We start from the raw sequence: 576,716 nt of genomic DNA on the forward strand, positions 1-576,716 counted from the left end.
TAGAAGTGAGGTCATCATTCCCACCCCTGTGCCTATAGTGTTTGGGGGTGGAATTGCCCCCCAAATTACGCCCATGCTGTACAGTTAAAAGAAGGGGGCAGCTGGTGGGAAAATTGTGGTGCAGCCAGGACCCGCATGCCCCTAACCCTTCATTCCGACACCTATGATATAATCTCACATACAATCATCCTGATTGCTACTATAGCTACATCATTGTTCTCATTTGTTAATGATCTTATGATTAATTATAAGAGAAATGAATGCAGATGAGTGGAAATTGGATGGAGAGCTACAGGACTGTAGAATCTAGCAAAAGAGATGGTTACATATATGGTTAGAGACGAAAGCAAGGCTACATTAATATAAGAGAAGGGATATGAAGTCAATAAGTCAGAGTCAGCAGCAACAGAAATGTAGGTGCGCAAGATGCTAGAAGTGGTTTATATAAAGTGATATGTTTTCAGCTTGATTTTATGTTGTGTATCCATATTCCTCTGTGTTGCAGGCTCCATATGTTGAACAGAAACTTCCTCCCAGCAATGTGATGGAGCAGGTGGTGGACTATGCCCAGTTAAAGTGGCCTGTACTTTTCTCAAGATACTTTGAAGTGTCCAAGTTCTCAGGTAACCTTGATAAATTAGATAAGAAAAATGTCACCAGTGTAGAGTTTGCATTAATATTGATAATTTACGCTCAAAGTGAGTAGTAGTAGTACTATAAGAACATAAGAAATTTCAAACTAAGTCAGACCAATGGTCCACTGAGCTCAAGATCCTGTCAAATCTGGATTATGTAGAGGTGTAGGCCCTGATATTTGAAAAAAATGAGAGGTCAATATTCAACCAGTGGCGGTCAGCATTCTTTTAAAAGCTGATTGCCACTGACTACCAATCTCGGATACCCTAAAGATTCTTGGAGCCACCATTGATCGGCATCTAACACTTGAGAATCATGTGAAAAACACAACCAAAAAGATGTTTCACTCAATGTGGAAACTAAAAAGAATAAGACCATTTTTTCCAAGGATCGTCTTCCGCAATCTGGTACAATCATTGGTACTCAGTCATCTGGATTATTGTAACTCACTCTATGCCGGCTGTAAAGATCATATACTGAAAAAACTCCAAAGCCCAGAACACAGCGGCCAGACTAATATTCGGAAAACCAAAATATGAAAGTGCAAAGCCCCTATGAGAGAAACTGCACTGGCTCCCACTCAAAGAACGAATCACATTCAAAGTATGCACCCTCGTTCATAAAATTGTCCATGGAGATGCCCCAGCCTACATGTCAGACCTAACAGACCTGCCACCCAGGAATGCAAAAAAATCCTCTCGAACATTCCTTAATCTTCATTTCCCCAACTGCAAAGGTCTGAAATACAAATTAACACACGCCTCCACCTTCTCATACATGAGCACACAACTCTGGAACGCGCTACCACGCTATTTGAAGGCAACCTATGAACTGACTAACTTCCGTAAACTACTAAAGGCTCATCTCTTTGAAAAGATATACCACAAAGAATAAAATATGTAATATCTCCAAATACACATACAAACATTGTAACACGTCCATTATTTTACAATGTCTCTATTACACCAGTATATTCTATTCCTAATGTCTGATAATGTCTTCTGTAATACTACTATCTCATATTCCTATTGTCTGCCAATGTCTTCTGTAATGCCACTATCTTGTACTTCATGACCATGTAACCCAAAATCCTTCTGTAAAACCAAATGTATCTTTTGCTATTTCCATTATCCATGATATATTGTAAGCCACATTGAGCCTGCAAAGAGGTGGGAAAACGTGGGATACAAATACAATAAATAAACTGACTAAAGTACACATAGATGTTCAGTGCTGGGCCCTATCTGGGTCATCTGTTTCCAAGTTTATTCCAGTCTTGCTATCCCGCAAGTCAAATAAAATATGTCTGTGGCTTACAATTCTAAAAAGATGAAAGAGAAAAATAGTCAAAATGGAGAGAATAGAGGGGAAAAGAGTGTAGGGAGGGAGAAACAGAACTACAATTAATGATAAGAAAGATAGGGTATCAGCAGGAATAGGGTAAGGATGGATATGTCTGAGCTGGTTTGCAGGCTCATCACCTAGGCAATCTATGTAAGTATAAATACATCCTCAAAGAGGAATGTTTTAGGTCTGTTTTGAATTTTCCTAGCGAGGTCTATGATCTGAGGTAAAAGGACATAGTATTCCATAAAGTGGGACCAGCAACAGAAAAAATAGAGTCTCATGTAATGTGTAATATCAAGTCTAATATGACGGAAGGATGGCATAGCCAAAAGGTGTTGTTGGGATGAATGATTTGCTCAAGAAGGGGCATATAGAGTCAAAGATTATGCAGGTTTGTCCAATATTCAGTGCCATACCTGCATAGCTAAGTGGACAAAGTTAGGACTGCTATTTATGTGGTCCAACTTGCCCATATAGCTATGCGGGCATTGCACAGACTCTGCCCCCAGACTACCCCAGCACAAACCAGGGGTGCTTCAGCAGACAGAGGGGATATTCAGCATCACTGTCTGGTTAAGCACTGCTAAATATCTCTTCCTGATTCACTCAGGGTGATTTAACAAGACAGGAATAGTCTAGCAGAATTCCAGGAAAGGAAATTACCAGGTAAGAACTAATTTTGCTTTTATCTTAGCTAGCCCTTTAGTTTTGTTTCACTAGATCTGTAGGAGTCATTTCTGTTTTTCTTTTATTAAGAAGAGGCTTTTAGCAGACAGCAGGTGGTAGCTACATGATTCAGTACAATTTATCTGCTCCTTTCCTTCCTAAGTAACTGGTTTGTTCAACAGAGGCTTGATTATATATTTCAACAACTCCTGGTTCAGTTACTTGGACCTTATTTGCAGTAAGTTAAGTTACCCATGTGCAACAGTTTACTTTTGATTCTCTCCTCCCCACCCCACCCCTCCCAATATTATTCCCAAAGCAAAAAAGAAATATTAGCATAGGGAATTACTACTACTACTACTTGACATTTCTAAAGCGCTACTAGGGTTACGCAGTGCTCAGTGGCGTAGCTAGGTGGGGCGCAGGGGGAGCGGTCGCTCCCCTAAACAGATATTTTGAAAAATGGTGCCTACGCGCCAGATGGAAAATCTCCCGCACGAGTCATCTGTTCTCTTGTCTCTTCTCCTGCCCGCTCTCTCCCGTCCGTAGTCGTTTTTACTTCCCTGAAGCCTTTTCCTTCCTGCTGCACCGGCGATTCTCAGTCAGCTGTTTGCCAGCGTTGGGGCTTCTCAGACGCGTCCCACCTCTGCGGAAAACAGGACCTTGCTTAGAGTAGGCGGGGACGCGTCTGAGGAGAAGCCCCGAGGCTGGCAAACAGCTGACTGAGAATCGCTGGTGCAGCGGGAGGGAAAAGGCTTCAGGGAAGTAAAAATAACTATGCAGACAGGAGAGAGCTGGCTGAAGAGAGGGAGATAGGGGGTGGAGAAGTTAGAAAAAGCTTAATAGCAGTGGAAGTGAGCCATCTAGTCCACTGTAAACATGGAACCCAGTTTGGTTTGTTTACACTCCCCCGCTCAGCCTTCACTGCTGTTCACAAAGGTATGAGCAGCTGTGTATCCATGTTGTCGTTCTTTATTGTTGGTCCATGTCTGTAACAAGTCTAAAGTTGTTTTAGTTGGATAGGCAGTGCCTTAAAAGCACTAAAACAGCTTCAAAAATTATAGTAGCTGGTAGAAATTGCAATTATAAACTGTATAGTTTGATTTTTCTTCACTGTGCTTCTATGCAATACAGATATCCAGATTTCAGTGAGGATATTCTGTTTTCTGATGGGTTCATTATCTTAACTGTTGTTGTACTCTGCCATGGTAAGATAGAATATATTGAAATTAAATGGAGGTAGAATTAAACTTTCCTTTCATTGGGGCACATGAAATCACATTTTCATCTATTTTGTAGTTTACCTTTTAGGTACAGAAATGGATTATTCTGTTTTGTTTCAACCAAATTCATGTTTAATGCAGAGTATAAATGTAATAAATAGAGAGAAACTCTGAATGTTGACCACCTGATTCTCATAACATGATGTCTGTTTTAGTGTCCTTGACCAGGAGAAAAAAATCTCTGCACAAATATAACACGTGCTAGAGTGTCCCTATAACCAGCCCCTCCAAATGAAACACTGGGGAGCGCTGAAAGAGACAGGGAAAAAGGTTAACATGGGGAGAGAGAAGGATATAGTAAATGCTGGACAGGGATGGAGAAGGACACAGAGTCAATACTGGACAGGGAGAGGGGTAGGGGCATTGAAACACAAAGAGGCAGTGCTGGAGAAAGAAGAAATGGGGACACAGGGGCACTTCTGAAAAGGGAGGAGATAGGTGCTCTACTGAAAAGGAGGGGGATAGGGACACGGGGGCACTACTGGAAAGGGGGAAGGAGATAGGGACACAGGGCACTACTGGAAAGGGGAGGTAATAGGGACGAGAAGGCACTACTGGAAAGGGGGAGGAGGTAGGGTCACAGAGTAGAAAACAGTAGAAAAAGGTATTTTATTTTCAATTTGATATTAGGAATATGACAGTATTTGAAAATGCACATCTCCGATACCTTCAAATTAGCAACCCTGCAGGGGTCTGAGTGCATTTTCTTAATTCAGTATTCTACTATTTATAGAGTCTGGCTTCCTTGGGCAGAGAGGAGGGGGTTCTCAATTTCAATTTTTGTTGCTGGTGGTGGTTTCTTTTGTTTTGGGTTTTTTTTTTTGTTTGTTTTTGTGGCTCCCTATTCTGTATTAGATTGGAATATTGTCACAATTTGGGTTTCTGCCTGGTGCTTGTGACCAGGGCCGTGCCGATGCGGTAAGCGGGGTAAGCGCCGCAGGGGGGCACCCACCTCTGGAGGGCGCCGCCGCAGTGCTTACCCTCGCCCCGCGCCGCCACAGTGCTTACCCTCGCCCCGCGCCGCCGAGGACTTTAAATCTTTTACCTCGGTCGCAGCAGCGTCACAGCAGCGTCAGTGAAAGCACTGCCGACGTCTCCCTTCCCTTGCACTCATTGGTTCCCTCAGTGTCCCGCCTTCTTCTGACGTCAGAAGAAGGCGGACACTGAGGGAACCAAGAGCGCGAAGGGAAGGGAGACGTCGGCAGCGCTCTGCTTTCACTGACGCTGCTGCGACCGGAAGTAAAAGATTTAAAGGCCTTCTGTGCTATGTGCCATTTGTTTTTTATTGGACGTATTTCACAAGGGAGACCGTTTTGCGCCAGGTTGCATGGCTGTGTACCAAAATTATGTCTAGCACACGATAAATTGGCTTACGTTTTTGAAAAAGGTTAGACTAAGGATTTTTTTTTTCACGTAGAGGTGGGGTGGCAGCCTTAGCATTCTAAATGGTGTGTGTGATAGAGTGTCAATGACATTTGTCTGTGTATTATGATCTGGACGAGACAAGGTGCTGGGAGAATTCTGTGGATCTTTTTTTTAATTGGTGCATACAAATTTTAAATGATAAGAGGGCGCGGAGGGAAGAGCAGAGAGGAATGGATGGGAGGACAGAGAGACAGGCATGGATGGGAGGGCAGCAGGGCCCAGGGAGAGGACAAATTGATGGAGGAGGGAAGGGCAGAGAGGGACAAGGATGGACATGGGGGCCCAGAGAGAGGACAAATTGCTGGAAATGGAGGGGAGGGGAGAGAGGAGGATTGCTGGCTATGGATGGAGGAGGGAAGGGCAGAGAGGGACATGGATGGGAGGGCAGGGCCCAGGGACAGGACAAATTGCTGGAAATGGAGGGGAGGGGAGAGAGGAGGATTGCTGGCTATGGATGGAGGAGGGAAGGGCAGAGAGGGACAAGGATGGACATGGATGGGAGGACAGGGCCCAGGGAGAGGACAAATTGCTGGAAGGGGAGGGGAGAGAGGAGGATTGCTGGCTATGGATGGAGGAGGGAAGGGCAGAGAGAGACAAGGATGGACATGGGGTCCAGGGAGAGGACAAATTGCTGGAAATGGAGGGGAGGGGAGAGTGGAGGATTGCTGGCTATGGATGGAGGAGGGAAGGGCAGAGAGGGACAAGGATGGATGTGGATGGGAGGACAGGACCCAGGGAGAGAGAAGAAATTGCTGGAAATGGATATAGAGCAAGAAATGAAGAAGAAAGGAGGAAAGTAAAGAAATAAATGGAAAGGAAGCCCTAGCAGAATCCTTCACCTCAGGCACACATGCAGAACATGGACAGATCCTCATCAATACAACATAAGAGTAGTCATGCTGGGTCAAACCAATGGTCCATCTAGCCGAGTATCCTGTTTCTAACAGTGGCCAACCCAGGTCACAAGCAGGGCCGTGCCTAGGGTCTCTGGCGCCCCCCTGCAGACTATCAGTTGGCGCCCCCCCCCCCCCCCCCATGAAAATAATCGCTCACCACTTGCCACACTGAAAGGAATTGTCAGCAATATTCTTAGAAACAAATTGCTATACATTGCAAAATAAGATAGCAGATGTAAATTCTCAAAGTGGACATATTCCAAACGCTAAAATGAAAATAAAATGATTTTTTCTACCTTTGTTGGAGTTAAGAGGACAGATAGCAGCAGGCTCAGATACTGGGCCAGCATGATCGGAAAAAGAAAGTCACCAGACAACAAAGGTAGAAAAAATCATTTTATTTTCATTTTAGCGTTTGGAATATGTCCACTTTGAGAATTTACATCTGCTATCTTATTTTGCAATGTATAGCAATTTGTTTCTAAGAATATTGCTGACAATTCCTTTCAGTGTGGCAAGTGGTGAGCGATTATTTTCATGGGGGGGGGGGGTGCCAACTGATAGTCTGCAGGGGGGGCGCCAGAGACCCTAGGCACGGCCCTGCTTGTGACCTGGGTTGGCCACTGTTAGAAACAGGATACTCGGCTAGATGGACCATTGGTTTGACCCAGCATGACTACTCTTATGTTGTATTGATGAGGATCTGTCCATGTTCTGCATGTGTGCCTGAGGTGAAGGATTCTGCTAGCACGTAGCATCTGTGTAGGAATGTGTAACAGTGCAGCTTGTTCCAGTTTCCCAATAGTAGGTTAATTGGTGCTCTAGAGCCCAGTGTAATATATATAGCACTGTCTGTTCAAAGGTGGGTTAGGGCTGTTATGGTGTGGCAAGTTTTGTGTTCTAGAGCAGTGTTTCCCAAGTTGGTCCTGGAGTACCCCCTTGCCAGTAAGGATTTCAGGATATCCACAGTAAATATGCATGACATTGATTTGTATATATTGCCTCCATTACATGCAAATCTTTTTCATGCAGATTCATTGTGGATAACCTGAATGGCAAGGGGGTACTCCAGGACCAACAGGGAAACATTTCTCTAGGTCCCACTGTAATATTTATAGCACTGTCTTTTTGTAGGTGGATTAGGGCTGTTATGGTGTTTTCAGTATAGGTTTTGGGTGTCTTTTTGAAGGGGTTTGTGTTATTTCACAAAATGTCTAGCCCTATTTGAAAGCAGGCTCTGGGGCAAGGGCCCTTGTCACCTAAAATAAAAATGTTCAGGACTAGTGTTCTTCACATCCTGTAGAATCAACACACAAACGCCCGTCTGATTTAAACAAGGCGTCTAGCAGTGGAAGGAATGTGTGTACTATTCCTAAGGTGATGGTCACGATTTGAATATTTTTACTTTGTAGTTAAGAAGACAAGTTACCTGCTCTGGCCAGTCCAGGGATCTCTTCTGCGTCCTGCCTCTTGATGTAACTTGCTGTTTCCTTGTAGGCAGGACGCAACAGAGACAGCCTGTATTAATCAGTGCCCGCTACAGCCCCTGAGCAACAACACAGACACTGCTGTGTAACTGACACCAACCGGTACCTATTTTATGAAAGTCTGCTCCCCCTGAGATCAAAACCTGGCTACGCCTCTGGCAGCGCTGTACAATTTAACATAGAAGGACAGTCCCTGCTCAAAGGAGCTTACAATTAGTATATAAAATCATTGTTGGGCAGTGGGCATGCAAAGCACATGCAAATCGATGATTAAGAAATTGTTCCCAGTTTAAATCTAGCACAGTTTTTCACTTTTTCTGGTGCTGATGGCATAAAGATACAGTTAGGAGCAAAAGGGTCATCTGAGGTGGTGTGATCCTTCGCTTCAGATGACTTAAGAACCCTGCTGGGCCAAGTGAGCTCCTTCCCCTCCCCCCTAACCCCTAAAATCTAATTGGTGGTCTAATTGAACATACACACAAACACACACCTGGAGACTCTCTAACCTCTCTCCATGACCCACAATAAATAATCCCTAGTGATTCTAGTGGACTCCTTTCAATACCTGAACCCCAAAAAACTAATCCTTGGCGGACCTACTCGATATGCTCTTGGACAGCCTCTAACTCCCCCCCCCCCCCCCCCCCCCACCAACCCCACCACCACCTCCTCAACTTCCCTGTGATACTGTGAGTGAAGGTTGAGGGTGGGCCTTCACATAACACAGCCATTAAATAAGTACTTTATTAACTTAAATCTGAGGCCTGTTACTTCACAGGCCTAGGAACAAAAGGTAAAGTCTCTTATCTTCAGAGGGGAAAAGTCCTAGCATGGGGTCTAAGGCTAACAGGGCCCAAAACCCAGTCTATAGTCTGTGACTACCATGCCCCAAACACAGTTTAGTCTTCAAATAAAAAATTGGCTTACCTCAGCCAAGTCACAGCAGCTAGAAGTATTCAGTAACCTCATATGTTGGGGCTTTGGTTCTTCCTTCCCTGTGCCTCGTTATCTCCACTGGTTTCAGCTCCACCCCTCCCAACTCACTTCCTCCCTGGGCAGGGCTAAAGGACAATACCTGATGAATCATTCTTAAGGGTGAGGGGCAGTGTTCTATATGCACCTTCATACCCCCGAAAAATAATCCCTGCTGGTCCTAGTGGAGCCTTCCCAAACCTGGCTCCCCCTCCAAACTCTATCCACACCCACCTTCCTCCAAATATTAGAAGATTGGAGGAATGCCCACTCGCTCCTACCTCCAGGAGCACCAAAAATTATGATGCCTGAACTCTAGTGGTGCATCAAGAATTGCCGGATACCACGGGTCCACTGAGCCACCAGGTATATTTTGTGAGGTAGAGGCAAGGGACGTGGATCTTGGGTTCTGACAGGCTGTTTCTTTACTACTGTCTCCTTCCTGATAGTTCATGAGCTAGTCTCCACTCTCGCTCTGACATGAAAGGAAATGATATTTTAGTTTCAGTGACGCAAAGGTTTGCATATTACCACAGTGGTGTGTGCTATTCCTTCTGACAAGACACACTTTTTTAACGCTGAAGTAATTTACAAGCCGTTAATTTACTGCATCGGGAGTAAAAGGTTAGAACACTGTAGGCTGAACCTTGGTGCACTGAAGCCATAATAGAGCATACTTGTGCTTTCACGCTGTTCTAAATCTAGCTGACCAAATATTAGCCAAAAATGTTGCTGGTTAAGATCAGCTGAAAACTCTGGTAAAAGTAGGGGGCTTGTTTGCTCATCAGATCTTTGAAAATTGACTCCTTTCCATCTATCCTATTGTAACAGGACCCTCAGCTGAGTAAATCAGGAGACAAGAGGTAACTGGTTCCAGCAAGACAGCTTTATTGCTAGCAATGTACAGCACTGAGTTCCGTCTCAGAATACTGTATGTCAGAAACCAGCTGACACTTACATTTATACCTCCCCTCTGGGCCTGCGCATTAGGCCCCTTATACATCACAGTTGTCATGCGCAGTAAACGTTTGTAGTTCTTGTAGTTCTTACAGTACATACACACGTCATAACACTGAAATGATACTGGCAGGGAAAACGAAACTTATCTCCCCGTTCTAGCACACACACATAATCACACAATGCTTCTTTCACAGAGTTGATAAGGCTCAATGGAGCTTAAGGCTCAGAGATGCAGGGTGGGGGTGGCTACACTCCCAGATTATCTTTTATTCATGTAGCGACTATGTGCAGACTGATTTTGTGTGCAAGCCTTGGCTACTAAATGTTACAAGCGATTATCTACTGCCCTGCGTCCTGTCTCAAACAGTTATTCCAGCATCTTTGGTATATTGCAAGCAGAAGCTGACAGTTTGTAGTTAAGGCACAGTGCAAGAGAATATAAAAGTTCTATAAAAGCTTTGGTTTGAACTGTAGTATAAAGAAGCCAAAGTCCCTGATTAAATATGCACAGGGCTTGAGGTAGTCCCATCAGTCCTGATCCGGCACCGATGCAGGCCAGATCCAGCCGTCACTCCTACAATTCCCCCCTTTTGATACTTGAAATCCGCTGCGGTGGAAAGTATCAACTTCAAGAGTACTGAAAAAGAAGAGAGACAAGGAGAGTTAGCATGAGGAGGCAAGAAGAGGACCCTAGGCCCTTGCGCAGCTGTTGGTTGCTTCGCCAGGGTTGAGACGGAGGGTCCCTAGGGGAGCCCCCCCCCTTTGTAGCCGGACTTTTGCTGTGACAAGGGAGTTGGTCCTTAGGTCTCCTCGGAGGAAGAAATATCTGCCTCATCCAAGTCAGTTACCGAGATGGGGGAGTACATCTGTAGGGCCATGATATGAGCAGCAGCACGGCGGTCAGCAATGGTCTCCATGGTGGAGCGAAGACATCTGAAAATGAAAGGAAGAGATAAGGGAATTAGTAAACAAGACAAAAAGAAGAGGCCCACCATGACAAGGATGCCCTTTAGTCCTCCTAAACTGGGCAACCAAGTCGGTAAGGGAGGACGTCCAGTCCCAAGCGCTGTTCCAAGTTTGTACAGGGACATGGGCCAATTTGACCATACGGTCGGTGATCTCTTTGATGACCTGACTTTGATCGTCTATCTGCAGGCAGCAGTTTACTGAGGTTGAACTTCCTGCAACCCCCCCCCCCCCCCCCCTCTTGTGCCAGCAGGTAATCAAGAGCTAGGCGGTTCTGGTAAACCGCAGTAATCAGTTTAGTGTTTTGTTTAGCCAAGATGTTGAGTGCCATTGCAGAGTCATTCATGAGCATTTTGAGCACTGCTTGCAAACGAATGATATGGTTCAGCATATAGATGGGGGTATGGTATCCATATGTTCCATCTTCAGCCCAGGTGGCTGGCCCGTAGTAATGGACGATGCATTCCGGCGGCCATTCGGTGTCCTTCCAATCGCCTATCTGGACTTTGGTTCCTCGTGCAACCCGCTTCTTCCGACTCCGATACCCCTGTTCGACATAGAGAGGGATGCCTAACGTTTCACCCACCCGAAGGGGTAGGAGGAAGAAGCTGGGTCGTACTGTGCCCAGAAGGCAGGTACCAAACCAGCGGGCAGGGAGCTGTTCGTAGGCCCTGCGACCGCATATATAATAGTACCCTCCTGGGGCTATCCACCGAATGGAGGTATTACCCCCACGTGTCCAGGTATTGTTCAGAGTAGGTACAGTCCATAAGGGTGTCGGCATAGACTGGTTATCTGTGTGCCACCAGGTGGTTGAGCTGCCGTTGTATAGGATAACTCCCGTGCAGGCCGAGTCGCCAACCGGGACGGAGTATCGTTTACTGGGAGCCCGACTGGCACACAGAGTACCAATGATATTCGTTCTCAATGCCCACTCATATGGACGGGGTCGGTGAGGAAAGGTGATGTTGATGAAATTTAGGGCATCCCACATGTGCTGGGTAATCTCCTTAGCTTCCCACGGCCACTGCTCCCCCATATCCGTGCCGCCACAGACAAAACAGTTAGTAATCCCGAGGGAGAGGGCTATGTTCTCGGCTAGGTTCAGGAACATGTTCCGAGCTTCGGGTGAAACAGGAACTGGGTAGCCACGTGCTCAGCGCGGGCAATCTCATCATAAACTTCCTGGAATCCCACGATCATAGTCTGGTAATGCGTGGGAGGCTTAGCATCGAGGCTCTGGCATATGGTGATGTAAGTAAGCGGATCCATTCCGGCCCCATCGATGGCGAGGGCCCAGGTTTCTCTCCAGGGGACCCCATGTTCTCTGATAGGCCAGTCCAAGAGGACAGTGTTGCCGGGACCTCTGCGAAATTCACCCAGACCAGTACACCCGGGGTATCCGCCCCCTGTATAAGCGCACACGCTTTCCCATCCTGAGGTCCGGGTGTCCGCTGCACAGGGTAGCCAAGACCAAGGAGAACCATATCTTCCATCTAGAGTAAGGGGGCAAACATACTTGTGATCATTTGCATAGGCCTTGCGCCAAGCTTTCCTTCCACACTTGTGGGACAAGGGGTGTTTGTCCATAGCAACACAGACATCAAAGATAAGGGTGGCCACGGTTTGAGCACCTCCTGCAAGAACGAGGGTAGAGTTTACGTAATACAAGATGCCGTCTCCCTGGACTCCCATAGACATGACATACTGGGGCAACCCCACACTAAGGGTGACATTGTAATATCTTGGCTTGACCGGGCTGTGGCAGATAGTGAGGTTTTTCTGGAGGCACCGGTGAAGTTGCATAGGGCCATCCGGTGTGGTGATAACGCAGGAAGCGATGGGGTTACAGCCCTTCTCCGGGGGAAGGGACTGGTGGTTGAGCGTGGTGGTAAGGTTATATCCTTCAGCCGTTCGGTGACGCACCAGCCGCAGACACTCGTAACAATTCGAGCTAAGGGGAGTCATCTCCACCGGGACTGGGCAGGAGTTGAGAACGAGGAGCAGGCTGAGCATCATGGTTGGGAGACGAGGTATCCAAGTTGCTGCAGCAAGAAGAGGACGAGGCTGAGGATGACTGCTCCAATAAATAGTGAGCGTAGAACACAGAATGTCCAGGGGCTGAGCTGTTGGCTAGGCATGGAAGTAGTTCACCGCCTCTTCAGGGTTAGCCGTAGCGGAGCATCTGGGTGGCTATGGGCTGTCCACTTCCCGGGTGGGCTGTCGGTTTTTGCAGCCGGCTTCAGTCTGGTCCAGTGTATCCAAGCTGGACTGCCTGCAATTTTAACAGCAGTCGGGGTGGTTAAGAGGACAAGGAATGGCCCCTTCCACTTGGGCTTCATGCAATCAGACTCGTCCCATTCTTTCACCCACACTTCATCTCCCACCCGAAACTGGTGTGTAGGGCTAGTAAGGACTAAGGGGCCTACACTCTCAGTGTACTGTTGGATGTCCTGCACTACATCGCGTAAGGCCTTCAGCTGTTTTACTAGGGAACTCTCACCCTGTATCTGCAAGGAGTCGGGAAAGGAAGGCAGAGGTGTTGGCCTGGCATACATCATTTCATAAGGGGTGAGACCAGTAGCTTTGGGCGTGCACCTAAGATGCAGCAATGCTAGTGGGAGCAAGTCGGGCCATTTGGCTTTGGCTTCCTGGCATAGTTTAGCTAGCTGGTTCTTCAGGGATCGGTTGGCTCTCTCCACTGCCCCACTGCTCTGGGGTCTCCAGGCGCAATGCAGCTTCCAATTGAGGCCCAATCTAGTACTGAGTTGCTGGGTCACCTCACTGTCAAATGCAGGCCTGTTATCAGAGTTGATCTGTTTGGGGAGGCCGTATCTCGGCAGGATGTGGTGAATAAGTAAGGAAGTAACTTCTTTAGCCATCTCCGTCCTGGTGGGTATGGCTTCAATCCATCCGGTGTACGTACACACTGCCACAAGGATAGCTTTGTAGCCCCGGGCCGGGGGCATGTGCGTGAAGTCAACTTGACAGACTTGAAATGGGCTGGTGCCTCGGAGGATGTTACCGGGAGCAGGACCTGGTCCTGTCCGCGGGTTGTTCCGGGCACAAGTTGTGCACCTACTGGAAGCATTCTTGGTCCAGAGGGATAGTTTGTTGATGTAGTAGGTCTTCTCGAGCAGGCGTCCCAAGGCGTCTCTGCCCAGGTGGGTGCGGTTGTGGGCTTCCCTGACCACTGTCCAGGCCAGGGCTTCGGGTATCCATATTCGGCCATCCTGTAGTAACCACCACCCATTGCGCGATTCCAGGCCCTCCTGCCGGGCCCATTCGGTTTTTTGTGGGGCATAGATGGGGACCTCTGTGGGGAGATGGACAAAAAGCACGGGGTCAGAGGAATGAGGGAGTTGACTCGCCTTTTTGGCTGCATCATCCACCCGCTGATTTCCCCGGGCAATGGAGTCCGTCCGGCCTGTATGAGCCCTGCAGTGCATCACAGCTACCTTCTTTGGCTTCCATACAGCCTCGAGTAGTTGGCAGATCTCAGTGGCGTTTGCGAGTCCTTTTCCCTCAGCTGTTAAGAATCCTCTTTCTTTGTACAAGGCCCCGTGTACCTGGAGGGTGAGGAAAGCATATTTGGAATCAGTATAAATGTTCACAATTTTCCCTTCTGCCCATAGGAGGGCCCTGGTGAGGGCGATCAATTCGGCTTTCTGGGCTGATGTTCCGGGTGGCAAGGCCATTGCTTCGATCACATGATCCTCGGATACGATGGCATAGCCAGCTCTCCGAATTCTCTCGATCACTTGGCTACTTCCGTCGGTGAACAAAGTGATTCCCCCCTGCCAGGGCTGGTCTTTAAGGTCGGGTCTACTAGAATGTACAGTGGCCATTACCTCTTCACAGTCATGGAGTGGTGGTTCCGGAGCCGGGAGAAGGGTAGCAGGGTTTAGGTTGGTGGTGTCCTGGATTCGCACCTCCGGATTCTTGCATAGGAGGGCTTGGTACTTGACTAGTCGGGAGTTAGTCATCCATCGGGGCCCATGGCTCTCGAGCAGGCCACGGATGGAATGGGGCGTTGTCACGAGGAGCGTCTGGCCAAAGGTGAGTTTGTTGGCCTAGTGTATTAACAGACATGCAGCCGCAATGCTTCGGAGACACCCCGGCCACCCTCGTGCCATGTTGTCCATGCCCTTAGAAAGGTATGCTACGGGTCGTTGCCAGGTGCCAACTGTTTGGGTGAGGACCCCAAGTGCCAAACCCCTCTTCTCGTCGACAAACAAGTGGAACGGTTTAGTCACATCTGGCAATCCGAGCGCTGGCGGGGCCACGAGGGCCTCTTTGAGGTCCGCGAGAGCCTTCAGTTCGTGTTTCTCCCACTGGAGGGTTTGGCCCTCGAGCTCAGGTCCCTTCAGCTTGGTGTATAAGTCCTGTGTCAAAACAGCGAAATTAATGATCCAGATCCGGCAATATCCAGCTGCTCCTAGTAGCGCAAGCAAATCTTTCTTATTTGCAGGAATGGGTTGGTTGCGGATAGCTTGGGTACGGGGTGTACCGAGCCTTCGGGTTCCTTCTCGAAGGCAAAATCCCAGATACTCGTCTTCGATCTCACATATCTGGGCTTTCTTTCGGCTGGCTCGGTACCCTTGGGCTTCCAGGGTTTTCAAGAGGTAGAGGGTAGCTTCTGCACACTCCGTGTACGTTTCCCGGGCCACCAGCAGGTCGTCTACATACTGGACGACAGGCCCGTACTCGCACTGGTAGGACTTCAGGTCTTGGGCAAGTTGATCTCCGAAGAGAGTGGGTGAGTTCTTGAACCCCTGAGGGAGCCGGGTCCACGTAAATTGCTGCTTGCTCCCGGTTTGTAAGTCTTCCCACGTGAAGGCAAACAACTGTTGACTATCAGCAGCAAGAGGGATGGAAAAGAAGGCGTCCTTCAGATCAATGACACTGTACCACTTGGTTTGGGCTGGCACTTGGGCTAGAATGGAATACAGGTTGGGTACGAGGGCCACTATGTTGGCCACCTGGTTGTTGACCTTCCTCAGGTCCTGGACTGGTCTGTACTCTGATGTCCCTGGCTTCTTGACGGGCAACAATGGGGTGTTCCAGGCAGATCTGGCCGGTTTAAGGACCCCTTGTTGAAGGAGTTTCTGTAGGTGCGTTTGCATACTATGTCGGGCTGCATAGGGGATGTGGTACTGTCGTTGGTTGACGATCTGGGCATTTGGTTTGAGTTCGACCCAGATGGGGATGGCGTTAACCGCCAATCCTCCGGGGTTCAATTCTGCCCACACGCCGGGCACTCCGGCCATGAGGGTTCTCCTCTGCTGTGCGAAAGGGGTATCCTGGCAATAGCGGCAGTCGTCGGGGCCTGCGATCAGGGGGGCTTGTAGTCTCCATTCTTCTCGGACAGGGCAGACAAGTGTTACTGGTCGGCCTTCGAACTGGGCTTCTACTTCTCCCGTAGCCTTGAATTTTAAGGTGGCTTGGAGCTTACACAGTAGGTCCCGGCCAATCAGGGGGACTGGACACTCGGGGATATGTATGAACTGGTGGGACACCATCATTCCTCCGACTTGGACGTGTCGTTCCTTGAGGAGCGGGGCTGTGAGGGACTTTCCTGAGGCTCCCACAATCGGTATGGTTTCTTTCGTGGGAGGGGCTTTGGCAGTGGTGATAACAGATCGTTGGGCCCCGGTATCTAATAGGGCCCTCATTTGTTGTGACCCCACCCGGATTTCCACCAGAGGGTCAGTGGGGACTCTGCCCTCCCGGTCACTTCATGCGGAGTAGCCCTGTGCCGCATCGATGGCCATCTGCCACTCCTGTTCTTCGATGTGTCCCCGGCCTCGGCCTCGTTGCCCCTGTCTGGGGCCTCTTGGGCGGTCGTCATCCACCGCCTCTCGGTTCTGGTCTCGTGGCTTCTCCGGGCATTCCGCCCACCAATGCCCTTTTTGTCAGCAGTTGGCGCAGTGGTTCCGTCCTATAGGGGACCTCGTTCCCCTACCCCTTCTGCCCCTTCCCCTGCCGCGTGGCCTTGACCCCAAGCGCTCCTCCAGCACAGCAGCAAGTACATCCGCATTTTCACGCATCCGTCTACTTGCCTCTTTTCGGGCCTCAGATTTCTGTTCCTGGTCGCGGTATCCGAACACGCGATCAGCTATAGCCTTCAGTTGGCTTATGCTCATCCCCTCAAATCCTTCGGTCTTCTGAAGTTTTTTCCGGATGTCTGGCGCCGACTAACTAACGAAACTCATAACCACTGTGGGGACATTGGATCCTCGGGATTTATTGGGCTGTGTCTTCTAAATGCTTCCATAAGGCGTTCTAGGAAATCCCCTGGGCTCTCATGTTTCTGCTGGACAATGTTGTAGATCTTTCCCATATTAGTTATTTTCTGTTTTCCCTTTTGCAAGGCCGTTAGATAGGCCTGCTGATATTGGCGGTTGCGGTTCTGACCATCCTCAGTCCGGTAATCCCAATCGGGGCGTGCGTTGGGCACCTCCCTTCTTATGAGATCTTCTATCTGCGCTTCGTCTGGGTGGGCTCTTCTGACTGCTTCCTCCATATTCTGTTGTAGCAGGCAGCGTTCTTCAGTGGTCAGGATGTGGGCACTCAACTGTCTGAGATCACCCCAGGTTGGGTTGTAGCTGTATATTATGCCCTCCACCAGTTCTACAAGTTGCTCAGGCTTTTGTTCGTAGGAAGGTCCATGCACTTTCCAGTTATACAGGTCAGCACTGGAGAAAGGAACGTGGGTGTAGACTGTTGATTCAATGGGCTGGCCTTCCGGGGTCGGAGTGTACATCGTTGATTGTCGGATTGGAAACAGGTCGGCGACATCCGCTCGTTGGCTTGGAGGGAGGGTACTTACCGGCTTGACTGGGGAAATTGAGTTACCGGTTTTGTAACCCTCTGACTTTTCCTGGAAGTTCCGGGGGCTGCGGGTTCAGTTTCGGAAGTTCCTTCAGCGTCTGACCCTGGGGCGGAGGCTCCGGCGGTACTCTGGCCCTCGGCCAAATTCGCGAGGTTGGGGTATATGGGACTGTAGGGAGGTGGTGCCGGGTCCTCCTCGTAGGCCTCTGCTGTACTGAGTATAGGGGCCTTCTGACCCTTTCCAGTATTTAGGGAGCCCTGGGCCTTATCTCGGCTATCCTTCGAGGGTCTTGGGAGGGTACTAGTGGTGCTGGGCGTGGCTACACTGGTAGGGGTGTTTCCTACGGCCTTCGTGACGGCCAGTGTAACTGGGGATTTAAAAGTCTTGGCTGTGGCCTGGGCTTTCAACTTGGTCATGACCCTTTCTCTGGCCTAATACCATAAGGGCGGCTTTTTCTACCTTACGCTGGGCCCAGGCCGGAGGGTTCCGGACCACGTTAAGCCACCCCTCCACATATGGGATATCCTCGGGACAGCCTGGGTTTCCCTCAACTATAACAACATCCATAACTGCAGCCACTTTCTCCTATTCGAATGAGCCCTCCGGTGGCCAGTCGACAAACCTCCCTAAACCGGGCCACATAAATTGACATCGCTGTATCATCCGGCTCTACTGCATTGTTCCTGGTCGAACACTTCGCTAAAGTGTTCAGTCATTAAATCTAACGGAGTAGATCCACCCCCGCCCATCCTAACCTGAGTGCCAAAGGATAGCAGACAGACAGAGGGGGAAAGGGATGGTGGAGGAGTAAGGGGTCTCGCTCCACCGGACACAAAAGGGTCAACAGTCGGCCTGACCGGAATGCGGTCACCCGATCCAAAACTGCAGGCCCAGTCACTCAACTTTCACACGCCACAAGAAACCCTCCCGTTCGGTTCCTTCACAGAGCCTAGTGGGTTTCGGGACCTAGTCCGTACTAGACACTGGCTAAGAGGGAGATCAAGCCTCTCTTCGACCCTTTACCGGGTCGGTCACTACCCAGAGTATACTCGCCTGTCCGCCGTCTTCGGACGTGGCCTGCTGGCGTGCTCTCCTCCGGAGTTCTAGAAAGGTGTCTTGCTGGACCCACACAGCCCCGCCGCCAGCCAGCCGGCGTCTATCCGCCCTCCCTCGGAGGTGGACGCTGAACTCAGCGGTGGCCACTCACCACCCGCTCGGGGGGGAGCCGATCACCCGACCCACTGCGGCGGGGGAGGGGAAAGAATATAATCCATATCCCTCTATATACTCCTGGCTGGCTCGCCAGATGTAACAGGACCCTCAGCTGAGTAAATCAGGAGACAAGAGGTAACTGGTTCCAGCAAGACAGCTTTATTGCTAGCAATGTACAGCACTGAGTTCCGTCTCAGAATACTGTGTGTTAGAAACCAGCTGACACTTACATTTATACCTCCCCTCTGGGCCTGCGCATTAGGCCCCTTATACATCACAGTTGTCATGCGCAGTAAACGTTTGTAGTTCTTGTAGTTCTTACAGTACATACACACGTCATAACACTGAAATGATACTGGCAGGGAAAACGAAACTTATCTCCCCGTAGGGTTACCATTTTGTGTCCTCTGAAAAAGAGGACACATGTCACGCCCCCTACCCCGCCCCCGCCACGCTTCATGCCCCGCCCCTGCCCCGCCCCCTTCAGGTCCAAGTTCCGCCCCTATTCCCCGCCCCCCCGTCACATAGTCCCCTCCCCCCCATCACATACCCCCCCCCCTCACTTACTATCTAGCCCTGGTGGTCTAGTAGCGTCTTCTCTTCGGGGCAGGAAAGAGCCCCCTCTTTCCTGCCCGGAGCGCTGCCTGCCCTTGCCTGCTGCATCCTCCTCGGTATGGCTGGGGATTCAAAATGGCCACCGAGAGTTGAAGCGGCCTCGCGAGAGCTCAACTCTCGGCGGCCATTTTGAATCCCCAGCCAGACCGAGAAGGATGATAGACAGGGGAGGCAGCGCTCCGGGCAGGAAAGAGGGGGCTCTTTCCTGCCCCGAAGACGTCACTAGACCACCAGGGAACATGGTAAGGAAGGGGAGGGGACGGGAGACCAGGTCACCAGACCCACGGCACCGATCGCCCGCCCACACGCCCACCGCACGCACGCGCCTGCCCGCACCCGCGCCCACGTTTGTCCAGAAATCCGGACAAACGTGGGCGCGGGCAAAATCCGCCGGACGCCCCGGACATGCCCTCAAAAAGAGGACATGTCCGGGGAAATCCGGACGTATGGTAACCCTATCTCCCCATTCTAGCACACACACATAATCACACAATGCTTCTTTCACAGAGTTGATAAGGCTCAATGGAGCTTAAGGCTCAGAGATGCAGGGTGGGGGTGGCTACACTCCCAGATTATCTTTTATTCATGTAGCGACTACGTGCAGGCTGATTTTGTGTGCAAGCCTTGGCTACTAAATGTTACAAGCGATTATCTACTGCCCTGCATCCTGTCTCAAACAGTTATTCCAGCATCTTTGGTATATTGCAAGCAGAAGCTGACAGTTTGTAGTTAAGGCACAGTGCAAGAGAATATAAAAGTTCTATAAAAGCTCTGGTTTGAACTGTAGTATAAAGAAGCCAAAGTCCTTGATTAAATATGCACAGGTCTTGAGGTAGTCCCATCAGTCCTGATCCGGCACCGATGCAGGCCAGATCCAGCTGTCACTTCTACACTATGACTATTTGACTTGTTCCACTACTTTGGCTCATATTAGGGATACTAATTTTAATCACAGAGGTAAAGTTAAATATATGGGCTCTTGGGTACTGTAAATGTCAGAATTTGAGCATCATTAGCTTGTGTACTATTCTTCCAACAATATTACTTTTTCTGTTTTTAAAAATTGTATTAAAATAAACACCTAAACATATCCTAGAGATATGATTGTCAGCAATCGTGGTCTAGGGTTGGTCCCGGGGTCCAGTTCACAGAGGCAGTGGGTTCCCAAAGAATACACAATCCACACGGGTTTGGATATATATAGTATATTATGCTTGCATATATGTATAGGCTCACAGCACTTAGTACAGGTAACTGGTACAGGGCTATATCTGTGTGTGTTTAGGGAGAGAAAGAGAGGATAGGGTTGTTCAGAGGAAGAGAGAAGCCTTGGGGTTATGCTGCAAGAGGTATATATGTGTGCAGAGAGAAAGGGAGAGAGAAGCTGCCAGCCCCCAGAGCCCTGTGCTCGGGGGCTCAAGATGGTGGTGGACAGAGGGAAAGAAAGAGAGAGAAGTGCAAGCAGAGTTCTATGCTCTGCTGCACAGAGAAAGACAGAGAGAGACATAGTGCCCTGGACAGAGAGCAGTGCCCCCGAGCACCATGTGCTCTCCTTTATACCTCCAGAACAGAAAGAGATCAAAAAACTTATCTTCCTTCCCAGCCAAACTTCAGTGTACCTTCTCTGAAGTCAGGAAAGGTGACCAATTTCACAGGTTCTCGTTTTGAAGTTACTAGTCATGGAGCCTCTCTGTCTGGCCTCCTTTGTTCTCAAAGAGAGCTCTGCTCCCAGATGGAACAAAAGGTATGTTAATCAGGAGTAATTAAACACAGGGCTAGCAGGCAGCTCAACACCATTTGGTCCATTTTGCCATCCTCTGATTCCTGAGGGAGGGGGAGTTCTCAGAGGTCACAAGCTGGTTTAATATTAATCTAAGTATGTCAAGCTGGTTTCATATTAATATAAGTATGTCCAGCAATCCTGACCTCCAGCAATCCTGACAATGATTAGGATTCTCCATTTCAGGCCTCAAATGAATTTACGTTGAAATGTACCATACCTCAAATGAACCTTTCCTCTGTTTTTCAGGACCCACACTACCCAAGAACCAGTTCATTATGGCCATTAACTCAAAAGAGATCAGCTTCCTAGACAAGTCAGAGAAGAAATTTCTGGACCTCTCTTTCCCAGAGATCATTGGGATTCACACTTCAAGGTTGGTCTCATGAACACTGTTAATATGTGTTCTAGCTTGAGACCTATCCACTGGAATGGTGGTGGTGGGCCAAGCTACACAGCTCAAACCAGCTGAAAAGCACTAACTAGGCCTAATAACCAGCTGATGGCCTTATAGCAGAGAGCCTTCAAGAGCAGGACTGCTTGGTGAGTCTTAATGAAACCTGGTACAACTTTAAAATTGAGTGTAACACTTAAGATGTAGAAATTAATGACAAAAATGGTAAAAATCTTGGTTCTTAAAATGGAGTTTGTCTTTATAAAATGACTTCCAGTATCACAAGATATAAAAGATCTCTTTCTTAGTATTTCTTAATATTAGGAAAGAGGTTCTAAAAGTGTTGAAATTGGCACGATGAAGCAATCATTGAGAGGAGGGGCAGGTGGGCACCTGATCTGCGGTTAAGTATGATTCAGAGATGAAGCAAGATTAGAGAAAAAAGTCCCTCTCCATAGACTTGTATGGGGACCAAATACTATATAAGAAGTGGCCATCAGAGCTATCGTCGGAACGCTTTCCCCAACTAATCTTGAAGGAGTGAAGCTCTGGCCGGTTGAATCCAGAATCTGTCCGATGAATGTACCAAACTGAAGTCCAGATTTGGGTGAGAATAAAAAGACTATTTCTGTAACTAAACTGTTTCTGTCCTTATTTCAATCTATTTTCTCTCTCCCACCTGTTTCACCAAAATAACACCCACACAAGTAAGATTTCTCACTCAAATATATTTTATATATTTCATAGATTTCATGTGGGAACATAAATGGCCAAAGATTCATTTAGATCCAAATAGACAGAAAGCTGTGGTCATGGGAATTAGATTCGAACTGCGCCTTCTGTTACCCCTCCAGCGCCGACACCCCTGGAATGGGGTGTCACTGGAATTTAGGGAGGCAGTAATTAACAAGATCTTAGAAGAACAGACCCTCTGTACACCCCCGTGGGGAAGGGTCCTGCGGGGGTCTAGAGAGAGGTAGATAAAAACAGTGGTGAATCCCGTCCGCTGCTCTTCTTTTCCCTATTCCACGCTTTCCTGTTCTTTTACTCTGTGACTCTGTGTTTTGTCCATCCTTGGACGCAGAGGGGAGTTCCTGGGCGTCCAAGGTCTACTCGGGTTGCATCTCCTGCCGTTCTTTTCACCTTCTTTCTTTCCCCTTCTTTCCTTCACTCCCCATCCCACGTGTATCTGCCTACTTGGTCTCTGTTTCTAGCCGTTTGTGGGCTCTTTCATGTCTTTTATTATTCTGTTCGGTGTCTTCTCCTCTTCTTTTCTTTCTTCTACTCTGTCCCTTTTTGATTTGCGTGATGTGCGCAAGTGTGTGATTGTTGTATGATTGGTGCATAACTTCGAGACCAGGAGACTGCGATCTCGTGTTTGCTGTTTGTTTATATCACGTTCAATTCTTTGGATCGGTCTCATGCTAGCTTCTTGCTTAACGGTCCTTAGAGGTTGTGCGTTTTCTACTTCACACCCTATTCTCTGTCTTTAGCCCTCCTCTTTGTATTCCTGTTGTCTTCTCCTTTGTATGTATTCTGCTCTTTCTTTCTGGCTCTCTACTGATGTTCTGTCTTCTTCGGACGGGTTTCTGTCCCCATCCTTTTCACTGTTCTCCTTTACACTTACATTTTCTGTCTCTACCTGTGTCTTTGAGGTGTTATTTGAGCTCTCCTAGTTGTCCCTCCGTCATCCCCTGTTTCTTTCTTTCCTGTAAGGTTTCTTCGATGCCTCCTCTCTGTCCTTCTTTACTCTTTGTCCTCCCCTCCATGCACCTGTACCTGCCTCTTTTGTCCATTTGGTGTGGGCTTCGCTTTATTTCTGTTATGTCTCCCCCATATCTATCTGTCTGTAGATCTTGGGTTAAGTAAGATCCTGACAGGTTTTAGCTCTGTGTTATTCTGTTGAGCGTGGGCTAACTGCGATCCAGAATTTCCTCTCCGGTGTCTCATGTCCCTAATTAAAGCATTCTGCTTTCTCTCTCTATGATTTCACTCTTTCCTGTGGTTAGCTGTTCAAGCTGCTGCTACTTTCTCTTCTGTTATACTTGTCTATCGCTGTCAGTGAACCCTGCCCGTCCTCCCGTATATCCTGTGCCCTTATCTAGGGTATTGGCACTATCTGTCCCGGTATTTAGTTCTTTTTTTTCCTCTGCTCTCTCTCTCTCTCTCTTTCCCCTTACTCGGTTTACCTGCTTTGTGTGCTTATCTGTTTCATTCTTGGTGCTCTTCTGTGCAGCATTGCGCTCACAGATTGCACCATCTGTCCTCTGTCTGTTTCTGTAGAGACTGCTCGCTAGGAGGGTATCTTTATTTTCGTCCCCCTTTCTGTCTTACTTGCTTATCTTGTGGTCCTACTTTGGTCTGTTCTACTATTCACGGTAGCTCCCTGAAATCCTATATCTCTTCTTTAAAATCATTTTGGTTTGTGTGTTCTCAGAACTATTCTTCAAAACTGACAGCCACCTCCTTTCCTGCTTATACACTTCTGCTTTTCTCTTTTGTAAGTGCGCCACAGCCTCTACATCTCATATAAAGATGTTTAGGACGTGTCCCTTTATATAATTCTTCCTTCCTTGTATCTTTTTGTATGCAGTCTCACTCTTATCTGCTTTCTCACTGCTTTTGGGATTTATTTCTTTCTGAGTCCCATTTTTCTGAATCTTTAGCCTCTCAATTTATAAGTGCGTAGCTACTTTGCTTCCCTTTTCTCTGAAAGTGCCAGGCTCTTTGGGCGTTGCCCATTTCCTCCTTGTATTCTGTATTTGACTCCGTTAACTACTAGAGTGGCACCTTCCTTTTTCTTCTGGCTGAGTTCCCAGCTCTACCATCAACTCCTTAACATTTGTACCTCCCTTTGATATGTCTGATAATGCTGCGTTAATTTGTATGTTACAATACTCATTGTATCTGCCAGTAAGGTGACGATCTCTTCCCTGTCAGTTATTTCTCTGATTCCCGGTGAAAGGTCTGTTGCCCGTAGCATGGTATTTTATGTCTTAAAAGCTAGTTGTCCTTTCATGTACTGTAAATGCTTTATGCCTTTACTTCTGACTGACTGACACCATCTTCCGGTTTGTTAAGACTTTTTCTTTTCTTATCCACCCTCATACTATGGGCGTAGCCCGGGGTGTAACCACTGGTGTCACTCCACACTCTGGATATACCCCTATGCCCTCCTCCTCACATCTTTTAATTCTTGCATAATTTACCCTGTTCTCAACTGTATCTTTTCTACATTTCTATTGTGAAATAAATTTATTGGATAATCATTGGGACATTACTACAAAAAAATTCATTGTTAGCATCCTAATGTTCGGCCCTCAAAAGATTGTTACTATGACATTTAGAATTGATACTTTGCAATGTTATACTTTAACTGTAATTGTGTGATACAGATTTCGGATTGAGATAAGCATGTTGTCATTTGTCATTCCCGAGCTGCATATGTCTAGCCTTGAATGTGTAATTGAATTGATAATTTATAATGCAGTTTTTAGAGCCCTCCTTGAATATTTGATTTGTTTATCCTTTGCTCTTGTTACTGAGGTATTTTATTTTTAAACCTGACAGATAAGGGAACTTTGTTTATTGGATCGTTTGTGTTTGCCTTGATTGATATGTATTCATTTCCTGTGGTGTGCCTGCCGGTCGTATACATATATTATATTAGGCTTTACTTATAAACACTACTTCATAGGATACAAGTTAGATCTTAGACCAGAAGCAGAGGTTTAATTTTTTGTGCTGCGGACGCTTTATAACAAAATAGTGCATGGCATTGTCTCCAGTTCTATCATATGTTCAGCCTTATGCAAGTTTAACCTGGTTTTATGGTATATTTTCTCTGCATGCACTATGGTCTTCATATTTAATAGATACCTAATTCATAAAGGTACTTATCTTTTGATGATCCATTTATTGGTCTTTTGGGATCTCTGTACGTGCACTTCCCTACAAGCAACAGTGCTTAAAGGCTTTTAGTTTCACTTTGATGATTACAGCGCTGGATCGTTGCGTTCCTAATATAGACTTTGCTTCTGTAGTATAATACTAAAACGTCCCAGAATACTAATCTGCAACCTGTTTTATTTCCTTGTTTCTGTTCATTTACTTTATATTTTAACCCTTTGTTTTTTTCCTCAGTCTTACTTTCTCCGATACAGGAGATATACTAAGCTGTTGGCTCATTGGTTCGCAATGCTTGTCTATTAATTCTTATGTCCCACCCACTTCCCTTTTTAGTGCATGTCACTTTTCTTTCAGACTTTAATGCTTAAGTTGCAGTGCACATTTTTGTATTTTGACTTCTGGCTGAAGCTGCACAACTTTTTTTTTTTTAATTTTCTTCTCTTACTACGGGTCTAACTGCATGACGGAATTTATTTATACTGTTTGCCCCTGCATTGCAGGCTTTCTTACTGTTCGTTCTAATGCTTTTCAGTTTCCCTCTCGTGGTTTGTTGAGTGGAAAATATATTGTAAAATAAATGGTGAACGTGGAATGTTTCACATTTTTGTTCTGGCTAATGTGTTCCAGCTAATGACTCTTTCATGACCTTTCCCGATGAGCTTACATGTGTTTTGTTTTGCTTTAAAATCTTTATTTCCTTTTTATCCTCTTTTATTTTACCACCTCTGAAGTAGGTTTTAGGGGCTCTTCCCTGGGACATGCTATACTTTTATTATTTTCTTATGTACCAGTGTTATGCTACAATCATTGGCTTTGATACCGATGCCTGGGGCTTACACCCATCTGAGGGTCAGTGACCCTTCGATGGATGACGGTATCTCAATTACTAGAGTTTGAGCAGAATTTCCATTCCATTTTCGGAGTGGCCTGCTTCCACTATTTTGGATTATTGCCCACACAGGAGTTACCTAGTACAGCTGCGTGCTGAGGCAATAAAGAGACGTCTAACGCTTTAAGTTGCAATGGTGGACTAGATGACTAGGGCATTAAAAATTCTATGAAGGTTAGTCGTAGACGCTGAGGACTCCTAACCAGATTGGCTAAATTTTTAAAAGGTTAGTTGTAGACGCTGAGGACTCCTAACCAGGATCCATTGGGGGTTAGTTGTAGATGCTGAGGACTCCTAACCAGCGGAGACCCATTGGACCGTTGTCCTCCGACTATGGGAGACTTTCTTCCGCGTTTCCTGTACTCTTTTAGGGGTAGTAGCAACCCCCATTTTCGGGGTTCTATCATTTGAGTGCTGTAATGCTCGTGGCCAATAGAAGCTGCTGAACACTCTTGGCGGACTGTAGAAGCTGCTGTATACTCCAGTCCTTAGAAGCCTACCCTGGGGGACAATTATTTTGGATAGAGTAGAATATATACGTAATAGCTGACACTACCTCTTCTCGCACGAACCTCTTTAACACACCTTTCTGCTTTGTGACTTGCATTTCTTTGTTAATATAACCTGCGGCCAAAGCGTCCGGCTTTCCGCCAATTAGTAATTTGTTTTAGGTTCCGCCACTGGAACGCTCTTGAAGACGCGTGAGTATCAAGGTGTCTTGTCTACGCATGATGCATGTTTTTTTGTTTTGATAATTTTCTTTTGCACGTTTTTTTACAGATATCTTACAGGTACCCCTGTTGCAAATCCCAAAGCTTGGATCCAGCTTGAGATTTGACTTGGGTCACCTGAGGGCCTTGCCTTTAAATACAACTTTACATTGCACACATTTTCCTATGTGGATTGTTTTTCCCTTATTTCTGATTACACCATGTCTTCCTCCTAATCCCCTAGTCCCCTGGACAGAGTTCTCAACTTTTTCCCCGCACATAGAAAAGAACTTACCCGTTTATGTCAGAAATGGAGCTCCTCATGGTCTGCCAAAGACCAAGGACTGGAATGGCCATCAAGTGGGTCATTTGATCAGGGCAAGCTTCAAGCCTTGGTCTGCTACAATGAATCCCGTAAAACAGGAAAATCTAGGGATAAACATTTAGCTGCCATTAACAAGTTCATACTTATCTCGCGAAATGAGCATAATAAAGCTCTGGCTAACTCAGATTGTAACCAAGCCCCTTGTCAAGAGGCAGTGACACCTACTGCCCCACCACCTTATGATGCAGCAGCTCCTGCTAGCTCTGCCAAGATGCTACCATGTGCAGTGGGATATACCCCGATACCCCCAGGATATTGTGATAAACCTGATCCGGATTCCCAGTTACAGATTTCCCAGGGATCACAGACGGTGGCCTCTTCGCTGCCTACGGGATCCTTTGCTCCTATGAAATTTGACCCACCTACAACCGTGCACATCTCTGGCACTGTCGATATATCTCCTCTTTCATCTCAAAAAAATCTTACCCCTCTGTCCCAGGGGTCGGCACAAACTCAGCCGTCCATAACCCCATCAACAATACCAGTGGCCCCGACTATCGCTCAATCGCCCACTATTACAACTGCTCCAACGATGCAAGCAACTACCCAGACAGTTGTCCCACAGCCACCTCATGTCTATCGTACTATAGATGGCTGTGAGATTGAGATACCTTCTCCCGTTATCGAACATTATCCTTGTGCTATGAACCCGCCGGTTCCGGTCATCACCCGCCGTCCATCTAATAGTGGAGTAGATGCCACTGCCCAGTCAGCCACCAGCCCGGATTTGGGAACAGGTCAGATCTCACACATGACCACCCAAACGACCACCAACCCATATATATGGAATGCTACTCAGACATCTCCTCCGCCACCACGTTTGGACTCCTCTGTCCAAACTGGTCCCTTGCCCCCTGCCTCCTTACCTTGCCCTACGCTGTCCCAGTTAAGACAGATGGGCTTTGTCCCATACAGCCCTGCCACACAGGCACGCGCAATTTGTCAGGAACTACAGTATATGATCAGGGTTATGTTCAGTTACCCCCTGATCCGGCTGTTCCTTCCATGCCTGCCCTTGTGCCTGAATGCTCTACTCCCCCAGAATGGGATAGGTTGGGCGCACGTCCCAAGGTTAGATCCCCCCCATCAGAAGAGGAATTGGAAGCTCTACAACATCCCTTGTTACTTCCAACCAAATCTGGTAAGGAAGAAGTCCGACATGAGCCTCTCCCGATGCTCAACTTTTCCTCCCTTGTGTATTGTGAAGCGATCCCGTCCTTTGCAGAGGATTCACCTCGCCTTACTCTACCCAAGGCTCTCTCACTTGATACACCAGTTCCCTCAGGGCCACATCCTATGCCACAATACGGCCGTGCATTGGCCAGTATGGGAGATGACCTCGCTTTCGTTTCTGAAGGACTACGTTCCTTACGTAAGTCCCTTTCCACGCACCCGTGTCCTGATACCCCTGACACAGTCACATCCGCCGCAATAAAATCTGAAGTACCCCAACAACATGACTCTATTCCTCACAACACCAGACAACGTCAACCTAGGAGTTATCTTACTGCTGAGGGTACCAACCGGTGCCTTCCAGTCATTGGCAGGCCTCGTAGCCCTACGGTGCTCCTTGCCTCAAATACTAGCGCAGTGCATACCCTATCTAATCCACCTAGCACACCTGCCCAATACGTGGCATTACATGAGAATTCATGGCATTACGTTCAGCCATGGATTGATAATCTTGCAGGATGGTCAGAGGCTCTCCAGCCCCAGTCCGCCCTTTACCCACGTGAAGGATCCTTACGTTCTGACAAGCTCTTGTTAGTGCGGGATCTCATTTATGACCACCCTGACCCCCATTGGGATCAGGAGACAACATTATACTTAATCCAAGGCCTACAGGTTTGGAAAAAGTATGAGAATCAGTTTCCCCCAACTGCCGTTGTGGGGCCTATTACTCCTTCAGATGTTAAACTCTTACCCCTGCTGAATAGGATGTCAGGTGGTGTTCCTCATACAGAGTACACCCCACTTTCGGCTGTTGAACTAAATAGCCTTATACTACAGCTCCCAGATATTGCTATGGGTGGCAACCGATGGCTGAAGAAATTACAAGACATTACACTTGGTACCACCCTGTCAGTTGGTGACATGAAAGCGTTATTGGGCAGAACCCCACATGCTAGCGTCACCGACATATTCACTCAATCGGGCTATGCCAAATTTGTGACCGATACCCAGTATGATGGTAACCCTTTGACAGAGATTCAAACCAAAGTGTTTCAGGAGATCCGGACCATATATCCGGCCCTCAAAGATTTCTCTGTTATCACTTCCCAAAGGTGGGAAGTGGGCTCTGAGCCTATTGAGGCTTACTTACTCAGACTTCAAGATCTCTTTAAAGAAGAGACAGAGGAAAAACTTGACTCCGATAATGCTCTTCCAGTGTTCTATCATTTACTTAAGGGAACCTTACCTTTAGAGATCAGAAATAAATTGGAGAACACAGTGAGTCTCCAACTAGAAAAATGGCCAAAAATTCGTGAACACATCCTACATCATTGCAGAAGGCTTATTAAAAGCAAGCAAGATGAGGTTCAAAATCGTAAGACAATACGCACTAACCTGGACGTGTTGCAGACAGAAGATCTCAAAGAGAGGAGCCTCTAAGAGCTCCAACTCTGATCCCAATACCCCCGAGACCTCTCCCCCTGTTGTAGTCATGTATGCTGACCAACGCTACGACTATAACACCCGAAATCAGGGCCCATGGCCCTACCGCTCAGATCGCCGACCTGACTACCCTGAAGAACGAGGTCGCCGTTCTCAGCCACAGAGAGGCCCCCCCCCCCCCGAGTACCTCCTGACGCAAATAGACGGCCCAGAGACTACCGTTCTCGACCTAGTCCTGATCGCTATCCTGATGTCCAGTGTTATCGCTGCCACCAATATGGCCACTATGCTGCTCATTGTTCTCAACTACCACAGCATATGTCCCGAGCTCAAATTCGTCAAAGATCTCCTGAACGCCAGTCATTCCCTTTGTGGAATCCGGATCAACGCCGCCCACAGTGACTAGGCGTGGTCCATACTACAGCAGGTCTGGATGATCCTATGATCACCCTACTTATCTGTGACGTCCCTGTCCCCTTTTTAATTGACACGGGCGCTTCTCGCTCTGTGCTGGCCCACATTCCGTATAAACTGCAGAAACTTCTCAAAGTTTCTCCAGACAACATCACCACCACTGGTTTTGATGGTATCCCAACGGACACACCATTGCTTGAGCCTTTGACCATTAGGTATGCCGATCTCCAACTTTCAGCCCCCTTTTTGTATGCTCCACTATGCCCTGTCAATTTACTGGGAAGAGATTTGTTGACATTGTTTCACTTTGAAATTCATTTTGATCCTTCCCCTGATGAAAGTACTTCACTTATGATGGCTGTCACCTCTATGGTTAAGAACCAAATAGAGGTTGCACTGAATGACCTACCTGGTTTTCTTTGGGCCACACCTGAGAAACCTTATGGTGAAGTTACAGGCCCTCCCCATCGTATTCAGCTCCTACCTGGATGCAAAGGCCCTAAAATCGCCCAATACCCACTGAAGCCTGAAGTTATTGCTGGAGCTCAGGAACAAATTGATTCCTTATTACAGCAAGGTATTATTGAGAAGTGTAATTCCCCATACAATACTCCATTGTTTCCTGTTCCAAAGAAGGAACCTGGAACCTTCCGTATAGTGCAAGACTTACGAGCGCTAAATGACCTCACTTACGCCACATTTCCGAATGTGGAAAACCCGACTACCCTCCTCAATAGCATTTCCTTGCAGACATATCATTCTACCATTGATTTATCCAACGCCTTCTTCTCCATCATTCTCGTCCCTGTAAGCCGCCCGCTAACGGCTTTCCAATTCAATAACACAACCTATCAATGGACCCGTCTTCCTCAGGGGTTCACCGACAGTCCTACTATCTTTTCCCAAACTCTAGCAGGACACATACAAGGAATTTAAACATGACAGGTATGTTCTCCCACCACATACTTCTATCGTTCAGTATGTGGATGACATGCTCATCACGTGCCCTGATTTTGACACTTGTGTTCAAGTCACCTGTGACTTTCTTGCCTTTCTTGCTACGAAAGGATATAAAGTTAACAGGAAGAAATTAAAAGTTGCTCAGACACATGTTACCTTTCTTGGCCATCACATTGGCCCCCGTCAGAAGGGCTTAGGTCCCGATACTCTTCAACATGTTTCATCCTTGCGTATGCCCACTACTGTTTCCGATCTTAGAGGTGTCCTTGGCATGCTAAATTTTTGTCGCCTCTGGATACTCAATTATTCGGCTCGGACTCAGCCGTTTTACATGAAACTACAAGGCAAACAGAAAGTAAAACATGAACCCTTACATTTTACAACTCAGGAAACAACTGATCTTATGGCCCTGGTGAAGGATGTTATGCTTTCCTCACCATTGGCAACCATTGATGTTTCTCAGGATGTACACCTTTGGGTTGTGCATACTGAAGATACCTGGTCCTGCCTGATTACACAAGAACATGATGACCTTGCATGCGGTTACCTTTCAGGTACTTTTTCACCTGTTGAAAGAGCATTTGCTACTTGTGAGAAAGGCCTTGTTGCCGCCAGTACTGCTGTTACAAAATTATACAGCTACATTCCTCACCTTCCGGTGATTCTTCACACGTCCCATGATGTTAAATATCTATTGGACAAACAGATTAGTCACATGACTGTCTGCCGTTTACAAAAGTATCAAGTACTTTTGTTTAGTGTAGTGCACTCCATCCATCCATTATCTTTAACTGACCTTCAACGTCTGGATCCACTACTCACTGTGACAGAGACAGCACAAAATGCTATCTTTCCCCACGAGTGCACTACCCAATTGTCTGTACCCGAATCCCTCCATGTGCATTCTGAAATCTTGCAGAGTGGCGAGATCTGGTTTACAGATGGTTCCCAGCAAAATGGGGTGGCTGGTTTTGCTGCCCTTCGCTATACACCAGAAGAAGACATACTGGACCCTGTACAATTTAGACTACCAGAGGCATTCACAGCCCAAACTGCAGAACTTGCCGCGGTTTTATACTTTCTGCTCTTTAAAGCACTACACTCAGATTTGAGCATTGTCACCGACTCTGACTATGTTTTTGCTTCTCTGCACTCCCATGTTCGCAAATGGAACCAGAGGGGTATGATTTCCTCTACTGGGCAACCTTTAAGTCACTTACCTTTGTGGACTGCACTTTTTGATGCATTGGAGCAGCGCCATCAAAAAGGTCTCCGTACCAGTATCTCCTGGATTAAAGCGCATCAGGAGACGGTCTTTTCTTTCGCCATCAATGGCAACCATGCTGCTGATGAGCTGGCCCGTGAGGTCACTTCCACTCCCATCCGTGCTTCCGGATCCGCTGTCGATGCTACACTTCCCGTACTTGCGTCCTCAGCGCCTCTCTTTGACACGCCTCCTTCTACTCCATCGGATTCCACCCACTCTGATTCTTCTTCTTCAAGTACACCTCCCCTTTTTCATGCTCCTCCCGTAATTACCTCCCTCTTATCTCCTGTACCAGAACCTTCTGTTACGTCTCCTTCTCCTACCTCCTCTGAATCCCTCACTTCAGACTTCTCTACTACCCTTACCTCCTCACTTACACAAGCAGAGTTCACCTTATGGAAGCAAGCTGGATGTTTCCTTAATCCAAATGGTATTTGGACCCATCCCAATGGTCAATTATGTGTTTCACAGCATGTTTTGTCCCTTCTGCATGCTCTCCATTACCCTTTACATTTAAATGCTAATACACTGTACGATCAACTGTCTTCCAAATTATGGGCTCCCCAATTGATGCCCATGTGTCACACTGTAGTTCACAATTGTTATAAATGTTTCCTGTATACACCCAAACGGGGACCCATTATCCCTGCAGGTCATTTGCCCGTGGTCCAAGGACCCGGCCAGCATTGGTACATAGATTTCACAGATATGCAGACACCTGTTCGTGGTAAACGGTATCTGCTTGTCTGCGTGGACGCTTTCTCTAAGTGGGTGGAAGCTTTCCCTTGCTCTAGAGAAACTGCACAAATTATGGCACAATCACTTTGTAACGAAATTATCCCACGATTCGGAATCCTTGCCAAGATCACCACAGATAATGGTACACACTTTGTTAACGAACTCCTGCAAAACCTCCTTCCAGCACTTGGCATTACTCACAGAACTGTCTGTGTCTACAAACCCACCAGTAATGGCTTGGTTGAGCGATATAACGGATTGCTTAAAACCAAATTGCGTCAGCTTATGGCAAATGGGATTAAAAATTGGCTTGATGCCCTCCCATTGGCACTTTTGTCTCTTCGTGCCACTCCATCCGCTTCCCTTAAGCTGACGCCCTTTCAATTATGTACTGGTCGCCCTATGCGACTTCTACCTGGCAATCCAGACACTCTATTGCCCGATCAATACTCAGTATATTGGGATATCTTACAGACCATAGTAAGTTCTCTGTCCTCAATTCCGCAGGCTCTTTCGGACAGAAGAGGGGATTGTGATGCCAACAGATCCCCCCCTTTTAAAGTGGGCGATCTAGTGCACCGGCGTTATTATACGCACAAGACCTGGCGAGATCCCATCTATATTGGGCCCTTCAAGATAGAAGCACTGTCAGCTACAGCCGCTAAGCTCGAGGACCACACATCCTGGGTCCATCTGAAAGATATACGAGCCTATCCGAATATCGAATCAGGCTTTCTTGATGTTTCCAGCTCAGCAGCCCCTGGAGAAACCTGCCCCACCACAGACCCCATCTCCACCGCCACTGAGCCCAAGACCACCGACACCGCACCCAACGCTTTTTAATCACTTTGATCAACTAGACCAAAGACTTAATCACTTAATTCAACAAGACCAACCATCTCCTGAATCGCAGCTAATTGATCTCGCTGATATCACCATCCAAACGATCGCTGAGTCACCAGAGTCACCACCTGAGTTACCACCGCTACTCGAACCTGCCTTTGAGTGGCCATCCTCTCCTCCACCCTCCAGTGTTCCAGAATTCCCACTTCCCTACGTTGATCTCCTTATCCGTCTCATCCGAATCTGCAACTTAGCAGGAGATTTGGATTTGGGAGAACCAGAGTCTGCTGAGTTTTCTACACTGCAGAATTTGTACCGCAACATCACCGACCTGCTCGACATTTTACATTTGTATTTCCCGAATCAAGCCAGATAAATGCCACAGCAAGTCCAGCCACAGTCCACTCCAGAAGAGACCATTCCCTTACAGACTATTCCTTTACAGAAAGTTCCAATTCCATTACCACCTCCCCCAGCCTCTCCCATTGGTGTTGCCCTCCGCAGGGAACCAACTGCAGAGAACCTTGCTGCTCTAAACGACATCAAGGAACCTGACCCATTTAAAATTGACCTTTGCCCTGTTGATAAGTGTAACTCTGAGCAGTTCTCCGACACCATCACTCACTGGTCCAACGACTTTGACGACACCGATCTTGAAGACACTGCTCTTGAGGACACTGACGAAGGAAGCACCGTTGCAAGTGTTGCCTCAGCAGAAGTTGCGGTGGTACACCAGTACACCCTCTTCTTCTGCTTCCCATCTGTTCGATTGTTTGCAGTTGGACTCTTGTGTTTTATCATACTTTGCATAGGTTTGGTGTTGTTTTTCACTGCACTGTTTACCTATACTGCTGACAGAAACCTTGCTGAGCATAGGTTCACACTTGGTGCCTCTCCCTCTGGCAACTCAACCTCGCCCGTTGGAAACGCCACGGTCCTTGCAACTACTCCGGTACTTGCAACTACTCCTGTACTTGCAACTACCCCGGTACTTGCAACTACTCCTGCCGCCTCCACAACGCTCCAACAGAATACCACATTAACACGCCTATTTGGAAACACATCCCTCCACACAATCAAAAGGATCAGTTCCATTGCCACCAGTAATATCATCCCCTTGGCAGATACATCTGCCGCGACTGACTTTTCAACTGGCAATCTTACAGTGCCAATTGGAAATTCTGCGAATACTCCTGTCCTCACTGATTCTCCATTCTGCATCCTACAAGTGTTCCCAATCATAACAGTAGCTCGGATAATATTGTCCCCATTTCTACAACTATCTTTGAGGATAATATTACCTTGCCTGAATTGCGATCCACCCCTCCTCCTTATCCTCGGGTGCCTAATAGTGACGTTCCTCCTCCCACGAATACTACCTTAACCACTCCTGATATCAAAGTCTCAGCTACACGCCCTCCCAGATAGTATTGCCGGTTCATTATTTTCAGAAGGTTTCCCACTTAGTCCAAAACCCCTATTAATTGCTACAAGCCCCCATATGAGCCAGATTGATCCCCTGCATAGTTTGCCAGGATATTGGGATCCAGCGCCCGATGATTGTATTCTTTGGGATCCCAACTACAGATATCATTTGTTGTGTGAGCCCTTATTACACGCCCCAGGTCCTGGCCCTGCCAGAATTGTACAATATCTTGCCTCAATACTTCACAACGCAGTGACAGTAAAAGTTGCTCGAGGTACCTTCCCATTTATTAGACCTCAGACAGGTGAAGAAGTTATCTTTTGGATTGTCACTTATAAGCTCTATTGTACGGATTGGTTGTCTTGGCTTTTCGTTAGAAAAGTCGGGAACAGACTTCTTGAGAAGTATTGCATTTCACCAGACGGCAAAGGTTCATTTGCCGCAGTCCGTTTACACCCGTGACATATCAATATATGTCCCATAGAAGACTAAATAACCAGCATTCACCACCACAAACCGTCCCTTCCCTTGAATCCCCACCGCTGTCATCTTCCGATTTAGGAGATTCAGTAATCCCTGAACCCCCGAATTACCTTTTTGACCCTCGAGGGTTGAGATATCCCCATTGGGACCCTGCTCCAGAAGACGATCCCAGTTGGGATCCTCTCACTAGGTATCACACACTGTGTGAACCCTTACTTGACAGTTGGACGTTTGGCCCCAGTCGAATTGTTACTCATACCCTGGCATTGTTTGGAGGAAGTTTGGGGTTACAAGTAGAGCAGACTGAAGTGCTCCTAGTGAGACCAGAAACTGGTGAAGTAGTGGATTTTTGGTTAATCACATACACCGTACTTAATACCGATTGGATACCTTTTCTATTTATTAGAGAGGTTGGATTGGGACCTTTGGAAGTATTTAGCCTTTTTGAAGTAAGTAATCCCACCGAAAAAGGAGCTACTAGAATTTACCCCCCTTACATAAGTAATCCCTAATGATATATCAAGCCTTGGTATATTTTGGAATAGTGATTGTTGTAATTGCAGCTCTTGCTAAAACCCTAGGACTAATTCTATTACTTACCTTAATCATTAGCCGTCAATTGCCCTTTGTACAGTCCTGATACAGTGTTTAATCATGAAAACTACCAACATGATGTGCCTAGTCCTCCTGTTGTGCGTGTTCACCATGCCCAATGTACAAGGAATGCAGAGTTTAGAAAGTTTTCTGCAGAAAATAATACCCAACTACAAAATAACATTACCCACTACTACAGAGACGATTACCATAACCCTTGATGTGTGTGCCTACACTATGTGTGGTGAACATCCTGTGCAGCAATATCTGTCAGCTTCTGAGATATACCTGTGTCCCTTTTCCACATGCGGAAGTTGGGCACAAGTATGGTGGTACACAGGTACATGGGTTCCCTATTCAGGTAATGAAATTCCAGATCTCAAAAAGAGTATTTCTATTATGAAACTACAAGTGTCTAACGTTTGTCCAATGACCAAGTGTAATCAGGTGGCTATCACTTTCAGAGGAGTAACAGCTGTTACGTACAGAACCTATTCCTTAGGAATTGATACCACAGGTAGGGATCCTATTGGCAAATTTCAGATTATTCCCCCTCCCCAATCAGAACAGAACCCCTTGATGCCAACCAAGATCCCAGAAGTAACGATTCCCTATCAGATTGTATCAATTAATAATTCCAAAGATTTAATGGCCTTAGAAACAGGGTTTGGGGATACTAATCTGTGGCTCGAATGGGCCCATTATACTACCAAGAGTTTGAATGTTTCTAACTGTTATTTCTGTGCCCATGCAAGGGCAGAACCAACAGTAGTCCCCTTTCCTTTAGATCTTTACAATGATCCACATGGTTTTTGGTGTATATTAGAGCTATTACAGGTAAAAGAAGAAATTAATCAGTCTTGTCAACATCTTGACAAACATCACCCCTACTTACCCCTTCGGATGAGGGTACCACCTGCCTTCAGGATTCCAGATCCTGCTACCAGATATCATACATGTCTGGAATGATATGGAGTAAAAAATTCACGGTTTCTGGGAAATTTGACCAATTGCAATACTACCCTAGCGAAAGGAGCTCTGCGAGGTCTGAACCTCACAGACTTTTCACAGGCTAGAGCAGATGTATGGTGGTATTGTGGGACCCACACCATCTACCATACACTTCACAGAAGTTGGACAGGCAGATGTGCCTTAGTCAAATTGGTAATTCCAATCATTATAGCATCCTTGATTCCTCCTCATAGCGGCTCTTCCTCACGAGTGAAGAGACATGCGATGCCTGGATCCTTTGATGATCGGGTTTATATAGATGCAATTGGATTTCCAAGAGGGGTCCCTGATGAGTTCAAAGCCAGAAACCAGATTGCTGCAGGGTTTGAATCTGCCTTCTTTTGGTGGGCGACCATCAATAAGAACGTCGACTGGATTAACTATATATATTACAACCAGCAGAGATTTGTAAATTATACTAGAGATGCGATTCAAGGAATTGCAGCACAGTTAGACGCCACTAGCAGAATGACGTTAGAAAATCGATTAGTGCTTGACCAGATTCTGGCGGCAGATGGCGGGGTGTGCCACAAAATAGGTACACAGTGTTGCACCTTTATCCCCAACAATACTGCTCCAGATGGATCAATTACCAGAGCTTTGAAAGGCCTTACCTCACTGTCGAAGGAATTGGCTGAGAACTCTGGGGTTGATGCATCTTGGACTGGTTGGATGGATAAAGCCTTTGGTAAATGGAAGACATTTATCATTTCTGCAGCCACCACCATAATCATAGTGGTTGCAATTTTTGTACTAGTAGGATGCTGCATAATCCCTTGTGCTAGAGGCTTAGTAGAACACTTAATTGAAACTGCCATAACCAAGAAAACAACCACAGGGCAATATGTCCTGTACGAAAATCTCCTTCCCAACACCACAGGAGATAACACGTTGGACTATCTCCCTATGAGATGGACCAATCGCTATGCAAATGCTAGAGACAATGTAGAAATGTCTGCAACTGTATAATCAGGTAATAGCACACAGGGATGCAATATAATAACGTAAAGCTTTATAAAATAATGTGATCAATAATCAGTATGATTATGTAATCCATGCAAATGTATACCCAAGATATAATCAGTATATAACCAGAGAATTTATGATTATTAGCAATATATGTACAATATATGTACACACATATGTAAGAGTAAGATTAAACCTGCATATTAATAGGTTGAAAAATATTATTGTTGTAATTATAGTATGTTACTTACTCGCAGATAAGGGTAAGCCCCAAGAAGGATTGAAATAATCGAAATAGTGCCTAAGTTGTGACCAGAACTCAAGCTGATTCGACCACACCGGTTTTCGATTAGACTCTCTAATTCGATAGTTTTACAGGATACCTTCTGAAATAGATGGTACCATGGTACGCTAACCCTGGTGTCACCCTATGAGATAGGGTGAAGAGGGGAATGTTAATATGTGTTCTAGCTTGAGACCTATCCACTGGAATGGTGGTGGGCCAAGCTACACAGCTCAAACCAGCTGAAAAGCACTAACTAGGCCTAATAACCAGCTGATGGCCTTATAGCAGAGAGCCTGCAAGAGCAGGACTGCTTGGTGAGTCTTATTGAAACCTGGTACAACTTTAAAATTGAGTGTAACACTTAAGATGTAGAAATTAATGACAAAAATGGTAAAAATCTTGGTTCTTAAAATGGAGTTTGTCTTTATAAAATGACTTCCAGTATCACAAGATATAAAAGACACAGATCTCTTTCTTAGTATTTCTTAATATTAGGAAAGAGGTTCTAAAAGTGTTGAAATTGGCACGATGAAGCAATCATTGAGAGGAGGGGCAGGTGGGCACCTGATCTGCGGTTAAGTATGATTCAGAGATGAAGCAAGATTAGAGAAAAAAGTCCCTCTCCATAGACTTGTATGGGGACCAAATACTATATAAGAAGTGGCCATCAGAGCTATCGTCGGAACGCTTTCCCCAACTAATCTTGAAGGAGTGAAGCTCTGGCCGGTTGAATCCAGAATCTGTCCGATGAATGTACCAAACTGAAGTCCAGATTTGGGTGAGAATAAAAAGACTATTTCTGTAACTAAACTGTTTCTGTCCTTATTTCAATCTATTTTCTCTCTCCCACCTGTTTCACCAAAATAACACCCACACAAGTAAGATTTCTCACTCAAATATATTTTATATATTTCATAGATTTCATGTGGGAACATAAATGGCCAAAGATTCATTTAGATCCAAATAGACAGAAAGCTGTGGTCATGGGAATTAGATTCGAACTGCGCCTTCTGTTACCCCTCCAGCGCCGACACCCCTGGAATGGGGTGTCACTGGAATTTAGGGAGGCAGTAATTAACAAGATCTTAGAAGAACAGACCCTCTGTACACCCCCGTGGGGAAGGGTCCTGCGGGGGTCTAGAGAGAGGTAGATAAAAACAACACACACACCCTCATTCTATAATCTTAGTGCCTAAATGTAAGCCCTATTTGCTCGCATTTACATTCACTTGGGTAAGAGCACTGTGTGCGCTCTTTAGCATTCTAGAATGTGAGAGGCCATCAGACTAAGGAGGGACAATAGAGTCCCACTAGACCAACAGATATTTGTTTGGGGGAGGGGTTGTAAGGGGGGCTGGTTTGACAGGTCTGGGCTTTTTTTTTTTTTGACAGCCCGGACCCGTCAAACACCTTCTGTGGGAAGATTGTGCCTTGGGCACAATCCTCCCACAGAAGTCCCCCAATGATCAAAACTAATAGCGTGCATAAATTTGCATTCCATTAGTTTTGATCATTGGTGCTTTATTTCCCTGCGCTGTTCCAGCGCTACTTTTTCAGCGCTGTTCGGAATAGCATGGGGTTTATTATCATCGGCCCAAAAGGAATTCTGTATAGAAGGCATGGAGCCAAACCAGCCGACATGAGGGTCACAGAGCTGCTGCTCCAGCGACCCTGATTAGGATCCAGCCCTAAATAGAACCACACGACAGCCTAATCCTGCACATGAAGGTAGCCGCTGAACGGGAGATAACCCCAGGGCATACCGCGGGATAAAGGAAGGAGCGGTTTTAGAGTGAAGGCCCGATTGCAGCCTCAGCCCAACCCATGGCCGAGACCCTGACCCAGGCCCACCTTGGACAGGGAACCCATCGGTAGGCCAAAATCGGAGCCTCGAACCAGGGGGCCTAGATCTCCACTGCCCCACGAACGGAAGAGCTGTGACCCTAGGAGCGCCCCTCACGACCCACGCTGCGAGAATAACAGGGGCAAGCCGCAGTCGCAACCTGCGGCTTCGCGCAGCTACCCCAGCGGTGAAACCATCCCGCCAAGCCGGGTCGCGAAGCAGCGGCGAACTCAACCACACGGTCGTGTAGCGAACAAAGAAGGACCGCACATCTGCTATCAAGAAGCGTGCGGAGCTAGCCCAGCCTACAAATTTAAAGCAGCAGAAAAGAACCGTACAACTACAGGCGAGGAATTCGCCAAACCATCCGGACCAGATACGAAGTAGGGCTGAATCGGGCGAATGACCAGATCCTCCGTCAACCTCCGACAACGCAGTTCGCGTCGCCAAGCGACTCAACTGAGGAGATTCTGCCGCCGTGAAACATCATCCCTGTCCCCACGACTGCTCACCATTGCCCACTCGCCGAATACCTACCGGAGGCCTTCACGAGTCTGGCCAATCAATTGCTAATAACACCGATTGGGATATCGGGCCTGAGTTCTGTAACAGAGGAAGACCCACGGTGAGGGAAGGAAGCGGTGCGCAAGGCCTAACATACGGCGGCCTGACCACACAAGGAAGGAGCAGAAAAACGCCACTGCACACCACCAATCACCCCCGGACACACTGAGCGCACCCAAACAGCTTTTGCCTGCACAGGTTAACTCTTTGTTTGCTGTAATATTGTAGGAAAGAACTCTTGTGATAAATTGCAAGCATAGATGCTTTAATTGAATTGCTACTCTGTTTACTGAAATATTGTAGTAAGAAACTCTTAAGAATCTGGTCAGCATAATTATTTCAATTGCACTGCTATTCTTAATGCATCTCAAGATCTTTAATGCTTTGCTTTTAGCCGCCTGCATCTAAATGCTTCTAAATTGCCTGCATTATAAACGCTTTGCTACAGTTAAATGTTCACTTAAATTTTCTAATTGCCTTGCTACTTTAAACACATGCTAAAAGCCTTTAAATTGCTTTGCTTCTAAATGTCCTAAATGCCTACCCATAAACGTCTTACAAATGACTTGTTAGACATCCAATAATACCATAAGGAGGCACAATCTGTTACCTGCTATATACTTTAAACACATATAACTAATCTCAGAACAACAGCCAACATGAACACCAACAAACTGATTATGATAATCTACTTCCTCTCCCTAACATATTCCGCATGGACTATACCTAACACAAACACTATAATCTACCTACAACACACACACACACCCTATAGACAATTCATACATAACCTACCAGAACAAAAGAACAGCAATCAATTAAAAGGAAAAACAAACACACATGGAAACAACCAACAGAAAGGGAAGAAAGGACACAACAAAACTAGACATCAGGAAAACAGGCAACTAATAAAAATTAAGACATCAACGCTCCTAACCGAACCTTACCATTCAATCCAAATCGGATACGTAAACGCCAGATCAGTAGTGACCAAAACAGAGACTATAACAGACTGGATCACTGCAGATAACCTTGACTTCCTCTTCATCACTGAAACCTGGATCCACAACCTTCAAGATCCCATAATCTTAGAATTTTGCCCACCAGGATACAAAATTACACACTGGACTAGAAATGGAAAAAGAGGAGGAGGAATAGCCATAATATACAAATCTGAGTTCAACATCACAAACACAGCTGAATCCATACTGCCACAACTTGAAATCACTTCCATAAGAATCAGTCACCCAAAATTGCGGGAACACCTTAACGCAGTTATATTTTACAGACCACCAGACAACTGGCGAGACTGCCAAACGCACTTCATGGACTTTATCTCGAACACCTGTATCTCTTCATCTAACCTCATCATAATAGGAGATATTAACCTACACCTGGAAGATCTCACCACAACAAGTACCCAAGACTGTAGAGAGTCTTGGGATCTACAAGGACCAAATACGCAACCAACACACGAAAAAGGACACACATTAGACATCATAACACACAAATTTGACCACGACGCAAATGTTACACTAACATACACTAAATGTTCACCTATATTGTGGTCAGACCACTACAAAGCACATATCACCCTCCAATGGAGAACGAAAGACTTACCTAACAAACAAACAAATATGAAAAACCTACACCACAAGAGGAAAAATAGATCCAATTAAATTCTGGCAACAGATCTACAACGACGGATGGACAATAAAGACAGACACAATTCAATTCCTCTCAAATTGGGATAATAGATGTAAATTAACACTAGACAACATTGCCCCAATCCAAGCCAGAACCTCACAAAGAAAGAATTCAATACCTTGGTTCAACGAAGAACTGAAAAAACTCAAAACACAAGTTAGGAAACTAGAACGTGCGTGGAACAAAAAGAAAGATGATCCCACACATAACGATTGGAAGCAACTCCGAAGGAAATATAAATACACCATAAGACAAACCAAAAGACAATACTACAAAACTGAAATTGGACCAAATTACAAAGACACACACAAACTCTTCCAACTTGTGAATAAATTATTAGACACCACTCCAGTCACCAACAACAGCAAAGACACACCAGGAGCTGACGACTTGGCGAAGTACTTCAAGGAGAAAATCATACAACTACGACTTAAAATACCTGTTAGCCACATCAAATACACCACACTCCTAGACTGCCTGGACCCAGACCCTGGAATCTATCCAGCAGACAGGATCTGGACTGAATTCACAATACTACCGGAAGTTCTTATCTCACAAACGCTTAAAAGATACGCCAAATCTCACTGCAAACTAGATATATGCCCAAACAACCTCATGAAATCGGCCCCTCATCAATTTATAACGGACCTGTCAAACCACGTGAACTTTATGCTACAAAATGGACTCTTCCCAAGGGAAAAAGGTAACATTCTACTCACCCCTATACCCAAGGATGCAAAGAAAAATGCTAATGAACTAACGAACTATAGACCAGTAGCATCCATCCCCTTAATTACCAAAATAACAGAAGGTATAGTGACCAAACAACTCACAGACTATCTAAACAAGTTCTTAATATTACACAATTCTCAGTCAGGATTTCGCTCTAATCAGAGCACTGAAACCATACTAGTCACACTCATGACTAAACTCAAACAATTGATAGCAAACGGCAACAACATTCTACTGTTACAATTCAACATGTCAAGTGCATTTGACATGGTTGACCATGGAATTTTACTACACATCCTCGAATACTTCGGAATCGGAGGCAACGTTCTCAACTGGTTCAAAGGGTTCCTCACTACACGCTCATATCAAGTGACATCAAATTCGACTACATCATCTACATGGATACCTGACTGCGGAGTCCCACAGGGATCTCCCCTCTCACCGACCATATTCAACCTAATGATGACACCCTTGGCCAAATTACTATCGAATCAGAACCTAAACCCATATATATACGCTGATGATGTAACGATCTTCATCCCATTCAAACAAGATCTAAGGGAAATCTCCAATGAAATCAAGCAAAGCCTACATATTATGAATTCCTGGGCAGATGCATTTCAGCTGAAACTCAATGCAGAGAAAACCCAATGCCTGGTACTCACCTCGCAATACAACAAGAATAAATTTACCACCATCAATACACCTAAACTAAATCTACCAGTTTCGGACTCCCTAAAAATCATTGGAGTCACCATTGATCGACATCTAACACTTGAGAACCATGCAAATAACATAACTAAAAAGATGTTTCACTCAATGTGGAAACTATAAAGAGTCAGACCATTTTTTCCAAGAACTGTCTTCCGCAATCTGGTACAATCATTGGTACTCAGTCATCTGGACTATTGTAACTCACTCTACGCTGGCTGTAAAGAGCAAATACTTAAACTCCAGACAGCCCAGAATACGGCAGCCAGACTAATATTCGGCACACCAAAATACAAAAGCGCGAAACCCCTGCGGGAAAAACTACACTGGCTCCCACTAAAGGAATGCATCACATTCAAACTGTGCACCCTAGTCCATAAAATCATCCATGGTAACGCCCCAGCCTACATGTTAGACCTAATAGAATTACCACCCAGGAACGCAAAAAGATCCTCTCGCACATTCCTTAATCTTCATCCTCCCAAGTGTAAGGGTCTGAAATACAAATCAATGCATGCATCTACCTTTTCCTATACGAGCACGCAGCTCTGGAACTTGCTGCCACGTAACCTGAAAACGGTCTATGAATTGACCAATTTCCGCAAACTATTGAAAACCTATCTCTTCGACAAGATATATCACAAAGATCAACATGTGTAACTGTATAATCTTTAAAACTTCCAGAACTGTCTTATAATGTCTTTCTGCCTTACACCATCATGTATTTCACCACCATGCAACACAAAACCCTCTGTAAACCATATGTATATTCACTTCTATTTCCATTATCCATGATGAATTGTAAGCCACATTGAGCCTGCAAAGAAGTGGGATAATGTGGGATACAAATGCAATAAATAAATAAATTAGATGGCAACACCAGTAATTGGGAAGGAAAGCCAGTGCTGGGCAGACTTCTATGTTCTGTGCCCTGATCCTGGATGAACAGATTCAGCTTTAGTAGCTGGAGAATAAGTCCAGTGCTGGGCAGACTTCTATGGTCTGTGCCCTGAAAATGACAAGGACAAATCAAGATGAAATATATATAGCTGGTTCCCTGCTCTTTCTGCCCCGGAACAGGTTACTTCCTGTTCCGGGGCAGAGAAAGCAGGGAAGCAGCAGAGCCGAAGCAGCTTCCAGTGACGTGCACTGGGGGCGGATCGGCCCTCCCGCCTGCCCCCCGCTGCAAGGTAAGGGTGCGTTTCGGGGGGGGGGGGGTGCGCTGTGCCCTGCACCCGGGGGGGGGGTGCGAAGCGGCGACCCGCCCCGGGTGTCAGGCACCCTCGCTACGGCACTGCTATGAGTTTATTTTGTTGGGCAGTCTGGATGGCAGTCAGTTGGGCCTTCATGTGTGGACCCCCAGGGTGCTGATTATTTTTGGCCCTGACACCGCAGCAGGGGTGGACTGACCCTCGCCCCCTCAGTGTACCTTAAATTGTTTCTCTGTCCAGGTCTCTGTCAACAGCAGGATTTGCACAGGTTGCCTACCACTGAACCCGGAGCTTGGTCCCTGCTGCATCCTGCTCCCTTCTGACCTAACTTCCTGTTTCCACAAGGGCAGGACACAGCAGAGAGCATGCTCTGGCCTTAGCAGTAGATGGCCTGTATGAAATTGCTACTGCTGCTAGTGACCTGGACAGAAAAACAATTTAAGGTAGATGGAGGGGGAGGGTTCTGAAAGAGGGGGAGCACCGGACCCAGGACTGGAAGGGGAGGGAGAGATGGAAAGAGATATTGGAGCAGGAGGAGGAGGAGGGGAGGAGAGGGAGAAGTAGATATTGGACAATGGGAGAGAAGGAAGGAATGAAGCCAGATGGAGAGATGTAGGACCCAAGGGCAGAAGGGAGGGAGAGAGAGATACTGGACAGTGGAAAAGAGAGAGGGAAGAAATGAAAACATGGAAAAATTGAAGACATAGAAGAAATTAAGCTGGAGGAGGAGGGGAGAGAGAAAGAGATATTGGACAATGGTAAATAATGAAAGAAGAAAGCCAGATGGAGAGATGTTGGACCCAGGGGCAGAGGGAAAGGAGAAAGAGATGTCGGACAGTGGCTGGGTGGGAAGAAAGACAGAAGGAGGGATGTTGGATGAGGGAAGGGCAGAGAGAGAGAGAGAGAATGGGCAGTGGTTGGACAGGAGGGAGGTAGGGAGGGAAGAAAGGAGAAATGTTGGACCCAGGGGTGGAGGGGACATGAGGTGCATGCAGTAGTTTGCAGACTCCGGGATTCAGACAGCTGAAGTTTCTGGATCTCCACTCAAAATATTTGAGTAGTTCTGACTTATAGCATTGTATAAGTTACGTGTGTAAATTTAGGACTCACCCATGTACCTCCACCTGTGAATGCCCCTTTGCAGTTACAGTTTCAATTTGTGCAGAACTGTCATTTAAAAGATTCAAAGCAATACTCAAAACATGGCTCTTTCAGCAAGCATTTAATCTCACAAAAGGCGCTATCATTTTTCCACCCAGTTCCTGCAATATTCCCCTCTTCATCCTTTCTTCCCTCTGCTAATGCATGTAAGGCTGATTGATTGAGATCTTTGATCACTGACTGTCCTATCCATTTTTTTATTATTATTTATATTTTTATTTCAATGTAAACATTACAAGTTATATAAATTCACTTGCAATTGCAATACAGAGAACTCAGATATGAATAGATATATTATAAAGAAATCATATAACTCTTCCTTAGACCACATGTGATTAAGGGGTGTGAGAGAGAAAAAATTAAGGAGTTATATATAAGAAAACACTTATTTAGATATTGGCCTAGCCATTTTCTCCTCTCATTTTTTTTTCTTAATCTCTTCCTCTATTCCTGAATCCATCGGGTGTCTTTTTTAATTTCAAAGAGGCAATAAGTTGCTCAGGTTCCCAAAATACATACTTGTTTTATAAGTAAGTTACTATACATTTGCATGAATAAGCTAACAAGTATTTAGCTCCTATCAATCTCATTTCCTCTCTTAATGCTAGGAATTTTTTCCTTCTATTTTGGGTAGTTTTGTAACATCAGGATAAATCCACACTCTGTAACCACAAAAAGTTTTCATAGAGTTTTTGAAGTACATCTTTAAAACAGAGTTTAAGTCCTGCTCAAAAACGAATGAAACAATTAAGGTAGACCTTTGTGTTATGTCAGATAATGAATCTTCCAGTATAGCAGAAATATCTTGCAAACCTTCACATCCAGTCTGTTGAATTTTATTTCTGATAGCAAATTGACCTTCTAAGTTTTGATTAAATATTGGCAAATAAAAAGTTTTATTTAATGGAGGAATTGCTTCAGAAGGAAAATGTAGAACCTCAAGCAGATATTTCTTAAAGAGAACTGTAGAATTTATACAATTGCTATCAGACAATTTAAGATCCTTAAGTTCAGTCGTCGATTATAATTCTCTATTTGCTCCACTTTTCGACGTAACATAATCATATCAGCAACAGTAGTATTTGAAACAGTTTTTATATCTGTTACCTTTGTTTGTAGTTGCAGAAATTGTTGTTTTGTTTCTTGTTTAGTTTCTTCCAAAGATGTTACGAGATTGTCAAGTTTAGTTCCCAAGAGTACCGTCACTTGCGCTGAGGTGGAGACCACTGATGTTAAATGTTGTAAGGCACTCCAAATGGAATCCAGGGTTACCACCACAGGAGTGTTCTAATCTTCCATTTTCTTCCTCACTGTTTCTTCGGAGGAAGCCCTGCCAACAGAAGCGCTTTCTGCGCCGACCTGCGACACCCCTGCATTTCCTGCCTCACCCCGATTAGGTGCGGGACGTGGTGGGGGGTTGAGATCTGGAGGCGAGAGCGATGTTTCATATCCCTGAAGAATCGAGTCTACTTTCCTGATTTCTTCAGCGGAAATCGCTATTCCAGCTAGAGAGGCTTCTGTTGTGTAGCGGTCCAGTGTCTGCTGGACTGGGGACGAGGTCCTGTCCGATGGCAGACGACTTTCACCGTTCCCTTTCTTTTCATATGGGGCATGTTGAGGAATTCAAGAAAAAAGGTAACGCCAGCAACAAACACTGCTTGCTAGACAACTCGCATGGCCCGCCATCTTGAGTCACACACCCCTGTCCTATCCATTTTTATAGTTCTTTTCCGTTTTCTCTTGGTTTTTAGAATTGTACACTACTGTGATCTGCTAATTAGTTAATAGTGGTAAAACAAACCCATCTGACTTCTGACTTTTCTCCTGTTACTACAACCACTTCTAAATATAGGAATCTTAGAATTTAAGGCACCTAAATTTAGGTGTTCAATGATAGCACATTTTTAAATTTAAAAGTTGAGGCATATTTTAGAAACAATGTGCAGAGGGAAATTTAAATGTCCAAGTCAGGACGCATAGAATTCCCATATTCTACTACTTAACATTTCTAGAGCGCTACTAGGGTTACGCAGCGCTGTACAAATTAACAAAGAAGGATGGTCCCTGCTCAAAGGAGCTTACAATCTATTTGCACCTCCAACATTCCATGTCTGGCTGCCTGGGTTCGTAACATCTCCTGGCTGCCTGGGTTCATAACATCTCCTGACATCAGCCAGCCTCCAGCGTTCCATTCCCCCTCACTGTCCCGCCCTCGCGTCAAGACGAAATGACATCAGAGGGCGGAACAGTGAGAGGGAAGGGAACGCTGGAGGCGAGCTGACGTCAGGAGGGATGTTACAAACAGAACGGAAGCCAGTGCCAGCCAGCCAGAGAACGTTCAGGTACAAATCGAGGGGAGGAGAGAATCGCTGGGCATCGAGGGGAGGGAGGAAGGGAAGGGGAGGGCAGGGCAGAGGAGAATTGATGGGCATGGATGGGATGGGAGGACAGTAAAGGAGAAAATCGTGGGACACAGATGGGAGGGCAGGGAAGAGGAGAATCGCTGGACATGAAGGGGAAGGGAGAGAAGAATTGCTGGACATGGAGGGGGGGGCAGGGGAGAGAGAAATAAAAAGCTTACATGACAGCCTTCCTAGGGCCCGTTTCATTGTTGAGGAAATGGGCATGGTTCCACTAGTTACTATACAAGAGGCTCTGCCAAATGTAAAACTTCTTGTAAAATAGGATTAGGGCTGCATACCCAGAGGGAGCGGTGATTTTAGAAAGTCGGAAGTGGGGTTAGAACCTAAGAATACCATACTGGGTCGGATCAATGGTCCATGTAGCCCAGTATCCTGCTTCCAGCAGTGGCCAATCCAGGTCACAAGTACCTGGCAGAAACCCAATTAGTAGCAATATTCCATGCTACAAATCCCGAGACAAGCAGTTGCTTCTCCATGTCTGTCTCAATAGCAGACTATGGACTTTTCCTCCAGGAACTTGTCCAAACCTTTTTTAAACCTAGATACACTAACTGCTGTTACCAAATCCTCTGGCAGCGAGTTCCAGAGCTTAACTATTCTTTGAGTGAAAAAATATTTCCTCCTATTTGTTTTAAAAGTATTTCCATGTAATTTCATTGAGTGTCCCCTGGTCTTGTACTTTTTAAAAGAATGAAAAATCGATTCACTTTTACCCATTCTACACCACTCAGGATTTTATAGACTTCTATCATATCCCTCCTCAGCCGTCTCTTTTCCAAGCTGAAGAGCCCTAACGTCTTTAGCCTTTCCTCATATGGGAGGAGTTCCATTCCTTTTATCAATTTGGCCACTCTTCTTGGAAACTTTTCTAATTCTGCTACATCTTTTATGAGACAGAATTGAATTTAGTACTGAAGGTGAGGTCATATCATGGAACAATACAGAGGCGTTATAATTTTCTTGGTCTTATTCTGCATCCCTTTCCTAATAATTCATAGCATCCTGTTTGCATTTTTGGCCGCCGCCGCCACACACCAAGCAGGAGATTCAGCGTATTGTCTATAATAACACCTGTATCTTTTTGTTGAGGGCTGAATCCCACATTTAAAGTATCGCATACCATGTAAAATGAGTTTATCTTGTTGGGCAGACTGGATGGACCATATAGGTCTTTATCTGCCGTCATTTACTATGTTACTATGTTTTGTTAAGGTCGGTGCATTTTTTCTAGCAAAAAAGGTGCCAGTACTCAAATGCTAGGCCACTCTTCAGGGGTGGGGTGATCACTGAGGGACCCACCCCACAATAGCCAGGCCCCCTGCAACCAGTCACAGAATCTATGACAAGGCTGAGCTCTTTCATTAAAACTTGGGGTCTATGCGTCAATTTTAGCAGACAATGGAAAAGGTGCCGGTACTCAGTACCCCCAAGTACCCCCTCAAAAAAAGCCCTGGTTAAGGTGTACCCTAGTATCAGGTAACTATGATTTGGATTATTCTTCCCAATGTGCATGACTTTGCATTTGTCCACATTAAATTTCATCTGCCATTTGGATGCCCAGGTTTCCAGTTTCCTAAGATCTTCCTGCAAATTTTCAGAATCCGCATGTGTTTTGACAACTTTGAATAGTTTTGTGTCAGCTGCAAATTAAATAATCTCACTCATCTTACCGATTTCCAGATCATTTATAAATGTGTCAAATAACATCAGCCCCAGTACAGATTCCTACAGCAAGCCATTATTTACTCTCCTCTATTGAGAAAAATGGCCATTTAACCCTATCCTCTGTTTTCTGTCCAATAATCAATTCCTAATCCACAGAAGGACATTGCTTCCTATCCCATGACTTCTTAATTTTCTCAGGAGACTCTCATGAGGAACTTTGTCCAAAGATTTCTAAAAATCCAGATGTACTACATCAACCAACTCACCTTTATCCACATGTTTATTCAAGCATGCAAAGAAATGAAGCAAATTGGTGAGGCAAGATTTCCATTGGCTGAACCCATTAAACCATGTTTGTCTATGTGTTCCATAATTTTATTCTTTATAATCGTTTCCACTATTTTGCCTGGCACGGAAGTCAGGCTTATAAGTCTGTAATTTTCCAGATCACCCTTGCAACCCTTTTAAAAAATTGACGTTGTATTGGTCACCCTCCAGTTTTCAGGTACTACGGATGACTTTAAAGACAGGTTACAGATCACTAACAGCAGATCAGCAATTTCATGTTTGAATTCTTTCAGTACCCTGGGGTGTATACCATCCGGTCCAGGTGATTTATCACTCTTTAGCTTGTTGATTTGGCTCGGTATATCTTCCAAGTTCGCTGAGAGTTCTTTCAGTTAAGTGGAGGGGCATTTTCGATAGAACGTCTAAATCAGAATTTGAACGTTTTACATAAATGTCCAAATTCTAAACAGGAAAGAAGGCTATTTTTGGAAAAGATAGACGTCTATCTTTTGTGTTCAAAAATGCTATGGACGTCTTGTGATTTGGACGTTTTTGTTTTTGGTCCATTTTCGAACAAAAAAAGTCCAAATGCAAAATTTCCAAAACAGAGGAGAAGTGGATTGATGGTTAGTGCAGTGGTCTTTGATCCTGGCAACATGGGCTCAATTCCCACTGCTGCTCCTTGTGACTTTGGGCACGTCAAATACACAAGGGGCATTTTTGGATATGACATCTAAGTCTGAATTTGGACGTTTTTTGTACAATGTCCAAAATCAGAACAGGAAAGATCATTTTCTACAAAAAAAAGTCTATATTTTCCTTTTGAAAATGCTGTTTGGAAAAACATTTTGTGATTTGGATGTTTTATTTTTTGGTCCATTTTCAAACAAAAAACATCCAAATGCAAAATGTACAAAATACACAAGAAAATCCACAATAGAGTGAAACCATTCACATGTTCTAAGTGTGGTAAAAGCTTTGGTTGTGATGTAAATCTCAAAGTACATCAGAAAGTCCACACGGGAGAGTCTGGTAAAAGCTTTGGTCAGAAGGTAAACCTCACAATGCACCAGAGAATACACACAGGAGTGAAACCATTTACGTGTCCTGAGTGTGGTAAAACCTTTGGTTGGAAAGAAAGCCTCACATGGAATCAGAGAATCCACACAGGGATGAAACCATTTACATGCACTGAGGAGGTAAAAGCTTCAGTTGCATTGGGACAGGTAATTAGGGAATGTACACTCTTGCTATGAAGTATGGAAAAATAGCACTCTGATATTTAGATATATGTAATGAGACTTCCTTTTCATCTATATATCTGAATTCAAAGCCCAAATCTAATGATAAACAATAGACACAAGGCTCAAATGTTATAAAAATAAAATAGAAAGCTTGGCATCAGGTACAATAGTGGAAAAGTGACATCCCAGGAAAGCAATAGAGCATCCTTGGGGGCATTGCAGTGGACTTTATAAAATGCTCCCAGGTACACATCTGACCATTGCTCCCCTTACCTTGTCTGCTGAGCCCCCTAAAACCCACCCAAAACCCACTACCCCCAACTGTACACCACTACCACAGCCCTTACAGGTGAAGGGGGCACCTATATGTGCGTACAGTGGGTTTCTGGTGAATTTTAGAGGGCTCACAGTTTCCTCCACAAGTGTAACAGCAAGCAGTCTCAGAAACAGGCCCCTTGATAACAACATTGGAGTCTCTCTGAGTCTGATGCAGTGGTGTGCTGGAGCTGGCTCGCAAGAGCCGCTTGTTAAATTTTGACAGCTCTTGCGAGCCGGTTGTTGTACGGGGTGAGCCGGCTCCATTGCACGAGGTAAGCATGGCAGGAGGGCGCCATGCTTACCTCCCCTCCCGCTCCCATCCATTTGTAGCGATGTCCTTCACCCCCCCCCCCCCATCCTCCCCTGCCGCTCCCATCCGTCAGTTTCAAATACCTGCCTTGGAGCGACGCCTTATTTAAAGCCCTGCTGCCCGTCTCCAGCTGCCTTCCCTGCTTGCTTCTCAGGAGTTCGGTTCGCGCCCTTAGTCCCGCCTTCTGACGTCATTTCCTTTTCCCGCGGCGGGACTAAGGGCGCGAAGAACCGAACTCCTGAGAAGCAAGCAGGGAAGGCAGCTGGAGACGGGCAGCAGGCAGGCCTTAAATAATGCGGCACTTCGAGGCAGGTATTTGAAACTAAGGGATGGGAGCGACAGGGGAGGATGGGGGGGGCGAAGGACATCGCTACACATGGATGGGAGCGGGAGGGCAGGGGAGGGAGGAGAACTGCTGGGCATGGATGGGCAGAGGGGGGCAGGGGAGAGAATTGTTGGGTATGGATGGGTAGGGGAGAGACTTGCTGGGCATGGATGGGCAGAGGGGGGCAGGGGAGAGAATTGCTGAGCATGGAATGGCAGAGGGAGGCAGGGGAGAGAACTGCTGGGCATGGATGGGCAGAGGGGGGCAGAGGAGAGAACTGCTGGGCATGGATGGGCAGAGGAGAAAATTGCTGGGCATGGATGGGTAGAGGGGGGCAGGGGAGAGAATTGCTGGGCATGGATGGGCAGAGGGAAGCAGGGGAGAGAACTGCTGGGCATGGATGGGCAGAGGGGGGCAGGGGAGAGAATTGCTGGGCATGGATGGGCAGAGGAGAGAATTGCTGGGCATGGATGGGCAGAGGGGGCAGGGGAGAGAGGAGAGTTTCAGGACATGGATGGCGAGGAGAGCAAGAGAAATTCTGGACATGGATGGAGGGGAGGGAAGGGAGAGAGAAGAAATGCTGGACATGGAGGGAAGATAGAGGAAGGAGATTAGATGAGGGAAAAGGAAGTGAGGAGAGAAACTGCACATGGATGGAGAAAATAGGCAGAAGCTGGATCCACTGTACAGTCAAGTATGCGGAGGACCAGAAATGAAGAAGAAAGGAGGAAAGAAAAGAAATAAATGGAAAGGAAGCCCTGGAAACTGAGTCAAGGGAACAGATAGAGAGCAGCAGAATCAGATACTGGACCAGCATGATCAGAGAAACAAAGTCACCAGACAACAAAGGTAGAAAAAAAATAATTTTATTTTCATTATAGTGTTTGGAATATGTCCACTTTGAGAATCAGGTGCTGAACGTTAAAAGTTTATGTTTATTTACTTATTTATGGCATTTTATCCCATATTAAACATGAATTAGATTGGAACCTGGGATCATTTAATTTTTTTTCCTGGAGAGAGTAATGTGTTGGCCACCGCCCCCCCCCCCCCCCCGGGTATAGCCAGCTCTGCAAATTTTTTTTGAGGGGGGGCGCAGAGGTGGGTGGGGGGCACAGTGGTGGACAGGGGGGGGGGGGCGCCGAGGTGGACCGGGGAGAGAGCCTGTTGTTAAAAATTTACCAGCACACTACTGGTCTGATGTTTATCTTAATAGGGAAATTGAGCAAGAACTCTGCTTAGTTTCCTTCCTTAAGGAGGAAAACACTGTATGAATTCACAAGAGACACGGAGATAAGTGATTATTGTCAGTTAGAGCAGGAAATTATTGGGCTCATTTTCGAACGAGAAGGACGTCCATCTTTCAACATAAATCGGAAGATGGACATCCTTCTCCCAGAGACGTCCAAATTGGTATAATTGAAACCCGATTTTGGACGTCTCGAACTGCAGTCCATCGCAAGGACATCCAAATTTCAAGGGGGCATGTCGGAGGCATAGCGAAGGTGAAACTTGGGCGTGCCTAATACTTGGACGTCTTTGGCCCATAATCGAAAAAAAACAAGAATGTCCCTGATGAACACTTGGACATTTTCACCCGGACATGTTTTTCTTACGAATAAGGCACAAAAAGGTGCCTGAAATGATCAGATGACCACCGGAGAGAATCGGGGTTGACCTCCCGTTACTCCCCCAGTGGTCACTATCCCCCTCTGTTATGACTGGGGATGTGAGCCCTTGTGCCCCGACTTAACACAGCGAAGATGGAGGGACACCGCACTCGGTCAGGCAGCCAGACAACCCCTAGCTTCACCTGAGAAGTGACCGCCGTTTCCCGAGAGTTGAGCCCCCAGGTGCAGGCGGCCACCAGGACTTCCGGAACCAGCGGGGTTGCACGGCCACTGACCCGACAGGCAGGCGAGCAGACACAGTCCTGGAGCAAGGAGTCAGTGGTGCAGCGAAAACAGGAAACAGTCCAAGGTCTGGGCAGGCAGCAACACAGCGCATAGTCGAGGAGCAGTCCGAGGTCAGGTACACAGGAAAACACTGGAACGCTGTGGAACACAGAGGTAGACCACGACCTCTATGCAAATAGAAGCCGAAGCATGGAAGGACTGGAGGCAGGGCTTTAAATAGTTTAGGAATTAGGCTCAAACATGTGCAGCTGATCCAAGATGGCTGCCCACATCAGAGGAGATGCTCTATGCCCAAATATGGGCTTGCTTCTGAAACTGCCCAACTCCAAGATGGCTGCCACAACCTGAGACGCCCATTCCAAGATGGCTGCCCTAACCTGGAGATACCCACATTCAAGATGGCCGCCGCATCCTCGAATGCCCCATACCCTGCGCAAGCAGGCTGCACCTCTAGAGGAGTGTAGCAGAGCGTAACACCCTCCCACCCTCAAAAAACATCTTTAAAAATATGTCGTGCCAGCCTCTATGCCAGCCTCAGATGTCATACTCAGGTCCATGACAGTGCATGAAGGTCCCAGGAGTAGTTTTAGTGGGTACTGCAGTGCACTTCAGGCAGGCAGACCCAGGCCCATACTCCCCTACCTGTTACATTTGTGGAGGAAGCAGCAAGCTCTCCAAAACCCACCACAAACCCACTGTACCCATATGTAGGTGCCCCCTTCACCCATAAGGGCTATGGTAGTGGTGTACAGTTGTGGGTAGTGGGGTTTTTTTGGTGGGGGGGGGTTGGGGGGGTCAGCACTCAAGGTAAGGGAGCTATGTTCCTGGGAGCATTTTATGAAGTCCACTGCAGTGCCCCCTAGGGTGCCCAGTTGGTGTCCTGGCATGTCAGGGGGGCCAGTGGACTACAAATGCTGGCTCCTCCCATGTCCAAATGGCTTGCATTAGGACGTTTTTGATATGGACGTCTTTGGTTTAGAAAATCGCCGAAAGTCAGACATGTCCATGTCTAGGGACGTCTAAGTTTAAGGATTTGGACGTCTCTGATGGTATTTTCGAAACGAAAGATGGATGTCCATCTTTTTTCAAAAATACGGGTTTCCCCACCCCTGGATTTTGCCATTTTGCAAGGACGTCCAAATCGCAACTTTCGAAAATGCCCCTGTATGTCACCCTATATTCCCCTGTCAGAAAATAGTGCCTCCGACTCAGTTCCTCCTTTGATAGTGGACACAGAGAAAAGTTCTTGCTTAATAATAGAACCACTACAAGCTTCCTTATGTGAAACCAACAGTGTTGATTTGTCTCCAGTACAGGCTGGCAATATTTGAAGCTGACAGGGGGAATGTAGTGGTGAGAAAGAATGCCCAATTCATGATCCCCCTTCCTTTAAGGATGTAAGTCAGTCAGAGTCTGAGGCTTGTTTAGCCCTATACCTGTGCTCCTTATCAGAATGACTGCAAGATGCAAGGCTAAACCTTCAGGCTTTTATTCCCCTGGATAAACTAATGTGGACTAAAGATCACAGGAAGAGATACACCATTAGCAATCATAACTTTGTCATACAAGCTTATTTATTACAAATAGGAAAATAGACATCTAATTGCTGTTTTGCCAATTACAATTCATAAGTAGCAAATGCAAAAAGTCTTTCTTCCTATGTGAGGAACTACAAACCCGGAAGCAAAGCACTACTCAGTGCTAGCAAAGTTCCTATTTCTGAGGTAACAAACCATTCCTTTTATACATTTATCTAACTGTGTGTACGTGACCATTCTCACATCTGCTGTCTCTGCTGCTGCCCCCCTTATTTTAAAACAAGATCTGGCTTTACTTGTTCCTGCAAAACCAGTCTCATGACCTCCAACTACAAATCTTGCACATGATAGTCCTAAGGCTTGTGTCCTATCGTTATTCACTCCTCCCTGTTGCTGCGCTTACAAATGGAATGTTAGATTAGAACTTATGATGGATTGCTGTCTGAACTCGTGATGACCTTACCTTGCTGTTTTACAAAGTTGGGCAAACTCTGCTCCTCAGAGAGAAAGGCATGCATCTTAGGAGTTACACGTGGTCCACCATCTTATGGACTGCAGATTTATACATTTCCCTCTCGAATAATCCCATGCAGATGGGATTGTTCACTATGCAGAGCAAACAGGTCATGAGGAGATCAGAAACCCATTGCTGGACTCTTCAGCAAAGTGTGTGTGGGGGGGGGGGGGGCAGGAAATGGCATGGAACTAAACAGGAACCTCCACAAAGGGGAGGTCACCTGCCAATAACACAATTCAGTCCTGCACAGGGGCAACAGAAGATACATCAGAGAACCGAGAAAGCATAATATGTGTGGAATTAACAAGAAAACGCTTAAGGAAAGCTAAAATGCACACATATGTGCTTCTAAATCTAGCAATCGCTGAATAACCTTAGTTAAATTACCATGAAGAGCAGAATTGAAAGGTATAAAGGTACAACAAGTAGAATTAAACAAAACACAAACACCTCCTTGACTAGCTAGAAAGTAGTCCAAAGCAATGCAATGCTGTTGAGTCATTAATGCATTAAAAGGCAATGCTGCAGAAAGGGCATAAAGTCCATCAATAATTGGAGGTATAGTGATTTCATGAATCAGCGGACTAGTATCGGGGAATCCTATGGGAAATAACAGAACAGGGGACTAGGATGAAGATAAAACACAAAACAAATAAAACTGTAACATTTTAGTAACTCAAAATCAAAGCAATGAGATAATGCAATAATAGAAATAGAAAACTAGGAAAAGTCCACAATTTTTTTTTAATGTACACAGCTATAAAGCTGGCTATTCAGTGTCACTTAAAAAAAACTCTGTTGCAGTGATAGGCAGATAATCCAGGTGACAGATGAATCTGCAGTGGTCCTCGTTGGTTCTGGTATTGTGAATCAGCAGTTTGTACACAGTTGCAGTGGAGATCAGTGCTGGCATGGTTCGCACAGTAAGGGTTTCACATGGGAGACATCATGCTGCTTCTGGAAGGCTTCAACTAATAGTAAATAAGAGTTCTTTGAACCTACAACATGATTCAAAACAATAAATCAGTTAAACAGATCATGGCACTAAGGGCCTCATAGTTGTTTAGGCCTGTACTGTTCATCTCTTACACACCTAAAGAAAACTCAACTTGTAACAAATAGTACAGGTTATCCAGAAAGTTGAAGGTTGAGTAATGCTGTGCCACTACACATTTCAGATGAAGGGCTGAATCCCCTTCACTTTTCCTTCCTCCCGTGACAGTTGGGGGAAAAGGAACACTTTACTCTTTTATTACCAAAAAATGGAACGCCCTTTTTTTAATTCCTAACACAAAGGAAATACATTCAAAAAAATATATTGCATAACAAATATTAGGGCACCAAGTAAGCAGTTAAGTGCACTGTTTCTCCAGTTATATCAAACAAGTCTCATAAAGGACAGGAAAAAGGGATAAAAGATTAACATTCCATCTGTTTACAATTAGCATCTAAATTGTATATATGTTATTTAGAAGCATCCCTCTTGTTGCTGAAACAATGAAGAAAATAAGTAACTCTCCCTAAGTTAGGGGAAAATGCTATCAAATTCAATTAATATAAAACAATAAATTGAGGAAGCTTGTCACTCAGATAACAGTCCCAAATAGGAAATCGAGCAACCTATCTGCTAGATGGTGAGAAAGAGGACAAGTTAAACCAAGTGGGACAAACTAGGCAATAGCCTAGAAATACACTTTCCTTTTTTCTGGAGCAACACAAAACATTTTCATTTAAGGCACATAAAAGATCTGAGCATCATAATCTAAACATTCATCTACAGTATATACACTCTTCCTGGGGGACTATTTCTCTGGAATCTCAGTTACCTGGGGTATATAACACACAAACACACACACACACACACACACACACACACATATATATCTCATGATATATCTCATGATCTCATGATAGAGGTATATATTTATATACCTCTATCATGAGATCTAATAACTAAATACATTAAATACTTCACTAGGCAAATGTTTCCTTGCACTAATAACATTAGCAAAACAAAATTCTCCACTACTAAATAAATATAATTTGCAGATGAGAATCAGTTGCCTTCCAGTCTTATTTGTGCAAAAGTCCATCAGGACTTTGTGAAATCCTTTTGTGATGAACCGCACTGTCAAGTTACAGCTGATAATATGGTCCCTCAGGTTTATCAGGGAGGAATGCAACCATCTGGAAATAATAAAACTATATCACAAAGGTTAGAGTTCCATCAGAAATACAAGAGTTTAAAAGTGTGCAACATGTAGACATAGCAGGAAAATGCAGGCAGGAGCCTTTCAGTAAATCTCACAGTTAATGTGAAAGCTATCCTTCTATGAAATCTACTAAGTAGAATCAGAAAAGTTAATAACAAGCTTTGAACCCAATCTAATCAACTCTGAAAATTAAGCTGGAAAAAAAGAACAAATTCAAACAGGGCAGGCAAAGGTGCTTGGCTGGCCTTTACAAGATTAGCAATACAGTTTCATATACACCAGGCAAGAAATAGCACATAGACCTCTGCAATTTTTCTGAGCAAATTTGGAAACTGGAGATTGTATTGTATCTTAAATATAAATCATATCCTTCCTCTGCTGTCATGAATCGGGCCCTGAAACATGAAAGTAGCATAAAGGATTGGGGATGAAAGCAAAAAGCAGCTAATCTATCTCCAAAAATCAAGTTCCAATTTTGACACCTCCATTTGGGCTTGGATAACAATTGATAAAGGAGGCAAGGAGATGAAATTAGGAAGTATAGAGGAGACAGAAGATGATATGTTCCTAAAGCAGCTACCCTAAGCAAAGGAATTTCCCTAAGATACTGCAATATTGGCTTTAGAATGACCTTCGCAGTTAACAATAACAGTATGCATACATAATAAATGTAAAAGGGCAAATCCAACACAGGAGAATATTAAGATGTAAACTTCTCTCTACTGCCAAAAACACAATAAAACCCAAGGATATACAGAAATACAGCACAAATAATCGTATTATCGTAGAAGCTGACAAGATGGCCGACAGACAGGAGCCCTAATGCAGAGCTCCCAAGCCAAAAATGCTCCCGGGCCGGTCTGAACCTCCGAACCGTGATCCAGAGAACGATTTGCGCGTCCAATGGCAAGGAAACAACAGGGGTGAGCCGTAACTGCATTTCTCGGCTTCGGCTGGCCACCCCAGCATTAACACTGACACATGGACACAGCGCAAACCCGACAACTTGGCCAGCGGTGAGATCAACCAATGTACTGGTCTAACCCTCCGATCCGCGACCTGGAGAACGATCTCAGCATCTAATGACAGGAAACAACAGGGGTGAGCCGTAGCTGCATCTCTCGGCTTCGGGCGGCCACCCCAGCGGCAACATATTCACCTGGACATGGCACAAATCCAACCATGCGATCAGCGGTGAGCACGAACATGCTACTGGTCTGACCCGAGCCGTGACCCGAAGAACGATCTTAGCGTCCAACAAAAAAGGAAACAACAGGGGTGAGCCATAGCTGTATTTCTCGGCTTCGGGGGGCCATCCCAGCGGCAATACAGACACCTGGACACGGCGCAACCAGCAATGAGCCTGAGTACACGACTGGTAGAAAACGCACCAGCCGTATAACCAGAGGTGCCCGACTGTCCGGCGCAAACAGAGAACGAAGCGAAAATGATCGAAACTCTGCCCCAGGGGAGTTGATCCCCACATGCCACAGAACAATAGACCTCACCTGTAAACCGTAGGATAAGGAACCATAAGCATCTCAAACGACCCACAGGTGGGTCGGCACCAGGAAAGAACCACTGCTTGCCGAGTCTGCAGAAAAGCTTGCTCAACGACGGTTGAACTCAGGTAACGGCGCCCTCCGCTTCCCCTGCTACTACAGGCGAAAAGCGGTGGCCCTTCGCTTGCTGGAAGGCAAAGGGTGACAAACACCTAACCACCCACCGCAACCACGCAAAATAGTGAGGAAATAACTCCGTGCATTGAGAGGACAACGCAAACTCATCCCAAAGGGGATCTGGTAGCCGATTGAACCCGGGACCTATCATCACAACCACACACCCATCGATGCAACAGCGAACCGGATTTAACTTGAAAGACCGCTGCCATCCCTGGAATGGAGCAAAGTAACTCGCTGCAAACAGCCACGCACGCGGATTAGTCCATGAGCTGTCGGCACGACTGACCAGGCACTAGGGCTCGACCGTGGCCCAGCTCTGCTACGAGACCGAGGTGCTGCCTTAGGTGGATTCAACCCACATCCTCGGGAGAGAAGACCTCAACTTCTTTCAACGTCCCTCCCCCCCAAGACGGACTGCATCACACAAGGGCGCTCTACTAAACTCCCGACATTACAGTGTAATGGTATCAGTTTATTACTGAAATATGTAGCATATTTGCTGGATTATACAGGTATATATACACCAATATATTTGTGTATCTCTTAAAAATATATATTTGACACTGCAGCAGAGAAAATAGTCTCATTCCAAAAGCCCTCTTCCCTCCCCCTTTGGGGTCTCACCTTGCCTTTTCTCATTCCTTAAACAAAAGACTTAAGACTGCTTTAAAGTTTTAAATTGACTCTATTCCTCTGTCCTCCCACCTAACAAAAGATGGACTAAGGTGGACACAAAGAACTCAGGAGAAGCATAAACAGGACATTTGCTTGTCAAAGGTATACCTGCCCCTCCCATCAGCTTCCAGACATGTGCAGAAAGGAAGGACTTGTAATGTGTATCTGCCCCAGAGACTGAACAGGACATCAAAAGACATTTGCCAGCAAAATCCAGACTAAGTCTTGTGATGTCATACCAGGACTCAGGGGTCGTGTGCAGACATGAGACCAAGATACCACAATGCTTTGCAAATGCTCAGGGGTCGTGTGCAAAAAACCAGGAAGCCAGCAAAGATCCACATGGCATACCCTCCTGCAGCTGCAAGGTATAAAAGCAAAAGCTGTTTCCCCAAGATTCAGATTCTCTTCAACTGCAAGCAAGACTCAGATTCTCTTCAACTGCAAGCAACTCGGATCCATTCACTGCAGAAGCCCTGCTCCTGTCCTAACCATGTGCTCATCAATCAGCTGGACCACAGCATGCTTGTAACAAGGACTTGTAAGTTAACCTACCTGCTACTTTGTTCTATTTTAAGCACAGATTACCTGTAAGGATCTCTTAAAACCTACCTCTCGTGTACAATTGTATATTAAATCAATCTTTTTGAAGCTAAAAATATGGTCTCTTTGTGTTCTGAGTATATATATACTTAATATATTTAATTTATTGCAATTATCACCTTTGGTGATTGGTGGAGAAATCAATATAAATACAGCACCTGCTCTTAAATTATAAGCAGTGGCGAGTTGCTCTAGAGCTATTTTCCCCAAAATAAATCATTTCTTCCAACATATTAATTGGTGGAGAATGAACTGGTAACATATTAATTGGTGCAGAACGTGGGCAGGTATTCTGTGCTTATAGAATGAGATAGCACTGTTCTTAAATTATATTTTTGTATTTTGCTGCTTTATAGAGAACTGAGTATCAGGTTTCATTAATTAAATTTCTGATTGATAAATTGATAAGGTTTTCAGGGTACTACTTGAGATGTTGCGCGTAATGGACATTTGGTCCCTGCCAGCGTGCCAATACTTAAGTACTTACGCAATTATGTACCTTATGTACTGTATAACAAAAATTTTAGGCATGCTCTGGCATAAAATAAAAACTAATTTTGCGGATAATTCTGAGGAAGACATACACACAGAGAAACACACTATTCTAGGTGTACATAACCCCACTTTGCTTCAGCGATGTATAGAATCCTCGGGCCCCAATCCATGGACCCCTAGCGTAGTGGAGGACATTAGTAGCATCTCTGATATGGAGAGCAAATTCGAAAAATATTGTAATTTATATTCAATTAAGGAAGGGAGCAAGAGAATTTCTGCATGCACTTGGTTAATGTGGGCCATGTGTGAGAAAGCCTTAAAAGAGCATGCAAAATTGAACGATAAATTACTAGCTAAAGAGAAAGAATGCAAGCAGGTAGGCACAGAAAAGGATTTCTTGATCACAATGAATAGGTGCTTAAATTATCAATTGGACTCTTCTAGGCAGCAGATAGAACATCAGCAAGCTCAGGAAAATCAAATGAAAAACCAAATTTTAGCTTTAGAAATGCAAGCAAATCAGGTCCCAGGCCTAAAACAACTAACCAGAGAGCTAATACTGCAGACGTCCCCTATAGGTGAGAATAACACTGAAAAAATACAGGATTCTCATGTGCAGATATCAGCTATCTCAGGCCTTCCATGTGCCCCTCCAAATACAGCCACAGCCATGCCTGTTTCAGCCGTGTTAAAAGTATCTGAGGCTAGACAGCTACCGGGTGGACTCATCCAGACAATCAGTTCCCAGCCCCTCTCACAGACAGATATAGAAGTGATAGCCAGACAGATAGGCAACATAGACCCGGACAAGTTCCCCCATGCTTGTGTGGCATTATGGAAATTAGAACAGGAAGGGAGGATTGATACAGAGGAATTGATTAAAGTGATCCGTCTCTGTATCAAACCTGAATTTGCAGAACAGATGGAGGGAGCTATTTAATTGGCAAGACAAAGGGGTTTCTCTTTGCTAAATTTGGCAATCGCTGCGAGTGTGTCCTTTGGCATGAGAACGTTCAAGATCTTAAATACATATGTCCAGCAGGGCAAAAATGAGGGTATTGAAGATTATGTAAGGAGGGCAATTATTTTACTAATTATGACAGGGGAAGTGGAAGGAAGAGATTCCAGAAGGCAGATCCCAGGAGATCTACTAGATGTAAAAGTAGATGATGAGAGGTTGAGAGAAATTTGTCAGGGCATGCATCCTACTATTGCAAGAGCTCTCTGTTCTTGGGCCCCAGGTGAGCCTGCCTCTGCTAGGAATTTGTGCCTGAAAGCCAGAAATGTACTAAGGTATCAACCCTATGCCTCGTACCCAGTGGCAGCAGCTGGACCCGCTCTATACCCTGATTTAGCTCCATACCAAGAGCAGGCCACCCAGGCCCCCTCACAGCATCCAAGACCAGTTCTATAACCTGATTTAGCTCCATACCAAGAACAGGCCCCCCAGGCCCCCTCACAGCATCTAAATTCCCAGTGCATAGGAACACAGCCTGTCCTGTATTCTGATTTAAGTGAAAGTAAGCCCTCACAGCATCCAGCTCCCCAACCCAAGAATGCACCACCTGGGCTGCATTCTGATCTAAGCTCCCATAGAAGTATACCTCTAATAAAGAAATCAGCTCCTAAGTATGTAGATACTGAAACCCACAAGCAAGCATGTGACATTTTGAAATCTCATGGTGAGAATATTTCATATTGGGAGAACAAACCCACCAGTGTCCTTACGGCAAGAGCATTACATATAGCCACCCAGAACTTTAACAACAAGAGAAATTTGCCACCAGATAAGCAGAAACCTAAAACTGCAGATCCTACTGTGCCAGACACTGACATATTCTCAGGCCTCCCTGAAATGTATTTCAATGAAACATGAGGAGATGCGTCCAGCCTGGACTGGACTTCTCCACAGCATGACCCGCTCTGCAGATGGCAGTGGGATCCAGGTGGTTGATTTTTAGTATAGGTTGGACAGGAAAATAGAAAAAGCTTTTGCTATTAACCCTTTGTAACACTGTAAAGAATTTAAAATATAGCTTCTATTGTTCTTTTAATTAAAAATGTAGCTTCTATTATTCTTTTGAATGTATAAGATTTAATTATGTCTTTCTGCAATAAGTAAGATTTAAAACGTCTAAGCTTTAAAATTGTCTTTTTCTGATAAGTAAACTCCCACTGGAGCTGAAATCGAATACTGTGAAGTTTTAAAAAAGGTTTCTTTCTAATAGGTAACTCCCACTTGAGCTAAAACTAAATAATGTGCTTTAATGTGAATTAATAAGATATGCTTATTTTTGTAGAGGAAACTAAAGCCTAAGCTATATTCAGCTTGTATGCCGTGATCTAAGACCCTGAGAAGGAACTGTGAACCAAGAGAGGGAAACCCTACCAGAACCGGAGAGCCATGTGACCTGCTAAATTAATGTATAATGTGTTTTTCTGTCTTTTTCAGAGTTCGAGTGTAAATCTAAGATTAAATCTAAGATTTTATGGTGCTAGGAATTAATGCATACATGGCTATCTCGATGCCTGTTCTACTTATGAGATAGTGCGCCTTTCTAATTACTATTAATATTTGCTAATTTTTGCTTATTGTATGCATAAGAAATGATTCTAAAAGAATGAAACTGCTTTGGCAATCCAAGATGGATGCCGCGTACGTTGCTTCTGTCTTCTTGTGTTCTACTTGCAGGTTAAGCTCAATCCTGGATCTGGAATGGACGATCGGAGACCTAAAGGCCTAATAGAGTTCTTTGTTTGTTTGTCTTGTGGTCTCCATGTTACATGTTTGTTTTATGTTATGGGGTACCCAAGAAACTATAAGCAGACATTAATAGACCCTCCCTACTAACAGTCCCTCCATTAGTTCACATTGTCCAAGAAAGAAAGAAAAAAAAAAAAGAGACCATTTTCACTGGCAGGCGAGCTATAGAAAAGAAAACCATGTTCACTATTATTGAAGCATGGCTACAGACATATATTAAGTTCTACCAATTGCTATCTAAGGATATATATTCACAGGTGTATATTTGAAAATATGAGCAAAGGTTTCTCTTTACATGATCTATCAGGTACAATCAGTACAGGGAATGTTTCTGACCTTTTTTAGTGTACACAGCCAGTACGTACAAAATGCTCTCTCTGGAATGAAATATTGGCTGTGTGCAAAGAAAAATTAACAAATCTTTTCTAAATTCTTTACAACATTAAACACATGAGTATTGTCTATTAATTTGCTACATTAAACACTGCTAAAGCAGATAAATATGGTAACCTTTTACCACACTCAATACCCATAAAAGGTTTCTCTCTGAAGAATAAAAAGTTTCTCTCTGAAAGGTAGTTCATGGCACTATACCATGACTCTGTTTTTGTTTATTTGGTCAATGATTAAGTAAATATTATTGCATAGGATTGATAGAATAATTATTTTGTGTGTAATAGTAACCTAGGAAATTATTTTAATTGCCTACATATGTCTTTCTTGTTTCTAATGAAACAGTAGTATAATAGCTCCACATTTACACCCTTGCTTATGTATCACTGCTGTGAATACCTCAGTTAGCCTCTGAAATAGAGAATATAGGGAAACATTCACAGTGTTAGGAAACATTCATAGAATATTTTTCCTTGGAATGTCAAACGCTGAAAATATGACTGAATAGATTGTTCCACCCCATTGCGGTGGTAAATTGGTCAATTGCGCACTCTCATGCTATTGATTTGGCTAGCATACTGGGTAAGATATCCTGTGGCACAAACTTGGGAGCAGCCTATGCCCCTGAGCAGGTGACACAAAAAGAGGTGGTCTCTGGAAATAGAGCAAAATGACGCTTGTGTGGCTGAAGTCATATAAAGTGTACTTGCAATCCTATTTTAAACCAGAGCAAAGCCATACTCTGCCACCTGACTGAATGGAAGCCTAATGAAACTGACCACAGAAAACTTAACCCTAGCTACCTAAATGTAAGTCATGAGTAAACAAAAGTAATAATGATATTACAGATTTGCTAGATTTGGAGGCGCAGCTTTCGGTTCCTCTAAAATTCTATCATTTTAAACTCAAAGAGCTTTGCCCGGAGATATCATATGATCAGATTGCTGGGGCCTGGACTAGAGACTTGGGCTGTTCTATTACTGGAGTGATGGTACAGGCTAATTTGGCAATGGGGTATAAGACCTTTAGAGAGGTGACACTGCAGGAATCCCAATATAAATTTAACATGAGAATGTATATTTCGCCACATAGAGCGTTTAGAGCTGCCTTAAGACCTTTGGATGACTGCCCTAAGTGTGCGGGAACTGGGGCGCATTTGGGACATATGTTCTGGTTGTGCCCCCAGGTCCGTGTCTTCTGGACACAGCTTTGTGCATTCGTCTCGAGTATCTGGGGGTTGCAGTGGTGCCCCTTACCTACCCTTTTATTTGACAAATATAAGGTGAGAGGGAACCGAAGGAGGGGTATGTTACCGTTCCTACGCAGGGCGACTGCTATGGGAAAGAAAACGATTTTATTGAATTGGATTTCATCGGAACCCCCTTCCATGCCACGGTGGCGATCCCTTATGATCTCCCTAGGAGCTCTAGAACGTAGGGAAATAAATGACTTAGCATCCCCGAAAGGAGATCGACTATTACAATGTTGGTTATTGTTCTGGGATACCTTGACTCCCATGGCTCGCAGTAGAATTCTGAATGGGTAAGCTTGCAGGGTGGAGGGTGGGTGGGAGGTGGGAGGGGGGGAGGTTAGATAGGCACATTATGAAAGCAAAAATTATAAATGACCAGGTTGAACATGGATGTAATTAGATTATTGGAACACACTTGTAATGCAATGTTTTTTTTTCCACTTTATTGTCACCTGTACCTTTTGGTCATTAATAAAAATGATATAAAAAAAAAAAAAAAAAAAGTAATAATGATGAGTCTTTTTGCTTTATAACAGTCATATTCCAGCTAAGGACATATTCCAAGATTCATAGTGATGTGACATAGTAGATGACGGCAGGAAAAATACCTGCACGGTCCAGTCTGTTCAATGTCCATTATTAAAAGATTCACCTCTCCCAATACACATGCCCATGTAAACAGTTCAGTATCTTTGCTATTATTCTTTTGAATTATGCTACTGTACGAGGTTAGAGTTGTTTTTTTTAATTTTAGCTTTTATAGTTCATTTTATGGCTCCTCATTCCAATATATTAAAAATTTATTTTCACTCGGAGCCAAGAGAGGGAATGTAATGGTATCAGTTTATTACTGAAATATGTAGCATATTTGCTGGATTATATATATACACCAATATATTTGTGTATCATTTAAAAATATATATTTGACACTGCAGCAGAGAAAATAGTCTCATTCCAAAAGCCCTCTTCCCTCCCCCTTTGGGGCCTCACCTTGCCTTTTCTCATTCCTTAAACAAAAGACTTAAGACTGCTTTAAAGTTTTAAATTGACTCTATTCCTCTGTCCTCCCACCTAACAAAAGATGGACTAAGGTGGACACAAAGAACTCAGGAGAAGCGTAAACAGGACATTTGCTTGTCAAAGGTATACCTGCCCCTCCCATCAGCTTCCAGACATGTGCAGAAAGGAAGGACTTGTAATGTGTATCTGCCCCAGAGACTGAACAGGACATCAAAAGACATTTGCCAGCAAAATCCAGACTAAGTCTCGTGATGTCATACCAGGACTCAGGGGTCGTGTGCAGACATGAGACCAAGATACCACAATGCTTTGCAAATGCTCAGGGGTCGTGTGCAAAAAACCAGGAAGCCAGCAAAGATCCACATGGCATACCCTCCTGCAGCTGCAAGGTATAAAAGCAAAAGCTGTTTCCCCAAGATTCAGATTCTCTTCAACTGCAAGCAAGACTCAGATTCTCTTCAACTGCAAGCAACTCGGATCCATTCACTGCAGAAGCCCTGCTCCTGTCCTAACCATGTGCTCATCAATCAGCTGGACCACAGCAAGCTTGTAACAAGGACTTGTAAGTTAACCTACCTGCTACTTTGTTCTATTTTAAGCACAGATTACCTGTAAGGATCTCTTAAAACCTACCTCTCGTGTACAATTGTATATTAAATCAATCTTTTTGAAGCTAAAAATATGGTCTCTTTGTGTTCTGAGTATATATATACTTAATATATTTAATTTATTGCAATTATCACCTTTGGTGATTGGTGGAGAAATCAATATAAATACAGCACCTGCTCTTAAATTATAAGCAGTGGCGAGTTGCTCTAGAGCTATTTTCCCCAAAATAAATCATTTCTTCCAACATATTAATTGGTGGAGAATGAACTGGTAACAACAGGTTGGAGGTCGCACCCCTGACTGGTTGTATGTTTAATGACTTCTTGGAAAAAAAACTTTATAGTTCAGAATTTTAGTCAATTTATGCAGAATAAAATCACAGAATTACTGGAACACTGAACTGTTTAACGACCAAACCTACAAATGCTTCTTAAATGCTTTCTGTGTATCTCAAATGCCTTTTAAATGCTTCCTATGCTTCTTAAATGCTTTCTATGTATCTCATAGCATTATACTGCAGGATAAAATCACAGTATCACTGAAATTATTGAATTATTTGATGACTTTAAACCTACAAATGCTTCTTAAATGCTTTCCATGTATCTCATAGCACCATAATGAATTATTATGTGAATTGTGTAAACGGCTATAACTGACCTTAACCACTTCCTCTGCTCTATTCTGTAATACACTGAATTGCATTGCGGCCGGCAAGTATGCACATTGCACTACTCAATTGTCTGTAAATATTAATCAATCACCACTGTTCTGCACGGCTGATCACTTACTCACATACGCTCCTGCTGCACTACACAAACTATCACCAACATGAACACTAATAAACTACTCCTAATCTTTTATTGTCTTTCCCTAATCCACCACACACTGACAACCCCTCTCACAGACAATAATATACCCACATAACATAAACCATGCACACAACCCATAAACAACACAACTACCCAAAAGATTAAAAAATGGAATGGAAAACCTACCACCTATGGATACAACCAACAGAAAAGAAAGGAGGGACACAACAAACTCAAATACCAAGAGGATAGACAACTAATAAAAATCATCACAACTTCGAACCCAACTGAACCTCATCAACTAATACAAATGGGTTATATAAATGCCAAATCTGTAGTTAACAAAACTACGACACTAACCAATTGGATCACAACAGACAATCTCGATTTCCTACTTATTAGCGAAACATGGATCCATGACTTCAAAGATCCCATAATTTTAGAGATATGCCCACCAGGGTACAAAATTATCCACTGGACAAGGAATGGAAAAAGGCAGAGGCATAGCTATAATCTATAGATCCCAATTCACCGTCACAACAACAGCTGAGTCCATACTTCCCCAACATGAAATAGCTTCAGTTAGAATCAACCACCCAACCCTACGCGACCATCTGGACCTTATCCTGTTTTATAGACCACCAGGCAACTGGCAAGATTGCCAAACGCATTTTATGGATTTCATATCGAACACATGTGTTTCCACCCAAAACCTTCTCATAGCAGGTGACATCAACCTCCACCTTGAAGATTCTAACCTAACAAACGTATGTGATTGCAAAGACTTCCTCCAATTATGGGGGATTCACTGGCCAAATATGCAACCTACCCATGTTAAAGGACACACACTAGATATCATCACATACAAATTCTCACCAGAATTAAACCTCGCACTAATAGATACAAAATGGACAGCTGTACCATGGTCTGATCACTACAAAACAAACCTTTCCCTTCACTGGCAAACAAAAGACTCACAACATAAACAAGAACAACAAACCTACACCACGCGAGGCAAAATTGACCCGCTAACATTCTGGCAACAATTCTACAACTACGAAGGGACAGTACCAATAGACTCACCCCTATTTCTTCTTGAATGGGACAACAGATGCAAAATCATATTAGACAACATAGCACCACTTCAAACCAGAACCTCACACAGAAAAAACTCAATACCATGGTTTAATGAAGAACTGAAAGAACTAAAAACACAAGTCAGAAGATTAGAACGAGCATGGAATAAGAAAAAGGACGACTCTACACTCAACGACTGGAAACAACTACAAAGAAAATACAAATACGCCATTAGACAAACTAAAAGATCACATTACAAAACTATAATCGGACCAAACTACAAGGACACACATAAACTTTTCCAACTCGTAAATAAACTACTAAATACTACACCGGTTACTTCTAACAACATAGATACCCCATCAGCAACCAATCTTGCGAATTACTTCAAAGAGAAAATTACAAAGCTACGACTCACGATACCTATGAACACAACTGATTATGCAAACCTCCTTGAGTGCCTAGATCCAATACCCGGGGAATATCCAGCAGACCGATCATGGACAAACTTTGACACACTCTCGATTGACAACATCACCCAATTGCTGGGAAGATACACCAAGTCGCAATGCAAACTAGACACTTGCCCTATTAACCTTATAAGATCGGCCCCCCAACAACTCAAAACAGACCTCACGAGGCACCTGAACTACATGCTACAAAATGGCCTCTTCCCAAAGGATAAAGGAAGCATTCTACTCACACCTTTACCTAAAGACACAAAGAAAAGTACAAATGACCTAACCAACTACCAGGTACTTCTTAGCCAGGATCAGGTGACCCTCAGGGGGAGGAATGCTGGCTTCGGCCTAACCCCTGGTAAGCCTTTTCTTGGTTGAGAGGTGCCCAGCTCTCTCACCGGTTGCCTTCTCAGGTGCCGTGGAGGACTTGCAGCTCATCTGCATATCCTCGGAGCCTTCGCCAGAGTGACTCCCAGGTCCGTTCCGATCCACTCGGGGCCTCTGCTCAAGGTGCCGCGCGCCGAAAGCTTTCCTTCTAATAAGTTCTGGGAGAAGAGGATATTTCTCTGGTAAGTGAACAAATTTTGCTTGTGCTTTCGGAACTTGAAGATTGGGGTTTAAAGGAGGAACTGTAAGTTAGTGATAGGCTGATATCCTTAATACTTTAGCAAGTTTTAAATTACGGAAAAACTCAAAAAACACTAAGATGGAGTCAGCAGTCCAGCAGCGAGAGGGGTGCTATCCAGTCTTTTGCATTGAGTGTCACATGTATGATTATCTCCCAATTGGTGAGGTGTCATATGTGTGTGCCCGATGCAAAGAGCTCCTAGCTCTCAGAGAACGTGTCCGTTCTCTTGAGGCTAGAGTAGCAGACTTGATGGAGCTGAGGGAGACAGAGAGGTACATAGAGGAGACCTACAGGGATGTTGTAGAGAAGTCCCACCTCCAGTCAGGTAGCCCCTGTGCTACCTTGGAGGAGGGAGGTCTCCTAGAAGGAGAGCATCACCCTGGTGAAGTAGGAAGTACTCCTGTAGCCAGGACCTGCCCACCAGGGGATGTATTATCCTTTCGCACCGAGGATATATCTCCAAATGTTGCCCGGGAGGGAAAGGTTAGGACAGCTGTTGTACTTGGTGATTCGATCATTAGGCATATAGATAGCTGGGTGGCTGGTGGACGTGAGGATCGCCTGGTGACTTGCCTGCCTGGTGCGAAGGTGGCGGACCTCACGTGTCACCTAGATAGGATTCTAGATAGTGCTGGGGAGGAGTCCGCTGTCTTGGTACATGTGGGTACCAATGACATAGGAAAATGTGGGAGAGAGGTTCTGGAAGCAAAATTTAGGCTCTTAGGTAGAAAGCTGAAATCCAGATCCTCCAGGGTAGCATTTTCTGAAATGCTACCTGTGCCACGCGCAGGGCCCAAGAGACAGGCAGAGCTCCAGAGTCTCAATGCGTGGATGAGACGATGGTGCAGGGAGGAGGGCTTTAGATTTGTTAGGAACTGGGCAACATTCTGGGGAAGGGGGAGCCTATTCCGAAAGGATGGGCTCCATCTTAACCAGAGTGGGACCAGGCTGCTGGCATCGGCGTTTAAGAAGGAGATAGAGCAGCTTTTAAACTAGAAATGGGGGGAAGGCCGACAGTCGCTCAAAAGAGCATGGTTCGGGATAAGGTATCCTTCAAAGATATCACCATAACAGGGAAGATAGAGTATCCTGATAGTGAGGTTGCAAAAGAGATTGTAGTAGATCGGGTATCTTTAAATAACAATAAAAATCAGACAAAAGATTGCCAATTAATACTGTCAAGTACTAAGCATGATGTACTTAGGAACAACAAACATAGTTTGAAATGTCTATATGCGAATGCCAGGAGCCTAAGAAATAAGATGGGGGAGTTAGAATATATTGCACTAAATGAAAAATTAGATATAATAGGCATCTCTGAGACCTGGTGGAAGGAGGATAACCAGTGGGACACTGTCATACCGGGGTACAAATTATATCGTAGTGATAGGGTGAATCGGATTGGTGGAGGGGTAGCATTGTATATTAACGAGAGCCTTGAATCAAATAGATTGAAAATTCTGCAGGAAGCAAAACACTCCTTGGAATCACTGTGGATTGAAATTCCATGTGCAAAGGGGAAAAGGATAGTGATAGGAGTGTACTACCGTCCGCCTGGCCAAGACGAACAGACGGATGCGGAAATGTTAAAGGAAATCAGGGACGCAAACAAACTGGGCAACACAATAATAATGGGGGATTTCAATTACCCGCATATAGACTGGGGTAATGTAACATCTGTACACGCAAGGGACATAAAATTTCTTGATGAAATCAAGGACAGCTTCATGGAACAGCTAGTTCAGGAGCCGACAAGAGAAGGAAAAATACTAGACTTAGTCCTTAGTGGTGCTCATGATCTAGTGCAGGGGGTAACGATACGAGGGCCGCTTGATAACAGTGATCATAATATGATCGGTTTTGATATTGGCATTGAAGGAAGTGAAACTAGGAAATCAAGTACGCTAGCGTTTAACTATAGAAAGGGTGATTACGACAAAATGAGAAAAATGGTGAAAAAAAGACTGAAAGGAGCAGCTCGCAGAGTAAAAAACTTGCATCAGGCGTGGATGCTGTTTAAAAACACCATCCTGGAGGTTCAGGACAAATATATTCCACGTATTAGAAAAAAGGGAAAAAAGACTAAACGTCAGCCGGCGTGGCTAAACAGTAAGATAAAGGAAATCATTAGAGCCAAAAAACAATCCTTCAGAAAGTGGAGAAGAGAACCAACTGAAAGTAACAGGATAGATCATAAGGAATGCCAAGCCAAATGCAAAGCGGAGATAAGGAGGGCAAAAAAGGACTTTGAGAAGAAATTAGCGTTGGAAGCAAAAATACATAGTAAAAACTTTTTTAGATACATTAAAAGCAGGAAACCGGCCAAAGAGTCGGTTGGGCCGCTGGACGAAAATGGTGTTAAAGGGGCGATCAAGGAGGACAAAGCCGTAGCGGAGAAATTAAATGAATTCTTTGCTTCGGTCTTCACCGAGGAGGATTTGGGGGGGACACCGGTGCCGGAAAGAATATTTGAAGCGGGGGAGTCGGAGAAACTAAACAAATTCTCTGTAACCTTGGAGGATGTAATGGGTCAGTTCAGCAAGCTGAAGAGTAGTAAATCACCGGGACCTGATGGTATTCATCCCAGAGTATTAATAGAACTAAAAAATGAACTTGCGGAGCTACTGTTAGAAATATGCAATCTGTCCCTAAAATCGAGTGTAATACCGGAAGACTGGAGGGTAGCCAATGTTACTCCGATTTTTAAGAAAGGTTCCAGAGGAGATCCGGGAAATTATAGACCGGTGAGTCTGACGTCGGTGCCGGGCAAGATGGTGGAGGCTATTATTAAGAATAAAATTGCAGAGCATATACAAAAACATGGACTGATGAGACAAAGTCAGCACGGATTTAGTGAAGGGAAGTCTTGCCTCACCAATCTAATGCATTTTTTTGAGGGGGTAAGCAAACATGTGGACAATGGGGAGCCGGTTGATATTGTATATCTGGATTTTCAGAAGGCGTTTGACAAAGTGCCGCACGAAAGACTCCTGAAGAAATTGCAGAGTCATGGAATCGGAGGTAGGGTATTATTATGGATTAAGAACTGGTTGAAAGATAGGAAGCAGAGAGTAGGATTGCGTGGCCAGTATTCTCAGTGGAGGAGGGTAGTTAGTGGGGTCCCGCAGGGGTCTGTGCTGGGTCCGTTGCTTTTTAATGTATTTATAAATGACCTAGAGATGGGAATAACTAGTGAGGTAATTAAATTCGCCGATGACACAAAATTATTCAGGGTCGTCAAGTCGCAGGAGGAATGTGAACGATTACAGGAGGACCTTGCGAGACTGGGAGAATGGGCGTGCAAGTGGCAGATGAAGTTCAATGTTGACAAGTGCAAAGTGATGCATGTGGGTAAGAGGAACCCGAATTATAGCTACGTCTTGCAAGGTTCCGCGTTAGGAGTTACGGATCAAGAAAGGGATCTGGGTGTCGTCGTCGATGATACGCTGAAACCTTCTGCTCAGTGTGCTGCTGCGGCTAGGAAAGCGAATAGAATGTTGGGTGTTATTAAGAAGGGTATGGAGTCCAGGTGTGCGGATGTTATAATGCCGTTGTATCGCTCCATGGTGCGACCGCACCTGGAGTATTGTGTTCAGTACTGGTCTCCGTATCTCAAAAAAGATATAGTAGAATTGGAAAAGGTACAGCGAAGGGCGACGAAAATGATAGTGGGGATGGGACGACTTTCCTACGAAGAGAGGCTGAGAAGGCTAGGGCTTTTCAGCTTGGAGAAGAGACGGCTGAGGGGAGATATGATAGAAGTGTATAAAATAATGAGTGGAATGGATCGGGTGGATGTGAAGCGACTGTTCACGCTATCCAAAAATACTAGGACTAGAGGGCATGAGTTGAAGCTACAGTGTGGTAAATTTAAAACGAATCGGAGAAAATTTTTCTTCACCCAACGTGTAATTAGACTCTGGAATTCATTGCCGGAGAACGTGGTACGGGCGGTTAGCTTGACGGAGTTTAAAAAGGGGTTAGATAGATTCCTAAAGGACAAGTCCATAGACCGCTATTAAATGGACTGGAAAAATTCCTCATTTTTAGGTATAACTTGTCTGGAATGTTTTTACGTTTGGGGAGCGTGCCAGGTGCCCTTGACCTGGATTGGCCACTGTCGGTGACAGGATGCTGGGCTAGATGGACCTTTGGTCTTTCCCAGTATGGCACTACTTATGTACTTATGTACTTAACTATCGCCCAGTAGCATCTATCCCACTGATAACCAAACTTATGGAAGGTTTAGTGACAAAACAACTCACTAACTACCTAAATAAATACTCAATTCTTCACGAATCTCAATCAGGATTTCGGTCGAATCACAGCACTGAAACAGTACTAGTGACTGTAATGAATAAATTTAAACAAACAATTGCAACTGGCAATAACATACTTCTCCTACAATTTGACATGTCCAGTGCCTTCGACCTGGTCAACCATGGAATATTACTACACTAGCCGTTAAGCCCGTAACAGCGGGCTAGTTTTTTGTTTTCCTATGGCCTCCCCCTTTCCACCAACCCTGCTCTCTCCCCTGCCCTCCCCCCAGCGTCTGTTTCCCTCAGTTCCACCCCCTCCTTCCCTCCCTGCTCCCTCCTCCTCCGATTTCCACGCCCATGTCCAAGCCCTCTTCCCTATTGGGCTGTACTGCTGGTGGAGGCGGGGCTTGGACTTCTACACTCTCAGCGTTCTGACTCTACTGCGCATTTGCTGGTGAGTCGGTCACTTGCCGTTTATATGTTTGATATCCTAGAATACTTTGGAATTGGAGGTAACGTTCTTAACTGGTTTAAAGGATACCTGACCACAAGATCATACCAAGTAATAACGAACGCGGACATATCAGCCCCATGGACACCTGACTGTGGAGTCCCCCAAGGATCCCCCCTCTCACCAACCCCCTTCAACCTAATGATGACACCCTTAGCCAAGCTACTAGCCAATCAAAACCTCAACCCCTACATATATGCAGATGATGTCACGATCTATATCCCGTTCAAACATGATCTATAGGAAATCACCAATGAGATCAACCAAAGTTTCCAAATCATGCACTCCTGGGCGGATGCATTCCAGCTAAAACTTAATGCAGAAAAAACACAATGTCTTATAATCACCTCACAACATAATACAACTGAATTTACCACCATAACTACACCAAACTTTTCCCTTCCCGTCTCAAACAACCTGAAAATTCTTGGAGTTACCATCGACCGAAATCTCACACTCAAAACCCACGTGAAGAATACAACTAAGAAAATGTTCCATTCTATGTGGAACCTCAAAAGAGTAAAACCTTTCTTCCCAAGATCCATTTTTCGCAACCTGGTACAGTCAATGGTGCTAAGTCACTTGGACTACTGCAACGCACTCTACGCTGGCTGCAAAGAACAGACTATCAAGAAACTTCAAACAGCCCAGAATACTGCAGCCAGACTCATATTTGGAAAAACAAAATATGAAAGCGCAAAACCCCTAAGAGAGAAACTTCACTGGCTCCCATTTAAAGAACGCACCGTGTTCAAGATCTGCACGATTGTTCATAAAATCATTCATGGCGATGCCCCAACCTACATGCTAAACCTCGTGGACCTCCCTCCCAGAAATGCATAAAAATCAGCTCGCACATTCCTTAATTTACACTTCCCCAGCTGCAAAGGACTAAAATACAAACTAACACATGCGACCAGCTTTTCCTATATGAGCACGCAGCTGTGGAATGCACTACCAACTAACTTGAAAACAATTAATGAAATAACTAACTTTCGCAAATCTCTGAAAACCTACCTCTTCAACAAGGCTTACCACGAGAACCCATAGCCTAACTATATCACCTCACCACTCCACCCTCATTCAGAAAGTCATCTCTATTACTGTTTGCCTAGATCTTTTTGTCACCCTTGATCTTTTGTAACACCAATTGTGTCTGCTACCCTGGAATGGCTATGCCATAACAGGTCTTTGTAAGCCACATTGAGCCTGCAAATAGGTGGGAAAATGTGGGGTACAAGTGCAATAAATAAATAAATACACGACAATGTATAAGACAACAAAAGTGCCCCTTCAAAATGATATTCCCCATGCTGTACAAGAAAAAATATTAGTGTAATTTAAATATAAAATGCAATTAAATCACCAGTAATAGTCACAGCCTAATAGTCCCATGAGACTCGAGTAAGAAAAAATCATAACGGGGACAAGGGCACTGAACCAGAGGAAGTTCACTGCAGAACATAATTAATAGCCAAACAGAGTTGCACAATTCAAAGGGGGTAGCAAAATAGTGCTCTCAAACAGAAGTGAAGTTTCTGTCACTTAACTTAAGACAAGGCAATTTACAAAAGAATGTTGGTAAATAAACTTTCTGCTCAAAGGGCACCTCACTGTCCCTCACAAGCTGTAATTCATTTATGCCAACTGCATGCTTGTGAAAGGAGAACAAAGGAAAGAACTTATCTCTGCTCTCAATCCAAACAACCCCTGCTGGGAAGCAAGAAAAAGAATGTTCAAAAAGAAATGACTTTGCTATCCCTAGATCAACTGAAAAAAATAAATGTTTAGTACACAAAAAAGTTCTCTCTTATTCTCACTTATAAATGCTGTAACAATCACAATACTTACCAATTGACATAGACTGCCTGCAACTTAAAAAAATATATTCCTATTTACACTACTAAGTGAAGCCTCAAGAAACCTGGACAAATGGTCTCCCTCTCCCTTCAGTAAACCCTCCAGGATTCTTTCTCATTTTATTCCAAAGTTCAAACAGTAATTAATGCTGTGTTGAATATTTACCCCCTTACAATTATCCAAGGCTCTCAACAAGCCTAACAATGGGACAGTAAAGATCCCTCTTTGTACCAGGACAAGAAAGAGTTAGACTTTGGCAATTTATGACATTTGACATTGTACGATTTACTATCCTTAGCCAATAAAGGATGAACAGGATATACCCAACCTACAGGTATTAAATCTTTCTTATTTGCACTCATTATATTACAATCCTAAAATTTACAAAGGGTCCATAAGCAAACCAAATACAATAAGGAAAAAGGAAATCCTATATAATAAAACACACCTCTAAAGTTCTGAAGCTGAGAAAGTGAAGCCTTGAAGCATATGTGCTCTCTCTAAGGCTGTATCCATCTCCTGAATTGATGTCAACGCAGCACTGACAAACCACAGATGGGAGGGCGGGTGCACGGCGGCAATTGGCTCTACCATTCAGTGGGCGTGCACGCTGAGCTGTGCACGGCAGCGGAGAGCAGCAAGGAGAGTGCAGTGAAGTGAAACTGTCAGGAGCCATGAAATTATATGCCATAGAGCAGTGATGGCGAACCTATGGCACGCGTGCCAGAGATGGCATGCAGAGCCCTCTGTTAGCACGTGCGCCGTCGCTGGTCCGCGTGCCGTCGCTGGTCCGTCCGTTCTCCCTCCCACCGAGCACCAGGCCGCCTGCCCGCCCTCCCTCCCTCTGAGCACCAGGGCCCCCCCTCCTCCAAAATTTAAAAGGCATACCTGGTCGGGGTTAAGGCAGCGTCGGCAGCGGCAGCGAAAAGTGTGTTGTTTGCTCGGTGTGCCTTCGGCCTTCCCTTCTGTCTCTCAAGCTCTGGTCCAGCCCTCATTTCCTGTTTCCGCAAGGGTGGGACCAGAGCTTGAGAGACAGAAGGGAAGGCCGAAGGCACATCGAGCAAACAACACACTTCTCGCTGCCACTGCCAACGCTGCCTTAACCCCGACCAGGTACGCCTTTTACATTTCGGAGGAGGGGGGGCCTGGTGCTCGGAGGGGGGGGCCCTGGTGCTGGGTGGGAGGGAGGCAGGCCTGGTGCTGGGTGGCCTGATGCTGGGTGCTGGGTGGGAAGGAGGCCTGATGTTGGGTGGGAGGGAGGCATGCCTGATGCTAGGTGGGAGGGAGGCTTGGTGCTGGGTGGGTGGGAGGGAGGGAGGCTGGGTGCTGGGTGGGAGGCCTGATGCTGGGTGCTGGCTGGGAGGGAGGGAGGCCTGATGCTGGGTGTTTGGTGGGAGGGAGAGAGGCCTGATGCTGGGTGGGAGGGAGGGAGGGAGGCCTGATGCTGGGTGTTTGGTGGTAGGGAGGGAGGCCTGGTGCTTGGTGGGAGGCCTGCCTGGTGCTGGGAGGGCAGGGGGGAGAGGAGGGTGGCTGGACATGGGTGGCTGGAGGGGAGAGAAGGGTTGCTGGGTATGGATGGAGGGCAAGAAATGAAGAAGAAAGGAGGAAAGTAAAGAAATAAATGGAAAGGAAGCCCTGGAAATGGAGTTAAGAGAGCAGCAGAATCAGAGACTAGGACCAATATGGATAGAAAAACAAAATCACCAGACAACAAAGGTAGAAAAAATCATTTTATTTTCATTTTAGTGTTTGGAATATGTCCAATTTGAGAATTTACATCTGCTGTCTTATTTTGCACTGGGTATACTGGAGCTGTAACAGCTTACAGAAATGATTTATAATGAAAAAAAACATGTTATGTTTTTCTCCTATACTAGTATAATATTTTCAATGATGTCTGTTTATATGCACCATGGCTAGTGTAAGGGGTGTGGCTATCATAGAGGTGGGGTGGTGACCCCGCCCATAATGAGTACCGGCATCTGTTATTCAAGTTAAATTGCCCTGTTGGCACTTTGCGATAAATAATTAGATTTTGGGTTGCTGTTTGGGCACTCGGTCTCTGAAAGGTTCGCCATCACTGCCATAGAGGATATGCGAATTTAAAGGCAGAGAAACAAAAGTGGCAAGTGAGCAGTGCAAATGGAGACATTAAAATGTAAACGAGATTTTCGGGGGGGGGCAAGATGGCGTCGGGAGAGGATGTGCGCTCCTGAGCTCCCTACTCCAGCAAACGCCGACGAGTGAGATTCTTTTTGCCCCTAGAGAATATGGGCAAGAGGAAGGGGAAAATCGGGCGACCAGTCTCTTCCACCCCCGAGGGTCCTGCTTACCGCCAGCAGACGCTGGAAGATTGTGGAGTTCGGAGGCAGGAACAACAAACACCCGCGTTGGTTGGATCCGAGGTTTACTCGGATCACAGCGTTGAAGCGGCGTCATTGAGTCCACCCCTGCTGGCCATTCCACCGCAACCCGAAAGCAAACTGAGGATGGCAGAACTGCTGCAACAAACTATGCCTGAGGAGCTGAGCTTGATTGCAGCCGGAGGAGGGCCTGCTGATGCCTCAACCCCTGTAACATCGATGTTGGGAGGTGGAACGGTGAGTGATCCGATTCCTGCCACTAACATAGGGTTTGTTTCTTCGGGGGCTGGAGGACTGACAAAACCCGTTATAGTCACAATGGACAATCTGTGGGAGGCAATTCAGGGATTGAACTCCACCTTTTCCCAAGCTATAAAGACTTTTACCGAAGAAGTTTCTTCACTAAAACAAAGTCAGGATTCAATAACAGCAAGAGTACATGAAAATGAAGGAAAGATTGCACTATTAAGTGGAGAGATTAAGGATTTACAGAGTCAAACAGGAACAATTATTAGAGACAGGGATATTCTAGTGAAAAAACTAGAATATCTTGATAACCAAGCCAGAAAGAATAACTTAAGATTCTTAAACTTTCCTCAAATTCCAGTACTGTCTCCAACTGATATGGTGAAAAAATATCTTAGAGAAATCTTGCTAATTCCAACAGAAGCTATTCCTCCTATTACTCGAGCCCATAGTATACATGGAATTAAATCCCAAGGCTTGGAACTTCAACCTGGACTCAATATAGCTGATCTCCTGGAAAGTTCACTGGAAGTTGTTACTCATCGATCTACCTTATTAGTTTCATTCGCATTAGAATCCAATCACAATAACATTTTCAGACTATATTTTAAACATTTGAATGACACGTTCTTGGGTGAAAAGATACAGATTTTTCCGGATCTAAATAAAGACACGCAGAAAAGACGAAAAGAATTTATGATGTTAAAACCTAGAGTGCTCGCACTAGGAGGCACCTACGTTTTAAAGTATCCATGTAGATGTCTTATATCTATTAATAATGTTAATTACCTTTTCTTAGACCCAAAGAAAATGTCAGAGTTTATAATGTCAAAGGAAAAGGATGTTGTTCCAACCTGAATTCTAACACAGATAACGCTGTGTATACTGTAGCGGGTTGATTTTGTGTTCGCCTCTCTTTTTTTCGTCTTTTATTCTTCTTTTTCTTTTTTTCCCAGATCTTGCTCCCCAAGATTGTGGTCAAATATAAAAAATTTAATTTCCTTTAATCCCAATTGGGATTCCTTATTGATTATTTTCTAATTCTGAGCATTTATATGATATGAATGTAAAATTATATAATGGAATAAATAAAAAAAAATGTAAACGAGCAGCACAGGCAAAGTGGTGAAGTGGAAGAACGTGTAGGAGAGAAACGTGGACAAATAAAAGCTGAAGTCGGTGTGGATGTGAATGCGTAGAACAAAGTGATGTCTGAGAGGAACAGCTGAGAAATACGGCGTGTGAATGAAGAAACGGAAAAAGACGGGTGCGGTGTGAACACTGTGGCACTGTGAAAGAATGGAAGAAATATATATAAGAATACCTGAAAGGAGAATCATGTCCACAAAAATATCGCTGTGTCAGCAATGAGGAAACTAGATCTGAGTCAGGATATTTAAATGAAAAGAAGGGCGGCAAAAGAGGGGGCGGGGTGAATACATGATGTCAGTGACGTCGACGGGAGACTTGGGATAGTGCAGAAAATGATGAATGATTACCGTTTGCAGAACATAAACTAGGACTAATAAAATGTGAGAGAGAACATAAAATATAGGGAAGGAAATGATATGATTGTGAACTGTTAAGCAGAGAAATGACAGATGTGTATTGGAAAATGATGATATGAACTATATGAGATAGAACATAAAATATAGGGAAGGAAATGATAGATGTGTGTGGGAAAATGATGATATGAACTATTAGAAAAAAGGCTGAAGGGGGGCAGGGGAGAGAGGAGAATCGCTGGGTGGCTGGAGGGGGAGGCGAGAGGAGAATCGCTGGGTGGCTGGAGGGGGGCAGGGGACAGAGGAGAATCACTGGGTGGCTGGAGGGGGGCAGGGAAGAGAGGAGAATCGCTGGTTGGCTGGAGAAGGGGCAGGGGAGACAGGAGAATCACTGGGTGACTGGAAGGGGGGCAAGGGAGAGAGGAGAATCGCTGGGTGGCTGGAGGGGGGGGGGCAGGGGAGAGAGGAGAATCGCTGGGTGGCTGGAGGGGGGGCAGGGGAGGGGGAATCACACACACTCACTCTCACAGACACACTTGCACCCAGTCTCACTCTCTCTCTGTCACACATACACACTCGCACATTCACTCTTTCTCTCAAACAGTCACTCTCACACACACTCTCTCAAACATACACACTCCGAGGAAAACCTTGCTAGCGCCCATTTCATTTATGTCAGAAGCGGGCCTTTTTTACTAGTAAATAATAAAAAGAAAATATTTATATACAATCCTTACAGTCAGACGTCTGCAAAACTACTTGGAATAGTAGCTTTGTTCCCTTCAGCTGGCTTTCCTCAGTCAGAACCATGACTGGATATCCTTCGTCCGTCCAGCAGACAGGCTTCTGTCTGCTAAGGATGGGCTATCCTAATACCTCCATCTACTAAGGACAGGCTGTCCTCAGGGCCGGTCAAACCCTGTAAGTGGGGTAAGTGCTACAGGGGGGCGCCTGCCTTCAAGGACGGCGCTGCGCCGCCCTTGGTGCTTTAAATCTTTTAATTTACCTCCATCCCAGCAGCCGCATCATTTGAAAGCCCTGCCCCGTCTCTAGCCTTCCTTCCCTTCTTGAGTTCGTTCCGCAGTCCCGCCTTCTGACATCATTTCCTCGAGGGCGGGACTGCGGAACGAACTCACAAAGGGAGGGAAGGCTAGAGACGGGGCAGGGCTTTCAAATGATGCGGCTGCTGGAATGGAGGTAAATTAAAAGATTTAAAGCACCAAGGGCGGCAGGGGATGGGGGTGATTCGGACAAAGGAGAATCGCTGGACAGGGGCAGGGTGGGAGAAGAGAGAAAGGAGATGCTGGGGGGGAGAAGAGAGAAAGGAGATGCTGGGGGGGCGCGCGGGTGCCAACTCATCGTCTGCAGGGGGGCGCCAGAGACCCTAGGACCGACCCTGGCTGTCCTAATACCACTGTCTACTAAGAACAGGCTTACCTTCAGCCACTACAGGACTGACTTCCGCTGAAAATTCAGCGGGATAACCAGGTCTTTGTAGAGACCTATTCCCTCTAAACGTCAGGAGTCACCACTTGTTTAGCCCTATACCTGTGCTCTTTATCAGACAGGCTGCAAGATTCAAAGTAAAATCTTCAGGCTTTTATTTCCCTGGATAAACTAATTTGGTCTAAAGATCACAGGAGGAGATACACCATTAGCCAATTATAAATTTATCATAGAAGCTTATTTATTACAAATAGGAAAATAGACATCTAATTGCTGTTTTGCCAATTACAATTCATAAGTAGTAAATGCAAAAAGTCTTTCTTCCTGTGTGAGGAACTACAAACCCAGAAGCAAAGCGCTACTCAGTGCTAGCAAAGTTCCTATTTCTGAGGTAACAAACCATTCCTTTTATACATTTATCTAACTGTGTGTACGTGACCATTCTCAGGTCTGCTGTCTCTACTGTTGCCCCCCTTATCTTAAAACAAAATCTGGCTTTACTTGTTCCTGCAAAACCAGTCTCACAACCTCCAACCACAAATCTTGCACATGATAGTCCTAGGGCTTGTGTCCTATCCTTATTCGCTCCTCCCTGTTACTGTGCTTACAAGAGGAATATTAGATAAGAACTTATGATGGATTGCTGTCTGAACTTGTGATGACCTTACCTTGCTGTTTTACAGAGTTGGGCAAACTCTGTTCCACAGAGAGAAAGGCAGGCATCTTAGGAGATACACAGTGTTCCACCATCTTATGGACCACAGATTTATACAGGCTGTTTATGTGATTTCCAGATTGTCTCAGGTCCTACAGCCGACACATGGACTCCCACTGACCAGCAGACATCAGCTGTATAATCTACAGGGCCATGCTGCTAAATAACTGCCTGCCCACATACAGAACTAACTCAATTAAAATGAATTAACTCTTTCTTTTCTTTTTCACAGGATAAGCTTGTTACCCTAAGAAAAGAGCACAGCCTTAGAGATAGGTATGAACAGAGAGAACCTGACTAAAGAATATTTCTATACTAGAACAAGTAATCTGATGCATATGAATGCCCTCATAATTTCTTTATTCCTATTCTTTGTGTGTGTGTGGTGGGGGGGGGGGGGGGAGGTCACCCCCTTGGGTCTGCCAGGACCTAGTAGACATGTCACTGTGACAGCTCTAAAGAATGAACTAATGAGGTAGTGCCTTACCTTTCAGAAATGCGTCCATCTTGGTGAAGGCCTAAGTTTTCTTTTAGTGATAAGCATAACATACCCAATCACAGGCCAATCTATTGAGAGGCGTGTACTTATAAACCTATCCCATGAGGAAAATGTTCCATTACTTTATTGTGAGTAGGTTGCATTACATCAGTCACTGCTTAACACTTTGAAGCTCTAGTCATTATTCCTCCTGCTATGCATGTTTTGAAGGGACCTACTTCTTCTGAATCCAGTGATCTATGTTGCTCTTATCCTGTTCACTGTAACATAATTTGTCCTCTTCTTCTATGCTACCCATTGATACGGGACTTTCAGCACATTGTTTTTCAAGAACGCCTAGACTTTCAGTGGCAAGGAGAGTTCGGAATGAAACCATCCAGAAGAATTAATTGATCCTTGAATAAGAAGGAAAAGTAACATGTATTCTTAGGTTAAACTCTGCTATACCAGGATAAAGCAGGGTGTGTCTCTAGTGTCAGTGTCAGGTTCACAGTGTTTTGTTTCAGACTTTTTTTTTTTTTGTTACATTTGTACCCCGCGCTTTCCCACTCATGGCAGGCTCAATGCGGCTTACATGGGGCAATGGAGGGTTAAGTGACTTGCCCAGAGTCACAAGGAGCTGCCTGTGCCGGGAATCGAACTCAGTTCCTCAGTTCCCCAGGACCAAAGTCCACCACCCTAACCACAGTCATCTCATGGCTTGAAAGAGGCTTATTAATGATCTTTTCTCTTTGCAGAGCTGACTGCTTCTCTGCTGGGGGGGGATGAAAAAGTTGTAATTACTAATATACTCAGGGCCGGTCTTAGGCCGAGGCGACCGAGGTGGCCGCATAGGGCCCCGCACTTAAGGGGGCCCCGTGCGGCGCGCCTCAACTCTGCCTCCTCCGCTGACCGCTGCATCCCGCACCGGTGCCGCCCACTCCCCCATAGCCCTCGTTTGCTGCCCGTCACCCTGCCTTTAAATATTGTATTTTTCCTCGAGTTGCGGCGCCGGCATTTGAAAATCTTAGTTTCTTACCTGTAACGGTAGTTTTCCGTGGACAAAGGATCTTCTAGCCACACCTCTGAATATACGCCACGATGACGTGCGTGACCCGGCTATCCAATAGTAATGCTTAAAAAGTAAAAGCAATAAAGTTAGCACATTCCCGCCCAGATATGCAGTATAAATACCGTATGACAGCCCAGACCAGTCAGTTTAATAATATAGCTACGACAACCAGGGAGGGTAGGGAGGGATGGTGTGGCTAGAAGATCCTTTGTCCACGGAAAACTACTGTTACAGGTAAGAAACTAAGATTTTTCCATGGACAGGATCTTCTAGCCACACCTCTGAAGACTCCCAAGCATACACAGGTAACAATCATGTGATAGATCAAACATGACTAATCCAATAAACATGATGAAAGAAAATTTGTTACCTGTGGTAGGAGGAGGAGGACAGTTGTCGTTTACATTACCTCCTGAAGGATCGACAGTCCAAATAATTAATCTGTACGTGAAGCTGCATGGAAACAGTAATACTTTGAAAAGTATGCAGGGATGATCATGTAGCTGCACTAGAGATGTAAAAAAAAAAAAAAAAAGTTGAGGTCGCCATAGCACTCAACGTATGAGTTGTAACATGATGATGTGAAGTATGTTTATAACAAAATTTTATATATTGAGTAACAACTGAAGAAAGAGTATATTTAGAGATTAGATGTCGATTTTTTTTTTTTTTTTTTTTTTTTTTACATTGTAAGAAAGACATAACTGCGAAGGAATATGACCACCTGATGTACACTGTAAATAACTTGATAATGCGCTTGTTACAGTCCAATGTGTGCAATCTATTATGTTGAGTAGATTGATAAGGAGGTAGAAAAATTACTGGTAAAATAACCGATTAATTTCTGCAAAAAGAAGACTCTACTTTTGGTAGAAAACTCCAGAGAAGATCGTAGTATCAGATCATGATGTACAACTTGAGTATATGGGGTGAAAAATACAAGTGCATGTAGTTTCCTAAGTCTTCGAGGTGAAGTAATAGTAATAAGAAACTACGTTTTCCAAGGAAAAACATTGAAGGTAACCCAATGAAATGGTGCAAATGGAGGTTACATGAGGTTTTTTTTTTTTTTTTTTTAAACCAAAGAGAAATCCTATACTACTGGGGGTAAGTGAATTGGAGATTTACGATTCAGAAGATCTTTCAAAAATCCGTTTGCGATAGGATGTGTCATTACTCTGTAATCATCAATCAAACCAGAGAAAACAGAAAATATGTGCAATTTGGACCTTAACTAAAGAAGTAGCCAAACCTGAGATGGATAAAAAGAGGAAATATTCCAAAAATTGAAGAAATTAGGCAAAATTTTAGGTAAATCTCATGTGTTATACAGTCATAGCGAAATCTGTTCCAGCTAGACAGATAAACAAGTCTGATCGATTGTTTTAGAAGGCAAGAATACATTAATAACTGGTTGAGAAAAACAAAACCGAATAACCTATCTGGTTACTTGAAGATACCAATTGGAAAGATGGAGTTTATTGAGACTTGGATGAAGAAGTTGACCATTGATCTGCTAGATGAGATCTGATATTGCATGAAGAAAACCATGGAAGGAGGACAGCTAACTGCATTAGTCCAGGAAACTACGCTTGCCTCGGCCAATATGTTGTTATTAGAATTGGAGGAAAGACGTAAAAGAGAGAATTTGCCCAAGAAATAGTAATACTTCTGCGGCTATCATGTTCCTTTAATATCACCTTGAATAATATGAATGACAGTCGTATTACTGTGAGGACGCAAAGCGATGTACCAGAGTACAGTGCAAAGCTGAAAAAGGTCATGAAGAATTGTGATATCACTTGTGTAAAACAAGTATCCTGCTTAACACATCTGCAATGTGATTCTCCCACTCTGATAGATAAATCATTTGAATCACAGAAGGGAGTGATAGAATTAGGGTCTAAAGTCTGACAGCTGCTTGACACAGATGAAGACAGCTCATAAGCCCTTGCTTATTTATAGAAAATATTGCCACCTTATTGTCTATACTAACCTATATACTTGGGATGGAAGTAGATGTTGAAAAGTTTGAACAGCCACTCTGCGCTCTGAATACGAGGAGAGTATGGAATAGAAGCTGTCCTGAAGTGACCAGTGGCCTTGTGTTGACAAGGGTTCTAGATGTGTCTGTCCCCCAACCAACTTAGGATGCATCTGTAGTAAGAAACTTGGATGGAAAAAGGTGATTGGAACGGAACTCCTACAAAGAGATTTAGGTCATATGACGTAAGAGGATGTCGATACTGAATCCACTTTTCCTTAAAATACCACTGTAGAGGCCTTATGTGTAGTAGCACTAGCGGCAGAACAGCAAATGTTAAAGCCATATGTCCCAAAAGAATTTCGTGATGGTACTGAATGAAGATAATGAACTAATTGTATGAGGAAAATGAGCTCGCGGGAGTGGTGACTGTGGTATAGATTATGCAGAAACCAGATCCAGTCCCATGAAAGTCAACTTCTGTGTCAGAATCACCTGTGACTTTTTTTTTTTTTTTTTTTTTTTTTTTTTTAATTGATCAGTAAACCTAACCTTCAAAAAGAATAATGGTAGTCTGTAAAACTTGAAGATTTTGTTGTGGAGACTGGCTACCATCAACCAACTGTTTTGATATGAAAAACAGGAGGATTCCTTATCAATGTAACTGAACAATTTTAAAAAGCAAATGTAGAAACAAAGGAACCAAAAAGAGATCTCTCAGAACTTGTGTTTCCCAATCAAGGTCTGTATTTAAATCAATAAAATGACCTAATTGAGAACACCCTGAGCTCTGACGGTAAGCCAAAATGTATGTTTGTACTGGTAATTTTGTCCTTGACAGACAAACCGAAGGTATTGTCTTGAATAGGGATGAAATAGTAATATGTAAGTCATCATCCTGTAGATCTAGGGCTGAAAACCCTACTCCTTGACTTAATGCAGGAAGTATTACAAGTAAAAATGGCATTCAAATCTTTGTTTTGGGAGAAACTTGTTGAGTTGTGTTATATCCAAGATGTAGGGGTTGTGAAAATACTAGAGAATAACCATTTTGAAGAATATCCAGAATCCACATGTCTAATGTTATTGATCTCCAAACAATGAAAACGTGTTGAATTCTGCTCCCCACCAGACTCTGCCACTTGGAAAGGTGAAAAAGAAGGAGAAAGCTTTTGCTGCTGATGTGTCTGAACAGGCTTCTGAGAACGCTGTTCTCGATTTGGTCCAGTGTGAAAATATGTGGATAATGAAATTTAAATTGATAAGCAGGACATTGATAAATAAAAGATTTACGCTGTTGAAATCTGGTTCCAGAGGTAAAGAAAGGTCACTTCTTATAACTGGATTTAAAAAATTGGTGTTTATCCTGCTCCGAGGTATCAAGTGTTATACCCAATGCTGTTCATTATACCCAGACAGTAAGCTCTCTCTTGTCAATGTTCTGGTAGCACTATAATATAGTATTGGTTGTACCACCCTTCTTAAAAGCTATAATTAGCTGTTTAACACGATCTTAAATGATTACAGGGATTTGAACTCACACCCGCTGGATTAGAAGCCAAATAAGAAAGCACCAGAAGAAAGGAGCATCAGGCACCTTTCATAAACAATGAGCACCCAAAATTGAGGCTCTTAAGCATGATAACCATCTTGAAGGAATTAAAGAAACTACATTTCTGAAAGAAGTATCAAAGTGATCATATAAAGTAATGACCATTTGAAAAGAAAACCCCTACTAAATTGTCATAATCTGCTGAAAAATAGGCATATCCTGTAGAGACATTAATGGTTGTAATTGGGACAAATCCGCCCAATTAGTAGATAAATATACTATGTGATGAAGTATATAAACATAAATAGGGGCAGATAGCATAGGAGAGTGATAATTCTTTCTTGCTAATATATCCATAAACTGGAATTCCGTTATTCTTATACATCGTAGATTACACCACCAATGATGCGTGGGTAAGCTGACTCTATGAAGACTAAAGAGTTCAAGAACCTTATATTTAGTATGTATTGATCCTTAGGTAGATTGAATAGAATATTGTATATCAATCTATGATGGTCCTGAAGCACCTGAGGTATAAGGAGCTTGACCAAATTTAAACACTTAGTGACTTATGCTTTTATCCTTAGAAACCTCTTCTTGAGAAGTTAGAGAAAAATGCAATGCATGAACCCATCTATGTAAAAAACGTTTGCATAATATTCATCACTTAGAGAAAACTCTTCCCTGATTAGAGTCTGCCCTGTCTGAATAATATGAGTGGTAGGAAGAGCTGATACAGAGAGTTGTGAGCTCACAGACAAATTGATTGGAAGAGAAGAAGAATGAGATACCCACCACAGCATCTGCCCCTGAGGAGTGAGAGGACAAGAAGCTACGTAGATGAAATCAAATGCAGTGAGACAGCTTGTTCAGAGTGAAATATAGAACCCGAAGGTTCTGTAACCCTCTGTTGAGTCTGTATAATCCTGAAATTGAACTGTGACGAGACTTTCTGGACTTCGAGGTTTTTTTTTTTTTTTTTTTAAACCTCCGATACAGAAGCCTATTTACAATTGTTGTTAACTAGGCAACGATACCGACAACATCCATGCCCAGATGGACTGACCTGTCAAGATGGTCGGTTCTGACTGCCCTTCCAAGATGCTGAATTGGGCGCCCATGCCCGACGTCGACCTCATAGCCGACTTCGTGTGGACATCGACCTCTGGAGATGGCAGCGGTCACAAGCAAAAACATCCTAAAACGTTTGCTGTGTATACTGTGAAGAAAAGATGTAATCCCAGACACTGAGGAAAGAGGGAGAGCAGTAATTGAAGACACCTGATCCCCGGGCAGTAAGGCAAGGGGGAGAGCAGGATAATAGTATTCTCCATTAGAGTTAAAATCTTACATTTAGATGGATGGCGATGTTGAGGTAAGTACCCTACCTGACATCGATGTCGAGTTCACTTCCTGAATTCTATCGCGACGTCACTGTTCGAGATCGTCGATCCCGTGATGAACGTCGACGTCGATCCACAGACCTGCCCTTGGAGTCAGGCAAACCCTCTCGAAACGTTTGCTGTCTGATGGGCGAGAAATTGTCCTGATCCCCGGGCACAGAGGCAAGGGGGAGAGCAGGAATTGAAGTCACCTGATCCCCGGGCACAGAGGCAAGGGGGAGAGCATGAATTGAAGTCACCTGATCCCCGGGCACTAAGGCAAGGGGGAGAGCAGGGATAATATTATTCTCCATAGCAGCTGAATCATGCGATACCTGTAAAGACAGTACTGGTAAAGATTTGGTAAGAAAACTTACATATGAAGAGTACAAAGCTGTTAAACACTGTTTCTATAAGTAAATAATTTACTACATTGTGAGACAACACAATAATTCTGACTGACTGACTGAATAGAAAAAAACACCGGGTCGCTCTGTCAGCGCGGAAAAAATAAAACTGACTGGTCTGGGCTGTCATACGGTATTTATACTGCATATCTGGGCGGGAATGTGCTAACTTTATTGCTTTTACTTTTTAAGCATTACTATTGGATAGCCGGGTCACGCACGTCATCGTGGCGTATATTCAGAGGTGTGGCTAGAAGATCCTGTCCATGGAAAAGTAGCAGGCTCCAGCTTTCCCTTCCCTCGCATGGTTCCGCCCTGGCGGAAACAGGAAATACATCAGAAGAGGGTGGAACCATGCGAGGGAAGGGAAAGCTGGAGCCTGCTACTTTCAAATGCTGGCGCCGCCACTCGAGGAAAATGGATGATTGGGGTCTTCCTCAGCCTTACAAGTGACCAGCGCCTGTGGAGGGAAGATCGAGGGAGGTACCTTGCTGGCATCTAGTGATTGGTGGAGCTGCCCTCCCGCTTGTTGGTGTGCGGAAGGAGAATGGAGATCTTCGCTGCATTCCTGGTGCTTGCTTTCCATCAGACACCAAGGTAGAAGCCCCTGACATCAACGGGGCTTTCCGTAGCCATACAGGTGATTGGCGCCTTTGCAGCACTCGGCCGCAGGGTGTGGTCAAAAGGGCATGCCGAAAGGGGCTCCGGCTCACCCTGCTTCTTTGGAGCACCAAGGAGCCCCTAGGGGGTGTTTTATTTACTTTGTTGCTCGCTTTATTTCTGATAATGGGGAAGCATGAAAGAACTGTTAAACCAAAGTTTTCCACTTCCACAGCAAGTGGCCTGCTGGACAAACATCTGATCCTGGTGGGTCAAAGGACATCACTGGACCTAAGGTACTTTCCCTGGTAGATGTTTCGCTCAGCCCCCCTAATATGACTTCTCCTCTTCCTGTTTTATCTGTGTTAGCTGGGGATTCCCAGGAGGTTCCCCTGTCTCTTATGGGGTCCCAAGAGAAAATTGCTCCTATTCAAACTCTTACATCTGTGAAAATCCTGATTTGATTCAGGTAACCAACTTCCTTAGGAAATATTTTAGGGAGGTTCTTGGTCTTTCTAACTCTGATACCATTCAGTTGAATAACTATTATTATTTACCATCTAAGAAGAAGCTCTCAGTGAACCAGCGGGAGGTGGATCAATTAGTTTCTGAAGTGGATCTCACAGCATTTCTGGAAAATTCACAAGATATTATTATATTTAGATCCACCCTTCTGGTTACTTTCATTAATAAGAATGATAAATCACTTCTCTTGAAAAAATTTTCCCTGAAGATGTAAGCTTTTATGGTATAAAGGTTAATGTTTTTCTTGATGGTTCCAGGGCTACTCAGCTTCGGCATAAGGTTTTTATGGGCCTGAAGCCTAAAGCAGTGGCCCTAGGAGTAATTTTAAAGTTTCCATGTAAATATATCATCACTGATTAGGGGAAGAATTTTGTGTTTTGGGAAACTTTGCAATTGGAAGATTTTATTAAAGGTCATGAGAAATTATTGGTCTGGTTAGGAACCGTATGTGTATGATGCTAATGGATAAGCATACATCCCCTAATTTGATTTTTCTTGGTTAGAATTATGTATTTTGTAGTCTCCCTCCTTGACGTGGGCTTGAAGGCAATTGGTCTTGAAATGTATTCTTCATTGATGGGTTTCTGTAATTTATGTCTTTTTCTTTTTGTTTAGAATTCTAATTTTAAAAAGTACATGGACGTCAAATGTTTGTGCAAAAAAAGTGACTACAGTGATATATGAGGGGTGTAGAAATTCAAAGGAACAGTACACAACTGGGAAAAAGAGAAGGACTAGGGAACTTGATGATATTGGTGTGCAATTGGGCATATGAGAATTGTGATATTATGATCCCTTGTTTCATATTGTTGACAGTCTGCATTTTCCATGTGGGTGGTATATTGGTGTATTAGGTTCTGCCCAGTGTAATATTTATGGTACAGTAAGGTTCTGAGTGTGTTTTTGCACAAGGTTGTGCATAGTGTTTTGCAGTTGAGCGATTGTGGTTTGTATATGCTTGAGCAACCACTTTATTCTTTGTCATATGATACATATCTAATATCTAAATTTAATTAAAAGGTATTAATTGTGACTATTTTATTTTAACTTTTTTTTTTCTGTGTGTTGTCAGACAATTATGGATGTGAGCTCCACCCCTGGAACTACTAATTGTAGTGGACTTGAACTTAATAATTTCTGGGGAGGGGGGGGGGGGGTCATGTTAACATTGTGCTTATTATTTCAATCAATTTTTCTGTATAAGTTTAGCTTCATTTGTCTTTATTTGAAATTTCATAAATAAAAAATGTTCTAAAAATTGAATAATCTTATCAATGGGGTGGAGCTGGGGTGGGGGTGGGGCAGGGCTAGGGCGGGGCTAGGATGGGGCCCCACCAAATTGGTCTGCACAGGGCCCCGCACTTGCTAAGACCGGCCCTGAATATACTAAATCTCTTTAACGTTAAAGAGTGTCATAACTAAATACAAATCTATGGGTGCTCACATGACTAACCAAGTAACACTCAGTAATGACATTGTTAGAGTTATACCTGTAAGGACAGTATTATTGTTTTTCCCTCATTGGTTTCTTTAAGTTTAAACTGTCTAGCCAGTTGCAAAATAGAAAACAATTTTGAAGTAACATTTTGAAAACTTCTCTTTTAAAGGTAGTGCTTGTGCCAAGGATCTATGACGCAAACAAAAAGTCAACTGTGCCAGTTGGCACATTTTACAATTTTAAATTATTTTTACCATGTGTGTGATCACTGGTAGCAAAGAACAAACCATGGTTCAATACTTTTGCTTTTATCTATGGCCAAAGTTGTCTGTTGCCTTGTGTATTGGTTTTTGATTTCATGATTTTGCTATCAAATAAATCAGGTCATGACTTTTACTCTTATATCTTAAGGCCCAAAAGGCTATGACATGATATGCTTATCTTAAAACTATTGGGCATCTTTTTGAAATTCAAATTCCAATTCAATTTCAAAAATCATATCTATGCATTCTAAGTTTATTATCACCTAATGCAATTTGAAGTTTTGGAAGCAGATCTACTATCATAAATATGTATGTGCATACAAACCCTCCCAAGCAGAGGAGGGTATAAGGTACCAGTTTCTTGTCTACAATAATATCATATTCCTATAATCATTACAGGTTTAGCTTAGGTACACAAACTCATTGGCACCTGCCTTTCTTAGGTATTATACAGACTTTCTTTAGTTACACATATGTCATTATCTATGATGTTTTCATTTGGGGCTGGCTGGCTAGCTAGCTGGAAAGGAGAGGTGCTGGAGTTGGAGGGAAGGGAGAGAGGTGCTGGACCTGTGGACAGGGGGCTGGCTAGCTGGAAAGGAGAGGTGCTAGGCCTGTAGGAAGGGAGCTAGAGGGAAGGGAGAGAGGTGCTGGACCTATGGAAAGGGGGATGGCTAGCTGGAAAGACCCATGGGAGGAGGAGACTAGTTGGCTGGAAGGGAGAGAAGTGATGGACTCGTGGGAAGGGGAGGCTGACTGACTGGAATGGAGAGAAGTACTGGACTTGTGGGAGGGGAGAGGGAGGAGAGAAAGGAAAGAAATGCCAAAGCAAAGGAATAAAGGAACAGGGAGTCAATTACTAAACCCACAGCACAAGTAAGAAAAAGATGGAGGACAGGCAACTGGGGGGGGGGGGGGGGGGGGGGAGAGGGAAGAGAAGCTGAATGGGGTAGGAGAGTGACACGTTGGTTTGGGCATAGGCAGCAGAATAGGTGGGCCACAAGAGCCATGGCTCCACCAATATTTTGCCCAAACTATTGGCAATTAAGGAGTTTTGCTTGTTAGGCCTCTCCAACTGAAAATATTTTATGCTGCCTCTGGGTGTGGGGGAGGAAGAGAGGGGAGCTGGACAAAGGGAGGTATACAGAAACAGAGAGGAGATGATAGGCATGGGGAGAGCACAGTGTCAAGGAAAAAAAGGGGAGATGTTGCATAGACAGAGGGGCAATGCCAGACACAGGAGGATGGTCTAGGGAGAGATAGGTGAGATGCTAGACATGGGGGGGGGGGGGGGCATAAGGGCTGGATGAGGGAGGGGATAAGGACATGTGGAGATGCTGGACAGGGAAATATAGGGTCACAGGGAAGGAAGATGTGGAACATGGGAAATGATAGGGACACAGAGATGGAAGATGGATGGTGGACACAGAGAGAGAGAAGAAATGTCAAATGGACAGGAGACCCTAGCGAGAATGTTAAGAGGAGACAGAGGGAAACAGAAAGCAGAACCTGGGACCAATATGATTTTTAAAAAAATGACGAAACAAAAGGTAGAGAAAATAATTTTATTTTCTATTTTGTGATTAGACTATGTTAGATTTGAAATGTACATCCTACCACATCTGGTGTTAGACATGGCTGGGGCCCAGGGCAGAAATCTGGGAGCCCACTATCAGGCTGCACCTTCTTTAGGTTCTGGTAGGCTTGGGGTTCTCTCTGGCCATGGAGCCAAGGGCAGTTGCCCTAGTTGCCCTCCTCTAACACCATCCCTGGCATGTGCCATCTTACTTTTTTGCATGGTATAGGAGGACATGCATTTCTATTTCTCTGGTGTTATACTACATGAAAGGTCTGGCTTCTTGGGATTTTGGTTTAATTTGTTTATATTTGTGGTCACATATTCTGTATTTGACATCTGTGTTCTGTATGTGTGACCAAGGTATTCTGTTAGTATGAATTTTCTATGTAGCATTCTGTAGTAATCTGGCATTTTGGCTAGCTCAGTTTTCCCAATAGATGTATTGACATTTTAGGGCCTCACTGTAATATTTAGGGCCCTAAAATATCGTAGGTAGAATCCTTGTTTAGGAAGTTAGTGCTGGCATGATTGATTTGATCTAGGTTCTAAGTGACTTGTATTACTTTCCACTATGTCTGTTATTGTGATTACACTAGAGACAAATATTTATTTGTATTTGAGTTTTATGGGGAAATGTCCTAGCTCTGCTCTGTTGGGGGAAGGTCAGGGGGCTCTGTGGATATAATGCATTTGGCTTCAATACCATATAAGACAGAGCTTCCCAAACTGTGGGTCCAGAAGCCAAATGGGGTTACGACTTAAGTGGGCTCTCCATAGGTACATAATTATTCTGCACCTCAGGGGTGGGGGGGGGGGGGGGGAGGGAAGTCACACAAGTTATTTGGCCACTATTATGGGGTCATGGCCATAAAAGAATTGACAAGCTCTGATATAGGGGAAACATGTGTGTGTTGGGGGACCATGGCTCAATGAGGACTGAAGAGTGCAGTCTCTTGGACTTCCCCTATCATGTATGGCCTGAAATTGCTACCTTCATTGAAATTATTCGGAACGGGGTAAGGGTGGAGCATGGGGTGAAGCAGGGAATGGGTGCATCAGGTGATGGGTTTTTCTCTTTCAAAAAGTTTGCAACCTTAGTGCCCACCCATTCAACTTGTTGGCCCACCCAAAAAATGCCTTCTGGCTATGCCACTGTTGGAAAGAGTAAACAAGCATTTCACATCTACCCATTCCACTCCACTCAGTATTTTATAGACTTCTGTCATATCTCCTCTCAGCCATCTTTTCTCCAATCTGAAGAGCCCTAGCCACTTTAGCCTTTCCTCCTAGGTAAGTCGTCCCATCCCTTTTATCATTTACATTGTTCTCTGCTAAGCCTATATGCATGAATATAGTTTGTCATTCTTAGCTTTAAGTTTCATCAATGGATAAGAAATTGTTAATTACATTTATTGAGTAAATGCACACTATTGTTTATTTTTAGCTAGTATTTCAAGCCACTTAGCCATTTGTGAGCTGCCCCCTTGAAATAAGTGTGTGTGTGTGGGGGGGGGGGGGGGGGGGTGGACTGTAGGAGCAAAAGACTTACATAAAGCACTCTGGGCCCCTTTTACTAAGCGGCGGTAAGCCCAATGCTCGCTAAACAGGAAGTACTGCTGGGCTACCGCAGCAGCCCGCTGGTACTTCCTACCCCTAGCTCATCGTCATATCCGGCATTACAAAAATATACTTATTTTTGTAGCACTGGTTTGTACCCAGCGGTATTCGAGAAGTGCTGTGTTCTGCCTGATTACTGCTGGGTTAGCGCAGGAGCCCTTTCCACCACCTGAATGGGTGGCAGTAAGGGCTCCCCCCCCCCCCCCCCCCCGAAATGGCAGCGCGGCAAGTGCTTTACTTGCCGGGCAGCCATTTCCTGCAGGAAAGAGAGACTTCCCTTTTACCCACTGCGGTAAAAGGGGGTCTTGGCGCTCATTAAAAACACAGGCCGATGCCAGCGCATGCCCCCCTTTGCCGCAACTTTGTAAAAGGGGCTCTATATGTGTCACTAGATGGCATAGCTATATACCATAAAAGGTCTTGTCCAAAAAACAGTGAGCAAAAATTGTTCACCTATTATCTTTTATCTTTTTAAAGAGAAAGGACCTCAGAAACCACTGCTAATGACACTAGTACATAGTCTTTATTTCATAAATGATTTAGCTTGCTCTTATAAACTTAAGAAGTACAAGCTAAATCATTTATGAAATAAAAACTATGTACTAGTGTCATTAGCGGTAGTTTCTGAGTACATAAGTACATAAGTAATGCCACACTGGGAAAAGACCAAGGGTCCATCAAGCCCAGCATCCTGTCCACGACAGCGGCCAATCCAGGCCAAGGGCACCTGGCGAGCTTCCCAAACGTACAAACATTCTATACATGTTATTCCTGGAATTGTGGATTTTTCCCAAGTCCATTTAGAAGTGGTTTATGGACTTGTCCTTTAGGAAACCGTCCAAACCCCTTTTTAAACTCTGCTTAGCTAACCACCTTCATCACGTTCTCCGGCAACGAATTCCAGAGTTTAATTATGCGTTGGGTGAAGAAAAATTTTCTCCGATTTGTTTTAAATTTACTACACTGTAGTTTCATCGCATGCCCCCTAGTCCTAGTATTTTTGGAAAGCGTGAACAGACGCTTCACATCCACCTGTTCCACTCCACTCCACTCAATATTTTATATACCTCTATCATGTCTCCCCTCAGCCGTCTCTTCTCCAAGCTGAAAAGCCCTAGCCTCCTTAGTCTTTCTTCATAGGGAAGTTGTCCCATCCCTGCTATCATTTTAGTCGTCCTTCTCTGCACCTTTTCCAATTCTACTATATTTTTCTTGAGATGCGGCGACCAGAATTGAACACAATACTCAAGGTGCGGTCGCACCATGGAGCGATACAACGGCATTATAACATCCTCACACCTGTTTTCCATACCTTTCCTGAGGTCCTTTCCCTTTAAAAAGATAATAGGTGAACAATTTTGTATACTGTGTTTGGAACAAGACCTTTTTTTGTGTTTTGTTCTGTGGAAAATTTGGGTCTTGATATCTCAGTTTCGACTATAGTGTAGCTATATACCATCTCATTATGGCACCACATGCCAGAGCCAGGCTCATTCAAACATCCTGAAACATGTTGGTATAGTCTTCCATACAGAGTCTGACTCACTTCAACTTTCATGCAAAAAGCCTGTTGATTTTTAGGCCTCAGACTTGCATGCAGTCAGGAAGGATGCTGCCAGACATGGACAAGGTTGATGGTGGGCAAGAATGGGAATAACAACTGCACATTGTTTGTGAAACCAGGACTTTGTGGTCAGAATGACCCTGCCTTATCACACAAGTTGCACAGTGTTAGGTTCCTCACATAACAACATTGGGAATCAACAAAACTGTTGTTCCAGACTTTGAGACTCCTTTTCACCCAAGGAATGCACATTGTTTATTGGAACAATGACTTCATGGTCGAGGTACCCCTTCAGCGTGATGCAAATGGGACAGTTCTGTGTCTTTCCAACATCTGAGACAGGCAAATTTGTTATGATAAACATCGGTGATTGTGTATCAACAACAAGGCCAGAATGCATATCAATTAACCCAGCTGCAGCCTGGCAAGAAGTTAAAAACCACAGCTGTATGTTAAAATACAACTCAATAAAATGCACAAAATGTTCAAATTGTATGTAACAAGGTAAGAGGCTCATATCTGAGGCAAATGGCTGATTGCTTTACATCTGACCTGAAGTGTAGCCTCTGCTCTGCCCATCTGACTGATCTGCCTGAGGAACACTCTGCCACCAGCTGGATGTCTGTTTTCATCTACATCTAGGTTGTATAGTTGCCATGTAATTGCTGTGTAGTACTATTGGACTAGGATAACTGACTATACTAGAAGCCTCCCTTAGTGATTTATGTGCATTTGCTCTAAGCTATTTTATTTATTTATTTATTTGTGGCATTTATACTCCGCTCTTTCCCGCTCAATAGCAGGTTCAGTGCGGCTTATAGAGTGTGGTACATAGTATCATAGAGATAAGACAAAATATGGTACAAAGTTACAAAGAGATAATACAAAGTATCATGGAGATAACACATTTATAAAGAGTGGGACAGTAGTGTGCGATGTGGGGAAGGATTGGAGTGTGGGCATTGTCTGTGGTGTGGGTTAGGTCCGAGACTTTGTAGGGTCATCTGGGTAGGCTTGTTTGAATAGGTGAGTCTTCAGCAGCTTTTGGAAGGGTAGGTGTTCGCTGTTTTTTCGGATATGTCGAGGTAAGGCGTTCCAGAGTTGGCTGCCTATAACAGAGAAGTTGGATGCGTAGTAGGTTTTGTATTTGAGGCCTTTACAGTTGGGAAGATGGAGATTGAGATATGTTCGAGAAGAGTTGGACCGGTTCCTGGCTGGAAGATCGATCAGGTTGGACATGTAGCTTGGGGCCTCGCCATTGAGAATCCTGTGAATCATAGAGTGGGCTTTGAAGTTTATTTGTTCTTTGATAGAGAGCCAATGTAGCTTTTCTCGAAGTGGTGTTGCGCTTTCGAATCGTGATTTGCCAAAAATGAGTCTTGCTGCTGTGTTTTGGACAGTTTGGAGTTTTTTCATGATTTGGGCTTTGCAACCAATGAAGATGCTGTTGCAGTAGTCGGCATGGGAAAGTACTGTGGATTGTACTAGGTTGCAGAAAGTTTTCTGTGGGAGGAATGGTTTCACTCTTTTCAGTACCCACATCATGTTGAACATCTTCTTCGTCGTGGCTTTTGCATGAGTGTCTAAAGTTAAGTGTTTATCTAATGTTACTCCTAGAATTTTTAGGTTGTCAGATATTGGGATTGTAACGTCTGGAGTGTTCAGGGTAGTTGGAAGCAGAGTAGAGTGTTGTGATGAAAGGATTAGACATTGAGTTTTTTCTTTGTTCATTTTCATCTTGAAAGCGTTGGCCCAGGATGTTAGGATGTTAATTGCAGTGGTTATTTTATCCGAGATTTCTGTGAGGTTGGATTGGAAGGGGATGAATATTGTGACGTCGTCAGCGTAGATGAAGGGATTTAGGCCAGATTTAGATAGGGATTTGGCCAGAGGAATCATCATGAGATTGAAGAGGATCAGGGATAGGGGTGAGCCTTGGGGAACTCCACATTTTGATGGCCATGCAGGCGATATTGAAGATGTTGATTTGACCTGATAAGTTCTGGTGGTGATGAAACTTTTTATCCATTTAATGATGTTCCCGCCGATTCCTAACTTGTCCAGTAGTTTTGTGAGAATTTCATGGTCTACCATGTCGAATGCACTGGATAGGTCGAACTGCAGAAGAAGTATATTGTTGCCAATTGAAATTTCTTGTTTGAACTTGGAAACCAGGGTGAGTAATACTGTTTCTGTGCTGTGTGCGGGTCGAAACCCCGATTCTGATTCATGTAGTATGGAGAACTTTTGCATGAATTCGTTGAGTTGGGAGGTTACTCTATTTTCCATCAGTTTGGTTAGAAGAGGGATGGAGGCCACAGGTCGATAGTTGGTGATGTTATTCGCTGGTTTCTTAGGGTTTTTCGGTATTGGTGTGAGTAGAATGTTGCCATATTCGGCGGGGAAGGAGCCTTGTAGGAGTAGGAGGTTTAAGTGGGTGGTGAGTTCAGTAATGAATCGTTCTGGGGCCTTTTTCATAAGATAGTTGGGGCATGGGTCCAGATGGCAGTGAGACTTTGAGAGTTTGGATAGTGTTGAGGAGACTTCTTTAGTGTTGAGGGGGGTGAAATCTGTCCAGTAGCAATCAGCTGGGATCTCTTCAGTATCGGGGTCTAGTTCATCAAGGAAAGTGTCAAGATTGGTATCATCGTGGGGAATTGTGTTACACAGGTTTGTGATTTTATCGTTAAAGTATTTGGCCATCTGGTCGGCTGATGGCCAGTTTGAGGGTGAGGTTGTTACTGGATTCGTGTTAAGAAGATTCTTTATGATTTTGTATTGTTTTTTTATGTCTGTTCCAGTGGCTGTGATTTGTTTCGTGTAGTATGTTCTTTTGGCTCGTTTAATGTCATTCTTGTATTTCTTTTGTGTTTGTTTCCACACATTTAGGGTGATGTCGTCTTTCAGTTTGCTCCAAGTTTTTTCAAGTTTTCTGGTTTCCTTCTTCAGTGTTTTTAATTCTTCATTGAACCATGGAGAGGGTTTTTTCTTTGTGTGTAGTGTTTTGGAGTGTAGCGGAGCAATTTCGTCTAGAATGAGTTTGCATCTGTGGTCCCAATCTGCAAGGAATTGGTTTGAGTTTGGGTCAGTCGACCAGTTGTTGTCATAGATAAGTTGCCAGAAGGTATCCTTTTCTACTCGTCCTCTGGTTTTAATTGTTGTGGGTTGGCCTTTTTTTCACCATTGAACGGATAGGGTTGCTTTGTGGTGGTCGGACCAGGGAGATGCGGTCCAGTGGATATCTGATAGGAGGAAGTTTTGATCTGTAGAATGTTTGAGTGTTATGATGTCAAGTGAGTGGCCTTTTTTGTGGGTTGGTTCTGTTGGGGGAAGGTGGAATTCACAGAGTTGGAGGAAGTCTATACAATCCCGGGTGTGAGTAGAGGTGGAGTCTTCTAAATGGAGATTTAGGTCCCCTAGTAGTAGTATATTGGAATTGTTGACGCATGCGTTTGATACGAAGTCCATAAATGTGGTTTGGTTATGGTTCCAGTTACTGGGAGGCCTGTAGAACAGTATGCATGTTAAATGGTCGTATAGCATGGGGCTATATAGTTTTATAGAGGCTATTTCGAGTTGAGTTGAGATGGACTCTGATTTTCATGATAAGAACATCTCTGTCATACTCTTGCCTTTTCATTTTGTTCTTGTTAATATGTAAGTAAACAAGCAGTCTATTTTTATAATACCTTGGGGTACTGTGTCAGTATTTGTTAGTATATTTGAGTGTGAGGATTCAGATCTATAGATAAAGGGAACATAGCTGCTTTCCAAACAGTACACTATCTAATACCAAAGTGCTGCTGTTTCATATTTTTCTATAATTCGTACTGAGAGTCATGTTTCCCAATTACACCCCCCAAAAGTGTAATCTGTGTATACCCCACAGGTCCTATGGCATCCAGCCTACCAGTAATGGTTTGACTTTGGTTGATCATCTTCACAGTTCAAATTCCACTGTTTTACTTTTACACTTCGTAGTAGTCACATTCTCGTCATTGCTTTTGGGATTTTCTTCTTTTTCTTTTAAGGAAGATTGTGTCTCAATTCTTCTCCATTCACTATAAGATTCCCATTGACAATTCATTTCAGGAACTTTTTCAATTTTGAAAAATGTACTAATGTGTCCAGCTTCTTGGCCGACCTTGTTCATTTGTTACTTATTATTAGCTTCTTTCCCAAGTATTAATTCTTTGTTTTTTTTTATCAGTTGCAAGTTTTCCAGCAAATGGAATTAGGACTTAACCACCCACACTCAGGTAAGTACTTCCCCACCCTTAACATAGTCTCAAATAAGCGTTTCTTCCCCAGCAGATGCTTGTGATGTTGCATTTATCTACAGGGCCTTGCTTGGATGGAGAGCTTTGGTCTTTCTGGCTGGTCCACCTGCTACCTACATAAGAACATAAGAGTAACCATACTGGGTCAGACCAATGGTCCGTCTAGCCTAGCATCCTGTTTTCCAAACAGTGGACAAGCCAGGTCGCAAGTACCTACCAGAAACCCAAATCGTGGCAACACTCCATTCTACCAATCCTAGGGCAAGCAGTTGCTTCCCATGTCTGTCTCAACAGCAGACCTATGGACCTTTCCCCCAGGAATTTGTCCAAACCTTTTTTAAACCAGACACACTAACCGTTGTTACCACATCCTCCGGCAAAGAGTTCCAGAGCATAATTGTTCATTGAGTGAAAAAATATTTCCTCCTATTTGTTTTAAAAGTATTTTCATGTAACTTCCTCGAGTGTCCTCTAGTCTTTGTACTTTTGGAACAAGTAAAAAATCGATTTACTTCAACTCATTCTACATCACTCAGGATTTTGTAGACCTCAATCATATCTCCCTTCATCTGTCTCTTTTCCAAGCTGAAGAGCCATAATCTCTTTAGTCTTTTTTCATATAAGAGGAGTTCCATCCCCTTTAAGGCTTATTTTCGAAAGAGAAGGACGCCCATCTTTCGACACAAATCGGAAGATGGACGTCTTTCTCACAGGGTCGCCCAAATCGGTATAATGGAAAGCCGATTTTGGGCGTCCTCAACTGCTTTCCGTCGCGGGGACGACCAAAGTTCATGGGGCGTGTCAAAGGTGGGACTTGGGCATGCCTAACACATGGGCATCGTCGACCCATAATGGAAAAAAAAGGGCGTCCCTGACGAGCATTTGGATGACTTTCCCTGGCCCTGTTTTTCTTACGACCAAGCCACAAAAAGGTGCCTGAAATGACCAGATGACCACCGGAGGGAATTGGGGATGACCTCCCCTTACTCCCCCAGTGGTTACTAACCCCCTCCCACCCTCAAAAAACATCTTTAAAAATATTTTGTGCCAGCCTCAAATGTCATACTCAGGTCCATGACAGTAGTATGCAGGTCTCTGGAGCAGTTTTAGTAGGTGCAGTGCACTTCAGACAGGCGGACCCAGGATCATCCCCCCCCCCCCCCACCTGTTACATTTGTGGTGGTAAACGTGAACCCTCCAAAACCCACTGTACCCACATCTAGGTGTCCCCTTCACCCATAAGGGCTATGGTAGTGGTGTACAGTTGTGGTAGTGGGTTTTGGGGGCTCAGCACGCAAGGTAAGGAAGCTATATACCTGGGAGCAATTTTTGAAGTCTACTGCAGTACCCCCTAGGGTGCTCGGTTGCTGTCCTGGCATGTGAGGGGGACCAGTGCACTATGAATGCTGGCTCCTCCCATGACTAAAGGGCTTGGATTTGGTCATTTCTGAGATGGGTGTCCTTGGTTTCCATTATCGCCCAAAATCAGTCTAGGGACGACCATCTCTAAGGACGACCTAAATTTCAAGATTTGAGCATCCCCAACCGTATTATCGAAATGAAAGATGGACGTCCATCTTGTTTCCCCGCACCTCCGTCGGGATGTTTTGTGAGGATGTCCTCAGCAAAACTTGGGCGTCCCTTTCGATTATGCCCCTCATTATCATTTTGGTCACTCTTCTTTGAACCTTTTCTAATTCCACTATATCTTTTTTGCATAGGCGTAGTTTGACTGTTTCATTTGGGGGGGCAAAGGAAGGGGCGGGGCATATTAGCATATTCATTTGCATATATGTATATGCAAATTATGCTAATATGGAGGAAGGAAGGGAGCAAGAGCTGGCTTTTTTGGGAATAACCAGTGTTCGTTTGCCAATGGATAGCCACTGAATCGGAGAGGCAGCGGGTTTGGCGACAGGCAGTGGTGTGCTGGTAAATGTTTAACAACAGGCTCTCCCCCCGGTCCCCCTCTGCGCCCCCCCCCCCAAATTGCAGAGCTGGCTATAGCCGTGGAGAGAGCCTGGGGGGGGGGGGTATAAATAAGTAAATATAAACTTTTAATGTTGAGCACCTGATTCTCAAAGTGAACATATTCCAAACACTATAATGAAAATAAAATGGTTTTTTTCTACCTTTGTTGTCTGGTGACTGTTTTTCTGATCATGCTGGTCCAGTATCTGATTCTGCTGCTATCTGTCCTCTTAACTCCGTTTCCAGGGCTTCCTTTCCATTTATTTCTTTCCTCCTTTCTTCTTCATTTCTGGCCCTCAGCTTCTGCCTATTTTCTTCATCCATGTGCAGTTTTTCTCCCTTTTCCCTCATCTCATCTCCTTCCTCACTCTTTCCTCCCCTCCATCCATGTCCAGCATTTTTTTCTCTCCCCTGCCCTCCATCCACCCAGTCCAGCAGTGACCCTCCTCTCCCCTGTCCCCATACCCAGTGGCCCTCCTTTCCCCTGCCCTCCATCCACCCAGTCCAGCAGTGACTCTCCTCTCCCCTGTCCCCATGCCCAGTGGCCCTCCTTTCCCCTGCCCTCCATCCACCCAGTCCAGCAGTGACCCTCCTCTCCCTTGTCCCCATGCCCAGTGGCCCTCCTTTCCCCTGCCCTCCATCCACCCAGTGGCCCTCCTTTTCCCTGCCCTCCATCCACCCAGTCCAGCAGTGACCTTCCTCTCCCCTGTCCCCATGCCAAGTGGCCCTCCTTTCCCCTGCCCTCCATCCACCCAGTGGCCCTCCTTTTCCCTGCCCTCCATCCACCCAGTCCAGCAGTGACCTTCCTCTCCCCTGTCCCCATACCCAGTGGCCCTCCTTTCCCCTGCCCTCCATCCACCCAGTCCAGCAGTGACCCTCCTCTCCCCTGTCCCCATGCCCAGTGGCCCTCCTTTCCCCTGCCCTCCATCCACCCAGTGGCCCTCCTTTCCCCTGCCCTCCATCCACCCAGTCCAGCAGTGACCTTCCTCTCCCCTGTCCCCATGCCCAGTGGCCCTCCTTTCCCCTGCCCTCCATCCACCCAGTGGCCCTCCTTTCCCCTGCCCTCCATCCACCCAGTCCAGCAGTGACCTTCCTCTCCCCTGTCCCCATGCCCAGTGGCCCTCCTTTCCCCTGCCCTCCATCCACCCAGTGGCCCTCCTTTCCCCTGCCCTCCATCCACCCAGTCCAGCAGTGACCCTCCTCTCCCCTGCCCTCTCCCCGTTCCTTCTCCTCCCCCCCCCCCTGCAGCGAGCCAGTTCTCCTCCCTCCCTCCGGATCCGTCCCTCATCAACTTGATCTTCGAATTCTTCGCCTGCCCGCTAGCGCTGACTCTCCCCTGCCGGTTCACGCTTCAAAATGGCCGCCGAGACTTCAGCAGAAGTCTTGCAAGGCCGCCTCTGAAAGTCTCGGCGGCCATTTTTAAAGAGCGAACCAGCAGGGGAGAGAGCGCTAGCGCCTAGCGGGCAGGCAAAGGATTCGAAGATCAGGTCGGTGAGGGACGGATACGGAGGGAGGGAGGGAGGGAGGAGAGCCGGCACACGGGGGGGGGGGGGGGCGGGGGGGAGGAGAAGGTACGGGGAGAGGGTGGGGCGAAGGGAGAGCTGCCTGTTGCCAGCCCTGCGTTTGGGGGGGCATTGCCCCCCCCTCGCCCCCCCCCCCAGTCTACGCCCATGCTTTTTTGAGATACAGCAACCAGAACTGAAAGCAATACTCAAGATGTGGACGCACCATGGAGCGTTACAAAGGCATTATAGTATTTCCAGTCTTATTCACCATCCCATTCCTAATAATTCCTAGCATCCTGTTTGCTTTTTTGGCTGCCGCCGCACACTGAGCAGAAGATTTCAATGTATTATCTACAACGACACCCAGATCTTTTTCTTAAGCACTGTCATACCAGGGTACAAAGTATATCGTAGTGATAGGGTGGACCAGACTGGTGGAGGGGTAGCATTGTATATTAATGAGAGCCTTGACTCAGATGGATTACAAATTCAGCAGGACACAAATCACACCTTTGAATCATTGTGGGTTGAAATTCCATGTAGAAATGGAAAAGGACGGTGATAGGAGAGTACTACCGTCCGCCTTGCCAGGATGAGCAGGAGGACGCAGAAATGATAAAAGGTATCAGAGACGCAAACAAAATAGGCAATGCGATAATAATGGGTGACTTCAATTACCCAAATATAAACTGGGCAAATGTGACATCGGGACACGCTAGAGAGGTACAATTCCTTGATGAAATCAAGGACAGCTTTATGGAGCAACTGGTGCAGGAGCCGATGAGAGAAGGAAAATTACTAGACTTGGTCCTTAGTGGAGCGCATGAGCTGGTGGGGAATGTTATGGTACTGTGGCTGCTTGATAACAGTGATCATAATATGATCAGTTTTGATATCAACCTTGAAGTAACTATACATAGGAAGTCAAATACGTTAGCGTTTAACTTTAAAAAAGGAGACTATGATAAAATGAGAAGAACGGTTAAGAAAAAACTTAGAGGGGCAACTGAGAGGGTAAAAACTGTACAACAGGCGTGGATGCTATTCAAAAATACCATCCTGGAGGCCCAGGCCAAACATATTCCACGAATTAGAAAAGAAAGACGGAAGTCCAAAAGACAGCCGGTGTGGTTAAAAAGTGAGGTGAAGGAAGCTATTAGGGCTAAAAGAAACGCCTTCAGAAAATGGAAGAAGGAACTGTCTGAAAATAACAAGAAGCAGCATAAGGAGTGTCAAAGCAAATGCAAGGCACAGATAAAGAAGACCAAGAGGGATTACGAAAAAAGATAGCAGTAGAGGCAAAAAACATAGTAAAAATTTTTTCGATATATTAAAAGCAGGAATCCGGCAAAAGAATCGGTTGGGCCACTGGATGACCGAGGGGTAAAAGGGGCGATCAAGGAAGACAAAGACATAGCGGAGAGATTAAATGAATTCTTTGCTTCGGTCTTCACCGAGGAAGATTTGGGTGGGATATCGGTGTTGGAAATGGTATTTCAAGCGGACGAGTCTGAGAAACTTACTGAATTCACGGTAAACCTGGAGGACGTAATGGGGCAGTTCGGCAAACTGAAGAGTAGCAAATCACCTGGACCTGGACCGGATGGTATTCTTCCTAGAGTACTGATAGAACTGAAAAATGAACTTGCGGAGCTACTGTTAGTGATATGCAATTTATCCTTAAAATCGAGCGTGGTACCGGAAGATTGGAGGATGGCCAATGTAACGCCAATTTTTAAAAAAGGTTCCAGGGGAGATCCGGGAAATTATATACCGATGAGTCTGGCGTCGATGCCGGGGAAAATGGTAGAGGCTATTATTAAAAACAAAATTACAGAGCACATCCAAGGACATGGATTACTGAGACCAAGTCAGCACGGCTTTAGTGTGGGGAAATCTTGCCTGACCAATTTATTTCAATTCTTTGAAGGTGTAAACAAACATGTGGACAAAGGGGAGCCAGTTGATATTGTGTATCTGGATTTTCAAAAGGCGTTTGACAAGGTGCCTCATGAAAGGCTACAGAGGAAATTGGAGGGTCATGGGATAGGAGGTAATGTCCTATTGTGGATTAAAAACTGGTTGAAGGATAGGAAACAGAGAATGGGGTTAAATGGGCAGTATTCACAATGGAGAAGGATAGTTAGTGGGGTTCCTCAGGGGTCAGTGCTAGGACCGCTGATCTTTAATATATTTATAAATGATTTAGAGATGGGAGTAACTAGCGAGGTAATTAAATTTGCTGATGACACGTGGAAGGGCATAATCGAACGTGAACGCCTATCTCCATGGGCGTCTATGTCCGAAAATGGGTACGTGAAGAGGCGGGACAGACCGTATTTTCAAAAAAATGGACGTTTTTCAGCTGGGCGTTTGGTTTTTTTTAGCGATAATGGAAACTAAAAACGCCCAGCTCAAAAACGTCCTAATCTGAGCCATTTGGTCGTGGGAGGGGCCACGATTCGTAGTACACTCGCCCCCCTGACATGCCAGGACACCAACTGGGCACCCTAGAGGTCAGTGCGGTGGACTTCAGACAACGCTCCCACATGCATAACTCCCTTACCACGGGTGCTAAGCCCCCAACCCCCTCCCCCAAAACCCACTACCCACAAATGTACAACACTACCATAGCTCTTAGGGGTGAAGGGGCCACCTACATGTGGGTACAGTGGGTTTTGGAGGCCTCCCATTTACCAGTACAAGTGTTACAGGTAGGGGGGGATGGTCCTGGGTCCGCCTGGCTGAAGTGCACTGCGGTACCCACTAAAAGTGCTCCAGGGACCAGCATACACGCAGGCCTCTAGGACTTGTTGCTGCTATATAACTTTGGCACAGCAGTTGACACCTGAAGACTAATCTCTCCGAAAACGTCCTTTATTGGAATAAGCACGCTTACTCACAGTTAACTGCAGATCAGAGGTTGTGCCCCACTGGCAACGAGTCTCCCTGGTACTGAGATGACCAGTAGGTCAGAGCTGGCAGAATGCTGTACAATGCCCTCTTTCAGCCACATTCAAGGGAAGAACTAAGTTCTGTAACATGGCTAACACGTGAAAGGGATCTAAAACTGGCTTACAAAAATGGCCACTAGCTCATGGACTACCGGAAACAAAACAGGGCACACTCTGACCCAGTAAGCAGGGGGAAAAGCACCATGGGAGTAGAGCCTACCAACTACCAACATCATGAGCATTTGCCACAAGCTACTGGAATCACGGAGCCCAATACCCTACACCCACCACAATGCATTGCTGATGTGACTCTGCAGTGCGCATAACAGAAAAGGTGTCACACTCACCCGAGAGCCACATCAGAACTAGGGAAAGGCTGTCAGAGGATAGAACACATTCTGCTGTCATAGAGGTGGGTACGGCATTTGAGGCTGGCATAGAGGCTGGAAAAAAAGTTTGTAAAGTGGCTTTTGTTTGGTGGGAGGGGGTTAGTGACCACTGGGGGAGTCCGGGGAGGTCATCCCCGATTCCCTCCAGTGGTCATCTGGTCAGTTGGGGCACTTTTTTGGGACCTGTTCGTGAAAAAAAAGGTCCAAAAAAAGTGACCCAAAATCGCGGTAAAAACGCCCTTTTTTCGATTATCAGCTAAAGACGCCCATCTCTCCTCGGCCGATAACCACACCCCAGTTCCACCTTCACCACGCCTCCAACACGCCCCCATCAACTTTACCTGTTTCCGCAACGGATTGCAGTTGGAAGCACCCAAAATCGGCTTTCAATTATACCAGTTTGGGCGCCCACAGGAGAAAGATGCCCATCTCCCGATTTGGGTCGCAATATAGGCGTTTTTCTCGTTTGATTATAAGCTGGAAAGTTATTCAAAGTCGTTAATTCGCGTGAGGATTGTGAAAAATTACAGAAGGACCTTACGAGACTGGGAGACTGGACGGCTCAATGGCAGATGACGTTTAATGTGAGCAAGTGTAAGGTGGGAAAAAAGAACCCGAATTATAGCTACATCATGCAAGGTTCCACGTTAGCAGTTACGGACCAAGAAAGGGATCTGGGTGTCGTCGTCAATAATACACTGAAACCTTCTGCTCAGTGTGCTGCTGTGGCTAGGAAAGTGAATAGAATGTTGGGTATTATTAGGAAAGGAATAGAAAACAGGTGTGAGGATGTTATAATGCCGTTGTATCGTTCCATGGTGTGACCACACCTTGAGTATTGTGTCCAATTCTGGTCGCCGCATCTCAAGAAAGATATAGTGGAATTGGAAAAGATGCAGCGAAGGGCAACGAAAATGATAGCGGGGATGGGACAACTTCCCTATGAAGGAAGACTAAGAAGGCTAGGGCTTTTCAGCTTGGAGAAGAGACGGCTGAGGGGAGACATGAAAGAGGTATATAAAATAATGAGTGGAGTGGAACTGGTGAATGTGAAGCGTCTGTTCACGCTTTCCAAAAATACTAGGACTAGGGGGCATGCGATGAAACTACAGTGTAGTACATTTAAAACAAATAGGAGAAAAGTTTTTTCTTCACCCAACGCGTAATTAAACTCTGGAATTTGTTGCCGCAGAATGTGGTGAAGGCGGTTAGCTTGGAAGAGTTTAAAAAGGGGTTGGACGGTTTCCTAAAAGAGAAGTCCATAGACCGCTTCTAAATGGACTTGGGAAAATCCACAATTTCGGGAATAACATGTATAGAATGTTTGTACGTTTGGGAAGCTGCCAGGTGCCCTTGACCTGAATTGGCCGCTATCGGGGACAGGATGCTGGGCTTGATGGGCCTTTGGTCTTTTCCCAGTATGGCATTACTTATGACCCCAAAGGCGGACCCTAGCATCAGGTAATTATGATTTGGATTATCCTTTCCAATGCACATCACTTTGTATTTGTCCACATTAAATTTCATCTGCCATTTAGATGCCCAGTCTTCCAATTTCTTAAGGTCTTCCTGCAATATTTCACAGTCTGCATGTGTTTTAACAACCTTGAATAGTTTTGTGTCATCTGCAAATTTGATCATGTCATTCCTATTTCCATATCATTTATAAATAAGTTAAATAGCACCGGTCCCAGTACAGATCCCTGTGGCACTCCACTGTTCACCCTCCTCCATTGAGAAAAATTACCATTTAATCCTACCCTCTGTTTTCTGTCCAATAACCAATTCCTAATCCACCCCAGAACCTTGCCTCCTATCCGATGACTCTTTAATTTTCTAAGGAGTCTGTCATGAGGGACTTTATCAAAAGATTTCAGAAAATCTAGATACACTACATAACTGGCTCACCTTTATCCACATGTCTATTCATGCCTTCAAATAAATGAAGCAAATTGGTGAGGCAAAACTTCCCACGGCTGAACCAATGCTGACTCTGTCCCATTAAACCATGTTTGTCTACATGCTCCATAATTTTATCCTTTATAATAGTTTCCAATATTTTGCCCGGCACCGATGTCAGACTTACCGGTCTATAATTTCCCAGATCACACCTAGAACTCTTTTTAAAAATCGGCGTCACATTGGCCACCCTCCAATCTTTAGGTACTACAGTCGATTTTAACGACAGGTTACATATTACTAACAGTAGATCAGCAATTTCATGCTTGAGTTCTTTGAGTACCCTTGGATGTATGCCATCTGGTTCAGGTGATTTACTACTCTTTAATTTGTCAATTTGCCTTAATATATCTTCCAGGTTCACCAAGATTTCTTTCAGTTCCTGTGCATCATCACCCTTGAAAACTATTTCCGGTACAGGCAGATCTCTTACATTTTCTTCCGTAAAGACAGAAGCAAAGAATTCATTCAGTTTCTCCGCTATGGCCTTGTCCTCCCTGAGCACCCCCTTTGTTCCTTCGTGATCTAATGGTCCCATGGATTCCCTCACAGGCTTTCTGCTTCTGATGTACCTGAAAAAGTTGTTACTGTGAGTTTTAGCCTCTGCAGCAAGTTTCTCTTCATATTCTCTTTTAAACTTCTTTATTAATTCTTTGCATCTAACTTGCCAGTGCTTATGTTGCTTCTTATTTTCTTCTTTTGGGTCCTTTTTCCATTATTTGAAGGACAATCTTTTGGCTGTAATGGCCTCTTTTACTTCACCTTTTAACCAAGCTGGCTGATGTTTTCTCTTCTTTCCACCTCTGCAAATATGTGAAATGCATCTGAACTGGACTATAACAATCAAAGTGAGGAAAATCCTAACTTCCTTATCTGTCAGACCAGCAAGAAAATTTATAGCTGCGGATTTTAATTCTAAACTCAGTGGGCTTTCTTGCTAGTAAAGTCATAAAATATTCTCAGCACCCTTCTAAGGTGTTTCCCCTAATCTAAGGAGGAGCGCTGATCACATACTGGTCTCTCATTCAAGCACACTAGCATAATATCAGTCACTTTGAGCAGACATAAAGCATACAACTTTACAGCAACCAAACCCTCTCACAGCCACAGAGCTGCCAAGAGGTCCCAATTTTTGAAAGGGAGATTTTAGTTCACACCACCCAGCCCATACCCACTCTGCCTTGTCTCCACCCACTCTATATGGCTCTGCCCCTTGGCACACCTCAATTTCACGGCCATTTCAGAAAATATTTTATTTAATAGCCTAATACCCTTTTCAATTAGCTTTCAGAGGCCAAAACCTCCTGTCTCAGGTCAGGTCAGGACAGTATAATGCTGTTATAGTATCCTCTCCTGACCTGAGGAGAGAAGTGCTAGTCTCTGAAGGCTAATCAAAAATGTTTTAAAAATCAGTGAAGGTGTCACCTTATTTTCTATTTTCTGTTTTATTTGCATTTGTTAACCTTCATTAGCACAGCTACCACATTACTTTATCCCAGTGGCGTAGCTACGTGGGGCCTGAGGGGGCCGGGGCCCCCGCAGATTCACCCCAGGACCCCCCTCCCGGCGAACCCGCCCCCGCCGCCGCCTACCTTTACTTTTGCTGGTGGGGGATCCCACTCCCCGCCAGCCGACGTCTTCTCAGTCCTTCCTGCACTTCAATTTGTTTGCTGACGTCCTGCACGTAATTATACATGCAGGACGTCAGACTCAGAGAACAGTTCTGTTCTCTGAGTCTGACGTCCTGCACGTACAACGTGCAGGACGTCAGCAAACAAATTGAAGAGCGGGAAGCGACTAAGAAGAAGACGTCGGCTGGCGGGGAGTGGGATCCCCCGCCAGCAAAAGTAAAGGTAGGCTGCAGCGGCGGCGGGTTCGCGGCGGGAGGGGGGGCGGCAATGTCGGCGGTGGGGGGGCGGCGCCGGGGGGAGGGCTAAAATGTGCCCCCTCCCCCCGGGCTCGGACCCCTCTCCCACGGAAGGCTGGCTACGCCCCTGCTTTATCCTAAATTAAAAATAAAATTATTTTCTATACCTTTGTTGTCTGGCCATTTACTTTTTCTAATTGTGTTGGTCCCAGTCTCTTGATTCTGCTATACTTTGTCTTCTCTTAACTCTCTTGATAGGGTTTCCTGTCCATTTGTCATTTTTCTCTCCTTTTGTTTTGTTTTCTCTCTGTCTAGATTTAATTCATTCTTACTATCCATTCTTTAATTTCCCTCTTTTTACTTCATCTACCTGTATCTTTCCATCTTTTTCTCACTTTTGGTCTCCCCATGTCCCTTCCTCTTATTCTCCAGTCTTTTGCTAACTCTATCCTCTCCCCCTTTCCATCCAGCATCTCCCCTCTTTCTCTCCCCATCCTTCGAGTGTCTTCTCCTCTTTCTCTCTGCATTCCTCCATCCAGCATCTCCTCTTTCTCTACCTATCCTTCCTTCCAGCACCTTCCCTCTTCCTCTCCTACCCTTCCATCCAGTGTAATCCCCCTTTCTCTCCTCATCCTTCCACCCATTGTCTCCCTCTATCTCCCCTTCCTTCTAGACAGTTCTCTCTCTCTCTCTACCCTTTTTCATTCAGCATGTCCTCTCTCTCTCTCTCTCCCTATCTTTCCAGAGCCTTTCCTTTTTCTCTCCCTACCCGTCCATCCAGTGTCTTCCCTCTTTCTGCCCTCTCCTTCCAGCATTTTCCCTCTCTCTCTGTCAGGTTCTCAAGGGTAGTCTGGAATCGTGAGTCCTTGGGCTGCTAACAAGGAGCCTCTCTCCTTCTCTGTACCCTCCAGCATCCTCACTCTTCTTTCTTTCTCTCCCCTCAGCTCTCTCCATTTATTCCTCCCTCCCTCTGTACACCATTTCCCCCTTCCCTTCCCCTACCCTTTCCAATCAGTACCCGGACCCCATGTTTCCTCTCTCCCTCTGGCCCTATCTTGCAGCAGTGCCGGCAAAAGAAGAAAAACAAGCATGGGGCTGCAGCAGTCTTCAGGCATGTGCTGTTGGCTCTGCCGTCCTCTGCCCCCACTGACGTCAATTTCCCATTCTGGTATGAGAGGACCGGGAGAGCCGACTGCGCATGCCTGAAGGCTGCTGCGGACCCGTGCTTGTGTAACCTAAGGGTTAATGGAAAAAAATAAATAAATACTTACCTGGGTTTTCTGGGGTGTGTCTGGGCCCCAGAAGATGATGAACTGGCAGTGCTGGGTAGTTGTGGCTGATTCTGGCTGCTCAGAAGGAGTCCTGCAGGTTAGGGAAGCAGGACAGGCTGGGGCAGGTATTAATAATAGGGATTTAGTAGGGCTGACCAACATTCCATTGGTCAGCAGGAAGGTTTGGAATTCTGAAAAAGGCTTGGGATTGTCTGGGGAGTGCTCGGAATGGCAAGCCAAGGCTGGGTTTCCTGGGTGACGGGGGTTGGTGGCAGCTGCCAGAGTGAGACGGACAGCCGGCGTGAGTGGATGTACTGTGCTGTGGGAGAGTGAGGAAAGAGTAATTTGTAGAAATAGAGAAATTTTGGTGGATTTTGTGGAGCAGTGAGTATGTTTAGGTTAATGTGAAAGTGGATGTGTGTTAGGGAAGTGAGTTGTTAAACATTTTATTGAGGTTGGGAGATTTGGGGTATAGGTGAGTGTGGTTAGGAGGAAATTGGCAAAGAAAATTTATTGAATGTACGATTGAAGCAGTGTGAGAGTTGAAAAAGGGAGATTATAGGTGTTTAAAGGGAAAAAACCTTGGTGTCCTGAGAATATGAATGACACACTGAACCATAGAATGTTGGTGAATGGTGCAGGCATGGAATGCTGAGGAGGTGCATTGCTGTTAAGCTGGTCAGTTTCACTTTTTAGCCTAGGGATCCTTAAAAAAACAAGTAATAGCTTAGGTCCTGGAAGAGAGGGGCTTCTTATTTAATTTTATTTTGAAAAGGTAATTTGGCCACAGTAATTAATCCTGCTTCACTAGTGAACATCCTCCAAAATAAGCCAGGGAGATAGGGTTTTGCACCCAGTTATTTTGTTTAAGGGCAAGGTTTAGGGTGAAGCTGGATGCAAGAAGATTGACGGAATCCGGAAGTCATCAAGGGCCCCACCACAAGAAAGAGTCTGCAGCCTGATTGAATGGACAGCAGCTAAGTGACTTTGCTAATAACACAGGGCAATTGAAAAGGACCGAGAAAGGGGGAGGGGAAACAAAATAAAAAAAGAAGGGGTACTTACCTTATTCCCAAGGAAGCGCTGATTTTCATGTGACGAAACCTGGAAGTCAAGTGTTACAGGGGAACTATGGAAAGAAAAGAAGTTGTGTTGTAATCTATTATCAGTTAAATTAGAAATAATACATAACCGAAGGTTGTTTTACTGGAAAGAAAAATACATGTGTTACTTATTTACAAAAGAAGTGAAAATTATTTTTAAATAAATTTGCTGTCTTATTTAATTATAGAAAAACTGTCTGTTTTCATTGTCTCCCATCAAAATTTGGAAATAATCCTAAACTTAGTTTATTTTCCTCTCCCGCCCTTTGAGGACGGGGGTCGTGGTTAGTGATCCTGCATCACTCCCGGAGTTCTGAAGTGCATTCCCAATACTAGCCATGACTACAATCATCTGGTTTTGGAAATTGCACAGATTACATCAGGAACCCCGGGGGTGTATGTCAGATTTGGCGTAGTTGGCAGGATTTTTCCTGGTTTTGGGGGTACCAATTTGCATTATTATGGGATACAAGTGAGTACAGTTGGTCCTGAAAATCCGGTATAGGTAGAATAACGTTTTTCCCCCCCAAAAAATGAAGTAGTGATGTGCCTGGGTTTGTGGAATGTGCCTTAGTTTGGGTGGGGTAGGAGGAAAGCAGGGGGACGCAAGCTCTGTTTCCAGATGACCACTACCCTGAAGGAAGCCTACAGATGCTAAGTGAAGTTTGGGCAATGTAGAAGCTGGAATCTAAGGAAAACATTGATTTGGGAGAGTTTGAGTTCAGCCAGCGGACCTGAGCAAGGATGGGACATGAAGCATATTTTGTCTTGGAGGGTACCTTGGAAGAATTTCGGAATTGGAATCGGAACACCAATGGCTACAATTCCTACTTTATTACATTTGAAATGTATCTGAAGTATTTGCAGTGGAGAAAAGAGACGTTTGGTGAAAAAAGGAAAAAACTTCAAAGGAAACCGTTTATTTAAGTGGGAAGTTGGATAAGGAAGGAGAGCCTGTGATTTTCACGAAGAGTGTGCCTGAATGGCCAAAGGAAGATGTTCCATGTATCATGTCCACTGGACTTCTCGGTGAGAAGCCCAACACACAGTATCCTGTCCAGAAAAATTGGTGGAGAGAAGATTTGCCCACCAGCACTGATAACCCAGTGTTGCAACAAGGTCCAAGGGGCATGTCTGCAGTGAGAGAGTCCTGGAAGCCAATTAGGTCTGTTACTTGTTTCCGGTGCAGGCAACCTGGACATAAAAGTTGGCATTGCTGTGCTTTTCTAGTTCCGGGAGAAGTGAAGGGACAGAAAATAGAAAAAGCATACTCTCAAAACCTGAGGCTGCTGAGTGAGGAACATCCTAAGAAGGTATGGCAAGAATTTGCTGAAACCTCTTGGAGTGACAAGCTGAATATGGAAGAGAACGTTGTGCCTAAGGAGTCTCAGGAACCAGAGTTGCAGAGTGGTTGTGCAAGGGCATCTCTATGTCAACGATACTTGTTGATGCAGTATCAGACTATCTTGGAACCAGGTGCTGATAGGGTGAACAAGTGTGAAAAGCCTAACGGTGACACCTCTGTGGTGTTGGATTCGGTTGGACAACAGTTGAAACAAGTTGCAGGAAATGCACAAGAAATCTTGGGCCAAGGGTTGGAGTCAGCTAAAAAGATGGAGACTCTGATTCAGGCTGAGGAGACAGCTTTAGAGAATCTTTCGGTGCCCAGTATGGAGAGAAAAGTCTCTGCAGAAGAAGGAATAAAAGAGGTGTTTGAGAATAAGGAGGCTGGAGTTCTAACAGAAGATACTCAGTGTAAGGAAGAGAGGAAGGCGGAGAATGCTGATTTGGATACCTTGGGTCAGGCTGAAGAGTTGCAGGAGGAACTGTACGTAACAAATGTGGAATAGAACAAAATGAATCTTGACATCCAAAAAATAAAAGAAGCAGGTCCCTCTGAAGTAACTGAGGAGAAATCTGGGTTGATGGCTGCTGTAAGTGAAGTATATTCTGGGGAAGTGAAAGAAGAGAAAGCAGATGTGCTCCAAATATCGAGTCCCAGTGAGAGAAAAGTATTGAAAGTGGAAAGAAGTGATATAAATTTTATGGCAGAGAATAAAATGTATGAAGTTGAATGTGAAAAAGGTGGTGAGGATGGAGCAGGGTCTGAAAAATTGGTAAAGTTAGTACAAGTGTTGAATACTAATGGAATAAGGAAGAAAATTCCTTTGAACAAAGGGAAGAAGCAGATCAGAAGTGACTACTACAGGTCAAAAACAAGGTCAGAAGTAATGTACGACCAGATAAGAGGAGTGAGTATAAAGAATGCATTTTCTCAGAGGGGAATGTCTATAGGAAGGGTAATAAAGTTGCTGAAAAGAGAATTAACATAGTAACATAGTAGATGACGGCAGAAAAAGACCTGCACGGTCCATCTAGTCTGCCCACGATAAACTCATATGTGTATACCTTACCTTGATTTGTACCTGTCTTTTTCAGGGCACAGACCGTATAAGTCTGTCCAGCAGTATTTCCCGCCTCCCAACCACCAGTCCCGCCTCCCATCACCGGCTCTGGCACAGACCGTATAAGTCTGCCCTCCACTATCCTCGCCTCCCAACTACCAACCTCTCTTCCCCCACCTGCTCTGCCACCCAATTTTGGCTAAGCTTCTGAGGATCCATTCCTACTGCACAGGATTCCTTTATGCACATCCCACGCATGTTTGAATTCCGTTACCGTTTTCATCTCCACCACCTCCCGCGGGAGGGCATTCCAAGCGTTCACCACCCTCTCTGTGAAGAAATACTTCCTGACATCTTTCCTGAGTCTGCCCCCCTTCAATCTCATTTCATGTCCTCTCGTTCTACCGCCTTCCCATCTCCGGAAAAGATTAGTTTGCGGATTAATACCTTTCAAATATTTGAACGTCTGTATCATATCACCCCTGTTCCTCCTTTCCTCCAGAGTATACATGTTCAGGTCAGCAAGTCTCTCTTCATATGTCTTGGAACGCAACTCCCATACCATCCTCGTAGCTTTTCTTTGCACCGCTTCCATTTTTTTAACATCCTTCGCAAGGTACGGCCTCCAAAACTGAACACAATACTCCAGGTGGGGCCTCACCAACGTCTTATACAGGGGCATTAAAACCTCCTTTCTTCTGCTGGTCACACCTCTCTCTATACAGCCTAGCAACCTTCTCGCTATGGCCACCGCCTTGTCGCACTGTTTCATCGCCTTCAGGTCCTCAGATACTATCACCCCAAGATCCCTCTCCCCATCCGTGTCTATCAGGCTCTCCCCACCTAACACATACGCCTCCCTTGGATTTCTACTCCCTAAGTGCATCAGGTTGCATTTCTTCGCATTGAATTTTAATTGCCAAATGTTAGACCATTTTTCCATCTTCTTCAGATCTTTTTTCATGTTTTCCACTCCCTCCGGGGTGTCCACTCTGTTGCAAATCTTGGTGTCATCCGCAAAAAGGCAAACTTTACCTTGTAACCCTTCGACAATGTCACTCACAAATATATTGAACAGAATGGGCCCCAGCACTGATCCCTGAGGCACTCCACTACTCACCTTTCCCTCCTCCGAGCGAACTCCATTCACTACCACCCTCTGGCGTCTGCCCGTCAACCAGTTCCTAATCCAGTTCACCACTTCGGGTCCTATCTTCAGCCCTTCTAGTTTATTCAAGAGCCTCCTGTGGGGAACCGTGTCAAAAGCCTTGCTGAAATCTAAGTAGATGACGTCCATAGCACGTCCTTGATTTAATTCTCCTGTCACCCAGTCAAAGAATTCAATGAGATTCGTTTGGCACGATTTCCCTTTGGTGAAACCATGTTGTCTCGGATCTTGCAACTTATTGGCTTCCAGGAAATTCACTATCCTTTCCTTCAGCATGGCTTCCATTACTTTTCCAGTAACCGAAGTGAGGCTTACCAGCCTGTAGTTTACAGCTTCTTCCCTATCACCACTTTTGTGAAGAGGGACCACCTCCGCCATTCTCCAATCCCTCGGAACCTCTCCCATCTCCAAGGATTTATTAAACAAATCTTTAAGAGGACCCGCCAGAACCTCTCTGAGTTCCCTCAGTATTCTGGGGTGGATCCCGTCCGGCCCCATGGCTTTGTCCACCTTTAGCTTTCCAAGTTGTTCATACACACTCTTCCGTGAACGGTGCTCTATCCACTTCATTTTCAGGTGTACTTTTGCCAGTCCCTCTCGGTCCTTCCCCAGGATTTTCTTCAGTAAAAACAGAACAAAAGTATCTATTTAGCAAATTGGCTTTTTCTTCATCATTTTCTACATAGCGTTTTGCTGTATCTTTTAGTCTTTTAGAATTGGATCGGTGTGGTTGGAATTTTAAGAAAAGAAAGAAGGAACCAGCAGATGGTACAGAAGCCAGTTACCCACAACATTTACCACAATTGGCTGTGAGAGATGAAGCTCTCAACTGAAGAAAGAATAAAGAATTAAGACTGCTGTTTACCAAGGAAAAATAAAAGGGTTTCATTCCAAATGGGAAGTGGGTCATCTGGAGGTGAATTTGGTTCCCTTTGCTTTTCTTTGAGACGAATGTATAAAAAAAAAATTTGAAATGGAAAATACGAGGAGAAAATAGCTCACAGGAACCTGGTGAAAAAAATATAATCTGGAAGTGGGGTAACCTGAAATGACATCTACTGAGGGAAAGAATATTACAAAAAAATGTTGAATTATCGGTTCCTGAAAAGGAAACTGACAGTGTGTTCTCAATCAAGGGAATACTGTTTGGAAAAAAAATGATGATTACTGTTTTGTTGTAAAGTTAAAAGTTGTTTATGAAGTGAAAAGTTTAGTTAAAATATATTTAAAGTGGCCCTGTTAGCTGGGTTGGGGGGTGATTGTTTGAGAATAATAAAGAGGGTTTGTTTTTCTTTGGGAGAGTTGGAAGTTAAAAGGGGTTATGTAAGCTAAATGGGGGTTGTATGGTTTTTTTTTAAGAAGTTGATGTGAATGATTGGGACATGCATGAATGAAGGAGGGGAGTTTTTGTTTGGAATTCGATTGTTGGAAGGTTAGAGAGAATATTGGGGACAATATTCATATTCAGCATGGGTGAATGTAACCTAAGGGTTAATGGAAAAAAATAAATAAATACTTACCTGGGTTTTCTGGGGTGTGTCTGGGCCCCAGAAGATGATGAACTGGCAGTGCTGGGTAGTTGTGGCTGATTCTGGTCGCTCAGAAGGAGTCCTGCGGGTTAGGGAAGCAGGACAGGCTGGGGCAGGTATTAATAATAGGGATTTAGTAGGGCTGACCAACATTCCATTGGTCAGCAGGAAGGTTTGGAATTCTGAAAAAAGCTTGGGATTGTCTGGGGAGTGCTCGGAATGGCAAGCCAAGGCTGGGTTTCCTGGGTGACGGGGGTTGGTGGCAGTTGCCAGAGTGAGACGGACAGCCGGCGTGAGTGGATGTGCTGTGCTGTGGGAAAGTGAGGAAAGAGTAATTTGTAGAAATAGAGAAATTTTGGTGGATTTTGTGGAGCAGTGAGTATGTTTAGGTTAATGTGAAAGTGGATGTGTGTTAGGGAAGTGAGTTGTTAAACATTTTATTGAGGTTGGGGGTTTTGGGGTATAGGTGAGTGTGGTTAGGAGGAAATTGGCAAAGAAAATTTATTGAATGTATGATTGAAGCAGTGTGAGAGTTGAAAAAGGGAGGTTATAGGTGTTAAAAGGGGAAAAAAAAACCTTGGCGTCCTGAGAATATGAATGTACATAAGTACATAAGTACATAAGTAATGCCATACTGGGAAAAGACCAAGGGTCCATCGAGCCCAGCATCCTGTCCACGACAGCGGCCAATCCAGGCCAAGGGCACCTGGCAAGCTTCCCAAACGTCAAACATTCTATACATGTTATTCCTGGAATTTTGGATTTTTCCAAGTCCGTTTAGTAGCGGTTTATGGACTTGTCCTTTAGGAATCCGTCCAACCCCTTTTTAAACTCTGCTAAGCTAACCGCCTTCACCACTTTCTCCGGCAACGAATTCCAGAGTTTAATTACACGTTGGGTGAAGAAAAATTTTCTCCGATTTGTTTTAAATTTACTATACTGTAGTTTCATCGCATGCCCCCTAGTCCTAGTATTTTTGGAAAGCGTGAACAGACGCTTCACATCCACCTGTTCCACTCCACTCATTATTTTATATACCTCTATCATGTCTCCCCTCAGCCGTCTCTTCTCCAAGCTGTATAGCTTGGAGAAACATAGAATGTTGGTGAATGGTGCAGGCATGGAATGCTGAGGAGGTGCATTGCTGTTAAGCTGGTCAGTTTCACTTTTTAGCCTAGGGATCCTTAAAAAAAACAAGTAATAGCTTAGGTCCTGGAAGAGAGGGGCTTTTTATTTAATTTTATTTTGAAAAGGTAATTTGGCCACAGTAATTAATCCTGCTTCACTAGTGAACATCCTCCAAAATAAGCCAGGGAGATAGGGTTTTGTACCCAGTTATTTTGTTTAAGGGCAAGGTTTAGGGTGATTGACAAGAAGATTGACAAAATCCGGAAGTCATCAAGGGCCCCACCACAAGAAAGAGTCTGCAGTCTGACTGAATGGACAGCAGCTAAGTGACTTTGCTAATAACACAGGGCAATTGAAAAGGACCGAGAAAGGGGGAGGGGAAACAAAATAAAAAAAGAAGGGGTACTTACCTTATTCCCAAGGGAGCGCTGATTTTCATGTGAAGAAACCTGGAAGAAATAGAGAAAAAAAACCCCCACAAAGAATCAAACTCTTAAAGTTTCGGGTACCTAAGGGGAAAAAATGTTTATTTGAAAACATTGGTAAGGAGAAGTACTTATCTGATTTTTCTTGTAGTCAAGTGTTACAGGGGAACTAAGGAAAGAAAAGAAGTTGTGTTGTAATCTATTATCAGTTAAATTAGAAATAATACATAATTGAAGGTTGTTTTACTGGAAAGAAAAATACATGTGTTACTTATTTACAAAAGAAGTGAAAATTATTTTTAAATAAATTTGCTGTCTTATTTAATTATAGAAAAACTGTCTGTTTTCATTGTCTCCCATCAAAATTTGGAAATAATCCTAAACTTAGTTTATTTTCCTCTCCCACCCTTTGAGGACGTGGGACGTGGTTAGTGATCCTGCATCACTCCCGGAGTTCTGAAGTGCATTCCCAATACTAGCCACGACTACAATCATCTGATTTTGGAAATTGCACAGATTACATCAGGAACCCCGGGGGTGTATGTCAGACTTGTTTTTCTACTTTTTCTGCAGCTGCCACTACTCAAGAGAAAAGCAGCTGCGGATCTCAGCAGAGACTTTCCCATTTTGGCAGGAGTGTGGGAGATTGCCTGGTCTGCAGCCAGGGTTTATTTTCCTTACAGCTCTCAGAACCGGCGTGTTTACTTTACAACAGTTGAGTGAAATTTATTAATACTGAAATGGTTCTCAGCTTAAAAATGCAAACACATACTTTCTCACACTCAGAGAACTCTCACCCAGGCTTAGTTACAGTCAACTAGAGCCAGGTTTTTCCTGGATGAGGCAGCACACACTTTTAAAACTTACAGCACAGGTAATTCTTGGGCAGTCACTCAGGCACACAGAACTACCAACTATACTGTTCTCAAGCAGTTTTCATACTCCTAAACACGTCTCTGTAATTTTCTCTTTTACTACAAAGACACGTCTTACACACATCTATAGTCTTTTAAGTCTTTTAAGTCTTCTGCTCCTCTTCCCCACTGTTCTCAAGACGTTGTGTCAACAAAGACTCATCTTGCATCATGTGACCTCCGCCAACCAATCAGCACACAATCCATGGAACTTACAGTTTTATTCTAAAGCATGGAACTCAAGTTTTTTGAAAATGTGATTTCCCATAGACTTCAACAATTTTTCCAAAACATGTCAAGTAAATTTAAATAAAATCCACACTAACTTTTATGTACCAATCCAACCATATCTTTCAATTTAAAAAATACCCACAATTATGGACGTTATGCAATTTTACTTAAAATGTGCAAGAATTCACACAAAAGCATTTAACATTCTCCCAGAAAATTAAATTACAATCTCAGAAACCCATACAAGCGACCACGCTTCCAAACGAGCCCCTGAACACTGTATTTTCAGTCCACAGTCAAACCAACAAGTTTACCCATTAAAATGAATTGTTACACCAACAGACCACCATGGCCCACCTAAGGGAGATCCCCACAAGTAAAAAGATATTTTAAAAGTAAGCCTGAGAATCCCAGTCCCATGACACCTAAAAGTGCCCATAAAAATTTAAATAAATAAAATTGAAACTCAGGAGGTACCTTGACAGAGTCCCTTTATGCTCCTCTGTTGAACTCTGTCCTTCAGTTTGGTCCAGTTGGACCTCCCACATTGCTGTGGCTCAGATGTGATAACCTGCGGTAGCCTGCCAGGTAGCCTCAAAAATCAAGGTCCTGGCTTCATTTGTGAGTTACCATGGGCTCCAGAGTCATTCTGAGCATGTGCAGAAGTTTGTACTTGCCCAGAATGCTCCCAGCCCAGACCAGGCTGTGGCATCAGTCTCTCCCATGATTGCAGCCATATTTCCTTTGCATGGACAGTGCACCCAATGTGTGCCAGCCTCCTGGACACTTCAGGATGGTCATGGAGCTTCCGACCTGTCCCAGATTCACTCTACCTGCTGTAACTTGCCCCAGGACACCCCCACCCCACCAGAGCATCAGAAGGGACCCAATGCTTACAAGAAGCCTCAGATGGCTGCAAAACCCCCAGGCCAGGTAAAAACATTTTTTTTTTAATTCCTTACAAAAGCATCACACATCTAAATGGCAGACTTTAAATGTCTGGAGAAACTCAGATGTTTAATTTCCATTTCAAAACAGGAGACCTGCTCCAAGGCCCCGACTAAGTGCCTGCTCTAAGAGCATCACTAAATCCCAATGTCACCGGTCCAACAAAGACAGACCATCACTTCCACATCATAGCTCCACCTCAATGCCAGCCTTCTCACCCCTCCCCAACACCATCCATCATAATTCCCTGCCATACCTGACCCTTGACTGCATCTGATGAAGACAAAAAATGCCCATATATGGAAGCTTGGCCCTAGTGGTACTACCACGATTTTTGCAGAGGACTGGTTGCTATGCCATGCAGCGCATTTTGCTTCAGCACTTTTAAGATTTTTTCCATTTATACACTCTGTAAAGTTGATTAATCTGAACCAGAACAACCTCTAAAGTAGGCATTGTGCTGAAACATGGCCCATGTAGGATATTTTTGGTTAGTTTACTTTGACAAATAAACTCTTGGATACTCTTACTTTTTGTTTGCCCTGATCATTTAGAACTTTCCTCACTTTCACCCGTGTTGTTTCTGTTTGACTTTTTGTGGAAGTTGTGAGGACCCCCCCCCCCCCCCCTTGTTCTTTCTTGCTTAGACTGCAATACCACAGTATTATCACTAGAGATCTTGGAAGTCATTTTGGAACCTGGCAGCCCTGAGGTAGGAGCAATTGGACATCATTCACACCCTGATAGATACCAGGACCCCAGTAAGCCTAGGGATTGGGGGGGGGGGGGGTAGGGGGCCTTGCCACCCAAGAACAGTTTTTGAAGACCTTGAACCCTCCTGGGGGGGCAGAAGGAGAGAAGATATTTGGGGGAGGCTGTCATGTGTTATGGCTCCTGGGAGGGTGTTGTCTTTGTTGGATACATTCAGGAGTTGATTGATGGTGGGGGTGGGGGGTGGATGCATTCAGGTGATTGCGGGAAACAGGTTTGGATACAGTCAGGGGTTGGTTGATGTTGGGTATGGATTCAGTCAGGGGTTGGGTAATGGTGGGAAGGGCTATGATGGATGGTGTCGAGAAGGGGTGGGGAGGCTGATAAAGTGGTGGAGGCTGCATGTCCTTTCTTAAAATTCTGCTCCAAGTGTCCTAATCCTCTGTTCTAATCAGGAGTCTCTTGCACAAAGGCTACAATCATAGTCATTTTTCCCCAGCCACCGAGGGATGATCCTCAAACTACAAGGCTGAACTTTGCACTCCAGCATCAAGGCACACAGTGCTACTGTGTATACAAACTAAACATCCGACCATAAAGAATAGATCCTAAGGAAGTATCAGTACAGGTGGCAACATTAATTGTAATGGAAGGCAAAGCTCAGACTGATATTGGTAGGAACCAAGTTTTAAACAGAAAGTATTCAACTTCTTGTTGTATTCTGGATACTTGCCCTCTATATGATATTAAAAATGCTTCATGTCATTTCAAGATCATATTGTTAAATTTGTTACAATCCATTTTGGATCTAGGAGACTTTTCTTCCAATCTTGGAGAAATTATTGTCACCCCTATTTTGAAGAATAATAGGGAGCCTTACCACCATACTTCAAATTATAGACCAGTGGCCTCTATACCTTTCTTTTGTAAGCTCATGGAAAGAATAGTGGCCCTTCAATTGATGGAATACCTTAATATGTATAATGTGTTGCATCCCACACAATCAGGATTTAGGTCAAACTTTAGCACTGAGACAGTACTTGGTCACTTATTAATAACATCCACAAACTTCTTTGTGAAGGGAAGAAAGCCCTAGTGCTACAGTTTGACCTATCTAGTGCTTTTGATTTAGTAGATAGGTCAAACTGTAGCACTAGGACTTTATTTTGATTTGGTAGATCATGAGATTCTTCTTTGAATATTGGGAGAGCTGGATGTAACTGGAAGGGTTTATAATTGGTTCTCTGGTTTCCTAAAATATTGTACCTAGAGTAAAGATGGATAGTTAATTATCATAGAGATGGAATAATTTTACTGGTCCCACAAAGGTCACCATTATCTCTACTACTCTTCAAAGTTCATATGTATTCAAAGCTCAACTCTAAAAAAGTTGAGCATTTATTTATATAATTATCCAGATAACATAACAGTGTTAGTTCCAATTATTTCTCAAGTTTCATCTCATTCAGTTTTACTTCATAATATTCTTATTACTTTGGAATCATGGATGAAATGCGTAAGTTTAAACTGAATTCAGAAAAAACAAAATTTCTTTTGATTAGCCATTCTGCAGGCAAAGAGGAAAATAGTGTAAGGATCAATCAGGTTACATATCAATTTTCATCTACTATTAGAGTGTTGGGGGTCTTATTGGAAATTAGGTTATCTTTTGAACCTCAGGTAAATATTCTCATTCAAAAGGCATAGTTATTATGTACAGTCTCTGGAGGGTGCACAAATAGGTTACAAGAGGACTCAGAAAGAGGAAGACAGGCAAAAATACCTGCAAAAGCTAAAAGAAGCTGGAAAAGCTGTCAGGAAAGCGAAGAGGTAAATGGAAGAAGAGATAGCTGATATGGTAAAATTTGGGGACAAGACGTTTTTCAGATATGTAAGTGACAGGAGGTAGTGCCATAATAGCATTGTGAGGATCAAAGTTGAGGGGGAGGAATATGCAGAAGCCGATAAGGATAAAGTTGTACTGCTTAACAATTATTCCTGTTCTGTGTTAACAGATGAAAGGCTGGGGGTAGAACCTCAGAAAACATATGCTAAGGAGGATAGATGGACCGATTCTCAGAAGACTGTATTTGTGAGGAGCTAGCTAAACTAAAAGTGAACAAAGCAATGGGGCCTGATGGGATACATCTAAGGATACTCAAGGAACTCGGAGATGCTCTGGTGGCTCCACTGTCTGACCTCTTCAATGCTTCCTTATAGACTGGATTGGTCCCAGAGGACTGGAGAAGGTTAGATGTGGTCCCTCTTAATAAAAGAATGGAATCAAGGAGGAAGTTGGGAATTACAGACCTGTCAGTCTAACCTTGGTAGTGAGTAAACTAATGGAAATGCTTCTAAAGTGGAGGATCATGAGGTTTCTCAAATTGAACGGACTGCAGGACCAGAGACAGCATGGCTTCACTAGAGGCAGGTCATGTCAGACAAATCTGATTGATTTCTTTGACTGGGTGACAAACAATTGGACTTGGGAAGGGCACTAGATATGGTGTACTTGTTTTTTAGCACAGCCTTTGACACAGTCCTGCACAGGCAACTGATAAATAAACTGAGTGCCCTTGGTATGGGACCTAAAATGACAGACTGGGTTAAAAACTGGTCAAGTGGTGTAGAAATATACAATATTGGCATAACCATGAACCTTGATTCAGGCCTGAGTTATCAATAGGCCGAGGCCTCAGTGACTTCTGTGTGACTTCTGTATGAGTCAAGAACTCATGATCTGCTGAGGCACCCTTGTGGGCAAATAAGAATAAGGAAGGGACAAGGGTGCAGAAACAGGACAATATGATTTAGTAACACAGGGGAAACAGATGGCTTGAAAAAGGAACAAGATAATTTCTGTTGGAGGCTGACTAGGCTTTCCAAGAAGTGCTAATCAGTTTTTGTTTTGTACTATGAACTGCATTTGAACTGTTGCTATAGATGAAAGTATATAAGTGCTGATGTTAGAGTTTAATTTTGGAGAAGGGCAGAAGCAGCTAACACTTTTGTGTAACAGCACTGCCTGTTCTCCCATGAGAAAATATCAATTGTAATCTGTAGTTGGTAAGCACAATAAAAATGCTTTTCTCATTCGTGGCCTTGGGTCTCTCTATCATTCCAGATTGTGGGTGGCTGGTACATAATAATCTTGGGGTGGTAGACAGGGCCCTAAAAACAGTTGTGACCCCAGACGTTGATACAAGGGGATTGTGAGTCGACGCACGACCCCCAGGTCAACCCTTTACTTGGGTCCCTTAAAAGAGCAAGCTGTGTTAAAACTGTGAGTGTCCTGGTTTGAGTCCGGTGAACTACAAGCACAATTATAGTGAGAATAAGAAGGAGTCATCAGTCTCTGGGACACTGGAGCCGATTCGGTGAGTGAATCCTGGACAGGTCAAATTGAGACCATGTCTAGAGTGTGAGTGAATCCTAGACAAATTGGGACTGCGTCTAGAGTACCAGTATCACTTGTGCAGGTTTGCACGAAGAGTAGTAAGTTAACATTTTTACATATTATATTTGCAATTACACAATACAAAGTTATGGCCACACCACTTGATATAATTGCTAAATATTTCCTTATAGAAAAGAAGGAACTTGCTAAGTTATGTGACAAATGGCACAAATGGAACAAGAAACAGGCAGATTTGAGCTGGCCTCAAAAAGTTCCTTTAACGCTAATACTTTACAAAAATTAATTAAATATGAGACCTATAAAAAGGGTAAATCTTGTATGAAACATCTGCAAGCCATCAATAAATTCGTAATTAAATAATTGCTATTCTATTAGGGAAATATATTTTTATATAATTTGAATTCTGTTCAAATCTCATTCTTTGAATCTTCTTTGTTCCTAACCATGCTTCCTTTTTCTGCTCTGACTTCTTGGATTACTAAAGCTACAGTGCTTTATAAAAAAGAAAGGGCACAGGATTGCTAGAGGAAATTCTTGTTGTCCACAAAATGTTTCTCTACATCCTTGGGTTTTTTTTTAAATATTTGATTTTATGGCTCTATGGCATTGCAACTGTCTACCCAGTAATGTAAGCTTAATGCAAGGAATAGGGAATGCCATGACTGGTAGAATTTGTGGCAGAAACCACATGGGTATTGAAAGAACTTCTGATAACTGTTACAAATTGTGTTCTTTAAAGGAAATAATGAATATTTTTATGCAGAGGAAGCAGAACTTGAGTACTCAGCCCGATTAAATTTAAAAGTCTGCTCAAACATTTATGTCTGCAGACAGTGTCCTGTTTATATATATGTCTTCTGTTAGCTGTTAAGTATTGTGTGGCCAGATTAGGGAATTGTAGGCTGACTGGGTCCTGTGCTGACAGGCTCTTGTCTAACCCTATTTGTTTAAGTGTCTGAATTTTTTCTTCTTCTTCCTTTTTCTTGCTAATTTCATAAGTTTCTGGGGAATGTAGTTGTTTTTACATTTATTATAGAAACTACATTACGGGTAAATTATTTAAGTAAAAGTGAAGAACGGACTAAAGATCTTTCAATAACTAAAGTATTTATCTGTTATGTGTGAATGGAGTTTTGCATTGTCATTTTACTTAGCTTAGATTTAAGGAAGTACTTTGATCTCTGTCGCAGCATGAAATAAATAGAAACCTTTGCATTCCAGTAAATTGTCACTATAATTGAAAGTTATAGGTTTTTAATGTCTTTTGTGTGAAACATACTTGAGATCTTAACTTACTTTTGATAATAGGTGAAGTTTCTTGAGCATTGCTGAAATGAAAGGATACCGTAAATTAACTCTGCTAGTTTCTGTGTGGTTTAGTGCTCACATCCTGTTTCTTTAGTGACAGGAAACAGATGTAATGAGGAAAGTATAAAAGATTTTAAGTTATATTGTGATTTTTATAACACTTCATGTGCTGTAATAAGGTATATAACCTCTTACATAAGTATGAACATGTTCTGCCACTGTAAATAATTGGAAGTGTCCCAATGGATGGAAAGTTGAAATGAGGGACAAATTAATTGACCAAATCAACAAGTTATTAACTGTTTTTGCTTCTGCATTATGCATGGTGAACCACTGAAGGACTTGGTCTAAATATATTATAGGTGTCTCTGTTTGTCATGTTTACTTAGCAACATTCCTTTGTAAATAGCTTTGTCTTCAGTTAAATGATAAACAGGTTTTTATATTTAAAATATTAGGAATACTTGATCAACATTCCAGTAAGAAAATTTATTGAAGAAAAATGACATAGCTAGACCAGTGGAATATAAAGAAATATTTTCTTTCTTTTTTAATTATTTCAACATAACCTACTGAGATTTCTGATCAGCTGCAGAGATACAGAATCTTGATGGAGCATTTACACAGTACTATTGTATATTTTTCCCACATATGGAGTAGCTATGCCATGTTATTACATATGAAGTACTTCTAGCTCTAAAACACTGTTTTGGAAATTTATCATACATACTTGCGTTTAACACCATGTTTATTTAAAGGTTATGTACAGTACTGAATTCCAATAACATGATCTAATTTACAACCTCTTAATTCTTTTTCTTTTATTTGTTAGTCTGTCTATATGTTACCCCTTACATACAAACTGTATAAATGATCACTTCTGAATTTTTTTCAATTTTGTGGGTAATACAAGCAGTACATATAAAACGTTTCTCTCCTGAATGCAAATTAGTTGTGTTTGCAATATAACAAAAGATTTATTTTCTGCATTCTGTCGTAGACATGTTAACTACCTATATTTTGTCTTTTATCATCTTTAAAGGAAGTAATTCAACTCTTAGGGTATATGGCTTTAAAATTAATATTACCAAATCATAAATACTGAATTTGAACCTGTTTCTACAGCAGGTCAATGATCAGGCATTTCAGTTTAAATGGGTGAAATGATATTTCCAATATCTGGGGATAGATATTCCAGTTAATTTAAAGCAACTGTTTGCAGTTAATTATCCTAAACTGATTAAAGTGGCCTTTGCAGAATTGGAGCACTGGCAGAGTTTGGAAATTTCTTGGTGAGGGAGAATGCATGCACTGAAGATGATGATCGTCCTGAAGTTCTTATACTTATTTGTATCCCTATCAGCTGTGATTCCAAACATCTGTTGAAACTACAGTGCAAATTATTTCCCTTTTTTAGGAGGCATAGGCCTCCCAGGGTGAGAAAGGTATGAGTGTATCTCCCCAGGCAGCTGGTCAAGAAAGGGGTCCCTAATTTGTATTTATATTAGCAAGCTGCCTTATTAAAAGCATTAGCTAAATGGATACAATGTTCACAGAAGATACGGATAATTCTTGAGAGGAATCACTTGGTCTACCCTATATGGGCTTTGCCATGACTTACCTAGCATGACTTTAGGTCTCAATCCAAAGAGCAAGCCCATGTGTTCTTCACACATTGGAAGTCTGGCATGCATTACAAACAAGACACTATAAGCATAAAAAGTACTATTCTCTTATGTTTATGCAATATCCTCTAGATGCTATATAGTTGCTAGATGCAACAGAGGATCGATACTGTTGTGGAAGGATCTGAGGAACTTATATGTTAAGTCTTCCACAGGTCAATGTGGGTGACATGGAGGGGCATAATCGAACGGCACTGGCCAAATCGATGGCCAGCCATCTTCGGGGCCGGCTCTGCGATGGGGCAGAGCCAAGCGTATTTTCAAAATACGCTTGGCGCTGGCCAAATCACTCGCCGGGTTTAGAGCAGGATCGCCGGGTTTATATAAGATGGCCAGCTTCGTTTTTCAGTCATAATGGAAACCGGGCCCAGCCATCTCAAACCCGGCGAAATGCAAGGCATTTGGGCATGGGAGGAGCCAGCATTTGTAGTGCACTGGCCCCCCTCACATGCCAGGACACCATGGCTCCAGGAGTATCTGAGCAGACAGGGAGGTTTACATTCCTTCGATAACAGAACAGTTTCATGGGTACAACAAAGACTCGCTTCATGACCAAGAAGCTGGCTGGTCATTATGTCACCGTATGTGATTGGTCCACAGGTAGCATCTGACCTTTGGATACCAAAAGTTTGGACTGAAGAGAAAGGAAGGGAGACAACCAGAGGACTTGCAGGTGGATAGAAGGCTCTGAATGAGCTAGAAACTGATTTGCCTAAACACCAGTGAACTGCCTACCTTGTAACAAATTCACAAGGTTCGCTCAGCTACAATATCAGGCCTTGCCTAAAGACTGTGCCCTTTGCATCCAGAATTCAAATCTTGGACTTAATTCCTTGACCCAGAGACTCGCTGGGAATTCAGCTCAAGTCTAAGAGGAGGATTCTGTTTCTACCATTGGAAGTCTGCTACAGACTGCAGGGTGAGATAACAGGATTTACTTCCTATGGTAATGGGGATAATTAGTCCTTGTCTTTATTCTATGACAGATGGATTTTATGTCAGGATTTATGGTCTAAGAATTTAGCTGCTAACTTTGTATTTTGCATAAGACGTGTGGTATAAGATCTCCTAATAATCATTAGGATCAGTATTGTAATTGGTTGTGTAATCACTCAGTTAGTCCATTAGGATAATCAGATTCCATTATCTGTATTTTGGTATCTATGATTTTTTTACAGCAAGTTATTTTCTATCCTATATAATAATTCTCACCTCCAACATTCTGACTTGCTGCCTGGGACCATGGCTCATTCCAAGTTGGTCTGCTAGGCTCCGTAGATCAGGCTGACATCACCGTAGGCATTATGATGTCAACTTCAGAACCTGGGAGGGGGGGGGGGGGAAACATGCCTCACAGCTGATCCATGTCCAGAGGAGGATCGCTGGACATGGGTGGCTAGAGGGGGGCAGGGGAGAGAGGAGGGTCGCTGGACATGGGTGGCTGGAGGGGGGGCAGGGGAGAGAGGAGGGTCGCTGGACATGGGTGGCTGCAGGGGGGCAGAGGGTCGCTGGACATGGGTGGCTGCAGGGGGGGCAGAGGAGAGATGAGGGTCGCTGGACATGGGTGGCAGGAGGGGGGGGCAGGGGAGAGAGGTGGTTCGCTGGACATGGGTGGCTGCAGGGGAGCCGAGGAAAACCTTGCTAGCGCCCATTTCATTTGTGTCAGAAACGGGCCTTTTTTACTAGTTTATATATATTTCTTTACTTAATAAATAATAATATATTCCATCTGTGGCATTGTTCATTTTTCCAGCACAGCTAGCTTGTCATTGGGTTACTAAAGAGGTATGCTCCCCTAGACACAAGTCCAGAATAATTGCTATATAGTAGTGTTCTGACAGCTAAGTACCTTCTATATATAAACTACCTTACAACTCTGTGACTACCGCTAGATATTTTGTAAAACCTCTGAAAGCTGGCATGAGACCAAAAGGCAGAATGCAGTACTGGTAGTGGTGCTTCCCTATTCGAAATATCAGATACTTCCTGTGACTGGGATGTATTTGAATGTGGGTATAAGCATCCTTTAAGTCCAGAGAGCACACCTGATCTTGTACCTGAATCATGAGTAGTAACTATCCCAAATTTTCTTTGGCTAGATATTTGTTCATGGCCCTTAAGTATAGGATGGCATGGAATCCCTCTATCTTCTTGGGTGCCAGGATATACTTGGAGTAAAATTCTTTTCCTTTTTCTCTTGGTAGAATGGGCTCAACAACACTGGCCTACAAAAGGGAAGAGAGCTCCTGAGAAAGCAGATCCTGGTGATGAGAGATTAGTTTTGATGCTCTTTGGTGGTGGAGGGGCAATTTGGAGGAGATTTTCACCAATAAAGTATGTAACCCATCCATAATTGTGAGGAACAATTAGTCTGAGGTTATAAGGGGTCACCTTTCTTGGAAAAAAGTCTAGCCTCCCTCCTACTAGTAATCATCCAAGATGCTTACTTTTACTATGGCTTTGCTCTCATGAAGCCAGTCAAAAGCTCATCCCCTGCTTTGACTGGGGAGTTGACTGGGATTTTTGCTGCCTTGGGCAGAAGTGAGAGCTCTGGGTTGACTGGGAAGGATCCAAGGCAGGAAGACCTCCCTGTCACTTTGTGAGTAGTAGGGTCTCCTGTGGCCAGCACATAAAAACCTCCTGGAAGAGGAGGATGTAGCGAGAGTGGGCCAGGAAAGTGACTTGATGGTATCAGCATGTTTCTTGATGATGTACACATCCTTTTCTACTTTGTCATCAAAAAGGTTATCACCCTGGAAAGGAATGTCCACGAACTGCTCCTGAAATTCTGGTTCCAGGTAGGAGGCATGCAGCCAGACAATTCTACACATTACAATACCCATAGCAGAGTCCCTGGACAACATATCAAAATCATCATAGGCTGCCATGGCCATGTGCTTCTGACACTCCCGCTTCTTGGCAACTAGCTGATAGAGTTCTGCAGCCATCTCAGGTGTTAGTGTCTACAAATTCTGCCACACTGTTCACCAAGGATTTCAAGTAGATGCTCATGAAGAGCTAGTAGGAATGTATGCAGGAGGACAGCATAGCATTCTGATAAAACTTTCTCCAAAAAAGAATTAAAGATCCAAACATCTCTTCCTGGGAGCACCAAGGTGTGAGACTTCTTGGCTCTTTTGAGAGCAGATTCGCTGACCATAGAGTGCTGTGCAGCTGGAGCTTTTCCAATCTGGGTGCCTTTTGGACTCTATACGGTCATCTTGTATATGGGCTGTACAGAGAGGGAGATCTCCCAAAGCCTCTTCTGAATAACCTTGAGGATACCATGAATGTGCACTGCCACAGCCTCCTTAGGAGGGGACTCAAAGTTGAGTATGTCCAACATGTCAGCCCTGGGCTCATCCTCAACCTCTAATTTAGTATATATGTAAACTGCTTAGACTGTATCTACAGAAAGGCAGTATATCAAGTGTACAATAAACGTAAACAAACAACTTAAATGGGATGATTTCTGCCATATAACTTACAAAACTGGCAAAGAAGAGCTCCCCAGGAGGAGAATTTGGAGAATTTTCCCCACCACTTGAGGGTCTGATGGGAGTTCCAGGGATCCCTCCTCTGGCTCTTTCTCAATTCCCAGGAGTGGTCTGATATAGATTCAGGGTATTAGTCCTCCAACTAAGTCCTCACAAGCCATGTTCTACTGGCCTGGCGGGAAGGTTCAGAGTGAGAGTATCGAGACACAGTGTAGGACCTGGACCTTGAGGAATCTTCCTTCACTGAAGGCTGGACACTGACATTCCTTCACTGAGGGCTGGACCTTGCCCCCTTTGCGTATGGGTGTTAGTGCATAGCCAAGAGTGAGTGCATGGGCCTCCATGATTGGCTGAACCAACTTTGGGTCTGACACTGATGCCCTCGATGCCTAAGCATCATGTTGGGCTAGAAGTCATCCCAGTTCCTCCTACAGCATGGCCCAAATCCACTCCTCTTTGACAGGCATTGGAAAGGCAGTGCTCAGTCAGTGTGGTCAAGGGGAAGTGGCCCTCATGGCATCGGCACTTCTTGAGCGTTGGCAAAACTGATGCCTTGATGCTCTAGGTGCTGTGCTTTGAGGAGGGCCAATTCTGATGTTTCCTGGCCTCTGTTGGACATACCAGATTAGGGTCTCTGTCTCCCTCAGTTCCTCCACTACTCTAGCCTCAAGAGAACAGACTCATTCTCTAAGAGCTAGGAGCTCTTTCCATTGAGTACACACATATAACCTCTTTCCAACTGGGAAATAATCATACATGTGACACTCAACGCAAAAGACTGGAGAGCGTTCCTCTCACTGCTGGACTCTCTCACTGCATCTTAGTATTATTGAGTTGTTTAATAAAAACTTCTTAAGGTACTAGGGATATTAGATTAATATAAAGAGCCTTAAGATTATATGGTATATTGTGTGATTTATTTAGTGTTTGCTTCTCAGAAACTAATCAAATGTAATTAAACTCTGTAAAAAAACCTCCCCTCTTGTTATTGTAATTATAATAATTGACTATAAGTTAAGACTATACATGAAGAAGTGTGCTAGGAGTAAGTGAGAATTAGGGAGGAAGGGTGGGTATGAAGTCTGAAATAGGTCCTACTGTGCCTTCTACAGGCTATCTGTCACGATGGTGACTATTTTCCTTGGCTGTGCTCACCTCGCTCTCTGGTGGCCAGAACTGGTGGCTGCCATAGAGTGTCTTGCTGTCTTCCTACACATTCCAGACTTTCATTCCAGTCCGGTCCAGATATTCTAGCCCGCCAGACTTGGTTGGAAGTTTGGCAGCTAACTTCACCCTTAGCTGCCTTGAGATTTCTGCAACTGAGCCTCAGCTGCTGATTGCCTTTATTAGGCACCTGGCCCTTTCAGCAGGGCCTTTGCATTGCCAAGGGTCTCAAGGTAACCGGTGTGCAGTTGCACTCTTGCCTTGTTCTGTTTTGTACTTATTTCTTGGTGCCTATATGTACTTTAGCCTTTGTGTTCTCTGTTTGTTTGTCTGCTAGGTTCTGCTTTCAGTCTTGCTTTATTGCTTGTATGTATGTCTTTCTTAGTGGGTGCTTGGCAGCTTTCAGTCATTGCCCTAGTTCTTGTCTGTGTAGCCTAGCTTTGGGTCCTGTCTAGTCTGTCTTGTTCGGTTCCCTGTTCACCTTGGGCTTCTGCCCTACCCTGGTTAGTCAAGCTTTGAAAGTCCTTTACCCTGTATAGTATCCATTCTTCCTCTGTTTGTGGCTGGTTGTCTTCAGCTTCAGTTCCCCTCCTGCTTGTGTCTGCCCTGCTAGCTTTCAGTTTTCTTCCAGCCAAGCCTGTTTGGAAATCCTGAATCCTGATTCCTATCCTGAACCCTGTGCTGGCCAAGCTTGTTTAAGAATCTTTTCTAGTGTGAGTTTCTTGGTGTTCCAGCCTGCTTGCTCCAGTACCAGCTTTCCTCTAAGTCCTGCCAGCTGCCTGCACCCAGGGGCTCAACCCCTGGGGAACGGCAGTCAAGTGTAGGTGAAGCCTAGTTCCAGTCCGTGTGTTCCGGTTTGCTTATCTGCATCAGCAGTCCCTGCCTTGCTGGTGTGCTAGCCCAGTGCTGGTTGGGGGGGGTTTGCCTGCTGCTGCCGCTCCTCGGCAGTGGTCCAAGGGCTCACAAACTCAGTGTTTCCGTGAGAAGCCTAACACTATCTAGTAATGCTGTAGGCTATGGCAGAAAGTTCAAGTTTTAAAACTATGGGGGAAAGGGTATGGAGACTAGTTAATAAAGTTTGCTTTTTGAAATTCTGTCTTTATCAATAAACCTACAATTCCTCTTTTAAACCCAATTCTTAAAATCACCAAAGCACAGAGCAAAATAATGTTCAATTACTCAGAGGAATGTCTGTCCTCTTTTCTTAGAACTTCTCGGAAAGAAAGTTACCAGGGAATTTTCACAGGAAAAGAACACTTGCTAGAGCAATTAGTCAAAGGTACATCTGCGACATGGGCACCAGCCATATCTAAAACCAGTTCTGGCAGAAGCACATTCCAAAAATAGATATATTCTGATCAATAAACAGAAAATAAAATTATTTTTTCTACCTTTGTCATTGGTCATTATTTGTCTAATGGTGTTGGTCCCAGTCTCTGGTCTCTGCATTCCTCTGTCTTCTTTTAACTAACTTGCCAGAGTCTCCTTGTCCATTTGGCACTTCTTTTCTCTCCATGTCTACCATACATTTTCTCTCTGCGTCCCTATCTATCCTACCAAGCATCACCCCTGTGTCCTTACTCCTATCTTCCCACCATATTGAGCAGCTCCCATCTCTGTGTCCATATTCTTCTCCTATCCAACATATCTCTTCTGTGCCCCTATGCCTCCTCCCTCACCATGTGCTGGCATCTTTCCCTATCTCTTCCTTTCCTCCTGTCTTCCCCTCCCTCATCATCTCTCCCTCTACACCCCCCAGGGGTCCAGCAAGTGCTTCTCTCTCTTTTCTCGCTCCTGTTCTGTCTCTACTTTGCAGGTCATGGCATCTCTCCCCCCCCCCCCCCCCCCCCCCCAACCTTGGCATCTCTTCATCTCTCCTCTTTCCCCCCATTATCTTGGAATCACTTCTTCTCTTCCTCCTCCCCACCCCACCATCTTGGTATCCTTTCTTTCTCCTCCCCCAACTCTCCCTTTTCTTCCATCCACATGCAGTATTTCCCCCTCTTCTTTCCTTCCTAGCGAAGTGCAGCATTTCCCCTCCCTTCCCATCATGCACATTTCCCCCACACCCTACTGTTTCATCCATGTGCTGCATTTGCCTCTCCCTTCCTTAATGCAGCTTTCCCACCCCTTCTATTCAAGTGCAGCATCCCCCCATTCCCACCCCTTCCATGCAGTTTTCCCACTTCTTCCATTCAAGTGAAGCATTCCCCCTGTTCCTACCCTTTCCATTCAAGTGCAGCATTCCCAATACCTTCCTCCTGCATGCCTGGCATCTTCTCATCCCTCTTTCTGCCCCTTCCACGGCATGGGCACTACAAACTTGTAGGTTCCCCGGCACTGCTTATATCTAGCTCTCTCCAGCTGCTCTGAGACTTCTTTCCCTCTGTCACATCCTGCCTACATGACAACAGGAAGTTGTGAGAGAGGGAAGGACCCGGGGACAGAGGAAAGGTAAGGAGAGGTGCTGGACCTGCCAGAAGGAACAGGGGAGGGAAAGAGAAGTGAGGCAATGCCAGACTCACGTGAGAGACTGTCAGGGAGTCAGGAGGTGCCAAGGTGTGAGATCAGGCCCCTATAGTATGTGAGCTGGAGAAGGGGCTTGACTGCAAGTGAAATGCATGATAAATATCCTGCCTAGAAATACTACCAATAAAGCAATTATAGACTAGCTGGTTAGCACATATCATATGAAAAACTAAAAGCAACTACCTTCACTGTTCAAAACAGATTTAAATAATCTATTTTCATAAGTTGTATCAGCTAACAGCAATAATGTTTGTTGGTGGTGAAGGAAATGTATCCGAACCAATGGGTACCTCTGACATTTGTCCAGCCAGTAATGACGTTTCTGCTTGTGGAAAATTTGACCAGTGTTCTGATACAACCCAGAGGAGAAATTGATTTTGTTTCTCACTTTCGATTTGCTATACCATGTTTACACCAATAGGCACCAAAGCAGTTTACAATATTTATTTATTTATTTATTTGTTACATTTGTATCCCACATTTTCCTATCCATTTGTAGGATCAATGTGGCTTACATAGTGCCAGATCGGCGTTTGCAGACTCCAGTGTAAACAAATACAAAGTGATGTTATGGTAAGATAAAGTTCATGTGGCACAGCCACATTAAGCCCCAGATGTAAAGGACTAAAGTACAAGCAGATGCACGATACCACATTCTCGTACTTGGGCACAAAATTGTGGAATGTACTGCCTACAGACCTGAGAACAATCAACGAAACAACTATTTTTTGCAGATTTTTAAAGACATATCTCTTCAACAAGACATACAATGAGAACTAACGGCCACACAAATTCACCTGACACTCACCTACTATAACTACCAATCACTATAACTACCTAATCACCCCTTTCCTCTTCCTTCTACCCTTACCTAACCTTGACACAATATTAAATGTATCTGTCACCCTGCAATGACTTTGCTAACAAAATATGTAAGCCACATTGAGCCTGCAAATAGGTGGGATAATGTGGGATACAAATGCAATAAATAAATTAAGGAATCATACAACGGAAGTGTTGTGTTATGTCCTTTACATGTTTTAGTATTAGTGTGTTGTAGAAATCAGCATTTATGTTGAGTTGGTAGGGTATGCCTTTTTAAACAGGTTAGTTTTTAGTGATTTCAGGAAGTTTAGGTGGTCGTACGTAGTTTTCAAGGCTTTTGGTAATGTGTTCCACAGGATGCGTAGATAGATTTGTATTTGAGTTCTTTGCAGCTTGGGTAGTGCAGATTTAGGTACGTTCGTATTGATCCAGATGTGTTTCTAGTTGGTAAGTCGATCAGGTCTGTCATGTATCCCGGGGCTTCGCCGTAGATAATTTTGTGAACCATAGTGCAGATTTTGAAGGCAATGCGTTCTTTGATTGGGAGCCAGTGTAGTTTTTCGTGGGGTGGTTTTGCACTTTCAAATCACGTTTTCTGAAGATAAGCCTAGCAGTCTAAAGTTTCTTTAGTGTTTGTCCTTTGCATCCCGTGTAGATTCCATTGCAGTAGTCCACCTGGCTTAGTACCATTGATTGTATCAGGTTGCAAAATGTTCCCCTCGGGAAGAATTGTTTCACGGGTTTGAGTTTCCACATTGAGTGGAAAATTTTCTTTGTTGTGGATGTCACTTGGTTCTCTAGTGTTAAGTTGCGGTCCATTGTAACGCTGAGGATTTTCAGGCTGTCTGAGATAGGGAGGGTGTAATTTGGGGTGTTGATAATTGTGGGGTTATCCGCGCTGTGTAGGGATGAGAGGATGAGACAGTGTGCTTTTTCTTTGTTTAGTTTTAGTTGAAATGCATTTGCCCAAGAGTCCATGATGTTCAAGCTGATCTTGATTTCGTTGGTGATTTCTGTCAGTTTAGATTTGTAAGGAATGAATAATGATAGAATATCAATAAAATAATAGTACAGAGGTATAAAACATAAAAACATAATCAATAAAAATGATAGAGTATCAGTGAAATTAAAAATGTATAAAAAAATAGATATCTAGGAATCTAACATGTCAAACATATTCCCAGATAAGTCGTTAAACCAAATCTCCTATTAGTAATCTAAATATTATGCACAAAAGATAAATGAATGAAAGAATTGAACTTTGAATCTTAAACAAATAAATAACAAATTAATATAAGTATAAAAATTGTATCAATATGTATATACAGAGGCATCAAGATATGTGTCCAAAAATATCTATATTAATAATTGTCACCTCCAATTCTGAAGCTCACAGTGTGGCAGGGAACCAACCACTGAAGCCCTGCACTGCTGTACCCTGTCAGCACCACTCACTCTCACTCACTCTCACTCATACACCCGCCCTCAGCCACGCCCCTTACGGACATAATTTGCTACCTCAACGTTCTATTGAGGCCCCAAGCTCCAGCCACTTCCGTGAAGGGTTCGTGGATTCATGGTGGTGAAGCCTCTCCATGGTGGTGACGCCCTCGCGTCCAACATTATGATGTTGCGGCCAGAGCGATTTTCAAGATGGCGCCGAACAGGAACGTGATGATGTCGCTGACCTCCCAATTTTCTGGAACGCGAATGGCGCCGAACAGGAATGTCAGGACGCTGCGCCCGCACCGATTTTCACCAACGCCACAAAACGAAGATGGCGCCCAACACCGACGCAACACAACTGCACAAAACCGCTTCAGAACGTCGGACAGTGCGAGGGACGGATGACAACGTGGATGCAACACCTCACAGGTTTCCTCTTCTGTCCCTGTATGCCGATGACGGGAGGGGGAGGGGAAGGGAACCTTGCTAGCGCCCATTTCATTTCTTACAGAAACGGGCATTTATTGCTAGTAAATATATAAATACACAAAAAATATGTATGTATAAAAATTATATAACTTAATAAAGAGGTAAAAATAAGAGACATGGTCTAAAAATATAGTTGGATGTGGGAGGGGCGCTTGATGTGGTATACTTGGATTTCAGCAAAACCTTTGACACGGTTCCGCACAGGCGACTAATAAATAAATTGAGTGCCCTCAGTGTGGGACCTAGAGTAACTGAGTAACCTAGAGTAACTGGGTAAAAAATTGGTTGAATGGTAGGAGATAGAGGGTGGTGGTAAATGGAGCTTGCTCTGAAGAAAAGGATTCAGTGGAGTACCGCAGGGATCAGTACTAGGGTCAGCTCTTTTTAACGTCTTTGTGAACGATATTGCAGAAGGGCTGTCTGGTAAGGTTCGTCTCTTTGTGGATGATACTAAACTCTGCAACAGGGTGGACACCCTGGAGGGTGTGAATGACATGAGGAAGGACCTAGCAAAGCTAGAGGAATGGACCAATATTTGGCAACTAAGGTTTAATCCCAAAAAATGCAGGGTCATGCACTTGGGTCGCAAAAATCCGAGGAAACGGTACAGTATAGGAGGTGAAGTGCTTCAGTGTACAAAGGAAGAGAAGGACGTGGGGATGATTGTGTCTGATTACCTTAAAGCTTCCAAACAGGTAGAAAAAGCGACAGTCAAAGCCAGAAGGATGCTTGGGTACATAAAGAGAGGCATGACCAGCAGGAAAAAGGAGGTGATAGTGCCGTTGTATAAGTCTCTAGTGAGGCCCCATTTGGAGTACTGCATGGAGTTCTGGAGACCGCACCTAAGGAAAGATATAAACAGGATGGAGTCGGTCCAGAGGGTGGCTACGAAATTAGTAAGTGATCTTGAATGCAAAAATTATAGGGACAGGCTTATGAACCTCAACATGTATACGCTGGAAGAGAGGAGACATGATAGAAACATTTAAATATCTCAAGGACATTTATGTACAGGAAGAGAGACTTTTTCAAATGAAGGAGAGCTCTGGAATGAGGGGGCATATGGTAAAGTTAAGATGGAATAGGCTTAGGAGTAACCTAAGGAAGTATTAGTTCACAGAAAGGGTGGTGGAGGCGTGGAGTGGCCTCCTGGTGGAGGTTGTGGAGTCTAGGACTGTTTCAGAATTTAAAAAGGCATGGGATAAGCATGTGGGATCACTTAGGAACAGGAAGAATTAGGGGTTACAGAGGATGGGCAGACTGGATGGGTCATATGGCCTTTATCTGCCGTCATGTTTCTATGTTTCTAATAGCTTTTGGTGTCCTTGGGAATAATATCATCTACTTCCTATTCAAACATCATTCACAGTTATTCACAGACTATACAGTTGCAAAAAAACTCCTTGCTTTGTCTGATGGTGCCTTTATACGCCTCAATTTGTGCTCTGTAGTTCATATCTCCTTAATCAGTTGTTGTACTTCTTTGGGGCAAATATTAAGGGGGATGTTCTATAAACAGCGCCCAAAGTTCGGCACCAGGCAGATACGCACTAAGGGGCCCTTTTACTAAAGAGTTGGCGTGCAGCAATGAGCTTGTCACACACCAATCTGGAACTACTACTGGACTACTGCAGGAGCCTAGTGGTATATATCACCCCTAGCACGTACCATTTCTGGCGCTACAAAAATATTTTCTATTTTTGTAGCACTGGTTACTGCCAGGTTAGTGCAGGAGCCCTTACTCCTAACTCAATGGGTGGCAATAAGTGCTCCCCCCCCCAAAAAAAAAATGAGGCCACAGAGCGCATCAAAAACACACGCTCACCCTAGCACAGGCCCTCTTTTACTACAGCTTAGTAAAAGGACCCCTAAAGTTGTATTCTGTAAAGGGCATATCCTCTGTGTAGAAAACTAGTTTGCAATGGATCATACGCATAACTTTGAGCACCACATTTATGCTGGCTGAAACCTGTGTAAATGCTGACAACTAATGGCAGTTGGGCGCGTAATTGACCCTATTCTATAACATTACACCTAACCTCTGAGAACGTTCTTTGATCTACCCATGCCTCTCCCATGGTCATGCCCCTTTTGGAGTTGTGGGTTATTTAGGCGCACATTTTATAGAATATGGCTCAGGGCAGATCTGTGTTAAACCCAAATGAATGCCAATTAACACAAATTATTGATTGTAAAAATGGTTCATTAATTAATTAGTTTGCGAGTGGATATATAATTTTGGCGACCTATATAGAATTAAGGGGTAAGTCCTGTATTCCTTTCTTTCTCTCTGGTTTGCAAGCAGGTCTTCTATGCTCTTATCCCTTTGGTGTTTGCTCTGCTTGCTTGTTTTCTGCTCCCTAGTGCTGCAGTTTGCCTTATTGAATAGATTTGTAGATAAACTATGAGTGGGTGTTTTTATCCCTTGCTGCTTATGGTGTTTGCACTCACCAAATCCACTGCTTCAAAGCACTCCAGATTCCTTCCCTGATAGGCACTGTGGCTGCAGTTTTTCTCTTTAGCTCTCTCTGACAGAGGATTAGGATCAGGTTTCCTCTATTACCAAAATCTCTTCTCCTTCAGGGCACTCTGTGCCTCGGGGGACAGCTGTGAACCAGACCTGCAACCTCAACCTCTGTGCTCATTTCTCCTCTTCCTCCTCAGCCCCTAGAAAAGGAATCCAAGGCTCTAGTGGGCCCCAGAGTGGAATACCAACTCAGTACAGATTTACATCTCCTTCATACGCGATTCCCTCTTGGGGAAGAGAACAAGGTTCCTCCCTTAGCTTAGAATTTCATACTTTCCTCCAAAAACTCAAGTGTAAATCCTATTGAGCTAGTTTCTCAGAACAGACTTCCTTCTATTCAGATTTGATTGGCACTTCTCTGGAGCAGGGGCCCAGAATGTTTTCCAGCTATAGCTTAGGAAAGAGTGCATTGACAGCCTGCTACACAGACAAGAGCTTTTAAATCCACTTTTTGTCTTGTTAAACAAATCCTGGGTTTGTTAAGTCTTGTGTTTATCTTGGGCTGTTCTTATTCTTTGCTTTAAAACAGTCAGTCCTCACTCAATCATTTCCTGCTGCAGGGTGCATAGTTGGGCTCCACTACAAAGTTGAATAATCTTCACCTATAACAGTACATAAGGAAAAACGGAAAAACAGATCCTATCTCACTTTCTGTCACTTCAAAGCTATCAGAGACAGGATGAAATTCTTCCGAGGGAAACGTAGGTAAGGAAAATATTCAACTATTTCAATGATAAATCATTCAGGTTGCATAATTTTATGTCTTTGTGTAGTACAGAATTAAATTTTTTGTCAAGTAGATTCATCCTGTTCCTTTGAGCATCCAGTTGACTAGAAACCAGTCCCTCTATTGGACTGTGTGTTCCCCTAGTATATATTCCCATTCCAATGTACTTAACCCAGTCATTTCAGTGATATTCATCAGTTGGGGTGCTAAGTCCAGCCATTAGCAGGATGGGTAGAACTCCTGGAGCTGTGAATGCTGACATTGTGGTATCTCTACCTTCAGTCAGTCCTGGGAATGGAATACATGACAGGGGAATTAAATGCAGGACCTCCACTGAGCTGCAAAATTTCAAACATAATTGCAGAAGTGGGTACATACGTTACACAGAATGCATTTCTTGATTATCACTCCAATAGTTTTATTGTCTGTGCTCTTGTATAATGCAGGCTTGTTTTAAATGCATCATTAATATTAATATTTTAGAGGAATTGAGGGGCTGCAGGTGTGGTGTTCTAGTATTTTACAAAGATAAAGTTGGTTTTATTGAGAATTGTGAAGTGCCTCAGATGAAGTGCAACGTCATGGAGGAAAGGTGACAGTCCTATTGTAAAGCAGGAGTGCATTTTAAAGCTGGGGATCAGCAAGTGAGAAAGCTAAGAGATAGAAATAAGCTGTCCATGCCATCGTCTTGTCATGTACTACTGTGTCCTTTGTATGTACCACGTATGATGTACGGTATATAACACAGCAAGAATTTTCAGAGTAGGTATAAATGTGTGCAGGTGAATTTGTGCACTAGTGGAGTACCTTATTGCCTTTATAAAATACTACATCCAGAGGATGGGGGGCAAGATGTGGTGGACTGAGCTCCACTACCGCTCCGTTTATATTCTATTTTCCTACATTGTTCTCTTTTCTACTCACAATGCCTAAATGGAAATGCAAGATTCGGGCTCCCTCCAGTGCTGCTGGTCCTTCCTTATGACAGTCTGAGATCACTCAGTTCACCTCACAGAACACTGCCACGGATGTATCCGCTGTGCAGGGTGGGAGGAAGAGCCCTGCATTGGAAAGGAGGTGTCGCTTAGCCCAACAGGCTCTTTGATTCCCCTGGCACTCTGAAGTATGGTGTAACATGAGATAGTACTGTTGGCATCTGGAACAATACCAACGCAGTCAGATTCTATAGGAGGGCAGGCTTCTCTTTCTACTTCAGAATATCCATTACCATCTTCCAGCTAGTCTGTATTACTGGCTGTGATTAGAGGAATGAAGGAGGTTCCAAGGGAGAATATAGTGTTCCCTCCCCTGGTTAAGCTGATGGAGGTAACCCTTGAATCCATTTGGGCTGGTTTGGAGTCCATCTATAAGGTATGCTCTGCAGTTCTCCCTCTGGTTGGTGAAAGTGCCTTAAAGTTTCAGAGCACTTTGAGGAAAATTTAAAAATTTATGGAGGAAAGCTGGAAGATTTAACAGGTCAACAAGTCATTTAGGTTAAAAACTTCCGATCCTCTCTTATTCAAGATTGTCTGCTATTTCAGAGGAAAATCGAGAACTTTGAAAATTATACTAAATTTTTGAATCTTCGCCTGTTAAACTTTCATCGGTTATTGACATTCAGGCTCATTTTCAGAAGAGAAAAATGTCTAAAACAGGGGTGTAGCCAGACACCCAATTTTGGGTGGCCTGGGTCCAAGATGGGTGGGCAGAAGAACTCCATTTGTCCCACAGGTGATTTGGTCTCTCCCTCTCTTGCCTTCATGACATATGGTCTCTCAAACATTCCCCCCTCTCCTGCATACCTTTGAAATAGCAGATTTTCACCAGCAGCAAGCAGCAACTAATACACACTGCTCATGTTGGCCCCACAGCCTTCCCTCTGATGCAACTTCCTGTTTCCGCATAGGCGGGAATACATCAGAGGGAAGGCTTTGGGGCTGGTGCGAGCAGTATGTATCAGTCGCTGCTCAATGCAGGCGAAGATCTGCTATTTGCAAGGTATGCAGGAGGGACAGTCATTGGGAGTTTTTGGCTGGTGGGGCTTGGGGATCCCTTCTAGCCACATCATAGGTATGCTGCTACTGGGTGGGCCTGAGCTCAAAGTGGGTGGGCCTGGGCCCACCCTTGGCTACGCCACTGGTCTAAAAAGTGACTTCTGCATTTGGACGGTTTTCTTACAAAAATGTCCAAATCAGTATTTTTGAAACCTATTTTTAGATGTTTTTCTATGAAGTCTGTCAGAAATATGTACAAATCTCAAGGGGGCATATTCAGGGTGGGACTTGAGCGTTCCTAAGACTTAGACGTTTTTCAGCCATAATGGAACAAAACAAAAATGTTCAGGACTAAAACGCAGACGTTTTGAGCTAGACCTGTTTTTATTATGAATAAGGTTCAAAAAGGTGCCCTAAATGACTAGATGACCACTGGAGGGAATCAGGAATGACCTCCCCTTATTCTCCTAGTGGTCACTAAGCCCCTCCCACCCACCCCCCAAATGTGATGAAAAACATTACTTGCCAGCCTCCGTGCCACCCTCAGATGTTATACTCAGGTCCATCAGAATAGCATTCAGGTCCCTGGAGTAGTCTAGTAGTGGGTGCAGTGCACTGCAGACAGGTGGACCCAGCCTCCTACCTCTCCCTTACCTGTTACAATTGTGGAGGAATCTGCGAGCCCTCCAAAACTCACCAGAAACCCACTGTACCCACATATAGGTGCATATATATAAGGATATTTAAGGGATCTAATTTCAATATAGCAATATATCAAATGACCTCTCAGAGTTCTCACAGGCAATTTTTTAACCAAAGCAGTCACAAACAAATCAAGGGAACATCTTCTAATATTAAGAAATAATACACTTCACTAACTTCAAAGAAAGCTATTAGTTGCTCAAAATAGGGAAATGATATTTCCAGCAGAAACAGCTTTGATGCAAAACTAAATCAATGCAAAAGTTGAAGAAGAAGAGCTATGACAATACTGTATATATTGTAGATTCAAACTAGGAAAATACTAATTCAAACCAAGTACCATATTTGGGTTTGGTTTGGGAATTAACAGTCACATAGATTAACACAGTGGCGTAGCCAAGGGTGGGCTTAGGTGGGCCCATGCCCACTTTGGGTTCAGGCCCACCCAGTAGCAGCATACCTATGATGTGGCTGGCAGGAATCCCCAAGCCCCACCAGCTGAAAACTCCCAACAAGTGTCCCTCCTGCATACCTTGTAAGTAGCAGATCTTCGCCTGCAGTGAACAGTGACTGATACATACTGCTCGCAGCAGCCCCACAGCCTTCCCTCTGATGTATTTCTGCCTAGGCGGAAACAGGAAGTTGCATCAGAGGGAAGGGTGTGGGGCCAACACGAGCAGTGTGTATTAGTTGCTGCTGCTGGTGAAAATCTGCTATTTCAAAGGTATATGGGAGAAGGGGGATGTTTGAGAGACCATATGGCATGCAGGCGAGAGAAGGAGAGACCAAATCACGTGTGGGACAGGGCAGGGTTCTTCTACCCACCCATCTTGGGCCCAGGCCTACCCAAAATTGGGTGTCTGGCTACGCCCCTGGATTAACAGTGTAATTTTTCACAATCTCCTGGATCATTATCAGGGGTAGAGAACCTCTGATGCTCATAAACATCAATTTGTTTGAGTTTTCAGTTCATCCCTAACAAATGTGCAAGAGATGGATTTGCATAGAATCTATGCAGTATGCATGCAAATCTCTTATGTATATTCATTGGGATTATCCTGAAACCCCCAGTAAATGGTGTTGTAAAGGACTAGAAGTTGCCTACCCTTGATTAGTGGTGTTGGGCAAAGAAGCTAAACTTTCAACATATACCTATATTGTGGATTATTCAAGTGATTCTTTGCTAAAGTTGCTTTTCTAAGACTAAGAATGCTCACTAAAGTCTATTCCTCAACAAGTCATTAATTTGCTCTCTCAGTTTCTGTCATCAGTCTGTACAACTAAGGATCCTACATTTGTAAGCAACCACTGTAGGTGGGAAAGTGTACTGTGGCTAACCTCAAAATCCTTTGTGTGTTTACCCACTCATGTGACATCTCACTTAAAAGGCACTAAAGAAAAGTTGGAATTTTTATGCATAGCTGTTAAATTGATGATGTTCTTATTATAACATATTTAGAAGGAAATTTTCAAATTACTCACCATGGAGGAAACTCAGGAACTTATTGTCAATGCTCTTCTGCATCGGTTTTAAAAGTGACAGTATAAGTGTACTTTCACTTTGAAAACTACCCAAGAAAATGAACCTGAGATGCTTGTACCGCCATTAACTATAGTTACTTTTCAGATTAAAACAGTTTTTGAAGTACAAAACTATGAGGCCCTTTTACTAAAAGTACAGTAAGTTTTTACAGCTACCAAGCTTTAAAAGCAAAAATTAACATGCCGTAAATGCAAAGGTTATGTGGTAAATTTTGAATGCGTGCCCAGTATGTTCTCTGCAGCAACTGCACTGAAATATTCAGTACCACACATTGACACAGTGTGCAATTAGTATGGATGCACTTAATGTCTGTATTGAGAAGACACTAAGGAGGCAATTCTACAACTGGGTACCTTACAGTAGTAGCCTTTTCTATAACGGCATTTGGGTACCCAGGTTTTATTATAGAATATTAGCATAAACAGTATCAGCACGCCTAACATTGTACCCTAGATATTCCTGAAATAGGTCTAAATATGGACGTCCTTCTTTTAGACTTGGACATTTCTTCACCTTTGGTAATTGCTGCTGGATGTCCTGATTTTGGGCCCTCCCTATCCCCCCCCCCAAAAAAAACACACCTGCCCAGTGGTGTTCCTAGGGGGGCTGACACCCGGGGTGGATCGCCAATGCGCCCCCCCCCCGGGTGCAGCGCCCCCCCCCCCCCGGCGAAGGAACCCCCCCTCCCCAGGGTGCACACCACTGGGGGAGGTGCCGCGCGCCTGTCCGCTTCGTTTCCATGCTCCCTCTGCCCCGGAACAGGAAGTAACCTGTTCCGGGGCACAGGGAGCACAGAACGAACATAGCGGACAGGCATGCGGCACCCCCCCAGCGGCGTGCACCCGGGGCAGACCGCCCCCACCGCCCCCCCCCCCCTTGGTACACCACTGCACCTATCACATGCCTCCTTGCTATTTGTATGTTCAGCAGTGTCGGACTTCCAAATCCTGCTTTGCAAAATTGGGATTTAGATGTTTCAAGCACATGGATGTCCATTTCAGAATTTTGGAATGTCCATATGCCATAAGCATCTATGTGTTTCTTATAAAACAGCCTCAAGATAGTCGCCTACTTGGCCTTCATGCATTGGTGGCCTGTTAAGAAATTACCCTCATAATGATCAGATCACAGAACTTGTGTTATACAGTAAATGAACCCTGGAACATATCATGTTCAATGATGGTATCATGAGTGAAAATAAAATCTAAGGTATGTCCTTTACATGCATTGGAGACTGTATCAGCTGTGGAAACCCTAAAAGAAACATAGGGCCCCCTTTTACAAAGTGGCGGTAAGCCCAACATTAGCTTACCGTTCGCTAAAAAGGAAGTACCTCCGGGCTACCGCAGCAGCCCAGCAGTAGTTCCCACCCCCAGCATGCCGTCATATCCGGCACTACAAAAATATTTTTACTTTTGTAGCACCGGTGTGTATCTGGCGGTAATCGGGCAGTGTTGCGTGTTGCCTGGTTACTGCTGGGTTAGCGCAGGAGCCCTTACCACCACCTCAATGAATGGTGGTAAGGGCTCCCCCCCCAAAATGCCTGAGCGGCAAGTGCTCCACTTGTCGCAAGGTCATTTCCTGAAAAAAACCAAAGACTTACCCACTACGGTAAAAGGAGGCTTCGGCGCATGTCAAAAACATGTGCCAATGCCAGCGCAGGCCCCCTTTTGACACAACTTAGTATAAGGGGCCCGTAGCAGGCAACAACATTTCAATCTGAGCAGAGGCAAAAATACCTCAACATGAACATTAAAATCACCTATTAATAAAAAATATGTAATATCAGTCTTAATAGCTGAGAAATCTTCAATCAGAGTGGGTAAACTAAAATTGAATTAGGAGGAAAACAGACCCAAAAAATCCCCACCCCATAGCTTATAACAGAATAACCTTACACACAGAAAGTGAAAACATACCAAAACAAGTAAAGATATAAGACTGCATGTACAAAACCAAAACACCACCCAAGGGATGCTCACATCTGAGTTGGCAAAACTAAGTGAACGTAATTTATTCAAAATAACAACATGAATATCCAACACTCACTTCTCTATGATACAAACATTTCAATATCAGAGTCTGTGAGAAGCTCATAAAAAATAAGGACTTTCTTACACATAGATCTAGTACTGATAAAAACAAAGGTAATCACTAATACACAAATCCAAACTATGAAAGGAAGAAAAGACCTCATTTGTCAGAGATGTCAAAACAGGTAATCTTTGAACCATCCTTTTTGTACTGGTAGAGGAAAAAGGCTTCTACCAACCCAGAATTTCCCAGAAGGATCAATATCCAACCCCTTCATCCTCATATTTCATACTTAGGTAAAACTAAAAATTCAGTCTCTAACCCATTACCCAAATGGAAGGCTGTCTACAGACTACATCAAGGGGTCCACTCACTAGGCAAGAAACCCATCTATAAGCCTTCTCTTATACAGTAGAAAGCAGCAGCAGCAGCAAGTGGTCGTGGTACAAATGAGTCACACCCAGTGGCATAGACAGACAGCCAATTTTGGATGGGCCTGAGCCCAAAGTGGGTGGGCACAATATTTTCTCTGCCCTGCCCTACCGCAAAATATAAATACAAAGGATCCTCAAGCTCTGTCAGCTGAAGACTTTCTCTGAAGGTGGCCAGAACTCCCTTTTACCAAACTTGGCAGGCAACAGCAACATCCGTAAACCACTGATGACAGCACCCTATGCGTGCTTAGCTGTTGGTGCCTCAAGCATGCTGTCACCGACTGCAGAGCTTGGTAGAAGAAAGTTCTGGCCATCTTTGGAGGAAGTCCTCAGCTTAGGATCCCTACCAGCTATACAGCAAGGGTCAGAACTGGTGTTAGACATGCTAGGGCTCCCTCCCTGATCCCCTGTCCTCCCTGCCTTCCCTCCATTTCCCCACCTGCCATTACTGTCACACCAACAGACCCTCACCAAATACAGAACAGGGGATCACATATCAGAAATAAAAATATTTAGACAAAAATTGAACTCAGAGCCCCAAAAAGTTAAACTTAGCATGTACTGCAACACTGGAGAAATAAAAATAGAAATGGATTTCCTTTCTCCTCAACACGATACAAACACATTTGCTATGTAGATTTCCCAAAGCCAACATATTCCATTTAAAACATTCAAAATACATTGCTTTTTTCTACCTTTTGTGGTCTGGACATTGTATTTTTCCATCATGTTGGTTGCAGTTTCTTTTCTGCTTTCCTGTCTGTTGTCTTCTAATTCTTTTTCAAGCGGCTGCTGTCCATTTGTCTTCTTTTACCTTCACTATACCTGCTTCTGACATTGACTATTCTTATTTTTAGCTCTTTCCTCTCTTTTTTCTTCTTTATGCCTTGCTGTGAACTCAAATTTCACCCTCTCACGGTTCTCCTCCTTTTTAGTTTACAGCTACCTATCAGATTTTCATCTTCTTCTCTCACCCATTAGCTTTTCCATTTCCCCATCTCACTCCTTCCTTAGCCCTCCATTCCCTTTCATTACCATATTTCTATCCTCTGTAATTGTCCTGTGTCGGTTATAGGTGAGCCCTTAGGTTCCCTGAGGCCCCGCAAGACCTCAGAGGACAGCCGCGCACCCCGAATCTTCACCTGCGGCGGCCGCCGTTCACCAAGAGTTGAGCCCCCAGCTGCAGGCGGCAAGCAGGACTGCTGGAACCGCGGGGTGACGGCCGGCCTGGCTGGTAGTTAGCAACTCAGTCTCTGAAGGACAGCTAGCACTGAGGAGGAACACCGTCTCTGAAGACAGCTAGCAAGGGCGGCTAGCACTGAAAGGAACACGGTCTCTGCAGGGGGCTAGCAAGGGCGGCTAGCACTGAAAAGGAACACAGTCTCTGAAGGTGGCTAGCAAGGACGGCTAGCAATGAAGATGGACCCAGTCTCTGAGGGTGGCTAGCAAGGACGGCTAGCAATGAAGATGGACCCAGTCTCTGAGGGTGGCTAGCACGGACGGCTAGCAATGAAGATGGAGCCAGTCTCTGAGGGTAGCTAGCAAGAATGGCCAAGATGGAGCCAGTCTCTGAGGGGGGCTAGCAAGGACGGCTAGCAATGAAGATGGACCCAGTCTCTGAGGGTGGCTAGCAAGGACGGCTAGCAGTGAAGATGGACCCAGTCTCTGAGGGTGGCTAGCAAGGACGGCTAGCAATGAAAAGAAGCACAGTCTCTGAAGGGCAACACTCCGCACTCCACTGTGTCGGCTCCTGACATTAGAAACGGAAGCGCTGGACCCTTCCTGTTCCGAGGTTTAAATTCCCCGCCAGTCTATCCCCTCCCTGGAAAAAGGAGCCAATCCCTCCGGCCCTGACAGGCAAGGAGCGCCTGGATTGGCAGGCCTGCCTAGCAGGCGGAGTCTCTCCTTCAATGCGCCAATCCAGCGTGAGTGGGCGGGACTTGCTCGCTGGTCTGCTCTGGCCGGGGAGACGCCGGCGCCGGCGCCGCCGCCGCCATCTTGGCCGGCGTCTTCCCTTCCCCGAGGCCGGCGTTCGCTCCAGCGGGTCGCCGGCCTCGGGCTGACCCGCGGCAATGCTGGCCCCGTCGGCGGCTTGTCTCCGCCGCACTGGAGCCCGCGGGCCCCGTCGATCATCGCTTCCCGCCGCGGGAGCACAGGTAAGGGCCCGGGACGGGACAGTATCCTCCCCGGATGCCCCCTTTTCCCCGGGCCCGGGTTTGGAAGGAGACCGGGCGTGGAAGGCTTCGATCAACTCTGGCGCATGTACATTCGCCGCGGGCTCCCAGGAGTTGTCTTCGGGACCAAAATTCTTCCAGGACAATAAGTAATTTAGCCTTCCCCGCCGCTTCTTTGAATCCAGAACCTCCTCCACCTCATACTCCGGATCGGGATCTGCTTCTAGATCTTCGGCTTCCTGCCGTTGGGGGTGCCATCGAGATCCTCGAAAACTTTTCAATAGGGAAATATGGAAGGCGTTATGCACCCGCAGGGTACTAGGTAACCGCAACCGATATGTCACAGCTCCAATTCGTGATTGGATTGCAAACGGTCCAATATACCGAGGTCCCAATCTCCGAGAGGGCACCCGGAGTCGGAGATATTTCGTGCTTAACCATACCTTCTGCCCTGGTTGCAAGACTGGAGCGGTTCGCCGGTGACGATCTGCGAAGACCTTGTATTTGGTAGCTGCCCTCTGCAATTGTTCTCGGGCCATCTCCCAGACCCTTTGCAGATCTGCCAGAGTTACATCAACCATGGGGGTCGGAGATCCAGACGGGAAAGGTGCTGGAAGCCAAGGATGTCGTCCATATACCAAGAAGAATGGAGAGTCTCCCGAGGCAGAGTGGACGCTGTGGTTATATGCAAACTCGGCCCAAGGAAGCAGGGAGACCCAGTTATCTTGACGCTTGTTGACAAATGCTCGCAAGAACCCTTTTAATGTTTGGTTCGTCCTCTCGACCATGCCATTGGTTTGAGGATGGTACGCTGATGAAAAATGGGTCTTTACCCCCAATGCTGTACACAAAGCCCTCCAGAAACGCGAGGTGAATTGGGGTCCTCGGTCACTAATAATCCGAAGAGGCAGCCCATGAAGTCAAAAAATGTGTTGAATGAAGAGTTGGGCTAAGGAGACCGCCGAAGGAAGTCCGGGCAAGGGAACAAAATGGGCCATCCTGGAAAAACGGTCAATTACCACCCAAATCACCGTGTGTACCCGGGAGCTGGGGTGGTCGGTGATAAAGTCCATGGAAAGCTCTGTCCAGGGGACTGTCGGTACGGACAGGGGTTGTAACTTCCCCATGGGGGCCCGGATTACTGGTTTAGTTCGGGCGCACACAGGACAGGTGGTGACGAATTGAAGAATGTCTCGCCTCATCTGAGGCCATCAATACTGTCTGGCAATGAGACGAAGAGTCTTTTGATATCCAAAATGCCCCGCCCATCTGGACGAATGCCCCCATTGCATTACCCTCGCTCGATCAGCGGCCGGCACTAATTCTTTCATAGGATCGACCTCCCCCACGGCCGCGCTGAGGCATGCCGGATCCAACATGGAATGGATTTCCCTTGTCTCCTCTGGAACCTCAAATGCTCGGGAGAGAGAGTCCGCAGGGGTATTCTGAGCAGCAGCCCGAAAGACCAGTTGAAAATGAAATCTGGCAAAAAACAATGACCAACGGGCTTGTCGGGGATTGAGCCGTTGAGCCTCTTGCAGATACAGTAGATTCTTGTGGTCAGTGATCACCGTGAACCGGTGTTCAGCTCCCTCCAGCAGATGCCTCCATTCCTGCAGGGCTAATTTTAATGCTAAGAGTTCTCTATCCCCTACTGTATAATTACATTCCGCCGGGGAGAATCGACGAGAGAAGAAAGAGCAAGGTTGGCGCCGGCCCTTGGGATTCACCTGAGATAGGACCGCCCCGGCTCCCAAAGCGGACGCGTCCACCTCCACAATAAAGGGTCTCTCTGGATCCGGGGCTGACAAGATGGACGCTGAGTTGAACGCCTCTTTTACCTGGCGAAAAGCCACTTGTGCCTCGGGCGGCCAGTCCCGGACATTCGCGTTTTTCCTAGTGAGCGCCGTCAACGGCGCCGTCAGTTGTGAATACTGAGGAATAAACTGGCGATAATAGTTCGCGAATCCCAAAAAACGTTGTAGTGCTTTCAATCCCAGCGGTTGTGGCCATTCCCGAATCGCCCGGAGTTTGTCCGGTTCCATCTGTAGCCCCCCGGGTAACAGAATGTGTCCCAAAAACGGTAGCGACCTCTGATGAAAAGCGCACTTACTGAGCTTAGCGAATAGGCGGGCTTGCCGTAACCGTTGCAGCACTGCGCGAACATGACTCACATGTTCCGCGGGGTCTTTGGAAAAAACCAAAATGTCGTCCAGGTATACAATCACCGTGGAGTTCAACAAATCCTCAAGCACAAAGTTGATAAGTTGCTGAAACACCGCAGGGGCATTACATAGGCCAAACGGCATCACCCGATACTCGAAATGTCCCTCGTGGGTGTTAAAGGCCGTCTTCCATTCGTCCCCTCGCCGGATTCGAACTAAATTGTAGGCCCCCCGCAAGTCCAACTTAGTAAACATCTGGGCTCCTTGCAGCCTGTCAAAGAGTGCGGGAATGAGCGGTAGAGGAAAGCGATGGCATTTAACCCCCGATAATCAATACAGGGCCTCAAGGAGCCATCCTTCTTGGTAACAAAAAAGAATCCGGCCCCGGCAGGGGACGTAGAGGGCCGGATGAACCCTTTCCGCAGATTCTCCCGGATGTATTCCTGCATTACCTTGGACTCTCCTCGGGACAAGGTATACAGTCGGCCCCGAGGTGGCATGGTATCTGCCATCAAATTGATGGCACAGTCGAAAGACCGATGAGGCGGTAGAACCTCCGCCTCCCTTGGACTAAACACATCTGCAAAGTCTCTATAGTCCATAGGCAGGGAGCCCAGCTCTACCCGTGCCCCCCCGGGCACAATGGCTAATGCAGGGCAGCTGCCGGACCGGCCCTTACAACAGTTTTCCCGACAGGAACTACCCCAAGCCCGGATACTTCCCCCGGTCCAATCAATAACAGGGCTATGACACCGTAGCCATGGCAATCCTAGGACCACCGGATGAATGGTCCGGGACAGTACCAGGAATTGAACTTCTTCCCGGTGATCTTCCCCCACCTGCAATCCCAAAAAGGGGGTGATCTCCGTGACCGGCTGCGGTAATGTAGTTCCCTGGCTGGAGGTTATTTGCAGCACTGGCCGCCGCGGGAGCGTAGGCCAGCCCATTTGTTGCAGCAGTTCGTGCCCGATGAAGTTGCCCCCCGAGCCAGAGTCCACCAGGGCCCGGGTCTGGATCGTGGTCTCGTGCCATCGTAGTATTACCGGCAGTGTTATCAAGGAATCCGGTAGGGGAGCGGAGTGCCCCAAGACCCCTCCCCTCAAGGTGCCTTGGGGGAGACGTTTCCCGCCCGGGCGGGACAGGCCCGGATGAAATGTCCAGCCTCACCACAATAGAGGCACAATCCGTCCCACAAGCGTTTCTTCCTGTCGGAGGGAGCCAGCCATTGACGGCCCATCACCATCGGCTCCTCCCCATTCTCCTTGGAGTCCCGGTTCCCACGGCGAGGGGACGGCCCCTTACCAGTCCGGGACGTTCCCCGCACCCACTTTTGCCGTTCCGCCCGGGCTCTCGCTCGCTCCTGGAACCGGGTATCTACTTGTATACAGAGCGAAATCAGGGCATCCAATTGGCCTGGGACCTCTCGTCCTGCCAATTCGTCCTTGATCCGTTCTTGTAACCCTTCCATAAAAATTGCCATCAAGGACTCCGGATTCCAACGCAGCTCCGTGGCTAAGGTCCGAAAACGAATGGCATAATCGGCCACCGTCCCCTCCCCCTGCTGAATTCGCAGCAGTTCCGACGCCACGGAAGAGGGTCTACCAGGAAGGTCGAACACCATACGGAAACGGCGCTGAAATTCACTATAGTCATCCAAGACGGGGTCCTGTTGTTCGTTTAGTGGGGCCACCCAGGCCAGGGCTTTCCCTTCGCATAGGCCCATGATATATCCCACTTTACTTTGGTCCGAACCAAATGCCTCCGGTTGCATCCGGAAGGCCAGGTTGCACTGATTGAGCAACCCCCGCCAACCTCCGGGGGCCCCATCATATCGTGCCGGTTCAGGGAACCGAGGTCCCGTGCGGAACCCTCCCGAACGGGGAGCTGCTGCGGCCCCCTGGACCGCAGCAGCCTGGTTCTGTACCTGAAGCGTTGAAAGTTGAGAGCATACGTTCTGGAGCGCCCCTGAGAGGGCGTTCAGCTGCTCCTGCTGCTGCTGAAGTACCTTGGCCAGGTCCCGTAGATCAGGCTGCGTAAGCGAGCTCATGGCTTCCGTTTCCTGTCCTGTGTCGGTTATAGGTGAGCCCTTAGGTTCCCTGAGGCCCCGCAAGACCTCAGAGGACAGCCGCGCACCCCGAATCTTCACCCGCGGCGGCCGCCGTTCACCAAGGGTTGAGCCCCCAGCTGCAGGCGGCCAGCAGGACTGCTGGAACCGCGGGGTGACGGCCGGCCTGGCTGGTAGTCAGCAACTCAGTCTCTGAAGGACAGCTAGCACGGACGGCTAGCACTGAGGAGGAACACCGTCTCTGAAGACAGCTAGCAAGGGCGGCTAGCACTGAAAGGAACACGGTCTCTGCAGGGGGCTAGCAAGGGCGGCTAGCACTGAAAAGGAACACAGTCTCTGAAGGTGGCTAGCAAGGACGGCTAGCAATGAAGATGGACCCAGTCTCTGAGGGTGGCTAGCAAGGACGGCTAGCAATGAAGATGGACCCAGTCTCTGAGGGTGGCTAGCACGGACGGCTAGCAATGAAGATGGAGCCAGTCTCTGAGGGTAGCTAGCAAGAATGGGCAGCAATGAAGATGGAGCCAGTCTCTGAGGGGGGCTAGCAAGGACGGCTAGCAATGAAGATGGACCCAGTCTCTGAGGGTGGCTAGCAAGGACGGCTAGCAATGAAGATGGACCCAGTCTCTGAGGGTGGCTAGCAAGGACGGCTAGCAGTGAAGATGGACCCAGTCTCTGAGGGTGGCTAGCAAGGACGGCTAGCAATGAAAAGAAGCACAGTCTCTGAAGGGCAACACTCCGCACTCCACTGTGTCGGCTCCTGACATTAGAAACGGAAGCGCTGGACCCTTCCTGTTCCGAGGTTTAAATTCCCGCCAGTCTATCCCCTCCCTGGAAAAGGAGCCAATCCCTCCGGCCCTGACAGGCAAGGAGCGCCTGGATTGGCAGGCCTGCCTAACAGGCGGAGTCTCTCCTTCAATGCGCCAATCCGGCGCGAGTGGGCGGGACTTGCTCGCTGGTCTGCTCTGGCCGGGGAGACGACGACGCCGGCGCCGCCATCTTGGCCGGCGTCTTCCCTTCTCCGAGGCCGGCGTTCGCTCCAGCGGGTCGCCGGCCTCGGGCCGACCCGCGGCAACGCTGGCCCCGTCGGCGGCTCGTCTCCGCCGCACTGGAGCCCGCGGGCCCCGTCGATCATCGCTTCCCGCCGCGGGAGCACAGGTAAGGGCCCGGAACGGGAAAGTAATCACTATCTTTTTATTTATTTATTTATTCATTCATTTCCTTGCCACCCTCTTCCTCTCTCTCCTGGCCTCTCCCACATGGTTCCACTATCTTCCTTCCCTCCACCCTTCTAGCCCAGCATCTGCTCCCTCTTTCTCCCCACCCCACTCTTGTAGCCTTACATCTCTCTGCCCCTTCTCTGTTCCCTCCTGCCCTCTCCTCCATGTTCCAACATTTCTCCCTCTCTCTTCCCTCACACCCACTGTCCAGCATCTCTCCATCACCCTTCTGCTCCTGAATCCAACATCTCCTCCTTTCTCCCCTCTCCACCTCCTGTGTTTCTCTCTCCCTTTCATTCACCCCCAGGTCCAATATATCTCCCTCTCTCCACCATTTCTCCCTCTCTTGTGCCATGGGTCCAACACTTCTCTTCCCCCTCCCCCATGCAGCATTTTCTCTCTTCCTTCCTTCCACTGCCATGTCCAACATTTCTGCCTCTCCCCCTCCCTTGTGCCCCATCCAACATTTCTCGCATCCCCCTACAACATCTCTTCCTGCCGTCCACCATCATGTCCAATTTTTCACCATCTTCCCCTCCTCACCACCCCCTGTCCAACATTTACCATCTCTCCCTCCCCACTACCCCTATGTCCAACATTTCTCCCTCTCCCCTCACAAGATTTTTTCCTTTCTTACCCCTCTCTACCCTATGTCCCACAATTCTCTCTCTCTTGCCCCTCTCCACCTCATGCCCCCCATGCAGCATCTATCTTTTGGAAGGAGACCTCCCCCCAACTCTCCCTCTCGCTTCAATGGGGCACCACCCTTAACAGCCCCGGTATTGGAGGAAGCAGGCTGAGCGCCGATCCTTCATCTGCCTCCCTCTCTCTCAGCGGCAGCGCTTCCCAGACGCTGCCTACCGCCACCACGATCCATCCTGCATCTGCATCCCTCTCTCTCACGGCAGCGATTCCCAGACGCTGCCTACTGCCGCCACGATCCTGCATCTACCTCCCTGTCTCAGCAGCAGCGATAGCGATTCATACATGCTGCCTCCTGCTTCTAACCCGGAAGCGTCTCCTCTGTCGCGTCCCGCCCCCATTATCACAACTTCCTGTTTCTGCTGGGGAGGGACGCGGCAGAGGAGATGCTTCTGGGTTAGAAGCAGGAGGCAGCATGTATGAATCACTACTGCTGCTGCTGAGACAGAGGGAGGTAGATGCAAGATTGTGGCAGCTCAACCTGCTTCCTCCGTTGCCGTGCTGATGAAGGTGCTCCACTACTGGATGGGCCTAGGCCCACCCAGGCACACCCGTGGCTACGCCCCTGGTCACACCTCAATAGCAGCACAAGTAAAGGTAGGAAAAGAAGACTAAAGGTTCCCCTAAATTCTGTCTAGACCCCTCTTGCAGAGAATAAAATGCAATAGTTTATGTTTGTATTTACTAGTAAATTTGATATACCACCTTTAAGAGAATACAAACAAGGTGATTTGCAATTAAAATTATAATAAAATCAGAAAGGAACGTCAGCTTTCTTTAATAGAAGGCAGCAGCAGTGAGCTGTTCTCCATGTACATGATGTCATAGATATACAAAATCATGACCACATAGGAGGTATAGTTAGGCCTTTTATAAATTATCACATTTCTGCTTTCTTGGTGGTCTTTTAGTATTAATTTCTAAAATAAAATGTCTGCTTTGGCATAGTTAGTGAGCTAAAAATTCACAGCGAAGGAGACAAAATAGATGATGGAAAAAAACTTCTACTGGACTCAAACAGTTCACAACAAAAGTTTATTACTAAAACCTGGACTCGACACGTCTACATGTATTTTATTTTAGATTCTATTAATCTAAATATAATTAGTCTGTGTCTTCGCTTTGCATTTTGATACACTTTTTACCTTGCTTAACTTCTTTAGATGTTTACCAACATGCTTACAATATGTGTGCTTTGTACTGTTTTGCTGTGAACTGTTTGAGTCCAGTAGAAGTTTTTTTCCATCATCTATTTTGTCTCCTTCGCTGTGACTTTTTTGCTTTGGCTTTACCTGTGCAGAGGTTTGTGTTCTGTACTTGTCACATACTCTGTGAGCTAACACATCTAACTTTTGGCATTCTTCCATGGGTCCAATAAACAATTTCATGGCAGGATTAATGGCAATATGCTCAATGCTGACTTCTCAGCCAGAGCCAGGCAGGGTGGAAGACGAACCACCTCTTAGTTTTGTTTCACCACTGGCAAAGAAGCTTTAACTAGTGGCAGGTGATGTTTCCCCTCCCCGTTCTGTAGGTAACATCACCATCCTTTTTGGAAGCACTGGTAGGAGAAGAAGGAATAATATCTACTGGATCTCCTGCTGTTGGAGTCAGCTGTTAGACAATTTTTCATGCTGATGGCAGTGGAAGGACTTCCAAAATCTGCAAAAGAAAATGCCACTGTCCCAGAGAGAGAAGTAGCTGACCAACCAACTGAAAGTATTTCTTCTAATTTGTTGAATAAACTTCAGTTATTTTTCTGTGGTCTACTCTCTGAGAAGTTCACATCCTGAAGAGATACCTTTACTTATTTTTCAGGTAGGAGGGATTTTTTTAAAAATTTGGTTCACACCTTTTTTTAATTGTAGCACAAGATGAGTCACAATTAAGCACAGTCGGTATTTTCTTACCCCTGGATGGCTTACAATCTGTTTGTACTGGAGGTAATGGAGGACTAAGGGGCCCTTTTACTAGAAGATTGCCACATGGCAAATCAGAACTACCACAGTCCTAACGCAGAATCCAGTGGTATTTCTGCCCCCAGGATGCGGCATTTCCAGTGCTACCAGAAATTCCAGAAAAATATTACCACAGGGGGTTATCACTGGGTTAGCGTGGGAGCCATTACCACCACCTCAATGGATGGCGATAAGTGCTCCCCCTGAAATGGCTATGCGGTAAATGCAAACTTACCGCATGGCCATTTCAGGCTCCGCCCTTTCTGCCTCGCCTCTCCCCATGCTTGGAACAAACTCCCTGAGCCCATACGCCAGGCCCCCTCCCTGCCCATCGTCAAATCATTGCTCAAAGCCCACCTCTTCAATGTTGCCTTCGGCACCTAACCACTACACCTCTACTCAGGAAATCTAGATCTACTCAGGAAATCTAGACTGCCCCAACTTGACATTTCGTCCATTAGATTGTAAGCTCCTTTGAGCAGGGACCGTCCTTCTTTGTTAATTTGTATAGCGCTATGTAACTGTAGTAGCCCTCTAGAAATGTTAAGCAGTAGTAGTAGTAGTACTGCGGTAAAAAGGGCCTCAGCAAGTGGCAAAAATGACTGCCACCAGTTGCACAGGGCCCCTTTTACCACAGCTTAGTAAAAGGGTCCCTAAATCAGATTTCATCTGGATTTCTCTGGTTTTCAGCGCACTGCTTTTACCATTAGACTACTCCTTCTTAGGATCTGAGAGGCTTTTATAAGTCCTTGTATAGAAAAACAAGAAATATTTAGCAAGAATTTCTATTTTGCATTTCAATCATATCCTTTCAATTCCAAAGAATTGTCCAAGCAGTCTATAGTAGACACAATTCATAAAATTACAAGCATATTACAATTGACAACTAAATTTGTATGAAATGAACTCTAAGGTAGAATTAAAGCAGTGATATATGTGGAGGGGCATTTTCAATAGGACCTCTAAATCCAATTTTGGATGTTTTGCTGAAAATGTCCAAAAATCAAGTAGCAAATATAGTGATTTTTGAACCAGAAAAATGTCTACCTTTTTGTTTTGAAAATGGCCATTTACTAGATGTTTCTGTGGGTACAGTAGGTTTTTGGTGGGTTTTGAATGGCTCACGCTTTCCACCATGAGTGTAACAGTTAGAGTGGGATATGGGCCTGGGTTTCCTTCTCTATAGTGCACTGCACTGACCACTAGGCTACTCCAGGGACCTGCTTGCTGCTCTAATAGGACTGGCCATAACATCTGAAGCTGTCATAAGGTTGGTATGTACTGTTTCTTTCATATCTTTGGGGGGGCAGGAGGGGGTCAGTGACCACTGGTGGAGAAAGCAGAGTCATTTAATGCACCTTTTTGAGACTTAGTCTTGATTGAAACGAGAAAGCAGGGTCATTTAGTGCACCTTTTTGAGACTTAGTCTTGATTGAAACAGGTCTAGACCAAAACGTCTATTTCAGCCCCAGACATTTTTGCTTTGTTCAATTATGGCAGAAAAACATCTAAGTTTTAGGAATGCTGAAATCACACCCCCAACAGCTTCCTTGTGATTAGGATGCAATACATAAGAATGGCATAGAAAACATCTTAAAATGGGTTTTGAAAATAGCAATTTGGATACCGCTTTTTGGACTTTTTTCTGTTTTGAAAATGAGCCCCATAGTACATAATCCTTATGACTTCTCCTAGCTAGCATTAGAATAAAAAAAAAATGTAACACTCTTAAAGATGACAAGGATACACATTACATATTCTCAAACATAAGAGGGTTCATGCAGGTATGGTGGTGGAGTTCCATTCTCATCCCTGGTTACTAATGATCTTCAATGTGGTTGAACAGATGGTGTAGAGGACTGGGCCCAAGATATTTCTAGATGAATATTTTTTGCTGGTCATGGACACCTTTGTCTCTGTCACTGAAACAGCCACCTCCCTGTAAGTGAATGCCTCTCTGCATACATATGTCACTTGACTGGCTACCTCCACCTCATTCAACCCCAACCCTGGACAATGAACTTGCACTGGTGTTTCAAAAATGCCAAATACATTTAATAGAGAATGTTACATACATTCAAAAAATGAGATCAGTACAAGCTTCCATAGCAGAAGTTCAGATAGCCAGTAGCATAAAGGTTTTAGCAGCAAAACCAACAGAGCAATTCTATAACTTAGTGCCAACACTTACATGCCACTTATACATGTAAGAGGTGCCAAAATTGTCATCTGTGTGTGTATGTGCACTAGATGCATTCTATAAGGTCACACCTAAATGCTATATCATGTAACTGCAATGGGGCATATTTGTGAGTGGAGCATAGGCAGGCTATGGGCATGTCTCCAACTTGGGATACCGGTGTTGGAAATGATATTTCAAGCGGACGAGTCGGAGAAACTTACTGACTTCACGGTAAACCTGGAGGACGTAATGGGGCAGTTCAGCAAACTGAAGAGTAGCAAATCTCCTGGACCGGATGGTATTCATCCTAGAGTACTGATAGAACTGAAAAATTAGCTTGCGGAGCTACTGCTAGTGATATGCAATTTATCCTTAAAATCGAGCGTGGTACCGGAAGATTGGAGGGTGGCCAATATAACGCCGATTTTTTTAAAAGGTTCCAGAGGAGATCCGGGAAATTATAGACTGGTGAGTCTGACGTCGGTGCCGGGGAAAATGGTAGAGACTATTATTAAAAACAAAATTACAGAGCACATCCAAGGACATGGATTACTGAGACCGAGTCAGCACGGCTTTTGTGGGAAATCTTGCCTGACCAATTTACTTCAATTCTTTGAAGGAGTAAACAAACATGTGGACAAAGGGGAGCCAGTTGATATTGTGTATCTGGATTTTCAAAAGGCGTTTGACAAGGTACCTCATGAAAGGCTACAGAGGAAATTGGAGGGTCATGGGATAGGAGGAAAAGTCCTATTGTGGATTAAAAACTGGTTGAAGGATAGGAAACAGAGAGTGGGGTTAAACGAGCAGTATTCAGAATGGAGAAGGATAGTTAATGGGGTTCCACAGGGGTCTGTGCTAGGACCGCTGCTTTTTAATATATTTATAAATGATTTAGAGATGGTAGTAACTAGTGAGGTAATTAAATTTGCTGATGACACAAAGTTATTCAAAGTCGTTAACTCGCGGCAGGATTGTGAAAAATTACAGAAGGACCTTACGAGACTGGGAGACTGGGCGGCTAAATGGCAGATGACGTTTAATGTGAGCAAGTGCAAGGTGATGCATGTGGGAAAAAAGAACCCAAATTATAGCTATGTCATGCAAGGTTCCACGCTAGGAGTTACAGACCAAGAAAGGGATCTGGGTGTCGTCGTCAAAAATACACTGAAACCTTCTGCTCAGTGTGCTGCTGCGGCTCGGAAAGCAAATAGAATGTTGGGTATTATTAGGAAAGGTATGGAAAACAGGTGTGAGAATGTTATAATGCCGTTATATCGCTCCATGTTGAGACCGCACCTTGAGTATTGTGTTCAATTCTGGTCGCCACATCTCAAGAAAGATATAGTGGAATTGGAAAAGGTGCAGCGAAGGGCGACTAAAATGATAGCGGGGATGGGACGACTTCCCTATGAAGAAAAACTAAGGAGGCTACGGCTTTTCAGCTTGGAGAAGAGACGGCTGAGGGGAGACATGATAGAGGTATATAAAATAATGAGTGGAGTGGAACAGGTGGATGTGAAGCGTCTGTTCACACTTTCCAAAAATACTAGGACTAGGGGGCATGTGATGAAACTACAATGTAGTAAATTTAAAACAAATCGGAGAAAATGTTTCTTCACCCAACGCGTAATTAAACTCTGGAATTCATTGCCGGAGAACGTGGTGAAGGCGGTTAGCTTGACAGAGTTTAAAAAGGGGTTAGATGGTTTCCTAAAGGACAAGTCCATAAACCGCTACTAAATGGACTTGGGAAAAATCCATAATTCCAGGAATAACATGTATAGAATGTTTGTACTTGTGGGAAGCTTGCCAGGTGCCCTTGGCCTGGATTGGCCGCTGTCGTGCACAGGATGCTGGGCTCGATGGACCCTTGGTCTTTTTCCCAGTGTGGCATTACTTATGTACTTATGTAACTTGACTACTATAAGTTACATGCTTAGCATGGCACACTTATGCACCCATTTACACCTGCCATAGAAGGTGTAACAGCATCTAGGCATAGTTGCCATTATAAAATTGGCAATCTGCATGCGGCATTGGTGCACTTCACACCAATCAATTAAATATTTTCCTTGCTGTCAGAGTGGTATGCCGTGAGGAAGACCAGAAGCAAATTATTGTGAGGTTGTGTTCAGCCCAAGAATTAGAGTTGGGAGAAGAGCCTAGGAGCAAGTGAGAAGGAGTTTATTATATACGGCTAAGATGGCGTCTGAGTAAGACACACCTGCAGGAGCACCATCTTACCACCGGGTCTCTTCGGCCAAGTACAGCCTTTCCCATCTCATGCGGATGAAAACAAAATACCAATAATAACCCAACACCACAATAAACCCCCTTATGCACTAACCACCAATCCCAACCAATTTGGCTATGATCTCTCTAATCCCAACGATCCCACATCCCCGACAACTCTCCAATCCCATACTCCAATCAGGAACAAACACCCTACCTCCAAGAACCATACTCAACATCAACTGAAAACAATTGTTCTCACACCCATGACTGACAACAATTACCAACCTATCACTGTTGGATATATCAACACAAGATCAGTCATTAACAAAATAGAGGAAATACAAAGCTGGATTGAGGAGGAGAACCTAGGCCTTGTGTTCATCACTGGATCCTGGCTCCATTCCAAAGATGATCCAATAATCAACGAACTATGCCCACCAGGCTACAAGCTCACACATTCCACCAGAGAAAAGAAGAAAGGAGGAGGTGTGAAGGGGCATAATCGAACGGAAACGCCTATCTCCATGGGCGTTTATCTCCGAAAACAGGTCCGTGAAGGGGCGGGCCGAACCGTATTTTCGAAGAAATGGACGTTTTTGAGCTGGGCGTTTTTTTTTTTTTTTTAGCGATAATGGAAACTAAAAACGCCCAGCTCAAAAACGTCCTAATCCAAGCCATTTGGTCATGGGAGGGGCCACGATTCATAGTACACTCGCCCCCCTGATATGCCAGGACACCAACTGGGCACCCTAGGTCAGTGCGGTGGACTTCAGAAAAAGCTCCCACATGCATAGCTCCCTTACCACGGGTGCTGAGCTCCCAACCCCCTCCCCCAAAACCCACTACCCACAAATGTACACTACCATAGCTCTTAGGGGTGAAGGGGGCACCTACATGTGGGTACAGTGGGTTTTGAAGGCCTCCCATTTACCAGCACAAGTGTTACAGGTGGGGGGATGGGCCTGGGTCCACCTGGCTGAAGTGCACCTCGGTACCCACTAAAAGTGCTCCAGGGATCTGCATACACGCAGGCCTCTAGGACTTGTTACTGCTGTATAACATTGGCACACCAGTTTACACCTGAAGACTAATCTCTCCGAAAACGTCCTTTATTGGAATAAGCATGCTTACTCACAGTTAACTGCAGATCAGAGGTTGTGCCCCACCACTGGCAATGAGTCTCCCTGGTAGTGAGATTAACAGGTCAGAGCTGGCAGAATGTTGTACAATGCCCTCTTTCAGCCACATTCAAGGTAAGAACTAAGTTCTCTAATGTGGCTAACACATGGAAGGGATCTAAAACTGGCTTACAAAAATGGCCACTACCTCATGGACTTCCGGAAACACAACAGGGCACACTCTGACCCAGTAGGCAGGGGGAAAAGCACCATGGGAGAAGAGCTTACCAACTACCAACATCATGAGACTGTAACAGAAGCTAATGAAATCACGGAACCCAATACCCTACACCCACCACAATGCAATGCTGATGTGACCCTGTAGTGCACCCGAGAGCCACATCTGACCCAGGGAAAGGCTGTGACAGGATTGAACATATTCTGCTGTCATGGAGGTGGGTACAGCATTTGAGGCTGGCATAGAGGCTGGAAAAAAAGTTTTTAAAGTGGGGGGTTTTTTTGGTGGGAGGGGGTTAGTGACCACTGGGGGAGTCCGGGGAGGTCATCCTCGATTCCCTCCAGTGGTCATCTGGGCAGTTGAGGCACTTTTTTGGGACTTGTTCGTGAAAAAAAAGGGTCCAAAAAAAGTGACCCAAAATCACAGTAAAAATGCCTTTTTTTCGATTAACAGCTAAAGACGCCCATCTCTCCTCGGCTGATAACCACGCCCCAGTCCTGCCTCCACCATGCCTCCGACACGCCCCCGTCAACTTTATTCATTTCTGCGACGGAGTGCAGTTGGAAACGCCCAAAATCGGCTTTCGATTATACCGATTTGGGCGCCTTTGCGAGAAAAACGCCCATCTCCCGATTTGGGTCGAAATATAGGCGTTTTTCTCTTTCGATTATAAGCTGGATAGCATTGTTATACAAATACTTCTTTCAAGTAGAAGTCATATCATGGTTGATAACCCTCCATCTCGAAATAACAGCTCTCAAACTCCACGATGACACACTACAAGATCAAATATGCTTTTCTATAGACCACTGGGAAACTGGTCAGATGCCCAGACCAATTTCAGGGACTTCGTGTCAACACAATGCTTAAACCATTGCAACATCCTACTGATTGGAGACATCAACCTCCGCCTGGAAAAAAGAGAAGACACATATACCAAAGACCTCAAAGACTTCCTCCTACTATGGAACTTTCAACCTCTACTGCCTACCCCCATCCATAAGAAAGGCCACGCCCGAGACATAGCAGCAACCAAATTAACCCCTAACCAAGGTTTCAAAATAGGAGACTATAGTTGGGAAGAATCCCATTTGTCTGACCACTTCAAGTTACATCTCACCCTCTACTGGAAAGGAAATTTAAAAAGAAACGATGAAAAAACATACCAATCACTCTTTAAACATGAGGAAAGATAAACCAAGATCTATTCTGGGAAACAGTGTACAACACCCAATGGAATCCAACACCAGAATCTGCCACCTTTCTAGTAGAATGGGACGATAAATGCACGTTTCTAGTGGGATGAAACAATAAATGCAAAACCACGCTAGACAAAATAGCCCCAATGAAGATGAAAAAAAGCTCAAGACATATACCAGCCTCCTGTTCAATAAAGAATTATGTGATCTAAAAAGCTTATGCAGAAGGAAAGAAAGATTATGGAACAAAAACAAAACAGACAGCAATAGAAAGGAATGAAAAAAACCCAATAAAACAATACAAAAAGAAATAAAACATGAAATTCTACAGCTCACAGCTAAACTCAGTTCAGCAAAACACCAAAAAACTATACAAACTAGTTAACAACATGCTAAACACTAACTCTGTCATAACTACAAACGACCCTCTCCTAACAGCAGCAGATCTAGCCACATACTTCAAAATTAAAATCACCAAGCTAAGGAAAGGACTCACTCACTCGCTCACCTCATTAGACACCTTCATTGATTACCTTGACTGCTCTCAAGACCACATAACAGTGGATAGGACACAGACAATGTTTCAACCTCCAACACTTCACACAATACACATGGCCATCAAAAAATCCTCCACAACCCATTGTTTGCTAGACACATGTCCAAGCTACCTAATGGAATCCTAGCCAACAATCTTCGCTGAACAAATCACACTGTACCTGAAATTCGTGCTTTCACATGGACTCTTCCCCACCAACAAAGGCAAAATAATGCTGACACCCATACCTAAAAACATGAATCTAAGTGCAAGCACCATCATCAATTATAGACCTGTAGCCCCCATACCCCTTAACTAAAATCATGGAGAATATAGTTGCCAAACAACTAATGACATATCTAAACACCTTCTCAATACTTCATGAATCCCAATCAGGATTCAGACCAGGATATAATACAGAAACATTACTAGTAATGCTACTTGCGAAATTCAAACAAGAAATCAGCAAAGGCAAAAAAAATTCTCTTATTGCAATTTGACATGTCAAGTGCTTGCAGCATGGTCGATCATTTGATTCTACTTCAACTACTCAACAAATTTGGCATTGGAGGACATGAAATGCACTGGCTAAAAGGCCTCCTGACAACCCGATCCTACCAAGTAAAAATGGGCAACACAATTTTCTTGCCCTGGAAAGCGGATTTGAAGGTCAGGAAAAGAGAGTGAGGTGGGGACAATAGGAGGGCTGGGGAGTGCTTAAGAGTTAGAGATGGGAAACTGCTAGGTAGGTATTGCCGGTGAGAGACCAGAAGAGAGAAATTGAGAGCTGAAGGGAGAAAGAAGGGGAGAATAATTAAAATTTAATATGAGTGAAAAGACAGAAAAGAAAGAAATAGAGAAAAAATGAAAAAGATCAATATCAAAAAGAGGTAGAGAAGGAAGGAAAGAAGACGTGAGTTGAGAGAAGAAAAGATTTTTGAAAATGACCATAGAAATAAACTTAGAAGAAGATTTACAAAAGGAAAACTAGAAAGTGGGTAAAAGCTTAATCATCTGGATTTAATGTGGTATAGCCTGGATCTGGTGAATTTGGAAGAACTGGATTTTATCTATTTCCCTGTTTTCATGTTTTATTGGTGTTGGTGCTAAGGGGGGAGCTGATTAATGTTGATCGGCACTGTATTCCCCTACCCTTTCCCTAATTTACTTGGATTCATCATTATCACATGTATATGCTATGTGGTAGTGTGTAGAGCCATTAGTGGATACTGTTTCTTGGGATTAATTAATTTGGACCAATCATTATATTTTAAAATTCTGTTTGAAGATTTTCAATATTAATACTGTTCAGACTTGTTCAGAGAATATAAATGTCCGTAAGAAGTTTCCTAGTAGCGAAGTTTTTTGGCAAAAATTTTTAGCTACATCTGTTTTAGTACATTCTGATGTTGATTCTATGATTGAATCATAGAATACGATTTCAAATGCTGTTTTGTGGGAAACAGCACCTTTTGTAAAAAAAGAACAAGAAGAAGCGAGATAATCTTTGGTACTCTAATGCTCTGTTGTTGAAACAGGAATATAGGTCTTAAGAAAGAAAGTGGAGGAAATATAAATTGGATTTCTATTATACAAATTGGAGGGCTAGGATGTCACAATATAAATTGGCTATTAAAGTTGCTAAAGTAAAATATTATGATCAAAAAGTGATCGAAGCTGGAAACTCTTCTCAGATATTGTTTAAGATCTTTTCTTCCTTAAGAAATTCAGAGCAGGCTTTAGCAATTCCAGACGTGTTTTAACCTTCAGCAGAGAAATTAGCTATATTTTTTCAAACTAAAGTTAATATTATAAGGGAACACTTTAAGGGACTAAAATTAGATTTAGATGGAGATATATATGAGGATTTCGATCAGCCTGCAAGTGTGATGCTAGCAGATAAGACTCTTGGATCAATTTGCCCCTATCTCCTCTACTTTTTTGTGTAAAAATTGTAGGAAATTGAAAAATAAGAGTTGTTCATTAGATGAATATCCAGCATTCTGGGCCCCTTTTACAAAGCAGCGGTAAGCCCAACGCAGGCTTACCATTAGCTAAAAAGGAAGCACTGCAGGGTTACCACAGAAGCCTGGTAGTACTTCCCACCTCCAGGGTGCCGTCATATCTGGTGCTTCAAAAATATATTTATTTTTGTAGCACAGGTGTGTACCCGGCGGTAATCGAGCAGTGCCATGTTCTGCACGGTTACCGCCAAGTTAGCTTGGGAACCCTTACTGCCACCTCAGTGGGTGGCATTAAGGGCTCTTTCCCGAAATGGCCGTGTGGCAAGTGCTTTACTTGCCACAAGGCCATTTTCTGCAGAAAGAAAGACCTACACTTTTACCTGCTGTGGTAAAAGGGGGCCTCTATTTGGAAGGGATACCATCAGATATTTTAAACTGGTTAGGCTTTTTTAATAATAGCCTGTTAGAAGGAAATTATCCAAAACAGATTGCTGGCAGTGCTTTGACACCAATTCCTAAGAAAACAAGGGGAGATGTATAGACCAGTTGCGAATATACCATAGGTGGCAAAACTCTTTCAATTTGTTGAAAATTTCCAACTTTCTAATTTCATGTCAATATTTTCATGTTTACATTACTCACAACATAGTTTTCATCAATTGCAGAGTACTGAAACATTGAGGTCACATTAGTTACTGAAGTAAGAAAGTATCTAATTTCAGGGAAGAATATAGTATTGTTACAGTTTGATATATCAGCAGCATTTGATGCTGTAGATCATGATTTACTACTGTTAAAACTGAGTGAGATGGGTATTACAGGAATGGTTTTGAATTGTTTTTCTGGATTTTTAAAACATAGATCATATACAGTTCTTAAGAATGGACAATGGTCTTCAAGTTGGTGGCCAACCTGTGCTGTGTTCCACAGGGGTCACTTCTTTCACCACAATTATTCAATATTTTCTTAAACCCTTTAAGGAAGTTTTTGGAGACCTTGAATATTTTTTTCACTAAGTTATGCAAATGATATATTTGTATTATGTCCAGGAACAGATACTTTAAATGATACAATTCAAAATGTACAACACTTGATTACAGAGGTTGAACACTGGACAAAAACGTTTGTGGTTTGGTGACCAACTACAGCAAACTTTGTCAACCAATCTATCTTTAAGTTCAGGAGTGACTCTTAAATTTGAAGATAGGTCAAGAGTTCTTGGAATTATTCTAGACTCTAAATTGACCCTAGAACATCAGGTAAATGCACTGGTAATAAAGTTTTTCTGTGCATTGCATAAATTTAGATCTATCTGATCTAGTTACAGTCCTGCTAATTTTAGAGTTATTGCTCAGTCAGTTCTTTTACCCAGTCTGGATTATTGTAACTCTCTGAACTGTTCACTTACAGGTCAAAAAAAAAAAAGACTTCAGTTGCTCCAGAATACTGCAGCTCAATTAATCTACAGGAAGGGAAAATATACTGAGGCTACTTCATCACTGAATGATCTGCACTGGCTCAAAGTTGAGAGTCACCATCCTCTTCCTAATACTTTCTAGCATCCTGTTTGCCTTTTTTGGTGATGACACACACTGAGCACAAAATTTCAGCATATTATCTACAACGACACCTTTATCTTTCTCTTGAGTGCTGACCCCCAAAGTGGACCTTAGCATCAGGTTGTCACGATCCTGGAATATCAGACATGGATCAAGAGGTACATACCTGCAATGCACAAAATACCTCTCTTCTGAGTATCTTCACATTAGCGCACCTACACTCTATGCGTGCCAATGTCTGGGTGCCTACAATCTGGGCGTGCCTACATCTGGGCGTCTACACTCTGAGTGCGCCTATTCTGATGTCAGACGCCTTCACTTTATAACCAGGAACTTCTCACTACTTTCTTGTTTCAGCTACAACCTTCCTGGTGTCTGGTGCATTTATGTTGTTGCTGTTCTGCCTGACCTGACTACTGCCTGGACCTGACTAATGCCTGACCTGACTACTGCTTGAACCTGACCTCTGCTGGATTGCTGCCTGACTTGACTACTGCCTGGACATGACCTCTGCTGAATTACTGCCTGACCTGACTACTGCCTGGACTTGACCACTGCTGGATTGCTGCCTGAACTGACTACTGCCAGGACCTGACCTCTGCTGGATTGCTGCCTGACCTGACTACTGCCTGGACCTGATTACTGCTGGATTGCCGCCTGCCTTGACCACCGCCTGGTACTGACTTTTGCTCTGCTCTGTCTTCACCTCCTTCTGTCTGAGCCGAGTCCTCTTCCTCACCCAACCTAAGTCCTGTTGGCCATCTGAACTCAGGGGCTGAACAGCTAGGGAACGGTGGTCACCGCAGGTGAAGTGTTGGGTTTCTGACTGCTGGTCCCTGGATCAGCACACGTGCTCATTTCTACTCCTGACATTGTGACAGATAGATGAGGCCATAAGCTCGTCAGACAAGCCCAACCTACCTGATCTAGGGTACATGGTGTGACAGCAGCAGTTGCAACTGCATCAGTTATCGGGAGTTGTCCAGGATGTTTGTTCCCAGCTTTCCGCTATCAGGGCGCAGCAATGAATGGCAGCCCCCCAGTAGGTGCTTCAGTACCTACACCCGCAGGCCTCCCACTCCGGGTCCCTGAACCACCTCGCTTTGATGGATCTTCTATGGCCTGTCAGGGATTCCTCAATCAGTGCCCCATGCATTTTGAGTTCCAGCCTGTGTCTTTCCCCACAGATTGCATTAAGGTTGTCTACATTATATCCCTCCTTTTGAGTCAAGCCCTAGCCTGGGCCTCCACCTTGTGGGAACAGCAGGATCCCATCCTCACTGATATCGAGGCTTTTCTTCATTGCTTCAGGATGGTGTTCGATGACCTGGAAGTCCCTCTTCAGCTGCTAGCGAGCTCCTCCGGCTTCAACAAGGGAACCTCTCCATACGAGCCTATGCCATTTGTTTTCGGACTCTTGCGTCTGAATTGCACTGGAACCAAGAAGCTCTGAAGGCTATCTTTTGGCAGGGCCTTGCTGAATGCATTAAGGACAAACTGGTGGGACGAGACAGACTGACCACTTTTGATGAACTAGTAGCCCTTTGTATCCAAATTGATATTCAGTTACAGGAGAGAGCCCAGGAACGCACTGCTCAGCGACGACCTCCTTGTCTGGCTCCTCGCTTTCAGCGATCGCTGCTTCCACCATCTAATCCGGCTCCCTCATCGGAGAGAACTGAGGAACCCATGATGGTGGGACATTATCACCTATTGGAGCAGGAAAGGTCCTATCATTATCTTAATAATCTCTGTTTGTACTGCGGGCAAGCTGTAGTGGCCTAGTGGTTAGGGTGGTGGACTTTGGTCCTGGGGAACTGAGGAACTGAGTTTGATTCCCACTTCAGGCACAGGCAGATCCTTGTGACTCTGGGCAAGTCACTTAACCCTCCATCGCCCCAGGTACAAATAAGTACCTGTATATAATATGTAAGCCGCATTGAGCCTGCCATGAGTGGGAAAGTGCGGGATACAAATGTAACAAAAAAAATGCCCACAGAAGTCGGGAAAATGACTAGGCCTGGGATCTTCTGGGAAAGTGCTCCAGGGCCAATCATCAAACCTCCCCAACTCATTGCTGACCTTCCCAGTCACCCTTCGGTGAGCTGGGATTACGATTGAAACTGTTGCCCTCATTGACTTGGGGGCTGCAGGGAATTTTGTCAGTGCAGAATTTCTGCAATAGTATGACCTTCCTACGCAACTGGTAGACCCAGCTCTACAAGTCACCTCCATTCCAAGGAGAGACACTCCCTGGCATGGTCTCTCAGATTTCTGTGCCTCTTTGTCTTCAACTGGGAGTTCTCCACCATGAGACCATCCAGCTTCTGGTCTTGCCCCAAGCCATTCATCCAGTAGAGCTGGGGTATCCTTGGATCCACCTGCATTTGCCTAGCTTTGACTTGGGAACCTGTGACATTGTCAAATGGGGTTCACAATGCTTCTCTACTTGCCTGAACACTGTCCAGCCCTTACCTAGGCTCAAGACTCCTGTTACTCTTCCCTGTGCCGCCCAAGAATTTCAGTTACCTCCGGAATATGCTGACTTTTCTGATGTCTTCAATAAGAAGGAGGCCGATCAGCTTTCTCCCCACAGGGAATTTGATTGTGTGATCGATTTACTTCCTGGGAAGATGCCACCTCATGGACGACTCTATACCCTTTCTTGTGATGAGACCCATGCTATGAAGGATTACATTCACGAAAACCTGAAAAAGGGATTTATCAGACCATCTTCTTCACCAGCGAGGACGGGCTACTTCTTTGTCGGCAAAGGCACCCTCTGACCCTGCATAGATTATCAGGGATTGAACGACATCACAGTAAAGAATAGCTACCCGCTGCCCCTCATACCAGCGTTGTTTGATCGTCTGCAAGGTGCCACCATCTTCACCAAATTGGATCTACATGGTGCCTACAATTTAATTCAAATACGCAGCGATGATGAATGGAAGACGGCCTTTAAAACTCATGACAGGCACTATGAGTCATGCCCTTTGGCCTGTGCAATGCACCCGCAGTCTTCCAAAATTTTATCAACCACATTTTTCTTGACCTCCTGTACTCTTCCATTATTGTACTCATTTTTTCCTCATCGCCTCGAGAACATCCAAGCCATGTCTGAACTGTGCTTCAAAAACTTCGGAAAAATCAACTATACGCCAAGTTGGAGAAATGCTCCTTTCATCAGACCACAATTCCCTTTTTAGGATACTTCATTTCCGCTACTGGCCTTCACATAGATCTGGAGAAACTACAGGCTATCCAGAACAACCCTGAACTTTGCGAGCTTTGCAATGTTTCCTGGGCTTCGCCAATTACTATAGGCAGTTTATCCACCAATATTCTCTTATCGCTGCACCTCTCACAGCTCTCACCAAAAAAGGAGCAGATGTTAAAAATTGGTCTTCTGAAGCCCTCCAAGCCTTCAATCACCTAAAGCATGCTTTTCTCTCTGCTCCAGTTCTCCGCAGTCCTGATGTGAATCTACCCTTCATTGTTGGGGTGGCTGCCTCATCTCTTGGGGCTGGAGCCTTTTTATCCCAACCATCTTCTGCAGGGAAGCTCCATCTGTGTTTCTTTTTCTCCAAAATGTTTACTCCCACTGAGCGCAACTACACCATTGGTGACCGGGAGTTGTTAGCCTTGAAGCTTGCACTTCAAGAGTGGAGTTACCTCCTAGAAGAAACTAAGCAACCATTCACAGTCATTACTGACCACAAGAACCTTTTATATCTCCAAAGACAGGCTCGTTGGTCCCTGTTTTATGCCCACTTTAATTTCCACCTGACATTCTGGCCAGCATAGAAGAACATTTGCGCCAATGCCCTATCCAGAGCCTTCGAACCCCAGGAGGACACCAACGAGCCTCAGCCCATGTTGAATCCTGCATGCATTGCTGCATCTGCCCACCTTCCTACTCCTCCTGCAATTACTCCAGTTCTCCCCAGACTTCATCGATCCGTCATGCGATGGGGACACTCTTTACATCTAGCGGGGCATCCTGGTTTTCGTAAGACTCTGCATCTCATTCAATGGTACTACCGATGGCCTAAGATGACTCAGGACATCCGGCACTTTGTCACTACCTGCCCTACCTATGCACACAACAAGGACACTTGTGCTAAACCCTGGGGACTTCTGCAACCTTTGCCTGTCCTTATGGTCCCTTGGCAGGAGCTCTCTATGGATTTCATCACTAACCTTCCTGTCTCTGATGGAAATACTGTGATCTGGGTGGTGGTGGATCGGCTCTCCAAGATGGCTCATTTCGTTCCTATGCCCTGTCTTCCATCTGTGACAAATTTGGCCCGGGCCTTCATCCAGCACATATTTCACCTCCATGGCCTTCCACAATGGATAGTGAGTGACCGGGGTCCTCAGTTTACTTCCCGCTTCTGGAGAACTCTTTGCTCTAGCTTGGGAATCACCACTCATTACTCGTCCGCTTACCATCCCCAGACCAACGGACTGGTAGAGCGAACCAATCAAACCCTCAAAAACTTCCTTCGTATGCACATAAACAGCAAACAGGACAACTGGTCTCCCATTCTTCCCTGGGCTGACTTTGCATACAACATAACCTGCACGAGTCCTCCCACATGTCTCCATGCTATGTAGTCTATGGTCGCAATCCTCATTTACCTCTGCCCGTTCCTGGAACTTCAAAACCTCCAGCAGTTCATCAAACTCTCCAGCATTCAGGACATTTGGAATCAGGTTCAGACTCATCTCCAGCAAGCTGCAGCCTGTCACAAACACTTTGCGGATCGACAACGTAGACCAGCTCCTGTCTTCCAACCTGGACAAAAGGTCTGTTAAATACCAAACATCTGTGCCTTCGGCTACTCTCCTATAAATTTGCCCCTAGATTTATTGGACCTTTTACTATCCAGTCTCGTATTGGAGCCCTTACGTACTGACTACATCTGCCTTCCAACTCCAGGATACATAATGGATTCCATGTGTCACTCTTGAAGCCCTTTGTACCCTCCAAGTGGCATCCTGAACCTACACAACACAATCTCCTTGACACTATGCCAGACCCTGAATTTGAGGTAGCAGAGATCCTGGACTCTAAATGCCGGGCAGGCAAGCTGTATTACTTAATATCGTGGAAGCATTATGGTCCAGAAGATAATTCCTGGGAACTCGCTGCCAACGTACATGCTCCTGACCTGCTCAGAGACTTCCACTCCTGTTACCCATCCAAGCCCAGTCCAGACCAGAGGGAGGCCATGAAGGGGGGGGGGGGGGGGGGTACTGTCATGATCCTGGAATATCAGACGTGGAACAAGAGGTACATACCTGCAACGCACATAACACCTCTCTTCTGAGTATCTCCATATTAGCGCGCCTACACTTTATGCGTGCTTACGTCTGGGTGCCTACACTCTGGGCGTGCCTACATCTGGGCGTCTACACTCTGAGTACACCTATTCTGATGTCAGATGCCTTCACTTTATAACAAGGAACTTCTAACTACTTCCTTGCCTCAGCTACAACCTTCCTGGTGTCTGGTGCATTTATCTTGTTGCTGTTCTACTTGACCTGACTACTGCCTGGACCTGACCACTGCCTGACCTGACTATTGCCTGGACCTGACCTCTGCTGGATTGCTGCCTGACCTGACTACTGCCTGGACCTGACTACTGCTGGATTGATTCCTGACCTGACTACTGCCTGGACCTGACCTCTGCTGGATCGCTGCCTGACCTGACTACTGCCTGGACCCGACTACTGTAGGATCGCCGCCTGCCTTGATCACTGCCTGGTACTGACTTCTGTTCTGCTCTGTCTTCACTTCCTTCTGTCTGAGCTGAGTCCTTTCCCTCACCCAACTTCCTAAGCAGTGGTGTTCCGTGCTTGGCTGACACCCGGGGTGGATCGCCACTGTGCGCACTCCCCCCCCCCAGGTGTAGTGCAACACGGTGCCCCCCCAGCACGGCACCCCCCCCGGCGTGGACCCCCCCGGCGCAGCACCTCTCACTCCCCCCCCGACAGTCCCCACCTGCCTATCAGCTGAGATCCGTGCACCCGGCACCTCGAATCTGCAGCGCTGCTGACTGTAAAAGAAGAAAACCGTCTCATCATTGGCCCTTCACTCACTGAGTCCCGCCCTCTGATGTAACTTCCTATTTCCTCGAGGGTGGGACACAGTGAGTGAAGGGCCAATGACGAGACGGTTTTCTTCTTTTACAGTCAGCAGCGCTGCAGATTCGAGGTGCCGGGTGCACGGAGCTCAGCTGATAGGCAGGTGGGGACTGTTTGGGGGGGAGTGAGAGGCGCTGTGCCAGGGGGTCCATGCCAGGGGGGGGGGTGCCGTGCCACGCCGGGGGGGGTGGACGGAGCACCCCCCCACCCGATGACACCCGGGGCGGACTGCCCCCACCGCCCCGCCCTTGCTATGCCACTGTTCCTAAGTCCTGTTGGCCACCTGAACCCAGGGGCTTAACCGCTGGGGAATGGTGGTCGCCGCAGGTGAAGCATTGGGTTTCTGACTGCTGGTCCCTAGATTAGCACCAAGGCTCACTTCTACTCCTGACATTGTGATACAGGTATCTGTGATTCAGATTACTCTTTCCAATGTGCATCACTTTACATTTGTCCACATTAAATTTCATCTGCCATTTGGATGCCCAATCTTTCAATTTCATAAGGTTTTCCTGCAATATTTCATAGTCTGCACGTAATTTAACAACTTTGAATAGTTTTGTGTCATATGAAAATGTAATCACCTCACTCATCATTCTGATTTCCATATCATTTATAAATATGTTAAATAGCACCGGTCCCAGTACTGATCCCTGAGGCACTCCACTGTTCACCCTTCTCCACTGAGAGAAATTACCATTTAACCCTACCCTCTGTTTTCTATCTAATAACCAATTCCTAATCCACACCAGAACATTGCCCCCTATCTCAAGACTTTTTAATTTTCTCAGGAGTTTCTCTTGAAGAACTTTATCAAAAGCTTTCTGATAATCTAGATACACTACATCAACTGGTTCACCTTTATCTACATGTTTATTCATGCCTTCAAAGAAATGAAGCAAATTGGTGAGGCAAGACATCCCTTGCTGAATCCATGCTGACTCTGTCCCATTAAACCATATTTGTCTACATCTTCCGTAATTGTATTCTTTATAATAGATTCCACTATTTTGCCCAGCACTGATGTCAGGCTTACCTGGATCACCCCTGGAACCCTTTTTAAAAATCAGCATTACATTGGCCAAGCTCTAATCTTCAGGTACTACAGACGATTCTAACGACAGGTTACATATTACTAACAGCAGATCAGCAATTTCATGCTTAAGTTCTTTGAGTACCCTTGGATGTATGCCATCATGTCTAGGTGATTTACTACTTTTTAATTTGTCGATTTGGCTCAGTACGTCTTCCAGGTTCACCGAGATTTCTTTCAGTTCCTCCGCATCATCATCTTTGAAAACTATTTCCAGTATAGGCAGATCTCTTACATCTTCTTCCTAAAGACCGAAGCAAAGAATTCATTCAATTTCTCCGCTATGGCCTTGTCCTCCCTGAGTGCCCCTTTTGCTCCCTCGTGGTCTAACGGTCCCACAGATTCCCTTGCAGGCTTATTATAATTATAATTATAGTTATAGTTTTACTAGCTGGATGATACTTGTAAGGGGTTTCTTTATGCATGAAATACTCCTGGAACGTTTCTTGCTGTGTCTTTTACAGTTAGTGTAAAGGAGTAGGAGGGGCTGTAATGGCAGAGTTTTGAGTCAGGACCTCCATAGGGATGATGTAACAAGCTGGCTTTAGCACTCAAAAGAACGCACCAGCAACAAGGAAAAACACGAAAGAACAAAAACTTAACCCAATGAGAATCTCAACCTGTATATTCACTAGGCACTAACATTTATGTGCTGTATATAGATATAAATGTTTAAAATAATAGCATTTACACACGTACACACAAGCATCCATAAATGCCAAAAATCTTGTCTAGACACTATTCTGTAAATATCACTTAACATACATAGAACATATTTGCAAGGGGGATGTACTTATGAGTAGGGCTTGGGTCGAGTATGTTTGGGGTTCTAGCTTATACACATAACTTATTGAATATTCTAAATTGCAGATCTGCAGCATTTAGGCACTAACAGCTCTATGGCTGATATTGGGAAAATCTAAAGTGGTGCCTAAATTTAAGTATAACTAAACAGTGCACTTAGTGCTAATTCTATAATGGCATTAATGTGTGCCTAACCCATTATAGAATAGTAGCACAAATCCATTTTGGTGTCCTGAAACTTAGACACAACAACTTAGCCAGGTCAATTTTAGGCATAAGCTAGCATGTCTAAGTGCATCTTGTAATGTGTGCAGCTGTTACTAGTTTATAAAGTATGTATTGCTAGATAGAACACCCAGGAGAGGATGCAATGTCCAAACCATAAAGTGTGCAATCAAAATGTTTAAAATTTTGCTTTATTGAAATGACAAAGGATCCAACGTGGGCTGTGTTTCAGCCTAATGGCCTGCATCAGGAGTCCAAAATATGTCTAAAAGAAGGTAAAAAAAAATATGTCTAAAAGAAGGCCAGTCCCAAATCCCATTAAAGTGACTCAAAAATTGACTCCAAATCAACAAATCATCCCGCACTGCCTTGGGTAAATGAACCCAGTGATGCTTTTTCCTCAACCTATGAGACAGAAATGCTAAATGACAGGAGAAAATTCTTCCCATAAGAATCAAATGGGCTGGAAAAGTGAACTGCCCAACCAAAACTTGAATTGCATGGAGCGTCAACTTAGAATGAGCACAAGCCTCATTAATGGCAGCCAACAAAGCCTTGACCATCTCCAAAGGGAGGTGAGATTCCATCCTAACCAAGTCCAACTCAATGCCAAAAAAATGGAGTTTCAGTAGGCCCCTCCGATGTATCCACTGCCAGAGGGATATCTAATTCCTCCGTCAACATTGTGCACTCCTAGAAGGAGCACAAAATAAAAAATCATCTAAATAATGAACTCTAGTCTGAAAACCAGATACCCGCTCAACCATCCAGTGCACAAAAGTAGAAAAGTTTTCGAAATAAAAACAGGAAATAGAGCAACCCATCGGCATGTATCTATAGAAATAATAAAAACCTTCAAATGAAAACCCAATAGATGAAAGAATCTAGGTGAACAGGTAAAAGCCGAAATGCAGACTCTATAAGTCTGAGTGTTAGTTCATACAGCAGTAATTAGCAAGTTAGTAAATTAGTCATTTTATAAACAAAATATGACTATAAGAAAAGTGCTAAGACTGGATGTATGTGGATGATTGATGGTGTGAAAGGTTTGCTAGGCAGAGTTCCTTTGGAGCCATTTTTGTGTATGAATGATAAATGCGCATTTGTTTTTCATTAAAGAAAATATTAATAATTGAGTTGGAGTACTTTAGTATTATCTTGATCTATAAGTCTTAGCCATCATGGCTCCAGAACCGAAACAACGTAACATGTCCATAGCCTGATCAAATGAGGCATATTGTGCAGAACAAAGGTCTGGATCAATGAAGGAATTAACACTCTGGCCTGGAGGATAGGACAAATTACATATCAATTGATACTTTCCAGGTTCCTTCTTTGGTACAATACCCAAAGGGGATAATACCAAGCCCAGAAAAGGAGGAGTTACAAAAGGACCAGCAATCTGAGCCAAATTCAACACCTTCCCCAAATTCTCAGACATCACATCCCGTAGCTGACTGAGAGAAGGTGCATTTTGACAGCCATGAGACAAAGGAGGGCCCGAAAATGGAATGACAAAACCCAGATAAAACCCATTCCAAAGTAACTCAGCAGATGTAATATCAGGATAAACCTGCAACCAGGAATGTAATGCATCCAACTTAATTGACGAAGGGGCCTTGATCAAACACTACCAAATACCTGTGTTTCTCCCCTGTCCCCTTGTCCACGGCCTCCACCTCCTGCCTGGAAACAACAAAAGCCTGGGTGAGAACCTCCACAATGAGTGCATCCATGTTGATACCTACATCCAGGGCAATCACACTTCCTGGCATTATATTGGAAACAAATATTGACCCCCAACTCCTCCCCAACCAGAGGTCGACGGAAAGAAAGTCTCCATTCCAAATCCCCAAAGGGAATCCAGTGGATGAGGGTGAAGCTCCCCCAGTAACTCCCAAGGCATACCCCAGATAAAAAGACCCCACTCTGCAAGATCTCATTTCTACCACCCACAAGCCTATATCTTGAAAACGATGAAACTTCTTATCATATTTCAGCCAGGGCCAGCTTCCATGCATTCTGTATGCCCTCAAAATTAAATCTGCATACTTCAACAATTGAGGATAAAGCTCTGGCCATGCCTCACCCAAAACACTGGCATACATATGAAAAGCATGCAACCAATTGAAAATAATCTTCGGCACCCTCCCCTTCTTATGTTTACCCTCATCTTTACACGCATTCCGCTTTTTTCAGACCCCTTCTGTTCCCTTGCCAACAACTAAAACATCAAATTTTGCCAGGCAAAATCTTCTGACGCAATTTTTGAGACAACTGACAATCTAAATGTCCCGTCCCGGGCTCTTACCTGGCGGCCCGCAGTAGGGGGCGAGGACCAGCCGCCGACGGGGCCGGCGCGGCCGCGAGCCGCTCCGAGGCCGGCGGTCCGCTGGAGCAAGCGCCGGCCTCAGAGAAGGAGATACGCAAGCCAAGATGGCGGCGCCGGCGTCGTCGTCCTCCTCACTGGAGCGGACCAGCGAGCCAGCCCCGCCTACTCGCGCCGGATTGGCGCATCAACAAGGAGACCCCGCCCGTCGGGCCGGCTGGCCAATCCAGGCCCCCTTGGCCTGCCTGGGCCAGGGGGATTGGCTCCAGCTGCTGGAAGGGGAAGGACGGGCGGGGGATTTAAACCACGAAACGGAAGGAGTCCAGTGCTTCCGTTTCGTTCGTCAGAAGCCCACACAGTGGATCAGAGACTGTGTCTTCTTCAGCTAGCCGTCCTTGCTAGCCACCTGCAGAGACTGTGTCTTCTTCAGCTAGCCGTCCTTGCTAGCCACCTTCAGAGACTGTGTCCTCTTCAGCTAGCCGTCCTTGCTAGCCACCTTCAGAGACTGTGTCCTCTTCAGCTAGCCGTCCTTGCTAGCCACCTTCAGAGACTGTGTCCTCTTCAGCTAGCCGTCCTTGCTAGCCACCTTCAGAGACTGTGTCCTCTTCAGCTAGCCGTCTTTGCTAGCCACCTTCAGAGACTGTGTCTTCTTCAGCTAGCCGTCCTTGCTAGCCACCTTCAGAGACTGTGTCCTCTTCAGCTAGCCGTCCTTGCTAGCCACCTTCAGAGATTGTGTCCTCTTCAGCTAGCCGTCCTTGCTAGCCACCTTCAGAGATTGTGTCTTCTTCAGCTAGCCGTCCTTGCTAGCCACCTTCAGAGACTGTGTCTTCTTCAGCTAGCCGTCCTTGCTAGCCACCTTCAGAGACTGGGTCTTCTTCCAGCTAGCCCTCCCTGCTAGCCCTTTGCAGGGACTGTGTCCTTTCCTGCGCTAGCCGCCCTTGCTAGCTGCCCTCTAGAGACTGAGTGCTGACTACCAGCCAAGCCGACCGTCACCCCGCTGTTCCAGCAGTCCTGCTGACCGCCTGCAGCTGAGGGCTCAACCCTCGGTGAACGGCGGTCGCCGCGGGTGAAGATTCGGGGTGCGCGGCGGTCCTCGGAGGTCTTACCAGTCCTCCGGGAACCTAAGGGCTCACCAACCACCACACGACAGGAAACGGAAGCCATGAGCTCGCCTACGCAGCCCGATCTACGGGACCTGGCTAAGGTACTTCAGCAGCAGCAGGAGCAGCTGAACGCCCTGTCGGGGGCGCTCCAAAACGTACGCTCTCAACTTTCTACGCTTCAGGTACAGAACCAGGCCGCTGCGGTCCAGGGGGCCGCAGCGGCTCCCCGTTCGGGAGGGTTCCGCATGGGACCTCGGTTCCCTGAGCCGGCACGATATAATGGGGCCCCAGGAGGTTGCCGGGGGTTCCTCAATCAGTGCAACTTAGCCTTCCGGATGCAACCGGAGACCTTTGCTTCGGATCAAACTAAAGTGGGATATATCATGGGCCTTTGTGAAGGGAAGGCCCTGGCCTGGGTGGCCCCACTTAACGAGCAACAGGACCCCATCTTGGATGACTATAGTGAATTCCAGCGCCGGTTCCGTATGGTGTTCGACCTTCCTGGGAGACCATCTTCCGTGGCATCGGAACTGCTGCGAATTCATCAGGGTGAGGGAACGGTGGCCGATTATGCCATTCGTTTCCGGACTTTAGCCACGGAGCTCCGTTGGAACTCGGAATCCTTAATGGCTATCTTTACGGAAGGCTTACAAGAACGAATCAAGGACGAGTTGGCCGGGCGAGAGGTCCCAGGCCAACTGGACGCTCTGATTTCGCTTTGTATCTGCGTAGATACCCGGTTCCAGGAGCGAGCAAGAGCCCGGGCAGAACGGCAGAAGTGGGCACGGGGAACGTCCCGGACTACTAAGGGGCCGTCTCCTCGCCGTGGGAACCGGGACTCCAAGGAGAATGGGGAGGAGCCGATGGTGATGGGCCTCTATTGTGGTGAGGCCGGACATTTTATTCGAGCCTGCCCCTCCCGGGCGGGAAACGTCTCCCCCAAGGCACCTTGAGGGGAGGGGTCTTGGGGCATGCCGCTCCCCTACCAGATTCCTTGATCACACTGCCAGTAATTCTACGGTGGCACAAGACCGCTATCCAGACCCGAGCCCTGGTGGACTCTGGATCGGGGGGCAACTTCATCATGTATGAACTGCTACAACAGATGGGCTGGCCCACGCTCCCGCGGCGTCCGGCGCTGCAAATCACCTCCATTCAGGGAACTACATTACCGCAGCCGGTCACGGAGATCACCTCCTTTTTGACCTTGCAGGTGGGGGAGGATCACCGGGAGGAAATCCAATTCCTTGTACTATCCCGGACCATTCATCCAGTGGTTCTGGGATTGCCCTGGCTACGGAGTCATAGCCCTGTTATTGACTGGACCAAGGGAGGTATCCAAGCTTGGGGTAATTCCTGTCGAGAGAACTGTTGTAAGGGCCGGACCGACAGCTGCCCCGCATTTACTAGTATGCCCGGAGGGGCGCGGATGGAGATGGGCTCCCTGCCCATGGACTATAGGGACTTTGCAGATGTGTTTTGTCCAGTGGAGGCGGAAGTTCTACCGCCTCATCGGTCGTTTGACTGCGCCATTAACTTGATGGCAGATACCATGCCACCACGGGGCCGACTGTATACCCTGTCCCGAGGGGAGTCCAAGGCTATGCAGGAGTATATCCGGGAGAATCTGCGAAGAGGCTTCATCCGGCCCTCTACGTCCCCGGCCGGGGCCGGGTTCTTTTTTGTTACTAAGAAGGATGGCTCCTTGAGGCCCTGTATCGATTATCGGGGGTTAAATGCCATCACGGTAAAGGATCGCTTTCCTCTACCGCTCATTCCCGAACTCTTTGACAGGCTGCAAGGAGCCCAGATGTTTACCAAGTTGGACTTACGGGGGGCCTACAACTTAGTGCGGATCCGGCGAGGGGACGAATGGAAGACGGCCTTTAACACCCACGAGGGACATTTCGAGTATCGGGTGATGCCCTTTGGCCTATGTAATGCCCCTGCGGTGTTTCAGCGACTTATTAATTATGTGCTCGAAGATTTGCTGAACTCCACGGTAATTGTGTACCTGGACGACATCTTGGTGTTTTCCCAAAACCCCGCGGAACATGTGGGTCATGTTCGCGCAGTGCTGCAGCGGTTACGACAATACCGCCTGTTTGCTAAACTCAGCAAGTGCGCTTTTCATCAGAAGTCGTTACCATTTTTGGGACACATTCTGATACCCGGGGGGCTACAGATGGAACCGGACAAACTCCGGGCAATTCGAGAATGGCCACAACCGCTGGGATTGAAAGCACTGCAACGTTTTTTAGGATTCGCGAATTACTATCGTCAGTTTATTCCCCACTATTCACAACTGACGGCGCCGTTGACAGCGCTCACTAGAAAGAACGCGACGGTCCGGGACTGGCCGCCCGAGGTGCAAGTGGCTTTTCACCAGGTAAAGGAGGCATTCGACTCAGCGTCCATCTTACTAGCCCCGGATCCAGACAAACCCTTTATAGTGGAGGTGGATGCGTCTGCGTTGGGAGCCGGGGCGGTCCTCTCGCAGGTGAATTCTAAGGGCCGGCGTCAGCCATGCTCTTTCTTCTCTCGGAGATTCTCCCCGGCGGAATGTAATTACACAGTAGGGGACAGAGAGCTCTTGGCTTTGAAATTAGCTCTGCAGGAATGGAGACATCTGCTGGAGGGAGCGGAACATCGATTTACAGTAATCACGGACCATAAGAATCTACTGTATCTACATGAGGCTCAACGGCTCAATCCCCGACAAGCCCGGTGGTCATTGTTTTTTGCCCGATTTCATTTTCAATTAGTTTTTCGGGCGGCTGCTCAAAATACCCCTGCGGACTCCCTCTCCAGAGCATTTGAGGTTCCAGAGGAGACTAAGGAAACCCATGCCATGTTGGATCCGGCATGCCTCAGCGCGGCCGTGGGGGAGGTGGCTCCTACTAGAGAACTAGTGCCGGCCGCCGAACGAGCGAAGGTAATGCAATGGGGGCATTCGTCCAGATGGGCGGGACATTTTGGGTATCAGAAGACTCTGCGTCTCATTACCAGGCAGTATCAATGGCCTCAGATGAGGCGGGACATTCTTCAATTTGTCACCACCTGCCCTGTGTGCGCCCGGACCAAACCGGTGATCGGGGCCCCCATGGGGAAGCTACAACCACTGCCCGTACCGACGGGACCCTGGACGGAGCTTTCCATGGATTTCATCACCGACCTCCCCAGTTCTCGGGGACATACGGTGATTTGGGTGGTAATTGACCGTTTTTCCCGAATGGCCCATTTTGTTCCCTTGCCAGGACTCCCTTCGGCGGTCGCATTAGCTCAACTCTTCATTCAACACATTTTTCGACTTTATGGGCTGCCGCTTCGGATTATTAGTGACCGAGCCCCCCAATTCACCTCGCGTTTCTGGAGGGCCTTGTGTACGGCATTGGGGGTGAAGACCCATTTCTCATCAGCATACCATCCCCAAACCAATGGCATGGTCGAGAGGACGAACCAAACGTTAAAAGGGTTCCTACGAGCATTCGTCAACAAACGCCAAGATAACTGGGTCTCCCTACTCCCTTGGGCCGAGTTTTCATACAATCACAGTGTCCACTCGGCCTCGGGAGACTCTCCATTCTTCTTGGTGTATGGACGACATCCTCGACTTCCAGCACCTTTCCCGTCTGGATCTCCGACCCCCAGGGTTACTGAAACTCTGGCAAATCTGCAAAGAGTCTGGGAAACGGCCCGAGAACAACTGCAGAAGGCAGCCACCAAATGCAAGACCTTTGCCGATCGGCATCGGAGAACCGCTCCCGTCTTGCAACCAGGGCAGAAGGTATGGTTAAGCACGAAATACCTCCGGCTTCGGGTGCCCTCCCGTAGATTGGGACCTCGGTACATTGGACCCTTTGCAATCCAATCCCGAATTGGAGCTGTGACATATCGATTGCGGCTACCGAGTACTCTGCGGGTGCATAACGCTTTCCATATTTCCTTATTGAAGAGTTTTCGAGGGTCGCGATGGCACCCTCAACGGCAGGAAACCGAAGATCTAGACGCAGATCCCGATCCAGAGTTTGAAGTGGATGAGGTCCTGGATGCAAAAAGACAGGGAGGAAAGCTATATTACTTATTGTCCTGGAAAAATTTTGGCCCCGAAGACAACTCCTGGGAACCCGCTGCGAATGTACATGCTCCAGAATTAGTCAAAGCCTTCCACGCCCGGTATCCTTCCAAACCCAGGCCCAGGAAAAAGGGGGCATCCGGGGGGGATACTGTCCCGTCCCGGGCTCTTACCTGGCGGCCTGCAGTAGGGGGCGAGGACCAACGGAGGCCGCGGGATCCGGGGCGGCGAGGACGAGCCGCCGACGGGGCCGGCGCGGCCGCGGGCCGCTCCGAGGCCGGCGGTCCGCTGGAGCAAGCACCGGCCTCGGAGAAGGAGATACGCCGGCCAAGATGGCGGCGCCGGCGTCGTCGTCCTCCTCGCTGGAGCGGACCAGCGAGCCAGCCCCGCCTACTCGCGCCGGATTGGCGCATCAACAAGGAGACCCCGCCTGCTGGGCCGGCTGGCCAATCCAGGCCCCCTTGGCCTGCCTGGGCCAGGGGGATTGGCTCCAGCTGCTGGAAGGGGAAGGACGGGCGGGGGATTTAAACCACGAAACGGAAGGAGTCCAGTGCTTCCGTTTCGTTCGTCAGAAGCCCACACAGTGGATCAGAGACTGTGTCTTCTTCAGCTTGCCGTCCTTGCTAGCCACCTGCAGAGACTGTGTCCTCTTCAGCTAGCCGTCCTTGCTAGCCACCTTCAGAGACTGTGTCCTCTTCAGCTAGCCGTCCTTGCTAGCCACCTTCAGAGACTGTGTCCTCTTCAGCTAGCTGTCTTTGCTAGCCACCTTCAGAGACTGTGTCTTCTTCAGCTAGCCGTCCTTGCTAGCCACCTTCAGAGACTGTGTCCTCTTCAGCTAGCCGTCCTTGCTAGCCACCTTCAGAGATTGTGTCCTCTTCAGCTAGCCGTCCTTGCTAGCCACCTTCAGAGATTGTGTCTTCTTCAGCTAGCCGTCCTTGCTAGCCACCTTCAGAGACTGTGTCTTCTTCAGCTAGCCATCCTTGCTAGCCACCTTCAGAGATTGTGTCCTCTTCAGCTAGCCGTCCTTGCTAGCCACCTTCAGAGACTGTGTCCTCTTCAGCTAGCCGTCCTTGCTAGCCACCTTCAGAGACTGTGTCCTCTTCAGCTAGCCTGTCCTTGCTAGCCACCTGCAGAGACTGTGTCTTCTTCAGCTAGCCGTCCTTGCTAGCCACCTTCAGAGACTGTGTCCTCTTCAGCTAGCCGTCCTTGCTAGCCACCTTCAGAGACTGTGTCCTCTTCAGCTAGCCGTCCTTGCTAGCCACCTTCAGAGACTGTGTCCTCTTCAGCTAGCCGTCCTTGCTAGCCACCTTCAGAGACTGTGTCCTCTTCAGCTAGCCGTCTTTGCTAGCCACCTTCAGAGACTGTGTCTTCTTCAGCTAGCCGTCCTTGCTAGCCACCTTCAGAGACTGTGTCCTCTTCAGCTAGCCGTCCTTGCTAGCCACCTTCAGAGATTGTGTCCTCTTCAGCTAGCCGTCCTTGCTAGCCACCTTCAGAGATTGTGTCTTCTTCAGCTAGCCGTCCTTGCTAGCCACCTTCAGAGACTGTGTCTTCTTCAGCTAGCCGTCCTTGCTAGCCACCTTCAGAGACTGGGTCTTCTTCCAGCTAGCCCTCCCTGCTAGCCCTTTGCAGGGACTGTGTCCTTTCCTGCGCTAGCCGCCCTTGCTAGCTGCCCTCTAGAGACTGAGTGCTGACTACCAGCCAAGCCGACCGTCACCCCGCTGTTCCAGCAGTCCTGCTGACCGCCTGCAGCTGAGGGCTCAACCCTCGGTGAACGGCGGTCGCCGCGGGTGAAGATTCGGGGTGCGCGGCGGTCCTCGGAGGTCTTACCAGTCCTCCGGGAACCTAAGGGCTCACCAACCACCACACGACAGGAAACGGAAGCCATGAGCTCGCCTACGCAGCCCGATCTACGGGACCTGGCTAAGGTACTTCAGCAGCAGCAGGAGCAGCTGAACGCCCTGTCGGGGGCGCTCCAAAACGTACGCTCTCAACTTTCTACGCTTCAGGTACAGAACCAGGCCGCTGCGGTCCAGGGGGCCGCAGCGGCTCCCCGTTCGGGAGGGTTCCGCATGGGACCTCGGTTCCCTGAGCCGGCACGATATAATGGGGCCCCAGGAGGTTGCCGGGGGTTCCTCAATCAGTGCAACTTAGCCTTCCGGATGCAACCGGAGACCTTTGCTTCGGATCAAACTAAAGTGGGATATATCATGGGCCTTTGTGAAGGGAAGGCCCTGGCCTGGGTGGCCCCACTTAACGAGCAACAGGACCCCATCTTGGATGACTATAGTGAATTCCAGCGCCGGTTCCGTATGGTGTTCGACCTTCCTGGGAGACCATCTTCCGTGGCATCGGAACTGCTGCGAATTCATCAGGGTGAGGGAACGGTGGCCGATTATGCCATTCGTTTCCGGACTTTAGCCACGGAGCTCCGTTGGAACTCGGAATCCTTAATGGCTATCTTTACGGAAGGCTTACAAGAACGAATCAAGGACGAGTTGGCCGGGCGAGAGGTCCCAGGCCAACTGGACGCTCTGATTTCGCTTTGTATCTGCGTAGATACCCGGTTCCAGGAGCGAGCAAGAGCCCGGGCAGAACGGCAGAAGTGGGCACGGGGAACGTCCCGGACTACTAAGGGGCCGTCTCCTCGCCGTGGGAACCGGGACTCCAAGGAGAATGGGGAGGAGCCGATGGTGATGGGCCTCTATTGTGGTGAGGCCGGACATTTTATTCGAGCCTGCCCCTCCCGGGCGGGAAACGTCTCCCCCAAGGCACCTTGAGGGGAGGGGTCTTGGGGCATGCCGCTCCCCTACCAGATTCCTTGATCACACTGCCAGTAATTCTACGGTGGCACAAGACCGCTATCCAGACCCGAGCCCTGGTGGACTCTGGATCGGGGGGCAACTTCATCATGTATGAACTGCTACAACAGATGGGCTGGCCCACGCTCCCGCGGCGTCCGGCGCTGCAAATCACCTCCATTCAGGGAACTACATTACCGCAGCCGGTCACGGAGATCACCTCCTTTTTGACCTTGCAGGTGGGGGAGGATCACCGGGAGGAAATCCAATTCCTTGTACTATCCCGGACCATTCATCCAGTGGTTCTGGGATTGCCCTGGCTACGGAGTCATAGCCCTGTTATTGACTGGACCAAGGGAGGTATCCAAGCTTGGGGTAATTCCTGTCGAGAGAACTGTTGTAAGGGCCGGACCGACAGCTGCCCCGCATTTACTAGTATGCCCGGAGGGGCGCGGATGGAGATGGGCTCCCTGCCCATGGACTATAGGGACTTTGCAGATGTGTTTTGTCCAGTGGAGGCGGAAGTTCTACCGCCTCATCGGTCGTTTGACTGCGCCATTAACTTGATGGCAGATACCATGCCACCACGGGGCCGACTGTATACCCTGTCCCGAGGGGAGTCCAAGGCTATGCAGGAGTATATCCGGGAGAATCTGCGAAGAGGCTTCATCCGGCCCTCTACGTCCCCGGCCGGGGCCGGGTTCTTTTTTGTTACTAAGAAGGATGGCTCCTTGAGGCCCTGTATCGATTATCGGGGGTTAAATGCCATCACGGTAAAGGATCGCTTTCCTCTACCGCTCATTCCCGAACTCTTTGACAGGCTGCAAGGAGCCCAGATGTTTACCAAGTTGGACTTACGGGGGGCCTACAACTTAGTGCGGATCCGGCGAGGGGACGAATGGAAGACGGCCTTTAACACCCACGAGGGACATTTCGAGTATCGGGTGATGCCCTTTGGCCTATGTAATGCCCCTGCGGTGTTTCAGCGACTTATTAATTATGTGCTCGAAGATTTGCTGAACTCCACGGTAATTGTGTACCTGGACGACATCTTGGTGTTTTCCCAAAACCCCGCGGAACATGTGGGTCATGTTCGCGCAGTGCTGCAGCGGTTACGACAATACCGCCTGTTTGCTAAACTCAGCAAGTGCGCTTTTCATCAGAAGTCGTTACCATTTTTGGGACACATTCTGATACCCGGGGGGCTACAGATGGAACCGGACAAACTCCGGGCAATTCGAGAATGGCCACAACCGCTGGGATTGAAAGCACTGCAACGTTTTTTAGGATTCGCGAATTACTATCGTCAGTTTATTCCCCACTATTCACAACTGACGGCGCCGTTGACAGCGCTCACTAGAAAGAACGCGACGGTCCGGGACTGGCCGCCCGAGGTGCAAGTGGCTTTTCACCAGGTAAAGGAGGCATTCGACTCAGCGTCCATCTTACTAGCCCCGGATCCAGACAAACCCTTTATAGTGGAGGTGGATGCGTCTGCGTTGGGAGCCGGGGCGGTCCTCTCGCAGGTGAATTCTAAGGGCCGGCGTCAGCCATGCTCTTTCTTCTCTCGGAGATTCTCCCCGGCGGAATGTAATTACACAGTAGGGGACAGAGAGCTCTTGGCTTTGAAATTAGCTCTGCAGGAATGGAGACATCTGCTGGAGGGAGCGGAACATCGATTTACAGTAATCACGGACCATAAGAATCTACTGTATCTACATGAGGCTCAACGGCTCAATCCCCGACAAGCCCGGTGGTCATTGTTTTTTGCCCGATTTCATTTTCAATTAGTTTTTCGGGCGGCTGCTCAAAATACCCCTGCGGACTCCCTCTCCAGAGCATTTGAGGTTCCAGAGGAGACTAAGGAAACCCATGCCATGTTGGATCCGGCATGCCTCAGCGCGGCCGTGGGGGAGGTGGCTCCTACTAGAGAACTAGTGCCGGCCGCCGAACGAGCGAAGGTAATGCAATGGGGGCATTCGTCCAGATGGGCGGGACATTTTGGGTATCAGAAGACTCTGCGTCTCATTACCAGGCAGTATCAATGGCCTCAGATGAGGCGGGACATTCTTCAATTTGTCACCACCTGCCCTGTGTGCGCCCGGACCAAACCGGTGATCGGGGCCCCCATGGGGAAGCTACAACCACTGCCCGTACCGACGGGACCCTGGACGGAGCTTTCCATGGATTTCATCACCGACCTCCCCAGTTCTCGGGGACATACGGTGATTTGGGTGGTAATTGACCGTTTTTCCCGAATGGCCCATTTTGTTCCCTTGCCAGGACTCCCTTCGGCGGTCGCATTAGCTCAACTCTTCATTCAACACATTTTTCGACTTTATGGGCTGCCGCTTCGGATTATTAGTGACCGAGCCCCCCAATTCACCTCGCGTTTCTGGAGGGCCTTGTGTACGGCATTGGGGGTGAAGACCCATTTCTCATCAGCATACCATCCCCAAACCAATGGCATGGTCGAGAGGACGAACCAAACGTTAAAAGGGTTCCTACGAGCATTCGTCAACAAACGCCAAGATAACTGGGTCTCCCTACTCCCTTGGGCCGAGTTTTCATACAATCACAGTGTCCACTCGGCCTCGGGAGACTCTCCATTCTTCTTGGTGTATGGACGACATCCTCGACTTCCAGCACCTTTCCCGTCTGGATCTCCGACCCCCAGGGTTACTGAAACTCTGGCAAATCTGCAAAGAGTCTGGGAAACGGCCCGAGAACAACTGCAGAAGGCAGCCACCAAATGCAAGACCTTTGCCGATCGGCATCGGAGAACCGCTCCCGTCTTGCAACCAGGGCAGAAGGTATGGTTAAGCACGAAATACCTCCGGCTTCGGGTGCCCTCCCGTAGATTGGGACCTCGGTACATTGGACCCTTTGCAATCCAATCCCGAATTGGAGCTGTGACATATCGATTGCGGCTACCGAGTACTCTGCGGGTGCATAACGCTTTCCATATTTCCTTATTGAAGAGTTTTCGAGGGTCGCGATGGCACCCTCAACGGCAGGAAACCGAAGATCTAGACGCAGATCCCGATCCAGAGTTTGAAGTGGATGAGGTCCTGGATGCAAAAAGACAGGGAGGAAAGCTATATTACTTATTGTCCTGGAAAAATTTTGGCCCCGAAGACAACTCCTGGGAACCCGCTGCGAATGTACATGCTCCAGAATTAGTCAAAGCCTTCCACGCCCGGTATCCTTCCAAACCCAGGCCCAGGAAAAAGGGGGCATCCGGGGGGGATACTGTCCCGTCCCGGGCTCTTACCTGGCGGCCTGCAGTAGGGGGCGAGGACCAACGGAGGCCGCGGGATCCGGGGCGGCGAGGACGAGCCGCCGACGGGGCCGGCGCGGCCGCGGGCCGCTCCGAGGCCGGCGGTCCGCTGGAGCAAGCACCGGCCTCGGAGAAGGAGATACGCCGGCCAAGATGGCGGCGCCGGCGTCGTCGTCCTCCTCGCTGGAGCGGACCAGCGAGCCAGCCCCGCCTACTCGCGCCGGATTGGCGCATCAACAAGGAGACCCCGCCTGCTGGGCCGGCTGGCCAATCCAGGCCCCCTTGGCCTGCCTGGGCCAGGGGGATTGGCTCCAGCTGCTGGAAGGGGAAGGACGGGCGGGGGATTTAAACCACGAAACGGAAGGAGTCCAGTGCTTCCGTTTCGTTCGTCAGAAGCCCACACAGTGGATCAGAGACTGTGTCTTCTTCAGCTTGCCGTCCTTGCTAGCCACCTGCAGAGACTGTGTCCTCTTCAGCTAGCCGTCCTTGCTAGCCACCTTCAGAGACTGTGTCCTCTTCAGCTAGCCGTCCTTGCTAGCCACCTTCAGAGACTGTGTCCTCTTCAGCTAGCTGTCTTTGCTAGCCACCTTCAGAGACTGTGTCTTCTTCAGCTAGCCGTCCTTGCTAGCCACCTTCAGAGACTGTGTCCTCTTCAGCTAGCCGTCCTTGCTAGCCACCTTCAGAGATTGTGTCCTCTTCAGCTAGCCGTCCTTGCTAGCCACCTTCAGAGATTGTGTCTTCTTCAGCTAGCCGTCCTTGCTAGCCACCTTCAGAGACTGTGTCTTCTTCAGCTAGCCATCCTTGCTAGCCACCTTCAGAGATTGTGTCCTCTTCAGCTAGCCGTCCTTGCTAGCCACCTTCAGAGATTGTGTCTTCTTCAGCTAGCCGTCCTTGCTAGCCACCTTCAGAGACTGTGTCTTCTTCAGCTAGCCATCCTTGCTAGCCACCTGCAGAGACTGTGTCTTCTTCAGCTAGCCGTCCTTGCTAGCCACCTTCAGAGACTGGGTCTTCTTCCAGCTAGCCCTCCCTGCTAGCCCTTTGCAGGGACTGTGTCCTTTCCTGCGTAGCCACCCTTGCTAGCTGCCCTCTAGAGACTGAGTGCTGACTACCAGCCAAGCCGACCGTCACCCCGCGGTTCCAGCAGTCCTGCTGACCGCCTGCAGCTGAGGGCTCAACCCTCGGTGAATGGCGGTCGCCGCGGGTGAAGATTCGGGGTGCGCGGCGGTCCTCGGAGGTCTTACCAGTCCTCCAGGAACCTAAGGGCTCACCAACCACCACACGACACTAAAGGTGCTATCACGCACAGCGTATGACCCCTTTGACATACCTCAGGCTCTGCAGACTTAATCCCCATGCCAGTAGGAGAAATAGCCCCTGGGAAGCAACTGCCACATCTGCAGAAGAGGACAAAGAAAAGGAATCCGTCAAAGAATCCCAGAACTCCAAAGACTCCTAAACTTGCATAGTGTCCTCCTCCTAGGGTTACCATATGTCCGGATTTACCCGGACATGTCCTCTTTTTGAGGACATGTCCGGGCAACCAGGCGGGCAGATTGCTAGCCTCCCATCCCCTTACTTACTACTGCCCTGGTGGTCTAGTGACCTTCGAGGCAGGAAAGAGCCCCCTCTTTCCTGCCCAAAGCACTGCCCTGCAGGCATCCTTCCTGTTCGTGATCTTGGCGCCGATTCAAAATGGCTGCCGAAGACCTCATAAGTACATAAGTAATGCCATGCTGAGAAAAGACCAAAGGTCCATCGAGCCCAGCATCCTGTCCCCGACAGCGGCCAATCCAGATCAAGGGCACCTGGCAAGCTACCCAAACGTACAAACATTTTATACAAGTTACTCCCGAAATTGTGGATTTTTCCCCAAGTCCATTTAGTAGAAGTCTATGGACTTGTCCTTTAGGAAACCATCCAACCCCTTTTTAAACTCTGCCAAGACTTCAACTTTCAGTGGCCATTTTGAATTGGCGCTGAGATCACGAACAGGAAGGATGCATGCAGGGCATCGCTCCGGGCAGGAAAGAGGGGGCTCTTTCCTGCCCCGAAGAGGCCACTAGACCACCATGGCAGTAGTAAGGGGAGGGGGGTGATGGGGAGGGGGAGTGATGGGGTGTGTGACAAGGGGGAGGGGAAAATGTGACAGGGGGAGGAGCGAGGGCAAAGGGTGGGGTGTGAAAGGGGGCAGGATGGGGTGTGAAAAAAGAGGGTGGGGCATGTGTCCAACTTTTTGGGGGACAAAATTTGGTAACCCTACCTCCCCCAAACCCGAAAGAGGTGCAGATAAAATCTCAGATAACTCACCAGACACTGCAGGAGGTATAAATACACCAGAAATACCAGGAACAGCATCAGGAGCCTCTACAGCAGAACCAGGAGTCACAGGAATAGAAGGATATGAAGCCCTGTTCCTAACTCCCTTCTGTCCCTCCACCCCCCAACAGAACCACTAATCCCATTCTTAGACTTTTTAGAAACACCCTTACCTAAACCCCCAGTTTTCCCATCCCTTTTGGAACAGACTGAGAAACACCTTGAATAACTGAACCCCCATACCTTTCTTCAAATTCTTCAGGGCCATAACCAGAAAATAAATTATTCCTGAAAACAAAATAAATTTTTCCCCACCAAGTGATAAAAGAAAAATGAAACACTGCAGGACCAAAGATAAATCTCAGTCACCCTGTAACTTGAAGAACACAAAGTGTACTAGAACCCAGAAGGTTCTTCCTCAAGACCCAATCAATCCCAGCACACTTTACAGCACACAGAAGAAACCCCATCAACCATGCTTTAAGTATAAGTGCAACAGAGCTCCTGCAAAAAAAGAAACATCCAAAGCCTGAAAAAGACAGCAAACAAAATATGAACCTACCAGAAACAAAAAAAAACACAAAAAAGGTAAGAAAACGCTCCAAAGTACAACAGCGAACTGCCACAAAACTCCCACCCAGTCCCGTGAACCACTTCCTTCCCACACACAAATATCTGCCTGCCAAAATCCCCAACATTCCAAACCCTTTGCCTGGCACTCCCACACCCAATCATGGAGCCTGCAAGTTTATACGTCACCCATCCTTACTCTCACCTATACCCAATCCTACCTTTAATTAAACCTCCCCCCCCCCCCCCCCCATTCATTCATTCACTCACTCATGGGCTGGCTCAGCTGCTGTTACCCACTCACAGCCAAGGCCCTAAAACCAAAATGGCCATGTGGAAAGAGAACTGATTGAGGTGACGGCAAGGGCTCCTGCGGTAGCCCAGCAATAACCGGGCAGTGCGCAGCAATGCCCAAGTACCATCAGGTTACTGCCACGCTAACATTTCCAGGGGGGTTTCCCCCTGAAATGGCACGTAACTACCACTGGCGGGCACGTTGGGCTGGCGGTAGTCCCAGAATAGTGAGCAGTAAGCCCATGTTGGGCTTACTGCCGCTCTGTAAAAGGGCCCCTTAGAGAGCTTAAGCTCCCAAAAAGTAAACAGAGTTCAACTCGAGGTCATCACATTAGAAAAACCTCCTCACTATAGATATCATTTCAAAAATATATGCATTAATGCAAAAGAGGCAGCAAACAGATTAAAGAAAGGATAGTGCCAAAGTCTATGGCTATGATACCTGTGCAGTGGCAACTTCTATTGTTGATAATGTTTTATGAGTGGCTGTTCCTGAGGAAATAGTATTGTGAAACAGAGGGCTCTGTCAAGCATTTGCTATTTCAGCTAAGTGCCGCTGTCTTTTCTTTAATTTGCTGCCACTTTTGGTTGGGTTTAAAACAGATTTGGAAAATTAATGGAGCACAAGGTCATAAGTTGATTAGTGGAAAGCCACTGCTTCTCCCTGAGGTTAAGTTGCATGGAAACTTGCTACTTTTTGGAATGCTACCAGGTACTTGTGACCTGAATTGGTAGCTCAAGTCACATTCAGCTACAGTGAGTATTTTCCTGTCCCTGGAGGGCTTACAATTTAAGTTTTGTTCCTGAGGTAGTGGAAAGTTATGTGACTTGTCCAAGATTTCAAGGAGTGGCAGTGGGATTTGAATCCTGGCTTCCCTGGTTCTCAGCTTGCTGCTCTAACATTAGGTACAGCCAGGGCTTTTTTTGAGGGGGTACTTGGAGGTACTGAGTACCGGCACCTTTTCCATTGCCTGCTAAAATTGACCCTCAGAACCCAAGTTCTAATGATAGAGCTCAGGCTCTACACACCAATTCTGTCTTGTCATCAATTCTATGACTGGTTGTAGGGGGCCTGGCTATTATGGGGTGGGTCTCTCAGTGATCACCCCACTCCTGAAGGGTGGCCTAGCATTTGAGTACTGGCACCTTTTTTGCTAGAAACAGCACACTGGTACAGCCAATACAGATAATATATTTTTTCTGTATTAGCTGTACCTACTGTTTGGTAACTCAACAATAAACTAAAGGCTAGCAGAGCTAATGCCTGGTGGTCATTTGACAACCTACAAAAACATTATTTTATAACTGCCAGTAACCTTGGGATTTCTGTTACAGTGCTGCTAAACATTACTGTTCACATGACCAACAGGAAGATGCTGGACTGGGGAGCTAGGCCTTCATCTCTTATTGGGTTAAAAGGTCCCATATGTCTGTGTCAGGAAGGGGGTGAGTTTGTGCGCTCCTGGTTAGCTGACTAGAGACTGGATGTGACAGCCTGTAAATCCAAGCTGAGACTTTTAATTTTGTTGGCAAAGTTTGCAACAAAATCATTGCAGTTCCGTTTTGACTAGACAGGTTGTTCTGTTGAGGAGGATGCAGTAGGCTGTTTAATATGCTGAACAAGTGCTTGTTTGAATTGGCAGCCTGTTCAATGCACTGAGAGAAATGTTGCTTTTTGGCTGCTGCTAAGGCTTGGTGATATTTCATCAAGTGTTTCCTTTAGTAGCCTGTCTTCATCCAGGTGAGATTTATGCAATCTTCTTTCTAGTTTCCATCCTTTGCGTTTAAGGGTCCAAAGTTCTGGTGAGAACCAAGGTGAGCATCTGTGAGTGGAGCATAAGACCTAGGGCTGGTGCAACCCAATAAGTGTGGTAAGTGCGGCGGGAGGTCGCAGTCATGCCGGCAATCACTGCAGATGCAGAAACAAAATTTTTTACCGGCCTGCAGGAAGAGTTCCCACATTAAAAAATCCTTTCCTTCTTCCCCATCTTCCTCCCCACAAGTCTCACGTACAGGATCCTGCAGCCGGCAACACCAGCGATTCACATTCAGAGGCTCGTCGCGGGAGGAGTGTGAAAGATTACAAGAGGATCTTGTGAGACTGGGGGATTGGGAATCCAAATGGCAGATGAAGTTCAACGTTGACAAGTGCAAAGTGATGCACGTGGGAAGGAGGAACCCGAATTACGTCTATGTCATGCAAGGTTCCGCTTTAGGAGTTATGGACCGAGAAAGGGATCTGGGAGTCATCGTGGATAGGACGTTGAAATCTTCCGCTCAATGTGCTGCAGCAGCTAAGAAGGTGAACAGAATGTTGAGTATTATTAGAAAAGGGATGGAAAACAAGCATGAGGATGTTATAATGCCGTTATATCGCTCTATGGTGCGACCGCACCTGGAGTATTGTGTTCAGTTCTGGTCGCCTCATCTCAAAAAAGATATTAAGGAATTGTAGAAGGTGCAGAAAAGGGCGACGAAAATGATAAAAGGGATGGGACGACTACCTTATGAGGAGAGGTTAAGAAGGCTAGGACTCTTTAGCCTGGAGAAAAGGCAGCTGAGAGGTGATATGATAGAGGTGTACAAAATAATGAGTGAGGTAGAGTGGACAGATGTGAAGCGTTTGTTTACGCTTTCTAACAATAATAGAACCAGGGGACACAAGATGAAATTAGAATGTGGTAGGTTTAAAACAAATTGGAGAAAGTTTTTCTTTACTCAGCGCGTGGAACTCAGACCCTGGAACTCATTGCCGGAGAAGGTAGTGATGGCAGCTGGCCTTGCTGAGTTTAAAGGGGGTCTGGACAGATTCCTGAAGGAAAAGTCCATTGATCGTTATTAAATTTGGGGATTTTGCCAGGTTCTTGGGGCCTAGATTGGCCGCTGTCAGAGATGGAATGCTGGGCTTGATGGACCTTTGGTCTTTTTCCAGCGTGGCAGTGCTTATGTACTTATGTATCTGTGGCCTTCCTTCTGCCGCGTCCCACCCTCTCTACTGCAGCTTCCTGTTTAGTGTCATAGGAGAGGGAGAGGAAGAGGGGGAGGAGGAATGGCTAGGGGGAAAGGAGAGAGGTGCTTGCTGGACCCATGGGAGGGGGGATGGGGAAAAGAGGTGCTGGCTGGACCTATGAGAGGGGTAGGGGGAGGAGGAGGAGGATGTGGAGGAGGAAGAGGCTGGAGGGAAAGGAGAGAGGTGCTGGCTGGACCCATTAGGAGACGCTGCATGGAGATAGTATATGGACACAGAGGGGCAATTCAGACATAGAAGGAAAATTTTTTTTGACAAAGGGGAAGAGGATAGGGAGCTAGAGAGGTGATGATGGATGCAGTGATATGAACACAGGGGATATACTGGACAGGAAAGTCCACACAGAATGGGCACAGATGGGAGATGCTGAACGTGGGAGACAATAGGGACACAGAAATGGAAGATGGATTGTGGACATGGAGAGAGAAGAGTTGTCAAATGGACATGAGAACCTGGTTAGTGAATTAAGAGAAGACAGAGGGAAGCAGAAACCAGAGCTTGAGACCAACATGATGTAAAAAATTAAAATGACCAGACAACAAAAAGTAGAAAAAATATTTTTTTTTCTATTTTGTGATTAGAGTATGTCAGATTTGAAATGTACATCTTGCCAGAGTTAGTGTTAGACATGGCTAGGACCCAGGGCAGAAATTTGGGAGGGGAAACCAAAGCCCACTACCAGGCTGTTCTTTCTTCAGCTTCTAGCAGGCTTGGGGTTCTCCTTGGTCAGGGGCCAAGGGCAGTTGCCCTAGTTGCACTTCCTTAACACCATAAGTACATAAGTAATGCCATACTGGGAAAAGACCAAGGGTCCATCGAGCCCAGTATCTTGTCCACGACAGCGTCCAATCCAGGCCAAGGGCACCTGGCAAGCTTCCCAAACGTACAAACATTCTATACATGTTATTCCTGGAATTGTGGATTTTTCCCAAGTCCATTTAGTAGCGGTTTATGGACTAGTCCTTTAGGAAACTGTCCAACCCCTTTTTAAACTCTGCTAAGCTAACTGCCTTCACCACTTTCTCCGGCAACGAATTCCAGAGTTTAATTATACGTTGGGTGAAGAAAACTTTTCTCCGATTTGTTTTAAATTTACTACAATGTAGTTTCATCGCATGCCCCTTAGTCCTAATATTTTTGGAAAGCATGAACAGACGCTTCACATCCACCTGTTCCACTCCACTCATTATTTTATATACCTCTATCATGTCTCCCCTCAGCCGTCTCTTCTCCAAGCTGAATAGCCCTAGCCTCCTTAATCTTTCTTCAGGGCCGTGCCTAGGGTCTCTGGCGCCCCCCTGCAGACTATCAGTTGGCGCCCCCCCCCCCCCCCCGTGAAAATGATCGCTCACCACTTGCCACACTGAAAGGAATTGTCAGCAATATTCTTAGAAACAAATTGCTATACATTGCAAAATAAGATAGCAGATGTAAATTCTCAAAGTGGACATATTCCAAACGCTAAAATGAAAATAAAATAATTTTTTTCTACCTTTGTTGTCTGGTGACTTTCTTTTTTTCAATCATGCTGGTCCAGTATCTGATTCTGCTGCTATATGTCCTCTTAACTCCATTTCCAGGGCTTCCTTTCCATTTATTTCTTTACTTTTCTCCTTTCTTCTTCATTTCTTGCTCTATATCCATTTCCAGCAATTTCTCCTCTCTCCCTGGGTCCTGCCCTCCCATCCATGTCCATTCTTGTCCCTCTCTGCCCTTCCCTCCTCCATCCATAGCCAGCAAGCCTCCTCTCTCCCCTCCCCTCCATTTCCAGCAATTTGTCCTCTCCCTGGGCCCCCATGTCCATCCTTGTCCCTCTCTGCCCTTCCCTCCTCCATCCATAGCCAGCAAGCCTCCTCTCTCCCCTCCCCTCCATTTCCAGCAATTTGTCCTCTCCCTGGGCCCCCATGTCCATCCTTGTCCCTCTCTGCCCTTCCCTCCTCCATCCATAGCCAGCAATCCTTGCCTCCTCTATCCCCTCCCCTCCATTTCCAGCAATTTGTCCTCTCCCTGGGCCCCCATGTCCATCCTTGTCCCTCTCTGCCCTTCCCTCCTCCATCCATAGCCAGCAATCCTCTCTCCCCTCCCCTTCCAGCAATTTGTCCTCTCCCTGGGCCCTGCCCTCCCATCCATGCCTCTCTGCCCTTCCCTCCGCACCCTGGGGCCTTTAAATCTTTTACTTCCAGTCGCAGCAGCGTCAGTGAAAGCGGAGCACTGCCGACGTCTCCCTTCCCTTTGCGCTCTTGGTTCCCTCAGTGTCCGCCTTCTTCTGACGTCAGAAGAAGGCGGGACACTGAGGGAACCAACGAGTGCAAGGGAAGGGAGACGTCGGCAGCAGTGGCGTAGCTAGGGTAGTTGACACCCAGGGCCGGTCATTGTTTAACACCCCCCCCCCCCAAATCCAGTACTAGGCATACCGAGAATACAAAACACTCACGACCTATAGAGCAATTTTACCATACCATAAGCAGTCGTTTCTACGAGTCACACAAGGAAAAGGAAAGCATCTTAAACACTACAGTGAGCACTAGAACATCAATTCACCTATTGTAAAACGAAACCAGACAGAATAGTACAGATCGTAGATCCTGCACAGTCAATGCCAACTGAAAGCCATGTCTTTTTCACAAACACAGATACACCCTAATCCACTATAGGATAAGTAATCATAAACTTTCTATTTAGACAAAAATTAAACTGAACCCCCGATGCCAGACTCTGCATACAATGCAACACCACAGAAACAGAAAATGTCCCCTAGTACTGTGCAAAATATAAAGACAGCAGATGTAAATTTGAAAAAACTAACAAATACCAATCACCACTTTACAAATTAACAAATAGAAATAAAACATATACAGAAAATAAAATAATACCATTTTATTGGACTAATACATTTAGCTTCCAGAGGCCAAAATCTCCTTCCTCAGGTCAATACAGTATAGTGCTGTTACAGTATCCTATCCTGATCTGAGGAAGGGGGTTTTGTTCTCTGAAAGTTAAGTCAAAATGTATTAAAATTAGTCCAATAAAAAGATTACCTTATTTACATGTTCTATTTATAAACATTTATTAACACAGCTCAAATACTATATCCTAAAGCAAAATAATAAAAATATATATTTACAGTTTGTTGTCTTTGGTTTCTGCTTTCCTTATCTTCTTTTCACCGTCTTTCTTCCATCCAGCATCTGTCTTCGCTCTCTCTCTGCTCTCCAGTGTCTGCCCTCTCTAATGTTCCTTCCATCCACATCTGCCCTCTATTTCTGCTCCTTCCATCCACCATCTGCCCCAGTCTGCCATCTCTCTCTCCCCCTTCCATCCACCATCTGCCCTCTCTCTCTCCTTTCCCTCTAGCATTTGCCCTCTATCTCTGCCCCCTTCCATCCACTGTCTGCTCTTTCACTCCCTTCTATCCACTGTCTGCCCTTTCTCTCTGCTCCTTCGATTCACCATTTGCCCTCTCTCTTTCCCCCTCCCATCCATTCAGGGTCTGCCCTCCCTCTCACTCCCCATTCCATCCAGGATCTATCCCCCCTCTCTCACTGCCCCCTCTTTTCGGCTCCCAGTTCCCACCTGCGGCTGCCCCTAGTTCCAGATCCATTGATTCTCCCATCCACCCCTGCCCCAGGCATGACCCCATTCTCCCTCCTGCTCACTTTTCAGACCCCAGTTCCAGCTCCATGCCCCTTCTCCCATCTGTCTCCCACCCAGTCCCTTCTGCCCATCCGAGTCCCCCTCACCCCATCTGTCTCCCACCCAGTCCCTTCTGCTATCCAAGTGCCCCCCACCCTCACCCCATCTGTCTCCCACCCAGTCCCTTCTGCCCATCCGAGTCCCCCTCACCCCATCTGGCTCCCACCCAGTCCCTTCTGCTATCCAAGTGTCCCCGACCGTCACCCCATCTGTCTCCCACCCAGTCCCTTCTGCCCATCCGAGTCCCCCTCACCCCATCTGCCTCCCACCCAGTCCCTTCTGCTATCCAAGTGCCCCCCACCCTCACCCCATCTGTCTCCCACCCAGTCCCTTCTGCCCATCCGAGTCCCCCTCACCCCATCTGCCTCCCACCCAGTCCCTTCTGCTATCCAAGTGTCCCCGACCCTCACCCCATCTGTCTCCCACCCAGTCCCTTCTGCCCATCCGAGTCCCCCTCACCCCATCTGCCTCCCACCCAGTCCCTTCTGCTGTCCAAGTGCCCCCCACCCTCACCCCATCTGTCTCCCACCCAGTCCCTTCTGCCCATCCGAGTCCCCCTCACCCCATCTGCCTCCCACCCAGTCCCTTCTGCTATCCAAGTGCCCCCCACCCTCACCCCATCTGTCTCCCACCCAGTCCCTTCTGCTATCCAAGTGCCCCCCACCCTCACCCCATCTGTCTCCCACCCAGTCCCTTCTGCCCATCCGAGTCCCCCTCACCCCATCTGTCTCCCACCCAGTCCCTTCTGCTATCCGAGTCCTCCCCCACCTTCACGGTCACCCCATCTGTCCCCCACCCTCACCCTGCCTCGTCTTCTCCCTGCCACCCGTCTTTAAAAAGAAATTGTTTGCCGACGCGATAGCGAGCGCAGCACCTCGTGTGGAAGTAAAAGAAGCGAATCCGATCATCTCATTGGGCCTTCCTTCACTGTCCCGCCCTAGAGGAAATAGGAAGTTGCGTCAGAGGAGGGCGGGACAGTGAGGGAAGGCCCAATGAGATGATCGGATCCGCTTCCTTTACTTCCACACGAGGTGCTGCGCTCACTATCGCGTCGGCAAATAAATTTAAAGGGCTGGTGCGGGGGGGGGGGGGGGTGCCAGGATGAAGAGCAGCGGGAGCGGCGGCACCCCCCTTTCTGGTGACACCCGGGGCGACCAAAAGATTTAAAGGCCTCGGCGGGGCGAGGGTAAGCACCGCGGCGGCGCCCTCCAGAGGTGGGCGCCCCCCTGCGGCGCTTACCTCGCTTACCGCATCGGCACGGCCCTGTCTTTCTTCATAGGGAAGTCGTCCCATCCCCGCTATCATTTTAGTCGCCCTTCACTGCACCTTTTCCAATTCTACTATATCTTTCTTGAGATGTGGCGACCAGAATTGAACACAATACTCAAGGTGCGGTCGCATTGGCATTATAACATCCTCACACCTGTTTTCCATACCTTTCCTAATAATACAGCAAATGCAAGGCGCAGATAAAGAAGGCCAAGAGGGATTACAAAAAAAAGATAGCATTAGAGGCAAAAAAACATAGTAAAATTTTTTTTCGGTATATTAAAAGCAGGAAGCCGGCAAAAGAATCGGTTGGGCCGCTGGATGACCGAGGGGTAAAAGGGGCGATCAAGGAAGACAAAGACGTAGTGGAGAGACTGAATGAATTCTTTGCTTCGGTCTTCACCGAGGAAGATTTGGGTGGGATACCGGTGTTGGAAATGGTATTTCAAGCGGACGAGTCGGAGAAACTTACTGACTTCACGGTAAACCTGGAGGACGTAATGGGGCAGTTCGGCAAACTGAAGAGTAGCAAATCTCCTGGACCGGATGGTATTCATCCTAGAGTACTGATAGAACTGAAAAATGAGCTTGCGGAGCTACTGCTAGTGATATGCAACTTATCCTTAAAATCGAGCGTGGTACTGGAAGATTGGAGGGTGGCCAATGTAACGCCCATTTTTAAAAAAGGCTCCAGGGGAGATCCGGGAAATTATAGACTGGTGAGTCTGACGTTGGTGCCGGGGAAAATGGTAGAGGCTATTATTAAAAGCAAAATTACAGAGCACATCCGAGGACATGGATTACTGAGACCGAGTCAGCACGGCTTTTGTGTGGGGAAATCTTGCCTGACCAATTTACTTCAATTCTTTGAAGGAGTAAACAAACATGTGGACAAAGGGGAGCCGGTTGATATTGTGTATCTGGATTTTCAAAAGGCGTTTGACAAGGTACCTCATGAAAGGCTACAGAGGAAATTGGAGGGTCATGGGATAGGAGGAAATGTCCTATTGTGGATTAAAAACTGGTTGAAGGATAGGAAACAGAGAGTGGGGTTAAATGGGCAGTATTCACAATGGAGAAGGGTAGTTAGTGGGGTTCCTCAGGGGTCTGTGCTAGGACCGCTGCTTTTTAATATATTTATAAATGATTTAGAGATGGGAGTAACTAGCGAGGTAATTAAATTTGCTGATGACACAAAGTTATTCAAAGTCATTAACTCGCGACAGGATTGTGAAAAATTACAAGAGGACCTTACGAGACTGGGAGACTGGGTGGCTAAATGGTAGATGACGTTTAATGTGAGCAAGTGCAAGGTGATGCATGTGGGAAAAAAGAACCCGAATTATAGCTACGTCATGCAAGGTTCCACGTTAGGAGTTACGGACCAAGAAAGGGATCTGGGTGTCGTCGTCGATAACACACTGAAACCTTCTGCTCAGTGTGCTGCTGCGGCTAGGAAAGCGAATAGAATGTTGGATATTATTAGGAAAGGTATGGAAAACAGGTGTGAGGATGTTATAATGCCGTTGTACCGCTCCATGGTGCGACCACACCTTGAGTATTGTGTTCAATTCTGGTCGCCGCATCTCAAGAAAGATATAGTAGAATTGGAAAAGGTGCAGCGAAGGGCGACTAAAATGATAGCGGGGATGGGACGACTTCCCTATGAAGAAAGACTAAGGAGGCTAGGGCTATTCAGCTTGGAGAAGAGACGGCTGAGGGGAGACATGATAGAGGTATATAAAATAATGAGTGGAGTGGAACAGGTGGATGTGAAGCGTCTGTTCACGCTTTCCAAAAATACTAGGACTAGGGGGCATGCGATTAAACTACAGTGTAGTAAATTTAAAACAAATCGGAGAAAATTTTTCTTCACCCAACGTGTAATTAAACTGGAATTCATTGCCGGAAAATGTGGTGAAGGTGGTTAGCTTAGCAGAGTTTAAAAAGGGGTTGGACGGTTTCCTAAAGGACAAGTCCATAAACCGCTACTAAACAGACTTGGAAAAATCCAAAATCCCAGGAATAACATGTATAGAATGTTTGTACTTTGGGAAGCTTGCCAGGTGCCCTTGGCCTGGATTGGCCGCTGTCGTGGACAAGATGCTGGGCTCGATTGACCCTTGGTCTTTTCCCAGTATGGCATTACTTATGTACTTATGTACCCAACATTCTATTCGCTTTCCTAGTCGCACACTGAGCAGAAGGTTTCAGCGTATTATCGACGACGACACCCAGATCCCTTTCTTGGTCCGTAACTCCTAACGTGGAACCTTGCATGACGTAGCTATAATTCGGGTTCTTTTTTCCCACATGCATCACCTTGCACTTGCTCACATTAAACGTCATCTGCATTTAGCCGCCCAGTCTCCCGGTCTCGTAAGGTCCTCTTGTAATTTTTCACAATCCTGTCGCGATTTAACAACTTTGAATAACTTTGTGTCATCAGCAAATTTAATTACCTCGCTAGTTACTCCCATCTCTAAATCATTTATAAATATATTAAAAAGCAGCGGTCCTAGCACAGACCCCTGAGGAACCCCACTAACTACCCTTCTCCATTGTGAATACTGACCATTTAACCCCACTTTCTGTTTCCTATCCTTCAACCAGTTTTTAATCCACAATAGGACTCCTCCTATCCCATGACCCTCCAATTTCCTCTGTAGCCTTTCATGATGTACCTTGTCAAACGCCTTTTGAAAATCCAGATACACAATATCAACCGGTTCTCCTTTGTCCACATGTTTGTTTACTCCATGCATGTTTACTCCTGGCATGTGCCATCTTTATATTTTTCACAATTCAGGAATAAATGCATCTCTTTCTATATCTCTGGTGTACTACATAACTGTTTGAGGCTTGTGCAGGGGACGGGGACAAACTTTGTCCCTGTGTCATTCTCTGAGATTCTGGGGTGCCAATTCACAGGCTTACAGGGGGCGCCAGAAACCCTTGCACCGGCCCTGATAAGACCTTTTTTAGTGGTGCAGTTTTCTCTTGGGCCTTAGCTAAGTGTGTATTCCAAATATCAACCTGCTCTGTCTTTTCATTCACATGCAGATAGTCCAAGGCCTCTAAGAAATTCTCTGCAGTCAGCTTTTTCTTGTCTCCGATCTCCTTCCAAACTCTGTGAGGTGCCATTGTTTTTCAGGTGGGCACTTAAAGAAAATTTGATTAGAAAGTGGTTTGTCCATGATAGTTATTATTTCAATACTGTTATCGTAGTGGTCTTCAATGTCAACCCCTTTGTAGAACACCAAGTCTAGCATGTGACTCTTTTCATAGGCTGGAGAATTGACCATCTCTGTGAATCCTAGTGCTGCCATTATCTCAAGGAAATCAGCTGTGGGACTCAGTATATAGATTAATGTTTCCCATGATCACTAGCCTAGGGTAATTAAAGGTCACCTCTATAATTAAATTAAGGAGTTCTTCCATAGATGTTGTGTTCTTACAGGGTGCTCATTATACCATGAGCAGCCAGATTGATTTCTCCTCTTCTAGCTGAATTAAAAGGGATTCTGATTCATTTAGATAGGGGATGGTGACTGCACAGTTTGATTGTGTCCCTAGCCAGGGCTGCTACCCCTCAACTCCATCTCCCTGTTCTTGGTTGATGTCGGATGTTCAAACCATAGTTCAGACAGTGGTAAACCCCCAGATTCATCTAGCCAGACTTCAGTTATTCCTAAGATGTGTAGATGCTGTTCACAAATAACATAATGGATGACAGGATTTTTGTAGTAGCTGATCTGGCATTTACTAGGCCTATGGTGCCAAAAGGTGGTCTGGAGGTGCTGGGGGTAGCTTGGGTATAGTTGCAAGGTGATTGGGTACTGTTAGGCAAGTGTTTGACCTCTTGCACTTTTTTCTTCTCTTTGGTTGTGAATTATAGTTACCATTTCCAACATCACTGGAATCCCAGAGGTCTACTGGGCCAAGGCACATTCTTGGTGTCAGATGCTCCTTAGGCAAATTTCACTAGGTGGTACTACAGAGCTAAAAGACTCTCAGGCTTATTTTCGAAAAAGAAAGGCGCCCATCTTTCGACACAAATCGCAAGATAGGCATCCTTCTCACAGGGTCGCCCAAATCGGCATAATCGAAAGCCAATTTTGGGCGTCCTCAACTGCTTTCCATTGCAGGGATGACCAAAGTTCACAGGAGCGTGTCGGAGGCATAGCGAAGGCAGGACTAGAGCGTGCCTAACACATGGGCGTCCTCAACTGATAATGGAAAAAAGAAGGGCGTCCCTGACGAACACTTGGATGACTTTACCTGGTCCTTTTTTCTTAGGATCAAGCAACAAAAATGTGCCTTAAATGACCAGATGACCATTGGAGGGAATTGGGGATGACCTCCCCTTACTCCCCCCAGTGGTCACTAACCCCCTCCCACCCTCAAAAAAATTTTTTAAAATATTTTTCCAGCCTCTATGCCAGCCTCAAATATCATACCCAGCTCCAAGACAGCAGTATGCAGGTCTCTGGAGCAGTTTTAGTGGGTGCAGTGCACTTCAGGCAGGCAGACCCAGGCCCATCCCCCCCTACCTGTTACACTTGTGGTGGTAAATGTGAGCCCTTCAAAACCCACCACAAACCCACTGTACCCACATGTAGGTGCCCCCCTTCATCCATAAGGGCTATGGTAGTGGTGTATAGTTGTGGGGAGTGGGTTTGGGGGGGCTCAGCACACAAGGTAAGGGAGATATGCACCTGGGAGCAATTTATGAAGTCCACTGCAGTGCCTCCTAGGGTGCCTGGTTGGTGTCTTGGCATGTCAGAGGGACCAGTGCACTACGAATGCTGGCTGCCCCACGACCAAAGGGCTTGGATTTGGTCGTTTCTGAGATGGGCGTCCTCAGTTTCCATTATCGCTGAAAATCGGGGATGGCCATCTCTAAGGACGACCATCTCTAAGGTCAACCTAAATTTCGCAATTTGGGCGTCCCCGACCATATTATCGAAACAAAAGATGGACGCCCATCTTGTCTCGATAATACAGGTTTCCCTGCCCCTTCGCCAAGACGTCCTGCGAGGACGTCATCAGGAAAACTTGGGCACCCCTTTCGATTATGCCCCTCTCTGTGTATCAGCAAACTTTCAGTGGCTTGGGTGCAATAAAGCCTGTTTTACCAATAGGCATCACAGAAACTAAAGACAGGCCTACAGGTCTGACATACCAAGAACTTTTCAGAGTTATAAATGCAGGCCAGGCCTACAAGATCAAGGCTTTCAGTAACTGAAGGTCAAATGACTGTACTTCACACTTCCGTGTGAATTTCTTCTATATACTGCTTTGAATAGCATTTGCTCAGAGAGGGTATGTGATAGCATGAACAAGGGTAGAGCATGGAGCCTCCACAGACACAGACAAGCTGCAGTAAAGTAAAGCAAAACTCCTTTAATGGCATTCCAAGCAGTCAGTGAAGATGACAATGAAAATGCAAATAATCATGTGATGCTGATAAATCTTTAATCCAGTAAGAGAAATGACTTGGCACAGGCCTTTGTTTCAGCCAACTGACCTGCCTCAGGTGTCTTTGCTGTGTTTGACTACTTTGTGATATCTGTGAAGACAGCTTCTTCTGTTTTGGTGCCCATTCCAAACAAACATACACAGAAGCTTGTTCTCTTCACAGGCCTGGAAATCCAAGATTAAACATAAATCATCTTACCTGTTCAGCTCCATCAATCAAGAGACACTGGCTTCTCCCAGCCTACAAAAAGTCACAGTATGCATAGGAATACATTAATCAAATAAGAAAAGGCCTGGCTTCTGCCAAGCTACAAAATCCCAATATTGCAATGAGAACTGTTCCTACCTTGGCCAGTCTTCTGCTATTTCACACATAAACAGTGCTTTTTTGTGTAGGTCCCCTCCCCAACCCAGTCCCCACCTGCCTACCAGCTCCGTGCCAACGACCCTCTTCTCCTGCCACCCGGCACCGTGACCCAGCCTTTAAAAGAAATCTATGAAGCGGCAGAGCGGTGCCTCGTGTCTGCCTGTAAAAGAAGAAAAATCGCCTCGTTGGCCGGTCTTCCCTCACTGTGTCCCGCCCTCTGACGTAACTTCCTATTTTCGCAAGGGTGGAACACAGTGAGGGAAGGGCGGCTGGCTCACGGTGCCGGGTGGCAGGAAAAGAGGGTCGTCAGCACGGAGCTGGTAGGCAGGTGGGGACTGGGTTGGGGATGGAGGCTCAGATGGGTATGGGTGGCTGGAGGGAGGGGGAGCAGGGAAATGAGGAGAGTCGCTGGATATGGGTGGAGGGCAGGGGGGACAGGGGGGTTGCTGGACATGGGTGGATGGCAGGGGGAAGAGAATCGCTGGACATAGGTGGATGGCAGGGGGGACGGGGGGGTTGCTGGACATGGGTGGATGGCAGGGGGGACAGGAGGGTCACTGGATGTGGGTGGAGGGCAGGGGGGACAGGAGGGTCGCTGAACATGGGTGGATGGCAGGGGGAAGAGAGAATCGCTGGACATGGGTGAATGGCAGGGGGTCGGGGGGTCGCTGGACATGGGTGGATGGCAGGGGGGACGGGGGGGTTGCTGGACATGTGTGGATGGCAGAGGAGGGCAGGGGGACAGGAGGGTCGCTGGACACAGGTGGATGGCAGGTGGAAGAGAGAATTGCTGGACTTGGGTGGATGGCAGGGGGGACAGGAGGGTTGCTGGACATGGGTGGAGGGCAGGGGGATGGGGGGTCGCTGGACTTGGGTGGATGGCAGGGGGAACAGGGGGGTTGCTGGACATGGGTGGATGGCAGGGGAGGGCAGGGGGGACAGGAGGGTCACTGGACATGGGTGCATGGCAGGGGAAGAGAGAATCGTTGGACATGGGTAGATGGCAGGGGGGACAGAGGGGTCGCTGGACATGGGTGGATGGCAGGGGAGGACAGGGGGGTTGCTGGACATGGGTGGGATGGCAGGAGAGGGCAGGGGGACAGGAGGGTCGCTGGACATGGGTGGTTGGCAGGGGGAAGAGAGAATTGCTGGTCATGGGTGGATGGGAGGACGGGGGGGGGGGTCGCTGGACATGGATGGATGGAGGGCAGGGGAGAGGAGGGCTGCTAGACATGGGTGGATGGAGGAGAGGGAAGGGAGAGAGAAGAAATGCTGGACATGGATGGAGGCGAGGGAAGAGTGAGGAAGGAGATGAGATGAGGGAAAAGGAAGAGAGGAGAAAAACTGCACATGGATGTAGAAAATAGGTAGAAGCTGGATCCACTGGACAGTGAAGTCTGCGGAGGACCCAGCTTTTACTTACGGATATAGGGCAAGAAATGAAGAAGAAAGGAGGAAAGTAAAGAAATAAATGGAAAGGAAGCCCTGGAAACGGAGTTAAGAGGACAGCAGCAGAATCAGATATTGAGCCTGCATGATCAGAAAAACAAAGTCACCAGACAACAAAGGTAGAAAAATTCATTTTATTTTCATTTTAGTGTCTGGAATATGTCCAATTTTCACTCAACATGTAATTTGAAATTTACATCTGCTGTCTTATTTTGCACTGGGTATACTGGAGCTGTAACAGCTTACAGAAATTATTTATAATGAAAAAAATCACGTTATTTTTTTCTGCTATACTAGTATAATATTTTCAATGATGTCTGCTTATATGCACTATGGCTGGTATAACATAGTAACATAGTAACATAGTAACATAGTAGATGACGGCAGAAAAAGACCTGCACGGTCCATCTAGTCTGCCCACGATAAACTCATGTGTATACCTTACCTTGATTTGTACCTGTCTTTTTCAGGGCACAGACCATATAAGTCTGTGCAGCAGTATTTCCCGCCTCCCAACCACCAGTCCCGCCTCCCATCACCGGCTCCGGCACAGACCCCGTATATGTCTGCCCTCCCCCATCCTAGCCTCTCAACTACCAACCCCTCTTCCCCCCGCCACCCAATTTCAGCTAAGCTTCTGTGGATCCATTCCTTCTGCACAGGATTCCTTTATGCCTGTCCCACGCATGCTTGAATTCCGTTACCGTTTTCATCTCCACCACCTCCCGCGGGAGGGCATTCCAAGCGTTCACCACCCTCTCCGTGAAGAAATACTTCCTGACATCTTTCCTGAGTCTGCCCCCCTTCAATCTCATTTCATGTCCTCTCGTTCTACCGCCTTCCCCTCTCCGGAAAAGATTCGTTTGCGGATTAATACCTTTCAAATATTTGAACGTCTGTATCATATCACCCCTGTTCCTCCTTTCCTCCAGAGTATACATGTTCAGGTCAGCAAGTCTCTCTTCATACGTCTTGGAACGCAACTCCCATACCATCCTCGTAGCTTTTCTTTGTACCGCTTCCATTTTTTTAACATCCTTCGCAAGGTATGGCCTCCAAAACTGAACACAATACTCCAGGTGGGGCCTCACCAACGTCTTATACAGGGGCATTAAAACCTCCTCTATACAGCCTAGCAACCTTCTCGCTACGGCCACCGCCTTGTCGCACTGTTTCATAGCCTTTAGGTCCTCAGATACTATCACTCCAAGATCCCTCTCCCCGTCCGTGACTATCAGGCTCTCCCCACCTAACACATACGCCTCCCTTGGATTTCTACTCCCTAAGTGCATCACTTTGCATTTCTTCGCATTGAATTTTAATTGCCAAACGTTAGACCATTTTTCCAGCTTCTTCAGATCTTTTTTCATGTTTTCCACTCCCTCCGGGGTGTCCACTCTGTTGGAAATCTTGGTGTCATCCGCAAAAAGGCAAACTTTACCTTGTAACCCTTCGGCAATGTCACTCACAAATATATTGAACAGAATGGGCCCCAGCACCGATCCCTGAGGCACTCCACTACTCACCTTTCCCTCCTCCGAGCGAACTCCATTCACTACCACCCTCTGGCGTCTGCCCGTCAACCAGTTCCTAATCCAGTTCACCACTTCGGGTCCTATCTTCAGCCCTTCTAGTTTATTCAAGAGCCTCCTGTGGGGAACCGTGTCAAAAGCCTTGCTGAAATCTAAGTAGATGACGTCCATAGCACGTCCTTGATTTAATTCTCCCGTCACCCAGTCAAAGAATTCAATGAGATTCGTTTGGCATGACTTCCCTTTGGTGAAACCATGTTGTCTCGGATCTTGCAACTTATTGGCTTCCAGGAAATTCACTATCCTTTCCTTCAGCATGGCTTCCATTACTTTTCCAATAACCGAAGTGAGGCTTACCGGCCTGTAGTTTCCAGCTTCTTCCCTATCCCCACTTTTGTGAAGAGGGACCACCTCCGCCATTTTCCAATCCCTCGGAACCTCTCCCGTCTCCAAGGATTTATTAAACAAATCTTTAAGAGGACCCGCCAGAACCTCTCTGAGCTCCCTCAGTATTCTGGGGTGGATCCCGTCCGGTCCCATGGCTTTGTCCACCTTTAGCTTTCCAAGTTGTTCATATACACTCTCTTCCGTGAACGGTGCTCTATCCACTTCGTTTTCAGGTGTACTTTTGCCAGTCCCTCTCGGTCCTTCCCCAGGATTTTCTTCAGTAAAAACAGAACAAAAGTATCTATTTAGCAAATTGGCTTTTTCTTCATCATTTTCTACATAGCGTTTTGCTGTATCTTTTAGTCTCACAATCCCCTTTTTAGTCTTTCTCCTTTCACTAATATACCTGAAGAAGTTTTTGTCTCCCCTCCGTACATTTCTAGCCATTTGTTCTTCCGCTTGCGCCTTCGCCAGACGTACCTCTCTCTTGGCTTCTTTCAGTTTCATCCGGTATTCCTCCCCGTGTTCCTCTACTTTAGATTTTTTGTATTTCTGGAACGCTAACTCTTTAGCCTTTATTTTCTCAGCCACTTGCTTTGAAAACCATATCGGTTTCCTTTTTCTCTTGCTTTTATTTACCCTCCTTACATAAAGGTTTGTGGCCCTGTTTATTACTTCTTTTAGCCTGGACCACTGTCCTTCCACTTCTCGTATGTCCTCCCAGCCCATCAGCTCCTTCCTCAGGTATTCTTCCATTTTGTTAAAGTCAGCTTGCTTGAAATCCAGGACTTTGAGTTTGGAGTGGCTGCCATCCACATGAGCTGTTACATCAAAACAAACCGTTTGATGGTCACTGTTTCCCAGGTGTGCAGCCACTCGGACATTTGACACACTATCCCCATTCGTGAGCACCAGATCCAACGTGGCTCCCTCCCTCGTGGGTTCGTTCACCATTTGTCTGAGCAGAGCACTTTGGAAAGCATCCACAATCTCTCTACTTCTTTCCGATTTTGCAGATGGAACCTTCCAATCTACATCCGGCAGATTAAAATCTCCCAACAGCAGCACCTCTCTTTTCTTCCCCAACTTTTGAATATCAGTGATCAGATCTTTATCTAGTTCTTCCAATTGTGTCGGGGGTCTATAGACAACACCCACGTGGACCAAGGTTCTACCCTCTCTTTTTAAGGTGATCCATATTGCTTCTTCCTTTCCCCACTTCCCTGTCATTTCAGTTGCTGCGATATCATCTCTCACATACAGAGCTACTCCTCCACCTTTACGTCCCTCTCTATCCTTCCTAAAAAGATTATAGCCTGGTATGTTTACATCCCATTCATGGGAACCATGGAGCCATGTCTCTGTGACTGCAACTATGTCCAAGTCAGTCTCCAACATCAGGGCTTGAAGGTCATGAATTTTATTGCTTAGACTGTGAGCATTTGTGGTCATTGCTTTCCAACTACATTTCCTAGTATGTGTTTTGGGTTTAGTGATTTGTGAGTGTCTTTTGTCTTTGGGTACCTTCTCCTCTTTTTGTTCCCTCTTCTTTGCTTTTTCTTTTTTTTCTGCTTCAATTTTAGTTTCAGAAACATCACAGTGCTGTAGTGGAGCAAAAGAATTTTGTAGTGGCAACACTTGTGCGGGTGGATGCTTCTGTGTCACATGACGAATTCTGCCTGAGCCTACTGTGAGCCATCTGTTCCTTTGTGGTTTTATTCTCTGAGGCAGTGGTGAGAAGTTATGATTCTGCACAGTCCTATAAGTTGCTTTAATTGCATCTAATTCTTGCATTACTTTATATAGCTCTTGTTTTAAAGTAGATAGCTGAAGGCAGATAGGACAAGCTTTAAGTTTCCAGATGATTGGCCTTGAAACCAAAGCAGCACAATTATTGCAGAGAATAAAAGTCATCCTGATTGGTTGAAATGGGTATGAACAGGTGTACTATGTTGGAGTATCCGCCTGCAAGACTGCCTGTGTATGACTGTGGAGTAAAGTTAATAAGGTTTGGTTTGTCTATAAATGAGTGGACAACCCTGGGGTGGGTGGGTTGTGGGGAGGGTGGGTGGGATTATAAGTCCCAATGGGTCAGCTTAAGTGCTGCTATCAAGGGAATTCTCTAGTTGAATGGACCAAAATGGTAGTGTCTGATCCAGCACTTTACAATTTATTATACTTTTTAAAACTGCCCTAAGATATTAATAACTTTCCTTTTAAATAAATCTAGATATTGCCAATAATTATAGCAGTGTCAGCTATGTAAAAATGCCCCTCCCCTCTATCAGAGTTTGGCAGGAACAGAAAGAAAGAAAGACAGACAGACAGACAGAGAGGTTTCCCAGTGCTAATTAAATTGATTAAGCAACAAGCCTTAAAAATTTTAGACAATATCAGGTAGGTTTCTCACCTAATGCCAGTCAATTTGAGAAGAGTCTGGGATTTAGGGGTCAGAATAAACCTGTCCTTTGTGTAGGAGCTTGGTTCAGTCTCAGCACCTGAAGGTGTGTGGCAAATGTGGTGTGTGGCTATAATAGGGGTGGAGTCATATGTGGTGACTCCTCCACAATGAGTACCTGCACCTTTTTTTCTACAAAAAAAGCACTGCACATAAGTCTTAGAGGCATACTATGGAGAGTTGCTCCTTCTTACTCTGGCCTTCTCTGGTTTGTCTCTGCTCTTGGTTTTCATCTCTCCAGGCTGAACTACCCCCACCTTGCTGAGTACTCCAGAGCTAGACCTCTTAAAATGAACCTGTGTGGGAGCGAGTTTAAGGGAGATCATCAGTTTCCTACACACTCCATCACAGGGCAGAATATAAGTTTTTTAATTAATAAATAAACTGTGATTTTGGATATTTTTGTATTTTATACCAATCTGTTTTCCTATTTTGGGGGATTTTACTAAGCTGAGATAAGCAGCTTGCATGGGTGTTGGCATGCACTAGCTATCAGCATGGACCTGCACTAATGCCTACTGAACACTTAAACCAACCAACATTGTAAAGCAGTTTGTGGCATGCCCTCCTATGACAGCTAGCTGTTACATCAGGAAGCAGCATGAAGTATAGCTACATTATCAGCAGTATAATTGCACAGTCACAGCCCATTCAAAAAAGGATCCTCCAGAACAGCATCCCCTGACAGTCCCCCCCAATCAAGACCCCTTCTCAAGACATCCCCCCAATCAAGATCCCTTCCTCAAACCATTCCACCAATCAAGATCCTCCAAGACCCCCCCCCCCCCAATCAAGGGATCCCAAAAAAGCCCTCTCTGATCAAAATTCCTCTCCCAAGAATCACATCCTGACCATCCCTCCACCCCCTCAAAAAAAAAAAAAAACAGGACTTCTCATGGATATCCCTGGCCATCTAGTGGACGGGGCACCACTGGTCACCTTCTACTTTTGCCCTGTTGCTTTCTATCCAAAATGACAGCTCTGACCCCCTAGCAGTCGTCTTATGGTACTACCACTAGGAATCAATCTTCCAAAAATGTCCACATAATGTGCCCCAAAACCACAAATCCCTGATATTCAAAGCTACTTAAATGACCAGACAAGGCCGCTGACCGGTTAAATAGCATATTCTCCGAGGACAAGCAGGCTGCTTGTTCTCACTGATGGGTGACGTCCACGGCAGCCCCTCCAATCGGAAACTTCACTAGCAAAGGCCTTTGCTAGTCCTCGCGCGCCCATGCGCACCGCGCATGCGTGGCCGTCTTCCCGCCCAAACCGGCTCGTGTTCGTCAGTCTTCTTTTGTCCGCGCTCGGTACGGTCATGTTTGCGCCGTTCGCGCCCCTTAAGTTGACCCTCGCGCGTCTTTTGACTTTTCGCTTTAAAAAAAAAAAAAAAAGAAGGGGATTTCGGAGAAGGGCCTTTCAGTCTTTTTCCCCTTCCCATATTTCCAGTTTTTGGTCCCGTTAAGTTTTCTTTCATTTTCGGGGTAGGCCCTTTTGAGGCCTCGGGTCGAGTTTTTTCTCCCCCTCTTTTTGGTGCCTTACTGCAATTACGAGTTTTGATTTCGCCGGCGTGATTTTTCTGCCCATGTCATCGAAGTCTCCCAGCGGCTTCAAGAAGTGCACCCAGTGCGCCCGGGTAATCTCGCTCACTGATAGGCACGCGTCGTGTCTTCAGTGTCTGGGGGCTGGGCACCGCCCGCAGGCCTGTAGTCTTTGCGCCCTTTTACCGAAAAGGACTCAGGTAGCGAGATTGGCCCAGTGGAACGTTTTGTTCTCAGGCTCTTCGTCGGCATCGGCACCGGGAGTATCGAGTGCGTCGACGTCGACAGCGTCAAGATCTCCGCCCTCGGCCGCGACTGTATCGACTGCATCGAGGCATCGACCCTCTGCATCGTCGGGGCCGAGACATCGGAAGGCTGCGTCGACCTCCACTAGTGCTGATGTCGTCGGACGGTGGTGCTTCGACTGGAGTGCAGGTGAGGGCTGTCCATTCCCCTGCTGGTGGCGGTGAGCCTTCGGGTTGGTCTCCCCCTACCCTGAGGGCTCCTGCGGTACAGCCCCCCCGAGACCGACCTTCTTCGGCCTCGGCCCCGAGAAAGCGACGGCTGGATTCTACGTCCTCCTCGTCGGTACCGGGAAGCTCCGGTGACATGCTTCATTTGAAAAAGTCAAAGAAGCATCGACACCGGTCTCCTTTCCGCGTCGGTACCGAGAGCTTCGGGTCGCCGAGGGAGTCGGCACCCAGTAGGCATCGGCACCGGGAGGACCGCTCACCCTCTGTTCAGGAGGTGTCGATGCGCTCCACCTTGGACAGCCCGGAACAGCCTCCACGCCCGGAACAGACTCTGACTTCGACACCTGCATCGGCTTCCATGTCTTTTTCCACAGCCGCCCTGCACGAGAGTCTCCGGGCCGTACTCCCAGAGATCCTGGGAGAGCTGTTGCGCCTTCCCCTCCGGTACCGGGGGTGCTTGCGCCACCGGTACCGTCGAGTGAGGCGCCGGCTGGCCCCTTGCCCGGGGTGAGGTCTCCGACATCGGTGCCGCTTGCGGTGCCGACTGCGGTCGCCTCCCAGGAAGGCTCCCTGACGACGTTGGCGGAGGGAGCTTCGCCGGTGCGGGCGAGGGAGTCTACCTCTCGACGCTCACACCGTGGCCGTGTTTCCACGGAGTCGAGCCGGGCACGGCTTCAGACACAGGTTCATGAACTTGTGTCTGATACCGATGGTGAGGCCTCGTTGGAGGAGGAGGAGGATATCAGATATTTCTCTGACGAGGAGTCTGATGGCCTGCCTTCTGATCCCACTCCCTCCCCTGAAAGGCAGCTTTCTCCTCCCGAGAGTCTGTCTTTTGCGGCCTTTGTCCGGGAGATGTCTACGGCCATCCCCTTCCCGGTGGTTGTGGAGGACGAGCCCAGGGCTGAAATGTTTGAGCTCCAGGACTATCCTTCTCCACCTAAGGAAGCGTCCACAGTACTCATGCATCATGTCCTTAAAAAGACATTGCTGGCGAACTGGACCAAGCCTTTAAGTAATCCCCACATTCCCAAGAAGATCGAGTCCCAGTACCGGATCCATGGGGACCCAGAGCTGATGCGCACTCAGTTGCCTCACGACTCTGGAGTTGTGGATTTGGCCCTCAAGAAGGCTAAGAGTTCTAGGGAGCATGCTTCGGCGCCCCCGGGCAAGGACTCTAGAACCTTAGACTCCTTTGGGAGGAAGGCCTACCATTCTTCTATGCTCGTGGCCAAAATCCAGTCTTACCAGCTCTACACGAGCATACACATGCGGAATAATGTGCGGCAGTTGGCGGGCTTGGTGGACAAGCTCCCTCCTGAGCAAGCCAAGCCATTTCAGGAGGTGGTCAGGCAGCTGAAGGCGTGCAGAAAATTCCTGACCAGAGGGGTGTATGACACCTTTGATGTTGCATCCAGGGCCGCTGCTCAAGGTGTGGTGATGCGCAGACTCTCATGGCTGCGTGCCTCCGACCTGGAGAATAGGATCCAGCAGCGGATTGCGGACTCGCCTTGCCGTGCGGACAATATTTTTGGAGAAAAGGTCGAACAGGTGGTAGAGCAGCTCCACCAGCGGGATACCGCTTTTGACAAGTTCTCCCGCCGGCAGCCTTCAGCTTCTACCTCCACAGGTAGACGTTTTTATGGGGGAAGGAAGACTGTTCCCTACTCTTCTGGTAAGCGTAGGTACAATCCTCCTTCTCGACAGCCTGCGGCCCAGGCTAAGCCCCAGCGCGCTCGCTCTCGTCAGCAGCGTGCGCCTCAGCAAGGCCCCTCGGCTCCCCAGCAAAAGCAAGGGACGAGCTTTTGACTGGCTCCAGCAGAGCATAGCCGACATCAATGTGTCAGTGCTGGGCGATCTGCCGGTCGGGGGGAGGTTGAAAGTTTTTCACCAAAGGTGGCGTCTCATAACCTCCGACCAGTGGGTTCTCCAAATAGTCCGGCAAGGATACACCCTCAATTTGGTTTCCAAACCTCCAAATTGCCCACCGGGAGCTCAATCCTACAGCTTCCAGCACAAGCAGGTACTTGCAGAGGAACTCTCCGCCCTTCTCAGCGCCAATGCGGTCGATCCTGTGCCATCCGGGCAGGAAGGGCTGGGATTCTATTCCAGGTACTTCCTTGTGGAAAAGAAAACAGGGGGGATGCGTCCCAATCTAGACCTAAGGGCCCTGAACAAATATCTGGTCAAGGAAAAGTTCAGGATGCTTTCCCTGGGCACACTTCTTCCCATGATTCAGGAAAACGACTGGCTATGCTCTCTGGACTTGAAGGACGCCTACACGCACATCCCGATACTGCCAGCTCACAGACAGTATCTGCGGTTTCAGCTGGGCACACGTCACTTCCAGTACTGTGTGCTACCCTTTGGGCTCGCCTCTGCGCCCAGTGTTCACGAAGTGCTTGGCTGTAGTAGCAGCGGCCCTTCGCAGGCTGGGAGTGCACGTGCTCCCCTAGCTCGACGATTGGCTGGTAAAGAACACATCCGAGGCAGGAGCTCTACAGTCCATGCAGATGACTATTCGCCTCCAGGAGCTACTGGGGTTTGTGATAAATTATCCAAAGTCCCATCTTCTCCCAGTACAGAGACTCGAATTCATAGGAGCTCTGCTGGATTCTCGGACGGCTCGTGCCTATCTCCCAGAGGCGAGAGCCAACAACTTGTTGTCCCTCGTCTCGCGGGTGCGAGCATCCCAGCAGATCACAGCTCGGCAGATGTTGAGATTGCTGGGCCACATGGCCTCCACAGTTCATGTGACTCCCATGGCCCGACTTCACATGCGATCTGCTCAATGGACCCTAGCTTCCCAGTGGTTTCAGGCGGCTGGGGATCTAGAAGACGTGATCCACCTGTCCACGAGTTTTCTCAAATCCCTGTATTGGTGGAAGATTTGGTCCAATTTGACTCTGGGACGTCCTTTCCAAATTCCTCAGCCACAAAAAGTGCTGACTACGGATGCGTATCTCCTGGGGTGGGGAGCTCATGTCGATGGGCTTCACACCCAGGGAAGCTGGTCCCTCCAGGAACGCGATCTGCAGATCAATCTCCTGGAGTTACGAGCGGTCTGGAACGCTCTGAAGGCTTTCAGAGATCAGCTGTCCCACCAAATTATCCAAATTCAGACAGAGAACCAGGTTGCCATGTATTACATCAACAAGCAGGGGGGCACCGGATCTCGCCTCCTGTGTCAGGAAGCCGTCAGTATGTGGCTCTGGGCTCGCCGTCACGGCATGGTGCTCCAAGCCACTTATCTGGCAGGCGTAAACAACAGTCTGGCCGACAGGTTGAGCAGGATTATGCAACCTCACGAGTGGTCGCTCAACTCCCGAGTAGTGCGACAGATCTTCCAGGTGTGGGGCACCCCCTTGGTAGATCTCTTTGCATCTCGAGCCAACCACAAGGTCCCTCGGTTCTGTTCCAGGCTTCAGGCCCCCGGCAGACTGGCATCGGATGCCTTCCTCCTGGACTGGGGGGAGGGTCTCCTGTATGCTTATCCTCCCATATCTCTGGTGGGGAAGACTTTACTGAAACTCAAGCAGGACCGAGGCACCATGATTCTGATTGCTCCTTTTTGGCCGCGTCAGATCTGGTTCACTCTTCTTCTGGAGTTGTCCTCCGAAGAACCTAATAGTAGTAGTAGTAGAACCGTGGAGATTGGAGTGTTTTCCGAACCTCATCACCCAGAACGAAGGGGCGCTTCTGCATCCCAACCTCCAGTCTCTGGCTCTCACGGCCTGGATGTTGAGAGCATAGACTTTGCCTCTTTGGGTCTGTCAGAGGGTGTCTCCCACATCTTGCTTGCTTCCAGGAAAGATTCCACTAAGAGGAGTTACTTCTTTCTATGGAGGAGGTTTGCCGTCTGGTGTGACAGCAAGGCCCTAGATCCTCGCTCTAGTCCTACACAGACCCTGCTTGAATACCTTCTGCACTTGTCTGAGTCTGGTCTCAAGACCAACTCTGTAAGGGTTCACCTTAGTGCAATCAGTGCATACCATTACCGTGTGGAAGGTAAGCCGATCTCAGGACAGCCTCTAGTTGTTCGCTTCATGAGAGGTTTGCTTTTGTCAAAGCCCCCCGTCAAACCTCCTACAGTGTCATGGGATCTCAATGTCGTTCTCACCCAGCTGATGAAACCTCCTTTTGAGCCACTGAACTCCTGCCATCTGAAGTACTTGACCTGGAAGGTCATTTTCTTGGTGGCAGTTACTTCAGCTCGTAGAGTCAGTGAGCTTCAGGCCCTGGTAGCCCAGGCACCTTACACCAAATTTCATCATAACAGTGTAGTTCTCCGCACTCACCCTAAGTTCTTGCCAAAGGTTGTGTCGGAGTTCCATCTGAACCAGTCAATTGTCTTGCCAACATTCTTTCCCCGTCCTCATTCCTGCCCTGCTGAATGTCAGCTGCACACATTGGACTGCAAAAGAGCATTGGCCTTCTATCTGGAGCGGACACAGCCCAACAGACAGTCCGCCCAATTGTTTGTTTCTTTTGATCCCAACAGGAGGGGAGTGGCTGTGGGAAAACGCACCATATCCAATTGGCTAGCAGATTGCATTTCCTTCACTTACGCCCAGGCTGGGGTGGCTCTTGAGGGTCATGTCACGGCTCATAATGATAGAGCCATGGCAGCGTCGGTAGCCCACTTGAAGTCAGCCACTATTGAAGAGATTTGCAAAGCTGCGACGTGGTCATCTGTCCACACATTCACATCTCATTACTGCCTGCAGCAGGATACCTGACGCGACAGTCGGTTGGGGCAGTCAGTGCTTCAGAATCTGTTCAGGGTTTAGAATCCAACTCCACCCCCCTAGGCCCATGTTTTTTCTGTTCCAGGCTACACTCTCAGTTAGTTGGATAAATTGTTAGGTCAATCTCAGTTATGTCCTCGCCGTTGCGAGGCCCAATTGACCATGTTTGTTGTTTTGAGTGAGCCTGGGGGCTAGGGATACCCCATCAGTGAGAACAAGCAGCCTACTTGTCCTCGGAGAAAGCGAATGCTACATACCTGTAGAAGGTATTCTCCGAGGACAGCAGGCTGATTGTTCTCACAAACCCGCCCGCCTCCCCTTTGGAGTTGTGTCTTCCCTTGTTTTTGTCTTGCTACATATGAGACTGACGAACACGAGCCGGTTCGGGCGGGAAGACGGCCGCGCATGCGCGCGCGAGGACTAGCAAAGGCCTTTGCTAGTGACGTTTGCGACTGGAGGGGCTGCCGTGGGCGTCACCCATCAGTGAGAACAATCAGCCTGCTGTCCTCAGAGAATACCTTCTACAGGTATGTAGCATTCGCTTTACTGCGTAACCACTAATATTCAGTGGAAGATAACCGGTTAGCACCTAGCCCATAACCGGCTATATCGCAAGACTTATCCTGTTAGGCACAGATATTCAGTGCCTAACCAGATAAGTTTAGCAGTCAAATAGGACCGTATAAATAGCTGTCCCATCTTTAACTGCTACAAAGTTAACTGGTTAACGCTGAATATCAACATAGCTGCTTAACGAATCGGAGAAAAGGTTTCTTCACTCAACATGTAATTAAACTCTAGAATTCGTTGCCAGAGAATGTAGTAAAGGCGGTTAGCTTAGCATAGTTTAAAAAGGGTTTGGATGGCTTCCTAAAGGAAAAGTCCATAGACCATTATTAAAATTGGACTTGGGGGAAATCCACTATTTTTGGAACAAGCAGTATAAAATGTTTTGTACTTTTTTGGAGGTATTTGTGACCTGTTGGAAACAGGATGCTGGACAGTGTGGTAATACTTATGTACTTATGTACTAACTTTTTAGAGGTTAAAAGAAAATGGATATTCAATGCCAGTCACCCGGTGGTACACCGCCGGCTGAATATCAGGCCCAAAATGTCCACAAATGACATCCTCAACATGTATAGGCATATTATCGAGTACTTGAAAATTCCTTGTAATCAATCCAAATGGGATACGTAAATGCCAGATCAGTAGTAAATAAAACCGAGATTATAACAGACTGGATCACCACAGATAATCTTGACCTATTCATCACTGAAACCTGGATCCACGACCTTAAAGACCGCATAATCTTAGACCTATGCCCACCAAGATACAAAATTACCCACTGGACAAGAAACGGAAAAAGAGGAGGAGGAATAGCCATAATAAACAAATCTGAATTCACCATCACAACCACAGCTGAATCCATTCTGTCACAACTCGAAATTGCCTCGGTAAGAATCAATCACCCAAATTTGCAGGAACACCTTAACGCAGTTATACTTTACAGACCACCAGGCAACTGACAAGATTCCCAAACACACTTCATGGACTTTATCTCGAACACTTGTGTCTCTACCTCAAACCTCATCATAATAGGAGATATTAACCTGCACCTAGAAGATCTCACCACAACAAGCACAACAAGCAAAGAGTTCCTACAACTGTGGGATCTTCACGGACCAAACATGCAACCAACTCACATTAAAGGACACACATTAGACATCACTACACACAAATTCGATCACGACTCAAACCTTATATTAACAGATACAAAATGGACACCTACACCGCGGTCAGACCACTACAAAGCATACATCTCCCTCCAATGGAGAATGAAAGACTCACTAAACAAACAAACACGGAAAACCTACACCACGAGAGGAAAAATAGACCCGGTTATATTCCGGCAACAGATCTACCACAACGGATGGACAATAAAGGTAGACACAATCCAATTCCTCTTAGAATGGGACAATAGGTGCAAATCAATATTAGACAATATTGTCCCAATTCAAACCAGAACCTCACACAGAAAGAATTCAATACCATGGTTCAACGAAGAACTGAAAAAACTCAAAACACAAGTTAGAAGATTAGAACGTGCGTGGAATAAAAAGAAAGATGACCCCACACTTAACGCTTGGAAACAACTTCAAAGAAAATATAAATATACCATAAGACAAACCAAAAGACTATATTACAAAACTGTAATTGGACCAAACTACAAGGGCGCACACAAACTCTTCCAACTCGTGAATAAACTACTAGACACCACACCAGTCACAAACAACAGTAAAGACACACCAGGAGCCAACAACCTCGCGAAGTACTTCAAGGAGAAAATCGTACAACTGCAACTCAAAATACCTGTCAGCCCCATTGAATATGCTGTACTCTTAGACTGTCTAGACCCAGACCCTGGAGTATACCCAGCAGACAGAACTTGGACCGAATTCGAGATACTATCGGAGGATCTCATCTCCCAAACGCTTAAAAGATTCGCCAAATCCTATTGCAAACTAGACATATGCCCAAATAACCTTATGACATCGGCCCCTCAACAATTCATAACAGACCTAACGAAACACGTGAACTTTATGCTACAAAATGGACTCTTCCCGAAGGAGAAAGGAAACATTCTACTCACCCCCATACCCAAAGATGCAAAGAAAAATGCTAGTGAACTAACCAATTATAGGCCAGTAGCATCCATTCCCTTAATAACCAAAATAACAGAAGGGATGGTGAACAAACAACTCACAAACTATCTAAACAAGTTCTCAATACTACACGACTAACAGTCAGGATTTCGTTCTAACCACAGTACTGAAACAGTACTAGTTACGCTCATGACTAAATTCAAACAAATGATAACAACTGGCAAGAACATACTACTTCTACAATTCGACATGTCTAGCGCCTTTGACATGGTTGATCATGTAATTCTACTACACATCCTCGAATACTTCGGTATCGGAGGCAACGTTCTCAATTGGTTCAAGGGGTTCCTAACCACACGCTCATATCATGTGACATCAAATTCGATTACATCAGCCACATGGACACCTGAATGCGGAGTTCCACAGGGATCCCCCCTTCCACCGACCTTATTCAACCTAATGATGATACCCTTGGCCAAACTACTATCAAACCAAAACCTCAATCCATACATATACACTGATGATGTAACGATCTACATCCCATTTAAACAAGACTTAAAGGAAATTTCCAACGACATCAACCAAAGTCTACATATCATGCATTCATGGGCAGATGCATTTCAGCTAAAACTTAATGCAGAAAAACTCCAATGCCTAATACTCACCTCTCAACACAACACAAACAAATTTACCACCATCAACACACCAAAACTGAACCTACCAATCTTGGACACCCTAAAACTTCTTGGAGTTACCATTGATCGGCACCTAACACTTGAAAGTCACGCGAAAAACACAACCAAAAAGATGTTCCACTCAATGTGGAAATTAAAAAGAGTAAGACCATTCTTCCCAAGGACCGTCTTCCGTAATCTGGTACAATCATTGGAACTCAGTCATCTAGACTATTGTAATGCACTTTACGCTGGCTGCAAAGAGCAAATACTCAAAGAACTCCAGACAGCCCAGAACACTGCAGCTAGACTCATATTCGGAAAACCAACATATGAAAGTGCTAAACCCCTATAAGAGAAGCTACACTGGCTCCCACTCAAAGAACGCATCGCGTTCAAGGTGTGTACCCTAGTTCACAAAATCATCCATGGCGATGCCCCAGCCTACATGTCAGACCTGATAGACTTATGACCCAGGAATGCTAAAATATCATCTCGCACATTCCTTAATCTTCATTTCCCCAACTGTAAAGGACTAAAATACAAACTAACGCACGCATCAACCTTTTCCTATATGAGCACACAATTCTGGAATGCGCTGCCGCGCAACCTAAAAACAATCTATGAACTAACCAGCTTCCGCAAACTACTGAAGACCCATCTCTTCAACAAGACATATCACAAAGATCAACACATGTGAAATCCCCCACATGTATCCAGAACTGTCTTATGTTTTCTTGTTATATCACTATTATGCTTTATCATTATCATGTAACCCAAAATCCTTCTGTAATACTAAATGTCTATTCTCTTCTTATTTCCACTACTCATGATGTATTGTAAGCCACATTGAGCCTGCAAAGAGGTGGGAAAATGTGTGATACAAATGCAACAAATAAATAAATCAATCTTCTTGGTCTCTGGCTGCATTACTTGGTATTGGAAGAGCCTGTCATTCTCCATCTGATGCACAGAATAATCACTTGGCACTGTTACCTCTATTATCAGTGTTATTCGTGTGTTTTTCTCCTTTACTATAATGTCCAGTGTTCTTGCATTGAGATTTTTAAAAAATGTTTTTATTAATAAGAGTAACAGACTTCCATCATACAACCACTTTTCCACTAATTGACACACTACCAATGTGGAGCGTACATCAACTGGATTGCCAAGTACATTACCAAAGCAATACATAACATATGTAGCACAGAATATTTAACATTAAACGTGAACTCTTAAGCACCTATCAGTCATTTAACAATCCTTGATACCCCAGACCTATCTGGGCTATATCCTCACTATTGGTGCAAGAATTTACCCTCTCCATATGTTTTGTTCCATGCACATCCATTCATTCATGTCCATTCTCTTGATTTTCTTATTATCCCCCCTCCTTTCCCCCTATCCCCCCTCCCCTTCCCCCTCCCCGTTCTCCTTCCTGTGACTGCAACCGCTTTGTGGCGCCTCCCTTGCGCCTCTTTCACAATTTATATCTCCCTGTCGGGAATCTGTGTTAAGCACTGATAACTCCTTCGCCATACGTGTCGGCTTGGTGGCGTTCTGCTCCATTCATATTCAAACTGACCTCCCCCCTCCCAGCCCGCCATCTGTTTCATACCCGTGTACCACTTATTGAGAGGGGGAGGGTTCTTATCCCTCCAGTGCTGTAAGATAACTTTTTTTTGCCAGCACCAGTGCCAGGAGAGCAAACCTACAATGGTACAAATTTAACCCCTGTGTGCTCAAGTCAGACTCTGATCCCATTAGTAAGATCCTATAGCTCCATTCTATGGGTTGTTCTATCACTTCTTCTAAATGCTTCAGCACTCCCTCCCAAAAACCCTGTAATTGTCCACATTCCACAAAGTGATGTGCTAAGGTGCCCTTTTTGGTTCACACATTTTTCACAGCCCTCAGAGTCCCATAGCCCCATTGCTTTGCCCCTGCTCCTCGTAATTTATGCCTGATGCAGTATCTTAAATTGAGTTTCATGACAACTCACATTGGGCATTATTTTGTAGGCTAGTTCAAAGCACTGCTGTAACTCTTTGTTCGAGACTTCCGTGTCTACCGTTGTACTCCACTGCCCTACCAATACATCGACCATTGTTGCTGGCCTCCAAGTTTTCCCCAAATGATACCAATGCGAAAGTTAGTTGCACCCCGTCGGTACCTGTTTAAACACCACATCTAGCGCCGTAAGTGTTGGAAGCTTGTTTGCTTTGCCTCGCAGCAAGGATACATAATGTCTAATTTGTAGGTATGAGAAAAATAACTTCTGTGGGATATGCCAGCGTTCCTGACATTCTGCAAAGGACAGAACCTGGGCTCCCCCCTCCCCCACTACTTGCCCTACATACCTACATCCTCTCTTTACACATTCCTTGTGTATTCCCCATGCCTGCTGGGAATCCCGGATTGTCCTGTAATTCTAAGAATGGTGATGGCCTCTCTCTGTCTCCTATCCTATGGTGCCACCACTCCCATGCTAGCTTTAGCGGTCTCATGAGATGGGTAAGCCTAACCTGTGGACTCCTAACCTGCAAAACATTAAGCACTGAGCAAGGCTGGGTGGCATTCTGCCACACTTCTGACGGCGCAAAGACAAAATGTCCCAAGTGCAGCTTGTGTATCCACCTTAAGAGTGCCGCTACATTATGAAGCTGGAGATCCAGTAAATTGACTCCCCCTTCATTTCTCACCCTCGTTAATTTATTATATCTTATCCTAGCTCTCTTACCTCCCCAAATGAAAGATAGAATGGCTCCCCTGTATACTCCCTCGTCCTTACTATGTACCCACAAGGGCATCATCTGTAGGGTACACAAAATTTTGGGGAACATCACCATTTTAACAAGCGCAGTCCTGCCCATGAATGACACTGGTAGGTCTTTCCACTGCCCACATAAGCGCTTAATTGCTTCTAACTTATCTCTAACATTTTTCTGGTATATATTCTTAAAGTCTAAATGCAGATACACTCCCAAGTATTTCATAGGACCCTGCGTCCAGGCCAGGGGGAAATCTGGGCAGTTCTTACTTGCACAGTTATTGGACAGCGCCAATGCTTCTGATTTCTCAAAATTAATTCTTAAACCTGAAAAAGTACCGAATTGTTGGATAAGATTAATTAGAATAGGGATCCCCTTATTGGCCTCCCCCAAGAAGATCAACATATCATTGGCAAAGAGGTTAATTTTCTATTCTTCCTGCCCTCTCTTAATTCCCTGGAGCTCCCGTGTCTGCCTGATTTTGCTCGCTAAAGGCTCCAAGGCCAGGACAAAGAGCATAGGCGACAGTGGGCAGCCTTGGCGTGTGCCTCTCTGCAACTCAAATGAGGGGGAGAGTTTGTTATTTACCTTTATTTGCGCCATGGGATTCTTGTATAAAGCCCTTGCCCCCTGCAAGAACTCCCCATGTATTCCAAATTGCGGCAACACCCAAAAGAGGTAGTCCCATAATATCTTATCAAACGCTTTTTCTGCGTCTAGACTGGCAATGACTTTATCTCCCAATTGATTCCCCTCTGCCTGAATAACGCTTAGGGCTCTTAGTATATTAGTAGAGGCGTCTCTTCCCGGTACGAAGCCAGCCTGATCTGGATGTACCAGAGATGGCAAAACCTTACCCAATCGTGCGGCCATAATACTGGCAAATAATTTTATATCTTGGTTCAACAGGGATATAGGCCTATAGGATCCCAATAATTCTTTATCGCGCCCCGGCTTAGGGAGTACTATTATAGAAGCATGCGTCAAAGCTCCCGTGAATCGTCCTTCCCGACAAAGCGTATCACACAATTCACTAAAAGGCCCTGCTAATTGCCCTCCCAGGATCTTGTAAAATTCGGGCCCTAGCTCATCTGGCCCCGGGGCCTTTGCTAATTTAAGCTTTTTTACTGCTTCTTGAATTTCAGGTCCTGTAACATCCATGTTCAGAGTTGCTCTCTGCTCCTGTGTCAGGGAAGGCAGACCGAGATTCTGAAAAAATAACTCCCGTTGTTTCCTATCGCTGCTCCCCTTATCATAAAGGGATTTGTAAAAATCTACGAACGCCTCTTTTATCTCTTCCACCCTGCTGACTACTTGCCCTGTTGGAGTTTTAATGCGGGTTACCAATTGTTTTGCTGCTCTGTTTCGAACTAGGTTAGCCAGTAGGCTACCCATTTTGTTGCCCCATCTATGGAGCTTATATTTATATACCAAGATGTCCCTTGCTGCTCTTTGATTCAAAATGCTGTTAATTTGACTTTTTAGCTGTCTAAAGACTGCCTGCTGCTTTGCATTACCCCGCATCAATTTAATCCGAGCGGCCTGCAGCAACCGCAGTTTTTCTAGTAGTTCCCCATCTCTCTTTTTCCTGGTTCTCGCCATGTATTCTATGATTTTACCCCTCATCACAGCTTTTCCTGCTTCCCATAGCGTTATTGGACTGGCGACTGAGGATGTGTTGTCTATTAGATATTGCTTCCATTCTTGTTGAAGGAACTCCCGGAATTCCCCTTCTTGATATAGAGAGGGGTTCATTCTCCAACTGGCTTTTTTCCCGTCCCCACTAATATTACAATCTACCCAGACCATACTGTGATCCGATACTACCTCTGCCTCAATTGCTGCTGACCAGCTCAGGGCTAAGAGGGGCTGCAATATCAATATGTAATCCAGTCTCGCCCTACGTTTATGTACGTGTGAGTAAAAAGTGTAGTCTTTCTCATCAGGGTGTAAGACTCTCCAAATATCTACTAACCCTAGGTCCTGCTGTAGTAGATTTATGCCCCTGACCCCCTGCCTCTTGGGTCATGGCTTGGGTGGATTACAATCAATTAACGGGTCTGCTGTTCTGTTAAAGTCTCCTCCCACAAACATTTTGTATTCCTTCAGTGGGGCCAGGGTCGCCAGCAGTTGCAGATAAAACTTATGTGAGTAAATGTTGGGCACATAAACCAAGCACAACAGCATCTTCTCCCCTTGTAAGGTCCCTACCCAAATTACAAATCTGCCCTCGGGGGTCTTGGATCACCTTATGACAGGTGCTGTCAAGCCCTTTCCGCATAAGTATCGCCACACCTCTCTGCCTGCTGTTAAAGGAGGCAAAAACAAGTTCGCCCACCCAGCCTTGCTTCAGCTTGAGATGTTCTGACGATGACAGATGTGTCTCTTGCAGTAGCAACACATCCACCCTCATCTGCTTACTGTAGTGCAAGATCTTTTTCCGTTTAATGGGAGAGTGTATACCGTCTGCATTAAGGGTTGCTACCCGCAAACTACCCATTTTCCCGCACCTCTACCATGCTTGTATGACAATACATTACTTTAGTTTTCTCCCAGGGTAACATCCCAGCAGTGCCACCCCAGAACGTTGATTTTCCCAACTTCCTCTCTTGACTTTGTCTGTACCCTCGTTTAAGGTGCAGTTTCTCAGTCTGCAGCCACAGGAACTCCTTAAGCTCTATACACTCCTTGTTTCTCATCTGAACCTTCCCTCCCCCCCCAACTCACCCGACTCTCCCCCCTCCCACCCTGCCCTCTTCCCCGTTCCTCCTGTCCCCCATGCGCACTGCCATCCATTCTTCCTTTCTGCCCATCACTCCCCCATGCGCATCTCCGTAACTTCCAAGCTCCTCCCTTCCCTTCTCTCACCCTATCATCCCTGATTGAGGTACCTCCCCCCTCAACCATCCCCAAGTTACTGAGTTGCTCCCTTCCTCCCCCCCAGCTCCCCCCATATACATCATGAAACTGAAAAACAAAAGAACAACACAGATTAACTCAGTTACAAATACGAAGAACTCCCCCTTCAACCCTTAATGATATTACTCCTCAATGTCTCCAAACCTTTAAACTAAGAAAACATTAGATGCTGTAATCTTTAATTTATTACCACTGTTCGCTCGTGCCCTTACAAAGTCTCTCTCTCACGTGGGCATCCAGACTCTGTCAAAGCCTCTGAAGCTGCGTGATATTCTTCAGAGATATTCCTTCCGTGTGGTTCATCATCCCGTTTAAGCCTTGCTGCTTGCCCATACCGCTGCCTTGCTTAGCTCTGCCTGCTTTATGTGTAGCATCCTCTCCACTCTTTGAGAAAGAAAGTAACACGTTTTTTAATCTTCTAAGTGGCTTCAGTGTTTTTCCTGCTACGGAAGTCTGGATGCTGCGCAAAGTAATGTCTGTCAGGGCTATGCACTCATACACTGCTCTTAGCTCCTTAGCCGTCCGTATTTATGTAAATATTTTTTCTTTCCAGGTGTTCTCCCATAATCTTTTTGCTGTTTTCAGTATTTAACCATCATTCTCAATCTTGGTGGTTGGGCAGTCTTATCCATTTCGCCTTCCGTTTTGCCCCCACTCCACCGCACGAATCCGGCTCTTTCTAAATCGTTCACCCTCACAAAGGCGGAAGAGCTGCAGGCTTTTCTGGGCAAGCTATATAAAGAGTACTTTGACTGGGTACTGGAGTGCAAATTTGATTTTTTTTCTCAAACAGCTGGGTGCAAAACGGTGTTAACAATCTCCGTTGCTCCATAACTCGAAAGGAAAAGTCCTGAAACATCAATATCCGCTTTCCATTGTATTCCACGTTTCTCTGCTTCTTGTACTGATCGAGTATTTTTGCTTTAACAGCATAGATCATATATCAGGCAATGACCACTCTTGGCTTTTCAGCCTGCTCTCTGCGCTGTCCAATAGGGTGAATTCTTTCCACTTGTCCAAGGCCTAGTTCTGGCGTCAGACCCAGTTGCCTGGGAATCTCTCGCTCAGCCAGATCTTTCAGCTCTGTTTCAGTGAGTGATTCAGGGAAGCCCACGAACCTGATGTTGTTTTGTCTTCCCCTATTTTCCTGATCTTCCACCCTCTCGGATAAAGTGCGAACTTGTGCCTCCAAGTCCCCGATACGTCCAGCCACTTCTGTCATCTGGTCTTCTTGCGATGATATTCTATCCTCAGCCTGCTGTAAGCGGACCACATGGCTCGCTATACATTCTTTGATGTCAACCATGCCCGCATGTAACAGCAAGTTTATCGTCCAACAGCTGGGACATGTTTTTTATGGATACTTGCACCATGTCCTCTGATGTCGGCGATACGTTCGAGTTGTGGATCTGTGCAGATGGCGATGCTGTCGATGCCTGCGACGCCATTTTACTTTTTGCTGCGCTGCTCTTCTCCTTTCCAGATCGCAGCACTTTTTGTGGCATCCCGGGCTCCTTCACCTGCTAGAACCTCGCGATTTACTTCTCCACGCTCTTATCTGGTTTGCTGTGCAGTTTGATAGGGGGTTAGTCTTCAATCTGTGCCTTTAATTCGGGGTATGAAGTTGAAGGGAAGGGAACCGAGCCAGCAGATGTCCGTTCAGCTCTTACGCATCACGTGACCCCCCTCATTGAGATTTTTATTGGTTGAATTGGAATATGATGTAACAAAGAGAGGGAACTAGGTACAGAAAAAGTCCAAACAAAAAAACGAGCACAAAGGGCCTTTAAAAACAGAGGGAACACAGTTCTTTCATTCAAAAAAACTTTTAATAGTAGAATTTGATTGGAGGAAGACCCGACACGGGCCATGTTTCGGTGCTACCGTACCTGCGTCTGGGGTCACACCAATGACTAAAAGGCTTCAACAGACTGCTTACAAACCGTCTGATGTTTTCCATAATTTTCCTCCAAATGTCATGCAGTGCAGGACTCACGCACACCATTAATGTGGTTCTCAGGTTTATGGAGATTTCATTCAGTTTCTCTGACTCGTCAGCTTTGAATACCATTTCTAGCACCGGTATCTCTCCTAAAATCTTCCTTGGCGAAAACTGAAGCAAAGAATTAATTTCATCTCTATGCTATGGCTATTGGGCTCATTTTCGAAAGAGAAGGGTGCCCATCTTTCGACACAAATCGGGAGATAGGCGTCCTTCTCACAGGGTCGCCCAAATCTGCATAATCGAAAGCCAATTTTGGGCGTCCTCAACTGCTTTCCATCGCGGGGACGACCAAAGTTCCCAGGGGCGTGTCGGAAGCATAGCGAAAGTGGGACTGGGGTGTTCTTAACACATGGGCGTCCTTGGACGATAATGGAAAAAAGAAGGGCGCCCCTGACGAACACTTGGACGACTGTACTTGGTGCTTTTGTTTATGACCAAGCCACAAAAATGTGCCCTAAATGACCAGATGACCACTGGAGGGAATCGGGGATGACCTCCCCCTAATCCCACAGTAGTCACTAACCCCCTCCCACCCTAAAAAAAAATGTTAAAATATTTTTTCCAGCCTCAAATATCAAACCCAGCACCATGACAGCAGTATGCCGGTCCCTGGAGCAGTTTTAGTGGGTACTGCAGTGCACTTCAGGCAGGCGGACCCAGGCCCCCCCCCCCCCCCCACCTGTTAAACTTGTGGTGGTAAATGTGAGCCCTCCAAAACCCACCAGAAACCCACTGTACTCACATCTTGGTGCCCCTCTTCATTTCTAAGGGCTATGGTAGTGGTGTTCAGTTGTGGGGAGTGGGGTTTTTTTTTGGGGGGGGGGGGGCTCAGCACACAAGGTAAGGGAGCTATGCACCTGGGAGCTTTTTCTGGGTGCAGTGCACTTCAGGCAGGCAGACCCAGGCCCACCCCCTCTACCTGTTACATTTGAGAAGGAAAGAGTGAGCCCTCCAAAACCCACCAGAAACCCACTGTGCCCATATCTAGGTGCCCCTCTTCACCTGAAAGGGCTATGGTAGTGGTGTACAGTTGTGGGTAGTGGGTTTCAGGGGGGTTTGGGGGGCTCAGCACACAAGGTAAGGGAGCTATGCACCTGGGAGCTTTTTCTGAAGTCCACTGCAGTGCCCCATAGGGTGCCCGATTGGTGTCCTGGCATGTGAGGGGGACCAGTGCACTATGAATGTTGGCTCCTCCCATGACCAAAGGGCTTGGATTTGGTCGTTTCTGAGATGGGCGTCCTCGGTTTCCATTATCGCCGAAAATTGAGGATGACCATCTGTAAGGTTGACCTAAATGTGGAGAATTGGGCGTCCCCGACCGTATTATTGAAATGAAAGATGGCCGCTCATCTTGTTTCAATAATACGGGTTTCCCCACCTCTTCGCAGGGATGTACTGCGAGGACACTCTCAGGAAAACTTGGGCGCCCTGTTCAATTATGCCCCTCTTTGTCTTCCCTGAGTGCTCCTTTTACTCCTCGGTCATTCCTTATGCTGTTTCTATTTTCAGTCGGATCCTTCTTCCATTTTCTGAAGGATTATCTGTTAGCTCTAATAGCTTCCTTCACCTCACTTTTGAACCATGCCAGCTGTCATTTGGTCTTTCTTCCTCCTTTTTTAATACATGGAAAATATTTGGCCTGGGTTTCCAGGATGGTATTTTAGAACAGCATCCATGACTGATGTAAATGTTTGACCTTCACAGCTGCTCCTCCAAATTTTTTTTTTCACTGTTCTCATTTTATCATAGAGGGGCATTTTCGACTGGGGACTCCCATCTCCGAGAATGGTGACGCGAAGGGGTGGGGCCGACCGTATTATCGAATGAGATGGGCATCCATCTTTCGTTTCGATAATACGGTTGGGGGCAACCAAATCTCAACATTTAGGTCAACATTAAAGATGGTCGACCTAAATGCTGAGATCGCTGGATTTAGAGATGGGCGCTCTCGGTTTTCGCCAATAATGGAAACCGATGGCACCCATCTGAAAAACAAACAAATCCAAGGCATTTGGTCATGGGAGGGGCAAGGATTCGTAGTGCACTGGTCCCCCTCACATGCCAGGGCGCCAACCGGGCACCCTAGGGGGCACTACAGTGGACTTCTCAAATGGTCCCGGTGCATAGCTCCCTTACCTTGGGTGCTGAGCCCCCCCCCCAAAAAAAACCACTCCCCACAACTATACACCACTACCATAGCCCTTATGGGTGAAGGGGGGCACCTACATGTGGGTACAGTGGGTTTCGGGTGGGTTTTGAAGGGCTCCCATTTTCCACAAGTGTAACAGGTAGGGGGGATGGGCCTGGGTCCGCCTGCCTGAAGTCCACTACACCCACTAAAACTGCTCCAGGGACCTGTATACTGCTGCGATGGACCTGAGTATGACATTTGAGGCTGGCATAGAGGCTGGCAAAAAAAGTTTTAAAGTTGTTTTTTTGAGGGTGGGAGGGGGTTAGTGACCACTGGGGAAGTCAGGGGAGGTGATCCCCGATTCTCTCCGCTGGTCATCTGGTCAGTTCGGGCACTTTTTTGGGACTTGGACCTGAAAAAAAGGGACCAAATAAAGTGGACCAAATTCTTGCCAGGGAAGCCCTTCTTTTTTCCATTATCGGCTGAGGGAGCCCATCTCTTAAGCACGCCCCGGCACGCCCCCAGGAACTTTGGCACGCCCCGGGCATGCCTTCGCTACCCTTCCGACACGCCCCCGGGAACTTTGGCCGTCCTGGCGATGGAAAGCAGTTGGGGACGCCCAAAATCGGCTTTTGATTATACCGATTTGGCCGGCTTTAGGAGATCGCCGGCCATCTCCGATTTGTGTCGGAAGATGGCCGGCGATCTCCTTCGAAAATAAGCTGGATAGTCTCCTTTTTGAAAATTAAATGCTAACGTACTGGATTTCTTGTATGTACTTACTCCAAAGCTGATATCAAATCTGATCATATTATGATCACTGCTTTCAAGAGGCCCCAGCACTATTGCCTCCTATATCAAATCATGCACTCCACTAAGAACTAAATCTAGAATTTTCCTCTTCTTGTTGCTCCTATACCAGCTGCTCCATAAAGCAGTCCTTGATTTTGTCAAGGAATTTTACCTCCCTACCATGCCCTGATGTTACATTTACCCAGTCAATATTGGGGTAATTGAAATCACCCACTATTATTGTGTTGCTCAGTTTATGCATATAGATTCAAATATATAGATTTATATCTATCTATCTATCTATCTATCTATCTATCTATCTAACTATCTATCTAATCTATCTATCTATGAATCTCTTCATAAAGGCAGTCAATAAATACCAATCAATAAATAATAATAAATATATGCCAGTATTCTAGTCATTTACATATATTCCTGGCACCTAAACTTTGCCACCCATCTTTATAGATTTACTGCAATAGTGCAAGCCATTCACCTCTTTTGTGACACTCCTTTGAACTAACTTCATCTTATCAATATCCTTCTCCAGATGTGATCTCCAAAACTGAACACATCTTGATGGTGGTCTCACCAGAAACCTACAGAGAAGTAATAGAATGTCCTTCCAGCTTCCACATTGATTTTGTCTCACTGACTGGTGATCATCTCCCCATGGTATTCAAATGAATTACTTTCTTTAAAACAGCAATGCATAAAATTAGAGAGAATATGGCTTAAAAATCAAAATAATAGTACATAAGTACATAAGCACTGCCATACTGGGAAAGACCAGGGGTCCATCAAGCCCAGCATCCTGTCTCTGACAGCAGCCAATCCAGGCTTCAAAAACCCGGCAACCCCCCCCCCCCCCCCCCCCCAAAAAAAAAAAAAAAAAAATTAATAATGTTCAATGGATTTTTCCTTCAGGAATCTGTCCAAAACCCCTTTAAATTCCATAAGGCCAGCTGCTGTCACTACATTCTCCGGCAACGAGTTCCAGAGTCTAACTACACGCTGAGTAAAGAAAATCTTTCTCCTATTTGTTTTAATCACATTTGGAAAAAGCTATAAATACAGTGCACTCCATTTAAGTGCACGTTGGGTAAGCGCATGATCTGTTAACTGCATGCCGTACTTCGGTCCCGTTTTTGGCGCCATCAATTTCTATGGGGACTAACTTCTGTTTAGTGCACCACTGATAAGTGCAAGATTCACTTATATGCATAGTTTAAGACCGCTTCTCTGCAGGAAAGACTCCACATAAACGCACACACAGAATATGGAAGCCGATTGGCACGTGACAAAGGGGCGGTAAATTTGAAATCTCGTTGGCTAACTGCCATAGGCAGAATAAGCGAACGAATGTTGTTAGAATGTACACTGGTCATCGTCGTCGCGCAACTGTAAGACTTTAACACTGGCTGAACGAATAGAAGTTCTTAAAAATTTTGAAAACAAAGTCAAGCATCTATTGCTAAAGAATATGGTGTCAATCCCAGTCAAATTTCACATATCTTGAAGCAGAAAGATCAGCTTCTAAAAGACTGGCAAAACAATACAAATCCACACAGGAAACGAAAACTGGCGGGAAAAGCTGAGGATGTAGAAGATGCTCTTCTTCGGGGGTTTTCTCAAGTCAGGAGCAGACAGTTTCCTGTCAGTGGTCCACTGCTTATGGAGAAAGCTAACCAGCTAGCTGAAAGTCTTGGACTAACTGAATTCAAAGCCACTGTTGGATGGTTAGAAAGATGGAAGGAGAGGAACAACATAAAATTCAAGAAACAGCATGGAGAAAAACAAGACACTGATGACTTTGGTGCTGAAAATTGAGTTGTTTCAGTTCTTCCTACCATCTTGAACGAGTTTGCACCTCGTGACATTTTCAATGCTGACGAAAACAGTCTCCACTGGCGAGCGATTCCTGATGGAACACTTGCATTCAAACAAGCCAAAACTACAGGAAGTAAAACATCGAAGAATCGACTGGCGATCCTCCTTTGTTGCAATATGGATGGGAGTGAGAAGTTGGAACCGCTCGTCATTGGAAAGAGCAAACAGCCCTGTTGCTTCAAGAATGTTAAGCAACTTCCTGTGTCATATGAGGCTAACGCAAATTCATGGATGACTGGGGAAATTTGGAAGCAGTGGCTAAAGAAGTTAGACACTTGAATGCGGGCACAAAAGCGTCAGATTTTGTTGCTTTGTGATAATTGTGCTGCCCACAGTGATGATGTCAGACTGTCTAACGTCAAGGTGGTCTTCCTGCCACCAAACACTACCTCTCTGATCCAACATACGGATCAGGGCATAATAGCCAATTTCAAACAACATTATCGGGCTCTTGTGCTACGTCGCCTGATAAGCGTTATGGATGACCAGACTGGCAAGGATAAACATGCTGTTGAACTGGCTCGTAATCTATCACTGTTGGATTCCTTACATATGCAGAAAGAAGCCTGGAATCATGTTACACAGGCAACCATTGTGAACTGCTACAAGCGGGCAAGCTTTGTTAAGGATGTGGAGAGGGACGAAACAGATGCAGCTGTTGCAAACACGTCAGATGAACAAGCTATTGACATCCCAGCCAGTGTTACTGAAGAGGAGTTTCATCACTACGTAACTGTTGATTATGATCTACAAACAGCTGACAACAGCACTGATGTCGAGATATGCACCTACATGCAGGCAATGGCTGATGATGGAACAGATGATGAAATAAGCAGCGAGGCACATGCTGACGAAATTCAACAACCTCCTATCATTTTTGCAAGAGCGCTGGAGAGTCTCAACACCATGTGGGCCTATTTGGAGGCCACTGGATGTCAGTGCTATGGCAGTTTTTACTGTCTGGCAGATGTAGTCTATGGAACTCACAGACACAAGAGTGTATAGAGGACTATGACTGATTACTTCAAGTAAGCCTAACATCAGTTAACTGAGACTGTATAACGTCAGTTAACGGAGACTGTATACTGTACGTATAATAAACAGTACTGTACATATGTTTATCAGATGTCAAGCTTCTTTGGGTCATAACGGTTAACTGCATGTATTTCTTTGGTCCCAGACCCTTGCACTTAAGCAGCTTGCACTGTATTTATAAACATTTCTTAAAACAGGCAAAACAAAACTATTATTCTTCCTTGTTTGAGCAAACAATTACTAGACATGAAACAATTATTTTAAGGTAGTTAATTATTTGTACAATTCTTGAGGAATACTAAAATTCCAATAGCTAACTGAGGGGGTCTTTTACTAAAACTTAGCTCAAGTTATCTGCAGCAGAGCCTATAGGAATAAAATGGGCCCTGCTGCAGATAAGCTAAGCTTTAGTAAAAGACCCCCTGAACTAGCAATTTTTTTCAGGGACAAAATTGATAAAATAAGGTCTGAAATTCTACCAGGGTGTATAGATTCACAAGACATAGACACTAAGGGGGAGATTCTATATATGGCACCTAAAAAATCAGCGCTGAAATCAGTGCTGATTAAATGTATTCTATAATCAGTGCCTAGATTTAGGCACAGTATATAGAATACAATTAGTTGATATATCAGTGCCAAAATCTATAAGCATCCATTTACACCAATGAAAACCTGACATAAATCCCTTCACGTAGATTTAGGTGCACTGGGCCACATTCTATAACTACATGTGTAAATTTCAGAATGCCCATAAAACACCCATTTCCCCGCCCATAACCATGCCCCTTTTTGCATGTTAAAAGTTCGGCACATTTTGTTACAGAATATGCTTAGCGAGTTGTGTGTGTAAATTCTAATCAGTGCCAATTAGTGCTCATTATTGCTTGTTTAGTGCTGTTATCAGTGCTCATTAGCTTGTTAAGCGTGTTAAATTATACACATCTCTCTATATAAAACGCACCTCCAACGTTCTAATGAAGCCTCTGTTAGCCAACATTCTAAGTGAAGGGGGTGAGATCCCATTGTGTCTGCCCCGCCCACGCGTCAAACGTGATGACGTCGAGGGCGGAGCAATGACACTCAACCAATCGCATCGCTCGGCAGCGAAGCGTCAGGGAAGGAGGCGGCGCTCTCGATGTCTAGCCTTCCCTTCGCTGTGTTCCGCCTTCTTCTGACGTCAAGGATGACGTCAAAAGAAGGCGGAACACAGCGAAGGGACGGCTACACGTCGGGAGCGCCGCCTACTTCCCTGACGCTTCGCTGCCGGAACCGCCACGGAGGTACATTTTAAAAGAAGAAAAACAAAAAAAACGGATGCGAAGGGGGGGTGGCCATGGATGCGAAGGGGGGGGGGAACATGGATGCGAAGGGGGGGGGCCATGGATGCGAAGAGGAGGGGAACATGGATGCGAAGGGGGGGGGCATGGATGCGAGGGGGGGGCATGGAAGGGAGAGAGGGGACTTGCTGGAAAAGGATGAATGGAGGCGGCAGGGGACACAGGAGCATGGATGGCCATGGATTGGGAGGGCAGGGCTCAGGGTGAGAGGGAAATTGCTGGAAAAGGATGAATGGAGGGGGCAGGGGACAGAGGAGCATGGATGGCCATGGATTGGAAGGGCAGGGCTCAGGGAGAGAGGGGAATTGCTGCAAAGGGATGAATGGAGGGGGCAGGGGACAGAGGAGCATGGATGGCCATGGATTGGGAGGGCAGGACTCAGGGACACAGGGAAATTGCTGGATAGGGATGAATACAGGGCACAGATGGGCATGGATGGATATGGATTGCAGGACAGGCCTCAGGCAGAGAGGGGAAATGCTGGATAGGGAAAAAAGGAGGAGCCAGGTGACAGAGGACCATGGATGGGCATGGATTGGAAGGGCAGGACTCAGGGAGAGGGGAATTGCTGGATAGGGATGAATGGAGGGGACAGATGGGCATGGATGGATATGGATTGCAGGGCAGGCCTCAGGCAGAGAGGGGAAATGCTGGATAGGGAAAAATGGAGGGGCCAGGTGACAGAGGAGCATGGATGGGCATGGATTGGAAGGGCAGGACTCAGGGACAGGGGAATTGCTGGATAGGGATGAATGGAGGGGACAGATGGGCATGGATGGATATGGATTGCAGGGCAGGCCTCAGGCACAGAGGGGAAATGCTGGATAGGGAAAAATGGAGGGGCCAGGTGACAGAGGAGCATGGATGGCCATGGATTGGAAGGGCAGGACTCAGGGACAGGGGAATTGCTGGATAGGGATGAATGGAGGGGACAGATGGGCATGGATGGATATGGATTGCAGGGCAGGCCTCAGGCACAGAGGGGAAATGCTGGATAGGGATGAATGGAGGGGGCAGGTTACAGAGTAACATGGATGGCCATGGATTGGGAGGGCACGGGTCACACTCTCTCTCTCATATACAATGTCTTTCTGACTCTCTCTCGCCCACACACACACACTCTCACTCACACTGTCTCTCACATACACACTTGCACACACTCTCATTCTCACACACACACTCTCTCACAAACACACTGACACCCAGACTCACTCTCTCACACAATCACACTTTCACTCTGACTCTCAAACAGTCACTCTCACATACACTCTCCCAAACATACACACTCCGAGGAAAACCTTGCTAGCGCCCGTTTCATTTGTGTCAGAAACGGGCCTTTTTTACTAGTTGTTATAGAATCCACGCCAATTTCAGCGCAAATCTCTAGATGCACTATATAGAATCTGGGGTTAAGGGGCCTTTTTACTAAAAGGGTTGCTGTGCGACAACCCAGAACTACTGCCAGCCCAACATGGGTGCCAGCGGTAGTTCTGCCCCCAGCGTGCACCATTTCTGGCATTACAGAAAATCAGGTCTGATTTTCTTGTGCAGGAGTTAGCTGACGATAATCAGGCAGTGCTGCATGCTGCCTGGTTACCGCTGGGTTTATTTATTCATGACATTTATACCCCACATTAGCCCAAAATAGATTCAAGTTCAATGTGGTTTACAAACAAACAATACATAATAATGTACAGAATATAACACAAATTACAATAACTTCAAGAAGCAAATTAATACATGTGCAGTAAGTAACCAGGGATTTAGACTATCTCAAAGACAAATAATTAAGGGTGGTTAGGTTTGAGCATAATTAGGCAGGCCTAGATGGGAAACAAGATTAAGAAAAGGGTGTGGGTAAAATTCAAATAGAGTTCTTTGTATTCAGAAAGGCCAGACTGAAGAAACATGTTTTTAGAAGACTTCTAAAAGTTAGGTAATCATCTGTAAACTTGATTGATTTAGGAATAGAATTCTAAGTTTTGGTGCCTTGACAGGAGAAATTAGCAGAGTGAATTGTTTTATATATTACATTCTTACAGATAGGAAAATGTAAGACAAGAAATTCTCTAGATGATGAAACAACATTACGAGGGGGTAATTCAACAAGACTATCCATATATGATGGGGCTAGACCAAACAGGACAAATGGGAGATGGTAAGTTCTCCCGAAATCGCCATGCGGCAAGTGTAAACTTACCACATGGCAATTTCTTTTTACCAGCTGCAGTAAAAGGGGACTCTGCACAGCAAAAACTCATACTGCCAATATCACAGGGCCCCTTTTACAGCAGCTTAGTGAAAGGGGCCCTGTGTGGGGATCTATGAGTCCGACTTTTCAGATTTTTCCAATGGGATGCATAGTGCTGTTGTGTATATTCACTGCTGCCTTTGTTATTGAAATTGGTGCTAAGGTTTGCAACATAGGCTCTGAGAAGCCTCTTTGCAAGATTTAGTTTACTTCACAAAGTACCTGGCAGTGAAGGGATTTTTTTTGTTGCTGTTATTGAAGTGCTATCTGTATTTGAATACATTGTTCCTACGGAAAGCTGCAAGAAGAAATATTCTAGCTATGTTCTGTATGCTACAGATTCCACATCATTATTTTGTAGTATCCCAAGAAACACATACCTATATACTCAGTACCCACCCATATTAGCTCTAGGCTTACCCAAAATGTCAGGTCTGGCTACGCCACTGAATTATCTGAAGCTGTCATAGACCCTGGTATGTACTGTCACTGTTATATCTTAGGGGGGTGGGAGGGGGTCTGTGACCACTGGCAGAGTAACGGGGGTTATGTCTTAATCTCTCGAGTGGTCATTTAGTCATTGAGGGCTAGATTCTATATATAGCACCTAAAAAATCGGTGCTGAAAAATCGTTTTTCTATAAATTGTGCTTAAAGTTAGGCATGGTTTATAGAAGAGTGCTTATGCCTGGGAATCACGCCTAACTTATTCTATAATTACATGCATAAATTCTTGGAACACCCCTGATTCACCCATGACCCTCCTATTTCCATGCCCTCTTTCTGGACTTGCACCTAAATTTACGAATGTACATTTCAATTACATATAATTAGTGTCAATAATAGCTCCATCCATGTCCAGCAATTCTCCTCTCTCCCCTGCCTTTGCCTCCATCTACCCTTGTCCAGTGATTATCTTCTCTCTCATGCCCTACCCTCCATCCATGTCCAGTGATTCTCCTTTCTCCCATGCCCTCCTCTCCCATCCATGTCCAGCTATTCTTCTCCTCCCACTGTCCTCCTCTACCATTCATGTCCATGGATTCTCCTCTCCATCCTCCCCTCCCATCCCATCCATGTCCAGCAGTTCTTCTCAAACGCTGCCTGCCTGCTTGAGAATCCAGGTCCCTGGCAGTAATCAGCCAGTAGAAGGTCCAGCACCAGTGCTAAGGAGCTTTCGCGCATAATGCCATGTGCTTAGAAAGGCCCTGTTAGCTCCGCCCTCTCTGACACATATGCATCAGAAAGGCGGTACCAACAGGGTCTCCATAAGCAGATAGGCTCAATCAAGGACCTCCTTGGGCTCGAAGGCTGAGTTTGCTGGTGCCGGACCTTATACTGAGTGATTCAGGGGCCCAGACTCTCAAGCAGGCAGTGAGAGAAAACGTGATCAGCAGGTAAAAAAGATGCTGGTACACTGTACCAGCACATACCAGCACACAAAAAAAAGCCTTGCATAAAACCCTGCAAATGGGCTCTCAAAGCATACCACACCATACCAAAACCAGCTCCAATATCTCAGACCCCAGAAGTCCTACCTACAAAAATTTAGCATGGACTAATTTCTGCAAGAAAAGTCCATAAACCATTATTAAGGTAGACCTAGGGAAAGCCACTGTTTAACCTAGGGGTTACGTAGTATGGAATCAGAGACCTGGATTGGCCATTGGTAACAGGATGCTGGGCTAAATGGTCTTTTGGTCTGACCCAGTATGGAAAAGGGAACAAGTCAGACTGCTAGGGATAACTAATCAGAACCTCAGTTACACAGGCAATAACATAGCAGGACATCAACTAATAAAGAACTTAAGCCTACCTATATGTATAAATGGAAAACCGAAGAAACCAGATTCAGTGAACCATGGAATAATAAAGAAAAAGAAATAGAAATACATGTCCTCCTGTACTGAACAAAATACAAGATCCCCCAAAACTGTAGAGCAAACGATCCGCAAATTCCAAAATGGAAATAATAAGAGCAAATCAATAATAGATATGAATTAACTTTATTCGTATATACAGAGATTGCTATTCCACGAATAAAGTTAATGTATATCTATTATTGATCTGCTCTTATTATTTTCAAAATACAAGTAATGCACATTTTCAAAACTGACATTTTTCATTCTCTAAAAACTGAATATAAATATTTTGTACCTTTGTCTGACCAAATTATGTTTCTAGTTGAGTTGGTCCTAGTCTCTCTCTCTCTTTCTCTCTAAAATTTCCTCGTGTTTTCTCTTAATTCCTTTTTCAAGACCTCATTTCCATTTTTTTCTTCATTTCACCTTGTGTTCCTCTCTTCCTCCTCTACATCTCTGACAGTGATCCTTCTGTGTCATCCCCCTCCCCCCCCCCCCCCCCCCCCCCATTTCACTTATCTATATTTTTAACTGCCTTTGGCTAGATTTTATTCCTCCTTCTCCCCTTCCAGCCTTGTATCCCTCCATTTCCTATGCTTACCTTTCTAGTCCTCTAATTTCTACCTGTCTTTCATCCCTTTGCCAGCCTCCTATTCTCACCTTTCAGCTATTTTCTGGTCCCCCATTTCCATCCTCTGCACTCATACTCTACCCAGCTTCATCTATCTCTGCCTCTCATTGCATAATCAGCTCCAGTTCCTTCCCTGTCACTTATTCTCTCTCCACCTCCAGTCCTTTTCTTATGTCTTACCCCCTTATACAAGCTCCTGTTTCCCCTTTTACTTCCCATTTCCACCCTTTCTCACCTCCTTCAAAGGTCTGTCCCTGGTCTGTCCCCTTCCTTTGTCTTTCATGCTCTTCATATCCTTCTGTTTTTCCCTTTTCCCAGCATCCATTGCATCTGCCTATCCCCCATATCTCCTTCCCCACCATCTGCCCACCTAACTCCTCCAACATTCATTTTCCATTCCTCATTCTTGTCTCTAATATCCATCCTTCTGCTCCTCCATCTCCACTTCTTCCCACTGCATATGTCTTTGCTTTACCATCTCCCTACAGTTATTGTCCTCCTCTTCTGTCTCCCATTACCACCCACGAGCAACTGCCTCTTCTCCTAGCCCTAACATCAAACCCTCTTTCACTCAGAATCAGCCTCCATATCTCTCTCTGCCCTCTTCCCCTCCCCCCCCCCATTTCAGCATTTCCCCTTTGTGATCCTATTTCCTCCTTCCTTTTGTCCAGCTTTTACAGTCTTCATACACTCTCCTCCTCCTCCTCCTCCTCCTCCTCCTCCAAGGCCAGCATCTTTCAATCTCTCTTCTGACCCCCTCCCCAGAACCAGCATCTATCCTTCTCTCTCTCTCTTTCTCTCTCTCTCTCTCTCTCTCTCTCTCTCTCTCTCTCCTTCTTCCTGTCCCCACCCCCAGGAATCCAGCAAATGTCCCTTTCTTTTCCCCCTCCATCCAGCATCTCACCCTACTTATCCCTCCCCCCCCAGTGGTTTTCTGAACTTGCTTTTGTGGGCCACAAATTTTTGCAGGCAGCAGCAAGTACCCACAAAACACCCCAGTAGCAGCCATCTTACTCTCCTTTCTCTCACCCCTCTTGAGAGCCAGCAACTTTCACTCCCCACTTCTCTCCTGTGGTCTGAGAGGGAGAGTAAGAGCAGTGACATCTCTAGACAGAAATATTTGGGGTGTCATCATACTCCTCCTCCCCTCTACTTTTAAATTAGTAATATAAGACACTACAGCCTTCTATGCAAAAAGAAACCCTCTCCCCTCCAGCCAGTTAAAACTGCTTTTACAACTGATAGTTATCATTCAACAAATTCTTGTATGTGGGAGTCTAGATTATAAGAACATAGGAATAGCCATACTGGGTCTGACCAATGGTCCATCTAGCCTAGCATCCTGCTTCCAACAGTGGAAAAATCCAGGTCACAAGTACCTGGCAGAATCCCAAATAGTAGCAAGCTTATCTTCAGGGTTAGTCGGAATCACGATATGAACACTGAAGCTCCAGTTCTGTATCACAAATTCCATATTCCCCAGCAAAGGAACTATTCTTTTTACAAGTTGCTCCTTCCACTGCCAAACAGTTTGTTTAAAGCAGATGGATTTTGTTTGTATCATAACTCTACAGGATGTGGAAGCCACTAGTCTTGAGCATTTTTATTTCAGGTACCAAGGGCCTGCTTTCAAATAGGGTCTAACACTGCAAAATAACACAAAGACACTCAAAACATATATAGGAAACTTATCACACCACACAAGCCTAACTCACCTATGAAAAGATAGTGCCATAAAAATTACACTGTGCCCTAAAGCACCACTATACTTACTACTGGGAAATTAGAATATGTTGCACTGTGGGGACAAATCACATTTCACCAAACCTCAGGACAGGGTTGGCAAACAGCGAGAAGTAAATTTAGCTTAGTACTCTGTATCACACACACACACACACACACACACACACACACACACACAAACTTCCCACTCATAATCCTTATTCACAATAGTCCAAATTATAGATACCTTACACTTATACTGAGAGTAATAGACACAAGGCCCAGATGTTATCACAAACATGGAAAAGCTGTTTATTAGACAATGTTGGCAGCAATGACAGATTTATTCAGAGGTTCTGAATTATGCAAAATCACCCCAAATGATGGTACAGTATGTTAAGTACCTGTCCATGGAAATAAACACACACTAGCCTAATCCTGAAATACAGGATACCTAACAACCCCAAGCACTACCAGGCACAAAGGAAATAGCAGTTCAACCTGAGAGATGATAACTCATAAACACTGGATCCCCAGTGGTCAGGAACTAATGATGGTCTACGATCTGGAACTCCAGGCACTCTGAAAGTAGGTAGCTCTCCCAGCTGGGCAAGATCAAGCAGTTTAATGAGACTTCATCAGGTGGCAGGCTCAGAGCCAGCTGATGGCAGCTATTTTGGTTACGGACACAAACAGAAGAAACAACCTCCACGGATTAAGTACACCAGGTACAAAACAGTAGAGGAGACAAAAATGAAGAATCTCTTGCAGATGGTGTAGGAATGATGGGCACCTGGAGTGAAGGTGCCCAGCACTCCCACCAGCTGCCTTCCAGGTGCTGTAGAGGACTTGCAGCCCATCTGCATATCCTCACAGCCTTCTCTGGGGTGACTCCCAGGTCCACTCCAATCCTCCCAGGGCCTTTGCTCCAGGTGCCATGCGAGGCATTTTCTCTATACACTTTGTATTTTCTCCCAGTTACTTCCTTTGGCTCCAGTACACTTTCTGTTCTTGGTACTGTCCCTTCCCAATCTCTTTCTCCATCTGAAACCACTGTATACTACAGGAACACATTGCCTACCTTCTGCTTTCATCATCTCACCATCTCTTTTGTCTTCTCCCTTCTAAGCTCTCAACCTTCAACATTTCCTTCCTTCTATTCAACCATCTCCATTCTATCTGAGTACATCTTGCCTTCATCACTGTTGTCATGCCTCTCCTACTCTTCTCCATACTCTCTTGCTCCTTCTACTGCTCTCCGCTGGGAATATCAATCCCAATCCTGGTCCTCCACATCAGCTCTCATCCTATTCGTGCAGATCACACAGTGATGTCTCCAATCTAATTTCTGTTCCTCTCCTCCCCGTTCTTCCCCACTTTTCTCATGTGCTCTGTGGAATTCCCACTCTATCTGCAACAAACGTTCCTACATCCAAGACCACTTTATCTCTCGTACTCTCCATCTGCTTGCCCTAACTGAAATGTGGCTTTGGCCTGAAGACTTTGCTTCAGCTACGGCTCTGTGTCATGGAGGTTACCTTTTCTCCCATACTCCTTGCCCAGTTGGCCACGGAGCTGTTGTCAGTCTACTACTTTCACCCTCCTGTAGATTTCAACCTCTTCTTCCACCTCAGTCTCACTGCTTTTCTTCCTTCAAAGTCCACTTCATCCATCTATTCACTTCTCTGCCTCTCTGGGTAGCAGTCATTTATTGGCCCCCTGATAAGTCCCTTTCTTCCTTTCTCACTGACTTTGATGCCTGGCTTTCTTTCTTTCATGAATCTTCATCTCCTTCCCTCATTCTTGGGGATTTTAACATTCATGCTAATGATCCCTCTTACTCTTACAGTGGTGGAAATAAGTATTTGATCCCTTGCTGATTTTGTAAGTTTGCCCACTGACAAAGACATGAGCAGCCCATAATTGAAGGGTAGGTTATTGGTAACAGTGAGAGATAGCACATCACAAATTAAATCCGGAAAATCACATTGTGGAAAGTATATGAATTTATTTGCATTCTGCAGAGGGAAATAAGTATTTGATCCCCCACCAACCAGTAAGAGATCTGGCCCCTACAGACCAGGTAGATGCTCCAAATCAACTCGTTACCTGCATGACAGACAGCTGTCGGCAATGGTCACCTGTATGAAAGACACCTGTCCACAGACTCAGTGAATCAGTCAGACTCTAACCTCTACAAAATGGCCAAGAGCAAGGAGCTGTCTAAGGATGTCAGGGACAAGATCATACACCTGCACAAGGCTGGAATGGGCTACAAAACCATCAGTAAGACGCTGGGCGAGAAGGAGACAACTGTTGGTGCCATAGTAAGAAAATGGAAGAAGTACAAAATGACTGTCAATCGACAAAGATCTGGGGCTCCACGCAAAATCTCACCTCGTGGGGTATCCTTGATCATGAGGAAGGTTAGAAATCAGCCTACAACTACAAGGGGGGAACTTGTCAATGATCTCAAGGCAGCTGGGACCACTGTCACCACGAAAACCATTGGTAACACATTACGACATAACGGATTGCAATCCTGCAGTGCCCGCAAGGTCCCCCTGCTCCGGAAGGCACATGTGACGGCCCGTCTGAAGTTTGCCAGTGAACACCTGGATGATGCCGAGAGTGATTGGGAGAAGGTGCTGTGGTCAGATGAGACAAAAATTGAGCTCTTTGGCATAAACTCAACTCGCCGTGTTTGGAGGAAGAGAAATGCTGCCTATGACCCAAAGAACACCGTCCCCACTGTCAAGCATGGAGGTGGAAATGTTATGTTTTGGGGGTGTTTCTCTGCTAAGGGCATAGGACTACTTCACCGCATCAATGGGAGAATGGATGGGGCCATGTACCGTACAATTCTGAGTGACAACCTCCTTCCCTCCGCCAGGGCCTTAAAAATGGGTCGTGGCTGGGTCTTCCAGCACGACAATGACCCAAAACATACAGCCAAGGCAACAAAGGAGTGGCTCAGGAAGAAGCACATTAGGGTCATGGAGTGGCCTAGCCAGTCACCAGACCTTAATCCCATTGAAAACTTATGGAGGGAGCTGAAGCTGCGAGTTGCCAAGCGACAGCCCAGAACTCTTAATGATTTAGAGATGATCTGCAAAGAGGAGTGGACCAAAATTCCTCCTGACATGTGTGCAAACCTCATCATCAACTACAGAAGACGTCTGACCGCTGTGCTTGCCAACAAGGGTTTTGCCACCAAGTATTAGGTCTTGTTTGCCAGAGGGATTAAATACTTATTTCCCTCTGCAGAATGCAAATAAATTCATATACTTTCCACAATGTGATTTTTGTTGGAATGTAATTGTATTTTACATGCATTGCCTGTCACCTATTATTTCTCTGTGATTACTCTGTGACCTCTGATGTGAATTACTTAGAGAGGTCACACAGCTATGCAACTTCCTGTGGGGGTTACATGCAGCACATGGAGCACATGGAGCTCATGATCTCTCCTAACCTGAGAGGATCTACTATGGTGTGAGCATCCATTACCATCTAAGCACATGGAAGGAGCTGATAATACAAATGTATAATAATATGTATATATAAGCCTGTCTGATTATAATCTAACTACAAACTGTGAGTAAACAGATGTTTTGTTACTTCAACTTTAAAGTGACTCAGCAGTGAATTATTCAGGGGTGAATGAGAGAGAGATGAAGAAAGAAATTAACATTTCTAAAGCTGAAGCTGTGTGTACTAAAATCTGCTAATTATTTACTACAAATAATCCAACAAAAGGGTTATGGGCCCAGGGTCCAGGAATTGAAAAAGAAGAGAAATATTACCAGGCAGAAAAAAAGGCCACATTTTTCTCTTAAGTTTTAAAGGAAAGATTCAGTCTGTCTCTCTCTCCCCCCACACAGCAGACAGAAGGCTAAGAAAATGGCTGAGGGAAGAAATTCACCATTTTTCTATTCTCTCAAGGTGCCTAAATTAACTGAGTTTAATTATCAGCAGTGGGAACTAAGATTCATATGTCTCCTTCGAGCAAAAGGATTAAATGTATGCTTAGACCAAGACAGAACAGCTGAAAATATGGCTGAATGGGACAATGCAAACTATTATGTGAAGTGCATGCTTTTGGAAGCTCTCTCAGAGAAACAAGCCATATTAGTGGAGGGAAAAGATACACCAAAGGACATTTTATATAAACTGAGAACTATGTATGCAACTACATATGCAAAGCAGCAACCAATTTGGCTGGCAGAGTTGAATGAAACCAAATTAAGGGATAAAAGTAAATGTAATGATCACATTATGCATCTTATGTCTTCATTTCAAAAGCTAGAACTTTCTGGAATTCCCATGTGTGATGCATTGAAAAGAGCATTTCTTTTTACCTCACTATCAAAGAAGTTTGATGTTTTTAGGTCTGTAAATGAGGCCATTGAAGGGCAATCTTTTGAACAGGCAACATCAAAACTAAGGCAGGAATGCATAATAAATGATTCTGAGGAGATGTGTTCTCAAAGTCAGTCAGAGAGAAATGAAACAAATTTCTTGGCAAAGAACAGAGGAAGGCGGAGCTATGAGAAAACTCCACCCAAGGGCAAGCTGATTTGCTACTCATGTGGAAAGGAGGGACATGTATCTAAATGGTGTAAGGAAACACAAAACACTCCCTCTAGCTCACCTAAGCCAATGGAACTAAAGAATTTTCAAACCAGGAAATGTATGAAGGACAAAGATAAACACAAGGGCTTTCTAATGGCAGAAAAATCTTTGACTATGGTAAATAATAATTCAAATGAAAGTACTTGGATTTTGGATTCGGGGAGCACATGCCATTTAACCAATTGTAAGGATTTCTTTCAGGAAATGTGTCCAGAGGAAGGTATTCTTAAAACTGTAAACGCAGGGACTGCTAAGATCCAAGCAAAAGGTATTGGATTCTTAAAATGCAAAGTGTCTAATGAAGTTAAAGAAATTCCTGTAAGTGATGTCTTGTATATTCCCCAAGCAGTTTGTAATATGCTTAGTGTATCTACATTAGATAAGAAGGGATTTGTGATTCATTTTGAAAATAGTAAGTGCACAATCTCTAAAAATGATGAAGTGTATGCTGAAGCTTTTATGCATAATGATGTTTATAAACTGAGCATTTCAGGTGAAGCCTCACATATGGCGCAAGTAAGGAAGAATGATGGTAAATGTAGTCCGGAAATCTGGCATCGCCGCCTGGGACATCCTGATTGTAAGGTGATCCAGGATCTTTACAGTAAGCAACTGGCCACCGGCATTCAGATAAGTGCAGATGCTGGTAAAATGGAGAAATGCATAGACTGTGTTACTCAAAAAGGTGTGAGACCCTCATTTCCTGCATACACAGGAAATAGGAGTAATAAAGTGCTGGACTTAATACACAGTGACTTATGTGGACCGTTTAATATCCCATCATTGGGAAATAACAGATTTGTGCTAATATTCTTGGATGATTTCTCTAGATATTGTGTGGCCTATTTGCTGAAAGAAAAAAGTCAAGTCACAGACATGCTGAAGAAATACGTAGCCATGGTGAGCAATAAATTTGAAAGAAAACCAAAGGTTCTTCAGACCGACAATGGTGGTGAGTTCATTTCACAAAGCATGCGCACATTTCTAGAACAAGAAGGCATTCAACATATCACAACAGTAGCTTATACACCAGAGCAAAATTCTGTTGCAGAGAGAAAATTTAGGTCACTTGTGGAAATGACCAGATGTATGCTGTCAGATAGCAATCTCCCTAAAAGACTATGGGGGGAAGCCATTCTCACAGCAGTGTACCTACAAAACAGAATGCCAACTAAAGGCGCTGAGCGCACACCACATGAGACATGGCATGGTAGGAAGCCAAACCTGTCACACATAAGAACATTTGGAAGTACAGCATATGCTCATATACCAAAGCAAAGAAGGCATAAGCTGGATTCCACAACAGAAAGGGGCATTTTAGTTGGCTATGCTCCAGGACACAAAGGATATAGAATTTTGAATCTGAAAACTGGCATTGTTGGCATAAGACATGTTACATATTTTGATGAAAACAAAAGGGTTGATAAAGGCTGGATTATCCCAGATGAGCCTTATCATCCAGAATATGAAACTAGAACCATAATAGACATGCCAGTGTATATAAATGCCATACCAAGGCAGATGTCTGAAAGCAACTCACCTGTATCTAACGAGGAACAGGCAGAGGAAACAGACACAGAAAGGATCATTGAAGAAGACAGTACAGTTGGAGAAGGGGAATCAATTGGAGAAGAACTCTCAGATTTAGAGGATGCGGAAAGGTCAGACCAACCTGTTGTCAGACGCTCATCCAGGGAAAACAAAGGTGTTCCACCCCCAAGACTGTCTTACTTAACAAAGTCAGCAGAAGCTCAAGAGCCCTTAACATGGGATGAGATTGAGAAAATGCCAGCAGAAGAAGCTGCTGAATGGCGTAAAGCTGCACAAGAAGAAATTGATGCATTGGATAAAAATAATACTTGGATTCTTACAAAATTACCTCCTGGCAAGAAAGCTATAGGATGCAAATGGGTATTCAAGTTAAAAAGGAATGCACAAGGAAAAGTGGAAAGGTATAAAGCCAGATTAGTCGCAAAGGGATATCTTCAAAAATATGGAGAAGATTTTGATGAAGTGTTTGCACCTGTAGTGAAACACACGACAATCAGAACACTTCTGAGCATTGCAGTCTCAAAAGGCATGCAAGTCAAACACATTGATGTGAAAACAGCATTTCTTCACGGAGATATAACTGAAGACTTGTACATGGAACAACCAACAGGTTTCATAAATACAAAACAAAGACAGCTAGTGTGTAAATTAAACAAAGGTCTTTATGGATTAAAGCAAAGTGCAAAATGTTGGAATGAAAAATTGCATGAAATATTGACAAATTTAGGATTTAAGCAAGGTGAAGCAGATAAATGTTTGTACACTAGGTGCACAAATGGACAATATGCATACATTTTAGCTTTTGTTGATGATCTGCTCATTGCAAGCAAAAGTGAGCAAGAGTACAAGGACATTGTAAAGTGTTTAAACCTCAATGTTGAGATAAAAGAACTTGGTAATGTGTCATACTATCTTGGTATAGAAATTGAGAAACAAAATGATGGTTCTTATCTTCTAAGCCAGAAGCAGAAAATAAATGAGCTTATTGAAAGTTTAGGTATGCAAGATGCCCAAGTTGTAAGCACTCCCATGATCACTGATTTTCTGAAGGATGAAACAGTAAGAGAACCTTTACCAGATAACATCCAATATAGATCAGCCATAGGTAAGCTTTTATATCTAGCTACCACATACAGGGCTGATATAGCAAATGCAGTAGGAATTTTGAGCAGAAGGGTCAGCTCACCTACCAAATCAGATTGGACTGCAGTTAAAAGGATGGTAAGGTATTTAAAGGGTACCATTGATTGTAAATTAAAGATTTCAGCCAATAGTAATCCAAAACTAATATGTTACTGTGATTCAGATTGGGCAGGGGATCATTCTGATTATAAATCCACAAGTGGATATGTGTTTATGTATGGAAATGTACAAATTTCATGGGCCAGTCATAAACAAAGTATTGTGAGTTTGTCTTCTACAGAAGCTGAATATGTGGCAGTATCGGAAGCGTGCAGAGAACTGATGTGGATTGAAAAACTTTTGCTGGATTTCGGAATAGCTGAAAAGAGACCAATCCAGATAATGGAAGATAATCAGAGCTGCATCCGACTGTCACAGAATGACAAGGTTCAGTCACGCACCAAGCACATCGCAACGAAATACCACAACGTGCGAGAGTTGGCGAAAGAAGGGGTCATCAGTCTACACTATTGTCACACCAGTGAGATGACAGCTGACATCATGACCAAACCGTTACCCAGAGAACATTTTGTGAATCTGCGTATAAAGCTTGGACTTTGTATGAATAAATAATTGCATGACAGTTATGCATGAGAAGGGGTTTGTTGGAATGTAATTGTATTTTACATGCATTGCCTGTCACCTATTATTTCTCTGTGATTACTCTGTGACCTCTGATGTGAATTACTTAGAGAGGTCACACAGCTATGCAACTTCCTGTGGGGGTTACATGCAGCACATGGAGCACATGGAGCTCATGATCTCTCCTAACCTGAGAGGATCTACTATGGTGTGAGCATCCATTACCATCTAAGCACATGGAAGGAGCTGATAATACAAATGTATAATAATATGTATATATAAGCCTGTCTGATTATAATCTAACTACAAACTGTGAGTAAACAGATGTTTTGTTACTTCAACTTTAAAGTGACTCAGCAGTGAATTATTCAGGGGTGAATGAGAGAGAGATGAAGAAAGAAATTAACATTTCTAAAGCTGAAGCTGTGTGTACTAAAATCTGCTAATTATTTACTACAAATAATCCAACAATTTTCCGGATTTAATTTGTGATGTGCTATCTCTCACTGTTACTAATAACCTACCCTTCAATTATGGGCTGCTCATGTCTTTGTCAGTGGGCAAACTTACAAAATCAGCAAGGGATCAAATACTTATTTCCACCACTGTATGCTTCTCAGTTTCTCATTTTAACACCCTCTTTCAATATTCAACTGTGCTCCACCACGCCCACTTATCAGAATGGCCACTGTCTTGATCTTATCTTCTTCTCCAACTGTTTACTCTCCAGTTTCTGCGTTTCAGCTCTTTCCCTCTCTGACCATCATCTGATAACTTTCACACTTAAACACCCCCCCAGTCCCATTCAATCTCAACCAATACATTTAGAAATCTTCAGGCTATTGACCCTCCTACTCTGTCCTCTTGTGTTTCAAATCTCTTCTCAACCACTATGTTATCCAAGTCTATCAATGAAGCTGTCTCTTCCTATAATACTACTCTGCTCTGGATACTCTCTTTCCTCCCATTCCTTGTTCTGTAAGGCATATCAAACCCCAGCCTCTAGAATTTGCTACTTACATTCCTGTGCCCGCTCTGCTGACCGCCTTTGGCTGAAATCCTGTGCCCATGCTGATTTCATATGTTTCAAATTCTTGCTGACCTCCTTCCAGTCTGCTCTTGCCAAATAGGACTACTACATCCAGTTGAAAATTCTCTTGGCTTAAACCTTCAATTTCTCTTTGCTACACTGAACTCTCCCTTCACTTTCTCCCCAGACTCTGGCTGAGGACTTTCATGATAAGGTTCACAAGATTAACCTTGAATTCTCTTCCAAATCACCTCCACCTCTCCTTCCCTTAGTCCATTCTCTCAACCCCCCTTCAACCCCTGCTCCTTTTCTTCTTTTTCTGAAATCACTGAAGAGGAAACTGCACATTTTCTTTCCTCCTTGAAACTACCTGTTCCTCTGATCCTACTCCCACCCATCTACTTATCACTGTCATCCCTTTTATCTGTCATATTCTCAATCTTTCATTGCAACTGTTCCTGATGCCTTCAAGCATGCCATAGTCATGCCACTCCCCAAAAAACCTTCATAGGACCCTATCCGTTCTTCCAACTATCACCCCATCACCCTCCTCCCTTTCCTAGCCAAGATACTTGAATGTGCTGTTCACCTCTGTTGTCTTGACTTTCTTTCATCTCAAGCTATTCTTGATCCACTTCATTCTGGCTTTTGCCCTCTTCAATCGAATGAAACAGCACTTGCTAAAGTCCTGGCCAGATCCAAAGGCCTCTATTCTATCCTCATCCTTCTCAATCTATCTATTGCTTTTGACACTGTTGATCATTATCTACTCCTTGATACGCTGTCCTCACTTGGATTTCAGGGCTCTGTTCTTTCCTGGTTTTCTTCTTATCTTAGTATATACTCTGGTGGATGCTCCTCCATTTCTATCCCACTATCAGTTGGTGTACCTCAAGGATCTGTCCTGGGACTTCTTCTTTTCTCCATCTATACTTCTTTGCTTGGTACTCTGATCTCATCCCATGGTTTTCAGTAACACCTGTATGCTGATGACTCCCAGACCTACCTCTCCACACCAGAAATTTCAGAAGGAATCCAGGCCAAAGTATCAGCCTGCCTCTCTGACATTGCTGCCTGGATGTCTCACTGCCATCTGAAACTAAACATGACCAAGACTGAGCTTCTTATCTTTCCCCCTAAACCAACCTCTCCTCCCATTCTCTATCTCTATGAATTTCACTCTCATCCTCCCATCAACTCATAACGTTGGGGTCATCTTTGACTCCTCTCTCTCCTTCTTTGCATATATTCAACAGTCTGCTAAAACCTGTAGTTTCCTTCTGTATAATAAGATTTGTGAGATTTTTAAGATATCTGCAAATAATCATCTTTTTATCTTTTTATTAGTAATTCACTATAAGAGACATTGAGGGGCATTAAAAAAAAAAAAAAGTCTAAATCAGAATTTGGACGTTTTACAAAGATGGACAAATTCCAAACAGGAAAGAAGGTCATTTGTGTTCGAAAATACTATGGACGTCCTGTGATTTGGACATCCTTTGTTTTGGTCCATTTTTCGATCAAAAGACGTCCAAATGCAAAATGTCCAAAACAGGTGAGGAGTGGCTTAATGGTTATTGCAGCAGGTTTTGGTCCTAGCAACATGGGTTCAATTCCTACTACTGCTCCTTGTGACTTTGGGCAAGTCAAATTCACAAGGGGCATTTTTGGGTATAACATCTAAGTCTCAATTTGGACGTTTTTTAAATGTCCAAAATCAGAACAGGAAAGGTCATTTTCTACAAAAAGAATGTCTAGTGCTGTTTGGGAAAAATGGTTTGTGATTTGGGGGAATAAGGGGAGGTGATCCTCAAGTCCCTCCACTGGTCATCTGCTTATTTGTGGCACCTCTTGTGTGGAGCAGAGGAGTAGTATAATGGTTAGTGTAGCAGATTTTGATCCTGGGGAAGTGGGTTCAATCCCCACTACAGCTGTTCATTATAAAAAGAGGTCTAGCTCAAAACATCTTAGTCTTGTTCCATTTTTGCTGAAAGACATCCATCATAGATGGTTGGTGACTCAACTGGTTGGGGAGGCTAAGGTGGGCAGGGCTAAGGTGGGCGGGGTCAAGTTAAAAGCCTTAGGGGTCAACACCTATATCAACAGGAAAGGCACAGTAAATGCATTTTTAAGCACAGTACAAAAGAACCCCTACTAGCTGCTTCCCCCTAGTACCTCTGTAAGTGATGGTATCATGCACTGAGTACACTCCAGGGAATTATGTACCAAAAATCTACTATAATAAAACTCACCCTCAACGTTCTGAGGACACTGACGTCAGTGAAGCCAAGCTCTGACTTCCTTCAAAAAGGTTCGAAGGTTCGTGGTGGTGAAGCCACCAAAATCGCTCCGGGACCCACCCTCGAGGGCGGAGCAATGGCTGAACAACGAAGGGGTTGGCAGGGAGGGAGGCAGGGAGGCGGAGGGGGTGGGAAATCGCTCCGGGCCCCGCCCTCGAGGGCGGAGCAATGGCAGAACAACAAAGGGGTTGGCCAGGGAAGGGGGGGGGTGTTGGCGACGAAAACCTTGCTAGCGCCCGTTTCATTTGCTCTGAAACGGGCTTCTTTTACTAGTGTAAAACAGGGGCGTATCTGGAATCCGGCGGTAGGGGGGGCCACAGCCAGAGAGGGGGGGCACATTTTTGCCTCCCTCCCCCCCCCCCCCGCCGCCGCCGCCGCCGCCGCCTCTGCCTCTCTCCACCCCCTCCCCGCCGTCAACCCTCCCCCGCTGCTTACTTTTGCTGGCGCCGAGGTCCGACCCGCAATCTCCGTTTTTCGTCTTCCTCCGTGGCCATGCTTCCAGGAAGTAACGCTGCAGTGCTGATTCGTTGAATCCAGTTCGACGTCTGACGTCAGACGCCGAACTGGATTCAACGAATCAGCACTGCAGCATTACTTCCTGGAAGCATGGCCACGGAGGAAGACGAAAAACGGAGATTGCGGGTCGGACCTCGGCGCCAGCAAAAGTAAGCAGCGGGGGAGGGTTGACGGCGGGGAGGGGGGCCAGGGCGAAATCTGCGGGGGCCCAGGCCCCTGTGGCCCCACGCAGATACGCCCCTGGTGTAAAATAATACAATATACTAAAGAGAATAGTATGTGCAGGTAGTCTAACACTTGGCTCTTGGTCAGTCCTAGCTACTCAGTCTAGCTTATTTCTATTGGCCATGTAAACAGTGATGTATTCTAAAATAAAAATAAATTTCTTTTTATTTACCTTTTGTTGTCTGGCCAATTTTTCTCTTTGTGTCAGTCCCAGTCCTTAGTTTCTACTTTCCTTTGTCTTTTCTTAGCTCTCTTCACTGGGTTTTCTCTCTGTCATTTCTCTCTCTCCTCCTGTCATCTTCAGTTCCTCTAACACATCTGTCTCCAACATTGATTTTTTTTTTCCTATCATCTTTATTCTATTTATTTTTCCACCTCTCTGTCCAAATTTCTTTTATTCTTACAATTCAATTTCTCTCTTTTACTGCTTCTACCTACAGCTTTCTCTCTCCCTCAGCCAAGTTCTTCTATTCCCCTTCCTTATATTCTCCAGTCTTTCACTAATTCTATCCTCTCCCCCTCCCATTCAATATCTCCCCTCTCCCTCCACCTTTCCATGCAGATTTCCCACCTCTACCATTTTCCATCTGGCATTTCCCCATCTTCATCCCTTTCAGCCAGTATTTCTCCTCTGTTCCCTTCAGCATCCCTCCATTTTCCTCATTTCAATGCAGCATCTTCCCCTCTCTTTCTCCACCCTTTCCATGCAGCATTTCCCCCTATCCTTTCCAGCCAGTGTCTTCCTCTCTCTCTCTACCCCTTTCTTGACAGAATTTCTCCTTTCTTCCATCTTTCATCCAACAGCTCCCCTCTATTCCCCCCTTTTCATGCAGCATATCCCTTTTTCTCTCCACCTTTTATATCCAGTGTTTCTCCCACCTTACTCCCCCCTCCCTTTTCAGCCAGCATGTCCCTCTGCTCTGTATGCCCTTGTAGCTAGCCTCTTCTTTCTCCAACACCCCCCCCCCCCCACACACACACACAGAATCTCTCCCCTTTCTCTTTGCCCTTTTCAACCAGCACCTCTACTCACTCACTCTCTCTCTCTCTCTCTCTCTCTCTGAACTTCCTGCAGACCCTTCTGCTTCTCCTCTAAAGAGCAACAGCAATTTAAAAAACAAAACTGCGGAACCTCTGCTTTCATAGGTGTGGCTGCCTGCTCTCTGCCAGTCCTTCCCCCTCTGGAACAAGAAATTGATGTCAGAAGGAGTGTGACCAGCAGAGCCGACAGCCGTGCCTATGAAAGCAGAGGCTCCCTCCCTCCTGTTGCCTTTTCTGCCTCGCTAATTATAGAGCCAAGCTGTGTGGGACTGTGGGTCTCTGCACGCTGCAGCTACCACTTCTAGCTGACCCCGCCTCCTCTGCTATAACTTCCTCTTTCATTGGAGGTCGGTCAGCAGAGGAGGAGGCAGCAGCTGCAGTGTGCAGAGAGTCACGGTCCCACACAGCTTTGATTTATAATTAGTACTGTAGGAACGGCAGAGGTGGAAACAGGAGACAGGGAAGGAAAACCTCTACAGCCTAAGGCAAGAGGTGGGGCGGGGGGGGGGGGGGGAAGAGAGGGGCAATATTAGGAAGAAAGCAGCAGGCATGGAAGATTGGGCTTATACCAGGCGCCTATGACATGCATGTCTTAGGAACGCCCATGTCCTGCTTTGAACATGCCCCTGACATGCCCCCTTGAGATTTGGACGTGCTTCTGACAGACTCCAGAGAAAGATGTCCAAAAAGAGGTTACGATAATACTGATTTGGACATTTCTGTGAGATAAACGTCCAAATGCTGACTTGTGTCACTTTTTGGATGTCTATTTCTTTTGAAAATGAGCCTGATTGTGGTAGTCATTTCATATGAATGACACTTACATTTTGCCTGAAATGCTACACTTTTGTCTGACATCATTGACCCTTGATTTTTATGAATGATATTGATTTTTATGCATGTTGTAAGAATTTCTATTATGCATGGTTAGGATTTTAATGCATTTATGTATGTTTAGGTTTCTGTTTCACAGATATGCATGGTCATTTGTTTTTAAGGTATGGAATTTTACATGTTATTTTAACTTTTAACTTTTTATGGTTGATTTTAATTTCATTATCCAGCTTATTTTCGAAGGAGATCGCCGGCCATCTTCCGACACAAATCGGGAGATGGCCGGCGATTTCCTAAAGCTGGCCAAATCAGTATAATCAAAAGCCGATTTTGGGGTGCGCCAACTGCTTTCTGCCTGCAGCGGCGCGGCCCCGCGCTTGTTTTTCTTCTTGTGCCGGCTGAACTGAAGTGGCGGCTCGGCGAAGCGCATCTGATGCGCAGCGGCGCGACTATGACCGGTGTCGTCGATCGAGGCATGCGGAGCACAGCGCTGCTTCAAATTTCAGCGCTCCGGAATGGTGGGGATGTGGGATCATGGATGGGCGGGCCTGGAGGGAAAGTGGCTGGGCCCAGGCCCGTCCAGGCCCGCCCGTGGCTATGCCCCTGCGCCCATCTCTAAGTCCGGCAATCTCAGCATTTAGGTCGACCATCTATAATGTTGACCTAAATGTTGAGATTTGGCCGCCCCCAACCGTATTAACGAAACAAAAGATGGATGCCCATCTCGTTTGATAATAAGGTCGGCCCCGCCCCTTCATGGCGCCATCCTCGGAGATGGTCACCCTTAGAGATGGGCATCCCCGGTCGAAAATGCCCCTCAATGTATGTCTGGTTAACAGTGTATATTAAACCCGGCACAGCCTTATTGGCGAAATGTTGCCACATCGGGTACTTAGAAATAAAGAACTGTATCTGCATACCAGTTGGTCTGCTTTCTCCTGTTTGCTGGTTCTCAGGATATCCACAATTTATTTATTTATTTATTTATTTATTTATTGGGATTTATTAACCACCTGTATGAAGAGATTCACCCATGAATATTCATGAGAGATTTGGATGCAGTGGAAGCACTGCATGCAAATCTCTCTCATGGATATTCATTGTGGATAACCTGAAATCCTGACCAGCTGGAGTGCCTCCAGGACCACGGTTGGGAACCACTGGGATAGATCAAGGGTTAACACTCTAATGGGAAGAGTTAATCTTTTTCTGTAGGGTCTTTATTGCTTAGACTCTGAGTCTGAAAGCTGTTGTATAAAAATATGTTTATCACTTTTAGGAAAAACCTTTCTTTTGGATTGTTATTGTTATTTGTAATTGGCACTGGGTCATAGAGCCCTGTATCATTTATCATTCATCGTTTATTGTTTTTTCTACACTGTCTCTATTTACGAAGCAAGTCGAAATAATTTACAATACAATATATTAAAAATTCAAGTGCAATTAGGAAAACAACTCCATAAATTACAGGACAGAACCCAAACACTCCATTCACACATGAGACAAAGTCATATATGCAGATAAATTTACATAAATCATTCGTAAAACCAGTTAAAACAAATTGAGACATTCATCTTGCTGAAGAAGCCCTATTCAAAAGGTGGCAGATAAGAATCAATGAGTGTTGAACGTAAGCTGGAAGAAATATGTTTTGAGAGCCATCTGAAAGAAGGAATAGGATCTCTCTAGGCGGAGATGTTGGGAAAGTGAGTGCCATAAAGCTGGAGACAGGAAATAGAAAATGGAAGCATGTGTGAATTCCCACCTAGCCTTAGAATGGTATAACCAATCTATTGTTAGCTAGCAATTGAAGAGTATAGGATGGTGTATAAGGGGGATGGTTAGACTAGCCAAGTATGGGAGAATAGCAGTATACAGGACTTTGTGTGTTAGTGTAAGGACCTTAAACTTGATTCTGTACTCTACTGGAAGCCAATGAAGGCGCTGAAAAAGAGGAGTAACCCTATCATACCTAGAAGCCCAACAAATAATACAGGCTGCTGTGTTCTGAAGTGATAGAAGGCATTTTAAGTTGGCTTTTGAAATGCCAGCATAAGCTTTGTTACAGTAGTAGTATCTGGCACTTATATATGCGTAGAACAAAGAGCAAAGTGAGTCTGTATTAACCATGTTTCTAACAAATCTTAGCCAAGGAGTAAGAAAAAACCTGTCTTGAGAACATGAGACACATGAGGGCAGAAAGAGAGAGCAGAATCAATAATAATCCCTAAAATTTTGAAAGAGGATAAGGGAATAAATTGTTTATTAAACAGTACAGGACTCACTGAAGATGGTGAAAGGGAGCCCGTAATCCAAATAGTTATTGTTTTGTCTGTCTGTAGTAGCAGGATGGTCAACAAATTCATTTTTGAAAGGAATATGACATATTTTGATTTTTTAAAAATCCTATTCATTTGCATTCAATGTAGAAACTGTCCATTGCTTTTAAGTCACATTGCTGCTCTTCATATACTGTACTTTGACCTACCTGAAAGGTATGGAGTAAAAATACACAACTTTTAGAATTGCAGAATCATGTGATTCAAAATGGTAGTGTTAGACATTCTCTCTGCTTCCTTATTTTGACTACATCTTTCTTTCTTCCAGCATTCCTAAGATTATCCTTTATCTGAGCTATGTGATATTGGGATGTGTACTTATGGACCAGATTTTACTGATGAGTAAAACTTACTTGAGAAGCCTCGGGTAAAGTCTCCTTTTCAATTATCTACCAGAGTGGTGGGGGTGGGGGGATGCATGGTTGCCAACTGAGTTTATTTATGTTGATCCAGTTCTTATTTTCTTCCATTGTATAAAGGGGCTTGTCATCATGCCCTTGTTTACAAAATCAGAAGAAGATAGTATATGCAATAGGATAGCACGATGACTGCATGAGTCTGAGCCACTGACGTAAAGCCAGTTAGCCTCTCCTGGTGAATGATAGAACAGAGCAATCCAACAAATATTATCCATGATTTTAGTTGTCCAAAAACTGCTGTTAAGATGTCTCCTTGGTGTTAACAGCCTCTTATTGATTAAAAAAAAAAAGCCACTCATATACTATATAACTCAGATCTGTACAATTAGCTGGATTGCATGCACAAATATTATCCAGAAAGCACAGAACACAAAGTTCAAAATTTGATTTTTTGGCACCTTACACAGATAACTCAAGATTCCCAGTTCCTCCAGAAGACTCCTGGGCTTCCTGCACCCAAACTACCTTCCAGTCACTGCCTCAAGTCTCAGAACTGGCAAATAGAAGGGGAAACAGGTTCAATTGCCAAATTAGGGATGGGGCTACTGCAGGGTTTGTGATGGGGTAATTTCTCCAAATGGATTAGATTTATGCATAGAAAAACAGAATGGGGTTCACACACTCCACAGCAATCGAACACAACAGAAAAAAGAAGGGTTGAGAGGGCTCAATGTCAAGAGATCAGTCACCACACTCAAGGGTAAGATGCTCCAGAAAAGCCTTTATTAGGACCCATGACAGGAATGAACCTCACTCCTAAGCAAGGGCATGTCAAGTATGATTTCAGTATCTCAAATTTACTGCTAACGCTTACTGTAAAACGTCTAGCCTCTGATATGATTCATGCTGATTTTTCTTGGTATTACTACTACTATCTGAAAATGTCCACCAGGCCTGAGACCAACCAAATAAGTGTAGAAGAGAAAGGATCAAGACAAAAGACCTGGGAAGGAGCCACAGAGCAGAGATTCTAGAAAAGAGGAGGGATGAGGAAGGGGACATGGTGAGAAGAGAGGGAGAAGACTAAAGGGATTTAGAAAGGAGTACCAAGGAAGAAGGTTGGAAGTAGAAGATCCTGTGGAAAACTGAAGGAAAAAGACTCTGGGGTTGGAGAGAGAAGACTGGGAAGAAGATTGGAGGGAGAAAACATAGACTGAGTTGGGGGAGGACATTGAAGCAAACAGATCTAGGAAGAGGCCACAGAGAGAGATGGGAGGAATGGAAGAATTAAGAAAAGGACATAGAGGAATTAGGAAGAAGACCTAGGAAGGAACTAATTGAAGAGGAAGGAAAAGAAGAAAGCGGTCTTGGGATAGGGATGGCAATAGCAGAGAGAACAGCTAGGGAGGCTTTAAGGACAGAGACTGCATTTGGAGAGGATGAAGTACTGAAGATGGGGGAAATAAAGGTAGGAGCAACAGGACCCAGAAGGGGGCAATTGAGGATGGGACAGGATTGGGGAGGAAGAGGAAGAAGAGAACTGAGGATAGGGGCAGCAGCAGAATAAGACTGAGAGGAATGGGAGTGTTTCAACAGATAGCCTCCCCTCCACTAGGCAACCATACAGCAATGACCTGCAGAGAACTGAGTAATATGATATGGCACTCTATGGCTGCCCTCCAGCTTTCTGTCTACAGTAATAAAAATACTTATAATTTTTATATCACTACTGGATGCACACAGTAAGCATTCAGGCATAATGAAGGTAATTCTATAAAGGGGAATGGGGAAGGTGCCTATTTTGAACTTATTATATAAAGGAAAGTGGATGCCTACTTTCCTTAATAAAATACTAGCATAACAGGGCAAAATACACGAATATATTGTAGGTGCGACCACTTACACCAGCCATAAAGCTGGTGTAAATGCTCATGCCTAGATAGCTAAAAATTGTATGCAAATTATAGTATTGTATAATTTACATGCATAACTGTGGGCTCACACACTACCCATGTATTTCTCCACCTTCAAACTATGAACCATTGCATTTAGCTGCCATTTTATAGAATAAAACTTAGCCGAAATGTTGGCATTTACGCGTGTTTATGCACACATATGCACATACTGTATATGCTGGTATTTTGGCAATCTTGGCACCTAAGAATAACCATCCCTTTATAGAATTACCCTCAATATATCCCTGTCCAAAAGAGTTTCTAATCTAAGTGGGCACCAGAGGCAATGGGAGATGTGGAGGGGCATTTTCGAAAGGGACATCCAAGTTGCGATTTGGACGTCCTTGCAAAACGGCGAAATCCAGGGGCGGGGAAACCCGTATTTTCGAAACAAGATGGACGTCCATCTTTCAATTCAAAAATACTGTCAGAGACGTCCAAATCCTTAAATTTGGATATCCCTAGATTTGGTTGTCCCTAGACATGAACGTTTCTGACTTTTGGCGATTTTCAAAACCAAAGACGTCCATGTTAAAAATGGCCAATTGCAAGCCATTTGGTCATGGGAGGAGCCAGCATTTGTAGTGTACTGGTCCCCCTGACGTGCCAGGACAGCAACCGGGCACCCTAAGGGGCACTGCAGTGGACTTCGTAATTGTTCCCAGGAACATAGCTCCCTTACCATGTGTGCTGAACCCCCAACCCCAGGGCCGGTCTTAAGGCGAGGCGACTGAGGCGGCCGCATAGGGCCTCATGCTCAGGGAGGCCCCGCGCAGCGCACCTGAGATTGCCCCGCCCCAACTGCCCAAGCTGCAGTCCTCCCTCCCTCCCTCTGACCGGTGTGCGTGCGTGACGGCAGCGTGGGGGGGGGCGGTCCAGATGTCAGCGGGTGGGGGGTGCTCCACTCCCGCTGCTCCACCCTGTCCTACCTTTAAAAAAACAATTTGGAAGCGCCGGAGTGACAGGAAGCCTCGCGTCTGCCTGCTACTAAAAATCTCTTCGACGTCGCGACGTTGGGCCTTCCCACATTGAGTCTCGCCCTCCTCTGAGGTACCGCGCTTCCAATTTGTTTTTTTTAAAGGCAGTGAGGGTGGTGGGCGGCAGGAGAATGGAGCTGGTAGGTGGGGGAGGGACTCAGATGGGAGAAGGGTGTGGGGTGGGGGAAGGGTGGGGAGGGGAGGGGGTTCTCAAATGGGAAGGAGACTGAGATGGGGAGGGGGTTCACGGATGGGAGAAGGGGGTGGGGAGGGGGTTCTTGGATGATTGAAGGGGACGGGTGGGGACGGGACTGGGGTTCTTGGATGGGAGAAGGGGACTGGGGAGGGGGTTCTTGGATGGGAGAAGGGGACTGGCACTGGGGTCTGAGAAGGGGCAATATGGGAAAATGGGGGCCATCCATGGGGCTGGTAGGAAAATGGGGCATGCGTGGGTCAGGTGGGAGAATGGATCTGAAAAGGGGGGTCCTAATACAAGGCATGTGGATGAAGGGGGCTGGAACTGGGGGCTCAAAAGGAGGGTAGGTGGGATAAGGGGGCTAGTACTGGGACTGGAGGCTGAAAAGGGACAGGGGCTGAAACTGGGGACTGGGGGCTGAAAAGGGGACAGGAAGAAGTGGCTGGGGGGGCTGAAGCTCGGGACTGGTGGGAGAAAAGGGCTGGGGCTGAAATGGGGGACTGGTGGGATAGTGGGGGCTGGAACTGGGGGCTGAAAAAAGGGGCGGAGAGAGGGGCAGATCCTGGATGGGGGAGCGAGAGGGAGGGCAAACCCTGGATGGATGGGAGAGGGAGGGCAAATTGTGGATTGAAGGGGCAGAGAGAAAGGGCAGGCAGACAGTGAATGGATGGGGGAGAGAGAGAGGGCAGACAGGGGCAGATGGTGGATGGATCATGGAAGGGGCAGAGATAGAGGGCAGATGTGGATGAAAGGGGCAGGGAGAGAGGGCAGACATTGGATGGAGGGGACAGCAGAGAGGGCACACACTGGATAGCAGAGAGAGACCGAAGACAGATGCTGGATGGAAGGAAGACAGTGAAAAGAAGATGAGGAAAGCAGAAACCAGAGACAACAAACTGTAAATAAAATATATATTTTTATTTTTTTGCTCTAGAATAAGGTGGTATTGTAGATGTGTTAGTAAATGTTTATAATAGAACATGTAAACAAGGTAATCTTTTTATTGGACTAATTTTAATACATTTTGGCTAACTTTCGGAGAACAAAACCCCCTTCCTCAGGTCAGGATAGGATACTGTAAAAGTACTATACTATATTGACCTGAGGAAGGATGTTTTGGCCTCTGAAAGCTAAATCTATTAGGCCAATAAAATGGTATTATTGTATGTTCTATATTTGTTTTATTTCTATTTGTTAATTTGTAAAGTGGTGATTGGTATTTGTTAGTTTTTTTTTCAAATTTACAAATGCTGTCTTTATATTTTGCACAGTACTAGGGGACATTTTCTGTTTCTGTGGTATTGCATTGTATGCAGAGTCTGGCATCTTGGGGGTTCAGTTTAATTTTTGTCTAAATAGAAAGTTTAAATATTACTACTTATTCTATAGTGGATTAGGGTGTATCTGTGTTTGTGAAAAAGACATGGCTTTCAGTTGGCATTGACTGTGCAGGATCGACGATCTGTACTATTCTGTCTGGTTTCATTTTACAATAGGTGAATTGATGTTCTAGTGCTCACTGTAGTGTTTTAAGATGTTTTCCTTTTCTTTGTGTGATTTGTAGAAATGACTGCTTATGGTATGGTAGAATTGCTCTATAGGTCCTGAGTGTTTTGTATTCTCGGCATACCTAGTACTGGATTTTGGAGGGGGGTGTTAAAAAATGACCGGGAGGGAGGGGGGCCTTGGAGATGGGAGCCCTAAGGGGGAAAGCCCTGGAGCTGGGGGATTGGAGCTTGGAGGGAGCGGCCCGGGAGCTCGGAGGGAGGGGTGGCCGGCCCTGGAGCTAGGGTGGGGGTGGAGTTAGGATGGTCTGCATAGGGCCCCGCACTTGCTAAGACCAGCCCTGCCCAACCTCCCCCCCCCCAAAACCCACTACTGTACACCACTACCATAGCCCTTACGGGTGAAGGGGGCACCTATATATGGGTACAGTGGGTTTGTGGTGGGTTTTGGAGAGCTTGCTGTTCCCTTCACAAATGTAACAGATAGGGGGGGTATGGGCCTGGGTCTGCCTGTCTGAAGTGCACTGCAGTACCCACTAAAACTGCTCCTGGGACCTGCATGCACTGTCATGGACCTGGGTATGACATCTGAGACTGGCATAGAGGCTGGCATGACATATTTTAAGGGTGGGAGGGGTTAGTGACTACTGGAGGAGTAACGGGAGGTCATTCCCGATTCTCTCCGGTGGTCATCTGGTCATTTCGGGCACTTTTTTGTGCCTTATTCGTAAGAAAAACAGATCCAGGTGAAAACGTCCAAGTGTTTGTCAGGGACGTCCTTGTTTTTTTTATTATGGGTCAAAGACGTCCAAGTGTTAGGCACGCCCAAGTCCTGCCTTCGCTAAGCCTCCAACACATCCCCTTGAACTTTGGCCGTCTTTGCGACAAAGTGCAGTTGGAGACGTCCTAAATCGGGTTTCGATTATACCAATTTGGACATCCCTGGGAGAAGGACGTCCATCTTCCAATTTATGTCAAAAGATGGACGTCCTTCTCTTCCAAAAATGAGTCCAAAAGTCACTTGCACAATGTCCCGAAGAGTATCAGTGGAAGAAGTGGGAATTGAACGTTGGCTTCCCTGGTTCTCAGTCCATTACTCTAACCACTAAATTACTTCCTCTGTCTGTCAGAATAAAATCAAAGTTGTCAAAAAGCCCATGAGACTGTCTGTATTTTACCATACAAACATTGTTTCAAGAATCCAAATGTCCTGATGAACAAAGAACTAGCAAAGTCAGAGAAGCATATACCTCAGATGTCTGATTCAAATTCCCAGGCCCATGGAAATGCCAGATGACATCTTCAACAACTGGATGTTTTTCATAGCACAGTGAGAGAATGATGAAGTTGCAACAGAAATGAATGAAATAAGATAAAATAAGTGTTGAATGCTGCAATCTGTAATGGGCAAGGAATGTCATCTGCACAGCAGCACTTGCATATGCCTCCAACAGCCAAAGAAGACCTCTGCAAAATTCTGGATGCACTCCAAAAGCATTTTCAATTCACCAGAAATATGATATAGTATAAGCATCTATGGAGACAACAGACCAATATAGTGCTAGGCTATGAAAAATAACCGAGGGGCTGATGCACAAAAGTCACCATTAAAAACCACTTGCATTTAGATTTATTTATTTATTTATTTATTTATGCATTCTTGTATCCCACTATTGTCCAAAAACAAGTTTTGGTTCAAAGTAGCTTACAATTTACATTTTGGTGGAGTTGCAATAGTGTTGTGCAATGTGGAGAGGTCATCTAAGAGATAGATTTGAAGAGGAAAAGATAGTGGTAGCTTTTGTGTTCAACTGTAGAGTTTTGGTGACATTTATTCATATAGTTTTTGAAGAGGAAGATTTGAAAGGAAAGCAATGATATCTTTGTGATTAGCCTTAGAATTGTTTGAAGAGGTAGGTTTTCATTTCTTTTCTGAATTAGAGGAGATTAGTGGTGCTTCTTATGGTTTTTGGTATCGAGTTCCACCATTTGGAACCCAGGTAGCTAAATCCTGCTGTGTAGATAGTTTTGTAGATGATGTTTTTACAGTTGGGTAGATATAGGAGTAGGTAGCTTCTGTTTTTTGGGCTGGCATTTCTGGAGTATAGTTCAATCATGTTAAGCATATATTCAGGTGTCATTCTGAATAGTATCTTAAAGATAAGGGTGCTTGCTTTGAAAAATATTCTTGCCTTGACTGGTAGCCAATGTAGTGTTTCAAGCAGTGGGGTTGCTGTTTCGTATTTTGATTTCTTGAAAATCACTCTTGCTGCTGTGCTTTGGACTGCAGCGATTTTAGTATGTTTTCCTTGCACCCTATGTATGCTACATTGCAGTAGTCTAGTTGCAATAGCATCATTGATTGGACCAGTATCCAGAAAGATTGTCTAGGGAATTTATCTCATATTTTTCTCAGTTTCCACAGTGTTCTGAAGCACTTTGATATTACTGCTGATATTTGATTGTCCAGTACTAGATGTTTGTCAAGAATGATTCCTAGTATTTTAAGTTGTGTTCGATGTGGTATGTACATAAGTACATAAGATTATCTGGAGTTATTGTACTGAAGGGGCAGAGTTAATTCTTTAATTAACCAATGCATAGCCTACGCACCTGACATTCTAGTTGCATTACAACTGAACATCTAAAAATCAAATATAAGTACATAAGTATTGCCATACTGGGACAGACCAAAGGTCCATCAAGCCCAGCATCCTGTTTCCAACAGTGGCCAATCCTAGTCACAAATACCTGGCAAGATCCCCAAAAAAGTACAAAAAAGTTTATGCTGCTTATCCCAGCAATATTTTTCCCAAGTCCAATTTAATAATGGTTTATGGACTTTTCCTTTAGGAAGCCGTCCAAACATTTTAAAACTCTGCTAAGCTAACTGCCTTTACCATATTTTCTGGCAAAGAATTCCAGAGTTGAATTACACATTGAGTGAAGAAATATTTTCTCCAATTCGTTTTAAATTTACTACATTGTAGCTTCATCACATGCCCCCTAGTCCTAGTATTTTTGGAAAGCGTAAACAGACGCTTCACGTCTACCTGTTCCACTCCACTCATTATTTTATAGAACTCTATCATATCTCCCCTCAGCCACCTTTTCTCCAAGCTGAAGAGCCCCAGCTGCTTTAGCCTTTCCTCATAGGGAAGTCGTCCCATCCCCTTTATCATTTTCGTTGCCCTTCTCCGCACCTTTTCTAATTCCACTATATCTTTGAGATGCGGCGACCAGAATTGAACACAATATTCGAGGTGCGGTCGCACCATGGAATGATACAAAGGCATTATAACGTCCTCATTTTTGTTTTCCATTCCTTTCCTAATAATACCTAACATTCTATTTGCTTTCTTAGCTGCCACAGCACACTGAGCAGAAGGTTTCAATGTATCATCAACGACAACACCTAAATCCCTTTCATGGTCCGTGACTCCTAACGTGGAACCTTGCATGACGTAGCTATAATTCGGGTTCCTCTTTCCCACATGCATCACTTTGCATTTGCTCACATTAAACGCCATCTGCCATTTAGACGCCCAGTCTCCCAGTCTCATAAGGTCCTCTTGTAATTTTTCACAATCCTCCCACAATTTAACTACTTTGAATTGTGAATTTTTGGTAGGATGTGGAGTTGTGTGGGCTGGATAGCACTAGGAATTTGGTTTTGTCTCTGTTCAGCTTGAGTTTGAAAGTTGTTGCCCATTCTTCATGAAGTTCAATTCTTTTTTTTTTTATTTTGTCCTGTATGTTTGTGATATTGTTTTGGAAAGATATGAAGATGGTGATGTCGTCTGAATATATAAATGGGTTGAAACCCATTAATTCCATTTTTTTTCTGAGTGGGGCCATCATTACATTGAACAGTATTGGTGATATTAGCAATTCCTATGGTACCCCACACTCAGATATCTGTGAGGTTGATGTTTGGTTGGACATCCTTGGTAGACGTTACCAATTTAAAATAATGAGTGATGCTCAAAGCCGTGTGTAGCTTTTTTTGCAGATGCTGGGGACGTGTCTCAACAACAAGCTTCAGCCTTTTTTTTTTGTTCCATAATAAACTTTTTCACAGTACTGTTATGTGTGGGACACATGTACATCGCATATTTAACACACACATGCAAATACTATTAAAATATGACAGCAGACTGCTCTGCCGAGAAGTTGCCATCATGCCTCAACAGCTCCAGACCTCCCACAATTTTGCACATTAAAGGTAGGCATTCCTTTCTGTGCATCACTCAGAAACGGCTGTGAATCACTCAGAGTTCTCATTTTAATACTAATCAGCTCGTTATAATACATTTGCATAGGATTATCGGCTGATACAGCGAATGATATGATCGACACAGACCCCCTTTATGCATTACTCACTGGATAACATGACTGCCAAAATGGATAGAACTAGTCTAAATCAGACGTTGCTAGCACAGTAAGCTTTGTGCATCAGCCTCTGGCTCCTTTGCATATGCAATTTTAAAGATAAGAGAGTTTAGCTTAAAATGCATAGAACCTCCAGATTAGCTCTGAAAGAGGTAATGGACGTCTGTAAAGCAAGTGAACAAGGACTCACTCAGACTCAAATGATGAGCACATCAGACTCTGAAATCAAGGTTTGGAAGGAAATCTGAGACATGAGAAATCTGCCTGCTGAAAACTTCCTAGAGGCCTTGTCCTACCCCATGTAGTTGAAAACATGATGACAGTGTCAGAACAAGTTGATCTCTGGAATGGCATTAGAAAAAACGGCCCCTCTAAAGAAGGTTCTTTGCACCACTAACAAACGTTCCCTGTGGTTCTTCCCAGAACTACGGATCCTTAAGCATCAAAGATGCCAGCTTGAAAGAAAATGGAAAAAATCTCACCTAGATGAAGACAGGCTTAACTGTAAGAAACACATGGCAATGCACCGCCAGGCCATTACAGCAGCCAAAAAACAATATTGTTCTCAACACAAAGAACAAGCTGCAAATTCAACCAAGTAGCTATTTAAAATAGTAAACAGCCCACTGCAAACCCCACAACAGAACCAGCCTTCCCAGTCACAGCTAACCAGCAATGACTTTGCCACTTATTTTGCCCACAAAATTAAAGGTCTCCATCAAGACCTATTGACAGTCCCATTAAAGATCCCTGTTCCCCACAATGCACAGCCATTTTAGACTCATTCAATCAGGTCACAGAGGAAGCTCTTGAAAATATCCTGAAAGGTCTACGGTCTACAACCTGCCCTCTTGATCCTTGCCCAGCAAGGATTGTACAACGAGCAAGCATAGGGCCTCATTGATGGGGCCACTAAAATTGTTAATTCCTCTGTTATGGAAGGGCATCTGCCAACAACACTAAAAAGAGCTGTGGCGTGCCCCCTACTGAAAAAGAGCTTACTGGACCAGGACATGCTCAAAAGTACCCGACCAGTCTCTATCATTCCTTTCCTGGCAAAACTTGTATAACAGACAGTCTGCACTCAACTCAATGACTGGCTAATTGAAAGTAATTGACTAGGTTCATGTAAATCTGGCTTCAGACCTGGACAAGGAACAGAGACAGTTCTTATGTCCTTTCTTGATAATCTGCACAGTAGTTCTGCCAGGATACTAGCGTTGTTCACCAACCTTCGACACCGTGATCATAATATCATGCTTACAAGACTGGCAGAAATAGGTATCAGTGGCACAGTATTTACTTGGCTCAAGTCCTATTTGTTAGATAGACAACAATCAGTTCTGTTCAGCAACAGCACATCATTATCTTGGGCACTGGACTGTGGGGTGCCACAGGGGTCCATACTGCCTCCCATTTTATTTAATATCTACCTCAAGCCTCTGGCTGAGCTGCTTTGGTCAATAGACACAAAATTCTACATCTATGCTATTGATGTGCAACTACTCATACCCACTGAACCAGATCTACCCACAGCTCTGAGTAATTTGACTGCCTGTCTAACCGCAACTCAGGAATGGGCAAACAACAACAAACTTTGCCTACCCCCCCCCCCCCCCCCCCCCCCCCCCAAAAAAAGAAAAAAACAGAGATTCTTTGGATATCAAACACGTGGAGAAATACTCTACTTCAAACTACCTTTTGGAAAGTATGAACCTCACAGCTTTTATCAAAATCAACTTAAAGACCATCATTGACATTATTATACTAATCTCTGAGTCCGCAAGTCATCCAAAAAAACGTCTTTCATTGCTCTCGCAACTTTCTGCAGCTGGTCCAGTAGAGACCCTATTCCACACTGACTACAGCAGCTTTTTCAGAGTATTTCTCTTATAAAAATCTCTGCTCTAATGTCCACAATTTCTTCAACTGCCACTCTCCCTGAGATTACCTCTATAGCTGTCTTTTCCTCTTGGATCAAATTTAATCTCCCTTTTGTAACTATATTCTCTAAGCTTATATCCTCCTCTAGGTAGACCACAAGCTCTTCAGACCCTATTCCTTCCCCCAGTACTGTGGCCCAACCTAAATCTGACAGGCAAGGGTGAACTATATTATAAGCCTCTATATGTTGAGTAAGTTGAGTAAAAATTACTTTCTCTTTCAATTTAGAGAGAAAGAGGAGATTAGATACTGGTTTGTAATTTGCAAGTGTAGTTGTCTCTAAAGAGAGCTTCTTCAGAATGGAATGAATCACAACTGCTTTCCATTCCTTTGGAACTTAACCTGTGGTGAGGTTATTAAAGATCATATTTTAAAAAAGGGCAAGAAGACTATAGTACCATAGTAGATGACAGCAGATAAAGACCTGTATGGTCCATATAATCTATCCAACAAGATATAGTAACTTAATAACATAGTAGATGATGGCAGAAAAAGACCTGCACGGTCCATCCAGTCTGCCCAACAAGATAACTCATATGTGCTAATTTTGTGTATACCCTACTTTGATTTGTACCTGTGTTCTTCAGGGCACAGACCGTATAAGTCTGCCCAGCACTATCCCCACCTCCCAACCACCAGCTCTGGCACAGACCGTATAAGTCTGCCCAGCACTATCCCTGCCTCCCAACCACCAGTCCCGCTTCCCACCACCGGCTCTGGCACAGACCATATAAGTCTGCCCAGCACTATCCCCGCCTCCCAACCACCAGCCCCGCCTCCCGATCTTGACTAAGCTCCTGAGGATCCATTCCTTCTGCACAGGATTCCTTTATGCTTATCCCACGCATGTTTGAATTCCGTTACCGTTTTCATTTCCACCACCTCCCGCGGGAGAGCATTCCAAGCATCCACTACTCTCTCCATGAAAAAATACTTCCTAACATTTTTCTTGAGTCTGCCCCCTTCAATTGTAGTCTAAGATATGAAGAGATACTACATAAATTTGTGCTATAAGGTATGGTGAGATACTACATACTTACACTTGATCTTGATTTGTCCTTGCCATTTTCGGGGCAGAGACCATAGAGGTCTGCCCAGCACTGGCTTTGCTTCCCAATTACTGATGTTGCCATCTAATTACCGCTAAGCTTGTTTGGTTCTATGCCTTCTATACAGGATTCCTTTGTATTTATCCCATGCATTTTTGAATTCAATTACCATTTTCATCTCCACCTCCTCCTGTGGGAGGGCATTCCAGGTATCTACCACCCTCTCCACTTAAAAGTACTTCTTGATATTATTCTTGATCGCCCCCACAACCTCAATTTATGTTCTTTAGTTCTAACACCTTCCCTTCGCTGGAAAAGATTTGTTTGTAAATATCTGACTTGAGTTGCCTCGTAATATGTTCTTAAATGTATTGGCTTCCTGTAAAAGCATGCATTATATTCAAATTAGCCTGTTTTGTGTTCAATATCTCAAATGGATTGGCCCCAGAAAGATTATCCCAGCTAGTGGCTTTTCTCTCAGTTAGAGAAGCTTCTAGTTAAAGAGATTCTTATTTGCTGATTTTTCCATCCTCCAATACCATTTGATTTTAAAAAGATGTTAGGATCTTCATTGTCTTCTAAGGCTGTTGAGATCTGGAACGTTGATAGACACAATCCTCTTATTATGTTTTTCGTAATTGTCTCAAGACCTATCTGTTTGAAAAAATTTTGATTATCTGTTAAATTCACAGTTTTTCTTTTTTAATTTGTAGTTCAATTTTTTATTGTAAACTGCTCTGGACCCATCAGGGGAGAAAGCAGTCTATAAATGCAGGATTAGATTAGAGTCCCACCCCCACACCAAGATCTTTTGGTTTTCTTTAGAACAAAGATGGAAATTCTCGGATACTTATGCCCCCAGATAAAATAGGTTCTCTAAGGACAAGCAGGCTGTTGTATTTCCACAGATGGGTGACATCATCTGACAGAGTACTATGCAGATGCTGACTTAGTGAAATGTAAAACTTTCTAGCAGTGTCCCATCACACATGCACAAGTGCCTTCCAGCTTGACATGTGAGCACAGGTTCCTCAGTCTTTGTTTTTCTGTGGAGCTGAAAGGAGTCATGGCGCATATTTTTTCTACATGCCTTCCTGTGCAGTCCTTCTTAAGTTCTTTTTGAGTTTTCAGTAATTTTCTTTATATTCCATTTCTCCTTGTTTTTTCCTCTTTATTTCCTCTGGATTTTTTTGGCAGTTTCCTTCATTTTTTCGTGATTGGCTAGACCTGTAAGTACAGCCAGAGCTCCAACCTCAATTTGCCACTGCCCCTTTTTCGGTTCAAAATTGAGAAATTTAATATGGCCTCAATTCTTTTTTCGATGTCTCAGAAGACCCCCAGTGACTTCAACAGGTGCATTCAGTGTAATAGATTTCTTGCCATCACAGACCCACGCTCGTAGTACATCACCCCCAGAAAAAAAACATGATGGCAGAGGGTAAGATCATGTAAATATAGAAAACCATCCAAACATGGAAAGCAATGAGCACAAATGCTCGTAGTCTAAGTAAAAAGGTTCAAGATTTGCAAGCCCTAAAGTCTGAGGAAAACGTGGACATTGTTGCTATTACAATGATTCCTATGAGTAGAATGTGACCATACAGGGGTTGTTTGCATTATGTAAGGTTTGTTATTAACAAAGCCCCCTGTCAAACCTCCAACTGTCTCAAAAACCAATAAAGCAGTGATCCTCTAAACAATGAGTACTAACAATGAGTACTCTTAAAAGTTACATACAATATTTGGAACTTCAAGCCCTAGTAGCTGAGCCACCTTACACCAAGTTTCACCACAATACATTAGTTCTCCTCATACACCCTAAGTTCCTTCCTAAGGTAGTGTCGGAGTTCTATCTTACTCGGGAGACAGCTAAGGTGACACAATATGATGATGATGCTGTATGGTCTGGAAGATTTATTGGTCAGCTGACCAATACAGCATCGTCATCTTATTGTGTCACCTTCGCTGTCTCCCAAGTGTGATTATCTCTGCAAGGTTTTTGTTCTTCTGTATTTCTGTGGAGTTCTATCTTAATCAGTCAATCGTTCTGCCAACATTTTTCTCAGAACCACATTCCAATCCTTATGAAAGTGTACTGCATACCTGGACTGTAAGCGAGCCTTAGCCTAAAGCCCATAGATAGTCCACCCAGCTGTTGTTTCTTTTGGCCATCGGCAAACACACAATTTCCAATTGGCTAGCAGATTGTACCTTCTATACTTATGCCCAGGCTGGGCTGACTCTAGAGGGACACGTCAAGGTTCATAATGTCAAAGCCATGACTACGTCAGTAGCCCACTTAAGATCAGCCTGCATAAAGGAGATTTGCAAAACTGCAACGTGGTCATCTGTCCACACATTCACATCTCACATCAACACATGGAGAGTTCTAGCCTCCATGAATCTCAAGGTCATCATACCACATCATACCACATGAATTTCCGGAAAGCACTAAAAACAGAACTGTTCAGAAGGGCATACCCCACCGACCCAACATAAAAACCTGGACATTTGCGACGCAACGTAACCAAAGATCGTAACGGACATATCCTAACTCTTCCTTTCCCTCTCTAAGTTCTCCCCAACTGTCTTTATCATACATGTATCTCACTCTACCATAATATCACCTTGATATTACTCGCAACTTGTATTTGTTCATACTGGAATCGGTTAACGTCGATTACGGTACTATGTAAGCCACATTGAGCCTGCAAAGAGGTGGGAAAATGTGGGATACAAATGCAACAAATAAATAAATAAATCTCATTACTGCCTTGAGCAGGATACCCGACGTGACAGTTCTGCAGAATTTGTTTAGTGTCTAAAGTCCAATTCCACCCCCTCAGGCCCAGTCCTTTTTTGTTACAGGCTGGACCTCCATAACTAATAGGTAAATAGTTTCAGGTTGATTGACTTACGGGCCTCAACATTTCAAGTCCCTATTGTCTTGGTATTGTTTTTGGTTAAGCTGATAAGATTTACCTAGATGGAGAAAAAAGCTTTTTTTCTCCATCTAAGTAAATCTTATCAGACTAACTAGCATTTCTATAGGTGGGTGTGCCCTACATGATATTTACACAGCCGGTGTGAGGTTGTGTTGTGATTTTCAATTATTACTTTAGCTTGAGTGGATTATTAGTCATTGTTTTTAGTTAGCCTGGTATCTAGGGATTCCCATCTGCGAGACTATGATGGCCTGCTTGTCCTCGGAAAAAGCAAAGTTACTCACTTGTAGCAGGTGTTCTCCAAGAACAGCAGGCCAAGTATTCTTATATATCCTCCAGCCTCCCCTTAGAGTTGTATTCTTTAGCTGATATACAAGACTGAGAGACCCACGCCCACACATCTGGTGGGAAGGCACCCCCGCTGCATGGTGGGATGTTGCTAGAGGTTTCTACATCTTGCTAGTCAGCATCCATGCCAGGCTCCCATCTGTGAGAATACTTGGCCTGCTGTCCTCAGAGAACACCTGATACTGATGAGTAACTTTGCATAATCCAACTTGCCAAGTATGTAACAGTTTAGAACTTATCCTGATGGCTAATTCTTGAAACAAATAAACAAAATGGGGTAATACGTTCAATTTTATAGTGGCTAGTCTACCTGAAAGGTTAAATTCCCTTTATTACAATTTTTAAGATCTTCTTTAATGGTTTTAAGTAATGGCTTGTAATTATACTGAAAGAGTTGAGAAAGATCTGCCAGAACCTTCAGTCTCAAATATTTCAAATATCTTTTTACCCACTTAAATGGAAAGTTAACCCATGTACTTTCCCACTCACTGCCAGTCAAAGCAAGATTAAGGGTTTCAGTTTTATCAAGTTCATCTTGAAACCCAAAACAGCACCACAATCTCTTAATTCCTGAAGAACTACTGGGTGATTATGTGATTGTGACAAGGATAGGATCACATTGTTAGCAAATAGAGAGATATTATACATGATCTGCCCAATCAGAATCCCTTTAATATCTTCCCTAATTCTAAACCTCAGTACCACGGGCTCCATCACTATAGCACCTTGAATATTGTGTTCAATTCTGGTCGCCATATCTCAAAAAAGATATAGTGGAATTAGAAAAAGTGCAGAGAAGGGCGACGAAAATGATAAAGGGCATGGGACAACTTCCCTATGAGGAAAGGCTAAAATGGCTAGGGCTCTTCAGCTTGGAGAAAAGGCAGCTGAGGGGAGATATGATAGAGGTCTATAAAATAATGAGTGGAGTTGAATGGGTAGATGTGAAGCGTCTGTTCACGCTTTCCAAAAATACTAGGACTAGGGGGCATGCGATGAAGCTACAATGTAGTAAATTTAAAACGAATCAGAGAAACTATTTCTTCACTCAACGTGTAATTAAACTCTGGAATTCGTTGCCAGAGAATGTGGTAAAGGCGGTTAGCTTAGCGGAGTTTAAAAAAGGTTTGGACAGCTTCCTAAAGGAAAAGTCCATAGACCGTTATTAAATAGACTAGGGAAAAATCCACTATTTCTGGGATAAGCAGTATAAAATGTTTTGTACTTTTTGGGGATCTTGCCAGGTATTTGTGACCTGGATTGGCCACTGTTGGAAACAGGATGCTGGGCTTGATGGACCTTTGGTCTTTCCCAGTATGGCAATACTTATGTACTTATGAGAAGAGACAGCCTTGTTGAGTGCCCCAGCCCAGGGGGAAATTGTCTGTATAGGCCCCATTAGGTTGTATTCATGCTTCAGATCCTGCATATAAATTTGATGTCCAGTTTCTAAATCCCGGGCCAATCCCTAGTTTATGGAATACAGCAAACATAAATTCCCAGTGAACCCTATCAAAAGCTTTTTCAGCATTGATCACCAGTAACATAGATGGAATATTCTCCCTTTTAGCCACCCATATCAAATTCAACTCTCTCTTAATATTGTCTACTGTCTGATATCCTGTTACAAATCCAGCCTGATCAGGGGAGATGAGGGATAGTAATATGGGTGCTAGTCTATTTGCCAGGACTTTGGCCTTGATTTTCACATCAATGTTTGAAAGAGAGATTGGGCGATAGGATACACAGCACTTGTTATCCCGGCCTGACTTGCATAGCACAGTAATGCCTGCTGTATTCACCAATATTAACAGTTTCCCCCCAGTCATTAAGTGAGTTATAAATTCGAGTCAGCAATGGAGCTATGACTGGAGCAAAAGCTTTATAAAAACTGTTAGGGAACTCATCTATTCCTGGTTATTTCCCAGCAGGAAGATTTTTAAAATCACTTGGAGAACCTCCAAAGGAGTGATCAGACCATCTAGGCTCAATCTAGTCTTCTGTAAGATATGGGGAAGATTCACTTGTTCCAAATAATTTTGAATGTCCTCTGATTTTATTTGTGTATCGCATGCATATAGAAGTTTATAAAACTGAAAAAAGCTTGTATGTCTGCCTCTTTAAACAATAGTTTGCCCTGATCCCCTCTAATTTTTATAATATGATTTTGTTCTTGGTGTTTCTTTAATTGACTAGCTAAAAATCTTCCATACTTATTCCCATACTTATACTATTGTTGCTGGGTAAGTCTAAGTTGATATTCCACTATATCAAGTTGAAGTGAGCGTTGGGCTTCTGATGCCTGATATCTCTGTTCATTAAATTTCCAAATTTTATGGCCTGTACTTTGTTGAGATAACTCAAATACTCCCCAAAGGGGGGCATGATTCGACCAAGAAGCCATTTCTACCTGGATATCCTTCAAGGATTGTACCCATTTAGAGTCCCCCTACAGTATATCAATTCTAGAATAACTATCATGGGCCATTGAGTAAAAAGTGTACTATGTCCGTGAAGGAAAGCGAGATCTCCATAGATCTTCTACGTGGTTCTCATGTAGGAATTTAAAAATAGATCCTTGATTCCCTGGTTTACTACCCCTACCCACAGGAAAAAAAATCTTTTAGATTTGAGTACAGTGTTAAAATCACCTGCAATCAGTAAATAACCTGTACTCCACTCTTGTATAAAATCCTGTACCTCCTTCCAAAACTTTGCTTGATTCTCATTCAGTGCATAAATGTTAAACAGGGTAAATTTTTCCTCCTTAAGCTCCCTATTTAACAAAAGAACTCGCCCTACCCATATCCTTATGCATTTCAACAATATGTATGGGAAGTCATGCCTGAGTAATATGGCTAACCCTCCATTCTTTTTCCCTTCTCTACTAGAGAGTTTATATGTATGGTCATAATGTTTATTAATCATATTTCTTCCCCTCCCCCTTTCTAAAATGCTTCTCTTGTAGTAACACTCCAGTGAGAGCCAGCCATTGTAATTCTTTGTAAAATAAATATCTCTTTAGTGATGAATTTAGCATTTTACCATTTATGGTACCGATCTTCATAATATTACTTCCCATTATCTAAATTATGAACTCTATAAATTGTTTCATGTATTGTTTTTGACATGATATCAATCTGGCAATACATCCAGGAAACACACACATTTCTCAAATCACCCCCACCCATTCCCCCCTCACACCCTTTTTCTCCTCCCATATGCACCCTCCCCTTCCCTTTTCCTCCCAACTTGCGGTGTCCACTCCCAGACACCGCATGCCACATTGGAAATAGTCTATCCAGCAACCAGCTAATCAAGCATATAATATCAAACCACCCACAACATTTCACACACTCAATCCATGTAGAAAGTCATTCACTCACCCAGATCAGTCATGCATAGTATCCCTTAATTTTCATGCCTCCAGAGATCAGTATCATCCTTGTCCATAAGCAATAAAAGATATAAAGTCCTGTCTTCACATTTCTCTAGTGTATGCCCAAATTCACAATGCTTGCAGGGGATGGGGGGAGGGGGGAGGGGGCTGTCACCATGATGTAGCATCCCAAAAGAATATTTAGTGAGATGCTTTGCTGCTGGAGCTCTTTGCCATATAGAGATAGAGTGTTTAGCTTGCCCCTTTTGCATACTGCTTTCACAATTTTTCTGGTATATTGTCTACTTGGGTGTCAATCACAATCCTCCATGCTTCTTCCATAGTCACTACCCACCTGGTTATGCCTTTCAACAACATAATTAGGCCAAAGTGATGCCCCCATTTATGACAGATTCCTTCTTTTCTCAGGAAACATATAACTTACATTTACATTACATTATCCAGGATTTCTATTTGGTTCACACCAAAATATCAATTTGGAGCAGATTATAATCAAGATTAACCAGTAACATGAACTGGGAATTACAAATTACAATAAAATATAATACATTAAAAAAACCTAGAACTAAGCAAGTAATTTAGTTATTTATTTATTTATTTATTTATTTATTTATTTATTGCATTTGTATCCCACATTTTCCCACCTATTTGCAGGCTCAATGTGGCTTACAGAATGTAGTTATGACAGTCTACAGGATATCAGATACAGTTTGTAATGTGCAAAGATTAAATCAGATACAATTGGTAATGTGCTAAAATTAAGGAAGGGAGGAGAGAGGGGAGGTGTTAGGTTGAGTGATATAGACGGTGGATTTTAATAACTGGATGGGTTGGTGAGGTAGTTTTATAAGGTTAAGGGTTATCTTTGTAGGCCTTGTTAAAAAGATGTGTCTTCACATCAATCAACAGTTCACCCTTTAAAACATATTTTTTTTAATAGAATAGTGTTAACCGATTTACAAAAAGAGTGATAAGCTAGACATATTACTACTACTACTTATTTCTATAGCGCTACTAGATGTACGCAGCGCTGTACACTTGAACATGAAGAGACAGTCCCTGCTCAACAGAGCTTACAATCTAATTAGGACAGACAAACAGGACAAATAAGGGAATATTAAAGTGAGGATGATAAAATAAGGGTTCTGAACAAGTGAATAAGGGTTAGGAGTTAAAAGCAGCATCAAAAAGGTGGGCTTTTAGCTTAGATTTGAAGACGGCCAGAGATGGAGCTTGACGTACCGGCTCAGGAAGTGTATTCCAGGCATATGGTGCAGCAAGATAAAAGGAACGGAGTCTGGAGTTAGCGGTGGAGGAGTAGGGTGTAGATAAGAGAGATTTACCCAGTGAACGGAGTTCCCGGGGAGGAGTGTAGGGAGAGATGAGAGTGGAGAGGTATTGAGGAGATGCAGAGTGAATGCACTTGTAAGTCAATAAGAGGCGATTGAACTGTATGCGGAAACGGATAGGGAGCCAGTGAAGTGACTTGAGGAGAGGGCTAATATGAGCATAGTGACATTGGCAGAATATTAGTCATCCAGCAGAATTTTGAACAGATTGAAGAGGAGAGAGATGGCTAAGTGGGAGACCTGTGAGAAGCAAGTTGCAATAGTCTAAGCGAGGGGTGATAAGAGTGTGGATGAGGGTTCTGGTAGTGTGCTCAGAAAGGAAAGGGCGAATTTTGGTGATATTATAGAGAAAGAAACAACAGGTTTTAGCAGTCTGCTGAATATGTGCAGAGAAGGAGAGGGAGGAGTCGAATATGACCCCGAGGTGACGAGCTGATGAGACAGGAAGGATGAGAGTATTATCCACAGAAATAAAGAATGGGGGAAGAGGAGAGGTTGGTTTAGGTGGAAAGATAAGAAACTCGGTCATGTTTAGTTTCAGATGGCGGTGAGACATCCAGGCAGCAATGTCAGATAGGCAGGCTGATACTTTGGCCTGGATTCCTGCTGAGATTTCTGGAATGGAGAGGTAGATCTGGGAGTCGTCAGCATAAAGATGATACTGAAAACCATGGGATGAGATCAGAGTACCAAGCAGGGCCAGTCTTAGGCAGAGGCGACCAAGGCGGCCACATAGGGCCCCGCGCTTAAGGGGGCCCCGCGCGGTGCACCTCAACTCTGCCTCTCCCTCCGACCCCCGCTCGCTCCAGACTGCATCATGATCGCTCCGCTCCCACCACCGATGCCCACCCCCCACTGAGCCCGCCGTCAGCTCCCAGTGCCTCCCAGTCCCAGGACAATGACAGTTGCAGTGATGGCCCGGCCCCGACAGACAGTTGCAGGCACGACGGCTCACCCCAGCTTTTCCCTTCCGCCTTCCCGCTCAATGTCCCGCCTCTTTCTGATGAGGTATTTCCTGTTTCCACGAGGGCGGGCGGGAGTCATTGAGCGGAAGGGGAAAGGAGCTGGAGCGTGGTCGGAGGTGAGCCATCGACTCGCTGGTGCCATTGCGAGTGCGACTTAAAAAATAAAGAAAGTCAAGAGGAGCGCCTGGAGCAAGTTTGTGCCACTGCCAGTGCCATTCAAAGGCAAGGTATGAATGATGATAGCTTTTCTTATAAAGGAACCAAAGTGCTCTTGTTGATTTGCAAATGGAACTCAACCATTAAAGTGATCATTGAGCCTGCAAATAGGTGGGGGAATGTGGGATACAAATGCAATGATCTAGTGGTTCATTTGTGCAGGTGAGCCATCGCTGGTGCAAGTGCTGTGCGACTTAAAATAAAGTCAAGTGGAGGAGCTGGAGCAAGTTTGTGCCCAGGGCCGGTCTTAGATGCTCCAGGCTATCATTCTTCCTAAAACCGGACTGGTAGGGGTGTAAAACAAAGGTCTTGTCTGTCCAAGAAGTCACAAAGTTGGTAGTGAACAATTTTGGCAATGAATGGAAGGTTTGAGATGGGTCAGAAGTTTGCAGGGTCAGAGGAGTCAAGGGTGGGTTTCAAGACTAGAGCATGCTTCCAGGTACTTGGAACACTGCTGTTGGTTAAAGAGATTTGAAGGATGGGTAAAAATAAGGGGAACACATGAGGTGCTAGATGCTTGAATAAGTGAGTGTGCCAGGGATCAAGAGGACAGTCAAAGGGGTTCATGTCCTGGAGTAGAGTTTTGAGGGAGAAGAGGACGATAGCACTGAAAGAGCACCAGGAAGACTGAAGTTGGGCAGTGCTCTCTGGAAGGGAAGAGAGGGAGATGAATGAAGGAGTTGAGTGGGGGGATGAGAAAGGGGAGAAGAGCTAATTAAGGAGGACTGAAGTGTATTTTATTTATTTATTTATTTATTGCATTTGTATCCCACATTTTCCCACCTATTTGCAGGCTCAATGTGGCTTACAGAGATTTGTTATGACATAGTCATTCCTTGATATCAGATACAATTGGTAGTGTACAAAAATTGAGTAAAGGAAGAGAGAAGGAAGGTGTTAGGCAGGATAGCATAGAGATGGACTTTCGTAGCTGGGTGGGTTAGTGAGGTGTATTCACTTTATTCTGCTGAAAAGTGGCAAGAGTACCAACAGGTAGCATAGAGGGGTCAAAAGTAGGGGGCTCTGAGGTCAGGGGGGCTAGGGACCTAATGATATTAATATACAGTTATATAGCCCGCTGCTTTCAGTTTAATAATCCAAAATATGGGCAAACCAACTTAGAAGTGAGAGAAAAAGTGCATAAAAGAGGTTTGTGGAGCCAGGAAACACTAATATTCCCAGTCCAGGATCAATAGCACTAGACTATTGCAACCTGCTGTTCACAGCTCTCCTACTGAACCATCTCTCTCTACTTCCATCTATTCAAAATTCAGTTGTGCAACTCATCTTCGTCTCCCTATATTAACATAATTCTCCTTCTCAAGTCACTTCAGTGGCTTGTTCACATTTCTGGATACACTTCAAACTTTTCTTACTCACCTACAACATCTTTAAGTCTATGACTCATTACCTCTCCTCTCTTCTCTCTCCCTATATCCCTCTTTGGGACAGGGCTGGTGTTAGACATTCTGGGACCCAGGGCACCTACCTTGCTAATTCAGGCAAATTTGGGGTCCCCTGTGGCATGAGGAGTCTATCAGTTTTTTTGTACAAGTTTAGCTTCATTTGTCTTTATTTGAAGTTTCATAAATAAAAAAATTTCTAAAAATGGAATAATCTTTTCAATGGGGTGGAGCTAGAGTGGGGCGGGGCTAGGGTGGGGCTAGGATGGGGCCCCACCAAATTGGTCTGCATAGGGCCCCGCACTTGCTAAGACCGGCCCTGGTACCAAGGGAAGAAGTATAGATGGAGAAAAGATGAGGTCCCAGGACAGATCCCTGAGGTGCACCAACTGACAGTGGGATAGAAGTAGAGGAGGATCCACCAGACTATACACTAAAAGTACACTGGGAGAGATAAGAAGAAAACCAGGAAAGAACAGAGCCCTGAAATCCAAGTGAGGACAGCGTATCAAGGAGTAGGCTGTGATCAACAGTGTCAAAAGCAGCAGATAGATTGAGAAGGATGAGGATAGAATAAAGCCCTTTGGATCTGGCCAGAAACAGGTCATTGGAGACTTTAGCAAGTGCTGTTTCGGTTGAATGAAGGAGGCAAAAGCCAGACTGAAGTGGATCAAGAATAGCTTGAGATGAAAGAAAGTCAAGGCAATGACGGTGAACAGCACGTTCAAGTATCTTGGATAGGAAAGGGAGGAGGGAGATGGAGCGATAGTTGGAAGGACAGGTAGGGTCCAATGAAGGTTTTTTAAGGAGTGGTGCAACTACGGCATTTTTGAAGGCATCAGGAACAGTTGCAGTGGAAAGTGAAAGATTGAGGATATGACAGATAAAAGGGTTGACAGTAGGAGAGATAGCGTTAAGTAGATGGGTGGGAATAGGATCAGAGGAACAGGTAGTTAGTTTCGAGGAGGAAAGAAGATGTGTAGTTTCCTCTTCAGTGATTTCAGAAAAGGAAGAAAAGGAGGCAGGGGTTGGAGGGTTTAGAGAATGGACTAAGGGAAGGAGAGGTGGAGGTGACCTGGTTTAGAATTCAAGTTTAATCTTGTGAACCTTATCATGAAAGTACTCAGCCAGAGACTGGGGAGAAAGTGAAGGGGGAGTTGGAGGTGAAGGCACTTTGAGGAGAGAGTTCAGTGTGGCAAAGAGAAATTGAAGGTTTAAGCCAAGAGAATTTTCAACTGGATGTAGTAGTCCTATTTGGCAAGAGCAGACTGGAAGGAGGTCAGCAAGAATTTGAAACATATGAAATCAGCATGGGCATAGGATTTCAGCCAAAGGCGTTCAGCAGAGCGAGCACACGAATGTAAGTAGCAAATTCTAGAGGCTGGGGTTTGATATGCCTTACAGAACAAGGAATGGGAGGAGAGAGAGTATCCAGAGCAGAGTAGTATTATAGGAAGAGACAGCCTCATTGATAGACTTGGATAACATAGTGGTTGAGAAGAGATTTGAAACACAAGGACAGAGTAGGAGGGTCAATAGCCTGAAGATTTCTAAATGTATTGGTTGAGATTGAATGGGACTGGGGGGGGGGGGTGTTTAAGTGTGAAAGTTATCAGATGATGGTCAGAGAGGGAAAGAGCTGAGGCGCAGAAACTGGAGAGTAAGAATTTGGAGAAGAAGATAAGATCAAGACAGTGGCCAGATACAAGATGGCCGCCTGACCAGACGTGTGTGCGAGAGCTCCAGAAGTTTTCCGCTGAGGGCTGGCGATACGGAGCGCTCTCCGGGAGTAATGGGGAAGAGAAAAGGCAAAACTGTGGCTCCTACCTCCTCGAGCACAGTTAAGGTGCCCACCATGTCGCAACCCACGCTGGAGAGCTATGGAATCCGCCCACCGGGAACGCCAGTTCAAGATTCTAGATGCTCCACAACGCCATCTTTGGAGCACAGTACAGAGGGAGCTACACTGAGCCCCCTAGCCGGTTTGACCCTTCCGCAACCTGGAGGGATTAGCGGAGCTTAGAGAGGGCCGTATGAGGGAGCATCCGGAGTTGGCAACTTTCCGACAGCTGTGGGAGGACCAGCCCTCGCCTCTACCCCAGGTACTATAACAACAGAAGGGGGTTACTTACCTCTAGGAATAATCCACGGAGAGTTTTCTCCTGGGTTAGGAAGAGGTTCGTTAAAACCAGAAAAAGTCACTATGGACACTCTCTGGGAGGCCATTCAAGGGGTAAACACATCTCTACCGCAGATATTTAATTATGCTTAAACTGAAATAAGTCAAATAAAATCTGCTAATGCACAGATATCCACTAAGGTTGAAACTCATACTGCCAAACTGGAAACTTTTGATTCTGAGTTAAAATCTTTACAAACTACAGTGGTGTCTGTAATCAAGGAAAATAAAATCCAGGCACGGAAATTGGAATATACTGAAAATCAGCTTAGAAGGAACAATCTTAGGTTTTTGAACTTTCCATCTTCTTCATTTATTTCAGCTATTGAACTTTTGAAAAAATATTTCCAGGAGATTCTAGATATTCCGTTAGAAAGTCACCCTCCTGTGACTAGAACACAATATCTTAAAAAATTTATGTGATCAACAAATGGAATACCAGAACCTCCGCAAGAATTGAATTTAACTGATTTTCTTGAAAGATCTGAAATTTCAGGTCGAGCAACATTGCTTGTTACTTTTGCACTGGAGTCGGATAAAAATGTGATATTGTGTACTTATTTCCGAAAAATGAATGCTTTCTTTATGGGAGCTCAATAGAAATCAAACAAAATAAAACATGGAAAAGAAAATAAGATGATACGTTTTTTATTGGACATAACTTAATACATTTCTTGATTAGCTTTCGAAGGTTGCCCTTCTTCCTCAGATCGGAAATAAGCAAATGTGCTAGCTGACAGTGTATATAAGTGAAAACATTCAAGCATTACTATGACAGTCTGACAGGGTGGGAGGAGGGGGGTGGGTAGGAAGTATGCATGGGGACATCAAAGCATATCATTGATATTCTAACAGGGTGGGTGTGGATAGGTGAGGGGAGGGTGATCAACAGAGACATACAGCTATATGGTTTATAATGGACTAGGAACCCCAGATCCTTGTTAAGTCCTTTCTGTTGGGTGTTAAAATATTCAATCATTCTGACTTCAAAGGTCTTACGTTCTTGTATGGTTTTAAAGTTACCTTTCAGGATTCTCACTGTGAAGTAACTGGTACAGTGTCCTGGTCCTGTAAAATGTTGACCAACAGGCGTGGGAACCCTGCTGGCACCAGTATTGTTCATATGATGTCTATGTAAATTGAATCTTGTCTTAAGCATCTGGCCTGTTTCTCCAATATAGCATCCTTCGTTACATTTTTTACACTGAATGATATATACCACATTGGAAAATGAGCAAGTGAAAGATCCCTTTATGTTGAATATCTTTCCTTTGTGGATGACTTTGGGGTCCTGTGAAATATTTTGGCATAGTTTGCAACTGGATAAATTACAGGGAAGTGTGCCCTTCTGTTCCTTTTCAGTCTGTGAAGGAAGTTTACTTCTGATTAGCTTGTGTTTTAAATTGGGTGGCTGTCGGAAGGCCAGTACTGGTGGGGATGGGAATATCTCTTTCAGTAATTCATCCTCCTGGAGTATAGGTTGTAGATCTCTTATGATTTTCCTCAGTTTTTCCAGCTCTGGATGTCACTACAAGCGGGATTCTGTCTGTGGATTTTTTCTTTTTGTACTGTAGCAGATTCTCCCTGGGTGTTTTGAGGGAGGAGGCAATATTCTTGGAGATTATTTTGGGGTTGTAGCCCTTCTGTTTGAAGGATTCAGTCAGGGTTTTAAGGTGTCTGTCTCTGTCCCCTGGGTCAGAGCAGATACGGTGGTATCTTGTGGCTTGGCTGTAAATGATGGATCTTTTTGTATGTGAAGGATGGAAGCTGGAGTTGTGGAGGTAGCTACATCTGTCTGTGGGTTTCTTGTATATAGATGTTTGTATACAGCCATCACTGATTGAGACCGTGGTGTCCAAAAAATTGACTTTTTCTGGGGAGTAGTCAATTTTGAATCTGATTGTAGGATGGTATGTATTGAATACAGAATAAAATTGTTTCAGAGTTTCTTCACCCTCCGTCCAAATCATAAAAATGTCATCGATGTACCGGTAGTATTTTAGAGGTTTGGTCTGGTGTGTATTCAGAAATGTCTCTTCCAGCTCAGCCATAAAAAGGTTGGCATATTGGGGTGCTGTCCTGGTGCCCATCGCAGTGCCCATTATTTGCAGATAGATATCATTGTTAAAGTGGAAGTAGTTGTGAGTTAAAATGAATTTGATTAATTTTGTAATAGTTTCTGGTGAGTATTGATGGTCCAGTGTGGATTTTTTAGGAGTCTTCCACATGCAGCTATGCCATCCGCATGTGGAATGTTGCTGTATAGTGATTCTACATCCATCGTGACCAGAAGGGTGTTAGGTGGTAGTTGCTTGATATTTTTCAATTTATTCAGAAAGTCTGTGGTGTCTTGTATGAAGCTGTTAGTTTTGTGTACGAGAGGTTTCAGAATTCCCTCTATGAATCCAGATATTTCTTCCGTGGTTGTGCAAATACATGATATGATTGATCTGCCAGGGTTTCCCAGTTTGTGGATCTTGGGTAGCTAAAATTCAGATCTTCACAGATCTAGCTAGAGAGACTCAAGCCAGGAGGAAGGAATTGATGGTTTTTAAACAAAAAATTCTTTCACTTGGGGGAACTTTTGTTGTTAAATTTCCTTGTAAGTGTATGATTTCTCTACATGGAGTTCATTACCTTTTTTCTTGTCCCAAAAGATTACAAGAATTTATTACTGCTAGAGAGAATGTGAGGGATACCCCTGAAATGGTATCTTCCAGTTAATGTACTGTCTAGGCTGCATGATCCTAAAATCCTTCTGGTCAATTTGAATTATCAATATAATTTTTATTTCTGCTAGGTACTTGATACTTGGATTCATTTCCTATTCTTGGATCCCTCTATTGTGGACAAAAATGTATTTGAATTTTTCCCCCTTTTTTTTTCTTTTTATTGTGTTATATTGAATGTTGTGAATTTCCAAAGCATTTTGATGTAATATCATCTTTATGTAATGTCTAAGTGAAAATCAATAAAAGATTAAACAATAAGATCAAGACAGTGGCCATTCTGATAAGTGGGCGTGGTGTAGCATAGTTGAATATTGAAAGAGGGTGTTAAAATGAGAAACTGAGAAGCATAAGAGTAAGAGGGATCATTAGCATGAATGTTAAAATCCCCAAGAATGAGGGAAGGAGATGAAGGTTCAAGAAAGAAGGAAAGCCAGGCATCAAAGTCAGTGAGAAAGGAAGAAAGGGACTTATCAGGGGGTCAATAATGACTGCTACTCGAGAGGCAGAGGAGCGAATAGACAGATGGAGTGGACTTCGAAGGAAGAAAAGCAGTGAGAATGAGGTGGAAAAAGGTTGAAATCTACAAGAGTGTGAAAGTAGTAGCCCGACACCACCTCCGCGGCCAACCGGGCGAGGAGTATGGGAAAAAAGATAACCTCCATGGTATAGGGCCGCAACTGAAGCAGAGTCTTCAGGGTAAAGCCAAGTTTCAGTTAGGGCAAGCAGATGGAGAGTATGAGAGATAAAGAGTTATGGATGTAGGAAAGTTTGTTACAGACAGAGCAGGCATTCCACAGAGCACAAGAGAAAGGCAGAGAAAAAGGGGGGAGGAGAGGAACAGAAATTAGATTGGAGATATCATGGTGTGACCTGCACAAATAGGATGAGAGCTGATGTGGAGGACCAGGATTGGGATTAATGTCCCCAGCGGAGAGCAGGAGAAGGAGCAAGAGAGTACAGAGGAGAGGAGAGGTATGATGACAGTGACAAAGGCGAGATATACTCAGATAGAAAGGAGAGGGATGAATGGAAGGAAGGAAATGTTGAAGGTTGAGAGCTGAGAATAAGGAAGAGGAAAAAAGAGATGGTGAGATGATGAATACAGAGGGTGGACAATGTGTTCTTGCAGTGTACAGTGGTTTCAGATGGAGAAACAGATTAGGAAGGGACAGTACCAAGAAGAGAAAGTGTACTGGAGCCATAAATAGTAACTGGGAGAAAAATAAATGTAAAGAAAAAAAATGGCACCTAGAGCGGAGGCCCTGAGTGGATTGGAGTGGACCTGGGAGTCACCCCGGAGAAGGCTCCACAACACCTGAAAGGCAGCCGGTGGGAGAGCTGGGCACCTCTCAGCCAAAAAGCACCTGGAAACCCTGGGCACCTGGAGAGAGGGCCCTGGAAAGATCGGGGTGGACCTGGGAGTCACCCCAGATACAGCTGTGAGGATATGCAGAAGGGCTGCAAGTCCTCCACAGCACCTGGTGGGAACACTGGGCACCTAGAGCGGAGGCCCTGAGTGGATCGGAGTGGACCTGGGAGTCACCCCGGAAAAGGCTGTAAGGATATGCAGATAAGCTACAAGTCATCCACAACACCTGAAAGGCAGCTGGTGGAAGAGCTGGGCATCTCTCAGCCAAGGAAAGGCTTCCCAGGGGTTAGGCCAAAGCCAGCATTCCTCCCCCTGAGGGTCACCTGATCTTAGCCAAAAAGCTGTGGTTTTAGCTACATCAGGAGGAAAATTAGAAAATCTGGGGAAGAAGGTGGTCTTCCCTTTCCTGGTTACACCCAAGGAGGTGACTCTTGACTCTATTTGGATTGTTTTGGTGTCAGTCCGTAAGGTATTTGCATTAGCATTATCAACTGTTGGAGAAAATGCTGTCAGGATTCAGAAAGTGGAAGAGACTCTTAAAGTGCAAGGTGGGAAGATGGAGGAACTAACAAACCAAGTTCAACAGTTTAAGCAATCTCAAGATATTCTATTGCAAGATCGTATGTTTTTTCAGAGGAAGTTGAAGAATTTTGAGAATTATACTAGACAATTGATCTTGCATTTTAAAATTCCCTCAAATGCTGACAATCCCCCATTTACTAAGCCACACAGCAATGTCAACACAGCCCATTCAATGTGAATGGCCTGTGTCAGCATTAGTTCACCGGCAGCCACTAGCACGGCTAGCAAACTGGGGGGGGGGGGGGGGGGGGGGGGGGGGGAGGAATGTCATCTAGAGAAGCATTTTTTTAAGTTTACAGGAGCTTTGCCTGAGATTCTTCTCCTATCGCATAGGATTTACTATCTACCAATTTCTAAGAAGCAGTCCACTCCTGTGAGAGAATCATCTATGGTGGATGTCTCTTCGAATAGTCTGGATGACTGGCATTTTGGAGAAGCCACAAAAAGAAGTTTTTGAAAGGACTACCTTATTAGTGACCTTTGTTTTCAACCAAGACAAGGAAGCTTTAATGTGCCTTTACTTTAAGAACAAAGATATAGATTTTTCTTGGGAGGGAAGGTTTTGTTATTTCCTTATGTATCAAAGTCTGCTCAATCCAGAGGTAGGTAATTCTTGTGCTTTCGTCAAAGTGTTATTGATATTGGAGCTAAGTTTTAATTACAATATCCCTACAAATATGTTATTCAATTTGATAATCATACTTATGTTGTTTCTCAATTGCAGTTTTTCCTGGAAGGTAAAGGATCTACTGCTGATAGGGAAGAGCTACCTCCTTGGTCAGGGTCATATAAGTTTATTGACATTCAACTTGCTGTGTTTTTTTTCATGTATTCCATTTCCTTTAGTTCCTCTCTCCCTGGAGGTATCAGTTCTTCCCTCCCCCCCCCCCCCCCCCCCCCCTTTCCGATCTTGTGGACTATATAGAGTTAACTTTGATATTGTTATTGTTGCTTTTGCTTGTTATCTATTATATCTTGTATTGACTCTTTATCCTTAATTCAACTTGGGTTGATTATATATTGAAAAATCATAAATTAAAAAGAAATGACAGTCATCAAATTATGGGTCCCATATCTTGAGTAGATTTTTATCAATGAGAGCATATAAACTGGAATGAGTCCCTGAACTACTTCTTTAAGTTATTTTCTTCAAAATAGCGTGATGTTAGAAAAGTCTTGATAAATTTAAATTTGACAGTCTCTTCATTGCAGAGGGTTAACTATTTGGATAGGTGCTATGATCTGCTCTTTGACAGTACAGTCGTGAATATACACCATTATGTCACAGTACTCATTTTCCTGTCTAGCGCCCAGGCCCTGTGTGCTCTATCCACTTGCAGTACAATACTTCAATTTCCTCCACTGCTTCAGCACTCACTGAGCCCAGTAGATGTTTTGTAAGTTCTTTAGCCAGGTTAGCACAGTCTGTATACCCTTCCTTCTCAGGTATTCCCTGATTCTGACATTATTTCTTTTGGACTTATTTTCTAGATGCTCAACTTTTTCCCATAAGCTCTGGGTTTCCCAGCTCTCTAAAGACTCTGGATGATGTTTGCACTCAACCATGTTTTCTATTAAATTGTCCACTTTTGTTTCTAGCTCCTCCTGCCGAGAACAAAGTTTACACACTTGTGTTTTAAAATCAGCCAAGGTTGCCTTAAGATCTGCCTGGAGCTGCTGCATTATATGTTTCATGTCCAGCATCCAAGTTTTAAACATTACTTTAGAGTTCATGCAGCTCATGCCTTCAATATCTGTACTCTGCTTTCACTCTGAGTCAGAGCTTTGCAACACCATTTTTCCTACTGAGTGGTCAGTGCTGCACTCTCTTACTCCCTAGTGCTTCCTTTCTCACACCCGAGTTGCTGAGGCTGACTCCATTTTCCTTCTAGGTGTCATTGTAAGCAATGTGCTGGAGCACTGCGGAAGGGAGGTGAGTAGAAAGCTTATTGGGTGATTGATAGCGAAGAAACAAGCTTAGTCTTGCAGGAGCCTTAACCTGAATCTGCCATACAGGTCATTGACATTACTTCCTCCCTACTGAATATTTTTCTGCTTCTCTGTCAAGAGATAGCACATTCAATATTAAACTGATCAATATCACTGCAAGCCTTGCTGTGCACTCACAGTTCTGCAGCCCACTGCACTCTGGAAACTCTGTCATAGGCAGAAAAACAGTGGAGATTCAAATGTTTCTGACACCATGTTTCAGTTATAAGTAAAGACAAACTAAATGCAGCTGATGCACAGGGATCATGCTGTATTAAAACTAAAAGAAACCAGGAAGTAGGAAAACAGTGAGATATAGCAATGAGCCACTAGGTAGCATCAGCATAAATTAACACCTACAATATCAGTGCACCCAAGAAAAAGATCTGGGTGTCATCATGGACAATACACTGAAATCTTCTGCCCAGTGTGTGGTGGTGGTCAAAAAAGCAAACAGAATGCTAGGAATTATTAGGAAAGGGATAGAAAATAAGACAAAAATATTATAATGCTTCAGCATTGTTCCATGGTGTGACTACACCTTGAGTATTGTGTGCAATTCTGGTCCCTGTATCTTAAAAAGATATAGTGGAATTAGAAAACAATCAAAGAAGGGTGACCAAAATGATAAAAGTGATAGAACTCCTCTCATATGAGGAAAGGCTTAAGAGGTTAGACTCTTCTGCTTGAAAAACAGATGGCTGAGGTGGGACATGATAAGGTCTACAAACTACTTAGTGGTGTAGAACAGGTAAACATAAATCCATTTTTTACTCTTTCAAAAAGTACAAAGACTAGGGGTGAAGAGGTAGATCTGGGAGTCATCAGCACAAGATGATACTAACAACCATGGGATGAGATCAGAACACCAAGGGAAAAAGTATAGATGAAGAAAGAAGGGGTCCTAAGACAGAACCCTGAGGTATACCAACTCATAGCGGGAAGAAGTGGAGGAGGATCCACTAGAGTATACACTAAAAGTGCAATGGAAGAGAAGAAGAAAACCAGGTAAGAACAGAGCCCTGAAATTGAAGAGAAGACAGAGAGGTAAAAGGGGCACTCAGGGAAGGTAAAGCCGTAGCAGAGAGATTAAATGAATCCTCTTCTTCGGTCTTCACCGAGGAAGATTTGGGAGACATACCAGTGCCAGAAATGGTATTCATTGCTGATGAGTAAGAGAAACTGAAAGAAATCTCTGTAAACCCAGATGTAATGGGGCAATTTGACAAATTGAAGAGTAGCAAATGTAGTCATCCCAGAGTACTGATAGAATTGAAAAATGAACTTGCGGAACTAATGTTAGTAATATATAATTTATCTTTAAAAACAAGCATGGTACCAGAAGATTGGAGGGTGGCCAATGTAACGCCAATTTTTTAAAAAGGTTCCAGGGGAGATCCGGGAAATTATAGACTGGTGAGTCTTACGTTGGTGCTGTGCAAAATGGTAGAGACTATTATAAAGGACAAAATTATAGAGCATATTCAAAAGCATGGATTAATGAGACAAAGCCAACATGGATTTAGCGAAGGAAAATCTTGCCTCACCAATCTATTACATTTCCTTGAAGGAGTGTACAAACATGTGGATAAAAGTGAGCTGGTCGATATCGTGTATCTGGATTTTCAAAATGCATTTGACAAAGTACCTCATGAAAGACTCCAAAGGAAATTAGAGAGTCGTGGGATAAGAGGTAGTGTCCTATTGTGGATTAAAAACTGGTTAAAAGAGAGAAAACAGAGAGTAGGGTTAAATAGTCAGTTTTCTCAATGGAGAAGGATAGATAGTAGGGTTCCCCAGGGCTCTGTGCTGGGACCGCTGCTTTTTAACATATTTATATATGACCTAGAGATGGGAGTAACTAGTGAGGTAATTAAATTTGCTGACGATACAAAGCTATTCAAAGTTGTTAAATAGCAAGAGGATTGTGAAAAATTACAAGAGGACCTTACAAGACTGGGAGACTGGGCATCTAAATGGCAGATGACGTTTAATGTGAGCAAGTGCAAAGTGATGCATCTGGGAAAGTGGAACCTGAGTTATAGCTACGTAATGCAAGGTTCCACATTAGGAGTCACCGACCAAGAAAGGGATCTAGGCATCGTCGTTGATGATATATTGAAACCCTCTGCTCAGTGTGCTGCTGCAGCTATGAAGGCATATAGAATGTTAGGTATTATTAGGAAAGGAATGGAAAACAAAAATGAGGACATTATAATGCCTTTGTATTGCTCCATGGTGCGACCGCACCTCAAATATTGTATTGAATTCTAGTCACTGCATCTCAAAAAAGACATAGGGGCTCATTTTCAAAGCACTTAGACTTACAAAGTTCCATAGGTTCCTATGTAACTTTGTAAGTCTAAGTGCTTTGAAAATACTTCTGATAGTGGAAGAAGAAAAGGTTCAGAGAAGAGCAACAAAATGATAAAGGGGATGGGACGACTTCCCTAAGAGGAAAGGCTAAAGTGGCTAGGGCTCTTGAGCTTGGAGAAAAGATGGCTGAGGGGAGATATGATAGAGGTCTATAAAATAATGAGTGGAGTGTAACGGGTAGACTTGAATCACTTGTTTACTCTTTCCAAAAATACTAGGTCTAGGGGGCATGCAATGAAGCTACAAAGTAGTACATTTAAAACAAATCGGAGAAAATATTTCTTCACTCAACGTGTAACTAAACTCTGGAATTTGTTCTGAGAGAATGTAGTAAAAGCAGTTAGCTTAGCAGGGTTTAAAAAAGGTTTGGATAGCTTCCTAAAGGAAAAGTCCATAGACCATTATTAAAATGGACTTGGGGAAAACCCACTGCTTATTTCTAGGATAAGCAGCATAAAATGTATTGTACTGTTTTGGGATTTTGCCAGGTACTTGTGTCCTGGATTGGCCACTGTTGGCAACAGGATGCTGGGCTGGAGTTTCGGTCTGTCCCAGTATGGCAATACTTATAGAATGTCAGATGAGTAGGCTATAAAAAGGTCCCTTAGATTCAAAACTGTATAAGAGGAAAGGTCCCACTGAACTTTCTTCTGAGAACTTCCGAGAGAAGAGGACATTTCTCTGGTAAGTGAACACTATTTTGCTTTGTGCTTTGGGAACTTAAAGATTGGGGTTTAAAGGAGGAATTTCAGGTTAGTGATAGGCAAAATAAAAATATAAAAAGCAAATTTTATCAACTAATCTCCATAGTCTTTTCCACTTAGTTTTAAAAACTTGTACCACAGCATTAACAGATAGAATCTAGCAAGCACTGCAGGATCTAGTTCAGTCTGTTCTCTTGAGGCTAGAATGGCAGACTTGGTAGAGCTGAGGGAGACAGAGAGGTACATAGAGGAGACCTACAGGGCTGTTGTAGAGAAGTCCCACCTGCAGTCTGGTAGCCCCTGTGCTACCTTGGAGGAGGGAGGTCTCCTAGAAGGAGAGCATCACCCTGGTGAAGTAGGAAGTACTCCTGTAGCCAGGACCTGCCCACCAGGGGATGTGCTATCCTCTCACACCGAGGATATGTCTCCAAATGATGCCCGGGAGGGAAAGGTTAGGACAGCTGTTGTAGTTGGTGATTCGATCATTAGGCATATAGATAGCTGGGTGGCTGGTGGACGTGAGGATCGCCCCTGGTGCGAAGGTGGTGGACTTCACGCATCATCTAGATAGGATTTTAGATAAGGCTGGGGAGGAGCCAGCTGTCTTGGTACATGTGGGTACCAATGACATAGAAAAATTTGGGAGAGAGGTTCTGGAAGCATTTTCTAAAATGCTACCCATTCCATGCTCAGGGCCCAAGAGACAGGCAGAGCGCCGGACTCTCAATGTGTGGATGAGACGATGGTGCAGGGAGGAGGGTTTTAGATTTATTAGGAACTGGGCAACATTCTGGGGAAGGGGGAGCCTATTCCGAAAGGATGGGCTCCACATTAACCAGGGTGGGATCAGGCTGCTGGCATCAGCATTTAAAAAGGAGATAGAACAGCTTTTAAACTAGAAACGAGGGGGAAGGACGACAATCGCTCAAAAGCGCATAGATCGGGATAAGGTATCTTTCAAAGATATCGCTAAAACAGGGAAGATAGGGTATCCTGATAGTGAGGTTGCAAAAGAGACCATAGTAGATCAGGTGACCTTCAATAAAAATAAAAATCAGACAAAAGATTACAAATTAATATTGTCAAGTACTAAGCATGATGTAAATAGGAACCACAAACATTGTTTGAAATGTCTATATGTGAATGCCAGGAGCCTAAGAAATAAGATGGGAGAATTAGAATATATTGCACTAAATGAAAAATTAGATATAATAGGCATCTCTGAGACCTGGTGGAAGGGGGATAACCAGTGGGACACTGTCATAATCAGAGTACAAATTATATCGTAGGTGATAGGGTGGATTGAATTGGTGGAGGTGTAGAATTGTATATTAATGAGAGCCTTGATTGAAAATTCTGGCAGGAAACAAAAACACTTCTTGAAATCACTGTGGATTGAAATTCCATGTGTAAAGGGGAAAAGGATAGTGATAGGAGTGTACTACCGTCCGCCTGGCCAGGATGAACAGACGGATGCAGAAATGTTAAAGGAAATTAGGGATGCAAACAAACTGGGCAACACAATAATAATGGGTGGTTTCAATTACCCCGATATTGACTGGGTAAATGTAACATCAGGGCATGCTAGGGAGGTAAAATTCCTTGATGAAATCAAGGACAGATTTATGGAGCAGCTGGTACAGGAGCCGACGAGAGAAGGAAAATTCTAGACCTAGTCCTTAGTGGAGCGCATGATCTGGTGCAGGAGGTAATGGTGCTGGGACCGCCTGATAACAGTGATCATAATATGATCGGATTTGATATTAGCCTTGAAGTAAGTATACATAGGAAATCAAATACATTAGCGTTTAACTTTAAGAAAAGAGACTATGATAAAATGAGAAGAACAGTGAAAAAAAACTTAGAGGAGCATCTGCGAGGGTCAAACATTTACATCAGGCGTGGATACTGTTCAAAAACACCATCCTGGAAGCCTAGGCCAAATATATTCCGTGTATTAAAAAAGGAGAACAGAAGACCAAACGACAGCCGACATGGTTAAAAAGTGAGGTGAGGGAAGCTATTAGAGCTAAAAGAAAATCCTTCAGAAAATGGGAGAAGGAACCGACTGAAAATAATAAGAAATAGCATAAGGAATGTCAAGACAAATGCAAGCGCTGATAAGGAAGGCTAAGAGGGACTTCAAAAAAAAGATTGCGTTGGAGGCAAAAACACAAAGTAAAGCAAATGCTACATACCTGTAGAAGGTATTCTCCGAGGACAGCAGGCTGATTGTTCTCACTGATGGGTGACGTCCACGGCAGCCCCTCCATCGGAAACTTAACTAGCAAAGGCCTTTGCTAGTCCTTGCGCGCCCATGCGCACCGCGCATGCGCGGGCCGTCTTCCCGCCCGAACCGGCTCGTGTTTGTCAGTCCCATATGTAGCAAGACAAAGACAAGGGAAGACACAATTCCAAAGGGGAGGCGGGCGGGTTTGTGAGACAATCAGCCTGCTGTCCTCGGAGAATACCTTCTACAGGTATGTAGCATTCACTTTCTCCGAGGACAAGCAGGCTGCTTGTTCTCACTGATGGGGTATCCCTAGCCCCCAGGCTCACTCAAAACAACAAACATGGTCAATTGGACCTCGCAACGGCGAGGACATAACTGAGATTGACCTAACAATTTATCCAACTAACTGAGAGTGTAGCCTGGAACAGAATAAAAAATGGGCCTAGGGGGGTGGAGTTGGATTCTAAACCCGAACAGATTCTGAAGCACTGACTGCCCGAACTGACTGTCGCGTCGGGTATCCTGCTGCAGGCAGTAATGAGATGTGAATGTGTGGACAGATGACCACGTCGCAGCTTTGCAAATCTCTTCAATAGTGGCTGACTTCAAGTGGGCCACTGACGCTGCCATGGCTCTGACATTGTGAGCCGTGACATGACCCTCAAGAGCCAGCCCAGCCTGGGCGTAAGTGAAGGAAATGCAATCTGCTAGCCAATTGGATATGGTGCGTTTCCCTACAGCCACTCCCCTCCTGTTGGGATCAAAAGAAACAAACAATTGGGCGGACTGTCTGTTGGGCTGTGTCCGCTCCAGATAGAAGGCCAATGCTCTTTTGCAGTCCAATGTGTGCAGCTGACGTTCACAGGGCAGGAATGAGGACAGGGAAAGAATGTTGGCAAGACAATTGACTGGTTCAGATGGAACTCCGACACTACCTTCGGCAAGAACTTAGGGTGAGTGCGGAGGACTACTCTGTTATGATGAAATTTGGTGTAAGGAGCCTGGGCTACCAGGGCCTGAAGCTCACTGACTCTACGAGCTGAAGTAACTGCCACCAAGAAAATGACCTTCCAGGTCAAGTACTTCAGTTGGCAGGAGTTCAGTGGCTCAAAAGGAGGTTTCATCAGCTGGGTGAGAACGACATTGAGATCCCATGACACTGTAGGAGGTTTGATGGGGGGCTTTGACAAAAGCAAACCTCTCATGAAGCGAACAACTAAAGGCTGTCCTGAGATCGGCATACCTTCCACATGGTAATGGTATGCACTGATTGTGCAAAGGTGAACCCTTACAGAGTTGGTCTTGAGACCAGACTCAGACAAGTGCAGAAGGTATTCAAGCAGGGTCTGTGTAGGACAAGAGCGAGGATCTAGGGCCTTGCTGTCAAACCAGACGGCAAACCTCCTCCATAGAAAGAAGTAACTCCTCTTAGTGGATCTTTCCTGAAGCAAGCAAGACACGGGAGACAACCCTCTGACAGACCCAAAGAGGCAAAGTCTACGCTCTCAACATCCAGGCCGTGAGAGCCAGAGACCGGAGGTTGGGATGCAGAAGCGCCCCTTCGTCCTGTGTGATGAGGTTCGGAAAACACTCCAATCTCCACGGTTCTTCGGAGGACAACTCCAGAAGAAGAGGGAACCAGATCTGACGCGGTCAAAACGGAGCAATCAGAATCATGGTGCCTCGGTCTTGCTTGAGTTTCAACAAAGTCTTCCCCACCAGAGGTATGGGAGGATAAGCATACAGCAGACCTTCCCCCCAGTCCAGGAGGAAGGCATCCGATGCCAGTCTGCCGTTGGCCTGAAGCCTGGAACAGAACTGAGGGACCTTGTGGTTGGCTCGAGATGCAAAGAGATCTACCAAGGGGGTGCCCCACACCTGGAAGATCTGGCGCACTACTCGGGAGTTGAGCGACCACTCGTGAGGTTGCATAATCCTACTCAACCTGTCGGCCAGACTGTTGTTTACGCCTGCGAGATATGTGGCTTGGAGCACCATGCCGTGACGGCGAGCCCAGAGCCACATGCTGACGGCTTCCTGACACAGGGGGCGAGATCCGGTGCCCCCCTGCTTGTTGATGTAATACATGGCAACCTGGTTGTCTGTCTGGATTTGGATAATTTGGTGGGACAGCCGATCTCTGAAAGCCTTCAGAGCGTTCCAGACCGCTCGTAACTCCAGGAGATTGATCTGCAGATCGCGTTCCTGGAGGGACCAGCTTCCCTGGGTGTGAAGCCCATCGACATGAGCTCCCCACCCCAGGAGATACGCATCCGTAGTCAGCACTTTTTGTGGCTGAGGAATTTGGAAAGGACGTCCCAGAGTCAAATTGGACCAAATCGTCCACCAATACAGGGATTTGAGAAAACTCGTGGACAGGTGGATCACGTCCTCTAGATCCCCAGCAGCCTGAAACCACTGGGAAGCTAGGGTCCATTGAGCAGATTGCATGTGAAGGCGGGCCATGGCAGTCACATGAACTGTGGAGGCCATGTGGCCCAGCAATCTCAACAGTCTGCCGAGCTGTGATCTGCTGGGATGCTCGCCCTGCGAGACGAGGGACAACAAGTTGTTGGCTCTAGTCTCCGGGAGATAGGCACGAGCCGTCCGAGAATCCAGCAGAGCTCCTATGAATTCGAGTCTCTGTACTGGGAGAAGATGGGACTTTGGATAATTTATCACAAACCCCAGTAGCTCCAGGAGTCGAATAGTCATCTGCATGGACTGTAGAGCTCCTGCCTCGGATGTGTTCTTCACCAGCCAATCGTCAAGATAGGGGAACACGTGCACTCCCAGCCTGCGAAGCACCGCTGCTACTACAGCCAAGCACTTCGTGAACACTCTGGGTGCAGAGGCGAGCCCAAAGGGTAGCACACAGTACTGGAAGTGACGTGTGCCCAGCTGAAATCGCAGATACTGTCTGTGAGCTGGCAGTATCGGGATGTGCATGTAGGCGTCCTTCAAGTCCAGAGAGCCAGTCATTTTCCTGAATCATGGGAAGAAGTGTGCCCAGGGAAAGCATCCTGAACTTTTCCTTGACCAGATATTTGTTCTGGGTCCCCATGGATCCGGTACTGGGACTCAATCTTCTTGGAAATGTGGGGATTAGTTAGAAGCTTGGTCCAGTTCGCCAGCAATGTCTTTTTTAGGACATGATGCATGGGTACTGTGGACGCTTCCTTAGGTGGAGAAGGATAGTCCAGGACAGGGCCGTGCCTAGGGTCTCTGGCGCCCCCCTGCAGCCTATCAGTTGGCGCCCCCCCTGCAGACTATCAGTTGGCGGCGGCGGCGCCCCCCCTCCCCCGTGAAAATGATCGCTCACCACTTGCCACACTGACAGGAATTGTCAGCAATATTCTTAGAAACAAATTGCTGGGGCGCTGGTGAGCCTTTGACTCTGATGGACGTCTGAGACGTGCTCTCTCTCGCTCAGACCAAAAAAATCGTATGGAAAAGCGCTTTTCATCAAGTTTTTTCTTATAAAAACAGTTTCTGGATATAGAGGAGACATACCTTAAACATCGGATGTCTTCATCAAAGTCAGAAACCTTTTTGAATCAGCAAAGCAGACCAAAGCGACTGAAGCATGATCCCCCCACACCTGAGAAAATGGCGTCGGGAAAAAGTGCTCAACCGCTACTATCAGATCCAGCTATGGAAGAGCTGCGAGCCCTGCGTGACCTCTCATCTAAACACTACGAGACAACATGCCAGCTAAAAGAAGAGATAACAACTATCTCAACTACTCTTAATGCCTTTCAGCATCGAGTTGAAGTAATAGAAGAAAGATCAGCACAAACAGCTCTGCAATTATCACAGCTTGATCTCTTGGTAACTTCACACTTCAAGAAACTTGAATCAGACCTGGAAGACCTCGCTAACAGATCCCGACGAAACAACATAAGAATCCTAGGTCTCAAAGAAGGATTGGAAGGGACTAATATAATTGAATTTTTATCAAAATGGATCCCAGCAGTTTTAAACATAACGCTTGATCCTCCTTTGGAATTTGAGAGAGCCCATCGCTCCCCTTCCACATTAAAGCTCAATCAACAACATCCCAGACCAATTATAGCTAAACTGCTTCGGTTTCCACATGCTCTCCAGATTCTCACCACTGCTTGTGCACAATCATCACTCCATATAGAAGGTAAAAACATATTAATTGTGCCTGATCTCGCAAAAACAACTGCACGAAAAAGGAAGGCCTTTCTCAGCATGCGTGCCCACTTGAAGTCGATGGGAGCACGCTTCGGCCTCCAGTATCCCGCCAGAATGACGGTTACAATTCACAATTCAACTAAAACATACGACTCTCCAGAGCAATTACAAGCCTTCATTGATCAATATCACTCTCAAGGAATGACATAATTATCATACAAATTTCACCCTCAAGGTATAGCATATTTTTTCTTTTTTCTCTTGCATATATAAACCCACGCATTAACTCTGTTGTCTGTTACTGAAAACTTCCTCATTATAAAAACGCCTCCAGCAACTTTTCAAAATCATCATTATTCCACTTCCATAGCACTACTTAAACATTTTTCTTCCTTTTAATGGGCATTTGAAATACGAATCTTTTTTTTTTTATAAACCTCCTTTTAATCAGATGAGGGTATTTAATAATAAAGAACAGGACTTTTCGCTCTAATGGGATTTTGCTCTCCATATCATTTAATTAGTTTCTACTCCAACAACTACTTCATTAGAGAACAATTAGAGCGATTGTCATTAAAAATGTAGCCAAACCTCTGACTAAATCAGAATACATACAACTACTCCTATGGTCTAGATTAAATTATGTCTCGATTTGGTCTCAAGAATCACTGCGATACCTTCACACATAATGAAGAAGAATTCGTCCTGCCTGAGATGTCACTTTTTAACTTCAGTTTAAATGGCACACCTCTCCATCTTCACAATGCAACTACGACACCTTCATTTTGCAGATTGCCAGAGGCAAAACAGTGTGTCACGGCTTGATGCTCTCTCTTTGCCAGACTTGACTCCTTGCATCTGAGAGTAACCATATCCACACAGTGGGACTTTATCTCATTGCTTCACAGGTGATTTAACCCCCGGGGAGAGCTTCAAAAGCTATGAGACTCTTCGAATTCTCCAACAAAGGAGTGAACTTGAGACCACAGAGAATATCACAAGCTTTTACCAAATGATCTCAAATCTCAGAAGTGAAAAGAAGACTTAGTATAATGGTAAAAGATTTTCCCTAAATGACTTATTCATTTATTAACATCAGTTTAAAAAAAGGGAGAAATAATGTCTTTATTTCATTTTATGTAAATCTAAAAAATGTATCTTTTCTCATAACGTGCACTATTTTAAATTTTACTTTCCTGAAATAAGATGGCATATTGTCAAATATGTTGTTATATAATTAATCTCAATTTACACATCCTTATCTAATGTTTTTTCATATCTAATGTGTATTGATATTTCAGACTCCCCTTCTCCTCAGATATTAGAAATATGGTAATATACAAACTCAAATTTCAGAAATGATGAGAAAATCTAGTGTACTGGCAAAGGATTTTCCCCTAATGGATACATCATTCTCAGGCATCAATTTAACAAAAAGTAAATAATACTTCTATCCAACCTTACACATTCTTAACTAATGTATGTTCTAACATAATTTATACTCTTAATTTACTCTTCTTATATGAAACTATGATGGCAAATATCTTACTATCAAACATGATATTATATGTTTCATCTCATCTAATGTATCTTCTATATAATATTCACTCCTATCTCTAGCTTTTCCTCTTTCCTGATGTCAGAAATATGGTAATATACAAACTCAATTCTCAGTAATGTCAAGAAAATCTAGTATAATGACAGAGGAATTTTCCATACATGGCTATTTCATTTATTAACATTAGTTTAACAAAAAAAAAAAGAAGGGGGGAAAATACTTTTATCTCAGTTTATATATAACTAAATAATGTATTTTCTTTCATAATGTAAACTCTTATTTCAGATTTTTTCTCTTTGAAAACAATGGTAAATGTCTTATCAAACATACTGATATATATTTCATCTCAACTCACACACTCTCATCTTGTATATCTTCTATCTAATATATATGCTTATCTCAGACTCTTTTACCTTTCTGGTGTCAGAAATATGACATTATATTGACACAAATCTCAGAAATGACAAGAAGATATAGTATAATGACAATGGAACTTCCATGAGTGACCATCTCATTTATAAACATTAGTTAAAAAAAAAGGGAACAAGCAATGTCTATATCTCACTCTATATACTGTCAACTAAAGTATTCTCATCAACTAATGTATACTCATCCAATATATTCCTAACTAAAATACTTTCTTATCTTAGATTCTATCCCTAGAATTACAGCAACAGATATCTTGTTACCAAATATATTGTTACATACCTGTTAAAACCCATATTTACATTTTTGAAATATGGCAATGTTTTCTCTTGTTATTAACTCATAATGTAATTTAAATAACCAAGTGCGTTATTCCATATTACAATATACCACTTATCCCCTTCTTGATCTCTCTGAGCGGGGACAGGACTCTTAGATGTCCCTATCACGGGAACCAGCACCATGGTCTTTTTCATCAAATTATGGTTTATGCTTAATCTTTTTGTATTTTGTAGAAGCCTAGTTGTTATTGGCTTTCATAGTAAGTTTTTCTGTTCTTTCTCTGTGCCAAGGAATTATACACTCGCTCTTGTTTTTGAATTTCCCTCAATCAATAATACTGAAAATTATAAATCTTTGAAATATGACCTCTTTAACACCTAACACTCCTCCAACTCCAGCTATCTCTTTAATATCTTGGAATGTAAATGGCTTAAGACATCCAGTAAAGCGGAAAAAAGTGTTTACACACCTAAAGAAATTAAAACCTTCTATCATTTTTATACAAGAAACTCATGTAACTGATCTTACACATCTGCTTACTCCATACAAGTGGATATCTAATATAATAGATGCTCCATCTGTTGGAAGGAAAAATGGTGTATCAATCCTTTTCTCTAAGGATACACAGGTAACTGTAGTAGAAAAGGCTGTAGATAATCAAGGCAGATGGATAATCGCACATGTAGAAATTGCGTCTCAACCCTTAATGTTAGTTAACATATATGTACCAAATTGTGATTCTCCAGAATTCTTCTCCTCCCTTTTTAAAAATATATCTTCCTTTAAAGTAATGCCTATATGCTTCTCAGGAGATTTTAATCTTCCACTAGATGTTTGGGTGGATAAACACTCCTCAGCAAAAAAAATTGAGACAAAAGCTGCTCAGACTTTAAAATCCCTCTTGACACAATTCAACTTGGTTGATCCATGGAGAATTTTCCATCCCGACACCAAAGAGTTTATTTTCCATTCACTACCACATAATAGCTTTTCAAGAATAGATTATTTTCTCCTCTCAGCTACTCTCTTACAGCAAGTCTTAAAATCTGATATACACGCTAGAGTCATATCAGATCATTCTCCCATCTCTCTTCACATAGCATTTTCAAATACACAAACATCAAAATCACCAATTTGGAGACTTAACTCTCAGATTTTGAGAGACGAGTCTATCAAATCCCGGTTAGAATCTTTCATATCAGAATTCTTTAAATTTAATCCTCCGGGTACATCTGCCCCAATCACCATCTGGGAGTCATTTAAAGCTACCCTGCGAGGAGAATTCATCTCAATATCAGCTCATATTAAAAAACAACAAAATACTCTTATTAAAAATATGGAAACTGAGCTAAAGGACTATGAACAAAAATATCTCCTAGATCCAGATCAGAATCTTCTAAACTCTATTTATAAATTAGAATATGCTTATAATAAATTGTGCACTAGTCTTGCTAGAGAAGAAATCTTTCAAACCAAATCCAGATTCTATCTTGAAAGTAATAAAAGCAGTAAACTTCTTGCCAATTACCTTAAGCGTAAACGTATCAAAATTCAAATACCATCAATTAAAAATAATAAAAATAAAGTAACAACTATTACCCCGGATATCCTACAGACATTCTCTGAATTCTATCAAAAACTATATCAATCTGAATTTACTGGAGATTCAAAAGAAATAGCTTTCCTCTCCCCTTTATCTCATCCTAAATGGTCACAAGCTGATAGTAATTTATTATCTAATTTGATTGAATTGAAGGAACTACTGATCGCATTATCTGATCTCCCATCTGGAAAAGCCCCAGGACCAGATGGATACCCAGTTGAAATGTATAAGATTCTCAAAAACTCTCTATCGCCGAATCTGCTAAGTCTATTCAATAATTTATCTCCCAATGAAACTAGTTTCAATCATTTCTCTGAGGCTGTAATAACAGTAATACCCAAACCAAATAAGGATCCCCAACTAGTCCAAAATTATAGACCAATATCTCTTCTTAATTCGGATTATAAAATATTTGCCAAAATTCTCTCTAATAGATTAAAAAAAGTAATTGGAAAAATAATATCTCCCTCGCAAGTTGGATTTATGCCAAACAGGCTCATCACAGATAACTCAAGACTATTCTTTCACATTTCCCAAATAGCGAAAACTTGTCCTGTCCCTGCCATGGCCATGTCTCTAGACGCAGAGAAGGCATTCAACAGGGTCGAATGGCAATTCTTATTTGCAGTGCTTAAATGGTTTGGAGCCCCTGACAACTACATCGATAAAGTCAGAGTACTATATACTAACCCATCTGCAAAAATTATAGCAAATAATACCCTGTCGGGATCCTTCACACTGGGTCGAGGAACCCGACAGGGTTGTCCACTTTCTCCGTTCCTGTTTAACTTAGTATTGGAACCTCTCTTAATTGCAATAAAAGAAAAAACTGACATTACCGGTATATCATACAAAAGTAAACAGTACAAATTATCAGCATATGCTGATGATATTCTTATTTATATCACCAATCCATCCTCTTCCATACCGGCATTACTCTCACTCATTAATAACTTCTCAGCTGTCTCAGGTTACAAAATCAATCAATCCAAATCTGAAGTCCTTCCACTCAACATTCTCATGTCAAAAGACTTGATTGATCCCTTCAAACTATCCTGGTCTAATAAATCAATTAGATATCTTGGTATCGATCTCTACTCCTCAATACATGACACTATCAAATTTAACTGTAATAACATATTGATCTTTCTCAAAATCTTCTTTTATCATGGCACCCCTTAAATATTTCTTGGTGGGGAAGAATTGAAACAATCAAAATGATGGTAATGCCTAAAATCAATTACATACTCAGCATGATACCTGTATTATTTCATTCATCATTTTACAAACAAATAGACACACTCCTAACATCTTTCTTATGGAAATCTAAACAATCCAGAATTTCATTAAAAAAAACTCAAAGCCCCAAAAGAAAAATTTGGTATCCTTTTTCCAGACTTTATGCTTTATCATAAAGCCTTCATAGCTCAGCAGGGATGTCAATGGTTTTCTACTAACATTGATTATACTCCTACTTGGCTATCAATAGAACAAAATATAGTTCAACCTTTTCACCTTCCCCATCTTCTTACATCTACATTAAGTGCATCACAAAAAGAAAATATAATCATCACTAACACCAAAATATGCCTTTTACACCTAGATGGTATCCTTGAGCATCCACTTAACAAATCTCTACATTCCTCACTATGGTATAATCCAGATTTTCTTATAGATAACAAACCTTTTTATTGGAAAATATGGTCTGATTGTAACATTTGGTATCTCAAAGATATATATAACAGCAAAGAAAAATCCATTAACTCATTCTCAGATCTCCAAACTAAATATAATATTCCTTCTTCACAATATTACAGATGGCTACAAATATCACAATGTATAAAACAGGGGCGTAGCTACGGGTGGGCCTGGGTGGGCCCAGGCCCACCCAATCTCAGCCTGGGCCCGTCCAGTCTTTTGGGACCCTCACCTACCACCACGACAATGACTTCGTTTTTTTGCACGCAGCGGCCAGCGGGCGTAAAAGCAGCAAGCAGCGAGCCAGTCTCGACTTCGCGTCCTTCGCTTCCTGCCCTCTCAGCGTCCCGCCCGCCTGAAAGGAAATTACATCAGAGGAAGGCGGGACGGCACATAGAGAGGGCAGGAAGCGAAGGACGAAGTCGAGACTGGCTCGCTGCTTGCTGCTTTTACGCTGCAACTTCGGGAGTGGAAGTGAGCCAGCCAGAAAGAAGCGATTTGGTTTCCACTCCTCCGCACAGCCATCGCCGTTCGCTCAAAACACAGGGCAAGCAAACCTGTGAGCTGCTGCATCCACGTTGTCGTTCTTTTGAGGGGGGGGGCAGGGGAGATGCCAGATGGAAGGGGATTGAAATAAACAGGATGGGCAGGGGAGAGAGGAGAATTGCTGGACAACAGGGATTGATGGAGGGGGCAAGGGAGAGAGGAAATTTGCTGGAGATGGATGGAGGAGAAGGAAGGGGAGAATGGAGAGTTGCTGGATGGAGCGGAGGGCAGGGGAAGGGGAAGGAGGAGAATTGCTGGACATGGCTAGATGGAGGGAAAAGGGGAGAGAGGAAATTGGCTGGAGATGGATGGAGGAGAGGGCAGGGGAGAATGGAGAGTTGCTGGACGGAGCGGAGGGCAGGGGAAGGAGGAGAATTGCTGGACATGGATAGATGGAGGGAAAAGGGGAGAGAGGAAATTGGCTGGAGATGGATGGAGGAGAGGGCATGGGAGAATGGAGAGTTGCTGGACGGAGGGCAGGGGAAGGGGAAGGAGGAGAATTGCTGGACATGGCTAGATGGAGGGAAAAGGGGAGAGAGGAAATTGGCAGAAGATGGATGGATGGAGGAGAGGGCAGGGGAGAATGGAGAGTTGCTGGACGGAGCGGAGGGCAGGGGAAGGAGGAGAATTCCTGGACATGGATGGATGGAGGGAAAAGGGGAGAGAGGAAATTTGCTGGGTATGGTTGGCTGGAGGAGAGGGCAAGGGAGAATGGAGAGTTGCTGGACGGAGCGGAGGGCAGGGGAAGGAGGAGAATTGCTGGACATGGCTAGATGGAGGGAAAAGGGGAGAGAGGAAATTGGCTGGAGATGGATGGATGGAGAGAGGAGAATTGCTGGACGGAGTGGAGGGCAGGGGAAGGAGGAGAATTGCTGGACATGGATGGATGGAGGGGAAAGGGGAGAGAGGAAATTTGCTGGGTATGGATGGATGGAGGGGAGGGCAGAGGAGAGAGGAGAATTGCTGAACATGGATGGATGAATGCAGGGGATAGAGGACATTTGCTGGATATGGGTGGATGGAGGAGAGAGCAGGGGAGAATTGGAGAGTTGATGGATGGAGGGAAGGGAGAGAAGTCAGGGAGGAGATGCGCATGGATGGAGGGGAGGGAAGAGAGGAGAAATGCTGGACATGGATGGAGTGGAGGGCAGGGAAGAGAAGGAAAAATGTTGGACAAGGATGGAGGGGAGGGAAGACAGAGGAAGTAGAAGCACATGGATGGAGGGGAGTAAGGAGAAATGCTGGGTATGGATGGAGGGAAAACTGCTAAGTTTAAGGGCTGGTTTGGAACACGTTGAGGGCAGATACTGAAACTCGAGGAAGGATAGGGACAGGGCTACAGATGGTAGACAGGACACATAAGGACACAAGAGGATGGTGGACATGGTGAGAGAAAAAATATCAGATGGAAAGAAGACACTGCATAAAACAGAAGACACTGGGACCAAAGCGAATAGATCAGACAACAAAGGTAGAAAAAGTATTTTATTCAGAATTTATTAATTGGAATATGTCAGCTTTTGGAAATGTGAATCTGTGATATTTTGCATGTAAGTTTCAATTTTTCTGGTATTGCTGCATGCTGAGTCTGACTTCTTGAGTTAACTTTCCAGTTCAGTATTTTGCCTTCATATTTTTTTATTTCTAGTTCCTTGTGTCATGTCTGTTGTCATGTGTTTTTCATGTGTGATCAAGGTGCAGTATTCTGCTAGCGTGTAGTATTTGCAGCCCTTTTTGTTTTGCTTTTTTTCATGAGGTAGTGTATTGGTGTTTTAGAGCCTAGTGTAATTACAGTTCTGCCTTTACAAGTATAAGGTTGTAGCTCGTCCTGTCCTTGGAATTAGTGCTGTTATGGTTTAGTAAGGATATGAGTGTGTTTTTGCACAAGTTTGTGTATAGCATTTTGCAGTGGAGAGATTGTGGGATAATGTAATTATATTTAAAAATATCAATTTTTCCATTAAGTATGTACTGTATGTGGTTATACTGATGCAGGGCAGCTGTTGGGCATCAAGTGAATTCTAAGGCATTATTTTGTAGGATCCCAGGAGACGCTACTCAAACTTATATAGACAGTGCGTGCCCACCCATATTAGCTCTGGGCCCACCCAAAATCTCAGGTCTGGCTACGCCACTGGTATAAAATCATTTTGGAAAAAAAATTCCTTCTCTTTCAACTCCCACAATATTCCAACTTTGTGAGACTCTACTTCACACAGGACATGTAGCATCCGCATTATACAAACTATTCTTGTCTTCCATCTATAAAAAACACAACACGCTAATACAAACTTGGGAGAATGACATACATATATTAGTTCCTGAACACATTAAAGATAAACTATGGCTCTCTCTCATCAAACCATTACCATCTGCTAACATATTACAATCAATGTATTTCCTCTACCATAGATCTGTGTGGACACCGAGGAAACTACACTCTGCACGTCTAACCCCCACAAACCTATGCTGGCATTCTAGTGGAACATGTGGAACATTACTGCACATGTTATTTGATTGCCCTCATATTCAAAAATTTTGGAAAGCAATATGGACCATCATTAGTAAAATATTTGATTCAGATATTCCACTAACTTCTTCATTAATAATTTTGAAATCCTGTTCTCCAGAATTCACGTTGTCTCCCAATAATTACAAATTGTTTGACATATTAGTTACTATAGCACAACGTATGATTCTAAATAATTGGAAAACCTCTTCAGTGTTAAATGAACATTTCTGGTGGCAATCTGTTCTAATGTACCACAAGCTAGAATTGGCTTCCGCCACATTCACAGGATCAATAATTAAAACAAATACTGTATGGTCTCCAATTGCTTCCTATCTTGATTCCATTACAAATGAAACTACATAAATGATAACTACCTATCTTAGATTACTATTATAACTATAATTATATAATTCCTTGGCACACTATAATCCATTATATATCTCCATAATGCATCTTTATTTCTTTTGGTTAATGTTATGTACTATTTACATTGTACTAAAATCAATAAAAAAAATCTTGAAAAAAAAAAAAAAAAGAAACAAATTGCTATACATTGCAAAATAAGATAGCAGATGTAAATTCTCAAAGTGGACATATTCCAAACACTAAAATGAAAATAAAATGATTTTTTTTCTACCTTTGTTGTCTGGTGACTTTCTTTTTCTGATCATGCTAGCCCAGTATCTGATTCTGCTGCTATCTGTCCTCTTAACTCCGTTTCCAGGGCTTCCTTTCCATTTATTTCTTTCCTTTCCTCCTTTCTTCTTCATTTCTGGTCCTCAGCTTCTGCCTATTTTCTTCATCCATGTGCAGTTTTTCTCCTCTCTTCCTTTTCCCTCATTTCACCTCCTTCATCTCTCTTCCCTCCCCTCTATGTCCAGCAATTTCTCCTCTCTCCCTGAGCCCTGCCCTGCAATCCATATCCATCCATCCCCTCCATTCATCCCTATCCAGCAATTCCCCTCTCTCCCTGAGCCCTGCCCTCCCAATCCATGCCCATCCATGCTCCCTGTCCCCTGCCCCCTCCATTCATCCCTATCCAGCAATTCCCCTCTCTCCCTGAGCCCTGCCCTCCCAATCCATGCCCATCCATGCTCCTCTGTCCCCTGCCCCCTCCATTCATCCCTATCCAGCAATTCCCCTCTCTCCCTGAGCCCTGCCCTCCCAATCCATGCCCATCCATGCTCCTCTGTCCCCTGCCCCCTCCATTCATCCCTATCCAGCAATTCCCCTCTCTCCCTGAGCCCTGCCCTCCCAATCCATGCCCATCCATGCTCCTCTGTCCCCTGCCCCCTCCATTCATCCCTTTCCAGCAATTCCCCCTCTCTCCCTGAGTAACGTAGGAGTGAGGCTGGGTCAAATTCCTCTTTGCCTTTCTGTTTCATCAGCTCTTATTTTCCTTTCCTTACTCTCCCCTCCTTCGTAACTCCGAGTCTAGCTTGTTCTCTTCCCACCCCACCCCCCACAGAAATGTCCTCCTTGCCTTGTCTTTCTTTTCCCCAGCTGGCCTGGTTGGTTCCACGTTCCAGTTCCCCCAACCTGCAGCCTCAAGTGTAACTTTCTTTATTCCCCCCCTCCCCCCAACACACAGAAATTTCCTTGCCATGTTTTTCCTATCTTCCTCTTTGCCTTTCTGTTTCATCAGCTCTTATTTTCCTTTCCTTTCCTTACTCTCCCCTCCTTCGTTCCTCCGAGTCTAGCTTGTTCTCTTCCCATACCCCCCCCCCCCCCGAAATTTCCTCCTTGCCTTGTATTTCTTTTCCTCAGCTGGCCTGGTTGGTTCCACGTTCCAGTTCCCCCAACTGCAGCCTCAATGTAACTTTTTCTTTATCAATATTACAATTAACAACAAGTGTAGGCCAGCCAGCCATAATGAAATGTTAAGGCGAAACCGTCCTTACCAATGCCAATGATGTCCTGACCTTGTCCACCACTCTCTCTAAAAAAATAAAACAAAATGAATGCCGATGCGGCGGACTTGCAGAGCGCTGCAGGAGCGGGCAGCAGCAGCAGCTAATCATCCAGTGATCCAGCAGTGGCGCCGGCTCTCCTCTCTCAACAGTCAGTGCACTCAACGCGTCGTCGTCGTCCTTCGGAGTCGGACTGCCTGCGAGGCTCCAGGCGCGATGACGTCACGCTGGGGCGGTGCTAACAGCCTAAACAGACAAACGACGCAGTGCACGGGAAGGCAGAAGCCAGAGCGAGCCAGCAGCGCATGCGCATATAGGCGCCAACGCGAGAGAGGTTTGTAATGTGTTTTTTAATTTTATTAAACACAACACTGACTCGGCAGGCGGTGGCGGCGGCGGCGCCCTTGAACATGAGGCGCCCCCCTGCCGTGCTTACCCCGCTTACCGGGTTAGCACGGCCCTGGTCCAGGAGCTCAAACATTTCAGCCCTGGGCTCGTCCTCCACAACCACCAGGAAGGGGATGGCCATAGACATCTCCCGGACAAAGGCCGCAAAAGACAGACTCTCGGGAGGAGAAAGCTGCCTTTCAGGGGAGGGAGTGGGATCGGAAGGAAGGCCATCAAACTCCTCGTCAGAGAAATATCTGATGTCCTCCTCCTCCTCCCACGAGGCCTCACCATCGGTATCAGACACAAGTTCATGAACCTGTGTCTGAAGCCGTGCCCGACTCGACTCCGTGGAAACACGGCTACGGTGGGAGCGTCGAGAGGTAGACTCCCTCGCCCGCACCAGCGAAGCTCCCTTCGCCGACATCGTCGGGGAGCCTTCCTGGGAGGCGACCGCGGTCGGTACCGCAAGCGGCACCGATGTCGGAGACCTCGCCCCAGGCAAGGGGCCAGCCGGCGCCTCACTCGACGGTACCGGTGGCGCAAGCACCCCCGGTACCGGAGGGGAAGGGCGCAACAGCTCTCCCAGGATCTCTGGGAGAACGGCCCGTAGACTCTCGTGCAGAGCGGCTGTGGAGAAAGACATGGAAGCCGATGCAGGTGTCGAAGTCAGAGTCTGTTCCGGGCGTGGAGGCTGTTCCGGGCTGTCCAAGGTGGAGCGCATCGACACCTCCTGAACAGAGGGTGAGCGGTCCTCCCGGTGCCGATGCCTACTGGGTGCCGACTCCCTCGGCGACCCACAGTTCTCGGTACCGATGCGGGAAGGAGACCGGTGTCGATGCTTCTTTGATTTTTTCAAACGAAGCATGTCACCGGAGCTTCCCGGTACCGACGAGGAGGACGTAGAATCCAGCCGTCGCTTCCTCGGGGCCGAAGCCGAAGAAGGTGGGTCTCGGGGGGGCTGTACCGCAGGAGCCCTCAGGGTAGGGGGAGACCCACCCGAAGGCTCACCGCCACCAGCAGGGGAATGGACAGCCCTCACCTGCACTCTAGTCGAAGCACCACCGTCCGACGACATCAGCACTAGTGGAGGTCCTGGTACCACCGACGCCGACGCAGCCTTCCGATGCCTCGGTACCGATGCAGAGGGTCAATGCCTCGATGCAGCCGATGCTGAGATCGAAGGTCTTGGAGCTGTCGACGCCGATGCACTCGATGCCCCCGGTGCTGTTGCCGATGAAGAGCCCAAGAAAAAAAACGTTCCACTGGGCCAATCTCGCTACCTGAGTCCTTTTCTGTAAAAGGGCGCAAAGACTACAGGCCTGCGGGCGGTGCCCAGCCCCCAGACACTGAAGACACGACGCGTGCCTATCAGTGAGCGAGATTACCCGGGCGCACTGGGTGCACTTCTTGAAGCCGCTGGGAGACTTCGATGACATGGGCGGAAAAATCACGCCGGCGAAATCAAAACTCGCAATGACAAAATAGGCACCAACAATAGGGAGAGAAAAAACCCGAACCGAGGCCTCAAAAAGGCCTACCCCGAAAGCGAAAGGAAACTTACGCGGGGCAAAAGCTGGAAACACGGGAAAGGGGTAAAGACCGTAAAGGTCCTTTTCTCTCTATTTTTTTTTTTTTTTTTTTGCGAAAAAACGCGAAGACGCGCGAGGGTCAACTTGAGGGGTGCGAAATGGCGCAAAAACACGACTGTCCCGAGCGCGGACAAAAGAAGACTGACGAACACAAGCCGGTTCGGGCGGGAAGACGGCCGCGCATGCGCAGTGCGCATGGGCGCGCGAGGACTAGCAAAGGCCTTTGCTAGTTAAGTTTCCGATTGGAGGGGCTGCCGTGGACGTGGACGTCACCCATCAGTGAGAACAAGCATCCACACCCACCCTGTTAGAATATCAATGCTTTGATGTCCCCATGCATACTTCCTACCCACCCCCCTCCTCCCACCCTGTCAGACTGTCATAGTAATGCTTGAATGTTTTCACTTATATACACTGTCAGCTAGCACATTTGCTTATTTCCGATCTGAGGAAGAAGGGCAACCTTCGAAAGCTAATCAAGAAATGTATTAAGTTATGTCCAATAAAAAAGGTATCATCTTATTTTCTTTTCCATGTTTTATTTTGTTTGATTTCTATTGATAACCTTAAGAGTGGACTAACACGGCTACCACACTCCTCTACCAAAAGATATCTGAAAGGTATTGAACTCGCTTTCAGTGATGCTTGTAGACAGTGGTGTGCTGGAGCTGGCTTGCACCGGCTCACAAGAGCCGGTTGTTAAATTTATTGGCATCTTGCGAGCCGGTTGTTTACCGAGTGCGAGCCAGCTTGCCTATCCTCCCCCTACCCCGCGAGCTGCAGGCTCCCCCGCTCCGCAGGTCGTCCATCATCTCCTGTCTGCCCTCAGCTCCCCAATAGCCCTCGTTTCCTTCCTACCGCCGCCTTGCCTTTATTTAAATCATTTATTTATAATTTTTCATTTTACAAGGGTCACTTGCAAACAGTAATACAGAGATGATTGCACATTAATACAATATAAAAAGAAAACAATCCCAACTAGATATATGGATTATATACAATCTTTCTCTTTCTTAGACCACAAAGTGAAGAAAAATAGGGAGAGTGAAATAAGACAAGGAGATCAATTAAACAGTAAACAGAAAAAAGAAAACATGGTATTAACCTGATTATCCCCAGATATTACTCATCTAATATATTATTCCACATTGATCATCTGGTTGGCTTCCTCAAGACCAAATACGGCATATAGTCAATTCATTTCATTGAGAACATATTGTCCAGGTTTTAGTTAGAAATAATACATCTGATTACATTGTCTCTCTTTTAAAAACCAGAACTTATTTAACGATACATATACTCAAGTCTCTAATTCAAATCCCACTGATTAAAGCAATCCCAGTTTTCAGATGCTTCACTCCTTTAGAAGTAATAATTAAGGAAATATTTCTGAGGAAATCTTTAGGAGTCATACCTGGAACTCTGGGAAAAACAATAATCTCGACATTAATCATCCACAAAAACATCCACCTTATTATTCAAAGTTTCTGATCCATTATCATTTTCAAGATCATAACCACTTCTTACTTGTACAGAACTTCATCTGTCATATCAATTTTTTCACTCTCAGAGGGTTCAGTCAAATTGTCCATGCAACTCTCCAATAAGATATCTGAAACAAAGTTATTTACTACCGCCGTTAGGTCCCGAAGCGCCTTCCAGATGGTATTCAATGTAACCTCCACGGAAGCCAAAATCTCCAAGATGATTTCTCTTGAGGTGTTTAGGAGTGGTTCCGCCGATTCGGGTTCTGCTGTAAACGTCCTCCGTTTCAGCATATGCCTCTAACTCACTCCTCCACTCCTTTGGACATGGTGATTGAATAATTCGGGAGCGATGAAGTTGTTTTTCCAGGTACAAGAGTGTCAACACTCCTTTGCCGGCGCTAATCAAAGGATTCGCCAACCCTTTCATCTGTGGGCAGTTCGATGCGCAGCGGCCCCGCACTTGCTGCTCAGGGGACAAAACACTGGCCATCAGCGGCTGACCGCCGGTTGTTCCCTTCCTCTCAGTTAAGGAAAATGCAATTGCAGAGAGGAAATTTACATATAGAAGACAGAACCTCAGAGGGCAGCTGGGCCGTTGGGCATATGAACTCCAGGTCACCATCTCACCAGTCTCCCAGTTTGGGACACTCTTTGTCTGGTTTCTCCTCAGAGGCCTGTCTGATATGGGTAGCCCTTCAGCATAGCCCTCTGAGTCATTGAAACACAGAAGCCCCTCCACCACTACAAGGTGGTGTCCCTTCGGAGGGGGCGCCGCCTTGCCTTTAAATATTGTATTTTTCCTCGCGTTGCAGCGCCGGCATTGAAAGCAGCAGGCTAGGCTCCAGCCTTCCCTCACATGGTTCCGCCCTCTTCTGATGTATTTCCTGTTTCCGCGAGGGCGTAACCATGCTAAAGGCTGGAGCCGAGCCGAGTCTCAATGCCAGTGCCGCGACTCGAGGAAAAATACAATATTTAAAGGCAGAGCGGCGGCAGGAAGGAAACGAGTGCTATCGGGGACCTGAGGGCAGACAGGAGATGATGGACGACCTGGGGAGTGGTGGATTGGGAATCGGGGGGGGGGGGTTGGAAGAAGGCAGGAAATGTCTGGTGTTGAGTAGGGGAGGGGCTAGAAGGGAGATGGTTGACATGGGCTGCTGGCGGGGGGGAAGCTGGAAGGAGATGGTTAACATGGGTGGATGGAAGGGATGGCAGGGGGGAGAAGAGGGTTGCTGGACATGGGTGGATGGAGGGGATGGCAGGGGGGAGAGGAGGGTTGCTGGACATGGGTGGGTGGATGGAGGGGAGGGCAGGGGGAGAGGAGGGTTGTTGGGCATGGGTAGATGAAGGGGAGGGCAGGGGGAGAGGAGGGTTGTTGGACATGGGTAGATGAAGGGGAGGGCAGGGGGAGAGAGGAGGGTTGCTGGACATGGGGGGGGATGGAGGGGAGGGCAGGGGGAGAGGAGGGTTGCTGGACATGGATGGAGGAGAGGGAAGGGAGAGAGAAGAAATGCTGGACCTGGATGGAGGGGAGGGAAGAGTGAGGAAGGAGATGAGATGAGGGAAAAGGAAGAGAGGAGAAAAACTGCACATGGATGAAGAAAATAGGCAGAAGCTGGATCCACTGGACAGTCAAGTCTGCAGAGGACCCAGCTTTTACTTATGGATGTAGGGCAAGAAATGAAGAAGAAAGGCGGAAAGTAAAGAAATAAATGGAAAGGAAGCCCTGGAAACGGAGTTAAGAGGACAGATAGCAGCAGAATCGAATACTGGGCCAGCATGATCAGAAAAACAAAGTCACCAGACAACAAAGGTAGAAAAAAATCATTTTATTTTCATTATAGTGTTTGGAATATGTCCACTTTGAGAATCAGGTGCTCAACATTAAAAGTTTATATTTATTTACTTATTTATGGCATTTTATCCCACTTTAAACATGAATTAGATTGGAACCTGGGATCATTTAATTTTTTTTTCCTGGAGTAATGCATTGCCCCTCCCCCCCCCCCCCCCCCCCCCCCCCCAAGGCTCACTTCTCGGCTATAGCCAGCTCTGCAATTTGGGGGGCGGACACAGAGGTGGATGGGGAGGGGCGCAGAGGTGGATGAGGGGGGGCGCAGAGGTGGACCGGAGAGAGAGCCTGTTGTTAAACATTTACCAGCACACCACTGCTTGTAGATGTTGCTACCTTTGAAATCTCCTTGTGGAAAAGGAATGGCATTAGTCTTTTATGTTAGAATCATAGCTGGAGTTAAAATCAATGGTGACTCTGGGTCTGAAGATACTTGTACCTGGTGTCTGGCATTTATGATAGCAGTGATCTCTGCAAGAAAGATTGTGAGCTTCATGTGTTAAACGAAGGTGATCAGTTTCCAAGAGCATGGTATCAAGGATACAATGAGATATTCCAATTATTCTCTCCCATGCTCCTCCCATATGCGAAGAGTGAGGAGGACTGAAGATCCAGGTACACTTTTGGTCACATAGGTACCTTTCAATGGTAGAATGGTCCAATTTAGTAGATGTAATGTTCAACTTTCCACAAGTGCTCACAAAGTTGGTTCCACAATTAGAACAGATTTGCTTAGCTGGACCATTGATAGAGCGGAATCTTCGCAAGGCATTAATAAAACTTGAAGTGTCCATTGACTCAATACTTCAGTGTGAACTGCACAGATGCTCATACATGTGAAAATCACTGCCCAGTGTTTACTGTTGGGCGCTTTATCTCTTGTGCATTGTGTCACAACTGACCAGGGTCCAAAGCATATCATAACATAACAATACAATTTATATTCCACACTAGACCTTGCAATTCTACGTGGATTACAATGTCAAGAGCCTGGGCAATCACCAGAAAGTACAATATCCAAGATAAAAGTAACAATTATTCCTTAGGTAGTATATTACTTCTGTTAACTAAAAACAGATCTATGCAAAAACATAAGATACAAACCCTTAAAATTAAGATAAAAAAGTCATATTGCATGAGTCAGCCTGAATCTCTCTGAAACATTATCCTCTAGAATTCAAAACATATTTCCTGAATAAAAATGTTTTAAGCTGAGTTCTAAAGTGCATATAATCAACAGCAGATAATAACAGGGTAAATGCATTGCTGCTTGAAATGTAAAGTATCAACTAGCTTTAATTTCTTCTTATTTTTAAAGATGGATAAGTAAATAAATTTATGTTTCTTGTTGATTGTGTAGATACTAGAAATACAAAATAACTAGCAAGTATAAAATGGAGAAGAACCAAAGATCACCTTATAGAGCAAACAACAGAATTTTTAAAAGACCCTAGCCTGTACAGGGAGCCAGTGAACTTTCAAATTAAAAAGTGATATACTATCTAATTTCTTCAGAGAAAAAGTGTAGAGCAGTATTTTGGATAAATTGAAGCTTTTTCAATACTTGCTTTGAGAAACCTAGATCAATAACATTACAGTAGTCTAGGAGACTGAGTATAAGAGATTGAACTATAATATGGAAATGATCCTGCTCAAAGTACTTCCGCGTGCAATGGAGATTTTGTATGACAGAGAAAGATTTCTGTGTCAGATTATTGATCTTTGAATGCATTGTAAGGTTGGAATCAAGAAGTATGCCCAATATTCTAATGGAAGAGGAAAAGGATGCCATATATGATTAACTGTCACACTATTCACCTCAACATAAAAGGAATTATTAATAAGGTTGAAATCTTGTTTTTCCATGTTTAAATTTAATTTCTGCAGACTCATCCAGTTTTCCAAAATGTCTAAAACGTTTTGCATTAACTGTAAATATACAGAAACCATGGAACCAATATGAATTAGCAAAATTATATCATCTAGATAACTGTAAAAACAAATACCCAGTTTTCCAAAAGAATGGCCTAGATAATATACATAAATATTGAAGAGTTAGGGATAAAGAAGAACCTTGAGGAACTCCACAAGAATTAGTCCATTTCTCCAAAACCTTATAATCAATTCTGACTCTATAACAGTGTTATGTAAGAAAACCCTTGAACCATTTATAGACCTGACACAATTCCCATACTCTCCAAAATGTGTTCTAAGTACATAAGTAATGCCATACTGGGAAAAGACCAAGGGTCCATCGAGCCCAGCATCTTGTCCACGACAGCGGCCAATCCAGGCCAAGGGCACCTGGCAAGCTTCCCAAACGTACAAACATTCTATACATGCTATTCCTGGGATTTGGGATTTTTCCAAGTCTGTTTAGTAGTGGTTTATGGACTTGTCCTTTAGGAAATTGTCCAACCCCTTTTTAAACTCTGCTAAGCTAACCGCCTTCACCACATTTTCCGGCAATGAATTCCAGAGTTTAATTACACGTTGGGTGAAGAAACATTTTCTCCGATTTGTTTTAAATTTACTACACTGTAGTTTAATCGCATGCCCCCTAGTCCTAGTATTTTTGGAAAGCGTGAACAGACGCTTCACATCCACCTGTTCCACTCCACTCATTATTTTATATACCTCTATCATGTCTCCCCTCAGCCGTCTCTTCTCCAAACTGAATAGCCCTAGCCTCCTTAATCTTTCTTCATAGGGAAGTCGTCCCATCCCCGCTATCATTTTAGTCGCCCTTCGCCGCACCTTTTCCAATTCTACTATATCTTTCTTGAGATGCGGCGACCAGAATTGAACACAATACTCAAGGTGCAGTCGCACCATGGAGTGATACAACGGCATTATAACATCCTCACACCTGTTTTCCATACCCTTCCTAATAATACCCAACATTCTATTCGCTTTCCTAGCCGCAGCAGCACACTGAGCAGAAGGTTTCAGTGTGTTGTCGACGACGACACCTAGATCCCTTTCTTGGTCCGTAACTCCTAACGTGGAACCTTGCATGACGTAGCTATAATTCGGGTTCTTTTTCCCCACATGCATCACCTTGCACTTGCTCACATTAAACGTCATGTGCCATTTAGCCGCCCAGTCTCCCAGTCTCGTAAGGTCCTCTTGTAATTTTTCACAATCCTGTCGCGAGTTAACGACTTTGAATAACTTTGTGTCATCAGCAAATTTAATTACCTCGCTAGTTACTCCCATCTCTAAATCATTTATAAATATATTAAAAAGCATCGGTCCTAGCACAGACCCCTGAGGAACCCCACTAACTACCCTTCTCCATTGTGAATACTGCCCATTTAACCCCACTCTCTGTTTCCTATCCTTCAACCAGTTTTTAATCCACAATAGGACATTTCCTCCTATCCCATGACCCTCCAATTTCCTCTGTAGCCTTTCATGAGGTACCTTGTCAAACGCCTTTTGAAAATCCAGATACACAATATCAACCGGCTCCCCTTTGTCCACATGTTTGTTTACTCCTTCAAAGAATTGAAGTAAATTGGTCAGGCAAGATTTCCCCACACAAAAGCCGTGCTGACTCGGTCTCAGTAATCCATGTCCTCGGATGTGCTCTGTAATTTTGTTTTTAATAATAGCCTCTACCATTTTCCCCAGCACCGACGTCAGACTCACCAGTCTATAACTTCCCGGATCTCCCCTGGAGCCTTTTTTAAAAATGGGCGTTACATTGGCCACCCTCCAATCTTCCGGTACCACTAAATTCTCATAGTAACATTCTCATAGTAACATAGTAAAAGAAGGCAGATAAAACCCTGTATGGTCCATCCAGCCTGTCCAACAAGACAAAAACCCATTGCATAAGGTATGATGCACTACTCCATATGCACATCCAATCTTGATTTGTCCCTGCCATTTTCAGGGCATAGACCGTAGAAATCTGCCCGGCACTGTCCTTGTTCTAAAACTTCTGAAGCCCTTGAAAAGCTCAACTCCAACCCATCCAAACCTATTCAGCCACAATCAGGGCACAGACCATTGAAGTCTGCCTAGCACTGATCTTGTTCTCCGAAGCTGAATCTGTCCAGCCACAATCAGGGCACAGACTGTAAAAGTCTGCCCAGTACTGACTTTGCTTCCCAATTACCGGTGTTGCTTCCTAATCTCTGCTAAGCTTCTTTAAATCCATTCCTTCTAAACAGGATTCCTTTGTGTTTACCCCATGCATTTTTGAATTCCGTTACTGTTTTCATTTCCACCATCTCCCACAAGAGGGCATTCCAAGTATCTACCACCTTCTCCATGGAAAAAATACTTCTGACATTATTCCTGAGTTGGCCCCCCTTCAACCTCAATTCATATCCTCTAGTTCTACTACCTTCCCGTCTCTGGAAAAAGGTTTGTTTGTGGATTAATACCTTTATTTGAATGTCTGTATCATATCACCCCTGTTTCTCCTTTCCTAGAGGGTATACACATTCAGGTAATCAAGTCTCTCCTCATACGTCTTGCTATGCAAACCTCATACCATTTTTGTTGTTGTTCTTTGAACTGCTTCAAGTCTTTTTACATCTTTACAAGAAACAGCCTCCAAAACTGAACATAATACTCCAAGTGGGGCCTCACCAAGGGCTTGTACAGGGGCATCAACACCTCCTTTCTTCTGCTGACTATACCCCTCACTAAGCAGCCTAGCTTCTTTCTGGCCATGGCCACCACCTTGTCGTATTGTTTTGTCACCTAGAGATCCTTGGACACCATCACCCTAAGGTCCCTCTCCTGAGCCGAGGCTACCAATCTCTCCTCTCCTATCTGATACATCTCTTTTGGATTTCTGTACCCCAAGTGCATCTTTCTGCACTTCTTTGCATTAAATTTTAACTGCCAGACCATTCTTGCAGCATTTGGAGATCCCTTCTCATGGTTTGTACTCCCTCCAGGGTATCCACTCTATTAGCTATCTTCGTGTCATCCACAAAAAGGCAACATTATCCTTCTAACCCTTCAGCAATGTCTCTCACAAATATATCAAACAGGTTCGGCCCCAGCACTGACCCCCGAGGCACTCCACTGCTCACCTTCCTTTTCTACGAGCGGATTCCATTCACCACCACCTTCTGTTGCCTGTCAATGTCAACCAGCTTCCAATCCAGTTCACCACTTTGGGTCCTAAGTTCAGTCCTCTCAGCATATTCACGAGTCTTCTGTGAAAGACTACATCTATCGCATGTCCTTTATCCAGTTCTTTGGTCACCCAATCAAAGAAGTCAATCAGATTCATTTGGTAGGATTTTCCTTTGGTAAAGCCCTGTTGCCTCAGACCCTGTAACCCATTGCTTCTAGAAAGTTAGCTATCTTTTCCTTCAGCAGCAACTCCATTATTTTTTCTACCACCGATGTGACGCTTGCCAGCACATAGAGGGGCATAATCGAAAGGGACACCCAAGTTTTTCTGAGGACGTCCTCACAGGACATCCCCGTGAAGGGGCAGTGAAACCCATATTATCGAAATAAGATGGACGTCCATCTTTTGTTTTGATAATACAGTCGGGGACGCCCAAATCTTGAAATTTAGGTCGACCTTAGAGATGGTCGTCCTTAGACTTGGTCGTTTCTGATTTTCGGCAATAATGGAAACTAAGGACGCCCATCTTAGAAACGACCAAATCCAAGCCCTTTGGTCGTGGGTGGAGCCAGCATTCATAGTGCACTGGTCCCCCTGACATGCCAGGACACCAACCGGGCACCCTAGGGGGCACTGCAGTGGACTTCAAAAATTGCTCCCAGGTACATAGCTCCTTACCTTGCGTGCTGAGCCCCCCAAAAACTCACTGCCCACCACTGTACATCACTACCATAGCCCTTATGGGTAAAGAGGGGCACCTAGATGTTGGTACAGTGGGTTTCTGGTGGGTTTGGGAGGGCTCACATTTACCACCACAAGAGTAACAGGTGTGGGGGGGGATGGGCCTGGGTCTGCCTATATGAAGTGCACTGCACCTACTAAAACTGCTCCAGGGACCTGCATACTGCTGCGATGGACCTGAGTATGACATTTGAGGCTGGCATAGAAGCTGGCAAAAAATATTTTTAAAGAATTTTTTTGAGGGTGGGAGGGGGTTAGTGACCACTGGGGGAGTAAGAGGAGGACATCTCCGATTCCCTCCGGTGGTCATCTGGTCAGTTCGGGCACCTTTTCATGGCTTGGTCGTAACAAAAAAAGGACCAAGTAAAGTCGTCTAAGTGCTCGTCAGGGACGCCCTTCTTTTTTCGATTATGGGTCGAGGATGCCCATGTGTTAGGCACGCCCGTCACGCCTTCGCTACGCCTCCGACACGCCCCCGTGAACTTTTGTCATCCCCGCAACGGAAAGCAGTTGGGGATGCCCAAAATTGGCTTTCGATTATGCCAATTTGGGTGACCCTGGGAGAAGGACGCCCATCTTCCGATTTGTGTCAAAAGATGGGCGTCCTCCTCTTTCAAAAATAAGCCTGATATTTTCCTATTTCTTCCTTGTCTCTGCTTTTGTGAAGAGGGACTACATCAGCTCATCTCCAATCCTTCGGTACCCGGACATTGGAAACACTTCCTCCATTTGTATGCACTAGATCCTGTGTTGACCTTTCCCTCATGGGATCCATCACCATTTGTCTGAGCAAGGCACTTTGACAGGCATCCATGATTTTTCTACTTCTTTCTGATTCTGCCGATGGGACGTTCCAATCCACTTCAGGCACATTGAAATCTCCCAGCAAGAGCATCTCTTTCATACTAAGTTTATAGGTATCTTCTATCAGATCCTTGTCCAGCTTCTCTATTTGTGCTGGAGGTTTGTAGATAACACCGGTGTCAATACAGGTTCCATTTTCTCTTTTCAGGATGAACCATATAACTTCTTCCTTTCCCCAGGTTCCCTGCATTTCAGCCTCTCTGATATTGTTTTAAACATACAGCGCTACTCCTCCACTTCTTCGCCCCTCTCAAACATCTGGGCTTGCAAATCTTGAACATTTTTACTTAGACTACGAGCATTTGTGCTCATTGCTTTCCATGGGCTTTGAATGGCTTTCTATATTTACATGACCTTTCCCTCTGCCATCATATTTTTTCTGGGAGTGCCTTTCTGAATTCTCTTGTTTCCTTTTGTCACCCTCACCCTCTAGATTAAATGTCTAGAAACATACTGTCTGAATTTGTCCCCAAGGATCCTTTTTCCTGTCACAGAAAAATGTTGCCCATCATTACAGTACAGCCTGTTATTTTTCTACTTACTACCCCATCCTCCCATGTATCTAAAACCTTCTTCTTTACACAAAGCTTCAAGTCATGTATTGAGTTCCTCTGTTTTACGTGGTCTTTCCTCTTGTAGGAATTACTTCGGAAAAAGCTGCAGTCCGAACCAAAGACTTCAATCCATCCCCAAGCTTCTGGAACACTTTCTGTGCTTTAAACTTGCTCTTGTTGGCCAGGTCATTTGTCCACAGGAGGATTACAACATCTGTATTAAGTAGAGGAGTGTGGTAGCCGTGTTAGTCCACTCTTAAGGTTATCAATAGAAATCAAACAAAATAAAACATGGAAAAGAAAATAAGATGATACCTTTTTTATTGGACATAACTTAATACATTTCTTGATTAGCTTTCGAAGGTTGCCCTTCTTCATCAGATCGGAAATAAGCAAATGTGCTAGCTGACAGTGTATATAAGTGAAAACATTCAAGCATTACTATGACAGTCTGACAGGGTGGGAGGATGGGAGTGGGTAGGAGGTATGCATGGGGACATCAAAGCATATCATTGATATTCTAACAGGATGGGTGTGGATAGGTGAGGGGTGGGGTGATCAACAGAGAAATACAGCTTTATGGTTTATAATGGGCTAGGAACCCCAGATCCTTGTTAAGTAATTTATCCAGTTGCAAACTATGCCAAAATATTTCACAGGACCCCACAGTCATCCACAAAGGAAAGATATTCAACATAAAGGAATCTTTCACTTGCTCATCTTCCAATGTGGTATATATCATTCAGTGTAAAAAATGTAACAAAGGATGCTATATTGGAGAAACAGGCCAGATGCTTAAGACAAGATTCAATTTACATAGACATCACATGAACAATACTGGTACCAGTAGGGCTCCCACACCTGTTGGTCAGCATTTTACAGGACCAGGACACTGTACCAGTGACTTCACAGTGAGAATCCTGAAAGGTAACTTTAAAACCATACAAGAACGTAAGACCTTTGAAGTCAGAATGATTGAATATTTTAACACCCAACAGAAAGGACTTAACAAGGATCTGGGGTTCCTAGCCCATTATAAACCATAAAGCTGTATTTCTCTGTTGATCACCCCACCCCTCACCTATCCACACCCATCCTGTTAGAATATCAATGATATGCTTTGATGTCCCCATGCATACCTCCTACCCACCCCCATCCTCCCACCCTGACAGACTGTCATAGTAATGCTTGAATGTTTTCACTTATATACACTGTCAGCTAGCACATTTGCTTATTTCCGATCTGACGAAGAAGGGCAACCTTCGAAAGCTAATCAAGAAATGTATTAAGTTATGTCCAATAAAAAAGGTATCATCTTATTTTCTTTTCCATGTTTTATTTTGTTTGATTTCTATTGATAACATCTGTATTAGAATTTTTACTCTTCTCTCAGATCACATTCAGTATTTGGTTGGTACTTCTGGTAGCTGGTGATCCTGGAAGATATTTCACTAGGTTGGGTCCTTTGAACTGTGTTCCTAAGTTAATGCCTCTGATAATGGAATCTCCTAGCATAGTAACATAGTAGATGACGGCAGAAAAAGACCTGCACGGTCCATCCAGTCTGCCCAACAAGATAAACTCATATGTGCTACGTTTTGTGTATACCCTACCTTGATTTGTACCTGTCCTCTTCAGGGCACAGACCGTATAAGTCTGCCCAGCACTATCCCCGCCTACCAACCACCAGTCCCGCCTCCCACCACCGGCTCTGGCACAGACCGTATAAGTCTGCCCAGCACTATCCCCGCCTCCCAACCACCAGCCCCGCCTCCCACCACCAGCTCTGCAGTAAGAGTTTTTCTACTTTGCACCAATATATCATTGTTCTGGGGATGTCTTTTGGATTGTGTTATATTCCTTGCCTCTGTTTCCACACCATTACTTATTTTATGAGCTTCATAATGCTCCAGTACAGCAAAGGAATTATGCAGGGGCAAAGGTTGGGAGAGAGAATGCCTCTAAAGTCACACAGTCTATTAGCCACCAGATACAATGAAGCCAAATTGATTAAATTAATTCACAGTCAATACTGCAGTAGAATGAAGGTACGAAACACAGTTCTGGTAATAAAATCACCTTTGAAATAATTTCAGCATAAAATATAAAACACAATGCAAGAAAGCAATTATAAATTACTAGTAAAAAGGGCCATTTCTGACACAAATGAAACGGGCGCTAGCAAGGTTTTCCTCGGACTGTGTATGTTTGAGAGAGTGTATGTGAGAGTGACTGTGTGTGAGAGAGAGAGTGAATATGTGAGTGTGTGTATGTGAGAGAGAGAGTGAGTCTGGGTGCGAGTGTGTCTGTGAGAGAGAGAGTGTGTGTGTGAGAATGAGAGTGTGGGCAAGTGCGTATGTGAGACACAGTGTGAGAGATAGAGTGTGTTTCACACAGATACACTGTGTGTGTGAGAGAGAGAGAGTGTGTGTGAGACACAGACTCTCTGTGAGACTGAGTGTATGAGACCAAGAGAGTGTGTGACTGTGTGACACATAGAGAGTTAATGTGATACAGTGTGAGACATAGAGTGTGTGAGAGTGAGAGAGAGAAAGAAAGACACTGACTGTGAGAGAGAGAGAAAGTGTGTGTGTGACAGAGATACCCCCCCCCCCTCTCTGGTGTCAGGCCCCCCTCCCTCCCTCTCTCTGGTGTCAGGTCCCCCCTCTCTCTCTCTGGTGTCTGAGCGTTACTGTGCAGGATGCTGAGCTCTGGCTGTGCTTCAAGGAACTGACCAATCCTATTTAATAGAATGCACCTCCAACATTCTGAAGCCAAGAAACCTTGTGTGGTTGGTCACTTCTGCTTGTGACGAACCAGGAAGTACGTGATGTCAATTCAGGAGATGAATAGAGAGAGCAGGAATGCCTCAGCCATGCAGTCAGCTTCAGAATGTTGGAGGTGCGTTTTATTATATAGGACTAGTAAAAAAGGCCCATTTCTGTTTAAAGGAAACAGGCACTAGCAAGGTTTTCCTTGGAGTGTGTATGTTTGAGAGAGTGTGTGTGAGAGTGACTGTGTGAGAGAGAGTGAATGTGTGAGTGTGTGTGACAGAGAGAGAGTGAGACAGGGTGCAAGTGTGTGTGTGAGAATGAGAGTATGTGCCTGGGTCCCCCCTCCCTCCCCGTTGCTTTTTATTATAGTAAGATGGTCATAAATCAAATCAGCTGCATACAACTGCCAGACCACAATAAAAGCACATTGTCTATACACCGCTTCCCAAACAAAATAAAAGCCAGATGATATGAATTGTAGAGTCAACAATTTTCAGAGGTCAACATATAGGTTGTCAACATTTGGGGCCATTATAGCTCTCATTGCTATACCCTTAATTTGAAAACAGAAAGTTGCCAGAAACTGATAAATATTTTTTTAATGCCAAAAGAGTCAATGGTGTTAGCAAAACAGCAACAACCTGTTGATCTGTCTATTGTTGAATATTTGTATGTAATGAAGAAATGTCAGATGCAGCAAGAAAAACTTCAGGTTCTGCTACATGAAGATGTTGTTGAGCCCTCCCTCCCTCCGTCCTTCAGGCTCCCTCCTACTACTACTTATCTAGGCAGCCCAGCACCCGCAACAGGCGCAGAAACAGGTAGGCCAACTTGCCGAAGTGCAGCTCCACGTCGATGGCCAGGTGGAAGCCGCCGTTGTACTCCACCTCCAGCTCGAAGGCCAGCTCCTCGGGGGGCGGGGGCCAGCAGCGTGCGGACGGAGCAGAAGATGGGCAGCGCCTCACCCAGCATCACGTCGCGCAGGCTCAGGCCCTCCAGCAGGCGGCCGGCCGTGCACGTCTGCAGCAGCTCCTCCAACTCCACCTTGATCTTCTTGGTCATCCAGCAGCGGACCAGCGCCGTGTCCCGCAGCTTGTTGTTTGAGGGCAGTTAGGGTGGTTGGCGGCCATTCTGGAGCTTTCCCCCCCCCCCCCCCACCTGGGTCACTGTTTGCTGTTGTCTGGGTCGCGTTTTGTTGCTGGGCGTCGGGCTGGAGGCGCAGCCAATCAATGGCACTTCATGAATGACGTCACTCATCTACTCCACTTTCCTGAGCACCTCTGGCCGGAAACCACGGTTCCAGGCAGCCTCAGAACGTTGGAGTTGAGAATTATTATATAGGATAAGCAGTTAATCAGGATGAAGTCAGAGATGTAGCAACTTTTAGAGGCCAGAACCTCTGCAAGTGAAAAGAAAGGGAGGTGGGTTTTTTTCTTTATAGGATAGATGGAGGTAAAGTCAGAAGATTATCAAAGAGATATTTAGAGAAGGACACACAGGTAAGAGCAGATTAGAATCTATGAATCAAACCAAACAATAATCTGAAAATATATAAATTCAAAGCTTAGCTCTCTGGCAGCACTCAAGAGCAAAAGTGTGTTTTTTTCAGGATTTTCCAAGTCTCATGATCTGCTAGATTGAAAGCACTTGATAAGTCAAGTTGCAGAATTAAGGCTTTTCTTCCATCACACAGTAATTGATGAGCATTATCTAGCAATGACCAAATAACCATTTCAGTACTAAAAGATGAACTGAAACCAGATTGAGAAGGATACAAAAATATCATGTTGATTCAAATAATCTGTAAACTGTATGGCTATTAAAACCTCTAAAATCTTAACAAAAGAAAAGGGATGGATGCTATTGGCATATAAATAGAAATAGACTGTTGTGACTCTTTTGCTGTTTTTCATAATTGGGGTGATAATAATTTCACCCATATGTGAAGGAAAATATCCTGCTGCTAACAATGTGTCACGCCCTCCCCCACATTGCCGGTAATGGCTCTCCCTCCGTCAGTATAGGGCCGGGGTTCCCTTCAACAGCATCTCTGCACCACTTCCTTGCTCCATGGGAATTGGATCCCCGTGACTGGTGTCCTGGTTGTCCATCTCTCAGCTCTTAACCTATGGGCTTTCTGCCCCGCCTCCTTCCTCCTGGGGGGGGTTGGATCCCCGTGACTGGTTTCATGGTTGTCCATCTCTCAGCCCTTAACCTATGGGCTCTCCCTTGCCTTATCTGCTCTTTCCCTATTGGATGCTCTTTTATGTATTTCCTTTTCTGGTACATGTCAACATTTAGGTCAAGTATTGTCTTGTGTGACCACTATTCCTTTCATTTCTATTTGTGCAGTTTTTCCTTCTATGGATATTTTCTGGATAGCTTTATGGAGCAGCTGGTACAGGAACCGACGAGAGAAGGAAAAATTCTAGACCTAGTCCTTAGTGGAGTGCATGGTCCGGTGCGGGAGGTAATGGTGCTGGGGCCGCTTGATAACAGTGATCATAATATGATCGGATTTGATATTAGCTTTGAAGTAAGTACACATAGGAAATCAAATATGTTAGCGTTTAACTTTAAAAAAGAAGACTATGATAAAATGAGAAGAACGGTGAAAAGAAAACTTAGAGGAGCAACTGCAAGGGTCAAACATTTACATCAGGCATGGATGCTGTTCAAAAACACCATTCTGGAAGCCCAGGCCAAATATATTCCGCGTATTAAAAAAGGAGGACGGAAGACCAAACGACAGCTGGCGTGGTTAAATAGTGAGGTGAAGGAAGCTATTAGCTAAAAGAAAATCCTACAGAAAATGGAAGAAGGAACCGACTGGGCTCGATGGACCCTTGGTCTTTTCCCAGTGTGGCATTACTTATGTACTTATGACTGAAAATAATAAGAAAACAGCTAATCTCCATAGTCTTTTCCACTTAGTCTTAAAAGCCTTGTACCACAGCATTAACAGATAGAATCTAACAGCCACTGCAGGATCTAATTTAGTATTAAGGGTGAATAAAAAGAGAGAGAGGGGGGGGGGGAAAAGCAAGCAGGGCCTAGTTTAGAGGAATAAAAAGAGAGAGAGAGAGAGAGAGAGAAAAGCAAGCACCATTAACTAGTTGCCATAGAGGCATATTTTCAAAGCACTTTGGGAGGCTAAGTTCCATAGGTTTCTATGGAACTTTGGGAGGCTAAGTGCTTTGAAAATGAGCTTGATAGTGTATAAACCCCTTCCCCACAGTTTTAAACTGAACTTTTCTCTAGAAATAGGCATTTTCCACATAGTTTTAAACTGAAACTTTTCTAGAGGTAGGAACTCCTTTGTTCTAAACGGCAGTTACTTTTCTTTACCTTGGCTGCTGGAGAGTTAGCTCATCCAGCGACCTCAATTAAGTGATAATTAAGGTGTGGGGGAAGTAAAATACTTGCATAGGTTGCTCAAAAGAGGCCCCTTAGATTCAAAAGTATATAAAGAGGGAAGGTCCCACTGAACTTTCTTTCTGAGAAGTTCTGAGAGAAGAGGACATTTCTCTGGTAAGTGAACGCTACTTTGCTTGTGCTTTGGGAACTTAAAGATTGGGGTTTAAAGGAGGAATTGTAGGTTAGTGTTAGGCAAACTTAAAAAGCAAATTTCAACAGCTAACAGAAAACAGCTAATCTCCATAGTCTTTTCCACTTAGTCTTAAAAGCCTTGTACCACAGCATTAACAGATAGAATCTAACAGCCACTGCAGGATCTAATTTAGTATTCCCACCCACCCCTAGGACAACTCCTCATTTATAGTCAGTTATTGTAATTAGGGTAACAAGCAAGGAGTGCTCTTATAGAGTTTTAAATACATTTCATTACCATCTAAGAAGGAAATACTATATAAATCATACAATACACTATATAAAGTAAAAGACACTTTTATATTAGGCCAATATCCTTAATACTTAATATCCTTAAAATATTGGAAAACTCAAAAACACTAAGATGGAGTCAGCAGTCCAGCAGCGAGAGGGGTGCTATCCAGTCTTTTGCATTGAGTGTCACATGTATGATTATCTCCCAGTTGGTGAGATGTCATATGTTTGCGCCCGATGCAAAGAGCTCCTAGCTCTTAGAGAACGTGTCCGTTCTCTTGAGGCTAGAGTAGCAGACTTGGTGGAGCTGAGGGAGACAGAGAGGTACATAGAGGAGACATACAGGGATGTTGTAGAGAGGTCCCACCTCCAGTCTAGTAGCCCTTGTGCTACCTTGGAGGAGGGAGGTCTCCTAGAAGGAGAGCATCACCCTGGTGAAGTAGGAAGTACTCCTGTAGCCAGGACCTGCCCACCAGGGGATGTACTATCCTCTCGCACTGAGGATATGTCTCCAAGTGCTGCCCGGGAGGGAAAGGTTAGGACAGCTGTTGTAGTTGGTGATTCTATCAGGCATATAGATAGCTGGGTGGCTGGTGGACGTGAGGATCGCCTGGTGACTTGCCTGCCTGGTGCGAAGGTGGCGGACCTCACGCGTCACCTAGATAGGATTTTAGATAGTGCTGGGGAGGAGTCCGCTGTCTTGGTACATGTGGGTATCAATGACATAGGAAAATGTGGGAGAGAGGTTCTGGAAGCCAAATTTAGGCTCTTAGGTAGAAAGCTCAAATCCAGATCCTCTAGGGTAGCATTTTCTGAAATGCTACCTGTTCCACGTGCAGGGCCCAAGAGATAGACAGAGCTCCAGAGTCTCAATGCGTGGATGAGATGATGGTGCAGGGAGGAGGGTTTTAGATTTGTTAGGAACTGGGCAACATTCTGGGGAAGGGGGAGCCTATTCCGAAAGGATGGGCTCCACCTTAACCAGGGTGGGACCAGGCTGCTGGCGTTGGCATTTAAAAAAGAGATAGAGCAGCTTTTAAACTAGAAATGGGGGGAAGGCCGACAGTCGCTCAAAAGCGCATGGTTCGGGAAAAGGTATCTTGCAAAGATACCTCACAAACAGGGAAGATAGGGTTTCTGGATAGTGAGGTTGCAAAACAGACCGTGGTAGGCCAGGTGCCCTTAAATACAACTAAAGATCAGACAAAAGATGTCAAATCAATAGTGTCAGGTACTAAGCATCATGCAAATAAGAACAACAAACATACTCTGAAATGTCTATATGCAAATGCTAGGAGTCTAAGAAATAAGATGGGAGAGTTGGAATATATTGCACTAAATGAAAAATTGGATATAATAGGCATTACTGAGACCTGGTGGAAGGAGGATAACCAGTGGGACACTGTCATACCGGGGTACAAAGTATATCGTAATGATAGGGTGGACCGGACTGGTGGAGGGGTAGCATTGTATATTAACGAGAGCCTTGACTCAGATAGATTACAAATTCAGCAGGACACAAATCACACCTTTGAATCACTGTGGGTTGAAATTCCATGTATAAAAGGGAAAAAAATGGTGATAGGAGTGTACTACCGTCCGCCTCGCCAGGATGAGCAGGTAGACACAGAAATGATAAAAGAAATCAGAGACGCGAACAAAATGGGCAATGTGATAATAATGGGTGACTTCAATTATCCAAATATAGACTGGGTAAATGTAACATCGGGACACGCTACAGAGATACAATTCCTTGATGAAATCAAGGACAGCTTTATGGAGCAACTGGTGCAGGAGCCGACGAGAGAAGGAAAAATTCTAGACTTGGTCCTTAGTGGAGCGCATGATCTGGTGAGGGACATTATGGTACTGGGGCCGCTTGATAACAGTGACCATAATATGATCAGTTTTGACATCGACCTTGAAGTAACTGTACACAGAAAGTCAAATACGTTAGCGTTTAACTTTAAAAAAGGAGACTATGATAAAATGAGAAGAACGGTAAAAAAAAAACTTAGGGGGGCAACTGAGAGAGTAAAAACTGTACAACAGGCGTGGACGCTGATCAAAAATACCATCCTGGAGGCCCAGGCCATACATATTCCGCGAATTAGAAAAGAAAGACGGAAGTCCAAAAGACACCCGGCCTGGTTGAAAAGTGAGGTGAAGGAAGCTATTAGGGCTAAAAGAAACGCCTTCAGAAAATGGAAGAAGGAACCGTCTGAAAATAACAAGAAACAGCATAAGGAGTGTCAAAGCAAATGCAAGGCACAGATTAAGAAGGCCAAGAGGGAGTATGAAAAAAAGATAGCATTAGAGGCAAAAAAACATAGTAAAAATTTTTTTCGGTATATTAAAAGCAGGAAGCCGGCAAAAGAATCGGTTGGGCCGCTGGATGACCGAGGGGTAAAAGGGGCGATCAAGGAAGACAAAGACGTAGCGGAGAGACTGAATGAATTCTTTGCTTCGGTCTTCACCGAGGAAGATTTGGGTGGGATACCGGTGTCTGAAATGGTATTTCAAGCGGACGAGTCGGAGAAACTTACTGACTTCACGGTAAACCTGGAGGAAGTAATGGGGCAGTTCGGCAAACTGAAGAGTAGCAAATCTCCTGGACCGGATGGTATTCATCCTAGAGTACTGATAGAACTGAAAAACGAGCTTGCGGAGCTACTGCTAGTGATATGCAACTTATCCTTAAAATCGAGCGTGGTACCAGAAGATTGGAAGGTGGCCAATGTAACGCCCATTTTTAAAAAAGGCTCCAGGGGAGATCCGGGAAATTATAGACCGGTGAGTCTGACGTCGGTGCCGGGGAAAATGGTAGAGGCTATTATTAAAAACAAAATTACAGAGCACATCCGAGGACATGGATTACTGAGACCGAGTCAGCATGGCTTTTGTGTGGGGAAATCTTGCCTGACCAATTTACTTCAATTCTTTGAAGGAGTGAACAAACATGTGGACAAAGGGGAGTCGGTTGATATTGTGTATCTGGATTTTCAAAAGGCGTTTGACAAGGTACCTCATGAAAGGCTACAGAGGAAATTGGAGGGTCATGGGATAGGAGGAAATGTCCTATTGTGGATTAAAAACTGGTTGAAGGATAGGAAACAGAGAGTGGGGTTAAATGGGCAGTATTCACAATGGAGAAGGGTAGTTAGTGGGGTTCCTCAGGGGTCCGTGCTAGGACCGCTGCTTTTTAATATATTTATAAATGATTTAGAGATGGGAGTAACTAGCGAGGTAATTAAATTTGCTGATGACACAAAGTTATTCAAAGTCGTTAAATCGCGACAGGATTGTGAAAAATTACAAGAGGACCTTACGAGACTGGGAGACTGGGCGGCTAAATGGCAGATGATGTTTAATGTGAGCAAGTGCAAGGTGATGCATGTGGGAAAAAAGAACCCGAATTATAGCTACGTCATGCAAGGTTCCACGTTAGGAGTTACGGACCAAGAAAGGGATCTGGGTGTCGTCGTCGATAACACACTGAAACCTTCTGCTCAGTGTGCTGCTGCGGCTAAGAAAGCGAATAGAATGTTGGGTATTATTAGGAAAGGTATGGAAAACAGGTGTGAGGATGTTATAATGCCGTTGTATCGCTCCATGGTGCGACCGCACCTTGAGTATTGTGTTCAATTCTGGTCGCCGCATCTCAAGAAAGATATAGTAGAATTGGAAAAGGTGCAGCGAAGGGCGACTAAAATGATAGCGGGGATGGGACGACTTCCCTATGAAGAAAGACTAAGGAGGCTAGGGCTATACAGCTTGGAGAAGAGACGGCTGAGGGGAGACATGATAGAGGTATATAAAATAATGAGTGGAGTGGAACAGGTGGATGTGAAGCGTCTGTTCACGCTTTCCAAAAATACTAGGACTAGGGGGCATGCGATGAAACTACAGTATAGTAAATTTAAAACAAATCGGAGAAAATTTTTCTTCACCCAACGTGTAATTAAACTCTGGAATTCGTTGCCGGAGAAAGTGGTGAAGGTGGTTAGCTTAGCAGAGTTTAAAAAGGGGTTGGACGGATTCCTAAAGGACAAGTCCATAAACCGCTACTAAACGGACTTGGAAAAATCCAAAATTCCAGGAATAACATGTATAGAATGTTTGTACGTTTGGGAAGCTTGCCAGGTGCCCTTGGCCTGGATTGGCCGCTATCGTGGACAGGATGCTGGGCTCGATGGACCCTTGGTCTTTTCCCAGTATGGCATTACTTATGTACTTATGTACTTATGAATGTCAAGTCAAATGCAAAGCGTTGATAAGGAAGGCTAAGAGGGACTTCGAAAAAAAGTTTGCGTTGGAGGCAAAAACATAAAGTAAAAGTTTTTTTAGGTATATTAAAAGCAGGAAGCCGGCAAAAGAATCGGTTGGACCGCTAGATAACCGAGAAGTAAAAGGGGCAATCAGGGAAGGCAAATCCGTAGCGGAGAGATTAAATGAATTCTTTGCTTCTTCACCGAGGAAGATTTGGGTGGGATGGGGCAGTTCAACAAACTGAAGAGTAGCAAATCTCCTGCACCAGATGGTATTCATCCCAGAGTACTGATAGAACTAAAAAATGAGCTTGCAGAGCTATTGTTAGAAATATGTAATTTATCCTTAAAATCGAGCGTGGTACCGGAAGATTGGAGGGTGGCCAATGTTACGCCGATTTTTAAAAAAGGTTCCAGAGGAGATCGGGGAAATTATAGACCGGTGAGTCTGACGTCAGTGCCGGGCAAAATGGTAGAGACTATTATTAAGAACAAAATTACAGAGCATATTCAAAAGCATGGATTAATGAAACAAAGTCAACATGGATTTAGTGAAGGGAAATCTTGCCTCACCAATCTACTACATTTCTTTGAAGGGGTGAACAAACATGTGGATAAAGGGGAGCAGGTTGATATTGTGTACCTGGATTTTCAGAAGGTGTTTGACAAAGTACTTCATGAAAGACTCCAGAGGAAATTGGAGAGTCATGAGATAGGAGGTAGTGTTCTATTGTGGATTAAAAACTGGTTAAAAGATAGAAAACAGAGAGTAAGGCTAAATGGTCAGTATTTTCAATGGAGAAGGGTAGTTAGTGGAGTTCCCCAGGGCTCTGTGCTGGGACCGCTGCTTTTAACGTATTTATAAATGACCTAGAGATGGGATTAACTAGTGAGGTAATTAAATTTGCTGATGACACAAAATTATTCAAAGTCATTAAATTGCGGAAGGATTGTGAAAAATTACAAGAGGACCTTACGAGACTGGGAGACTGGGCGTCTAAATGGCAGATGACGTTTAATGTGAGCATGTGCAAAGTGATGCATGTGGGAAAGAGGAACCCGAATAATAGCTATGTCATGCAAGGTTCCACGTTAGGAGTCACAGACCAAGAAAGGGATCTAGGTGTCATCGTTGATGACATGTTGAAACCTTCTTCTCAGTGTGCTGGAAAGCAAATAGAATATTAGGTATTATTAGGAAAGAAATGGAAAACAAAAATGAGGATGTTATAATGGCTTTGTATCGCTCCATGGTGCGACCGCACCTCAAATATTGTGTTCAACTCTGGTCGCCGCATCTCAAAAAAGATATAGTGGAATTAGAAAAGGTGCAGAGAAGGGTCATGAAAATGATAAAGGGGATGGGACGACTTCCCTATGAGAAAAGGCTAAAGCGGCTAGGGCTCTTCAGCTTGGAGAAAAGGCGGCTGAGGGGAGATATGATAGAGGTCTATAAAATAATGAGTGGAGTTGAATGGGTAGATGTGAAGCGTCTGTTCACGCTTTCCAAAAATACTAGGACTAGGGGGCATGCGATGAAGCTACACTGTAGTAAATTTAAAACGAATCGGAGAAACTTTTTCTTCACTCAACGTGTAATTAAACTCTGGAATTTGTTGCCAGAAAATGTGGTAAAGGTGGTTAGCTTAGCGGAGTTTTAAAAAGGTTTGGACGGCTTCCTAAAGGAAAAGTCCACAGACCGTTTTTAAATGGACTTGGGGAAAATCTACTATTTCTGGGATAAGCAGTATAAAATGTTTTGTACATTTTTGGGATTTTGCTGGGTATTTGTGACCTGGATTGGCCACTGTTGGAAACAGGATGCTGGGCTCGATGGACCTTTGGAGGAGAATAATCAAACGGCGCCGGAGAAATAGATTGCCGGCGATCTATTGTGGCGGTGCGGCAAACAGCTGGCTGGAACAGTATTATCGAAAAAGATGGCAGGCCATCTTTTCTTTCGATAATACAGTTTGGCCCGGCCAAATGCCAGAGTTCGCCGGGTTTGAGATGGCCACTTTTGTTTTTCAGCGATAATGGAAACTAAAAGCGGATATCTCAACCCTGGCTAAATCCAAGGCATTTGGTCGTGGGAGGAGCCAGCATTTGTAGTGCACTGGTCCCCCTGACATGCCAGGACACCAACCGGGCACCCTAGGGGGCACTTCTAAAAATTAAAAAAATATATACAAATAGCGCCCATGTGTATAGCTCCCTTACCTTGGGTGCTGAGCCTCCCAAATCCCCCCAAAACCCACTCCCCACAACTCTACACCATTACCATAGCCCTTATGGGTGAAGGGGGGCACCTACATGTGGGTAGAGTGGATTTTGGGGGGTTTGGAGGGCTCAATATTTACCACCACAAGTGTAACAGGTAGGGGGTGATGGGCCTGGGTCAGCCTGCCTGAAGTTCACTGCAACCAACAAAAACTGTTCCAGGGACCTGCATACTGCTGTCAGGGAGCTGGGTATGACATTTGAGGCTGGCATACAGGCTGGCAAAAAAAGGTTTTTATTTTTATTTTTTTTAGTGTGGGAGGGGGTTGGTGATCACTGGGTGAGTACGGGGAGGTCATCCCCCATTCCCTCCGGTGGTCATCTGGTCAGTTGGGGCACCTTTTTGAGGCTTGGTCGTGAAAATAAAAGGACCAAGTAAAACCAGCGAAATTCTCATTAACGTCACGTTTGTTTTTTCCATTATGCGCTGAAGCCGGCCATCTGTTAGCCATGCCCATACCCGCCCATGTCCCGCCTTCGCTACACCACCGACACGCCCCCTTGAACTTTCACCGGCTCAGCAACGGGAAAGCGGCGATGGTGTCAAAAAAGGGGGTTTCGATTATATTGATTTGGCCGCTTTTGAGATTTGTGTCGGAAGATCGCCAGCGATCTCTTTTGAAAATAAGCCTGTTGGTCTTTCCCAGTATGGCTATACTTATGTACTTATCTTTTACTCTTTTACTACTACTACTACTACTACTACTTAACATTTCTAGAGCGCTACTAGGGTTACGCAGCGCTGTACAATTTAACAAAGAGAGACAGTCCCTGCTCAAAGAGCTTACAATCTAATAGACAAGTGAACGGTCGGTCCGATAGGGGCAGTCAAATTGGGGCAGTCTGGATTCACTGAACGGTAAGGGTTAGGTGCCGAGCGCAGCATTGAAGAGGTGGGCTTTACTCATGACAAGCCCCCTGTGCTCGTGGGCTTCTCTTTAAACTTCTTGCTACTACTTTCGGTACAAGACAAAATATATTCCCTTCATGAATGTTGTGTGGGCCTGCTGCTATTGACTTTATTCATTTTATTATTGTTAGAACATGTGCTGCCTGTAACGCAAGTGTACCTCCTTCAGTACAAGGTAAAACCGTCTTGACATCTGTAGATTTATTTTCAATCTGGGAATAATAAGGTGAGGAGGGAGCCTTAGCCTTGGTTTCCATTGCAGGTGATGGGGGAGGAAATTCCTTATTCTGAGGTAAGGAGTTAATGTCATTCTCATGTTAGGAAACAAAAACCCACTGGTTTAAAGCTTGGTGTTTCAGGCGGAAGGTACCCTTTTAGGTTTTTTCAATATAATTCATAAGTGAGTGCAAAAGCTGTCTATCAAGGGATCCCTTATATAGGTAAAAAAATTATTTTGTCTTTTGTTCCAATCATGCCATTGGATACAAATATTTTCTAATTCCTTTCGCTGAGTAGGGAAATATCTTACTACAATTTCAACAGGTGTGGCCGTAATGTAAACAACAACAACAACAAAAACCCCTAACAGCCTTTCTATAGTCAAATAATAAAAGGCATATTTACAAATGGATGTCTGTAGGTACATTCTATTTGCCCTATGAATTTAGTCTGCAAAGTATGTTTACAATTTAAAAAATCCAGTATAACAAGTATATATCTGAAACTCACAGAAAAGTACCTACAATTCAGAAAAACCTGAAAACACATCTTTTCAAGAAGTCTGTCCCCCCTGGTTCTGCCTAATCCCACACCACCATACATCATGAAAAGTTCAGAAATGGAAAACAATAATATTAACCTCTCTCACAATATGCTAATTTATCAACCTAAGTGTTTATTGTACTTCTGTATTATGTACTAGACTTCTACAAATCTAAATTTTGTAACCGCCTTTTTAGCAATATGTAAGCCACATCGAACCTGCCATACGGTGGGAAAATGTGGGATACAAATGCAATAAATAAAATAAATAAATCACAGCTTCTGTAAGTCCGATATTCAGGGAGTCTGCAGATGAACCTAAATATCGTATTGCCAAGAATCCTGCACTGAGTTCTTGGCAAGGCACAGTGAAAAGATCAATCCTCCGAAACAAAATATCTTTCACACCTAAAATAATTTTTAAAAATTCCAACAGTGGATAAATATCAGTTTCAGAAATCTGACAGCTGATTCCAAAAAAAGTATTTGAGCACTGAACAGTTTCTGCAATCCTGTCACTGAAACAGAAACTGGAAAGAACAATTTAGGATCCCGAAATTGGCAGTATAACCTGCAGATGGGCAGAAGTTATAGATAGATAGATAGATAGATAGATAGATAGATAGATAGATAGATAGATAGATAGATAGATAGATATAGATATCTTGCAGTTCAGATTTTCCCCAAATTTAAAGATATAACCCTATCTCAGATCTATTTAAATTTGCCAAAAACACACTTCAAAATTCAGTTGCAGAAGAATTAGTAAAGCATAATAAACTATGACTCCACTTACATTAATCAAACCATCCTTTTGCTACCAAATGTTTATTTCTTGTGGAGTCCGTGGTTATATGGTCCCCTTTTATAACCACCTAGTCTCTGAGAGCCTTCTCTGAGAAAGGCTGTAATGTGTGGGAATTCTTTCTCTGATCCTTCTACTCACCATAAGAAATGTACCACCCCAAGACACAGTGGACCAGCCACCCCCAAGATATGGGGTGACAGAGAAGACAGAGACTATGTTTCTTCGAAGGGAAAAGTCTTTATTCCTTACCAGTTTAGATAATAACAAAGCAATCAGGCAATAACAAATAGCAATTTGTTATGAGAGGGAAAGAGTGACCACCACTGTAAAGATTTACTCACTGTTGATCATCTCAGCCTCTGCCTAAATACAATACAACAGTGACTTATATACCTTTTTGTACAATGGATTGGGCATCAATTGCCTCCCAAATCATGCAGCTTGCAACTTCAGCTAATTTCTGTCTTATTGCATTGTTTACATAAAATGGAACACACTATCTGAATGTTATGGAACACAGCATCTTATAACAAGTCCAAGGTTTCTTTTACAGGAGATTGTAGCCGTCATTTTGCCACAGAAATTTCTCCAAGACCCAGGTCTTATCATTGTTTTTGTCTAGTAACCTCAACACATCTTCGCTTTCAAACTGTGTATACATTCTTAGTGTCCTTGTGATATAGAGTCAGTGGCACCAACTCTGTCAGGGAGGGAAAGAGCGCTCCTTGCTGTAGATCAGCATGACCTCGAATTCACAGCTTTCAGCAGAAAGTACAGAAAGATGCAGCTCTTAGGCATTTTAAGTTTGAGCCTGTAGCTATGCAGTTCATGGGTCATAACTGACCTGTCAGTGGTCAGAAAAGTGCAAATCAATTCAGTTGTTTGCTTCTTCTCTACGTTGTCCCTCATTACTGACTTTGCCTGTGACTATTACTCTCTTGCCTTCTGCCTGCCTATTGATCTTACCTGTACCTGGATTACTCTCTTGCCTGCTGCCTGCCTATTGACATTGCCTGCACCTGGATTACTCTCTCTAGCCTGCTGCCTGCCTATTGACTTTACCTGTACCTGGATTACTCTCTTGCCTGCTGCCTGCCTATTGATATTGCTTGCACCTGGATTACTCTCTTGCCTGCTGCCTGCCTATTGCCTATTGACATTGCCTGTACCTGGATTACTCTCTAGCTTGCTGCCTGCCTGTACCTGGATCACTCTCTTGCCTACTACCTGCCTGGACGATACATTCACCACCCCACTTCCAGCTCCGTCTTGTAAGTCCTGCAGGCCGCCTGCACCTAGTGGCTCAACCTCTGGGGAACGGCGGTCAGCGCAGGTGAAACCAGGGGATGTCCGGCCACCAAGCAGAACCTGGTCCAAGTACCGAGCTCAGCAGCGGTCTCTACTTGGTGCAAGAACTCACAAGTCTGACAGTAAGCCGAAGCCATGAGTTCGTCGGACAAACCCAACTTTTCTGACTCAGCCCAGGTTCTTCAACAACAACAGACTCAGTTGAACCATTTGTCCGGAGTCCTGTTCCCAGTTAACTACTCTTCAATCACAACAGCAGGCTCTTTCCGCTCCAGCTAGACCCATGTTACTCACACCTGGATTGTGGTTGCCAGAACCTCCTCGGTTTGATGGAACCCCTTCAGCTTGTCGGGGGTTCCTCAATCAATGTCTAATGCTGTTTGAAATGCAACCTGCCACCTTCTCCTCGGCTAGACTTAAGATTACCTACATAATCTCTCTGCTACCTGGAGCAACCTTGGCTTGGGCCTCCCCACTCTGGGAGCAATGGCATCCCTTGCTCTCTGACCTCATGGAATTCCTCCGCCACTTCAGGTTGTTTTTAAATGTTCCTGGGTGTCCCTTTTCGGTGGCCGGGGAGCTCCTCTGGATCCAACAGGGTACTGGGTCTGTGGGCTCCTACGCTGTGCATTTCTGAACCTTAGCCTCTGAGGTAAGATGGAACCAGAAGGCTCGCATGGCCATATTTTGGAGGGCTTAACTGATAGAATCAAGGATGAATTGGCCGGCAGAGAACTTCCGACTATTCTGGATGCCCTGATCACCCTATGCATTCGTATTGATGTACGGTTTCAAGAAAGGACCCAAGAACATTCTACACAGCGCAGGTCACAGAGGCCACCCCCTCGGATTTCACGACCTTCCTCTCCTAAAGGGGCTATTGGTTCCACTCAGGGAACTTCTGAAGAACCCATGGTTATTGGACACCATCGCCTTTTGCAAAAGGAGAGGGCTCATCGCCAGGATAATCAACTATGCCTCTACTGTGGTCAGGCGGGCCATTTCCTGAGACAGTGCCCAAATAAACCAGGAAAATGCTTAGACCCAGGGCCATTGAAAGGTGTGGCTCTGTGTTAATACTCTCCTCTTCCGGACAATCTGGTCTCTGTTCCTGTCTCCTTACACTGGAAGGACCTCTGCATCCGCACTATGGCATTAATCAATTCTGGGGCAGGAGGAAATTTTATTGACGCCAACCTCCTCTCCCAACTGGGATCTTCACCAATGTCTTGCAAGCCGGTGCTACAAGTGACCTCCATTCAGGGAATTGCTCTTCCTCATTCTATTACCCACATCTCCCGGCCATTGGTGATGCAAGTCGGAATATTTAATAAGGAAGAGATCCAGCTTCTAAGTTCTTCCCCGGGCCATCCATCTGGTCATTTTGGGGCTACCTTGGCTATGGCAACATACACCCAGTATCAACTGGACCTCTGGCGATATCGGCAGTTGGGGTCCCAAATGTTTTTCTACTTACTATGGTGGTTCCTCCCCAGAGTACGATCGCTGCCTCTCCGGGGGTCTTGACTCCCTGTGAGTCTTCCCTTCCCGAGGAATACAGTGATTTCTGGGACATCTTCAATACACGGGAGGCTGACTCCTTACCTCCTCATCGTCCCTTCGATTGCTCCATTGAGTTAATTCCAGGCAAAGTTCCCCCTGGGGGCATCTTTACACCCTCTCCCGGAAGGAATCTATAGTCATGCGAGCTTATGTCCAGGAAAACCTGTGGAAGGGCTTCATCAGGCCATCCTCATCTCTGGCGTGGCAGGTTTCTTTTTTTGTCACCAAGAAAGATGTCTCCCTCAGACCCTGCATTGACTACCCGGGGCCTCAATGAAATAACCATTAAGAATCGATACTCGCTTCCCCTTATTCCGGAACTGTTTGACTGCCTTCAGGAGGCCTCCATTTTTTCCAAGTTAGATCTCCGGGGGGCCTACAATCTGATCCGAATTTGTCAGGGAGATGAATGGAAGACTGCTTTTAATACCCATGAAGGACATTTTGAATATCTGGTAATGCCTTTTGGACTTTGTAAGGCGCCAGTGTTATTTCAGGAATTTATTAACTTTATCTTCCAAGATCTCCTCTACTCCTTTGTCATAGTCTATTTGGATGACATCTTGGTTTTCTCTGCTTCCCCCCAGGAACACCCCCATTATGTCCGCACTGTTCTCCAGTGTCTACGGGAATACCACATCTTTGCCAAACTAGAGAAGTGCTCATTTCACCAGCAATCAACCCAGTTTTTGGGATACATCATCTCTCCTGAGGGTGTCCGGATGCATCCTACCAAGCTCCAGGCCAGCCGAAATTGGCCGGTACCTCAGAGTCTCCGGGCCTTGCAATGTTTTTTGGGGTTTGCAAACTACTACCAGCAATTCATCCATCAATATTCCACCATTACAGCCCCTCTCACTGCCTTGACCAAGAAGGGTGCCGATGTGAAGAATTGGACCCCAGAAGCCCAAGATGCCTTTGCCACTTTAAAGCAAGCCTTTCTGTCTGCGCCTGTGCTCCGAAGTCCCGATATGAAAAAAACATTCATATTGGAGGTAGACGTCTCTTCTTTGGGAGCAGGCGCTATTCTATCTCAAGTCTCAGATTTTGGCAAACATCACCCCTGTTTCTTTTTTTCTAAAATGTTTTCCCTGGTGGAACAAAATTACTCAATCGGAGACTGGGAATTGTTGGCTCTTAAATTGGCCCTCCAAGAGTGGCGTTATCTCCTAGAAGGGGCCTTGCACCCCATCACAGTAATCACGGATCATAAGAACCTCCTATACCTTCAGGATGCCAAAAGGCTGAATCTGCGGCAGGCGCGCTGGTCTTTGTTCTTTGCCCGATTTGACTTCTGCCTGGTGTTTCGACCTGCTGAAAAGAATACACAAGCTGTCGCCTTATCCAGGGCTTTCAACTCTTCCAAGGAACCCGAGGAATGTTACCCCATATTAAATCCTGCCTGCATTGCCTCTACGACCCTGGTTTCGCCCAACCCTACGAAAACATGCGTGCCACCTCAGTCCAGAAGGAAGGCCCTCAAATGGGGACACTTCTCCAGTTTTGCTGGTCACCTCAGATTCCACAAGACCTTTCATTTGATATCTCAATATTATTGGTGGCCACGCATGGCTAAAGATATCTTACATTTTGTTTCTACCTGTCCCACCTGCGCCCAAAACAAGTCTTCCCTGGGCGAGCCATAGGGACTCCTGCAGCCTCTACCAATTCCGCAGGTCCCCTGGCAGGAGATATCCATGAATTTTGTTACGGATCTACCCAACTCCCAAGGTCACACTGTCATTTGGGTGGCAGTGGACCGATTTTCCCAGATGACCCATTTTACTCCCATGAAGTCCCTTCCTTCTGCTGCAACGCTTGGAACACCTTTCATCCAACACATCTTCTGCTTACATGGACTTCCATTACGAATCATAAGTGATCGGGGCTCCAAATTCACCTCAAGGCTCTGGAGAGTGCTGTGTTCTTCTTTTAAGATCACCACTCATTTCTCATCTGCCTACCATCCGCAGACCAATGGACTCGTGGAACGGGTCAATCAAACTCTCAAGACCTTTCTGTGGGTGTACACTAAAAGTCATCAGGACGACTGGTCTATATTACTCACCTGGGCAGAATTTGCCTTTACTACTACTACTACTACTATTTAGCATTTCTATAGCGCTACAAGGCATACGCAGCGCTGCACAAACATAGAAGAAAGACAGTCCCTGCTCAAAGAGCTTACAATCTAATAGACAAAAAATAAAATAAGCAAATCAAATCAATTATTGTATACAGGAAGGAGGAGGGTAGGTGGAGGCAGGTGGTTACAAGTGGTTACGAGTCAAAAGCAATGTTAAAGAGGTGGGCTTTCAGTCTAGATTTAAAGGTGGCCAAGGACGGGGCAAGACGTAGGGGCTCAGGAAGTTTATTCCAGGTGTAGGGTGCAGCGAGACAGAAGGCGCAAAGTCTGGAGTTGGCAGTAGTGGAGAAGGGAACAGATAAGAAGGATTTATCCATGGAGCGGAGTGCACGGGAAGGACGAGTGTGGAGAGATACTGGGGAGCAGCAGAGTGAGTACATTTATAGGTTAGTAGAAGAAGTTTGAACAGGATGCGAAAACGGATAGGGAGCCAGTGAAGCAACTTGAGGAGAGGGGTAGTATGAGTAAAGCGACCCTGGCGGAAGACGAGTCGGGCAGCAGAGTTTTGAACCGATTGGAGAGGAGAGAGGTGACTAAGTGGGAGGCCAGCAAGAAGCAGATTGCAGTAGTCTAAACGAGAGGTGACAAGGGTGTGGATGAGGGTTTTGGTAGAGCGCTCAGAAAGAAAGGGGCGGATTTTACGGATGTTGTAAAGAAAGAAACGACAGGTCTTGGCGGTCTGCTGGATGTGAGCAGAGAAGGAGAGAGAAGAGTCAAAGATGACCACAAGGTTTCGAGCTGAGGAGACAGGGAGAATGAGAGAGCCATCAACAGAAATAGAAAACGGGGGGAGTGGGGAGGTGGGTTTGGGGGGAAAAATGAGAAGTTCGGTTTTGGTCATGTTTAATTTCAAGTGTCGTTGAGACATCCAGATAGCAATGTCAGACAAGCACGCTGAAACTTTGGTTTGGATGCAAGATGAGATATCAGGGGTAGAAAGGTACATTTGGGAGTCATCAGCATAGAGATGGTAGGAAAAGTCATGGGATGAGATTAATGAACCAAGGGAAGAAGTGTAGATAGAAGAGGGGACCAAGAACAGAACCCTGAGGTACGCCGACAGGCAGAGGGATAGAAGTAGAAGAGGATCCACCAGAGTGAACACTAAAGGTGCGGAGGGAGAGGTAGGAAGAGAACCAGGAAAGGACAGAGCCCTGGAATCCAAGTGAGGACAGGATATCAAGGAGTATGCTGTGATCAACAGTGTCAAAAGCAGCGGAAAGATCAAGAAGAATGAGGATGGAATAGAGACCTCTGGATTTAGCCAGTAATAGGTCATTGGAGACTTTAGTAAGAGCAGTTTCGGTTGAGTGGAGAGGGCGAAAACCAGATTGTAGTGGGTCAAGAATAGCATGTGAGGAGAGAAAATCAAGGCAGCGGCGGTGAACAGCACGCTCAAGTAATTTAGAGAGAAAAGGGAGGAGGGAGATGGGTCGGTAATTAGAGGGACAAGTAGGGTCGAGTGAAGGCTTCTTAAGGAGAGGTGTGACCACAGCATGTTTAAAGGCAGTAGGGACAGTTGCAGTGGAAAGTGAGAGGTTGAGAATGTGACAGATAAAAGGAATAAGAGCAGGTGAGATGGCATTAAGAAGATGGGTGGGAATGGGATCAGAGGAACAGGTGGTACATTTTGAGGAAGAAAGGAGAAGTGTAGTTTCCTCTATAGTAACTTCAGGAAAGGAGGAAAAAGAATGAGGGGAAGGAGAGAGAGGGGAACGGACTAGTGGAGGGAGAGGTGGCGAGGTAGAGAATTCAAGGTTTATCTTTTGAACCTTGTCGTGAAAGAATTCAGCAAGGGTCTGAGGAGATAATGAAGGGGGAGTTGGGGGAGGGGGCACCTTGAGGAGAGAGTTCAATGTGGTGAAGAGAAGTCGAGGGTTAGAGCCAAGAGAGTTGGTCAGTTGGATATAATAATCCTGTTTGGCGCGTAAAAGAGCAGATTGGAAGGAGGTCAGCATGAACTTAAAGTGTAGGAAATCAGCAAGGGCCCGAGATTTCCGCCAGAGTCTTCATATTGCCTCGCATACCTCACCATTCTTCACTGTGTATGAACGCCACCCTCGTCTACCGCTTCCGATTCCTCAGACCCAAGCTTTGCCTCTACTCCAATGGACTCTCACTGACATCAAGGACATTTGGGTCAAGGTCCAGCAACATCTCCAGCGGGCCTCGGATAAGTACAAGCGCTTCGCAGATTGGAAGAGACAAACAGCACCAGTGTTCCAACCTGGACAGAAAGTATGGCTCAGCACCAGATATTTGAGGCTGTGCTTACCTTCCTTCAAATTCGCGCCTCGATGTATAGGTCCTTTTGCAGTGCAATCTTGGGTGAGAGCTGTCACTTATCGTCTCCAGTTACCAGTTAACCTCAATGTCCACAACGCCTTCCATGTAACCCTGCTTAAGCCATTTCTTGCCTCCAAATGGCACCCAGTGCCTAAGAAGATTATCGTCCCTGATTCTGAGCTTGATCCTGAGTTCAAAGTGGAGGAGATTCTGGACTCCAAACGTCAAAAAAGACGACTGTTCTACCTGTTGTCTTGGAAACACTTTGATCCTGAGGACAATTCTTGGGAGCCCGCAACCAATGTCCACGCTCCTGATCTGGTCCAAGAGTTTCATACCTGCTTCCCATCCAAACCCGGACCAGGACGGAGGGGGAATCTGCAGGGGTGGGTACTGTCACGCCCCTCATCTTGCCGGTAATGGCTCTCCCTCCGTCAGTATAGGGTCGGGGTTCCCTTCAACAGCATCTCTGCACCACTTCCTTGCTCCATGGGGATTGGATCCCCATGACTGGTGTCCTGGTTATCCATCTCTCAGCCCTTAACCTACGGGCTCTCTGCCATGCCTCCGTGCTCCTGGGGGATTGGATCCCCATGACTGGTATCTTGGTTGTCCATCTCTCAGCCCTTAACCTATGGGCTCTCCCTTGCCTTCTCTGCTCTTTCCCTATTGGATGCCTGGCTGCTTCCCTTACTCTCCCTCCTCAGCTGTTTCCAGTGAATGCCTGATGCCAGCACTATTTCTGTGGAACCCTTCCCTGCCTCAATGCTTCAGCTTCTACTTTGGTAGGTGTTTACTTTGCTCTATTGTTTGCTTCTTCTCTACGGTGTCCCTTGATGCTGACTTTTATTTTGTCGCATGTCCATTTTCGGCAAAAATTTAAAAAGGCTTTCTTTTACAGGCACACTGAAAAATGGACTGTGTGTGTCCAAAACACATGCCTACACTAGTGCAGTCCATTTTTTGGCGCACCTTAGTAAAAGGACCCTTAAATAGGTGATAATCCATATTGGTTTGAAAATACTACTCGACTACTGGGGATAGCTTTCAATGGACTTGCAAATAAATTTTTGAGAAAAACATCTTTCTTTTTGTTGAAACAAACTAGCAAGGATTATGAAATATTTCAATTTATCAAACTTCAAACTGTTTGTACAAGTTTTATTGCTATCACAATTGGATTATGGAAATAGTGTATACAAGGGTTGCTACAAGCTGCTTTTTTAAAAGCTGCAAACTATTCAGAATGTAGCAGTCCAGCTTATATAGTCAGCTTGACCATTTGACAAAATTACATCATTTTTTGTCCATCTGCACTGGCTCCCAATGAAGGCCAGGGTAAAATTTAATGCTGGGGTTTACTAGCACAGCTTAGTAAACAGACCCCCAAATTATATATGATGGATTTTGCTCACACCTTTCTCAGTAGTAGCTCAAGATGAGTTACATTCAGGTACACTGGGTATTTCCCTGTCCCTGGAGGGCTCATAACTTCTTTTCAGAATTACAATAGGTTAATGATCATGTTAGTGCCAAAGGCTTATAATAATATCCCCAGAAGCTGTTTAGTAACTGCAGTAACACATTCAGAAATGGGGATAGCAGTCAAATACAAAACCACAATACTCATCTGGCAGTCACTGGAAACACTGATCCCAACAGGAGTACCCTGTTTCTCCCATGAGAGTGTCATCAGGGGAAAAAAACAAACAGCCTTTCGCCTCCACTGCTTTCTTAAAGATAGCTGAGTGTAAATCTAGACGCCAAATTTTCAAACCAATTCATCATGATGTCATCAAAGAAATCTACCAATCAAATTACAGAAATGCTTTTCACTCCAAAGCGGCATTCAAACCACGCAGCATCATAGTCTGTAGTTCAAAAATCCAGCACTGCTCCTTCTGCCGCAGCCGATGGCAAATATTCCCACTGTGATCCCCTGTAGTCAGTTGTTCTAAAACAAGGCAGCAAAAAGAAGAAAAAGAATGATGCAATTCAATACTATGAGACACCAAAGGCTCCAACATTTTTTCGAGCTGTCACGTAGTGTCTATGTTCAATAAGTCACGTTTTCAAGTGTCTTGTTGTCTGACCAATATAGTAGAGATTACAGGGACAGATTAGTAAATAAATAACATTGTTAGAATCACAGGTAGTACAGGCTCATAGTGGAATGATTTTACCAGAATTAACAACAGTGAACTGGGAACTCTCAATCATGAGCTTCCAGACAGAACAATGATCACATTTGCTGTGATGCCATGCAGTTTGAATGCCGCTTTGGAGTGGAAAGCATTTCTTTTATTTTCCCCTAGTGCAGGGGTAGGCAACTCCGGTCCTCGAGAGCCGCAGGCAGGTCAGGTTTTCAGGATATCCACAATGAGTATGCAGGAGACAGATCTGCAAGCACTGCCTCCATGGTATGCAAATCTATCTCCTGCATATTCATTGTGGATATCCTGAAAACCTGACCTGCCTGCGGCTCTCAAGGACCGGAGTTGCCTACCCCTGCCCTAGTGTTTCCATCTGTACAATGGCCACTATGAGCTCTAGGAGTAATCTTGTGATATTATCACTAGAGCTTGCAGCAGCCATTTTATGGTTGGAGCCCTTAGAGGCAGGAGCAAGTGGGGTTCACTCCTGCACAGCCTATCCCACTGGACCACCAAGGAGCATAAGGTAGGTCCAAGGGTGGGGGCCTACAGGTGGGTTGGTGAAGGGAGTGCCAGGAAGAGAAGGGTTTTTCTTAGGGGGAACTGCCGCAAGAGGGGATTTTGTTCTGTCTACACTTCTTCCCTTGGTTCATTAATCTCATCCCATGACTTTTCCTACCATCTCTATGCTGATGACTCCCAAATCTACCTTTCTACCCCTGATATCTCACCTTGCATCCAAACCAAAGTTTCAGCGTGCTTGTGTGACATTGCTGTCTCGATGTCTCAACGCCACCTGAAATTAAACATGACCAAAACCGAGCTTCTCATTTTTCCCCCCAAACCCACCTCCCCACTCCCCCCATTTTCTATTTCTGTTGATGGCTCTCTCATTCTCCATGTCTCCTCAGCTCGAAACATTGGGGTCATCTTTGACTCTTCTCTCTCCTTCTCTGCTCATATCCAGCAGATCGCCAAGACCTGTTGTTTCTTTCTTTACAACATTCGTAAAATCCGCCCCTTTCTTTCTGAGCGCTCTACCAAAACCCTCATCCACACCCTTGTCACCTCTCGTTTAGACTACTGCAATCTGCTTCTTGCTGGCCTCCCACTTAGTCACCTCTCCCCTCTCCAATTGGTTCAAAACTCTGCTGCCCGTCTCGTCTTCCACCAGGGTCACTTTACTCATACTACCCCTCTCCTCAAGTTGCTTCACTGGCTCCCTATCCGTTTTCGCATCCTGTTCAAACTTCTTCTACTTACCTATAAATGTACTCACTCTGCTGCTCCCCAGTATCTCTCCACACTCGTCCTTCCCTACACCCCTTCCTGTGCACTCCGCTCCATGGATAAATCCTTCTTATCTGTTCCCTTCTCCACTACTGCCAACTCCAGACTTCGCGCCTTCTGTCTCGCTGCACCCTACACCTGGAATAAACTTCCTGAGCCCCTACGTCTTGCCCCGTCCTTGGCCACCTTTAAATCTAGACTGAAAGCACCCTATGCTTGGAACAACCTTCCTGAGCCCTTAGGCCAAGCCCCCTCCCTGCCCGTCTTCAAGTCTTTGCTTAAAGCCCACCTCTTCAATTCTGCGTTCGGCACCTAACCCTTACCGTTCAGTGAATCCAGACTGCCCCAATTTGACTGCCCCTATCGGACCGACCGTTCACTTGTCTATTAGATTGTAAGCTCTTTGAGCAGGGACTGTCTCTTTTTGTTAAATTGTACAGCGCTGCGTAACCCTAGTAGTGCTCTAGAAATGTTAAGTAGTAGTAGTAGTAGAAAGCCCACCTCTTTAACATTGCTTTTGACTCGTAACCACTTGTAACCACTCGCCTCCACCTACCCTCCTCTCCTCCTTCCTGTATACATTAATTGATTTGATTTGCTTACTTTATTTTTTGTCTATTAGATTGTAAGCTCTTTGAGCAGGGACTGTCTTTCTTCTATGTTTGTGCAGCGTTGCGTATGCCTTGTAGCGCTATAGAAATGCTAAATAGTAGTAGTAGTAGTAATCTGCTCTGGAGGGGCTGCCATAAGAGAATAGTCTGCTATTAGGGGATGTCATGAGAGAGGTCTGATATTGGGGGGGGGGGGGTCAGGATCTGTTTGAGGGGGATGGTTCATGGGTGAATGAGGAAGAAAATGACTGATCCCCTTATGTGGGTCCCAGATGATATTCAGCCCGGAGCTGTATAAGTACAGTGCCTTCCGCATAAGTTCAGGTGGCTAGCACAAGTCTGCTGAGAGTCAGATATTCAATTTCAATGCCTGGATATGGGGCTAATTTAGCAGACATGGTCAGCATTTTAAAAAAAATGCTGATCACTGCCAGCTGAATATTGACCAATTAGAAATCAGAAGGGAGAACATGTGGATAAAGAAAATAAAATGAGATAACAAAGAAATACAAAGGTTGAAAATATCTTATGTCACTTTGCTATAGCTACAACTGAGTATATGGGAAGATTGAGGCAGGCTTGGGCAGAAGTGGTGTGTGTGTGTCTCTATATACATATATATTTTTATAGATGGATAGATATTGTGTGTGTGTGTGTGTGTGTGTGTGTGTGTGTGTGTGTGTGTGTGTGTGTGTGTGTGTGTGTGTGTGTGTGTGTGTGTGTGTGTGTGTGTGTGTGTGTGTGTGTGGTGTGTGTGTGTGTGGTGTGTGTGTGTGTGTGTGTGTGTGTGTGTGTGTGTGTGTGAGTGTGTGAAAAAGAGCAAGCATATGAGAAAATCCGCCACAAGGTACAGAACTCAAGACTCCCCACGGAAAACAACAATGTAAAATAAATGTGGGAGGGTGACCAAGGATGCCAAAGACTGAGAAGATGTATAATAAAAGAGAAGTTTATTGAAATATGAAGGCTCGACACAATGTTGTGTTTCAGCCGTTAGGCCTGCATCAGGAGTCTATAACCAAATTTAAATACATAAATTATAAAAAAAAACAATACATAGATAAATAACATACAATATTAGAATAGATAAAAAAATGTGTATGTAAGGTATAACGAAATAAAAATCAATTATATTTTAATTCACTCAAAAAGAAATATAGAAAATGACAAATCAATAATAAAAAATGAAGAATTAAAAAAATAGTATTTAAGTTCAAACAAAATGTATTATAACATCGCATGCATTTAAAAAAATTCAACAGGAAATATATGTTTAAAACAACATAGCAAATTGTTGGTGTGCATGTACTAAAATAGTTTTAAACTAAAATAAAATCTTTTTTAGTATCTTGGTTTTATACAAAAGCAAATATATTTAAAAATAAATACATTTAAAACATATATTTGCATTTTTAAAAGTAGTTTTTTAAATCTGCGGATAATACTTATTAAATTATAAATTAAAAGAATTAATTGACTGAAAACTTATTGAGAGAGAATAATAAATGGCAAACTTAGTGGTATGATTACACATGAGGCAGAAAAATCCATTAATGTGAATGTATGTGGATGTAATGACACTGACCTTATTTGCAGATAACTTCCGAACAGATGATGAAGGAAGATCTTCAGTAAAAGATAGTCTAGTTAAAAATGAGGTAATAAATTGACTTCAAATGAGTAAAGATGACATATATCAGTATTAAAAATTATACAAATATGTGGTGAAAACACATTTGCTAAAAATGTCTTACAGAAAGTTGATCCTAATTTTGGAAAGAAAAATTAAACAAACCATTGTCTAAAAATGGAAAAGTAAAATGTTTATATCTCATTAAAAAAAGTAATGAATGAGAAAATATGGGAAAAAGTCACAGATAAACTGGTGAAATATTCAAAAGAAATACCTCTGTGATGTATGGATATATGGAAAAAATAAATAAATAAATAAAAATAAATAAATGTCCTGCTGAATAGAAAAGATACCAAGGTTTTGTATTTGGAAGATGGCACAAAATGAAAACAAAAAGCAAAAAAAAAAACGCCAAGAAAATCTTTTAAGAGAAACCTACAGATCAAAATGTCTCAGAAAATGGGCACAAATGCATAAAAACAACTACAAATATATGCATAGCTATACCTTTAAAAAGACCATTGTGGGAGCAAGCGTCCTCATTTCTCTCGTTGCACGCTTACAGAGAAATGCTTAAATTGGCAAAAGCGTGCTGCATGGACAACAACCCATTATAAAGGAAAAAAGGCGCCAAGCGAGGAAAAAATGCTGCGGGAAAAAGGCGCGAAGAAACCGCTGACAAAAGGGAAATGATGTATAGATAAAAGGACGAGCTAAAAAAACACTTAAAATCAATAAAAAATGGAAGTGGAACCAGATATTTAAATATTTTATCGATGCAAATAATGAAAAACAAAAAAAGCACAATATATGTAATATTTAATGTCTATGAAATACAGGTCCTCAGCCTATGATGACGGTGCTCTGTGGCAAAGAAACTGAAACTCATTGTGGCTGATGAATGAGCAGCGTGATGACGGTGTGATGCACCGAGAAAACCAAAAATGTGAATGACGCTTTAATGACAGTACGATGCACCGAGAAAACTTAAAGATATAAATGGCACTTTAAAACTCATCCATTTGTTTTAAAGTGCCATTTATATCTTTAAGTTTTCTCGGTGCATCGTACCGTCATTAAAGCGTCATTCACATTAACTTTCCAAAATAAGACTATGATAAAATGAAGCGAATGGTAACAAAACAAAAACAACAAGAACAAGAATAACTTAGAGGAGTAGATGCAAAGGTCAAAAATTTACATCATGTGTGGATGCTATTCAAAAATACCATCCTGGAAGCCCAGACCAAATATATTCCATTTATTACATAAGTACATAAGTACTGTCATACTGGGAAAGACCAAAGGTCCATCAAGCCCAGCATCCTCTTTCCAACAGTGGCCAGTCCAGGTCACAAATACCTGGTAAGATCCCAGAAAAGTACAAAACATCCTATACTGCAAAACATTAAATAAATTTGCAGATGATACAAAACTATTCAAAGTTGTCAAAACACATGTGGATTGTGAAAAATTGCAGGAAGACCTTAGGAAACTGGAAGACTGGGCATCCAAGTGGCAGATGAAATTTAATGTGAACAAATGCAAAGTGATGCACATTGGTAAGAATTATCCAAATCATAGTTACCTGATGCTAGGATCCACATTAGGAGTCAGTACTCAAGAAAAAGATCTAGGTGTCATTGTAGACAATACACTTAAATGTTTTGCGCAGTGTGCAGTGGCAGCCAAAAAAGCAAACAGGATGCTAGGAATTATTAGGAAAGGGATGCAAAATAAGACCAACGATATTAAAATGTCTCCACATCACTCCATGGTTGACCTCATCTTGAGTATGGTGTTCAGTTCCACTCTCCATATCTCAAAAAAGATATAGCAGAATTAGAAAAGATTCAAAGAGCAACCAAAATGATGAAGGGGATGGAACTGCTCCCTTATGAGGAAGGCTAAAGAGGTTATAGATCGTCACCTTGGAAAAGAGACAGCTGAGGGGGGATATGATTGAAGTCTATAAAATCCTGAGTGTCATTGAATGGGTAGAAGTGAATCAATTTTTCACTCTTTCAAAAAGTACAAAGACGCTCCTTCCATGGAAATACTTTTAAAATAAATAGCAGGAAATATTTTTTCACTCAAAGAATTGTTAAGCTCTAGAACTCATTGTGGGAGAATGTGATAACAGCGGTTAACGTATCTGGGTTTAAAAACGTTTTGGACAAGTTCCTGGAGGAAGATACACTAACCGCTGTTACCACATCCTCCTACAATGAGTTCTAGAGCGTAACAATTTTTTGAGTGAAAAAATATTTCCTCCTATTTATTTTAAAAGTATTTCCATGAAATTTTATTGAGCGACTTGAGATGGACATAGGGAAGCCACTGCTTGCCCCGGGACTGGTAGCATGGAATGTTACTACTAATTGGGTTTCTGCCAGGTACTTGTGACTTGGATTGGCCACTGTTGGAAACAGGATACTGGGCTAGATGGACCATTGGTCTGACCCAGTATAGCTGTTCTTATGTTCTTATGAGATGAGGGGGCAAAATTCATCCTTCCCCACTAATCTGAGCTCTCTACCCTTTGTCCCTCTAAACAAAGTTTGCACATTTTTCCTATACCTAGCACATAAAGGCAAGGGGGGAGCATTCACATGAGTGGAGCATGGGAGGGGCATGGGCAGTGCTATCACTTACACACGCAACACAGAATACTGTAAGTTATATGCACCCTTTCCACATTTAGGAACCCACAGATACTTACACCAGGTCTATGGCTGGTGTAACTGCAACCATGTAAATAAAAGGTGTACCAATGCCAGGTTATGCAATGTTCTATAACAGAATCTGGGCTCCCAAATGCTGTTATAGAAAAGGGTCTCACTGTGCTGCATTTGAGCACCTAAGAGGAGACACCCACTTATAGAATTTTCCCCTATATGTCATTTAGCATGCTGTAGAGGGCTTTTTGTTGTTGGTTTTATTTATTTATTTATTACTTAATAAACTAATTCCTGATATTTTAGAAGAGAATGAAGCCAGGGCAACATCCTACAAGTTGTAGAAGTAATTTGGGTCAGATATAAAGTGTAGAGTTAAGGAAAAAATAAATAGGATGTGCTATACTACAAATCCTTATTTAACAGTCTCCACATTATTTGAGTTGACACCATTCCAGAAATTTTTGACAGAGCCTAGATGGCCAAAGGCTTTGGGAAAAAATTAAAAGGAAGGGAGAAGATCAACAAAGAGATTAATCACTTTGTTAATATAATGGGTAGGGCTGCTTGAAACATAATCTAACTAGTGTCCCCACTGGCGTTGCTCAGCGATAGGTTAGTACTTTGTAACTGTGAAAAGCAAGGTTTGGTTGTGTGTAATAACACTATATAAGTATGCATTTTTAATTCGTTTATGATGGTTGTTACATTTTGATAGCAGCTTGTATTTGTCTTTGGTACTGAAGTCGAATTTCATTTTCTTGTTTGTTTTCAATGCTCCTTATTTGAGCTTGCCTTTCCCTTTGGTGCTTAAGTCATCTTTGATTTTCAACTGGCATTTCATTAACTTTTAGTTTAGCCTGCCTTTATCGCTGATCTGCAAGCTGCATTTAATTTTCCATTGTAGTTTCAACCACCCTGGATAGAAAACAAACTATTTACTATCTGGATCCATGACTGGTCTGCTTTAAACATATTCTACTTTAAGTGAGCCTTAAACATTGACAGTGCTGAGGGGTGTGTGAAAGTGGTTGATGGGGGTGTATTGCTGACAGTGAGTGAATGGGTATGTTAGAATGGGTGTGAATGAGGGTGAGGGTGTGCTACTGAGCAGCTGTACTGTTGAGGGGAGATGTGAGAATGGGTGAGTGTGAATGGGGGTGTGGTACTGGGGGGTGAGAATGTGTGAGTGTGGGTAAGAATGAGTGTGAATGGGGGTATGCTACTAAGGGGATATGATAATGGGTGAGTGGGAGTGTACTGCTGAGGGGTGAGCATGAGAATGAATGAGTATGAATAGGGGGTGTACTAGTGAAGTAGATTTGAGAGGGGTTTTCTGATGAGGGCTGTGTAAAAATAGGTGAGTGTGAGTGAAGATGCTTTGCTGAGAGGTGTGTGAGAACGGGTGAGTGTGAGTGTTTTGCTGAGGAGTGTGTGAAAATGGCTGATTGGGGGTATACTGCTGAGAGTGAGTTTGAATGGGTATTTTAGAATGGATGAGTGTGAATGAAGATGAGGATGTGCCACTGAGCAGTTGTACTGTTGTGGGGAGATGTAAGAATGGGTGAGTGTGAATGGGGTGTGGTACTGAGGGGGTGAGAATGTGTGAGTGGGGGTGTACTACTGAGGGGTGTGTGAGAATGATTGTGAATGGGAGTGTGTTACTAAGGGGATGTGAGCATGGGCGAGTAGAGGTGTACTTCTGAAGGGTGAGTGTGAATAAATGAATGTGAATGGGGGTGTACTGAGTGAGGGGTTTTTGCTGAGAGGTGTGTGAGAATGGGTGAGTGTGAGTGGGGGTGTGCTATTCTGTGGTGTGTGAGTGGGGGGTGTACTGCTGAGGGGTGAGTGTGCATGGAGGTGTGCTACTCTGGGGTGTGTGAGAACAGGTGAGTGTCAGTGGAGGTGTGGTACTGAGGGATATGAGCTGGTATGTGCTATTCTGGGGTGTGTGATTGGGAGTGTTTTGCTGAGGGGTGTGTGAGAACAGGTGAGTGTGAGTGGGGTGTTTTGCTGAGTAATATTAGAATGGGTGAGTGTGAGTGGGGTGTGTGAAGATGGCTGAATGTGACTGGGGTGTTTTGCTGAGGGTTGACATTGACATTGAGTTTAATACTCCCTTAAATCAGAACATGTGGAAACTGGATCCCTACCTAGCACTAAACTTTTCTTTTCCGTTCAATTTGTTCAGGTTGATTTTCTTGATTAGTTGTTTCTTTCAATCTAGCAAGTGCCTTTCACCATTTACCTGTCAAAACACAGTCTTCTTTTCAAGGGCATACTGAAATTCATTTTCCCACCCTTTTCGAGGAGTGTTCCCCTAGTAGGATAGTGAATTCATGCACACACACACACTTCCCAGCCTGACCCCAATACTTTCTCCCCACCCTGTTCCCAGCAGTCTCTGAACCCCCCTTGTATTGAAATTGTTAGGGAAGAGGATATTAGAGAATGAGAGAAGGACAAATGTACAGCTGCTGTCCGTGTTTCTTCCCACCAGTCTCTGAGACCTCACTCTGTCCCAGCAGTTTGTCACTTAGCAACGGCAAGAAAGAATTTCAGACCTGCAGTCTGTTCATTTAATGGATGGAGGTATTGCTCCCCCTCCCCTGAGTGCCCCCATCAATGTTTTTTATAGGAAAAAGGTACCGGTACTCAAGGGAAGGGTCACCGTCTATGGCTTCCACCTATATGATAGCCACACCCCATTAGCCACAGCCCTTGTACCAGCCACAGCACAAAAAAACAGGCATCATTGAAAATATTATACCAGTATAGGAGAAAAAAATTAAGTGAGTTTTTTCATTATAAATAATTTCTATAAGCTGTTACAGCTCCAGTATACCCAGTGCAAAATAAGACAGCAGATGTAAATTCCCAAACTGGACATATTCCAAACACTAAAATGAAAATAAAATGATTTTCTTCTACCTTTGTTGTCTGTTGACTTTGTTTTTCTGATCATGCAGGCTCAATATCTGATTCTGCTGCTATCTGTCCTCTTAACTCCATTTGTAGGGCTTCCTTTCCATTTATTTCTTTACTTTCCTCCTTTCTTCTTCATTTCTTGCCCTATATCCATAAGTAAAAGCTGGGTCCTCTGTGGAATTGACTGAAGGAGGTATAACATGGATCCAGCTTTTGCCTATTTTCTCCATCCATGAGCAGTTTTTCTCTTCTCTTCCCTTTCTCTCATCTCTATCCATGTGCATCTTCTTCTTTTCTCTTTCCTCCTCTCCATCCATGTCCAGCATTTCTCCTCTCTCTTCCCTCCCCTGTATATATCCAGCAATAATTCTCTCTCCCCTCTCCTCCATCCGTCCAGCAATTCTCCTCTCTCTTCTACCTTCCCTTCCATCCATCCATGTCCTTCAATTCTCCTCTCTCTCTCCTGCTCTCCTCTCCATCCATTTCCAATGATTCTCCTCTGCCATCCATGTCCAGCAATTCTCCTATCTCCCCTGCCCTCCCCTCCCATCCATGTCCAGTGATTCTTTCTTCCCTGCCCTCTCCTCCCATCCATGTCCAGCGATTCTCTCTTCCCTTCCCTCCCCTCCCATCCATGTCCAGCAATTCTCTTCTCTCCCCTGCCCTCCCCTCTCATCCATGTCCAGCGATTCTCCTTCCCCCATCCTCCCCTGCCATCCATGTCCAGCGATTCTTTCTCCCCCCTGTCCTCCCCTGCTATCCATGTACAGCAATTCTTCCCCCTGCCCATCCTCCTTTTCCCACTGCCTGCCTGCGAGTCCGGACCCAGCATTTGCCAGTGCAGCGATTAAGACAGGCTGCCAACGTCAGGGCCGTCCCTCTGCATAGACAGGACTCGCAGAGGGAAGGCCCTGATGCCAGCATCATCGCTGCACCGCACTGCCAAGGTGTCACGATTTGTGGTCATGACCCCTCTCAGACTCACCTTATTTCCGGCAGTCAGCTTCTGAGCTGGCTTCTGTCTGTTCTTCCTGAGTTAGTTCTGTCTCTGTGTGCTGGCTGCTTCCAGGATGGCTCTGATTACTCCACTGTACTGCACCTGTGTGTGTTAAGCCTCTCTGTGTCTTGGTTTGTGTTCCTCTTGCCCTCTGGTGGCCAGAACCAGTGGCTGCCATAGACTTTCCAGATTTTCTTTCTGGTCCGGTCCAGATATTCCAGCCCTCCAGACATGGTTTGAAGTTTGGCAGCTAGCCTCACCCGTAGCTGCCTCATGATTCCTGCAGCTGAGTTTCAGCTGCTGATGGGTTTATTACCACCTGGAAACCTTCTGAGTTTGCCTTTGCATCGTCTAAGGCAGTGGCGTAGCCACAGGTGGGCCGGGGCCCACCCATTTAGGGCTCAGGCCCACCCAACAGTAGCACATGTTTAGCGGTAGCTGGTGGGGATCCCAAGCTTGGCCAGCTGAAGACTTACCCCCTGATGGTAACAAAAGTGCTACTCTCCACGATACCGGCACCTGAGCATGCTAATTTTTCAGCACATGCCTGCTACAGCTTTCCCCGTCAGTTGAGATATTATTTTGGTGGTGGTTGGGGGGGGGGGGGAGAACACTTGGTGCCCACCCACTTCTTGCCTAGGCCCACCCAAAATCTGTTGTCTGGCTACGCCCGTGGTCTAAGGTCCCTGGTTTGTTGGTGCTTTGTTGCACTTCTGCCTAGTCTGGTTTCTTGTATTTTTCCTTGTCTGATTCTAGTTAGTCTGTGTGTAGTTTACCTTAGGTTTATTTGCTTATTTCCCTAGTCTTTTTTCTGGTCTGTATTCCTTGTCTAGTTTCTGTTTGTCTGTGTCTCTTGCTTAGTGGCTGCTCTGCAGCTTTCAGTCCTGTCTCTTGTCTGTCAGTATTTGTACCCTGTTTCAGTGGCTGCTCTGCAGCTTTCAGTCCTGTCTCTTGTCTGTCAGTATTTGTACCCTGTTTCAGTGGCTGCGTGGCAACTTTCAGTTCCTGTCCTTTAGCTTGTTCATTTCCTGCTTTGTGTAGTATTGTCTATCTGTGAGTCCTAGCCCAGTTTCCTGCCTTGTTGCCCATGTATACTCCTTTCCCCTCTGACCCTCAGTCCCTGTTCAGCCTAGTTGGTAGCCAGTGCCTGCTCTGTCCGGTAAGTCCTGCCGGCCGCCTGCACCCAGGGGCTCAACTCCTGGGGAAGGGCGGTCAAGCGCAGGTGAAGTCTAGCTGTTTCTGTAAGAGTTCTTCCTTGTCTCTGGTGTTGGGTGGTTTTGGCTGCCACTCCTCAGCAGTGGCCCAAGGGCTCACGAACCTAGTTTCTGCCTGGAAAGCCTGACACAAGGGTAAGAAAGGTCGTGGGAAAGAGGGGAGCGAGAGGAAGGGTCCAGCGACTCGCATGGAAAAAAAAAGGTGCCGGTACATTGTACCGTTGCGTATCAACACAAAAAAAAAAGCCCTGGCCTCCATTATCCGAATTGCTTCAGACTACACAATAATCTCAGCAATGGTGGGTAGAGTCTGCACGCCAGGTTTGGTGGCTGTAGCTCTCCGGGGGCCGGAGGAGTTTGGACATGAACAAACAAGGAATCACATGTGTCTACTTTAAATATATAGATTAGGTCAAGTGCAAACAAGCCACAGAAAAGATAGGATTTATTAGGGGCTGATGCAGACATATTTAACTCAGCAGTGGATTTCACTGAGTAGGAGACTCCCACTTCCAGCTGTTGTCACCCAAACTACTGTAACTTTCAAAGGCTTGAAGGTGGTCTGATCAGAGAACTAAGAACTCCAGGTTGCACAGCAGCAAAGGCAGGAAGAGATCATATCTCCTCTTCTACCATTATCACCTTCTCCTGCAACCTATTGACTGCAGGGTCATGCACTTGGGTCGCAAAAATCCGAGGGAATGGTACAGTATAGGGGTGAAGTGCTTCAGTGTACAAAGGAACAGCGGGACTTGGGGGTGATTGTGTCTGACTACCTTAAAGCTTTCAAACACATAGAAAAAGCGACGGCCAAAGCCAGAAGGATGCTTGGGTGCATAAAGCGAGACATGACTAGCAGGAAAAAGGAGGTGATAGTGCCGTTGTCTAAGTCTCTGGTGAGGCCTCATTTGGAGTACTGCGTGCAGTTCTGGAGACCACACCTACGGAAAGATATAAACAGGATGGAGTCGGCCCAGAGGGCGGCTACAAAATTAGTAAGCGGTCTTGAATGCAAAAATTATAGGGACAGGTTTATGAACCTCAACATGTATACGATGGAAGAGAGGAGGGAGAGAGGAGACATGATAGAAATGTTTAAATATCTCAAGGGCATTTATGTACAGGAAGAGAGCCTTTTTCAAATGAAGGAGAGCTCTGGAGTGAGGGGGCATATGACAAAGTTAAGAGGGAATAGGCTTAGGAGTAACCTAAGGAAGTATTATTTCACAGAAAGGGTTATGGAGGCATGGAATGGCCTCCCAGTGGAGGTGGTGGAGTCGAGGACTGTTCCAGAATTTTAAAAGGCATGGGATAAGCATGTGGGATCACTTAGGAACAGGAAGAATTAGGGGTTACAGAGGATGGGCAGACTTGATGGGTCATATGGCCTTTATCTGACGTTATGTTTCTATGTTTCTAAAGCAATCCCTGATCAGTGGGCTGCAGAGGGGGTAGCACAGCAGTGCAGGAGAAACATACTTGCTTTTTTCTGCTCTGCTGTACTGGTAGGGAGGGGAAGAGGAGTTCACGGTCTCATGCTGTGCTGCTCTATAGTATGTACCAGTCAGTTAACCCAAAACTCTTAGGGCTCAATATTCAGCTGGTGGCAATCAGCATCTTGCTGACCACCACCGGCATTAAACCCAAAAATTCAATGCTGGGCCATGTCTGGGCACCAGCATTGAATTTCCAGGTTTCTGGAGCCAGCTAATGCATAGCTAGTTAAGTACGATATTCAGCACTTAACTAGTTATGGGTTACCACAAAAAGATAAAGACTGACTTTTATACTGTGTTATTTATGCAGTTAATGTGGCCACTTAAGTGTTGAATATTGGCACTTAAACAGCCAAGTGACAGCTCTGCCCCTGGAACACCATCCCAAAATAACCAGTTTACAGTTCAGTGCTAACTGGTTATTTTCAGCAGCACTAACCAGTTAAGTGCCGCTGAAAATTAGTGGTTAGCCCCGAACAGGTGATTTAACTGGCCAGGAGTCATTTTTGACTAGTTAAATTGTTATGAATATCGACCCCTTAGTTCTGAACTGTTATTTAATGCATTTAAACAAACACACTTACTGCATCAAGTGTAGTTGAAACAAAGAAGTTCTGCCCAGATGCAGGAAGGGCTTATCTGAAACTCCTTCAGTTCAACACCAAACCAAAGGCAGACGTGCCAAGTCACATACATCTGGGTCCCTTCTCCAGCTCACACGCCTAAAGGTGCTTGTCACATGCACTGGCAGCTGCTCCCTACCCCTGCAGACTGGCAGGTCTCTTGCTCCCTTTGATTCTACCCCACTGTTCGACCCAGCATCTCTCACTCTCCCCTCCCCAGTAGACCACAAACCTTCATATTTACCGGAGTCGAGGCCATGCTCAGGGCCGGTCCAACCCAGTAAGCGAGGTAAGCATGGCAGGAGGGCGCCGACCTCTAGAGGGCGCCGCCACGCCATGCTTATCCTCGCCACTTACCTCAGCTCCCGGACCCCGACAGCAGCCCAGTCTTTGGTTTCCTGGCTGCTCCAGTACCTGCGCCGCCCTAGGGGATTTAAATCTTGTATTTAAATTTACCTCTGATGTCGCAGCAGCTGCGCAGCGTCAGTGAAAGCGTTGCCCGACGTCTCTAACCTTCCATTCGCTCATTCGTTCCCTCAGTGTCCTGCCTTCTTCTGACGTCATTTCCTTGCGAAGGCGGGACACTGAGAGGGAACAAACGAGCAAAGGGAAGGCTGGAGACATCAGGCAGTGCTTTCACTGATGCTGCACAGTTGCTGCAACGGAGGTAAATTTAAATACTAAATTTGAACCAGAGAAGAGGGCGGGCAGGTGGACATGGGAGCGGGAGGGCAGGGGAGAGAGGAGCATTGATCAATGGACATGGATGGGAGGGCAAGGCCCAGGGAAAGAGGAGAAATTGCTGGACATGGAGGGGAGGGAGGAAGGAGAATTGCTGGATATGGATGGATGGAGGGGGGCAGGGGAGAAAGGAGCATTGATGGACATGAATGGGAGGGCAGGGGAGAGAGGAGCATCAATGGACATGAATGGGAGGGCAGGACTCAGGGAGAGAGGATAAATTGCTGGACATGGAGGGGAGGGCATTGGAGAGAGAAGAATTGCTGGATATGGATGGATGGAGGAGGGAAGGGGAGAGAGGAGCATCGATGGACAAGGATGGACATGGATGGGAGGACAGGGCCCAGGGAGAGAGGAGAAATTGCTGGACATGGAGGGGAGGGCAGGGGAGAGAGAGGAGAATTGCTGGCTATGGATAGATGGATGGAGGGCAGGGGACATGGATGAAGGGGAGGTAAGACAGAAGGAGGAGATGCACATGGATGGAGGGGAAGGGAGAGAGAAGAAATGGATGGAGGGGAGGGAAGAGAGAGGAAGGAGATGAGATGAGGGAAAAAGAAGAGAGGAGAAAAACTGCACATGGATGGAGAAAATAGGCAGAAGCTGGATCCACTGGACAGTCAAGTCTGCGGAGGACCCAGCTTTTACTTATGGATATAGAGCAAGAATGAACAAAGGAGGAAGTAAAGAAATAAACGGAAATGAAGCCCTGGAATAGCAGCAGAATCAGATACTGGGCCAGCATGATCAGAAAAACAAAGTCACCAGACAACAAGATATAAAAAAAAATCATTTTATTTTCATTTTAGTGTTTGGAATATGTCCACTTTGAGAATTTACATCTGCTATCTTATTTTGCAATGTATAGCAATGTGTTTCTTTCTGTTTTTCTGGTATTGTGCTGCATGCAGAGTCTAACTTCTTAGGATTTCAGGTTAATTTTTGAAGAATTTGAAGAGGGGCTATCTCTGTTCTGCATGTGTGACTGCAAGGTCAAGTGTCTGAATAGTAAAATAGTAGATGACGGCAGAAAAAGACCTCCACGGTCCATCCAGTCTACCCAACAAGATAAAGTCATATGTGCTACTGTTTGTTAGATCTGTTTGTTAGATTCAGAGATTTTGCTAACACATTGTTTTTCAGAGTTGGCAAGACTGTCTGTTCTCATAATTCATGGTCTGTATGCTAATTTGGTTTGTGTTATTTTGAGTATAATGGAGCTGTAACAGCTTACAGAAATTATTTACAATGAAAAAAAAACACAAGTTATTTTTCTTCTATACTGGTTTAATATTTTCATTGATGCCATGGCTGGTAAAAGGGGTGTGACTACTGTAGGGGCGGAGCCATAGTGATTCCGCCCCTGGGGTAGGGGCGCCGACTAATAGGCTGCAGGAGGGCGCCAGAAACCCTAGGACCGGCCCTGGCCATGCTGCCTTCATCTGGCACACAGGCTCCCTTTCCTCTGCCACATCCTTCTCTGCCACAATGGGGGGGGGGGGGGGGGGGGAAGAGTGAGAGATGCTGTGCTACAGAGAGACAGAGAGTGAGAGCAAGAGATACAAAGCTGGGCTGGGGGCAGTGAGTAAGGGATGCTGGGCCTACAGGGAGGCAATTGATGGAGAGTGAGACATTCTAGACTGCAGGAGGAGAGGAAGAGATGTGGAACTTTAAGTGCAGGAGGCGGACTGATGCTGAACCCACAGATGGGGGGGGGAAGCATATCCTCTGGGGTGGGCAGAGGGAGAGTCATTTGCTGGACCCAATGGGAGGGGGAAGAGAGGATGAGATGCCAGGACTTGGGGGGAGGGGAGACAGGAAGAAGGGAGATGCTGACTCCTGGTGGTAGTTGGGGGGGGCGGGACATGATAGAATGAAAAGAGATGTTGGCCTCTGGTGGGGGTGGGGGAAGGAGAGGGAAGTAAGAGAGATGATGAGCAGCAGGAGAGGAACAAAAGGGAATGAATAGAGATTTTGGCTTCCAGGGAGGGGAGACCGGAGGGAAGGAAGAGAAATGGATATATGCTGGCCCTGGGGGGCGGGGGATTGTAGGAGGAACAGAGGAGTGAGGTGAGAATGTGGACATACAGAGGTATAGGGACAGAGAGTGGCAATGCTGGATAGAGGGAGAGGGATATGGACACAGAGAAGAGAGGTTGAACAGGCAAGAATGAGCATTCAGAGAAGGGAGGTGTTCGACATAGCAGGAGCATTGGGGCAGGGACAAAGATGGGAGATATTGGACAGGATGGAGAGGGACGCAGAGAGAAGATGAGTGATGGACTTAAAGAGAGAAGAAATGTCAAATGGACAAAGGGACTCTGGCAAGAAAGTTAAAAAAAGACAGAGGAAAGCAGAAAGCAGAGACTGTGACCACCATGATTAGAAAAATAAAATGACCAGACAACAATGATAGAAAAGGGAATTTTATTTTCTATGTATTGATTAGAATATGTCAATTTTTGGAATGTGCATATGCTAGAACTGGTTTAAGAAATGGTTGGGTCTGTAAGAGAAATCTCACTCATTGGCCTTACATCTCCAGCATAGCGGTGGCAAATTAAGGTAGGTCACCAGACATGCCAAGTTACCTGGTTCTAGGCTGGAGACATTTCTGCCAGTTCTGGTTTTGAACTTTATGTTTAAATCATTTTTATTGATGAGAAATTCTCAAGAAATACAGCTGTAGAACTGAAACAACTCAACATGAAATCATCAACCATTTTATATTATCCCCATGCCCCCCTTCCCAAATTAATCCCTCCCCCCCTTTTTACGGGACTCATCAGCTCTCAACACAGTCCTCACTATAACACACATGTCTCTAATGTTCATACGTTCAACAGACGGCTTCGTGCTCCGGGAGTGAGCGTCATCCAGAAAGGGCCCCAGCACTGTTGAAATTTCTTCCCTTCTCTCGATTCCAAGTCGAACAGTCCAGCACGCTCTAAGCGCATCAACAGCAACATTCGTGTCCGCCATTGTTGCAGTGTAGGTGCCTTGTGCGAGATCCACTCTGTTAATATGACCTGTTTGGAAGTGATAGTCGCTTTGGCCACAAATTCTGTAAGTCCCTTGGGGCTAGGCTTTAATAGTCTGGGGTGTCCAAACAATAGTCCAGCATCATAGGTCCATTTTGTATTCCAAAGCTTAGATACAGAGAGCAGAATGGATTTCCAAAATTTCCCCACGCTCACGCAGGTCCAAAACATGTGTCCTAAAGTTGCTCCGGTCTCTCCACATTTTGGGCACTCGCCCCAGGAGGACATTCCCATGTGGAAAGCTCTTCTAGGAGCCACGTGGATTTGCATCGCAAACTTATACTGCACTTCCCAATGACTCGCTGCTGCACTGACACGTCTAATAGACAAAACATGTGTTTTTAATTGTGCGGCTGAAATTTTAATATGAAGTTCACTGCTCCATTGTGTTGCTAGTCTGATATAGTCCGGCTCCTCTGTCGTGTCTCTTATGTGTCTGTGATGGAACGTGAGTGGAACTTCCTGCTGGGCCGTCAGGGAAAATGCTGATGACAGTTCCTCTTGTACGTCCTCTGCCAACGGTTCCCATCCTAGGGAATCTATGTAGTGTTTAAGCTGCATATAATGAAATTTGTCTGTGTCCGGAAGCCCAAATTCTGTTTGTAAGTTCACAAAGGGTTTAGTCTTACCTTCCGGGTCTAATGCATGCTGTAGGTATATCAGTCCCTTGCGTCTCCACTTTTGAAATGTTGGGTACAACATCCCAGGTGCAAACTGTGCATTCCCACAGATGGCCTGCAAAGGTGTTACTTTTGCTGAGAACTTATGTAGGTGGCATACCCAAGACCAAGTCGCCTTTGCCGCTGTCATTATCATTGAGTATCTCAGAATGTCCGGGATTGGTCCCCCACCCACATGTAAATAGTTTGTGAAGTGCAATTCTGACAGCATTTGGAGTTCCAGTTTGGTGTTGGAGAAGTCTTCTGTCCTACGGAACCAGTCGTTGACATGACGCATTCCGCATGCCACTGACAAATATCTCACACTTAATAGACCCAACCCACCGTATTCCACTGGGGTTGTCAGAGTTGACATTGGTAGTCGCGCCTTTTTGCCCTGCCAGAGGAATGATTGCAAAAGTCTATTTAACTTCTTCTCATCCTTTCTTGTCAAGTATAATGTTTGGAACACATATAACCATTTCGGTACAATGCACATATTATATAAGGCTATCCGTCCCAAGAGCGTAACAGGTAGTGCTTTCCACATATTCAATCTCTCTGCAGTCTCTTTTAACAGTCGTTTAAGATTTTCTTTATACATGGCAGTCAGGTCTGCTGGGAGCCAAATTCCTAGATATTTAATTGGTCCTTTAGTCCAGGTTAGTTGTTGGTCCCTGTGCTGTTTCAGTTCTGGCTCTGTCACCGGAAGAATATAGGACTTGGTGTAATTTAACTTAAACCCTGAAAATCCTCCAAACCTTTCCACCCTTTCTAATACTCCTGCTAGGGAGTTGTTGGGATCTGTTATGGTCAAGAGTAGGTCATCCGCATAAGCGAACACCTTCAAATGATGGTCTTCCACCCCACCCCCTACACCTCCTGCGCCCGCCTTAAATTTTCTAACAATGGTTCCACTGCCAGCACAAATAATAGGGGTGATAACAGGCAGCCCTGCCTAGTGCCCCTTTGAATTGAAAATTCTCTTTCCCGCCTTCCATTAACAATTACACTGGCTTTGGGGTCTTTATATAGTACTTCCACTGCCTTTAGGAACCACCCTGATATTCCTACCACCGCCATCACCTGAAATAGGTAATCCCAATTTACTAAATCGAATGCCTTTTCGGCGTCAAGGCTTAACACCCACATGGGTATGTTTTTTAATGTGCATGTCGCCATTGCAAGCATTAGCTTCCTGACATTATGGACCGCTCTCCTTTTTTTTATAAACCCAACCTGTTCTGGGCCTATCAGGTCTGGCAAGCACTGCGCTAATCGCTCTGCCAGTATCTTGGATAAAAGCTTTATCTCCACATTCAGTAGAGATATTGGTCTGTATGACCCTGGCCTTTCCGGGGACTTGCCCGCTTTTGGAATTAACGTTATAAGGGCTGAATTAGCGTATAGCGGTAGTTTACCTTCTTCCACCACCTCCTCAAAATAACTGAGCAGGTTCACTAAAGCTCCGGGGGGTAACAGTCTATAATATTCCCCGGAAAATCCATCTGGGCCGGGGGATGACCGCAGTTTCAGTGCTTTCACTGCCTTTTGTAGTTCTCCCATCGCCAATGGCGCATTTAACTGTTCTAAGTGATTTTTGCGCATTTGTGGTAGCTGTGTCTCTTGAAGATATGTGGCCAGTGCCTCCCCCCGGGGCCCTCCTTGACTTTTGTATAGAGTGGCAAAATATGTTGTGAAAATTTGACCTAGTTGGTGGTGATCATTGGTCAATTTATCATTTTTGTCTCTAAGGGTGGGCCCTCCCCAGTTCTTTATTACTCTTGCCAGCAAGCGTCCTGCCCGATTCCCATACCTATGCAGTTTATATTTATAGAATAACGCCGATCTCAGTTCTAGCTCGTGTAATAAGGTATTTAGAGCGACCTGCACCGCTTTCAAATTCTCTAAGTTGACCTTCGTCGGCCTACGCATGTACGTGCTTTGTGCTTTTTTTAATCTCGATTCTAGCAGCAGGATCCCCGCCGCTCTGCATTTATTGCGTTTACTACAAAAAGCAATAATGTCCCCTCTCAGGACTGCTTTGGAGGCTGACCAGAATAAAGCGGGTTGCTCCCGGGCATGTCGATTATTATTTTGGGCATACTCTGCCCATTTATGGGTAAGATATTTTTGAAATTTGGGGTCTGTAAATAAGTATGCTGGAAATCTCTATCCTCTTCCCTTTCCTATATCCCCTTGCAACTCCAGGTCCATCCACACTGGCGAATGGTCCAATATTGCTTCTGGGCCTATATCAGTTGCTATCACCTGTGAGAACATTGCCCTGTCAATTAATATGTAATCCAACCTGGATTGCATTCCGTGGGCCCTGGATCTATGGGTGAATTCACGTTCTGCCGGGTATAAGGCTCTCCAGGTGTCTATTAAATTAAGCTCTCTAACAAATAATGTCATTTCTCTGGCCCTTTTCCCTGAATAATGGGGTGAGATATTATTAGAGCAATCTAAATCTGGGTTATGCACTAAGTTGAAATCTCCTACCACTACCAACCTTTGTTTACCTTTAGAATTACATTTACCCACTAAGGATCTGAAGAAATCTGGATTGTAAATATTGGGGCCATAAAGTACTACCAAAATGATCTCTAGTTTTGGCATCCAAACCTTCACTATAATATATCTTCCCTCCTTCCCTATAGCCACTTGTGTCGCTTTATAAGTCAGCCCTTTTCGGAAAAGGACTGCTATCCCTCCTTTTTTCCCTTTTGCCGGTACGGAATAAATGTCTCCCACCCACAGTCTTTTTAGCTTGTCATGTTCTGTGTCTGATAAATGTGTCTCCTGTAGACACGCTATGTCCGATTTATGCCTTCTCAAGGCTGTAAGAATTTTCGCTCTTTTTATTGGGGAGTTTACCCCCCCCCCCCCCCCCCCCCCCACGTTCCATGTTGTTATTCTGACAGGCATCTACCTCTTGAACTTCCCATCAACAACTCAACTTCCCATGGCCTAGCCATCTCTCTTCCCAAAGTCTTATGTTCATCTGACTACTGTGAACTATGAGTGATTGTGTGCTTATTGTGTTATCCTCCCTTGTTCCTAATGTGTCCCATATCTCCAATAATTGTTCCCCCTGTATTTTAACTTCTTTAAACTCCCCCCATCCCCCCTTCCCTCCCGCCAATCCCACCCATACCTCCCTTCCCCAAACCCAATTATACCCTCTCTCCATCTTCTGGCACCCCAGGAGATAAAGTAGTGAGACCTTCGAGCACATGGGACCCCCACCCTTTTACATGACTTTGACCCTTGTGAAATGTTCAGCTTCGTTTGTAACTGCCCTGTCCACAGCGTTACCTTCTTTACATTGCATCTATCAGGCCCGCTTCCAGTATTGCTTTTTTTGCTTCCGCCACTGCTTTAAACATTTGCCATTGTCCCTGCATCAAGATTCGTAGGTTGGCTGGAAATTGCAATGTAAACTTCACGCCTTTCTGGGCTAATGCTGAGCAAAGTGGGTGAAATTGCTTCCTCTGCGATTGTACCTCAGCTGAGAAGTCCTGAAATATTAACACTTTATGTCCTTCGTGGGTTAGGGTGTCTCTGCGCGTTCTAAAACCTTGCATGATTTCCATTTTGTGGCGGTAGTTGAATATCTTAGCCATTACCACTCTCGGCCATGCCTTGCCCTCGGGCTTGCGGCCTACTCGGTGTGCTCTTTCTATTACCAGAGGGCCTGTAGCGTCTGAAATCGCCAGTTCTTTACTTAGCCAATTCTCAAGCCAGGGTGTTAGATTTCGCTCCGGGATGTTTTCAGAAAGTCCCACCACCCGAATGTTGTTCCGGCGAGAGCGATTTTCAAGATCTTCCAGCTTTTTGTGGCAGCCTTTTAGTTGCTGCGTTAAAGCAGCTATATCCGGGCCATAGCCTCTCCCTTCGTCCTCCAAGGCCGACATGCGTGCCTCGAGATCTCCCACTCTCGTTTCCATGCCGTCCATCCGCGTGGCCAGGCTCTCCAGCCTTTGCTCCATCGCTGCCCACTTCGGCTCCCATGCTTTTGTTACCGCCATAGTGAGTTGTGTAAGCTGCGCCTCTGTGAACTCTCCGGGCAGTTTATCGGGTTCATCCGCCATTTTGGATTCCGGCTCATTCGTCTTAGTTTTCTCTTTTTTCCCGGATCGCTGCGCCATCACTCCAGTCGATTTCCGCAGGTATTTGTCCATAAACTAGGGCAGTCTCAACTGTAGGGTCTGCGTCAAAATTTCTCGTTAAATCACTGCACTTTTAGATCAATTTCGGGCAGGAGTCTCGGAGCTTCAGCAATGCGTTGCTGTTCAGCTCATGTCCTCATGTGGTCTCTGGTTTTGAACTTTATTTATTTATTTATTTAGATTTTGCTCACACCTTTTTCAGTAGTAGCTCAAGGTGAGTTACATTCAGGTACAATGGATATTTCTCTGTCCCAAGAGGGCTCACAATCTAAGTTTGTACCTGAGGCAATGGAGGGTTAAGTGACTTGCCCAAGATCACAAGGAGCAGCAGTGGGATTTGAACCAGCCACCTCTGGATTGTAAGACTGGTGCTCTAACCACTAGGCCACTCCTCCATCCCTATGTATGTTTATATAGACTGTTGTAAGCCACATTGGACCTGCCCGTGGGTGGGAAATTGTGGGATATAAATGCTATAAATAAATAAATAAACTTACATCCCAAAGCAGTGTGAGAGATTTATAGTACCTGATCCTGCCCATTGAAATTAGTTCTATAAGTCCCAAAATCCACTAGGATTGGGGGGGGGGGGGTCAGAAATCCAGGACTGTCCCAAAATCTCCAGCCTGGAATTGGGTAACTTAGCATCTCTGGATCACCCTTGGCATCTTGCTAAAGGGTTGCTGAAATAATTGATGACAGTAGCAAATGCATAATGTTGAATGAGGTAAAAAGGCTGAGGTAAAGAGATTTTTTTCTTCTTCTCAGCACACAAAAGGAGGCAAGAGCAGGCATGCCCAGAAGGCAAAGAGGCAGAGGCAAGAGCTAATAGGGTCAGTGCAGTGCAGGAGATAAGATGCAGAGTCTTGTGGAATCCGAAGTGTCCGGCAAATTCGGAAGCATGCCCCCAGCGCAGCACCTTCCTACGGAGACCCACCGGAACTGCCTTCTGGCAAGCGGCGCTGGCCCCGGGCATGGAGTGAATACATGCCGGATTCAACATTGGGTAGGGCTCCTCCTGGTCCTCGGGAGCCTCGAAGCTGCGGGACATGGCATCCGTCTGGACATTCTTTTCCCCTGGTCTGAAGATCAGACGGAAGTCAAACCGGGCAAAGAACAGAGACCACCAGGCCTGGCGAGGATTTAGTCTGGTGGCATTTTGCAGATAAACAGGTTTTTGTGGTCAGTTATCACCGTTACTGGGTGCACTGCTCCCTCCAGTAAGTAGCGCCACTCCTCAAAGGCTAGTTTGAGCGCCAGAAGTTCTCGATCCCCCACCATATAGTTCCGCTCCGCGGGGATGAACTTGTGGGAGAAGAAGAAGCAGGGATGTTTCTTCCTGGATGCCGACGTCTGGGAGAGTACTGCCCCTACTCCCAGGGATGAGGCGTCCACCTCCACCAGGAAAGGCTGGGTAGGGTCTGGACTGCGGAATACCGGGGCAGAAAGGAAAGCCTTCTTCAGGGTGGCTAATGCGATGGAAGCCTCCAGCGTCCAGTTCTTCGCGTCGGCGCCCTTCCTTGTGAGGGCTGTCAGGGGAGCCGTGATGAGAGAGTAATTCTGGATGAACTGCCGGTAGTAATTGGCAAACCCCAGGAACCTCTGCAAGGCCCTCAGACCCTGGGGAGCCGGCCAGTCATGGATCACTGTCAATTTACCAGGATCCATCTGCAACCCGGTGGAGGAAACGATATACCCCAGGAAAGGCAGACTCTGTTGGTGGAACAAACACTTCTCCAACTTGGCATATAGCCGATGCTCCCGGAGACGCTGGAGCACTGTGCGGACATGGGTGACATGTTGTGGCAGAGAAGCGGAGAAGATCAAGATGTCATCCAGATAGACGATCACTGAGGTGTAGAGCAGGTCCTGGAAAATGAAGTTTACGAAGTTCTGAAATACTGCAGGGGCACTGCAGAGGCCAAATGGCATCACCCAGTATTCGAAGTGCCCCTCATGGGTGTTAAATGCCGTCTTCCACTCATCTCCCTCCCGGATCCGCACCAGGTTGTAGGCCCCGCGTAAGTCCAACTTAGTGAAGATCTTGGCCCCTTGCAGGCGGTCGAACAACTCCGGGATGAGTGGAAGCGGATACCGGTTCTTGACGGTGATTTTATTCAAACCCCGGTAGTCTATGCAGGGGCGAAGCGACCAGTCTTTCTTTGAGAGAAAGAAGAATCCGGCCCCTGCAGGAGAAGTAGAAGCTTGGATGAACCCCTTGAGGAGATTCTCCTGAATGTAATCCCTCATGGCCCGGGACTCATCCCGGGACAAAGTGTAAAGACACCCTCTGGGTGGGTTGGTTCCCGGCAGTAGATCAATGGCACAGTCAAAAGACCGATGGGGAGGAATCGTGTCTGCCGCCCGAGCACTGAACACATCCCGGAAATCTTGATAGTCCTTAGGCAGCACGGGCAACACTTCCTGCGGATTCTGAACTTGGACTGAGCTGGAGACAATGCTGAAAACACCAGGAACCCCATTGCTCGATCTCCCTGGTGGACCAATTGATAACCAGAGTGTGCCGTCAGAGCCAGGGTAGTCCAAGGATCACCGGGTGAATGGCTCGAGAAAGTACCAGGAACTGGATCTCCTCCTGATGCAATGCCCCCACCTGCAGACACAAAGGTGAGGTGATCCGGGTAATAGTCCGGGGAAGACTGTCCCCCTGGATGGAGGTGACTCTGAGAACCGGTTGGCAGGGCACTGTGGAACCACCCAACTGCAACAGGAACTCGGCATCAATGAAGTTCCCGCCGGCCCCTGAATCCAGCAAGGCTCGCGTCTGGATCTGGACCCCTTCTCCACAAAGCAGGACGGGAACAGAGAGCAGGTTGTCGGGAAGGGATGACAGCCGACCCAGAGCCACTCCCTTCATGGGGCTCGGGCCGGAGCATTTCATGACACCCCAGGCTTATCTGGGCAAGTGCCCAAGAAATGGCCGGCCTGCCCACAGTATAGGCATAACCGATTTCTGAGACGATGGGCCCTCTCCTGCTTGGACAAGCGATGTCGCCCCACTACAATGGGTTCCTCTTCAGCTCCTTCCGAACCCTCTTCGAGGAACCTAGGCATCTCTGGGCGACGGAAGCAGCCCCTGGTTCTCTGCACCGCTGGCTGCATAGCCCTCTCCTGGACTCGCGCCTGGAACCAGATATCAATCCTGGTGCAGAGTGCAATGAGGGCGTCCAAGGTGGCGGGAATCTCTCTACCAGCCAATTTGTCTTTTATTTGTCCGTTCAACCCCTGCCAGAAAATGGCTGAGAGGGCTTCCTGCTTCCACCGGAGTTCTGCAGCCAAAGTACGGAACCAGAAAGCATACGCCCCGACTGATCCGGAGCCCTGCTGGATCCGCAGTAGCTCCCCAGAGGCAGAAGAAGGCTGGCCAGGCACATCGAATACCATCCGGAACTGCCACAGAAACTCATCAAGGTCCACCAGAACCGGACTCTGCTGCTCTGCTGCTCCCATAGCGGGGACGCCCAGGCCAGGGCGGCACCGGAAAGCAGGGAGATGATGTAGGTCACCTTAACTTTATCGGATGGGAAAACCTCTGGTTGCAGCTCGAACAGGATCTGGCACTAGTTGAGAAAACCCCGGCATGCTGAAGGGGTGCCATCGAACCGGGTAGGTTCTGGAAGCCGCAACCATGCGGCGGAAGCCTCCGCCCTAGAGCGCGGAGGAGCCACGGCAACCTGTTGCTGGAATGCTGGTAACTGGCTGCAGACATCCTGCACAGCAATGGACAAGCGGGTTAGCTGAGCCTGCTGCTGGTGTAGAACCTGAGCCAGGTTGGACAGCTTGGTCTTGTCTGGTGAACTCATGGCTTCGGCTTACTGTTATGACTGGGAATGTGAGCCCTTGTGCCCCGACTGAGCACGGCAAAGATGGAGTGCACCGCACTCGGTCAGGCAGCCAGACAACCCCTAGCTTCACCTGCACTTAGCCACTATTCCCCAGGAGTTGAGCCCCTGGGTTCAAGCGGCCGGCAGGACTTACGGAACTGGCGGGGTTGCAGGACCACCGACCAGACAGGTAGCCAACAGACACAGTCCAAGAGCCAGGAAAACTACTGACTATTCTCAGCTCTACTAATAGTCTAAACACAGTCCAGGGTCAAAAGGCAGGCAGCAACACAACGCGTGGTCAGGAAACAAGCCAAGGTCGAAACACAGGAAACTCAGGAATCAGGTAAGGAACACGGATGCAGACCTCAACCTCTGCGCAGCAGAAGCCGAAGCACTGAAGGGCTGGAGGCAGTGCCTTAAGTAGAAGAGGAATTAGGCTAAAGCATGTGCAGCTGAACCAAGATGGCTGCCCCCATCAGCAGAGCTCTAAGGACCAAATATGGGCTTCCTTCCTGTCCTCGTTAGTCCAAGATGGCTTCCTGGGATATGATCTATCCAAGATGGCTGTACCATTGCTCTAAGTCGGATGACGGCTGCCAGACTTAAGAAACCGAAACAGACCTTCCCAAGACCAATCCTCGTCCTAGCCGGGAGGAGCGTCGTACAGGTGAGGGATGTACAGGACTATAAGGAGGGGAGAGTACCTGAGAAAAAATGATGGAGTCGAAAAGTAGTAGCGTGACCCCACTCCCAAGAGTTCACCGTATGCCTTACTTTACCTTGAACCATCACCATAGCATACCCATTACCTCAGACAGAGATTGAACCAAAACAGGGATTAAGACAGATAAATAAAAAACTAACCTCGCCCAACTACCTCTAGAGACAGTAGGGGAAAATTGTATCTAAAAGTTTTTAACTCAGAGGCAAGTTTATCATTTATAACAAGTTTATTACTATAAAACCTTTTCTTAATAGTACCTGTCAAAACATGTTCTCATCTTCAGGGTATAGAACATTTCATCAAGCCTCACTTCAACAGCAATATACTCAGTGCAACACAGTATCAGCTTCAGGTTCTCTTGTTATTCTTCTTTCGTCTCCTTTCTTTCATTGGGTACTAGTGCTCTTCTTTACAGCTCTCAGCATCCCTCAGGAGTCACATTGAAGAAAACCTACTATCCTGCCTGAACGAAATAAAAAATGAAACCTATTCTCTAGCATTAGTTTACAGTGATACAAAAATGATGAGGGATCTTGTATTTTACAAAGAACCCCAAAAGAATGAATAATTTGGGATCCCTATGCTAACCCTATCTTATTTTATTTAAAACCCCAGCATATACAGACTCAAACAGCTTATTAAAATGTCAGTCAATTTCAGTCACAACCACCCCCCCCCCCTCTCAGCTTATTTTATTTTTTTTTATGTATGTATGTGCTATATATACATACATACATACTCACTCACACACACACACACACTCAGGAATCCTAGTTCCTGCAGTTTTATTGTCCTGTTTTGTTTTTTCACTAAAATAAACACACAAAAACAGGGACATTATGAAGCAATACAAAGTCTAATAATTTTCTCAGTGAGCTTTGAGTAATTTCTTCTATGAGAAGCAGCACTTTATTTCAAACTCTTCAAACCTTAAACAGACCAGTGCACTGTACATAATATAGACACAGCATTTAACACATTTTTTTACAACTTATTCTTATTTTAGCTGATTAAGTTTAAACTTTGACTCCTGTTACCAAAATAGTTTCCCAGCAGCGCTCACATTACCTCACAGGCATCACTACACACAAGTCTATGAACCAAAAATGACCCGGGTCTCAGATTTTAACTGAACATACACTCTTGCTTCAAACACACATCAAACACTTGTAAAGTTCACAAAAATACACCCATTTAGGTGATCAATTGACAGGCAGTAACAGGCACATGTCTGTTACACAAAAGCTCCCTCCCAACAACAATGTACAGTAACAACAGCTTTTAGAATGTTTTGCCCTGGTTACCAGGGCAACCAGCAGGCACACGCATGCCAATACGGAAACAGCTCTCTGTAGCCTGCAATCCCTATACCACAACAACTACACAAAAACCTTTAAAAAGTAGGGTTATTCTAACCCTACAGGGTTACATTAGGATGAGATTTGAGAGGCTGAGGGAGGGAAAGTTGGTTACAAGAAAGAGACAATGACTGAAAAAGATACCAAATGGGGGAGAAGCTAGAAGGGGGGATGCTAGTTGTGGGTTAGGGAAGTGATAAAGTCTAGAAAACATATGATACAGTTGTTATAAACAGCACCCAGATAACCTGAGAACCTATACAAAAAGAACTTATAAAACCAGATTGGTGAAACAAGTCTTAATTATAGTTTATTATTTCAAAAATACACTCTTTCAAGAATGGGTGTCTCTGAAAGCAAGCAGGCACACCCTTCCTTCATGTTTACAGGTTATATATTATTTCTTTTTGGTTACATTTAAGTGTCTGCCCCCTAAGTTTCTCATTGAATATTGATCACATTTACCCTCCCCACTACATCATTGCTGATTATCATATGACAGTCCCATCTGAAAATTTTCCATCGACCAAGCCTGAACCGCTATCCATTGTTAGTTCTGCTTGGTTTGCATTTTCTTATCTTTAAACCTTTATGTGAGAGCTCTGCATTAGCAGTTTCACACATGGCATGTTTCACCTTCCCCAACCCCCTTTCTTCTGTTCCCTTTTGTTAGAAATGGCTTCACAGTTTCATGGTCTCATACCTAGCTACATTTTTATTCCAGCTTTAAGGCCCGTCCTTGATACTTTCATGCATTTCAGCGGCCTGGGACTCTCACCCCCCCCCCCCCCTCCTGTCTCAGCAGTTTTTATCAATTTGCACCCATCTCTTTAAACTGAGTTCCTTTGTTAGTAATTTAGACAGATATAATGTGATGATCTCTGTTAGAAAGGGTCTACACAAATATAGCTAGGGCCTAAACTATTCGGAAAGCGCGGGGTACAAATGTAACAAAAAAAAATATATTCTATTTTTGCAATTATGTTAAGTGAGAAAGCAATATATTTACACATTTCTCACGCAGTTGGCTGTGTGGGCGAGAGAGGATGAGTGAGGGGCGGTTAGCTTGACGGAGTTTAAAAAGGGGTTAGATAGATTCCTAAAGGACAAGTCCATAGACCGCTATTAAATGGACTTGGAAAAATTCCGCATTTTTAGGTATAACTTGTCTGGAATGTTTTTACGTTTGGGGAGCGTGCCAGGTGCCCTTGACCTGGATTGGCCACTGTCGGTGACAGGATGCTGGGCTAGATGGACCTTTGGTCTTTCCCAGTATGGCACTACTTATGTACTTATGTACTTATGTACTAAGTATAGCTGAAGGAAAGGAGATGAGAGAGTAAAAACAGAAGAAGGGTGCCTGGGCTGGGAGAAGAAAGAGGATCAGACAAGATGGGGTAGGAGAAGGTGCACAAGGTATGAGGAAGAGAGGAGATGAGAGAGTATAGCAAGAAAAGGGAAAGGGGTGAGAGAGGGAACATCCGCAAAGATAGGGGAGGGAAGAGGAGGAGATGGAGGGGATATGGGAAGAGAGGGAGAAACTGGGAGTTAGGTTAAGAATCTGGGATGGAGAGGTAGAGAGGAACAGATAAGGAGGGATTGGAGAAGGGTATGTGGGACTGGAAAAGAAGGGAAGTTAAGCAGAGGAAGAGGAGCCATAGTAGAGGAAGGAGAAATAAAGGATAAGAAGGGAAGGTATGAGACTAGGAGATATGGAGGCTCAGGGTGCAGATAAAAAGAAATGCTGGCATATGGGAGAAAAAGAATAGAATTACAATATATATGCAAGAAAAATTAGAAATTAATCTTTAAAAGATAAAGAAAGAGACAAAATATAGAAATCTGTTTACATTTAACAAAGATTTCTGTCCTACTTTCTGGGCTATGTTAAGGGTGGTAGAATGTGAGTTAGAACAAAAGAATAGCCAAACTGGGTCAGACCAGTGATCCATCTAGCCCAGTATCCTGCTTCTAGCAGTGGCCAATTCAGGTCACAAGTACCTGACAGAATCTCAAATAGAAGCAAGCAATGGCTTTCCCCATGTCTGTCTCAATAACAGATTATAGACTTTTCCTCAAGGAACTTCTCCAAACCTCTTTTAAACCCATATACACTAACCACTGATACCATATCCTCTGGCAATGAGTTCTAGAGCTTAACTATTCATTGAGTGAAAAAAATATTTCCTCCTGTTTATTTTAAAAGAAATACCACATAACTTCCTTGAGTATCCCCTAGTCTTTGTATTTTTTGAAAGAGTAAAAATCGATTTATGTTTACCCGTTCTAGACCACTAAGTATTATGTAGATGTCTATCATATTACCCCCCCCCCCCCCCCCCCCCTCAGTCGTCTCTTTTCCATGCTGGAGTCCTAATCTCTTAAACCTTTCCTCATATGAGAGGAGTTTTATCCCCTTAATTATTTTAGTTGCCCTTCTGTGAAACTTTTCTAATTCGGCTATATCTTTTTTAAGAGACAGCGATGAGAATTGCATACAATACTCAAAGTGTGGTTGTACCATGGAGCGATACAGAGACATTATGTTTAAATGTGTTTATTAAAAGACAAAATAGTACAGTTTGTAGGGCTATAGTCAAAATACATTTTAAGAATATTAACTACAAAACATACAATTAATAGCCTCCAACAGTTTCGCCAGTTTTCTCTTTACTTTGAATCTCCCCTTTCCCCCCATCTTCCCTCCCCCCCTCCCTCCCGTCCCTCCCGTCTCTAAAGAGCAATTATGGATACGGAGGCAAAGAGTCACTATCTAGCTGAGCCTCTTATGGAGCTATCACACACAAAACTTATGTTTGATTTACAAAACCTGCCAGTGCTGCCAAATCAGGCCATGTCGGTTAGCTTCCAGAGGTCATTTCCTTTTAAAATTCTTAATCTCTAGGGCTTCGAGGATTCTAGACAAGTACCTCATTAATTTGTATTTTTCCTCTTACATCATTTCCCTCTGTTACCACGCCATGGAAAACACCTCCATTCAACCTTTAAGAATTCAAAATCCTACTTCTAGCCACCTCTGTTAATGAGTCCCAAAAAGGGGCCCATGTTTGGCAGAAAGACTCTCCTCTGGGTGAGGCCAGGTCGCCCACCGCTCTTCGTTCCAAAGAGCACAAAAAAATCATTCTCGCTCGCCATTGAGACAGGGTTGGTGAGTCTGGCGTTATCCATAATTGCAAGATAACCTTCTTACCCAGTAAAACCGTTTTTTTAAGAAACGGGCGCAACCCTATAGGTGGTCTTTGTACCAAGTGAAATTTATGGAATAGTAGCTGAGGCTTTTTCCGCCATGTAACCCTCCACATTTCCGACACATGACAACACACTTGCGTCCAAAATCTGGCTATTCGGGGACAAGCCCAGAACATGTGACCCAGCCCCGCTGGAGAGTGACCACACTTCTTACATCTATCTTCCTGACCTACATGCGCCCTCCATGCTCTATGTGGCGAAAAAAACATTCGAGACAGGAATTTATAGGCCGTTTCTTGCAGCGCCACGCTTTCAGAGATTTTGGGTAAATCCAAAAAGCATGCCTTCAAGTGATCAGATTTAACGTTCACTGGTAGTTCTTTATTCCATTGCATTGCCAATTGTTCGTAATCAATCTCACCTAATTGCTCACGTAGTTCCGAATGGTAATATTTTAAAGGGACTGACCCTTGAGCATCCAAAGCTAAAAGAGACATCAGTCGGCTCCATATTTGGGGACTCAAATGTGCAGGTGGAATAGATCGTAAATAATGTCTTAGTTGGAAGGAGGCAAAAAAATCTTTTCTAAGTACACCAAATTCTCTGTCTAATTCTTCAGTGGTTTTTAAAATACCCTCTTCTGAGTATAAGTGATGTATATAGCTAATCCCCCGTGTTTCCCACTCTAGGAAAAGTTTAGCCGAGCTCCCCGGGGGGAAGTGGTTGTTGCCTCTTATCGGCAATAGTGGAGTGCAAGTTGTAGAAAAAACAAATTTACGGCCCAGCCAACGCCAGGTTTGTCTTAATGGAGACACCACTGATGTGAAATACCGGGGTGTGTTTACTGCCCCTGGCGTAGCATGTAGCCATGCACTAAAATGTCGGGGGGAGAACACCATGGTCTCTATACTAGTACACGAAAAGAAACTAGTGCCACGAAACCAATCAGAGAGGTGGCGCATATTACTTGCCACAGAGAATAACTTTAGATTTAAGAGTCCCAATCCCCCCTTAGGTCTAGAGAGATATAATTTAGCAACTGGTAACCTTGGTCTCTTCCCCTGCCATAAATATTTGGTCATTACCCTCGTCAACGTCTGATCATCCTTATGTTTAAGGAACAAAGGAAGCACTTGCAATACATAAACCCATTTTGGGACCAGAATCATGTTATAGAGGGCTATCCGCCCCATCAAGGATAGGGGTAAAGTCGTCCATGTTTGCAAAGTCTGTCTAGTTTTCAGTTTAAGGGGTTCTATGTTTTGGCTATAAAGGGTGGTCAGATCGGCTGTCAGCCATATGCCAAGATATTTCAATTTATCCTCTGCCCATGTTAATGGAAATGCCCCCTCCCAGGTCGAACGTATCCGTGTCTGGACTGGCAGAGCCATAGACTTACTCCTATTCAGGGCAAGGCCCGAGTAGAAGCCAAACTCCTCCAGAATACCAAATAAATACAGGAGAGAGGATTGGGGTTTTGTTATAGTTACTAATATATCATCTGCAAAAGCTAAAGTTTTGAGCTCTCGCGAGTGTAATTTAATCCCCCGCACATCTGGGTCCCTTTGGATAGTGCATAACAATGGTTCAAGGTATAACAAAAATAAGAGTGGTGAGAGGGGGCAACCCTGTCTCGTGCCACATGCTATTGTAAAGGGGTTTGATTTCATACCATTAATCAATAATGACGCTTTTGGATTAGTGTATAGCGTTACAATAGCATTAAATATCCACCCTCGGATACCAATATAATCAAGGACAGAAAAAAGGTAATCCCATCTCACCTTGTCAAAAGCCTTTTCGGCATCTAAGCTAACTAGCAGCAACGGTTCGTTCTTGGTAAGGCTCTGTGCAATGGCTAAACAGGCCTTCCTGACATTGTGACAAGGGTGTCTACCCCGCACAAACCCCACTTGACCCTCTCCCACTAATTTTGGTATTAGAGGGGATAAGCGTTCCGAGATGATCTTCGCTAAGATCTTTAAATCAACATTTATAAGAGATATAGGTCTATATGAACCTGGATTTTCTGGTGGTTTGCCCTCTTTTGGAATTAGAGTTATCAAGGCTTCATTAGACTCTCGCCTAAATCCCCCACATTCAATGGATTCCTCAAAAAAATCAAGAAGCGGGCCACCCACTTGTGGAAAAAGCAATTGATAGTACTCAGCGCCAAATCCATCCGGACCCGGAGCTGACCCACGTTTTAATGATTTCACTACTCTTTGCAGCTCCTTGGCCCTGATAGGCATATTTAATTGTTCTAGCACTTCAGGGTTCAGACGTGGCATTCCAGAGTCTGCCAAGTAATCTGTTATGGACGGACCGAGTGGCGCCTCCGGGGCTTTGTATAGGTTTGCATAATATTGTTCCAATAATCTGACTACTTCCTCTGAGTTGTTTATTTGTCTACCCTCTGCATCTCGAAGTGTTGGTATAAACCTATTTCCCCCCCAGGTCTTATTCAGGCGGGCCAACAATTTCCCAGATTTGTTACCATGTTTGTGGAAAGAGAAAGATCTATAAAAAAATTGTTTCTTTGTTCTCTCATGGATCATTGTATTAAGGGCTGCCAGAGAGGCCAGCATAACCTCCCTGGACTCTTTCGTGGGGCGTGCTATGTGTGCCCGTTTCGCTGCTTGATACGCTACTTCCAATTGTTTCACTCCCTTTGCCAATCTCTTTGAACGAGCACACATATAAGCGATTATATCCCCACGAATCACTGCTTTGGAGGTCTCCCAGAACAATCTAGCTTCCCCCGCATGGCCCCCATTCGTGTCAAGGAAATAAGACCATCTTTGTTTCAAGTAATCCTGGAAGTCTGCGTCCTCTGCCAGATATCCAGGAAACCTCCAAACTTGGTGACGTAAACTAGTTGCTCCCACTTCCAGTTCAATCCAAATCATTGCATGATCTGAGATTTCCATTACTCCTATCTCTGCACGTGGTACTTGAGGAAACAAGACTGAGGATATTAATATATAGTCTATTCTCGACCATGAGCTATGTGCTCTGGATAAGTGCGTATAGTCTTTAGATGTAGGGTGGGTTAACCTCCATGGGTCTATAAGATCTAAAGCGGTACTCAAATACCCCAATCCTTTACCCCTCCCAAACATTGGGCTTGTTTGCGGTCCAGAGCGGTCTTGGAGCCCATCCATGACTTGATTAAAGTCTCCTGCCACTATCCATGGGCTATGACCATATTGGATTCCTAGCCGAACCAAGTGTTGGAAAAAGGAATGGTCATATACATTTGGGCCATAAACATTAAGTAGGAAAACTTCTTGTCCCATTATGTTTAGCTGTAAAAGTATATATCTGCCCTCCCTATCTTTACAAATTAACTTTGATGTGCATTGCATATTTTTATGAATTAAAATTGCCACCCCTCCTTTTTTGCTGCCCGAAGATGCAAAATAACATTCTCCCACCCAACGTTGTCTAAGCTTTTGGTGCTCAACGTCCGTTAATTTAGTTTCCTGAAGGCATGCTATTCCAGCTTTGTGGCGCTGCAACGCTGTCAAAATCTTTGTGCGTTTTATTGGGGAGGAGATACCCGATACATTCCATGAAATCAATCGGGGGGTTGGTGGCCTAGCCATCCTTTAAATAACTTGGTAACATAAATTAGACAGCTTCCATATTCTTAGAGCTCCCGGGTGCCCAGCCCCCACCCAGCAGCCTAGTTTGTGTAACAGAGGTGGCCTACAGTCTTTTCCCAGTAACTTCCCATTCCTATCCGCCTCAGCATTGCAGCAGGTTTCACCCAAGCTTTGCACTTTTCCAGGTCCTTGCTGTAAAGATAACATTTGCTCCAATCGACAGGACTCCATAATCCAACATAAACAGTGTCTAGTTTTGTGCTTCTCCCTTCCCCCCTCCCCCCCCCACCATGCAAATCTAATCTCAATTCTACCCTGCTCTCCCATGACTTCCCTACCCTCCCCCCTTAGACCTACCCTCTTCCCTACTCTATTCCCCATTTAGTCGCACCTGGCCTACGTCACCAGACGCAACCCAAATTAGCCGCGTCCGGTGAGGGGTCAATAGGTGCCAACAAAGCCTCGTTCTCCGTCATTTTTAAATATCAACAAATTTCTGAACTTCCCTCCACCCTCTCCAAACCCCCAAACAACCGGGTTATACATCTCTCATAAAGCTTAGAGCACTTGCGAGCCAAATGACTCTAGTTCACTTATCATCGTTCCAGTCTTAGAATTGGCTCTCCAGCATCTGGGTGCCGCCAGTTTTACATCTTGCATCCATTCTTCTGCACAACTGGGCCACTCGAACCCACAAACCAAGTGATCAACAAAATTCCAAACAGCCAACCTGGCAATCTCGATAATTGTAATCCAACAGGTGTTTTAATCACCTCCAGCCTTTCATGATGATCTCTCAGTAAAGCTGTTATAATCAGTCTGCTGGCCCTGCTACCTGCTTATTCAGCCATTCCACGGCTACTTCTGGTTTATTAAAGGCTTTCCAGACTCCATTATCCATGATTTTTAAAGTCGCTGGGTATTGTAACATAAATCTGTGTTTCTTCTCCACCAGACTCGTGCAAACTGTCGAAAACGCCCGCCGCTGCATTGACAAGGCCGCGGAGTAATCCTGGAAAACACGGATAACTGCGCCATCATACTTAGTGGAGTCTCTGCATCCTTTATATGCCCGCAAAATGGCTGCTTTTTGTGAATAGTCGTGAAACTTTGCTATGATCACCCTCGGGCGCTGTTCTCTTGCTGGTCTAGGTCCCACGCGGTGGGCCCGCTCAAGACGTATTTGCCTCCCCTCTCCTGCTTCGGGAAAGTTCGCTTGCAACCAAGTTTCAAGAGTAGTTTTCAAATTGGCTTCTGATAAGGATTCCGCAAAGCCCACAAAGCGGAGGTTGTCTCGTCTTGATCTATTCTCCAAGTCCTCGATTCTCTCTGTATAATCTTGTATCAGGCGGGACAATCGTTCTAGTTCACCCGAACTTTCTTGGTGCCCCTCCTCCACCTCTGCCACCCGGGCTTCCAGCTCGCCCGTGCGCCGCGAGAGTTCCGAGGTCACCGCCGTTATGCCTGCTATTTGTGTCGATAACTGATCAAATTGTGGGGCTAATGCCCGCACAACTGCCTCCGTAAGCTCCGGTATGAGCGTCTCACCATTCTGGCTGGAAGGAAAATGTGCCGGCGAAACCGGCGCCATGTTGGATTCGACAACTTTTGTTTTGTCTTCCTTTTTCTTTCCACTTTTCGCCGTTTGAGCCATCAGAGATCTCGTAATATACTTGTCCATATATTAAGAAAGCTGTTTTGCGCAGTTGGGGAGATTTTCAAGGGCGGGGATCGCCAGTTAAGTTGCTTTTTGAACGAGGCTTTGAGCAGCTAGAGTAGAGCACGTCTTCTGCCGCTCACTGCATCACGTGACCCCCGATACAGAGACATTATAATATTCTTTGTCTTATTTTCTATCCCTTTCCTAATAATTCCTAGCATTTTGTTTGTTTGTTTTTTTGTTTGGGTTTTTTTTGCTGCCGCCACACACTGGGTAGAAAATTTCAGCGTAGATCTTTTTCTTGGGTGCTGACTCCTAAGGTGGATCTTAGCATCAAATAACTATGATTTGGATTATTTTTCTCAATGTACCTCACTTTGCATTTGTCCACATTAAATGTCATTTTCCATTTGAATGCCCAATCTTCCAATTTCCTAAGGTCTTCCTGCAATCTTTCACAATCTGCGTGCATTCTAACAACTTTGAATAGTTTTATATCATCTACAAATGTAATCATCTCACTTGTTCCCATTTTCAGATCACTATTAAATATTTTAAATAGTACCAGCCCCAGTACTGATCCTTGGGGCAATCCACTATTCATCTTCCTCCACTGAGAGAATTGGCCATTTAACCCTACCCTATGTTTTCTATCCATCAACCAATTCCTAATCCATAACAGAAGATTGCCTCCTATCCTATGATTCTTTAATATTCTCAAGAGTCTCTCATGAGGGACTTTGTCAAATGCTTTCTGAAAATCTAGATATACTACATTGACTGGTTCACCCTTTTCCACATATTTATTCGCGCATTCAAAAATGAAGTAAATTGTTGAGGCAAGACCTCCCTTGGCTGAATCCATATTGACACTGTCCCATTAAACCATATTTGTCTATTGTTCCGTAATTTTATTATAATAGTTTCTACTAATTTGTCCAGCACTGATGTCAAGCTTACTGGTCTGTAATTTCCTGGATCACAAATGGCTCCCTTTTTAAAAATAGGCATTACATTGGCCATCCTCCAATCTTCAGGTACTACAGATGATTTTTAACAGGTTACAGATCACTAACAGCAGATCTGCAATTTCATATTTGAGTTCTTTCAGTACCCTAGGGTGCATACCATCTGATTCAGGTGATTTACTACTCCTTAATTTGTCGATTTGGCTCAGTATATCTTCCAGGTTCACCAAAATTTCTTTCAGTTCCTCTGCATCATCACCCTTGAAAACCATCTCTGGTACAGGTAGATCTCTTACATCTTTTTAAGTAAAGACTAAGGCAAAGAATTCATTCAGCCTCTCAGCTATGGTCCTGTCCTTCATGATCTAACAGTTCCACAGATTCCCTCACAGGCTTTCTGTTTCTGATATACCTGAAAAAATTATCACTATGAGTTTTTGCCTCCAAGGTAAGTTTCTCTTCATATTCACTTTTGTCCTTTATTATTAATGTTTTGCATCTAACTTGCCAGTACTTATGCTGCTTCTTATTTTCTTCATTTGGATCTTTTTCCATATTCTAAAAGATGTTCTTTTGGCTCTAATAACCTCTTTCACTTCTTCTTTTAACCATGCTGGTTTTCGTTTGCTCTTCTTTCCACCTTTATTAATGCGTGAAATACATCTGATCTGAGCTTCCAAAATTGTGTTTTTAAACAACGTTCATAGCCGAATTAAAGTCCTAACTTTGTAGCTGAGCCTTTCAGCTTTTTTTCAACCATTTTCCTCATTTTATCATAGTTAGCCTTTTGAAAATTAAATGCCATTACTGTAGATTTCCTTAATGACTGCACTCCAGTTATTAAGTCAAATTTGATCATGTTGTGATCATTGTTTCCCAGTGGACCCAACACCATTACTTCTTGTAGTAAGTCCTGCATTCCACTAAGGGCTAGTTGTAAAATAGCTCCCCCTCTTGTCGGTTCCTGGACCAGTTGCTCCAAGAAGCAGTCATTTATTAAATCTAGGAATTTTACCTTCCTGATGTGGCATTTAACCAGTTAATATTGGGATAATTGAAATCACCCATTATTATACTGTTACCAAATTTGCTAGCTTTTCTATTTTCTGTTAACATATCTTCATCTGTCTGATCGTTCTGACTTGGTGAACAGTAGTATAGCCCTACATATATATTATTTCCCTTCACACTTGGAAATTCTGTCCATAAGAATTCCACATTGCTATCTGTGATATGCAGAATTTTTAATTTGTTTGACCCCACCCAGAAGCCCACCACCACCAGCATTTTGAGTACAAAATAGTAAAATTACTACTACATGACATGTACAAATTTTTTTAAATATATTTAATTTAATTTATTTCTTATGAATCGCAACATCCCCAAAGGAGTTCAGTGCGATTTACATAGTAAAAGAAGCTGGACATACCAGTTTCTTAGTTTCAAATACAGTTTGAAACTAAGAAGAAAAAAAAAACATCTTCCTCAGACTTGACCCAGAACCTATGTTTCACACAAGTACATTTCCAAAGCCTTACGAAACATCATATAACAAGGGATAATCTTTATCTCAATTGATATAGATGTATTTATTACCTGGCTTCTGTAGCTGAGTGGTGCCGCGGGGGAGTGCTACTGTGATCGAACGAACTGACTGAAAACAATTACAGACCCGGCCGGCAGGGAACAAGCAGGCATAGTGTGGATTTGGAGCCGCGCCCTGACCTTTCCCATGCGGCACTGCATGCGGCGCAGCTGCAGCGCCATCATGCCGTGCGGGGCGGGCTCCAGCAGGGCCCAAGGAGGAGGGAGATGGCAGAGAGTGCAGCATGGTGGCGTGACACGCGTGTGCAGCAGAGGTTGCTAACAGCAGCCGCGACTCCGCAAAACTGTGTGTTTAGCTGCACACAGCACAAGATAACAAGAGGCTGCGCTGGCCGACGAGAAGGAGGAGCTCTCGTGCTGCCGATAAAAACAGGTGGGAGGTGGCTGAGCGGGCCGCGTCGCGCCGCTGACCAACAGAATAAAATAAGTCTGTGGCAACACTGTGGCTGGCTACTCAGCTGCTGTAAACTGGGCGGGCCTGAGTCCCTGTTAGGCTATGGAAATATTTAAGTGTTTTTTTAAATTATTTGTATTGTTATTTGTTCCCCTCTATAGATCTAAGTAGACTATTTCTAAGAGCTAATTACTGGCTGATAGAGATGCCCTAGTGAACTTTCTAGCCTTCTAATTGGTTCAAGGGCCTATATAAATCAGATTAGGTCATTGGTGGGTGGGAGAGAAAGTCTAAACTGAAGTTTCCTGTGACTATCAGCTCTGCTCTACACTGATGTGATTGTAAACTCTAGAATAGTCCCTTAACTGCCAGACTATGGAGCTGTAATAGAGACAACAACAAAAAACTATTCCTTAAACGGCTTTTATTAAATAAGATTACCAATTTAACTTTAAGTCTACCGTTCCCCAAGTTTAAAAGCAATTTCCCAGCAAATAACTTACCAATGAAGTTGTCCTGCTCTTGACATCCTCTCACAGGTCTCTATAGTTTCAGGAAACTAATCAGAGAAGATTAGAGCAAGATGTGCCATCCAGGAACCAATCAGAGAAAGCCAAATCATTAGGATAGGACTAGAGATGCATATAAGGCAGGAAAAAAGCCATGGCTCACTTCTGTGCAAGGAGAATGTCTTCAGGGGAGAATAAGCATATGCAGTGCTTTTTTTGTGCTGGTACGCAATGGTACGGTGTACCGACACCTTTTTCCTCCCCACCCCACCCCCCACCCCCCGGCGAGTCCTGACCCTTCTTTCACTCCCCTACTTACTTTGACGTCGACTCGGCAGAGCGAACGGTGCAGGCAGCGATTGAGAGAGGCTGTCAGTGTCGGAGCTTCCCTCTGTGAGTCCCGCCTACATTGTTACAACTTCCTGTTTCCACATAGGTGGGACTCGCAGAGGGAAGCTCCGACGCTGACAGCCTCTCTCAATCGGTGCCTGCACCGTTTGGACTGTCGAGTCCGACGCTGGCAGCCTGTGGAGAAGGAGGATGGGCTGGGAGGAGGATAGGCTGTGGGAAGAAGAATTGCTGGACATGGGAGACGGGAGGGCAGGGGAGAGAGGAGAATCACTGGGCATCATGGGAGGGGAGGGCAGGGAAGAGAGAATTGCTGAACATCGATGGGAGGGGAGGGCAGGGAAGAGACAATTGCTGGACATCGATGGGAGGGGAGGGGAGGGCAGGGAAGAGACTATTGCTGGACATCGATGGGAGGGGAGGGCAGGGAAAAGAGACTATTGCTGGACATCGATGGGAGGGGAGGGCAGGGAAGAGAGAATCGCTGGACATCAATGGGAGGGGAGGGGAGGGCAGGGAAGAGAGAATCGCTGGACATCAATGGGAGGGGAGGGGAGGGCAGGGAAGAGAGAATCGCTGGACATCGATGGGAGGGGAGGGGAAGGCAGGGAAGAGAGAATCGCTGAACATGGATGGGAGGGCAGGGGAGAGAGGAGAATCGCTGGACATGGATGGGAGGGGAGGGCAGGGGAGAGAGGAGAATCGCTGGACATGGATGGGAGGGGAGGGCAGGGAAGAGAAAATTGCTGGACATGGATGGGAGGGGAGGGCAGGGGAGAGAGGATACTGGACATGGATGGCAGGGGAGAGCAGGGGAGAGAGGAGAATCATTGGACATGGATGGCAGGGGAGGGCAGGGGAAAGAGGATAATCACTGGACATGGATGGCAGGAGAGGACAGGGGGCAGAGAAGAATCGCTGGACATGGATGGGAGGGGAGGGCAGGGGAAGGAGGAGACATACTGGACATGGATGAAAGGGGAGGGCAGGGGAGAGAGGATAATCACTGGACATGGATGGCAGTGGAGGATAGAGGGCAGAGAAGAATCACTGGACGGATGGGAGGAGAGGGCAGGGGAAGGAGGAGACATACTGGACATGGATGGGAGGGGAGGTCAGGGAAGAGAGATTCGCTGGACATGGATAGAAGGGGGGGCAGGTGAGAGAGGAGAATCATTGGACATGGATGAGAGGAGAGGGAAGGGGAGAGGAGAATTGCTGGACATGGATGGCAGGAGAGCACAGGGGACAGAGGAGAATTGCTGGACATGGGAGGGGAGGGCAAGGGAGAGAGGAGACATGCTGGACATGGATGGAGGAGAGGAGAGAGGAGAAGTGCTGGACGTGGATGGAGGGGAGGAAAGAAAAAAGAAGATGCACATGGATGGATATGAGGGAAAGGGAAGAGAGGAGGAAAAACTGCACATGGATGGAGAAAATAGGCAAAAGCTGGATCCACGTTGTACCTCTTCCAGTCAATTACACGGAGGAGGACCCAACTTTTACTTATGGATGTAGGGCAAGAAATGAAGAAGAAAGGAGGAAAGTAAAGAAATAAAAGGAAATGGAAAGGAAGCCCTGGAAACGGTGTTAAGAGAACAGATAGAGAGCAGCAGAATCAGAGACTGGGACCAATATGGATAGAAAAAGAAAGTCACAAGACAACAAAGGTAGAAAAAATCATTTTATTTTCATTTTAGTGTTTGGAATATGTCCAATTTGAGAATTTACATCTACTGTCTTATTTTGAACTGGGTAACTAGAAATGTAATATATCGCCAAATCACCTATTATCAGCACTGTCTTTGTTCACATCTGTTTGTTTACATTTCGACTACGCTATTCTTTATGGCATCCCACCTTACCTATTATCAGCACTGTTTTCTACTTTTTATCTACTTGTTTAAATTTCGATACATTGTAAGCCACATTGAGCCTGCAAAAAGGTGGGAAAATGTGGGATACAAATGCAATAAATAAATAAATAAATATACTGGCGCTGTAACAGCTTACAGAAATTATTTATAATGAAAAAAAATCACATTATTTTTTTCTCCTATACTAGTATAATATTTTCAGTGATGTCTGTTTATATGCACCATGGCTAGTATAAGGGGTGTGGCTAATGTGGGTGTGGCTATAATAGGGGTGGGGCCATATGTGATGACCCCGCCCATAATGAGTACCGGCACCTTTTTTTCTACAAAAAAAGCATTGAGCATATGACACTGATCTAGAACACCAATGCATCTCCTGCAGGGAAAACAGGACTACTAAAAACCCCTACACACCTCAGTCACACATACAAAGCACATAGAGACACCCCCCCCCCCCCCCCACCAAAATAGAAATAAAAATATTCAGACAAAAAATAAACTGGAAACCTCAGTAAAGCAGACTGTACATGCAGTGCAACACTAATCCCCCTCCCCTTTTACAAAGCCACGCTAGCAGCTGCCAGTGTGGTAATGCTGACACAGCCCAGTCAAAGTGAATGGACTATGTCAGCATTGCCGCATGGCTTTGTAAAAGGGGGGGGGGGAGTAAGGAAATAAGAACAGATCTGCATTTCTGCTCATACTGAGCAAAATACAAAGATGTCAGAGAAGTACATTTCTCAAAGCTGACATTTCCATGTTTTTTAAACATTAATAAAACGTGTTTTTCTACCTTTGACTGAGCATTTTAGTTTTACAATCATGTTGGTCCCAGTTTCTCTTTTCTGTTTTTTTCTGTCTCTTTTTCTCCTAACTCTCTTTCCAGGGTCTTCTGTCCATTCCCCATTTATCATCTCCATGCCTCCCCTACATTGATCTTGCACTTTTAGCTTTCTTCCACAGTTCCAGGAATAACATGTATAGAATGTTTGTACATTTGGGAAGCTCGCCATGTGCCCTTGGCCTGGATTGGCCACTGTCGTGGACAAGATGCTGGGCTTGATGGACCCTTGGTCTTTTCCCAGCGTGGCATTACTTATGTACTTACTAGCCGTTAAGCCCGTTAAAACGGGCGAGTATTGGTATGTTTTTTTCCAAGGCCCCCTCCCCCCGCAGCTGCAAGGCCCCCTGCCCTCCCTCCTTACCTGCCAGCTCCAAGGCCCCCCTCCATCCCTCACCCCATCCTAGCTCCAAGGCCCCCTCCCCCCAAGGCCCCCTGCCCTCCCTCCCAGCTGCAAGGGCCCCCCTCTGTCCCTCCCTCCCTCCCAGCCAGCTCGAAGGCCCCCTTCTGTCCATCCCTCCCAGCTCCAAGGCCCCCCTCCTTCTGACCTCCCATGTCCAGCATCCTCCCTCCTTCCCTGCCAGCTCCAAGGCCCTCTGTCCCTCCCTCCCAGCTCCAAGGCCCCCTCCGCTCCAAGGCCCCCTGCACTCTGTCCCAGTTCCAAGGCCCCTCCTCCTCCCTCCCAGCTCCAACGCCCTCCTCCGTCCCTACCTCCCAGCCAGCTCCTAGGCCCCCCTCCTTCTGAGAACTTCCTGCCCTCCCCTCCCCCCAAAGGTCGCCGCCCCTCCCCCCCCCAGAGTCGCCACCGCCGCCCCCCTCCACCCGGGCCGGGCCCTCTGTTCACCATTGAACTTACAGCGCAGAAACCGCAGCAGGCAGATCAGCTCCCGTCGGCCTTCCTTCCCTGCCTGTGTCCCGCCCTCATGTGACGTAACGAGGGGGGGAGCGGTAGCGACCTCGGCAGTTCCCTCCCTCCCGTTCCGCGCAGTTTCCCTCTCTGTTCCATCATCACGTCTTGAGGCGGAGGCGGGACAGAGAGGGAAGTCTCTACTGCGCATTTGCAGGTGAGTCAGTCACTTGCCATTTATATGTTTTATGTACTTATATTTCTCTTTTGACATGCTATTTGCTCAAATTTAACATCTTCTTACCCTCCAATTCTCAGTCTCCCACTTTTTATCTTTCACTTACCTACTAGCTTTCCATCTGCTTCGCTCACCTCCTTCCTATACAATACAATACAATAAAATTCTTATACTCTGCTACTATCCTAAAATATAGTTTAGTGTGGATTATAATTCTAAGAAGCTAGCCATACGCTAGAAACAGTATAACATATAATTTAATAATATAATGTCGCGTTCCTCACCTGCGACTCTGCTGGAGGGGGCGCTGGGCAGGAGAATCGGTTCGACGCTGGTCGTCGCCAGCGCTCCAGGGGCATTCTGTCGGCTGTCTGGGCGGCTCTGGCACTTCGTTTTGCTGCGGTTGCGGCTGGGGAATGCTGGCCATGTTGGCAGTGTCGGCGTCCCTGAAGAAAGGGATCTTTTCCGGGCTAGGAGCCCAAGAACATGGAAGACACTCCCCTCGATGCCCGGATTGGCCATTCACGACTGACGCCGCCTCTCTCTAATGGCCGGCCAATCCGGGGCTGTTTGGTCATTGACGATGTTGCTCCGCCTCCTACCAGCTGTTCCCTGCCTTCCTGATGGTTAGGGTTATTTAGGAGCAGCACTTTGTGGCACTCGCTGCTTCGGCTTCTACTTGTGTAGACTCCTGGGCGCTTGTTTCTCTTGTTTTTGCTGCTTGTCCTAGCTGGAACCTTTGCCTGGACCTGGACTGTGCTTTTGCTTGCCGCCTGCCTTTGAACCTTTGCTTGGACCTGGACTGTGTTTTTGCTTGCTTGCTGCCTGCCTTGGAACCTCTGCCTGGACCTGGACTGTACTTTTGCCTGCTGCCTGCCTTTGAACCTTTGCTTGGACCTGGACTGTGCTTTTGCTTGCCACCTGCCTTTGAACATTTGCTTGGACCTGGACTGTGCTTTTGCTTGCCGCCTGCCTTTGAACCTTTGTTTGGACCTGGACTGTGTTTTGACTTGCCACCTGCCTTTAAACCTTTGCCTGGACCTGGACTGTGCCATTGTTGCCATCTGCCTTCAGATCTCGTCTGGACCCGGACTCTGCCTTTACTTCCCTTCGTCCTGTGGCAACTTCGGTACCTTTTGTTCTTCATCTCCATTCTACAAGGTAAGACCAGGGTTGTTCGGCTGTTAGACTTTGCCTGACACAGGGACTCACTATTCTACCCCAGGGCTTGACATATAATTAAAACAAAATCCATTTAGTCAAAAACTACATACACTTCTGAAATAGATAAGTCTTTAGTTTTCTCCTAAAAATCATATACTGAGATTCTGTTCTAATATTTAATGGTAAAGAGTTCCAGTAAAGAGCAGCCTGATAGGACAATAATCTCAACTTAACCATAGAAGTTATGCCCTGTATCAGTGGCGTAGCCAGAAGTCAATTTTTGGGTGGGCCAACAGTTGGATGGGTGGGCACTAGACAGTGGTTTGCTGGTAAACAGGCTCTCTCCCCGGTCCACCTCTGCACCCCCACCTCCCCTCAAAATTGCAGAGCTGGCTATAGCCGGGGAGAGAGCCTGGGGGGGGGGGAGGAAAAAAAAATAAATGATCCCAGGTTCCAATCTAATTCGTGTTTAATGTGGGATAAAATGCCATAAATAAGTGAATAAATATAAACGTTTAATGTTGAGCACCTGATTCTCAAAGTGGACATATTCCAACACTATAATGAAAATAAAATGATTTTTTCTACCTTTGTTGTCTGATGACTTTATTTTTCTGATCATGCTGGCCCAGTATCTGATTCTGCTGCTATCTGTCCTCTTAACTCTGTTTCCAGGGCTTCCTTTCCATTTATTTCTTTATTTTCCTCCTTTCTTCATTTCTTGCTCTACATCTGTAAGTAAAAGCTGGGTCCTCCGCAGACTTGACTGTCCAGTGGATCCAGCTTCTGCCTGTTTTCTCCATCCATGTGCAGTTTTTCTCCTCTCTTCCTTTTCCCTCATATCATCTCTTTCCTCTCTCTTCCCTCCCCTCCATCCATGTCAGCATTTCTTCTTTCTCCCTTCCCCTCCATCCATGTGCATCTCCTTCCTCTGTCTTCCCTCACCTCCATCCATGTCCTCCCCTCCATCCATGTCCAGAATTTCTTCTTTCTCCCCTCCATCCATGTGCATCTCCTTCCTGTCTTCCCTTCCTTCCCCTCCATCCATGTCCAACAATTCTATCCCTGCCCTCACCTCCATCCACCCATGTCCAGCAACCCTCCTCTCTCCTGCCCTCCTTTCCATGTCCAGCAATTTCTCCTCTCTCCCTGGGCCCTGTCCTCCCATCCATGTCCATCAATGCTCCTCTCTCCCCTTTGACCATCTCCCTCTCATTCCCTCTCCAGCACTCCCATTCCCCCCTCTGTCTCTCCCTTACCCAGTCTCCTAAATTCCTCCCCCATCTTTCACCCACTTCATTAGTCCCCCATTCCCCATACTCTGTACTCACCACCCTCCCAGTCCCATCCATCTCCTGCTCCTTCCCTCTGCTCACCACCCCTCCCAGTCCCATCCATTTCCTGCTCCTTCCCTCTGCTCCCCACTCCTCCCAGTCCCATCCATTTCCTGCTCCTTCCCTCTGCTCACCTCCTCTCCCAGTCCCATCCATCTCTTGCTCCTTCCCTCTGCACCCCACCCCTCCCAGTCCCATCCTTCCCTCTGCTCACCACCCTCTGCTTACCAACAATAAAGAACGACAACGTGGATGCAGGCAGCAGCTCACAGGTTTGCTTGCTGTGATTTGAGTGAACGGCGACGGCTGCGCAGGGGAGTAGACAGAGATTTTCTAAATGGCTTCCAGTTCCTTTCCTCCATCTGTAGTCGCAGTGGCGAACTGGTGGTAGTAAAAGCATAAAGCAGCCAGGATCCTTGACTCCGTTCTTCGCTTCCCTGCCCTCTCTGCATCCCGGCCGGCCACCTGCCCGAAAGGAAATGACATCAGAGTATTCCTCTGATGTCATTTCCTTTCGGGTGGGCAGCCGGGATGCAGAGAGGGGAGGGAAGCGAAGAACGGAGGAGCCTGGCTGCTTTATGCTTTTACTATCGCCGCCTGCCAGTTCGCCACTGAGAGTCTGGAGAGATCAGCTGAGCCACAGCGGGTGCCATTTCTGCTGCAGTGTGTGTGCGCTTGGGCGGGCCTGAGCTGAAATTGGGTGGGCCTGGGCCCATCCAGGCCCACCCGTAGCTATGCTCCTGTCCTGTATGGATGGAAAATTCAAAGGCAATGTATCAGTAGATCATAAAGACCTATGCACCGAAGGGAAACTAATCAGAGAAATCATATAAATGGGGGCTTATCCAGAAAGAATTTGAAACACTAATATACACAATTTGAATTCCAACTGTGCTCTCACTGAGAGCCAATGTAACTCTGTCAACAGTAGTATCACTCTGCCAAATTTACATGTACTGAAAGCCAATCTAGTTGCAGTATTTTGAAGTGCTTGTAACTGTTTTATTAATTTGTTTTTTGAGAACCAATATATTGAAGGTTATAGTAGTCAAAATGTGACAAAATTAAAGCTTGTACAATAAGTCTATAATGATCCTTCAAAAATATTTCCTTATACATCGTACTACCTACCTCTTGTAAAATACTTTTTTTTCTTTTTACAAGAGCATTAACTTGTACTTCCATCATCAACCACCCTAACCTATGTGATCACTTGAATCTAATCCTATTCTACAGACCCCCGGGCAATTGGCAAGATTCACAAACACACTTTATGGATTTCATATCGAATACCTGCGTTTCCACCCAGGAAGGACCTTCTTATAGCAGGAGACATCAACCTTCACCTTGAAGATACTAACTCAAGCAATGTACGTGAATGTAAGGACTTCTTCCAACTATGGGAGCTCCACTGGCCAAATATGCAACCCACCCATAACAAAGGACACACACTAGATATTATTACCCGCAAATTCTTATCAGAACTTACGCTCACACTTATAGATACAGAATGGACAGCCACACCATGGTCCGATTACTACAAAGCAAACCTTTCCCTCTGCTGGAGAACAAAAAAAAAGACACAACAAAAACAAGAGAAAAAAATCTATACTACGAGAGGCAAAATAGACCCACTAACATTCTGGCAACAATTCTATACCGATGAATGGAAAACACCTACAGACTCGCCCCAATTTCTCCAAGATTGGGACAAGAGATGCAAAACAGTACTTGACAACATAGGACCAATTCAAAACAGAACCTCACATAGAAAAAACTCAATACCATGGTTTAACGAAGAACTGAAAGAACTAAAAACACAGGTCAGAAGACTAGAAAGAGCACTGAGCAAGAAAAAAGACGAACACTCACTCAAAGAATGGAAACAGCTACAAAGAAAATACAAATACAAGATCAGACAAACTAAAAGAACGTACTACAAAACCAAAATAGGACTAGACTACAAGGACACACACAAACTCTTCTCACTCGTAAACAAACTCCTAAATACTACACCGGTCACCTCTAATAATACAGACACCCCATCCACAACCAATCTCGCGAACTACTTCAATGAAAAAAATATAAAACTACGTCTCAAGATACCTACTAACAGTAATGACTATACAAACATCCTTGAATGTCTAGACCCAAAACCCGGGGAATGCCCAGCAGATCATTCATGGACCAATTTTAGTACACTATCGACAGATGAAATCTCACAATGGCTCGGAAAATACGCCAAGTCACAATGCAAATTAGACACTTGCCCCACAAGCCTAATAAGATCAGCCCCCAAACAATTCAAAACGAATTCATGAATCATGTAAACCACAAGCTTCAAAATGGTCTCTTTCCCACGGATAAAGGGAACATCTTACTTACTCCGCTGCCAAAAGATGCTAAGAAGAGCACAATGGACCTAACCAATTATCGCCCAGTAGCTTCGATTCCGCTCATAACCAAACTCATGGAGGGCATAGTGATGAAACAACTCACTGAATACCTAAATAAACACTCAATTCTACATGAGTTTCAATCAGGATTTCGGTCAAATCACAGCACCAAAACTGTACTAGTGTCCGCAATGAACTCATTCAAACACGCAATTGCAACTGGTAATAACATACTCCTCCTACAATTTGACATGTCCAGCGCCTTCGACATGGTTAGTCATGAAATACTATTACATATACTAGAATACTTTGAAATAGGAGGCACAGTTCTCAAATGGTTCAAAGGATTCCTGACCACAAGATCATACCAAGTTACAACGAATGCTGACATATCACCCCCTTGGATATCTGAATTTAGAGTTCCCCAAGGATCCCCTCTCTCACCAACTCTCTTCAACCTAATGATGATACCTTTAGCCAAACTCCTAGCCAATCAAAACCTCAACCCCTACATATACACAGATGATGTCACGATTTACATACCATTCAAACAAGATCTAAATGAAATAACCAACGAAATCAACTATAGCCTGCAAATCATGCACTCCTGGGCGGATGCATTCCAGCTAAAACTCAACGCAGAAAAAGCACAATGTCTTGTACTCACAACACAACACAACACAAACAACTACTCCACCATAACCACACCATACTGCTCTCTTCCCGTCTCACAAAATCTAAAAATTCTTGGAGTTACCATTGACCGAAACCTCACACTTGACACCCACGTGAAGAATACAACGAAAAAGATGTTCTACTCCATGTGGAAACTCAAAAGAGTAAAACCTTTCTTCCAGAGACACATCTTCCATACCCTGGTACAATCAATGGTAATAAGTCACCTGGACTATTGCAACGCACTATACGCGGGCTGCAAAGAACAGACTATCAAAAAGCTCCAAACAGCCCAGAACACCGCCGCCAGACTTATATTTGGAAAAACTAAATATGAAAGTGCAAAACCCCTAAGAGAGAAACTTCACTGGCTCCCACTCAAGGAACGTATTGCTTTCAAGATCTGCACATTGGTACACAAAATCATTCACGCAGATGCCCCAATCTACATGCTAAATCTTGTGGACCTACCTCCCAGAAACGCCATAAGATCATCCCGCAAATTTCTCAATCTGCACTTCCCCAGCTGTAAAGGACTAAAATACAAGCTGATACACTCTACCACCATCTCATACTTGAGCACACAGTTGTGGAATGCACTACCCACAACCCTGAAAACTACCGATGAAATAACTAACTTTCGCAAATCTTTAAAGACACATCTCTTCAACAAAGCCTACAAAGAGAACCCATAGCCTTACAAAACTACCCCATCATCTACCCAGCTATGCCAATTCCCTTTATATACAATCCTCCCTAACACCTACTTCACTCTTCCGTTACTTAATCTTTGAACATTACCAATTTTATCTGATACCCTGTAATATTCATGTCATAACAAAACTCTGTAAGCCACATTGAGCCTGCAAATAGGTGGGATAATGTGGGATACAAATGCAATAAAATAAATAAATAAATAAATAAATAAATAAAATAAATATCTATAAGGATGCCTAATACTTTCAAAGATTCTAAATTGAACTGATTACCATGAATTTTAAGCTTAGCCTGTTTTAGGTAAAGGAGCACCAAGCCCATCTACCTCCTCCTACTCTCACCCTAATCCTCCCATTCCATATCTTTCACTCCTTCTCCAGCCCCATATTCCCTTCTTTCACTGATTCCCCATTTCCATCCTCTGTACTCTTTTCCCACCTTTTCATCTATTTTCCTCTTCCTCCTCATTGACAGCCCCGATTGCTTCCATATTGGTTATCCCCTCTTATAAATAACACTTTGGGGCTTATTTTCAAAGCACTTAGACTTACAAAGTTCCATAGTGATCTGTGGAACTTTGTAAGTCTAAGTGCTTTGAAAATACACCTCTATGACTCGTAACCACTTGTAACCACTCGCCTCCACCTACCCTCCACTCCTCCTTCCTGTACACATTAATTGATTTGATTTGCTTACTTTTTTTTGTCTATTAGATTGTAAGCTCTTTGAGCAGGGGCTGTCTTTCTTCTATGTTTGTGCAGCGCTGCGTACGCCTTGTAGCGCTATAGAAATGCTAAATAGTAGTAGTAGTAGTAGTAGTTTATAAGAAACATTACTATATGTTCTCACACCTTGCCCCTCCAAGGCAGCCAACTCAGCCAACACCAGTCTTTGAAACACCATTATAGATGAGTCTATAGGTCCCGGATGAACCCATGTAGATTTATGTCCAGTACGAGGCCAAGATGTCTCTGTACTGGCCTGATCCCGCTTATTACCAAAAAACAGACGCAAATGTAATTCCCGGAAAAATCTGTACAATGCCTGACGTGTAGCAAATGCATCATATGGGTTAGATGGGACAAAGGAAAGACCCTTCTGTAAGATATTTTCCTCTATCTTTGTGAGTCTAACCTTAGATATATTAATTATATTGCTAGCTTCTTGGTGATCTTCCTTGTTTTCCCTAAGGCTTTGACCGCCTCTTTGGGCTCTACTGACACATCCTGCATCTGCTCGGGAAGCCTTAAAAAAGAGAACTAGACAATAAATTATCTTGCTCATGAGGTCTGCCCACCACCTGTACTGTCTTCCTTTGTGACTTTTCCTTCTTATTGTCATCTTCACCCGATGAGTCACTCGAGGAGAGCTTAAAATTGACTTTCCTCCCCCCAGTGCGCCCTTTACGACCACGGTTGTGTCTGTCCATCCAGCCATACACATACCCGCCCTCGACGTCATGACGTTTGACGCGAGGGCGGGGCAGAGACGGCTGGCTGGCTTGAAGGCTTCACACCACGAATCCACGAACACTTCAGCCTGGGAGTGACATCAGATGGCTTCAGAACATTGTCCTCAGAACGTTGAGGGTGCGTTTTATTATATTAGATTAATTTTTATTACTATATACCCCCCACATAACTATACACATACATATACAGAATATCGATCAAGAGTCTTAGGAACTCACTCACTCAACCTTTCACTCTACTATCATATCGCAGCACTATGTGAATCAACAATACCACATCCCAACTTAAATGAAATCACAAAAGTTCTTAATGGTGTCCATAAATTATCATGTTATGCTCCCATTGTTGATCTTCATATAATGTCCAATGGCATATATCATCAGTTCAATCAATTTGAAACTTCATCGATATGTGTCAATAAAACTTCACTACTTCTAATGAAGAAAAAATTCAATATCTTCATAGGCTCACTCGAACAGCAAAGCTCGGCTTGAAGAGGGCTTCCGTCAGACTCCAGACAGAGTTAATACAGCTGACCACATTTTAGCTCCTCTATGCGAGACCACATTTCGTGTTGCTCTTCATCAGGAGGAGCAACTTCCATCCCCTATAACATTTAAAACAAATGTATATACTTTTTCTCCAACATACTTGCTGGCACATTCATTCCAGGATGGCATTTTTGAACAGCATCCACGTTTGTTATAAATGTTTGACACTCACAGCTGCTCCTCTAAGTTTTTTTTTTCACCAGTAGACCCAATCGTCGAGCTGCCACGGGGAATCACTTACCTGCCTGGATAGGCAGGATTCCTATCGCGGATTCCTCACGAGCCCACAGCACAGAAGCATAAATGCTGAGACTGCCGAGTCCGACTGCGTGAACAACTGCCGAGTCCAACCGCGGCCCACTGCCAGCCTTGTGGCCACAGCAAAGCTGCGATCGAACCGACCCATGCTCCCTCAGCACAGAAGCAAAGACGCCAAGACCGCCGAGTCCGACCACGAGAGCGACCGCTGAGACCGGCCCACTGCCCGACTCGTGGCCACAGCACACCCACAGCCCTCTCAGCTAGACCGACGCTGGATCAACCTCCCTCGATTGAGAGCAAGGCGCCAAACTGGACATCGCCCCCTGCTCCCAACGTGTGAGGAGAGCGCGAGCACAAGAGACCAATCCACCGACTGCATCAGCGTGGAGGGGCGAAGGAGAGCACCGATCGCACAGCTGATCGCCGAGAAAACCATCTTGTGCTGGGGAGCACTCCCTAGGATGCGGCGATACCTACCGTCACACCCACCCTCCAAGGACCGACTCGACCCATGACTGCCCACCACAACAACAAGCTGAACACACCAACTGCACAAAGGAGCTTGCGGCCAACAGAGGGAGGCACGCGACTGTACATCGAGTAATTGTCCTCTGTTGAGGAACACTTCCTCGCAGCGGTACTGGAACCTGCTATCAATCCGCCATACCGATGGGACTGGCAAGACGGGTGAGCCGAGGACTGACAAACTTGAACTTGATCTTGTAGGGTAGAAATACCTGTACAGGCTAACTCTTCGCTTGGCTACATGCAGAAGGGCCTCTTGATGAAACTCTATAGTTCTGTGTTCCATGCAATTAATGCAGGGTTGAATCATTGAATCATTGTAGGTCCATGCAATATGTGCAGGGCTGAATCACTGAATCATTGAATCATTGTAGCATAGAACTGTTTTCACGAATCCAAACCTCTAATCCACAGTGCTCTATGCAATCTGTGTGATGAAACTCCAGAGTTCAGTGCTCTATGCAATTTGTGCAGGGCTGAATCATTGAATCAATGTAGCTTAGAAATGTTTTCACGAAGCCAAACCTCTAATTATACTAGCTAGTGTTCTATGCAATTTGTGCAGGGTTGAATCATTGAGTCATTGTAGTATAGAACTGCCCGACGAATCTAAACCTCTAAATATTTTAAACGCTGTTAAATGCCTTTATTATATCCAGATCTGTAATCTGTAATTTGTAATACTGAATCTAGATCTGTAACATGCTGAGGCTGACACTAATCACCTCATATGTTCATTCTAACATACTGAACTACACCACAGAACACTCAATACACTAACGGCAACATGAACACTAACAAACTACTCCTAACCATCTACTGTCTTTACCTAATTCACCACGCACTGACAAACCCTCTCGCAGACAACACCTTACCCACAACACACAAACCGTACACACAACCTAACTACAATACACCCAACCAAAAGACTAAAAAATGGAATGGACAACCTACCACCTACGGAAACAGCCAACAAAAAGGAAAGAAGGGTCACAACAAACTCAAAGACCAAGAAGACAGACAATTAATAAAAATCATTACAGCTCCGACTCTAATTGAACCCCAGCGACTAATACAAATGGGTTATATAAATGCTAGATCTGCAGTTAACAAAACTACGACAATAACCGACTGGATCACAGCAGACAAGCTCGATTTCTTATTTATAAGCGAAACCTAGATTCATGACCTCAAAGATCCCATAATTCTAGAACTATGCCCTCCAGGGTACACAATCACCCATTGGACAAGAAACGGAAAAAGAGGAGGAGGCATAGCTATAATCTATAGATCCCAATTCACCGTCACAACAACAGCCGAATCCATACTTCCCCAACTTGAAATCGCCTCAGTCAGAATTGACCACCCAACCCTACAGGACCACCTAAACCTTATCCTGTTCTACAGACCACCAGGCAATTGGCAAGACTGCCAAACACACTTTATGGATTTCATGCATGTATCTCTTCCCAAAACCTCCTTATAGCAGGCAACATTAACCTCCACCTTCAGGACTCTAACTTAACAAATGTGAGCGAATGCAAAGACTTCCTCCAACTATGGGAACTTCAATGGCCAAATATGCAACCCACCCATAATAAAGGTCACACACTAGACTTAATTACATACAAATTCTCACATGAACTAAACCTCACACTAAACGACTCAAAATGGACAGCCATACCATGGTCCGACCACTACAAAGCGAACCTCTCCCTTCACTGGCGAACAAAACATTCACAACGCAAACAAGAACAATCAACCTATACCATGAGAGGCAAAATAGACCCACTAATATTCTTGCAACAATTCTATGACAACGAATGGACAACACCAACAGATTCACCCCAATTTCTCCATGACTGGGACAACAGATGCAGAATCACACTAGATGACATAGCACCACTCCAAACCAGAACCTCACATAGAAAAAACTCAATACCATGGTTTAATGAAGAACTGAAAGACCTAAAAACACAGGTCAGAAGACTAGAACGAGCATGGAATAAGTAAAAAGACGACTCTGCGTTCAACGAATGGAAGCAACTACAAATACAAATATACCATCAGACGAACCAAAAGATCATATTACAAAACTAAAATCGGACCAGGCTACCAGGATACCCACAAACTCTTCCAACTCGTAAATAAGCTACTAAACACAACACCGGTTACTTCTAACAACATAGATACCCCATCAGCAAACAACCTTGCAAAGTACTTCAAAGAGAAAATTATAAAGTTACGAACTATGATACCCAACAACACAACTGATTATGTAAACCTCCTTGAATGCCTAGACCCAATACATGGGGAATATCCAGCAGACCGATCATGGATCAACTTTGACTCACTATCGATCGAAAACATCTCTCAATCACTCAAATGATATGCCAAGTCGCAATGCAAATTAGTCATCTGTCCTTGTAGTCTTATAAAAGCTGCCCCTCAACAATTCATAACAGACCTCACGAGACACCTAAATTACATGCTACAGAGTGGCCTCTTCCCAAAGGACAAAGGAAATATACTACTTACTCCTCTACCTAAAGACGCAAAGAAAAGTACAAGTGACCTAACCAACTATCACCCAGTAGCATCTATCCCGCTGATAACTAAACTCACAGAAGGTGCAGTGATGAAACAACTCACTAATTACCTAAATAAACACTCAATTCTGCATGAATCTCAATCAGGATTTTGATCGAGCCACAGCACAGAAACAGTACTAGTAACTCTAATGAATGAAATTCAAACCAAAAATTGCAACCGGCTATAACATACTTCTCCTTCAATTTGACATGTCCAGCGCATTCGACATGGTCAACCATGGAATATTACTACACATCCTGGAATACTTTGGAGTTAGAGGTAACGTTCTTAACTGGTTTACAGGATTCCTGACAACAAGATCATACCAAGTAACAGCTAACGCGGAGATATCAACCCCATGGACACCTGAATACGGAGTTCCCCAAGGATCCCCCCTCTCACCAACCCTCTTTAACCTAATGATGATACCCCTAGCCAAGCTACTAGACAATCAAAATCTCAACCCGTACATATATGCAGACGATGTCACCATCTACACCCGTTTCAAACATGACTTAAACGAAATCACCAACGAAATCAACCAAAGCTTCCAAATCATGCACTCTTGGGCGGATGCATTTCAGCTAAAACTCAACGCAGAAAAAACACAATGTCTCATACGCACTTCACAACACAATGCAAATAACTTCACCACCATAACCACCCCTAACTTTTCCCTCCCCGTCTCAAACAATCTGAAAATTCTGGGAGTTACCTTGGACCGAAATCTCACACTTGAAACTCACATGAAGAATACAACTAAGAAAATGTTCCATTCCATGTGGAAACTCAAAAGAGTAAAACCTTTCTTCCCAAGGGCCATTTTTCAGAACCTGGTGCAGTCAATGGTTTTAAGTCACTTGGACTATTGCAATACACTTTACGCCAGCTGCAAAGAACAGACCATCAAGAAACTACAAACAGCCCAGAATACCGAAGCCAGACTTATATTCGGTAAAACAAAATATGAAAGTACGAAACCCCTAAAAAAGAAATTACAGTGGCTCCCACTTAAAGAACATATCGTGTTCAAGATCTGCACAATTGTTCATAAAATCATTTACGGAGATGCCCCAACCTACATGCTAGATCTCGTGGACCTTCCACCCACAAATGCTAAAAGATCCTCCAGCACCTTCCTCAACCTACACTTCCCCATCTGTAAAGGATTAAAATACAAACTAACACACGCGACCAGCTTTTCTTATATGAGTGCGCAGCTGTGGAATGCACTCCCAACCCACTTGAAAGTGATCAATGAATTAGTTAACTTCTGCAAATCTCTGAAGACCTATCTCTTTAACAAAGCTTACCACGAGAACACATAACTAACTAGTATACAACACCTATCCACCTTTACTCAGAATGTATCTCTCTATAATGGCTTGACCAAATCTTCTTGTTTCCCTTGACTTCTTTGTAACACCAATTGTATTCTATACCCTGGCATGGCTATGCCATAACAGGGTTTTGTAAGCCACACTGAGCCTGCAAATAGGTGGGAAAATGTGGGATACAAGTGCAATAAATAATAATAGTAATTAAACATAATCATAAATCAATATTAATACATTATAAGGACTTACTACCTTCAGGACTGGAAACCAGCTTTCCAAGCGGGACCAACCGAATCCCACACCTTTCTCTTCTATATTCAATCTAGATGTTTATCCCTTTTATACTCGACTTAAGCATTAATCAGATTCACCTGATCCCAATCACTAAACTTAAATCCATTCCACCTCCAGGCTGAGACCCCGGGGAACCACCGTGCCCCACGTGAAAATGAAACGTTGTTCTAGAGAGAACAGTTGCGTACTGACATCACAACCTCCCCTCGTCGGGCATCTTTGTTCCAGCACAACACATTTCAGATCATCTACAGTGTGCTTTTGCTGCGCCCAATGGGCTATGAGAGGAGTATCCTTTTTGCCAATTTTAAGGTTGCTAATATGTTCTGCTAACCTATTTTTAAATCGACGCTTAGTATGCCCTATCAAACATATAAATGGCGAGTGACCGTACTCACTCGCAAATGCGCAGTAGAGACTTCCCTCTCTGCCCCGCCCCCGCTTCAATACGGGGCGGGGCAGAGAGGGAAGTCTCTACTGGCATGCTGCAGACATCGGAATTGCTCCCCCTCCCCCCTCCCCCGGAGTCGCCGCCGCCTCTCCATCTGGCCCGAGCACTGTGAACTTACATCACCATGCAGCAGCAGGCACATCAGCAAAGCTGCCATCGGGCTTCCTTCTCTGCCTTTGTCCCGCCCTCGCCAACGTTACGTCACACAAGGGCGGGACACAGGCAGAGAAGGAAGCCCGCCCCGATGGCAGCTTTGCTGATGTGCCTGCTGCTGCATGCTGATGTAAGTTTACAGTGCTGCTCAGGCCAGGTGGAGAGGCGGCAGCGGCGACTCTGCGGGGGGGGGGCTCAGAAACCCCCCCCCCCCATTCCAAAAGTAGCCCGTTTTCACGGGCTCAACGGCTAGTATAATATAAATCACATGGGCACATGATGCAGTACACAACCCCCTCACTAATACACGAGGTCTTATTGCGTAAAAGATATCTCTTAGTAGTCCCCGGGATCATCACCCATTCAGTGGAAAGAGAGAATTTACAATAAACACAATGTCCACATGGTGAGTGCCCTCCCCCTTCCCTATTAAGTATCGGTCTTTGTAACAATTCTCCTAAATTTGACATGCGAGAATAAGCAATTTTGGGGTGCTCAGCAAATTCTGAGTGAACCCCCAGCAAGTGCCAAAATTTGTGTATAGAATGACCAATCCTAGTGGCACATTGAGAGAACGGTAAGACACACGAAACCGGGGCAGAGGTGTTCAGCTGTTTGGGCAGTAGCAACCATGGGCGATGGGCATATAGGGCACATTTATATGCCTTCTTAATAATATTCATTAGATACCCTCTAGCCAGGAAACGTTGCGTCATGCTATTGGCTTGAACCTTAAACTCTGCTGTCGTAGAACATAGCCTACGCAATCTTAAGAACTGGCTGACCGGGATGTCTCTCTTTAAAGCTGCATGGTGGAAACTAGTGAAATGAAGCAACATATTGCAAATCCGTTTGTTTTCTATAAATCATAGTGGATAACCCGAATATCAAGAAATTCTATATCATATTCAACAATGCAGGACGTGAATTTCACATGCAGGTCCGCTCCATTTAACATCTCGATGAACTTCAAAGCTTCTTCCTTAGAGCCCCGCCAAAACAAGAGGACATCATCTATATACCTCTTCCATAGCAGCAAATTAGCCCACCATGGAGAGGTATATACATGTGTCTCTTCAAAACAGGTCATGTATAGACAGGCGAGCGACGGGGCTACAGTAGCCCCCATCGCTTGCATTTGCAACCCAAAAGGTAAGAAAGAAGAAAGAAATCTGAAACAGAAAAGCAGGAATGCCACCATCTTGGACCTGGCCATTTGTAATTTTCACTGTCTGTGTACACTCGAAACATCTAGGGTGGATATTTCAGTCTCCTCCATCTGAAGGGCATGACAACTTAGAGTCTCACACAAATATTGCTGAAATAGCTCCTTCAGGAGTATAGTTGATAAATAAGAGAAGTTGAATACTTGCAAGTTCAAACTTCTCAACTTATTCTCACATGCTTCAAGCTTCCTGTTTTGTGTCCAGACAGAATACATTTTCCAGAACTGCAGTTATGATTCCTCCAACACCATAATTTTTTGTGAGTGAGTCTTCTCCGTGCTTCATGCCCAGCTACAGAAGATCATAGAGTACTGTTCTTTCTATTGTTCCCATTTTCTCACTTTAAAAATGAAGTTATAGCCAGTCATATTCATTGAAATGTAGTGTTTCCTGGTAATACTGATGGCAAACCCAACAATCCTCTCCATTCTGGGAACAAGTCCCCTCCTGCTCTTGGCTTGCTTCTCCTTGAAGTGGCTAGAGTCACAGATTCCTTCAAATTTGCTAAGAGCCAACTATCCTTGTAAGGTACTTTGTAAGGTAACAGAAAATCACTTATGCAGTAATTACCCCAGACTCGGTTAGCATAAGGGGATGATCAGTACCTTAAAAATATAGCCCTTAAATTCTGGTAAGGCTGTCCACCAATAAAAGAAATAATGCCAAAGTGGAAATATATTATTTATTATAGATATAAAAATAACAATATGGCAAAATGCAAAGCAAGTTACAAAACTCTGTACATCTGTACATTACCCAAAATATACTGATTATTACACACACACACATATATATATATATATTGTAACTAGGTCACCCTTCCAGGTGAGAGCCGGGGTCGACCCTGCTTAGCTTGGCTAGCTTTTCCCCGGTACGAGCTGCAACCACCGCCTTGCTGCACTGCTTGGCCTAGTTTAACTGCTGCCCAGCAGACCTGCGCCCAGGATCAGCTCACGACTGGGACACACAAACTCCAGCAGTCTTATAGTTCTTGAAAACCACAGGTCTTTATTCTCTCAGCATCTTTTAATACAGCTTTAATCTTCAAGCAGTTTCTTCATCAAGAATGCAAGAGTCAGTTCAGTTTTTCCACATTCAGCTTATTAACACAGTCCAATCTTAACTCAGAATATCACACCCAGCAAACCTTTGTCTTGCTCCCAATTGTAGCCTCCCCTCATCAGCACTATCTTCTACCCTTAGATAGTTTATGGGTTAGCTTCTTCCGCCAGTGGCTTCCCCACTGGATTATTTTATCCTCTCCAAGTATGCACAGCTTGGGCCACACTCCCGCCACCAAAGCCTTTACCTTTCCTGAGGAAGTTTGAGCAAACCCTCCAACCTCCATGCACTCCACTTTACCTTCTCCTTCTACCTCCTCTTTATTCCACTCCATCTCCTCCTCCCCAAGCTCCACCAGCTGTTCCCCATCTCCAGGATCAGACCTCATCTCCCAATCAGTCACTCCACCCTCCCCCTCCTGGGAGTTCAGCTGACCCTGCGCTGGCTTCTGGGAAGTGTAGTTTTTCTCCTGCATTACAGCTTTCCCTGGCAGTTTGATCCCTAGAGGGCGCCCTGTTCTCCTAGCTGGGCTGAATGAAGGGGATGATGCCGGCTGAAAGACCCACTATCCCCTTTCCCTCGCACCAGCCCTCCAGAGTGCTCACAATATATATATATATATATATATATATATATATATATATATATATATATATATATCCCTGAGAAAACCAATTAATTATAGGCAAAATTCTCCATTGACTTTGAGATTTCAAGATTTTGTGGAGAACGCCTCTGCTTATTTCTCCATTACAATATCTTTGTTTTCAGTATCAAGGTATGTACTAATCTATGCTGATGCTTTTGCCATGCATTATATAGTACCATATGATTTGAGTTTGACTATAGTTTCATGTGTTAAGACATTTTACTAACACCATATTATTTGTTCTAATATTCATTTATTTGTTGTATTAGCATTTTATAAGTTACTTTTGAACATTGCTATATGATTGACTGAAGTATTTCCTTCTAGTTTTCATTTTCAAAGAGTGATGAATAATGCAGTGAATGAACAACTTTTCACACCAAGAAGACAGCAAACAGGAACAAGGTGGTCCACAAGATGGTGATGACAGGAGAGACTTAAAACATGAAGAGTGGACACAGTTCAGGAACAAAGTCAAGAAAATGTCTACAAAACACATCCAGAATTTCAGGAACAACTGGATCTGTGGTTAAGTAAAATAAAAATTAAAAATATTCCACCAACATGAAGAACAACATTCTTGGGAAAAGGAATCCAATAGTCATGACTAGACCAAGGAAAACATGAGGGAAGAAGGGAAAGAAAAGTTCAGAACCACAAGTGGATTGGGAAGCAAAAAGTCAGGAACATCTTGAAAAATGACACCAGCTCAGGCATTGCTTTGCTTAACCTTTCGCTCTGGAAACATTTGACTCGGGCGCCTCAGAGACTGTTATTGACCTGCTTGACTTGGGAGCATCGGCTTGGGCATTGTTTTGCTTAAACATTTTGCCCTGGGAGCATTCGGCTTCGGCAGGGCTTTGCTTAAACCTTTTTGCCCTGGGAGCATTCGACTCGGGCGCCTCAGAGACTGTTTACTGTTGTGCTATTCTTTGCCTCCGGTGAGTGGAGTGGTCCGCTCTTATTTCCTCACCTGCGGTGCAGGTCTTCAAGAGACTATTTTAAGTTCCTTTTGCTTTGTGGCTTACATGAGAGTCCTAACAGAATGAACTGCTGCCTGACTGCCAGTGGTCTTACCGCTTCCAGCTAAGTGCCCTTTCCTTTATCCCGCCGGGGCGGGCCTTTGCTTAGCTTCTTATGTTCTTATGTTTGCTTTTCCAGTTTGGTTAGACTGTCCTCCTATTTGCCATTATTGTATGCTGTATGTTTTTGCTTTGCTTTAGCTAGTGTTAGGATGTGTAGCTAGGCTGCTTAATTTTATTTCCCCTCTCTTGTTTTCAAAGCCATTTGTTTGCCCTGTGGTCCTGTGTTCCTTCTGCTGCCAATAAAGCTACCTTAGTTCACCTCCACTTACAATCCAGTCCAGTTCTTTGGGATACTCTTGTCTCTATGGGACTCTGTCTACCTAGAGGTGGTAGGGTGATCCTCACTCAGTCACCTCTGGGCCAAGGGCTCACAAATGTCACAATTAATTCTGTATAGCAAATTAATAAGTAACAACATCTACTTACTGAACATTATTTCAAAAATAAAACACTCCTGTGGAACAATTGAGGAGTGGCAAAAATGTCCATGAGATCGAACAGTAACTTCATAACCCAATCCTTGTCAGAAGGTAACACATACTTTGTCAGGATGGTAATGATGGTACAAGTTGGCAATGATGGCAACATGCAGGTCAGTAAACCAACAATCATAGGAATCTCCAGCAAAGAAATCCTTGTACTAGTATAACAACTCAGTCAACTGCATCTCCTTTTCTGCATTAGCAGTAGAAGCATCAGCTTCTTCCAACTGATCATTCACCGTGGCAGCAAACTTGGAAAAAGGCTGGTTGAATGGAATCTCAGGTTGCTTTTCAGTGTCGATGAAGTTGCAATGGAATAGACTACTCTAGATGTCCCAAGAGGAAAGTAGTCTGTCAATGATAGACAAATGCACCCCTACAGCAGGAAAGGACTCTCCCACCAGAAATCCAAGAGTTCCTCCCGCAGAAACAACAACTTCATCAGGCTGATGATTGGTGACCAACAAGTGAAATGAGGCAGTAGTGATCTCCAGGCATAGAGCACCGCATCAAGACACAAGTCAAAGTCCTGAAAGTGCTCATGAGAAGTGAAGAACACCACCGTGTCCAAGAGTCTCTGGCCATGTTTCGGCAGACCTTGAGAGAAAGGTTTTCCAACCTCCCTGGAAGCCAAACATCTTCAGTGCACATTGCCTCACAGACCTGAGGGTTGGTCAATTCAGACTTCAGGCTGGCACTCGCAGTCTGGAACTCCAAAGGCTTGGAAAAAAGTTGGATGAGGGGAGATATGATTGAGATTTACAAAATCCTGAGTGGTGTAGAATGAGTAGAAGTAAATCAATTTTTTACTCGTTCCAAAAGTACAAAGACTAGGGGGACACTCGAGGAAGTTACAAGGAAATACTTTAAAACAAATAGAAGGAAATATTTTTTTCAGTCAACGAATAGTTAAGCTCTGGAACTCTTTGCTGGAGGATGTGGTAAAAGCAGTTAGCAAATCTGGGTTTAAAAAAGGTTTGGACAAATTCCTGGAGGAAAAGTCCTTAGTCTGCTATTGACTGCTTGCCCTGGGATTTGTTGTACGGAGTGTTACCACGATTTGGGCTTCTGCCAGGTACTTATGACCTGGCTTGGCACTGTTTGGAAAGCAGGATACTGGGCTAGATGGACCATTGGCTGACTCAGTATGGCTACTCTTATGTTTTTATTTTCTTATGTACCTTGTATTCCACCCCAAAAGATGTGGCTCACCAATTCCACATAAACTCCCTGTCTGACAAGGCAATCCAAACCCAAACATAAGGGCTGCTGCAGGCCTTGGATAATATAGAAGTGGTGGGCGAAAGTCTTCATACCCAAGGTCAAGAGTAATCTGTAAATCCCCATGAGAGGCATGGCATCTTGCCCAGGTACCTGCACCAAAGTGACACTTGACAGATGGAATCTGAACAGACTTCACAAGACTTCGGTAAAGTGGTTCACTGAGTAACAACAGATAAGCTTGAAGAGGCTAGACTGTGACTGTCAAATCATCGACTCTCTCAGTGAAGGTCAGAAAACATACCAGTATGTGACATGTCAGAATTGGAAAGACAAGAAGAGAGCACCTGAGGTACATCCTTGGCAGCATTCAACTGATCACATGCAGCAGGTGAGTCTTTTAGAACAATCTCCAAATTATCAACATAAAGCACAATATCAGCCATCAGATCATTCTTGATTCTGATTACTTTACCATGCTCCTGGCCACCCCTCGGAGCTGTTTGTCAGGCTTCTCACAGAAGCACAGGGTTTGTGAGCCCTTTGACCACTGCTGTGGAGCGGCAGTGGCAGGCAAAACCACCCCCAAACCAGAGGCAAGGCAGAACAGGACCGGAACCCCGGACTGGAGTTGCAGCAGAGGCAAACAAGCTGGGACAGGCAGAGCAGGAACAGCTAGACTTCACCTGCGCTTGACCGCCATTCCCCAGGAGTTGAGCCCCTGGGTGCAGGCAGCCGGCAGGACTTACAGGACAGGGCAGGAACTGTATATCAACAGGAAACACACAACAGAGTCAGGACTAAAAGCTGCCAGGCAGCCACTAGGACAGAAACACAGACAGGTGAGAGTCAGGACTAAAAGCTGCCAAGCAGCCACTAAAAAGGAACACAGACACAAGACAAGGAAATGCAGACCAGAAACAAGACTAGGAACTAAGCAATAAAACCAAAGCTAACTACACACAAACAAACTAGAACCAGGCAAGAAACTCAGACTAGAACTGGACTAGGCAGAAGTGCACAGAGCACACCCACATACCAGGGACCTTAGACGATGCAAAGGCAAACACAGAAGTTTCCAGGTGGCTAATAAAGCCCATCAGCTTTTGAAGTTCATTCAGCTGCAGGAATCACAAGGCAGCTATGGGTGCTGTTCAGGCACAAACAAGAAAAGCAAGTCTGGCAGGCTGGAAGGTCCGGACTGGGCTGAAGTCTGGAACGTGTGACAGTTCATAGCAGCCACCGGTTCAGGCCACCAGAGGGCGAGGTGAGCACAGACAAGGAAACAGTCACCACTGTGACACTGTCTCTAATCAGAGCTCTAAAAGGTGTGGGTTTTCCGAACTCTGGATATTTATTCGAATGGAAGTATCCCTAAGCTCTACAGAGCTGGAGCCTCCAATTCTGCACAAGCATTTTAACTCTCCCATAAGGAATTGGGCAGTTATCCAAAATAGGTTGTGGCCTCTTCAAAAGATTTCCTATGAAAAAGTCCTCACTTGCATTTGTGATGATGATTGCCTCAAGATGTAAAGAAAGCCAAACCTGTTCCATTGTTCCAATGCTCTTATTGCCAGAAGCCAGAAGTGACATATCACAGGGCATAAAATGCAGTTTAACCTGGTCCCCACCCAACAGAGAAACACATGTTGGACCAACAAAGGCAATACATACCTGGGGTTCATAGGCATAAGTTTACCCAAAAGGACTTGTGTTCCCTGATGGTATTCAATGAAGAAAGCTACTCCAAGTCGATAGACAGGTCACCTGTGAATGCAGCAACAATCTTCTCAATGGCAGCAGATATAGCACTCACTTGCACAGTAGAGACAACAGCTTGCAAAGAAAAAGGAAGAGCATTAGTCGTGAAAATGGTCCCTATCATAGGCGCCGACTCCGTGGGTGCTGTGGGTGCTCGAGCACCCCCAATATTTTGACCCGCCTGAAGTTCCCTTCCCAGCCAGCCCGACCTGCCTGGTGCCCGCCCTCTTCTCCCTCAACAGTCCTCCGCCTTCGCCTTCCTGCTTGCCGCCCAGAATTTAAAACTCATCTTACCTCAGGGCCCGGCGGCAACAGTGAAAGGTGAGCAGGCTCGACGCTTCAGCCTTCCCTTCTCTCTCAGCTCTGGTCCCGCCCTTGCGGAAACAGGAAATGAGGGCGGGACCAGAGCTGAGAGAGAAGGGAAGGCTAGAGCGCCGAGCCTGCTTGCCTTTCACTGCTGCCACCCGGACCCCGAGTTAAGATGAGTTTTAAATTCTGGGCGGCACACAGGAAGGTGAGGGCGGAGGACTGTTGAGGGAGAAGAGGTTGGGCTGGGGTTGGGACTGGCACTCGGAGGAGAGGGAGGGAGGGAGGGGGGCCTGGAACTTGGAGGAGAGGGAGGGAGGGGGCCCTGGAACTCAGAGGGAGGGGGCCTGGAACTCGGAGGAAAGGGATGGAGGAGGGGGGCCTGGAACTCAGAGGAGAGGGAGGGATGGAGGGAGGGCCTGGAACTCTGAGGAGAGGGAGGGATGGAGGGAGGGCGGAGGGAGGGCCTGGAACTCTGAGGAGAGGGGGTGCCTGGAACTCTGAGGAGAGGGGGTGCCTGGAACTCGGAGGAGAAGGGGGAGAGGAGGGGAGAGGAGGGGGAGGGGGAGGAGGGGAAGAGGAGGAGGAGGGGGGAATGCACCACCTGTAAAAAAAAAAAAATTTCAGCACCCCCAATCATTTTGAAAAGTTGGTTCCTTTGGTCCCTATGCCACAAATGTCAGAGATTGCAAAATGGTATGTTGCACATTTATATATACTTTAGAAAGATGTCCAAGTGGGAGGGCTAAAGATGTCGATAATCAAGCTGTTGATGTTTTTGAAATAGCTGGCAGCTGTAAACATTTAAGGCTCTAAAATGTCTATGCCTGCCATTTTACAACCAGCTCATAAATGTCTTTGATGTAATAGCAATGTAGGACATTTTGAATCAATACAATCTGTTCTGAGCCAGTAGCTGCTGAACTCCAATAGGCTGCCCAATGAAGCATTGTCCCCTACATTGTGAATACCTGTGGGATGTATCTTGAGGGTGAGGAGCGTGACACTATCTCAAATTCCTCTTTCGTATTCCTCTGCCTCCCATTTCCCCATCTTGCCATCAGCATAATCTCTCTTCTTCCTCTTCATCTCCCTGTTATCCTCCCTTTCATTAAGCCTCATTACCTCTCCATCATGTCCTCCCTTCACCCTGCTACACTCCACTCCACTCCCACAGTTGTGAGTAGAACAGCGGTACGTCAGTTATTAAACATGCCAATCTGAAAATATACTTATATAGAGTTTCACAGTATTTATATAGTATTTATATTTTATTGTTTCTACAACTTTACTACTTCTTTCAAAACAGTTTACACCATCTTCTTTTATAATTACTAAAAATTTTATTTTGTTACAATATTTTGATTATCATTTATTATTAATTTGGTTTTTTTTCCTGCTATTATTGAAATATTTATATACGCCTATGTTTTTTATTCTTTATTGCAATATTTTAACTCCATTATTGCAAACTCTACATTTGTTCCCTATTTTCTATCATATCAAATTTAAGATTTTGCTATAATACATAAGGCCTTGACTCATAAGGGGCCCAGAGTTGTGGCCTCATTATTAAGGCTATATCAATCACCTAGAGAATTGAGATCTGAGAATTTTTGTTTTTATTAGTAACATAGAAGCATAGTAACATAGTAAATGACGGCAGATAAAGACCTGTACGGTCCATCCAGTCTGCCCAACAAACTCATTTTACATGGTATGTGATATTTTATACGTATACCCAAGTTTGATTTGTCCTTGCCATTCTCAGGGCACAGACCATAGAAGTCTACCCAGAACTCTTGTATTAAGTTCTGAAGCTAATGTTGAAGCCCCTTAAAATTTACACTCCAGCCCATCCCTATCTATTCAGTCACGATCAGGGCATAGACCATAGAAGTCTGCTCAGCACCGGTTTTATTTCCCAATTACCGGCATCGCCACCTAATCTCTGCTGTGGATCCATTCCTTCAATACAGGATTCCTTTGTGTTTATCCCACGCATGTTTGAATTCCATGACCATTTTCATCTCCACCACCTAACTACCAGTAAATACCATTATGAGAGACGAGGAGCATAATCAAACGGGGCGCCCAAGTTTTCATGAGGGCGTCCTTGCAGGACGGCCCCGTAAAAGGGCGGGGCAACCCATATTATCGAAACAAGATGGGCATTCATCTTTCATTTCGATAATACGGTCGGAGACGCCCAAATCACGAAATTTAGGTTGACCTTAGAGATGGTCGTCCCCGATTTTCGGCGATAATGGAAACCGAGGACACCCATCTCAAAAACGACCAAATCCAAGCCATTTGGTCATGGGAGGAGCCAGCATTCATAGTGCACTGGTCCCCCTCACATGCCAGGACACCAACCGGGCACCCTAGGGGGCACTGCAGTGGACTTCAGAAAAAGGTCCCAGGTGCATAGCTCCCTTACCTTGGGTGCTGAGCCCCCAAACCCCCAAACCCACAACTGTACACCACTACCATAGCCCTTATGGATGAAGGGGGGCACCTACATTTGGGTACAGTGGGTTTCTGGTGGGTTTTGGAGAGCTCACATTTACCACCACAAATGTAACAGTTGGGGGGGGATGGGCTTGAGTCCGCCTGTTTGAAGTACACTGCACCCACTACAACTGCTCCAGGTACCTTCATACTGCTGCAATGAACCTGAGTATGGCATTTGAGGCTGGCATAGAGGCTGGCAAAAAAGTATTTTTAAAGATTTTTTGGAGGATGGGAAGGGGTTAATGACCACTGGGGGAGTAAGGGGAGGTGATTCCCGATTCCCTCCGGTAGTCATCTGGTCAGTTCAGGCACCTTTTTGATGCTTGGTCGTGAAAAAAAATAGACCAAGTAAAGTCACCAAGTGTTTGTCAGGGACACCCTCCTTTTTTTCCATTATCGGCTGAGGACACCCATCTCCTAAGCACACCCCAGTACCACCTTCGCTACACTGCCGACACGCCCCCATGAACTTTGGTCGTCCCAGCGACGGAAAGCAGTTGAGGGCACCCAAAATCGGCTTTTGATTATGCCGATATGGGTGACCTTGCGAGAAGGACGCCCATCTCCCGATTTGTGTCAGAAGATGGTCGCCCTTCTCTTTCGAAAATTCACCTGAACATGTCCAGACTTATGGAATTTGCATCAAATAACTAATTTTTTTTAATTTAAGAAGCATCTTAAAATGCATTTCTTTCCGCTTGCTTATCCCAGTGGCTAATTGGATGATGATGAATGATTACTATGTTACTGGCCACTTTGTTTGGTAATGGATGCTCTTATATCTGCTGCTCTTTTATTAGGCATTTGCTGTTATAACATCAATATCACGAATAGTGTCTAACTTAGAGGTTCTTTTACTACGGCTAAGTGCTCGCTAAATGCTGTACATCCTATTTTATACATATGGACCACATGGCACTTAGTGCACACTAATGTCCATTAGCATGCACTTTACATTTTAATTTTATTTTATGTTATTATGATGATGTTTTTTTTTTAATATTTATTTATTGTTAATTTACATTTTGTTATATTGTTTTATTTTAATGCACTGAGTATATTAGTTATAACCCACTATGATCATTGTATATAGTGGGCTACAAGTTTTGGATAATAATAACAATAACAACAACAAACGTAATGTTGCAATTATTGTGCCATACTTTGGGCACGATTTTTGGAAATGCATGAAAGAAACTGAATACTATGTTAGGCTAGATTAAAAGATAGGTGAAGAAAGGAGAGCCAGAGTAAAGAGAAGGGAGTGAAATGAGAAATAAAGACAGCCCTGAGAGGAACTGGGTAGAAAGAAAGGGATTGGAGCAGGTAAGCAGTGCCAAGGGAACAAAGATCCAGGTATGATGGCAGTATTTGAATTTGATAGGAGTTCTCAGTGCAGTCCTTGGGACACCCCCCAGCTAGTCAGGTTTGCAAGATATCCACATTAAATATGCATGAGATAGATTTGCATACAAATATACAATACATACAATGCATGCAAATCTCCCATTCATGCTTCTTTCTCACTGATATCCTGAACACTCAACTGTTTGGAGATTGTCCTGAAGATGACTTGAAAAGCACTGGACTATACCATGTGTTGTATAGACTGATATTTCTTTGCATGCTGTATGAGACATTATTTTCTAGACTGATGCTTCTTTGCGTGATAATATTGGCTACTCTAATTCATGCTTCCCTTCATCTCTCATTGTTATATAGAAACCAAGGTTTTCAGATAGTGCCTGATTTGAATGTGACTCCCTGCCATCCTGTGACAAATGTTATGTTCCTGAAGACACATAAAACTGGCAGCAGCACTGTCCTAAACATCATGTACCGTTTCATTGAGAATCACCACCTCACTGTGGCTCTCCCAGTTAAGGGAAACATTTTTAACTATCCTTGGCCTTTCAAAGCAGCGTATGTGAATGGGTTCCCTGATATATGGCAAAAGTACAACATGATGTGTAATCATCTGATGTTTAACCTAATAGAGGTAAGATTCAGCATTCTGGGAGATCAGTGTAACATTGTGCAGTGGGGCATCTACATTTTTATTGAAGTAAACATTAGAGTTCTCTATGGCAATGGCCATTGTTTTGCAGATTAGTAATATGCTACCTTTCAATCTACGTGGTATATCTGCTGTGCACTTTTTTTCAACCATGTATTACCTGCAGCCCTATACATATTAGACAAAAGGCTCTGCAGTCAGTGAGTTTTTACATAATAGCAGCCTGCAAACTGTGAACATCCTGACTTGGATGCTGTATGCAAAATGGTCTTCAGAAGGACTATAATGGGGGTACCTATACTTTTCCTAAAATAGGACTCATAGTACATTTTGGGACCACCAAGGTAGCCAGTTAGGATGGGTGGTGAGGCCCAGGGAAGGCTATGTGTTAGAATTACCTTATCAACAATATATTGAAAATGCTATAGAAGATCTATTATCAAATACAACAAAAACAAAATAAAATTACACTTAAAATAAATTCATAGCCTTCCAGATTAGCCTACAGACGTGAGGGAAATCCAAAATACTAAGCTATGAGGAAATGGATTCCAAGGATAGGGAGGTGGGGAGAGAATAAATATGAGAAGCCCTGAACCTTAAAATTGAGTGCTGTTATCTATCCTTATACGTCTGCACACATCAGACCTACTTATTACACCCATTTTCTTGGTATTAGCAAACAAACAAAGCTATGTGATTTAAAAAAAGATATGCAAATTATTCTACAGATTCACCATATATTTATAGGCATGAAAAACTATGGGCTTCTTTTACTAAGCTGCGGTAGTGATTCCCATGCACCATATGCGACGAAGCCCATAGGATTTGAATGGGCTTCATTACATTTGCCGCACCAGGAATCACTACCGCGGCTTAGTAAAAGGAGCTCTATGTCGGCAATTTTAATATAGAACCTAATTTTGGGCCTCATAAAGGGGCACACTTAGCATTAATTCTGTAATGACTTAAGGGTTTAACTACACCATTATAGAATATTAGCAAAATGCCAAATCAGTGTGCTAAAATATAGGTATACCCACTTTCAACAGGTCAAAGGCTGGCATGTCTATGTGCCTAACTGTGCCATGCAACTGATAATGTTCTATAAGTTGTTGTATTGTTTGGTGACGCACACATGCTCCATCCTTTTATATGCTCTCCTGACAGTTATATACTAAGCAATTTAGGTGCACTGTTTATAGAATAGTGCCTAGTGATTACAAATGTAACTAACAATCACGCATGTAAACACTACAATTCTATAAATGGGGCATACTATTGGTGCCTAAATTTAGGCAACAGCTTATAAAATTGCCTTTCATGAATTGTGCCACACCTCCCCCATAGAAACTACATTGTTACATATTCAGAAACTGTTTTCTATACCCATGAGCCTTTTTACATAAAACTGGAAAATCCAGATTTTGCCACCAAAAATAAAAAATCACAGCTGCAAAGCCAAAGATACAGTAACACTATGAAGTTTTTATCTCAGGCAAAGATGAAGGTTTCTAGTAACGTAGCTCTGTTAACTTTGTTACCCAAAGATCTTTTCAACATATTTGTCATGTCCAAGCTGCCCAGTTAAAGATTCCCACTTTTCTGTTCCTTACTCTTCCATTCTTCTTCCAGCAGGTAGATAATCAGAATTATTGAGAGGCAGGATAGCTTTCTCTGGATCTTAAAGAATTTCATTTAGATATTTCTTAAAACATTCTACTCCTCTTACTTTAGTCTGAAATTTTCTGAGTCCGCTCGTTCTGGCCTGGCAAGATAATTTGAGACCGAGATTGTACAACAGTTTGAGAGGTTTAAGTCAATAATAAAGGAATACTGGATTTAAAGATATCAGAAACATAGAAATATGACAGCAGATAAAGGCCAAATTGCCCATCCAGCCTGCCACTTATTCATATAATTCAGCACAAAGGTGGCAAGCCTATCTGTGGGGCTGGCAATAGAATAAGGACTAAGATGGTCTCCTGTAACACTTATGTCCATTCTTACAGGATTTCTTTCAATTAAGACTCAGCTTACATATTCCATTTACTTCCCTAATTATGATTTCTGCTCCTCTACTATTCTTCCCACAGTGATTTATATTCTAGACTCACTGATCACCTTGCAATCTGTAGTCCTGCCTCCAGAATATTATTTCCATCAGTCAACAGGGCTGATAGAAATCTCAGCTTTCAAGCCACAGTCTATTCCCTTTACTTCCTGTAGAATAGAACCACAGACATGTTGAATAAATGCTGCATAAAATCAACAATAGAGAGCAGCCAATTTACAGGAGGCACCTAGATTTCAGAGGTGAAGCTCCTCATACCTTCCCTCCCATAGGCGCCCGGTATAAGAGGCTTGGACAGGCTAAGCCTCCCCTGCTGTGCTCTGAGAGGTTTAAATTGTTGATTTACCTCCAATCTCACAGCAGGAGCTGCAGTGAAAGCCCTCTAGCCTTGTGTAACCAATTGTAGAAATTGGTTTATGGTTTGTTTACCTTACTGCTAGGAGAGCAGGGGGAGGGGGGGTTGGCTGGGTTGCCAGGGAGATATTTAACAAGGATGACTTCCTGACCTGCACTGAGAACAGATAGCAGCAGAATCGGACAACCAGACAACAAAGGTAGAAAAGATCATTTTATTTTCATTATAGTGTTTGGAATATGTCCACTTTGAGAATCAGGTGCTCAACATTAAAAGTTTATATTTATTTACTTATTTATGGCATGTTTATATTTATTTACTTATTTATGGCATTTTATCCCACATTAAACATGAATTAGAATGTTTTACATGAGAATTGTGATGATATGATCCCTTGTTTCATATTGTTGACGGTCTGCATTTTCCGTATGGGTGGTATATTGGTGTATTAGGTTCTGCCCAGTGTAATATTTATGGTACAGTAAGGTTCTGAGTGTGTTTTTGCACAAAGTTGTGCAGTGTTTTGCAGTTGAGCGATTGTGGTTAGTATATGCTTTGAGCAACCACTTTATTCTTTGACATATGATACATATCTAATATCTAAATTTAATAAAAGGTATTAATTGTGACTTTTATTTTTATTTATTTATTTTTTTCTGTGTGTTATCAGACAATTATGGATCTAAGCTCCACCCCTGGCCCCACCCCTAACCCCGCCCCTTTAGCCTCCCCAAACAGTTGGGCCACCGACCGCCTATGTTCCCTCCCATTTTGGCATTAAAAACAATACACAGCTAAAGAAGACAAAAAAATGACAATATCCATAATATTACAGCTTTAAACTGTTCAGTCTTAACCAACAGTAAGGTAACTTTAAAATGTTTGATGAAAGGACCTCCAGTGACAATAATAGCAAATGGCTGCATGAATGCAGAGCTCACTGGGACTCACGGAAATCTGTATTAATCCTCCTTATCTTGCTGTGTTAATCGGGCTGATTCTGACACTAATAATTATTTAAACATGCTTCAACTTGGATTGCTGATGCCAGGCAGGAAAATGAGCAACATTAAGATCTACTTTCTAGTATCTGGCCATGATAGCATATCTAGCATACAGGCTCCCTCAGTATGGCGGAGCATGTGGAATCTGGCGGAGAAGGAGACAGTTCAGAACTCGATTTACCACTGAGTACACAGCAATCTGGAATTGACCCGATCACCAAACAGGAAATTCTATGGATGTCTGGCATGAAAGAACTCAAAACGCAGCTAGTTGATCTACATGCAAATGTGGGAGATGTGGGCAAGTGAGTGGAGGAAGTCAAGCAGCATTTGGATGAGCAGCAAACAAACATGGACAGTGTGATTTGGCATGCGGATAAAACAGAGCGCCAAGCTGAAACTTTGTTAGAGAGACTTGAATATATAGAAAATAAATCAAGGAGGAATACTTTGAGAATTCAAGGAGTACCAGAAATGGAAGGTGAGGAAAATTGAAAAAAAGCTTGTACAATAAATCTGCACCTCTGTACTAGCTTATGGCCCAGATGGGCAGCAGGTGGACAGCCCCATCACAATCAAGAGGGTGCATTGTGCTCTGGATCCCCGTAAAAATAACCTTCCAAGGGATATCTTCGCTTGCCTCCACACTTTCACTATTAAAGACATGATTATCCATAAAGCCAGAAAAATGGGAAACATGTGGAGGGGTATAATCGAAAGGGACGCCCAGGTTTTGTTGAGGACGTCCTCGCAAAACGTCCCAATGCAGGGAGGGGAACTTGTATTATCGAAACAAGGTGGACGTCCATCTTTCGTTTTCATAATCAGGTACGTCCAAATCTTGAAATTTAGGTCATCCTTAGAGATCGTCGTCCCTAGACTTGGTCGTTTCTGATTTTCGGCGATAATGGAAACCAAGGACGACCATCTCAGAAACGACCAAATGCAAGGCTTTTGTCATGGGAGGAGTCAGCATTTCTTGGGCACTGCAGTGGGCTTCATAAATTGCTCCCAGGTACATACTGTAGCTCCCTTCTGTGCTAACCCCCCCACAAAACCCCCTCAAAACCCACTATCCACACTGTACACCACTACCATAGCCCTTACGGGTGAAGGGGGGCACCTAGATGTGGGTACAGTGGGTTTGTGGTGGGTTTTGGAGGGCTCGCTGTTTCCTCCACAAATGTAACAGGTAGGGAGGGGGATGCACGCACCCACTAAATCTGCTCCAGGTACCTGCACACTGCTGTGATGGACCTGAGTATGACATCTGAGGGTGGCATAGAGACTAGCAAAAAATATTTTGAAAGATGTTTTTTGAGGGTGGGAGGGGGTTAGTGACCACTGAGGGAGTAAGAGGAGGTCATCCCCGATTCTCTCTGGTGGTCATCTGGTCATTTCGGCCACTTTTTTGTGCCTTGGTTGTAAGAAAAACAGGACCAGGTAAAGTCATCCAAGTGCTCGTCAGGGACGCCCTTTTTTTTCCATTATGGGTCGAGGACGTCTATGTGTTAAGCATGCCCAAGTCCAGCCTTCACTATGCCTCCGATACGCCCCCTTGAACTTTGGCCGTCCCTGCAACGGAAAGCAGTTGTGGTCATCCAAATTCGGCTTTTGATTATACCAATTTGGATGACCCTGTGAGAAGTACGCCATCTTCTGATTTGTGTCAAAAGATGGGCGTCCTTCTCTTTCGAAAATGAGCCTGTAAGTGGCAGGGTGAAAAAATAGAGGTATATAATGCTTAGCAGTGCAGACGTTGATGTGTAGAAGATAAATAAGAGCAATAACCAGTTGCTTGAAGAAGGAAATGATACAATATAGATGGCTCTTCCTGTTTGGCCTGTCATTTATGGTGTGAGGAACAGTATATAAGATCAGATCTCTAGAAGTGGGGAAGATCATCTTACAAAAAAGAAGGTGGAAATTTTTGAAAGACTCCACCCTGCCTGCTCAGCCCCCATGAAGAAGCAGGTAACTGGTTGACAACGGGGGACAGCAGGCGGAGAGGCTTAAGAAGCAATTGGTGGATTGATGTGTGGCACGAGGATAGTGACCACACAATATCAGAGAGGTATATTTGCTTGCACTGAATAGAGCTTTACAGATGTGTAGTTTTTCTTTGACATTACCCTGTTAAACTTATGCCACAACTCATCCACTCACTCATTACCTCTCGCCTTGACTACTGCAACCTACTCCTCACCGGCCTCCTACTTAGCCATCTTTCCCCCCTTAAGTCCATCCAGAACTTGGCCGCACGTCTTATCTTCCGCCTCAACCGATATACTCATATCACCCCTCCCCTCAAGTCACTTCACTGGCTTCCGATCAGATACCGCATACAGTTCAAGCTTCTCCTACTCACCTACAAATGCACTCGATCTGCAGCCCCTCCTTATCTCTCTACTCTCATCTCCCCTTATGTCCCCACCCGTAACCTCCGCTCTCTTGACAAATCCCTCCTTTCAGTACCCTTCTCCACCACCGCCAACTCTAGGCTTCGCCCTTTCTGCCTCGCTTCACCCCATGCTTGGAACAAACTCCCTGAGCCCATACGCCGGGCCCCCTCCCTACCCATCTTCAAATCATTGCTCAAAGCCCACCTCTTCAATGTCGCCTTCGGCACCTAATCACTACACCGTTTCTCAGGAAATCTAAACTACCCCAACTTGACATTTCGTTCTTTAGATTGTAAGCTCTTCTGAGCAGGGACTGTCCTTATTTGTTAATTTGTACAGCGCTGCGTAACCCTAGTAGCGCTCTAGAAATGTTAAGTAGTAGTAGTAGTAGTAGTAGTAACTAGAGTGCTTGAGGCAGGGTAGCATAGATATCTGAGTAAGATTATTTTGGGGAAAAGGGGGGGAATGAGAAACTATATTTATAGGGTGGGTTTTCTTGAATTATTGCGACATGTTGAAAAATCTGTGTGATAGAAAAGACAAAGCGGGTTAACAAGTGTGTATAACTGGTTTGTTAAATGTCAAATGTGGGATAAGGGGCGGCATAGGGACCAGCTTTATGGGTACTGTGGGTGCCTGAACTAGGGTTACCATTTTTTGTCCTCATAAAAAGAGGATACTTGCCCCGCCCCTTTCACGCCCCCTGACCCGCCACTTTCACATCCTCGCCCCGCCCCTGACACATATTCCCCTCCCCCGGTCACCCCCTCCTCCCCCCCATCACCTTTCCTCCCCCCTGTCATCTCCACTCCCCTCCTCTTATTCTACTATCACTGGTGGTCTAGAGGTACCTCTTCGGGGCAGGAAAGAGCCCCCTCTTTCCTGCCTGGAGCGCTGCTGCCAGCTGCCCTGCATCCTGTGAGTCCGGCTCTCGGCGTTTCAAAATGGCCGCTGAGAGTTGAAGTCTCGCGAGGCTGCTTCAACTCTCAGCGGCCATTTTGAAACGCCGAGAGCCGGACTCATAGTATGCAGGGCAACTAGCATCAGTGCTCCGGGCAGGAAAGAGGGGGCTCTTTCCTGCCCCGAAGAGGTACCTCTAGACCACCAGGGATAGTAGAGTAGAGTAGGGGAGTCCCGCACCCACCCCCGCCAGCCAGCCCGTTTGTCCAGAAATCCGGACAAATGGGCAGGCTGGCCAAATCCATCCGGACGCCCGGCCATGTCCTCAAAAAGAGGACATGTCCGGGTAAATCCGGACGTATGGTAACCCTAGCCTGAACACCCCCAATATTTTTCCCTCTAAGTCAGTAGATCTGGGATAGCAAGCACCAAGGAGGTTGGATGAAAACAGGAGACAGGATGATGTCAAAAGTTTGAAGCAAATTAAGTTAGCTTCTGTTTCCCCTTCCCCGCACAGCCGTCATCCCCAGTGCACTCAAAACAAAGCAAACAAATCTATGAGCTGCTGCATCCATGTTGTCATTCTTTATTGTTGGTAGCATTTTTTATTTAATCTCACTTATATTTTCAAACATGCCAGTTTGTGCAGCATATGGATGTACATAGAGGAAGTATAATAACAGAATAACTTTTCATAGGTAGAGTAGTAATGTGTTATATATCGTAATCAGTGTGTCATTTGGAGTGGGGAAGACACCTTAGCACGTGGGGGAGACACCCATAGGCGGTCGGTGGCCCAACTGTTTGGGGAGGCTAAAGGGGGGGGGGGGTTAGGGGTGGGGCCAGGGGTGGAGCTTAAATCCATAATTGTCTGATAACACACAGAAAAAATAAATAAAAATAAAAGTTACAATTAATACCTTTTATTAAATTTAGATATTAGATATGTATAATATGTCAAAGAATAAAGTGGTTGCTCAAAGCATATACTAACCACAATCGCTCAACTGCAAAACACTGCACAACTTTGTGCAAAAACACACTCATAACCTTACTGTACCATACATATTACACTGGGCAGAACCTAATACACCAATAAACCACCCACACGGAAAATGCAGACCGTCAACAATATGAAGCAAGGGATCATATCATCACAATTCTCATGTAGAGCCACAAAACACCCTAATTCATGTTTAATGTGGGATAAAATGCCATAAATAAGTAAATAAATATAAACTTTTAATGTTGAGCACCTGATTCTCAAAGTGGACATATTCCAAACACTATAATGAAAATAAAATGATCTTTTCTACCTTTGTTGTCTGGTGACTTTGTTTTTCTGATCATGCAGGCCCAGTATCCGATTCTGCAGCTATCTATCCTCTTAACTCCGTTTCCAGGGCTTCCTTTCCATTTATTTCTTTACTTTCTGCCTTTCTTCTTCATTTCTTGTCCTACATCTGTAAGTAAAAGCTGGATCCTCCGCAGACTTGACTGTCCAGTGGATCCAGCTTCTGCCTATTTTCTTCATCCATGTGCAGTTTTTCTCTCTTCCTTTTACCTCATCTCATCTCCTTCCTCACTCTTCCCTCCCCTCCATCCATGTCCAGCATTTCTTCTCTCTCCCTTCCCTCTCCTCCATCATTGTCCAGCAACTCTCCTCTCCTCTGCACCCCTCCAGCCATCCATACCCACCCAGTGATTCTCTCCTCCCCTGCCCCCCTCCAGCCATCCATACCCACCCAGCGATTCTCTCCTCTCCCCTGCCCCCCTCCAGCCATCCATACCCACCCTCAACAATTCTCCTCGCTCCCCTGCCTCCGTCACAGCAGCCGCAGTGAAAGCCCGTCTCTAGCCTTGTAAGCCTTCCCTTCATTTCCGTCAGTGTCCCGCCCTCACGTAAAGAGGAAATGATGTCAGAAGAAGGCGGGACACTGACGGGAACGAAGGGAAGGCTTACAAGTGAAATATTAAGATCCTTTTCTCAATAGAGAAACTTCAAACTTGTAAATTTCCACCAATCTCTTTTCATTCATATTTTCTCATTTACCACATAATCAGGAACTCTTTTATAATTTCAGTCAACTTAGATCAAACAACAATTCTCTCTTTCAATTCTTACACACGGAGCTCAAAGCTGCATGTCTGTCTTGGCCAAATCGTCAGTTGCTCTCTTCTCTGTGTTCCTGGGCAGAATTCTAACAGGCAGGGGCGTAGCTACGGGTGGGCCTGGGTGGGCTCAGGCCCACCCAATCTTGGCTCAGGCCCGCCCAAGCGACGACTCCCGAAGTCGCAACAACGAACGGGCAGGCAGCGCTGCGGTAGTAAAAGCAACAAGGAGACTGGTTCGACTCTCCGTCCTTCACTTCCCTCCCTCTGCGTCCCGCCCGAAAGGAAATGACGTCTGAGGAAGGCGGGACGCAGAGGGAGGGAAGTGAAGGACGGAGAGTCGAACCAGTCTCCTTGTTGCTTTTACTACCGCAGCACTGCCTGCCCGTTCGTTGCTGCGACTTCGGGAGTAGACTGGAACGGAAGTTGGCTTGGAGATGCTGTGAAGGGGGAGGGGGGACACACTGGATAGAAGGGGGAAGGGGATGGACAGAAACAGGATGGGCAGGGGAGAGAGGAGAATTGCTGGACAACAGGGATGGATGGAGGGGAAAGGGGAGAGGAAATTTGCTGGAGATGGATGGCTGGAGGAGAGGGCAGGGGAGAATGGAGAGTTGCTGGACATGGAGCGGAGGGCAGGGGAAAGAAGAAAATTGCTGGACATGAATGGATGGAGCAGAAAGGGGAGAGAGGAAATTTGCTGGAGATGGATGGCTGGAGGAGAGGGCAGGGGAGAATGGAGAGTTGCTGGACATGGAGCGGAGGGCAGGGGATAGAAGAAAATTGCTGGTCATGAATGGATGGAGCGGAAAGGGGAGAGAGGAAATTTGCTGGAGATGGATGGCTAGAGGAGAGGGCAGGGGAGAATGGAGAGTTGCTGGACATGGAGCGGAGGGCAGGGGAAGAAGAAAATTGCTGGACATGAATGGATGGAGCGGAAAGGGGAGAGAGGAAATTTGCTGGAGATGGATGGCTGGAGGAGAGGGCAGGGGAGAATGGAGAGTTGCTGGACGAATGGATGGAGGGAGGGGAGAGAAGTCAGGAAGGAGGTGCACATGGATAGAGGGGATGGAAGAGAGGAGAAATGCTGGACATGGATGGAGTGGAGGGCAGGGAAGAGAGAATAAATGTTGGACAAGGATGGAGGTAAGGAAAGACAAAGGAAGGAGATGCACATGGATGGAGGGGAAAGGAGAGAGGAGAAATGCTAGACATGGATGGAGAGAAGGGAAGACAGTGGAAGTAGATGCACATGGATGGAGGGGAGTGAGGAGAAATGCTGGATATGGATGGAGGGAAAAAACTGCTGAGTTTAAGGGCTGGTTTGGAACACGTTGAGGGCAGATATTGAAACTCGAGGAAGGATAGGGGCAGGGCTACAGATGGTAGACAGGACGCATAGAGACACAGGAGTATGGTGGACATGGTGAGTGAAAAAATATCAAATGGAAAGAAGACACTGAGGGGCATAATCGAACGTGAACGCCCATTTGTAAAAACGTCCATCTCCGAGAACGGGTCCGTGAAGGGGCGGGCTGAACTGTATTTTCGAAAAAAATGGACGTCCATCTTTTTTTTCGAAAATACATTGGATTAGGGCGTTTTTTGAGCTGGGCGTTTTTGTTTTTTAGCGATAATCGAAACCGAAGCGTCCCAGCTCAAAAACGAACAAATCCAAGGCATTTGGTCATGGGAGGGGCCAGCATTCGTAGTGCACTGGTCCCCCTGAGATGCCTCTATGCCAGCCTCAAATATCATACCTAGCTCCATGACAGTAGTATGCAGGTCCCCAGAGCAATTTTACTTTAGTTGGTGCTGCGCGGGACCCATGCAGAGAGGAAAAATCGGAAGAAAAAAAAAACAAGCAAACAAGTGCAGTCAGGGACGTCCAAATTAAAAGATAGTAAAAGGGGGAATTGAACCAGCAACCTTTAGATTACAAGCTCAGTGCTCTAGCCAGTGCACCACTGATTAGACATCCTTCCCTTTCCATTAAGTCTCTCCAAGTTTCTGTCAGCCAATCACAGCTCATTTAGCTGACATCTGTGTCAGCTAAACAGCGGTGATTGGCTGACAGAAACTTGGAGAGACTTAATGAAAAGGAAAGGACGTCAAAGGACGTCTAATCAGTGGTGCACTGGCTAGAGCACTGAGTTTGTAATCAGAAGGTTGCTGGTTTGATTCCCCCTTTTACTATCCTGGTAATTTAGACGTCCCTGACTGCACTTACTTGTTTTTTTTTTTTTCTTCCGATTTTTCCTCTCTGCATGGGTCCCGCACAGCACTAACTAAACTAAAATTACTTCGGGGACCTGCATACTGCTGTCATGGAGCTGGGGATGACATTTGAGGCTGGCTTACAAGTTGGGAAAAAAGTGTTTAACATTCGTTTTTTTTTGGTGGGAGGGGGTTAGTGACCACTGGGGGAGTCATGGGAGGTCATCCCTGGTTCCGTCCGGTGGTCATCTGGTCATTTAGGGCACTTTTTTGGGACCTGTTCGTGAAAAAAACGGGTCCAACAAAAGTGACCTAAATTCTCTCTGAAAACGCCTTTCTTTTTTCCATTATCGGCCGAGCACGCACATCTCTGCTCAGCCGATAACCACGCCTCAGTCCCGCCTTCACCACGCCTCCAACACGCCCCCGTCAACTTTATGCGTTTCCGCGACGGAGTGCAGTTGGAAACGCCCAAAATCGGCTTTTGATTATACTGATTTGGGCACCCACAAGAGAAAGACGTCCATCTCCCGATTTAGGACGGAATTTGGGCGTTTTTCTCTTTCGAAAATAAGCCTCACTGCGTAAAGCGAATGCTACATACCTGTAGAAGGTATTCTCCGAGGACAGCAGGCTGATTGTTCTCACTGATGGGTGACGTCCACGGCAGCCCCTCCAATTGGAACACTTTACTAGCAAAGGCCTTTGCTAGTCGCGCGCCGATGCGCACCGCGCATGCGCGGCCGTCTTCCCGCCCGAACCGGCTCGTGTTCGTCAGTCCCATAGGTAGCAAAACAAAGACAAGGGAAGACACAACTCCAAAGGGGAGGCGGGCGGGTTTGTGAGAACAATCAGCCTGCTGTCCTCGGAGAATACCTTCTACAGGTATGTAGCATTCGCTTTCTCCGAGGACAAGCAGGCTGCTTGTTCTCACTGATGGGGTATCCCTAGCCCCCAGGCTCACTCAAAACAACAAACATGGTCAATTGGGCCTCGCAACGGCGAGGACATAACTGAGATTGACCTAACAATTTATCCAACTAACTGAGAGTGTAGCCTGGAACAGAATAAACATGGGCCTAGGGGGGTGGAGTTGGATTCTAAACCCCGAACAGATTCTGAAGCACTGACTGCCCGAACCGACTGTCGCGTCGGGTATCCTGCTGCAGGCAGTAATGAGATGTGAATGTGTGGACAGATAACCATGTCACAGCTTTGCAGATCTCTTCAATAGTGGCTGCTTGTTGATGTAATACATGGCAACCTGGTTGTCTGTCTGAATTTGGATAATTTGGTGGGACAACCGATCTCTGAAAGCCTTCAGAGCATTCCAGACCGCTCGTAACTCCAGGAGATTGATCTGCAGATCGCGTTCCTGGAGGGACCAGCTTCCCTGGGTGTGAAGCCCATCGACATGAGCTCCCCACCCCAGGAGAGACGCATCCGTAGTCAGCACTTTTTGTGGCTGAGGGATTTGGAAAGGGCGTCCCAGAGTCAAATTGGACCAAATCGTCCACCAATAGAGGGATTTGAGAAAACTCGTGGACAGGTGGATCACGTCTTCTAGGTCCCCAGCAGCCTGAAACCATTGGGAAGCTAGGGTCCATTGAGCAGATCGCATGTGAAGGCGTGCCATGGCAGTCACATGAACTGTGGAGGCCATATGGCCCAGCAATCTCAACATCTGCCGAGCTGTGATCTGCTGGGACGCTCGCACCCGCGAGACGAGGGACAACAAGTTGTTGGCTCTCGTCTCTGGGAGATAGGCACGAGCCGTCCGAGAATCCAGCAGAGCTCCTATGAATTCGAGTCTCTGTACTGGGAGAAGATGGGACTTTGGATAATTTATCACAAACCCCAGTAGCTCCAGGAGGCGAATAGTCATGTGCATGGACTGTAGAGCTCCTGCCTCGGATGTGTTCTTCACCAGCCAATCGTCGAGATAGGGGAACACGTGCACTCCCAGCCTGCGAAGCGCCGCTGCTACCACAGCCAAGCACTTCGTGAACACTCTGGGCGCAGAGGCGAGCCCAAAGGGTAGCACACAGTACTGGAAGTGACGTGTGCCCAGCTGAAATCGCAGATACTGTCTGTGAGCTGGCAGTATCGGGATGTGCGTGTAGGCGTCCTTCAAGTCCAGAGAGCATAGCCAGTCGTTTTCCTGAATCATGGGGAGAAGGGTGCCCAGGGAAAGCATCCTGAACTTTTCCTTGACCAGATATTTGTTCAGGGCCCTTAGGTCTAGGATGGGACGCATCCCCCCTGTTTTCTTTTCCACAAGGAAGTACCTGGAATAGAATCCCAGCCCTTCATGCCCGGATGGCACGGGCTCGACCGCATTGGCGCTGAGAAGGGCGGAGAGTTCCTCTGCAAGTACCTGCTTGTGCTGGAAGCTGTAAGACTGAGCTCCCGGTGGGCAATTTGGAGGTTTGGAGGCCAAATTGAGGGTGTATCCTTGCCGGACTATTTGAAGAACCCAACGGTCGGAGGTTATGAGAGGCCACCTTTGGTGAAAAACTTTCAACCTCCCCCCGACCGGCAGGTCGCCCGGCACTGACAAGTTGATGTCGGCTATGCTCTGCTGGAGCCAGTCAAAAGCTCGCCCCTTGCTTTTGCTGGGGAGCCGTGGGGCCTTGCTGAGGCGCACGCTGCTGACAAGAGCGAGCGCTCTGGGGCTTAGCCTGGGCCGCAGGCTGTCGAGAAGGAGGATTGTACCTACGCTTACCAGAAGAGTAGGGAACAGTCTTCCTTCCCCCATAAAAACGTCTACCTGTGGAGGTAGAAGCTGAAGGCTGCCGGCGGGAGAACTTGTCAAAAGCGGTATCCCGCTGGTGGAGCTGCTCTACCACCTGTTCGACTTTCTCTCCAAAAATATTGTCCGCTCGGCAAGGAGAGTCCGCAATCCACTGCTGGATCCTATTCTCCAGGTCAGAGGCATGCAGCCATGAGAGTCTGCGCATCACCACACCTTGAGCAGCGGCCCTGGACGCAACATCAAAGGTATCATATACCCCTCTGGCCAGGAATTTTCTGCAAGCCTTCAGCTGCCTGACCACCTCCTGAAATGGCTTGGCTTGCTCAGGAGGGAGCTTGTCCACCAAGCCCACCAACTGCCACACATTGTTCCGCATGTGTATGCTCGTGTAGAGCTGGTAAGACTGGATTTTGGCCACGAGCATAGAAGAATGGTAGGCCTTCCTCCCAAAGGAGTCTAAAGTTCTAGAGTCCTTGCCCAGGGGCGCCGAAGCATGCTCCCTAGAACTCTTAGCCTTCTTTAGGGCCAGATCCACAACACCAGAGTCGTGAGGCAACTGAGTGCGCATCAGCTCTGGGTCCCCATGGATCCGGTACTGGGACTCGATCTTCTTGGGAATGTGGGGATTACTTAGAGGCTTGGTCCAGTTTGCCAGCAATGTCTTTTTTAGGACATGATGCATGGGTACTGTGGACGCTTCCTTAGGTGGAGAAGGATAGTCCAGGAGCTCAAACATTTCAGCCCTGGGCTTGTCCTCCACAACCACCGGGAAGGGGATGGCCGTAGACATCTCCCGGACAAAGGCCGCAAAAGACAGACTGTCGGGAGGAGAAAGCTGCCTTTCAGGGGAGGGAGTGGGATCAGAAGGAAGGCCATCAGAATCCTCGTCAGAGAAATATCTGATGTCCTCTCCTCCCACGAGGCCTCACGACTCCCTCGGCGACCCAGAGCTCTCAGTACCGATGCGGGAAGGAGATCGGTGTCGATGCTTCTTTGACTTTTTCAAACAAAGCATGTCACCGGAACTTCCCGGTACTGACGAGGAGGACGTAGAATCCAACCGTCGCTTCCTCGGGGCCGAGGCCGAAGAAGGTCGGTCTCGGGGGGGCTGTACCACAGGAGCCCTCAGGGTAGGGGGAGACCCACCCGAAGGCTCACCGCCACCAGCAGGGGAATGGACAGCCCTCACCTGCACTCCAGTCGAAGCACCACTGTCCGACGACATAAGCACTAGTGGAGGTCCCGGTACCACCGACGCAGCCTTTCGATGTCTCGGTACCGACGATGCAGAGGGTCGATGCCTCGATGCAGTCGATACAGTCGATGCCGAGGTCGAAGGTCTTGAAGCTGTCGACGTCGATGCACTCGATACTCCCGGTGCTGTTGCCGACGAAGAGCCCGAGAACAACACGTTCCACTGGGCCAATCTCGCTACCTGAGTCCTTTTCTGTAAAGGGGCGCAAAGACTACAGGCCTGCGGGCGGTGCCCAGCCCCTAGACACTGAAAGCACGACGCGTGCCTATCAGTGAGCGAGATTACCTGGGCGCACTGGGTGCACTTCTTGAAGCCGCTGGAAGACTTCGATGACATGGGCAGAAAAATCACGCCAGCGAAATCAAAACTCGTAATGGCGGTAAAGGCACAAAAAAGAGGGTGAGAAAAACTCGAACCGAGGCCTCAAAAGGGCCTACCCCGAAAACGAAAGGAAACTTAGCGGGGCAAAAACTGGAAACACGGGAAGGGGAAAAAGACCGAAAAGTTCTTTCTCCAAGATCCCTTTTTTTTTTTTTTTAAGCAAAAAGCTCAAAGACGAGTGAGGGTCAACTTAAGGGGCGCGAACGGCGCAAACACGACCGTCCCGAGCGCGGACAAAAGAAGACTGACGAACACGAGCCGGTTCGGGCGGGAAGACGGCCGCGCATGCGCGGTGTGCATCGGCACGCGAGGACTAGCAAAGGCCTTTGCTAGTAAAGTGTTCCGATTGGAGGGGCTGCCGTGGACGTCACCCATCAGTGAGAACAAGCAGCCTGCTTGTCCTCGGAGAAAACAGAAGACACTGGGACCAAAGCGAATAGATCAGACAACAAAGGTAGAAAAAAGTATTTTATTCAGAATTTATTAATTTGAATATGTCATCTTTTGGAAATGTGCATCTGTGATATTTTGCATGTAAGTTTAAATTTTTCTGGTATTGCTGCATGCTGAGTCTGACTTCTTGAGTTAACTTTCCAGTTCAGTATTTTGCCTTCATATTTTTTGATTTCTAGTTCCTTGTGTCATGTCTGTTGTGTCATGTGTTTTTCAAGTGTGATCAAGCTGCAGTATTCTGCTAGCATGTAGTATTCGCAGCCCTTTTTGTTTTGCTTTTTTTCACGAGGTAGTGTATTGGTGTTTTAGAGCCTAGTGTAATTACAGTTCTTCCTTTTCAAGCATAAGGTTGTAGCTCATCCTGTCCTTGGAATTAGTGCTGTTATGGTTTTAAAGATATGAGTGTGTTTTTGCACAAGTTTGTGTATAGCATTTTGCAGTGGAGAGATTGTGGGATAATGTAATTATATTTAAAAGTATCAATTTTTCCATTAAGTATGTATGTGGTTATACTGATGCAGGGCAGCTGTTGGGCAGACTACTTAGAAATCCATCATCAAGTGAATTCTTAGGCATTATTTTGTAGGATTCCAAGAGACACTACTCATACTTATATAGACAGTGCGTGCCCACCCATATTAGCTCTGGGCCCACCCAAAATCTCAGGTCTGGCTACGCCACTGCTAACAGGAGCTGATCATCCAATCAGAGAACTCTATTTGAATGCAGATTAACATACAGACACTCTAATGGGAATTTTTAGTCAAAAACACTAGATAAACCCTTTGTTTTTGGATCAAACTTCACATTTTTGATCAGAGCTATGCCCTAACATTAAGGCTGTAAACTTGTCCAACAATTTTTACCCATACATATGCAAATGAGAACCTCCCAAAAACGGACTAATTTGCATATGGCTTGAGCAAATTTGAGTACATAGCATACCAATCCCACTTCCTAGCACCTAAATTCTGCAATTAGATTTAATACAAATACTTTTAAAACTTATTTTTAGCACTTTTAAAATTTCAGGGGACAGTGCAAGTCTCTTTGGTATGAACTGCTCATGTGCAGGAAGTCATCCTCTTTAAATATCTCCCTGGCAACCCAGGACACCTCAAGCCAACCCCCCTGCTCTCCCAGCAGTAAGGTAAACAAATTAAACCAATTTCTACAACTGGTTACACAAGGCTAGAGATGGGCTTTCACTGCAGCTGCTGCTGCGACCATGGAGGCAAATCAACAATTTAAACCCCCCAGAGCAGCGGGACTTGCAGGAGAAACAGCTGATCCATCCTGCTGTGGCTGCGGAGGCTTAGCCTCCCCAAGCCTCTTATACCGGGCGCCTATGAGACACCTTAGCACATGTTATATTTGTGCAGAGATATTTTTCTCCTGATAAAGGGTCACTAAAACAGACATCATGATATGAGAATCAGGTGCTTAACATTTAGAATTTTTATATATTTACTTATTTATGACATTTATGTTCCACTTCAAACATGAATTAGGTTGAAACCTGGGCGCATTTAAAATCTTTTTTTCCTCCTGTGCCTAGATCAAAAGAAAAAGATGGCATGTAGGAACATGCTTATTTTGTTTTGTGGAATGCAGTGGTATATTATAAAAATGCACTTGATATTTTTTATTACTACTATTTAAACACCAGATATTAAATAATAAGGGCAGAGCTACCTTCATGCAGAAGTCCAGAGTCAGTCTAATTGTGCCAAAATTATCCAGTTTGGCACACTATTAGCTGCCAAGTTCATACAAAGTGAATTATGTTCAATGGAAAATAAATCTGTTGGCTCAGGCTGCTTGCTATCTGAAGTATTCAATCACTGTTTCATTATTGCTACCAAGTATTACATATTAAGGGGATTCATTTTAATTCATTTATCTAGTCCTTACGTGCACATGGTTTTGCTTTTTAAATCCAAAGGTTTCCTAGTATAGCACTTTTCATGTTTGAATTAGTTTTTGTATACAAGTTTTGCTTGATTTGTCTTTATCTATATAAATAATTCTCACCTCCAACGTACTGAACCTCACTGTGTGGCAGGGAAACACTGAAGCCCTGTAGTCTTCTAGGCTATCATCACCACTCACTCTCACTCTCACTCATAGACCCGCCCTCAGCCACGCCCCATCCACACATAATTCACAACCCCAACATTCTAAATGTAAATTTGTAGTTGCAAGATCCCATGAGTGTCTGCCCCGCCCTCGCGTCACAACGTGATGACATGGAGAGCGGGGCTATGACACTCAGCCAATCGGCAGTTCCACCGCCCTCCGACGCCCCCCCAGATGCACAGCCAGAAACAGCGACCTACGCAGGGCCTCCACCCCTCCCCCTGACACACAGCGACAAACACCGCCACGCAGGGGGAGGAGTGCCGTCCGAACACCTGATCCACCGGGACCCCGAAGCTGCCGCCCTCCACAAATAAACTACCCACCTGCACCCTCCCAACGCTGCCGTCCTGCACCCTCCCGACGCTGCCCTCCAAACAACTCACGACACTGCCGCAGGAAAACCTTGCTAGCGCCCGTTTCATTGCTCACGGAAACGGGCCTTTTTTACTAGTTTGAAATAAAAGAAAATGTTTAAAACATATCTTGTCAACAAGGGGCGGGGCAGGGAGGGGACTGGGGGGGGGGCAACAAACTGGTCTGCACAGGGCCCCGCAGTTGCTAAGACCAGCCCTGGCTACAGGAAAAAAATATCTGAAAATGCACCAAGAAGTAGTTTCTGGACAGGAGGAAGTGACACTGTTATAAGGGCCCTGGAGGGGACCCAGAAGAACTGGAGAGTTGGGGTCCAGTAGGGGATGAGGGAGAAATGCAAAGTCTGTGTCAGTCATATAATAAAGAGGAATTGTTAAATCCCTCTGAAGCTGAAAACACTAGCTTTGAAGTTTATGAGCTGTGAATATTTGGCAGAGGATAATTATCTGTTGAACCAAATATACTAGCAAAGGTCTTTAAACCTAAAACATGAAGGAAACTGAGCAAAGTGTATGTAGCTTAGCTAAAGAAGGATATGTATGGGCCAGAAAGATATGGTGTATCTGTTAATGTGACAGAAAGGGACTGAGAAAGTAAAAGTGTGTTGCTTGTCAATTATCTTATCATGACAAGGACTGTATCTGTATCCTGAAAATTGCTAATATAAACAGCTCAGCTGTCCTCCCCTCTCATTCACATCCAGTGATTTTCCTCTGTCCCCTGCCCTCTCTCCTCCCCTCCATCCATGTGCATCTCCTTCCTGTCTTCCCTCACCTCCATCCATGTCCAGCATTTCTCCTGCCCTCCCCTCCATCCATCCATGTCCAGCAACTCTCCTCTCTCCCCTTCCCTCCCCACCCATCCATGCCCAGCAATTCTCCTTTGCCCCCTTTCCTCCCCTTTCATCCACATCCCGTGATTCTCCTCTGTCCCCTGCCCTCCCATCCATGTCCAGCGATTCTCCTCTGCCTTCCCCTCCATGTCCAGTGACTCGCCCGCCCCAACCCCCAAATTACCCCCCTGTTCAGCCCCCGAGTTTCAGGTCCCAACCCGTTTTACCCCAGCCCCATCTGTGCCCTCAGTTTTCCTCAGCTGCTTTCCTTCCAGCCGCCCTGCGTTTAAAAAGTCACAGCAGCGAAAAAGCAGGCTCGCTTCTATCCTTTCAGCCTTCCTCTTCTTTCTCAGCATGCACACTGTGCCGCCTTCGCAGAAACAGGAAATTGCATCAGTGCACGCTGAGAGAGAAGGGGAAGGCTTAAAGGATAGAGGCGAGCCTGCTTTTTCGCTGCTGTTGCTGCCGCTGCAACCTTTTAAATGCAGGGCAGCTGGAAGGAAAGCAGCTGAGCGACGATATGGCAGGGAGCGACAGGAAGCGCCGTGGGTCCCCTGGAGGCGCGAGGCCCTGTGCAACTGCTCCTGTCGCCCCTGCCTTTAGCCATGAGTCTTTTTCCATAAGGCTGGAGAAATCTAGATTTTATTACCAAGACATAAATATCGGAGCTGCAGAAATAAAGATACATTAATATTCTATAGTCTTTGGTTCAGAACAAGGTATCTTTAAAAGATATCACCAAAACAGGGAAGATAGGGAACCCAATAGCAAGGTTGCACTAAAGACCATAGTACACCAGGAGGGGCATAATCGAACAGAAACGCCTATCTCCATGGGCGTTTATCTCCGAGAACGGGTCCGTGAAGGGGCGGACCCAAGCGTATTTTCGAAACAACTAGACGTCCATGTTTTATTCGCCAAGTTGTGAGCTGGGCGTTTTTGCTTTTCAGCGATAATGGACAATGAAATCGCCCAGCTCAAAAACGAATAAATCCAAGGCATTTGTTCGTGGGAGGGGCCAGGAGTCGTAGTGCACTGGTCCCCCTAACATGCCAGGACACCAACCAGGCACCCTAGGGGGCACTTTTACAAAAACAGAACAAAAGGTAAAAGAGCTCCCAGGTGCATAGCACCCTTCCCTTGTGTGTAGAGCCCCCCAAATCCCCCTCAAAACCCACTGCCCACAAGTCTACACCATTACTATAGCCCTAAGGAGTGAAGGGGGGCACCTACATGTGGGTACAGTGGGTTCGGGGGGGGTTGGACGACTAAGCATTAAGCAGCACAATTGTAACAGGTAGGGGGGGGATGGGCCTGGGTCCACCTGCCTGAAGTCCACTGCACCCCCTAACAACTGCTCCAGGGACCTGCATACTGCTGCCAGGGAGGTGGGTATGACATTTGAGGGTCAAAATAAAAAGTTGTGAAACATCATTTTTTGTGGTGGGAGGGGGTTTATGACCACTGGGGGAGTCAGGGGAGGTCATCCCCGATTCCCTCCAATGGTCATCTGATCATTTAGGGCACTTTTTGGGGCCTTATTCGTGAAAAAACAGGGTCCAGGAAAAGTGCCCTAAATTCTAGCTAAAAACGCATACTTTTGTCCCATTATCTGTGAAATGCGCCCATCTCTGTTCGGCAGATAACCACGCCCCAGTTCCGCCTTCGCCACACCTCTGACACGCCCCCATCAACTTTGTCCGCATCCGCGACGGAGTGCAGTTGAAAACGTCCAAAATCGGCTTTCGATTATACCGCTTTAATCGTTTTTGTGAGATAAACGCCCATCTCCCGATTTAGGTCGGAACTTGGGCGTTTTTCTCGTTCGATTATAAGCTGGCAGGTGTCTTTAAATCAAAAGCAGACAGATTTTAAGGATTGCAAATTATCACTGTCAACTGCTGAGCAAGTTGTAAATAGGAACAACAAACATTGTTTGAAATGTTTGTATGCAAATGACAGAAGCCTAAGAAATAATATGGGAGAGTTAGAATATATTGCATTAAATGAAAAGATAGATATAATCAGCATCTCTGAGACTTGGTGGAAGAAAGATAACCAATGGGACACAAATTTTATCACAGTGATAGGGTGGATCGAATTGGTGGAGGGGTAGCATTATATGTTAAAGAGGGCCTTGAATTGACTAGACTAAAAATTCTACAAAGCAAAAAAAAAAAAACACATCTTGGAATCCCTATGGATAGAAATTCCATGTGTAAAGAGGAAAAGTATAGTGATAGGAGAGTACTACTACCATCCACCTGGCCAGGATGAACAGTCAGATGCATAAATGTTTCCAGAAATTAGGGAGGCTAACAAACTGAGTAACACAATAATAATGAGTGATTTCAATTACCCCGATATTGACTAGGTAAATGTAACATCAGGGAATGCTAGGGAGGTAAAATTCTTTGATGAAATCAAAGACTGCTTTATAGAGCAGCTGGTTCAGGAACCAACAAGAAGGGGAATAATTCTAGACCCAGTCCTTAGTGCATGATCTGGTGCAGGAGGTAATGCTGCTGGGGCCACTTAATAGCAGTAATCATTACATGATGAAATTTGATATAATTTCTGGAGTAAGTACACATAAGAAATCCAATATGTTAACAATTAACTTTCCAAAATAAGACTATGATAAAATGAAGCGAATGGTAATAAAACAAAAACAAGAACAAGAATAACTTAGAGGAGTAGATGCAAAGGTCAAAAATTTACATCAGGTGTGGATGCTATTCAAAAATACCATCCTGGAAGCCCAAACCAAATATATTCCACCCCCTTTATCATTTTTGTTGCCCTTCTCTGCACCTTTTCTAATTCCATTGTATCTTTTTTGAGATGCGGCGACCAGAATTGAACACAATATTTGAGGTGCGGTCGCACCATGGAGCAATACAAAGGCAAAAATGAGCATCCTCATTTTTGTTTTCCATTCCTTTCCTAATAATACCTAACATTCTATTTGCTTTCTTAGCCGCAGCAGCACACTGAGCAGAAGGTTTCAACGTGTCATCAACGATGACACCTAGATCCCTTTCTTGGTCTGTGACTCCTAACATGGAACCTTGCATGACATAGCTATTATTCGGGTTCCTCTTTCCCACATGCATCACTTTGCACATGCTCACATTAAACGTCATCTGCCATTTAGACGCCCAGTCTCATAAGGTCCTCTTGTAATTTTTCACGATCCTTCTGCGATTTAATGACTTTGAATAACTTTGTGTCAACAGCAAATTTAATTACCTCACTCCCATCTCTATGTCATTTATAAATATGTTAAAAAGCAGCGGTCCCAGCACAGACCCCTGTAGAACCCCACTAACTACCCTTCTCCATTGAGAATACTGACCATTTAACCCTACTCTCTGTTTTCTATCTTTTAACCAGTTTTTAATCCACAATAGAACACTACCTCCTATCCCATGACACTCCAATTTCCTCTGGAGTCTTTCATGGGTTACTTTGTCAAACGCCTTCTGAAAATCCAGATACACAATATCAACCGGCTCACCTTTATCCACATGTTTGTTCACCCCTTCAAAGAAATGTACCGGTAATAAATTGGTGAGGCAAGATTTCCCTTCACTAAATCCATGTTGACTTTGTCTCATTAATCCATGCTTTTGAATATGCTCTGTAATTTTGTTCTTAATAATAGTCTGTACCATTTTGCCCGGCACTGACGTCAGACTCACCGGTCTATAATTTCCCGGATCTCCTCTGGAACCTTTGTAAAAAATTGGCGTTACATTGGCCACCCTCCAATCTTCCGGTACCATGCTCGATTTTAAGGATAAATTACATATTACTAACAATAGCTCCGCAAGCTCATTTTTCAGTTCTATCAGTATTCTGGGATGAATACCATCCGGTCCAGGAGATTTGCTACTCTTCAGTTTGTAGAACTGCCCCATTACATACTCTAGATTTACAGAGAATTCATTAAGTTTCTCCGACTTGTCAGCTTCGAATACCATTTCTGGCACCAGTATCCCACCCGAATCTTCCTTGGTGAAGACCGAAGGAAAGAATTCATTTAATCTCTCCGCTACGGCTTTGTCTTCCCTGATCGCCCCTTTTACTCTTCGGTCATCTAGCGGTCCAACCGATTCTTTTGCCAGCTTCCTGCTTTTAATATACCTTAAAACAAATTTACTATGTGTTTTTGCCTCCAACGCAATCTTTTTTTCGAAGTCCCTCTTAGCCTTCCTTATCAGCGCTTTGCATTTGACTTGACATTCCTTATGCTGTTTCTTATTATTTTCAGTCGGTTCCTTCTTCCATTTTCTGAAGGATTTTCTTTTAGCTCTAATAGCTTCCTTCACCTCACTTTTTAACCACGCTGGCTGTCGTTTGGTCTTCCGTCCTCCTTTTTAAATACGCGGAATATATTTGGCCTGGGCAGTGGCGTGCCTAGGGGGGCGGTAGGTGCAGTCCGCCCTGGGTGCACGCCGTTGGGGGGGGGGGGGGGTGCCGCGCGCGCCTGTCTTCCATTGTTCCATGCTTCTTCTCTGCCCTGGAACAGGTTATTTCCTGTTCCGGGGCAGAGAAGAAGCATGGAACAACGGAGGACAGACGCGCGCGGCACCCCCACCCCAGCAGCATGCACTCGGGGGGGGGTCCTTCGCGGGGGGTGTCCCTTCACTGGGAGGGGGTCCGTGCTGCATCCGGGGAGGGTGCTGCACCCGAGGGGCGGAGCGCATTGGCGATCCGCCCCGGGTGTCAGCCCCCCTAGGAACGCCACTGTGCCTGGGCTTCCAGGATGGTGTTTTTGAACAGCATCCACGCCTGAATTTTTGACCCTCGCAGCCGCTCCTCTAAGTTTTTTTTCACTGTTCTTCACATTTTAATCTAGTCTCCTTTTTTAAAGTTAAACACTAACGTATTTGATTTCCTAAGTATACTTACTTCAAAGCTAATATCAAATCCGATCATATTATGATCACTGTTATCAAGCGCCATTACCTCCCGCACCAGATCATGCGCTCCACTAAGAACTAGGTCTAGAATTTTTCCTTCTCTCGTCGGCTCCTGTACCAGCTGCTCCATAAATCTGTCCTTGATTTCATCAAGGAATTTTACATCCCTAGCATGCCCCGATGTGACATTTATCCAGTTAATATTGGGGTAATTGAAATCACCCATTATTATTGTGTTGCCCAGTTTGTTTGTGTCCCTAATTTCTTTTAACATTTCTGCATCTGTCTGTTCATCCTAGCCAGGCGGACGGTATTACACTCCTATCACTATCCTTTTCCCCTTTACACATGGAATTTCAATCCACAGTGATTCCAAGAAGTGTTTTGTTTCCTGCAGAATTTTTAATCTATTTGATTCAAGGCTCTCATTAATATACAATGCTACCCCTCCACCAATTCGAGCCACCCTATCACTACAATATAATTTGTACCCCGGTATGACAGTTTCCCCACTGGTTATCCTCCTTCCACTAGGTCTCAGAGATGCCTATTATATCTAATTTTTCATTTAGTGCAATATAGTCTAACTCTCCCATCTTATTTCTTAGGCTCCTGGCATTCGCATATAGACATTTCAAACTATGTTTGTGGTTCCTATTTATATCATGCTTAGTACTTGACAGTATTAATTTGCAATCTTTTGTCTGATTTTTATTTTTATTTAAGGACACCTGATCTACTAAGGTCTCTTTTGCAATCTCACTATCAGGGTACCCTATCTTCCCTGTTTTGGTGATATCTTTGAAAGATACCTTATCCCGAACCATGCGCTTTTGAGCGACTGTCGGCCTTCCCCCCGTTTCTACTTTAAAAGCTGCTCTATCTCCTTTTTAAATGCTGATGCCAGCAGCCTGAGCCCATCCTGGTTAAGGTGGAGCCCATCCTTTCGGAATAGGCTCCTCCTTCCCCAGAATGTTGCCCAGTTCCTAACAAATCTAAAACCCTCCTCCCTTAACCATCGTCTCATCCACACATTGAGAGTCCGGGGTTCTGCTTGTCTCTTGGGCCCTGCGCATGGAACGGGTAGCATTTCAGAAAATGCTACCCTAGAAGATCTGGATTTGAGCTTTCTATCTAAGAGCCTAAATTTGACTTCCAGAACCTCTCTCCCACATTTTCCTATGTCATTGGTATCCACATGTACCAAGACAGCCGGCTCCTCCCCAGAACTATCTAAAATCCTATCTAGGTGACGTGTGAGGTCCGCCACCTTCGCACCAGGCAGGCAAGTCACCAGGCAATCCTCACGTCCACCAGCCTCCCAGCTATCTATATGCCTAATGATCGAATCACCAACTACAACAGCTGTCCTCCCGGGCAGCACTTGGAGACATATCCTCAGTGCAAGAAGATAGTACATCCCCTGGTGGGCAGGTCCTGGCTACAGGAGTACTTCCTACTTCAACAGGGTGATGCTGTACTTCTAGGAGACCTCCCTCCTCCAAGGTAGCACAGGGGCTACCAGACTGGAGGTGGGACTTCTCTACAACATCCCTGTAGGTCTCCTCTATGTACCTCTCTGTCTCCCTCAGCTCCACCAAGTCTGCTACTCTAGCCAGAGGCGTAGCCAGGTTTTGATCTCAGGGGGAGCAGACTTTTATAAAATAGGCACCGGTTGGTGTCAGCTACACAGCAGTGTCTGCGTTGATGCTCAGGGATTAATACAGGCTGTGTCTGTTGCATCCTGCCTACAAGGAAACAGTAAGTTACATCAAGAAGCAGGGCACAGAAGAGATCCCTGGACTGGCCAGAGCAGGCAACCTGTCTTCTTAACTAGAAAGTATTCAAATCGTGACCATCACCTGAGGAATAGCACACACATTCCTTCCACTGCTAGACACCTTGTTTAAATCAGATGAGTGTTTGTTTGTGTGGTGATTCTACAGGATGTGAAGAACACTAGTCCTGAGCATTTTTATTTTAGGTGACAAGGGCCACCAAAGGTGGCCCTTGCCCCAGAGCCTACTTTCAAATAGGGTTAGACATTTTGTGAAATAACACAAACCCCTGCAAAAAGACACCCAAAACCTATACTGAAAACTTACCACACCATAACAGCCCTAATCCACCTACAAAAAGACAGTGCTATAAATATTAGTGGGCTCTAGAGAAGTGTTTCCCTAGGTGGTCCTGGAGTACCCCCTTGCCATTCAGGTTTTCAGGCTATCCACAATGAATCTGCATGAAAAAGATTTGCATGTAATGGAGGCAGTATATACAAATCAATGTCATGCATATTTATTGTGGATAGCCTGAAAACCTGACTGGCAAGGGGGCACTCCAGGACCAACTTGGGAAACACTGCTCTAGAACACAAAACTTACCACACTATAACAGCCCTAACCCACCTTTGAACAGACAGTGCTATATATATTACACTGGGCTCTACAGCACCAATTAACCTACTATTGGGAAACTGAAACAAGCTGTACTGTTACACATTCCTACACAGATGCTACATGCTAGCAGAATCCTTCACCTCAGGCACACATGCAGAACATGGACAGACCCTCATCTATATAACATAAGAGTAGTCATACTGGGTCAGACCAATGGTCCATCTAGCCGAGTATCCTGTTTCCAACAGTGGCAAACCCAGGTCACAAGCACCTGGCAGAAACCCAAATTGTGACAATATTCCAATCTAATACAGAATAAGGAGCCACAAAAAAAAAAAAAAGAAACCACCACCAACAACAACAAAAATTGAAATAGAGAACCCCCTCCTCTCTGCCCAATGAAGCCAGACTCTATAAATAGTGCAATACTGGTAAAAAAAAAAAAACAGAAATGCATTTTCTCCTGTACTTTGCAAAATAAAAATACAAAAAAATGTACATTTTACAAAGCAGGTACATCTCAGTCCTTACAAAGTATTAAATAAAAATATTTTTCCTACCTTTGTTGTCTGAGAATTTGGCTAGTCCCAGTCTTTTTTTCCATGCTCCATGAGTCAGCCTTAAAAATTCTTTTGCGGGTTGGCCTTTCCATTTCTTCTCTCGCCTCTTGTCTTTTTCTTTTCCTTCTCTACATCTGTTTGGCACTGATCTTTCATTTTATGTCCTCTCTATCAAATAGCTGTGTATAGAGCTGCCAAGTGATCCAGTTACAGAAAGGAAATTTTTCAACCAGTCCTAGTGTGAACTCGCATCCCAAATTCATGTGGGATTTGCAGTCCCTGATTCTACCCATCAAAATCTGTGCTGCAGTACATCCAAAATGACTTAAGAAAATGCAGTCAGACCCCTGCAGGGTTGCTAATTTGAAGGTATCGAAGACGTGCATTTTCAAATACTGTCATATTCCTAATATCAAATTGAAAATAAAATACCTTTTTCTACTGTTTTCTACTCTGTGACGCTACCTCTTCCCCCTTTCCAGTAGTGCCTTCTCTGTGTCCCTATCTCCTCCCCTTTCCAGTAGTGCCCTTTGTCCCTATCTCCTTCTCCCCCCCCCCCTTTCCAGTAGTGCCCCTGTGTCCCTATCCCCCTCCTTTTCAGTAGAGCACCTATCCCCCCCTTTTTCAGTAGTGCCCCTGTGTCCCCATTTCTTCTTTCTCCAGCACTTCTTCTTTGTGTTTCAATGCCCCTACCCTCTCCCTGTCCAGTATTGACTCTGTGTCCTTCTCTATCTCTGTCCAGCATTTACTATATCCTTCTCTCTCCCCATGTTAACCTTTTTTCCTGTCTCTTTCAGCGCTCCCCAGTGTTTCATTTGGAGGGGCTGGTTATAGGGACACTCTAGCACGTGTTATATTTGTGCAGAGATTTTTTTTCTCCTGGTCAAGGCCACTAAAACAGACATCATGTTATGAGAATCAGATGCTCAACATTCAGAGTTTCTCTCTATTTATTTATTACATTTATACCCTGCATTAAACATGAATTAGGTTGAAACAAAACAGAATAATCCGTTTGTGTACCTAAAAAGTAAACTACAAAACAGATGAAAATGTGATTTCATGTGCCCCAATGGAAGGAGAGTTTAATTCTACTTTCATTTAATTTCAATATATTCAATCTCCCCATGGCAGATTACAACAACAACAACAACAAAAATCCTTTATCCTCCACCTTTTAAGACACTGTGGATCCTGCTAGATAGTGATGGCACAAGGGAAACAAGTTTGGTCCAGTGAAGACTAACTCAAAATAACCTGTTCCTTAGCTGGGCCTAGTATTACCATATTAAAAATGCGACCATACCATGCCTGTGTGGCTATGTTCCACTAATGTTAAACTATTAACTGGATTTCTTGACTAGGGACACAAACATACACTTATTTATTCAGTACCACAATTACTCATGTACAGCCACAAAACAACTTTTTAGGGTGGGTAGTATTACTTTTACTATCGACCAAATAAAGAGTTTTTAGTTTTGACACAGTATAAGTCATCACAAGAACAAAATATAAGAAAACAAATGGACTGCATTAGGGATTTATAACCCATTTATGTTTAAGCAAAAGAGATCTGATGAAACAAAATATTTATTTTTATTTTGACTTATAAAAACCACTTGCCCCTGAAACATGTTCAAAACAGAATAATCCATTTGTGTACCTAAAAGGTAAACTACAAAACAGAAGAAAATGTGATTTCATGTGCCCCAATGAAAGGAGAGTTTAATTCTACTTCCATTTAATTTCAATACATTCTCTCTTCCCATGGCAGATTACAACAACAGTTAAGACGATGAACCCATCAGAAAACAGGATATCCTCACTGAAATCTGGATATCTGTATTGTATAGAAGCACAGTGAAGAAAAATAAAACTATAGAGCTTATAATTGCAGTTTCTACCAACTACAATAATTTTGAAGCTGTTTTAGTGATATTTATGTATTTATTTATTTATTGCATTTGTATCCCACGTTTTCCCACCTCTTTGCAGGCTCAATGTGGATTACAATACATCATGTATACTGGAAATAAGAAGAGGATATACATTTGGTTTTACAGAAGGATTTTGGTTTACATGGTCATGAAATATAAGATAGTGGTATTGCAGAACACGTTAACCTACATTAGGAATACAAGATAGTAGTAGTACAGCAGAAGGCATTATAAGACATTAGGCGCGTTACGACGTTTCTAGGCATATTTGGAGATTTTTACTGCTTTGATCTTTGTGGTATATCTTTTCAAAGAGATGAGTATTTAGTAATTTACGGAAGTTGGTCAGTGCGTTGGTCACTTTCAAATTGCGTGGTAGCGCGTTCCAGAGATGCGTGCTCAAATAGGAGAAGGTAGAGGCATGCATTCATTTGTATTTCAGACCTTTGCAGTTGGGAAAATGAAGATTAAGGAATGTTCAAGAAGATTTTTTTGTATTCCTGGGTGGCAGGTCAATTAGGTCTGACATGTAGGCTGGGGCATCTCCATGGATAATTTTATGAACTAGGGTGCATACTTTGAACGTGATTCGTTCTTTGAGTGGGAGACAGTATAGTTTCTCTCGTAGGGGTGTCGCACTTTCATATTTTGGTTTTCTGAATATTAGTCTGGCTGCCGTGTTCTGGGCTGGTTGGAGTTTTTTGAGTATTTGCGTAGAGTGAGTTGCAGTAGTCCAGATGACTGAGTACCAGTGATTGTACCAAATTGCAGAAGACGGTCCTTGGAAAAAATGGTCTTACTCTTTTTAATTTCCACATTGAGTGAAACATCTTTTTGGTTGTTTTTCGTATGATTCTCAAGTGTGAGGTGCCGATCAATGGTGACTCCTAGAATTTTTAGGGAGTCCGAGATTGGTAGATTTAGTTTTGGTGTGTTGATGGTGGTAAATTTGTCCATGTTGTATTGCGAGGTAAGTACTAGGCATTGGGTTTTGTCTGCATTGAGTTTCAACTGAAATGCATCTGCCCAAGAATGCATGATATGTAGACTTTGGTTGATTTCATTGGAAATTTCACTTAGGTTTTGTTTGAATGGAATGAAGATCGTTCAGTTGTTCAATTGTTACTACATCTACATTTCTCATCCAGCTTTTAAGGCACTGCCTATCCAACTGAAACAACTTTAGACTTGTTACAGACATGGACCAACAATAAAGAACAACATGGATACACAGCTGCTCATACATTTGGCTTGCTTTGTTTCGCATGAACGGCAATGACGGCTGCACGGGGGAGTAGAAACAAATCAACCAAACTGGCTTCCATGCTTACAGTGGACTAGATGGCTCACTTCCACTCCTGTCTATTAAGCTTTTTTCTCCCTTCTCCACCCTCTACCCACCGACCGACCGACTTCCTTGGCCAGCTTTTTCTCCTTCTCCACCCCCCCCCCCCCACCTCCATCTTTTCAGCCCACTCTCTCCCGTCTGCATAGTTATTTTTACTTCCCTGAAGCCTTTTCCCTCCTGCTGCAACGACGATTCACAGTCAGCTGTTTGCCAGCGTCGGGGCCTCTTCTCAGGCGCGTTCCACCTCTGCAGAAAACAGGAAGTTGCTTAGAGTGGGCAGGACGCGCCTGAGGAGAAGCCCAGACGCTGGCAAACAGCTGACTATGTCAATCGCCTGTCCGGAGGGAGAAGACTTCAGGGCAGTAAGAGCGACCACGCGCTGCGGACAGGAAAGACAGCAGGCAGAAGAAGAGACAGGAGAACAACAGATGCAAGACTCGCGCAGGAGGGGGGAGAGAAAGATTTTGCATGTGGCGCATAGGCACAATTTTTTCAAAATATCTGTTTAGGGGAGCGACCGCTCCCCCTGCACCCTCCCTAGCTACGCCACTGACTCTAGTCTCAACAGAACGGGAGATAATCATACATGTGACACTCAATGCAAAAGACTGGATAGCACCCCTCTTGCTGTTGGACTGCTTACTCCATCTTAGTGTTTTTGAGATTTTCAATAATTTAAAACTTGCTACAGTATTAAGGATATTAGCCTAATATAAAGGTGTATTTTAGTTTATATAGTATATTGTATGATTTATTTAGTGTTTCCTTCTTAGATGGTAATGAAATGTATTTAAAACTCAGTAAGAGCACTCCTTGCTTGTTTCCCTAATTACAGTAAGTGACTATAAATGAACTAGATCCTGCAGGGCCTGCTAGATTCTATCTGATAATGCTGTGGTACAAAGTTTTTAAAACTAAGTGGAAAAGACTATGGAGATTAGTTGATAAAATTTGCTTTTCATATTTTTATTTTGCCTATCACTAACCTACAATTCTTCCTTTAAACCCCAATCTTTATGTTCCCAAAGCACAAAGCAAAATACTGTTCACTTACCAGAGAAATGTCCTCTTCTCTCAGAACTTCTCAGAAAGATTTATTAACACAGGAAGAAAAAAATAAAACGGACAAATGACAGCCAGCATGGTTAAAAAGTGAGGTGAAGAAAGTTATTAGAGTTAAAAAAAAATCCTTCAGAAATTGAAAGAAGAATCTGACTGAAAATAATAGGAAACAGCATAGGCATAGTTCTTATTTGGCGGGCCCAGTGTGGGCTGTGAAACATTAGCATATCCATTTGCATATATACATCTCATACATATTCATTTATGGTTATCTAAAAATTGGATGGGATAGGAACCCAGTTTATTTGACCATGAATATTTTTTTTTCACTGGAGTGAGCCAGCACCAAGGGAAGTTTGTCTCATGGTGCCTCCACTTATATCCCCATGAATTATCAAGGGCAGTGCACACTGTCACTCTCCCCTTCCCCTCACTACATTTTCAGATGGGTTAGTTTTGTGTATTCCATAACATTTACTGAAATGAATTTCACTCTTAAAACAGGGTACGTTGCCCAGCGATGATCTCAAACTCTCAGATGTGCTGTTGATGCTCATCTCAACATTTTTCATTGCATCAAAAACATCCTCCTTCAGAAGTTTATAGAGTGTAACATCGACAAGCAATGTATACACTTTGATATATTGCTTATCAATGTTACACTTTACAAATTTCTCAAGGGAGCTATTTGAAACACAATGAAAGGGCTGAGATGAACATTAACAGTATACCAGTTTAATACGATCACTGATTAGAAAACACTTCCCTTGAACATCAGTATACCTCCTTCTGGGGAAACAGAACAAGCTGGACTGTTACAATTCCCTAGATGGAAAATATACCCTAGCAGAACATCACACTAGATAAGGGTCTTGGCAATCCCATCAACCGACCTTTTATCTCCCCACAACAGAACAAAAGGGGCTCTGAATCCCACCACTTCTACTCCTCCCTCTTCCCTCCACAACAGAACAAAAGGACTCAGGGATCCTACCTCCCCCCCCCCCCCCCCCCCCCCCCCACAAACACACAAACACACATAAAGGGCAACAGGCACCTGATAGGAGCCTATTCTCTAAAGGAAAATAGATCCATACTTTCCTTTATAGAATAGGCTCTTATTAGGTGCCTAAATATGTGTCATTTTATAGAATTGCCCTCAAAATATCCCTTCCAATCCACTTTTCTCCCTGAAGATTTTGCACAACAGTTTCCCAATGTTCTTGCTTCTCATACTGACCTCCACTTTCATCCTATCCATCATACGCAGTCAATGACTCAAATGTTGGGAGGCTCAGATGGGTGGGACTAAGGTGGGGTGGGATGAGGCAAGTTAAAATCCTTATGATAGGGAAGGCAACACCCAGATCAACAGTAATGGCACAGTAGGAGTATTTTTGAACACAGCAGGGGAAGGACCCCTTTAAGCCTATTACCTCTCTTATGGAAATAAGCACACTGAACACCTCTCCAGGGAATTAAGTGCCAAAAAATCTAAAGAATGCACCCCAAAATAATGCAATATTTTAAACAGAATAGTATTTGCAGTATTCTGGTAATATATGCAAATACTTTAACACTTGACTAGAAGTCAGTTCTAGCTCCCCAGTCCAGCGTCTTCCTGTTGGCACTGTGAACAGTAATGGTCAGCAGCACTGTAACAGAAATCCTGTGATTTCCAGCAGCCATAAACTGATTTGCCTAGTAGGTTACCAAATGGCTACCAGTCTTCAGATCTGCCAGCCTTTAGTTTATTGTTGGGTTGCCAAACATGTTTGGAATAGATTTCATCTGTATTAGCTGTACCTAATGGTTAAATTAGCAGGCTGCCAACCAGGGAAGCCTGGGTTCAAATTCCACTGCTGGTCCTTAATTTCTTGGACAAGTCACTTAAAGTTCCATTGCCCCAGGTACACATTTACTCCCCTGTTTACTAAGCCACGCTAGCAGCTGCTGTCAGGGTCGTGCCAAGGGTCTCTGGCGCACCCCTGCAGACTATCAGTTGGCGCCCCCCCCCCCCCATGCCCCCTCGGACCTGCCTGTCTCCAAGGCGCATGGAAGAGTGTGAACAGTGTACATTATATTGCTTTTGTCATAGCCATGCCAGTGGCGTAGCCAGACTGCTAATTTTGGATGGGCCTGAACCCAAAGTGGGTGGGCACAAAATTTTCTCTCTACCCCCTCCCCCAGCAAAATTTAGTCACACTAATCAGATGCATTTGTCACACAGGGTAAAGTGCTGCTTTTCAGTGCATCAGATTTCAGAAAATTTATTTAATAGCCTAACATCCTTTTCAGTGAGCTTTCAGAAGCCAAAACCTCCTGCCTCAGGTCAGTATAATGCTGTTACGGTATCCTCTCCTGACCTAAGGAAGGACGTATTGGTCTCTGAAACTTTATTAACACAGGTACCATATTACTTTATCCTAAATTAAAAATAAAATTATTTTCTTTACCTTTGTTGTATGGCCATTTACTTTTTCTCATTGTGTTGCTCCCAGTCTCTAGATTCTGCTTTCCTTCGTTTTCACTTAACTCTTCTGCCAGGGTTTCCTGGCCATTTGTGGAAAGGCTAAAGAGGTTAGGGCTCTTCAGCTTGGAAAAGAGACAAATGAGGGGAGATATGATTGAGGTCTACAAAATCCTGAGTGGTGTAGAACGAGTAGAAGTAAACTGACTTTTTACTCGTTCCAAAAGTACAAAGACTAGTGGACACTCAAGGAAGTATCTGGGTTTAAACAAGGTTTGGACAAATTCCTGGAAGAAAAGTCCATAGTCTGCTATTGAGGCAGACATGGGAAGCAACTGCTTACCCTGGGATTTGTAGTATGTTGCCACGATTTGGGTTTCCTCCAGGTACTTATGACCTGGCTTGGCTACTGTTAGGAAAACAAGATACTGGGCTAGATGGACTATTGGTCTGACCCAGTATGGCTATTCCTATGTTCTTATGTCCCCTTTTCTGAAAATCTCTGGAATGTTTGCGACTGTGGTCGGGACTGCTTATAATACCACAGTGGTTGTATCTGCTACAGACTCTGCCCTTGTGGCTGAAAGATGCAGATTTGCAGAAGTTGTATAAGGCCCTTCATCTGTTTCTTTGGAGAGGTCAGAGGGCAAGGATTGCTCTCTCCACGATTATGCTTCCTAGATCAAAGGGTGGTCTTGGACTTTTAGATCTGTGTCAGTACAATCTGGGATGTGGATTGTGGTATATAAGAGATTGGATTTTGGGTACATCTAGTTTTACACCGGGGGAGACAGAGGATGCATTAGGGGAAGCTTTTGAGGACCATGTGGTTTGGCTATATATGAGAGATATCTGGAAAGCTTTCTGTATGTCTTTAAGGGGATATAGGTACCTCTCACCATTTATGCCAGTGATAGGAAACCCTGATTTTCCTCCAGGTTTAGGGAGGAGAGAGGTTTTCTAGGATGGGAGAGGGAGAGGTATATGCTGGATTGGTGATCTTCTTGATGCGGAGAGCAAAATGCTTTCCTTCTCTACTTTACAGGAGAGATACGAACTGTTGAGTTCTGATTTATATGCATTCTTACAATAGAGACGTTATATATCCTCACTACCAGTGACCCATCTCAAGGCCTCTTTTGGAGTGGAGGAGTAGCCTAGTGCAGTGGACTTTGATCCTGGGGAACTGAGTTCAATTCCCACTGCAGCTCCTTATGACTCTGGGCAAGTCACTTAACCCTCCATTGCCCCTGGTACAAAATAAGTACCTGAATATATGTAAACTGCTTTGAATGTAGTTGCAAAAACCTCAGAAAGGCGGTATATCAAGTCCCATTTCCCTTTCCCTTTCAACAAGTAACATTGTGTCTGAGATTGGAGGACTGTGAACATCCGCATTTGTACCACTATGTAGAATTTCTTTCCAACCTGTTGCCTGATTTTTCTTTGCAAAATATTGCAGATGCATGGGTGAAAGACTTAGACTGTAATATCACTGTTGACTTGCTTCAGATTTTTCTCAGTAATATTGTTAAAACATCTATAAATATGCTTCACAGAGAGCAGAAGTATAAATTTTTGCTCTGCACTTTTATATCTCCCTGGAGGGCATTTAAAGCACATTTTGCTGAATTGGGTAACTGTCCCAAATGTGGACAAGACAGGGCTACCCTGGGTCATATGTTCCGGACTTGTGAAAAAGACTCAGGTTTTATGGGGGAGGGTGCGAAGTTTTTTATCCAGATGCCTAGGGAGGCTGAGGCAGATTTTGTTGCATCCAGCTGGGTTTTTATTCCAAGATGCTGCATGCTTACAGTCAGCAACGGATGCCAAGTGCCTTTTTCTAGCAAAGGCATTACTCCTGGCCAAGAAAGGTATTCTCACTCAGTGGCGATTGCACAGTGATCCACAATTGACATTGTGGCAAACTTACCTGTTTGAGTTGGCTCTTTTGGAGTGCAGGTCAGTGGGTAAGTTGGGTCATTTTAGCACAAATTCAGTTATTTTAGCACAGGGACCCATTTTATGCTAAAGTAACCCAACTTATGGTAAAATAACTCCTCTTAAGTAGCCCACACTGATAACTCTCTCTCTCTCTCCCAATCCGCTGCACAAGACAGGGTAAACAAAACAAAACAAAAAATTTTGGACTGCTCATCCCTAGCACATACCCATATATACATGTGTATACTAAATAAAGGTTCAATATCCAATTTTAGAAATCTTGGATTTATATATGTCCCACTGCACATACAGAAACTGAAGCATAAACATTCATTCCTGCATATATTTTACAAAATTATAATGACAAAACCCCCAGAATAAACCTCTGGTAATATAATCAAATACAAATACAAAAGAAAAACCAGGGTCTCTTTCTAAATTGTTACTCCTTACTGGTCTAGAAGTGGCCATTTTAAATGTTCCCTGGCAGGAAATGATGTCACGGTACAGGCTCCTCCTCTCTATATCCGCGCAACCAATCTCGTGCAAAAACTTAATTTGTCAGGTCTTTTTCTGCCGTCATCTACTATGTATATATATGTATGTAATTAAATCCCCATGTTCCAATCGATAAAATCTGGGGATGATGTCATATCACAGACTCCTGTTATAAAAAGTAGACCGATACACATATATAAAAACAAAGAAATAATTATTTCTTTGTTTTTATATATGTGTATCGGTCTACTTTTTATAACAGACTTTTATGTAGCAAGTAGACTGTTGCCTTTTGTGTTTTTCTTTTTTTATATCACAGACTCCTCCTCCCTATGTTTACCTGACCAATCCTGTACAAAGTAGTGATTAGTCAATTAAATCACCGTGTTCCATTCAATAAAGTCATTAAGTCCATTAGGAATTAGAGTGTCCAACCCAAAAATCCAAAACTGTTCCTTCCAATTTAAAATCTGTGCCAAATCACCTCCTCTCGGGGGCCGTGTCATTTGATCAATGATAAGCCATCTCAATTGAGAAAACTGATGACCCTTCTCCACACAATGGGCAACTATAGGTGCCGTCAATACCTGGTTCCGTAATCTACTTTTGTGTACAGTCAATCTGGTTTTCACTTGTCTCTGGGTACCACCAACATACCATAAATTGCAGGGGCAGATAATAGAATATACTACATTAGAAGATTCGCATGTAGTGTCTGTCCTGTATTGATACGTTCTGTTAACATTCTTAGGATGCTTCCATTCTTTTCCACTAATAGTTTGTTGACAAAATTGACAATGGACACAAGATTTGTGGCCATGTACCCATTGTGAAATGTCCTCATCAGCATGCTGGATCCCACTTCTAAATGTATGAACCAATTTGTCTCGTAAATTGGGGCCCCTACGGTAAGCTATGCAGGGTTGCTGCTGAAATACAGTATGTTAAGAAAGTACATCCCAATGAGTGTTAATAATATGAGCAATCTGCGAAGCCAAATCCGTGTATGTAAGGGCACACACTAATTTGTCCAGAGTTTCCTCTTCTTTATCTAACAAAAGTAGAGGTCGCTGGGAATACCATGCTCGCTTATATGCCCGTCGTATACACTGATCAGGATAGCCTCTTGTTTTTAACCGCTCAATCAAGATCTTAGATTGTTGACAAAATAACATATCAGTGGAGCAAATACAACGCAATCTTAAAAACTGACCCACAGGCAATGATTCCGTCATTCGTTTGGGATGGTGACTATCATACTGCAGCAAAGAATTGCGATCGGTCTTTTTTTGATAAACTGTCACACAAATCTGATCCTCTTGCTTGTAAACCCAAGTGTCTAAGAAGGCAATGCCTTCACTACTGCATTGCATGGTAAACCTTAAATTAGGATCCACTGTATTGAGCCATATGATAAATTGTTGCAACAATTGAAGTGTAGAACTCCAGATAAAAAAGACATTATCAATGAAACGATGCCACATTGTTATAAACTGGAACCACCCCGAAGAATAAAGATGTTCTTCCTCAAATTTACTGACATACAGATTTGCTATACTAGGAGCGGCAGCTGTACCCATGGCAACACCATGTATTTGAGCATAAAAGCTCGTTCCATAGCAAAAATAGTTATTCATTAATACCATTTCCGCTAACTTTATCAAGAATGTGGTAGATACCCGAGGAGTACCCTCTCTTCTCTGTAAAGTAGTATGCACTATCTCTAAAGCTGCATTCTGAGGTATATTAGAATACAACGATTCCAAGTCCAAGGTAACAAAAAGGGTATCAGATGATATATGATTGATATTTGCCAAGACCCGTAAGAAGTGAGAAGTGTCTTTCAAATATGAACGAGCTGATGTGACAAAAGGTTGCAGATGTAAATCCAAAAAATGAGACAGGGGTTCCAATACCGTGTCTCGAAGAGAAACGATAGGGCGCCCAGGAGGATTATCCAATCGCTTATGGACTTTTGGGACCGTATAAAAAACTGGTATTTTAGGATTTTTATTCTGCAGATATCTAGCTTCAGCCTGTAGGACACTACCTTCTTGGACAGCACGTTGAACTACTTTTGCTATTTCATTCACAAGAAGGAGAGTAGGATCACCGGTTAAAGGAGAATAATATTTCTTATCAGCTAACTGTCTCATGACTTCCTGATGATATTGGTCACTGTTCTGAATGACAACAGAGCCACCCTTATCCACAGGACATATCACTATAGCAGTATTAGATGCCAATTGCTGCACAGCCTCTCGTTCCTGCTTGGTAAAGTTAACATATCGTTTCTTGATATCTCTATGTTGGTAATGAATCTGTTCTAATTGATCCACATCTCTTCTGACAAGAGCCATAAATGTGGAGATGTGAGGGTCAATGGGCCCTGAGGGAATCCATCTGGATTTGGGTCGTACCAAAGGACTAATAGTATTGTTGGTATCACTAGGATTAACTCCCGACTGCTGAAAAAAATGTAACTTAACTTGTAAATTGCGAAAAAAAACAGGCCAGTTCCACTCTAGAATTAAATCTATGATGAACATTAGTAGGAACAAATGATAATCTATAATTTAAAACCCGCAGCTGTATAGGAGATAAAGCAACTGTAGACAAATTAATCACATTTGATGACTCTGTGTGGTTGACCAGGTCACTGGTCCTGGTCCTACCCAGTATTGCTGTTGATTGTATTGTTGTGCCCATCTGCGTTGTCCTCTGCTGCGTTGCCGACCTACTCGACCACCCCTTAAAAAACGTTGTCCAATACTATTCTTGTTAATGTTTTCATCTGAGCTAGATAAATGCTCTGTAATAGCTCCTGAGTGAAACCCAGGAGCTGCTGAAACTTGAGTATTAGTAACATTAGAAAAATCTTGTAACCAAGGATAAATAGGTCCCATCGCATAATCTTGCTGATCCCTTGCAAACCTTTTTATTTTGACTTGTTTCAAATTGTAATGGTAATGATCTAAAGAATGGATTTCTGCACTCAGTTGTTCCTCAACCACAGGTGAATGTCCACTTGACTGATCTATGGGAGTCTGTAATTGGGTCAAAACCCCGTCTAATTGAACTTGCACTTCCTTTGTAACCTCTTGTGCTGTCTCAATGATCAGAAGCATTAAATCTCTGGAGCACCTGTTTAAAATAGCAGCCCAGCGCTCCAAAAATTGTTTGCGGTCGTGGAATATTCTAGGATCTTTACGTATTCTCAGTCCCCGCGGTATCATCTGCTGTTTCACATATTCAATCAATTGCTGCTCATGTAGATCCAATCTAATAATATTCTTCCGGTGTTGTACATACTGAGTTCTTAACGTGCTAAATGATGTCCCCACTTCTACCGGGGACTCTAATAAGGAGGATCTTTTAATAATCGAGGTTACAAACTCATCTGAATATCCATACATTCCCTGCCATTGGGCTGCCATCTGGGTAATTAAAATTGTGGTAAACCAACTATAATGACAAAACCCCCAGAATAAACCTCTGGTAATATAATCAAATACAAATACAAAAGAAAAACCAGGGTCTCAATCAGGAAAAACACAATGAGAGAATAGGTTTTAATACAAAAAATTAAATATATAACTAATTAATATATGTATGGAGTGATCTCAGAGTAATAACTCACCCAAGCGAGGAAATGCACAAGCGATTTATACCTCTAAGGGTGGACAAGCTTCTCAATCATTGATCTACTCTGTATTTTATAATTTTTTGGTGAGCAAAAAAACCAGTGCTCTAAATGAAACGTAACCTCACTCAAAGTGCTCAAAATACCTATTCTCTCAAAGTGCTTCACCCGAAACACTCACTCTAGCACTCAATAATAATGCAGCATAAGTGCTCTCGCTTAAAGCTTTAAACTCCGAACCCCTTAATAGTTCATCCTTAAGAATTACTATTGTCCACTCATTGGGAGGAAGGAGAAAAACATTTTAAAGAAAGCACTTAGCTTTAATGAAGATGGTCCCGCTGATAGGACGTGTGTAAGTCCAAACCTTCTTGACTATCAGCGTTCAAAACTCCCACCGATGACTTCTTTGAAGCACATAAAATGCGTCGGGAACAATTGCAGTCTATCCAAAATGTCCCATGCACTGTTGGTAACTTTAATAGTTTAATAATCCTCGCTCTTCCATTCCAAAAATAATCTTTCAGATAGACCCCTTCAAACCTCTGCAAGTTTGACTCTGCAGGGTTTCGTTATCAACTTCATCAGGAACTTCAGAGATGAAACGGTCTAGTAAGCTGGAAATAAGCTGGAAATAACATGCCTCTTTCTAAATTGTTACTCCTTACTGGTCTAGAAGTGCCCATTTTAAATGTTCCCTGGCAGGAAATGATGTCACGGTACATGCTCCTCCTCTCTGTATCTGCCCAACCAATCTCGTGCAAAAACTTAATTTGTCAATTAAATCCCCATGTTCCAATCGATAAAATCTGGGGATGATGTCATATCACAGACTCCTCCTCCCTATGTTCACCGGACCAATCCTGTACAAAGTAGTGATTAGTCAATTAAATCACCGTGTTCCATTCAATAAAGTCATTAAGTCCGTTAGGAATTAGAGTGTCCAACCCAAAAATCCAAAACTGTTCCTTCCGATTTAAAATCTGTGCCAAATCACCTCCTCTCGGGGGCCATGTCATTTGATCAATGATAAGCCATCTCAATTGAGAAAACTGATGACCCTTCTCCACACAATGGGCAACTATAGGTGCCGTCAATACCTGGTTCCGTAATCTACTTTTGTATTCAGTCAATCTGGTTTTCACTTGTCTTAATTCCCTGCTGCAAGAAAGGGCACTTAAGGGGGCCGTATATTACAAGTACAGGCTGCACAGGTTTGGCAATAAAACTGGCGCCCTGCTTGCCCGAGTGGTGAAAACATGGGGAGGAAATAGAGTGCTATCAGCCATAAAGGACGAGAAAGGTAAAATATGTTCGAAAAGCGAAAAAATAGCAAATATATTCCAGGCACTTGTCAGCAGAAATGTTTCTAAAATACAACTGGATACTTGAATGTCTCAATTCTCATTACTATGTTCTTTTTTTAAATGGGCCTGCATTATAATAGTGTTTATTATATGAATGTCTGTACAAAAATATGTGAAAGTGTAAAGATAGTTTTCTCTATAGGAAACTAGGCAAAAGTGAAATAAGCTGGTACACACAAGCAATATGTTTCAAACATTTTTATTAAGTTGACATAATCAGCTGTAACATTTCACATTACACAAGTAAGTTCCAGAACAGCAGTTGGCACATCTTCACATTTTGTATTTTTATTAATATTAGTAGTTTCCCCCCCCCCTAAACTACTCCCCCTCCCCTCCCCGTTCCCTACCCCCCTTCCCTCCCTAAAGCCTCCTCCCCTTTTCCCTTCTATGTCCAATAACAAGCAGAGGTTACAGGAGCAGCAGCAACGGGGATTATAGGTTCAATATCTGGCTCCAGACCACTGGGGTCAAGGTTTCCCAAAAGGGTGCCCATCTGCATTCGAATTGTTGTCTTCTTATCTGTGGCTGGTTCCGCATTGCCAGATGTTCTGTACGTAAAAGTATAAGCATTTGAGTTCGCCAATATTGCAGTAATGGTGGTTTGTTCCCCAGCCACTCCTGCAGGATTGCTTTTTTCGCTACTACTGTAGCTCTTTTTACAAAGTCTGTGCATCCCTTCAGCGTTGGCTTGCTTAGCCTTGGGTGTCCAAAAAGCAACTTTGGATCATATGTCCATCTTCGAGACCAGAGTTCTGTTACTTGTCGTAGTATACTTTTCCAAAACCAAACAACTCTTGGGCATGTCCAAAACATGTGAGCCAATGTAGCCCCTTCTTGATGGCACTTCCCACATGCTCCATCCGGTGATGCTCCCATATGGAATGCTCTTCTAGGCGCCACATATATCCTTAGTGCGAATTTATATTGTATTTCCCAGTACTCTGCCAGTTTTCTGGTCTGCCATAGCGACCGCACATGGTCTTTAAACATAGTCTCGGTTATCTGGCTTCCCAGATCTTGGCTCCATTTTGCCGCGTAGCCCACGTAATCCAATTCTGGCATCATATCTCGGATGTGGTGATGATGGTAGGCCATGGGCACTTTCAATTGTGCCCCCAGCGACATAGCAGCAGCCAGTTCTTCCTTCACATCCTCGGTGAGGTCTGTCCAGACTGGACACATATTGCCTTAACTGGTAATAATGGAAGTAGTCCACTGAATTTATTTTGAACTGAGCTCTCAGTTCTGGAAACGTTCTGATACGCCCTTCATCTGTGAGCACATGATACAGGTATTCTATCCCCTTTTCCTTCCATCTGTTGAATACAGCATAACTTGTCCCAGGCTCGAACCCCGGGTTGCCACAAATTGACAGGTAGGGGGTAGTTTTAGGCGAGAAGCCATGCATGCGGCAGATCCATTTCCACACCACTTTCATCGTAGGCAAAATGTGTGACTTCTGTAGGACTGCTGAGGGATGTTGCTTGCTACCATGTAGAAATCCTGTAAAGTTGTTTGAGCCAAACAAGCCTAATTCCATGGTGGTAGCTGAGTATTCACTTGTCTTTCGAAACCAGTTATTTAGGTGCCTGATTCCACAGGCTACCGTTAAGTATTCTCTTGGGATCTGCAGAATCCGCAGAGCAATTTTTGCTTTCTTTCCTTTCCAAAGGAATTTCTGTAGTATTTTGTTTATTTGCTGTTCCACTTTCCTTGGAACAGCTTCAACTTGTCCGCCATATCCTCCAATAACCTGTTCACATTTTGGGCACACACTTGAGCCAGGTTCTGGGGGATTTGGACTCCTAAATACTTGATTGCCTCTTCAGCTTCTTCCACTTCGAGTTCCTCTAACCCTGTGCCTCCCACCCCAGGTGAGATGGTGAGCCAATGTGATTTGTGTGCATTTATTTTAAACCCCGAAAGAGCACTGTATTGTTCTATCCGTGCCCAGAGCTGCCTCAACGAGTTCTGGGGGTCACTCATCACCACCAACAGATCATCCGCAAATGCCATAGTCTGTACTACCTATCCACCCACCTCTAGTCCCTTTATCTGCTCATCTGTCTTCAGCGTGTGGAGCAGTGGCTCAATAGACAGCAAGAACAATAAGGGTGAGAGGGGGCACCCCTGATGAGTACCTTGCTCTATGGCTATAGGGGCTGTTCGTACTCCATTAATTAATACAGACGCTGTCGGCTTAGTATATAATGTCTGTACGGCCTGAAGGTACCAGCCACGCATGCCCATATAATTTAACACCCCAAACAGAAATTCCCATCCTATTTTGGCAAATGCCTTTTCGGCATCGAGACTGAGGAGGACTGCAGGTACATGATTTACTTGGCCATCAGCAATTTACGCACATTAGTAGAAGAATGTCTGCCCTTCACGAAGCCCATTTGTTCAGGCCCAATTATATCTGGTAAGTATTGAGCCAGCCTGGTGGCCAAGATTTTTGCTAGTATTTTTATATTTACATTCAATAATGAAATTGGTCGGTATGCCTCCGGTTTGTCCCTTTCTTTACCTGGTTTGGGTCAGTGGTGTGCTGGAGCCGGCTCGCACCGGCTCGCAAGAGCTGCTTGTTAAATTTTGACAGCTCTTGCGAGCCGGTTGTTGTAAGGGGCGAGCCGGCTCCATTGCACGAGGTAAGCATGGCAGGAGGGCGCCATACTTACCTCCCCTCCCGCTCCCATCCATTTGTAGCGATGTCCTTCGCCCCCCCATCCTCCCCTGCCGCTCCCATCCGTCAGTTTAAATACCTGCCTCAAAGCGCCGCCTTATTTAAAGCCCTGCTGCCCGTCTCCAGCTGCCTTTCCTGATTGCTTCTCAGGAGTTCGGTTCGCGCCCTTAGTCCCGCCTTCTGACGTCATTCTGACGTCATTTCCTTTTCCCGCAGCGGGACTAACGGCGTGAAGAACCAAACTCCTGAGAAGCAATCAGGAAAGGCAGCTGGAGACGAGCAGCAGGGCTTTAAATAAGGCGGCGCTTCGAGGCAGGTATTTAAACTGACGGATGGGAGCGGCAGGGGAGGATGGGGGGGGCAAAGGACATCGCTACACATGGATGGGAGCGGGAGGGCAGGGGAAGGAGGAGAACTGCTGGGCATGGATGGGCAGAGGGGGGCAGGGGAGAGAACTGCTGGGCATGGATGGGCAGAGTGGGGCAGGGGAGAGAATTGCTGGGCATGGATGGGCAGAGGGAGGCAGGGGAGAGAATTGCTGGGCATGGATGGGCAGAGGGGGGCAGGGGAGAGAACTGCTGGGCATGGATGGGCAGAGGGAGGCAGGGGAGAGAATTGCTGGGCATGGATGGGCAGAGGAGAGAATTGCTGGGCATGGATGGGCAGAGGGGGGCAGGGGAGAGAACTGCTGGGCATGGATGGGCAGAGGGAGGCAGGGGAGAGAACTGCTGGGCATGGATGGGCAGAGGAGAGAATTGCTGGGCATGGATGGGCAGAGGGGGGCAGGGGAGAGAACTGCTGGGCATGGATGGGCAGAGGGAGGCAGGGGAGAGAACTGCTGGGCATGGATGGGCAGAGGAGAGAATTGCTGGGCATGGATGGGCAGGGGAGAGAATTGCTGGGCATGGATGGGCAGAGGGGGGCAGGGGAGAGAATTGCTGGGCATGGATGGGCAGAGGGAGGCAGGGGAAAGTTGCTGGGCATGGATGGGCAGAGGGGGCAGGAGAGAGAAGAGAATTGCTGGGTATGGATGGATAGAGAGGGGCAGGGGAGAGAGGAGAGTTTCAGGACATGGATGGCGGGGAGAGCAAGAGAAATTCTGGACATGGATGGAGGGAAGGGAAGGGAGAGAGAAGAAATGCTGGACATGGAGGGAAGATAGAGGAAGGAGATTAGATGAGGGAAAAGGAAGTGAGGAGAGAAACTGCACATGGATGGAGAAAATAGGCAGAAGCTGGATCCACTGTACAGTCAAGTATGCGGAGGACCAGAAATGAAGAAGAAAGGAGGAAAGAAAAGAAATAAATGGAAAGGAAGCCCTGGAAACGGAGTCAAGGGAACAGATAGAGAGCAGCAGAATCAGATACTGGACCAGCATGATCAGAGAAACAAAGTCACCAGACAACAAAAGTAGAAAAAAATTATTTTATTTTCATTATAGTGTTTGGAATATGTCCACTTTGAGAATCAGGTGCTGAACGTTAAAAGTTTATGTTTATTTACTTATTTATGGCATTTTATCCCATATTAAACATGAATTAGATTGGAACCTGGGATCATTTAATTTTCTTTTCCTGGAGAGAGTAATGTGTTGGCCGCCGCCCCCCCCCCCCCCCTCCCGGGTATAGCCAGCTCTGCAAAATTTTTTTTTTTTTTTTGGGGGGGGGGGCGCAGTGGTGGATGGGGGGGTGCCGAGGTGGACCGGGGAGAGAGCCTGTTGTTAAAAATTTACCAGCACACCACTGGTTTGGGTAATAATGATATCAATGCCATGTTATTGTGAATGGGGAACCTTCCTGTCTCCACTGCTTCCTCTAACTAGTCATGCAGTGCCAATAAAGCTTTCTGGGGTATCATATTTTAAAACTCTCCCGTGAATCCATCGGGGCCAGGGGCAGAGTGATGTGGCAATGACTTTATGGTGGCTTGGAGCTCTTTACCAGTGATTGGGCCATTCAGTGTCTGCAATGCTAGTGGAAAGAGTTTTGGCAACTTGGAGGCTTCTAAATAACTCATGAGGGATTCTTTATCTATGTCTTTATATTTTTGATATATTTGGCTGAAATGTGCCTGGAATATATTTGCTATTTTTTCGCTTTTCGTATGTATTTTACCTTTCTCGTCCTTTATGGCTGATAGCACTCTATTTCCTCCCCATGTTTTCACCACTCGGGCAAGCAGGGCCCCAGTTTTATTGCCAAACCTGTGCAGCCTGTACTTGTAATATACGGCCCCCTTAAGTGCCCTTTCTTGCAGCAGGGAATTAAGTGCCACTTGTGCTGCTTGCAGTTGCTCCTTATGCTCTTTATTTGGAGTTTGGGTGTACTTGCGTTTGGCCGTCCTCGCCTTTGCCTCTAACCTCACTATAGCTGCAGTTAGTTTTCTTTTCCGCGCACAGGCAAATGCTATTATATCTCCTCTCAGCACCGCTTTTGCAGTCGGCCAGTACAACGCTGGATTGTGTTCATGTTGCTTATTATGACTGGCAAACTCCTCCCACTTTTTGTTCACATATACTTTAAAATTTGTATCAGTCGGCATGAGGGGGGGGCAAGATGGCGGCTGAATGAGCAGCATAGGAAGTCGCTCCGATCGTTGCAGCCACATAATACTTTGAGAAACTACTTACTTACTCAATTATGCCTAAAAGGAGAGGGAAACAGCGAATTGGACCCGCGGTTCCTGTGTTTCCTAGAACTGCAACGCTTGACCGCTTCCTTCTATCGGGAACGACTACGGGACTATCCTCGCTGCCGAGAGGAGCGGAGGGAGGTTCCTCGCTCCCTCGGCTTGAGGCAGAAACAACGCTTAGTCCCGAAGTGAGGATTCCTCCTCCGATGCCGGCGATGGCGTCAACTACGGCCCAGAATACTCCGGGAGAGAAAACTCCGATGGGGTCTCCTGGCGCGGGCGCCGAAGTGGTGTCAGAGACGCCGACAAACCCCGCATCGATGGAAGCGGGTGCGAGCGGAGGAGAAGAGATTACTGGGGAAAATCATGGAGACACAGGAGGAAACTCGGATTTACCCTCTTTTCCTGACTTGGGTACCCCAAGTAAGTCGTTTTTGCCTTGTAAGCCTCAAAATATTACATTAGAAAATATATGGGAGGCACTTGTGGGACTGGAAGCCTCATTTGTGCAGAAGTTTACTCAATTTACCCAGAAATGTAATTTAGATATTGGAAGTATATCTGAATTAGAGACAAAAGTAACTTCTCTGGGTAAAAGTATGGAAAACAACTCAGTTGCTGTTCAAAACTGTCAACAGATTCAGATGAATTTGATCAAGGAAAACATTTTTCTACAACACAGGATTGAAATTTTAGAAAACCACCAACGATCAAATACTCTGAGGTTGATAAACTTTCCTAAGCAGCTGGCTATTTCACCACTGATAACCTTTAAACAGTACTTAACTGAGAATTTAAAGATTCCAGAAAACTCCCACCCTCCGATATCCAAGATCTACTATATAGAACCTAATCGGAAAAAAGAACTGTTACAGGAGGATAAGATGGTTCCTCCACCAGAGACATTAGATTTGAACTTGGACTTGACTCAAATAATAGAAGGAGAGAATGTGGGCTTAACAACTGCTACTCTTAAAGTATTTTTCATACTTCAGCCAGATAGAGACTGGATACTTAAGCAATATTTTCTTAATAAAAGTCAGGATTTCTTAGGTTGCCAAATTAGAATGTACCCAGATATCTCTAGGGCGACCCAGAGAAAAAGACAGGAATTTCTTAAATTAAGGCCAAAGGTATTACAATTAGGAGCACTTTTTTGGCTGAATTTCCCATGCAAGTGTGTAATAAAATTGAATTCAGTAAAGTATGTATTTTTTGAGGCAAAGCAACTAAATACTTTTATAGAGGCTAAACTGAGAGATTCTTCATCTCCATTTCCAATAACTGTAACAACTTCAACTCCATGATTGATTTCAAATTCCCGACTACTCATTACCAGCCACTTTATTCTTAATTAGAAATTGTATTTCTGATTTTTTTTTTGTATTATTTCCTTAAGATAGTAGGGGCTCCCTCTTTATTGTGGACTAAAGATGATAATTTAGTTTATTGTATTTGCCTGTACTCTTTTTCTTGCATAACTGGAAAAGGAACTATTATAACCATCTTTTCTATTCAAGATGTATACTTGATGTAAAAATTAAAACCTTATAAATAAAAAAATAAAAAATAAAAATTTGTATCAGTCGCCAAATAAGTTGGGAATCTCCACCCCGCTTGCCCCTGGTAGAACTTTCCCGCCTCCAAATCGAGCCATACCATGGCATGATCTGTTATTTCTTCAGGCCCTATTTCAGCTGCATAAACTTTTTGAAATAGTTTAAAAATGTTTTCCTTTTAATTGGTGATGAGAAACCCCCAACGTTCCATGTTATGAATCTCGTTGTGCTAGGTTGGGTCATAATGTTGTAAGGTTACTCTCCTTCCCCATTTAAACTGAACAGTATGGGGTCTAGGCGCCCAGCTCCACCCAGTCCTCCCACTCTTCCTTCTGCCTCCTCTCCTTCCCCTCCACTCATGTACTCTCTGCAGTGTTGTGTCCTTCTCCCATTCCCCCCTCTCACTTCCCCTCCCCTCCCTCTCATCCCTCCCCACTCTTCCCCTTCCCCCATCTAAACCCTTGCATTTATCCATCTCCAAACAAGATAGATACTGAGATCACATACAATTTGCCAGGGACCCCCATGCCCTACAAATAACATTCTAAATTCAACATACCTTCAAACTAGAGAGTTGCACGGGGACAGAAATCTTACCCATCCCCGCCCGTCCCTGCTGGAATCTTACCCGTCCCCACCCATCCCCACTGGAATCTTACCCATCCCCACCCATCCCCGCAAAAATTTAAACCATCCCAACCCGTCCCCACCCGTCCCCACAAGAATTTAACCCATCCCCACCCATCCCCGTAAGAATTTAACCCACCCCCACCCATCCCCGTAAGAATTTAATAGTACATAAAAGAAAGTTCCAGTCAGCTCCCTCAGTCTCTCTCTGGATTTGAGCCACAGCACTGTAGGCAAGGAAGGAACGGAACTTGGAACACTCTGGTGCGCACATGTAAGATTTGTCTCTGATTCACTGGCAGTGTGTGCTGAGAGGTCGCCACATGCACGCGCCAGTAGGTCAGGTGACATCTGATTCTCGTTCCTGTGTCAGAGCTGAGGTCTGTGCACCAGCCTGGGAGCAAAGAGGATTAATAGTAACATAGTAAGTGACAGCAAATAGACATGAAGGGTCCATCCACTCTGTCCAATAGTCACACTCATGATCAATTCATCATTAAATCAACGAGTGTGAAATTATATACTTGATTATGGTCTTTCTTTCGTGTTTCTGGAACAAAGACCACAGAAGTCTATCTGGCCCCATCCTTATGTTCCAACTGCTGGAGTTGCCATCGAAGCCCACTCCAGCCTATTCATGTTCTCATTTGTGGGACACAGACCATAAAAGTCTGTCCAGCACTGTCCTCATGTTCCAGCCACTGAAGTTGCTGTCTAAGCCCTTTCCAGCCCATCCTACACCAGATTGCCATGTATGAGACACAGACCATACAAGTCTGCCAGGTATCAGCTCTAGTTCATCACAGCCAGAGTCGCCATCTAAGTGTCACTTGACATATCCACACACATGCAGCCATTTAAGGTTAGCACGCCTTTTTGAATTCCGTCATCATTTGTGACTCTACCACCTCCTTAATGGAAGACTTTCCACATTTATGCTGTTAAAGCAAGGAAGAAGAGGAGGAGGAGGAGGAGGAGACAGCACTCAAATAAATTGGTATTCGGTAGATGAGAGGCTGGTGCAGGTGCAGCTTACACTTCCACGGGAAGCCCACAGAACTGGTTCCATCCCCGTGGGAACCCCACAGGAACTGCCTCCGTCCCCGCGGGAACCCCGCAGAACTGCTTCCATCCCCGCGGGAACCCCGCAGGAACTGCCTCCGTCCCTGCGGGAATCCCGCGGGATTCCCGCGGGGACGGAAGCCGTGCAGCTCTCTACTTCAAACCTAACATGTCTACAAATCAATCTTTACATATAACAACTTTGTCATTTCAGCGACACCCACAGGTTACCTTCCACCCTCACTGTGCATGTCCTGATTCAGCCTTTTGCCTGAGCATCTGGCAAACTTTGCAGAATTTTAGCCACACCATCCTTTGCAGCCTCTGCACAGTCATAAAGTTGCCAGTGTCCATTTTGCATTACTTTTAGTGTGGCCGGGTATAACAACATGCACCTGATGTTTTTCTCATACAGCTGACGGCATAGTGATGTAAACTGCCTCCGTTTCTCCTGCACAGCAAACGAGTAATCTTGAAAAATACGAACTTGATGTTCTTCATGTTGTAAGGTGTCCTTCTTTACTCTGTATCCATGTAATATTTCCACTTTGTGGACATAGTTATGTAGTTTAATAAGCACTGCTCTCGGCGCTCAGTGGCCATCTTGCTTCTTGCCCACGCGGTGTGCCCTTTCCAGACACAGCGACCCCGCACTATCTGATAAGGTGAACTCTTTCTTCAGCCAAGCTTCTAGTAGAGTGGAAAGCACCGTGTCCCCGATCGATTCCGGTATTCCAATAAGCCTTAAATTCGACCTCCGGGAGCGGTTTTCAAGATCGCCCACCTTTTCTGATAACATCCTCACTGTGCTGGCCAGCTTGCTTCTTTCTTCTGCAGCCGATGGCCCCTCAGCTTCCAGAGAAGAGACCCGCTGCTCTAGTTCTCCTGTCCGCTTTCCCATTTCAGTCAAAAGTGTCTCAAATGAAGCAAGCTGCTCTGTCAATTTTCCCAGCTGAGGCTCCAAAACCGTTGCCATTGCTAATGTTAGCTGCTGCAGCTGCTCTGGTGAGAAAAACTGCCCTTCTTGTTGTTTTTTCTCCACCATGTTTCCAGTTTGCGTCATTTTCTCTTTCTCTCTTTAATTCCTTTTCCTACCATACTGCTGGGAGAGGCTGCCAAGTATCTGTCCATTGAGCTGCAAATTTACAGCAATAAAATGCTTATTAGGTGTTAAAGGCAATTACTTTAATGATGTTAAGGTGCCTGGGGGCCCCTGAGAACAAGGGAAACAGGTCCTGCTCCCTCAAGGCATCTCCACACACAAGCAATATAAAAATAGTAAGGGAGCTTGAAAATGCTTAATATTCACTATGACACAGAAGCTTTAAAACTGCTCTGTGTTAACCAAAGGTAAGAAAACTTTACAAATACTTTTGACCCCATTATGTGCTCTGACTTCCCTCAGATTTCAAGTAAATCAAACTATCTATTCCCCTATGAGAGAAAAATAAAGAGGGATTCCAAGTGTCAGAGGCATCAAGGGCATTTGAAAAGTGTGAGCAAGGGTCATTGGTGCTCTGTAGTACATGGCAAAATTTTGAACGAAATTGCATAGGTAGCTCAAAATTATTAGTGGGAGGCAGACAGACACACTAAAAAGATAACAGATATGAAAACATGATTATTGCAGTGGCGTAGCCAGACCTGATAATTTGGCTGGGCCCAGAGCTAATATGGGTGGGCACTATATATATATATATATATATATATATATATATATATATATATATATATATATATATATATATATAGTACCCACCCATATTACCTAGGGCAATGAGGAGCCCATCCCAACCCAGAAATTCCCCAACAATAAATTTTAATAGTGACCACCAGCCCCAGGCAGGCAGCAGGCCCCAGCTAGCTCAATTTAAAAACATTTACACAGCACACGTCACACAATGTTAAAAATTATGATGAAAAAAAAGTATTTAAATTTTTATTACCGGCTCCTATTGCTGCTGGGCTCGCCTCAAAATAATGTCAAATCATGAAGAAGAACCTTCCAGGGCCAGGCTCGTGCTCCTCACCTCCGCTCCGCAACCCTCCTGTAAAACGTGCACTGCATGGCATGCACTTGGTGGTGGTGGTGGGCTGGACTGGAGTCCTGGACAGGCAGTTGAGCGGGAGCCGCCATTCATTCCAGGCAGCTCCGCGCTCCGGAACTTTCATCCGATCTTACTATCCATTCTTTAATTTCCCTCTTTTTACTTCATCTACCTATCCCTTTTCATTTTTTCCTCTCTTTTGTTCTCCCCATGCCCCTTCCTCTTATTCTGCAGTCTTTCATTAACTCTATCCTCTCCCCCTTTCTCTCCCCATCCTTTCAGTGTCTCTCCCTCTCTCTGAATCCAGCGTTTCCTCTTTCTCTCCCTAACCTTCTATCCAGCATCTTCCCTCTTTCTCTCCTACCCTTCCATCCAGTGTCATCCCTCATTCTCTCTCCATCCTTCCACCTATTACCCTCTCCCAATCCTTCCATCCATTGTCTCCATCTATCTCTCCTTCCTTCTAGACAGTTATCTCTCTACCCTTTTCCATTCAGCATGTCCTCTCTCTCTCCACCATCCTACCAGTGGCTTTCCTCTTTCTCTTCCTACCCTTCCATCCAGCGTCTTCCCTCTTTCTGTTCCCTCCTTCCAGCATTTCCCTCTTTCTCTCTCCTTTCATCCAGCATTTCTCCATTTGACCAGCTAAGGTCTCCCCCAGTTTCTCTCCAGCAGCTTCTCTCTCTTTCTCCTGCCATTTTCCATGTCCCCTTCTTCTCTCCCCCATCTTTCTACTCATCTGTCTCTCTCTGTACCCCTCTTCCATCTAGCATCTTCCCTCTTTCTGCCCCTCCTTCTAGCATTTTTCCTCTTTCACCCTCCTTTCATCCAGCATTTCTTCTCTTTGTCTCTCCATCTGACCAGTCAGGGTATCCCCCTTGTTCCCCTTCCTTCTCCCCAGCAGCCTGTCTCTCCCCTGCTCTTTTCCATGTCCCCTCTTTCTCTCCCTATCTCTCTCTGGCTCTCCCCTGCTCTTTTCCATGTCCCTTCTCTCCCCATCTCTCTCTGGCTCTCCCCTCTTTCTCTCCCCTGCTCTTTTCCATGTTCTCTTCCCATCTCTCTCTCTTGCTCCCCCCTGCTCTTTTCCACGCCCCCCTCTCTCCCCATCTCTCGCTCTCACTTTCTGTACTCTCCAGCGTCCTCTTCTTTTTCTCTTTCCCCTCTGCTCTCTCGGACACCCTTCCCCTACCAGCCACGTTTCCTCTCTCACTCTGGCCCTCTGCAGCAGCAGCGTCAAGACAAGAAGAAAAACAAGTGCGGGGCCGCCCGCAGCAGCCTTCACTCATGCACTGTCAGCTCTCCCATCCTCTGCCCCCGCTGACGTCAATTTCTCATTCCGGGAGCAGAGGACAGGCAGAGCCGACAGCGCATGCCTGCAGCGGCGCGGCCCCGCGCTTGTTTTTCTTCTTGTGCCAGCTGAACTGAAGTGGTGGCTCGGCGAAGCGCATCTGACGCGCAGCGGCGCAACTATGACCGGCGTTGTCGAGCGAGGCATGCGGAGCACAGCGCTGCTTCAAATTTCAGCGCTCCGGAACGGTGGGGATGTGGGATCATGGATGGGCGGGCCTGGAGGGAAAGTGGCTGGGCCCAGGCCCGTCCAGGCCTGCCCGTGGCTACGCCCCTGGATTATTGTAATTCCAGGTTTCTCTATAGAAAACTTGGCTAAAACTATCCTGCAGTCAGATTGAGCAATATGAGAATTATCAAAAGATAATCTTCTATATCAACCTCTACTGCCAAATAAATGTCTTCTTCAGAACTCAAGATATCTTTGGATAATATGTTTGTTAATTCGATAAAAGGTGTTATGACTTATAAAAATGTCTAACCTTTCTGAATTAATTATGGCACAGAAGAAATTAGAGGTACATTTTCAAAAGATTTATCCAACTGACTTTGTAAGTTAGTTGGTTAAATCTAACTGGGTGAAAATTCTGCCCCACTGATCAGCTACATTTGTGACTCTTAAATCACGTGGAGGGGCATAATCGAACGTTGCTGGCGAAGTAAATCGCCGGCGATCTATTTTGGCGGCGGCGCAACAGCTGGCCAGAACCGTATTTTCGAAAAAGATGGCCGGCCATCTTTTTTTTCGATAATATGGTTTAGCCCGGCCAAATGCTAGAGTTCACCGGGTTTGAGATGGCCGGTTTTGTTTTTCAGTGATAATGGAAAAAAATGCCGGCGATCTCAAACCCGGTGAAATCCAAGGCATTTGATCGTGGGAGGAGCCAGCATTTGTAGTGCACTGGTCCCCCTGACATGCCAGGACACCAACCGGGCACCCTAGGGGGCACTTCTACAAATTAAAAAAATATATACAAATACCTCCCAGGTGCATAGCTCCCTTCCCTTGGGTGCTGAGCCCCCCCAAAACCCACTCCCCACAACTGTACACCATTACCATAGCCCTTATGGGTGAAGGGGGCACCTACATGTGGGTACAGTGGGTTTTGGGGGGGTTTGGAGGGCTCACCAATTAGCACCACAAGTGTAACAAGTAGGGGGGGGGGGGGATGGACCTGGGTCTGCCTGCCTGAAGTGCACTGCACCCATTAAGAACTGCTCCAGGGACTTGCATACTGCTGTCAGGGAGCTGGGTATGACATTTGAGGCTGGCATACAGGATGGTAAAAAATGGTTTTGATATGTATTTTTTTAGTGTTGGAGGGGGTTGGTGACCACTGGGGGACTACGGGGAGGTCAGCCCCCATTCCCTCCGGTGGTCATCTGGTCGGTTGGGGCACCTTTTTGAGGCTTGGTCATGAAAATAAAAGGACCAAGTAAACCCGGCGAAATACTGCTTAACACCGCTTTTTTTTCCATTATCTGCGAAAGCCGGCCATCTGATAGCCACGCCCATGCCCGCCCATGTCCCGCCTTCACTACGCTACCGACACGCCCCCTTGAACTTTCGCCGGCAAGGCGACAGGAAAACGGCGATGCTGTCAAAAAAGCAGCTTTCGATTATACCGATTTCACCGCTTTTGAGAGATCGCCGGCCATCTCCCGATTTATGTTGGGAAATGGACGGCGATCACTTTCGAAAATAAGCATGAAGGTGTCTAAATTTAGCTAGCCATAACGGGCAGATTCAGAACCATTCTCAAGGCAGATTTTATTTATTTATCTAGCCAGTCATTGAGGATTTTCAGCACAAACCAGCTAAACTTGAATACATGAGTGGGATAGCACAAATGGTTTATATAAATCAAGCTGAAAATTATTTTTTCCATTTAGATTTACAAAACATTTTAAGTCACAACTCAAGCCAATTAGATGAAGCTGAAACCCTGTAATAGAAAACCAAATAAAATTATCCAGTTATCTTCTTGCTGTGCAGGTCTTTGGAAATGAACCATTAGTGTTTTCATTGCCCTCTATTTCTATGTCTGGCATTCATTCAACTTCCACCAGCTATGTAATGGGTTATATCAGGAAATAGATTTGCATGCACTGCCTCCACTGCATGCAAATCTCTCTCATGAATATTCATTGTTAATATCCTGAAAACCTGACTGACTGGGGTATCTCAAGGACCAGGTTTGGGAACCACTGGGTTATATCATTTCTTGCAGTAAATTCTGAGGATTTCATTTTCATAGAAACTAAGCAACCCTTTTACTAAGTGAAGTTAAGCCCTTAATGCATGGTTAGCACATGCTAATACCACAAAACACCTTAAAGCACCTTGCAGTATTTTGCCTGTTTTCGCGTGCTGACACGTGTTACATATTTTTTTTTAATATTTTTTGGAGGGGATGGAAAGTGGTAAAAGTGTGGGTGTTTCTGCATTATCCTGCTAGCATGTTAGGATTATCATGCACTAACTGGATAATGCAGAGTTCACATGGAAGCACTTAGCACCTAAATAGGAGACATGTTAGTTTTTATTGCAAGTAAAGTACACTATAGGGAATATTAGCACATGACCTACAATTTTTTTTAAACCCTTGTTAAATATGGGCTTAGCCCATGGGAAAGTCCTGCATTAAAATGGGTTAAGCCCAGATTTTACTGTATTTTAGTAAAAGAGACCCTAAATGAACCATGGATTCTCCCCCAGTTTATCGATTTTTGAATTTAAAATATTGTTTCACATGGAGTATCAAAAATTATCACATACATAAGGGTCATAAAACAGAGTTTGGATTTCATTTGCATGGTTTATACTTTGTGAGATATTTTCTTTAATTCACATAACATTGGATCACAGCAGAGAGTCAACTGGACACTTCTGCAGAATTATATGGTTTTAAAATTCAGTAAGCAGGGGGATTGGATTATCTAACACTTATTCTTGTCATCACAAAAACTATGACACATAGGTTCCTTCAGTAATTAAGCAACATGATGGGCTGAAATTCCATACTGCTTACTGTGATCATACAGTTGAGCCTTGGCATCTACATGAAAAAGGAAGCTTTCTACACAAGAACCTGAAAAGATGTACAAAATATCTTCAGGAAACGAAAAATTGGTGCTAATGTTCCTAATCTTTTATCTTTTTAACCTAAGGTACAAAAAGTAATGCCAAACAACACATTTTATTTCTCCATCCTGCGAAACCCTGTTTCCCTGCTGGAATCCTCCTACACCTATTTCAAAATTCTCCCATTCTTTGTAAAGAGTGAGACACTGGATCAGTTTCTGGCTTCTCCAGACAGTTATTACAAACCAAACGAAATGTATCACATGCTTGCCAAGAATACTATGTGGTATGATTTTGGCTATGATAACAGTGCAGAAGACAGAGAGGACTATGTGCATTCAGTCCTAGATGAGATTGAACAGAGATTTCAACTGTTACTCATTGCAGAATATTTTGATGAGTCTATGATCCTCCTGAAGAATGCCTTGTGTTGGGATCTGGAGGATGTGGTTTACTTCAAACACAACTTCAGAAGCCAAGACACTATTCAGAACCTCACTCAAGAAAGCAGGGAAAGGGCAAAACAGTGGTTCTCCTTGGACTGGAAGCTCTACCAGCACTTTAATAGGACCTTCTGGAAGAGAATTCAGGATACTATTGGGCTGGAGAACATGCAAAAGGAAGTAAAGAAACTGCAAGCAAGGCAGAAAGAACTTATGACAATCTGCATCCAGAAAGGAAGAGGATCATACATAAATGAAATTAAAGACCAGGAGTTCAAGCCCCTTCAGTCTGGAAGTGCACATATTCTGGGTTATGAACTCAAACCACAGCTGGACATTAAGTACATGAAAATTTGTCATAGAATGATTTTACCAGAGTTTAGTCACTTATCACTTATGAAAGCTTATCAGTTATCACAGATACGAAGGAAGTTATAGAAACATGATAGAGCTTAAAATAGGGAAATAATTTTAGCTCTCTGCAGTGCAACATACAGTGATATGAAAATAAAAATTATTCCCTCCTGATTTCTCCTATTATTGTATATATGTCACACTGAATGATTTCTGGTCTTTAAACAAAATGCAAAATTAGACAAAGGGTGTAGATAATAAACACAGTTAAGCACCCTAGAGTAGAGTCAAAGGGCAAAGGCCATAAATCATGAGGCCCAGGAACTTATGATCTGATATGATATCCTTACGGGCAAACAGGCCTGGGAAAGGAGGAAGCATAAACAAACATGAGAATGTGGTCTAGCACGTGAGGGAAACCAGATAGTTTTGGAAAAAGACCAGATGATCCCGAGTAAGATATCTTGCTGAAGCCTTATAAATCATTGTTAAATACAAGTGTGTAAAAATAGCTGTTTCAGTTCAGTATGTTGGAGTGATAGATACAGAGAGCATATGTATGCAGTAGTTTCTATCCTCCCATGAGAAAATATGAATTGTATCTATACTTGGTAAGTAAATCAATTACTTTTCTCATAAGCGGCAGCCTCAGTCTTTTATCTCTACAAATTGTGGGTAACTGGTATATGAAGATTTTGAGAGGTGGTAAAAAGACCTAAGCATTTACACGGAATTAATTCATTGGTGACTCCGACGTGATTGTGCTCAGGATCAAGCTGCAGGATTCCCGACACGGTATTCGAAATGGTGACTAGGTTCAATTTCAGGCTTCCTGTGACACTGATAGTGTTGTTTAACACGAAGTTTGGTAAGTGACATCTTTAAATTATTTTCTGTTATTACTGCTAGGTCCTAGGTCTAAACTTTGCATGCAGGCTAGGTGTATTTAAAATAGCAGAAACCTCTGGTAGGTCCTAGGGTCTGATCAGCCTTAGGTGTGAGTAAAATACCGGATTTAGAAAACGAGTTCTAGTAGGTCCTAAGTCTCAATTGTTAGAATAGGTGTTTTAAAATACTGGGCGTTTTATTATACACATAATGGCTATGCCTCTTGAGACAGTAATTAAATACTTTCCTTTAGAGAAAAAAGAACTTACTAAATTAAATAAAAAATGGTATAAGTGGAATCAACAGCAAACTAATTTTTGCTGACCACCAACTGGCTCATTTGAGGGTTCCCTATTGAAACAATTAATTGCTTACAATGAGAAACAGAATAAGGGGAAATCCCGACTGAAACATTTACAAGCTATTAATAAATGGATTTTGGTGGGTGAAAAATAATTAGCATTCCAAAATTTACCAGACGACACTAAATTTCCACCATCATCGCCCACAAATCCATCATGCCCTCCTCCATATAAGCAGGAATTACAGCATACTGTGTTCAGGGGATTGTCCCAAACTAAATTACTTCCCTGTGGCACGGCTGTTGGATTTCAGAAGCTGTATCCTGATTTAATTGATATGACGGAGGATACCAAGAAAATTCCCATAAACGGCCAATCCACTACTACTGTCAAGATTGCAGGAGTCAGAATTGAATCCCGAAGACCCAGAAGATACTGTTGAGACCGCCTCTAATGTGATGTCTCACAGCCGTTGCTCAGACCCATTAATCGACCGACCTATGCCTCATCTTGCACCCGTGTATCCCAGGGGGACGCCCATGGGTTTAACATCGAGGTTTAAGGATATTGCTAACTAAATGCGAAATATGGATACCATTCGGCATAGTCTCACTAAATTACCTGCTTACCATCCAAATCCCCAATATGATTCGGATGGTTACCGAGAACCTCCCCCAGCGGGTTAATTTCCTGGGGACAGAACACCAGAATGTCAATAAATATGTAGCCCCACAGAAAAATTCCCCAAATACAACCAAAGTACTGCCTTTGTTTATGTTTCAACAATTTTTATTGATGATACATCATGTTAACATAACCTTTAGATTCGACATTTGACAGTTTAAATAACATATCATACATATTAGGATACATCATTAACTTCTATCATCAATGTTTTTTTTATAATTTCTCCTTCCCTCCCCTCCAACCATTGTCACTGTAGCCAACGTGTTTGCATTTTTCTTTTTAAATGAACAGTGAAATAAAATATTAAATTCAACTGATATCTAATGTTGTGTACTATTTAATATTACCCCATCTAAATTCCTTCCCTCCCCTCCCCTTCCTGGTTATGACTTACACAGACTCCTATTACCCTTGCGCATTCATCTATGAGATAGGAAATTTATTTAACATAGCACTGCTCGCTTTATGAGAAATATTTTGCAGATAGTTATTACAAATAGAGACAAATACCTTTCTTTTCTTTGGAGAATCCTGGGCTGCACGCGCCTCCCAAAGCATTAACTCATGGAATCTATTTCTCCAATACCAAATAGAGGGCAATTCCTCTTGCATCCAGTACTTAAGTATACATTTTTTTTCCCCACTGCATAGGCCTTGCACAATAATAGACCTAAATTTTTATCTGCAATCCCATAGGCCTCCCGTTTATTCAATACCACACCCCTCCAGGAAGGTGTTATTCTTTGACCAAGAAGATTCTCTAAATATTTATGAAGTGACCTCCAAAATAATTTTATTCTATCGAATCTCCAAAATGCATGAAAAAAGGCATTACTCCCTCTTTTACACTTAGGACATTGAGCATCAGATATCCATCCTGCTCTCACTGCTTGTGCCTGAGATATATATCCCCTGTGTATTATCCTATATTGACTCTCTTGAAGCTCTGCCCCACCTACTTGCTTTGGGATATCTTTTATCAATTTTGCAAAGTTTACTCCCGTCAGTTCATACCCCAATTCTTTGCTCCATAGCCCTTTAAGTGTGCCATAGTTATGGGGGGAGGGGGGGGAGGGAAGAAGCGACAAGCTTTATGTAAACTAGATAATGACACCTGACCATAGATATCCCCTCGTAAGAATTCTCGAAGCTTTTGGTCCAACCTTGTTGGTTAAAGCTTCTTGGCCTAAACTAGACCAGTAATGATGTAATTGTCTATATGCATAGTGATCTTTATGGGTAAGAGAGAGCCTCTGTTGTAAGTCTTGAAAACTATACAACCCCCCATCCTTGTTTCTTAAATGTTCAATTAGAATGATACCTACTGCTGAACATCTTTCAATTAGCCCTTTTTCCAATCCTGGCTGAAAATCAGCATTTCCCTGGAGTGGTAGCTGATCACTAATATTTGGGTTTTGATTCCATGATTTCATAAGGGAACGCCAAATATTTCTTAGGGGTTGCAACAATATACTTTTCCGACAGGCTATTGGTAAGCTTTTGGGTTGGGCCTGTAAAAGAAAATTCAAGTGCCAGGGTCTATATAGCACCCGCTCCCAACTAGTCTAAGTAAACTGGTCTGTATCTAACAGCCAATCCCTAAGATGCCTCAAGAGACAAGCCTGGTTGTATCTTCTAAGACAGGGTACACCTAAACTTCCTTGTGCCCAGTTATCGTAAAGATACTCTAGGCATAGTTTTGATTTCTTCCCTCCCATCTTGGGAATATGGTCATTTTAAACAAATTGATTCTGCCTATGAGTGACAAGGGCAGATGGCTCCACTCCTTGAAAGAATATCTTGTTGCTTGTAACAACCTCTCTATATTCATTTGATATATTTTTGAAGTATCCATAGACAACCGCACTCCTAGATATTGAAAGGATTCATCTGCCCATTTTAACGGGAATCTATTCTGCCAGCCCCCCTCTTGGTCCCCTTCTCTCTGCAGCGCTTCTGATTTTTCTAGGTTTAATTTAAAACCCGAGAAGTCTCCATATTCTGCCATACATTCTAAAAGAGCTCTCACTGAAGTATTAGGATGACTCACATGTGCAAGTAAATCATCGGTGAAGGCTGCTATTTTAAAGATTTCCGTGCCCACCTCTATACCCTGTATATCTGGTGTCCTCTGTATATCTCTAATCAAAGGGTCTAAAGTAAGAACAAACAAGAGAGACGACAGTGGGCATCCTTGTCTAGTCCCCCGGTGAATAGAGAAGGGGGAAGATAATATTCCATTAACCCACACCTGAGCTTGCGGGAGACAGTATAACGCTCGAATCGCCTCTTGGAAAAATCCACATACAGTGGGGGAAATAAGTATTTGATCCCTTGCTGATTTTGTAAGTTTGCCCACTGACAAAGACATGAGCAGCCCATAATTGAAGGGTAGGTTATTGGTAACAGTGAGAGATAGCACATCACAAATTAAATCCGGAAAATCACATTGTGGAAAGTATATGAATTTATTTGCATTCTGCAGAGGGAAATAAGTATTTGAACCCCCACCAACCAGTAAGAGATCTGGCCCCTACAGACCAGGTAGATGCTCCAAATCAACTCGTTACCTGCATGACAGACAGCTGTCGGCAATGGTCACCTGTATGAAAGACACCTGTCCACAGACTCAGTGAATCAGTCAGACTCTAACCTCTACAAAATGGCCAAGAGCAAGGAGCTGTCTAAGGATGTCAGGGACAAGATCATACACCTGCACAAGGCTGGAATGGGCTACAAAACCATCAGTAAGACGCTGGGCGAGAAGGAGACAACTGTTGGTGCCATAGTAAGAAAATGGAAGAAGTACAAAATGACTGTCAATCGACAAAGATCTGGGGCTCCACGCAAAATCTCACCTCGTGGGGTATCCTTGATCATGAGGAAGGTTAGAAATCAGCCTACAACTACAAGGGGGGAACTTGTCAATGATCTCAAGGCAGCTGGGACCACTGTCACCACGAAAACCATTGTAACACATTACGACATAACGGATTGCAATCCTGCAGTGCCCGCAAGGTCCCCCTGCTCCGGAAGGCACATGTGACGGCCCGTCTGAAGTTTGCCAGTGAACACCTGGATGATGCCGAGAGTGATTGGGAGAAGGTGCTGTGGTCAGATGAGACAAAAATTGAGCTCTTTGGCATGAACTCAACTCGCCGTGTTTGGAGGAAGAGAAATGCTGCCTATGACCCAAAGAACACCGTCCCCACTGTCAAGCATGGAGGCGGAAATGTTATGTTTTGGGGGTGTTTCTCTGCTAAGGGCACAGGACTACTTCACCGCATCAATGGGAGAATGGATGGGGCCATGTACCGTACAATTCTGAGTGACAACCTCCTTCCCTCCGCCAGGGCCTTAAAAATGGGTCGTGGCTGGGTCTTCCAGCACGACAATGACCCAAAACATACAGCCAAGGCAACAAAGGAGTGGCTCAGGAAGAAGCACATTAGGGTCATGGAGTGGCCTAGCCAGTCACCAGACCTTAATCCCATTGAAAACTTATGGAGGGAGCTGAAGCTGCGAGTTGCCAAGCGACAGCCCAGAACTCTTAATGATTTAGAGATGATCTGCAAAGAGGAGTGGACCAAAATTCCTCCTGACATGTGTGCAAACCTCATCATCAACTACAGAAGACGTCTGACCGCTGTGCTTGCCAACAAGGGTTTTGCCACCAAGTATTAGGTCTTGTTTGCCAGAGGGATCAAATACTTATTTCCCTCTGCAGAATGCAAATAAATTCATATACTTTCCACAATGTGATTTTCCGGATTTAATTTGTGATGTGCTATCTCTCACTGTTACCAATAACCTACCCTTCAATTATGGGCTGCTCATGTCTTTGTCAGTGGGCAAACTTACAAAATCAGCAAGGGATCAAATACTTATTTCCCCCACTGTATTCCGTATGCATCTAGTGTTCCAAATAGGAAGTCCCACACCACCCTGTCAAATGCCTTCTCGGCATCAAAACTGACTAGCACTGATGGAATGGACTGATTGGACACTACTGCTAGCATTGTTAATATTTTCCTCACATTTTTGGTGATATTTCTGCCCTGTACAAAGCCCACTTGAGATTCCTCAATACAGTGGCGTAGCTAGGATAGTTGACACCAGGGGCCGGTCATTTTTTAACACCCCACTCCAAAATCCAGTACTAGGTATGCCGAGAATACAAAACACTCAGGACCTATAGAGCAATTCTACCATACCATAAGCAGTCATTTCTACAAATCACACAAGGAAAAGGAAAGCATCTTAAACACTACAGTGAGCACTAGAACATCAATTCACCTATTGTAAAATGAAACCAGACAGAATAGTACAGATCGTTGATCCTGCACAGTCAATGTCAACTGAAAGCCATGTCTTTTTCACAAACACAGATACACCCTAATCCACTATAGAATAAGTAGTAATATTTAAACTTTCTATTTAGACAAAAATTAAACTGAACCCCCAAGATGCCAGACTCTGCATACAATGCAACACCACAGAAACAGAAAATGTCCCCTAGTACTGTGCAAAATATAAAGACAGCAGATGTAAATTTGAAAAAAACTAACAAATTCCAATCACCACTTTACAAATTAACAAGTGTAAATAAAACAAATATAGAAAATAAAATAATACCATTTTATTGGACTAATACATTTAGCTTTCAGAGGCCAAAACATCCTTCCTCAGGTCAATACAGTATAGTACTGTTACAGTATCCTATCCCGACCTGAGGAAGGGGGTTTTGTTCTCTGAAAGTTAGCCAAAATGTATTAAAATTAGTCCAATAAAAAGATTACCTTGTTTACATGTTCAATTAGAAACATTTATTAACACAGCTACAATACTACTTTATCCTAAAGCAAAAAAATAAAAAAATATATTTTATTTACAGTTTGTTGTCTCTGGTTTCTGCTTTCCTCATCTTCTTTTCACTGTCTTCCTTCCATCCAGCATCTGTCTTCGGTCTCTCTCTGCCATCCAGTGTCTGCCCTCTCTGCTGTCCCCTCCATCCAATGTCTGCCCTCTCTCCCTGCTCCTTCCATCTATATCTGCCCTCTATCTCTGCCCCTTCCATCCACCATCTGCCCCTGTCTGCCCTCTCTCTCTCCCCCTTCCATTCACTGTCTGCACTTTCTCTCTGCCCCTTCAATCCACCATTTGCCCTCCCTCTCCCATCCATCCAGCGTCTGCCCTTCCTCTTACTCCCCCTTCCATCCAGGATCTGCCCCTCTCTCTGCCCCTTTTTTCAGCCCCCAGTTCCAGCCCCACTATCCCACCAGTCCCCAGTTTCAGCCCCTGCCCTTTTCTCCAACCAGTCCCGAGCTTCAGCCCCCCGCCACTTCTCCCTGTCCCCTTTTCAGCCCACAGTTTCAACCCCAGCCCTTTTCCCTCACCAGTCCCGAGCTTCAGCCCCAGCCACTTCTCCCTGTCTCCTTTTCAGTCCCCAGTCCCCACAGTTTCAGCCCCTGCCCCTTTTCAGCCTCCAGTCCCAGTACTGGCCCCCTTATCCCACCTACACCCCTTTTCAGCCCCCAGTTCCAGCCCCCTTCATCCACATGCCTTGTATTAGAGCCCCCCTTTTCAGCCCCAGAACCATTCTCCCACCTGACCCATGCATGCCCCATTTTCCCACCAGCCCCAGGCATGGCCCCCATTTTCCTATTTGGCCCCTTCTCAGACCCCAGTTCCAGCCCCCTTCTCCCATCTGAAAGCCCCCTCCCCTCCTTCTCCCTTTCGAGAACCCCCTCGCCTCCCCACCCCAGTCCCTTCTGCCATCTGAGAACCCCCTCGCCTCCCCACCCCAGTTCCATTCTCCCATCCGAGAACCCCCTCCCCTTCCCAGTCCCCTTCTTCCATCCGAGAACCACCTCCCCACCCCAGTCCCCTTCTCACATCCGAGAACCCCAGTCCCTTCCCCGCCCAACCCCTTCTCCCATCTGAAAACCCCCTCCCCAGTCCCCTTCAACCATCCGAGAACCCCCTCCCCACCCCCTTCTCCCATCCAAGAACCCCTTTCCCACCTCAGTCTACTTCTCCCATCTGAGAACACCTTCCCCCACCCCCTTCCCCCATCCGAGAACCCACACCCCACACCCTTCTCCCATCCGAGAAACTCCTCCCCACCCCCCTTCTCCCATCCAAGAACCCCTTTCCCACCACAGTCTCCTTCTGCCATCTGAGAACCCCCTCCCCCCCACCCCTTCCCCATCTGAGAACGCCCACCCCACACCCTTCTCCCATCTGAGTCCCCCTCCCAACCCACCTACCAGCTCTGTTCTCCTGCCACCACCCTGCCTTTAAAAAAAAAATTGCGAAGCGCCGGAGTGGCAGGCAGCGCCTCACATCTGCCCTGCTAGTAAAAATCTCCTCGACATCGTCGGGCCTTCCCACATTGAGTCCCGCCCTCCTCTGAGGTAACTTCCTATTACCGCGAGAGTGGGCGGGACTCAATGTGGGAAGGCCCGACGACGTCGAGGAGATTTTTACTAGCAGGGCAGACGCGAGGCACTGCCTGCCACTCCGGCGCTTCGCAAATTTTTTTTTAAAGGCAGGACAGGGTGGGAGCAGTGGGAGCGGAGCACCCCCCACCCGCTGACACCCGGGGAGGACCGCCCCCACAGCCCCCCGCCCTTGCTACGCCAGTGCCTCAATAATAACTGGTAATATTCTAGATAAACAGTTTGCTAAGACTTTTTCAAATAATTTGGCTTCGTAGTTAAGTAATGATGTCGGTATATAAGACTCAGGCTTCTGGGTGTCCCGACCTGGTTTTGGCAACACAATGATCTGTGCTAATCTTAAAGATATAGGCATTTGTCTCTCCTTCACTATTGCATTGAACATGAATGGTAAAGGTGATACAACCTCCTCCCTCAACATTTTGTAAAATTCTCCTATATATCCGTCTGGGCCTGGGGCCTTGCCCAGTGGTCCCTGTTGTATAGCCAAAGATATTTCCTCTGCTGTAAAGGGGGCATTTAGCATATTTAGACTCTCCGAATCTAACCAAGTGATATTTTGACTGGAAAAATACATCTTACTATCTAACGGGGGAGGACTTGGTAATGAATATAGATTTGCGTAATAATCTTTCATGATACGATTGATTTGATCATCCTTATTCTCTAAGGTTCCATTAGAAGAGTATAGAGCACTTATTTTAGAGGTACCTTGTCGGGGTTTCGCCATCCGGGCTAGCATCCTACCACTTTTATTTGCATATTTATATAATTGATATCTATAATAAACAAATTTGTTTTGGGCTTTGAGATGAATCCTTTCAATTAGGGTCTGTTGCAGTTCCAGAAGCTGAGTTTTTAACTGTATACTATGTTGGCGTCCATACGCTTGTCTTAACCGTGTTACTTCATTTTCTAACCGAAGCATCTCCCTCTCCCCTACCTTTTTTTGATAGCTTATGTAAGCCATGATCTCCCCCCTAATTACTGCTTTAGCTGTATCCCAGTATAAAATTGGGGTGTCCATATGAGCCTGATTGGTTTCTTGAAATTGTTTGTATTTTTGGGTTATACAATCTAGGAATCCCTTATCTTTATAGAGATAAACTGGAAATTTCCATTGAAAATGACCAGGGATGGCTACAGGAGGCTCCAAAATGGCTATTACCATTGCATGATCTGATATTTTAATGGAACCTATTTCCGCCTTCCGTATTCTTGCAAACAAATTTTGAGTAATAAATATATAATCAATCCTGGTCATGGTGGCGTGTGCGCGGGACAGATGTGTGTAATCATGTTCTAATGGGTGTAAAGTGCGCCAAACATCCACCAGATCCAGCACTTCGGTCATTGCTCTAATACCTCGAGATTCAAGCCCAGATCCTCTAGTCTCCCCATGTGATCTATCTAAACTAGGATCTCCCACTGCATTGAAATCCCCTCCTATCAAAAGGGGAGTCTCATCAAAGTTAGTTATATGGTGCAAGATTTGCTTATAAAAAGCTTTGTTGTACGCGTTAGGAACATACACATTACAGAGGACTATTGGCTGACGCTCTATTGTTAAGTGCACCAGCACGAGTCTTCCAGCGTCATCAGTGATAGTTTTATGAGTGATAAATTGAATCCCTTTCTTAATTAATATTATAAATCCCGCTTTTTTTGCCCGCGCCGGGGATTCAAAATAGGATCCTACCCACCATCGACACAGTTTCTGGTGTTCCTTGGCATTAAGGTGCGTTTCCTGGAGCAGTGCTATTAAGACCTTTTGTTTGTGGAGTGTCTGGAGTATTTTTTGTCTCTTGATCGGGGAGGAGATACCTCCCACGTTCCAGGTCACTATCTTAAGGGCCATTACGTGATATCTTTAAAAATGTGATATGAAAAACTGATATCTTCTCTTATAGAGCGATGGGGGCATCCCAGCCAGTACCCCCACTCCCCCTTTTAAGTATTAATTTATGTTGTTTTACCCCCACTATAGCCCAAGATGTATCACCTGCTTCCTCTATCTCCCTCTTAACCATGAAGTGCCTTCCCAACTCTGTTTCCCCCCCTACCCCTTCCCTTCCCCTTTCCCTCCAACCTCAACCCACTCCTAACAGGCACCAAAGGTGCTCTACGTCCGTGTCTCCGATCAAGGACCGCCAACTAGCAAATGGATACTCTAACTGTGTGTCCAATTCCCCTTTGTGTCATATACAACAGCATAAACATCAGAACTTAACTTAAAGCAATCATAAACATTTCTCTACCTTTCCGCTCCCCTTTCTCCATCCATACAGAACTCCCAAAATTCCGATATAAGTTCTGCTTATTCTTTGGATGTGCCCGGTCTGTCTCTCTCAAGCTTGTCAACGAACGCTTGTGCCACTTCTGCAGTTTTGCAGAATTTTATAGTTCCATTATGTTGGATTCGTAGTTTAGCCGGCTATAATAGACTAAAACATATTTGTAATCAATGCAGGCGTCCACAGATCGAAGAGAATTGTTTACGCTGAAGCAAGACTTTGGTAGAATAGTCTTGAAAACACAGGATCTTGTGGCCCTCAACCTCGAGCGTTCCTCCATTCCTAAGAGCTGCTAACACCTCCATCTTATGTTGGTAGTGGAGCAATCGAAGTATGACCACCCTAGGTCTATTGTTGAGAGCCTTCCTGGGTCCTAAGCGATGTGCCCGTTCTATCTTAAGTGGTCCCACCTTGCTTTGAGTATGCAAGATCTTAGAGAGCCATGGTTCCAGAAAGCCTCTCAGTTCCGCGTCCTTTATTGATTCTGGAAGGCCAATCAATCTTAAATTGTTCCTTCAAGAGCGGTTCTCTAAGTCATCCACTTTATCCTCCAATGTTGCCACAGTTTTCTTGAGATGTTCAATATCCAATGATGACTCCTGAGTCGAGGTTTCCACTACACTCAGTCTCTGCTGGACCTCCTGAAATTCTTTAGTGAAGGTGGTAAACCGATGATCCATTCCATCTAGTTTATCTATTATTTGTTGTAGTTGGTGACTCAGTGTCTCCTCCACAGCCTTTTTCACTTTCGTGACTATTTCCGAGGCCCAGGCAGAGCTCACCAAGGGTGATGGAGGGGAAGACTTTTCTGCCATCTTTATGCCTCCTCCCCTGTTTTTTTCCACCTCTTTTTTAGATCCCCGGGTCGCCATACAAATATCAGAGACTGTTCTTCAATCTGTTCCTACTTCACAGGCTGCCTCTTAGATGTATATTCAACAATCACCTGTAGTCATTCATGGGTAGGGTCAGATGTTGATGAGGGTGCTGACCTGACCCCGTTAAGGCCCCAAGCTGCTCTCATGTTAGAAGCTCAGCAACCCTATTACTTCTTATCTCTGGCTCTGCAATCAGTACTGCTTATGCTCCATAGCATTTGCTGCTGCCTCAGTGATGTTACCGAGAGAGGGGTGCCCCATGGGCCAAATCGAGTCACCTGTCTTTTGCTCAGTGGTTCCGCGGTGCTCACTGCATCTTTGTCTCCCCTCCCCCTCTCGGCAGCTCACCTTACCGTTCATTGCTTCCGCATCTGCAAGGTCTGGCCCAAGCTCTCAAGCAGGTTTAAACATAGTCCTTTCTTTGGCAAATTCGACACCAGTCGTTTCTCTCCCCTGTGAGCTCTTTTCCAGCTATGGCTGTTCATGATGCAATTTGGGGGAGGAGAAAGCAGCCTCACCCGCTTGCAGCAGCTACAATGTTCTTTATCGGGCTTCTATAGCGGCGATTCTTCAGCCTCTTGTTTTGTTCTTCCGAGGGGCAGCTCTCCCTTGTTACTGATGATTTAGGGACGCTTAGTTGGGGGGTCCTCAATTGTGACTTCTTGGAGCTCACGCTTCAGCGGGCATCTTGGCCGGCAGCTCCACCGGAAGTACTCGTACTACCTTTGCTTAATAAACAGTCTGGCGGTATAGCCCACACAGAATACACTCTGTATTCTAATGTGGAATTAACTAGTTTAATTCAACAACTCCCCAATTTATCCGCTGGAGGTACCAAATGGATTCGTAAATTTGAGGAACTAACCATGGGCTCCACACCAGCCATAGGAGATATTAAAGCCCTTTTAGGACGTATACCACAGGCCAATGTAATTGATCTTTTCACGGCCTCCGGATTCGGCCAACTCGTAACCGCCGATCTTTATGACGGGGACAAATTCTCTGAGATTAAGGGCCCTTTTTGGACAGCTGCCCGCAATCGTTATCCCACGTACAAGGACTTTTCCGTCCTTACTTCCCAGCGTTGGGAACCTACAGAATCCATTGAACAATACATGCTTAAATTACAACAACTATATAGAGAAGAGACAGAGGAGCGTTTTGATGCTCCGAATAGTCTCTCTGTGTTTTACCATTTATTTAAAGAAACCTTACCCTCTAAAATCAAGGAAGCTCTAGATAATACAGTTGGTATTTCACAGAAGTTATGGCCAGAAATGAAATAACACATTCTCCATCATTGTAGGTCATTCATGAAACAGAGTCAAAAACAGGGTAAAGAATTACAAAAATTGCAAACCCACCTTATGTCCCTTCAGATCAAGCAGATAGAGCAAGAAAAACCTCCTAAACACAGGCTAGGGTCTATACCTATACCTAATGATGAGCCTTTAATTTTTGATAGGGATGAGCAGTTTCCCCAACGACCCGAGGACTTTCCTCAAAATACAAACCCGATCATGTATATGAGGGGTAGAGGAAGAGGAAATTTCAGAGGAAATTCTAGAGGACATTTACGGGAATTTCCAGGGCGTGGCCGTTTCGGCACCGGTCCCCAGGATTATCCCAGTCCATCTCACCAGCCTAATATCCAGTGTTGGCAGTGCAATAATATTGGCCATTACGCCTCTGAGTGCAGGAGCGGGGGCCCTAATCACAATACCCGATCATGATATCAGAATCCTGACTCACGCCCCTCCTTTCCTTTATGGAACCCAGACAATCCCAATCGACCCCAGTGACTAGGAGTCATCCACACTAGTGCAGGATATAGTGATCCCATGGTAACATTATACATTCAAAGCATTCCAGTCTCATTTATGGTTGATACTGGAGCCTCATGTACTGTTTTAGCTAATGCCTCGCCACAGCTAATGAAGCAGCTTAAATTGTCCAAGAAACACATTACAACTATGGGATTTAACGGTGTATCTACAGACACACCAGTATTAGAATCTATGACAGTACAATTTGCTGATCAAGAAATAGTTGCTCCTTTGTTATATGCACCCTTATGTCCTGTTAATCTCTTAGGACGAGATTTGTTGACTCAATTTAAATTCCAGATTCATTTTGATTTACCTTCACCTTCTGTCAATTCTTCCTTGATTTTTGCCGTTGCTACCTTAATGGTACAAACTGTTTCTAGAGCCTTACGTACAGTAAGTTACCTCCTTACTTATGGGCATCACCTGATGCAGGGGCGTAGCCAGACTTCCGTGGGAGGGGGGTCCAGAGCTCGAGGGGAGGGGGCACATTTTAGCCCCCCCTCCGCCGGCGCCCCCCTCCCGCCACCATTGTCGCCCCCCGTCTCTGCCGACCCCCTTCCCGCCGCGAACCCTCCCCCGCCGCTGCCTACCTTCCATTTTGCTGGCGGGGGACCCCACTCCCCGCCAGCCGACGTCCTCTCCGACCATTCTGCTGCAGAGAAAAGTCTTCTTCCTTGCATGCTGACGTCCTGCACGTGCAGGACGTCAGCATGCAAGGAAGAAGACTTTTCTCTGCAGCAGAACGGTCGGAGAGGACGTCGGCTGGCGGGGAGTGGGGTCCCCCGCCAGCAAAACGGAAGGTAGGCAGCGGCGGGGGCGGGTTCGCCGGGAGGGGGGTCCCGACTGAAATCTACGGGGGCCCAGGCCCCCTCAGGCCCCACGTAGCTACGCCACTGACCTGATGCACCTTATGGTGAAGTAAATACCAAACCTCACCGAATCACATTGCTAGATGGATGTGATGGACCCCAGATTAGTCAGTATCCATTAAAACTAGAAGTAATACAGGGAGCTCAGGATCAGATACAGAAATTGTTAGATCACGGAATCATTGAAGTAAGTCCTTCCCCTTATAATACTTCCTTATTTCCAGTCAAAAAAAAGGAACCAGGGCAGCGGAGAATTGTACAGGATCTGCGGACACTTAATTCTATTGTTAAACGTATTTTTCCTAATGTTGAAAATCCCACTACTTTATTACAAAGCGTTTCCCTCCAATCTTTTCATTCTACCATCTAACACTTTTTATTCAATTCCCTTACATTCTGATAGTCATCCTCTCACCGCATTTTAATTTGATAATGTTACTTATCAATGGACTCGATTGCCCCAAGGTTTTACTGACAGCCCTACTGTATTTTCACAGACATTAGCACAACATATCAAAGAATTTAAATCTCAATATGCATGGCCTGAACGGACTCACTTGTTGCAACATGTAGATGATATGTTGATTACCTCTAATGATTTTGATATTTGTGTGCAAGTTACCTGTGATTTTTTTGAACTTTTTGGCTGTAAAAGGTTACAAGGTGAATAGAAAAAAAACTAAAGGTTGCATAGCCTAAGGTTACATTCTTGGGCCACGAAATTGGTGCCTAGCAGCGAACTCTTGGTTCTGAAACCCTGTCTCATGTTTCTAAATTACGCCTGCCCACTAATGTTACTGAACTTAGAGATGTCGTAGGCATGTTAAATTTTTGCCATTTGTGGATTCCAAATTATTCTGAAAGAACTAAACCCTTTTATCAGAAATTGTCTGGTAGACATGATTTTAAATATGAAAAAGTTGATTTTACCAATGCTGAAACCTTAGCATTAGTGACTTTAGTTAAGGATGTTGTACAAAGCTCATCCTTAGCCACGGTTGACGTGTCCCGTGAAGTACATCTGTGGATAACTCATGCTGGTCACACTTGGGCTGCTCTCATGACTCAGGATGATGAGGATATAGCTTGTGGATACCTATCAGGGTCATTTGCCCTTGTTGAATTGGGAATCGCTGAATGTGAAAGAGGACTAGTAGCTGCTGCTACGGCTGTATTGAAATTATATAGCTATATTCCTCATTTGCCAGTAGTCATACACAGCTCCCATGATGTTAAGTACCTTTTGAACAAAAATATTAGCCATATGACTCCGTCCAGGTTGCAAAAATATCAGTGTTGTTCATTTGCAATGTCTCACATCCACAGAACTGAAACATTTACATCCTTTGATAAATATTTCTGAGTCCAATTTTCCACATCAGTGAACTGCGCAATTACCTTCTGTACCTACCTGCCTCATTGAATATCCATTACGAGATCCTTCAGACTGGACCCGTTTGGTTCACTGATGGATCTTGTCAAAATGGTAATGCTGGTTTCCTTGTCATCAGCAGCAGATGAATCCATTAACTGATGGCTTGTATCCGCCTACCAGCAGGTGGAGATAGAGAACACTGAAAAGACACAGAGACCCTGGACGGCTAGCTCCTTCTGCCTTCAGTATATCTCTATCTCTCAGCAGGTGTGGACGTCGCTTGATCAGCTCCTGGATCTCTGCCTGGGGTGGCTCCTGTGCTTTGCCAGTAGAGCGGGAGTGTTGTGGCTGGTGGTGCCCACTTTGAAGGCATACTTGGTTTTGTTCCCTGTCCCTGCCTTAACTCTTCCCCCCTCCTCCCGGTGTCCCTCATTTGCTGCCTGCCTCCAACTTTCCTCACAGTATTAAAAAAAAAAAAAGGGCGCGCTTATACAGCGTTGCTGTTTCTGAGGCTTTCTCCAGAGATTCTGGTTCTGTGCAGCTTGACCGGAGCTCATTGACTCAGTCTTCTGAGGTGAGAGTGGTGCCCAGCTCCTCCGGGGAGGTTCCCGCAGACAGCATTCTGTGCGGGGTAAGTTTTGGTGCGAAGCTGCCATTTTATTTCTATATTTCCGTCCAGTCAGACGATGGCTGCTGAAGCAGTTAAGCACTGCTCCCGCTGTGGTAAACACAGGTCAGCAGCGGGGATTTGCAGTACGTGCTCCTTAGATGCTCATGCTAGTATGGGCATGGCGAGCGGTGATTCTTCCCGCTCAATGGAACTGGCAGTGGGCGCCATTTTGGAAGCGCCACGTGGCTCGACCCTCGCTGTTGCGGAGGAGTCGGAGTGCAGGGGGACGCCTCGTTCCAAGGCTGCTAGAGGAGCTCCTTCCCCCGCTTCTCCTAATTCAGGGGCGGAGGGCCAGGGTGAGTTTTTCTCCCCTGAATTTGTGCTGCTGATGCATAAGGCCTTTATGTTAAAAAGAGCTCTGCTGGAGGCGTCTGACACTAAGATGCGGACTGGATTCCCTCCAGGTTTTAATAGCCCTGTGTTGGCTGCTGAGTTTACTTCTTGGACTGACGCTAAACGTAGATGGGTAAATTCCCCGTCTGAGGGTGGCGCCTCTCTCTTTTCCCCCCTGTGGTCAGGCTGTGGGGAGTCTGAGGGGTCTGGCAGGTCCTCATGGACGGATGATCCAGATGAGGATGCCTGTTTGCCACAGGACTTGGATGATCCTAAAGCGGTGCGGATTTTCCACCACGACAAGCAGCCGGCTCTCAGTTCTGACGCCTTGCAGGCCCTTTCTATTGAAGATCCGGCCGAGGGTGATGCCTCCTCTGTTAATCCTAGGATGGCTAGTACTAAGAAACCTTCTCAGGCTTTTCCTGTGCATGACTCCATCCAAGAGCTTATTTCAGCTCAATGGTCTGACCCTGATGGGTCTTTGAAGGTAGCCAGGGCTATGGGTCAGCTTTACCCTCTGAGTGAGGATCACTTGGCCCTTTTTGGGATGCCTAAAGTGGATGCATTGGTCATGGCCATGACTAAAAAGACCACTCTCCCGGTGGAGGGAGGGGTCGCTTTGAAAGATATGCAGGACTGGCGGCTAGAATCCGTGCTGAAGCGGTCCTTTGAAATCTCGGGCCTTTCCTTAAGGGCGGCTATTTGCAGTTCCTATGCAGCCCGGGCCTGTCTTTCCTGGTTACAGCAGGCGGTTGATCAGCTCGAGGATGGTGCGGGTTCCCTCTCTGAGGTTGGCCCGCGTATGGAGTCTGCCCTGTCCTTTTTGGCTGATGCCCTTTATGATCTGGTCAGAGCTTCGGCTAAGCAGATGTCTGTGGCGGTTTCTGCCCACCGTCTTCTTTGGCTGCGGCATTGGGCGGCTGACATGGCCTCTATGGAAAGGGTGGTGAGGTTACCCTTTCGGGGCCTTCTGTTATTTGGAGAGGAATTGGAGAAGATTGTTAAAGACCTAGGGGACTCTCAGTCCCAACAGTTACCTGAGAATAGGCCGAGGCCTTCTTCCAAAAGTCCTGTTTTTCCCTCCTCTTCCAGGTCACGTTTCCACGAAGCTCGCATGTATCTCTAAGAGCGCTCTGCTGGGGTTTCTCAACGTCCCCATTTTCAGCAAAGGTACTCCTTTCGCTCGGACAAACGTTCCGCAGCGGCTGCCAATGGCGGGACGCTGGTCCACTCGTCGATTCCTGCAGTAGGGGGTCATCTTTCCCTCTTCCTGGAGGAGTGGACCAAGATTTCTTCAGATCAGTGGGTCCTGGACCTGATCAGAGAAGGCTACCGATTGGAATTCGGTGCCCCGGCGAGAGACGCTTTTATGGAGTCCCGATGCGGCACTGCCGTCAAACGGGCGGCGGTAGAGGAGACCTTGCAAGTCTTGCTGCAGCTCGGAGCGGTGGTTCCGGTGCCTCCCGCCGAACGCGGCTGCGGTCGCTACTCTATTTACTTTGTGGTCCCTCGGAAAGGCGGGTCTTTCAGACCGATCCTCGACTTACGAAAGGTCAACGAGGCCCTAAGAGTGCGACACTTTCGCATGGAAACCCTGCGCTCCGTCATTGCGGCAGTACAGCCAGGAGAGTTTCTCATATCTCTGGACCTCAAGGAAGCTTACTTACACGTTCCTATTTGGCCTCTGCATCAGCGGTTTCTCTGGTTTGTGGTTTTGGGCCAACATTTCCAGTTTCGGGCCTTGCCTTTCGGTGGTGGTAGCTGCTTTTCTCAGGTGAGAGGGTATGAGAGTTCACCCGTATCTCGACGACTGGCTCATCAGGTCGGATTCAGCAGACGAGAGCTGACTCGCCACGACCAGAGTTATAACGATTCTTCACTCTGGGCTGGGTGATTAATTTGCCCAAAAGTCACCTGACCCCCGCTCAGTCTCTCGAGTATTTTGGGGTCCAGTCGACATGGCCTCGGTGTTCATCTTTCTCCCCGACCACAGGCAATGCAAGCTTCAGAATCAGGTCCGTCTGCTCCTGCATATTCCTCGCCCTCAAGCTTGGGACTTTGTTCAGCTCTTGGGGTCGATGACGGCCACCATGGAGGTGGATCCCTGGGCGAGAGCTCACATGAGGCCGCTGCAGATTGCTCTTCTTCAGCAATGGTCTCCGCTATCCCAGGAATACCAACGCAGACTAACGTGGCTCCCTGTGGCCCGGCACAGTATGGATTGGTGGCTCTCCGACAGGATGCTGCGACAGGGAATGCCGCTCGCACTTCCTTCTTGGTGCCTAGTGATAACAGATGCCAGCCTTTCAGGCTGGGGAGCTCATTGCCAGGGCAGCTATGCTCAGGGTCAGTGGACACCCGTGGAAGTGGGGTGGTCCATCAATCACTTGGAACTGAGAGCGATTTCTTTTTGTTACATTTGTACCCCACGCTTTCCCACTCATGGCAGGCTCAATGCGGCTTACATATTATATACAGGTACTTATTTGTACCTGGGGCAATGGAGGATTAAGTGACTTGCCCAGAGTCACAAGGAGCTGCCTGTGCCTGAAGTGGGAATCGAACTCAGTTCCTCAGTTCCCCAGGACCAAAGTCCACCACTCTAACCACTAGGCCACTCCTCCACTGCCTCTTCTGGCCTTCCACAAGACTCTGAAGGAGATGCCTGTCCGAGTTCTGTCAGACAATACGACAGCGGTGGCCTACATCAATCTTCAGGGCGGCACGCAGTGCAGGGCCCTGGCCACGGAGGCTGCTCAGATTTTCCACTAGGCCGAGCTCCACTTGCATCTGCTGCCCGCAGCTCACATAGCAGGTCAGAGCAACGTGCAAGCCGATTTCCTCAGCAGACATCAAATCGACCCAGCTGAATGGGAACTGGCAGAAGAAGTTTTTCTTCAGATTTGTGCCAAATGGGGGACTCCCGGATTGGATCTAATGGCATCAAGTGCAAATGCCAAAGTCCCTCACTTTTTCAGCAGAAGGAGAGATCCTCACTTGGCGGGGTTGGATGCACTGGCTCAACCCTGGCCCTCGGGCCTCCTGTATGTGCTCTCTCCTTTGCCCTTGATAGGGCGAGTCCTCCTGCGGATTCGACTGCACCGAGGATTGGTGATTCTCATCGCTCCGGATTGGCCAAGGTGTCCTTGGTACGCGGATCTCCATCAGATGCTGGTAGAGGCTCCAATTCCTTTGCCTCTGGTGCCGAACCTGTTGGTTCAGGGTCCGGTGACTATGGAGGATCCCTGCCGATTTGGTCTTACTGCCTGGCTCTTGAGAGGGCACAATTGAGAGACAAGGGCTTCAGTCTCGCCGGTTCTGGATTTTTTGCAGGACAGTTTACAAGAAGGCCTGGCTTACAATTCCCTTTGGGTTCAAGTGGCAGCTTTGGCATGCTTCCGAGGGAGGTCTCTGGCTTGTCCCTTGCTGCTCATCCGGACATTGTCCGATTTCTCAGAGGGGCGCTTCGGCTCCATCCTCCCGTGTGGTCGCTGTGTCCGGCCTGGAACCTGGGGCTGGTATTGAAGGCTCTTCAGCGTTCGCCTTTCGAGCCACTTAGGCAAGCTTCTGGGAAGAATGTGACTCTCAAGACAGTCTTTTTTGTGGCCATGACATCGGCTAGACGCGTATCTGAGCTTCAGGCGTTTTCCTGTTGGGATCCTTTTCTACAGTTCTCGGAGTCCGGGGTAACGGTACGTACAGTGCCTTCTTTCCTCCCTAAGGTGGTTTCAGCATTTCTCCTGAACCAGCCCATTTTTTCCTTCCTTTTCTAGGGATGACTTTCCGGATTCCTTTGGGCAATTGCTTCTTTTGGATGTCCACAGGGCTCTGTTGCAGTATCTACAGATGTCAAATGACTTCTGGACTTCTGATCACCTTTCTGTATTGTTGACAGGTCCTCGATGCAGGTATACGGCGTCTAAGGCCACTATAGCCCGTTGGCTCAGGGAAGTCATTTTTTCTGCGTATCTGCTTTCAGGACAGTCTCCGCTTGAAGCATTTAAAGCACATTCCACGAGAGCGATTTCCTCCTCGTGGTCTGAAACAGGTGTCCTTTCTCTTCAAGAGATCTGTCGTGCGGCTACTTGGGCTTCTTAGCTCTTGTTTGTACGGCATTACAGACTGGATGTTGCAGCGAAGCAGGATGCGCATTTTGGAGCGCAGGTGCTTGCTCGTAGAGTTGCCTGTTCCCACCCTATGTAGGGAGTGCTTTTGTACATCCCATCAGTTAATGGACTCATCTGCTGCTGATGAAACAAAATTACCAAGGTAAGAACCTAATTTTCCCTTTGCCATCGTCAATTATACGCCAACAGAGACTCCTATCGACCTTGTACAATTCCGATTACCACTCGGTTATACAGCACAGACAGCTGAATTAGCTGCAGTGTTGTATGTCTTGTAGAACAAATCATTGAATGAAGATGTCTCTATTGTTACTGATTCCTGTTATGTTTTTTCTTCATTGCATACTCACATACGTGAATGGAACCAGAGAGGTATGGTCTCCTCTAATGGCACCCTTTGAGTCATGTGCCTCTATGGAATAAAGTGTTTGAGGCGTTACAAGAACGCCATAAGAAAAATTTACTTATAGCTAATAAATGGATTAAAGCTCATCAAGAAAGCGTGCTTTCTTTTGAAATTAATGGTAATCATATGGCAGATGATTTGGCTAAGGAGGTTTACAGAAATTCCACCAGACTGCATGATGGATAGTAGTGACGAAAGAATAATGTTTGTTGATCAGACCAAACAAACCTAGATAATACAGAGATTGGAGTTATATGAGGCACTGCAGGCTTCAGCTACCCAGACAGAATTGAGATTGTGGCAACAAGCAGGGTGCAGTTTAAATTCCCATAGTCTATGGGTGCACCCTGCTGGACAAATTTGTGTAGCACAACAAAATTTATTTCTGTTACTCCATTCTTTACATTATCCTTTGCATTTAAGTGCTAGTACTATGTACGATAACCTTGTTTCTAAAATTTGGGCACCACAAATGCTGTCGATGTGTCATACTGTCATTTGTGGGTGTTACCCAAACATGGAACTGTGGTACCCCCAGGCCATTTACCTACTGTGCAAGGTCCTGGCTTGCACTGGTACTGTGATTTTACAGACATGCTAATACCAGTGAAAGGAAAAAGATTTTTGTTAGTCTGTGTGGATGCTTTCTCTAAATGGGTTGAAGCAATTCCCTGCACCCGAGAAACTGGTCAGGTAATGGCCCAGGTTTTGTGCAATGGTATAATCCCCAGATTTGGTATTCCCTGCAAAATTACTACTGATAATGGATCACACTTTGTTAATGAATTGATTCACACCTTGACTGCCAAATTACAAATTATTCACCGAACGGTGAGCATTTATAAACCCACAAGCAATGGCCTGGTTGAAAGATACAATGGCTTGTTAAAAACAAAATTACGGCAGCTCATGGCAAATGGCATTAAAAACTGGCTAGATGCCTTGCCCCTAGCACTGCTTACTTTGCATGCTACTCCTTCTCAGGCATAAAAATTAACCCCTTTTCAATTGTGCACTGGACGTAGAATGCGCCTTATTGCAGGTAATCCTGATCATTGCTTGCCAGATCCTTACTCGGTTTACTGGGATCAATTACAGAATGTGATAACCTCTTTGTCGTGCCTTGTTTCACAGGAAATGCCAGGCAAAAGGGGGGATGGTACAGCAAATCCCAAGGCCTTGAAAATAGGAGATCTAGTACACCGCAAACACTACACCCACAAAGCTTGGAAAGACCCTGTTTATGTTGGACCTTTCCGTATTGAGGCCTTGTCAGCCATTTGAAAGACATTCACATATATCATTGTCCTGATGCTTCCGACAGAACCACGGCTGCAAACTCAGAACGCCATATCACTGACCCAGCAGTGTCTGGAACCACACAATATTAAGTTCTCTGTTATTGGACTCTTGTTTGTTTTTACCTTTGTTTTAGCATTAATTTTATTTTTACTAGAAAGACTCCACATTATATTTGCTTAACCATTACTTACTATTATAGGACTTTTTACTTACTTTTACTTTAGTCATAATTTTGTTATTAGAAAAGAACTGTATTATTTTTGTTTAGAATAACCACTAGTGTGCATGCCATTTGTTTACTGTCCACTCTTTTTAACTTGGCCACTCTTACCCACTCCAGTGATGTAGACTTTGACTCCATTGTGACCATTAATTCAGATGACTTGGATCCCCAGGAGGTGGATAGATATTATGCTCTGGGGCACTATCCAGTTAAGATTACTATAAAATCTAACATAACTGATGAGACAGTCACATTGCAATTAGATGCTGGCAGTATAGCCTCTTGTGGATCTTTAGAGTGGCAACAATGGTATTCTAAATTCTATGTTTATCTATGTACTTACACTCATAGGAGCCAACTTTTCAAAATTATTAGGGGTGCTAAGCCCAATGGAAATAACCTCTCCCTGGACATTTACAAATAATTTTCTCAATATTGGGGGTGCTCAAGCACCCACAGCACCCACAGAGTCAGCTCCTATGCTTACACTGAAATGAGTAATTATGCATCTCCCTGTACACAGTGGTCAAATGTATGGTAGTACACTAGACCCAATTATCCAACCAGTGGACACCATACTTGGGATAATCCTTTACGTACAAATATTACCATAGTTCAACAGTAGGTGGACCCCACCACTTGTGAGATAGAGAAATGTAACCCTGTGCTCATTACCTTTAAGGGAATGTATAAGGCAATGAACCGTACATTTGGTATAGGAATAGAAGCCACTAACACGGATCCTGTTGGCCGCTTTCGTATTGCAGTCACTTTTCCAATACTGTGCCGAGCAATCCCTTGACGCCCCAAATCCCTGAAACAAAAATTCCCATCAGAATTCTCAAAGTAACTAGTCTAAAGGAAACATTTTCTCTTGAAACTGGTTATGGTGACACAAATTTGTGGATGGATTGGATACGGTTCACAACCCATACTTTGAATTTATCTGATTGTTATGTTTGTTCCTCCTCTCGCCCTGAGCCCTTGGCTGTTCCTTTCCCTTTGAATCTTATAAACATTGTCAGCTCGCACCTCTCCGTGCTGTCCGCTCTCCCTTAGACACTCCTCCGTGCTGTCCTTCTTCGCCCGCCCAATTGGGGCTAATCCTCCTACTTCTATTATTGCTGCAAGCTCCTTCTTGTCAGTACTCCACCACAACTCCGATTTTTAAGAAGGGTTCCAGAGGAGATCCGGGAAATTATAGACCGGTGAGTCTGACGTCGGTGCCGGGCAAGATGGTGGAGGCTATTATTAAGAATAAAATTGCAGAGCATATACAAAAACATGGACTGATGAGACAAAGTCAGCACGGATTTAGTGAAGGGAAGTCTTGCCTCACCAATCTAATGCATTTTTTTGAGGGGGTAAGCAAACATGTGGACAATGGGGAGCCGGTTGATATTGTATATCTGGATTTTCAGAAGGCGTTTGACAAAGTGCCGCACGAAAGACTCCTGAAGAAATTGCAGAGTCATGGAATCGGAGGTAGGGTATTATTATGGATTAAGAACTGGTTGAAAGATAGGAAGCAGAGAGTAGGATTGCGTGGCCAGTATTCTCAGTGGAGGAGGGTAGTTAGTGGGGTCCCGCAGGGGTCTGTGCTGGGTCCGTTGCTTTTAATGTATTTATAAATGACCTAGAGATGGGAATAACTAGTGAGGTAATTAAATTCGCCGATGACACAAAATTATTCAGGGTCGTCAAGTCGCAGGAGGAATGTGAACGATTACAGGAGGACCTTGCGAGACTGGGAGAATGGGCGTGCAAGTGGCAGATGAAGTTCAATGTTGACAAGTGCAAAGTGATGCATGTGGGTAAGAGGAACCCGAATTATAGCTACGTCTTGCAAGGTTCCGCGTTAGGAGTTACGGATCAAGAAAGGGATCTGGGTGTCGTCGTCGATGATACGCTGAAACCTTCTGCTCAGTGTGCTGCTGCGGCTAGGAAAGCGAATAGAATGTTGGGTGTTATTAGGAAGGGTATGGAGTCCAGGTGTGCGGATGTTATAATGCCGTTGTATCGCTCCATGGTGCGACCGCACCTGGAGTATTGTGTTCAGTACTGGTCTCCGTATCTCAAAAAAGATATAGTAGAATTAGAAAAGGTACAGCGAAGGGCGACGAAAATGATAGTGGGGATGGGACGACTTTCCTACGAAGAGAGGCTGAGAAGGCTAGGGCTTTTCAGCTTGGAGAAGAGACGGCTGAGGGGAGATATGATAGAAGTGTATAAAATAATGAGTGGAATGGATCGGGTGGATGTGAAGCGACTGTTCACGCTATCCAAAAATACTAGGACTAGAGGGCATGAGTTGAAGCTACAGTGTGGTAAATTTAAAACGAATCGGAGAACATTTTTCTTCACCCAACGTGTAATTAGACTCTGGAATTCGTTGCCGGAGAACGTGGTACGGGCGGTTAGCTTGACGGAGTTTAAAAAGGGGTTAGATAGATTCCTAAAGGACAAGTCCATAGACCGCTATTAAATGGACTTGGAAAAATTCCGCATTTTTAGGTATAACTTGTCTGGAATGTTTTTACGTTTGGGGAGCGTGCCAGGTGCCCTTGACCTGGATTGGCCACTGTCGGTGACAGGATGCTGGGCTAGATGGACCTTTGGTCTTTCCCAGTATGGCACTACTTATGTACTTATTATGTACAACTCCTGCTTCTGCGACTACGTTCACTCTAGTCAACAGTCAGCCAATTAGTTCCAGGCCCACCCTCCTAACAAACAGGATATTTCTCTTTGTGAAGCCCAGAGAACTCCCTTCTGTCCTCTGGGCTTTCCCCTAGGGATAGTCCTGCCTCTACTTAGAGCAGACCCCGTATTCGGGGTAGTTAAGATAAGCCACCGAGTTTACTTACTCCCTGACCCTCTCCAGCCCAGGTTAGGAGGCCAAATGCTTCTCTACTAGTCCTGTTCTGAGCACAGGCCCCATCAGTCTCTTTCCCTCCCCCCCCCTCCTGTAGAATTCTAATACAAAGTTCCACTTGCCAGTTCAAATGTTCTTCAGATCAAAGCTTTTCCTCTACTATATGAATCCACTCCTTGGGCTAGCAATTCCTACTTGCTACCCTAGGGACCCACCTCCCTCATTTGTCAGCACTGCTTCCTGACAACCACCCACACAGGTCTGGAATTCATACAGTTTTCCCCTGGACTTACTTTTCTTTAGCCCCTTTCCTGCTACGAGCAAAAGCTGTTAAGTCCATCTCCTCAGGCTCCTCCTCCCCTCCTGCTGCTTGCCAGTCCATATGCTCGTTCACTCCCTCCCCCAGCAGGTGTGCCTCATTCCCCTCCTCAGACTTCATTTCCCAATCAGCCTCCTCCTCCCCCTTTCTCCGGGAAGGAAAGTCCTCCCCCTCCTGTTTCCTACTCAACTCAGGCTTCTGGGACTTGTAGTCTCTGTAGTCCCCCTCGCTCCTCTTGAGCTTCCTATATGGAAGGAGGGCCCCCCTTCCCCCTTTCCCCTTCTGTTTATCTACCCATTCCTCAAATACCCCCCCCCTTTAAGTGATTGCTAGCCCTCTGCCTCCTCCTACTTTCTCCTTCAGGGCTAGCAATCCTACTCAGAACATCTACATGGGGCAGCAACTTCCCTGCCCTGTGCTCAATGCGATACTGAAAGGGCTGTAAGGCTAGATACCACCTCGTCAGTCTCGCATTGCTATCCTTCATTTGTGCTAACCACTTTAAAGGAGCATGGTCAGTAAACAATTTGAATGGCCTCCCATCCCGGTAGAACTGACATTTCTGTATGGCCCATTTTACTGCCAGACATTCCCTCTCAATGGTTGCATACTTTGTTTCATGGGGGAGCAACTTTCTGCTTAAAGATAACACTGGGTGTTCCTCCTCCCCATACGCTTGCGAGAGCACTGCCCCCAACCCGGTACCCGAAGCATCAGTGTGCAGGATAAATTCCCTATCGAAATCTACTGCCCTAAGCACTGGTTCCTCACATAGTGCTTGCCGAAGGGCCACAAATGCTCCCTGCTCTGCTTCTCCCCACCTTAACCGATGGGGCCTGTCTTTTTTTAACATTTCCGTCAAGGGAGCGGCCAAGGTCGCGAAGTGAGGAATGAATCTTCGATAATACCCCACTAGCCCCCAAAATCCCCTCAACAGTTTCTTGGACTCTGGTCGCGGAAACAGTTGAATACTTTCCACTTTCCCCTGTAACGGCCTTATCTGTCCGTTCCCTACTTTATAGCCCAAATACTTCACCTCCCTCTGAGCCAAATAACATTTCTGGGGATTAAGAGTAAGCCCGGCTTCCCTGAAAGCCTTCAAGACCTCCCCCACCTGAAACAGATGCGACTCCCAGTCCTGACTATGAATGATGACATCATCTAGATAGGCTGCTGCATAAGCTTGGTGCGGTCTCAACACCTGATCTAACAGGCGTTGGCAGGACGCTGCAGGCGAATTCAAACCAAATGGCATCCGTTTGAACTGAAACAGGCCGAGAGGAGTACAAAATGCTGTTTTTGGCCTGGCTTCAGCCGAGAGCGGAATTTGCCAATAGCCTTTTGTCATGTCCAGTGTTGACAAATACCGGGCTGCCCCTAGTCTATCCAGCAATTCCTCTATTCTCGGCATCGGATACGCATCCGGCGCCGAGAGGGCATTAATTTGACGGAAATCCATACAAAGGCGCCATGTTCCGTCAGTTTTGGGCACGAGCACGACCGGGCTTGCCCAGGGGCTATGTGACTCCTCAATCACTCCCAACTTCAACATCTCTCTGACTTGCCTATTCACCTCCTGCTGCTTTCTGGGAGACAACCTATGTGGCCTCTGCCTTATCACCTTCCCTTCCCCGGTAATGATATCATGTACAATCAAATGCGTTTCCCCTGGGTAAGGAGTCAGCACATCCGTAAATTCCCCCAAAAGAGCCTTTATTTGCTCCTTTTGGTGTCCGTCTAACTCCGCTCCTACTCGCACCTCCCCCTTGGAATTCATCTCAGATATCTGGGGACCTAGATCCTCCTCCACTAAGTCCTCTGCAGTGGCCCAACCTACTTCTCTGACATGCCAGGGTTTGATTAAATTGACATGATAAGTCTGTTTCCTTCCCTGCTCATTCCTCACTTCATAAGTAACCGGCCCCAATCGTCTGATTACCGTCATCGGTCCTCTCCAGTTACCACTAAATTTGTGAGGATTATCCGAGACCATAATCAGCACTTTATCCCCTATTCCAACCTCCCTTTCTTGAGTTTTTTTGTCATATGAAGCTTTCTGATATTGCTGGGCCGCCTGCAATTTCTCTCTAGAGTAGGCCCCCAACCGCCTCAGGCGTTCCTTTAGATCATGTAGGTAAGCTACCACGGTGCTATCTTCTAGCTCCGGGGGTACCCACCTCTCCTTCACTATGTCTAAGACTCCCCGGGGAGCTCGCCCAAAGAACAACTCGAATGGGGACACCCCTAGAGAGGCCTGGACACACTCCCTCATTACATAAAGGACAAAGGGTAGTAACTGATCCCATTTCTCTAAGCTCGGGCCCAGTCCCTTCCTAAGCAATGTCTTCAAGGTCTTATTAAATCTTTCTACCAGTCCATTTGTTTGAGGGTGATACGCCGAAGTGCAAATGTGGACAATGCCGAAGGCCTCCCATACCTGGGCTAGTGCCCGTGATCTAAAATTGGACCCCCTATCAGTAAGCACCTCCCGAGGAAACCCCACTTCACAAAAATGTGAATCAGTTCCGCAGCAATAACTTTGGCCGATATGCTGCGTAAAGGAACCGCCCACTGGAATCGCGTAGCCATATCCATAATCACTAAAATGTAAGCGAACCCCCGGGTAGATTTTGAATAGGTCCAATTACATCCATTGCGATCCGCCCCAGCGGAGTCCCTATCCGGGGCAATGGATGCAAAGGGACCCTCCCCGGACTCTGTTCGGATACCTTCTGGCATAAAGGACATGACTCACAATAATTTCCCACTTCTTTATATATATCGGGCCAATAAAAGCGTCTTAACAACTGGGAGACAGTATTCTGGGCTCCTTTATGTCCCCCCAAAGGGTGATCATGAGCCAGCCGTAACAGTAGACCCCGAAACCCCCGGGGCACCACTAACTGTCTCCTACCGTCCTCCCTTCCCTGCCCAGCATTTTCCCGGGAAAAGAAGTCCCTTATCAATCACAAAACCCGGGCCCTGAGCTCCTCTGGCCCCCTCCCTTGCTCGCTCCCAGGCATACTGCAGAGTGGGGGTCTGCCTGCTGCTCCCTCTCAAAAGAAGGGAATTGTTCCTTTACCTCCCCTGCCTCATCTGGGAAGTTAGTCTCCTGCTCCAGCTCCTTCATAGCTAGAGCTCTCTGCCGCTGAACTGCCTTCTTATGCCCCCCGGTATCTCTGGTTTTCCCTGGGTCCCCCAATACCTCCATCTGGAAAGGGAATATACCCGATAAAGTCTGCTCCTGCCCCTTCCCCCCCTTCTGCTGCGACCGAGTAACTACTAAGCCTTCTCTCTCCCTTAAATACTGTGAGAATGGGGGCCAGTCCCTTCCCAAGATAAGGGTTTGAGGCAGCCTGGGCAGCACCGCCACCCAGACCCAATGAGCTCCCAACGGTCCTACTATCCTCACCTGCCGCAGCGGGTATCTACTAGAAGCCCCATGTACACACTGTATAGTGACCTCCTGCTGCCTCATTCCCACCCTTCCAGCCCCTTTCACCCTGATCTGTTCCCACAGGGACTGGGCCATCATGGTTTGATCCGCGCCGGAGTCCAACAGGCCTACCACCTCCACCCCCATCACCTCCACTTGTTGGCAGAACTCCTGCCTGACCCCCCTCCTCCCTCCGGCCACCAATTGCAATTTAACCACACAGTCCCTCCGCACATGGCCCTTCCTCCCACACCGATAACACATTCTCTCCTCCCCCTTACCCCCCTCCCAGCTCCTCATAGCCTTTCCTTCCGGAGCCTTGCTCCCCTTAGGACTACCCAGACCACCCCCCGGCTGGGTCCCTTTGCGGGCACAATGCTGCGATTCTAGGAAGCACTCCATGCTCTGAATTGCTTCCTCCAGGGTTCCGCAGCCCCGCTTAATCAAATCTACTTGCAGCCCCCTTGGCAAGGACTCCAAGAACTGTTCCAGAACTAGATCTTCCATTATCTGTTGCATTGCCCTTCGTTCTGGCTCTAGCCATTTCCCAGCCAAATCACTTAATTTCTGAGCCAGCACCCTAGGCGTTTCCCCTTCTACCCACTTGAACTCCCGAAACCTCCTCCTGTACGCATGTTTACTTAGTCCAAACCTGTCCAAAATAGCTGCTTTCAGCCTGGTATAGTCTGTTATGTGTCCCGTAGGTAGGGCCCGAAAGGCAGCTAAAGCCTCCCCAGACAGAGCAGGAGCTAGTCTTATCGTCCATTGCTCCTGCGGCCACCCCGCTGCTACCGCCACCCTCTCAAAGGCTCCCAGATAATCTTCAATGTTATCTGCTTCAGTCAACTTTCCCCACGGAAGCCAGTTCACCCCCACATGCCCTACCAGTCCAGGAGGTCCCTCGCCCCGTCCATTAGCACCGCCCTCGCCAGGCACCTGCCCTCTGCCGCCGCCTCGTAGGAGTTCCTGAAAGAGGTCCAACAGGGGTTGTTGCTGAGCTCTGGAAGCCGCCAACGACTCCTCCATAAGCTTATGTGCCATTTCTTGCTGCTTTTGGAACTGATGGGTCATAAAGGCGAACATCTCCTTCGGATCCATCCCGACTACCTGGACCCTCCACCTACAAGGAAAAAGGAGAGAAAAAACACCAAGTGTGGCCTTTTCACAACACTCTTACTTCTCCCTCCAACCCCTCCCAGCTCCCGATATGCTCACCAGAAGCTGGAGGGTTTTCCGCCTGCGGGTTTCAGCTCCCCAGCTTTCCTGCTTGGATCTCTCCTCCACGTCCGCCTTCGGCTCACTGGAACATGGGGCTCGATTCAAAATCCCACCACTGCCACCATTTGTCAGCTCGCACCTCTCCGTGCTGTCCGCTCTCCCTTAGACACTCCTCCGTGCTGTCCTTCTTCGCCCGCCCAATTGGGGCTAATCCTCCTACTTCTATTATTGCTGCAAGCTCCTTCTTGTCAGTACTCCACCACAACTCCTGCTTCTGCGACTACGTTCACTCTAGTCAACAGTCAGCCAATTAGTTCCAGGCCCACCCTCCTAACAAACAGGATATTTCTCTTTGTGAAGCCCAGAGAACTCCCTTCTGTCCCCTGGGCTTTCCCCTAGGGATAGTCCTGCCTCTACTTAGAGCAGACCCCGTATTCGGGGTAGTTAAGATAAGCCACCGAGTTTACTTACTCCCTGACCCTCTCCAGCCCAGGTTAGGAGGCCAAATGCTTCTCTACTAGTCCTGTTCTGAGCACAGGCCCCATCAGTCTCTTTCCCTCCCCCCCCCTCCTGTAGAATTCTAATACAAAGTTCCACTTGCCAGTTCAATGTTCTTCAGATCAAAGCTTTTCCCTCTACTATATGAATCCACTCCTTGGGCTAGCAATTCCTACTTGCTACCCTAGGGACCCACCTCCCTCATTTGTCAGCACTGCTTCCTGACAACCACCCACACAGGTCTGGAATTCATACAGTTTTCCCCTGGACTTACTTTTCTTTAGCCCCTTTCCTGCTACGAGCAAAAGCTGTTAAGTCCATCTCCTCAGGCTCCTCCTCCCCTCCTGCTGCTTGCCAGTCCATATGCTCGTTCACTCCCTCCCCCAGCAGGTGTGCCTCATTCCCCTCCTCAGACTTCATTTCCCAATCAGCCTCCTCCCTCCCCCTTTCTCCGGGAAGGAAAGTCCTCCCCCTCCTGTTTCCTACTCAACTCAGGCTTCTGGGACTTGTAGTCTCTGTAGTCTCTGTAGTCCCCCTCGCTCCTCTTGAGCTTCCTATATGGAAGGAGGGCCCCCCTTCCCCCTTTCCCCTTCTGTTTATCTACCCATTCCTCACAACATTTATAATGGAACAATGTGCATGCTAAAATTGCTCCAAGGTACTAAGAATAACAATAAATCTTGCCTTTCCCTCAATTTACTATTTCCTGAATTACCCAAAGGTGTGAGGGTACCTTCAGTGTTTAAGATACCTGTTTCTGGGACAATATTCCAGACATGTATGTTAAGAGAAAGATCCCCAGTGAGAAACTTGACTTTTCAAGCTTTTCACGTCCCCGAGCAGACATCTCGTGGTATTGTGGAACTAAAACCCTGTATCCCACTTTACCCTCTAAGTGGTATAGATAGTGTGCTTTGGTTCAGCTAGTAGTCCCACTCACCACAGCATCTCAACATATTATAAACCAGTCCCTTCTAGAAGGAAAAGGGATCTTAAAGGCTCCTTTGATGATAGGATTTACATAGATTCTATAGGTGTTCCTAGGGGGGTGGCCAGATGAATTTAAAGCTCGCAATCAAATTGCTGCAGGTTTTGAATCTTCATTATTCTGGTAGGCTGCTATTAACAAGAACGTTGACTGGATTAACTATATTTATTATAACCAAAAACGTTTCATTAATTATACTCGAGATGCAGTTAAAGGCATTGCTGCCCAATTGGATGCTACAAGTCGGATAGCTTGGGAAAACCGCTTAGTCCTTGATATGATATTGGCAAAAGAAGGAGGAGTTTGTATCATGCTAACAATACTGCACCTGATGGGACCATAACTAAGGCTTTGCAAGGACTCACTACCTTAGCTGATGAACTTGCTGAGAATTCTGGTGTAGATACCACCTGGACTGGGTGGATGGACAATATCTTTGAGAAATGGAGAATCTTTATATTATCTGGTTTAATTACATTGATAATTGTTATGGCTATATTTGTACTCCTGGGCTGTTGTGTAATACCTTGTATCAGAAGCTTAGTACAATGTTTAATTGAAACTGCTTTAAGTAAGATAGAACCCATAGGATACTATGTTCTGTATGAAAAACTACATATTAACACAAACTGAAGATGTATGTTGATGATGATGTTTAAATCTTTTATGATTTCTCTTGTCTAGCATTCTTATCTTCCTCTGGGATCATTTAGATGGGAAGATATTGTAAGTAACATAAGGCCTGGGGAAGGTTGAAGAGGGCAACTTACGTTTCACTATAACCACATTGTCGTGTTATACGTAGCCCGATATCTGTAAAGGGGTTGACATGAACTGTGACTCACATCTAAGATCCCTTTAACCCTAATATACATTTGAAAAAGAACCTATTGCTCTCCTCCGGAATGGATGGAACTACAGCAAGGGTTCAAAGCAGTGAAGCCCTTACTCTCGAAGGCCTTCAAGGGGGGACTGTAGATAATAAACACAGTTATGCACCTGGAGTAGAGTCAAAGGGCAAAGGCCATAAATCATGAGGCCCAGGAACTTATGATCTGATATGATATCCTTACGGGCAAACAGGCCTGGGAAAGGAGGAAGCATAAACAAACATGAGAATGTGGTCTAGCACGTGAGGGAAACCAGATAGTTTTGAAAAAAGACCAGATGATCCCGAGTAAGATAACTTGCTGAAGCCTTGTAAATCATTGTTAAATACAAGTGTATAAAATAGCTGTTTCCGTTCAGTATGTTGGAGTGATAGATACAGAGAGCATATGTATGCAGTAGTTCTATCCTCCCTGAGAAAAGATAATGTATCTATACTTGTAAGTAAATAAATTACTTTTCTCATAAGCGGCAGCCTCGATCTTTTATCTCTACAAATTGTGGGTAACTGGTATATGAAGATTTGGAGAGGTGGTAAAAGACCTAAGCAGTTACCTGAGTAAACCTATAACACAGTTTTTAAATATTACATAATTTCTTTAAGGAATAAGTTATCCAACCCTTATATCCACCCATGGGAAAAAGTAACTGCCCCCTTAGTTACTCAATCACCCAACTGACCAAATTTAATTGAAAATTAGATTTAGCTGATTGAAGAATCTTGATTTCGCATCTCCTGTTGAATCTAACCCTCACTATATTGGAACCTTACCATAAGAATGAAATATCACCAGAAATGTTTTACAAGAATAGTATGCATGATCAAATGAAATTAAAAAAATTAGAAAATAGTTGTTGAAATATGCCTGTCTGGGATGCTCTGGCTGGGAATGGAGAGTGTTGTTGCTCTTTGGACTGGAGCTCTCCAAGTGTCTCTTCTCATAGTGCCATAGTAGATGATGGCAGATAAAGACCTGTACAGTCCATCTAGTCTGCCCAATAAGTAAATCATAGCATAAGGTATGATGTGGTACTACATATGTATACTTGGTTCTTGATTTGTCCTTGCCATTTTCAGTGCACAGACTGTGGAAGTCTGCATGGCACTGGCCTTGTTCTCCAGCTACTGAAGCTGAATCTGTCTAGCATCAGCTAAGATCGGTGTCTTGACTCCACAACACGAAAGGGACTGGGGCAAAAAATGGGAAACATGTGAGAGTAGAAAGGCCTAACCTCTTCAAGAGTCAATCACTACTTGTCTTACATTTACAAAAACAACCCATTGAGCTCCAAGCCTTTTGGGATAATATTCTGATGGATAGATGAGTCAAAAATGGAACACAGGCTCATTATGTCTGATGTAAACCAAATACAGCATTCCACAGTGAGAACATCATGACAACAGTCAAACATGGTGGTGGTAGTGTGATGGTGTGGGGATGCTTTGCTGCCTCAGCACCTGGAAAACTTGCCATTTTTGATAGGAACCATAAGTTCTGCACTGTACCAAAATGTTCTTAAGTAGAATGCCTGGTCATCTGTCCATCAGATGAAGTGGAAGCATAATTGGGTATACAAGACAATAATCTAAAATACAAAGCAGTCTATTGTACATCTGAATGGCTAAAGAAAATTACAGTTTTGGATTAGCGTAGTCAATTGGCCTACTGTGTTCAAGTCCATGACTTGAACCCAATAGAGTTGCTTTGACAGGGCCTGAAACAAGCAGTTCATGTACAATAACCTATGAATGTGACTAAATTACAGCAGTTCTGCAAGAAAGATTAGGCTAAGAGTCCGCACAAGCAATGTGAAAGACCAGATATCAAATTACAGAAAGTGTTTAGTTGCAATTATTGCTGCTAAGGGTGGTGCAACCAACCACTTATGAAGTTTAGGGAGCAGTTACTTTTCACATGAATGATATGGGTATTGGATGACCTTGGAACCCTTTTACTAAGATGAGCTAAGAAACAGGCTTAGCGCATTTTAATGTGGGGACTTTCCCACACACTAAGTCCATTTCTAGCACATTCCTTAAATAGGGATTTTTTTATTTTTGTTTTTGCAGATCCTTTGCTAATTTTTCCATTAATGCACGAGACCTACAAAAATATTAACGTGGGAGCACTTACCACCCCCTATTATGAGGCACTAAATGCTCCCTTGTTAAGTCAGCATTATCAGATAGCACATGTTAATGTGAACACAGCAATTAGATAATGCTTCCATGCCCATTTCTGTTAATAATTTGAGTGTTCCCACCAATTATTTTGACCTCATATTCCCCCAGACTGCTCTTACACAGTCCAGGAATTAACAAGCTCCATAATCAGAAGGACTCACTGGGATATAAGAAGATAGTTTATTACAATCTTACCAAAAGCAGTACAGGCAAATTAGGCATTCATCTCTGGATCACACAGCAGGTGCAGTCTGATCTCTCTCTTCAGCCTTCTAGGGCCGTCTGGGGGCTGATACCCTTCAGACTGCCCTTTTTATACCCTTTTGAACTATATTCATCCCAATGGACCCTAGCTTTCTCACCAGAACTCTTGGTCCTTATCAGTTGATAAGAATGACTTCACCTGTTCCCAGGCCTTCCTCTAGTCCCCCTGGATGATCTCATCCGGGGTGGAGCTGACCCAGTACTATCTTCATGAAGCCAAAACATCTTTGCTCGTGACGGCTTGTAGGTGCCAGCCTTGCTTATTTGTTTATAGAGTAGATTCCCCCACCCTTGTCAGCTCTCAATTACCTCATTTCAGCACTTGCTACAGTGAAATGTAATTTGTGCCAGAAGTGATCTTTGATTTTTACAGGCCTAGTTCTCAGCCTGAGCCAGAGCCATTGACCTGTATTTCAAGCAAGTGACAGCATATTTCTACATAGCCCTCTCTAGTGTGTGGCCATCCTTTCCAGAGGGCTCTTAGAGTCCTGTGGGGGGGGAATGTATCTACTAGAGGTGACATGGGTGGGTCCGGCACAATAAGGGACAAAACCATAGCAATAGTCAGTATGTGGATACATAATTTATGCTGGATGAAAATGCAGCGTTGGGATTCCCCTTTTATCATAACCAACTCAAGGGGCCTAACTATCCTAAACCTACCCCTCTAGGGCAGAGTGAAACTTGGAAACACAAGAATTCAATTAAGTCTATTTGACATAGGGTAAAGTCAACAAATGTGAGTACATATGATTGCAGACCACTAATGTTTCATTATTACAAAGCTAATCATTAGGCAAACTTTTGATTGTGTAAATATAGCTAAAACTGGTATTAATAGGGCAGCAATGTTTCATTTTAGCTTTAATAAAAGGGTTACTATTGGCTAAATAAAAAAAACTTACTAGAGCAAATATAATGAATAACTACTGCTTGCTAGGGAGCATTATGATTATGAGTGAGGCAGTGGCAACACTCTGAGTGTAATGGGCCTAGATCGTATATGAAGGCCCTGCTGACTTATAGAAGTTTTGGAACATACATAGGAACATAATCTTCTTCTTCCTTGGTACAGAAAATGAAGCAAATCAATTCATTTCTCTCTTGATGATTAAGAAATCATCAACAGTAGAAAACAGTCTGCTTAGTTACCACTCAAGGTCCAATGATGAAAGGTACAACAGTTTAAAAATGAAAAAAAACCCAATCTAAACCTGTCTATACAAATTAGCAGAATATAAAAAACTGAAAAGAAACGTATAATAGTTCAATTAAACAGCATAAGCAGAATAAATATCTTCCTTAATAAAAGAGGTGTACTTGCGTTACAGGCAATAAAAGTAAAATAAGTAAATCAATAGCAGTAGTCCTACACAAAATTATGGTGGCGATGTAGTTTGTCTTGTACTGAAAGTAGAAACAAGGAGGCTTAAGACAAACCTCCGAACATAGGGAATAATGCACCAGACAACAGTATCAACACCTGATTTAGTAGCTAATTTTGTTGGCTAAGGCAGAAAGGTCTTGTAAGGCCTTTATAACAGAATCTATCAGTGTCAGTATTATTGGGAATATAAGTACAACAATGATTTCTGGCTTTAAATTGATCAAGTACCCCTCTTGATACTCCTATAGCATTTATAGTGACAATAGAGGTACAGCACCTGTCAATCCGTATGCGGAGCAAAGTTTATAAATTTCAATACATCTATTTCCAATTTTCTGAACGAAAAACCAAGAATGCCACCCACTTTGAACAATGTTATAGGTGACATACCAAAAATATACAGCTTCTCCGGTAGAGGGTCTGATTATTGGATGTGTACCCTGTTCAATTTTAATGTGTCCACATCCCTGGAAAATTTCTAAGTCATCAAACACGGATCTTATAGATCCAGTAGTCCATGTATCAAATAATGGGTAACACAAGATATCAAATCTATTTAAAGGGTCCCAGTTAGGAACATCATCCATTCCAGGATCCCAACCTAGGGGGTGAATGGGACAGGCACCGTTCAGAGGCTCATTAGAGTGAGCACCAGCCATTTGATAGCTGGGCAGGTTTAATGCAAGAAGTATGAAAAGAAAAGAATAAAACAAAACAAATGATGATTCGTATTGTCAGGAATAATAGAATTAAATAGAAATAAAAGGGGAAGTAATGATTAGATACAGGGTTTCAATTAAAACAGGGTAAGTCAACTGTTGGGGTACCTGGGGTGGATTCTTGCGGCCCCAAGTTGTTGTTCTCCAGCAGGACAAAGGGAATAAATCTCAAGACCTTGATTCCCTCTTGTCCTAACGAAGAGCCAAGGTTGCCAACCACTGTGGACAATATTATACGTGACAAGCCAAAAGTCAAATATTTCTCCTGTTTCAGGCCTGGTCAATGGTGTTTCTGGCTGTTCAACTCTACAAGGCCACACCCTTCAAATATATCAAAAACATCTACTACTTGTCTATCAGGGCCTATGGTCCAGGTGTCGAACAATGTCTCACACAATATCTGATACCTAGTTATGGGGTCCCAGGTAGGGTCATCGTCTGGGGTCAGGTCCCAGGGTAAGGGTTGGGAGGTGTCAGACTGAGTCATGCAGTGGGAAATACCTCCCTAAGTCAGGAAAATTAAACAGGGAAAATGTAGGAGCCAAGTAACAGTAAGGAGAATAGAGAAGGTAGGCAAGAGTATGGTAACAAGAAATTCAATAGCAGTCTAACATTAGTCTAGGTACTGAAGAAGTCTGTGAATCTTTTCAAATGTATAATAGATTAGTCCCCAAACCAAAATTAGGAGTAATATAAGTACAACAAGTCTCAACACAGTTTTTGGAGCACAGTGTCCTCTTGTGGGTTGCTCTGAGTTTCAGAGCAAAAAAGTTGGACTTGCGTCACACGGTTCCACTGGAAGGTTGACAAGTGCAGCGGTGGGCTCGCTTTGATGGGCAATGTTCCGTTCAGGTAAGGTGATTTCTTCCTGCAAGGTAATATCTGTAGTTGTTAGATACTTGGTCATAGGACAGAAGTTTTAGTCCATCAGCACAAAGTGGAAATACCAAAGGCCAAGTAGATTGGAGACCTCAAAGTAAATACGTTGGAGGCGATCGAGTTCTGGGGCATCAGGCATAATCAATTCTGCGACCAAAGCTTTTATATGCTCAATCCTATCTTGAAGATTGGACTGGTGTGGGTGGGTTGTGGTGCAGTTCCGGTGGGTGATCTGGAAGCATCAGCGGATTTGAAAAGGTCAGGATCAGGAAGTTTGTAGATGCAGATATCTTTCAGGTAGACCCAGGATGTGTGGTCTTGTAACTCGACTAATTTGGAAGGGTCCTAAGTAAATAGGGGTGTAGTACTTCCGATGAACCAAATCTCCTTTAAGAGCTTTTGGATGACCGGTGGCAGGGGCAGGGCTATCATTATCCTCCCCTCTTCTGACTGAGATTGCCTGTGAAATCGAAGACAGAAAAGTAATAATATTTGGTAACACATCCTAATATACAGAATATTGGTCAGGCAAGTGGTTATCAGGATTGGCTTGAAGAAGGCGCATATTGCGGCCAGAGCTGAAAAGGAGACAGCTTTAAAAAGGCAGATGGGGTGGCTTGAAAAGCTAACAAGGCCAGTGGCAGAGCATCGAGCCAATTTTTAATTCCATTTACTATAAGTTGTCTCAATTTAATTTTTAAAAGTCCATTGTAGTGCTCAACTAGGCCATTGCTAGTAGGTTTGTAAATACAAACAGTGTGGTGTGTAATACCCAGTGCAGGAATAAAGACTTGAGGAACCCATAAAAAATGAGAACCATTGTCTGTAGTAATTCTGCAGGGAATCCCAATATGGGAATAATCTCTTGACAGAGAGAAAATGCCATGACTTGTGCAGTTTCTCTGATGCAAGGATAAGCTTCTACCCATTTAGAAAAGGCATTCACACAGACAAGCAGGTACCTGCATATCTGTAAAATCAGTGAAGGCCTGGCCCTTGCACAATGGGCAAGTGACCAGCAGGTATGCAGCAGATGATATACTGATCTGGAATGACATCAGACAGAGAAGCTTTCTTTTGTTTTATTCAAATATGTTGCCAGTAATTCTTATACACTGCCTGATGAAACAGAAAAGCAAAGGAAGTCAATCCTGGTCTCCCTACATTATGAACAAAAAAATGTATAGAATTAGGGAAATACAGTATTGTCAAGCATCTAGCGGTACTTCTAGGTTAGTGAGCCCTTGGGCCGCTGCCGAGGAGCGGCAGCGGCAGGAGAATCACCCAAACAAAGGACCAGCAGCGCAGACTTCCCGGCACTCCGGGTCGGAACTCTCAAACGGAGGCTGCCGCCAAGGCAGCGCAGGCAGGCACCAACAGGACCGGAAATAGCCCAAACTTCATCTGCACTTAACCACCGTTCCTCAGGGGTTCAGCCCCAGAGTGCGGGCAGTCGGCAGGACTTACCAGACAGGGCAGGAAAGTAGAACTGCAGGGACTAGCAGGATAAAGGCACCAGGAACTCAGCTGGAGCAGGGCAGGCAGCCGGCAGCAGAGCAAGCCAGGAGACAAGCCGGGTCTGGACAGGCAGCAGACGGCAAAGTAAGCCAGGAACCAAGCCAGGTCTGGGCAGGCAGCAGACAGTAGATTAAGTCAGTACACAAGCAGGGTCAAAACCTAAATCAAGAAAACTCAGCAGCACTGCAAATGACTTCCACCAAAGGAAACTCCTCTGAGGACCTCTGTTGCAAGGCAACTAGGAACCTTCCCAGGTGGTTAATAAGGCAGGCTACAAGGGAGTTCACCAGGTACGGGTACTGCTTAGTTCCAAAAACTCCCAAAACAATCTGGAGGGCTGGAAAATCCGGACCGGACCAGCATATCTTCTGGTACGTGGTAAACGGTAAACCATCAATACGCAGCAGTTCCCGGGTCTAACCCCTGGGGACCGAGGTGACTGCGAGCCAGGAACCTGGACACAACCGTGACAGTATCCCTCCCTCAAGGCCTCCCTGAGTTCTCGGGAGGTCTGGGTCTCCCTGGCTCTTCTTGGTGAACTTGGCTGACATGATTAGGCGGGTCTCCAACGTCCATATCCTTAGGCGCTGGACAGGAGCTGGCCTGTTGCGGGCGAGACTGGGCTTTGCCACCGAGCAGAGTTGAGTACCTGGCACTGGAGTAGAGCTATGGGCCACGGTTTGCTGCGAGCCAACCTTTCCATTCTTGGATCTCCGGCTCTCCGGATTGTCCTGAAGCTTAGGTCCTGGGGTCGGCTTCTTACGTAAGATGCGGGACCACTGGCTCCAAGGAGGTGTCTTTGAAGTCTGGTTGGCTGGACTTTGGGACCTGGGCACGTTACCGAATTCCACTTGGCACTGGTTGATCGGGGGTAAGGCACAAGCGCAGGTCATTCCCCTCGTTAAAGTTTTAAAGTCCTGGGAGTCACTAATATCCGTCCATGCATCTGAATCCTGGTCCAGCTGTTCACCGGCCACACTAACAATGTCAGGGATAAAACAACGTTTCCGGCACGCCTCGCCCCAGTCCACGATCTCACCCTTTCCCCAGTCCAGAACCGGATTGTGCCTCTGTAGCCAGGGAAGATGCAACATAATGGGTGCACCGCTGAGGGAAGGACATATAGAGAGATGTCCTCCCGGTGATCGCCAATCTGTAAGCTCACGGGAACCGTTTGAGTGTTTACATATCCTTGAATACTTCCATACACTGAAAAGAGCAGGATGGTCTCAGGTAGTTCTTGTGTTGGAATGCTAAGTTGCTGGACCAGAGACGCGGTTATAAAGCTTCCACCCACCCCGGAGTCCAGAAAGACCTCAGTATGCTCTTTCCAGTGACCTAGGTCGAGCACTGCTGGCATTAAGAATTGGGTACGCAGAAGGTTAAAAGATTGGCTTATTACTGTGCCTGCAGTCAGACCTGGCCCCAAGGATCCAGGTTTCTGTGGGCAGTTGACCGCTTAGTGTCCCGTCTCACCACAATACAGGCAGAGGTTGAGGGTCCGACATCTCTGTTCTCTTGAATCGTGAGAGGGATATGGCCCAATTGCATGGGTTCTGCTGGTGGTTGAGGGGGTACCTCCCGCGGCCGAGGAGTCTGTGGTAAAACTAGATGGCTAGTGGTCTTAATACCTATCTTCTCTATGGAACGCCGTTCTCGGCCCGCTCCTGGAATCGAATATCAATCATAGTACAGATCTTGATTAGCTCATCCAACCTGGTGGGAAGTTCACGTCCAGCCAGCTCATCCTTAATCTGCGGTGCCAATCCCTGTCAAAAGGTGGTGATTAGACTTTCATTGTTCCAGGCCAACTCAGAGGCCAAGGTACGGAACCTGATCGCATAGTCCCCCAGGGTCTGTGTACCTTGCTTGAGTCTCAAGAGAGCCGCAGTTGCGGAAGTAACCTTCCCTGGTTCTTCAACACTCATCTAAATTGCTCCAGAACCCCTGGAGATCATGAAGCACCGGATTGTTCTTCTCCAAAAGCGGGGAAGCCCAAGCTAAGGCTTGACCAGACAACAGAGACATAATATAAGCTATACGAGTTCTCTCCTTGGGGAAATCTTGGGACTGGAGTTCAAAAATAATTTCACACTGATTGAGAAACCCTATACAGTCTCTGGGATTACCGTCATATCTTGGGGTGACTTAAGACTGGTCGTGACAGGAGCCATAGCCGATCCAGAAGCTGTAATTGTTCCATCTGTCACCTGTCTCTGTAGCTCCCTTAGCTCCCTAAGTATGGGTGACTCCTCCGAGCTCATGGCCTTGCAATCTGTCATGCATCTAGTGGTACTTCTAGGTTAGTGAGCCCTTGGGCCACTGCCGAGGAGCGGCAGGAGAATCACCCAAGCACAGGACCGGCAGAGCAGACTTCCCGGCACACCGGGTTGGAACTCACAAATGGAGGCTGCCGCCGAGGCAGCGCAGGCAGGCACCAACAGGACCAGAAATAGCCCAAACTTCACCTGCACTTAACCACCGTTCCTCAGGGGTTGAGCCCCAGAGTGCGGGCGGTCGGCAGGACTTACTGGACAGGGCAGGAAAGCAGAACTGCAGGGACCAGCAGGATAAAGGCACCAGGAACCCAGCTGGAGCAGGGCAGGCAGCTGGCAGCAGAGCAAGCCAGGTGGTTAATAAAGGCAGTCTACAAGGGAGTTCACCAGGTACGGGTACTGCTTAGTTCCAAAAACTCCCAAAACAATCTGGAGGGCTGGAAAATCTGGACCGGACCAGCATATCTTCTGGAACATGGGAAACGGTAAACCATCAATTCGCAGCCAGTTCCCAGGTCTAACCCCCGGGGACCGAGGTGACTGCGAGCCAGGAACCTGGACACAACCGTGACAAGTATTGGGTAAATTCTAAGGGATACCCCCTCTTGTGAAATACCTGATCCAGGAAGAGTACTTATTTATCTGGAAAAGACTGACATGTAAATAAGCAGTTTGTGCAGAGACTCCAACTATTGTGTGTGCAAAGAAATGTGATCTGTTTGAGAGCATATACAGAGAAATAGAAACAAAAACAAAAAAGATATAGGTATGAAATGAACAGAACACTGCTTTTGTGTAGACAGACAAAAAGCATCGTACTCAAAAGCTGTAGGTGGCACTGTTTATAGAATATATTTAAAAAGAGGATCCATATACGTTTCCTCATGCAAACTTTTCCAACATACCTCTTCACCTTCAAGACCATTCTCTCACCATTGCGACTGCGGAATTCTTTCTCAATATTCTGTCATGTGACTTTCTAACAAATATGCGCTTTATAAAAAGACATCCAAATTACACATGAACAGCTAAAAAATTTTACAATGCAAACATCTCTGAAACCTCTCATATGGAAATACCATCCCTGTATATCCTTTAACATATAATTGCCCCAACCATGAATGTTATTCTCATATCCATTAGCTTTCCACCTCAACGTACTATAAATCAAAACTATACTGGAAATTCGATCATGGTAGCCCCCTGTGGGTGGCTATAAAGAAGGAGAAAGACAGTTTTCAGATTCAGAAAATAAAAAAAAGTTGAAAAGTATGCAATCAGCTTACCGGAACAACTGACCTCTTTATGTAGTTAAAGAGAACACAATTGCACAATAGGACAGAGAAAGAAAATAACGATTTCACTGAAAGCACAAAAAAAGTGTCAGAGAAAACAGAATAATTTTTTCAGAACAGGTAAACAAAAATTGTAGTGCATTTTACATATTCCTCCATCCTGTGAATCAGCAAGCTGTGAAACAGAAAGTAGTTGGAAGTTGTAAAACTTGAGTAAAGGACGTAATTTATGGGCAGACAAATCTGCACTTGCTAAAATAAAGACAGTTCAGAAATCTTTACACACCCACACACAGTCACGTCAGAGAGCAAATGGAAGAAGAAAGAAACCTTTAATTTCTCCGGTAGCAGAAAATACAGCTGTTAATCAAAAAAGATTTGGACAGAAAGCAGTGAACGTGAGCATTAATCAGACCGTTGTGTTTTTTTTTTTTTTAACCAAACAAACCGGACAGTCTATACAATAAATCAGACCATTAAATAGGGATATCAAATTACAGAAAGTGTTTAGTTGCAATTATTGCTGCTAAGGGGTGGTGTAACCACCAGTTATGAAGTTTAGGGAGCAGTTACTTTTCACTATGAATGATATGGGCATGATAACCTTGGGACCTTTTACTGGAGAATGAGCTAAGAAACAGGCTTAGCGCATTTTAATGTGGGACTTTCCCACCACTAAGTCCATTTCTAAGCACATCCCTTAATTAGGGATTTTTTTTTTGTTTTGTTTTTGCAGATCCGTTGCTAATTTTTCCATTAATGCACGATGACCATACAAAAATATTAAGCGCAAAAGCACTTAGCCACCCCCTATATGAGGCACTAAATGCTCCCTTGTTAAGTCCGCATTATCAGGTAGCACATGTTAATGAGAACACAGCAGTTAGATAATGCGTCCACGCCCATTTCCCACCCATGGACAATGCCCCCTTCCATGATTATTGCAATCTGACAGGCAAACTACCACAAAACACTTTACCGCAATCGTGCAGTAATCCTATTTTCCAATGTTTAAGCATGTTAGTACTTAATGTGCTTTAGTAAAACGGTCCATTGTTCCTTAATAAATGAAGTAGTTTTTACTTGGGTTCCTTTTGTCTAATTACAGTGTTACATTTGTTTAAAGATCATAAACCATTCCATGTGACATGCAATAATAAGGAAAATCAGCAGAGGGGACAATTTTTTTTCACATCATTGTAACTGATGAAATGAATATCCTCTACCTTTCCTTCCTCTGTCCCAAAAATCTATTCTTATAAAGTCTGTACAATACAAAAATGAATAAGTTAGGCAAGTTCCTTGTGACCTGGAAGCACTAACGAGAATAGAGAAATGACAAGGAGATGTTTTTGAAAAACAAAACCTCTCCTACAGTTAGCCCTTTTGATTTTAGGTTTAATCTGATAAATGCTAATAAAACACCCTCCCAATGTCAAAAAGGTTATGGGCCTTTTACTAAGCAAAATGAGCTAGCACAGGTTGCATTAAAGCATCCCCTGTTACGTGTAGCATTTGCAAGCGCTAAGTGTGCAATGTTTATTTTTTTGTAATTTTTTAGGGGGTGTGTTGGAGTGGAGAATGAGCAGAGAGTTGGACATGCAAGCAGGAACCAATTAGCATGTGCACATTAGCGTATACTAACTGGTTAATGCAGGGGTAACACAGGGAGCTCTTACCACCTTATAAATAGAGGCGGTAAGGATTCCCACATTGATATTTTAAATGGCCACATTCTAATGGTAACATTAGCACACAGTCATAAGTGAAAGAAATACAAAAAAGGCTTTATCACGGCTATGCATAAAATGGGCTTAGCATTAGGGAAAGACTCTATAAAGGCATGCTAAACCCATTTCTTAGCACAGCTTAGTAAAAGACCCCTTATAATAGAAGTCTATTAGGTAAGTGAGTAGAGGAGTAACCTAAAGGTTAGTGCAGTGGTTTGAGAACCAGGGGGACTGGGTTCAATTCCCACTGCAGCGGCTTGTGACTCTAGGTTACACAATAAGTACCTTATATAATATGTTAAACTACTGGAAAAAATGCCACATCCTCTAGTATTCTCTCACCCCTGTCCTGTATCATTCACTCAGGTTTGGTGCCTTTTCTGTGCAGGACAACTGCTAAATGACATAAACAGACTACAGTATTTGATTCCACAGAAAAAGCTAATCAGCAATAATACCCATAGTGAGAAAACACTACAAACCCCGATATTGTGTTCCCCCCTAAGAACATAACCCCAGTTATAGTTCTCTAAAGATACATTTGAATTTCAATAAACCTTATTTAATGGTGATGAAATAAGGCAAGAGGATAATCATTTATGCTTACTAGAGTTCCAAACGTCCTTGGATGATGTCACATGAAGATCCGTAGTATTTCAGACAGTGGAGAAAAAGCATTGGAGACACAATTTGTTTAGGTGCCAGTAATTTGTAAAAAAATGCTCCATCTCTTGAAAATGGATGTCTGTGAATACTTGATAGGCACATAGGGCCTGATATTCAGACAGTAGAAAGCAGCCCGCATATTTGCTACAATAAGCACTGACCCCAGATATTCAATGCCAGGCCATTTCCGACACTGGCCATTGAATATCTTGGGGGCGGGGGGGGGGGGGGAGAAGGCGGGAGGGGGGTGATTTGCCCAGCTAAGAGGCATCTTAAAGGGTTGCCGTGCGGCAATGGGCTTGCTGCACAGCAATCCAAGCACTACTGCCAGCCTTACGTGGGCATGGCAGTAGTGACATCCCAGAGCACACCATTTACAGCACTCCCAGAAATTAGCTGTAATTTTTATCACCGGGTTAGCGCAGGAGCCCTTACCGCCACCTCAATGGGTGGCAGTAGGGATTCCTTGGAAATGGCTGCACAGTAAATGTTTACTTACCACACAGCCATTTCCTTTTTTTGTCTTTTTAACCACTGCAGTAAAAGGAGTCTTGGCAAGCAGCAAATCCACACGCCAATGCTACCTGAAAGACCCCTTTTAACACAACTCAGTAAAGGGCCCTAAATGAATATTCAGCACTGGCCGGTTAAGTTTATAGCAGCCAAAGATAGGACTGCTGTTTTAGGCAGTCTGATTTGGCTACTAAACTTAGCCAGCCAGTGCTTGAATATTCACGAATAGCTGGCTATATCATGCAATATAGCAGTTAGCCGCTATGTGCTATCTGCATATATTCAGAGGACATAACCGGCTACTCCTGCTGAATATTAGCGGTTAGCCCGCTAATGCAATTTAACTGACCAGGAGCCGTTCCTGGCTGGTTAAATACCACAAAATATCATCTGGATAAATACTATTATACTGTAAATATTCTCCTCTGTGCTTCTATAAGAGAATGAACATTTTGCATGCAGGGGCTGGGTGCAGGTGTGCTAAGCAAAACCTCAGTTCTGCATCCTCACCAGCTAACTTTAAATTAACTTTTAGGTCCATGCCCTCCCCCCCTCCAATAATCTTGAATCACCCAAATACCACCACCTCAGAATAAAAGTTATTAAATTTGTGACCGGGGGGGGGGGGGGCTGCTTATTCAAACAACCACTGAAGCAGATATCATAAAATGAAAAGCAGAACATGCTGTAAACCTTCGAAAATGGTAAATAAAACAGAAACTGAAAACGCCCACCATCCCTGCTGGTAAAGCTACCCCTTTTCATTCCTTTGACTTTGGTGTGGTTGTTAGGACCTATTGTTTTTGAGTTGGCTCAGTTCATTCTTTGGGCACTCCCCTGAAGCTGCTGCCTGGTACAGACACTGCCATAGTGCACTTGTTACTTAAAACCTTTGAGGCAGTCCGCGCACCGCTCAGGCATGGGGTACTTTCCCACCCGACACTCGACGTGGGACCAGCAGTCTATCATTGTTCCCGAGGAGCAAAGAAGTTGGTTTTCTAATCTTTCCTCAGTGTGCAAACTTTTGCCTTTTGGTGCTTTCCTCTTTTTTCGGGATACTTTTCTTCTAATTCTTCTTTTTCTGTAATAATTTTAGTCATTTTATTCATTTTTTTTTAATTATTTTCATTTTTCAATTTTCAGTCTTTAGGCCTTTGAACCCTTCTTTTGCCTGGGAAACATTGACCATTTTTGGGTATCTAATCTAATCTGTGTCATACATTCCGTGCTCATCCCAGCAAGAGGTTTAAGGCAGTTTACATCATAAGAAGTTTCACAGAGGCAGGAGGAAACAGAAAGAACCAGAGAAAGCTACAGAAGGCAGGGATCAAAAAGTAGCATAAACTGTGTGTAGGTAAGACCTCCTAGAAGGAGGAGAGAACTAGGTTAGAGTTTATCAAAAGGCAGAGTCTTCAATTCCCTTTGGAATCTCATATAGGTTGATTCTGTTTGGATTGCAGTTTGGTAAGGAGTTCCATTCCGTAATTGCATGATAGGAGAACATGGAGTTTTATGTCATTTGAGTCTTGCATTATATAGTGCAAGGTATTTCAGAAGCAAATTATCTCACAGTCTGATCGAATTACAGAAGCAATGTGAGAAAGTTGGGTCAGTAATTCTGAGGAATTCCCATGTAGAGCTTGAAACACTAGGCATATGGACTTGAAGGTGATGTGTACTCGAACGCATAACCAATGCAGATTTCTCAAATAGCTGAAGACACTTTCAAATTTCCTTAGATGATCAAACTTACTGTTGGGTTCTGTATAAGCTGTTTAGGTTGGTGTACCGGGACTTACAGTAATCTAAGTTAGAGATGATCGGCTTCTGAACCAGCACTGTGAAGTGGGATTTTTGAAAGAAGGACCTTATCAGCCTCAATTGGCACTTTCGGAAGAGGGATTTCTTCCATACTTGAAAAACTTGAGCCTCAAAGCTAAGGGTGGAGTCCAAGATGACTCCTAGGATCCTCGATTCTTTGGTGACTTTTGTTATTCCGTTGGACAATGTTAGGGTAGTAGGAATAACATTTGTGATGTTGGCAAACCATAGTAGTTTCGTCTTAGTCTGATTCAGTTGGCGCATGTGATCTGTAACCCATTTCTGAATCTTGTTTATGGCACACTTTCAGCTGTGTCACTGAGTGTTGGGCAGGATATCATCCACATATGACAATATACCTGTCACCATCAACAAATGCAAAGTTGGAGAGGGGGCTGATAAACAAATATAAAGAGCATGGGAAATAATGGGGAATCCTGGGGGGGCTCCACATGTAGGGACCCCAACTTTTTGACAGTGTGTACCCTTTCCAGACTGTGTAAGATCTATTTCTCAGGAAGTCAATGAACCAGCTCAGCACTGGCCCGGACAGACCCAGCTGACTGTTCAGAAGTAAACTGTGATCAACTGAGTCAAAGGCCTGCAGAGATGTTATGCTGGAGTAGGAGGATCTGTTTTCCCCCAGCCAAGTACTCTCTGAAAGTATGATCCCCATTAAGAGGAGCAATTTGGTGCTGTGCCGGTGGTCTGAAACCGAATTGTGTGGGAATGATAGCAGGAAACATTTTCGATGGTGCAGGAAATTTTTTGATGTGCTTAGAAAGCTGTTAGGCTATGATGGTTTCTAGGAGTTTGTGTCATCAGGGGAATACCTGCTCTAGGTCTGAAGCTAGACATAAGGGACAGGTCTAGGTTCATGGCTATTGGATAGAGGTGAGGACAATACATTTCATGCCAACAGGTAGCATCCGTTTGTTAAGAGACCATTCAGGAAAAGAAAAAGCCATGAGAGTATTGGTCCTAGGTGAACTGGCTAACAGATTGGGGGGGGGACGCATATCCAAGATGCAGCGACAGGATGATAGTCTGGGGATCAGGGATTGTATATCGACTATGGTAATGGGCTCAAAGGAGTCCCATAATTGGTCTGTCGAGACTATTTTCTGCTATGTCTGACTCATTTGTGAAGGAGATAGGATCGGTCTTGAGTGACTGCTTCACAGTGAGGTCATCTCGGATCGTCTGTTCCTTGGTGTAGAAGTAGTCAGCTAGGTCCTCTACTTTGGGTTGGGAATTAGTTGCCTGACAGTCAGAGCTGGGGGAAGCGAGAAGATTGCTTACCAGGAAGAAAAATTATTTTGGGTTGAAGTCTTTGGTGTTAATTAGGGTGGAATAGTGAGCTTTTCTGGCATCAGCACAATGAAATTTATAGGACCTTAAGGTTTCTTTCCATCTGGGCTTGGTCATGATTTCTCCTCCAAGTTCTTTCAAGGCGCCTAAAGGAACCTTTTTAGATTTTCTGAGGTGATCAGTGTACCAGGGGTGTGTTTAGGAGCTCTGGCTCTCCTGAGTTTTTCATGGGCAATGATGTTCGGGGATACTTCTGTTTTTCATTGTTAGGGGGTCAGTACACTGTAAACTGATTTTGTCTGAGACTAGCTTCCAAAAACCTACCGGTATCGATTTTTCCCCTTGTTTTTATGATGGGTCTGACTTTCCTATCGTTACTATTGGAGGACATGCAGATGTGAAGATTAAAGCAGGCTAAGAAGTGATCAGACCATGGTATAGCAGACTACTCAACATCAGAAAGAAGGGAGGATGGAAGAGAAGCAATCATATCAAGTGTGCGGCCTTTTTCTTGTGTGGTGGTCACATTGCTAAGTGTTACATCACAGGATGTTAGAAAAGATTTAAAGCAGTCAGCCCTAGAGTCCTTCTCTTGTTCAAGTGGAAGGTTCAAGTTGCAAATGATTATTAGCCTCGAGAATTGGGAGGAGCAAAGACCTAGCAGTTCATATAGAGGGGCATAATCGAAGGGGACGCCCAAGTTTTTCTGAGGACATCCTCGCAGGATGTCCCCTTGAAGGGGTCGGGAAACCCATATTATCGAAACAAAATGGATGTCCATCTTTCGTTTCGATAATACAGACCGGGGACATCCAAATCTGGAAATTTAGGTCGACGTTAGAGATGGTCGTCCTTAGACTTGGTCGGTTTCTGATTTTTGGCAATAATGGAAACTGAAGACGCCCATCTCAGAAACGACCAAATCCAAGCCCTTTGGTCATGTGAGGAGCCAGCATTCGTAGTGCAGTGGTCCCCCTCACATGCCAGGACACCAACCGGGCACCCTAAGGGGCACTGCAGTGGACTTCAGAAATTGCTCCCAGGTGCATAGCTCCCTTACCGTGTGTGCTGAGCCCCCCAAAACCCACTACCCACCACTGTACACCACTATCATAGCCCTTACAGGTGAAGGGGGCCACCTAGATGTGGGTACAGTGGGTTTCTGGTGGGTTTTGGAGGGCTCACATTTACCACCACAAGTGTACCAGGAAGGGGGGAAATGGGCCTGGGTCCGCCTGCCCGCAAGTCACTGCACCCACTAACACTGCTCCAGGGACCTGCATACTGCTGTGATGGACCTGAGTATGACATTTGAGGCTGGCAAAAAATATTTTAAATAATTTTTTTGAGGGTGGGAAGGGGGTTAGTGACCACTGGGGGAGTAAGGGGAGGTCATCCCCAATTCCTTCTGGTGGTCATCTGGTCAGTTCGGGCACCTTTTCGTGGCTTGGTCGTAACAAGAAAAGGACCAAGTAAAGTTGTCCAAGTGCTCGTCAGGGACGCCCTTCTTTTGTCGATTATGGGTCGAGGACGCCCATGTGTTAGGCACGCCCAAGTCCCACCTTTTCCTACGCCCCTGTGAACTTTGGTCGTCCCCGCGATGGAAAGCAGTTGAGGACGCCCAAAATCGGCTTTCGATTAAGTTGATTTGGCCAACCCTGTGAGAAGGACACCCATCTTGCAATTTGTGTCGAAAGATGGGCGTTCTTCTCTTTCAAAAATAAGCCTGATTGTCTCTCTTGAACGTCTTGCCTGGGGCCCGGGAGTCTGTATATTAACAGAACTCTGACCTTGTTGGAGGTGTATTGGAGTCGTCCTTTAGTCTGCAAAGCATGAATTCTAGGCCAGGAACGATGTCTGAGTTGATTAAGATCAGATGGAATAAACATTTGTAAAGTATGGCCAGCCCTCCTCCCTCTTTTTCCAGCCTCAGAGAGTGAAGGATGCTATAACCAGGTGGGCACAAATGAGATAGTTCGGGGCTGCTCTGTTCATGTAGCCAGGTCTCGACCAGAAAGACAAGGCCAGAGTTCTTGGATTCAATCAGGTTGTGAAGTAATAGAGATTTGTTCCTGACCGACCTAGTATTGGTGTACATGCAAGGGAACAGTACACGTGATTATAAAGCCGGGTTTGGACGGTGGCTAGAAATTGTGTATAAGTTAGATAAGTTTCTTCGATTTACTTTTGGTATGTTCTTTTTTGGTCTGTTGCTTGCAGACAGTTTGGTTGGATTTGAAGATAGGGTGAAGCAGTCAGGGGTCCAAGTGTTGGAACCCTCACCCATTCTTTTTGCTCTTTGGCTTGCAATATATAAGACATAAGACTGGATTGGGTTGGGTATAGGGATCACTTGGGCCCGTCCCTTGACTACCCAGCCCCCACCAGGAATATTAGCAGGTAGGTTATCCACCTCATAGTGGAGAATGCATAGTGGATCAATGAAAGGCAGACAGTTGCTTAGGTTTAGTGTCACTCCAAATGCCACTCAAAGGTGCGTGCCTTCAGCATGTGCCTTACACCTAGGCACTTTTATGGATAAACTACAGTGATAATCTGAGTATCCGCGAGTGGCGCGGCCTACAAAGTTGGTGAACTTGAAGCCCCTGGAATTTTTCAAACTATCTTGCTCTGCAATTCATAAAGAAGAAGGGGGCCTGAGTTTCCGCACCTGCACCACCAGCCGAGAGCTTTGTTGGAGGGCCTAGGCACCTTTCTGGGTGTTGTAAAGGGACAGGAAGCTCTAATGTTGTAATTCCCAAGCATCGTACATTACTTCTTTCTCGCATGTTTATTACTGCTACTGCAGGGCAGGTATTTGGAAAATGTCTCTTTTGGAGATCTGTTTTTTGGGGGGGAAGTCACGACTGTGTGTGGGCAGGTGGTGGGGGATGGGAATGCAGGGAGGTTGGTGGTGAGGAAGAGGGGAATGACTGCTGGTATAGTTTGTGTGGTTTGTATGTAGTATTTTTGCAGTTTCTATGCGTACCAATGGGGGTGGCAGATTTTCTACTTGGAGAGGTGGGGAGAGGGCAGGGGGGTGGGAGGGACTGTCCGGTTCATTGTTGCTGTGGGCTATTAACCCATCGAGGTGGGGCATGAATGTTTTTTGCTACAGAGGGAGTGCTTTGCATGGTGCTTTACCCTAATGTTTGTTTGACTGCTTGGGGGGGCCCAGCTGGGAGGCCCCTGGGGATGCACAAGTTCTCAACTTACCTGTGTGCTATTCAGCTAGCAGAGAAGGCCCATGGCTAACCTTAAAATAGTCTCTCTAAATGTTGATGGTGTGCACTCTCCTATAAAGCGAACCAAGATATTTTAAACCCTTAAGAGACAGCTTACTGATATAGCATTGTTGCAAGAAACTCATTTAGGGAAATCAGAACATCTTAAATTGAAAAGAGATTGGGTAGGTGATCTTTACTTTACAGCTTACACTTTATTTATTTATTTGTTGCATTTGTACCTCACATTTTCCCACCTATTTGCAGGCTCAATGTGGCTTACACAGTACTGTAAGGTGGTTGCCAATCCGGTAGAAAACAGATACAAGGTTATGTTGTGTTCGAATGAGGTAGATATATTCCAAGTTCCATTAGGGTCGAAAGGAGGGAGGTTGTATAATGTCCAGTACGATCTTTGATTTAGTTATGTGGCCAGATGTGGAGATTTACGTTGGATCTGTAGTGTAGGTCGTTTGAAGAGGTTGGATTTTAGTGATTTTCTGAAGTTTAGGTGGTCATGGATTGTTTTCACAGCTTTTGGGAATCTGTTCCATATTTGTGCGCTTATATAGGAGAAACTTGATGCATAGGTTGTTTTGTATTTGAGTCCTTTGCACGTTGGGTAGTGAAGGTTTAGATGCGTGCGAGATGAACTAGGTCTATTTCTGGTTGGTAGGTCTATGAGGTCTGTCATGTATCCTGGGACTATACTGTAGATAATTTTGTGGACAAGGGTACAGATCTTGAAAGTGATCCGTTCTTTGATTGGAAGCCAGTGTAGCTTTTCTCAGAGAGGTTTGGCACTTTCGAAGCGTGTTTTACCAAAAATCAGCCTGGCCACTGTGTTTTGGATGGTCTGGAGATTTTTTGTGAGTTGTTCTTTGCACCCCACGTAGATTCCGTTGCAATAATCTGCATGGCTTAGAACCATTGATTGTATTAGGTTTCAAATATTTCCCTCGGGAAGTAAGGTTTTACGCGTTTAAGTTTCCACATTGAGTAGAACATTTTCTTTACTGAGTTTATGTGGCTTTCAAGGGTTTGCGGTTGATTGTAACGCCCAGTATTTAGAGGCTGTCTGAGATAGGAAGGGTGTGTTCTGGGGTGGTTATGGTTGTGGGGTTTGTTCTTGTTGTGTTTAGATGAGAGGATGAGACAATGTGTTTTTCAGTGTTCAGTTTCAATTGGAATGAGTTAGCCCATGAGTCCATAGTATCCAGACCTGCTTTGATTTCATTGGTTATTTCTGACAAGTCATTTCTGCATAGATGAACGGGTTGAGGCCTTGGTTAGATAAGGACTTTGCCAGTGGGATCAATCAATATATTAAAGAGTGTTGGTGACAGTGGTGATCCTTGAGGTACTCCACAGACTGCTTTCCATGGTGATGATATATTTGTATTTGATTTAACTTGGTATGTTCTTGAAGTTAGAAAGCCCTTGATCCAATTTAGTGTATTACCATCAATCCCAAAGTGGTTGAGGAGTCTTATTAGTATATTGTTATTCACCATGTCGAATGTGCTCGACATGTTGAATTGGAGTAGAAGTGTGCTTTTTACCTGTAGCTATTTCCTGTTTGAATTTGGCCAGAAGAGTAACTAGGACAGTTTCAGTACTGTGGTGCGGAATCCTGATTGAGTCATGTAATATTGAGAATTTGTCCATGTAGTCGGTAAGCTGCTTGGTCACCAAGCTCTCCATCAATTTGACTACTAGTGGGATAGATGCAACTGGGCAGTAGTTGGTGAGATCATTTGTATTTTTCTTGGTGTCTTTTGGTAATGGGGTGAGGAGGATGTTGCCATATTCTTCAGGGAAGTGACCTTCTTGTAACATGAAGTTTAGGTGGGATGTGAGGTCTGCTATGAAGTGGACAGGGGCGGATTTAAGTAGATAACTGGGGCAGGTATCGAGTTTACAGTGGGTGTTGGCGAATCTATGAATTGCTTGTGTAACTGATTCAGTGGTGAGGGGAGTAAATTATGTCCAGATACGGTCGGCTGGGCATCCATCAAGAGTTAATTCAGACCATCGATGAAATTTTCGATGTCGGTGTTGTGCTGAGAAAGTGTACTGCGCAATTTTGTTATTTTTTCATTAAAGTAGTTAGCAAGTTTGTCTGCGGATGGGATGTCTGTTTGGTTGTGGTGATTGGAGTGCCGTCTAATAGCTTATTTACGATTTGAAACAGTTTCTTCATGTCCTTTATAATCCGGTCCTATTTTGGTTTTGTAGCATTGCCTTTTGTCCTGTCTTATTGCATATTTGTATTCTCTGTGTAATTGTTTCCAAGCGTTGAGTGTATGTTCGTCTTTCTTTTTTTCCATGTTCGTTCAAGTTTCCGGGATTGTGTTTTGAGTCTTTTTAAGTTGTCGTTAAACCATGGTATTGAGATTGTCTTCTCGATAGTCTTGTTTTCAATGGTGCTATTTCATTTAATATGCTTCTACATCTATCTTCCCATTGATTAAGTTAGTGTATGGTGTCCGGCTGTGCTGTCCAGTCATTGTTGTATATCTGTTGCCAGAATATTTTTGGGTCAATTTGCCCTCATGTGCTGTATGATGTTTGTGCTGGTGTGCAATAGCAGGCAAAGGGGAGTGGCCATATTGATAAAGAAGACTGTAGCGTTTACTATGGATAGGCTTTACCAGGACCCAGAGGGCTTCTTTGTGATTGTGGCAGGATCTCTGCAGGGAGTCAAGTGGCACTTTGTAGCATTTATGCACCTAACACTACTCCCACAAATTCTTCACACTCCTGACAGCCCGCCTAGTGACCTCTGACGATAACCCACTCATTTTAGGGGGTGATTTCAACATTACTAGTGACCCCTTGATAGATTGTCGACTCCCTAAAAGGCCTAGCAAAGACCATGATGGACGGGGGGTGAACTTTATGGCTAGGGAATTGAAGGTGATGGACATATGGCTCCTTCTCCACATAGATGAGCGTGACTACACTGTTTTTTCCCATCCCCATGGGGTCCATGCACGCCTAGACTATATTCTTGTGTCTCATTCACTGATCCGGGTGACTGACCGAGCGGGAATAGGGGATCCTGACGTCTCTGACCACGCCCCTGTGTGGGCCAGCCTGTGATGGGGGGAAAGGCAGGCTCTTTCCAGTGGCGCATGAACCCTGCTTTATAATCAGAACAGAGATTTTCGTATGTATCTGCGACAGGGTTAGCTTGACTATGTGGCTGAGAATGACATGCAATCTGTTGGGCCTAGAACATATTGGGAGGCAGCTAAGGCTGTGCTTTGGGGTAAAATATAGCTTACACTGCATCTTAAAATCATGGACCTCACGACTAAACTGAGAGATACCCGAAGGCTTTGTATTCTCTCCCCCTCTGAGGCTGCACGCAAAGCCTATTTTGAGAGCAAGAAACAAATGCAAGCATTACTGGATGCTAGGGCACTCTATAACGTTAAGCTTTATAATTACAGGTTGCATCAATGGGGTAATAAGACGGGCAAATTACTTGCTTCTCTGGTGAAACAGAGATCAGAAAAAGGTTACATCAGCAGAATAAGAGATGCAAAGGGAGCCACCCACACGGGGGTAGAAGCCATAAAACAGGAATTTGTTCGGTTTTACTCCTCTCTTTATAGTAAGGGTTCGTTCTCTGCTGAAAAATGTGCGGATTTTTTTACCAAGTTGAACCTTCCCTCTCTGACAGCGGATCAGTGAGCGTATCTCAATGCACCTCTGCAGGGGAAAGAAGTGCAGCAAATTATCAAGAAATTGAAGCTAGCTAAGGCACCGGGCCCAGACGTCCTGGGCACAGAGTTTTACAAAATATTACAGAATTTGCTGGTCCCCTCTTTTGTCTCAATGTATGATGGCCTGAAGGATTCTAGAGTAATGGGCCCATCGTTGAACCATGTATACATTACAGTTCTCTCGAAACCAGGAAAGGACGCAGAGCTAGTGGGTTCTTACAGACCAATATCTCTGCTCAATCAGCAAGATGGCGACTGATCTGGTCGCATCCCTCTGAGCTCCACCACAAAACCTCTTTGCTCCACCGGAATCCTGGATCCTTGAGCCCGACGGGAGAGGCGCCGGTTGAGGAGTGGAGTGGCTCGTGTGTGATATGGGCACCTGGTGAACATTGCTGAGCCGTAGGCGGCGGAAGGCGCCAGGCACCAGACTGCCCACCAAGGCCCAGCGAGAAGGGCGATAAACGTAGCCGAAGCTGCCCAGAGCTGAGTGAGGTAACCTGACCCTCTCCCACGCTTAGACCAACGGGAGTCGTGGAGTATCGCCAACGTGGGACAGCCAATTCCCCTATCTCCCAACCAAGGCGCCGGAGGGCAACTACATTCCCCACCCGAGGGCCAAGAGACACTCGGATCCCCACGCGGTGCACCACGAGGCCAAACGAACAAGGCCCTGCGCCTGACCCGACGGACTCGCTGGTGCCCACAGTACCAGTAGAAGAGCCAGCGAGACATCTGAGACAAAGCAGGACCCACTACAGGCACGGACGCCAAGATATCCCTGAGCTAACCCAACGGCGCTCACGACTCGTGCTCAGCTGACGGCGTTCATGACTCGGACGTCTATAGCAGTGGTGGAGAGTGGAGAGATGGGAATAACGCAGCAATTTGGGCCGGTATGCCCAATTTGAACTGATCGCAAGTTGCTACAGTGGAGAGGAGCATAGCAACAGGAGCAGCCAACTACCCTAAACACCCCCTAAATAGGTCCAGTTAGCTTACTTTCTTCCTTCAACAATGGAGAGGAGAAAAAACGACGGGAGCAGCCTAATCACCCTATTTACCTCCGGAGGAGGTCATCCAAGTCACTTCTCTCCTTCTTCTATGGAATACAATAAACGGAAGCACCCAAATACCTCATGAAAAACTCACCAAAGTTACCTTTTCCCCTCTTCTGTGGATACAGCAATGAGAATCACTTTAACTATTTCTTCCTCCTTCAGTGGAACATGGCACAAGAGCCTATAGCAGGATCAACTAAGTATACTTTCCTCCTCTTTCTGTGAATACCACCTCCAATCAGCAAAACACTAACAGATTTATAGAACTCACCAACATGCAGTTCTAATCGCACCAAACGCCCTCCATCACAAAAACCTACTTGCCTCCAACCAGATAATGATGACCAGAATTACGGGATTCTGTGCTTAGATATCAACCTGAGCATCTGACTGTGAGTAACCAATTATCCTTAACTGACACCATTATGAATATAAGCAAAATATTCCTAGCAATATATTCACTCACATTGTTCCATCTAACACTATCCATCCCACTCACTGAATACAATACTATACCCATCCTACAAAACCACCAAAGACTGATCAAACACTCTACACTCCATCAAACGGATACCCACCAAATCAAAAGGAAATTGTCCAACATGGTCAATACCAATAAAATAGCATGAATGATCACAACAAACAAACACCACCCAAGAGAACGACAACTTACAAAAATCCGTACAACAACAAACCTAACAGCCCTACACCAAAATATCCAAGTAGGCTACATTAACGCCAGATCCGTAGTCAACAAAACAACAACAATATTAGACTGGATTAACTCAGAAACCTTGATCTTATCTTCCTCAGTGAAAACCTGGATCCACAATCAAAAAGCCCCATAATCCTTGATTTATGTCCTCCAGGATATAAAATCACCCACTGGACCAGATCAAAAAAGAGAGGCGGAAGAATTGCACTAATACACAAGAACAATTCACTGCTGAAACCACCGCTGAGTCCATATCATCCCAACTAGAAATCGCATCAATCAGAATCCAAAACAAATCCCTGATCGATCAGCTGAATTGCGTTCTGTTCTATAGACCTCCCGGTAATTGGAATGAATGCCAACCAATCTTCACGAGATTTCATCTCCAACACTTGTGTTAATAACTCCAACATATTAATACTAGGCGACATAAACCTTCACTTAGAAGATCCCAATTCCACCTATGCATGCAGATGTAAAGAATTCTTACAGTCATTGGATCTTAAATGGCCCTCAAATACAAACCACCCACATTAAGGGACACGCAACTGGACTCCTAGCACATAGACTACACATAGACCAGAACCTATCATAACAAATACCACATGGTCAGAAAAAACCATAGACCGACCACTACCAATTGAACCTAATCCTAAACTGGCGTAAGAAAGGATCAACCCGACATTAGAACAAACAACTTACCCACTACGAGAGGGCAAATAGATCCACAAATATTCTGGCAACAGATATATGCAAAACACTGGATGACAAGACCCGATTCCATTCAATACCTCAATCAATGGGAGGATAGATGCAGAACTATACTAAATGAAATAGCACCTTTAAAGACGAGAATATTAAGAAGACAAACTCAATACCCTGGTACAATGACGAATTAAAAAAAAACTCAAAGAGAAACAAGAAAACTGGAACGAGCATGGAGAAAAGCAAAAGACAAACTTACACTCAATGCTTGGAAACAATACACAGAAAATACAAATATGCAATCAGACAAACCAAAAAGGTCCTACTACAAAACAAACTAGGACCGGACAACAAAGAACTCAAGAAACTATTTCAACTCGTAAACAGCAGACACCACACCTGTCACTACAACCAACACTGACATCCCACATGCAGACAATCTGGCCACCTACTTCAAAGACAAAATAACAAACTATGCAGCACCCTTCCTCATCATGACACTGATATCGAAAACTTCTTCGACAACCTGGACCAGCTGACCGAACCTGGTCAATTTCAATCCACTCACCACCGAATCAGTCACCCAAGTGACCCGTAGGTTCGCAAAAACCCACTGCAAACTGGACACATTGCCCCAGTCACCTATTTAAATGCGCCCCCAACCGATTCATAAAGACCTTCAGGCATATTTTCAAAGCACTTTGGGAGGCTAAGTTCCATAGGTTTCTATGGAACTTTGGGAGGCTAAGTGCTTTGAAAATGAGCTTGTTTACATCCTACCTTAACTTCATGTTACAAGGCTCCATCCCCAAGGAATATAGTAACATCCTACTTACCCCGATACCTAAAGACACCAAGAAAAAAACAAATGATCTCACCAACTACCGACCAGTTGCATCTATCCCTCTAATAGTCAACTGATGGAGAACCTAGTAACAGCTCACGGAATACCTGGACAAGTTCTCAATACTTCACGACTCACAATCAGGATTTCGTTCCCACCACAGTACTGAGACTCTACTAGTCACTCTCGTGGCCAAGTTCAAGCAAGAATATCCATAGGTAAAAGTATACTCCTCCTCCAATTTGACATGTCGAGCGCATTCGACATGGTAAATCACAATATATTACTAAGACTCCTCAATGTTGCGTTCTCGAGGGCCTTGGCATTCTGTCAGGTCCTCGAGGCAGGACTGGAGTTCGTGAGCCCTTGGGCCACTGCCGAGGAGCGGCAGTGGCAGGCAAGACCACCTCGGGACTGGAAACACAGAAGAGCAGTACTGGAACTCTGGACTGGAGTAGTACAAGGCAGGCAACTAGAACAGATGAGACAGGAACAGCTTCACCTGCACTTAGCCACCGTTCCTCCGGAGTTGAGCTCCGAAGTGCAGGCGGCCGGCAGGACTTGCAGGATAAGGCAGGAACTGAAGATCCAGAGGACCCACCCTGGGTCTGGGATACATGAGGGCGACAGGGCACGGAACTAGACTCAGACAGTGTGCTGCTGCACAGCCACTAGCAAGACCCAGATGACAGACCAAGGAACACCAGGTGTACAGAAGCTAGCAGGAGCAAGGACTAGGGCAGCAACACACTAGGCAGAACGGGGATCCGGGAATACCCACAGGGTACACCCTCTAGCTAGGTGGAGACAGGATACAGGAATAATCACCCAGGAAAACACACTAGCCAGACAGATACAGGATTCAGGATATACCCTCAGGATATACAAGTAGGGTAGGCACACAGGCTAGGCAAGGCAGGGTTCAGGGTAAAGAGAGCAAACCAGGAATAACAGGCCAAGGGTCTTGGGCAGGCAGCACAGCAAACAGAGTAACCAGGAAGAACAGGCCAAGGGTCTGAAGCCACAGCCGTTCCCCACTGACTGGGGAACCCACAAAGGCTGAGGCTTCGCAAACAGACAGAGAACAAACCCGGACAAAGGCTTCACCCCAACCCAGGGTAAGCCAGGACCAGAGGCTTCACCCCAACACAGGGTAAGCCAGGAAGGACCCGCAGTCCACAGACAGACAGTGGCAGGGAAGACCCCACCAAGGAAGGACAACAGAGACACAGACACAGAAAGAAACCGGGCTGGAACCGAGAGAGAGGCTAAGCAGTAGTGCAGCAGACACTTACTAACTTGACCTGGCCTAAGAGCATAACACTTATGCAAAGGCCATGACTGCCAGCACAGCACTTCCTTATGAAGGCTCTCACTGATGTGTCACCAGCAGCAGGACAGAAGCAGGAAGTACACTGACCCCAAAGTGAGGCTTGACACACATAGGAAGTGAGCCCACAGGAAAGACAGGCAGGAGCCATCTTGGAAGCTGGTACAGAGCTGGTGGCAGCCATCTTAGATGCAGGCTCCCTAGAGAGACATAGCCCACACAGGTGAGGTCTAGTGAAGCAATCAGGTTCATGCTGGAAGCAGCCAGCACACCAGGACAGAGTCAAGACTAACACAAACACAGAAGCCAGCAGAGCTGCTGACCCCCCAGAAAGAAGGTAAGGCTGAGGGTGGTCACGGCCACGGACGTGACAGTACCTTCTCCTCAAGACCCCCCTCCCAGTCTCCATGGGGGGTTCAGGTGTCCAGGGGTAACTGTGGTGAAACCTCCTGATGGGTTTCAAAACCCAGACATGGATCACTGGACTGGAATCAACAAAGAAGTCCAGCACTGGCAGGCAGGAACGGTGCTTGTAAACAGGAGGCTCCTTCGACTCACTGCTGGACCAACTCAGGAACTTGGATGCAGCAAGAGGAACAAAGTTCAAGAGGAACCCTTCTCTGAGGGAACCCAGACGGAACTCAGGAAGCAAACTGGGACTGGGATCCGGACTGGAGTCAAAAAGCAAACCGGGACTGGGACCCGGACGGGTGTCAGAAATCAAACCGGGGCTGGGACCCGGGCTGGCGCCAGGAGCTTGACTGGAACTGGAACTCAGCACGGCCTCAGCATCTTGGCTGGAACTGGAACTTGGAACGGACTCCGTATCTTGGCTGGAACCGGAACTCGGAGCAGGCTCAGCATCTTGGCTGGAACGGGAACTTGGAACGGACTCAGCATCTTGGCTGGAACTGAAGCTCGGAGCAGGCTCAGCATCTTGGCTGGAACTGGAACTTGGAACAGACTCAGCATCTTGGCTGATCCTGGAACTCGGAACGGACTCAGCATCTTGGCTAGCACTGGAACTCAGAGCGAACTCCACATCTTGGCTGGAACTGGAACTCTGAACAGGAGCTGAACCGGGACTGGGACCCGGACTGGAATCAAAGTCGTGACTGGAACTGGAACTCTGAACAGGAGTTGAACTGGGACTGGGACCCGGACTGGAACCAGAGTCTTGACTGGAACAGGAACTCGAGGCACCCTCTGCCTCCTGGCAGGGACAGAACTTTAACTGAGGCTTGGCACCCTTTGGACAGGAATCTGAGGCGCGATCTGAAGCGCCACTCAAACTGGCCTTAGGAGCTTGATTGGAGGTGCCCTCTGGACTGGAAGCGGAGGCTCCACCTGAAACACCCTTCGGACTGGCACCGGAGGCTTGGTTAGAAGCCCCTCTCGAACTGGACTCAGTGGCTTGACTGGACGGGACACTTGGACAAGAACCAGAGGCTCGACCCGGAGTGCCACTTGCATAGGCCTCGGACTCCGTCAGAAGCACCCCCGGACTGGACTCAGGGTTTCAAAGGGCGTGCCACTTGAATGAGGACTGGAGGCTCGGCCCGGAGCGCCACTCGAGCAGGAATCAGAGGCTCAATCGAACGCTTCCCTCGGACTGGACTCGGAGGCTTAAGTGGAAGCGTTACTTGAAATGGAAGCGGGGACTCGGTATGAAGCACCCCTGGACTGGACTCAGGCACCAAGGTGGCGGCACTACTTGGACTGGAATCAGAGGCTTGGTCCGAAGTCTCACTCGGCCTGACCTCCGAGACTGCTGAGGAGCCCTGAGCGGAGAAATCCCACAGCGCCTTCTTTCGGCCTTAGCCTCAGGAGCTGGACTGGAACTGGAACTCTGACCCAAAGCTGGACTGGGACCACTCATCCACCTCCTTGCCGCATGGGCCTCAGGAGTATTCCGCAGAGCTGGATCCGAGAGAAGCGGTAAAGGAAGAGCTTCGTAGAGGGATCCATAGCAGAAACTGGGTCTTCAAAAAACCTTCACCCAGAAACGCGCTCTCTCTCCCTGCTGCCTCAGGAGTATCTTTCAGGGCTGGATCAGACAAAAGTTGTACCGGTAATCCTGGAGGGTCATTAACGAATCCAAAGAAAAATCAGGTCGGAACTGGGATCTGAACTGGAATCAGGAGCTACACCGGGGTCGGAACCCGGATTGTCCATAGGCAATGAATCATGGGCAGGCAACCCACCTGGACCGATGATCTTGCCGGACTCATGGCCTTTGCATTCTGTTGCGTTCTCGAGGGCCTTGGCATTCTGTCAGGTCCTCGAGGCAGGACTGGAATTCGTGAGCCCTTGGGCCACTGCCGAGGAGCGCAGCGGCAGGCAAGACCACCTCGGGACTGGAAACACAGAAGAGCATACTGGAACTCTGGACTGGAGTAGTACAAGGCAGGCAACTAGAACAGATGAGACAGAAACAGCTTCACCTGCACCTAGCCACCGTTCCTCCGGAGTTGAGCTCCGAAGTGCAGGCGGCCGGCAGGACAGCAGGATAAGGCAGGAACTGAAGATCCAGAGGACCCACCCTGGGTCTGGGATACATGAGGGCGACAGGGCACGGAACTAGACTCAGACAGTGTGCTGCTGCACAGCCACTAGCAAGACCCAGATGACAGACCAAGGAACACCAGGTGTACAGAAGCTAGCAGGAGCAAGGACTAGGGCAGCAACACACTAGGCAGAACGGGGATCCGGAATACCCACAGGGTACACCCTCTAGCTAGGTGGAGACAGGATACAGGAATAATCACCCAGGAAAACACACTAGCCAGACAGATACAGGATTCAGGATATACCCTCAGGATATACAAGCAGGGTAGGCACACAGGCTAGGCAAGGCAGGGTTCAGGGTAAAAGAGCAAACCAGAAATAACAGGCCAAGGGTCTTGGGCAGGCAGCACGCAAACAGAGTAACCAGGAAGAACAGGCCAAGGGTCTGAAGCCACGGCCATTCCCCACACTGACTGGGAACCCACAAAGGCTGAGGCTTCGCAAACAGACAGAGAACAAACCCGGACAAAGGCTTCACCCCAACCCAGGGTAAGCCAGGACCAGAGGCTTCACCCCAACACAGGTTAAGCCTGGAGCAGAGGCTTCACCCCAAACACAGGGTAAGCAGGAACAGAGGCTTCACCCCAAACACTGACCCCAAAGTGAGGCTTGACACACATAGGAAGTGAGCCCACAGGAAAGACAGGCAGGAGCCATCTTGGAAGCTGGCACAGAGCCGGGGCAGCCATCTTAGATGCTGGCTCCCTAGTGAGACATAGCCCACACAGGTGAGGTCTAGTGAAGCAATCAGATTCATGCTGGAACAGCCAGCACACCAGGACAGAGACAAGATTAACACAAACACAGACAGAAGCCAGCAGAGCTGCTGACCCCCAGAAAGAAGGTAAGGCTGAGGGTGGTCATGGCCACAGACGTGACACTCGACCACTTTGGGATTGTTGGTAACGTACTTAACTGGATCAAGGGCTTTCTGACCACTAGAACATACCAAGTAAAATCAAACTCTATATCGCCACCGTGGAAAGCAGAATGAGGAGTACCCAAGGATCTCCATTATCACCAATACTTTTCAACATGATGATGATCCCACTGGCAAAGTCCTTGTCCAATCGAGGCCTCAACCCATTCATCTATGTAGATGACGTCACAATGTACATCCCCTTCAAACAAGACTTGACAGAATAACCAAAGAAATTAATGATGGCCTCAACATCATGGACTCCTGGGCAAACTCATTCCAACTGAAACTAAACACTGAAAAAACCACTGCCTCATCCTCTCATCACAACACAACAAATACAAACCAGCAACTACCCAGGACACACACTCCCTATCTCAGAAAGCTTAAAAATACTCAGTGTCACACTCGATCAGAGCCTCACACTAGAGAACCAAGTAAACACGGTAATAAAGAAAATGTTCCATGCAATGTGGAAACTCAAACGAATAAAACCTTTCTTCCTGAGGGAAACTTTTCAGAACCTAATACAATCAATGGTCCTAAGCCATACAGATTACTGTAACGGAATCTACGCGGGATGCAAAGCACATGTCAGGCTTCTTCCCTGGAAGCACTGGGTTTGTGAGCCCTTGGACCACTACCGTGGAGCGGCAGTGGCAGGCAAGGTCACCTTCAAAGCAGAGATGAGGCAAGGCTGGACTGGAACCCGGACTGGAGTTCTGCACTGGAATACACAGGACTGGAACGCACCGGACGGGTGTGCACTGGACTGGAACCCACTGGACTGGTACACACTGGAGTGGAGCCACTGGACTGGAACACACGGGACCGGAACCCGCTGGACAGGAACACATTGGACCTAGGCTTCACCTATGCTTAGCCACCGTTCCCTGAGGGTTGAGCCCTCAGGTTCGGGCAGCCGGCAGGGCTTACAGGAAAACCGGAACTGGAACTAGCAAGCAGGAACAACAGGAATCAGGATACAGAAGTGCCCCCAGGCACCTAGGCGAACGCAAGGCAGACAGGCAGGGAATGTCCGGGTTCCGGCAATAGTCAGGTCTGGCCACAGGCAGATAATATCCGGGTTCAGGCAGTAGTCGGGTCAGGCAGCAGGCAGAGAGTAGTCAGATACAGGCAAAGGTCAGGTCAAGTAGCAAGACTATGGCTGGAGCTCCAGTAGCAAGGAGAACTGGCAGCGGACTAGGGCTGAGGCTCCAGAATCAAGGGAAAACCAGAAAGCTAAACACAAGAAAGCTAGTAAAGCTGTACACAAGCTAACAAGAAAGCTATGCCCAAGCTAACTAGTCACAAGCTAGAAACTCACACTAAGCAAAACACAGGAGAACTAGTAAAGCTGTACACAAGCCAACAAGAAAAACTACGCCCAAGCTACTAGTAACAAGCTAGAAACTCACAATGAACTGGACAAGGTAGCAGTGCACAGAGCACTCTAACATACCAGGGACCTTAGACGATGCAAAGGCAAAGGCTGCAGTCTCTAAGTGATTAATTAAGCCCTTCAACACCTGAGGAGCAGCTGCAGCCTTCAGTAAGCAACTACGGAGGCTGTCCAGGCACAACCGGACCGGACCGGACTGGGCTAAAGTCTGGAACGGGTAGGAACAGCAAGACAAACTATGGCAGCCACTGGCTCTGGCCACCAGTGGGTGACAGGAGCACAAACCAAGGAGCAGCAGAGCGCACACAGAACATAGAGACTTAGAATACCTAGGTGCAGCACAGAGGAGCAAACAGAGCCAGGCTGGAGTCAGAGGCTGCCTGAGGTAGCTCTCTCAGGCAGCACCCCCAGGTGCAGTAGAGTGGAGTAATTAGAGCCATGCTGGAAGCAGCCAGCACACAGAAGGAAAACTACTCCAGAAAGGATAGGCAGAAGCCAGCTTAGAAGCTGACTCCCAGAAATAAGGTAAGTCTGAGGGTGGTCACGGCCACAGACGTGACAGCACAACTTACAAAAAAACTCCAAACTGCCCAAAATACAGCAGCCAGACTGATATATGGTAAACACGATTCGAAAGTGCCAAACCCCTACGAGAAAAGATGCACTGGCTCCCAAACAAAGAAAGGACCATCTTCAAAATTTGCACCTTGGTACACAAAGAGGGGCATAATCGAACGCGAATGTCCATCTCCATGGGCGCCCATCTCCGTGGGCGGCCGTACGAAAGGGCAGGACAAACTGCATTTTCGGAAAAAGATGGCCACCCATCTTTTTTTCCGATAATACGGGTTGTGCGGGGCAAATGCCTAGGAGTTGGCCGTTTTTTAGCTGGGCGCTATCGGTTTTCAGCGATAATGGAAACCGAAGGCGCCCATCTCAAAATGAACAAATCCAAGGCAATGGGTCATGGGAGAGGCCAGGATTCGCAGAGCACTGGACCCCTTCACATTCCAGGACACCAACTGGGCACCCTAGGGGGCACTTTTACAATTAAAAAAAAAACAGTAAAAGAGTTCCCAGGTGCATAGCACCCTTTCCTTGTGTGCTGAGCCCCCCCCCCCAAATCCCCCAAACCCACTGCCCACAAGTGTACACCATTACCATAGCCCTAAGGGTGAAGGGGGGGCACCTACATGTGAGTACAGTGGGTTTGGGGGTTGTTTGGAGGGCTCAGCATTAACCAGCACAAGTGAAACAGGTAGGGGGGGTGGGCCTGGGTCCGCCTGCCTGAAGTCCACTGCACCCACTAACAATGGCTCCAGGGACCTGCATACTGCTGTCAGGAGCTGGGTATGACATTTCAGGCTGGCTACAGGCTGGGGAAAAAAAGTTTTTCAACTTCTTTTTTTTTTTGGTGGGAGGTGGTTAGTGACCACTGGGGGAGTCAGTGGAGGTCATCCCCGATTCCCTCTGGTGGTCATCTGGTCATTTAGGGCACTTTTTTGGGACTTGTTAGTGACAAAAAAGAGTCCAAAAAAGTGCCCTAAATTCTCGCTAAAAACGCCTATTTTTTTTCGATTATCGGCGAAAGCCGGCCATTTCTGTTCGGCCGATAACCACGTCCCAGTCCTGCCTTCACCATGCCTCCGACGCGCCCCGTCAACTTTGGCCGTTTCCGTGACGGAGTGGAGTTGAAGGCGCCAAAATCGGCTTACGATTATACCGATTTGGCCGCCCACGGGAGAAAGACGCCCATCTCCCAATTTGGGTCGAAATACAGGCGTCTTTCTCTTTTGAAAATAAGGTGGAAAATCATCTACAGCAATCTACCAACCAGAAACAAAATCAAATCATCAAGACCTTACCTAAACCTACATTACCCAATCTGCAAAAGACTAAAATACAAAACAAACCACGCATCCAACTTCTTCTACATAAGTGCCCAACTATGGAACAAACTCCCAAGTACAGTGAGAACAATCCAGGACCACCTAAATTTCAGAAAATCACTCAAGACTCACCTATTCAAAAAAGCCTATTCCAACGATCCAACATAAAACCCCAATATCCAGCGACATAACATAACTAATGATCTTACTGGACAATCTAATCTTCACCTCTTTTGGCCCCATGATACTTGATCCAAACCCACCTCTTCTGTTCACAACATAACTTTGTATCTGTTACCAACCAAACCGGCAACAGCCTATACGGTACCATGTAAGCCACACTGAGCCTGCAAATAGGTGGGAAAATGTGGGGTACAAATGTAACAAATAAATAAATAAAATATCAAGATCATGGCGGCAGTATTGGCATCCTGACTAAATGTAATGATCCCCCACCTGGTCCACCAAGACCAGGTGGGCTTTGTGCCGGGCAGATTCGCCTCCGCCAATATTTTAAAGGTGAGACGTATTCTATTTGAAGGGAGCCAACAGGCAGGAGATGCAATTTTAGCTAGTCTGGATGCAGAGAAGGCTTTCGATAAAGTAGTGTGGGACTATCTGTTTTGGGCATTGCAGCGTTTTGGTATCCAGGGGAATTTCTGGACCGGATTTGGGTACTTTACAGCAATCCTAGGGCCCAGATTACTATTAACGACTCCCTTACAGAGGTACTATCTTTGGATGGAGGTACTAGACAAGGGTGACCCCCATCTCCCCTTCTATTCATTCTCACTCTAGAGCCATTGGCAGCCAGAGGGGGTCTCGGGGGGGGGGGGCAGGGAGTATCATATAAACTTATTTGCTGATGACATGCTACTATTGTAAGACAATGCGTCTTTGACTGTTCCGCTAGTAATGGCCATTATTCAAGACTTTGGTGCTTTCTCCGGCTTAAGTATAAATTTCGGGAAATCAGAGGCATTGCCTATAAGTTGTCCTTGTGCCAGCACTACCTTGCCCAGCTTCCCCTATCCTGGGCATCAAGTATCTTGGAGTGCACCTTAGTGCGGATCAGGCCTGGGTCTACAAGAAAAATGTGATAGAAAGGCTGGAAGCTGTCAAGCAGCTTTGCCATCGTTGGAGGGATCTCCCAGTGAGTTTTATGGTCGGATTGCATTAGTTTAAATGGTTCTGCTGCCCAAATTGCTGTATCCCCTGCAAATGCTCCCGCTCTGGGTACGCAAAATTGAAGATAACTTGTTTCACAGCATGATTGGCTCCTTTATTTGGCATACTAAACGTCCCAGGATATGTTTTGCTAAACTAACCCATAGTAGGGCCCAGGGGGGACTTTGTTTGCCTGACCTGAGGGCTTATAATGTTGCGGCCCTTCTGCATTCGGTACATGAAATACACTCAGGAGCTAGCTTCTTTGCCCCACCAATGTTTGGAGTAATTGGTGTACGCCGAGCGACTCCATCTGTTGCTCTGGAACCGCGGCAATTTAGGAAATCAGGAGAACTGTTGGGGAATCCATTCTTACATGCTTTGCAGCACACCTGGGCGTGGTGGAGGGAGCATGGAGGGGCGTCTAGAGGGTCAAGCCCTTTTCTAACACTGATGGACAACACTGACTTCCCTGCTGGGTTGGATACATCGGTGTTCAGTCAGTGGAGGGGAAGGGGGTACAGGTATCTGTGGCACCTAAGGCAGTTGGGGGGGGGGAAAAATTTTCCCGTCATTTGAACAATTCATGGCGTGCATGGGAGGTCCGCAACTCACAATTTTTTGCTTACCTTCAGGCAAGGGACTATGTGTTAAGCTGTGGAGTGTAGGCATAAGGCGCAGGTGACCTTCACACAACTGGACCAAATTTTTTTGCAGCTACCTCCTAGCCTAAACAAATTGTCACAGTAGTATCAGCTGATAAGAAGGCCCCATACCTGGTGCAGCTGGTGGGGGTTTGGATACAGCTGAACTCATATCAGAGGAGCGGCTGGGGGAGGTGTTTGAGAACTTCCCACTTTGGTGACCCTGTGATGGAAAAATATTAAGGATGCTTTTCAGTCTTGCTTTGACCGATAAACACATTTTTAAAATCTTCTGTCTTTGACCAAAAGTGACTTTCCTTGTATATCTCAAAGAACAGGCTGGAATGTAAAGCACATCTCAAGAACAATGTATGAGATAAGGCACATCTCAAGAACAGGTTGGAATGTCTCTGAAGCCAGCTTGTGCAGGAGGGAGGCGGGGTATGCTTGAAGTTCGGGAGATAAGCCTCATGGCCAGTGGTTTGTTACCTGAACTGAGAGCGTGTGACTGAATCCTTGTCAGGGTTCTGTCAGGTTCTGAGCCCGCGGGACCGGGCTCTGGAGCAAACGTGAGCCCTTGGGCTGCTGACGAGGAGCGACAGCAGCAGGCAAAACCCACCAACCAACACTGGGTAAGCACAACGGCAGGGACTGCAGGCACTGCCCAGCGAACCGGAACACCTGGACTGGAATCCCCCGGACTTGGAGGACACAGGACTGGAACACTGGACTGCAATCCCTCGGACTGGAACACACACCGGACCGGAACACACTGGACTGGAGCACACCAGACTGGAACACACACCCGGCCCGGAACACTCTGGACTGGAACCCGGACTGGACCTAGGCTTCACCTACACTTGACTGCCTACCCCCTCGGGTTGAGCCTTCAGGTTCTGGCAGCCGGTAGGACTTACAGGGGCAGCAGGAATGAAGATCCAGGGGTGCCCCCTGGCACCTAAGCGATGGCAAGGCAGACAGACAGGGAATGTCCGGGTTCTGGCAGTAGGTAGGTTCAAAGCAATGGTCACAGAAGGGCTGGAAGCCCACAGAGCAATAAACACAAAAGGGCAGGGAACCTACAGAGCAGTAAACACAGAAGGGCTGGAAACCCACTAGCGATAAACACAGAAGGGCTGAAAACCCACAGCGCAATAAATACAGAAGGGCTGAAAACCCACAGAAGGGTAGGAGACCCACAGAGCAAATAACTACCGAAGGGCAGGGAACCTACAGAGCAAGAAACACAGAAGGGCAGAAAACCCACAAGCGATAAACACAGAAGGGCTGAAAACCCACAGCGCAATAAATACAGAAGGGCTGAAAACCCACAGAAGGGTAGGAACCTACAGAGCAAAACACAGAAGGGCTGGAAACCCACAAGCGATAAACACAGAAGGGCTGAAAACCCACAGAAGGGTAGGAGACCCACAAGCGATAAACACAGAAGGGCTGAAAACCCACAGCGCAATAAATACAGAAGGGCTGAAAACCCACAGAAGGGTAGGAGACCCACAGAGCAAATAACTACCGAAGGGCAGGGAACCTACAGAGCAAGAAACACAGAAGGGCAGGAAACCCACAAGCGATAAACACAGAAGGGCTGAAAACCCACAGAAGGGTAGGAGACCCACAGAGCAAATAACACAGAAGGGTAGGAAGCCCACAGAACAATAAACACAGAAGGGCTGAAAACCCACAGAGCAAAAGACAAGGAAAGCAAACGGTGCTAACAGCACACTAACCTCGGGACCCTAAAGCACTGCGGAGGGAATGGCAATGCAAAAGCCAGGGACTGTAGTCTTCAGGTGACTAATAAAGCCCATCAAGACCAGAGCCACAGCTGCAGCAATCACCTTGCAACCAAACAGAGGCTTGACACACAAAGCAGTCATTCCATAGGAAGGAACAGCGGGAGCCATCTTGGAAACTGGCCAGGAGGAAGAGGCGGCAGCCATCTTGGAAGAGGCATAGCCCACACAGGTGAGGTTCAGTAGGGCAATCAGCACACAGAGCCAGAGAGAAACTAAGACAGAGACAGACACAGAGACAAGCAGAAGCCAGCACAGCCACTGACTCCCAGAAACAGGGGTAAGTATGAGGGTGGTCACGGCCACAAACGTGACAGTACCCCCTCCTCAAGACCCCCCTCTCGGTCCCCCTGAGGAGTTCAGGTGTCCAGGGGTAACTATGGTGAAACCTCCTGATGGGTCTCAAAAGCCCGACATAGATCACTGGACTGGAAGTCACAAAGAAGTTCCAAAGTGGCAGACAGGAGCGGAACTTGTCAACAGGAGGCTCCTTCCAATCCCCGCTGGGCCAATCAGGAACTTGGAAGCATCAAGAGGAACCTCATTCAAAAGGGCACCCATTCTCCGAGGGACCCCAGGACTGAACTCAGGAAGCAAACCAGGACTGGGACCCGGACTAGAGTCAAAAGCAAACCCGGGCCTGGGACCCAGGTGGGCGTCAGAAGCTTGACTGAACTCAGAGCAGGCTCAGCATCTTGGCTGGAAGTGGAGCTAGGAGCAGGGTCAGCATCTTGGCTGGAACTGGAGCTCGGAGCAGGGTCAGCATCTTGGCTGGAACTGGAACTGGAACAGACTCAGCATCTTGGCTGGAACTGGAGCTCGGAGCAGGGGTCAGCATCTTGGCTGGAACTGGAACTTGGAACAGACTCAGCATCTTTGGCTGGAACTGGAGCTCGGAGCAGGGTCAGCATCTTGGCTGGAACTGGAACTTGGAACAGACTTCAGCATCTTGGCTGGAACTGGAGCTCGGAGCAGGGTCCTTATCTTGGCTGGAACTGGAACTTGGAACAGACTCAGCATCTTGGCTGGAACTGGAGCTCGGAGCAAGGTCAGCATCTTGGCTGGAACTGGAACTTGGAACAGACTCAGCATCTTGGCTGGAACTGGGAGCTCGGAGCAGGGTCCGTATCTTGGCTGGAAGTGGAACTTGGAACGGACTCAGCATCTTGGCTGGAACTGGAGCTCGGAGCAGGGTCAGCATCTTGGCTGGAACTGGAACTTGGAACAGACTCAGCATCTTGGCTGGAACTGGAGCTCGGAAGCAGGGTCAGTATCTTGGCTGGAACTGGAACTTTGAACAGGAGTTGAACCGGGACTGGGACCCGGACTGGAATCAGAGTCTTGACTGGCAGGGCCCCTCAAACTGGACTCAGGAGCTTGGCTGGGAGCACCCCGCGAACTGGACTTAACTGAGGCTTGGCAGAACACACCCTTTGGACAGGGATCGGAGGCTCGAGCGGGGAGCGCCACTCGAACTGGCCTTCGGAGCTTGATTGGAGGTACCCTCCAGACTGGAAGCGGAGGTGCCACCTGAACCACCCTGTGGACTGGCATCGGAGGCTTGGTTAGAAGCCCCCCTCGAAACTGGACTCAGTGGCTTGACTGGACGGGTCACTTGACAAGAACCGGAGACTTGACCCGAAGCGCCACTTTGCACAGGAATCTGACGCTCCATCGAAGGCTTCCCTCGGGACTGGACTCGGAGACTTCAAAGGGCGTGCCATTTGAACGGAGGACTGGAGGCTCGACCCGAAGCGCCACTTGCATAGGAATCTGAGGCTCCGTCAGAAGCACCCCACGGACTGGACTCGGAGCCTTCAAGGGGCGTGCCACTTGAACGAGGACTGGAGGCTCGACCTGGAGCGCCATTTGCATAGGAATCTGAGGCTCCGTCAGAAGCACCCCACGGACTGGACTCGGAGACTCGAATGGAAGCGCCACCTGAACTGGCATCGGAGGCTCGTGTCAGAAGCGTCCCTCGGACTGGACTCTGAAGCTTGGCTGGACGTGCTGGCTCGGACTGGATTCAGGGGCTTGTCTGGGCGCGCTGCTTGAATGGGACTGGACCCCTGCTGGGCCCAGAGCATGGAATTCCCCAGACGTCTCCTCTCAGCGACAGCTTCAGGAGTATCCCACAAGCTGGATTCCAGACCAGGCTGCGGCGATATTCAGCGAGCGTGATAAAAGGGTCCATATCTGAAACTGGGTTTTCAGCGATTCCAAGCCACCGGACACGTTTTCTCTCAGCTGCCGCTTCAGGGGTCTTCTTCAAAACAGGATGAGACAAAAGTTTCCCACGATACTGACGAAGAGTCATAGAAGGATCAAGAACAACGATGGAGCTGGACCCCAGCTGGGTCAGCTGGGTGGGGGTTCTTGCCGGGAGCTCAGGGCTTTTGCATTCTGTCAGGTTCTGTCGTTCTGAGCCCGCGGGACCGGGCTCTGGAAGCAAACGTGAGCCCTTGGGCTGCTGACGAGGAGCGACAGCAGCAGGCAAAACCCACCAACCAAACTGGGTAAGCACAACGGCAGGGACTGCAGGCACTGCCCAGCGAACCCGGAACACCTGGGACTGGAATCCCCCGGACTTGGAGGACACAGGACTGGAACACTGGACTGCAATCCCTCGGACTGGAACACACACCGGACCGGAACACACTGGACTGGAGCACACCAGACTGGACCACACACGGCCCGGAACACTCTGGACTGGAACCCGGACTGGACCCTAGGCTTCACCTACACTTGACTGCCTACCCCCTCGGGTTGAGCCTTCAGGTTCTGGCAGCCGGTAGGACTTACAGGGGCAGCAGGAATGAAGATCCAGGGGTGCCCCCTGGCACCTAAGCGATGGCAAGGCAGACAGACAGGGAATGTCCGGTTCTGGCAGTAGGTAGTTTCAAAGCAATGGTCACAGAAGGGCTGGAAGCCCACAGAGCAATAAACACAAAAGGGCAGGGAACCTACAGAGCAGTAAACACAGAAGGGCTGGAAACCCACTAGCGATAAACACAGAAGGGCTGAAAACCCACAGCGCAATAAATACAGAAGGGCTGAAACCCACAGAAGGGTAGGAGACCCACAGAGCAAATAACTACCGAAGGGCAGGGAACCTACAGAGCAAGAAACACAGAAGGGCAGAAAACCCACAAGCGATAAACACAGAAGGGCTGAAAACCCACAGCGCAATAAATACAGAAGGGCTGAAAACCCACAGAAGGGTAGGAACCTACAGAGCAAACACAGAAGGGCTGGAAACCCACAAGCGATAACACAGAAGGGCTGAAAACCCACAGAAGGGTAGGAGACCCACAAGCGATAAACACAGAAGGGCTGAAAACCCACAGCGCAATAAATACAGAAGGGCTGAAACCCCACAGAAGGGTAGGAGACCCACAGAGCAAATAACTACCGAAGGGCAGGGAACCTACAGAGCAAGAAACACAGAAGGGCAGGAAACCCACAAGCGATAAACACAGAAGGGCTGAAAACCCACAGAAGGGTAGGAGACCCACAGAGCAAATAACACAGAAGGGTAGGAAGCCCACAGAACAATAAACACAGAAGGGCTGAAAACCCACAGAGCAAAAGACAGGAAAGCAAACGGTGCTAACAGCACACTAACCTCGGGACCTAAAGCACGCGGAGGGAATGGCAATGCAAAAGCCAGGACTGTAGTCTTCAGGTGACTAATAAAGCCCATCAAGACCAGAGCCACAGCTGCAGCAATCACCTTGCAACCAAACAGAGGCTTGACACACAAAGCAGTCATTCCATAGGAAGGAACAGCGGGAGCCATCTTGGAAACTGGCCAGGAGGAAGAGGCGGCAGCCATCTTGGAAGAGGCATAGCCCACACAGGTGAGGTTCAGTAGGGCAATCCGCACACAGAGCCAGAGAGAAAACTAAGACAGAGACAGACACAGAGACAAGCAGAAGCCAGCACAGCCACTGACTCCCAGAAACAGGGTAAGTATGAGGGTGGTCACGGCCACAAACGTGACAATCCTCATGTACATTCCTGGATAAGTTTTAGCTTAATAAAAAGGGGGCTTGTTGCAGCAGAGCTTTGAGGCTCATCTGTGGATGGACGCATCATGCAGAAAAGACTTGTTCCTGGTCATATGGCGACTTCGGGCTTTCGCTTGAAATGGGCCTCCCAGCTGAATGAGATAAGGGCCTGAATCATATAATTCCTGACCAGTGATGTTGTGAGTAATTAATATATATATCTATATCTATATATATATATCTTATTTTACTTTCCTATAGCCTTCCTTTAGTAATGTACTCAATTAGTGTGTGTATTTCTTAATCATTGTGTAGGTGGAACAATAATGACTTATACACTCTCCAATTAAAGGCAAATAAAGAGTTTTATTTACCCAATACAAATCTAAAAGAATCTGTAGTATTTTATTTTCTAAGCAGTCTGTGGTGATTAAAGTGAGCAGGCTGCAATACCAGAGCAATACAGAAGGTGGCGTTGCGAGCAGGATTTGTAGAGGGGAATGGAACTGTTTTTTTTTTATATTGAGGATAATTTTATCATAGCTCACCTAGGTTGTAGGTCCACATAGGCATGCATTTTGGGACTTTACAAAATAGCCTCAAAAAACTTGTATCACCTGAATACATTACACCATGTTTTGCGACTCCCCCCACAATCTGCTCAAACTGCTCTTTCAAACATGCCTACACTCAGGTAGTGTAAGAGGCAGGAACAGTCACCATCCCTACTTTTTGCGTGCATAACCAATGAGGTAATTTTTAAACATGCCTTTAATATGGTCTGAGTTTTCAAGTTTAATTTTTGTCAATGCGCTTTTTAGGTTGTCAATATTCTGTCCAGTTTTTAGCAGATTTATCTTTTTCAAGACAAAGCTGTTTTTTTTTAATCCCATCGGATGGTTTTTGTTTAAATATATTTTATTGAAGAGACAACTTCCATTTTGCAAATCAACATGTGAAGAAACAACATTTCCTCTCCAAGAACATTTTACATTTTCTTCCCCCCCTTCTCCCCCCCCTTTAACTTCCACCCTCCCTTCCCTTTCCCCTCCCCGGATTCACAGTCTTTAAGGTCTGTCTTCTTTTTGTTCATGTTTTGATTTTAAATGTTCATTAAATGTCCTCTGGCCCCAGGCGTCAAAGTAAGCCAAAATGGGGTCCAGCAGTTCCAAAAGTTTCTTATTCTTAATGCCTTTTGGGAGTTCAAGCCCATTCTTTCAATTCTCATCATTTGAATCATCTGTCCTCTCCATTGTTGTGTAGAAGGGCCTTCCAGAGAGAGCCAAGCCAACAAAATCGTTTTCTTCACCACCATTATCGCACGTAGTACAAAAGCTCTGCATCCTTTAGGTAGGGGTTGAATTAACTGTGGGTGCCCAAACAGCAGCCTCGCATCATCATGCCAACTTATTGTCCATATCGGGAATGGAACGTTTTAAGCAAAAAACAGGAAAGAATAAAGAGGAGAGTGTCAGTGAAATTCCAGGATGGGATGCAGTACCATATGATATAATAGCCACTGAGTGGTCAAAATGTGCAGGCTTGTGTGAGGAGTGGGACTCCTGTTTAAAGGGGTCGGAGCCCTTAGATGTAGTTAGATGTATGCAAAAAATTAAGATAGAATGGGGAAAAGAACAATACTCTGGTGGGCAGCGTGGATGGATTCTGTTAACCGCCTATCGGAAAGTCCATCAGAACCGTGATGAACAGCATAGGAAAATTGCAGAATTAGAGCAACAAGTATGTGACTTGAGTAGTCAAAATGTAATGCTTAACTGTCAAAATAAATTGTTAGCTGACAAGCTGGATACATATCAGACCATTGCAGAGCATGCCGCAGTACGAGTGGCACAACATAAATACAAAAAAGCGGAAAGGGAAAGTTAACAAAAAGAAAGTACATTTATGTATTGCTAAAGCAGGGCTGTCCTTTGACCCTAATTATTGGGATGCCACATTTGGGATACCTCAATCTCAGATTCAAGTGAGGATCCTGAAGATTTCACATCCCCTCCAAATGTTATAGGAGAAAAAAAGCGCACCTGATAGAACGGAGGCGCATGATACAAGATGCCCAGGGAGTGTTTCAAAGAAAGGATCTAGTGGAAGATTACGCCCAAAATGAAGTTGCTGATTTGATAGAGAGATTTCAGCAGAGATCGGGGGAAGCTTTGCTTGCCTGGGTTGTGTGTATTTATGAGTTGGAGGCAGCTGATATTAAGTTGGATATAATGGATTGAAATAAGTTTATTACATTGAGTAAGGAACCCTATGTGCAGGCAGCTTTTCGGGATTTTCAGGGACGTCTCCCAGTAGATGGGAGACCCTATAATAATCATACCACTATGTTAGAATTAGTAGTGGAAGGGTATAATCGCAAGTATCCTACAGAAGCAGGTTGGCCTGGGAATGAGCGTCTATGGTATACTTTACGGGATTGTGTGCAAAGAATAAAAGAGGAAGGGATGGAAACAGCAATATTTCTAGGGCAGGCAGATACTTTTTCTCAGATAGCATTGTCTGTCAGTGTCTGAAATAAATTGATTAAGACTGCTCCTCCTGCATATAAGCAGGTAATCATGACCTTGTTAATTAATGAAACAGGGAACCCCATTTGGGACGTGATGGAAAAAGTGCAGCAGTTAGGAGACCTTGGGGAGTGGGGCCCAAAATATCTGATCGGGGACACAAGGGGGGGGGGGGGAGGAAGGTGATGGGACTAATCGAGCCTCCAGAAAAGAAATGTTTATTGCCTTGTTGAAGGATGGGGTAGCTCGAGAAAAATTGGATGGTATCCCCACATCCGAAATGTGGCAGATGTATAAAAAGCGGGGATTAAATGGGGGCAAGGTAGTATGCAGTCAGCGAGCTCAGGTAAATATCGACAGATCAGTTCCTCCTCCCCCTGAGGCCGGAACCCCTAGTGCTAGAGTTAGTGCTAGTGCACCCCACAAGAGGAAGAGGAATGGCAGAGGTATGAGGATTTGTACCCCTGGAAAGAACTGCAGCATCTTAAAAAAGCAGGAAAATATGATTGACAGAATGCCCAGGCTTCCATCCACTTAGCGCATTTAGATTTGTGGCCCCATGTAAATATAGAAATTAGTTGGAAAAATAGGTCCTATCAAAAAGTGCGTGCTCTAGTAGATACTGGAGCTGAGGCCACTATTATATGGGAATCCATGTAAATTTAAGGGTCAGAGAGCTGTCATAACCGGGTTTGGGGGAAAACAAATCGAAGCTGTACAGACCTGGGTGGAATTAAAAATTGGAAATTTACCTAAAAGGGAATACAAAGTCATGATTGTACCTGTGCCTGAGTATATACTGGGCATAGATATATTAAATGGATTGTCATTAACGTTAGAAGATGGAAGGTATCAATTTGGAGTTAAACCATATATCCAATCTCATCCCATTACTGTGGGAAAAGTGAGAATGAACCCGATAGAGATTCCCTCGGCCACTAGAGTTATTCATTTGAAACAATATAGGATACCAGGGGGACATCTTCAAATCAGTAAAACCGTAAAAGAATTAATGGAGAAGGGGGTTATTAAAACCACTACCACAGATTGGAATAATCCGGTCTGGCCAGTCAGGAAAAGTGACGGCTCCTGGCGTATGACAGTAGATTATCGGGAACTAAACAAAGTTACACCCGCCTAAACTGCTGCAGTCCCAGATACCATTACTTTGATAGAGAAAATACAGACACATTCTGGCAGATGGTATGCTGGAATAGATTTGGCTAATGCCTTTTTCACCATTCCAGTCAATAAAAAATATTGGGAACAATTCGCTTTCAATTGGCAGGGCAGGCAATATACATTCACCCAATTACCACAGGGCTGAATTCATAGTCCCACTATTTGTCACCAGATGGTGGCAGATCATTTAGATGAATTTCCTCTAGCAGATCATATGCAAATTGTACGTTATATTGATGATATGATTCAAGGGAAAACCCAGGAAGATGTTCAAACTCAATTGGAGTCACTAATTGTACATTTAAAGGACAAGGGATGGGAAATAAATCCTGATAAGATACAAGGGCCATCCCAAACAGTGACATTTCTAGGCATTCAGTGGCATAATGGTCTGAGGGAAATGTTGCCAAAAGCTAACAGAAAACTTTGGAATTTGTTCATTCTTGTAATAAAAAGGAGGCACAACATTTTATTGGATTATTTGGCTCTTGGAGACAACACATACCCCACCTGGGGCAAAGTTTAGCGCCATTATATAGAGTAACTAGGAAAAAATATGATTTTGAGTGGGGAGAAAAAGAAAAACAGGCTTTTAAAGCAGCACAGCAGGCAATACAAACTGCCTTAGATTTGTGGCCAGTGCAGCCAGGAGAGGTAAAGCTAAGTGTCTCAGTAAATGAAGATTATGCTAACTGGAGCCTTTGGCAGAAACAAAAGACTTGGGTGCCATTAGGGTTTTGGAATCACAAGTTACCAGATGAATTAAATATACTTCTTTTGAAAAACAACCATTAGCATGTTATTGGGCTCTGGTAGATACAGAGTAGTTAACTGTAGGACATGCAGTTGTCCTGAGACCTGAAATACCAATCATGCAATGGATACATAGTTCCCCGAAAACTCATCGGATAGGGCATGCACAAGAAGCCAGTATAATTAAATGGAAATGGTATATTCAAGAAAGAACAAAATCAGGGATTGGAGAAATTCCCTTATTGTATGAAAAAGTGGCAGCACTTCCATAAACAGGACAAACTGGGCTAGAACCCCTGGAACGGGTGGAGAGACCAGTTAGGTGGGGAAAAGCCTATGATCAATTAACTAATGAAGAGCAGCAGCATGCTTGATTTACTGATGGTTCTGCTAAATATATAATCCAAAAATAAAACATTTACTAGAATGTAGTGGGGAAGGAGCAAGTAGTCAATATGCAGAGTTGTATGCTGCCTATATGGCTTTGAAAACTGAAAATCTAGGACAATGTTACTGTATATTTATACTGATTCATGGTCTGTGGCAAATAGATTAGCCACGTGGCTACCTACCTGGTAGAAGAACTGGAAAATTAATACCAAAAATTTATGGGGTAGAGAATTGTGGCAAGACATTTGGAATTATGTACAGACTACTAACGTTACTGTTTTTCATGTAGATGCTCATTGCAAGGGTGATACCCTAGAACGTCTTTTCAATGCAGTGGCTAATGAACAAAGCAAAATCACACCTCTCGAGGTGGAAACTCTGAAAGAACCAGATAATTGCTCAGGTTTGGCGACATGGGCACACCAGAAATGTGGACAGTTGGGAGAAAAGGCCACTTACAGGCAGGGCCGGTCTTAAGGCGAGGCGACTGAGGCGGCCGCATAGGGCCCCGCGCTCAGTGGGGCCCCGCATGCCTCAGGTCGCCCCGCCCGCCCGAGCTCCAGTCCATCCAAGCTCCAGTCCGTCCTTCCGTCCTCCCAATGAATCCGATGCGCCGCGGCGACGGCGGCGTGGTGGGGGCGGTCCGCCCCCCCCCCCCCCGATGTCAGCGGGTGGGGGGGGTGCTCTGAGTCACTGCTCTCCTGTCACTCCTGCCTTTAAAAACGCAATTTGGAAGCGCCGAAGACAGTGACAGGCAGCGCCTCACGTCTGCCCGCCCTGCTTCTAAAATCTGTTCGACGTCATTGGGCCTTCCCACATTGAGTCCCGCCCTCCTCTGAGGTAACTTCCAATTACCGCGAGGGCGGGCGGGACTCAATGTGGGGAAGGCCCGAATGACGTCAAAGAGATTTTTAGTAGCAGGGCAGACCGAGGTGCTGCCTGTCACTGTCTCTCCGACGCTTCCAAATTGTTTTTTTAAAGGCAGTGAGGGTGGTGGGCGGCAGAATGGAGCTCAGCTGGTAGGTGGGTTGGGGGGGGAGGGACTCAGATTTGAGAAGGGTGGGGGTTCTCAAATGGGGAGGTGGAGAGGGGGATCACGGATGGGAGAAGGGGGTGGGGAGGGGGTTCCTGGATGGTTGAAGGGGACTGGGGTTGGGGAGGGGATTCTCGGATGGGAGAAGGGGACTGGGGTTCTTGAATGGGATAAGGGGACTGAGGTGGGAGGGGTATTCACGGATGGGAGAAGGGGGTGAGGAGGGGGTTATTGGATGGTTGAAGGGGACTGGGGTTGAGGAGGGGGTCACGGATGGGAGAAGAGGACAGGTGGGGAGGGGACTGGGGTTCTTGAATGGGATAAGGGGACTGAGGTGGGAGGGGTATTCACGGATGGGAGAAGGGAGTGGGGAGGGGGTTATTGGATGGTTGAAGGGGACTGGGGTTGGGGAGGGGGTCACGGATGGGAGAAGAGGACAGGTGGGGAGGGGACTGGGGTTCTTGAATGGGATAAGGGGACTGAGGTGGGAGGGGTGATGGATGGGAGAAGGGGGTGGGGAGGGGGTTATTGGATGGTTGAAGGGGACTGGGGTTGGGGAGGGTCACGGATGGGAGAAGAGGACAGGTGGGGAGGGGACTGGGGTTCTTGAATGGGATAAGGGGACTGAGGGGGAGGGGTATTCACGGATGGGAGAAGGGGTGGGGAGGGGGTTCTTGGATGGTTCAAGGGGACTGGGGAGGGGACTCGGGAAGGGATTCTCGGATGGGAGAAGAGGACAGGTGGGGAGGGGACTGGGGTTCTTGAATGGGATAAGGGGACTGAGGTGGGAGGGGTATTCACAGATGGGAGAAGGGGTGGGGAGGGGGTTCTTGGGTGGTTGAAGGGGACTGGGGTTGGGGAGGGGATTCTCGGATGGCAGAAGAGGACAGGTGGGGAAGGGACTGGGGTTCTTGAATGGGATAAGGGGACTGAGGTGGGAGGGGTATTCACGGATGGGAGAAGGGGGTGGGGAGGGGGTTATTGGATGGTTGAAGGGGACTGGGGTTGGGGAGGGGATTCTCGGATGGGAGAAGAGGACAGGTGGGGAGGGGACTGGGGTTCTTGAATGAGATAAGGGGACTGAGGTGGGAGGGGTATTCATGGATGGGAGAAGGGGGTGGAGAGGGGGTTCTTGGATGGTTGAAGGGGACTGGGGTTGGGGAGGGGATCACGGATGGGAGAAGGGGGCGGGGAGGGGGTTCTTGGATGGTTGGACGGGTGGGGAGGGGACTGGGGTTTTTGGATGGGAGAAGGGGACTGTCACTGGGGTCTGAGAAGGGTCCATATGGGGCCTGGGGCTGGTGGGAAAATGGGGCATGCGTGGGTCAGGTGGGAGAATGGTTCTGAAAAGGGGGCCCTAATACAAGGCATGTGGATGAAGGGGGCTGGAACTGGGGCTGAAAAGGAGGGTAGGTGGGATAAGGGGGCTAGCACTGGGACTGGAGGCTCAAACTGGGGACTGGGGGCTGAAAAGGGGAGAGGGAGAAGTGGCTGGGGGGCTGAAGCTCAGGACTGGTGGGATAGTCGGGCTGGAACTGGGGGCTGAAAAAAAGGGGCGGAGAGAGGGGCAGATCCTGGATGGGGGAGCGAGAGGGAGGGCAAACCCTGGATGGATGGCAAAGGGAGGGCAAATGGTGGATTGAAGGGGCAGAGAGAGGGCAGACAGTGGATGGAAGGGATAGAAAGGGGAGAGAGAGGGCAGACAGGGGCAGATGGTGGATGGATCATGGAAGGGGCAGAGATAGAGGGCAGATGTGGATGGAAGGGGCAGGGAGAGAGGGCAGACATTGGATGGAGGGGATAGCAGAGAGGGCAGACACTGGATGGCAGAGAGAGACCGAAGACAGATGCTGGATGGAAGGAAGACAGTGAAAAGAAGATGAGGAAAGGAGAAACCTGAGACAACAAACTGTAAATAAAATATATATTTTTATTTTTTTGCTTTAGGATAAAGTAGTATTGTAGATGTGTTAATAAATGTTTATAATATAGAACATGTAAACAAGGTAATCTTTTGATTGGACTAATTTTAATACATTTTGTCTAACTTTCGGAGAACAAAACCCCCTTCCTCAGGTCAGGATAGGATACTGTAACAGTACTATACTATATTGACCTGAGGAAGGATGTTTTGGCCTCTGAAAGCTAAGTCTATTAGTCCAATAAAATGGTATTATTTTATTTTCTACATTTGTTTTATTTCTATTTGTTAATTTGTAAAGTGATGATTGGTATTTGTTAGGTTTTTTTTCAAATTTACATCTGCTGTCTTTATATTTTGCACAGTACTAGGGGACATTTTCTGTTTCTGTGGTGTTGCATTGTATGCAGAGTCTGGCATCTTGGGGGTTCAGTTTAATTTTTGTCTAAATAGAAAGTTTTAATATTACTACTTATTCTATAGTGGATTAGGGTGTATCTGTGTTTGTGAAAAAGACATGGCTTTCACTTGGCATTGACTGTGCAGGATTGACGACGATCTGTACTATTCTGTCTGGTTTCATTTTACAATAGGTGAATTGATGCTCTAGTGCTCACTGTAGTGTTTTAAGATGTTTTCCTTTTCTTTGTGTGATTTAGTAGAAATGACTGCTTATGGTATGGTAGAATTGCTCTATAGGTCCTGAGTGTTTTGTATTCTCGGCATACCTAGTACTGGATTTTGGAGGGGGATGTTAAAAAATGACTGGCAGGGAGGGAGGGAGGCCCTGGAGCTGGGGGCCTTGGAGCTCGGAGGGAGCGGTCTGGGAGCTTGGAGGGAGGGGTGGCCAGCCCTGGAGCAAGGGAGGGGGCGGAGCTAGGGGCGGGGCTAGGGTAGGGCCCCATCAAATTGGTCTGCATAGGGCCCCGCACTTGCTAAGACCGGCTCTGCTTACAGGTGGGCAACAGATCGTGGTACTAGTTTAACTATGGATGTTATTAGAACTGTCATTGCAAAATGTCCAGTCTGTCAACATCAGACTAAGTGATCTGTTCCCCAAGTGACTAAGGGGCAATTACAAAGGGGAAAGTTATCTGGACAGATCTGGCAAATGGATTTTATAGGACCTTTACCCAATTCACAGGGATGTCAATATGTATGTACCGCAGTAGATACTTATTCTGGATATTTAGTTGCATATCCTTGCAGGCGGGCTACCCAGACTAGTACCATCAAAACTTTAGAATTGATATCCCTTAACTATGGTATTTCCCTCCAAATTCAGACAGATAATGGTTCCCATTTTAGGGGTCAAGTAGTACAACAATACGCTTCAGACCATAATATATATTGGATTTTTCATATCCCCTATTATCCGCAGGCAGCAGGTTTAATTGAACGAATGAATGGTCTGTTGAAACAACAAATACGTAAAATAGGGCAATCACTAAAGAACTGGAAAATAAATTTAGTAGAAGCCTTGAGGATACTTAACAATTGGCCTATTGGGTGGGCAGAAACACCCCTAATGCGAATGTTTACTCCTAACCTACAAGTCCTGACTACCAAACATGACCAATTAGGATATTTGGAAATTATAGCAGGAGCTATAATGCCCTATAGAGCCTCTCCAGGAGCCGCAGGGCTGGATTTATATACTCTACAAATGGTTAAATTGTTACAAAGAGATATTAAAAAAATAAATACAGGAATAGTGACAGCAGCTGGCCTTACGGAGTTTAAGGGGGGTTTGGACAGATTCCTGAAGGAAAAGTCCATTGAACATTATTAAATATATATATATTTTTTTTGGGGGGGGGTTCCAGGTTCTTGAAGCCTGGATTGGCCGCTGTCGGAGATAGGATGCTGGGCTTGATGGACCCTTGGTCTTTTCCCAGTATGGCAGTGCTTATGTGCTTAATAGGAGTGGCTATCCCAACCGGATATTTTGGGCTAATAGTCCCCCGCTCAAGCCTGGCAGTGAAAGGAAAACAGGTTTTGGGAGGGGTGATTGATACAGACTATCAAGGAGAAATAAAGGTTATACTTAATAACCAAGGTCCACATGATGTGTTACTTCAGACTAATGATAGAATTGCTCAATTATTGATCTTACCTGTGTTACAATCGGGTATTGTGAAGATGGATCCGCCCACCACTTTTTCCATACGAGGGGATAAATGATTTGAATCCCCTAATTTGTCTGCAGGTGCAAAGGTGTGGGTTACCCAAGAAAATGGGCCCCCACAGCCTGCTGAAATTATAATACTGTCTTGATCCTTCGATCTGGGCAAGAAAAATGGACATGTTCCAGCAAATAAATGTTATCTTAGAGAGTAACTAATCTGTTGACATGTGTCACGTCTGTGGTTGTGACCCCTCACAGCCTCTACCTGATTTCTGGGGGTCAGCTTCTGAGCTGGCTTCTGCCTATCCTTTCTGGAGTAGTTCTGTCTTTGGGAAGATCTGTTTCGGTTTCCTATATCTGGCCGCCGTCATCTGGGTTGGATCAATGGCGGCAGCCATCTTGGATGGCTCAAGAGTCGTAGCCATCTTGGATAGATCATATCATAGGAAGCCATCTTGGAGTAACGAGGACAGGAAGGAAGCCCTTATTTGGTCCTTAGAGATCTCCTGTGGGAACAGCCTCCATTGTTACTCAGAGTTGCTGCAGCTGCACCTCAGGTGTGGATGGGCTTTATTAATCACCTAGAGACTGCAGTCAGTTTCCTTTGCATTGCGTCGTAGGCCCTGGTATGTGGGTGCTGGTGCACTTCTGCCTGAGATTTTGTCTGGACCTGATTCTGCTTTTGCTGGTTTCCTGCCTTTTGAACCTTTGCCTGGACATGGATTTTGCTTTGCTTGCCGCCTGTCTTTTGAACCTTTGCCTGGACCTGGACTTTGCTTTGCTTGCCGCCTGCCGTTTGAACCGTTGCTTGGACCTGTCTTCTGCTTGCTGGCTAACTGCCTAGAGACCTTGCCTGGATTTGCCGGTACGTCTGTTCAGCTTTGCTTCTGGTGTGGGGTGGTTTTGCCTGCCACTGCTGCTCCTCGGCAGTGGCCCAAGGGCTCACAAACCCAGTTTCCAGCTTTGAGTACGTGACAACATGTTTCATTCATAGATCCTTGTAAGTCAGTATAATCCTCCTTCTTATGGTACCTTTGGGTATTGCCATTACCCCGGGTGGATGACTACATCTTACCACTGAAAGACAAGGCAAGCTGATTTGGCAATGGAAGAATCAGAGTGAAATCCGAAAACAAGTCAATTACACATGCACGGCTTATCAAGCATGCTCTGTGGTAACTATGGTTTTCACAGGAACAAAGATACGATTATGGAAAGGAGTTCAGCCATATGAACGAGCTTATGTTCAACCGCAAGATAAATTACTTTCTGCTCGGGTTACTAATAACACCCAGATCCGGTGTTGTCGATTTAATATGACTTGCACAGGAGGTCACGTGATGCTGAAGGAGCAGTAGCCACGCTTTTGCTCTGCTCCGCGATCCCTGCCCGATTCCCGCCCGATATCGCCGATAAATTGCCCAGAAAACCGACCGATCTGGGAGAGTACAGCTGACTGGGAGTGCATGGACCAATACTTAGTGGCCATGTCGCCGGGAACAACTAGGAAAAGCTCGAAACCGGAGAAAGACAAAGCGGCTGGAACGAGTAGCGATTCCAAGATGGCGCCCGCAACGCCGAGAAGTGAAGCGGAGTTTTCGGCCCGCCAAGTAGCACAGCTAATTGCGGCGATGGAAACAGCGCTAGAGCCTAAGTTCACGTCGTTGAACGATCGACTGGGAAAAGTTGATGAGCTGATGGCAACGCTGGTAAGCCGTACAACTGGGGTGGAAACGAGGGTGTCCGCCCTAGAGGACGCATGGCAGCAGAATGGCCCGGAGGTGGAAGGCCTTAAGGATAAAATACAACAACATGCGGAAAAGCTGGAGGAGTTGGAAAACCGGGCTAGAAGAAGTAATCTCCGCCTGGTGGGATTGCCGGAAACCATTCCAGAGAAAAGCTTGAGCACAGTGCTGGAGGAGTGGCTAGTAAAGGAATTTGCCTTATCGGACAGCCGTGGGCCGCTCTGCCTAGAGAGAGCGCACAGGATTGGGAGACAGCACCAGAACATTCAGCGCCCCAGAGTTGTTATTATAAAAGTTTTGAACTATATTCACAAGGAAGAGATTCTCCGGGGCTACCGTTTGAAGTGGGAATCTTTGACATATGCTGGAGCACAAATAAGAATCTTTCAGGATTACTCCGCTAACTTGCAGGAGAAGAGAAGGAAGTTCCATCCAGTCTGTACTTTGTTAGTGGAAAGAAAGCAGCGTTTCATGTTGATGTACCCAGCTACTTTAAAGATACAACACGAAGGGAAATGGTTCCCGTTTTTATCTGATCAAGCAGCCATGCAGTTTATTAACAGAGAGCTGAGTGCAAATGGGGCACCCACTTGAAGTGAACATTGACTCGGCAGGTCGGTTGGACATGTAAGACTTATGTATTTGCAGCCTACAGGGGCAGAAAATGCAATGTTTTGAAGTTTGAGTTTGAGAAAGTTTACTATAGTAAAAGGCAGTTGGAGGGTGGGGGGTGGGTGGGGGATCGCAGCATGGTGTGACCCAGGAGACTGGGAGTTTCACTGTTTTGGGTTCATAAAGGGGGAGAGAATTAGGGAAGGTGGGAGGGTGGGGGATACAGAGGGGAGTTTGAGGGAATGGTGATGATGTTAATGTGTACTGGAACTTGTATGTAGTGAAGGGGAACGTGCATGCTATGTGAGATGGAAGGAAGGGGGTAGGGTTACCATATGCTCCAGAAAAAAGGAGGACGGATGGAGCCAGCCGGGTTTTACTTCCATTGCTTTCAATGGAAGAGCAATTGCGCCAGCTGGGTTTTACTTCCATTGCTTTCAATGGAAAGCAATGGAGTAAAACCCGGCTGGCTCAATCCGTCCTCCTTTTTCTGGAGCCATATGGTAACCCTAGGAAGGGGAAGGTTCCAGGGTGGGGGCTGGGCACCCAGGAGCCTTGGAGACACTGCTGTATCTAAAGAAGGGAGAGAGGTGCCTCTGGGACCCGGGGTAGATGCATTCGGTTAGATTAATATCGTGGAATGTAGCGGGAATTGGATCTCCTATAAAAGAACAAAAATTTAAATGCTTTGCAACGTCACAAAGTAGCCATAGCCTGTTACAGAGACAAAGTTGTCTGAGGAGGAAAGTCAAAAGCTCAAGCAGAGGTGGTGGGGGGAATGTCTTTTTTGCACCAGCAGATGGCCGGAGAGGAGGTGTGGGCGATCTTGATTCATAAATCCTGCAATGTAAGGCCAGAATGGTAGCCCGAGGACTCACAAGGGGAGGTATATTCTTTATACACTTGAATATAATGAGGGCAAGAAATGTTTTTGCTTAATATTTATGGGCCCAAATGTCTATGATCCAAATTTTTTCACCACATTATCAGTTAAGCCTGCAACATACTACAGCCCCTGGCTCATAGCAGGGGATTTTAACCAGGTGATGGATGGGGAAATAGACAGATCGGGCACCATCAGCGGGGATGGCATTGAGTAGGAGGTAAGGGCATACAACATCTGTGCAGTACTCTGAATCTGATTGACCCCTGGCGTTTGAGCAGACCCCACTGCACGAGACTATATCATCCTCTAGGGCACATGGCACGTGGTCTAGGTTGGACTACATTCTAGTGGAGGGTAACTTATATCCACAGATTGTGAACCCAGAGATAGGGCCTATGGAGGTGTCGGATCACGCTATGATATGGGTGGAGCTGGAGATAGGAGCGGGTGGATCTGGAGGGCAGCAATGGAAATTTCCGTCGCATATAGTGGGGGAAGTACACTTTCAGGAACATCTTAGGCAAAAATGGCAGTTCTATGCAGATACTAACATGCAGCATGAGGATGATGCTCGTCTCTATTGGGAAACATCTAAGGCAGTTATGAGAGGGGAGGTTATTCTTATATGTGTGCCAGGGCAAGAAGGATAGCGCGGGGTATGTCCACTGGAACAAATTTCAGGGAGCAAAACGTAAATTTTTTGGCGACCCCCTCGACCAGAAACAGGGAAGAGATGGTAGCGTCGCTTGCGGCATTGAACTCACTCATCCATGAACGCACAAAGAAACAGTTGTGTCATAGATCATTTACATTTCACAGATATGGTAATAGATCAGGGAAACTGTTGGCTAGAGTGGTAAAGAGGTGGGGGGGGGTAATAGGTTTATCCCATCCTTGAAAAAGGCCGATGGCACTCGAGAGACTCGACAGGGAGGGATTATACAGATCTTGTATGATTTTTACGCATCCCTCTATAGCAACCCAGGTGAGCGGAGTGGACCTGACTTGGTAGACTATCTAGAAGATTCAGGTATCCCACAATTAACGGAGGAGGTGAGGGATCGGTTGAACGCTCCCTTGAGTGCCATAGAAATCCAGAAAGTGGTTAAAGCATTAAGGAGAGGCACTGCCCCGGGCCCAGATGGGTACTCGGCAGAATATTACCAGTGTATGTTACCGCAAGTGTGTGGAGCTTTGGTCTCCTTTTTCGAAGCCTCGGTGGAGGGGGGAGGGGTTCCAAGACATTCCAATGAGGCGTGGATAACTTTGATACCGAAGCCGGGGAAAGATCCAGAACTTCCGGAATCGTATAGGCCAATTTCTCTCATTAATGTGGATCTGAAAATATTAGCAAGGGTGTTAGCAGAGAGGTTAAGTCCCCATATGGCCACATTGGTGGGAGAGGGACAGGTGGGATTTGTGAGGGGCAGACATTCTTCTGTTAATGTACGTAAAGTGTGCATGGCCATAGCTCATAGTCGCGGCTCGTGTGAACCATTGCTCTTGGTGAGTCTGGATGCAGAGAAGGCATTTGATAAAGTACGTTGGGATTACCTGTTTGGAGTCCTGGAATATGTGGGCTTGAGAGGATGGTTTGCACGAGCGATCGCTGCCTTGTATTTCCGCCCACAGGCTGCTATATTGGTAAATGGGGCCTGCTCTGACAGATTCCGGATATTGAGGGGAACGAGACAGGGGTGCCCTCTTTCCCCGTTGCTGTTCCTGCTCTATCTAGAACCCTTGTTACGCACGATTCAACGTGACCCTGGGGTGTCGGGAGTTGAGATGCCCTCCCTCTCAGTTAAAACTTTAGCATTTGCAGATGATATTTTGCTGACTTTGACAAACCCCTGCAAGTCGCTACAAGGCCTCCTGGATACTATTGGGGAATTTGGCTTCTTTTCGGGGTTCACCCTTAACTTACAGAAATCAGTGGCGTATCCAGTACAGGGATCGATTAGAGAGAAGTGGGTGGGGGAATTTCCCCTTACATGGTCTAGGGGCCCCTTGAAATACTTGGGAGTACTAATCCCTGCAGATCTGTCAGATTTGTATAACATAAATGTTGAGCCGTTAAGGCGCAATACACAACGTACTTTACAAAGTTGGCATTTGTTGCCGTTGTCCCTCAGGGGGAGGATTGCGCTATATAACATGATATTGATACCAAGATGGATCTATATGCTCCAAATGGTGCCGTTGTGCCTGTCGCAAAGGGATGATCAGTGGGTAACAAGGTTGATAGCAAGGTTTATATGGCAGGGTAAAAAGCCCCGCATGCGGGCGGCCCAGCTTTTTCTCCCAAGAATAGCGGGGGGGCTGGGATTGTTGAATATTAGACTTCTCTCAATGGCCAGTAACATGCGTCATCTCACTGATTGGTTCCGGGGATCATCTTATTTCTCATGTACAGGAGCTGAGACGAAATTGTTTGCCCCGGTCCACTTCAGTGCCTGGTTGCATGCTAAGCCGGGGAGTCTCCGGACCCCGCCGACTTTTGCACCCATAGTGCTTCCCCTGAGAAAAGCTTGGAGATGGGTCTGTAAGTTTTATGGTATATCTGCGGAATCCTCTTTGTTACTGCCAATACAGGGCAATAAAGACTTCTTGCCGGGCATTAATTCTGAGGAATTTGTCAGGTGGGGGAGGAACAATTTACAATATTTATATCAGTTATATGACTCAGAGGGCGTTTTGAGGACTTCGGCAGAACTCCAGTTGGAGTATGGGGTCAGGAGGCCAAGTTTCTTTGCTATGTTCCAGATGCGCCACTATCTGAGATCTTTACCAGCCGCCACCTTGACAAAACAGGCATGGGAACTCCTGGTTACTGTGTTGGGACTAGATGCACAATTAAGGGTTCCCCTTCAATATTACCATGCTTTATTGAGGGAACATTTGGGAGAGGTGGATTATGGTAAATTGGCCACTTGCTGGAATGCAGAGCTTGCGATGAATCTACAGAGGGAAACAGTAAAAGTTTGTCTCTTGGGTGCTAAAAGGCTGACAGAGAATGTGACGTTGCAAGAAACACATTATAAATTTGTAATGAGGATGTACATCTCCCCTCATAGAGCTCAAAGAGCGGCGATGGGGGCGGAGGACAGATGTAAGAAGTGCGCTCACTCCCCAGCTGACCTGGGGCATATGTTTTGGAAGTGTCCAGGGGTGCTGGGGTTTTGGCGCCAAGTTAGTCAGCATGTGTCTGGGTTATGGGGGGTAGTTTGGAGACCAGCTCCAACACAGCTGTTTGAGACGTTTAGAGTGTTGTCATTTGCTCCTCGGGGCCTTAAATGTTTTTTTACAAAAATCAGTCTTGATCGGGAAGAAATCGATTCTTCAACAGTGGATATCTGAAGAACCGCCTACTTTGCAACAGTGGAGATCTAACATGATCCATCTATGTGCAATGGAGCGTAAGGGAATAGAAGATCTAACCTCGACAACAGGAGACAAATTCTGCCAAGTTTGGTCCCCTTTCTGGGATTCATTGACTGCAGTAGCACGAAGTAGAATATTGAACTCCTAAGTACACATTATGAGGAGTCTAGAGGGGGGAAGAGGGGGGGGGGGCGGGGGGAGTTGAGGGAGGGGGGGGAGGGGGGGGGGAAAAAAAGAAAATGTACTTGTACTGCTTGGTATTTGTCCTTGTTGTGAAGGGGCCAGTGATGTATGGAGTATTTCTCCAGGGACAGTATTGTGTTGGTTACAGTTTGCAACAATAAATATATTCAAACATAATATGACTTGCACAGCTGAGTTTCGCTCAAACCAGAGACAGACAATACAACAATGCTGTCCTAAAATTGCAAGCATTGTGGACATTTATACTACTAATGTATCATTAGCAAATGTCTATACGCTTTTTTGTGTAAATGCTACACCTATTAAGAACCGTACTTGGTGCGACTGAAAGTAAAAAGGGTTAAACGCACGCACGTGCTGGGGGGGGAGGGGGGAGGAACGGAGAGGAGGGCTGTTGGTCAGGGAGCTGAGGGTGGGAAGGAGGGACCGTTGGAGAACTGCCTGGCTGCAGCGCTGCGCCAGCCCTGTGTTTGGGGGGGGGGGGGCAGCAACCAGGGGAAGGTCACGGTTGAGCTGGGGAGACTTAGCCTCCCCAAGCCTCTTATACGGGGTGCCTATGCTTTATCATCAGGGAAAGTGTCATGGAATAGTAGGAAAGAGATATGCTGCTGAAGCAGATTGATGAATATATTAGGAGCTTCCTTCATAAGGTAACTAGGACAAGGATCTAGTATGCATTGTGAGTGACTATTTTAGGAGGTAATGTTTTACTGTGTCATGGGTTGGTAGTTGGAAGGAAGACCAGATTCTGTTGGTGGCTATTCCTGTATGTGTGTCTGACTGTTTTTCGTAAATATCTTGTGATGACAGCCAAGGTGAGACACTCTCGGTGGGCAATTTTGTGGTGTTTGATGTCAATGCAAGATGTAGTTGAGACGTACTATTTGAAGAGCTCACTGGTCTGAAGTTACAAGGTGACACCTTTCTTGGAAAAAACTCAGCCTCCCTCCTACCAGTAGGTCATCCATGACAGCTACTTTTACTGCGGCTATGCTCTGCTGGAGCCAGTCAAAAACTTGTTCACTGTTTTGACTGGGGAGCCAGCTGGGCCTAT

The 576,716-nt window shown here is 45.3% G+C and overlaps 2 protein-coding genes across 2 annotated transcripts; both read left to right on the forward strand.

Annotated features, from left to right (window-relative positions):
- Window positions 1–526: 526 nt before the first annotated feature.
- On the forward strand, window positions 527–85,311 carry LOC115478849 (unconventional myosin-VIIb-like). Its single transcript, XM_030216480.1, has 3 exons — window positions 527–623; window positions 21,330–21,456; window positions 85,266–85,311. The coding sequence occupies exons 1-3, from the start codon at window positions 545–547 to the stop codon at window positions 85,282–85,284; spliced, it is 225 nt and encodes a 74-aa protein (XP_030072340.1). The 5' UTR covers window positions 527–544; the 3' UTR covers window positions 85,285–85,311.
- Window positions 85,312–145,708: 60,397 nt separating this feature from the next.
- On the forward strand, window positions 145,709–483,744 carry LOC115479148 (galactose-3-O-sulfotransferase 2-like). The gene is made up of 4 exons (XM_030216927.1): window positions 145,709–145,845; window positions 266,549–266,647; window positions 425,894–426,170; window positions 482,736–483,744. Exons 1-4 carry the CDS (start codon window positions 145,820–145,822, stop codon window positions 483,528–483,530), a joined length of 1,197 nt encoding a protein of 398 aa, XP_030072787.1. The 5' UTR covers window positions 145,709–145,819; the 3' UTR covers window positions 483,531–483,744.
- Window positions 483,745–576,716: the final 92,972 nt, after the last annotated feature.

The sequence above is a fragment of the Microcaecilia unicolor genome, chromosome 10 (assembly GCF_901765095.1).
Source record: "Microcaecilia unicolor chromosome 10, aMicUni1.1, whole genome shotgun sequence".
Taxonomy (NCBI): domain Eukaryota; kingdom Metazoa; phylum Chordata; class Amphibia; order Gymnophiona; family Siphonopidae; genus Microcaecilia; species Microcaecilia unicolor.

Excerpts from the sequence above, each read along its gene's own strand:
- LOC115478849 (XM_030216480.1), top strand. The coding sequence starts at position 545 with ATGGAGCAGGTGGTGGACTATGCCCAGTTAAAGTGGCCTGTACTTTTC. Across the intron at positions 624-21,329 it reads TGAAGTGTCCAAGTTCTCAG|GACCCACACTACCCAAGAAC; the intron begins GTAACCTTGATA and ends TCTGTTTTTCAG.
- LOC115479148 (XM_030216927.1), top strand. The coding sequence starts at position 145,820 with ATGAAATTCTTCCGAGGGAAACGTAG. Across the intron at positions 145,846-266,548 it reads TTCTTCCGAGGGAAACGTAG|CATTCCTAAGATTATCCTTT; the intron begins GTAAGGAAAATA and ends TCTTTCTTCCAG. Across the intron at positions 266,648-425,893 it reads ACTTACTTGAGAAGCCTCGG|AAACCAAGGTTTTCAGATAG; the intron begins GTAAAGTCTCCT and ends ATTGTTATATAG.